This window comes from Labeo rohita, chromosome 5 (assembly GCF_022985175.1).
Source record: "Labeo rohita strain BAU-BD-2019 chromosome 5, IGBB_LRoh.1.0, whole genome shotgun sequence".
Lineage (NCBI taxonomy): Eukaryota > Metazoa > Chordata > Actinopteri > Cypriniformes > Cyprinidae > Labeo > Labeo rohita.
The window spans coordinates 19,613,684-20,190,399 of record NC_066873.1 but is presented as its reverse complement, the minus strand read 5'-3'; the positions used below and the strand labels follow the sequence as shown (position 1 = coordinate 20,190,399).

The 576,716-nt window shown below is 36.6% G+C and overlaps 12 protein-coding genes and 2 long non-coding RNA genes across 20 annotated transcripts; 7 read left to right on the top strand and 7 right to left on the bottom strand.

The window, feature by feature from the left end:
* Positions 1 to 13,092: 13,092 nt before the first annotated feature.
* On the top strand, positions 13,093 to 52,351 carry rhobtb4 (Rho related BTB domain containing 4). Its single transcript, XM_051110030.1, has 11 exons — positions 13,093 to 13,493; positions 22,917 to 23,118; positions 24,582 to 24,685; positions 27,921 to 28,106; positions 29,464 to 30,265; positions 30,348 to 30,567; positions 31,900 to 32,018; positions 42,077 to 42,227; positions 42,623 to 42,711; positions 42,934 to 43,039; positions 45,126 to 52,351. The coding sequence occupies exons 1-11, from the start codon at positions 13,465 to 13,467 to the stop codon at positions 45,305 to 45,307; spliced, it is 2,190 nt and encodes a 729-aa protein (XP_050965987.1). The 5' UTR covers positions 13,093 to 13,464; the 3' UTR covers positions 45,308 to 52,351.
* A 16,861-nt stretch (positions 52,352 to 69,212) lies between these two features.
* Positions 69,213 to 118,059, top strand: si:dkey-40c11.2 (drebrin). The gene is made up of 16 exons (XM_051110029.1): positions 69,213 to 69,518; positions 96,714 to 96,769; positions 99,675 to 99,787; positions 100,742 to 100,816; positions 108,170 to 108,304; positions 108,475 to 108,552; positions 109,168 to 109,319; positions 109,404 to 109,458; positions 109,565 to 109,639; positions 110,162 to 110,267; positions 110,979 to 111,455; positions 111,533 to 111,961; positions 112,050 to 112,130; positions 114,908 to 115,023; positions 115,105 to 115,156; positions 115,240 to 118,059. The coding sequence occupies exons 1-16, from the start codon at positions 69,433 to 69,435 to the stop codon at positions 115,374 to 115,376; spliced, it is 2,223 nt and encodes a 740-aa protein (XP_050965986.1). The 5' UTR covers positions 69,213 to 69,432; the 3' UTR covers positions 115,377 to 118,059.
* A 1,896-nt stretch (positions 118,060 to 119,955) lies between these two features.
* On the bottom strand, positions 119,956 to 203,058 carry rtkna (rhotekin a). 4 transcript variants are annotated; one of them, XM_051110035.1, is made up of 13 exons: positions 202,695 to 203,055; positions 135,330 to 135,529; positions 134,394 to 134,455; positions 132,264 to 132,317; positions 131,439 to 131,556; positions 130,171 to 130,395; positions 129,455 to 129,549; positions 128,393 to 128,499; positions 128,175 to 128,303; positions 125,256 to 125,421; positions 124,875 to 124,979; positions 124,212 to 124,302; positions 122,384 to 122,532 (listed from the first exon to the last, which is right to left on the bottom strand). In XM_051110035.1, the coding sequence occupies exons 1-13, from the start codon at positions 202,803 to 202,805 to the stop codon at positions 122,526 to 122,528; spliced, it is 1,470 nt and encodes a 489-aa protein (XP_050965992.1). In that variant the 5' UTR covers positions 202,806 to 203,055; the 3' UTR covers positions 122,384 to 122,525. The 4 variants fall into 4 exon arrangements, with proteins under 4 accessions (XP_050965988.1, XP_050965989.1, XP_050965991.1 ...); XM_051110031.1 differs by lacking the exon at positions 124,212 to 124,302 and having other exon boundaries at positions 119,956 to 122,532; positions 202,695 to 203,058; XM_051110032.1 differs by lacking the exons at positions 124,212 to 124,302; positions 202,695 to 203,055 and adding an exon at positions 178,121 to 178,819 and having other exon boundaries at positions 119,956 to 122,532.
* Positions 203,059 to 223,177: 20,119 nt separating this feature from the next.
* Positions 223,178 to 235,972, top strand: nos2a (nitric oxide synthase 2a, inducible). Its single transcript, XM_051111196.1, has 26 exons — positions 223,178 to 223,220; positions 223,390 to 223,453; positions 223,540 to 223,653; positions 223,813 to 223,961; positions 224,796 to 224,958; positions 225,038 to 225,129; positions 225,912 to 226,053; positions 226,226 to 226,365; positions 226,887 to 227,061; positions 227,146 to 227,247; positions 227,513 to 227,707; positions 227,812 to 227,894; positions 227,995 to 228,139; positions 228,233 to 228,337; positions 228,786 to 228,835; positions 228,931 to 229,105; positions 229,190 to 229,310; positions 229,397 to 229,475; positions 232,630 to 232,820; positions 232,907 to 233,073; positions 233,177 to 233,387; positions 233,501 to 233,588; positions 234,347 to 234,468; positions 234,636 to 234,784; positions 235,036 to 235,230; positions 235,328 to 235,972. Exons 2-26 carry the CDS (start codon positions 223,394 to 223,396, stop codon positions 235,364 to 235,366), a joined length of 3,252 nt encoding a protein of 1,083 aa, XP_050967153.1. The 5' UTR covers positions 223,178 to 223,220; positions 223,390 to 223,393; the 3' UTR covers positions 235,367 to 235,972.
* Positions 235,973 to 237,395: 1,423 nt separating this feature from the next.
* On the bottom strand, positions 237,396 to 240,902 carry smn1 (survival of motor neuron 1, telomeric). Of its 3 annotated transcripts, none has more exons than XM_051108914.1 (9): positions 240,758 to 240,902; positions 240,421 to 240,492; positions 240,190 to 240,312; positions 239,917 to 240,114; positions 238,252 to 238,413; positions 238,040 to 238,114; positions 237,801 to 237,911; positions 237,625 to 237,700; positions 237,396 to 237,506 (listed from the first exon to the last, which is right to left on the bottom strand). In XM_051108914.1, the coding sequence occupies exons 1-8, from the start codon at positions 240,803 to 240,805 to the stop codon at positions 237,635 to 237,637; spliced, it is 855 nt and encodes a 284-aa protein (XP_050964871.1). In that variant the 5' UTR covers positions 240,806 to 240,902; the 3' UTR covers positions 237,396 to 237,506; positions 237,625 to 237,634. The 3 variants fall into 3 exon arrangements, with proteins under 3 accessions (XP_050964871.1, XP_050964872.1, XP_050964873.1); XM_051108915.1 differs by having other exon boundaries at positions 237,407 to 237,506; positions 237,597 to 237,700; XM_051108916.1 differs by having other exon boundaries at positions 237,410 to 237,506; positions 237,601 to 237,700.
* Positions 240,903 to 241,334: 432 nt separating this feature from the next.
* Positions 241,335 to 242,285, top strand: hspb11 (heat shock protein, alpha-crystallin-related, b11). Its single transcript, XM_051110745.1, has 5 exons — positions 241,335 to 241,523; positions 241,626 to 241,732; positions 241,815 to 241,883; positions 241,960 to 242,003; positions 242,090 to 242,285. Exons 1-5 carry the CDS (start codon positions 241,432 to 241,434, stop codon positions 242,180 to 242,182), a joined length of 405 nt encoding a protein of 134 aa, XP_050966702.1. The 5' UTR covers positions 241,335 to 241,431; the 3' UTR covers positions 242,183 to 242,285.
* Positions 242,286 to 243,333: 1,048 nt separating this feature from the next.
* On the bottom strand, positions 243,334 to 249,769 carry mccc2 (methylcrotonyl-CoA carboxylase subunit 2). The gene is made up of 17 exons (XM_051110744.1): positions 249,530 to 249,769; positions 248,804 to 248,870; positions 248,590 to 248,674; positions 248,387 to 248,488; positions 248,168 to 248,295; positions 247,968 to 248,080; positions 246,620 to 246,733; positions 246,468 to 246,532; positions 246,282 to 246,381; positions 246,098 to 246,193; positions 245,940 to 246,012; positions 245,772 to 245,848; positions 245,432 to 245,498; positions 244,503 to 244,659; positions 244,285 to 244,399; positions 244,056 to 244,141; positions 243,334 to 243,585 (listed from the first exon to the last, which is right to left on the bottom strand). Exons 1-17 carry the CDS (start codon positions 249,665 to 249,667, stop codon positions 243,468 to 243,470), a joined length of 1,701 nt encoding a protein of 566 aa, XP_050966701.1. The 5' UTR covers positions 249,668 to 249,769; the 3' UTR covers positions 243,334 to 243,467.
* Positions 249,770 to 251,136: 1,367 nt separating this feature from the next.
* Positions 251,137 to 274,889, bottom strand: LOC127166146 (transcription factor TFIIIB component B'' homolog). Its single transcript, XM_051111243.1, is given in 48 exon segments — positions 251,137 to 251,781; positions 251,896 to 252,109; positions 252,197 to 252,476; positions 252,573 to 252,666; positions 253,769 to 254,124; positions 254,939 to 255,044; positions 255,154 to 255,316; positions 255,400 to 255,538; positions 255,643 to 255,748; positions 256,187 to 256,520; positions 256,625 to 256,898; positions 258,098 to 258,200; positions 258,381 to 258,593; positions 258,675 to 259,006; positions 259,119 to 259,191; positions 259,305 to 259,500; positions 259,607 to 259,796; positions 260,206 to 260,281; positions 260,373 to 260,472; positions 260,568 to 260,676; positions 260,764 to 260,991; positions 261,079 to 261,221; positions 261,320 to 261,482; positions 261,576 to 261,668; positions 262,393 to 262,450; positions 263,006 to 263,157; positions 264,038 to 264,260; positions 264,346 to 264,488; positions 265,018 to 265,066; positions 265,348 to 265,594; positions 265,690 to 265,863; positions 265,938 to 266,011; positions 266,558 to 266,726; positions 266,821 to 266,896; positions 267,053 to 267,223; positions 267,918 to 268,130; positions 268,255 to 268,470; positions 268,591 to 268,716; positions 268,815 to 268,869; positions 268,985 to 269,079; positions 269,236 to 269,366; positions 270,842 to 270,958; positions 271,202 to 271,258; positions 271,559 to 271,665; positions 272,480 to 272,830; positions 272,833 to 273,046; positions 273,826 to 274,062; positions 274,567 to 274,889. Coding segments are annotated over 47 exon segments (7,638 nt in total). The 5' UTR covers positions 274,050 to 274,062; positions 274,567 to 274,889; the 3' UTR covers positions 251,137 to 251,670.
* Positions 274,890 to 275,453: 564 nt separating this feature from the next.
* si:ch211-204c21.1 (disabled homolog 2) lies at positions 275,454 to 309,440 on the bottom strand. Its single transcript, XM_051110844.1, is given in 15 exon segments — positions 275,454 to 277,169; positions 277,252 to 277,331; positions 278,874 to 279,374; positions 279,751 to 279,898; positions 282,007 to 282,618; positions 285,125 to 285,187; positions 285,672 to 285,704; positions 285,812 to 285,835; positions 287,783 to 287,799; positions 287,802 to 287,865; positions 288,028 to 288,159; positions 288,266 to 288,364; positions 289,247 to 289,395; positions 294,564 to 294,774; positions 309,069 to 309,440. Coding segments are annotated over 14 exon segments (2,073 nt in total). The 5' UTR covers positions 294,646 to 294,774; positions 309,069 to 309,440; the 3' UTR covers positions 275,454 to 277,100.
* A 13,489-nt stretch (positions 309,441 to 322,929) lies between these two features.
* On the top strand, positions 322,930 to 493,546 carry tmem8b (transmembrane protein 8B). Of its 2 annotated transcripts, XM_051110840.1 has the most exons (13): positions 322,930 to 323,614; positions 373,247 to 373,436; positions 389,300 to 389,507; positions 408,587 to 408,720; positions 411,688 to 411,956; positions 450,490 to 450,869; positions 467,170 to 467,266; positions 468,552 to 468,675; positions 469,537 to 469,679; positions 474,217 to 474,395; positions 474,914 to 475,060; positions 478,671 to 478,787; positions 492,404 to 493,546. In XM_051110840.1, exons 1-13 carry the CDS (start codon positions 323,530 to 323,532, stop codon positions 492,737 to 492,739), a joined length of 2,409 nt encoding a protein of 802 aa, XP_050966797.1. In that variant the 5' UTR covers positions 322,930 to 323,529; the 3' UTR covers positions 492,740 to 493,546. The 2 variants fall into 2 exon arrangements, with proteins under 2 accessions (XP_050966797.1, XP_050966799.1); XM_051110842.1 differs by lacking the exons at positions 322,930 to 323,614; positions 373,247 to 373,436 and adding an exon at positions 373,498 to 373,514.
* Positions 398,499 to 400,613, bottom strand: LOC127165893 (uncharacterized). The gene is made up of 3 exons (XR_007827835.1): positions 400,080 to 400,613; positions 399,890 to 399,957; positions 398,499 to 398,999 (listed from the first exon to the last, which is right to left on the bottom strand). It is a non-coding gene; the product is annotated as an uncharacterized LOC127165893 (long non-coding RNA).
* A 5,372-nt stretch (positions 493,547 to 498,918) lies between the features above and the next one.
* si:ch73-337l15.2 (glutathione hydrolase 6) lies at positions 498,919 to 504,611 on the bottom strand. Its single transcript, XM_051110845.1, has 4 exons — positions 504,428 to 504,611; positions 502,726 to 503,114; positions 502,494 to 502,607; positions 498,919 to 501,106 (listed from the first exon to the last, which is right to left on the bottom strand). The coding sequence occupies exons 1-4, from the start codon at positions 504,550 to 504,552 to the stop codon at positions 499,881 to 499,883; spliced, it is 1,854 nt and encodes a 617-aa protein (XP_050966802.1). The 5' UTR covers positions 504,553 to 504,611; the 3' UTR covers positions 498,919 to 499,880.
* Positions 504,612 to 538,345: 33,734 nt separating this feature from the next.
* Positions 538,346 to 549,946, top strand: tars1 (threonyl-tRNA synthetase 1). Its single transcript, XM_051110843.1, has 19 exons — positions 538,346 to 538,530; positions 538,821 to 538,886; positions 539,247 to 539,437; positions 541,222 to 541,345; positions 541,536 to 541,657; positions 542,321 to 542,438; positions 542,551 to 542,615; positions 543,143 to 543,221; positions 543,384 to 543,530; positions 545,501 to 545,599; positions 545,913 to 546,079; positions 546,193 to 546,355; positions 547,095 to 547,232; positions 548,377 to 548,454; positions 548,556 to 548,656; positions 548,846 to 548,950; positions 549,039 to 549,111; positions 549,207 to 549,321; positions 549,431 to 549,946. The coding sequence occupies exons 1-19, from the start codon at positions 538,474 to 538,476 to the stop codon at positions 549,577 to 549,579; spliced, it is 2,157 nt and encodes a 718-aa protein (XP_050966800.1). The 5' UTR covers positions 538,346 to 538,473; the 3' UTR covers positions 549,580 to 549,946.
* Positions 549,947 to 550,087: 141 nt separating this feature from the next.
* On the top strand, positions 550,088 to 553,118 carry LOC127165892 (uncharacterized). Its single transcript, XR_007827834.1, has 3 exons — positions 550,088 to 550,422; positions 551,088 to 551,145; positions 551,843 to 553,118. It is a non-coding gene; the product is annotated as an uncharacterized LOC127165892 (long non-coding RNA).
* The last annotated feature ends 23,598 nt before the right edge of the window (positions 553,119 to 576,716 follow it).

Sequence of the window (576,716 nt, the reverse complement as noted above, 5' to 3'; positions counted from 1 at the left end):
AGCACATGATGTCGGTCTGTGCTGGAGCAATGCAGTTTAGAGAGACGGTCATTGTACAGTGTTCTGTCTCCCTCTGTGTTTTTGGCTGCTCTCGCAGTTGTTTTTGAAAGGGGAGAGTCTGTGTGCAAAGAAAGTTGAGGCCAGGACAGCAGGCCGATAGCAAGAGAAAAGAGTGGGAGAGGGAACGGGTGGAGAAAGAAGAGAGCAGATCCTTGGGAAGACTCGCAAGGGGTTGTGGGGAATGGGATCTCGGCTGAAGAAGGCACAGCTGCATACAAAAAAAGACAAAAAGAGAGTTTGAAAAGGGGAGTGAGAACGAGAGACAGTTCCAGCAAAATAGCTTCTTGTATGGCGTATAACAGCAATTATGAAAATATGGGAAGTAGGAAGAGAAGGAATTTTAGAAAAACAAACTGTAAACTTACTCAGTGAGTAAGTGAACTTTTTGAATAGTTTCACATAGTTGGACTTTTGACTTGCGGTAGAAGTCTTGTTGTCAATGCAGCTTATTCTGGCCAAGAACTTACTACTATTAAAACCTACTATTTAGCAATTATGCATTTGGCCGATACTTTTATCCAAAGCAACTTACCTTGCATTCATATACATTTAATCAATTCATTAATTCCCTGAGAATTAAACCCATGCACCATGCTCTACTGTTTGAGCTACACAAGCACTGAAAATAATTGTCAAAATAATGGATTTAAATAGTGATGCAACAGATTGTACAGAAACTACTGTGAAAATAGCATAAAATGTGTTTAGAATTTAAATTAAAAAATGTTTTTTTCTCCATCCAGTATTGATTGTTTCACAGGCAAATATCAGAAAACAAGTGTAATATCCAATTCTGTTTATGTATCAAGTTTACTTATTAAGTGCCTCAAGTAAAACTTAACTGATAAAAATCCTGCATGCCCTTCTTTGCAGGGGTAACGCCAGTCATTGGAACAGGCATTTTTGTGAGTAATATGCATCAGACAGTCAGTGAACAGACTGTGTGCACCGTCTGAAACTCAGATTAGTTATTGAGAAACTTTGCTAAAGGTCTTATACCGCTTCTCCCCCTTTTCACTCTTTATCACTCTTTGTCTTGTCCCTGTCTGAGCAAATCAAGTGATACTGAAGCCTTTGTCCATGCATGACAATCCTCTGCCAACAAGAGATGCACACTTGCCAGTTAAGAAATGAAGAAGTTAATAAATTAATAATGTTGATTTATAATAATTTAAAATTTGTCATAAAATGATGAAATTGTAGCTCAATGGTTGTAAAACCTTTAGTGGCATTAACGTTTCATGCATACAGACACACGCACTGCATGAGTGGGTGCTGAGAGACGTGAGGACAGGCAGGTGTTATGCTGAAATTGTCCAGTGATACGGTACACTGCACCCCCCCCACCCCAAGCCTCCTCACTTTCCTAGTCCAGATTCCCTCTCCTACTCTCTGTCAGTCTGTTCACATGTGTTTGCTTCAGGATCAATGGAGACTGCAGATAGGGTTGCACATTGCACAACTATTGACACACTTTTGGGGAGCATGAACTCAGTCACTCAAGACTGCTTGCCACTACAGTCATTTCATCCTGAAGTCTATAGTTTTTCATTTTAATTTCTAATATAACATTTCAAGGACTGTTGTTTGTGTGGTATATTCTTTTTGTCCAAGTCAAATGTTGTTGTATGCAAATTTTACATATTTTCTCCAGCTGCAGTTAATGTACTGCAGGTTTGGTTGCTTTGATAAACAGTTGACAGATGTTGATTATATGTGTCATGATTTGTTTTTCTTTTTAATGTCACATGAACATTTGAAAAAAGATTAGTTCGACATTTAAAAGAAAATCGTAGAAGAATTCTGGTGATCAAAATAAAAGTAACATACAGGATATGCAAAGGCAGAGTCTGGCATAGGGAGTATTCACATATTATATAATATATATCTTTGGAAAAAACTTTGTGACATTGTTTTGTTCCTGCATGAATCAGTGCTTTTGAACAAATTGGTTGAGTGAGTCATTGAATACAAAATCAAAAATAGGTATAGAGTTGTAACTGTTGCTAATGGCAGTGTTATATTTCCAGAAATGTATTCAATTTAATAACCCTGTCAGCAGCAGAACTTATCATTAGTTTGCGAAATCAATAAAATCCATTTAGTGCAGTCTTGTGGTCTAAATGTGGTTTGGGACCTTTGGGCTCTGATTTACCGAGATGTAAAGAGGGTAGTAATTTGCTTGTTCATTTTAACAGATTGTGTATTCATCTTATGGGTGTAATCCAGGTGCTTTGTAAACAGTAACTGCACAAAAGCAAAATGTGAGCATAGATTTGATGATCCCATATTTAAATGAGGCCTACTACATGTGAGAATTGTGTGTGACTGCTTGAATGTTAAGGAACAGAGACAGTTTTTACCAGTTTTGATTTTACTTTTAAAATTAAGAGGCCTTCGTAGGGTCTGTAGGGCACTAGTCTGATCCGGTCAGTGCAACACATTTGTCAAGTCATGTAACAGTTGCTTTTGGATCAAGACACTGTGGCTTCAGCAAATTTCCTTGACTGTTTAAGTTCACATATCTCACATAACTTCCTGAGCCCAGAAGTTACAGCAGTGCAAAACACTGACTCACTTAAAAATGTTTTCACAAGGCTCGCTTGGGTAGGTGTGGGATTCATTAAATGAGAATTAAGAGGTCCTTTTAGCACGCCTATGTTATGCCTATGCTTGTGTATATTGTACTGTATGCACTGTATAAGTATGTATATTTGTGTGTGAGAGAGGTAATCACTAAAAACCAGTAATTATGACGACATCTTGTTTGACATTCCAACGCTATCTCGCAACCAATTCGTACGTATTTTAAAAAGTAGCTAATTTGTACGAAACAGTTGTACAATTTGTCTAGACACCAGTGACACATAGGTTTAGGGGTGGGGTTAGGGTAGGTCATTCATGAGTTAGGGAACTCATAAAATAAGTACAATTCAGCAAAAATCGTACAAATTGCCATGAAATCAGGTTGGACATTCTTTACAGCAAAAATGCCTAATTTGGTTATGAGGTCACTATACAGTTTCTGATTTACAGAATGCGGGAAGACACATGTACACAGTGTAGAAGATATACAATGACTTTCAAATCTTTTACTCTTTGTACAGTAGATATGAATGCAACCTGACACGTTGACCCGGCAGTGCCTGAAAACCACATTCCAAAATAGCACGCCCAACACGATCTGTGATCCCATAAAAAGCATATACAGTAGTAGTCAGCAAACACACAAAGTGAGTCATCAGGAAAACCCTGTACCGCTGGGAGTGGCTGGTGTGGCATTTTGTGCAGAACACCCACAACTCGAAACTGGCTGCTGTTGCTGTAATTCCACTCATAATGAAGCACAAAAGACAAGAAGACTCCCTCGTACAGTGGCACACAATGCAGCTCACTGTAATGTCATCCAAGACATAACAGATTGCTTACATATGAGGTTTATTGTATAATGTGCATACAAATGTATGAAGCCATTGCATGATACAACAATAGAAAACCTAGTTGTGCAAGTACAGTACAGCACAAACTTTTCAAGACTGCATTTTACCAATAAAAGTCTGTTAAAACAATAGATATTTTAATTCTGACTTGACTCTAGTGTCCACAAAGTGCTGGTGTACACTGTGTTTGCAGGAACTGGGCTGGACGGTACTCAAATAATTGTACTTCATTGCTATAATTGTAAGTGGGGGGTGCTCAGGAAATCTGTTTTCAGTCAAACAATCATTATTTTTGCAATTCCATGTTTCTAGTGCATAATTTCCAAGGAAGATACACCTTTAACGCCATGTAATTTCATTTAGGCCTTAAAAACTACATATTCTAGGGTAAATGTGCCTAAAATGATTAAAAAATGACTAAAAAGTCTATTCTAGATTAAATGTACTTTAGTGAAAAAGTCTCCTCTGTCAATTTCTAAAGCCAAACCTTAATATTTAAAACTTAAGTACAGTTAAATGTTAACTTTTTACTCCCGCTCAAGTACATTTTTGATTATATTATGCAGTACACATAATTTAAAGGAGTAGTTCACTTCCAGGACAAAAATTTACAGATAATATACTCACCCCGTTGTCATTCAAGATGTTCATGTCTTTCTTTCTTCAGTCGTAAAGAAATTATGTTTTTTGAGGAAAACATTTCAGGAATTTTTCTCTGTATAGTGGACTTTAATGGTGCCCGCGAGTTTAAACGTCCAAAATGCAGTTTAAATGCAGCTTAAAAGGGCTCTAAACGATCCCAGCCGAGGTAGAAGGGTCTTATCTAGCAAAACGATCATTCATTTTCTAAAAAAAAAACAACAAATTAATATACTATTTATATACTTCTTGTCTAGCTCTGCGATGCGCATGCGTACTCTGTGTATTCTGGTTCAAGATTCATTTTCTCTTCCAAATTAAAAATCATCCTACATCGCTGTTTTGCCACTTTTTGTAAAGGGCGCTTGATGTTCTTTGCACATTCACTTCGTAAACACTCGGTACTTCTGGAGCGATGTAGGGCGATTTTAAAGTTTTTTGACATACCCTAACTGTATTGTCCCGGATTACACAGAGTACACATGAGCTGACAAAGGGAGAGCTACGAGTATTTGAGGTTAAAAAGTATAGAAATTGTGATTTTTTTTTTTAAAGATATTTTCACTAGATAAGACCCTTCTTCCTTGTCTGGGATCGTTTAGAGTCCTTTGAAGCTGCATTTAAACTGCATTTTAGACGTTCAAACTCGCAGGCACCATAGAAGTCCACTATATGGAGAACATTCCTGAATTGTTTTCCTCATAAAACATAATTTCCTTACGACTGAAGAAAGAAAGACATGAACATCTTGGATGACAATGGGGTGAGTACATTATCTGTAAATGTTTTGTTCTGGAAGTGGACTTCTCCTTCAATGCACAAATGTACAAACTCCTCTGTACTTTTTTGACCTCGTGGCAAGTACACTTTTGTTACCCCAATTTGTCTTGTCAGAAGAGCAGGTTTTATTGTTGAGTCTGTTAAAATTCACATGCAAGGATGTGTACTGGCATCTTGCAGTACCACTGTACTGCAGTCCCTCCCAATCATTATGTGATCACATTAGCATATGTCAATGACAGTAGTACTGCTTGTTCCAGAGCTAACAACTGATCACATTGTTTTATTTTCATAGTAAACATCTTATTATAATAATACAAGCCTGAGCTTTGGATGAAAGCTGTAGTTTTGCTATGTTGTGATGGTAGTGACATGTGATTGGTTACTGTTGGCCAATAAGAACCTAATGTGACAGACACAGAAATAACACCAATATAGATTTTTCCAGTGCTTTTGATGCTGTTTTAAGTGTTCAGCAGGGTGCCAGACAGTCAATTTGTTGCGTGTGCATGTGTTTGTGAGCTTTTGTCTTTGCAATTGCTCTTTTTGGTAACAATTTTTCTATTTCTCAGCTTAATTTTATTTATTTACGTCTCTTATCCAAGTTATAAACAATCTATGGCAGTACATTCCAAGGCAGTTACATTTAGCAGTTATCTCAACAACAGCCCTTCCTGTTCTCTCTGAAAACCCATCACCCTAAACAGAGAGAGAAAGAAATGAGGAGTGACAGAGAAAAATGTGAGACTATGAAACAAAATCACAGCAGCTGAATGGCCTTTAAGACTTAGTGGTTTGTTTTCAGGTTCAGCTCCCAGCAGAATAACAGCAGCGCTGTGTAACTTCCTCATTCCCCCGGCGGTGGACAGCCAGGTTCCAATTGGCCTGCGGTACTTCAGAGATGTTTGTTTTGGCATGTTAACATATTTAATTAACTTGTTGATCAAATCTGCTTATCCTCCTGTACCCTGCAACATTTTTCTAATGTCACGTTATACTGGTTTTCCATTTGCTTAAACTAGACGCTTCCGACTAGGTGTGCCTTCTAATTGCTGTTTGCGCATTTAAATTTGATGTACAGCAAAAAGCACCAGAAAAAAATATGTGCCAAACAAAACCTGTTTGAATATTTATTGTTGTTTCAGTTTCTTAACTGCACCCATTACTGACAAGGTTTGCATGAAAATGGTTGATGGTTTTGGATTAAACTGGCAGCTTCAATCTGGCACAGGCCATGCTGATGACAGGCAATCCAGTCTTCATTCTGCTTTTATTTTAATCATGGTTTGACATATTCACTCCAAAGTTTTACCATTAGATATTCCACCATCTCCATTCATCTGAAGGAATCAATGAAATATTCTTGGCAAATACAGACGTGTATCTACACACAAGTGTGATGTTCAGCGTAGTCTCATCCAGACGTAATTTCACTCCACACATCACAACAGCTTTTCGGCATTTTTTCCCAGAATGAATGTTATTTCTGGGAAGCAGTCATTTGAGTTGAGGCTAAGCACACCGTTCTTTGAAATTAAACTGGGTGTATAATCAACTGGTAATGATGTCACTGACATATTATGAGGCTTAAGGAAAAAGTAAGGATCTACGTTATCTGAAAAGTAGACTTGACATGCCTTTCATCATCTTTTGTGTGACAGCACAAGTGTCAGTTTTCAAAAAAATCCCCTCTGAGTCATAACGGTCATTATAGTCTGAAATTTCGACCAATATGTAAAATACTACTCAATTAGTTCAAGCCCAAGTTTGGTTCTCTTGAAGGAAGCGTATGTCGTAGTGCACTTGGCCTCGGTGCAGCCCTGTGATTAAACAGCTGAGTAGAGGCTTAATGAGATTAGCCTCTTCATTTGAGCTGGTTCTGCTTAAAGATGTTCACATTTAACACATGAGTCACATCTTGCTAAGAGAGGCAGCATGTCTGTCTTCTATTCTACTATAAGATTATGGTAATAGTACTAGGCTGCGGTTATCGAAATCACATCTGATTCACATGTTATGGGATAGGCGCATAAGGCCTGTCGTAGCTCAGAGTGATTGTAAAAGCATTTATCATCTAAAGTTAGATGTGAAATAGGCATAAAAAGTTCCACGGAAAAAAAAAGATATTAATCGACTGCAGATTTAGACCAGTGTCTGCCAGTGGCTTGAAGGTGTTATTAATAACCCATCCTAATGAACGCTGGTAAGTTATATTTCAGTGACGTCTAGAGCGAGGTTAAGCTCACTCCATCTTCATCAAAGCAGCTTCATGTCACTGAAGAATGCAGGAAAACCACCTCAAATTTATCACTTCACTCATATTTCTCTCACCCCTGTCATTTGTTCTGTTGTTCACAGTAGGAGGAGTGTAGCTGCCGTCAAACAACAAGATCACTGCATTCTGACTAGAGGGCTGGGTGGAGGAGTTGTGTTTGGGAGATGGTTTTGCCATTGGCTATATATCAAATTAGTGCTGGCCTACATTTTGTGTTTGTATTAGGGATGAGTATCGATACAGATTTCGTGATTCAGTTGCGATTAATTTACGGTACATTTCAGATAAATTTCATACATATGAAAACAATTCTGTCTGTGGTAGTGCTACATATTTACAGTATTTTACATTTTTCCAAAGTGCTAACTTATGATTCACTAAAAAGAATCACCTTATGAGAATCGTGTGTTAATGAATCAGGCCACACTGGTCTTGCTGTATGTTTTGGATTCATTAAAAAGAAACAGTTATTGAGAGCTGTTTGTTGATGAATCAGACTACACTGGTTGTGCTGTGTGTTTTTGTTTCACCAAAAAGAACCAGCTCATAAGAGTTTCTGCAATCGGAGAACATGTTGTACTGACTTACTTAAAAGAACTTGTTCGAAAGAGTCATTTGTTTGCAATTTAACTTTTTGCATAGACTCAATAGCTGTTTTGTGCAGTTATTTTGCTGTACACTGTGATTTTATGGAATTGCATTCAATACAGGCTGTAAACTAGTTTCTGAAGTAAACAGTATGCATGAAATCTACAAATAAGTCACTAATTTATTGGCATCACAGTGTTTAGACTAATTATTACTCTATAGATGCTCTGCAAATTAACAAACATTATACTATATCACAAAGTGCTCATGATACATGCAAATATCCCTTTAATGCTATTAAAAGGAGAAGTCCACTTCCAGAATAACAATTTACAAATAATTTACTCACCGCCTTGTCATTCAAGATGTTCATGTCTTTCTGTCTTCAGTCGTAAAGAAATTATGTTTTTTGAGGAAAACATTTCAGGATTTTTCTCCATATGATGGACTTCACTGGTGCCCCAGTTTTGAACTTCCAAAATGCAGTTTAAATGCAGCTTCAAAGGGCTCTAAACGATCCCAGCCAAGGAAGGAAGGGTCATATCTAGCGAAACGATCTGTCATTTTTTTCGAAAAATAAGAATTTGTATACTTTTTAAGCACAAAAGCTCATGTAGCGCAGGCTCTGGGATGCCACAATGCTACGAATCATGTCTAAGTTCATCGTCTGTGTACTTCGGCTCAGAAAGGTAGAGTATGGCGAAAAACTCCATCTTATTTTCTCCTACAACTTCAGAACCGTCCGACATTGTTGTACAATTTTGTTTGTAAACAGCGTTTGACTTGCACTTCCTTAGTCTTTGCGTGTTCGCTTTGTAAACACTGGGTCTGTAGTTCCACCTACGTTCCACGTGACCTTTCGACGTGATTCAGTAGTATGTAGTGTCGTGGACATGCATCCCAGAGCTAGTGCTACACAAGCTTTTGTCCTTAAAAAGTATACAAAAAAAAAAAAAAAGACAGATTGTTTCGCTAAATAAGACCCTTCTTCCTCGGCTGGGATCGTTTAGGATAAAGTCCATTATATGGAGAAAAATCCTGAAATGTTTTCCTTAAAAACCACACACTGAAGACAGACTTTCTGTCTTCACAACATGAACATCTTGGATGACAAGGGGGTGAGTAAATTATTTGTAAATCGTTGTTCTGGAAGTGGACTTCTCCTTAAACATTTTGTCCTTCCAATGTTCAAAAGGAAACAGTATGCGAATGCGCTTTTTTACATGTTTTGGATGACAGTTGACACCTAGTGTGCTATAAATCAGAACAGTAAGTAGGTCACATGTTACACACTGACAGCTGGCCTGAACTCACAGTGTTAACATGCTTGGAGAGCTTGAAATTGTGTGTTGATAAGACAGTGTGGCCTGTTCCAGTGTTGTGGAGATAAAAAGTCTGTCTCACATTCTCCCCTCTTGGCCCACCTCCATCATACCCCTGTAATCTCCAAGAAATGTAAACTTTCTATTCATAAAACCTGACTAAATCCATTTCTGATGGATCATTTCTGATTTAAATGGGATAGTTCATTCAAAATTGAAAATTCTGTCATTCCAAATTAGTAAGACCTTCGTTCTTCTTTGGAACACAAAATAAGATATTTTTGATGAAATCCGAGAGCTTTCTGACCCTGCATAGACAGCAACACAACTGACACATTCAGGACCAAGGAAGGGTAGTAAGGACATCGTTAAAATAGTCCACGTGACATCAGTGGTTCAACCTTAATGTTATGAAGCTACAAGAATACTATTTGTGTGCAAAGAAAACAAAATGAACGACTTTATTCAACCATTCCATATGTGTGCATTCCTCTGCTTTGCAAACAAGAGGCAGCACATCCGAATTCTACGCCAGAACACCGGCTCCTGCGTGAGCAGCACCACATCCATGCATTGTGATACTCTCATGAACACGCACTGAAGACTGACATGGAAGAGAAGAAATACTTGAAGTTGTTAATTTTGTTTTCTTTGCACACAAAAAGTATTCTCGTAGCTTCATAAATTTAAAGTTAAATCACTGATGTCACATGAACTATTTTAACAATGTCCTTACTACCTTTCTGGGCCTTGAACGTGTCAGTTGTGTTGCTGTCTATGCAGGGTCAAAAAGCTCTCGGATTTCAATTAAATATCTTAATTTGTGTTCTGAAGGTCTTACGTGTTTGAAACAACAAAAAGGTGAGTAATTAATGACAGAATTGTCATTTTTGGGTAAACTATCCCTTTAACCCTTCATACACAAAGCAACGAAGTGCAAAATTCAAAATACAGCTAAAACACCTGTAAAAAATAAACCTAGAAAATTCCTTATTAATACAGTATGTATTTATGTTTTTATGGATTTTATTTATAGCGTATACCAAAATTTTAATTAATGGCATTCTTTATTTTTTTCTCCTTTTATTTTAAAGTCATTCCCCTTTTCTGGTTTTATCTGCGCTGTTTTTCTAAACCTTATCTTTGTTTAGATGTTCTGCGCACAACCTCACAAGCCTCTCACATGGGCAACACCATGCCACTGTTTGTGGACTGATACCAGAAAACCTCCCCCTGTTCTCAGAATGTCAATCTCATCTTTTTCTCCACATTATGCGCTTAAGGACTTGTTTGGAGACTTTGTGTCCATGGTGCTAAATCTTATCCCTTCTTTAAGACAAGCTATTAGTACCCATGACAGGAGTGAGTGCGCAGCATACATTTCCCTGTTCCCACTCATGATGACAGTTTGTCCACTGGTATCGCTGTACTGTCCTATGACTTCCTGTTTATGCTTTGTGTGGATCAACTTCATTGCATTTATGCTCCTTAAAAAGATTCCCCATTGTATAACAGGTTTGACCTACTTTGCCTAGTCTGAATCTGAATATGTTTGCAGCAGAAAGTCCTGAAAGCATCCTGTTATGATAGCTGAACATACAACAGGAGTGTGTAAACACAGTTTGCAAGGGCTAGCCACCATAAATGGACAGTGGATGCATGCTTGCCTCTTTATGACAAATGAGAGTGTGTAAGTTTGTTTAAAAGAGAATGAAAAACATATTTTAATGCACATGTATGTCTTAATGTGTGTGTGTTCATGACCTGCGTTCACATCCACAAGCCACAATAACAAACATAGCTCAGCTCAGCAGGAGACACTTCATAATGTTTCCCAGGCTCACCCTTCATCCACCCAGTCTAATTTATGTTTCTACTCTCCATTTCATTCGCTTTGCACTGTCATAATGTCAGTATAGGAAGCCTGACTGTAAATTACAGGCTCAGACACTTTCACTAACCTCACCTCATAATACATCATTTCATTTAAACCCTTTCATAGACAAATCCCACAGTGCCCACGTTCTTAGCTCTCTCCGTCTCTCACTTTCATTCCGGGGGCTCCGGAGGGGCCACAAGGGCATCACTTTCTCAGGGCCCGCTGCTGCACTGGCACTGGCATGCCTGCTAGAGTCCAGCTGGGTCTGAGATGGATGGCAGAAAGGGCTGCATTGACTGAAGTGTGGGAACAGGGTCTGTATGTGCTTCACTAAAATCTGTGATTGACATCACTGGCAGGCTTTGTGCAATGACATCATGGTCCAACCAAATCCGCAGACTGAATGTTTGAGAAAAGAGTGTTTTTTTTGTTAAGTGCTCATTGTTTGAGTGAATATAGTCAAATTTGAATACTATAAAAATGGGAACACCATGCTGCTGGGTGATCTTTTCTCTCTTTCTCTGTACTTTCTAAAGGTCTGTGTTTTATACCAGTAGAAATCACTAGAGGTCAGTATTCATTACTTGCTGTGTCAGTTTTAGCATATCACAGGCACAAATATATCAATGAGATCCCCTGCCACTATATGTCATAAAATAATAAATGTTTATTGTTCAAGACTCCTCATACAATAATTCATATTCTTTTACTTCTGCTAATAATAATAATAATAATAATAATAATTTAAAAAAACAAGCTAAGCTTGTTTTTATTATGTGATAAAAACATGATGTTAAAAATAACTTAGGTAAATGTAATTGAAGAGTAATTAAATATCAGACAAACCCACAGAAACCCAATACAAATGTTTTAGGTCCTCTAACAATTGTTGAGGGCCATTAAATGGCTGAAAAAGTCTTGATATTGTTTGCCAAGGATGGATGCTGCAGGCAAAAAATAAATAAATAAATTAGTAAAAATAGTGTAAGCTCAAATATGCATGTATAGTTTATGTTTTTTTATCCACTGGGTAAGAAAAGTTACACATTATATGTTGCACTTATAGTTTTTAGCAAATTCAAGTTTTTAATTATTTTAGTAAGCTATAATGTTAATTTATTTTAACTAAATGTAAGAAGCACTGAAGGACACACAGACTATATGTGACCTAGGACCACAAAACCAATCTTAAGTAGATAAAAAAAAAATTATCAAATTATAGAATATTCATCTTCTATGAAGATATTTTGTAAATTTCCTACCGTAAATATATCAAAACTTAATTTTTGATTAGTAATGGGCATCACTAAGAACTTCATTTGGACAGATTTAAAGGTGATTTTCTCAATGTTTAGATTTTTTTTTGTAACCTCAGATTCCAGATATTTAAATATTTGTATCTCAGCCAAATATTGTCCTATCATAACAAACCATATATCCCTACATCAAAGCATATTTATATGTGAGGCATACATTTTTCAAAAAAATCCACACTTACGACGGGTTTTGTGGTTCAGGGTCAACATATAGTATGTTTAGTGTCCATCTAGATCGTTGTTGAAAACGAAAGCCTTTGTGTTTGATGAAAGAGCTTCCTGCACATTATTTTTATTTTACACATTCATTGTGCAGCTGTCATCCTTACGTGGAAAGCATTTTTAATTGTGAATGCACATCTGAACATAGATAGCATCTTGGTTTAACAATGTTATGATTCATGAAAAAAAGCGTGTACAATGAAACACTGCAGTGTTCCGGTCTGACATCTGTCATTATATATAGTGACACGCTTATGTACAATATGTGACTGAAACCTGAAGTTACGCTTGCTATCGTAATAATAAAACGTCATTATCTGTTGAATATCCGGACCAGTGATTTACTAGATATTCAAACACAACTACAATGTGTTCTGCCGTAGAAAACGTTTTGTAACCGCTCAGCCCGTCAGAGAGCGTGTTTGAGTCTAAACAAATGACTGGTAGATTGCGGGTTAACGGGCCGAGCGTTCCAGACGGGGCGGGGCTATCTGCTGCGGTGGATTTGATTGGCTGCCAGTCACAGTTACATGGATTCGGGGTGAGTTCAGTTTACGTGACGCACGAGTAGGGGCGTGTCATTGGCGAAATCAGCTGTAGAAACAATAACACGCCAACGAACGCCCCAAAATGAGAGCTTACCTATAAATGTCAGTAATTTCAGGAGAAAGAGGTATCGTTGAGAGAGCGAGGGATAGATGTAGCACACTTCATGGTTGAGGTTCTTCACTGCATTCTGCAAACTTGTTTCAGGGGATCTCTTTCAGCTCAGCAGGGAAGGCGAGCGTGAAGATGCTGCCTTTGTGTCAGCCGTGACACGCCAGCGAGTTGAACACAAAACAGTCGGGAGTTTTCCAGAGACGTCTAAGTCATTTAAAGGTTTTTATTTGATCTCCTGCACCCGGTTTAACGGGAGCCAGGAGGGAACCACGCGCGGACTGGCATGTGGGTCAATTCTGGAAGCGTCGGAAGGTAGGGTGGAGAAATTGCACTTTGTTTCACCACGCGACAATCGTGCAGCGTTTATCTGCGGATTCTCACTTACTGTTGCATTCTTACACTGAACACTGCATCAAAACTGACTAGTAAAAACACACACTAACCACCGCCCATCCAACGCTTCATGTTGCAAACGTATGGCAAGCCGTTTTAACATGTATTCATTCAAACAATTCATTCAATATTAGTGCTCATTCATTCATATACTAGTGCTGGCTAGTATCTGTTTAGTTAGTTACCACTCATGCATTTTAACGTAAACCTTTTATGCTAGTCACTATTCCAGAAGTGACATGACGTTTTTACTTTGTTTATAGTAACCAGTTTCACTCTGTATATCAGATATTCACTTCTTACTAGTTATGTTTTTACTGTGTACTCACTTTGTTTATGACAGTAATATCAATCTCGATTTTTTGTCATAAACATTTTGTATTTTACTAATTGCAATTGCTGTTTTACAATTGAAAGACTCATAGAATTACTGTAGTCCCATGGAAACGCCTTATATAAGATTTTAAATGTTACTAGCAACAACTGACCCTTCGCAGGGAGCTCGACTGACAGGCGATCTGACCCATCATAATGCCAAATGTGCCAATTTTGTTCTACAAACAACCCAGACAGGAGAGCTGGGTGGACTTGAAATTGAAAAATGGTGTGTTTTGACATCTTTCCGCAGTTGAAACAAGACACCTTCTGAGGTTCGTTCATGTTTATATCTTGCTATAACTAGCAAAGGGGAAGAGATTCACATGCTGCTTGAACTGAGGTGCTACAGCAATCTGTCACAACACACTAAAGAGCCACAAAACGGTATTTATATTTCTTATAAAATGACAAAATATGAAAGCCCAGACTTTGTTTCATTCATAAAATAACCTGCTCTGTCTTGTTTGTCAGCGCGTTTTCAGCTTTCTCTTTGCTCCCTATTTTTCACTGCGTGAGAACATGATGTGTGGCGTGAGAGCGCCATGGCTTGTCGGACACAGCAACAGTAACGGAGGCAGGCAGGTCTTTGTGAAGGGTCAATTACAATACATCCTTGTGAACAGAAAATTCATGCTAGGTTCTCTTTGATTAGTACTAGTTAGGCTGAACTACTAGAATACGTACTTGCACCTAATGAATAGTTACTAGTAAAGCTGGAATAGGTGATATATCCATCTTATTGTTTTAATGCGAAAGCAAGCTTTTTCCTGTAAATGTGCTAGACTTCTGATTCAATAACCACTGCACATAAATAACTAGAAAAATAACAGTGCAGTAAAACTACATTTTTTTTATTACAATGTTATATAAACAGTATGATTACAAAAAACAGCTGCATAACAGTTAAAATTACTGTAAACGACTGCACATTCAAGTTAAAAATGGCAGCTCCCGCTCTTGCACTAAAAATAAGGTGAATATGATTAATTAAAGACTTGTCGCTGTTGGGATAATTGTTAGTATATAGTATTAGTATATAATGAATAGTTACTAATAAAATTGAAAAACATTCTAGTCACTAGTGAAGTAAGTACTAGTAACATAACAATAGATACTGGGTAGTCTTAAGGAATAAATGATAAAATGGCTTGCCATAGGAAGCGTGTCTTCGTATCACGTCGTGGCTGCTGAAACTCGCCACCTCTTTGCTTTGGCCAGTTTGTTGCTATGCATCCTCTCAGTCTTCATAGTACTGTTTTTTTTTTTATATAGTATGTATTCATTTCCCACTGCACACTGATTTGGTGGCTCACATGGGCTTGGCTCACCTTTTCTTGCATCTTTTTTCTCTCTGTAAATGAACACACATTTCATTCACTTGCCGTTCGTTTCATCTTAAAGCGAGAAATCCTCTTACTGAGAGAATTCACTACTGGTTTATGTTTCTCAATGAAGCACATTCTGAATGGGTGTTGAATTAGGGCTTCTTAGAAGTATGAATGGGGGGTTTGTCAATGACCGTGCCTGCACGTTTTACACAATTCCTTTACACCTGATCTAATCGCAGGAAATATCTTGAGCATTGAATTCTGGTGCATTTTTTTATTGTTTGTTTTATTGTAGGCATGAGCCAAGTTCTCCTGCTAATGCTATTGTGAGATCTTACTGACTCTTTGTCCATTATAATCCAGGGATAAAGTGAAGCTTTTTAGTCTTTTGCTGAATCAGCAATCATTAATTTATGATGTAACTGTTGTTCAGACTTTACTGCTGTTACACACTCATTACGTACTGCTGTGAACATTTTTCTCTGTCATGCTGCTCAGTACTTAATAACACAATTGTGGTGTGCTTTCTTTTTTTGCTGTGACTCACATTTTATGTTACAACTTGTAACCAGCTTTTTTCATATGCTTAACTTATGTAACAAAATTTGATCAGAGTGGCATGTGTTGATAACCATTAGAGAAATACAAATTCTAAGCGATCATCCATAGCAAAAGTGATCTCAGATAAGCCGCCACTATGTGCACTGTTTGAAAACATTCACTTCAGCTGGTCCATTGAGAGCTGAAGCCTTTGCTTTTTCCATAGCTGATTTTAATGAGTCTCTCATTGCTGACTTTGCTCTCAAGGGTAAAGGTACGGTCGTATTTATAGTGCACATGACAGCTTAGGTCCATAGGACTCATTACGATGTAGTCCATGTGGGCCACTGTGCTAAATAGTTAAACTCTTGCTTAAGACTTAATTTGTGGGTCACATTGTTATGAATCATCTTGACTTTTGCACGTCTCGCTGTGTAATTACAGTAAATTGTTGTTCCTGCTGACATGAACTTGGATGTGTACAGTATGAATGGCATGAGTGTGAGTAAAATGCAGTTTCATTTCAAGGAGCATGGGAAAATACCAGCAGATGAAATATTAATTGTTCCCAAGATATGTTTGGACACTTTTGGACATTGCACTTACAGTTGAAGCCAAAAGTTTACATACACCTTGAAGAATCTGCAAAATATTCATTATTTTACCAAAATAAGAGAGATCATACAAAATACATGTTATTTTATTTAGTACTGACCTGAATAAGATATTTCACATAAAAGACGTTTACATATAGTCCACAAGCAAAAATAATTGTTGAATTTATAAAAATAACCCTGTTAAAAAGTTTACATACGGTTGATTCTTAATACTGTGTTGTTGCCTGATATTTTGTCTTCTGGGAAACATGAAAAAGAAAATAAGAAAAATGCACACATCTTCATTCTGTTCAAATGTTTTCACCCCCGGGTCCTAATGCATTGTTTCCTTTTGAAGCATTAGTGAGTGTTTGAACCTTCTGTAATAGTTGCATATGAGTACCTCAATTGTCGTCAGTGTGAAAAGATGGATCTCAAAATCATACAGTCATTGTTGGAAAGGGTTCAAATACACAAAAATGCTGAAAAATCAAAGAATTTGTGGGACTAAACAACACAGAAAAAACACAGCTGTGGATCATTCAGGTAACAACACAGTATTAAGAATCAAGTGTATGTAAACTTTTGACCAGGGTAATTTTTATAAATTCAACTATTATGTTCTTGTGGACAATATTTAAACGTATATTATGTGTAATGTCATATTCAGGTCAGTACTAAATAAAAAATAACATGCATTTTGTATGATCCCTCTTTTTTTGGTAAAATAATTAACATTTTGCAGATTCTACAAGATGTATGTGAACTTTTGACTTCAGCTGTATATAACAAAATATTAGTTGACTAAATATCAAACCAAGTGACATGTGCAAAAAAAAAATTACGCTGGAATTTTTTTTCTTCACCCTTCCCTTTTTCATTTTGAATTTGGTTAAAGGGGTCATCGGATGCTAAGTTCACTTTTACATGTTGTTTGAACATTAATGTGTGTTGGCAGTGTACACATCTACCCTATAATGATAAAAATCCATTTAGTGGTTTTTAATTAATCTGTAAAAATAATATTCCCTTTTTCAATCGAGCCATTCTTAGGTGTCTGTCGTTGTGGCGTCGCACTGACAGAGGCCGCTCCCACGATAGCTGAGATGAGCGTCTTACCTAAGATCAGTTGTAACAGTCCAACCTCCATGTTTTGATGCCGGAGCAGGGATGTAAGTTAGACAAGAATTGAGCGATTGAGTTGTGGTGTTGCTGAATGTAATAATGAACGTAGTTGTCTTCGTTTATTCCCGACATCTGAGCTGCTGAAGATGCAGTAGATTACGTTTGTTTGTGAATAGAATGCGCCTCCCGATCTACATATATCCGTCTATGTTCGCGCGAATCATTCATGATCCAGCTTCACTTACAGCAGAAGTGAGTATAAAGGTTTTTTTTTTTTAGAAATCTTTGCAATCGCCTTTCCTAATAATGTGCTAGTTAGCAAGTTTAGCGGCTAAATGCAGCTAAAGTAAACAGGTTCGTCACTCCACAGAGAGAAGAGAGGGGCGGGGCGAGCAGAGCTCATTTGCATTTAAAGCAGCCTCGACCAGAATGGGATGATTTTTGCAAAAAAGATAAAAAGGGTGTTGTTTTACACTACCATTGAGAATTTTTAACCAAAGTATATTATAGACTTTTCATTAAGACCCTAAAGAAGCACATCAACTTGTAGAAAATGGGCATCCGATGACTCCTTTAAAAAAGTAAACCTTTGTTTTTAGGCTACTTCTGTGTCATGTTTCTGACTTGCATGACATGTCATAATAACCAATGCCTGACTCAAATATGCGAGTTTTCCATGTGCACTTTATCATTTGAAGCCTAAAAAACTTTTTTGTCTAATGTTTTGCTAAATTTATATACGTCTATATTTCTTTTAAATCGTTTCTGCTTGCTTGGTTATTTTGCTATAAAATGCAAGACATTCATACATTAAATGTGACTTAAGCATCCAGGCATTTTTGTGACCACTGCATGCAAGTGAATAAAACGCCCTTAATGTGTTTCACTGAAACTGCTATCGGACATGCTGACACAGTAGATCTCCCAGTGTTTCAGTGGTTACTCCCTAGTGACTGATGGCATTAAGGAGATCTAACTCATTCTCTGATCCGGAGGACTCAGCACTCTGAACGACTTTGTGGCCCGGCTATAAAATGCGATCGATCCACTAAGAGACACTGACTCTTTGCAGTTCAGAGGCATGTGGTATAATGCATTCCAAGGTGCTACTCTGCAGTGGTGCATTGGTTAGCTCAGTGTTTGCGAGGACAGTATTTTAGAGCGGTTGGGTATTTGGAAACACTGTGTCAAATCTGGTGTGCAGCAAAACGCTGCTCTACTTTAACCTGTTTACTGGCAAGCGGGAGACCACCATGTTACATAAATCGTCTGCACTCATGGCAGAGCCTGTCTTGACACGTCCCCTCTATAAATGCTTATAAATATGCTTTTAAAAACACCCATGGGCGAAACACTTGGCATGAAGCATTGTCGGAAACTAAAAGAAATTAGGTTACTATGACAGGCGGAAGTTAACATCCAGTGTGTGTGTTTATACAGTCAGGGTTGACTTAGTTTACATATTTGGATTTTTTTTTTTTAACCGAAGATTTGGTTTCGGTGTTGTATAAAAAAGCGGTTTGCAGGTGCTCTCAAAGAGCAAGGGTTAGTCGTGGATTCTGGTTATGTGACGGCAGAGAGAGCAGCCTTTGCCACTGGAGCTGTTATGTAACACGCACACAGTGCAGGAGGGGTAAGCAAGTCTGCCCGGCTGTCTATGAAGACAGATGTACAGAGAGGGAGAGGACGTTCAAACTTCTTGAAGAATAGTTTTGTTTGAGATTTATCTCCTTAAAATATTTCATTTGAATCTACTTTAGTTTTAGACCTGAGTGGAGAAAGAAAGATTGAGAGCACTATAGTTATTATAACATATCAAAGCAGTTTATTGTTCATTAACTGCCATATTTGCTTGTGGGTTGTAGTTGGTCCACTTGCTGAGATATTCTTCTCTGTATCTACCTACATATACAGATACACACACACACACACACACGCACACACTGAGGCTGGCAGGACTGAATACAAGCAGACGAACTGTTGTGTGGGCCGTACAGTGTTTGTGAATGGAGTGGGCGTCTGCCACGCGTCTCATCTCTCTCTTTCTTTCTCTCTCGCTCATTCTCAGACCTCACCTCCCACTGTTTCTATCACTGCCTGTCACTAAAACAAGCGCTAGTGTGGCACACTGCACGTCTCATTCCCCATGACAAAACACTGACTCACTCAACTGACTCTGCTAAAAGCTTCATGAGACACCATGTCTCTGGTATCATTGCTTTTTATGATACACATTTGTTTGTTGTGTTTGTGTGTGGCACAAAAGGAAACTATACTCAGTTTGTACAAATTCTCACCAAAAGGTAGTTCACCTAAAAATGTAAATTCTGCTATCATTTAATCAGCCTCATTTTGATGCAGTCCTGTAAGAATTTCTTTCTTTTGTTAAACAAACTTTTTTGAATAAATGAATGAATGAGTACGTATCGGTTATCGGTTAAATATCGGTTATCGGTCTACTTGATCTGTAATAATCGGTATCGGCATTGGCCCTGAAAAACACGTATGTGACCCTGGACTACAAAACCAGTCTTAACATTAGGATATTAAGTAAAGATCATGTTCCATGAAGACATTTTGTAAAATTGCTACTGTAAATATATAAAAACTTAATTTTTGATTAGTAATATGCATTGTTAAGAACTTCATTTGGACAACTTTAAAGGTGATTTTCTCAGTTTTTTTTATTTTTTTTGCACCATCAGATTCCAGATTTTCAAATAGTTGTATCTCAGCCAAATATTGTCCTATCCTAACAAACATATCAGTGGAAATCTTATGTATTCAGCATTCATGATCATGTATAAATCTCAATTTGGAAAAATTGACGCTTACACAACAGATAGTTGTGTTGTGATAGACTAACAGATAGACTAACTGGTTTTGTGGTCCAGGGTCACATATCTGTTGACCCCTACCGCTTAATATTTTTGGGAAAATTATAGATTTTGTGATACATTTTTGAAAAGAAAGTCAAAATACCATAATTTATTTAAAAATCTAAATCTTTTGTAACGTTATATAGGTCTTTAATGTTGCTGATTAAAGTATTAATTTCCAACAAAACCCCCCTAGACCCTAGATGTTTGAATGATACTGTTAGAAAGTTATAAAAATAAAAAAAGTTGCGTTTCAAAGAAGAAGGTAAGTCATACAGGTTTGAAAAGATATGATGATGAATGAGTAAAGGATTACAGAATTGTCTTTTTTTCTCACAAACCATCCAATAAATGTAATTTCCCACAGGTGTAGGAATTGACAATGTAGCTTTTTAAACGTTCAAATAGAGCTGTGTAAATTATGGAAACGTTGTGGTTAACTGCTCAAAGTGCAAAAGCCTGCGCTCACCTCTGTACTCACCACCCTACTTTTTGCACAATGAGAAAACATGCTCCAGTCTTTTTATTTGGAAATTAGGCTAATTTGTTTGAATATTTGTAACATTTTGGTAACCTTTTACAAGGTTCTTCAGTTAACATTAGTTAACTACATTAGTTAACATGAAGCAAGAATGAACAGTACTTCTACAGCATTTATTATGCTTAGTTAATGTTAATATCAGCATTTACTAATGTGTTATTAAAATCACAAGTTGTGTTTGTTAACATTAATTAATGCACTGTGAACTAACATGAACTAACAATTAACAACTGAATTTTTATCTCACATTAACAAAGATTAATAAATAATGTAATAAATGTATTGTTCATTCATGTTAGTTAATACATTAACTAATGTTAGCAAATGCTGCCTTACTGTAAAGTGTTACCAACATTTGAATATGCAGTCATAACAGTCTTCACCTTTATAACATCCTCTACAAAGGTTGGTGACTCTCACAGAGCAGCTATAAAGATTACTGTTAGGTAACACAAAGATATAGTAACATTTACAGCTCTGCTTCATCAGGCCGTTGTGCCACCGTTGTTATGTAAGCTCCCTCCAGAGCGCCCTTACCACTGACAACATTTCTTCTTCACTGATCCAAAATCTCAAAGCTGGCTGTAACATTCCCCTCACGAGGAATTAACTGAGCACCGCTGCTCTAGATAAAACGTCGTTTTTAAATTAGCTAATCTTGATCTGAATTGGCACCTTGCTACTCAGAATGAACTGAATGAATGAGAATCATTTTTAGACCCCAGTATGTCATTGGAGGAACGGTGACGTCTTTTTCAGTGGAACAATAAACAGTGGCCGTATTAATCTTTCATGAGCTCTTTTTATGGAACGTTAGCTGACTTGGACAGCGGAGCCCAGGACTGCTTGTAATGTGGATAGCTGTATCACTTTAGCTGTATCAAAAGAATGCACTGCTCTTAGATGGCCAAGAGTTTTGCCTGCATGTTTATTCAAGGAAATTCTTTATTGTTTCCCAGAAAGCTAATTGATTTGTGTGGCTCGGTACACTTTCAGTGCATTTACCAAGGGTAATTCAAACCGTAGTGGCTGCGCTTTTAAAGCCACAGAGGAGTTGTGGTTCCCAAAATCATTTGTATTTAATTTCATATGGCTTTTTTTTATTATAGTGGTGTATTAATGTGATTCGTTTTTTACACATGCTCAAATTTATGCGACTTTCTGAAGCAAGTTCAACTTATTAAACAAATGTCTGCATTACAAAACAAAAATCTGTCATTGTTTTAGGGAAAAAAAGCAATCTCACATTGCTTGCTTTTGTTTGAACCTAAAAGAGAACTTGCTAGTTGTCATGGATATTAAGTTACAGTCATATGTGTTGGCACGCAGGCCTCCTAATGGTTTGTTTCAGTTGCATCTCTCAGGAGAGTCCTGTTTTTTCCCTCATTTCTCTACCTAGGAGGTTTAAGTCGATGTTTATGCGAGTGTTTGTGTTAACTGGGGCTTGTTTCTGTATCCTGCGCAAAGCGTGCGTATTAATGCTGTCGGGTTTAGCTGTGTTGTCTCATACAAATCAACATTTGCCACTGGGCTTTGGCCTCGGTTAGCTTCAGGTGGATTCTTCTAAGACTTTGAAAAGAACAAAAAATGCGCTAGATGCACTTGTGCACGCCGACTTTGAAACTCACACACTTTGAAACGCTGTACAGCCAAGTGCAGAACTGTGTTGGCTGTCTTTGTTGTTCCTTCCTCAGACAGAAATAGCACATGACCCAGATTTTTGTTTAAACTTTGAACATTTGGTGAATGAGTAGTCAGTATTGATGACGCCATTCGTTATTGTGGACGCTGATTTGAGTCACCACAGTGATCGAATTGAATGTTTTATTATTGTTTTGTGACTCTTGTAAGTTAAATATAAATGGAAATGTATTAGAAAAGTGAGTTTTGACGTCTTTTTCATCAATGACGATTAGCAGCACTTACATTTATTTCTCTCTTTCTCTGTCTTTCAGGGCCCTCTCCATGGATATAGACACAGATTATGAGCGACCTAATGTGGAGACCATAAAGTGTGTGGTGGTGGGTGATAACGCAGTGGGCAAGACCCGACTGATCTGTGCCCGTGCCTGCAATGCCACCCTTACTCAGTACCAGCTGCTTGCCACCCACGTGCCAACTGTTTGGGCCATCGACCAATACCGTGTGTGCCAGGAGGTGGGCAGACCTTTGGCATATTGTGTACATGTTGAAGAGCACTGAGTGTTGACATTAATAATGTACATCTCATTTGCCGGAAGTCATACCATTGTAGTGGAAAAGTTACAGTCAAATAGAAAAGAACACATAAACATCGCAATGGAGTACAACCTGTTTAACGAGTGTATTTATATACTTTAGTTTATATAAAATAGTTAAAAAAGAAGGAAAAATATATATTGTAAGATATTCCATTATTTATATACACACTATCAGTCAAAAGAATTTTAATGTTTTTTAAAGAAGTTTCTTCTGCTCACCAAGCCTGCATTTATTTGATTCAAAGTACAGCAAAAACAGTAAAATTTGGAATATTTTTACTATTTTAAATAACTGTTTTCTATTGGAATATTTTTAAAAAATGTAATTTATACCTGTGATTTTAAAGCTGAAGTTCAGAGAACAGCATTTATTTGAAATAGAAATCCTTTGTAACATTATGAATGTCTTTATTAACACTTTTGACCAATTTAAAGCATCCTTGTTAAATATAAGTATTAATTCCTATAAAAAAGTTTAGATGATAATAATAAAACAAAACGTTTCTTGAACAGCAAGTCAGCATTAGAATGATTTCTAAGGGATCATGTGACACTGAAGACTGGAGTAATGATGCTGAAAATTTAGCTTTGATCACAGGAATAAATTACATTTTAAAATACGTTCAAATAGAAAACAGTTATTTTAAAAAGTAAAAATATCTCACAATATTACTGCTTTTGTCTTTAAAAACTATTAAAAATCTAAGAACTTTTGACTGGTAGTAGATAACATTTATATGAGAATATATATAATGATTTTGTGAGGTATATTATTTGTTTATATATTTGCAAATGAATGTACATATTAAATGTATAAAAAGTAAAATATATATATATATATATATATATATATATTAAAAAATAAAATATAAATATAAAATATAATATACTAATAAAATATTAAAATTAAGAATTGTATATAAAATTAAATGTACTTAGTAATACATTTAAATGGTTAGTTCACCCAAAAATGAAAATTCTGTTGTTCCAACCCCGTAAGACCTTCATTCATCTTCAGAACACAAATTAAGGTATTTGATATTAGAAAGATATTACGGACATTGTGTGACATCAGTGGTTCAACCTTAATTTTATGAAGCTATGAGAATACTTCTTGTGTGCAAAGAAAACAAAAATAAACATCTTTATCCAACAATTTCTTCTCGGATTTCAATAAAAAAATATCTTAAATGTGTTCCGAAGACGAACAAAGGTCTTACGGGTTTGGAATGACATGAGAGTGGGTAATTAATGAAGGAATTTTCATTTTTGGGTGAACTATGCCTTTAAATGAGATTGCAAAGAGAGTAATAAGAAAATAATGTGTTTCCATTGGGATACTGGTACAATTAAACAATTAAACAAAAGTGTTTTATTTAGGTGCTGGAGAGGTCACGAGATGTGGTGGACGAGGTCAGTGTCTCCCTCAGGCTGTGGGACACATTTGGAGATCATCACAAAGACAGACGCTTTGCTTATGGCAGGTCAGTTACACATATGGAGCTGGATAGTCATAGTGCTCAGTGTGTCATGGCTTGTGTGTTAACCACTAGGCCATGGCACTAAACCCCTTGATACACACACACTTGTTGTCCCACAGTACAGTTCCTCAGATCAATCTTCCATTTGTTTGTTCTGGTATCTCTCCACTTTTGGCTGTGGCATGTGTTGCCCTGCCAAGGTTTGGTTATTGCCCTAATCCTCCCAGCTGGGAAGGTAATGTGCTGTAAGCCTAGCCAAAGAGCACTGCACGGAGGCTCTTATTCTCAGGGCAGCGGAGGATCAGTGGATCAGCAGTGGTGCTTTGGCTCAGTGCAGTGCAGCAGATCACAGTAGCCGCTGAGCCAAAAAGAGAGATAGGTCAGAGAATGAGGGAGATCGACGCTGTTTCTGAATGCTTACAGCGCTTCCCAGAAGTATTTGGACATCTAAGTCACGCTTATAAAAATTTTACTGACCCCAAACTTTTGAATAGCAGTGTACTTAATAGATTAATAGGTCATGACAACTGAGGTTTTGATTACAAATTTCATCCAATAATTTAACAGTGTAATAGCATTGTGAATGTGGTGTGTTTTAGTATGTACTTGTGTGGCAGACAGAGACAAAAAGAGCGGAAGACAGAAATCTGTGTGAATGAATCTTCAGGAAATGTGTCTGTGAGACCTGACACATCGAGCGTGTGTGCACGGCACTAAGGCAGATGCAGTCAGCTGATAAAGCACTATTAATGGTGGTGCCCTGTTATGGAAACACAAAATCAGGTGACCTTCACCCCGGTGTCTATTACTTATGCTAAATACACACCCACACAGACACATTTAACATTTCTTGAAAATGTTTATCAAAAGCCTAGCTGGGTCCATTAATTATTTGTGAACAGAAACTGACAAAACACATTGTGAAATGCAAGTGAAAGGATCCAAACATAGAAATTGGAAATCTCTGGAGGAACCATGACTCAGCGGGGAAGCCCTCCTCCATGGGCTAGCACATATTTATATATAAATAAATACATATCACATATGCATATATATGTCAGTTTAACCAGACTGGTAAATCACTGTTAAATTACAATGTTCCTACCAACTGATACCATCAGTCTACTATACTTTTTGTGCTGTTTTGTTCTTCTCAGAATATTTAGGTTTATTTATATGTTTAAATGCGTGTCTGTGATCAAGACAGTGTAGTGTTTACAGTGTAGTCAAGCAGACACACAGTCAGGAGTTTGAACTTAGACATCTTCTACATAGCTCAGCAGAACACCACACACTGATTACATAACACAGTCCTTTATGACCCTCAACACGCGCTTTTACAGCACACACCGTTATTATTCACTGAGACATGGTGAATGATTGTGAATAGATATGTACATGTGTTAGTCTGTTTGTGTTTTGTTTTTATTTGTGTTACCACTGACCCATTTCCACATATTCTTGCAAACATTCCCATGTTCAACATACACATAGGTACACTAACAGAAACACAGACACTGGAATGTCGACTTTGACCCCTGCAGGCTGTTAAATTTGTACATAGGTAAGGTATATTGTGTCTTAGTTTAGTCAAGAGACTTAATAAGGCCCATTCACATGAATCATGATAACCGTAACAATAAAAAATAACAGAGTCCACATCACACTGTCTACACTGGATGCGGCGCGACACGACAAATTCTCGACAGTAAACTGCTGCCGTGTTCTATTTATGACATGCTCACACAAAGTTCAAATGATTTGCAACGGTCGCTTTGTCGCGTCCAGTGTAGACAGACTTTAGTCTAGGGGTCGACCGTTTATCGGCCTGGCTGATTGTCAGCACCGATATTGAGCTATTTTATGATTATCGGTATCGGTAATGAGCACAAACAGAACTTTTTAGAAAAATTTGCCTTAAGTCTAGGGGTCGACCGATTATCGGCACTGATATTAAGCCTGTTTATGGTTATCGGTGTCTGTCATTTTCAAAACCAGTTTGCGGATAAAATAATTTAAAAGCATTTAAAGAAAGTTTTTGTCAGAGCCCTAGTTAATCTTAATTTTGACATTCATTTTCATTTTTACACCAGACATATATATCGGTTCAAAATATCGGTTATCAGTCTTCTTGATCTGTGATAATCGGAATCAGCATTGGCCCTGAAAAACACATATCAGTCAACCCCTAGTCAACAGTACCATACATGGGAAAAATCAAGTATTTCCAGAGGAAGTAAACATGCCATAATTGTCCACTTTGGTAATTTTATGTTTTCAGGGAAATTCCTTTGTTTAATCATCACACATGAGGTGTTTGCCAATAATAAAACAACATTTTTTTTTTAAGAAAATCCCTCTAGATTTTCACTTTATGTTATCAAAAAGTATTTTCTAGAAAGATTATGTCTTTAGAAAATATCTTAGAAATGTTGTCTGAGAAACATTGGCTGTTATATTATATCTATAAACATGCACATGAGAACTTTCCAGTGTAAATGCATAACTGTGAAATCTGCTAGACCAAGTCTGTTTACATTTCAACAACAATGCGGTGCTCCATTAGTCATTCTTGTGTATGCTGGTCTCACATGATGAGCTTGTGAGTGCAGCTGTGAAATATGACATGGTTGGACAACTCGCTATTATTAGACCAGCGCTGGTTATTGAGTCAGACGGGATGCTTTAATGACTTGCACAACACCTTGTGTGCACACAGATTCACAGGCATTAAAACACACACAAAGCATTACTCTATTTGGCTGCTCGCTTACTCACAGTTTCTTTATGAAGTTTGTTCATGCCTCTGGGAAAATGGTCTTGCCGCAATTTTCATTTAACAAAAGACTGATTATGATTAGTGAGGTGGAGATCTTTGGATCTGCGTCTGTGCAAAAATTCCATTATGACTGAATGGCAAAGACATAACTAAAATAATAGTAAATATATATCACTTTGGTATACAGTAGTGCTATAAGTACCACTTGTGTGTGGAAAAAAAAAAATAATACGTCTGGGCTTATGACATTTTGAAAGCAAGGAAAAGATTTAGTAGCTACAGTATTTTTGTTTGTTGCATTTCACAGCTTTTATTCCAATAACAGTGATTCACTGTCCATTTTAAAGCCTCTGTGTGGGATGATTAGTGTCCAGGGTTTGCCAGTTTCCTCCCTATTACATGATTTCCTCGGATGTATTCTCTTAAAATAAACCGATTTCTTTCTTTTTGTGTGTTTAGATCAGATGTAGTAGTGCTGTGCTTCTCTTTGGCCAATCCGAACTCCCTGCGCCATGTCCGCACCATGTGGTTCCCTGAGATTAAGCACTTCTGCCCCCGCACCCCGATCATCCTGGTGGGCTGCCAGCTGGACCTTCGCTATGCTGATCTGGACGCTGTTAACCGGGCTCGCCGGCCTCTGGCCAAGTACGGACCACATTCTACACCCACTCATATAACACATATTATGTTATTAAACTTCAGCATGAAAAGTTTTCAGGGGCTTCCGTTTTGAGAGGGTTATTATACGTCTTTGTACTTTTGTAGTCTATGTGTTTTCTATGTCTGTTTGTGAATGGGGGATTTTTGGACGTATTGACTCATTTAGATTTATATGTTAACAATATATGTTTTTATTTTGAAGTAATAAGTTAAAGTTGTACCCTCGGAATTGGGACAAAAGTCTCCAGGTTGCATTGTTGCTGTTTTTTTATAGTTTGTTAAAAAATTATTCAGATTCATGGTGGTATTATGTAGTTATTCTTACCGTTTTAAACGTCTTTGTTATTCCTCATAGGCCAGTCTGAATTCACGTTCTGTTCCCATTATGGCATCCCTTTAATTAAAAATATAGGCCCTTTTATGTTGTGTCTAAATTGTCAAAATGGATACATTTACATGGAATACAAATCTGATTTTGTATATTAAATAAAATCTATCTATCTATATATATATATATATATATATATATATATATATAATATAAATAATCACTTATATACACCACCATTCAAGTTTGGGTTCAGTAAGATTTTCTTTATTAATATTAATACTTTTACTCAGTAAGGAAGCATTAAATCAAAAGTGATTAAATGAAGTGATCTGTACCTGAAAAGTGACAATAGAGACTTTTACTAGAGATTTTTATCTAAAATAAATGCACTTTCAATAAACCCTAAAACAATGTATCACATTTTCAACCTAAATATAAAGCAGAAAATTAACTATTAACAGTTAATAATAGAGAACAGGTAATCATAAGAAATGCTTAGTGAGCAAATCAGCATATTAGAATGATTTTTGAAAGATTCATGTGAAACTGAAGGCTGGAGTAATAGCTGCTAAAAATTAAATTGCGTTTTAAAATGTATTAAAATAGAAAACTGTCATTTAAAATTTTTTTTTACTGTATTTTTGATCAAATAAGCAGCCTTGGTGAGCATAAGACACCTTTTTCAAAAACATTAAGGGAGACATAATATGCTCCTTTTTACAATATGTAATAAAAGTCTCAGGTGTCCCCAGAGTATGTCTGTGAAGTTTCAGCTCAAAATACCCCACAGATCATTTATGACATCAATCATGCTGTTTCTGTGCATGTCTCTTTAAATGCAAATGAGCTGCTGCTCCCCGCCCCCTTTTCCAGAATAGGACTGTGCCTTTACAGCTCATAACTCAGACACTCTCAAAAAAATTTACAGATCCCAAACATTAAATAGTAGTGCATATATTTTGTCTGGCTTTAATAATGCTTTTTCTTTTTTCTTCAATTCTCCCCTCCTAGACCCATCAAACCAACAGACATCCTTCCCCCAGAACGAGGCCACGAGGTCGCTAAGGAACTTGGCATTCCATACTATGAAACAAGCATTGTCGCTCAGTTTGGTGTAAAGGATGTGTTTGACAATGCTATCCGTGCTGCGCTCATCTCTCGACGCCACCTTCAGTTCTGGAAGTCCCATTTAAAGAAGGTTCAACGTCCCCTCCTCCAGGCTCCGTTCCTCCCCCCCAGACCGCCACGGCCTGTGGTGGGCATCCCCGATCCTCCTCCCATGGATGGAGAAGGTCCAGACTCTCTTTTCTGTCAGCCGTTGTGTGCAGATGTCCTGTTTCTCCTCCAGGCCGGGGCCACTCGTGTTTTTGCCCATAAGGTGTACCTGGCCACTTCATGCTCAAAGTTCTATGACCTTTTCACTATGGATCTTGGAGCGGCAGGGATGGAGAAGGAGGGTGAGGAGAGCTCAGAGGGGAGCGAGGAAGAGGAGCAGAGTCGAAGAGGAGCCAAAGAACAGGCTGGGCGTACCAAGAGCCTGGACATTGATAAGGAGGGCGAAGGAGGCACCAGAGGTTCAAACAGGCTGCTTATGTTGCAGCAGGGCTCACTGAGGACTTCACAGAGCGATAACGCTCTGCCTGCCAGGGGCCAGTACTCTATGGGATCGTTGGGAGCAGGCCGTGCTCTTTTGGGATGGGGGCGTGGGTTCTTGGGGGTGTACCTGGAGATGGTGGATGACCCTGTGACAGGTCGGCCAAGACTTATGACAGTAGTGTCAATGGATGATCTCATTCAGAAAGGGCCTTTCCAGGTAAGAACAAACTTAAGTGACAATCTCTAGCAGTCTCATTTGATATGACAGTGTCACATTATCTGTTTTCTCTGCTTTTCAGGCAGTGCTGCAGTACCTTTATACGGGTCACCTGGATGAGACACGTGGGGACCTGATGCAGGTAGCCACCATCGCTGAGCTCCTGGAGGTCTTCGACCTGCGTATGATGGTGGCCAATGTGCTGAACCGTGAGAGCTTCATGAACCAGGAGATCACCAAAGCCTTCCATGTGCGTCGTGCCAACCGCATCAAAGAGTGCCTGAGCAAGGGCACCTTTGCTGGTAGGCAATCTGAAATCAGGGTCAAATATCTATTTACATCTATCTATCTATTTATCTTGTAATATTGTCAGTGTTAAACAAAAACGTTTCAAACAACCAGAACACAGTACATACAAGGAAACTCAGTTCATATAATTTTGTGACCCAAATGTCCTGACAAATTACAGTCGTCGTATCCTGATAAATTACCCTGCTATCTCTTCTATCCTTTTTACTGAGAAATAAATCGAGCCTTTCCTCCAACAATAATAACCTTTAACAAACAGCTGCTGTTGATGAACAGTAAATGGACAGTTCTCATTGATTTTTTTTTTTTGACTAATTAACTGTCCTAATTTGTGTAGTGCAGATTCTTCAGGAAGTTCTGGTGTTATTAGGTAGCTAATTTCCATTACGTGTTAGTGTGTCACATTCTTGAGGTTTTTGTAGTGACACCATTGACTTGAGCTTCATGAGTTCTATTTTCAATTCCAGAATTCAGTGGAATTGGAATAGAATAGTTCATATTCTAGAACAGTCAATTTACACAATTCCTTTCCTTCATTCAGTCTCTGTGTTTATTTAAAGAAATACCCAGTGGAGTGCTTTAAAATATCCCTTCATTGCTGTCAGTGAATATGTGCATATTGTGGACGTGTTTGCTTTTCTACTTTGTGCTTTCTGTGTGGTTACTCTCTGTTGTTGTCACGTCTTGTGTGTTGTGTGCATGTTTGTCATAATTAACCTTTTCAACAATCCTGTATTTTCCACTTACACCTGGTTATTTCATTGCATCATCTGCAATCATCATAATCTCATTACCCAACCATGAAGGTGCTCCTCTCATGTTTGTAAACCAGAACGTTTTTCATCTCCATTGTGGCCTGAAGACTACTTGTACATTCCCTATGGGTATGCACTAGTTTATACACTGAATCACTAGAGATTTATTTGCTTCCTCCCTTAGAGTAAAAATCTGCATTTAATTAGATGTTTTTTCCCCATCATGCCCTCCTGATACCCTCAGCATACTGCTAAACAACCTGTCCAACATCATCTTTGTTTAACATAATTAGTGAGCCACAATGAACACGTGGAGTCATCCATGTCAGTCTCTAAAGGATTTGCTGCTAAAAATAAATTTGCCCCCTATATGGTCCCAGTCTGGCCCTCCCTTCACATTTTCTGTCTTCTTATCCTTAGCCTTGTCAATCTGTCTATTTATTATTGGTCTGTGTGTCTATCTGTCTCTTCGTCTGTCTCTTTGTGTTCGTCCGTCCACCTGTCTCCCCCTCTGTAGCCTCGACTCTGTGACACACGCCGAGATGTGTGCTCTTTTCCTCCCGGTTTTAGATGTGGTGTTTCGATTGGACGACGGATATCTGCCAGCCCACAAGCCACTGCTCATCTCAAGCTGTGATTGGATGGCAGCCATGTTTCGTGGATCCTTCATGGAGAGCTACATTGAGGAGGTGAGCAGAGATTTTAGTGATTCGTGTTTCATTAAAGCAAGAGTATGGCACTCTATGCTGAGGTCAGATATATAAATATCAGTGGCATTTCTTCTGATGAGGCAAGGACAAAAATTTCATGTTATTTTGTGACTCAAAAATGATATGAAATTTTGTAGCGACACCAATATTACAAATATAAGTGTATGAATGGCTTGTTTTTCTAAAGAAACACTGTCCAACAGTGATATCAGCAGGTAAAGTTACAGTGGGAGTCCGCATCTCTCTCGCCTCCCCTGAGCCTATTGAGTTTTAACATACCCCCTAATTTGTGCTATGAGTTTGGTGGGGGGGTAATTGAGAATGAATGGGTCATGTGAGGAGGCAATGCCTCCATCATGATATAATTGGATATGACTGGTTACGTTTAGCTGTGATTGGTTCATGCAATAAATCCCGCCTCTTGTGTTTGCGTGCGTTCTGCAATCAGCCTGAATGAACAATATAATGGGGTTAATGGGAAGACTCACAGAGTTAGATATAACCATTTTCTTATGTCAAAATAAGATTTAAAATGGCATGAAAACATGATCTGTGGGAATTTTAGTAAGTAGTCGGCATGGTGAAATTTAAAGTAAATCTCAGTGTCTGTGACCAGTTTTTACCGAGCTTTGACTGATGATCCAAAAAATTTAAATATAGTTAATAGTTAATGATTAAAAAGAATAGCTGAACGTAAGTTCACAAATAAAATATATTATTTAAATTGTTACTGCCTTGAGTTATTTTTGAATAAATATAAAATTATTAAAAACATGACTTGATTAGATTAATACTTGGCTTTAATAAATAAAATACTGATTACATTGATAATGTACAAATCTAAAATATTTAACCAAGAAAATGTGACTGAGACATAAATTTACATTTGATTAAAAAAAAATAATAATAATAATAATTAAAAATGCAAAAAGAAGTAATTGTGCAGTAAGACAAAACATGCTTCTTAAATTTTGGCAAAATTTTGCAGACTAAAATTGTTCATTGTCAATAGTGTAGCTTATGCATAAAGGTACTTTTCAAACCAAGCATCTTTCTATTGGTTCTATTCTCTTAGTACTGACTAGGTACTGAAGTACCGGTAGTCTATATAGGTTTGATTTAGGCTCAGTAGAAAATTGGCTACAACTATTCCACAAAGTTTTACCTAAACTTATTTATGGAACCACAAAGTAATGATTAGTCTCAGTCACCTTGATCCTTCCTACCCTGGAGCTCTGACAGATCCCACTAAAAAAGTGGCACAGGTAGTTAAAACTAGGCCACCTCTATATGACAGCCTGACCCACATTGATGCAGCTGCGACAGGAGACTATCTCATCCATATGGATGAATTAACAGCCCTGCAGGTCTAAACAGGCCTCTGAGGGGAGCGCTCCAGGCAGACTGATGCTGAGATGTTAGAGGAGGTCCTGTGCCAGCGGGAACACATGCTGAGATATATCTGCTTTGTGTCTGTGCTCCCATATTCAAGAGAGGCAAACTAGGAGGGGTCTACAAAGATTTATTTGCAGCGATTGAGGTTGTAGACCAAATTTAGGATTTGGACTAGTTTTGCCATCACATCATCTTTAAAATATTTTAATATATATTAATATATTTTTCCTGGACAAGTTACATTAGCAAAAAATGTTTTGATCTATTGACTACAGTGTGCACATGCTCATGTCTTTGTGTATGTGTTTCAGTGCTTTGCTTGATTTGCAGTGACAGGAAGTATGTTAGACTGGGCACCTCCTCTAGTCATTTCCTGACTATCATCATGCTAATGTGTACAGGAAATTTGTGTGTGTGAACATTTCATAGATTATTGGGCTCAAAGGGGTATTTTTCAACATTATTCAATTTGATTACATAGTAAAACAAACCACATAGTTTTCGATTAAGTTACACTTGTTTTCTATGCAATTGTTCTAACATATCACAGTTTGTGCTGGGCATAAATTTAGCTCATCTATTTTTCATCCAAAACTATTAAGCCGGGTGTCAAAGGTAAGGTTTCGCTGTATTCCTTTCTGAGGCCCATCTCACCTGCACATAACTCTATCCAGGTCTATCCCGTGCACGCTCTCTGATTTCCTTGGGCTACCGGCTGTCAGCTCAAGTTCTAGAAAGACAAGCTCCCTAAGGGCAGGAACTCGGGACCAAGCTGACCAACAGCAGAGGTAGAGAGACAACTGGCTGGGTTATAGGTGTCCAGGCCTGCCGGTGAACAGGATCGCCCTGTATAACATTACAAGCATTACAGGGAGCTAGATTTACAGCACAAGTACAAACTGATGCGGGAAATAGGATGCTGGCTGTTTTTCTATTCTGACAGCATTGGCTGAGAGTATGTCACATAGAGATCAACACAAGGTGGCCAGAGACAAGTAAACTTGGTTCTGCTTTGACAAGCTTGACATGCTCTTTGGCCAAGCGCTGTATTTTAAGGAGTATAATAAGGTTTGGTTTTAAAAGGATGCTCCATCCCAAAATTAAAATCTCATATGTATATATCTTTCTTTTTTAAGATGTACACAAACAGATGTTTTTAGAAAAAGAATCAATTTCTTTGGATCTATGTAATGCAAGTGGATGGGACCACACAAAATAAACACACCGGTAGTCCATACCACTCCAGTTAATGAATCAATGTCTTCTGAAGTGTTACTATAGTATTGTGTGAGAAAAATACTAATAAATACCAAGCAACGTGGAAACACATAGGACCGTCACTGCTTGCACAAGTTTAACAGTGCGCTTACATCACGCTTTGCAATGTGCTGATGTTTACATCTACGTTTACGTTTAAGTGAACATACATATGACAGTTGGTCGGAAGTGATTGTTTATAGGTGGTATATAGGTTGAAAATATTAGTATTTGATCACACACCACTATAGGTTTGCTTGAGAAGACAATGATTCATCATCTTCTTAGAAATTATTGTAAATGTTTGTTTTGTGTTTTTTTTTTTTTTTTTTTTACTGAAGTAGGCATTTGACTGTGTTTTTTAGGCCCTATGCCAATACCAATTATTACAGATGAAGTAGACCAATAACCAATATTTTGAACCAATATACATGTCTGGTGTAAAAATAAAAATGAATGTCAAAATTAAGAATAACAAGGGCTCTGACAAAAACTTTTTTAAAATGCTTTTAAATTATTTTATCACCAAATCGATTTTGAAAGTGACCTAAACCACTAACCATATAAATGCTTAATATTGGTGCAGATAATCGGTTGACCCCTAGATTCAAGCATTATTTTTCTAAAAATATCTGTTTGTGTTCATTACCGATACTGATAACCATAAAAATGCTTAATGTCGGCACCAATAATTGGTCGACCAAAGAGATTTCATTATTTTTCGAAAATATCTGTTCATTACCAATACCGATAACCATAAAAAGTCTTAATATCGGCGCCAATAATCGTTTGACCAGTAGACTTAAGGATTATTTTTTCTAAAAAAAAAAAATGGTTTGTGTTCATTACCGATACCAATAACCATAAAAAAATATCAGCGCTGATAATCAGTCGACCCCTAGACTCAAGTATTATTTTTTGAAAAATATCTGTTTGTGTTTATTACCGATACTGATAACCATAAAAATGCTTAATATTGGCAACGATAATCGGCCAGGCCAATAATCAGTCGACCTCTAGATTTAAGGATTTTTCTTCTAAAAATATAGTTTTGTGTTCATTAGCGATACTGATAACCATAAAAATGCTTAATATCGGTGCCGATAATCGGCCAGGCCATATAATCAGTCGACCCCAAGATTCAAGGATTTTTTTTTCCAAAAAATATCTGTTTGTGTTTATTACCGATGCTGATAACCATAAAAATGCTTAATATTGGCAACGATAATCGGCCAGGCCAATAATCAGTCGACCTCTAGATTTAAGGATTTTTCTTCTAAAAATATAGTTTTGTGTTCATTAGCGATACTGATAACCATAAAAATGCTTAATATCGGTGCCGATAATCGGCCTAGCCATATAATCAGTCGACCCCTAGATTCAAGGATTTTTTTCCAAAAAATATCTGTTTGTGTTTATTACCGATGCTGATAACCATAAAAATGCTTAATATTGGCAACGATAATCGGCCAGGCCAATAATCAGTCAACCCCTAGATTCAAGTATTATTTTTTCTAAAAATATCAGTTTGTGTTCATTAGCGATACTGATAACCATAAAAATGCTTAATATCACCACCAATAATCGGTCATCGAAAGAGATTCAGTTATTGTTTTAAAAAATATCTGTTTGTGTTCATTAGCGATACTGATAACCATAAAAAAGCTTAATATCGGCGCAGATAACCGGTCGACCCCTAGATTCAAGAATTATTTTTAAAAAAATATGTGTTTGTGTTCATTACCGATACCAATAACCATAAAAATGCTTAATAAATGATTAGTATCTGTTTGTGCTCATTACCAATAACCATAAAAGTGCTTAATATCGGCGCCAATAATCGGTCGACCCCTAGATTCAGTGATTATTTGTCTAAAAATATCTGTTTGTGTTCATTACTGATAACCATAAAAATGCTTAATATCACTGCCGATAATCATTTGACGCCTAGACTCAAGGATTATTTTTCTAAAAAAACAGTTTGTGTTTATTTGAAAAAGGAATCCCATATACATCTGGGACAACATGAGGGTGAGGAAATGAGAGAGCTTTCATTTTTGGGTGAAATTTCTATTTATTGTCTATTTTGGTTGACATCGAATTATGTCTATATGTCTATTGGTTAGTACAGTAACTATCTATGGCGTTATTCTTTTTTGCCTCTTGTGCACAGAGCATATTTAATGCAGGAAGTTTTAGCATGTTTTCAGTAGGAATCTCATTAGGAGAGATGGGTTTGTTTGGTTGTCAACTCCATGTTTCCAGGCTTTTTTTTTTTTTTTTTTTTTGGTTTTCTGCCATGCCACTTGAAAGTATCCCCCTGGTGCCTCTTTCTTGGCACCTGAGCAGCATCTCTTTAGAAATGTTCTGTGGGCTTTGTAAATGCTCCACAGTGTTAACAAAAATGGAGCCTGTTCCATACATTACAGTAATGATGTGAGGCAAATGACTTGGTCCTCGTCTCCTCCAGTCTGGCACAGTAGGCCGTGTAGCAACTAGTTGTAGTGAACACTGTACTATTTTTAGAACGAGGTTGTGAATAGAGCGAGCCCTTGTCACTGTCTGTGTGGCAGCCGGCATAGAAGCTGTTGTATAACCAGATATAAAGCCCTTGCAAGACCTCAGGGTGGCAGATATTTAAAAAGTATCATTCAGTAGAGTAAAGCTGATCGTTCACCAGTAAGTGGATTTTTCAGAGTCTGTACTCAGATGTTTCTTGTGTATAGCTGCACTTTATTGTTGCCTCAGTTTGTGACGCACAGAGTCAAGAGCTGTCCTTGATTGATCTACCACATGTAAGCTTTACTATTCTAGTCCTGTGCAGAAATATCTCTCAAGGTTTTTGAGGTTAGGCAGCACATGCATATTACCGAGAACAACTTAAAAAAATCCATACAACGTCTACACTGCTTCTGTGTCTGAATGTTATTTATAGGTTGTACGTATACAACGCATGAAACTTACTGTGAGTACACTTCAAAAAGTCTTGCTAGTCTATCTTTGTTGTTTTGAACATGCTGCTTTTTAAAGCTGGAAGTGTGTGAACATACGGGAGACGCTCAGGTGTCAGAATTGTTTTTTTATTTCAGCAGCATCATACTTCTTAGTGTGATTAGCGCAAGACCGAGCGGAAGCTCAAATGTGAGAAGCTGTCACTTTTTTCTCTGTGAGACAAAGATGAAGTGAAAACGGAGACGATGAAGGCGGAGACCGTGGTTGCGGTGTGCACTGCAGTTGTTAGCTGATGAGAAAGAGTCTGGTTGCTTCTGATAGTTGACCACTTCCTCCATAACACACATAACCCTCGAGTCTTGACCCATTTTCTTCTCAAGGTAGTTGTGTTGTTTTTCTCAACTCTTCCACTTCCAAAAACCAGCAAATTAACACAATCACCATTTAACTGAAATTCCAGGACTACTAGTGAAAACTAGTGTGAATTTAGGTATCACAACATTATAAACTTCAGTATTTTGCAGTTTGTTAAAGATGACATTTACTAGTGCATTGCTGTTCTTCATATACTTTAAGTACTGACAACTTAATGGTGTTAGATGCTGCACTGCCCTCTATCAACATGGATCAGTATGAAAAAAATATTTTCTTAAGAATTTCTTAATGTGCTATTTTTTACATTTAGCACCAATCTATTGAATACATATTAAAGGAGAAGTTCACTTCCAGAATGAAAATTTACAGATGATTTACTCAACCCCTTGTCATCTAAAATGTTCATGTCTTTCTTTTCTCAGTCTTAAAGAAATTATGTTTCCTAAGAAAAACATTTTAGGAATGTTCTCCATATAGTGGACTTCAATGATGCCCGTGAGTTTGAACTTCCAAAATGCAGTTTAAATGCAGCTTCAAAGGGCCTTAAAAGATCCCAGCCGAGGATCTTATCTAGCAAAATGATTGGTTATTTTCTAATAACCTCAAATGCTTGTCTTGTCTGGCTCTGCGATGCGTATGCATTTAGGGTATGTCAAAAAAACTCATTTTCTCCTTCAACTTCAAAATCATCCTACATCGCTGTTTTATCTTTTTTTGTAAAGGGTGTTTTAACCTCTTTGTAAACACAGGGTCAGTACTTCTGCAGCAGTGTAGCGAAAATGAGATGGGAGTTTTTTGACATGCCCTAACTGTATTGACCTGGATTACACAGAGTTCACATGTGCATCGCAGAGCTAAACAAAGCGAGCATTTGAGGTTAAAAAGTATATCAATTGTACATTTTTTTTTAGAAAACAATCGATCCTTCCGCTAAATAAGACCCTTTTTCCTCAGTTGGTATCGTTTAGAGCCCTTTGAAGCTTTTGTAAGTTCAAACGCAGATACCATAGAAGTCCACTATATGGAGAAAAATCCTGAAATGTTTTCCTCAAGAAACATAATTTCTTTACGAAAGAAAGACACGAACATCTTGGATGACAAGGGGGTGAGTAAATTATCCGTAAATTTTTTGTTCTGGAAGTGAACTACTCCTTTAAGCAGAATTGATGCAATGTATTTCCCTCTATTGGTGTCTGCTAAATCTAGAGTTTGATGTGTTTGGAATTATTTGCATGTGCTTAGAGGATTGAGACAAACAAAATTTCCATTCACTCACTATTGTTGTCTTTGGGTTGTAACAGGAAGTTGCCTACTGTGTCCCCTCTGTGTCTTTTAAGTCTGCCCTTTAGCCATAATGAGCGGTCATATTCACACTGACATTCTGTTAATTGGCTTTGAGACAGACAGGTGAATGGCACCGCTAGGCTTCTGATGTACCGCTGAGTGTCATCTTGCCACCCCCCAATCCACCATCTCTGACCTATAGAATATGTGTCAGCTTGCGGCCGCCGTTCCCACAAACTCCTACTCGTGTGGCGGAAGCAGATATGGTTGTGATAGTTTTGTGGTTTGATGCAACACTTAGATGCACAACTCGCTTAGCAAGAAGCAAAAGGTTGGTGCAGTTTAGTGTCAGCGAAACTGCCTAGTCACTTCTAAATTGGATATATGTGTTTAATATTATTTGAAGCATAGATGTTACTCGTGACAAGCAACGTTGTTATTGCATGTGATTAGTGTTTGGTCCTCAAACCAGGTAATGCTAGAGGCAATTAAAGTCTATTGCATCCTGTCCTAATTCTCAGAAGAACAACTGCTTAGTCTGAGCATGGCGACAGCATACGGAGAAGGTTGCCATGGATTGATTCACAGACTCTGCACTTTCCTCTTTGTGTCCCTGCTGAAAGCTCTCCCCTAATTCCTTGGCCGTTTCTTGGAGCTGAACGAATAAGCATGCTTTTGTTTGCTCTCCAGCCTCCAGCCAAAGCAGAGTCAAAACAACAGCTCTTCTACCTTTAAGCTTGGGTTTATGTGATTTTGGTTATGAATGGTGATGGACGTTGGCAAATTATGTCATGTGACTTCCAGGGATTTTATAGTGTTGCGTATGCTCTTAAATTTGCCATGACAGTACAATGGATTGTATTTGTGAAAAGCACTACTGTTTAAAAGTTTGGGGTCAGTAAAATTGTATTATGGTTTTTAAAGAAGTCTCTTATGCTTACCAAAAGGCTAAAATTATAAAATATTATTTAAGTTTAAAATAACATGATCCTTCAGAAATTATTCTAATATGCTGATTTGCTACTTAGGAAACATTTCTTATTATTATCAGTGCTTCACATTTTTTGTGCTTCTTTCAGGATTCTTTGATGAATAGAACATTAAGAAAGAACAGCATTTATCTGAAATAAAATTTTATTTGTTATAATGAAAATATCACTTTTGATCAATTGTATGTGTCTTTTCTTTAAAACTTTCAAAAGATAATGTGTGCTTGTACTAACATAAGTTAGATGATCAGTAAGTTTTTTTTTGTTTTTGTTTTTTTTTTAAGTATTCTCTTATGCCCATCAAGGCTGCATTTACTTGATTAAAATACAGAAAAAACATTATTACAGTTAAAAAAAAAAAAAGGTTTTCTATTTTAATAAATTTAAAAATATAATTTATTTCTGTAATGCAAAGCTGAATTTTCATCAGCCAATACTCAAGTATTCAGTGTCACATGATCCTTCAGAAATCATTCTAATATCCTGATTTTTTTACTTTTATTATCAGTGTTGGAAACCGTTGTGCTGCTTAAATATTTTTCTGGAACCTGTGATACTTGATTTCAGGATTCTTTGATGAATGAAAAGTTATTCAAAATAGAAATCTTTTCTAACAATAAAAGTCTTTGCAAATTACTTTTTATCAATTTAAATAAAAGTATTTCTTTCAAAAAAAGAAAGAATAAAAATGTACTGACCACAAACTTATAAATGGTAGTTTATATTGTTACAAAAGATTTGTATTTTAAATAAATGCCTTTCGTTTTAACGTTTTATTTATTAAAGAATTCTTTTAAAAAAAACATGTTACAGGTTCCAACAAAATATTAAACTGTTTTCAACATTGATAATAAATCAGCATATTAAAATGATTTCTGAAGGATCATGTGACACTGAAGACTGGAGTTATGATGCTGAAAATTTAGCTTTGTATCACAGAAATAAATTACCTTTTACAATATATTCACATAGAAAAGTTATTTAACACTGAAATTATTTTTCACAATATTACTGTTTTGTTTTTTTTGTTTTTTTCTGGATTTTTGATCAAATAACTTTGATAAGCCTTGATGAGCATAAGAAACTTAAAAATCTTACAAATCCCAAACTTTTGAACAGCAGTGCACTTAGGTGACAAAATTTGCCATATCAGTATATGGGAATGGAGTCTTTCTAAATGTTGTGTATTTGTTATGTAAAGCATATTCTGTGTTCACTGTTATATGATGACAGTCTCTCCTGTAGGCTGGCTTGTTGGCTCTTGTTTATGCAGAGGCCAGGTTTCCCGTAGCGACAAGCCCACAGAGTTATTTTTCCACAGCTTTAAGCTGAGACTGTCAACGGTTTCACACAGTGCTTTAATCTCCTGAAGGATAAAAGACCCCTTGTGGAGGCCGCTGCCCTCGCCCTTCTACCGCTCTCCCAGGCCCCTTCCTCCACAAGCCTTCCTGGACACATACATCCATATCTAACTGCTTCCTTAGCCACTTTGGGTCCCGCCATGTCAACACGAAGGCCTACACTAATGGTCAGCGGCCAGGACCATGCAGGTCTCAATAGGGGAGAGGTGCTGAGCAGATTGTTTCATCCCCGGATCAATCTGCCTCTCGAGTTTCCATGTCCTGGAGATGAGCTATGAATAAACATTCCTCAGCAGGGGTTATGAAATCTGTTCACGCAAACTTTTCTCAACGTGGGCTTTTGTTAGTAACTGTGAAGTTGAAATAATTTAGGCTGTTTTTTGCTAACCACCATGTCTTTTTCTTTCTGCGTTTCTCTTTTCAGGTCTCTATCCCCAACACCAGTTGTGCCTGCATGAGAGCCGTTCTGGAGTTTCTCTACTGTGGTGTGTTAACACCATGTCCTGAACTGGAGCCAGTGGACCTTATAATACTAGCCAACCGCCTCTGTCTTCCCCGCCTTGTAGCTCTAACAGGTAGGTTTAATTATGGCTTTATGTTTACCCGAAGGTGTACCTTGAAAAACACTCTATAATTCTGTGGTTAATGGGCCTGGGGAGGAAAATGATCTGAGATCTTATACGTTGAGCATGAATTTGCAAAGACGTAATCTGCAAATAATTTGGCATTTAACCTCATCCAAGCTATTAGACATGGTGTTAGCCAACAATTTGGAAACATAAACAAAAATAAATATTATCTACAGCTGAATTACAGCATGTTCTTTTTGTTAAAAGTACACCAGTGAAGGTGAGAACGTTTTAACTGTTGACGGTTTTGTCGTTATGGAGTATTTTGCAATTTGTTAACCATTAAGCCTCATGGCTGACATATTAACACTTGTTGTGTGGTGTTTTGTCACGGTCTACAGAGCAACATGCCGTTGAGGAGCTATTGCAGTTGTCCGTTAAAGGGGTGGACATTGATGGACATGTGCTGGCCTATCTGGAGATGGCTCAGGTAATATTAATAAAGATGAAGCAAACAAAGCCTTTAATTGAATGCAGAAGACACTCACACTGAGGAATGAAGTGGCAATATAACCAGTGGCGCACATTACAGAATTACCATTCATTCGTAGCCTACTTTATTCTAGTTCAAAGGATGAACAGACTTTGCTTTTCAAATGAGCCTCATTGAGAGAAATCACGCTGTGCCAACTCTGCTTTTTGTCTGCTGTAGTTCCACAATGCCAAACAGCTCTCTGCCTGGTGTCTGCATCACATCTGCACCAACTACAATAGTGTTTGTCGAAAATTCCCTAAAGACATGAAGACTATGTCTCCTGGTAAGTGTTTTTATTCATTTATTTTTTTTTATTTATATTATGTATAAAAAAAGAAATTCCGCAAAGATTAACTAATTTGATCAGAAGTGACTGTAAAAGCATTTATGTTACACAAGATTTTTATTTTAAATAAATGCTGTTGTTTTGAATTTTCTTTGGAGTCCTAAAAATATCACGGTTTCGACCAAAAAATATTGAGCAACTCAACTGAACACAAGAAGAAATGTTTGAGCATCCAATCATCAGTTTAGACACTGAAGACTGAAGTAATGGCTTCTGAAAATTCAGCTTTGCCATCACAGAAATAAATTACATTTTAAAACATATTCAATTGGAAAACAGTAATTTTAAGTTGTAATAATACTCTACCATTACTGATTTTACTGTATTTTTGATCAAATAAATGCAGCCTTGGTGACACTTTAAAACACATACTAATATGTACGTATGTAAATTTAATCAATGGAAGCCTGTTTCCGCCACTGAGTAAAAAATAAAAAAAAGGCTATTGCGACTTTTTATCTCACAGTTCTGACATTTCTCAGAAATGTGATATAAACTCATAATTGCAAGTTATAAAGTCAGAACTCGCAACAAGATATGACCTCGCAATTCTGACTTTTTTTTCTTAAAATTGTGAGATATAAACTCGTAAATTTGAGTTATAAAGTCGAGTTTGTATTTTGCAATTCTGATATAAACTCGCGATTCTGAGAAAAAAAATCACAATTGTGTGATATAAACTTGTGATTCTAAGAAAAAAGTCACAATCGCGAGATATAAACTTACGATTTTGAGGAAAAAGTCACAATCGGTTAGATATAAACTCGCGATTCTGAGAAAAAAGTCACAGTCGTGAGATATAAACTCACAATTTTGAGAAAAAAGTCACAATCGTTAGATATAAACTCGCGATTCTGAGAAAAAAGTCAGTCGCGAGATATAAACTCACGATTTTGAGAAAAAAAAATCACGATTGCGCAATATAAACTTGTGATTCTAAGAAAAAAGTCAGTCGCAAGATATAAACTCACGATTCTGAGAAAAAAATCACAATCGTTAGATATAAACTTGCGATTTTGAGAAAAAAAATCACGATTGCGCAATATAAACTTTGATTCTAAGAAAAAAGTCACAGTCGCGAGATATAAACTCATGATTTTGAGAAAAAAAAAAAAAAAAACGATTGCGCAATATAAACTTGTGATTCTAAGAAAAAAGTCACAGTCGCGAGATATAAACTCACAATTTTGAGAAAAAAAAATCACGATTGCGCAATATAAACTTGTGATTCTAAGAAAAAAGTCACAGTCGCAAGATATAAACTCACGATTCTAAGAAAAAAATCACAATCGTTAGATATAAACTTGCGATTTTGAGAAAAAAAATCACGATTGCGCAATATAAACTTTGATTCTAAGAAAAAAGTCACAGTCGCGAGATATAAACTCACGATTTTGAGAAAAAAAAATCACGATTGCGCAATATAAACTTGTGATTCTAAGAAAAAAGTCACAGTCGCAAGATATAAACTCACGATTCTGAGAAAAAAATCAAAATCGTTAGATATAAACTTGCGATTTTGAGAAAAAAAATCACGATTGCGCAATATAAACTTTGATTCTAAGAAAAAAGTCACAGTCGCGAGATATAAACTCATGATTTTGAAAAAAAAAAATCACAATCGTTAGATATAAACTCACGATTTTGAGAAAAAAAATCACGATTGTGCAATATAAACTCGCGATTCTGAGAAAAAAGTCACAGTCGTGAGATATAAGCTCTTTATTTCTCAGAAATGCGAGTTTATATCTCGCAATTGTAACTTTTTTTCTCAGAATTGTGAGTTTATGTCTCGCAATACTGACTTTATAACTTGCAATTGTTTGTTTGTATCACGCAATTCAGAAAAAAAAGTCAGAATTGTGAGATGTTTTGTGGGCTTCCATATCAAATTGTGTCTCTAAATATCTAGCATAATATCTTGCTTCTCAAGTAAATGTGTCTTTCGATATTTATCTTCAGATGAAAAAACAAGATACAAATACTGAGCAAGAAAAAAAATCCTTGTCTTTTGTTCCTCCAGAAAACCAGAAACACTTTGAGAAGTATCGCTGGCCTCCTGTCTGGTTCCTGAAGGAGGAAGACCGCTACCTCCGTTCTCAAAAAGAGCGAGAGCGTGAGGAGGAGATCTTGCGCAAGCAGCACACTAAACGGGGCTGGTGCTTCTGGAGACATCCATCCTCCTCAGCACCCCACATTTCTTGAGGGTCTGCGTCCATTCAACCTTTTAAACCCCCCATACCCCTCTCCCTCATCTCAATCCAGAGGCATGTAGCCAAGCCTGGGGAGCCCTGTTTCTGTGCATCCATCCCGACTGCTGGAAGCGAGTCCGGGTCTTCTTTGCCTCTGAGCTTTAGCCGTCCCTCCCCGCGCTGGGCCTTAGCGGGCTGCCTGCCCACCACGAGAGCTCATAGCGTATGTGTCATTAAACGGGAGAAGGCTCGGAGAAAGTCTCAACTCTTTCTCACTCTCAATGTTACATGTTCTACTGTGCGAATGCAACAGGTCTCGCCGTCGCCGCAGCATCACATAGAGAATGCCATCATTGCAGTGACCTGCTTTCGCCTCTTAAGACTGTTATTATTATACAAGACCACACACACACACACTCACACCAGCACCTCGTCTGAGCGCTGGCGCCCGGGCACACGGATGCTGCACGGTGCTGCTGTGTTGAGCTTTTCTCTGTGAGACCTATTTCTGGGAAAACCGTCATGTTCAATGCCTACAAGCTGAAGCACAGCTTAGCTTTGAATACAACTAGCAACTAAAATGGCGGCAGGGATATATATATATATATAAAAAATGTAAAATAAAGGGGGTTATTACCCCCACCTACATTCTCACTAAAAACAATTCTCCATTTTGGATCTTCCATTGCCCCATATTGGCTCTGAACACCAATTGTGTTGCCTACTGAAGAACTGATTTTCAGACTGCTTTTCCTGTTACTAAATTTCATTCATGTGGTAGAACAGAAGGGGTGTGTAGTTCAGGTCTGTCACTCACTAAAACAAACTCTAGGACAGCACCAAAGACATACACACAGACAACTCATTCAAACACAAACGCCTTACCAAAATCTGCTGAAACAAAAACTTGACAGCAAGTAAACTATGAAATTAGGGCTATTTTTACCACTGCCAGGAGAGTATTAACAGTCACAGCTGTTAAATGACATTCTGTCGAATGAGTTTTGTGATATGACCACTAGCAAGCTCCTCGACTTGCTTGCCTTTCACCTCCACCACTGGGGGGCGCTCATGCCTTCTGAGTTTACCCTGCTTTAGAAAGTATTAGCTCCTCATTTGTTTGTCAATCCTGTTTCAGATCTTCACATCCTCGTGAAATGCACTCGTTTTTGTAGCACTACTTCAGTCTTAGCTGTTGGCGAACCAAAAAGTAGGTTGCGATGTTTCTTATTCCTTCGCCGCTCTCCCCTCTGTTATTCCTCTGCTCCTCTACCTCTGCAGTTAGCCAAACCGAGGGAGAAACTATCGATCCACTTCCTGTTGTGTTTGATACGTTGCAATGTGACGCTTCACTTTGCACTTTACACACGCAGATAAAATCGGTGCTAAATGTCACTGCGTTCAACCACTCACCCATTATCTCTTTAAGGGGCGGTTACACTAGACTTAGAGCACTGCAACAGTACAAAATGTAAAAATATAGAATCTACTCTGCTTTCCCAAAATTCTGTGATTAGGGGTGGGCGATATGACCAAAAAAAGAGTCCTTTTATTTCACAGTAACAATATCACGATATAGTTATTTCTCCTTTAAATAAGGTCTTTATGATATGTGACCCTGGACCACAAAACCAGTCATAAAGATCAGTTTTTTTAAATTAAGATTTATACATTATTTGAAAGCTGAATAAATAAGCTTTTCATTGATGGTTTGTTAGGATAGAATAGTATTTGTGTTACAACTATTTGAAAATCTGAAATCTGAGGGTGCAAAAAAAAAAAATAAATATTGAGAAAAGTACCTTTAAAGTTGTCCAAATTAACTTCTTAGCGATGCATTAAACTAATCAAAAATTAAGTTTTGATATATTTACAGTAGAAAATTTACAAAATATTTTAATGTAACATGATCTTTGCATAATTAAATCGATAATTTTGACACATATAATGTTTCTCGGCTATTGCTTCAAATATACCCGTGCTACGGTTTTGTGGTCCAGGGTCACATATAAAATTTTTTGATACCATAGAAATTTTATAATTCTTGTCACCAGTGTCGATATCACAATCTCTCATTGCTTTTAGTATTAGGTTTTTTTCTCTCTTTTGTTGTTTAACATGAATGACTGCTATCACTTTAAGAGCTGCCTGCATCTAATATACTGTTACACGTGTTTTCCTTCTCAGATGTTTGGTTTCATTTAAGACCTAAATTACTCGCAAAGGATACTTGCAAAGACAGACATTTTTAGACACACAAGTGTGTGTATTTAACCATTCAAGGCCTATAAAGCGGCAAAAATAAAGGCCCATTCACACCAAAAACGATAAGTATAACTATAAAGTTCTAAAAAATCATTTCAAATTTAGGAAATGGCAGCGTTCACACCGCGACTATAACGATAACGATACAGGGTAACAATATCGTTCACTTTCAGAACGATTTTTTACAGCTGATGAACGACAAAACACTGACAGCTAATCAGACTTTATTCAAATGTAATGGACTTGCACATTTGAAATAGCAGGCGACATTGTGGAAGAAAACAGACACTGAACAGCAAACAGAGTGACATAAGACATAAAATTATCTCAGGAATTCAGCGCTAGTTTGGACAACATTGTCTTGCCTCCTTTGAAGTTGCAGTAGAAAAGAGTACGTATCATTTTTATTGGACTACATTGAATAAGTTAGAGATCAGACAGTTTACGCTAGATTCACTGTTTAGATGCGCCCGAAACGTGCACGCTGAAAACATCTACTTATTGAAGTCGTGTAAATGTAACAAAGACGCAAATATAGTTCTTTTTATAGTTGTAGTTAAAGTGCACCTCTCAGACAGTGCACCAGTGTTGCCAAGTCTGCGGTTTTCCTGTGGAATTGGGCAACTTTAACATTGTTGCCGCAGATTGGTTTTCATGTCCACGGGTTGAAGCGACCCCAAAAACGTGATATTTATCTCCTGGAATGTGAATTTTACCAGGGGATCACCACCAAAAAGCATGTATTTTACCCCAGCAAATGTGATTTTTAACAGGGTCTTAATTTTTGATGATTTTTAACAGGGTTTTTGGAGGGGTTTTGTTGTGAGAACCTGACAACCCTGCAGCGCACTTATATAGCGAAATGAGTTCTCTTTCACTGCTGATTGCATTTCAGAAGTTTAAAACCAATTGTTTTTAAACAGCAATGCTTAAAGCATACAAACGATACATTTTGGTGACCACGTAGCACAGCAACGTCATGTGACCACGTAACCATGATAGAGACGATAGTCCAAAATCAATACTAGCTGACAAATTTCTACCGGTTAATCATGTCTACTGGTATATTGCCCATCCCTAGCTATGAACCTGCAAATGTAACGTTTGTGTTGAATTCTGCTAAGATGTCAAGCCATGGCATAATGATGGCGTAACCTCTTCGCATGAGCTCAGCATTTGCATGCATATGAATGAAAGTACAATTGGTAGGAAAAGTGTAGTGTGACCGCCTCTTTACACAAGTTTACCTGTTTTGACAATCCTAATAACAAGGTATCCCAACATAAGCTGTAAATTTAAAAGTGTGTCCTTTTCTTTTTTTGATTGAAAGGCTTTCGATTTCAAGCTTTGTATTTTGAAACAGGTTTTGTGGTTAAACTGACAGTTATAAGCTACCATACCCACTCTTGGTTCCTTCTTTCAGACGTGCATGCGCTGTGAAGTGTCATTAGCTTCCGTTTGCTAGAATCTGTCTCGACTGCCTTCCATCTGAAAACATGAGTGCCTACGACCATTGTTACACTTTCCCTTCAACATTCAAGTATTTCTCGGTAAAGCATGTTTGTTTTGCCTGTTTCGTGCCTTTTAACAAAAGTGTTTTTAATAGCTACTTTGGAGGTGAATGAGAAATCAGAGACATTTTAAGTTTTCCATGCCACCCTTTTTCTATTTCTGGCTTTCTGATTTCGCTTCCTCAAGGCTGCACCCTGCTTTTCGCACCAGACGAGCTGAAATCATCAACAGCTACAAAAATAGACACGCAGAGCCCATGTGCTCAGACAGGCCGATCTGCACACAAATAATAAATAAATTACAAAAAAAAGAAAGAGGAAAGCGGATAGCAGACGCTTGTCTGTGTGCCACCATCACCTGTAGGGCCGCTTTTATAGCTTCATCCCATTAAGATGCTTTATTTATAGGGGCAGACAAATAAATGAATGTTTATAAATGCCACATTAGGCTTAATAATTAGTAAAATAACGAATGTATGACCTTACTGTGTATTTGCAGACTGGCTCTGCAAATGAATTATGTACTTAATCACAGCTCTGCCCCTTAACAAACATCCCCCCCAAATGAGCGATTCGAGAACACTACAAACATCAGCATGCTTGTTGGGATGGAAAGCATTGTTGCCGTGGTGATTTTGGGCTTGTTAGCACTTCTTGTTCTTTTGCACTTTTGTTTTAGATTTGGTCTGCCTTTGATGTGCATGGCATTGACTGTTTCTAAACTATGGCTTTTTTAAACATTTTGTAGCATGGAATAGTTTCTTCCATTAAAACGGTGCTCCTTACGGCCCTACGTATTTTGCGCTTAAGTTAAAAAAAAAAATCCCTCATATGTACTATAAGACTTTTTTTGTCAGTTGCTCAAAGTCTTTTACCTTGTGCTTTAATCGAACATGCCTTCATTAACATCAAGAACAAGTGATGTATGTTTTTCTGTAGAAATTAGGTTTAGTAGATTTAAAATAAACAGTATTAGAAAGGTCCATTAGCCCTTAAAAGGATCGTTCACCCCAAATGCAAATTCTGTTTCAAATGTGTATGAATTTATTTTCTTCTGTAGAACGCAAAAGAAGTTCTTTCGAAGAATGGTTCAGCTGTTTATTTCATATAATTGAAGTCAATGGCATCCAACTCAATTTTATTGAATGTTCCACAGAAGAAAAAAAAAGGTCATACAAGTTTGAAATGACCCTGCTGAAAAAAACAATAGAACCATCACAGAAAATTCTAATGGTTTCCACTACAAATACCATTACAAACCATCAACTTTCAATCATTAAAATGATTAAAAAATGGTTTTCTGTAGTGTGTTTTGAGACATATTCCATTAGGATTTATTGGTTTTAACAAGCCACCAATAGAAGGTGACCAATTACAAGTAGAGACCAACAGGGTCCATTACAGTTTCCATTAAAACCAAAAAAATCATCATTAACGATGACATGACGTTCATATTTGGGTGAACGATCCCTTTAAAGTGAGAAATTGGTTCAGGCGGTGACTAACAACACGAAAGATCCCTGTTAACAGTATAACTGCTTGCTAAATATGCACTTTAGCTTAAAAATTGAATACAAATGATATTCTTTGTGGATTTTCTTTCAATTTAACAATAGTTTTGAGCGACAAATTGTAAAGTATTTATCGGTGCACGTTTACAGGTAAGATGTGCATGGGCGCTAACTTGTATGTAATTATGAACTATGAACAGTAGCTTTCATTACTGAGGAATTATCATGCACTTTCGTCATGTTATTGATAAAAAAAAATAAAAAAAAAATCAGAGCCCTCATTACAAAGTTCAAAATCCATCCAAAACCCTTACAGATACTTACGCTGTTTTACGAAATGTTTCATTATTAATGACACATTGTGGTTGTAGTTCTGTTTATTTAATAACAGCTAGTGCCGCATTAGAAACCCACTAACGTGAGAGCATTTGAGAATTGTGGTCAGTTGTTGTGTTACCGTGCCTTTAATTGAAAAAAAAAATTGGAGAGGTCACTGCCTTTGGTTTTGATCAAGGTAATTGTAGTGCACTAACACACACATGCACACACATTTTAACACACACTTTAGCTGACAGCCAGCAGACCACTGTATTGCTCCTTTTGCATGCCTGTGGCCAGCATGTAGCAATACTCTCTGTTCCTTAAGTGATGTAAAATATTTTTATGCTTTCCCCTCAACATCCCCTCTTTGATTGTCCTGAGTGGAAACCTGTGCTTGTTGTGAACAGTGATTATACTAGGTTGGATGAGAGTGAATGTAATCACATGCACATTAACAGAGAATGCGAGGCACACTTGCGCCCTCTACAGTCAACTGAAGGTCAGGGTTATTTTGTTTTATTATTATTTTGGTGTAGGACAGGGGAGATATGTTACATAACATTCTTTTTGGAAATGACTTTGGTTTAGGTTTATTTTTGTAAAAAAAAAAACAAAACAAAAAACTAATACCAGAGAGCAGTTATTGCTGTAATTTGTTTTTTTTTTTTTTTTTTTTTTTTAATAGAATCTCTCAACATTTGTATTAAACTGGAAAGGATAACCACATCTTACTGCTTGTAAAATTAACAGTCTGACCTCAGGTCATAGGCAGAGACCACTTCAAGCCCTTGTTAGTTTCTGTGTTTCAGCAGAGGGGCTCGGCTCTCCAACTAACTTCCTTTCTGTGATATGAAATCCATCTTCATCTCCATGAAAGAAAAGGGCCGTATTACGTTTCTGAACAACATCTGCCAATTCTAGTGGAGCACTTGTATTCCCTTTGGCAGATGCTGTTTCTCTTTCCACTTGTGGTGAGGTGATCTAAGTAGTCCTTGCCATTTTTATTTTTATTTTTTTGTCTTCTGGAGGTTAGGTAGGTGTCACTGACTGCCGACCTCTCTTCCTCTTTCGAATCTGTGACTATTTAAAGCCGTTTTGCACTTTGTGGTTTTCTTTTTAACTTCTTAGTTTGATAATTGTTTCTGATACTTGTTCTGTAATTGTTGTTCTCGTTCTCGTTCGACCAGAAAAAGCACACACACACACACACACACACCATACACACTACTAAGGGCTTTTAAAATACAAAATCAGAATGTTTTGCTGCTGTTGCAAAAAAATAAAAAAGAAAGAAATACTAAAAAAAAAAGTTTTATTGAATCGTTTGTAATATTTTTTGAACAACTGTGATTTGTACAAAATGGAGCAAAAAGGGGGTTGGAAAAGGTTATCTGTTTCAGTATTTTAATGTTTGCTTGGCTTTTAATAAAACTTAACTAAACTCTTTGAGCTCATTTCTTTGTGTGTTTTTTATTTATGAAATGTTAATTATTAATCATAAAAATGGTTACGTTAACACGTTTTAGAGTTGTTTTTAATGTAATCATTTAAAATACATAAAAATTCTAACTGTAAAATGATTTTTCAAAGTTGTAAATAAAACAAAGACTGGCTGTATTGGGAGTTTTATTGGTTGATCTTTCTAATTAAAATTTCTGTGTTTAAGTCAGCGTGTTACTTGTTTAATTCGTAATTATTTGTATTATAGGTACTAGCAATTTTTGAGTAAAAACTGGATATACACAATTTATTAAGATTTATACAGGTGATCTAAAGCTTGTAAGAAGACAGTAACGTTACTGTAAAATGCCCTGCAGAGGGAGACACAGGCCTACGCAGTTTCATGAAACTGTTTTTAACCATTTCCTCATGTTAAATGATTAGTTCATTTCCTGATAATTTACTCACCTCCATGTCATCCAAGATGTTCTTGTTTTTCTTTCTTCAGTCAAAACGAAATTAGTTTTTCTCCATTTGGACTTCAATGAGGATCAAAGAGTTGAAGGTCCAAATTGCAGTTTTAAGGCAGTTTCAAACGGCTCTACACGATCCCAGCCGAGGAACACATTTATTTATTTAGAAAATGACCAATCGTTTTGCTAGGTAAGACCTTTATTCCTTGGCTTGGATTGTGTAGAGCCCTTTGAAGCTGATTGAAACAGAAATTGGGACCTTTAACCCAATGATCCCCATTGAAGTCCACTATATGGAGAACAATCCTTGAAGGAGTGATTGACGAGAGACAGATCCACATGGTTTTATTGAAGGGACGAGACAGATACATGGTCGAGCGGGCAGGGTCAAACACCATAGCAGATAGGGATATCGTAGGCTAAGCACAATCGGAATCCGTGAATGAGGCGTAAGTCCAATCGGGAGCGAACAACGTCCGTGAAGGGAGATCCGAGAGAATAGTCAGACAGGCGAAAATCCAAAGGCAGGCGGCTAGACAGTCAAAAACGAGAAAACCAGGCAGGAGAACAAAAACCAGGAACTAAGAAACGCTAACTATGGAATACAAACAATAATCTAACAAACCGTGATTTTCATGGGGAAAGTCCAGGGTTTTTATAGTGAGCCTGATTGGCTACCGGAGGCAACGTAATGGGTGCGATGGGTGATGGGAATAGTAGTCCGGGGTGCAAAGCAACAGTCTGAATGTAATGATGGGGTGAGAGCGACCTCTGGTGGTGAGCGGACCGCAGAGCACCGACCAGATTCGTGACATAGCCCCCCCAGGAGCGGCTTCCAGACGCTCGAAGGAAACAACGGTCCAGGGGAGCGGTGGGGAGGGAGGGAGACAGGGCGAGGGTTGGAGGGCCAGGTCCATGTGGAGGGCCCGGTGATTGAGGCAGGACCGACAGAGCAGATACCCTCCAGGGCGGGGCCGGAGGCGGAGCAGGAGACGCAGGAGCCCTCCAAGGCGGGGCCGGAGGCGGAGCAGGAGGCGCAAGGGCCCTCCAGGGCGGAGGCGGAGCAGAAGCCCTCCAGGGCAGGGCCGGAGGCAGAGCATGAGCCCTCCGAGGCGGAACAGGAAGCGGAGCAGCCCTCTGGGGCGAAACAGGAATCCGCGTCACGGTCTGGGACCTGGGGAAAGCAGGGACAGAGGAGGCAGACAGAATAGGGGGAAAAGGCGGAGCGGCCCTCCGGGCGGAACAGGAGGCGGAGCGGCCCTCCGGGCGGAACAGGAGGCGGAGCGGCCCTCCGGGCGGAACAGGACCCCGGGGGGCGGAACAGGACCCCGCTTTACGATCTGGGACCTGGGGAAAGCAGAGACAGAGGAGACAAACAGAGAAGGGAGAGAAGCAGAGAGCTTGTAGGGGGACGCCACCTCCAAGGGAGGATCCACAGCCATGGCTGACACCTCTGGAGGTATTGGCGCAGCTTCTCCGACCAAGTGGCACTCTGGAACAGGCTTGTGACCAGGCGAAAACTCTGGAGCTGGCTTGTGACTAGGCGGGCGCTCTGGAGCAGGCTTGTGACCAGGCGGGAGCTGGGGCGGAGCAGGAAACTGCGTTATGGCCTGGGATCTGGAAACGGCAGAGACAGAAGAGGTAGAAAGAATTTGGGGAGAAGCAGAGAGTCTGTAGAGGGACGCCGCCTCCATGGGAGGATCCACAGCCGAAGCTGACACCTCAGGAGGCATAGGCGCGGCTTCTCCCACCGGTGAGGCCTCTGGGTCTGTCTCGTGGTCAGACGGGACCTCTGGAGCACAGTGTGCAGCCCACACACACCAGATGGCAACCGCCATTAAAGGAAGAGCAGCAGCGGGAGGTTGTGGTGGGTCCAGTGCGCTGGCTATCCCGATAGGCCATGGTCTTGGGATGTCAGACGAGATGTGACTTGACTTGGGGTCGTTGGACTGGGCATGACCTGGCTCTGGGCCATCAGACGGGGCATGGTAAAGCTCTGGGTGGTCAGACGAGCGTGGCTTGAGTCTGGGCGGTCAGACGAGCGTGGCTTGAGTCTGGGCCGTCAGGCGAGACGTGGCTTGAGTCTGGGCCGTCAGGCGGGGCGTGGCGTTGGACTGGGCAGGCGGGACGTGGCTCTGGGCCGTCAGGCGGGACGTCAGTCTGGGCCGTCAGGCGGGGCGTGGCTCTGGGCCTCAGCGGGACGTGGCTTGAGTCTGGGCCGTCAGGCGGGACGTGGCTTGAGTCTGGGCCGTCAGGCGGGACGTGGCTTGAGTCTGGGCCGTCAGGCGGGACGTGGCTTGAGTCTGGGCCGTCAGGCGGGACGTGGCTTGAGTCTGGGCCGTCAGGCGGGACGTGGCTTGAGTCTGGGCCGTCAGGCGGGACGTGGCTTGAGTCTGGGCCGTCAGGCGGGACGTGGCTGAGTCTGGGCCGTCAGGCGGGACGTGACTGGACTCTGGGCCGTCAGGCGGGACGTGACTGGACTCTGGGCCGTCAGGCGGGGACGTGACTGGACTCTGACTCTTGGAGATCAGCCCTGACATTGCTTGACGCAGGTACGACCGCCTTGACGTTGCTGGACTTGGACTGGAGCTTGACTGGACGCTGAAACTGCATTATGACAGGACCTGACAACTATGCTTGACTCACGAGGATCTGCTGAGGCCTGGCTTGCTTCAGGAACAACAGCTGCGTAACGTGACTTGGCTCAGGGACGACAGCGGTAACGTGACTTGGCTCAGGGACGACAGCGGTAACGTGACTTGGCTCAGGGACGACAGCGGTAACGTGACTTGACTCGTGATGAACAGGTGTGACTTGGCTTGACTCATGGGGAACAGCTGTGACTTGGCTTGACTCGTGGGGCACCGCTGTGACCTGGCTTGACTCTGTGTCTTGACTTGACTCAGGGGTAGCTGCCGAGACATGAAGGAGCGCCACTTTAGCTGCCCATACTGTCATTAGGGGTGTGTCCAGCACGTGGGCCATCATGACCACAGGTGGCGTCCGGGTACTGACCACAGGTTCTGGAATGGCAGCCATCTTGTGGAGTGGCTTGGAGATGGCTCTTGGCAGATGGCGGCCATCTTGTGCAGTGACTCTGGCGTGGCAGCCATCTTGTGCAGTGGCTCTGGCGTGGCAGCCATCTTGTGCAGTGGCCCTGGCGTGGCAGCCATCTTGTGCAGTGGCTCTGGCGTGGCAGCCATCTTGTGCAGTGGCTCTGGCGTGGCTGTAACTTGACTTAACACAGGAACAGCAGTTCTGGCTTGATTTGACACAGGAAACACAGTTGCAATCTGACTTGACTTGGAGACTTGACTTGACTCGGGAAATGCAGCTGTAGCTTTAAATGGCTCTTGTATGGCGGCTGTGACATGACGGAGCTCTGTTCTCGCCGCCATCTTGTGAACGGGCTCCGCCGTCGCCGCCATTGTGTGGACGCGCTCCGACGCGGCCGCCATTTTGTGAACGGGCACCGTTGTCGCCGCTACCGCGTTAACGCGTTCCGCGCGGCCGCCATCTTGTGCGCAGGCTCTGCTGACGCCGCCATAGCTTGAGCACGCTCCGTCACGGCCGCCATTTCACGAGCGATCCAGGCGGAAAACCTGTTTGCGGCGTCGTGATCCGGCGTTACCGCCAATCTGCGAGAGGGGTGCGCGGCTGCTTTGTCTGCGTTGTCGCGTTCCTTCCTCGCGACCCTCACAGTACACGGCGAGCCCACACACAATAAAGCAAAGTTCAAGAAGGCAGCCAGAGATGAGCGCGGACCCTCGCGTCTGAGTCTAGCCCTTAAGTGCTCGTTTGCACCGTCGCAAAAAATCTCAATTATAATACAGTCCAGTTGGGTGGAATAATTTGCAAAAACTAAGAACTCACGGGTGTACTGCTCGAGTGAACGTTGTCCTTGCTTTATCCGGCATAGAATCCTGTCAGTGTCTGTATCTGAATGTCCGGGGGTGAAGCTGCTGGATCCTGTTGTGACGGTTTGTTCTGTAACACGGAGTGATTGACGAGAGACGAGCGGATCCACATGCGAGCTTTTATTGAAGGGACGAGACAGATACATGGTCGAGCGGGCAGGGTCAAACACCATAGCAGATAGGGATATCGTAGGCTAAGCACAATCGGAATCCGTGAATGAGGCGTAAGTCCAATCGGGAGCGAACAACGTCCGTGAAGGGAGATCCGAGAGAATAGTCAGACAGGCGAAAATCCAAAGGCAGGCGGCTAGACAGTCAAAAACGAGAAAACCAGGCAGGAGAACAAAAACCAGGAACTAAGAAACGCTAACTATGGAATACAAACAATAATCTAACAAACCGTGATTTTCATGGGGAAAGTCCAGGGTTTTTATAGTGAGCCTGATTGGCTACCGGAGGCAACGTAATGGGTGCGATGGGTGATGGGAATAGTAGTCCGGGGTGCAAAGCAACAGTCTGAATGTAATGATGGGGTGAGAGCGACCTCTGGTGGTGAGCGGACCGCAGAGCACCGACCAGATTCGTGACACCTTGAATGTTTTCCTCAAAAACCTAAATTTCTTTTCGAAGAAAGAAAGACATGAACATCTTGGATGACATGGGGGGTGAGTAAATTATCAGTACATTTTTATTCTGGAAGTGAACTAATCCTTTAAACTCTATAATAAATGTATTTTATCAATATATTGTATATATAATATAATGTCATATATTTTTCCATTAGAGTTACGACCATTTTTCCATGTACGCTCAGATTACTAAAATGAAGCATTTTTTGCTAGTTCAGGTTTGTTGCAGAAGCACTACTTTTATCCAGCTGGCTCTTGCGTTATGTCTCTCTTTCACAAAGTAGCATACAAAATGGCTGAGTCATCACAAAGTGACTGCCTTCCTTCCCCCAGTCCCTCAAACGCCATGAATCAGATTAAAATGTCAGTCCTCAGAGGTGAAAACAGTTGTAATATGAGGTTTTCGGTTGCCATGCAAACACAGACATGTTAATGAGTTCCATAGGACACTGGCGGTTGCAGTGTTGCATTGTTTGAAGGAATACACATCACAGGAAATAAGTCATCTTCATACACACGTGCACACTCACACTCACACACTGCAACATTTCCAGTAACACTTTGAAGGGGCAAAGACAACACACATGCTGTAATTGATGCTGTAGTCCCAAAAGAGGGGGTGCCTGTGTAGACGAGTGGCTAACAGACCAGAAAGTCTCCTTGGTGTGTGTTAGTGAGAGTCTGATTACAGCTCTAGTGCTCGTGTCATCAGATCTGTGACTGATGTGTTTGGTGGTGCCATGACAGACAGAAACACTGTATGAAAGCACAATGTGGTAACATTCCTATGGCTGTAATTGAGCAAGTCTCCGCGCCATTTCGGATCTAGAAAAGCTTGTATTATATAATAGAATATGCAATACAGTATTGTTTATGAACTAAATAAAATGCTTCGGTCTGTGTTTAGTTCTTAAAAGTGCCTGTTATGCTTTTTTTACACCATCACTAATGTTTTCGAAAAACATTATACTGTTATAATAAGTTACGTAAGTGTTAATTCTACCTGACCTTGCCACTGCATTCCTCTTCCATGACAGCATGGTCTTATCCCACTCTCCCATGTTTTTCCCTTCACACCAACGTGCCACGAAGATGTACAGTTTCCCATAAATGCCGTAAAAGGTAAGTGCTATGTTAACAGAATATGGTTTATCTTTAGCAACTAGCTGGTTCATTTTTTTCATTAAACATTCCTTTAAAGATCTGTTTAATGTTAAGTTTCAGATGTAATAAGACTACAGATTGACTTTGGTTAACTGAGAAGAGCATGAACATTCAGTTGCTCTTAAGATTTTATTGTCCAGAATGGAATTCCTCAAAGTTATACTTCAATAAATGTGTTGCCTCAAGTCCAAAACCATTACTGAAATCAGCAGAGCAAAGTCACAGACATTCCCAACAGGATCTGCATGCCTAGACTCACTCACCCCCTCATCTTATAACAAATTCCTCTACATTAGTGAGGTCCTTATGTCTAAATACAGGGTGAATGGCAATTGTTCTGAAAGCAAAAGACTCAAATTGCTGGCAATAGCTGGGTATGTTTAGTCTTTGCATGCAATTGTTCAGCTATATGTTACGATAAATGAACACTGGACTGCACAGTGTAAATCATAAGACAATCAGTTGTAAATTTCAGAAACACAAAGCAAATTCAGAGCATGCATATTAATATATTATCCTGTGGAAATACTGAAGCAGCATTTTTTTGCAGTGTTTAATGGATGTTGCCTGAAAAAGTTTAGCAAAGGTCTATTAATATTATCAAAATATTAGCTAAATCATATGCCTTTGTAATATCATTGACTCTACAAACCTATTTTATGTATGCCTCTGTCTCTTCTGTGTGGGTTAATGTATTATGTAATCAGGCTTATACTGGACCGCTGTTATTATTAGGTAATGTTGTCTAGAGATCATCTTGGCTTTTTTGAGATACTAGCCACTGATGAAATATGTTTTTCTTTCCTTCAAGTCTTCGTACACTGATAGCTGTAGTCTGTCTGCAGGTATTTGTGGGTTTCTCTTCTTACTGATCTTGTGTAATCATGATCACAGATCTCTCTAGCTGATTTTCCTCCATTCTGTCTCTCAATGCACTTCAGTCTATCACAGTAACTGTGGCACAAAAACATAAATGACCACATAATCTGAATTCTGTGTTGCTTTCACTGTGAAATTTGTCACTAGTGTGCACTGCATTCTTGGCGTCACCACAAGGGGCGCTACAGCAGGAATTAGCCTAAATGGCTGTGTCTGAAACCGCATACTCTCTGACTAGATATTTCTTTTAAATAAATACTTGAGTCCATTAAATGCACAGTAATTTTCACTGCTAGAAGGCACACAATGAAAACAAACAAAGAAACAAAGGCGTAGTTTGGTGACGCCATGATTGAGTGTGGAATCATGGGCGCTGTCGATTTGGCTGTTTACACTAGTGTGTTTTAATTTTAAAACGCTTAATTTTCGCTGCGGTTACCCCTGTCGTTTACACTACTCTGGCATTTTTGACCCAAACGCCAGTGTTTTAAAACGAAAACGCATTAGTGTAAACAGGTCCTTCATCCCTACAGGCAATGCAATCTAATGGGACTCGGGCAGAAATCATGTTCATGGATGAGCTAATGTGTTAAAGATTTATTAACATCGCTGTAGTATGAAGCAGGGTGGGGCTGAAAACCCCAGAAGCAAACCGAGGCCGCTTGATTGCTAATCAGAGACAACCGCGCACACGTCTTTAAAGCAGCGGAGCTATTATTATGCCACAATCGATCGCCTACGCTTTTTCCGGTCATGCGTATGTGGGGAAAAGCAGCGCTGTTTGATCATAATAGATACATGTGAGTGTGTTAAAATTTCTGTTACAATGTTATAATGCTACTCAGTGCGTTCATCGCCTGTCTAATAAAATACATAAACTGTCTTTGGTGTTTCTATGTTTTCTACAAAATAAAACCAGGAAATCGAGGGTGTATGACGTCACTGGCAGGCAACGCAATGGCATGGTCTGTTACACTACTTATGTTGCATAAGACAACTCGAAATTAGGATTTTTCCCACCTTCTACTTGGAAATAACGTCTGGAACACCACTTGAAGTCAGATATCTGACCTGTGAACTCAGATCGGCCCCGACCTCGGCAGGACGCGCCATTTGACATCACTGCTTCCAACTAGCATAGTGTGAAGGTTACCATTTGTCAATTTTAAAAACATTAGACATTTAGTTTATAAAATTATACCTTAATTTTAGCTTTTCGTCAGCATTTTTCAAAACAAAAAAACCTGTTTTTGCCATAATTGACAGAAATATGTTAACATGACGTGTGATTGACTGGAACTCACTTAAAGGCTTACTCCACCCCAAAATGAAAATTTTATCATTAGTCACGTACCTCTATGTCGTTCCAAAGCCGTAAAAGCTTAGTTCGTCTTCGGAACACAATTTAAGATATTTTGGATGAAAACCGAGAGATTTGTGACCAAGTAAATACCACTGTCAAGGACCAGAAAAGTATTTAAGAGACATCATCAAAATAGTCCATCTGCCATCGATGGTTCAACCATAATTTTACGAAGGTACGAGAATACTTTTTGTACGGAAAGAAAACAAAAATAAAGACTTTATTCAACAATTCATCTCCTCCGCATCACAGTAGCACCATTTTGGAGAATATCCACTGGACGCAAACAGCATACGCTGTTCTGTGTCAGCCACACCACACAGATACGTTTTCTATGTTTATTTATGCTTTGATTTGGACAAAAACAGCGTATCCGCATAATGCAACTGACACAGAACAGCGTACACTTTTTGCGTCCAGCGGATACTCTCCAAATAGCGCTACAGTGAGACGAAATGTTGAATAAAGTCGTTATTAAGTATACAGTCATTTACGTACAAAAAGCATTCTCGTGGCTTCGTAAAATTATGGTTAAATAATTTTCTGGTCCTTGACAGTGGTATTTACTTGGCAGTCAATGGGACCGTCACAAACCTCCCGGTTTTCATCCAAAATATCTTAAATTGTGTTCCAAAGCCGAAGAAGCATTTACGGGTTTGGAACAACATTTCATTTTGGGGTGGAGTAACCCTTTAAGTTGTAAGTGGCAACTCAGATATTCCCTCTTCTGACCTTGTCTGGAATGCGACATTAAATTTGTATTTCTCTGGATTTAAACATTCTTGGGAACATTTGGGATAGTATAAGTACACAAGTCAACAAACGATATAACACTGTTCTAGTGTTTTTTAACAAACAACCTTACATATTGTGCCTTTAAAAGGTATGTTCTATATAAGTGAAGTGTGTAATATAAAAATATCTAGATGTACTACTTTGTTCATGATCATGTCACCTAAAAGCATCATTTAGGTTATGTCGCTTCACTGCCATTTGCAACTACTCACCCGTGGTAAGTAACTCAAATAAGTCATCTTTATGCATATTCAGATGCAGCCATTGTCTTTATTTTATGGTCAGTTTTGTCTTTCAAGTCAATTACCGCAAGTTAGTTAAAGTAAATATGTTTGTAGCAACCTATGGAACCTAAATAAACACATACCCAATTTCATGTTAGAGACTAACAAAACTTAATTAATCGAAATTTCGCATGCTAAGAAGATCCATTTTCCATTATCAATTATCAATGGCGTAGCAAAAGTATGAAGCACCGTTTACTCAGAGGTCACTTTCAAACGAAGCTAACTTTATGCTGGTCATATTATATTTAACAAACTTGAACCTGTTGCAAATTCTGTATGGGAAAATCTTTCATCTTGTGTCCATCACGCAAAGCACAGATTGAGGACTGCACTGACTGCTCTATGTACTCTATTACTCCCTTGAGTACTGAAGATTATTATTACCGCCATTCTAACGCAGTAGCGCACATTGAGTATGTTCAACCTGACAGAATGTTGGCAGTTCACATCTGTGCTCACATACTTCTTTAAAATATGTTATCTGGCTTTACTCATCCACACAGACATCCCACCTGCTGTGAGAAATTTACATGTAACATCCAACTCCTCCTGTAAAAAAAGAAGAAGAAAAAACATTCTACTAGGGCCTCAATTGCTGTGATGTACATTAATGGAAAATGTAATTAACACACACAAGCATGCCACGTGGGAGTTCAGACTGTGACAACTAAAGCATGAGATCTTCATCTTCTGGTGTAATGAGCGCAGCACCAAATAATGGCTATGTAAACAGACTGGAGCCCAGTGGAGGATGTTCCCTGAAGCCTCCTCACAAGAATGTGATAATATTGGAAAACGTAGCAAACACTCTATGATCTTTTAATGTTCTTATGTCATGAGAAAGCGAACACATACTGCTTACAACACTGAAACGGTTGAAGTACGTTTTCCTCCCGCGATTATGAATTTTTGCCTATGCTTATTGTGGTAAAGAAAGTCATAACCTAAACTGTGACAATGTATTAATTTTAGAAATTGTTATGAAAAGAGTAGGACTGAAATTAAGCACAGGAATTTTTTTGTGAAACCTGACAATGTACAGCGCCATATAGCTAATATGGCAAATATGCTGTGTGTCTGTAGGCATTTCAAAAGGTAACGAATTCCCAGGAAGCCAGTGCTGATAATACTAGCATTTACTTAAGATAATGCATTCAGAGATGAAAACACAGTATCAAAAGTCCAGGAAAGGTTGATGAAATGCTGGATGCTTGAAAGGGATGGAGAGAAGCAAGGCTAACAGAAAACATATGATGAACAAGAGTAATGACTATGAGAGGGCAGAGGTCAAGCTATAAGCCTAGACTAAAGGCATATATCTTTGGTGTGTTGAACTTTGACATCTCTTTCAGGTCTAAACACACTGAAGCATGACTGTGTGTGTGCTTTACAGATGTAAAGGAGGACAAATATGGCAATGCTGTAACAGACAGGAATGGTCTTGAATGCATTTCACTTTTAATGAAACTATGAGGCGTTATACAAGAGTAAATGTCAAGGCTACTATAAATGATGATCTGCTGGCCAGGGACAAAAATAGACTGTAGATTGTGTTAGAACAGATATTATCCGAATACAATATTTTTCCTGAGTTGAATATCTGTAAATCTCCCAAAGCAAATTATTAAACTTGACAATATTTATTTTGCTGACAGTATTCCTTTTTTATACCCATATTAAGGTGTGGTTATATATTCCTTTTCTCTGCAAAAAATATTTGGGTGAAATCCAGTCGTTTCAATAGCAGTGACTGGAATTGGGAGTTTTAGAAGAAGTTTCCCATGCAGACTTTGCTCATACAAATTTGTTTGTGCTGACCAGCAGAAAGCTGCTTAGTTTGAAAGTACCTTCTTTGTGAGCGTGACCAGTCAAATCTGTGCGGGGAACGTTTTTGCTCTCATGTGACACTCCCAGATTCCCAATGCAATGACTGGATTTTACAGAGCAACGGTAAATGTGACCACACCTTTAGAGTACTCTTAAATGTTTGAACCTAAAAAGAAAGGTTTTTCTGATTTTATTTGTTTAAATAGATGTATACACTGAGTTCTTTCTTTCTGTTACTAGGGCTGTTAATAAGACAAAATAATTGACATGTTGCAGGAAGTTTGATTGACAGGCGATCTGACCAATCATAATGCCGAATCTGCCATTTTGTCAAACAAACAAAAACCAGACACAAGTAGATTAACATCGATAGATTTGAACTTGAAAAATGGTGTGTATTGATGTCTTTCCGTGGTTGAAACAAGATACCTTCTAATGTTCATTCATGATTATTTCATGCTATAACTAGTAAAGTAGCTCTGTCTTGTCTGTTGGCACGTTGTCAGTTTCCTCTTTGTTCTGCGATGTAAATCTGAATGTAAATGCAAAGACACAAGAAGACGTCCAATCTGCGTCGGGTTATGCGAGTGATGCAAATTGGGCGACAATTGCAGCAAACGTGTGATATACGCCTATTTTAAACACTGTGTTTTTGCTCAGTTTTGCAGAGAACATATTACATATAACAGCTTGACTGATAGGCGATCAGATTAATCATAACACCGAATCTGCCTTTCTGTCCAACAAACAAATCAGACAAGAGAGTAGATTCATTTCGGTGGACTTAAACTTAGCCATACCATAGACTGTAAAAAGAGATGGCGATGCACCTTCACTCTGTTCCACTGAAGAAAAGTGAAGCTGCCAGCGCTCCAATAGGACACGGACATATTGTGCTGATTTGGGACCAGAGTCTGCGCAGTAGTGAGCAAAGTGGTGCCACGTCTCACCCATACTTCTGCAGAGTCGATTGCAAGCACACGCCTCTAATTAGCCTGACTGCTCCAAATTTTGTCTGCTTATTGCCATAGTAGATTCTTGCGTTAAGATCAGGTAAATAAAATCTCCTTCTGAAGATCCTGAAAAAGTTTGTTGGTGCCTCAGTTCACTCAGAGAATGTCAAATTCAGCTGTCAATCATGACGTCACACTCCCGTTTATATAGCGTCACATAACTAAAACCGAACTTATTTAAAAAAAGAACACTTGAACTTACATCAGCGTGATAAAAAAACACATAAAATGATAAAAACTATATTTGGAAAACAATTATTTGAAGTGAAATTTAGTTCTTTAGTTTGCCTCATGTCCCATTAAATTACATGGAGAGGGCGGGGTTTATGACCTATACTGAGATCAGCCACCTGGGGGCGATCGAAAGGTTTTGGCTTGACTTTTCAAGACTTGGTATTGACCTCTTTTAGTGGTTAAAATAAAATATGTTCTGATGTTCATTCATGTTTTTTATCGTGCTTTAAATAAAGAAGAAGAAAAGACCATCGGTTCACATGTCATTGATCTAAAAAGGCAATACAGTGATCTGTCATGACACATTAAAGAGCCACAAAGCAACACAGCAGTGTTTAGTTTCTGAATGAATCGTGTGAATCAATGATTCAAAGGCCCACTCATAAAAAGAGCCATTTAAAGAATTTGAACAAATCGAAGCGAATGAGTAAATGACTCATAAAGACATTTACTGCCACTTGCTGGTAGATTTAGTTTCTTATCATTTCTTATCATTTCATTAAAATAATAAATAAATAAAAACATTAAAGGGATAGTTCACACACACACACAAAAAAATTTAATTCTGTCATCATTTACTCATCCTCATATCATTTCAAACCTTTCTTTTGTGGAACATAAAAGAAAGTAATTTGAAGACTGTTGGTAACAAAGCTGTTTTGGTTACCATGACTTTCATTATATGAACAAAATGGATGTTTCTCAAATTATCTTCTCAAATTAGTTTACATTGCAGCTAAATGTTTATGTGTAATTAATTTTGTTGAATCAGATACATTTTTTCTTTCTAAATTTACATTTGTAATGTCTAGTTGATACCTTCTCATTTAATACAAAAATAGCTTTAAATAATCTTTTGTAGATATTTTCACACATTTTAATTAAATTAATTAATTGACTCATCGACTTTAATCGATTGACAGCCCTAATATATATATACATATATATATATATATATATTTATATATATATATATATTATTTTTTTGGTTTTATTTGTGCAAGTGATGCGAAAAACACCAAACGTGAATATTATCATCGCGATATCGCTCTAGATAACTCGCTGTATTTTTCGTGTCACTTGTGAATTAAAATCATCTTGTAATGCTTTCCTCCATTTTCTATATTAGTAAGTTGACCAATTGGCTTGGGCGACAATGCACCATGCACCATGAAATTTTTCAACTGGCATCCAGTTTGCGTCACTCATGACGCTCGGCGCAAACTCACGTCTTTTCATTGCCCTTGTATGTAATTTACTTGTGCGAATAACTAAATTCGCTTTTGGTGGCGGGTGGGCGGGTCTTTGCAAAGGGTCAGTTGACATTAATCTCATGATCTGGCTTTAGACAGTCTTTAGAAAGTAGAATGAAATGGTTTTATTTATTTATCAGATTATGCAAATGTGTGAAAATGCATTAAATATTTAATTAATATCTGGAAGTAAATATGGAAACTTCCTAGAAAAGCAATTTGTAAAATCTTTTTTTCTTAACTTAATTTTTTTGATAGATATACCCTTTTCAGCCCACTAGGGGCCCCCGGGCCTCGTTTTGAAAAATCCTAGAAAGGCCAAGGTACAGAAAACACATTCGTTGACTTGTAAAAAACACTGTTTTTATCAGAACATCTAGGAACCACACAAGGCCTTCATCCTCCTTTTGTGTTTACTCTGTTCTAAATAACATTATTCCAGTGCTAAATGTATTCCTCTCAAATAAACAGCACTTTATCATTATCTTAACAGCACAGTATCTTAAATAATCCCTCGTGTCACTCAAAGGAAATACCAGACGTGGTGTCATGTCAAACACAACAGCATAACGTTCAAATCTGTCATCAGAGAAGGCAACATGAGGCCGGAAGCTGCTGAGATCATGAAGGAATCCGGACATTTTGGCACCCGTTCCTTTTAGACCATGTGCCATAAACCTTCACACATGCCTCTAAAGAGAATGTTTTAGGAGGCTCCAGTGGTTTAAGGTGGGATCTGTGCTCTAGTGCACATTTACCCTTAAACACAGAGATTTAGACAGGCAGTGGGGGCCCTTCGCTAGCAGAGCTCTACAACATGAACTAATTAAACCATAAAGATAGATGATGTAATGTTTAAAGAGCCAGACGGAGGAAGATGTGGGTTCAGTTTGCGTTCACGGCTCTGTGTGTGTGGGTGTGTACAAGAGAATGAGTGGGTAATTCCTAACTCCTGATTCCTAGAGTAATGCTGAACTGACAACATCGAGATATGAAGACTAAACTGATGGTCAATGAGGGTATTTTAACCTAGTTTTAAGCATCTTTTATCCTTTTTTTGTTTAATCTGTAAAAATTCTGTCTAATCATGAACATATTTCGCAAGAAATAGATCTGAAGCAATAACAGTAGATGAAAGCAATAGTTCAGACAACACAGAGAGCATAAAACATCCTAAGAGGTAACGGCTCAAAAATGCAAAAGAGTTTCAAAGAGAAGTGTTTTTCTACGTATAGTTACAGTTAACTAAGATGTACGTATAGTACAGTTAAACTAAAACAATAACATTTTGTTACTTGAAATCCAATGAACGTTGAATTTAAATGAAATATAACAAAGTAAACAAATTTTATTTCATTGAGTCACCAAGGCTAAATTTATCAATGCAATAGGCCTAATTAAAACTAAAACTGAAACAAAAATGTATATATTACATTTATATTTCTCTCAGATTTCTATATATATATTTTCTCTCTACTAAAATAATACAGTGTGTGTAGAAAGAGAGAATATTGTATATGTAGCAACAACAAAGCCAGTTTAAAAAGAGCCTACTTCAAGTTCAGTTCCCATGAAATTGGCCCTGCTGGGGCAAGGGTCCCTCCAGAGATCAATGCACTGTAAACGGCTTCTCAGCTGGCTGCCAAGCGCTCTAAAGACTGCTCACAGGAAGCCTGTACAAAGAGAGACTGGCAGCTCAACAGCGTGTCAATGCAAGACCAGTGGACTTTCAACCAAACTCACACTCATTTACTGCCACGCTTCAAACATTAGGCTCAAAATAGAAGGAAAGATCAAAAAATTTGGGCTGAATTTGCACAGACTCATATAGATGTTCTTTTTGTGCCCATGTTTTGTCTCTTTTGGAGACCTGGAGAAAGAAAATAAGAACAAAAACACAAATTAAGTACAAAAGCACTAATAGGGGATACATATCATCGAAAAGGGTAAAGAATAAGCATTTGGCTTGGTGTTTTCAAGAAGGGCTTTGAGCTTGAGATTTGGCCTGAACCCAAAGTACTCCCCTGGACTTCCCTGGCTGGGATAGGAACCAATCGAAAGAGAGGTGTTGGTTTGGCTGAGGGATGCCGGAAAACTGTCAGTGAATGGAGGTGAGAGATGTGCCTATATATAGACCTTCTCTCATGGTAATTGGTGTTAAAATAAACTTAATTTTCTAACTTGATTCTAATGACCCGTGACTGCATGGGGGCGCTAGAGGATCCACAAAAAAAAAGAGGAAAACATTTTTTTAGGGCTGTCAGTGTTAATGTGTTAACTTATATTGTTAAATAAGATGATAAATACAGTGAATTGTTTTGGGTGAGATCATTGTCAGTAAGATTCAATTATCGATTCCACTTTTTAACAGGTGGCCTTAACTGCTGTGTACTTACGTCAAAAAAATAAGTGCAATGTACTTATTGTGTTCATACTGTATTGCAAAACACATTTGCTGCTATTGAGGTGGGATACAGGTCAGGTTTAAGGGTGGGTTAAGGTGTAAGGGGATGGGTCAACAGTGTAATTATAAATGTAATTACAGAAATTAACTACACATGTAATTACATGCCAATATTTATAGAAATGTAAGTACAATGTAAAAACATGTATGTACACAATAGGTGTAATGTATCAAATGATTAGTTTAAATGTAAGTACATAGTAGTTGAGGCCACCTAATATGCAATATGCAAACTGTGCACACATATAAACAGTATAAATGGATCTGTAAACATAAGAAGTAAAAGAATGGCCTCAAAAAGTTCTAAAACTAAAATCCAAAATAGCATTAAATCGCAATGGCATCTGGATATCTCACGACCTAACTCAACAAGTATGCCCACAAACCCATTTCAAAGTCTAGACTATGAAAACTGGATTAAATTATGTTACCTCCAAATTGTTTTAATGTGACCGTACATACCACGCTCAGTAGTTCATATTAGCAGCAGCCGAGATAAACTGAAATTGTGCAACAGCAGCGGTGTTTTTTTCCCCCTCAGAGCAGGAGGTGGAGCTTTTGGAGAGATTCCTCTTCATGAAGTTTTGCAGCAGGACTGATGCAGCACATCAGCAGTGTTCGCCTCCACCTCCAACTCCAACAGCTCTTCACTTACAGAAGTTACACATCGCCTGCAAAACTCACGTCGCTGAATGCAACTTTGGATAAGGGAACTGCTCGTTTACTAGGGATACAAAACGCGTGTTGAAGTGCACTGGTTTGTGGAGTACATAGACACACTCCAGCATCAGGATGAGAGCGATTAACTTGGACACGTACAGCCTGTCTTTGCTGACCGCTAAAGAAGACATCCTCAACCCGCGAGCATCCACCAACTGGTACAGTAAAAGTTACTTACTAGTTGTGTCTCGATTCTTAGCGAGCTGCCTGCTTGGACTGTATTTTTGGGTGTCACGGGCGCAAGCAACATTTTAAATTAGCATATAGGCAACAAATCTGAATGTTGTCTAGGTAGGGAGCTGATTTGCTGTTGAGGCACAACCGAAGACGAACACTGATGCTTTGGAAATGATATTGCGCAGTTCTTTTTAATGTTGTCAGAATGCGTTATTTTAAGCGTGAGTTTTGAAGAATATATATTTGAATGCCCCCAAGTTTTGCATTGGGCTAACAACGTTGCAACATGTTAACTACTGCAAAAAGGCAGATTTTTACTCTCGTATTACTCTGGAAGTGCTTGTTTAGAGTAATTTGTGTTTGAAGCAAAATACTAGGCCACTTCCCCCAAGCCTATCCCCCATTGCTGAAGATTTAGGTCACTGAATGTGTGTGTTTTTTACACAAATTTAACGGATGGTTATGAGAATACACGCTGGTTTCGTTCCTGTGGAAGTGCTTGATATGACACTTCTCCTTGGCAGTTCTCCCTTAGTGTTTACCTGTATGCAAATCAGCTCAGTTGCGAAAGGCTACTGTATATACCCACAAGCACAAATTATTGGGGTGGAAACACAATAACCCTGTGACCCATTAGCTTTAAAAATGTTAACTGTTGCATTCGACTTATATATGTTCAGACCAATACGTGCACAGTAATTACAGCAGTTGTATGCAATGAAGCTGCGTGTATTTGCATGTTTTGTACTGTTATAGCGCCACCTTTTGTTTAGATTAGATGGTACTTTGCATGCTTTTTCAGAGTTAAAGGATTAGCTCACTTCCAGAACAAAAATGTAGAGGTAATTTATTCACCCCCTTGTCATCCAAGATGTTCATGTCTAAAGAAATGATGTTTTTTGAGGAAAACATTTCAGGAATATCTCCATATAGTGGGCTTCTGTGGTGCCTGTGAGTTTGAACTTCCAGAATGCAGTTTAAGTGCAGCTTTAAAGTGCTCTAAACGATTCCAGCCAGAAGAACGGTCTTGTCTATTGAAACAATTCGTTATTTTCTAAAAGAAAATTACAAAATGTATATACTTTTTAACCTCAAGCGCTCGTCTTGTCTAGCTCTGCGTGAACTCTGTGCACTCCGGTTCAATACAGTTTATAACTCCTATCTCATTTTCTCCTCCAACTTCAAAATCACCCTACATCGCTGCAGAAGTACCAACCCAGTGTTTAAAGTGAACATGTAAAGAAGGTCAAACACCCTTTACAAAAAAAGATAAAACAGCCATGAAGGACTATTTTGAAGTTGGAAGAGAAAATGAGATGGGAGTTTTTCGACCTTCCCTAACTGTCTTGAACTGGAGTGCACAGAGTAAGCATGTGCATCACAGAGCTAGATAAGAACATTTCTGGTTAAAAAGGCTTGAACATCTTGGATGACAAGGGGGTGAGTAAATTATCTGTGAATTTTTGTTCTGGAAGTGACTAATCCTTAAAGTACTAAGGTGAACTCTCTGGACAGTCAAAAAACCTAGGGCTAGTTTTCAAAAGTAAGTTTTTCGAAAATATCTAATATGGTGGAAAATTTCCTTGGCAGAAATAAAAGGTGGTTTGTGGTGTTGTTGTTTAATTGAAATTTAGTCCTCTAAATTTCAAGTTTCTACCATTTATGGTACCTTACGGTTTTAAGGTAGAAAAAGTATAGGCTAAGAATAATAATCCAAATGAAACAATAGTGTTCCCAGCAGTTCATTTTTGGACCCCTAATAAAAAAATCAGCTGGTTCAGTGTTCTAGAAAATGGGACCATTTATTGGCCCATAAAATGTTTCAAAGGTTTTTCCTGGTCCCTCATTCTGTGTGCATGCATGTGTGTGTGTGCATTTGGGATTGAATGATGTAAGGAGACCAGCCAGCCCCTTTCATTTGTGACTTTCAACCATGATGTCACTAAGTTATATTCTACTTTAGCTTCAGGCCTACGCTATGAGTAGTAGTTTACAGGGTGGTTTGCACTTAAGTGGACACCCACATGATTAGAGACACCTTTTTCTGAAACTGAATACATATGCGCTTATTCATTTAGAGAAGAAGTTAATAGCCTGTTCCCACTCGCTGCTTTCTTGACTATGACGTCATGTTTTGTTGGCTTTAATCATGTACTTATTGAACACAGTGACAGTAATTATAGGTGTTTCATATAATCTGCATGTATCAGCTTGGATATACATTTGTTCAAACTTTAACAGCCCCTGATCTGATAGTTCAAAAGTCCTGCAGTGTCTTTCCTCTGTGTCAGATCTTGGCAGCTCACGTTTGTTTTATCAGCAGTGTCATTGTCTCTGCTGTTTTTCAACAGGCTCAGGCTAATTCCCGCAAACGCCCGTCAGTGGCTTCCTAAATGATCCTGACAGTACCCATTCTGTTTTTCCACATGCTTAATCACCGTAGAAACGTGCACAGAAACAGTCGCTGATGCTTTAGGCTTTACAAGCCTATCAGGCCCATTCATGCACTGCCTGGATCTGTCTATTGACAGCTGGAACAGTGATGATGAGGGTTTGTCAGCTTTTTACATTTTGAAATATCAAGTCACTTTAAATGGCCCAGAAGCAGACGCTGAATGTAAGAATTGCAAAAGACTTGTGAATATCTAGCAAAAGGGGAAACTCGCAAACTTCTCCACAGCAGTTGATCTATATCTTATCTCTGTACTTTTCTGCTCTGAATAATTGGCGCCATTGACTTATTGAGCTGTTCAGATGCACTTTGAGCATGCTAGAAATAGAAACAGCTTTTGCTGTCTGCAGTTTTTACATGAGATTTTGGTTATTTACAAAACTTTGCTTATTAAAATTGAAAATTAATTTCAGTTTTTAATTCATATCTGTTACTTTCAAGTCATCTGCAGTATATACTGGTGTAATTCTACTTGATTACATAAATGAACAAAAATGCTGGCTTTTTTTAAATTACTTTTTTAATGACTTTTTTTAATTAATACTTTAATTCAGCAGGGATGCATTCAGTTTATCAAAGCTGACAGTAAATACATTTATAATCTAACTAATGATTTTTATTTCCAATACATGCTGTTCTCTTGAACTTTCCATTCTTTAGAGAATCCTGAAAAAACATCACAGTTTCAGTAGCAACTGTTTACAACACTGATAAAAGTAAGAAATGTTTCTTGAGCACCAACTCATTATATTAGAATGATTTCTGAAAGATCATGTGACACTGAAGACTTTTACTGTATTTTTAATCAAATAAATCAACTGCAATGTTCCTCGATTCTATTCGAGTATTTGATTAAAAACAAAAAAATCCTTGATTGCATTTTGCCCTGTCCAGTAATTGGCAAAATACCAGAAGTGGTGCATTCCACAAATTAAACCCATTTAAAAATCATAAAGCATAATGCTATTAAGAATTCACAAATGCTACCATTCAATTAAATAAATATATGCAATGGTTTAATATATGCGCTTTAATTATTTACATGCGTGTAGGTTAAGAACGTGCATCTCAGAGCGGTTCTATTTACAATAAATGCTGCTACACAAATTATTATTTACATGGAGCGTCTCAAACTCCATGTCTAGATGTTGTTGTGAGTTTGGGTTTACTGTAACGTTCATCTGGGAGCACAACGTGCGATATTTCATCAGATTTGTGAGGTAAATCTTTTATAAACCTACGCAGTCACGGGAGAATACATCAATATCATTCTCATTATGCTAACTGTTCATCGTGATTTTAAAATAAAAGTTTAAACCCTCTGAGTTTACGCGTTCTGATGTCCACAATTAATTTTTACAGAAATTTTTTAGAGAAATTACAGTGGCTGTAGTTTTTATATCATTAAGAAATGGGCAAATATTAAAGGTATTTGTTACAATGCGTAAGGTACATTAGCTCTATTGTTTATAATACATTGTTTTTTAACAGTTTTGTTCAATAAAACCATATTACTTGCTTTTCATACTTTATTTGAATTAATTATTATTGCCTCATTGCAATTATATATGTATTTTAAGTCATTTTAAAGGCTGTTGTTCACTTAGGTCTATTTTTATTACTACGAAAACAATAATTATAGTTATCTGATTGCTTGATTAATCATCAGAATAATCAACAGGTTACTCGAATTACCAAAATAATTGTTAGTGACAGCCCTAAAATCGAGTAAAAAAAAAAAATCTCACCAACCCCAAATATTTGAACCATATCATATATCCTGACAAACAAAAGAAAGTGTGGTCCAGTGTTGTTTTGAACACTGAAATTCATTGTATGGGAAAACACAATTCTGAATTTCTTTCATTCCACAGAAGTGGGAAAGTCAATTTACAGTTCTCCAGTATGGAGGTAGTAATCCTGTTTCAAACGGTGACAGATTCTTCATGCTTGATTTATTAGTCTTATAAGTCAGAGATAAACATGGCAGGCTTTTGACATGCCGCTGTAGTTCTTCAGAAGTAAATGTTAGCAACTGGTCCTTTATTTCCTCATAGTGTTTAGCAGCTGCAGTGTTTGCGAATGGGTGTGTAAAACTCCCAAAATCACTATTGAGTCATCATATTCAAACAGATGCAGTAAAAAGTTCTGCGGCATTCTGTGAAACATGTTTTTATTGTTGTTGTCCTATATTGTAGAAGTGCCCTGCAGTACTAGAAATGATATGAGATGCAAGACAGTGTGATTATCTGGTTTTGTAAGCAGTATACATTTCATAACTTTTTGTTTTGGTTGTAAGCCATAACATGTTGTTGTTATATTGGCAAGGGATTTATTGTGCTCAGTTTGAATTTGTCATCCTTAGGCAGGCAAAGACAACTCCTGTGGGATGTGACTGGACTGGAACTGATAGAAAACTGTGAAGGCGTGGCAGAATTCTTTCCAGTGAGCATTGTGGGAGAAGCCACATTTGTGACATTTGAATCTTGAAGGTGGCTTCAGCCCCCTTTGGACAAAGAGGGATTCAGCCACTGTCCTTTAACCTTTTCACAGAGTAAAGATGCAGCTGTTATACAACTTATAGATTGCATGGTTTGATCGATGCACACATATGTCTTTCCATGGTGATAAAGTGATGTTTTTTAAGGAACTTACCTGCGTGTAATGAAGGAGAAGAGCTCAGGTTCAGTGTGGCTCAGGTCTTTACATCTCCATGCTGTTGGAGCACAAGTTTATGCATGATTTAAGAGCCTCAAGGTGCAGTGTTCTCATGTTACCATAATAAAACATCTGCTGAGCATGGTGAGTTATCACCACAACAAGACTATTCAGTACTAATATGTAGGATGCTAACCTTAATTGACCTCTGATGGAAGTTTTATCATGGCAAATCTCTGAAGGTTTTAGCATGGTAATGGGTATGACAATGTTAATCTATTTGGTCTTGGCAGAATAGGTCTATAAATCTACTGTAGGTTTAGTTGACTAAAATCTTAATCTTAAACCGAGTGTGTTTACATGAATGCAGATTTCATGTAAACACAATTTAGTTGACGAGTAATTTTTGTCATAATTTCATTTTTTCACAGACGATAACGAAACACAAACTCGTTTTGAATGACAAAAACATGACATTTTTTATTGACATTTTGTCAACAAATAAAAACGAGATGAAAATGTTAGGGAGGGATGAATTGAGTTCTCTATTGCGTCGTCAAATGTATCTATATGTCTGCTTTTCTCTTACTCCCCGATATTGACATTTTTGAACGTTTTATGAGACATGCAGCAACTGTATGCTTGCTTATGTCCCGCTGAATAGATCAGTAGGCTATGATACAGTTTAAATGTATGCATCTAACCATGCAGCAGATACATTCTGAAAGAATCTTTTTCCAAATCATCCCTCCCTGACATTTTCGTCTCATTTTTATTCGTTCACAAAAATGTCAATAGATTTTCATCATAGTTTTTGTCATTCAATATGAGCTTTTGTTTCGTCTTGTTTTCGATGGTAAAAAATGTTGTTGATGAAAATTATGACGAAAATTATTCGTCCACGAAATTAACACTGCTGCACTGTTGCAAATAGCATAAATAATAACTCATAGCAGATCTATACAGGTGGAGCTGGGGTGGTGGAGGGTTTCAGAGGAGCTGCAGTGAATGCTAACCTGCATTTAAATGTAAAGCATTTTTTTGTTTGTGCCAAGTAGTTTTGTACTGTGAATATCATCAGTTTGCGTTAAAGGGGTCATCGGATGCCCATTTTCCACAAGTTGAAATGATTCTTTAGGGTCTTAATGAAAAGTCTATAATATACTTTGGTTTAAAATTCTTAATGGTAGTGTAAAACAACACCCTTTTTACCTTGCCAAAATCAGCTCTGCAAAAATCATCCTGTTCTGGTCGAGGCTGCTTTAAATGTTAATGAGCTCTGCTCGCCCCGCCCCTCTCTTCTCTCTGTGGAGTGACGAGCCTGTTTACTTTAGCTGCATTTAGCCGCTAAACTTGCTAACTAGCACTTTATTAGGAAAGGCGATCGCAAAGATTCATAAAAAAACCCTTATACTCACTTCTGCTGTAAGTGAAGCTGGATCACGAATGATTTGCACGAACATAAATGCATTTATGTAGATCGGGAGGGGCATTCCCTTCACAAACAAATGTAATCCACTGCATCTTCAGCAGCTCAGATGTCGGGAGTAAATGACGACCACTACGTTCATTTTTACATCCAGCAACACAACACCTCAATCGCTCATTCGGAGATATTCTTGTCTAACTTACATCCCTGCTCCAGCATCAAAACAATTGAGGTTGGACTGTGACAGCTGATCAGGTAAGATGCTCATGTCAATCAACTATCGTGGGTGGCATCTGAGAATGGCTCGATTTGAAAAAGGGAATATTATTTTTACAGATTAATTAAAAACCACTGCATGGATTTTTATCATTATAGGGTAGATTTGTACATACACTGCCAACACACATTAATGTTCAAACAACATGTAAAAGTGAACTTAGCATCCGATGATCCTTTAAGGACCCATCAGCCTGCATCATGTAGAGTTTCATGACAGAACTTGGCATTTTTTATGAAGTAGTACAAAAATAATTCACATGCACAAAAGCAAGTAAAATAGCAAATGCATGCAATCATTTTATCTTATGACACTAATAAATTTTCAATAATTGTCCCTTCAAACACATAGTTGAGTGTCACATCAAAATTTCATCACACACTTGTTGTAAATAAAACAGATTATTGTGTATTATTAAGTATTATTTCAGTCTTTTTACTTTGTTTTTCTTTTTTTATTTCGTAGTAATTGTTTGTGAAATGTACTAGTTTCAAATTAAACTGTTTCAAAGTAAATCCTACTTAGTACAGGACATTTGGTTCGGCATGCATATACAGTATGTGTAATGAAAGAATAAACAGAAATGAAATATCCCGGATGTAAGAATATACCAAGATCTGAATGAAAAAATGTAGTGAACCAGTTGCATAGCAATATTCTCATTAATAGTTTTGAGTGTTTACATTTACCCATTTTCTGGAGAACTTCTTAAGTCCTTCCTTGGCCAGTGTTATTACTTTCCCAGTACTTTCCTGTTCTCTGTGCACTTGAAATGTTTATAGTGCTGTGAAAAAAAGAGACTGAATTTTGAGATTGAACATTGCCGTTAAAGTGGCTGAAAGATAGTGGGTAGAAGTTTCTCTGCAGAAAAGCCTTGTATGTATAAAATGAATGGATGAAAAATGATTGACTAAAGTAATAATTATGTTTGACAGAATGAATTGAGTAGTTCCTTTGTGTGGTTCTATACTTTTGATGTGACTTGATCTACATCACTGTTTGGTTTAATGCCACAACATATTATGTTTCAGACAACTTGGCCAATCTGACAATTGAAATCAGATATTATGCTTGTATAGTTTTATCCACAGGCAACAAAGGTTTAATGTACCGGCATTTGTCTGTTCCTGTTTCAGCAAATTACATTTCATCACAAGGTTGTCCAAATGGTTTGTAATTAAAAGATGACTATATAAACCATAGAGACAGATTAAGATATTCAGTCAGTCAAAAAACTGTCATCTCAACCACCCTTAAACAAAATGAAAATCAATGTGGATGGTATATCTAAGTACTTTTATAGCATCCTCTTAGTGGGGCTATTTAGTTTTATGGTGATGGGTTACCACAGCAGGAATGTTTTATAGTGGCAGATTAGTAATTAAGCTATTAAGCAGTAAATATAGAGCTATTTTAGTGTTGACTTTGTCCTAGGTAAGTGCTTCATTGATTTGTTTTAAACATTGCTTCAAAAGACCCATTGGGGTTTCCCAAGTATGCTGATGATACAAAGTAAGTTGAAGGTTGGTGGACGCCTTGATGTTCCTCATATCAATAATCAGTGTTTATGTTTTAAAAATGTTTCCTAATCCTTAAACCACCACCTTGAATGCACCAATTATTGTTTACTTCACACTGCTGTAATGCAGAGATGCTGAATGAGCGTCTTGAGATGTTTGATTGTTCACAAGTATGTATCGGGACTGAAGCATATGGCATATTTCTTTGTTTCTCACTCTCATGGCATTCCAGACAGCAATGTTCGGACACTCCATATGTCTCAGTCAGCAACTAAATGGCTGCCTTACCCAAGCCAGCTCAAACTGTGACCCAGAATCCTGATCTATTCATTCTCCTAAACCTCTGAAGCCACCACTTTGCAGTTTAATATTAAAGCTTTATATACAACATATAAATGGATTTCAGATTGAGAGGTTTTCATACTCAATTCAGTCACCTCAGGGATCACTGACTCACTTGGAGAGAAGCTGTGTTGTTTCTTGGGAAATGCCTGGCCCTTGTGTAGGTGGCTTCTCCACTGTTGATCTCAATGGGAAAATGTTAATGGAGTTCCTCAAAGCTGCAAGGCTGTGTCAAAAGACTCAAACAATGCTGTTTGTTGTATGTTGAGTTGTAGTCCCACACAGATGGCTTGTGGTCGTTGGCGGAGATGTGGGGGATTAACTTGTCCAGTAAAATTAACATTTGTTGCAGATGGATATCTGTGGACTTTCAGAGGTCTCCAGATACCTGCTTCTTTTCGAAGACGCTGAAATGACTTCCAGTTGAGTTTTTTTTTTTTTTGTTCTTTCTTGAACCTTGAAGATCAGTAGTAGATGTGCAAGCCTTTCCATCATCAGCTTTCAGTTTCTGTGCTTGGCAAATGTTTTGGCAAATGAACATGGCACATATGCCTCTTTTCATTGTGCTTTTATATAGTTTTGGCCAATCTTGTCTAGTTGAAAGATTTTTCCATTTCTTTTTGGACATTATGTTAAATGCATTTGCTTTGGCTGTAGAAGTTTCTGAGCTTGTCTTAGGGCACTATATCATCTCAAACATTTATAATGTTCTTGCATGTCATCCCTGTCTTAGTCCAGCAGAGAAAGTAAAAAAGAAACTCTTTGCGAAAAATACAGTACATCTGTCAAACATACCTTTCAAAAGTTTTTCAAAGTTTTTGCTTCCTAAGGCTGCATTTATGTGATAAATATTACAGTAAAACAGTAATATCGTGGAATATTATTACAATTGAAAATTACTGTTTTCTATTTTAATATAATTTAAAATGTAGAATTTTAAGCTTAAAGGAGAAGTTCACTTCTAAAACAACATTTTACAAATAATTTACTCACCCCTTTGTCATCCAAGATGTTCATGTATTTCTGTCTTAAAGAAATTATGTTTTTTGAGGAAAGCATTTCAGGATTTTTCTCCATATAATGGACTTCATTGGTGCCCCAATTTTGAACTTTCAAAATGTAGTTTAAATGCAGCTTCAAAGGGCTTTAAACAATCCCAGCCGAGGAAGAAAGGTCTTATCCAGCGAACGAGTGGTCTTTTTTTTTTCGAAAAATAAAAATTTGTATACTTTTTAAGTACAAAAGCTTGTGTAGCACAGGCTCTGAGATGCGCGTTCACGATGCTACAAATTAGTGATTGGTCATTCTTGAACGATTCTTTCATTTTCAACTAATCTTTTACGTGACTCAGGAAGAACGAGTCATCTCGTGGAGTGATTTGTTCAGTCGCGCATGCACAACATCCTTTCTGGAATTAGTTCACCTGTTTCGAAAACTTGTCAGATAAGAGGTGAGGTAAGCTAATCATAGACTAAAGACCCAGGTAAACAATGAATTAATCTTATCTGTTTCTTATAACATTATAGTTTTGTCTTGTTTGCAGTGTGATCAACGTTTGTGTAAGCAGTAGATGTGTTAGGGAAGCAACACATAAGATTTTAATTATATTTTACTAAAATGAACGAAATGACTCGAAAAAAGATTCGATAAAATGATCTGAACTTTCCATCACTACTATGAATCACGTGTAAGTTCATCATTTGTTTACTGAGTATGGTGAAAAACTCTTATTTTCTCCTACAACTTGAGAGGAGGACATTGTTGTACCTTTTTGTTTGTAAACAGCGTTTACAAACTTACTTGCACTTTCTAAGTCTTTGCGTGTTCCCTTTGTAAACACTGGGTCTGTAGTTCCGCCTACGTTCAGCATGACCTTTGACGTGATTCAGTAGTACGTAGCGTCGTGAATGTGCATCCCAGAGCCTGTGCTACACAAGCTTTTGTGCTTAAAAAGTATAAAACTTTGATTTTCCAAAAAAAAATGACATTGTTTCGTTAAGATTAGATAAGATTCTTCTTCCTCGGCTGGGATCGTTTAGAGCCCTTTGAAGCTGCATTTAAACTACATTTTGGAAGTTCAAAATCGGGGCACCAATGAAGTCCACTATATGGAGAAAAATCCTGAAATACTTTGTTCAAAAAACGTAATTTCTTTACGACTGAAGACAGAAAGACGTGAACATTTTGGATGACAAGGGGGTGAGTAAATTATTTGTGAATTGTTGTTCTGGAAGTGGACATGATCCTTCAGAAATTAATCTAATATGCTGATTTGGTACTCAAGAAACATTTTTTTTTATTATCAATGTATTATCCAACCAGATCTCATGATTAAAAACGTACCTGTGGGAACTTTTTTGCAAGGCGCAAAATACGTACCAATAAGTACATATCACTGCAGTTTCCAACAGAAAAGAACACTAGAGGCCGTAAAACAGCAAGCTCTTGTAATCGTTTTCGTTCACAATTGTGGTTACAGCTCCATATGTTTCGCTTTCCGGATGTAACAAGCTTGCTGGGTTACTTAGACGATACGTAATTGGACTTAAGCTTTGGAATCCTTGGGTACGAATCCGTTCCCACAGGTACGTTTTCATCATGAGATCAGGCTCATATTATCAACTGAAAACAGTTGTGCTGCTTAATGTATTTGCTGAAACCATAGTATTTTTTCAGGATTATTTAATGAATAGAACGCTGCTTCTAGCCAAAGATTTGAGCACTAATGTTCTATTATAGAAACATTTACATTCTTCAATAATGCCGCTTTCAGTTTGTGTCCCAAATTATACACACTCTCCTCCAAGGTGGTGAATGATAAGGTGCAGATTGAGGTGTGTGTTTACAAGGAGGTCTTTATCACGCCCCCTAATGACTCATAGTAGCCTTATACCTAAGGAGGTCATGTTGCTTGCAGCTCAAACTAGCATGTGTGCATTTTACAGCTGAGCTTGTGATATGTATTTGACTAGCTCAAAAAAGTCCATTTGCAAAAAAAATAACCGGTACCAGTTGGGACACATTTGCGCCTTTTCATGTGGCTTTATTTGAGTCTATTAATTTATTTTTATTCGTCTTTTTGTGTTGACAAAATTAAGACATTGATAGAGGATAAACGTTCCTCTTTTGCTAGTGGCGTGATGTGAGGTGAAAATAGGAAAGTTTGTGGTGTTTTGGGTTTACATAACACAAGATTGGCTCTGCCTGAGGCCTTTAATCACCTCATACTGGAAACTTGCACAGGGCAGAATAAATCAACAAACAGCCTGCATACCTAAAGACTCCCACAAAGTAATGAGAACGGCACAAACACAGCTGTAGATCCAGCGTAAAACGATGTTATCTCATCCACCACCTTGCGTAACCTGAAATTTTGCCAGTCTTAGTGTATTGTTTGAGATTATACTAAAGATGAAATACAAAAGACAAGGCTTAATCTACAAGCAGTACAACTTTGTCAATGGTTGTTTTTGAGCTAAGACACAGGTGACTGGGTATCCCAGAACTGGCACCTCTCCATTGCAGGAATTAGACTTTACAGTAAGTACAATTCCAGTAAAACTGGTGTTTTTGCGGTTGGCAGGCTCTGTGTCAAACGATATTCTAACATAAATGCAGTATTCTTTAAAAGCCAAGTTCTGTCATGAAACACTAGATGGCGCAGGCTGATGGGTTTTTAATGCAAACTAATGGTATTCACAAGTTGATTGGTTCATGCTGGATACGCAGCCAATAAGCTTGCTGCTTTACATTTGAAAATGTTGGTTAGCATTCGCTAGAGCATCTCCTCTGAAACCCTCCACTTCCCCAGCTCCGCCTGTATAGATCTGCTACAGGTTATTATATATGCTATTTGTGCAGCAGCAGTATGTCTTAAATACTCACAGCACTGTATCGTGTATGTATTGGCAGTAGCAAATTCTTCTACTTGCTTTGCAGCAGCATAGCAGATCTGTTCCCCCAAGACCAAATACATTAACATTATCATATCCATTACCATGCTAAAATATTCTAAGAGTTGTCATGATAGAAATGGTTTCGACAGCTGCTGCGCACAGTAAATAAATCAACCCGGGTCTTGTTTGTTGTATGGGTTCCAATTGAACTGTGAACTGCCAGCAATGGATTTTTTCCCTTATCTGTTGGGGAATAAGGGCATTATGACCCCGATTATATTATGATGTAATGAGAGCTGCACTGAAAATCTCATGCAGTTAAAATGTCATTAATATTAATTTCAAGATATAATGAAGTAGTTGTGGCTTTTGGCTTTTCCTTTTTCCTTTTTCCATTTGGGTGTAGCTCCTTCGTGACAGATGAATCAGGTGAGAAAGGTGTGAGACAGCTCAGAGAAGAGTATGGTAGTAAGTTAAGAAAACAATAGAGCTTGATCGTTTGGACTGATATACTTAAACAGAAAGAGGGTTGGCAAACTTATTTACAACTGCCATGTCATGTTCCTCACATTTAATGTTTTATTACACTTCTAATGTTTGTTTGTTTGTTTTTTATTATGTGTCATGATGATATATAATAATATAATATATACATTACCGTTCAAAAGTTTCAGTGTCATGGATCATGTGACAATGAAGACTGAAGCAATGACTGCTGAAAATTGAGTTTTGCAATCACAAGATTTCACAATATCACTGTGTTTACTGCATTTTTGATTGGTAAGCTTAAGAGACTTTAAAAAACATTAAAAAACTATTAACTACCCTGGATTTTTGAATGGTGTGGACTGTTAGGAATCATATAATCCTGCCTTGAAAATGTGTTATCTTACTGTTATACAACAGTTACACCTGGTCCTCGAATTTGATTGGCTGAGGTCCTTCCAGCAATGCTGTGTTCTGCCAGTATCAACATGGAAACTGTTTCACTGTTAGTATCACTTCGCTTGAATTTCTCACAGTGAGCATTATGGTGAAGGAGCAAACCTTCTATAATTGTACAAATACTACTGTTTTTGTGTCACAGCTTTATAAGTTTTTAGGCAGTAATTTAGTTGTTTAAATTTCAAATATGTGGTTCATTTATAAAGACTGTAGTAGAAGAATGTTTATTCATTGTTGATTGTATGAGGGATACCAGACTGTGTGTAAATGAGCAAGGGTCAATGTGGGACAGACGGCACAGGAAATGCCAGAGTTGTCCCAGAGGAGTGTTTTGTCGTAGAGGCCAGTGGCTAAACTCACTCTGTCCGGTTAGTGACTTCACAACTAATGGTCACAGACTTATCAGGAGGGTGTTGAAGAAAGCTACATAGTTGTGATAAATTCTGAGTTTACTTTATATTTCAAAACATTGCAGTCTACCGTAAATGCTGTGTAATCAAAGCGTCTGCCAAATGCATAAATGTAAATGTTTGCAATGATGTCCAAGGTGTTTTGCTAGAGCTGGCAGCCTTGAACCCAAAGTCCTCATGTTTTATTATGATCGAGAGAGACAGAATGGGAGGATATAAATGATTCCAGTGTAATTGTCTGAGAAAACCATTTGAAATAATGAAACATTATATATAATTATAGTAGTTTTTTCCAGCTTAGCCTCAGCGGTCATTACATGAATAATTATGGCCATCCAATTATGACTAATAAATTGGGCTCACAGCTGCCCCACAATAAATAACAACAGCTTGGAAAAGTTACAGAGCTTCAGACTTTGGAGGTCAACAGTAGATTTCCTTTAAAGGGTAATAGCAGCATTGTTGATGGAAAATAGGGGGTCTTCCTGTGATTCTGATAAGAGCCATAGTAACCTTTTTGGCCATGATGCCTTGTTGAAAAGATCCGTCATCTCTAATGGACTTCCTGAATGGATGAAGGTTGTGTAGAATAATAGAACATTTAGGAGAAAAAATAGCTTGTCTCACTTAAACAGGCTGGATGTGTGAGTCAGGATTACCAGCTTGTCTTCAGGTGGATAGCTATTTTTATCACAGCTAACATATAAGGTTACCTATGAGAGGCTACTACAGTTCCCGTTTGTAGACTGTGGTTACATAGTTGGGTTCATGTTACACACTATAGTTACTTGAGTAAATGAAGCTTTAATCAATGATGAAACACTAGACATATTCATGCTTTATCATGCTAGTAAAAAGCACAAACCTGGACACACCTGTTGACTCACAAGTGTGAATATATCAAGTTTTTGCTGACAAGATTTGTTTGCTGGTCACAGTTTTGTCTGTGTGCTGAATTGCAAAACAATTAGATTTTCCATGGCTAAAAGCCAGACTGTAACAACTAGTGTGTAAAATCTTTGGACGCTAGATTGTTACTTTCCACCTCGCAGATGTTGTTGTTACACAGTGACCAAGTTTCCTATGCTCATAATTTAGTGTAAACATCTTAAACAGTCTTCTATTTCTGGTGAAGGTCATTAATTGTTTAAAGCCCAAAAATGAAAATTACCCTCAAGTCATCCTATATGACTTTCTTCTTTCAGACGAATACAATCAGTTGTATTAAAAAATGTCCTGGCTCGTCCACATTTTATAATGCCAGTGAATAGTTGCATCCATCCATCATAAAAAGTACTCCACACAGCTCTGGGGGGTTAAAGTGGTGTAATAAAGGTGTAAGAAAAATATTCATATTTAAAACTTATGAACTGTAACCTCTAGCTTCTGCTAACTGCAGTATGTGCGTTCACGAGAGAGTGGCGTTCCAGTGGATGACATAGGCGAATGTGCTGATGAACGCTGAAGTGCAGTGGCGAGAGCAAAACAAAACACTGGTCATGAATTAGAAGTACAAAACGAGGATTTATAAAGAAAAGTGTTTGGAGGATTTCAATATAAGCCAAAAGGGGACGGGTTTTCCTGTGCTGTAACAAAAACTTGGTTGGAACGCTGGAACGCCACTCTTTTGAAAACACTTGTAAGTTAGCACAAGCTAGAGATTACACCTTATGAAGTTTTAAATATTGATATTTTCTTACACAAATGCATCGATTCACTTCAGAAGGCCTTTATTCACCTTCTGGAGCCATGTGGAGTTCTTTTTATGATGGATGGATGCACTTTATTGGACGTAAAAATCTTGACACCCATTCAGTGCCATTATAAAGCTTGGAAAAGCCAGGACGTTTTTTAATGTAACTTTGATTGTATTCGTCTAATAAAAGAAAGTCATATACACCTAGGATGTCTTGAGGGTGAGTAAATCATGGGGTAATTTTCGTTTTTGGGTGAACTATCCTTTTAAGTAAACCCGATACACAGATTTTTGCCACTGCCTCGTTTTTTTTAGGAACATATCAAATTCATTCTAAATAAAGGATTATTCATTATATTTAATATTATAGGACTAATAAATATTTTAGCTCTTTCTCTCCCTCTTGTAGTCTGTCATATTTGTTGAGCTGTTTGGCAGAACAGAAACTCCCAGTTCTGATCCCAGAGTTTCTTTCATGCCCATTTACCATCCATTGTGACATAAAACTGGCATCTGATTCTGCACTATGACTTCACATCCTTGATACACAAGTCTTTCTCCCTCTCTCCGTCTCTTTCTCACTTAGTCACTCTCATACTTGCACGCCATTTCATTTTGCAACCATATATTGCATTTGCATGCCAGCCTCCTCAGTCTGTTTTCTTTTCCCATCCCCCGATCCTCCTAAATTCATTCCCCCATACTCCTTTTCATTTTCCCATCCTCCCTCCTCTCTCTTCGCTATTTATTGTCAGCTCTTCCACTCCATCCTTTTGTATTCTGCCAGAGTCTCTCTCTCTCAGGAAATCCGGACGCGTTCATTCCTCTGCGACTCTTCAAATAGTTGCCATTAGCACAAAATTGGCACCCAGGGGTCTGATCCCCCATACAAGGAAAAGCAGCATTAGTTACACTCTCACATAGATGACTTATAAGCTTAGACTACTACATACAAGCAGTAAAGTTAATTTAATAGCTACTATTGTTATTATACATCTTCATTAGACTCGTGTCTCAGAGTTTAAGTCTACATTTCAGGCCTCTTGGCTGTTGAACTCATTTTAGTGTGTTGAGCTATTCGCCTGTGCCTGTTCCAGGACAGCATACACCCAAATGAATAGCACTTGGCACACTGTATTCAGTATGACAAGGTTACTATGCCAGATGGCAATGTGCTTAAGTTGTTTTGTACTTTCTGCAAAGGCTGTTAGAGAGCCCACCGTCCAGACTGGTATGGGTCTGCCAGGTCTCTCTGTCTGATCCGTCAATGGCAGTAATGATCCTCAACCATTTTCTTAGAAGCAGGGCTTTTCCTTTGCAGTGTTCATATTCGTTCCTACTCCTTATTGACGTTTTCATCAACTTTGGATATATTAAACTGTAATCTGTGGTTCAGCACACAAGCAAATGCACATATTGTTATTGCACACTGAATGCCTCAGGCCAACTTACTGCAAGCTTGGGCAAACCTTTTACTCCATATTGCTGTTATGAGAAAGTCTGTTTTGTTTGCTTGGATTTCAGTATTTAGGACACCTTGACTGTGTAAGAACTTGGTCCTATCAGTTCATTATGAGCAAAGAATGTAATGCCATCTGCCGTTTCTACCAGTGATTTTAGCGTAGTGACAGATTGGTTTTATGTGTCTGCTTTGAATTTATGATTGTTTTTAAACAGGCTCAGGAATATTAGTGAGCCAAACAGTACAGCCAAAAGCCAGATTTGTTGACACTAAAGCTGCACTGGCAAGCAGCTATTCGTCATTTAGTTAGTTCAGACTAAGGGGTCTAAAGGGTTTTCTGGAACAGTAAAATATGCCACAGACGACACTTGAGACTTTTCATACCGTTTTTAGGAGAAAACCGTTTCCTCTGTGCCAGCTGGTTTCACAACCAGGTAGGTAAAACTCCCCTGGCCCCTTCTTCTCTCTTGAGCCATTGATTTTGCTGAATGCTCGTCTCCACAGCTGTTTTCCAGCTTTACGCACTACAGATGGAATGTGGCCATCTTAGGCAAGGTGGACATCCAAGTGGATTTGGCTTGGCAGTTTATTTTAAGTTTATCAACATCGGTTTCAGAGAACAGATGTAGTCGGGATGTTACAGGCAATATTTTGCTTAACACTCGGATATTAAGATACAAAAATGCAATTTTGGAATTTGGAAATTTGGAAATTTGGAAATGAGTAGCATGCAGGTCATATTTCTGTCGCGTTGGAATCAACTCTGGAAAAAAATCTGGAATCATGCCAACATGGGATTTTTTAGTTTCATGAGGTTGTTCATGTACAAGTGAAGTGTCACAAATCACTCACTCAAATCTTTCCTGTCTTTGTAGGCATTATATGAATACCGGTGGTCATGTCTGTGCTTGTAGCCATTCGGGAGAATGAGTGATCAATAAAGAGTAATAATATCTCTAACTCCTATCACAAAATAAATACTCACCAAGTTGGTTTTTATTTAATCAAACATACAGTAAAAACAGAAATAATGAGAAGTAGTACTGCAATTTAATGTATATACACTACCAGTCAAAAGTTTTTAAACCATATTTTTTTTTTTTTTTTTTAAAGATGTCTCTTCTGCTCACCAAGCCTGCATTTATTTGATCTGAAGTATAGCAAAAACAGTAACATTTTGAAGTATTTTTGCTATTTAAAATATCTATTTGAATATATTTTACAGTTTTTAAATTTCCAGCATTTTACTTCAGTCTTCAGTGTCACATGATCCTTCAGAAATCATTCTAATATGCTGATTTGTTGTTCAAGAAACATTTATTATTATTATCAATATTTAAAACAGTTGAATACATTTTTTTCAGCATCCTTTGACGAATAGAAAGATTTGAAGATCAGCATTTATTATAAAAAGCCTTTGTGACATTATACACTTATACCATTCAAAAGCTTGGAGTCAGTATAATATTTTTTATTTTTTTAGGGGGGAAAGAAATTATAGAAATTAATACTATTTAGCAAGGATTCTTTAAATTGATCAAAAGTGATGATAAAGACATTTATAATGTTACAAAAGATTTCTATTTCAGATAAATGCTGTTCTTCTGAACTTTCTATTTGTCAAAGAAACCTGAAAAATTCTACTCAACTGTTTTCCACATAATAATAATAATAAATGTGTTTTTTTAGCAGAAAATCAGAATATTAAAATGATTTCTGAAGGATCATGTGTCTGGAGTAATGATGCTAAAAGATTACTTTGAAATCACAGGAATAAATTACATTTTAAAATATCCTCAAATAGAAAACAGTTATTTTAAATATTAAAAATATTTCATAATTACTGTGTTTTTGCTGTACTTCAGATCAAATAAACGCAGGCTTGGTGAGCAGAAGAGACTTCTTGAAAAGCATTAAAATCTTACTTTTCAAAAACTTTTGACTGGTAGTGTATATATCTTTTTTTAAGGTTTTGTTGATGAATAAAACGTTCAAAAGAACAGAATTGATTTGAAATAGAAATATTTTGTAACATGTTTAGTTTGTCTTTCAAGTCTTTCAAGTTTACCATTATTTTAATGCATACTTGCTGAATAAATGTTTTTATTTATTCATAAAAAAATCTTACTGACTCCAACATTTCAAACTGTAGTGTACATTTACATTTAGTAAAAAATCATATTTTTACTATTTTCCCCAACAAATTGCAAAGTACTTTTTTCATTGTTTAAAGTGTGACACAAACACCCACATAAATCACTCCCATCTTAAAACATCCTTCCCATGTTTCCTCTCTTTCCTTTCTCCTTTGTGCTGCCTGTCCAAACCTCGTCCACCCTCATTTGTTTACGGCCTGTATTTCTCTCTTCTTCCCTCCATTCCTCATTCTCTGTTCTTGAGCTCATAGCTGGCTGGACTGCAGAACAGGGCTGCTTGTGTTTTTCTCATCAGACTCTTGACACAGGAAGTGTGTATGTGTGAGGTGAGGACGGTCCAGACAACTTCCAGACAACACCTCTCTCCACTAACTACAGACGGCAGGAAATGTCTAGCGCGGCGTTAGATTTGATTTCAAGAAATGTATTAAGAGACATTGTGAACTGTTTTTTAAGCATTAGTTAAGTTTTTTTTTTAATACACAGTCAGGCCACACTATTATTTACACATTATTCTTGCAGTCAGTTCTTGCTCTCAGTTGCACGTTGTTCCCCGTGGGTTTCTCAGCTTTGTTTTTAGTGTTTTACTGACAAGCGCTTTTAAATAAAGTCTAGACTGACTCAGTCTAGTCCTACAGGATTTTTGGGGATTTGTGTTTGGGGATTCATATGATATAAAATCACATGTGTTGTGTAACATCCTCATTTGATGTGCATTCAAATGCACATCTGTTACCAGGTGTGAAATAAATCAAGAAAATTTAATGCATTTGGCAGACACTCTAACCAGCGTGACTTACATATTCTGGGAATCGAACCCATGACCTGCTTGAAGTCACCAAAAATTGTATTTTTTATTTTTGAATGTGTTTTTTTTTCCAGTTCATTTCCCCTTGCAAACTTTCACTTAAAGGGATAGTTCCCAAAAATGAAAATGACCCAATGATTTACTCACCCTCAAGTCATCATAGGTGTACATGACTTTCTGCTTTCAGACAAATACAATATGAGTTATATTACAAAATCCTGCCTCTTCCAAGCTTTATAATGGCAATGAATGGAGAGTTTGAAGCAAAATAAAGTGCATTCATCCATTGTAAAAAGTACTCCACATGGCTCCGGAGGGTCAATAAAGAGATTTTGAGAGATTACAGTTTATAAAGTTTTAAATATGGATATATTTCTTACACAAATGCATAGATTTAGTTCTCCCAGAGCCGTGTGGAGCACTTTTTATGACGGATGTATGTACAGGGCTCAACGCTAAGGAATTTTTCTACTGGCCCGGTCGGCCCAGTGGTTAAAATTTTTACTTGCCCGGTCAAAATTTTCACTGGTCCTACCACAAAAACATTAAATAGTTGGTGTTATCATTGTTTTTGACTTACGTTATCTTTTATTTTAATAAATAAGCTTATATGACACCAAAAGTTTACATACCAAATAAAATTGTACAATTCTCGACTCCAATTTCGATACCACACCTAAACCTACTAGCCTAACTAAAGTCCAAACATTGTTCAAAATTTTTTTAATTATTAATAATATTTTAATAAAAATGAAAAGATGCTTTAGGGAAAAACAGCTGACGGACTAAATAACGCAAACTTAGTCTTTGGCAGCGGGTGGCGCTTATGGAATAAGAGTGATGTTACTTTTTTCTGGTTACCGCTGTAAACAAAGCAGCTTCGTGCTTATGAACGCTACTTTAAATACATCATACATGGGCAAATGAAAAGAAAACGCCATGAAAACATTTCTTAAAACAGTCAATTCCCCTCACAGATACATTTTAATATTTCCAATATTTCGCGCACCGGGATCTTGGTCTGTCTGCTACAGTATTTTTTTCCCTTTGCGTTCGTCTTTAGCGTCTCTGGCCTCTTTTAACGGATGTCTAAAGAGTTCGTCATATTTCCACACACAGGACATTTTGAAAGAAGATTGCATGCAGTTCGTGTGCAAGCCCGGAATAAGAGATCGGTTGAAATATGTCCGGTCGATCGGTGCATCTGTCTCCACTGTATAAATTAAGTATGACAAAAATGAAATATGATAAGTATAAATATAATATTGTTAATATAAATTATATTATTAATATAAATTAAGTATGATAAGTATCGCAGACTTTGACACAACAAAAATGTACAATTTTGAAGCAAATCAAAAAGACAATTCTGCAACAACAAAAACGTACAGAACACCTCGGCTTTGATAGCTTACAAGTGGCGGCGATACCCAAAATGCAATTCGATTCTCGTGAGTGTGACGTCACCTGACAAAGACCGATTGATCATTGTTAAAGCTACAAAGCTAATACTTTTGTAGGCTATTTGTCTGTCAGAGACTCTGTGATTGCTTAAAATGTTAAATTATCAAGGTTAAAAAACATGTGAAAATGATAAACTTTCGTGATGACGCGGCAGTGGCCCGATCGGGCCAGTGACATATTCGTCAACTGTCCCGAGCTTCTTTCACGCTGGCCCCGGGCCTTCGGGCACTCCTTATTGTTGAGCCCTGTATGTACTTGTTTGGGTTTTGAAAAATTAACCGCCATTCACTGCCATTATAAAGCTTGGAAGAGGCAGGAATTTTTTAAAAATATAACTCTGATTACATTTGTCTGAAAGCAGAAAGTCAGATACACCTAGAATGGCCTGAGTGTGAATAAATCATGGGCTATTTTTTATTTTTGGGTGACCTATCCCTTTAAATGACATCTCAAATAACAAAATCAAGTCTCATCCTACATTTTTTTCTCATTCAAGAAGCTGTTTCACTTAGATATACATCTCAATCGAGAAGAAAAGATGATTGCAGCTTCCATTTTATAGACCTTTACACTGGAAAACTATGTATGAAGTTGCTGTTTAGAGAATTCTCCCCTTTGTCAACGAATGATTACTGTTTCATGCAAGTATGTGGGTTTTTTGAGACCAATTCATGTGAAAAGTGAAAGACTGAGAGTAAATGCAGAGAACAAAAGTCATTCTTTCAGTCTATGCAAAACAACTCTAGCTGCATGTATGCTCTAGCTTACCAGGGTACGTCATAGATGCCATGGAGATGCAATGCATGCCTGAAAGACAATGAGTAAAGTGCCGTTTGTGCTCACTTACTATGACAATGGGAATGTGTGTGGTCCTTACTGTGTAGATAAATACGCATATACACCATGACATTTCATTTGAGCTGCATGTTTAAAACGCATTGATTGCAGCATGATGTGATTTGACCCTTCAATGAACCAATTAGCTACAGAACAACATGCTTTGAAAGTGACCAGACACACACAGGGCTTGTGCGTGCGCTGAACGTGTGCTGCTATATAAAATGCGTATTTATTTATCATAATGCACTGAAGCATAATTTTGTAGTGTTGTTTGATCTAAGTCCCACCTGTCATTTTGAGTTTACTCATTTTTCTTGCTTAATTGCAATCGATTCTAGCTGGATTCATTTCACAACAGGCTTTATAGGCTAAAATCCTTCTCGAAAATGTAGCGGAAGATTTAGGAAAGAAAGCTTTTATTAACATCTGTTTTAACAAGCTCCCCTTTATGATTTACTTGTGTCTTGTTACCCTAACAGACAGCTGGTATAGGCACGTCTCTGATCCTCCATTGCTCTCACTCTCTCGTTCTTTCTATTCCCATGCTGGTGGAAGGATCAGGAACAATGGTGTCACAACTCGCTAATTGCAGACTGATTGGTAGGTTGGTTTGGTTGAACACAGACTCTGATGAGGGGAAACAGGCTGTTATTGTTGCTTATGTCTGAGCTCTGGGTCAAAAGCCCAGAGGTCACAATCTGGGAGGCTTCCAGAGATCAGAAGCTTTGGAGACAATGGGGACATGATGACGACAGACTGGTGTAGATTATCCTCATTCAGTGTAAATTCCAGCGGATGGAGTGAGGGAATTCTCTGTAAGAGGTGTTAAACTACATGAACTACACATAGCAAACAAATTCATGAATTTCTGAATTTCGGCACAGGATTGTTGCTGAGCACTATTGTAGTCAGCTCATTAAAGCACATTTTTGCACAACTTGCGCTGAAGTTTCTTGGTAAAGTGTTTTTTTAACAGAGGTCCCTTTTATGATACACAAACATCTTTTAATATCTGAATTTAAAAACTGATTTTAATTTAGAATCGGTTTTAATTAATGTATTATTAATACTCATGCAGTAAAGACAAAACCAACAATTGTTAGATAACTGAACTTGAAAAATGTTGTATTCGTAAACATTTTTTTTTTCCAAACTTTACTTTGAAGTCTAATTCTATTTAATATTTGCTTATTTGAGAAATTACTAATACAGATATTTACATTAATACTTAACTTCTTCAAATGTTCAACAGCATATTATTGCACACTGGGTTTGCATTGAAATCAGTATTAATGCATTAAAATGTTGTATATATAAGCATATATAATAAGTATATATAATGTTTAAAGTATATGTGACCCTGGACCACAAAACCAGTCTTAAGTAGCACAGGTATATTTGCAGCAATAGCCAAAAATACATTGTATCGGTCAAAATTATTTCTCTTTTATGCTAAAAATCATTAGGATATTAAGTAAAGATCATATTCCATGAATATATTTTGTAAATTTCCTACCGTAAATATATATAAAATTTAATTTTAGTAATTTTAGTAATATGCATTCCTAAGAACTTCATTCAGACAACTTTAAAGGAAATTTTCACAATTTTTTGCACCCTCAGATTCCAAATTTTCAAATAGCTGTATCTCTGCCAAATATTGTCTTATCTTAACAAACCATACCATTAATGGAAAGCTTATTTTTTCAGCTTTCAGATGATGTATAAATCTCAATTTCAAAAAATTGACCCTTATAGTTTTGTGGTCCAGGGTCACATATGTTTATAGTACGTATTAGACTACACATATTATAAAACTTTATTATTATTTATACCCCTCTACAAGTGAATATAATCCCCTATATGAAGCACCCCGGTGAAAACTTTTTTAGGCCCTGACATAATAAATGTTTTATGGAAGTGAGAGATGCATGAGAACTGATTAAAGGTGCCCAGATCTTACTAGACATGTTTGATCCATTAACCAGGCTGTTATTGTGTAGTATTATAAGATTTGCTTGACATTTTACATTGATTAACTGTTAAAATAGACAAAGCATTTTCCCAGAGATTAATCTGTTAATAATGTCACTCATATGCGTGTACCTGCCACAGCAAGTTCAGCAGTAAGCCAACTGATAGATTTACAGACTCAAGCCCATTAATTGTACCTGACGTCCAAAGAAACACGAACATAACAGTAAAGGGGGGCGTTTTAGTTTCGTAATATTGAAACCGTATATTCTTGGGACTAGAATCTCACTTTGACAGAACATGGTTTGTCTAAGAGGTGAAAAACTCACCATAATAGAATCATGATGCCCAGGGGCCAGATTCATGAAACATTCATAAGAATAAAATCCTTCTTAACTGCTTTTTTTTTGTTTAATTTCTTGCTTAATGGAAAAACTCAAATGACCTGCCTTTTTTATTATTTTGTACTGTACTCTAAGTTCCGCTTATAATATTAACATAACGATTTAGAAGTAATAGGCTATTTTCTGTTCTGGTTTTAATTCCCCTCATCAGAACGCTCTGTTTGAATAGGCATGGGCGATTGTAGAGGAAGTAAACGCCCACTGTTAGGATTAGTCAACAGTTGTGTATGTTTGACAGCCTACATCCTTCACAGATGAACACTGCTGTAATTTAGGTCAAAAACGCACAAATACTAAGTACATCTCTGCTGAAAAAAACAATAGACATCATTAAATTTAAATTTGTAATGCTTTTACTGGTTATAATTGGACTTGTATTGGTTTTAATGGAAACTGTAATGGACCCTGTTGGTCTCAGCTGGTAATTGGTCACCTTCTATTGGTGGCTTGTTAAAACCAATAAATCCTAATGGAATATGTCCGAAAACACACTACAGAAAACCATGTTTTAATGGTTTTAATGGCTAAAAGTTGATGGTTTGTATTGTTTGTAATGGTATTTGCAGTGGAAAACACTAGAATTTTCTGTGATGGTTCTATTTGTTGTTGTTTTTTGCAGTAGTGACACTGATGGAACTTCATTAAAAATAAAGTTCATCCACTCTTTCCTAATGTTGGCGTAGAAGGAAGGCAAAGCAAAGACTGTGTTTTTCCACAGCTTGGCACTGCACAGAGTCTTGTTGTCTTTGGAGCCATCTTTATCATTTGGTTTTTGTCTAGACCTGCGTTCTCCTCTCATTATTTACACTTCATGCATGAATCAGTGGGTGGGGCTAAAAAGGAAGTGATGTAGAAGCAGGTGTTGATCTTCTTCTACAGAGGCAGTGTCTAGCCACACTATTACATCATAAAATATCATTTTGGAAGATTGGGTTTAATACTAATGAGAAGGTTTTGAGTTCTGAAACTTACAGGATGGTTTTATAGTACAATGACCTGTTATATGTCAGAAGATCTTTTTTTTTTTCTAAAAGTCAAGCTTTTGAAATGCAAAATGAATGCAAGAGACTATTCCAGACACGCTCTTTAAAAAAGTAACTATTCAGAATACCCAACACATTTTCATTCAGTTTGTCAGTGATTCTAGAACACCAAAGCCTTTCGCCCTTCGAATAAAAAGGTGTTCTTAAGAAAAATATTTGAATTTTCCAGAATTGCATTGAAGAGCATTTAAATTGAACTTGTCTTAAGATACGTCTAAACTGTTTTCTCCAAAAGATGTTCATGAATCCAGTCCCACAAATGTTATTTTTTTCTCAAAGAATATGTCTAAATGTATTTCATGTGTTTGGAAAGGGCTTTGAAAACCCTATGGATGTGTCTTTTGAGTGGCAATTTCATCAGCTGCCATTTAAAACAACAAGCTTCATGACAGCTTACTTTGATGGTTGCATCAAAATGACTGCCACAGAAGGGAACCCTTCCAAAAAGCTTTACAAACTGTCATCGCCATTCCCTAAGCAGGGTAACAGGGCATGAACCAAACCAACAAATGCAGTGTTGCACTTAAATTGCACTGGACATCAAGTCTTTGTAATATCACAAACCGAGTGCCCCACCTGCATTTCACTGTTTGCTTTGGTGTGGTTGGGTGGCCCTGTTACAAAATCCATTATTTTCTGTCAGCCTCAGTTCCAAGTCCCAGTGCATGATGTATAACCACAGACAGCTGTGACCTGGGTTCAAATGCTGTTTTGCGTTTTCATACACTATGAATCCATCGACTAGTAGCCCCAGGAACACTGGGTAAAAAGTCCTGACTTGAGCCTGTCAAAATTAGAGCTTCACTACCAATGTGAATTATCATAGGCAGCGACAGCAGGCATCGACTCTGATTGAAGTAGATCCTGAGGGACTTTGCTGAAAAATCAGAAAACTTAACTGGGAAAGGGCAATAATAAAGGAAGAGGGATAGAGATGACTCATGTCAGCTCTTCTGTGAGAACATTTGGTATATGCATTACTCCAGAGGGCCTGGTAGGTTTACCGGGGTCATGGCTTGGTATGCATAATACATGTCCAATATGTGGAGCATTCCGGGATGGTGTGAGCATGTAGGATAAACACATGGACACTACACACATGGTCCTCACACCCAAGCCCACTTACTGCATTTGAAGATGACGTAAGGGAGGATGTGGTGTTGATTATGTTTGGCTGTGGAATGCAAGGAGGCCCGTGATTTGTTTCATACTGTGAAAGGTCAGGGATCACTATTGATATATTGACTTTTCACATGGTATCAGCACATGATATGCTCTGGTTCAGGATACAATCTGGCTTTATCTTGTAACTTAACTCTGTCACTAGTTTCTGCAATGTGGACTGCTGTGTTTTCCTCCAGTGTAGCATACTGATGTATTTCTCTCTCTGTCTTTTTCAGGGCTTTATTTACATATGAGGGTGTGACCAACAATCTCAAACTCACAGATTCAGGAGGTAAGACTCCTAACCATGCCTTCTCTTTCTTTTGTGTGACTAACTTTTTACCAATGCTCAATTAAGGACAGCAGCAGGGGGTTGGAATTCCATTCATTTTCTCAGTCAGTGTGATTTCAACTGAAATAAAAAGACTGTTAAAAACACCCAAAAAGCTTTGTGATTACATAAGTCAAATATATTTTTAGAAATATTTTATTGAATATTATATAATAATTATATAGCTTCACTGGCTTATTGTTTTAGTATATCTATAGTTTTACCATCAGTCTTCCCACAGCCATGGAAAAGCTGGACATTTTGCAAATATATTAGAAAAGTGAAGGAGATTAATCAAATATAAAGTCAGTTTGATAAATAAAGGTTAAGGGAAATTCCCACTGAATAGTTTTGAGAATTTGCTCTTAGTAAGTGCAGTTGTCATAATATTAGGGCCCTATGATTTCCGAGATGCGGAAAATGCGGACGGAATTGCGGAATCCAGTCAAGAAAAGAGAATTTACCTTTTTAATGCAGAATTGTCACAGAATTTGTCAAATTTTGGATAAATAATCAAAAGTAGGTCAGTACATTTTAATCAAAATGCGATATGGACTAGTGTCTGTGAATATTAAGCCACAAAAATACTATTTAAATATGAATCCTGCATGTTCTGCGTGTCTCTGTGTAAATGAATGTTGCAGATGCACTGTTTTATTTACTACAAACATACTGTTTTAATTCTCTGCCGCCTCAATATATGAGTACATGAACACATAAACAATCTCTAGAACTGTGAGACTTCATGAGCATTTTACAGTTTCTTCTGAGAAAAATGACCTTCATATCATTTACAAACAGAAACTTAAACTTCACAGCAACCCTTCAAAATAAAAGTTTGGTTTAACTTAAATAAACTATGACAGAAATATGTGACTTAATATTATGATAATACTACTACTAATAATGCAATTATTATTAAAAAAATATTTTTAAGGAATATTTACCAGAATTTATTTACCAGAAAAATGTAAATAGACAACACAGTATTTCTGAAAAATAAATGAAATAATAATAAATTGATTTTAAAAAGTTTATTAATTAATTATTAATATTAATTAAGAGATGGGTTTGATTATACAAACTTTATGAAACCATTAAAATGGAAACCAGAAAATTACTGAATTAGAGTTAGGTAACAATAAAACTGAATTTGAGAAAAAAAAAATATTTCATAGGGCCCCCCCAAATATAATTTTGTTTAAAATAAATTGCTGTTAAACTGCAATTTTCGTGACTTCAATTAATTAGACATACCTTTTGATTAATAACAGAATCTAGAAAAATTAAAATGGTTAAAAAAATGGAATCCAGAAAAATGAAGATGGAAAAATAGCTGCAAGCAGCGATTATCAGGGTTCAAGCGCTTTAAGGCATTTAAGCACATATGAAAAAAGACATTATTAAGCAAGCCTAAATCAAGTATTTAAAAAAGCATTTTTGGAAAATCCAGGTAATTTAAAATAGAAATATTATGTTTTTTAATGTGTATGACTGTTACGGTCCGATCTTCCTAAAACTTTGCATGCTTGTTTGGAATTACGTGTCTAACATGCTTACCAGGTTTTGTGAAGTTTTGAGTTGTCCTTTAGGCTTTATAGGATTTTGGGTAAATTTTGGACAGGGCCCTTTTCTAAACCGACCCTGTTATAGCCTCACAAAGGGTAAAATTTTTTAGATAATTACTGACCTAGAGATTCCAGAGAATAGTTTTTTTTTATCAGATTGAGCAAAAAAACCTAGGACTGGTTTGCAAAAGTAGGTTTTTGACATCTTCTCAATCATTTAACAAACAATTTGATTGACAGCAGTGGTTCTAGAGGCAAAGTTGTCCAAAATGAGAAGTTCTATCATATGATACAAAAATCACGCAAATATACAAAACACCACGCAATGTACAATCGTTTACGCCCTTGAAAAAAATGATATAATCCCGCCCAGTGGCCCATTTCTTTCAAATTTCTCTCTAGCCTTTCGGGCCGTGAGTCAAACAGGCCCACCGAGTTTTGTTTCTCTCGGTCTCTGTTAACCATGTCCAACAGATGCTCAAATTTTGTTTTTTGAGATGCGCAAATGTGCTCATGGACACTTGTGACATGTTGGACCTATTTGGGAAAAAATAAAACAGATTTCATATGGCCCTATAATACATTTTTTTCTAAAAAATCCTGTAATTATGAACAACAAATGTCATCGGTCAGAAAGTGTGGAGAGCTAGTTTTTTGTCTGAGATCAGTAGTTTGTTCATAAAAAGTCATACTTGGACATTTTTTTCAAATGTAATATTTGCCTTATTTTATATGGCGGGAGTATAGAGAGGGAAGTAGGGCTAAGAGAAGGGGAGTGGGATTGGGACATGACACTCACTGGGATTGGGACTTGTACCCAGACTTGTCCTCACGGGCCAGCAGTTCCTATGTAATATCCTGAGCATGTGCACGGCCCACTGCACCACAGTTCTGAGTTTTTGAAATGCCTATGGAGAAAATGAATGGAAAAAATACTTCCAGAACCAATGTCACTTAAAATGTGGGCAGTCACAGTTGCGTTCTATTTGAGGTGGTTTAAAAGCTCAGTCTGAGGGCAATCATGCAGCATTCAACTTCTAAACCAGAGAGGATTACCAATTAAGGCTGAGACTGCCAACACTGTTCCTCTTAATATCAGACGAAGCAGAAAAATCTCACTTGAGTGAAAGAGAAAAGACCGGCTCTGCTTATTACATCAGACTTGTCCTGTACTCTGGAGATTATCATTATAATCTGGTAAAAGAATGCGAGTGTTTCATGTGGCCCTCATTTTGTGATTTGGATGTCTTTAATTTTGCCCTTCCCTTCCCCCTTTATTTCTCTCTCTCATCTGCCAGCTGGAGGTTTGACAGAATTGGTGGGGAAACTTCACAGCAGCAAGCCCATGTACGGCCTCTGCAGGGTGGGACTGACAGAAACAGGACAACCACAGATTGTCATGGTTTGCTGGGTAAGTTTGCATGCAGAATCTCTATGTTTATATCAGCCATAACAAATGTAAGCTAACAGATAAACTAAAATGCAGCGTCTGAGTTCTCTCAGGTCTTTCCATGAACTGCATATAGACAGTATCCTAAACTTAAGATGGAACGTCTGTCTTTCCTCTTCTTTTGGGGTGCTTCAAACGTTTGTGGCTCTTATAACAAATAGTTCTGGATGAGGTCATTTTGCTTTGTTCTGATTGGATATCAGTAGTTTATACCTAGCTCCTATTGGATGTTGCCATGGGGTGTGATTCTGAAGTGCTTCCTCATTGGTTGGAGCTGCCACATCATTAAACAGTCCATGTTTAAGCGATGGATGTGAGGCTCCTGTTGATGAGACGTGTCAATGGCTTCACTTCACAAAAGGGCTTTGACCTTCAGACTTGTAGCTGAAGGAGCTCAAATACAGACGCAAAGAAGCATTCTGGGAACCCTCCTAATATCCATCGTGGATCTGGTTGCTAAGACGATAAGAGGGAATGTTGTGCTTGGGGTCAGAGGTGCCATCTGTAGCCAGTCAGGCATTGTACAGAGGAGGGGGGGAGTGGTCTCTGTGACCTGTTAACTGCAAGAGACTTTCTTGTGAACCGGACTGGTACTCAAACACACACACACAGAGTACACACCTCTGATGATGTAGAAGGTCTAAAAGTGACAGTAAATAATAGGTATATCATTCATTCAGTCAGAAGAAAACAAAAAAAAAAACAAGAATTCAGTTTGATTTTTCGTTTTTTGTTCGGGTGGAAAAATGAATAAACAGCTTCAGTATTCGATTTCTACATGTGGGCGAGAATGAAATACCCCTTTATGCTGATTGGTTAGCCGAACATCAAACCATCCCATCATCCCCTCAAATCTAATGGTACTGTCACTATTTCTTCACTTCTGACACAATCTTTTCTGTCTACATCAAACAGGTTGGTAATAATGTGGATGAGATCCGCAGAGCTGAATGTGACAGCCATGTGCCTGCCATCAAGACCTTCTTCAAGGTAAACAAACAAACAAACAAAAAAAGGACTAGCCATCCATGTCTCATCTGCGTTCACATAGTAGAGTTCTTGAACAAAGCAGGTTACTTTACTTGTTGCAATGATTCTTCTGACATTTTTCGTAAATCAAACTCTTTAAACTTTAGTAATTGCAGTGTACAAGGTATTTTAATGGCGTGCTAGTTTAAAGCTTTATTAATCATGTATATATACCGCAGCAGCAGCTACATTTGGAAGCTTTTAGATATGGAGTGAGTAAAATAATTTCTCTTCTTCATGCATACATTTGCCCCATTCTCATATACATGTGCTTCCTGTGTTTGTATGGCTCCAGAACATTCTGCATCCTTTCTGTAAGACGTCTGGGCTCTCTCTTCACATCGCTGTGTAGAAACATTACTTAAAGCTGTATAGTTTATGTTTTCTGGGTTTTACAGTTTATATGATTTTCTTTCTTACCTTACTATTGCTTCTTCACAGATTTTTTTTGAACCATTTTATAGGCACAACCCACATTCCCAACAAAATGTACACATATACATCCAATTCTTTTTATTGTTTAGGTTTAAAGGCATAGTTCAACCAAAAATGAAAATTCTGTCATTAATTACTCGCCCTCATGTTGTTCCAAACATGTAAGACCTTTGTTCATCTTCAGATCACAAATTAAGATTAGCCAGCATTATGACATATAACCCAGATGTGCTGTTCCTTGTTTACAAGCAGAGGAAGATGCATGCTGTACATAAAACAGTATTTGTAAACATGTCTGAAGATTTTGACAGACAGGATGACTTGCAACTTTTTGCCCAGCTTTACTTATTTGAACCAGAATATACAGATGATGAACTAAGAGAGATAGATGTTCTACGTCAGAACGCTGACTCCTGCGTCAGCAACACCACATGCATGCGTTGTGGTACTGTCATTAACGTGAACAGGAGAAATTGTTGAATAAAGTCATTCATTTTGTTTTCTTTGTGCACAGAAAGTATTCTTGCAGCTTTGTAACGTTACAGTTGAACCACTGATGTCATATAACTAGTTTATATCTATGTTTTAGTTTGTTTTAGTACTGCAACTATACTTAAAGTGAACTTATAGGTATACTGATAGTTTACAAATTAAATACTTTTTAGTATACTTTGAAGTATAGTCTCAGTAAACTACTAGTTTAGTAGTTTAATACTGCAAGTATACTCGTAAGTTTTCTTGAAGTGAACTTTACATCATCCTTTAAGTATACTACTATGTCCCTATTAGGTATTAATTTGTGTATTTTGTTTTATGAATATCTGAACATCCACAACATCAAAAGAAAGAACAGGGCATCTGCTAGTAAACAAAAACATTTTATTCTAGCCTTATGCATTCTTTTTTATAAACACTTGAATGTGGGCATGTTTCATAAATAATAATAAAAAAGAAATAAATAAACAACATTTTGAAAAAAGACTATGAACTGGATTCAGAGTGACACTCAAAATGTAGATGGAGTCAACACCCCAAAGCTTGACAGTCAATATTACCTCTTCATGGGACACATTTTATTCCTTACCATTACAGTTTTGATGCTGTGAAGAATCTGTTGTTTCGGTTTCTTCTGTGCTTGTGTTTTGGAATTTCTGTACAGAAGATGTGTAATAGTGCCCCCTACCATATAACAATGAGAGCATGGATTCTCTGAGAACAATATTGCTCATATATATTTAGACTTTTTTTAATTATAAGTCAAGTATAGTTAAATGTCACTTTAAGTATATTTTTAAATATAGAAATGTTTGTTTGTTTATAAGTATACTAATAGCACACTTGAATAAACTTGTTTTTCATAAAGGAGATCAGAAAGCTGTCTGATTTCATCAAAAATATCTTCATTTGTGTTATGAAGATAAATGAAGGTCTTACAGGTTTGAAACGACATGGGGGTGATTAATTATTGACAAAAATTTTTATTATTTATGGGTGAGCTATGCCTTTAAATTTACATTTCACTCAGCATGGACCCTTGTTATGTACATACTAAATCCAAACGATCAATCAGGTTGAGTTGAGCGCAGTGTTTTTAAACGGAATTTTCTTAACTCCAAATGCTCAACCGACTGGTGAGGAGTCATTAAAATGTTAAGGGAAAAATGTTTTGTGTCTATTTGAATGTATGGGTGGAGTATGTAAAAAAGGCTCTCACGCACGGTTCTGAAACCATAAGCCCTGCTGAAATGTGAACAAATGCAATCCTCTGTTATATTCTGAGATTTCCCTCTTGTAAATGGTTTCCTTCCTTTGCTAATATCTGTGAAGTGATGGCTAGCAGCTTGGTGCCAGCTCTTATTGTAGTAAACTCTTCCTCTTGTGTCATGGCCTATTGTTCTCCCGAGCAGCCGAGCAGTGCCACTGACAGGCACCACACAGACTGACTTGAGAAGAGCAGAAATCAAAGACAGAGAGAAATTCCCAAGAAACAGACAAGGTTAAAGTTTGTTATAAAAAACGCTGGCATTTAGGAAGTTTCATATATCTTGTGATATATGTGCATGTTTCTTGAAGCTGTCTGTGGATTTATTTACTCCACCAGCCAGGAGATGTTGCTTTAACATTGCCATATTTTTTAGATAGTTGTATGAGACTGTCAAACATAGTTAATGTCTGGGACATTTTTAATGCCTTATAAAGACATTGCCCAGTAAGCTCCACAGGAATGCCAAAAATGCTGTTTATTCAATTCCCATGTTTTTCTTTCTCTTTTGAGATCGACAGCCTTTATGACCTTGTATTGTGTCCTTCATCCACAATGTGTGTTTGTGTGATAAATGTCAGCATCAGCGGGTTATAAAATGTCTTTTATTATATTTCCGTTCAGATGTAAATCTTGTTGGGTTATTTTTGTGCTGATTGATGGTTGTTCAAGCAGATGAACTTTGTTAGGTTATATAAGGTCAGGAATTAAGTTTTATAGCGTGGGAGAGGCTGAACCAACTAGAGCACATACTGTATGGGACCGGACCCCGTTATAGCCATAAAATAGACAGCCGGAGACAAGCTGTCAGAGGCATTTACAGCATTCTCTTTCAACATTCCTCTAAATTAATGATAACTCTTTCTAAATTTGGATTGAGGGATCTGCGAAATCTCCAGCTAGACACAGCGTGTGACAAAGCCATAGTCTGTGACAAATGTGCAGTGTCCTCTTGTATCTTTTAATTATGCTGGCAGATATTTTTAATGATTACTAAAAGGGACTGTCAGCGCTTGCTCATCCTCATGTCGTTCAAACACGTACTTTCTCGATGTGTGGTCAAAACACTGAGATGTTCTTCGAAATACTGTGTTTATGCTCCACTAATGTCATCAGGTTTGGAATGACGCCGAGGGTGAGTAAATGATGACAGGATATTCATTTTTGGGTGAATTATCTCTTTAGGTAATCATTAAAAGCAACAACACCCATTTTGTGTTTTCTTGGTCTCTAGTCTAGGCCTAGTCTCCAAAGACATTCAGTCATGGGGAACTGATCCAAATGTAAAATGCAAACTCATTTATCACGTACTTGTACATGCTGTCTTCTTAGATGTGCCTTCAGAGTATCAATAACAAGATGAGCCACAATGCAGCCTAAATCCCTCTAGTTACTCCTCCCTGCTTTCTCACTCACACTTTTTATTGTCTCTTCATGACGAGTCTGTGCTAGTAAGGCTTGTCTTGTGTGCAGTTTGACTAGTCAGCTCTTTGGTGCTTGCAAAAAAAACAAAAAATTGTAAGTAAGCCATCAAGGCATTTTTTAATATGCATTAGTCATCACTGATGACCATTAATCACAAACAATTCATAGTGGTTTATGAATAACACAAATCAAGACTAAAATCAGGATAATTTGATTATGATGACAAATCGAGAAAAATGTTTCTAAGACTAGTGATTCCCAACCCAAGGCTACAACTTCAGCAGATTTTTATTTTGCTTCGATAAAATAAACTGTGAATGTCTTATCTATAATCTGTTCAAAAGTTAAGGGTTGTGTTAGAATGTTTTGTTTTTATTTTTTAAAGAAATAGGGCTGTAACGATGCTTCACGAGCCTGTTCAAAATCGCTACAATTTTGTGACCATTCAAATTGGTTGGGATAGTAAATGAATTGCTATTCATTTTGTGGTCAGAGTTTATATACAGTATTCAACATTTGAAGTGGATCAAAACCTTTCATCAAAAAAACAATACCCATTCTTGTCTTAGGACAACTTTGATGAACTTTTTTGATCCACTTCAAATGTTGACTACTGTAGATGTATCTCTGAGAACTGACCATCTTTAGAAAAGTTTAGTAAGTATTTTCTTTTCATCTTGCTTCTGTAAAATGCATATTAAAGTAGTGTTCATAAGCCAGCGCTGCTTTGTTTACAGCGATAACAAAGGAAACGCTGTATTGCCGCTGTTCCATAAGCGCCACCTGTTGGCAGAGAGTGAATTTGCGTCTCATTCAGCCCGTGTTATGTTTTTGTTTCATGCAGACTGTTTTGTTTTTGCTTCAGATTTTGAAATTATACAACGTAATTTAGATTAAAAACCGTTCATGTTGGATGTAAATAGCATTTTTTGGAGTGCAGTGGTTGACTAATTTTAAATGGAAAGAGCACAGGCAAAGCCTTAGTTTGTTTATAGGAAGATATTAATTTTATTTGTGTTATTTATTTATTTATTTGATTTGGGGTTTTTTTTAACATTTCAATGTTGTTTTGTTATTTAACATATTTCAATTTCATTAAGAAATGTGCAACATTTTGTCCAAGCAAAGGACAAAAGGACACTTTTTCATTCAAAAAAAAAAAAAAATGTGAGAAAATTGTACTGTGGAATCTGTATGGAGAATCATATCGCATCAAGAGTTGAGTGAATCGTGAAATCCCCAGAAATATTTTATTTAAAAAGAAAACAGTAACATTGTGAAATATTATTACATTTAAAATTGAACTGTTTTCAAATTCAATTAATTCCTGTGTTAGTAAAGCCAATTTTCAGCAGGCATTACTCTAGTTTTCAGTGTCACATGATCCTTTAGAATCATTCTACTGTGCTGATTTGGTGCTCAAGAAACGTTTCTTATTATTATCAATATTGAAAACATTTGTGCTGCTTAAAATGTTGAAATCAAAATCGTTTGTTATATTCTGAATGTCTTTACTGTCACTTTTGATCAATTTAATGCATCCTTAATGAAAAAAATGACAAAAAGTAAGATCTTACTGACCCCAGGCTTTTGAATGGTAATGTGTGTGTTTTTTTCAGTGTGATGTGAGATGAGATGTGAGTATAGTTTGTCAGTGAGCTGCAGGCGTGTATGAGGTGTGTATGGGAGAGCATCTGTCCTCAGTACTGTTAATACTGTCATCACCGCTGCCGAAGCCCCGGGCTAACTACATGTCAAGGGGCTCATCTAAAGCAAGTAATAACAGAGAATTAAGTCATTTAACTCCTCCCAAGCAGAAAACGGGATAGAGAAGATAAAGGAAGGGAGGAGAAAATTAGCTCAATTTTAACCTTATGTTCTGTGGATAAAGTCTTTCCAGTCACAGAAAAAGCAATGAGTAAACAAATTAGTCCTGACATGTTTAAGTTCTTGTGTGTTTCGGGGAAATGTAGAAAGAGCGCTGAATGTAGCAGTATGGTAATCCATTGAAAAGCTGTGGGTTTTTTTGGGTTGCAGCCCAATCTGGCACTCACGAGGCCCTCTGGCACAATGTCTCAGTTTCATTGCTCTTCTACTCCCTTCTCTCCCACAAACCAGATCGCTCTATCTTACACTAGATTCACTGGGATCTGAGGTGTTTTGTTGAGCAGTGATTAAATGTGGTATCCTGTAATATAAATCCTCAGTGGATCTTCAGCTGATTGACCCCAGAGCTCTAGATGACAGGAAAATGCCTTATAAGGGAAAATGTAGTATGCAAACATTCTTATACATTCCTACATCCTGCCTCACATGTGCAACAGCAAATAATTCAGACCCTTAGTCTGTTCTCTTATTTGCTATCACAAATCCTCCACTGAAATATAGTTCTCGCATTTTTTTAAAATAATAAATTAATTATTTTATTAAATAATGGTTATATTTACAGTTTTTGTAAATGGAATAATATATATGTTTAATTTTACTGCATAAAAAATTAAACAATTTAAGTAAATGTTCACGTTTACTGTACAACTGCAAGAGTTTACAGTTAGTCGCAAAAAATGTGGACATAAAGGTGTTTTTCCTGCTCAGTTATTTTTTAAAAACTAAAAAGTTACAGCAGGGCACTTTGTAAGTATTAACAGCGCAGAAAATATTGAAATTACACAGTAAATACAACACAATTCAGAAGGTATAGAAACAAAGCTGTTGAGCCCTGTATCTTGTAAATATGTTGTCCATAAAAAAATTTTTTTAGTCCCATTTTATTTAGGTTTATTTAGGCACTTGCTTTAAAAAATCAGTAGAATGTACTTACTGTGGTCATATTGTATGTTACTTTTAAAAGTAATGCATTACAATTTTGCGTACTCCCTGAAAAAGTAACTAATTACGTTAATTAGTTACTTTTTATGGAAAGTAATGCGTTACGTTACTTTTGCATTACTTTTTAAATCTGGGCAGGGCTTGCTTCTTTGTTTTTTGAATTGCATCATTAGACTTGTCAATCAATAAATGGGGAAAAAAAGTAACTGGCGTTACTTATTTGAAAAAGTAACTCAGATATTTTCTTAGAAATTCAAAAGTAATGCTTTACTTTACTAGTTACTTGAAAAAAGTGATATTATTACGTAACTCGCATTACTTGTAATGCGTTACCCCCAACACTTTTGCTGCTATTGAGGTGGGATACGGGTAAGGTTAGTGACAGGTTTGGTGGTATGAGTAGGTTAAGGGCTGGTTAAGGTGTAAGGGATGGGTCAACAGTGTAACTATAAATGTAATTACAGAAATTAATAAAAAAATAAATGTAAGTACAATGTGAAAACATGTATGTACTAGTGCTGTCAAACAATTAATTGCGATTAATCGCATCCAAAATAAAAGTTTTTGTTTACATAATGTGTGTAGTGTGTATATTTAGTTCAGCACACACACATATTATGGAAACATTTTTTTTATTTTGGATGTGATTAATCACAATTAATTGTTAGACAGCACTAGTATGTACACATTAAGTGCATTGTGTCAAAGTATTTTAAATGTAAGTATCAGAATAATATTTAGTTCTTAACCTAAATGCAATAACAAACACATCTAACATTGCTTTGTTTAAAAGTGTGTTCATATGGAGCAGCTTCAGCAGTGTGGTCAGTATTTTCAATCTTTTGATGTTTGTGTCACTACAGGAAGCTCAAGTATTTATTACAGCCTCAGAGCAAGATGAGGTGACGGAGGAGGTGATTATGGCTGCCATTGCAAAGATTCGACCACCGATGGAGAGGAGGAGGTCCTCAAAGGCGATGGATAAGGAGGAGACTGTGGTAAGTTACCACAAAAATCCCTTGGCTGTGCACAAGGGCTTCCTTCATTAAAGCAAAAGAAGTCTGTTTCTCACTATAATTTATTGATACACTTAGTGGAAGTGGTCTAATTGACTCTAAGTGATGTTTTGGATCATTTTGTGTCTTTTGTTGCTTTGTCACACCCACAGGGAACAAACTACAAGAAGACAAATGCTGCCATGGAAATGAGACGGATTAACAGAGACTCCTTCTGGGCACGAGCAGAGGTACAGCTAAACTGTCTGCAGCTGGATTTTCACTTAACAGCCTGTGTGTTCCCCAAAATGCTGCAGAAAAATTCAAAATAATGATATAAAAATAGGCCAGCCAGCCATGTAAGAGATGATGTACAATCGACCAGCCATTATACAAAAATACTAGATTAATATTTATTTTTCAGTTGACCAGAATCAAGGTGCTAATTTATAGTAATAATTTATAATCAGTTCATTTTAACAAACCTCTGGTTCAAACTCCAATTATTAAGAATGCTATTCAGAAGTTAACGTGAACTAAGAATGAACAACACTTTTACAGTGTTTATTAATCTTAGTAAATGTTTATTTCAGTGTTTACTAATATTATTATTATCAAAATATCGTATTATTAATATCAAAAGTTGTGTTTGTTTACATTAGTTAATGCTTTGTGAATAAGCATCAACAAACAATGAACGACTGTATTTTATTAACTAACCTTAACAAAGATTAATAAATAGTGTAATAAATGTATTGTCCATTGTTCCTTCATGTTAAAACATGAACTGATGTTAACATATGACTCCTTATTGTAAAGTGTTACCAGTTTACCATAAACTTTGTAATCTGATGTGTGTGTGTTAGCGTGAGGAGGAGGAGAGAAAGGAGGAAGAACGTCGGAGGGCTTTAGAAGAGCGACGGCGCTGGGAGAGAGAACGAGTTCTACAGGAAAAAAAAGAGGCTGAAGAAAGAGACAGAAAGATGAATGAAAAGCTACAGATGATTGAAGAACAAAGGTTTGTAACGTCCATCCGATAAAAACCCACTTGTGGCTGAAGGTGAATTATTTTAGGTTAAACTTCTTCTTGTTTTTTTCACAGGAGAGTCCAGGCTCAGCTTGAGGAAGAGGCTAGAAGGGAGGAGAAATCTAAATGGGTGAGTTTATTAATGAGTGTATTCAGTTGCTTTTACTGAGAAGAACCTGCAAATGGTTGAATGACCATATGAGTCATAACCTGTGTCGATGTTGGGTCCTTGACAGGAGCTGGAGCAGAGAGAGCATGAGGAGGACATGAGGGCCCGGCTCAGACGCAGCGAGTCTATTGAGAAAGCAGCAGTAGGTTTTTCCCCCTGTTTTGTGAATAATCCAGATTGAGCCAGTACAACCCAAAGTAATTCTAGTCTAGGCCCTATACATAACTACATTTACTACACTAAAGCTGCACTAAAGTTCATACGCTACATTTGTTGCGGTCAGTAAGAGAGTTTTTTGTTGGCTAGAGTTGTTTTTTGCTTTGCTTTTTTCCTGCTATAATATATTTTAGTGTTGTGGTTCTCACAGGAAAAATATAAAAATCATGAAACCAATTAAACTTTTTTTTTTTCAAAATATATGACTGAACCACAGCATCAGTCATAAGTAGCACGGGTAAATTTGTATCAGTAGACAACAATACATTATATGGGTCAAAATTATTAGATTTTTTTGCACCCTCGGATTCCAGATTTTCAAATAGTTGTATCTCAGCCAGATATTGTCCTACCTAACAAACCATACATCAATGGAAAGCTAATTTATTCAGCTTTCAGATGGTTTCCAGGGTCACATATTAACAATTTTGCTTTCTTTGGCCTGTAGGAGGCAGCAGCACTTGTTTCCCAGCGCACCATCAATCCCAGGGAGTTTTTCAGGCAGTTATCAGCATCCTCGCAAAATTCTTTAAGCCCTGGCTCACCACGCTCAGGTAAACATGACCTTCAGAACCTCTTTATAGGGCACCTATTATGCAAAATCCATTTTTACAAAAATGTGTGTTTATGTGAACACAACTACCCTACAATGACAAAAATCCACCCACTCCTTATTTTTTATTCATCATTAAACCAAACCAGTCTCATTAGGCATGTGGTTTTGATTCTCAAAGCAGTGTGACATCACATTGTTTAGGCCCCGCCCACAGCCGCTGACTGACAGTCGTGCATTACCGTAGTTTCTGCCCTCAGCGAGTTGTGTTTGGCTGTACGCTGTTCTCTGTTTTCTCCACGCTCGAGCAGCTGTAACGTCAACAATATCTCGTAAGCCGTCCCAGGGCTTTGTGTTTGGATGTGAGACTGAACATAGAAGTCTTTATTTTCTCCCAACATCTGAGCCACTGAGGACAGAGTGGATTACTTTTAATTATGAAGGCAATCCGCCTCAAAATCTAGAAGAGGAATATGCACCTCATTTGCATTTAAAGTGATACATACCAAAACAGACCAACAGCACTTTTCTTAGACACACCTCAAAAATGACGTTTTCCAAATGTTATAATAAATGATCTGGGGGGTATGAAGACCAATATAACACTGTGTAAAATGGGGCTTATTAGGTGCCCTTTCAAACTTTATCAGTTTGTAGTGTTTAGTTGAGGTTTGTTTGACCTCTGTTTGACCGTTTATGCTTTGGTCCTCAGGCAAATCTCCATTCCGTCGCTACCAGCGCAGTTTGACAGACACAGCCTTCATCTTCGAAAGGGCCAACTCCACTTCTGGTCCTCCATCCCCTCTCAGTCCCTCTGCAAGGTCTCCATTCTCACGCAGCCAATCCACATCCAAATGTCCAATGTCCCCACTTAGTCCACCATACCGGACGATCCCCTCAGCACCGCGCCCTCAAACATCTCCTCCCACATCACCTCCCCCACGCTCTGTCCCACCCGTATCACCTCTACCGAGTCTGCCTGTCTCCAGACCCCCTCCACCCCTGTCATCACCACCTGTCCGGCCACCTCCTCAAGTCCCAGTCCATGATTCAGCTTCCCCTGCATCTCCAAAGCTGCTGGACAGTCATGATAAATCTGAATCTTGCAACTATGACAGCAGCGAAGAACTCGCTGTTGCAACAGAAAGTCCTCCAGCTTCACTCTCTGAAAACCCACCTCACACTATAGGTAAGTTAACTTGGGTTAAGTAAAAGGTCTAAGTGGTCTTATAGATTCACTCATCATGACAATTTTCTTCTCTCCAGAGCTTGTAACCAGCTCTCGTATCCTGTGTGAACAAAAAGCTGTGCTTATCGAAGAAGATGAGGAAGAGGTAGAGGAACCAGAGGAACCGTCAGCCATGTCAGCTCCACCTTCAGATACAAAGATCACCACAAACTATGAACAAGCAGTGAAAACAGTAGAAGAACAGTTGGAGCCCAAGGATGTGAAGACTGTCATCAGCCCCCTGGTGGAGGTTGAGGAGCAAGAGGAACCAGAGTCAGAGTCTGAGGAGGAACCAGAGGAGCAGCCTGCTATAGAATCGGAGGAATTCCAGCCAAATGTGGAGCATTTAGCACCTGAAAAGCCCAGAAATGTGGAACTGATCTCAGATGATGTAGCACCTGAAAAGCCCAGAAATGTGGAACTGATCTCAGATGATGAAGTTGAGGAAGACCTACCAGAGAATCAAGGTGAGGGAGGAGAAATGTAATGGGAAGAAATGCAGAATGTTTCTGTGGTACGGATGTCATTGACATGTTTCTTGTGCTATTTGTCCAGAGTCGTGTGTGAACGTATCAAAGTATGATGTGATGAATGAAGAAGATGAATCTGAATGTGGCAGACCACTGAATGGTACAGGTAATGAGCTAATTAGAGCTAACAGACTTTTAAGTCATTCCGAACACAACAAAGTGAGACTCACAGAGAAACAAATTAACACCAAATAAAAACATTATGTGTTCTAAAATCAGCCCAAAATGTCAATCATGTTTGATATCCTCTGACTGGATGGAATCCCAGTCTGAAGATAAAAACTGGATCTGACTTTTGTGAAGTACTGTTAACTCATCCAGATTGCAGATCTTGGCAAAAGTTGTATAGGGTCATTCCGTGTCAAATCAATCAAATTTCAAAAACTTCCCCGGCTCAAATTTTTGATTTTCTCAATATTTTTCCTGAAGAAAAATAGACATGTATAGTGATGAAAGACAAAATATTAAATGTTATGGATGAATATTTACTGAGTAATCCAAAAAGGCAATTTTCACCTGAGATTCAGGGTCAAGTTACAGGGAGGTAAAAATGACTTCAGAAAGATGGCAGCATCATAATCTGATTTTCACACAGACTGTTAGTTCTATTATCAAAATCTGTTAACTTTAGCAATCTTTGTTGCATTATGTACCAATGGTGAACATTTGAAAATGGGGAAACTTTCTCCAAAGTTTGCATGCCTGTAACCCAAGAAGTATTGAAGATATCTTAATGCTGTTTTAGATGTTGGGGCTTAACAAACTTTCCTTTTGGCATCTTTATTTTTAATGCCCTATGAGATTTGATTCCAGAGATATTGGAATTTCAATATGGCTCCAGGAGTAAATTGTTAAAATTTACACATTTTCAGTGTTCAAAAAACAAATGTGGGTCAGTTTGCAAAAATATGATACTACTTTTTTTTTAAAGAGGAATGTCTGAAGAACAAATAATGTTAAAACTAGAGACGCATCTCGTTTCTTTCAAGACAACTGCATTGTTGAAGTACCATAAATATTCTTTTTCCAAAGTTTGTGTGCCTATAACTCAAGAAGTATTAAAGATATCGCAATATGATTTTAGATATTAGTTCTTCGTAAACTTTTCTTTTAGAATCTTCATAGATTACTTTAATGCTTCTTGAGTTACAGGCACACATATTTTGGAAAAAGGAATATGAGACTCAAACCGGTATGTTCTATGCAATTGTTTTGATAGAGGGAAACAAGATACAATTGTAATTTCAACATTATTTCTTCTTCCGACATTGTTTTTTAAATAAAATAAGTATCAGCTAAATACAAATTGACCAACATTGGTTTTCAACCACTGAAAATGGGTAACATTCAACAATCTGGACTTGGAGCCTCATTGAGATCTCCATAGCTCTAGGATTGATGATGTAGGGCCTTGAAAATTAAGATTCCAAAAGAAAGGTTTATTAACAAGTAGAATCTGAAATCATATTGTGATATCTTTAATACTTCTTGAGTTATAGGCACACAAACTTTGGAAAAAGAATATTTATGGCAGGTATGTTCAATGCAGTTGTCTTGACAGAAAAAAACAAGATGCATCTCCAGTTTCAAGATTATTTGTTCTTCAGACATTCCTCTTTAAAAGAAAAAAAGTATCATATTTTTGCAAACTGACCCACATTTGGTTTTTGACTACTGAAAATGTGTAATTTTTAACAACTTACTCCTGAAGCCATATTGAAATTCCAATATCTCTGGAATGGAATCTCATAGTGCATAAAAATAAAGATGCCAAAAGGAAAGTTTGTTAAGATCCAATATCTAAAAGGGCATTAAGACATCTTTAATACTTCTAGAGGTAAGAGGCATGTAAACTTGGGAGAAAAGCTTGAAAAGTGCTGTTTCCCCATTTTTGAATGGTCACCATTAACAAATAATGCAACAACGATTGCTAAAGTCAACAGATTTTACTAATAGAACTACTAATCTCTGTGTAAAATTGATGATGCTGCCATCTTTCCGAAGTCATTTTTATCCCCCTGTAAGTTGTACCCCCTCTACAAAATAGTGGATTACTCAGTAAATATTCATCAGTGACATGTAATATTTTGGCTTTCAACACTATACATGTCTGTTTTTCTTTAGAAAAAATATTAGCAAAATCCAAAATTTGAGCCAGGGACCTCTGGTTGAATTGACACAGACAAACCCGAAAAAAAAAGAAAATTACTCGTGATTTACTCGCCCTCAAGCCATTCTAGATGTATATGACTTTCTTCTTTCAGACGAATACAAGTGGAGTTATATTAAAATATGTCCTGGCTCTTCCAAACTTTATGATGCGCAAGCTGCAGTGAGAAGTGACGAACGTGGAAGCGCAAAGGAGAGAGCAAATGCCGGTCAACAAAATGCCAGTTGTGAATTAGAAGTACAAAACGAAGATTTGCAAATAAAAATGTTGGAGGATCACCGGAGCTTACACTTTCATGAACGTGTATGACAGCTAGCAGAAGCTACTGTATAAGTTAGGGTTTATAGTTTTAAATATGGACATTTTTCTTACAAAAATGCTTCAATTCGCTTTAGAAGGCCTTTATTAACACCCCGGAGCTGTGTGGAGTACTTTTTATGATGAATGGATGCACTGGATGGACTTTAAATTCTTAACACCCATTCACTTCCATTATAAAGCCTGACAGAGCCAGGACATTTTTCAATGTAACTCGGATTGTATTTGTCTGAAAGAAGAAAGTCATATACACCTTGGATAGCTTGATGATGAATAAATCATGGGGTAATTTTCATTTTTCGGTGAACTATCCCTTTAAGTTATTTAGTTCTGTTGTCTCTTTTGTGATTAATATATACATACATGAATATTGAACACCTTGTTTTGTTTTTAAGGAGAGGATGTTGATGTATCTGAGCACAGCACACCTGAGCGGTACTGTTATACGGTTAATCGTGAGGAGGAAGATGACGACGAAATCCAGACGGATACGGTGACCGAGAATGGCAAAGTACATAGTGACTCATCATTAATATTAATTTGATAAAACAAGATAGGAAGTACTAAAACATGTCATTCCTTCTTCTTGTAGTCATCACCAGAAAGACTTCTCCGTGTGAGAGCGTTATATGACTACCAAGCAGGTTAGTGTTGCTTGCTTCAACAGCAGTCCTGTGTAATTTATTGTTTACTAAGATATCCTTTGAAACTTCTCTTTTGTTCACAGAGGATGACACTGAGCTCTCCTTTGAACCTGGTGACATCATCAGCGATGTGGAAACAATCGACAAAGCGTGGTGGAGGGGCTCCAGCAAAGATGGACGCCAGGGTCTCTTTCCTGCCAACTACGTAGAGACCATCTAAAGACTTTTACTTTTCCTCTTCCCCCTTTTCGTTTTATCAATTCTCAGGGACTAAGAACCACAAAACCTGGTCTATGAGGATGTACCATGTACTCTGAGACTAAGAGTCACAAGAAAAGGGTTGGAAGTAAAGCATTCACAGGCACAACTTGGCCAACGATTCCTTGCGTTCCAAAACAAGCAGCCAAAGTCGACAGTTGAGACTTTAATGATCATCATCTGCTAGACTGAGGAGGGTTCTCACGTGATGTGAGCCGAGATACTGATCAAGTACAATTTCTGTTACAATTGTACACAAATTATCATCGTTTTATTATTTACACATTACATCATTTATTATTTTACATACCGTTGTTACTGTTATCATTACTAAATGATACCAAAGGTGGTGGAGGTGTCTACTGGAGAACAGATTTCAGTTTATGTTGAGGCCTTTTCACACATAAATCCAACTTACATTCACATGTCAGTTGGTCTTGAGTATAATAGCTTTTTTTTAAAACTAGTACTGTCATAGTACCAGTAAAATGTGTTGATAATGTAGTTGAAATAGTTATAACATGCCATGTTTTTTAAAGCAGAGATGTTTACAGCATTCTGAATTGTGTATGTCATACCTGCATACAGTAGATAAGTTGTCATCGCCCAAACCAAATGATTTGATCATAGCAGACCCTTGAGAAATTGGCAGTGAATTAACTGTAACTAGTAGGTCTTGCTTTTTCAACCTTTGAGAAAGGTACTTACACTTGTTTTAGTATAACATTTTAAAACCCTTGCTATTATGGAAGCCAATGCAAATGAATTGGTTAAAAAAATGAGTGTTATGTTATCCTTAAAGGAGTAGTTCACTTCCGGAACAAAAATTTACAGGTAATATACTCACCCCATGTCATCAAAGATGTTCATGTCTTTCTTTATTCAGTCGTAAAGAAATTATGTTTTTTGAGAAAAACATTTCAGGATTTCTCTCCATCTAATGTGTGGTGCCTCCAAATTTGAACTTCCAAAATGCAGTTTAAATGGAGCTTCAAAGGGCTGTAAATGATCCCAGCCGAGGAATAAAAGTCTTATGACAAATGACAATTTATATACTTTTTAACCTCAGTGCTTGTCTTGTCTAGCTCTGTGTGAAGTGACAGTTAGGGTACGTCTAAAAACTCCTGTCTCATATTTTGCTCCAACTTCAAAATCGTCCTGCGTCACTGTTTTTGTAAAGGCTGTTTGATCTTTTTTGCATGTTCACTTTGTAAACACTGGGTCGGTACTTCTGCAGCGATGTAGGATGATTTTGAAGGTGGAGGAGAAAATGAGATGGGAGTTTTTAGACGTACCCTAACTGTCATGACGGGAAAAAAACAGTTCACATAGAGCTAGACGAGACAAGCGTTTGAGGTTAAAAAGTATATGAATTGTAATTGTTTAAAAAAACATAACCAATCATTTTTCCTCGGCTGGGATCGTTTAGAGCCCTTTGAAGCTGCATTTAAACTACTTTTTGGAAGTTCAAATTTGGGGGCACCATAGAGACACCATTTTGGTTGCCTCAAAAAACATAATTTCTTTACGACTGAAGAAAGAAAGACATGAACATCTTGGATGAGTACATGAACAAGAGGGTGAGTACATTATCTGTACTTTTTTGTTCTAAAAGTGAATTAATCCTTTAAAGGGATAGCTCACCCAGTCATTATCATTAATTACTCACCCTCATGTCGTTCCAAACCCGTAAGACGTTCGTTCATTGCAGTTATGTTGCAGGGTCAAAAAGCTCTTGGATTTCATCAAAAATATCTTGTGTTCTGAAGATGAACAAAGGTCTTACTGGTTTGGAATGACATGAAGGTGAGTAATTAATGACAGAATTTTCATTTTTGTGTGAACCGTCCCTTTAAGACTAAACTTGCTTTGAACCTTCCGTCAAAATGAAATTCTTTCATATTTCTACCATTTCAAAGTCTGGGGTCGGTATGATTTTTTATGTTGTTGAAAGAAGTCTTGAATGCTCACCAAGGCTGCATTTATTTGATTTGAAAACAAATGTTGAAAAACAGCTGTGCTGCTTAATATTTTTGTTGAAACTGATTCATATTGTGTTTGTTTTCATATGAACAGAAAGTTCAAAAGAAATCTTTTGTAAAATTTTAAATGTCTTTACAGTCACTTTCGATCAACTTGTATCCTTGCTGAATAAAAGTATTAATTTCCTTCAAAAAATAAAAATCTTACTGACCCTAAACTTTCGAACGATAGTGTACAATGAGACTCTTGTGTAAACGCTATCGAATACACATTGTTTTTCTATGTAATTTATTTATCTCTGACCATGAACGTACATATTGTTCCTTCTCGAGACGCTCTGTCTAATCCATTTTGTGTAACCAGATTTCAGTAATAGGTCATTTTTCGGCTAACAAAGTTCTTTTGTAGTAGTGGGGAAGATCAAACTATAAAAGAATCACCAACACTTTTAACTTTACTCTATGCTTTCTGTTAGAAATGTCTTATTGTAATAAATAATGAGGTTGTTGTTTTTTCCACATTCTGCAATAATGTTTTTATGTTTTTGATTTGTTGCACAGCCAGTACACTGCCTTCATACTATTCTGAGTATCATGATCATTAAGAAACCATATTCACAACGTGTATTAATGCATGAGATCAAATTAAAGGGATTCACTTCACTGGTTCACAATGACTTTACTATCTTCAACATTTAGTCAAGTAAAACCATCAAGAGACTGCACAAATACACACACAAAAATGCTGTTTACTTTTCATTTATTGTACATGAATCTATTAGTTATTTGTTGAAAGACATGCAGACCACCTGCTGAAATGACACTCACCTCCAGGTTAACATTCAATGTTATCTACCAGGATAGTTAGAGCTTTACTCGTCTGATAAAATGTCAATATAATTTTATTTATAACAAAAAATTAATATGGTAAAATACAACTTTAATAAAAGCACAAAATGAAAATTACAAAACTTTACAATAACAAATAGCGTTTGAATGAATTTACAGTTTTTAAATACAAGTCAGTGGCCCTTCAGGTGAGAAATGTTAATTTTGTAGCATCAAAACTTTTCTACTAACTTTGGATTTAAGAGAAAATGGTTAATCAGATATTTCTAGACTTTCAACTTTATGATTTTTGTAATACTCTATACACATAATTATAGAAAGTAAACCATGTGTCTCTTTTTTAATCTCATATTTAAAAAAAAAATACAGGTTTGGATACCTAATATATTGTGCAGACGTGTTTTCTGAATTACAGTCATGTTAACCTGTATGTTTAATATTTTTATGGCAAGATGGACTGTAACTTCACTCCTGAGGTTTTACTGAAATCACAATACGAGTTATCTAGACTTTCATTATTGTAAATATCGCTAATAAAATTGTCTTCAAGCAAATCCGCACTTTATCTGAGCCGTGTGACACTGAAACACTTGAATTCACCTGTTTGAAGCACAACGTGCTTGACGAAATTGACCTGCAAGCCAACAAGGAAAAGAAAAATCTTAAAATAATGCATGTACCGCTGATGTAAATGAAATCTAGGATACGCAATTAACTTTTTGTTGTAGCTTTGCATAGTAGTGCCTTTGCAACCTTTCTTAAAACTCAAAGCACCTTTAAAACAAAAGCACCCAAAACAACTTCTGGGCATGTTTCATTGCTTGTGCTGAATCCTAGTTAATGTGCATTCTGATTTTTGACTTTTTCTGACTGCTAGGGGTTCACATTTGCTGAGTGAGATAAGGTATGTACAGTAATCCTGAGGTCATTATAGTCACAGGTAGTAAACGGAGTCACATTATATCCCATTATCATAACCTGAATGCAGAGTCTTGTGACGTCTGGACCTTTGCATACATACTGAAGGCATGCAAAGACAATTTCAACTGTAACAGACATTATAGCAGATATAATACAATATTCTAGTGTGATATAAAGATGCACTTTTTGTCAGATGTCACAAAAAGAAACAAATAGTATTGTTGAAAAATATCTTCAAATCACATACTGTCAGATGAGATGAAGAATCCATTCATATTAATAGCATAATAAAAGCTGTTTAATTATACACCCATGTTAAGATCACAGGAACAGCTAAATACTGCTCGCTTTAGTAACCCTTTTGTTATTAAACACTTTTGATCAAAGTTTAAATGGAGTCCTAGCTGACTGCAAGTAGAGCAGTTGTGCAACCACAAACTTGTGCAAACAAAATTTTTTTGCTTTTCTGTGATACTGGATCCAAAGTTGTCAGTGTATGTCCAAAACAACCATACAGCACAACATCAACAAAAGTGACTTGACAGAAAGTCAGTTATTAGTAATCACATGACCAACAACTCTAAAAAGATGCATAATTTATATTGTATTATATTGATATTGTAAGACTTTCTTCTTGCAGGCTTGTGTAACAATAATAAAAATAAACTTAATAAAGTGAAATTTTTCAGCGTTAAGCTAGCTTTCACATGTTAGGTTTATGAATACTCTGTTTCAAAGATCACCGATCCTGAAATAAACTAGCGTTCAAATGTTTGGGATCAGTAAGACTTATCTTTTTTTTTTTTTTTTTAAAGATGTTAATACTTTAATTCAGCAAGGCTGCATTAAATAGACCAAAAATGACTGCTTTGTTGTATTTACCACAGAATCTTACAAAAAGAAATCTGTTTCCATAAAAATAATAAGCAGCACAACTGTTTTCAACCCTGGTAATAATGAGAAATGCTTCTTAAGCACACAGGGCCCTATGAAATCCATTTTATTTTTCCCAGATTCCCAAAAAACGTCTAATTTATCTCCCAGAACGCGATTTTTAACAGGGATTCTGTCCATGTTTGCCGCATCATGGAATTAGAATAACGCTGTTTTTTTTCCCCCCAAATTCCATTTTTTTTTCTGTATTAATTTTTCCGTTTTAATTATTCTACTCTCTGCTTTAATGGTTAAATTAAAAAAAATATATGAATCAATTAAATCATGAAACTTACACAATTTAACAGTAATTTATTATAAGTTCAACAAAATGTAATTTTATGTAATTTTTAAGGCCCTATGAAATTTTTTTTTTTTTTTTTTTCAAAAAAATTCAGTTTTGTTTGACCAAATTTCCTTTTTTTCTGGATTCAATTTTAATTGTTTCATTACATTTTGATTAGCAAAAGCATCTCTAATTAACCGATTTTATAAAAAGAAAATTATTACCATTTTATTTATTTGTTGTGCATTTTCAGGTAAATATTTTTTTTCTAGTAAATTTTTCTTAACAATAATGTTTTAATAATAATTTTATTATTAGTAGCAGTACTGCCATTACATTAAGTAATATATTTCTGTGACAGGTTCGTTAAGTTAAACCGAACTTTTATTTTGACGGGTTGCTGTGAAGACCTTTAAGTTTCTGTTTGTATATCCTATGAGGGTTGTTCTTCTCAAAAGAAACTGTAAAATGACATATAGTGTTGCCAAGTCTGCGGTTTTCACGGAATTGGGCTACTTGCACACTGTTGCCAAAGGTAGTTTTTAATGTCCACGGGTTGAAGCGATCCCAATAATGTCATATTTAGCCCCTGAAATGCGAATTTACCAGGGGAACCTTAACAAAAAAAACTTGTATTTTATCTCCAAGAATGCGTTTTTTAGCAGGGACCCCCTCGAAACGCGACTGGGCTAGTTTTAAGTGGCAATTGGACAGGTTTTGTTATGAAAACCTGGCAACCCATTCACACAGAAGCACGCAGAAAATACAGTACTCCATATCGCATTTCAAGTCGTTTACCAACCTACTTTTGATTTATTCATTCAAAATTTGGCAAAATCCGTGATTCTGTGTTAGTGTTTTCTGTTTTATGACTGGATTCCGTCCATGTTTTCCACATCACGGAATTATAAAGATTATGTAATGATGCTGTTATTTTAAACTATAATAATATTTCACAATATTACTCCATTTTTGATCAAATAAATGCAGTCTTGGTGAGCATAAGAGACTTAAAACTTTCTCATAAACATTTAAAAATCTCACTGACCCCAAACTTTTGAAAAGTAGTGTTTTTGCCAGCCTTGTGATGATGAATACTCTGCAGACTTGATCCTAATAGCACTTTCTGAAGCATATTTCTAAAACAGTGCACACAGACACAATGACTGGCCAAAAAGCTCTTACAACACCAGGACAACTGCTTCAATCCAGTATATAACCACTGTACCAGGAATCTGTCTCACATAAAACATCTACACTCTCCAAAGATCCAAAATAATGAGCTATTCATGGAGAGACAATGTGTAAAGCTATATATACATTAGTAGTGTATTTTATAACTAGTAGTATTGAATTCCCATTGTGGAGGCTCCTTTAAAAGGCAGAAGAACAGTTCATTTTCATGTTGATCTCATTATGTGAATAGAACGCAGTGACAGACATTGAGCATACATGACCTCAGGTATTCCAGTTTTTTCCAGGGAGTTGTGATGGCTCTGACGTTAACCAGAAGAAATGTGACAGCTACACCTGACTCTGCAGCCAGTTCCTGGGGTCTAGCTTGGCTCTCAGGTTCCTCAAGCTACGACGTGCGCCGGACGGTCTCGAGAAGCCCAGGTCTGACTCTTGACTGTTGCTTCCCTCACTGGAGCTGCTGCTGGAAGTGGAGCTGGAGCAGGACAGAGCAGTCTGAGTGGGACGAGGAGACACAGAGCTGGCGGTCGGCGGCTGGCAGTTGCACCGGAAGCCGCCGTAGCCTCGGCCGCGCAGAGTGGAGAGCTTGGCGTCCAGGGAGAGGGTACGGGGGCGGAAGCGGCCGGAGGGGGAAGAGGTGTCGGGGGACCATGCCTGGCGGAAGCAGGGGCTGACGCTGGTGGGACTGTCGCTGTCTGAGGTCAGACTAGCATTGGAGGAGAGAAGGCCGGGTGTGCGGTGGCAGCGTGGGCTGCGGGGCTGGCGGCTGTGCAGGCGAGGACTGGGCGAGTGGGGCGGCAGGTGGTGATGGTTGTGAGGGGATCTCGGGGGATCTTCATCAAACAAGGACATCCAGTGAGGAGGAGATCCCAGCTGGGCCCTCAGCTCAAACTCTTCAATACGACGAGCCAGGATGTCAGTGACCGTTCCAATGTCATCAGACGTGTCAATAACTGTGGTGGAAGAGAAACAGTTGCCATAATGAAAAAAAGCTGAAAAATGTAATTTGACAATTTTTTTTAAACTTTCAAAAAACCAACCTTAACATCCAGCATGGCTTATATTATTGCTTTCAGACAGTGGGACATTTTTTTTTTGTAAGTTGTGACCACTGAGTTTCTTCTAACAATAAAGAACTGACAAGCTAATTGTTGGAATCTGATGAATTTTATGAAAGCATATTTTAATATAACAAAATAATAATTTAATAAAACTACTAAAAAAAAATTAGTAAAATCATGAAACCATGAAATTACACAATAATAAAAAAACTGTTAAAATACCTTAAATTTACCTTGAATTTACACAATAAAAAACTAAAATAAAAATAAAATGAGTACAATTGAAACAACAAAATTAACTTTACCTTTAATAATAATAATAATATAGTTAAAATTAAATTATTAAAATGAAAAGCAATTATACAACACAATAAAATAAAATGAGTACAATTGAAACAATAACTATATTAACTTCACCTATCATTGTAATGAATATGGAAAAAAAGTGTTTTACAAAAAAAAACAAAAAACAAAAAAAAAACATAAATGTTAAAAATAAATTAGTAAAAATAATATCATTTTTTATTCGTGAATCTTATAAAGGTATATTTTAATAATTAAACATATTAAAAATAAATTAGTAAAATGAAAACCTTGAATTTACACAAAAAACTGTTAAAATAAAATGAGTACAACTGAAACAACGATATTAACTTCACCTATCATTGTAATTAATATGTAAAAAACTACATTAACTATTAATATGTAAAAATATGTTATGTTATACTAAAAGTGAAAATAAATCACAGAAATGTTCAAATAAATTAGTATATATAAAAACAATACAAAAAGTTTTATTTTCAGTGATGAATCTTATGAAAGCATACTTTAATATAATTAAAATAATTAAAATTAAATTAGTAAAATTAAAACCTTGAATTTACACAATAAAAAACTGTTAAAATAAAATGAGTAGAATTAAAACAACTACATGAACTGAACCTATAACTGTAATTCATTTAACAAAACTAAAAAAAAAAAAATACATTAACAACTAATATATAAAAATGTGTTATACAAAAAGTAAAAAATAAAGAACAGAAATATTCAAATAAATTGATAAAAATAAAACAATCTGAAAAGTTTTATTTTCAGTCATTTATTTGAACATTTTTGTTATATTTTAAATTTTTCAGAATAAAATTTTAAAAATGTTAAAAATGAAATAAGATAAAAAGTAAAAATAAAAACACAAAAAGTGTTAAAATAAAAGTAATAAATTTAATTAAATCAATGAAATAATTCAATTAATCTGTTACATATTTTATTATTTTATATTTTACTTTTTCACTTAAAAATGTAAACAATAAAACCATGAATATATGGCATTCTACTAGGTTTCTCCTATCTAATAAATACAATGAATATAAACCAATTTACTTTGTTGTTACCTAGTTTTGTTTTTACAAATTTTAGAAATGTATATATGCATTTTATATATGTAAGAAATTTACATGGCGTCAAAATTGTCGTTCACGGGGGTGACAAAAAAGCTTGGGATCACGTGGGACAGTAGCATCTAATGTGGGTCGGGGGTGAGGTCAGGTAACTTCTCATCAGAGTTACTTCACCTGTCATTGTAATAGGAGGAAAGCAGAGCTCGGATCTCGGCAGAGACAGCGTTATCCTGCAGCAAAAGCCCCTCACCGGATGCAGGGGCCACTGATGAGGGGGAGGCCAGCAAAACGCACAAGGGGCCAACAAACGCAGGGTTGTGGGGAGGGCACGGGAATGAGTGTTTATATAGCAACCAAATAATGATACAGTGGTTGGGGAATGTATGGGATGGATGTTTGGATTTCAAATTTAAAGCATACAAGAGAGTAAGAAAAATCAATAGGAGCAAAGTGAAAGATGAGGGGAAAAACAGACAGGAAAACAACAGTGAAGGAACGGACATAAAAACCACAGAGAAAATAAGACAGAGAAAGAGAAAGAAAAGACTGTCAGTTTGTCAGAAACAGCAGACTGTTCATTTAGCAGTTAAAGGAGATAAACCGATAAAGAGAAAGATCTGACAGAGACGAGGACATGCAGTTCAATCCACACATCATCGTTAGATTCACAGGCATATCTGTGTTGTTCATGACAGGAAATCCTGCTTGTGCATTATTTCTGTCATTATCTGTCTACATGTCTCTGTAGTTCCCTCTGGACTTTATTTTGTGACAATCTAGAATTTAAAACTCTCCTCCAGCCTCTGTAAATGTGTAAAAAGATTTGAAAACACTCACCCATCTCATGATACAGAGAGCCCTGCTTCGGTGTGACAATGGCAGGTTTGCGAGGTGAAGGCAGCTCAATCTTCATCAGGTCGTCACAGCACTGCCTCCACTGGCCTGTAGAGGGAGCAAGCAGCTGAGTCACACATCTCTGCCAGCACACTATATTTACTGCAAGTCCAGTGAATTGTATTGTCTGGCATTACATTTATTTACTTTTTAAATATTATTTTCATGCATTGGGTCTTTCACCATTTCATTAAAAAGCAGAAAGCCATTCAAAGACTGACATAAAAATGATTTTACCACAGTTAAGAGTTTTTTGCACAGTAACGTACAGTCGTGGCTTATGGCTTTATGGTGACATTTCAAGTTTAGAGTTCATGTACGCACTCATATCATAGAACTGCTGCCAGAAGGCCTCCATCCAGCGCTGAGTGTCTTCTCTGCTGTCCGCCGCTAGTGTGTGCGTCACCTCCTCTCCTCCATACTGGTTAGTGATACAGATGTTCTGTGCCTTGCTGTGAGGATCCTTCTCTGCGGCCCGTATTCTCGTCTCCTGAGATAGAGACACGTGAAAAAAAACACATTTCTATAAAAAAAAATACTACATGAAATTATACACTTTAGCCCTGATGCCTGTGAGGCTTTCCCTGGTGAAAAAAACAGCATATGCTGGTAGCTATGTTTTGATGCTGGGATGCTGGTTAGGTATGTTTTGATGCTGGTTTAAGCTGGTCCTTTGCTGGTCATGTTGCTGGTCAAGGACCAGCATAAACCAGCAAAGGACCAGCATAAACCAGCTAAGGACCAGCATAGACCAGCTTAAACCAGCATCAAAACATACCTAACCAGCATCCCAGCATCAAAACATAGCTACCAGCATATGCTGGTTTTTTCACCAGGGTTAGTAAAGTAGTATTTTCCGAGTCGTGTTGTGTTAAAAATAGCAACAGCTAGCGCCAATAACTCAGTGAGTGCGACTATTTCACGTCATCTAAATAATGGCGCCCCACATAGTCCACAATATTTATACATGATGTGGATTTTTTAAAATAACGTAAATCCTCATGGTTTTTCTGCTTCATATTTCAGTACGAGACATCATATACATTATATTAAGCTATTCAAGTCTTAAAGGAGAAGTCCACTTCCAGAACAACAATTGACAGATAATGTACTCACCCCCTTGTCATCCACGATGTTAATGTCTTTCTTTCTTCAGTTGTAAAGGAATTATGTTTTAAGGAAAACATTTCTGCATTTTTCTCCATAATGGACTGGTATGGTGCCCGGATTTTGAACTTGCAAAATGGAGTTTAAATGCAGCTTCAAACGATCCCAAAGGCGGTTGTAAATGATCCCAGCCGAAAAAGAAGGGTCTTATCTAGCGAAACGATTGGTTATTTTAATAAAATGCCAAATGCTTGTCTTGTCTTACTCTGCCTAAACTGTTTTTGTTCTGGGTCATGACAATTAGGGTATGTCGAAAAACTCCCATCTCATGTTCTCCCTCAACTTCAAAATCGTCCTATATCACTGTTTTACCTTTTTTGTCAAGGGTGTTTGATCTTCTTTGCATGTTCACTTTGCAAAGACTGGGTCGATACTTCTGCACCAATCTAGGATAATTTTGAAATGATTTTTGAAGTTGAGGGAGAAAATACGGTTAGAGTTTTTCGACATACCCTAACTGTCTTGAGCCAGAATACACAGAGCTCAGGGAGAGAAAGGCAAGACGAGTGTTTGAGATTAAAAATGATTAAAATCATATTTTTTTAATGAAATTAACTGATCGTTTCGCTAGATAAGACCCTTCTTCCTCGGCTGGGATCGTTTACAACCGCATTTGGGATCGTTTGAAGCCACATTTAAACTGCATTTTGGAAGTTCAAAATTGGGGCACCATATCAGTCCATTATATGGAGAAAAATGCTGAAATGTTTATATATATTTTTTAATTGTTAATATAATGTTAAATGTTAATATTTTTTTTTTTTACGACTGAAGAAAGAAAGACATGAACATCTTGGATGACAAGGGGGGTGAGTACATTACAACATCAACTATATACATAACATTACTATTGTCTATTGTCTATTTGTTCTAACAATATAAAATCTTATACAAACATTTATACCTAACAATATAAAATTAAATTTAATGTCATGTTATAAGGAGAATAATGTAAAGCCTGACAGTTTATTTCAGAATGAAGAATGGTTGATTACACATTTTACTTACTATTTACTAACTTACTATTACTTTTATCATATCTAAAAGGGTATAGTGTAAAATATTAGTTTTTCACATTCAAACTGTTCTTTTAAAATATTCTGACACACAGTTATGCATAAAGTTCTTGTTTACAGTCACAGTCACAGAACACTTTTGCACATACAGTCAAACCAAAAATGATTCATAATTTTTAATATGTTTTACTAGTGGGTGCAGGATACCATAGTTCATTTATGTAAGTGGGGATAGCAAAATAAAGTAAACTGACATATTATACTCAAAAATTCTTCATACAGTGGACTACCAGTAAAAGTTATAAAAATTTGGGACCAAACATTATTCATACACTTTGACCTGACCACGTTTTGCTTAAGTGTTTTTCTTTAATTGCTAATACGAACTTTTTACAACACAAACTGAACAACATTAAGCATTGCTTGGTAATAGGTCAACAAAGTATTGATAGCTGTGCAAATATTGTCATACTAACATGAATTTTTGGTTGACTGTAATCCATTACATACCTTTCTAGTTATCTAGACATTATCTAGATGAATTTGTTCTGACACAGTTTAACTCTGAGTTTTAGACATATTTTATTACCATTTTTTAAACTATAGTAAAAAAACTGATAATGTAAGAAATGTTGAAGGTGTCTGAATAAAATGTTGGTTTGACCTTTTTTTGCAGTATTAAATAGTACTTTCAATTCTAACCAGTAGGTGGCAGCATAGCACAGGTAAAGCGTGTCCAGTGCACAGCAGTCACCTGAGAGCTAAGGAATGTGCAGACTCACAGTGCAGCTCTCAGATGTTAAAACAAGCTCTTTGTGCTCATGATACGCAACTCTCTAGGGACACTGAAGATCCAGACCAAGTGCATGGCTAACAAAACTTCTTTTCATAACTACTGACACAATAAAAAAATGTTCTGACAAAACATCTCTTTCTAAAAAGAAAGGATCCATCTGAAAGAGTGCTTTCAAGATCTCCACAAAAGAAAATATCCCATGATATCTCCAAAAGCAGAACAATGACCCTGATATCATGCATAAATGAGCATGACTGAACTTACTTTGTTAATCCCAATAGTTAAGACAGGCTCCACACTGGCCTCCATGTCCTCCTTCTGATGATAACAGAAGAGGTTTGTTCCTTTTAAAACACCATAGACATTGGTCCATCCTTGTGGCTCACCTCCAAGCTTGAGAGAAAGGAAAGAGAACATTAGGCCAAAGAAAACCTAAATGGGGAAATATGATATTGAAATGAGTAAATGTGTTTCCTTCACACCTTAACCCTCAGACAGCCACTCATCATCTGCTGTGTCATACAATGAGGTTGAGCAGCCAGACGACAACATACACCGCCATACAGAGGCAGCCAGTATGAACACTCCTCTACAGAAAAAGACAAAATGAGACAGTAATGACACTCCCACTGAGAGAAAGATAAAGTAATGTGTGATCTTACAAAGTTAGAAACTGTATTTAAAACCAAGTAAACAAGCTATTCGAATGACGTCATGTTTTGCACCCTATATTTATAGTACATATTGTACAATGAAATAAACAATCATCTGCGAGAGCGAGCAGCCCACACTCGGGCTGTAAGAGTGTCTGAAGTAACTCCTCAGACATAAAGGCGGCTATAAGCACCTCTTATTGGCCCTATACACACCACGACTGGCCATGCAGAGAAGTTTATGAGCGTGACCCTAACACAATAAATCTGACAGATGTTGACGACACACACGCACTCTACAGGCTTGTCTGTAATTGATTACCTGCAGTGTGAAGAAAACTAGCATGTGATAAAACTAATGCGCTTTAAATAAAATCCCAGAAGGCACTTGTTGACAGATCTCACTTTATCACTTCATCCCAAAAAAAGAAAAGAAAAAAAAAATACATTGTATGGGTAAAAACATCAATTTTTCTTTTATGCCAAAAATCATTAGGATATTAAATAAAGATCATGCTCCATGAAGATATTTTGTAAATTTCCTACCGTGAATATATTATTTAATTTTAGATTAGTAATATGCATTGCTAAAAACTTAAAAAATAAATTTTTTTTTGCACCCTCAGATTCCAGGTTTTCAAATAGTTGTATTTCAGACAAATGTTGTCCCATCCAAACCATACATCAATGGAAAGCTTTTAGAAGATGTATAAATCGCAATTAAAAAAATACTGACCCTTACGACTGGTTTTGTTTTTCAAATGACGTATTAGAATTTCAAAAGTTACAAAAAAATGTGGCTGACATATACAGTATTTGACATGTTTTATAAATAAAGATGTTTCTGGTTACAAAAAAAGTGGAGATTTAAAAAGAGGTTTGGCCGCTCACCATTTCCTGTGATGGTGAGGTCATGTGTGCGGAAGCTGTCCTGGACGTGAGAGAGATTGAGGGTTGTGTGAGCCAAAAGATGATATTTGGGCCCCCTATAAACACATAAAACACAATGAGATAGGGAATATGAAAACATATTTAAACTGTCAATCAAAAAGCCCTGAAATAAAAATAAAAAATATATATTTACAAGGCATTATTATGAAAAGTGATTATGAATAACTGAAAAGCCATTTAAAAGTGTTCTGTTTAGGGTCAGTAATACTTTTTAAGAAAGTAATTACTGCTTTTATTCACCAATGATGCATTAAATTGATCAAAAGTGGCATTGATAATAAGATATGTTTCTTGAGCAACAAATGAGTGTATTAGAAGGATCATGTGACACTTAAGACACTGAGTAATGATGCTGAAAATTCAGCTTTGCCATCACAGAGCAAAAAAGACATTTCAAAATATTTTAAAACAGCAAACAGTTATTTTAAATTGTAAAATTATTTCACAATATTCCAGTTTTTACTGTATTTTAGATCCAATAAATGCAGTCCTGGTGAGCATATAAGACTTTCAAAGGCATTTAAAAAATCTTTTAAACAGTATAGTATGTTGTATGGTGTATTTCCATATTACTAAACATACATTTATCACTGGTCTGCAGTCTACAGCAATCACGTAGCAGCAGTGTGTTTATGTGTGTGTTTCTACACACTTACGGTACAGAGGGCACAGGCAGCAGGATTGTCGCTCCTCCTCCATTGCTAGTGGGGCTGCAGGCTCCAGGCTCCAAGGCCGCCCTCATTTTCTTTCCTGCCGACCTTCCCAGAGAAGAGCTCAGCTTGCTGGCCAGCTTCCGCGGTGTGCTGCCTGCTGAGTAGTCCTCCTCTGAACAACAGCTATACAGCTCCACCCGCAGCTCGAACCCTGGACCGGCCTCATTACTGCACAAAGGAAACACAGCATGAATGAAGCACTTTGTATTACTACACACATTTAACATCAGAATAGTGCAAATGTACATTTTAAAGAGACTGATTATGCCCCTTTTTACAAGATGTAATATAAGTCTCAGGTGTCCCCAAAAGGTGTCTGTGAGGTTTCAGCTTAATATACTCCACAGATCATTTATTATATCATTTTGGAAATGCCTATTTTAAGTGGAAGCAGAAACACGCTGTTTTCGTGCATGTCTCTTTAAATGCAAATGAGCATGTGAGTACTAAACTAAGTTCTTATTCATGTCTTATTGTGCTTAAACTGTCAGATACACACAAATGTATGTTAAAAACACAGGAGTTATAAAAACAGTCGGTTATGTCTGTAAAGCTAAACAGCTAGGAAAGACATTGCATGTTTATATTAGATCTGTGTGGCAGTAGCATAATATACAGTAAATAAATCAATAAATCCACTGCTCTCTTGTATCCTCTGAGGCTGGCACTCCAAATAGTGTACACTGCTGTCACTTGTGAAAAAAATAACAGCGCCGTGGGTGGAAACATGCAGATTAGGGGTGGTAATATTATAATAAGATCCCCTTACCACATCACGAGGGGAGTGAAATCTGAGCGGCTCGTTTTTTCACAAGCTTGCTGAGAAAGGCTGAGAAACAAAGTTACTGGGTTGTTCTTATTCATGTTTTCTGGGTTGGTAGATGCACCAGGGACCCATTTATAGCACTTAAACACTGAAGTACAAGTAAGATTTTCATGATATGTCACTATTAAATGTAGTATACATTGCTGCTCAAAAGTTTTCAGTCAGTTTTTTCTTTAAAGAAACTTATATATTATGTAAATAGTAACGTTTTATTATATTTTTATATAACATTTAACCATTTTCACTGTATTTTTGATCAAATAAATATAGCCTTCATGAGCATAGGAGACTTCTTTTAAGGTTTCGGTTGCACAAAGATGAAACACTATGTGTGGAATAAATGTCCAGAAGCGGTTAAAAAGACAAAACAAACATGCACACTCACAAGACAATTGTGTTGTCAAAGCAGATATCTGTCAGCGTCCTGTCCACCATCACCATGTCTGTGTCAAAGATCTCGCCACCCAACTGCAGCAGACAGAACACAGCGCACCGGTGCAGCTCTGAAGAAATAAAGAAAGACATTTACATGACTTCTACTTACAAGTCACACCTGCTGTAATGTCTTCACCAGTGTAGCTGCAGGTTTGGCCCAGTGCCTATAAAATCCCCCAGAGCGGCTCTGTTCATTCAGGAAGCATTTACTCCTGCACCTGGGTGTGTGTGTGTGCTGTCCTGCTTTTTCCTGCTCAGGGCAACATTAGTATCCATGTATTTTTTCCTTGTACAAATTGTAGAACATGAATAATTGTGACAGAACCAGTCTTAAATGTTTTTGCCCTAATCATTTCGATGGCTATTAAAATATATGTTCCCATTAACAGGATAAAGCACAAATAAAAGCTTTCCCATGAGAGAACAACACACGCATGTGGGCTCCTGTGTCACATTCATCAACATAATGTCACCTCTATCAGCTGCTCTAAGCACCTTGGGCAAAACTACATTAGTCACTGTTGTCTGGAAAAAGGTTTCCAATGCCAGTAATAATATTCTGTTTACCCACAGGGCTTTGCTGAGCCTGAACGCTTCATAAATAAATGTGTTTTTCATTATTGCGGTAATGCATATACTGAATGCACAATGTACCTGAGCAGTATTTCAGTGTGTGCGCACTATACAAAGTTGTATTATGATCAAATCTATTCTGAACAACCTGCACTGTTATTTAACCTGCATATCAGTGTGAAGAGAAAAAAACAGATGTTACCTCCTTTGTTCTTGAAATACTCTGTGTCTTTCCACATTAGAGGTATCCGTAGATCTGCAAAACAGAGGAATTGGAGGTTAGAGAGAAACACAAGGTTATAACACACACACTCAGTGTCACTCACTGCTGCAAGCAACCAATTCCAGCTGTCACTCCATGTCAATCAAAAGAAAAATATGTTCACAGCACACATCTGGTATTTTGTGCCATGCTACCAGCCAGTATAAATCACCATTATCATACTGGCCCACCCAACATGTCAAGCCTACATTCATTACATCAGCCCACCTGGATGAGCTCCTCTGTCAAGGTCTGTGTAATCACGCTTGGTAATAATGACAGAACTTCATTAAGTTAATATGAAGAGGAGTTAGGGAACAATTAATAGAGTACTGACTGCAGATGATGGACAGCAGAAAACAAAACGGAGGCTGTATGTGGGAACATTGGACTATGTGTGTGGGATGAGCTACATTATAAACAGTCTGGATGTATTTGTTTAGTGGAATGAAAGTGCATGAGCAGAAGTCCCACACAGAATATGCAGCTGAAGAAGGGACAGCATATTTTTACAAAACAGGAACGCTGTATTCTATATACATTTTGTGTATAATTTGATCAATGCACAGAAAATGCAGAAAATTCTGCTTATTCTGTCTGTGAACACACTACCAGCCAAAAGTTTTTGAACAGTAAGATTTTACATTTTTTTAAAGAAGTCTCTTCTGCTCACCAAGCCTGCATTTATTTTAACCAAAGTACAGCAAAAACAGTAAAGATTTTAAAATATTTTAGTATTTAAAATAATTGTTTACTATTTAAATTTATTTTAAAATGTAATTTATTCCTGTGATTTCAAAGCAGAATTTTTAGCATAAAAGAAACATACAAGCTTTTGAATGGTTATACATGTTATGTATAATGTTCCTTTTTATTTCAGATAAATGCTTTAGATCTTTCTATTCATCAAAGAATCCTGAAAAAATGTATTCAACTGTTTTAAATAATGATAGTAATAATAAAAAAATGTTTTCTGAATGATCATGTGACACTGAAGACTGGAGTAATGATGCTGAAATTTAGATTTGATCACAGGAATAAATTACATTTTTAAATATTTTCAAATAGAAAGAAGTTGTTATAAATTCTAAAAATATTTCACGATTTTACTGTTTTTTTTTCTGCATTTTGAATCAAATAAATGCAGGCTTTGATGAGCAGAAGAGACTTAAAAACATTTACTGTTCAAAAACTTTTGACTGGTAGTGTACATATGAGAGTGGTTTTACATGAGTGCGCATGTGACCATGAAGCAGGGGGTATAAGGTCCTCTATAACCTCTTCATAATGACGTCATAATTACAGCATTTACTGAGTATCAACCCTCTAGGCCTCTCACTGTGAGTCTTGAACACAGATTGCTATGGGTGCAGTCAAGGAGTTTGAACTGGGAGTTAATAGCACTAGGTGTTAAGATGGGGGTTGGTCCTCCTAAAAGATCCAGACAGCGAGGAGGGGAGGACGACTCGTAAAAGAAGCCCCAAGCAGACTGAGACACAGGCGCTGATATATAAAACAGCAGGGGTGTGATTTAGTGCTAAGACACCCATATAAATAGACTGGTTTACATGATTTATACACTATACACATAATCAAAACCAGAGAATAACATCATAAATAACATTATCTCTTTATACCATTCAAAAGTTTGGGGTCAGCTTATTTTATTGTTTTTTTAAGATGTCACATGCTTACCAAGGCTGCATTTATTTGATCAAAAATACAGTAAACTGTAATACTGATACCCTTTTTTCTATTCTAATATTTTATAAATGCAATTTATTCCTGTGATGCCAAAGCATTACTCCAGTGTTCAGTGTCACATGATCCTTCAGAAATCAGTCTAAAATGCTGATTTGGCGATCAAGAAACATTTGTTCTTATTATGAATGTTGAAAACAGCTGTGCTGCTTAATATTTTTGTGAAAACCACAGTAATTTTTTTTTTTTTATCAGGAATCTTTGATGAATGCAAAGTTCAGAAAAACAGCATTTATTTGAATATAATGGAAATTGTATGTAACAACAGGAATTAATCATAACTACTTGAATTCTTTTCTGTGAACGTACCTGAAATGGCTACTTTGCCTTTACACGGGGATCGATCATCCATTGGACCAGCATCAGAAGACCTAAACACAAACAATAACACACAAACCACAATGTGTAAAATGATTCAGTTATAATTAAAACTGAAGTGTGTCACCAAACAGAATTGTAAAAATACCACTTCTTGAGCACAAGAATTGTTGAATAAAGTTGTTATTTTTGTTTCCTTTGTGCACAAAACAGCATAGCTGTTCATAAAATTAAGGGTTAAACCGCTGATGTCACGTGGACTATTTTAAAAATGTTTTTACTACCTTTCTGGGCCTTGAATGTGTCAGTTGTGTTGCTGTCTATGCAGGATCAGAAAGCTCTCAGATTTTATCAAAAATATCTTAATTTGTGTTGCAAAAATGAACAAAGGTCTAATGGGTTTGGAACGACATGAGGGTGAGTAATTAATGACAGAATTTGCATTTTTGGGTGAGCTTTCCCTTTAACATTTACCACTTTGAGTCATTACATTTAGAGTCATACAGTGTTTGAGATTAGCCTTGTAAAATGAACATCGCTCACCACATTAAACTCTTTCTGACCTCAACACTACTTTCTGCTGTCATGTGCTTTTGGTTGCCTAATTTGCTCAACTTTAGCCAATACATACTGCTATTTTCAGTAAGAAACCATTTAAGTTTTGGGTTTTGTCTGTGTTGAAGTACTGGTCAACAGATGGTCAAACTGCAGCTATTAGCAGTGCATATTTTTAAGAAGCTTTATATTTGCTACCGGCGCTGACAATAGAAAAGACATGCCTGACCCCAAGAAAGTGGCTTATTATCTGATTTACTGTTTATAAAAAGCACCACAAACATCAAAGACACCCAAAAATCTAATTTAGTTTAACCAAACTTTGTTAGATTGACACAAACAAAGCTAAATGAATCAAAAGAGACCGCTGACCTGCGTGCGACCCGCTGCATGACTTGTGCCTCCTTCATGCGCTGCAGTTCTGACATGTAGGCCATGATGCGAGCGTTGCAGGTGAGGAGACTCTTGGACGCCTCCAGCGCCTGGTCCCTTTGAGAACATGCGGCCAGCAGCTTACACGCACCCTCACGCATCCGAATCTCATAGTCGATCTTCTTCTGAATGTCACTGTCCTGAAAAAAACAAAAAAGAGCTATTGTCAGGCTTATTCCCCTTATACAAATGATCTCTATTAAGCCCAAATGTCCAAAGTACGCCTATAACACTGCAGAAAAAGTGTCCCACGTGTCACCCAGCACTGCAAAGAGGTCACACCCTAGTCACATGACTGTCTGCCCTGTAATGCACCATTTCAGCTCGCTGTGTGTCTCAATGCAGTGATGTATGAAATTGAATATGGGGGTTAACAAGCTGGAAGAGATGCTCTGGCCTCTTGACTTCAGTTTACCCCCAAACAACCAGACACCAGGACACTGAATCATTTACACATGAACAAAGAGGGGGCAAACTGTCAGGATGTGTTGCTATATCTAGCATTTGAGGGGAGGCAGAGCATCTTTTAAGGGTCCCGGTTTCTCTGGCGGAGATGTGAGACTGAGGCTGGATTATAAAATATGAACAGGGATGAAGAAGGAAACAAAAGCTAGAGCTTGGGGAGAAAAGAAGGAAAAAAAGAGAGGCAGGTGTGACTGAAGATTTCCAAAGGGCGAATATCTACTGTCATTTAAATTAACTCTGGAATGGGATTTCGCTTTAAATCTACATGGAAATGAATGAGGAGGAGAAAAGGCAGAAAAGAGCAAGTGAAAACAAAGCTTAAAATAGCTTCTGATAAGGCGACAAGTTTAATTTGACAAGCAAAAATGAGGCTGTGAGGGACAGATGTATGTTCAGTGTTTGGTTGACTACAACATACTGTACTTCCATTCATTAAGGTTTATTTTGTTTCTCAAATTAAAAATGCCTTCTAATCTAAGGAAGCTAATGACCTTGAGCCACTAAAAAAAACAGTATGTTGGTCACTTTTTTTCAAATTACATAATTCAGGCCCTTCTTATGCTTTGCCCTTCTGTCGTCCACTGGGGCTCCTGTTGCCATGGCAACATCCCAAAAACCCTCTTTTGTGTGCAAATTTCTGAAGCTCATTAAGGTCTAACCAGACATCAATTAAGACAGCGCCTCTTTTCGGTTCTCCAACAGGGTTTGCTGCGACAGATCGTATGACTGCTGTCAAAAAATGGACTAGATGAGCTTCAAAAGCAAGAAATCCTGTGGAAGACTGAACGCAACAAATTCCACCTGGAAACAAAGATTCTGTGTCGCCAAACTCCCTCATGGAAGAAGAAAGCCGTCATGTGACAACGGGTGCTTATCAGGATCAATTAAACCCTGTATTTTTAAAAGTATGTGAAATATGTGCAGGTCACAGCATAGGCTCTTTAAAATATGACCACACCGGTCTGATATTGTGGGGACATTTTCACGCCCATAAACATGACACCGCACAAAACAAAACATGATTGGTTGCTTTACCTGTCAGTCATATGGCCTCTACGATGGTCCATGGACATTCAAAGCAGCCAAAGTTCCCAGACCTTCTGCCATTAGTCTGAAGGTTTGGCTAGTCAAGACTATAGTAGCAGTAGCAAATAGAAATACTGTAGAAATTCTGATATATTGTCACACAAAAAGGTTCATTTTTTAAAAAACACAGACAGCATAGCAAATAGTGACACACTGCATATTATGGCTCTTTATATTTGATTTTTTTAAGCAACACAGTTTGCTCTTTGCTTGCAAATGAGACAAACTGAAGATCCAGATCACTTCACAAATGCAAATTTTTGGTGCATTCAGACTAGAAAGGACAATACTCATCGTCATTGTTTTTCTTTTAACCATTTCACCTTTGTTTAACAAAACTGAAAACAGACAGTGGCTATGTAGATTTTCAACTGATTTATGATTCAAACCAGGAAAATTTGTCACAGCAAGATTTACTGGTGTATACATGACATATGTTCGGAAGCCCGTTTCCACTGAATGAAAGAAAGCTAATTGCGACATTTTACCTTGCAATTCTGATTTGTTTTCCTCGTAATTGTATTACATAAACTTGCATTTGTGAGTTATAAAGTCAGAACTGCAAGACGTGAACTTGCAACCCTGAGAAATAAACTCACAATTCTAGGAAATAAACTCGCAATTCTGACTTTCTCAATTGTGAGATATAAACTCAAAATTCTGAGAACATACCAGTCATTTTTTCCCCTGAAAATGGGACTTTATAACTCGCAATTGTGAGTTTACATCACACAATTGTGAGAAAAAAAAAAGTCAGAACTGCAAGATACAAACTTGCCTTTTTCTGCCTTTTTTCTTAGAATCACGAGACATTAATTCATAAATTCAAATTTGAAGACATAAATTCACAATTCTGGCTTTTTTTCGCAAGCCAAAAAGTCAGAATTACGAGTTATCTTACAATTCTGAGTTTATATCTCCCGATTCTGAGAAAAAAAGTCAGAATTGCGATTTACCACACAATTCTGACTTTATTTCTCGCAATTTTGAGTTTATATCACACAGTTCTGAGAAAAGTCAGAATTGAGAGTTTATATCTTGCAATTTAGACTTCATAACCTGCAATTGTGAGTTTATACTGCCTAATTCTGAGATAAAAAAAGTCAGAATTGCAAGTTTTCAAGCGAATTACTTAAAGATATACAATATATGGCTCATTTTAAAGGAATGATACTACAGTTATGAAAAATGTTTGATTTTCGCTTCACATCAGGGATGGAATGCTTACAAAGAGCATATGTGACACTGAAGACTAAGGTAATGGCTGCTGAAATATCAGCTTTGCCATCACAGGAATAAAGTACATTTTAAATTATATTCAAATAGCTATTTTAAATTACAACCACATTTTAAAATATAAGTTTTTACTGTATTTTTGATCATATAAAAGTCTTGGTAAGACAAGATAAGAAACTAACAGTAGTGCTGGTAAACAGTACCCAGTATTCTAAACAGTAGAGTAAGTACTTTAAATAAACACTTAAGTTAGTGCTGCAGGAATTGGCGTGTAGTAAATATACAACCACATGACACAAAGACCCTTCAAACACATTTGCAGGACTGCCAAGTGCCACCCTCCCTTGTGACAGGTGCCAGGGCAGAGAAGCACGCCAGCCGGTGTATGTGTGTGTGCCAGTCGTCATTGTAAGCGAGGGTGGCGGGCTGGCAGCAAAGGGTGTGAAAGAGCGAGGGAGCGAGGGAGGAGCAATGAAAGGAGGAGGGAGGAGAGTACAGCGAGCGCTCTGTTCCCCGGTAATGAAGCATGAGTGTTGAAAATGAACCCAGATGGGAATAATTGAGGAAGATGGAATCTTCCCCAAGTCGTCAGAAAGATAGAGGACGCAGTAAAGAGTATGAAAAAAATAATGAGTCTGTAATTACAGTGACAAACGCCTCGCATGTTAATTCCTGCCACACTTCAGAGACCCCGGAACCCTACAGCTACCGGACCGCCAGGAAAATCATCGGTTTATTGCTGTGAGACAAGCAAACTACTTGGACTTAGTAATTGCTAATAATTACACAATGAAGCTTGTTCTCAAAGCACTCGAAACCCCCAGCGGATGTGGGACACGTACAGTTTGGCGCTACAACCACAGGAGGAATATCGGAAGCACATTTTTTCAGTGGCAGGGGACGTGAGTCATGGGAAATGATTATGCTCTTTAGGGAATAAGCCACACATTTGAAGTCTTTCCCCCTGAAAATACCTTAAATAATGAATGCGAACTAATGGCTTTGTAATGTCAAATGAAAGAATGTAAACACAGAAGCCAGCCACATGGAGCCAGATAATGAGATGCTGATTTGATCTAAATCACATTAATATACCAGTCGATGTTTGCAGAGTCATTTCAGCCCAAATATTTACAAAGACCTTTAACACTTGAAACTGAACTAATCAGAGGTTCATTTTAACCCTGTGTTAACATTACGCTAGGTTGTTTGATCCTTGTTAGTGCTTTTTTTACATTTAAAAGGACAGTTCATCCAAAAATAAAAGTAAAAAAAAAAAAAATAAGTTTGTTGGATCCAAAATAACATTGGACAGCACTGACATAAACTGCATGGACAAAAATGCATTTTTAATCAGAATATCTTTTGTAATCCACAGAAGTAAGTAAGTACACGTTGGGAACGACTTTTCTTCATTTTCATTTTTGGGTCCCTTAAACTGGCATTTACACAGTAGCTACATTTACATACACCCAAATAATCTATTTATAATTGGATTGACTGTTCAGATTAACTAAAATGACTTCATGTAAACACCTCAAACCAATCATATGAGCTCGATCTCGAATTTCAACCAGCTGCTACATTTAGGGTTCATATAAACAGAACTTCCAGAATCTGAAATGGGATTGGATTAATTATGATCGATGACAATTAGCGCATCTGAATTTAGCAGTGCTTTATAAGGTTAAAAACAGTGCTAACCCTCTTTCAACATTACAAGTGTGAATTGTTTCTTAACTCCAGGTTAAAAGTGGCCATAATCTGCACGTTAAAACAGCATTAAGTGTAGTGTGAAAAGCCCATTAGTGCAGTGAAGAACTGACACACATGGTGATTACCAAAAGGCAATTTTGCTAACATTTTGTCATTAGCCACTGTGAGCTAATCCAGCCTAGTGAATAACAAAGTGAAGTTAATAGGCCTTCTGGGGTTTTCACTGCATGATGTGATGCCCCGCAGGACATTTCTCTCTGGGATAATGCTCTTATCTGCTTGTTTATTTTGTCTTGTTTTGCCTGTTCTGTTTCTCACGCTGAAGCTAAGTCTCAAACTTTGACCTATCAATGCAATGACGTCAGAAAACAGAGCCTCAAGTCTCATATAAGCAGAGCTCATACTGTTGCAACATGATAGAAAATTCACCTTGTTAGCCGCACTGATGTGTTATTTGTCATAAGGAACTCTTCACCAACAGTAAATTCCCATATCATTGCAAGTTTCCTTTGGTAAACTAACTTTTTAGCTCAGTTTAGGCCAGCATGAACTTTCTGATGAACCCAGTTGACCAAAGAAAGTCATGTTAGTGAAGACTTTTAAGAACAGGGGATATGTTGCTTTTTAGTTTGCCCTTAAAAGTCTTTAATGGGTCAAAATTTACTTCTCAGAAAACACTTAGCTCTTCTCAGAGAACTTCTCAGAGTTCTCGTCATGAAAAACGTGGCTGCAGTTATCTGTGAGAAGCTCTCCTGATTGACAGCAGCAGCTGTGACTCCTGAACTGCAATGCTAAAGAGACAGGAGAACAAAATCTTTTGGGCTACGCTGACCAATTTAAAACATTATGTATGTATGACCTGGATCGCTATTGCTCACAGCTGCTTAAAGGGATAGTTCACCCAAAAATGAAAATTCTGTGAATAATTACTCACCCTCATGGGGTTCCAAATCTGTAAGGCCTTGATTCGTCTTCGAAACACAAATTAAAATACTTTTTATGAGCTTTTTGACCCTGCACAGACACAAAGACAAAGACACAACTACCACGTTTCAGGTCCAGAAAGGTAGTAAGGACATCATTAAAATAGTCCATGTGACATCTGTGATTTAACTGTAATGTTATTAAACTACGAGAATACTTTTTGTGTGCAAAGAAAACAAAAATAATTACTTTATTTAAGAATTTCTTCTCTTCGATGCACATTCATGACAGTACCATGGCATGCTGCTGTCTATGCAGGGTCAGAAAGCTCTCGGATTTCATCAAAAATATCTTCATTTGTGTCCTGAAGATGAATGGAGGTCTTACGGGTTTGGAACAACATGAGGGTGAGCAATTAATGAAAGATTTGCCTTTAGATGGGTCAGTGTGAATCACAGAAGCCCGTTTTAACCACAGGCCTGAAAACACAGGAAATTATCATCACCTTTAACCCTATGGGAAATGACTGAGTAAGTGAAAGGATGGTATTATATTCTTCAGCTACTTTACCAATTTTGCTTCACACAACTGCAATTAAAACTCTTCTGTATTACTGAACTTTTACTTTCTCTTACAGTAAAAGTAAAATATGGTGACACCCAAAGGCAAAACACCAATTGAAAAAGCCAAATCACTGACCACACCCACAGACACGCAGGATTTCACTGACCAAGGCTTGTCAGCCTCCAATTAGTCAACCACAAATATGCACCCGCCTTCCCCATCTGTTCCACCCAATCCCAGCGCTCTTCTTTTCTGAGCATAGTACTGGACTTTCCCATCAATACGGGTGTAAAAGTAGAGAAACAAGCTTGGGAATGAGCCACATGGGGTTGGAAAGGGCAGAAAAGGACACTGAAGACTGAGTAAAGTTTTGATGATTCAGTTTTCTGCAGGGCAAGAACCAGATCCTTCTGCGTAATCTAAGACATCCAGTTACATAAGTGATAAGTCATACTAAAAAGTCATGTCTTAAGCTTACAAGCATGGATGACATGCTGTCTAGCTTACACTCCAAGACCAGGGTCCAACTGGATAAACTGCTTAGACTTGTCTTAAAAGTTGGTCATTTAATATTTTTCTAGTCATGACTTTTAAAGTCAGTTATATAAAAAGGTAGATTGGCCAAATTGGAATCTAAAAAAGTAAGACTGCTAAAAACTTGGCAAACTAGTTCGTCAGACATAGTCTTAACATAGTGGCTGTGTTTATGCCGCTGTACCCAGTAGGGATGCAACAACACAGTTAGTCCATGGTTCAATACGTACCTCGGTTTTTAACCACAGTTTTCGGTTCGGTTCTGATAGCTTGCCACATCAGTGTTTTTTTTTTTTTTGTTTGCATCTATTTAACAACAAAATACTCCTGTAAACCTCTGTACACTGGAAAAAGCGTATGTCTGCTTAATGTTTCTTTTAAGAGAGTTGTTATTTTTCAGATTTTTACACAAAATAGGATGGGTTTCATTCTTACTGGACGCCAGAGGGCGCCCTTGTGCAGAAAATCCATAGTCAAAATGAACAAATCGTTCAAGAACGACCCATCACTAATATGCGTCAAAGAGTATAAACTGAATAAAAACAAGATATAACGTTATACGTTTTGAATGATGACATATAAGGACAATAATAAATGGAGCAATTCCAATAGGGTCCTCGCACTGCAGTGCTCAGGCACTAATAAACACTCGTCTGCAATAATATATGGTTTATCTGTGTTCTTCAAGCCATCTCAGGTATTTTCATAACTAACTATGAAAATAACTAATTATATTTCCAAGCCACTGCCATACAGTATAGAATATATTGTCTGCCTCATTCTATGATAAGAAGCCACATCAGATCACAAAAAGAAGTTATTTCAAGCACTCGACTGATGCTGTGAAGTTAAAATAAGTTATAATGTTCTCTTTTGTTGGACAAGTTTAGAAAGGCTTATCATTGCATTTCATTCAAAGGGAAGATGCTCTGCAAGTGTTGCTTTTTCAGATATAAACAGGGAGGCGTTTCCTCATCTCAGCACATGAAATAAAACAAGGAACTTATTTAAATGCAAAACTGAAAAATTATATTATATTGAGTATTGTGACATCCCTAGTACCCAGTATTATCCATACAGTCTGTATATGTAAAAGTTCTGTTATTGTAAATACGTTGTTATTGCGTAATTCAGGAAAAAAGACAAAAATCTATATGCAGAATTATAATCACGTAAAATATAACTAAGGAATAATTGATGAAGGAGCCATTACACCTTGGGTGTGCATTATTATCTAACAATTCAACAATTATTCCACTTATACTATGGTAACCACACCTCTAGACATTGTTCAGGTGTTGTATTAAGACATTCGTCAGCTTTTTTCCTTAAAAGAGGCCTAACAAATGAGCATGATGTTATTGTTTACACGTTCGTCAAGTATACGTAGGGCAAATCGTTTTCAGAAGTCCGTTTACACTGAAATGCAACCCCGGAGTTTTCAAGCTAAAACTGAATATGCAGTGTTTTCGAAAGTCTCCGTTTTTGAGGGTTGAAAACGCCGGAGTAGTGCAAACGACAGGCGTAACCTTAGCAAAGTGTTACGTAGCTGACTGTGTGTGAATTACCTCAGACTGTGCATCTCTCAACAGAGTTTGGCAGCAGCATTTCCACTAATAGTGAATAAGTTCATCTGCTTCCTGAACACCCAAACCAACAAATTAGAATGATTTCTAAAGGATCATAAAGACTGAATAATTACTGATGAAAATTAAGCTTTACAATCAGAGGAATAAATTATATTTTAAAATATATTCAAATAGAAAACAGCTATTTACAATTGCAACAATATTTCAGAATATTAAAGTTTTTACTGTATTTATCAAAAATGCAGCCTTGGTGAGCATATTAGACTTCTTATCAAATTCTGTCTGACCCCAAATTTTTGAACAGTATTGTACAGTATAAATAAAACTGCAAAGATAGCATCAAAATCCTTGTAGCAAGCATAATACATTCTTTCAAAATAACCATCATATCCTTTATTCACAACATCCTCAGATAAACACCTAGTCACTATAGACTCAAATAATCCACTCTAGAGTCAAATTTCTATGACAACCAGCACAGGCACTAGAATTGTTTGAGAGGAAAGGGTGCAGGTCTTTTGGCAGCAAAGCTGCTGTGGGAAAGGTTCTGTTGACCTGCGTTAACCCTGCCGATCCGTTCAGAACGCTACCAAAATACTGAAGAAACACTGCCAGTGGAAGCTGCATCATGTGCAATGATTCTATGGAAAATACGGCCTCAACAGGCTAGTTGTACTCCAGACACACAGATTTCACCCTGTTAGTACTGCGTAGGCCAAAATGGAATCCTATTTAAGCTGCACAGCAATACACAAGTCTCATTATTAACACACAATGGGCCATTTGAGATGTTGTTGTGTATGTGTGTGAGGGCAGTCTAAAACGCACAGTGTGTGACTATAGCTCTCCAGCCAGCTGTTCCTACACAAAGGCAAGAAGCCTTCCAGCACAGCTGGTTTTGGACAACTAAAAAGGGTGTGCGTAAATGTGCGTTTGGGAAAAAGAGGTGTCTCTGTGTGTTGGAGAGAACTGCGCAGGCTGAGACAGAAAAAAAGAAGGGGTGTGTGCATACATGTGCATGCTTGTGCTGGGAACTTTGACTATACACAGCCCACATCTGTGATGGAAAATATATTTTTGATATTGTGTAGGTGTTTGTGTGCAATCTGGGAATCAATGCAAGCAATGATGGCTGTGTGTGTCTGAGCTGCTGCCATATCTCACTCCACAAGGAGAAGAAAGACTATTCAGATCTTAATCTGTGGAATTAACTCTACTTCATATGGTTAAAATGGGGCTCTTGCAAATGTTAATATCTCAGATGGCTACATTATCTAGATCTATAAACAGTTAGTATGTGTTTATTATTTGATTCACGGCCACATTTTTTGAAACTAGTACACATTACATCCTTTGTCTATGTTTAAGTCATAACATTAATGCTAGACTTAGCCTACAGTTTTTAGGGTGGTTTGACATAACCTCACTTAACCTGCTTATGCAAACTTTGCAGAATTAAGAATCACTTAATCAGTCTTGTCTGGACCAGAATATTTTACTCATATTCTGGTAAGTAAAAGTCTGTTTGTGATTGTCTAAAGGAAAATAACTACTTTATGTAATCATATTACAATTACAAACATTTGTTTGAACAAAGAAAACTTTAATCTTTGCATTAAGCAGCAATGGGATGGGAGTACAAAAAACAGACTAATAATTCATAATTGTTTATTAGGGTTCATTCAGATATCTGAAAATGTATTTCCATGGCTTTTCCCATAAACTTTTCAGTCATGTGTGAAAACTGGATAGCAATATTTAAAAATCATTTGTTTCATACTGACTTGCTTGAAAAAATACATTCACAACAGATATTTTCACAATATTTAAAATTCTAATTATTTCCAGGCCTGAAAATAATTTTTAAAATTCCATGATAGTTTTATGATTTCAACGATAGTGGAAATCCTATTCTAATAATACATTAATTTAAATAAACCTAAAACATACATCTTTAAACAAGGAGTTAAATGATTAGCCATAGAACTAGAGCTGCATGATTCTGGATACACTGAGAAACATTTTTTTTTAGATTCAAAGAACACAATTCTAAGGAAGCCCACTGAACAAAAATAAAAAAAGGTAACTGGGAGTTTACATTTCACATTTCTGACTTTTTTCTCAGAATTTCTTGACATAAACTTACAATTCAGATTTTTTTTTTCAGAATTGTGTAATAAAAACCTGCAGTTTTGACTTTCTTTGCATGTTATAAACTCACAATTCAGACTTTTTTTCTCAGAATTGCATAATAAAAATTCAATTCTGTTTTTTTTTTAGATTTGCTTAATATAAACTCACAATTCAGATTTTTTAAAGATTTTCATGATATAAACTCGCAATTCTGTTTTTTCTCAGAATTGCAGAATAAAAACACAGTTCAGGTTTTTTCTCAGAATTGCATAATAAAAACTTGCAATTCTGACTTTTTTCCTCAAAATTGCATGATATAAACTAACAATTCTGACTTTTTTTCTTAGAATTGCGGAATAAAAACTCACAATTCTGATGTTTTTTTTAAAGATTTGCATGATATATTCTGTTTTTTTTTCCCCTGAGAATTGCATAATAAAAACTTGCAACTCTTTTCCTCAGAATTGTGTAATAAAAATTTTCAATTCTGCCTTCCTTTTCCTCAAAATTGCATGATATAAACTCAGAATTTTTTTTCTTATGCAATTCTGAGAAAAAGTCAGATAGCAAGAAAAAAAGTCATCATTGTCATTAAGAAATAAGATTGCGTGGGTGATTGAATTGAGATTGCGATCTTTTAACGAAAAATTGTGCAGCTCTACATAGCACCATAAACTCTGGATTAACCACTGACATGAATCAAAGGGTTCACAACCAGTTAACATTTGCATAAACACCCTGTACATTGTACAAAAACACAGGCAAGCACAGGCCAAATCCACAGGCACATAGATGGTGAACCACAGGCAAACCATCCACACAGGCACTCTCCAGGCTTCCTCCATTTCTGAGCAGCACTGATCCTCTCTGCATACCCAAACACAGCACGTTCATCTAAGGCCCGACACTCAATGCCCTTCTTCAGCCAGGTAACGTCCCGACTCTGGAGATCACTGCTAAACCCCTTAAAAGTTCAGTTTCTGGGCCAGTGGAGGTAAGAGGGGTGCGGGGGGTCTGCTTGCCTCAGTGACACACTCGGGCTGATCTGTATTCCCTTATGGCTGTTAATCTCAGACTTTGATGCTGTCGGAGGGCAGAGTGTGGAAATGGTCTCTAATCAGCTCAAGCAGGCTAATTGGCGGTTAAGCACCTCTGGCAGCTCTAAGTATAGAGCCGTGATGAAAAGTGGAATCCGTGACCTTGAAAGACCAGTGCACCGTCAGGTTTATACCAGTGTAGACCTACTGAGCTACAGTATACATGCTCTCTGGATTGAAACACAATTTCATTACAATATGTATATTCTATACTGAATATAATGTATATTGGAGTAAACGTGCTAATCGCCATAATCACCAGTAGACTAGATTTATATTATTACATTATTTTAATAGACATACACTTTTTATTACGACATTTTTTATAGTGTAGTCATAATTTAGACTGACATGACTTTTTCAACCCTTGGAATTAAACAGTCTGTTTTAGCTCCTGTACCTTTAAGACTTCTAATGCAAATCACCTCTGTTACAACTGTAAAGTTTACACAGTGTAGTAACTGAATACTAAATAGGTGCTGACATATGTGAGATGTTCTGTGTCAAATGTGCTTATGGTTATGAAATAAATACCATGAGGATTTTCAATCTATAAATTTTCCATAAATGTGCGCTGAGTGGACTAGAAAGAGTTCTTTGTGTTGTGAACAACTGAATCAAGCTACATTGAACTCCTTTATTTTAAAAGAGCAGGGAAAATCTTGTTTTCCATGACATGTTTCTTTTAAATGTCAGCTCTTTCTGTGAATGGACTGCATTAGAATGCAACAGAGCTCAGCTTTAGTTCTCCTTCACACTGCTTTGACTTTGATGAATGCCTGAGATGCATGATTGCAAATGATTCTGAATGACCTGAGCTCACTTTCTGTTACATTAACTATGCATGCAGTGGCTTTTTGTAGATAAAGACGCCCATGCAGCTATGAGATCACAGTGTTTACATCATAGAGGTAGACGGTAACTCAAATCAACATTACCTTACAAACAGATTAACCAGACTCAATGCACTAAGATGAATCAACTCACTGACTCCACCAAGAGGTCATATTTTGGCTGGTTAGCATGACCCTGTTCACCCCTGCTGGATGGCTGCATACTATGCAGGCATTTTCTTTATTTTTGACTCAAAAACAAAAATGTCCAGTACTGAATGTCAATGAGCAAAGATGGCAGATTTCAAATCACATACTTCCTGGACATGCTGAGGTGCCAGCTGAGGAGCAGCTATTGAAATGTATGAAAATGTAAATTAATGCACATCTCCAGGAATTACAGACCTTTAAAATGACCAACAAACTTCTAAAGTTACAGCTCCACAAATCAGAAGGTTATTACTGTAATTATATTAAACATCTCTCTCTGTCACCCCATCATGCTCTATGCTCTATTTTGTTTAACGCTCTCTCAGACTGTGCGTAACCGAGCTGTTGTGTCTCATTAAGATCACGACTAAGAGTGTGTGTGCATTGAGCTTAAACAGCAGAAAGACCCCCTGTAGAATCGACATCAGCCTGCTTTGTACACTCACAGTTGCCGCTCTTTATGACTAAACTGGAAGTTCAAGCTTTCAGACGTTCACTGGGATCATTTACAGTAACAAAGAAACAGGCTTTGTATTTTGCAACTTTGTATTTGATGCCAAAAGCAAGTGTTGTAACGAAGCAGTGCACCCCTTTGTTATGGTTTTCCCAATTCACTATTGACTCATTAATTAATGCACAAACGCAGCTGTGTGACTGGTGTACTAGTGCCGGGAGATCTTCATTAGCATGCCTATTAAAGTGCAGGTCTGCAAGTGGGATTAACTGCCCTGCTGAGCACACAAATTCAGCTGCCATGAGCCTACCTGACCAGAGAAAAATGGAAATGGAGAAAAAAAGAGCTGAATACAGGTTTCAACATTTACTTGCCATACTACACACACACAGTTTTGTAAATTTTTGCAGAATATATTATTATTCAAATATATTACTATTCTACAACTTAACTTGTAGAACTGTGATAGCAAAGCTGATTTTTTTTTTCAGGATTCCATAATGAATTAAAAGTTCAAAAGAGGAGCATTTATGAAACAGATTTTATGTAAATAACCTCAGTCACCTTTGATTGAAAGTATTAATTCACTTCGGCATAACAATTTAGTGAGAATTTACTCACCCCCATGTCAAGATGTTCATGTCTTTCTTTCTTCAGTCGAAAAGAAAGTAAGGTTTTTGAGCAAAAAATTCCAGGATTTTTCTCCAAATAGTGGACTTCAGTTGGGTTAAAGGTCCAAAGGTCCAAAAAAAGGACCAAAAGTGCAGCTTTAAAGGGTTCTACACAATCCCAGCTGAGGAATAAGGGACTTACCTAGCAAAACAATCTGTCATTTTCTAAAAAAAATGTTTTAATCTGTATACTTCTTAACCACAAATGCTCATTTTGCACTAGCTCTGCAATGCATGTTTATGATTTCACGTATTACACAATCACGTTGGAAAGGTCACGCATGGTTAGTTCTTCGTCTGTGTACACTGGTTCAAAAAGGTAGGGTAGGGTGAAAAACTCCATCTCATTTTCTCCATCTTCAAAACTGTCCTACATTGTTGTTTTACCTTTTTTTAGTAAAGGGTGTTTGACTTTTTTTGCACATTCGCTTTGTAAACACTGGGTCTGTACTTCTACCAATGTCGCGTGTGACCTTGCCAATGTGACTACGTAATGCGTAAAGTCAAGCTAGTGCGAGATGAGCATTTGTGGTTAAAAGTATATACATTTTTATTTTTTTAAAGAAAATAACCAATTGTTTAGATAAGACCCTTATTTCTCATTTGGGTTCGTGTAGAGCCCTTTGAAGCTGCATTGAAACTGCAATTTGGACCTTCAACCCATTGGCCACAATTGAAGTCCACTAAATGGAGAAAAATCCTGAAATGTTTTCCTCAAAAGCCTTAATTTCTTTTCGACTGAAGAAAGACAGACATGAACATCTTGACATTGGGGTTAGTAAAAAATCTTTAAATGGTACATACAGTGAAACATCTGAAAACCAAACAATGACCAGCTCCAACTGTTATGAATATTATGAACTGTTCTGAGCATGAGTCATTCAAAATCCATCTTGCGTCATTCCACTAACACTCGATTTAAATCCTCAGTGACATCCACTAAATCCTCTTTAGTACATAAAGCATTGTCCTGTCATTCTCTTATAATTACAACAGGTCCTGCTCAAACTGAAACAGGTTTTGGTCAGGAACGGTAGATCGGCAGATAAAATTTGCAGATTTTAGTTTTTTGTTTACTCTGCAGGTGTTCCTAAAAGATGATTGCAAAGAGGAGTGTATGCATAATCAATTATAAGGGAGTGAGAGAAAGAGAGAGGCCATTAGTCAACAAGATCGCAGCTGAATTAAAATTCAAACACAGCACCATTTTATCATTCTGAGGGCTAGTGTGCAGGAATATAAAGCATTTTGCTGTTTCAGTATCCCTTGCTGTCTCCCTCCCATCTGTTGTCTTTCCCTTGTTTTCTGTCTACATTCCTCCTGTAAGTATGGATGAGCAGTCACTGCTAGCAAACCACACCAATATATGCAATCAATAAAGACTGTGCACAGCTGTGTGCAGTTTACAGTATTGTCCCTCTAGTTCTAGTGCATTTCTAATTCAAGCTGCACAAGTAAAGAAACTCTCATTCATTGTACAATCCACAGGCCTTTACGTAAACCAATATCCAAGCCGTCTCAGATTTGTACTGACACCTAATGGTGCGGATGTAAAAATCACAAAAAAACAAAAGCTTTTGGTTATCAATAACATTGTCAGCCCTCATTAAATTTTTCCATTAATGAAAGTGTTCAATAATACGAAGAGAGAGACTATTTAGCTCATCACGTAATCTCAATATGGTCGCCCCGATGAGTTGACCTGCTCCATGTAAAATTTTTATTAGGCTACTAATATGAGTGGAAGTTACATCACAGGTGAGAGAATATCATTTTAAGCATTAATTTTTCTTCCAAATTATTTGTCCCTTTTCACAAGGATTCTGAAGCCTTTCCCAGTGCATTTTAAACATTTTTCAAAAGTACTATACATTTATGCCTAACATTTTCCCAATTAGGGAACAAAAAATACGGAGTGTACATTTAACTCAATCTTGGCAATAACAAATATAGATTTATTTCAACACTTCTGGGAAACGCAATCACACACAATCTGGAAAAGACAGAAATAGATGGATAGACCCAGCAGATTTCTTACACATGCAAATACATAAACAGACAGACACTGAGATCTTTTTCACACACACTCACAGCAGGACCGGGTAAGACCGAAAACAGAAAAAAAAGGAGAAAAGAATAAAACTGGGACAAAGCAGAGAAATCAGAAGAAGCAGCAAAACAATAAAACAGAAAAATGGGAGTGACGGAAACAGGAAATACAATACAGGCCCTTGAAGGGACACTGAATTTGTCAAGTTTAAAAAAACAGGGTAAAGTGTAACTTTGGGGGGGAGTGGGGGGGAATGAGGGAAGTAGAAAGAAAGATATTTGGGCATCTGCACCAGTTCTGTCTGTTAAGATGTGATCTAGTAACACACATATAGTTTTGGCAGGTCAAACACATCCAGGCATACACAGAAAGCAGCATGAAAAATATAGCAGAAATGCTGGTCTCAGATACTTCCAGTATCTAGAATAGCTCACTGAAGCAGGACGAAAGAGGGAAAGAAACACGAGACTGGGGGAAACTGCTGATAGCATTTATTTGCTTACATTGTCTTAATTGTTTTAGCACCTGATTCACTAAAGAAATTTTGCAAATCATATAATAGCACAAAAATGCCCTTAAAAATTGTGCTGAATGTAATTTGCATGGTAAATAATCCCTATTATGCAGGCTGTTTCTAAGTGCTAGGATGTGGACAATCATGACCTTGCATATATTGCTGGGACTGCATCCTGGCACCTGAATCAGCTCTTTTATATGCAAAAAGAAAAAAGAAAGAAAGCCACTTCTCTGATCAGTTATAATGCTCTTTTCCATCATCTGATCACTGTTTGATCAAATACTGCTGCTAAAGAAATGAAAATAAACTGATTTTTGTGAATAAAGCAGTTGTTAGAGTCTTGCTCTGCAGTTGCTAGTTGGTTATAGGGTGTTGCTAAGTGGTTGCATATTTGCCCAAGTCAAAACAGTCAACCTCAAGTCTCTGTGATATTTTCTAATCTATAGATATTGCTCAGATTCTCCTTCAAGACACATTTATGAGGTCAGTTTTACTGTCAGGCAAACAAAAATAATCCAATTACTTAGAAAAGTGAAAGCACACTTCTCATAAACAATCTTTGTGGTATCATTCAAGAAAGGCGGCAACTCAAACACAGCCTAAGTCATAATCCGTCCTCTAAACAACTGCTGTTTGTACTGAAGAGCAAACAGTAGATTATTTAAATCCATGTACACTCTTAATGTTTCTGTTAAAAAAGTATAAAAACAAGCAGCTTTGCCAACATTACAACAGAGGTACCAGAGGAAATTTCTTAGCTATATATTGTGGAATATTGTCTTGGACAATGGGGATTCTTAGAGTCAAAAAGGTTGAGAACCACTGGCTTTTAGGGGTGGGAATCTTTCAGTACCACATGATTCGATTTAAATCGATTCTTGGGGTCACGATTTGATTAAAAATCGATTCACGATATTTTGATTTTTAATCACGATTCACAATTTTTCAGGAAATTTTTTGTGCACACTCGACATCAAACGCACCAGTATTTTAATACAAAAACACACCAGTCCATAGTATGGGTAGTCCTGACTCAAGAAATCAGTGTTTCCTATTAACTATTAACTTCCTAATAAATCAAAAATATTTTACACTTCGCATTAGTGTTTAAAAAGGAAATGACATATATTACGAAACCCCTAAATACGAGATGGGAGGAAAAATATCTTTCGGTGCTTTCTCTCACAATTAAATCATTGGGTAATTATACTGTATATAAATTGCAGGCATCAGGGAGCCGTTATTAACATGCGGGACATTGAAACAGCTTTTGAATTTGCGCTTGCGTTTTACTTTCACTTTCAAGATTCGCGATCACACGGAGTGGCGGTAGGCCTACTTACATATTTTACAAGATTAGATGTTTATCAGTGGTGTTCAGGATCTGCAAATCATTCGTCATCATCCTATCTATCAGGCATCTGTCCTTATTCTGTTTATGTGGTAAGTGAAATATACTGTATATTATCTACTGTAAAGTAAATGTCCCTTTGGTGGCTCCGTAAAACACGCTGTTTGTTGTTTGAATGCTTCTCATAATAACAAAAGATCAATAATTACTATATTAACTAGAAAACTGATTTTTGAAATTTGTGAATCGATGCAAATCGATAGAAGACTGATCGCGATTTGTATGCGAATTGATTTTTTCCCCCACCCCATACTGGCTTTGTGTTTTGTTCGAATAATTATGCACACAGTCTACACTGAAGTCTCAGGGAACAACATGTTCTTTAGAAATTAACACTCAGCAGAAAGCTGTTGTAAATTTCAAGTATGATTAATAAGTGTGACTGTAGTAGTCATTCACAACCAGCATGTCACCCTCCCATGCTGAAATACCAGACTAGCAGTTTGGTCGCAAACTAAGTTTAAACAGCATTTTTCCTTTGCAAAAGCAGGTCACTGAGCTATAAGGCAAAAAAAAAAAAAAAAACCTGAGCAACATACTCGGTTTAAACTCATAAAATAGGCTGCTTGTGTGGGATTTTGTTTTTTTGAGTGTGGATCCCCCCCATGTGCAAAGCAACCACCTCCAGCTAAAACACACAGAGCCACTGACACACACAAACAGCAGTGCACATTAATAACCTGCACACACAAGGCCCACACGCTGCCCTCTCTCTCCCACTACTACGGCAGAATGCTGCTTTCTAACTGGAGTATGAAAACACAGCTTTGACACATGAATATTTAATAACTCAAATAAAAATATCCTGCACACAAACACCGTCTCCAACACAATAAATCTCAAAAAAGCCTTTTCTGAGAAAGCGCCTCCCTGACATATACACATATATACATAAAGAGCAGGTTTGCCTCTTTGCTACTAGGACTATTTACAACAATAGCAAAAAAGATTTTATAGGCTACACTGAACATTCCAGCAGACTATTGCTTTTTATTCTTATTTCTGGAAAAAAAAAAACACCTCACCAACTAATAAACTAATAAGAGTGTTGGAGACAAGGAGACAAGCCTGAGACAAGGAGTTTGCTTTATTTACGCAAATCAGTTGAAACAGTTCTTGTAAATTATTTGATTTAAAAATGATTCAGAAATCTTAACAGACATTTTCATTAATTAAACAGGGCTAGTTATAAATTCAAAATAATTAGAAAAATTGAAAAATGTATATTCTTATTTGTGTTCATTTGGCAAGAAAAGAAAACCCTCCATGATTAGTTTTAACTATTTTTTTTAATAAAAGCCTATTTTTGAATAAAAAGTTAAAAAAATATGTCAGTGTGACTTTTTATCTCACAATTCAGAATTTTTGTCTTAGAATTGTGAGATACAAACTCGCAACAGCTATTTATAAAGTCAAAATTGCAAGATAAAAACTTCAAATTCTGAGAAGTTAAGTCAGACTTGTGTGATTATAAACTCACAATTGTGAGAAATAAAGTCAGAATTGTGAGATAAATGCTTGCACTGTTTGTATCTTGCAACTGCAAATTTATCTCGCAATTCAGATTTTCTTTCTCAGAATTGTGAGATATAAACTTGAAATTCTGAGAAATAAAGTCAGAATTGCGAAATAAAGCTTGTTTGTATCTCACAATTCTGATTTTTTTCTTAGAATTGTGAGATATAAACTCTCCACTGCGAGTTATAAAGTCCAATTTTAAGGGGAATAAACACTAAGTTCTCAGTATTCTGATTTTATAGCTCACAACTGTGACTTAACTCGCAATTGCTATATTTATAAATCACAATTGCTGTTAAAAAAAAACACAACTGCAAAAAAACACAAGTTTTTTGCAAGTTTATTTCTCAGAATTGCAAGTTTATATCTAGCGATTCTGAGAAAAAGTCACAATTGAGAGTCGCAATTCCGACTTTATAACTTACAATGCCACTAATTCTGAGAAAAAAAAGTCAGAATTGCGAGCTGTAAACTCTCAATTTGGGCTTTTTCTTATGATTGTGTGATATAAACGTGATATAAAAAGACAGTGGTAGAAACAGCCTTCTATAATTTTTACTCTATACTTCTTGAATTAACTATTTTGAATTAAATCAGCTAAATCGATTTAAAAAAAAATGATTCCCCTGGTTCCCCTGGTTGAAAGCACCATTTTAAAAATAAGGATTTATTTTGGTTATACAAAAACATGAAAATAAAAAATACGTAGGTGATACAAAAAATATTTTTGCATCACCAATAGTTGATACAAAAAAAAACACAGCAAAAATGTCTCTTGTTTGCAGTAAGAAAAGTGAATGAGCCTTCATCACTTGGCTTTTTTTCTGGTTAGATTCACTCTTCTTGTTTTTTATTTTGGTGTGAATAGGCCTTAAACTGTTGCAGAAGCAAACTGATTCCACCACACACACACACAAACACATGAGCCTGAACACACACTTCCATATGGGCAATGTGAGTGTGAGTGAAGCTGAGAATTCAGCAGTGCTCCAGTGTGATGAACACATTGGCATTTCAACCTCTCAGACTGGCAGCCACAGTGACAGGACTGCTTCCATCACCCATGCAGCCTATAATGGTGAAATTTCTCCCGTCCATCACTCTGTCTCTGTCCCAACCATCTACACTTCTTGCCACTCTCTGGTCCGTGCAGATAAATGGCACTGTCAAAACAAAAATATACGCAGTCCTTCTTGACAGTCAACAGTCTTGCTGCTGAGAGAGTCTCCCATGACTTCACATGGAAGTCAAATGATTTTAAGAGTTTTTGAAATAAGTTAAATAAATGCTTAACGAAGCAGTTACATACACAATATACTAAGATATGTAAGATATTGTATTTCAAAATCAAAATGCAACTGTAACACGAAATACAGTCTAAAGCTGTGATTTCTCAAGCGGCAGTTCTCAATGTTGTAGCTGCATCTCTCAAGACAATCAGGAGGAAGGAACAGCATCTCTTCAGCAAATATTGATTCTCTAAATGCAGTCAGACTAGACGGTAATGATTCGACTGCAGCAGCATCTAGCAGGCCTGAGCTCAGTCCTGCACATCATGACAAGCCACCAAACATTCTCACATTGATCTCCATTGATTAAATTCCTGAGAGAAAACACCATGTTGAGGGTCACGAACAAAATGATTTAAAACAATCCAAGAAATCTTCAAAGCGAAAAGAGCAAGCTGTCTCTGCATCTAATCGTCTCTTCAGCCTGACCTTTTCTGCATCAGACCGCCAGTGGTTTAACACGGTGCTGACACTGAACCCTCACAACCACACAATGACTCAATGAAAACAGTAAAAAAAAAAAAGTGAAACAGAAAGGAGACTGAATCTGAATGGTAGGTTGGAGGAGTGTGTTTCAGATATAGTGTGGCAAAGATCACAGGCTAATTTTGAGACCACTGTAAATTTACAGGACTGTGCAGATTTATATGACTTTAATAGACGTAACATGATAAGGGAGAAAACAGCTGAACATCACTGATGCGAAGTCTGGCCATTTCCAGGAATCCGTTCAGTGTGTGTCAAAGAAATGATTCAGTGGTTCTTTTATATAATATTGCACAACCTAAAATGCTTTAATAACATCACATATAATCTAAATTTAATCTTGACTATTAAACTTCCTTTTCATCCCATTAGTCAAAATCTTACCAAATTCTAAATAAGATCACTCATCAAACATGCCTGAAAGAGACCATTCACATCTTGTTGACCCGAGAACAGATTGGATCACTTTTGAACAATTGAAACCAGTTTAATTCAAACCAGTTCAACTGACTCACTGAAAATATTAGATTCAAAAGAGCGATTTGTTTACCAAACAGTTTGATTAACTCACGGAAAATATCAAATTTAAAACAGATTTGTTTTCCAAACAAGTTTGAATCAAACCAGTTTAACTGGCTTAATGAAAATATCGCATTCAATAGAGTGACTTTTCTACCAATCAGTTTGATATGAACCAGTTTAGCTGACTCACTGAAAATTACCAGATTCAGTAGAGTGATTTGTTTACCAACCAGTTTGATTTGAACAAGTTCAACTGACTCACTGAAAATGATCAGATTCAGTAGAGTGATTTGTTTACCACATGGTTTGATTCAAACCAGTTTGACTAACTCATGGAAAATATCAAATTCAAAACCGATTTGTTTACCAAAAAAAGTTTGAATTAAACCAGCTCAACTGGCTTACTGAAAATACTGGATTCAATAGTGATTTTTCTACCAACCAATTTGATATGAATGAACCAGTTCAACTGACTCACTGAAAATACCAGATTCAAAAGAGTGATTCATTAACCAAACAAGTTTGAATCAAACCAGTTCAATCGGCTTACTGAATACACTGTGTGCAGAATTATTAGGCATGTTGATATTCTGGTCATATTTTTTTTCCAAACACATTTTACCAATTCCAAACCACATCAGTCTTAATAACTACTGTTAATTTTGTGTTTAATCATTTATATGTGATATATAATTGTCCGTGAAGGCTGGAAGTGAAAAACTCCTTATATTCAGGTGTGCAGGATTATTAGGCATGTTTTCGTTTACAGCTAAAATGAGCCAAAAAAGATATTTAACCCAGACTGAAAAGTCCAAATTATTAAATGCCCATGAGAAGAATGCAATACTAATGCATTACAAGAATTTGCAAAGTTAAGGCTTGACCATTGGACAGTGAAATGCTTGTTGAGTCTGCATGGTCAGAAAAAACAGGTGGAGAAGAAAAGATGCATGTTAACTGCAAAAGAATTAGGAATTAAGGTGAAGAATTAGGTGTGACACCATCAGGAACCGTTTCCAGTTCTCCAGCGCCACCATTTTCCAGAACTGCAACCTACCTGGAGTCTTCAGAAGTACAATGTGTCAGGTTCTCAGAGACTTTGCTTGGTAAAAAATCTAAAAAATGCCCCTGACTTAATAAGAATAACAAGCTGACGTCTTGTGAAATACATGAAGACAGTTTTTTTTATATGCTTTAGAGACAGATAAGTTGAGAGTGACTCTTGAAGGACAAGCATCACATCCTCTTGTACCTCTGATTCAAGAATTTATCTTCTAAAATCTGGCAGTAAGTTTTGGGAGTTCATTTTAGTCCATCTCTGCAAGTCAGACTTTTCAGGATAAGAGACTAAACATGAACTCCCAAAACTTACTGCCAGATTTTGGAAGATAAATTCTTGAATCAGAGGCACAAGAGGATGTGATGCTTGTCCTTCAAGAGTCACTCTCAACTTATCTGTCTCTAAAGCATATAAAAAAAAACTGTCTTCATGTATTTCACAACACGTCAGCTTGTTATTCGTATTAAGTAAGGGGCATTTTTTAGATTTTTTACCAAGCAAAGTCTCTGAGAACCTGACACATTGCACTTCTGAAGACTCCAGGTAGGTTGCAGTTCTGGAAAATGGTGGCGCTGGAGACTAAACGGTTCCTGATGGTGTCACACCTAATTCTTCACCTTAATTCCTAATTCTTTTGCAGTTAACATGCATCTTTTCTTCTCCACCTGTTTTTTCTGACCATGCAGACTCAACAAGCATTTCACTGTCCAATGGTCAAGCCTTAACTTTGCAAATTCTTGTAATGCATTAGTATTGCATTCTTCTCATGGGCATTTAATAATTTGGACTTTTCAGTCTGGGTTAAATATCTTTTTTGGCTCATTTTAGCTGTAAACGAAAACATGCCTAATAATCCTGCACACCTGAATATAAGGAGTTTTTCACTTCCAGCCTTCACGGACAATTATACATCACATATAAATGATTAAATACAAAATTAACAGTAGTTACTAAGACTGATGTGGTTTGGAATTGGTAAAATGTGTTTGGAAAAAAAATATGACCAGAATATCAACATGCCTAATAATTCTGCACACAGTGTATATCAGATTCAAAAGAGTGATTTGTTTACCAAAACAGTTTGATTTGAACCAGACTGACAAGTTCATGGAAAATAACAGATTCAAATGTGTGATTTGTATACCAAGCAGTTTGATTCAAACTAGTTCAACTGACTTACTAAAGATATCAGATTCAAAAGAGTGATTTTTTTGCCAACCAGTTTCATTTAAACCAGTTCAGCTGACCCACTGAAAATATTAGATTCAAAAGTGCATTTTGTTTACTAACCAGCTTGATTTGAACCAGTTCAACTAAACCCCCCCACTAAATATGTGTACGTGAACACTACACTGGCTATAGGTTTAACAGCTAATGCTCTCTCAGCCATGAACTGTGTAATAGGACTTAAAGGGTCCCAAGCAGAACCTACAGTATATCCTAACATGGTAGACTACAACAGAAGCTCCGTGGTTCCATTACAAACAGTCTAAGAAAACACAGCATGAGAAAATATTGCAATGGGCCCAACAAAGACCCCTCCTTACATTATTTTTTTGTTGTTGAAAACTCCCCTCCCATTACAGAGTTAAGTTACTGCAGTACAGTAGAATCATTGTTTCAAGAATAATGAATTCCCACCACAATCCATCCTGTGCAGTCATCAAAACAATCTAATAGGAATGTTATTTAATAATTTTAATTGCCATTGTTTTGTATTGCCCATGCATCTTGTCATTATGACAAATTTATAGCCTTTCATTATGGTCAACATAAATATCTTCGTTGGAAAATGATTGGATTAAAGTTAATTAACTTTTTAAAACAAGAACAGAGCTAAGGGATACATTCCTCAACAACAACAGCACACCAAAAACATAGAGTGGCACAGGCTGAAATGACAAGCCTCCTCCACGCATCATCTCGTGTATGCAGGTACTGAGTGCGCGTGGGTATCTGACCTTGCTGCTGCACGCACACCTGCACACAAACGCGCAGCGTTACCTGAGATAACAACATAACATCCACTACACAGATGCATTAACATCACACTAGAGTATATTTACGACACAAACCACATTTATAACACAACCCCGACAGCACAGGCAAAAAATATGCCACCGTGATCAGACTGAGAAATCAAATCTGTAAGTGCACACGGCGAAACGTCATCACTTACTCGCTGATTCTTCGTATTATTCATGTTTGAGGAGTCGCTCGAAGAAGCTGGAACTCCGAAATCACCTCGCGGTCTTACGCAATCCAGCCCATTCACTGCAGCTCTGAAGTGATCAAGTGATCAAATGTCCATTCCTCCGCAATAAACAGTACGTGACTGTGTCACAGCGTTAGAAAGAATGCTTGCCCGGGACCGTCGGTGTTTGACACGGTCATCTGGTGCTCATCTCTCAGCTGTCATCGCAGCCGCGCGCGCTCTCTCTCTCTTTCTCTCTCTCTCCAGTCCAGAGGGGGTCACACGAGCTGCGGTGAGTGAGAGCCAACCAGTGGGGCTGGAGAGGGGGCGGCGGTGCTGCTGACTTCTGTAGGTTTACAGTCGCGGTCCGGTAGGTTTATCGAAAAACAGCAGGCTTTCTTAGAGAGCATGTAAACAAAGATACAAATACATCCTGCGCGCCCTCGTGGAATTGTACGACGAAGTCGCGCTATCAAAACAAAGCTGTCAGTCTAGGCGACGCTGGTCCACAGCAGTCTCTGTCTTTCTCCTCATAACCATCTTCCTGTCCTCGTCCGCTTCAAGTCCACCGTGAATTACATCACCTCTCCAACAATAGCAGTGAGTGCTCGGAATAACGCGCCTCAGTGGAGCAGGTGGAGAATATGGTTCAGATCAGCACGTGGGTTAAACCAATTAAATCTTTATAAAGCAGCGAGAGTCCGAAGAGACAAAGTTGCTAAAGAGCTTTATGATTAAAGATGCATGTGCAGACTTATACTTTGATTAGACACAATGTTGCAAGTTTACGCAGGGGGTTTCAAACTTTTTAATGACATCCCCTTAACCTGATCAACTTATTACTATTCAGTTGTGTAATGCTGAACGTATAAACTTGGAAAAAAAGAAACATTTTTAATTAAACTAAAAGAGTGTATAGCACTTTTTCAGAATAAATGCAGTTCTACAGAATATATGTAGCATCTTTATCCACCTTATTCTTCAATGCGGGACTAAGCCTATGGGTGAGACTTCCGGTTCATTAGCCGCTATAGGAAAATATTGAGAAGAATAACAACGTGCAGTAAACAGTGCAACTGTTTGAGCTACAAACCAATGTGTTCATAAATAATACATTAAATAATATTTTTAGACACACCAATTTGCAATATCAAGCAGCAAAAGGGGCTGTTTTGTACAACTAAAAACAGATGGACGTGGATGAGACCGGAAGCCAGACCCAAAAAAAAAAAAAAAATGTACAAATGGCCGCGCCCACTCTTTCGGAAAAATAAGGTGATTAGAAAAAATTGCCTTAGAAAAACTGTTCTACCTTTTATTCTCTGAATTGTTACACAGACCCCCATCACCGCTTTGAAGATCCCTGTAAAAATTTATAACAAATATAGCTACAGGCAGCGATTACCGGGGTTAAAGCGCTTTAAGGCATTTAAATACATATGAAAAAAGACATTAAAAAATGCGATATCACCCCCAGTAGCCGATTTCTTTCAAATTTCTCACAGACCTTTGAGGCCGTGAGTCAAACAGGCCCACCGAGTTTCGTTCCGATCGACCTCCATTTAGCTTGTCTAATAGGTGCTCAAACTTCCATGGCCTATGGTGGCCATGTTTTTTGAGATATGCAAATGTTGTTATAGACACTTGTGGCACTTTGAACCAAGACCGTGCGTACCTACTTCATGTCGATAGGACAAACAGGTGTGTTGCTCTTATAGCGCCACCAAGTGGCCAAGCTCCATGATTTTCTTTTTTACGTGACCTCAGATTCAGCTCTTACATATGCGTTGTGGGTTTGGTGAAGATATCTCATTCTGTTCAAAAGTTATAGCCATTTTGGTAAAAGCGTCCCTTACCCCTTTCAAATGTTTTAGCGTCCCTTCGCGACAGAGAGTCGAAAGTTCAACTTTTTTTTGATAATTAGTGATATTCACGGTCCAGAAAATTTCCCGGCGATGGTTTGGTTCCGATCGATTCTAACGACAAAGATTCCAACGATATAAGACACTTGAGCCTGCGACAAATGGTTTAGGCCAGGGGTGCTCAACCCTGTTCCTGGAGATCTACCTTCCATCTTAGTTCCAACCTTGATCAAACACACCTGTTTGTAATTATCAAGTGCTCCTTCAGATCCTAATTAGTTGTTTCAGGCGCGTTTGATCATAGTTGGAGCTTAACTCTGCAGGAAGGTAGATCTCCAGCAACAGGGTTGAGCACCCCTGGTTTAGGAGTTATGGGCAATTTCGTACTTTTGATCACTGTAGCACCCCCTGTCATGCCGATTGAGGTGAGCGGTGATGTTGTAGTAGCAGTACTACCATCCCTCAAAGTTTCAAGTCTCTACGACTTATGGTTTGGCCTGCCTGATCAGTTTTATGTTGAGATTCCTGATCCTTGGCCAGTCTAACTATTACGTGCTTGAAACCCTGAAATATGGCATCGCAATGTTTCTTGAACAATTTTAATACAATTTCATTGTATTTTGTACATTGTACTTTATGATCTGAAAACACGCCACCATGACATCACTATAGTAGGGATTAACTAACACTGAGCATTTTTATGCAGAACGTCATTGTAGACTTCATGATACAGTGCATTAAGACAACAGGGGCATATATGGTTAAACTTTACAAAATCCTACAAAAACAAGGGTATGAATTTGTACGTCAAGCAGACAAACAGAAAAACAATAATTTTCTGTGTTCATTAATCCTAATTTAGCTGCCCCCAATGTCATTAACTGCTCATTAGATGCTCAGAGCCGTCAGTATCTAGTGGCTTTCTTAAAAGCAAGCAACCCTGTAATATTAATAATAATAATAATAATAATCACAGCTCATGCACGTCTAACCTGGTAAACCAAGTCAGCAGCATTTTCACCAATCCTATCATGTTTCACATAATTTAATTTAGTTGAATCTCATGCAGACCTAGTGCTTGCTCAGGGTGGAATGAAGCCAGGACTATGACAGACATGCTCTTAAGATTCATTAAGCCACTTCAGATGGCTGTTCCAGGGGGCACAGCAGGTCGTCTTCACCCAGGTGGAAAATAGGTGAGGAGTGAGCCAGCAGAATGAAGATGAATGCCAAAAGGCCCTGTGTGCTGCTGGTGGTAATTGTAGGACACTGTCTGATGTAATTGAATAACACAATGAAAAGCACACAGTAAGGGTGGAGTGATACTGAATTATATAACAATATATAGTTATATAACAAAATATTTCAACCCAGGCTCATTGGAACTATACGACTCTGCCTTCATGCATGTAAAACTGCAATATCATACCACTGCAGTTTCCAGTTGAAATGAACACTAGAGATAGTAAAATACCAACAATTTATTCCATTTCACACAAATTATGATTGCAGGGGCACATTATCAATAATCCTTGCATAATATGTCATAACCTCAAAACACTTTTACCATAGTGCATGATTTGTGAATTATCACACAGCTATCCTCCACCTCGTGTCAGGGTCCTGACTGATATGGGTTTATTCTGTGATAACAACTGATTGAATGTACATTTTCCCTTACCTAATACATACTTATGTTTGAATCACATAACCAGCTCCATATGTATGGCTTTTTAGACATAGTAAACTTGCTCGGGACCTCACCCGGTACAGCACTGCACTGGCTCAAGTACAAGTCCTGTGAAACACAAGTTACAATACCCCACAAAAGAGCTTGAAGTCGCATACAAGCAAGCTAAAGTAGCTCGTTTGATTAAGCAAATGCATGTTATCTCATGTTTGCTTTTGTTAACATATTGCTTTAGTTTGGGGCAGGGTTTAGTGTAGAAGGTAGATTCATTTCAAACATGATAGACCATTAACATGTTACCGCCACTAACCGAGCATTTAATTTTTGAACTGCCAATGTAATATGTTGCTACAGTCAATACAATTTCGAAGAAAATTAAACACGCTGTTCAGCGCCAGTCACTGGACAGTTCACTTTGCATGTGCAATGAAACGTGCTACAGCAATATCATTTTGCAGAAAATGTACCCACAGGCATGTTTTCTCATGACACCGGGCTGTTTAATAAACCTGCATATGCAATGGAGAAAAATGTATATTTATATATTTTTGTAGCTCCTTTGGTGTACGTGTCACCTCAATAGTGGAGCAAAATGTTCCCAGAGATGTAGTCAGTCGTGTATTTCCATTAAACTTAAAATATATGAATACTTCTGTGGTGATTTAGGAAAATATAGAAGTCAAAGAAGTTGTTTAAAGGATATGAGGTGATAAGATTGAGTTTGCGGAAGAAACAAAGAAAAGGAAGTGAGGTACAGTAGGGAATTGACTTCCACAAATCGATGAACATGGTGAGAAGCAAGCAGAGATGAAAGAAAGCTTTATAGTGGGAAGAGGATTTCTGACCCGACACCATTTCACACACATCCTCAGGATGTTCTGTATGTGCCCAGAGGCTGTTACATATACGTCAACACCCATGTGGAAACACATATCTGGCAGTTAGGGAATGGTTTCACAAGAATCATCAGTGGGGAAATAAGATCCGTTCAACAACAGCTGCACGGACAGTATTATTGGTCACAAGGAGCAAGAGAATGTGTCAGGGCCATCATGGAGTAAAATTAGCCTTGTGCTAATACGTGCACTCGTGTGGATGTGAGAGAAAGACCAAAGACAAGGAGAGGGGGTGGGAAACTAACTGAGACAGGAAGGCATGTGTTGTGGAATGCGAGTGCATTATGTATTTTTGAGCATAAAGTAAACATCCAGAGGACAGTAAGAATGAAATTCCTGACGTCAGCACATAAGGGCAGAAGGTCAGTGAGTGACCTGCTGGGATGTAGAGACAAACACAACAAGAGATATTTAAGGTACCAGTGGTAGGCTTTAGTGCAACTGAAATAAAAAGAGATTACATGCTTAAGCCCATTGGTTCAAGTCACTGTAAGTTGTACAAAATAAACAGATTTGAAATTGCTTTGAGTCTACTGTCCATTAGGTTTGGTGTTTAGTCTTCACAACCTTTTTAGCTCTCCCTTATTGGCTTGTGATTTCCGATTTCTACCGTATTTACTTTCTCATTGGATGGAATGTTTTTTTCCCAAGCAAACAAAATCTTGTTTCCTATCTGAGGCGTGTTGACCTTGTGTCTGAAGTTTGTTTCCTTCCTCGCCATATACAGCACATCCAAAACAGTGGCTCTTAAGTACAGGCTTGTTAGGTTCAGACTGGTCCTGATGACACAGATGCATTGTGCTGTATGTCACACTGCAGTATTGTTGTTGTTATACCAATAAATTCTGAGAGAAATATTGCTAGCATTTCTGCCCTCAGGAGGGGCTGTGCATTAAGGCAGGAAATGAGCAATGTGGTTTGGAGGCTGACCACATACCACAACAAGAGCAGCACAACATGAGATATTTAAAATCTTAAACCCTATTTTATCACAGATGGAAAGGGAGGAAATCCCAAATGGCAATATATTCTTGTGAATCTGATATATCCAAGCATATATATTGCTATTTTATGTATAGATATAGACAACCCATTACATTTGAAATCTCTATACGTGTATATTGGGTAAGAATTATCGTTTTTTCTTTTATGCTAAAAACCATTAGGATGTAAAACTTAATTTTTGATTAGTAATATGCATTACTAAGAACTTCATTTGGACAACTTCAAAGGAGATTTTCTCAATATGCTGATTGTATTGCATCCTCAGATTCCAGATTTTCAAATAGTTGTATCTCGACCAAATATTGTCCTATCCTAACAGACATACATCAATGGGAAGCTTATTTATTCAGCTTTCAGATGATGTATAGATCTCAGTTTTGACCCTTGTGACTGGTTTTGTGGTCCCATATCACATATGCAATTCACATATGCTGTAACATTTGTTCAGTTAGTGTCTCTTTGCTGACATTTATTTCATTTTACTCACAAACCACTCAACTGCAACGCTCTACACTGAGCAGTTGTGAATCACTGACGTCTCTGAGCTAAAAGCATCAGATAAAATATTGCAGGGCTAAAAACACAAGCTGATAATGGTGGTGTTAAATCAGTAGATTTACTAAATGGCTTTTGGAAGTATTGATTTTTGGATTAATGCAACAAGCCCAGCAACAACTCTACAGTTAGATGATTGAAGGCTTTTTATTGATTAAAATCAGAAAGTCTACTGACAGCGTCCTAAAAAAACAACCACCACAAAACAATTTAACAGTGAAGCAAAAATACGTTATGCAAGAATTTTTTTTATTGTGTTCTGCACCATTCAGAACTAAATTAAGAATGTCTTTTCATTTAAAATTATATTTCTAAATTTGAATTGTGATGGCAAACAGGATGCAGAATTAGAACTCAAATTTAAATGTACGGAAGCAGACTTAAATTAAAATTCAAAAAACTAATTTTATTCCATTCATAACAGATATTCATATAAATTTACATTAACTTGAAAAACGCAAAAGCGCAGTATGCTGGCTTAAATGTACACCTAATGGACAAAAAAGGGATACATAGAATGCAAGCATTATAAAATAATATAACAATAGAACAATCGAGTGATAGAGTGATAAATACAAAGATAGATAGATAGGCAACTACACAATTGCATGCAGCATGTGAAGTGGTTTGTCAAACAAAGGGTTAATCTATAGAACTGCTGCCAGCTCATCCCATTCCAGCACAAGACTAGCCATCCCAATCCCTTAGCCAATGGGAGACAGCACACGGCTCCTGCAGCATCTACACAGCAGCACAGTAAGCTGGATTAACCTAAAGGAGTCTTGATCACAGCAAGATTACGTACGCACACGTCCAGTCTTCATGAACGCACGGCCCATTTTATCTGCTTATTGACAGAGACACATTATATACTGTGCAGCTGACCAGAGATCAGTTTCCAAGAACAGGATAAAAAGGTTACAAATCTATCCAGAACATCTTGATAAGTAAATAAGGGCTGTTGGCTCTCTGCAGTGTCTTAAAGGTATAGTTCACACAAAAAAATCATTTCAGTTATCATTTGCTCATCCTCGTGTCATTCCAAACAACTATGAATTGCGCTTTTCTGTGAAACAAAAAATATGATATTTTGAAGAATATGGAAATCCAAACAGTTAAAAGGTTAGTTCGCATAAAAATGAAAATTTTGTCATTAATTACTCACCCTCATCTCGTTCTAAACTCGTAAGACCTTTGTTCATCTTCAGAACACAAATTAAGATATTTTTGATGAAATCTGAGAGCTTTCTGACCCTGAGCAATGTTCAAGGCCCAGAAAGGTAGTAAGGACATCGTTAAAATAATCTATGTCACATCAGTGGTTCAACCTAAATTTTATAAAGCTACGAGAATACTTTTTTTGCGTGAAGAAAACAAAAATAACTTCATTCATCAATTTCTTCTCTACTTGTGTCAGTCTTTCTGGGCCTTGAATGTGTTAGTTGCGTTGGTGTCTATGCAAGGTAAGAAAGCTCTCGGATTTTATCAAAAATATTTTAGCTTGTGTTCTGAAGATGAACAAAGGGCTTAAGGGTTTGGAACGACATGAGGGTGAGTAATTAATGGTAGAATTTTCATTTATGGATGAACTATCCCTTTAAGGTTCCAATTGATTTCTATTATATTGACGAAAATACAATGAAGGTCAATGGGAACCAAAACAGTTTGGTAACAAACATTCTTCAAAATATCTACTTTTTTGTTTCACAGAAAAAGGGTCATACAGCTTTGTAATGACATGTGGGTGAGTAAATGATTATTATAATTATTTTGGGATAAACTATCAATTTGAAGAAGCTGAACTCAGTTCATTTAATGTAGATTTATTATGAAAGTGATTTAACACCAGCAGATCTACTGGTATTTATAGTAGCTGATAATATTGTAATCTTTTAGAGCACACTGGTGGTAAACCAAGACCCATAACTGTACTCAAGTGTATAATAAAGATCCTACATTAAACACACCCATAAAAAAACTTCAATTAAATTCCAGACCCTTTGGTACACATCAAAACCCAAACTATGTCAGCCCAACAACAAAGCTTTACAAAATCCAAAACAAAGCAGCCTCATCTGTTTTAGCCCTGCTGCAAAAGTCATTTTACAAAAGGTGTCTTGCCTGCCCTTGACCCTTCTCTAGTTCACTATGAACTATGAAGAATGACATCAGAGGTTTGTACCAATGACATCAGCAGATAAAAACAGAATCCGACAGCTTGTGGTTCTTAACACCTTCGTCGGCCCACGTGGACCTCAGCAACTGCCACTACATGGATAGCAGGAGTCAGATCGATGGAGCTGGAGGCTGACGCTGCTTAACTGTTCGCACAAGGAAAATCTATTTCCACCGGCGGAGCTATAAATCTAAAGGAAAGGTTCAGCGATGATGCAAGCGGAGAATTGTAGCTCATCTATTTCATAGGTACTGACAGATACCTACACACTAGATCATGAAGAGGTGCCACTTCACTGCAGGGAGGTTAAAGGAGGAGAGATCTGAAATTAAGTGTTTGCGAAATTGGAGAGCAGGTCAAAGTTTTGCAATGTGCACATAAATCGTGTTTTAATAAAAATGAATGAGTAGTATAAATGTCATCACATACCTGAGCAACTCCATATAACGCAATTCTGTATTACTCTGAGGGAACATAATGACCTGCTGAAAAGGTCAAGCCAGGTTTTTGTGTGCATTTTTTTGTAAAGTTCACGAATGTGATTCTACAAGTCTGCAAATCTCTAATGTGTACAGTTTGAGAATTTATTAAACAATCAACTAACTCTATCATGTTGCGTTTTCGAGTACAGAATCAAAAAGGTCATTTAAAAAAGTGAAGTTTGAATCTGGGCTAAATCATGTCTCGATATCAGCATTGACCATCCAAAAAACTATATTCCCTGAGCACTAGTCCCGATCCCATTCGCCCTCACTCTCTCTATCATTTTTCCTGGATGAAAAGTCTAAAAATAAATCTAAGAAGCACCCCCGAAATAAAGTGCTAATGAAGTTCTACTAAATCAATTTTATCCCCAACATTAAAATGTACCGGCAGTGCTGAAAAAGTGGTGCCGTGCTGAAAATGAGCAATAAATTGAACATGAACATCCAGACAGGTCGCACATCATCTTCAGAGTCCAAGAGCAGAGAGTACCAGGAGGACGAGGGCTTCTTTTCAGCTGTATCTGATAAGCTAAGCACCTAACATTTTAACAGTCATATCCATGGAGCCCTGCCAGATGGTTCCCGTCAATCTGTGCTAAGGATGAACAAACAGCATAAAGTACATTATCTCATCCGTGCTGATTGAAGCTTTTCAAAAGCAACAGCAGTAAATTGCGAGCGGTTCTCTAGAGGGTGGAGATGTGCCGGTTTGTTATACTGATGCTGAAATGACCCTCCTGCTGTTCCATTCACCCCCACTATCCCAAACTACCAATGTGATGCTCAATTCAATTACACAGGCAAACGGGCTCCATTCGCTTCCTCTGTAGGTGGCAGAGGGATAGGTCACTGCATGAACATCTACATTATAGACCAGCAAGATCTCGTCCAGCTGAATGATTGGAAAAATGTCACTCATTCTATAACAACATAAAACTTTGCTGTTTAGGATTTGGAGTAAAATTACAGCGAGTGGTTTGTCTTTAGGTTTTGTTTATCTTGAGTTTCTTTCAACATGGAGAGCAGCTGACTGGGCACAGCCAGAGCAATCAAACCGCTCCATAAATTAACAGCACTGCTTTCATGTCCAAACTCGGTCCTCCTGATACCATGAAGCAAGTCATATGAGTCCAGAAACCGCAGCCAGATTAACTTCAGGCTAGGGGATACCACAATTCTTAATATAATATACTGTTCAGTACGACATCCACGGTTCATTGCAATTTTCCGGTTTGGCGTTTAAAGAATTTGATTTATTTCTCGTAAAATTGCCTTTGAGATGAAGAAACGCCTCCCCGCTTATAACATCCATTTGACACAACAACTTAAACCGAACATCTTCTCTTGACTTGCAATGAGAAGCGTTTCTAAACCTGTTGTCCAACAAAAGAGAACATTATAACATGTTTTTACTTCACAACATCAGTCAAATGTTTGAAATAACTTCCTTTTGTGGTCTGGTGTGGCTTCTAATCACAGAATGTGGCAAAAAAACAGTCGATTAGCGATGAATTATAAATATACTACAGACTGAAGAATGCAAATAAACTATATATTGTCGCAGTTAAGTGTTGTCTTCATGTTTCATCATTCAAAAAGTTTCTTCTTTTTATTCAGTTACAGCCATAACTGGGTACATCATCCATATTAGGGATTTCCTGGAAATCTGGCATGCAGTTTAAATGAAACAGACAGTACATGTGTTTGTAGTGCTCAAAAATGGAGTTTCTTGTTGTTAATTTGTTTGAAAATTTGCATTTTAAATTGCAAAAAAAAAACACTGATGTGCCAAAACAAAACCGAACCAAACCGAAAAAAATTGAGAACATGAGATGGGAGTTTTTCGACATACCCTAACTGTCATGAACCAAAAAAAAAACAGTCCAGGCAGAGTAAGACAAGAAGAGCGTTTGACATTAAAAAGTATTTAAATGTTTTTTTTTTAATGAAAATAACTGATCGTTTTGCTAGATAAGACCCTTCTTCCTTGGCTGGGATCATTTACAACAGCATTTGGGATCGTTTGAAGCCGCATTTAAACTGCCTTTTGGAAGTTCAAAATCAGGGCACCATATCAGTCCATTATATGGAGAAAAATGCTGAAATGTTTTCCTCAAAAAACACAATGTCTCTACAACTGAAGGAAGAAAGACATACACATCTTGGATGACAAGGGGGTGAGTATATTATATGTGAATCTTTGTTCTGGAAGTGGACTTCTCCTTTAATTTGCAAAAAAAGTTTTTACGCTCAGTTGAGGTGGTTTTTGACTTGTGCAAAAAGGTATTGGTACTGAAAAGGTAATGCGAATAATGGGAGATGGAAATGCATTTTGTGAAAAAAATTCCTTGATGCACATCAAAAGTCATGTTACTTTGTGCAATGGGACTGGATAACTAGGCTAACAACTGACCAATCTTGTTGCACAGCATCTGAAATGTTGTTATGGTCATATCTTAAATGCCCAAACAAAGTCTGTCATCAAAGTATTTCTGTAAAATTACCTCTTAGAACCATCTTGCATGACTGCATTCCCAAACAGCAGGAATCCGCCTCCGATAGCAGTGACCGCATTTATTGTGTTTCGTCTGCTCTCTCTGAGGAGCAAGTCATTTATTATATATGAAAATGACTATATTCAGTGGCTTCTCCTACTTTTCTTAGTGAAATTTAGTGCCAGTTTATCAGGAAGTCACAATTTTGTTCACTTTGACTCATTGGATGGAAACAGTGTTTATTCGCAAATGTTTTATGCAATTTTTTAATTTGGCGCACAAGTTAAATTCGCAACTTTGGATGGAAACACGACTATTGACGCTAAGTAAGAGTGTTGGAGTCAAACAGACTATCATACATCACACTGCATTTGTACATGATTATTCATCTTTGTGTAAATAGGCCTTCAGAGTGTATATAACCTTATCATATTTTTTCCACTGTCAACATGTATAGACCCATGACTGTTGCGTTATGATGCACTGGTATAAAAAGTCTTGTCAGTGAAATTGGATAGACAGAAAATCTTATGCAGAAACATATGTGCCCATTAACTAAACTCTGACTCGACAGATTCAGCAGGTCTTATCTTGGAGAAATGAGGCTCAATTTTTAAAAGCATAACATCTAGAATGCCTGAGCAGGGCAGGGAAGACGGGATAGGTAATAAAGTATGGGGCCAGGGTGAGAGCCGGCGGTCTCCACTAACACGCTGGATGCTGGGAGGTGTTTTCCAAAGGAAGCTGGCTCGAATCGAGACATTTGGCTGGTTCCTGCACACAGACTTTCTATTCAGCCCTGTTCCTGACTACACCAAGGCCCAGGCCAGGAACGATAGAAGCTGCACTGAGGCGTGGGTGACCAACTACAATGCCCTCTTTCACTACCAGCTTATGCCCTCCTCCTAATACCCCACCCAACCTGGAGGGCATGAGGAGTGCCAGAATCTTGCAGATACAGGGCCTAGTCATGAAGAAGTAGTTACACTGAGTCTCCTTGAATGTATCCAAATCATGTCAAGAACTTGGTTATTTGCAAAGAAGTTAAGCATACAGTAGTGGTCAAATATGTACTCTCTCTCCTTTTCTTGACATGAGTTTGGGTTCCTTGCCAGTGTTGCCTTTGGCTTGCTTGGATTGAGTTGAAAAAACTAAAAAGGATAGTTCACCCAAAAATGAAAACTCATTAATTACTCACCCTCATGTCGTTCCAAACTCGACCTTCGTTCATCTTTAGAACACAAATGAAGATATTTTTGAAGATATCCGAGAACTTTCTGACCCTGCATAAACAGCAACGCAACAACCACATTTAAGGCCCAGAAAGGTGTGGACATCGATGAAATAGTCCATGTGACATCAGTGGTTCAACCGTAATTTTATGAAGCTACAAGCTACAAGATACTTTTTGTGTGCAAAGACTTTATTCAACAATTTCTTCTCCACCACATCAGTCTTCTCGGATTTCATCAGAAATATCTTAATTTGTGTTCTGAAGATGAAAGAAGGTCTTACGGTTTTGGAATGAGTTATTCATGTCAGAATTTTCATTTTTGGGACAACTGTCCCTTTAATATTGTCATAATGTCATTGATTTGACCGCACTGATATTATCAGATAAAAACAAAACTTAAACTGAATTGACACTATTATATTTCTGCAAAGCTGCTTTACAGTTTAATTGAATTTGTTTCATTATTGATTAATTCCGCAACACTGACACTAAATTGAATCAACATTGTACTGATTTGAGCTGAATAACTACACTATAGCCTTTTTCAGCTGTTTTACAGCAGAATTAGAATTGGTCTCATATTTGATGAAGTTATTCTCCTGTTTATCAGCTGAAGCTGCTTTGAAACAATCTGTATTGTGTAAAGCGCTAGATAAATAAAAGTGACTTGACATAATCCAATAAACATGTCTGTTAGTGCATAACACTGAATTTTAAACCTCACAATCCATGATTGACAAAGCTACTTAAACACCTCTCCAGCTGAACCAACAGTATGAAAAGGAGACTTTGCTTTTACTATGGATGAATGGGCAAACGACATGTGGCATGTGCTCATTGATGACCTCTAACCTTATGAACCCTGAAAAGAGTCACGTCTGGCTTGGGCTGACCACTCGAATCCATTCATCTCAACAAAAGGCTAAACTAAGCTCAGCATTCCAAAGGCATATTTGATATTTCTTGCGGATGTCTGAACAAAGGTGACATTTCATACCCAAACTGTGCAATTAACAACATGTTGGGAGGTGAAATCAGATATTAAGATCGCTCCACCACCAGGCCAAACGTGACACCTGTACCTGCTGAAGTGTGGAGATTATTTGAAGTGGATTCAGGTCATGCTGGGGTTCTAGGTGAGGTGAGAGGTCTGCCCTTTCCCAAGCATTTCATCATGCTCCTGGCTGGAGTTCAAAGACCCACAGGACTTCATGGGTGGAGGCCAGAGTTATGAGGTCCTTTTTTCCTGTGCTAGCACAATAACATTCTACTGGGGTCAATTTAGTTGCACAACATACCATAAGAAATTAACACAAGCAGCAGGCATCAACCCCCCTGGGCTGGACACACAAAGGCCACACTGATTTACCTGAGGGGAGCAACCCTGGTAAACACGCTACAGAAAGAGTATAGAGAGACCTCTGTATCTCCTGCAGATCCTTGTAAACAAGCTGTGTGAATGGAAAGAGAAATCACTAAATCCATGTAACTTGCTCAGTTCATGTTATTGGCTCATTCCACGGAAAAGACGACAGTGAACCGAGATACAAAGATCACATTGTTGCTCTATATCATTATGTCCTTGAGCACATCTGTGAGACTGTGAGACACAATGAATTTCCTTGCTACATGGCAAAAACAGATAAAACATTTTATGTTAATTATAGAGCTGCAGAACGATTAGTCACGATTAATCAATTCAAAATAAAAGTTTATGCTTACATACTATATTTGTGTGTGCAGTGTATATTTATTACGCATAAACACACACATGTTGCATTCTTTGATAAACAGAAATCTCAACAGAACAGCATTTATTTTATAAAGGAATCTTCTGTAACATTATATCACTTTTGATCAATTTAATGCAACCTGAAATTAATGTGTCCTTTCTAATACAGCCAGTGATGGACTAACATTAATTTTAACATCTTTCTGACTTCTGTAATTGATCATTTCTCTATATTTTTCTATATGTGACCCTGGACCACAAAACCAGCCATAAGTCGCATGGGTATATTTGTAGTAATAGCCAACAATACATTGTATGGTTCAAAATGAGCAATTTTTTATGCCAAAAATCATTAGGATATTAAGTAAAGATCATGTTCCATGAAGACATTCTGTAAATTTCCTACCGCGAATATATATAAAAAATTAATTTTTGATTAGTAATATGCATTGCTAAGAACTTAATTTGGACAACTTTATATAGGTGGATTCCAGACTTTCAAATAGTTGCATCTTGGCCAAATATTATCCTATCCTAACAAATATCAATGGAAAGCTTATTTATTTAGCTTTCAGATGATGTATAAATCTCAATTTCAAAAAATTTACCCTTATGACTGGTTTTGTAGTCATAGGTCACATACGTTTTCCCCTTTTGTGAAGTTGTAGAAACAGAATAGTAGATTGAATGTAAAAATAATATATTTGCTATGGTCTCCCATGTGCCTCTATGGATATTTACAAACCCAGAAATGTAAAAAGAGTCCATAATGATATTGGTTGACAAGTGTTGCTAATGGCACAGAGGCACAGTGTTACACTTTTCAGGGAAATCATCCTACAAATGCTATATTTATATCAGTCTCTTCACATTAAGGTAGGTAAACAGAGAAAAAACCCTATTTTTCAGGCATAGGTATACCACCAGCAGGCTAAATGTAGAGAAAGTGACCACAAACCCATCGACCCTCAGGCAGAGACAGGACAGCAAAAGCAAACCACAACATTAAGCACTACCTGAGGGAGCAATCACTCCTCACAAAAGCACTTCCATATCTCCAGCATGCCATTGTATGTGCGGTCAGGCAGTGAGGGTCAAGCAGAGATGACATCATACCAGCCAATCACCCTCATTAAGCTCAGCTATTTCCTGTTCCCTTCACCCATCACTACAAGCAGGCTATGAATCACAGCCTTGCAGAAACAAAAGGTTGTGACGACACCGGGAAAGTGTTCTTCTGGTTTTCAGGAGAGACAGACGTCGTAAAGGAAGGACACAGAGAGGAATGTTCATGAAGTGCCAAGAATGTGGCTGCCTCGATTCTGAAATGGACTTGTTAAAACTTGAAGAGACTGACTGCTACTCCTAACCCTAACAGTAGTTGCCAATCATTCAGAAAACCACAGGTTCCTGTCTCCGCTGCACTGGAGAATATATCACCCCCTTGTGCAAACTCTGGCTAAGCAAAATCATTTACCATTTTATGCTGTCAGACAGCCCAGAAAGATTTTCCTCCTTAAATTAATCTTGAAAACAATGGAGTCCACAACCTCTTACCGCCATCCATATAGCTGTTGTTTTTCAATATCTTGTGCCATGAACATCTGTCACTGCCTCCATCCCGTCTCTAACCGATTCTATTGTAAGCTATGCAATGCCACCACACCGTAACAACCACAAAATGACAGATTAAACATTTCATACATGATCAGTGATTACTGTCATGTCAAGTTATCGTGTCCAACCCTAAATCAGAAGAAATCCAAACTGCCCACAGAAAACAAATTCTACACTCTAAAAAAGCTGGGTTATTTTTGCTGGGTTCAGCCCGTTGGGTCATTTTATTGGTTATTTTTAATTCTTTTACCCAGGTGCTATTTTTTTTTTTTTTTTTGACCCAAATGCTGGGTCATTTAACGATGGGTTATTTTCTTATACCAAAAACGCTGGGTTGAGCCTGATGAAACAACCCAGCTGCTGAGTTACAGAGCGCAGGCTTTTTGAGTCCTCTACAGGAGAGAGCTTTTCTTATCGCCGTCGATTTGGTGCACTTCATCGAAATAAAGGTTTGTATACATTTTATTTCATTTGTAAAGTCTTTACTGTGTTGTAAATTGTATTTTTATGCAACACAACATAAGGACGAGATCAGCTGCATCAGCAACAGTTGTTTCGCAGGATGGAAATGCTTTTTGCCTTGCATAAAATAAATGGATTTTAATCATTATTGTATTGAGTTTAATTTAGTTTGATATTAAAATATGTTCTCTAATCTCAGTACTGTTTGTTTATGGGCAGGTTTTAGAGTCAGTCACTGCATCTTTCAGCTACGAGTGAAACGCAAGACTGTGGTCTGCAGTTCGCAGTTACCCCGCCGAACAGCAGCCCTTCACCGGCTCAGATTTTGGCGAAACAACAACACGAGAAATCCATTTTAAGCCAGCAATATAATAATTTTTAAACAATAGTTAACTTAAAAAAATAATAATAACCCAGCATGTTTGGTAAAAACATTTAACCCAGCCAACTGGGTCAAAATAACCCAGCATGTGTTCTGTCCAATATTTACCCAGCGCTGGGTTGCCAGATAATCCAAGGTGAGTTGTTTTTAACCCAGCATTTTTAGAGCGTACTAGAGTTGCACTGAACACGATTTTGGTAGATCATACAAAGAGTTCATTTTTCACATGAAGATCACATGGATGATTAAATTTAGACATCAAGACTCTTTCAAATTGACACAGGCTTGAAGCTAATTGCCTTCTGAGAACTCCAGACTGCCAACTTTGAGATGCATGACCATGAATTATTAAATGCACCAGGAATTTCTGAAAATGTCCTTCAGCTCGAAGAAGGCGCCTCCGTGTCCTTTCATTATCACAGCCTACAAATTTAGGGTCACATTGCAGGAATACTGAGCATATAATCGGGGTACTTGGCAAGGAGAACAGGCACACTGGAGGAGCGAGGTGTGATCTCAGCATGGGCTAGGAGAAGAGCACAGTTTGGTCGCCCACACCAAATAAAACCCCACAGGGGCTGAGGCAGTGTTCAGCATGTCATTCAGTGAGATACTGAGCGTTTCTAACACACAACAGCTGCAGGACAAAAAGACGCCTATTTTATTTCATAACCAAAGGAGGTTTGGCATTTGATATGTACTTTGATATTTATCATATAGTTTATCATAAGTACCCTGCTTCCCAGTAGTAAATTAAAAATTTACACCATAATTCACCTACTTATTGCCATATCTTGAAGCAAAAAAGGGGGCTTGTTTCCACACTTTTCATAGCTTGACTTAAAAATAAGGTATCGGTATGTTCACACCGATAATATCACACGTGTGCAATTGCTTTCAAAGATAAGGCTATAGTCAAATGAAGTCTCTGCGGAGGCATTTTGCAAAAGTGCTTACATTAATTTGAATTTTTCTTACTTGTGCTTATGAGTTCAGGCATGGAATACCAAAGAACTCACAAACCAGGCTCAAACGTCCAAGAACACACACTTTCATCCCATGAGACTTGTGTCTTGTGTGGCTGCAGCTGCAGAGCAGGACCACTGGAGAAATACAGTGCTGCTGCTTCTCTGTTTTAAGCATTACTGCCAAGACTAAACACACCAAACTGACACAAACAATCATAGACACTGTACATCAACATCGCTGTAAGAGCAGCTGTATAATGGACATTCTCACAGATTTAAGACACAATGTAACCACAGTGGGAAACTGGAAAAGCAAGACAACTTAAGAGATCACTCACACCTCATTACAAATATATATTTAATTAGATCTCCACCTACAGACTTTTAAAACCATCTTTTGTAGGAGACATTTATTTTTAGTTATTTTACTTGGAGAACACTTATTTTAAGTGCGTTATAGAGGTGTTTTGTTTAATTTTGTATTGCGTTTTATAATTACCATCTGATTGTTTAACAAAAAGAGTAATAATTTATTTCAAATCTACTTCAGAAGCACTTTAAAGTGTTTCAGAAGAGGTATAAAAATCAAGTCAGGTTATGAGAACACCTTTACCTTTAAACTCAGGGCAATCTGACGAATGTAAATCATATTGAGATCCTCCAAAATACGAAGTTTCTCCTCCATGTCTGCGAGTCTGTCTATGGGCATCATTCAAGAGGGATATCGGCTCCTGGTTTAAAGTTCAGACTCCCACTGCTCTTCAAACCGTTTATCTGTCTTGAGAGTTGAGACACATTTTTGGAAGAAGTATATGACGAGTATATGAATCACACGATCCAGACTTTAAAACGCGTCCAAATCCAATCCACAGCGTATCCAAGAAAATCAGTTTTCACATCACAGACCAGTTCCATGTGTCCGCAAACAACAGTTCAGGAGGAGTCGTGCATATAACAGCAAGTATAACTGAAGTAAAACGAACAAAGAGATACAGAGGAATAAAACGCTCTCCCTTCAAACTCCTTCAGCTGCTGTACGCGACCGCCGCGCGTCCGCGCGTCTATCTGCCTTCACAACAATAGCGAGTGAATCCAGTATCCAGAACCCAGTGAACGCTCTCTACTACATGAAAAAGAAAAATCGGCTTTCCCAACACCCTCAAATCATGTTCTCCTTATCCTATCAGTATAATGGCTCATTTACGTGCAGTTTCCTTCTGTGTCCTTCTGTACTGATGTGAGTGTGTCTGTGTGCTCTAGTAGGACTTTCCCACAAAAGGGCATCACAGCGCGTGGACTGACTGTACTGCCTCCGCGCAGCGCGCTCATTCACCATTCAGCTCACAACACTACAGCACAACTACCGGCGTGACAGAAACTACACGCCCTTCATAAACAAATATGCAAATATCAATTCTCACGATCGCAAAAAAGCATTCATATAAGTCAGAATGAGGATTTAAAAAGTGACTACAACACTCCGTAACAAATACACGGCAAAATAAATAAACAAACAAATATATAAATAATAAAAACCCTATAAAATAATACGCTATATAATAATAATGAATCCGTTTCCAAATGGATAAAGTTTAATAAACTGTAGGCCTACAGTTTAACACTCAGTTGTTGGTGATTCAGCACTGTTTCTGTGGAAAATATGGCACTATGATGATGATGATGACCCTGGTGAAAAAACCAGCATATGCTGGTTAGGTATGTTTTGATGCTGGTTTAAGCTGGTCCTTTGCTGGTTTATGCTGGTCCTTTGCTGGTTCATGTTGGTCCTTGACCAGCAACATGACCAGCATAAACCAGCAAAGGACCAGCTTAAACCAGCATCAAAACATACCTAACCAGCATATGCTGTTTTTTTCACCAGGGGACTATTATGTTATAGAGTGTTTTCATGACGCATCATCAATCGGCCATATTGGCTGCCCTGAATGTAAACAGTTCCATTAAACCGAACAAAACTCACCTATTTTGCTGATTATTGCTGTTGAAAATAATAAGTTATTGTCATGTTTTGGGCTGTACTAATTGGTCAGACAGGGAAAAACACTTGGAGTACTATAGAAGAGTGCACTAAAATGTCTGAAGAACAAAAGGTGTTTGTGGTTGGCCAAACTGAACCAGGATTTCCAGGGCAAGAATCTTGACAACATTTGCGTTTGTTGTTGTTATTTCCAGTCAGGTGAAATATTAGGCTATAATTTCTTAATTAATAGGCAACTGCTTGTACGAGTCTTTACCACCTATTAACTTTTTGTCAAACTAGTTAACTAGTTTGTCAAAATACTGCACCCTTTCCTGTCTACTAAGCCTAATCTATATGATTTAACAGTTTCCACACATTTTTTCAGCGTGGTTTAGACAGCATAAATTAGCAGAACAATGTATTCAGTAGTACATTAACCATGCAACTCATGCTGTTGTTTATATCTGAGTATCACCAGTATGGTGATGGCATCCATATGACCAAATCGTGACGCAAGTGCAAAACCTCTATTATTATTATTATTATTATTATTTTAATAGGAATTTCTGACTACAAACTATTAGCTAGCAGCTACATCACCACAAACTATCATCTTATGTGACAGCTATAATTTAGGTAAAATGTGTGGCATGTTGTGTAGTTTTGGCATTCATTGTTAATATTAGTTAATAAAAATAGTTGTACATTGTTTGTTCATGTTAGTTCACAGAGCATTAACTAATGTTAACAAACACAACTTGTGATTTTAATAACATATTAGTAAATGCTGAAATTAACATTAACTGAGATTAATAAATGCTGTAGAGGTATTGTTCATTCTTGGTTCATGTTAACTAATGTAGTTAACTCATGTTAACCAATGAACCTTATTCTAAAGTGTTACCATTACTTATTTATTGCAAAAAAACTGCACGTAGTAAACAAATCAAACTGTGGAAAGAGAAATACCGTAGCTAAAAAAAAGCTCATAAAGCGACCTAAGGCTGACAATCAAGATTCTAAGGCCTAAAGCAGTGGAAAAAAATCTAAATGTTTTTAAGCATTTGAGCAATTCTATAAGATTTTGATTTAGAACATTCTCTTGGTTCTAAAGTATAATCCCCTGGTATTAATTTATTTCTTTTTTCAACTGTTTAGAAAGTTTTTAAAGGGGTCATGACATGAAATTAAATTTGCCTTTATCTTTTGGCATATAAGAGGCCTTTGTACCATTAAAACATCCTGCAAGATTCATATCTTAAAACATCCTCCTCATTATAAACAAAGCATTTATTTAATCAAGCTCCAAAAACAGCTCGTTTGGATTTGAGTGGTGCCACCCAGACACAAACATTTGCATAGAGACTGCCTCCAGAGCAAGGCATCAACGAATAGTCATCTTCTCACCATAGGCCCCACCCACTGGCGTTGAGTCGCTTAACGGCTGACACTTGAATACGCTGAATGCAAGTGTCGCGTTGCATCAAATGCAAATAGAAGAATAGAAATCACTGCCGCAATCTTGTACAGATTCACGTTTGCTTTCTGACACGCTCGAGTCTGTCATCAGTAGGACAAATGGAGTAAACAACTTTGTACAAACAAATCTTTGTACAGATATCAGCAGGATTCCAGCATAAGGAACAAGTGGATAGTTTGTTTTTAATGGCATCCTGGTTTGTGTCAAAGGACCCTGTCCAAGCATGTTGTTTTGTACATGAGGCATAGTGTCATGGAGAGTACACAGAGAAACATTTGTTGACAGATGAAGCAGTACTAGATCTGACTGCAGCTGCATCACAAACCGTAAGTAAATGATTTCATAATGCTTTGTCTGGAAATGACCGTTTTTTATAATAAGTTGTCAAAACACTCACATTGGGATGCATTGATACTGTTTCCTATGCAATGACGTTAGCCAAGCATAACAGTGGCTAATTCCAGAAAGGCCTTAAAAGGATCACCGGATGCCCATTTTTTACAAGTTGATATGATTCTTTAGGGTCTTAATGAAAAGTCTATAATATACTTTGATTAAAAATTCTCAATGGTAGTGTAAAACAACACCCTTTTTACCTTGCCAAAATCAGCTCTGCAAAAATCACCCCATTCTGGTCTAGGCTGCTTTAAATGCAAATGAGCTCTGCTCGCCCCGCCCCTCTCTTCTCTCTGTGGAGTGACGAGCCTGTTTACTTTAGCTGCATTTAGCCGCTAAACTTAGTAAACTAGCACATTATTAGGAAAGGCAATCGCAAAGATTCATAAAAAAACCCTTATACTCACTTCTGCTGTAAGTGAAGCCGGATCACGAATGATTCGCGCGAACATAGATGAATATGTGGAGATCGGGAGGCGCATTCCCTTCACAAACAAATGTAATCCACGGCATCTTCAGCGGCTCAGACATCGGGAGTAAATGACGACCACTACGTTTATTATTACATCCAGCAACACAACACGTCAATCGCTCAATTCTTGTCTAACTTACATCCCCGCTCCGGCATCAAAACAGGTTGGACTGTTACAACTGATCTGAGGTAGGACGCTCATGTCAATCAACTATAGTGGGAGCGGCCTTTGTGGGTGTGACGCCACAACGAAAGGCATCTGAGAATGGCTCGATTTGAAAAAGGGAATATTATTTTTACAGATTAATTAAAAACCACTGCATGGATTTTTATCATTATAGGGTAGATTTGTACATGCCAACACACATTAATGTTCAAATAATATGTAAAAGTGAACTTAGCATTCAATGACCCCTTTAAAGGACACACCCCTTAAAAATATTTCATTTTAGACAGAGGGTCAGAATGATGGTTGAAAATCATTTTTCCACTTTTTTTTTTTTTGTGCAAAATATAAGTAAACCTCAAAATTAAAAAAATCCATGTCACAACACATTTTAAAATTGCTGTTATTCTTGTTGCCTCTCTTTTGTTGACTGCTTCAGGAAGATGTCTTCGTGCTGCCTCAGCTGGAATATACGAACATTAACTACAAAAAACAAAGAGTCCATCTGTCCTTCCTACAATGAGAACAGTGCTTTGTCTGAGTGACTGCGGTCTGCCTAATACTTTCCACATAATGATGGCATCCAGCTTCATAAATCCAAGACAGTTAGTCATCTTGATTGCCAAGCAGTGTTGTATTGACCATTTCACCTGTCAGGTAATAAATTTATTGGACGAGATACATTTTATTTTCTACACAGAATCACAGCTACTGAAATATATATTTCATAAAGTGGCTTATGCGCGTTAGCAGGGTATCAATCTTTAATATATGCTAAATTATTTAAAATGCCACAGTTCAATTTCAGGGTACTCTAAGGTTTCCTCTCACTGCAGTGAGTAGTAAAATCAATGCATCAGAGCAAACAGGATGTACACTTAAAGATTTTTTGTGGTAAACACATTTTCAATTATATTTTTTTCTTTCATTCCATATATTTGGATATTTGTAACATAAATGCATTTTTAATAATATTCCATTAATGTAATCTAAAACTATGAATAGCCTTTCACACTATAAATAGCCTAAATTACTAGATAAAAAGCAAACACTATCCTGTTGAATTTGTATAACCAGCCCATTCAGTTTCTTTATATGACCCCATGGAAGGTCATTGAAATATTACATTCATAATAATTTTCGCTCATGCACGCCAAACCACAATGTTATCGGCTTACAGAAAGAAAGTCTGTAGTGGCAACATGATTAAAGAAGAACATGCCTGTTAAAATGCTACATAAGCTACACCTACAAATCTGCATGATTCCATGTGACTCAGATGGGTTCCTATTTTGTCAAACAAGTGAATTAATAATAAGTAACACCAGTAATAGACAACGTAGATCCAGGTTATCTATGATGCACCATAATTTACAAATCTTCTCTCTAAATAGTTTACTTTGGCAGATACAAGGACACTCAATGGGAAACACAGAGACGTGATTCATTATTTTCCTTAAGTCTTGGGAGATAGAAAGAAAACTAGACTGCAAAATGTGGGCTCCAAGGGAATGGTACTCAATGTTTGTGAAAACAAGGTAGACACAGGGGTCTTGACTCTCTGAAACTCAATCTACCATATGTGCATGAACGTTTTTGCATTCTTTTAAGGACTGTAGAACTGTGCATAGAAAAGCAGGGAACTAAATGACACACAACGTGTTTTATGTAACAACTTAAATACAACACTTAGTAAAGGTCTACTCTTTAAACTCTCTAATCAACATAATTTGTATGCTATTTGATTTGACCTGGTGGTAGAGTTAAACCACGGAAAACGTAAATTACTTAAAAACAGAAAAAAGAAATTACAATGTCTAACATGCATGCAAACAGTAAAGCTTTCAGGGAACATGCATATGTGATCTGTCCTGGGTCAACAGTAAGAATAAAGCATTATTTCTAAGTAAAATGGGCTTTCAGAAGCAGAATGTAGCACACATCTGAACACAATGATCTTAACAATAAGGCTTAGAAAATCAAACAAAACTGAATGTCAACCCTGAGGGCAAACAACAATCCGAACCAGCTATTATACAAATAAAAGTGTGTGAGAGGTGGTCTCTGCACTCGGTTACATCGCTCACACTTGCATTAAATCTATGCACTGAAGAAGCAATTGAGCTATTATATAGTGCCAATGAGAAAACAGCCACCATCGAAAATTGTCCAGAAGATGTGGCCATGAAAACAAGCAAATACAAAATGTATTTGATGAATGAAAGACAGCTCCTATTATGCTGCTAATACTAATCCCTCAGAATTTTAGCATCCTAACTGTGTTACATAATAGGACATTCACATGTTTTAGAATGGGTTGGTGCACCCGCAGAAATTTGGTGGTGTCATTATAAACAGGGTGTGAGGTGAAAATGAACCTCTGACAGTCCTTTGTTCTTCACCGGATGTAGTGGAGTACATAGGGATATTTCCCTTTCCCAATCAAGAATAAAAGAACAGAAGCTGCTTCTTGTTTGGGAGGCCGGTGTGATAAAACAAGAGCTGCTTAGGTGGTAAGCGGGAGGAATTTGACTGGGTGGAGTAAGGAAATACCATACTGAAGTTACCACAACACTTCAGGTTTGCTGTACACTTCAATCTAGCCAAAGGAAGTATTGTGACAGGAGGAAAAGGCTTTTTTTTTTTAAACAATGTTTTGGTTGTGTGGACTCTTTCTGCAGCACCTTCTAATCTCTGTGGATGATTGAAGAGTTTTAAAGATAGTAAGTGAATAAAGGCACCAGCTAATTCAAAGTGTAGCTCACATTGTGCTTTCAATTAATTTGGGTTGAAGTTCAATCAGGGCACATCTGTGAAACAAACAGAGGGAAGGGCAAGGCCTCTGAAGGGCTGCTAACCACTACAAAGTGCCTCAGCTGCTACCCAGCCCCATCTCAAACACTGAGTACAACCCACAAGAAACAGAAAGAAAAGGCCCAGGCACTGTAAACACACACACAAAGATTTTAGGAGAATAATGGTGTACATTTAATCAGATATGATGAAACCAACTAAACAGACTAATTTACACAAATTGAGCTGATTTTGACTGATTTTCTCTTTCCTGTGTTTTTGGTTTTCTTCATAGACAGATCTCTGGTGTGAAGTTTGTTTATTTGCTCTACTGGATGGGATGCAGTTAGATCAAGGGCCAGCTGATGGCTGATCCAACACATATGAAACATCAAGGAAAAATTTATGAACATTAGTTTTATAAAGCAAATACATTTTGTCCTATAGCACTTCACCTCTTAACCTCTCGTACACTGTTAAATTTATACAGCTCTATTTATACCAAGTCACAACATGTAGTTGAAGTTCTCACATTTCCTAAATGGTTATAAAAACAAACAAAACAAAATAATCCAACAAAACCAAAGAACAAAAACAAAACAACAAACCAACCAACCAAACAAAAACAAAACAATTAAACCAAACCAACAAAACAAAACACTAAACTAAAACAAAACACACAACAAAAACTAAACAAACAAAATAATCAAAACAAAAACCAACTAAACAAAGAAAAGCAAACAACAAAAACCAACAAAACCAAACAAAAAACTAAATCAATCAAAACCAACCAAACCAAAAACAAACTAAACATACAAAAACTAAACAATAAAAAACAAAGTAATCAAACCAAACCAAAAACAAACTAAACAAACAACAAAAACAAACCAACCAAACAAGCAAAAACAAAATAATCAAGCAAAACCAACCAAACCAAAAACAAACTAAACACACAAAAACGAAACAAACAAAACAAAATAATCAATCCAAACCAACAAAAACAAACAAACAAAAAACAAAATGATCAAGCAAAACCAACCAAACCAAAAACAAACTAAACACACAAAAACAAAACAAACAAAACAAAATAATAAAACCAAACCAACAAACCCAAAAACAAAACTAAACATACAACAAAAACAAATAAAACAAACAAACAAAACAGAAACAAAATAATCAAATCAAACCAACAAAACCAAAACAAACTAAACAACAAAAACAAAACCCAACCAACAAAACTAAACAAACAAAAACAAAACTAAAACAAACCAACCAAATAAAACAGAAACAGAATAATCTAACCAAACCAAGCCAAACTAAACAAACATAAATAAACCAAACAAACTAAACAAAACAAGACAAAATAATCAAACCAAACAAAACAAACAAACAAAGCAAATCAGCATTATGGATCACTGCCTTGTTATCACTGCACTGAGGCTTTTCTCAAAAAAGAAGCCAAAGAACTGATTCTTAAACTGTCTGCTCTGAGCCTGCTGCCGTTGTCACCGTGCTAACATGCTCCACATGTTCACTGGCAGCAAGTTTCTCTAGGCTCATCAGCTCCCTGGAGACGTTTCATCCTTAAAGTCAGCTGCAGCCCGTGTGATCTGGCCACCATCCCAGGACCCCTCCACCGACTACAAATCAACCCCTTCTCTCTCTCATACAAGCACACACAGCATAAATCAATATTCCACAAGCTATACACAAAACTCATTAAATACTCTTTAAAAATGATTTGATTCACTGACTCAATGTAAGCACCACTTTCATGGATTAATTAGCATTTATTAATGCACTGAGAGATTTTCAATTACACCACATGCATCAATATCAACTGAAGAAAAAAAATCAAGAGGGCTTGTAACACTATTCATCAGTGTCCATTAATAATATGATTGAAGTACAGCATGTTAAAGAGAAGAATCAATGTGTTGCGCTGGTAAGCCATCGACTTTTAATGTCTTCAAAAAAGATCAATGTCTCCCCCTAATGGACAATACTGAAAACATTATTAAGCAGACTGGCTACACTTCCAGTGTAAATACACAAAAACCTAATATGTCTAAGCTTCATTGCCTAATGCATAAGCTAACCAAATCAGCAACAAACCACAACATTTTACAGCAATAAAAGGTCAAATATAGCCATATAAGGCTTGGCCAAAACGGCAAAATGGGCGCCAGTGTTTTTATGTTTCTGTTTAGTGAGGTTTTCTTTCCAGTGAGGGAAAAAGCAGCTGTTCAGGAGAGAGAAAAGTCACAGACACATGACAGTCGCATGTGGAAACATCATTCAAAACTCAGTAAACTTTTGAGACAGTAAACCTTTGAGACAGGAGACAGCCTAGACATTATAGCCGCTAGGGCTTTTTACTAGATGGGTAAACTTGGGTTACTTTGAACAAGATAGCCATTATCCAGAAGATGCTTTAAATATGTATAATTTTATGTGACCCTGGACCACAAAACCAGTCTTAAGTCGCTGGGGTATATTTGTAGCAATAGCCAAAAATACATTGTGTGGGTCAAAATTATAGATTTTTATTTTATGCCAAAAATCATTAGGAAATTAAGTAAAGATCATGTTCCATGAAGATATTTTGTAAATTTCCTACTGTAAATATATAAAAACGTAATTTTTGATTAGTAATATGCATTGTTAAGAACTTCATTCATTCATTCGTGATTTTCTCAATTTTTAGATTTTTTGCACCCTCAGATTCCAGATATTCAAATAGTTGTATCTCAGCCAGATATTGTCCTATCCTAACAAACCATACATCAGTGGAAAGCTTATTTATTCAGCTTTCAGATGATGTTTTAATCTCAGTTTTGAAAAATTGACCCTTATGACTGGTTTTGTGGTCCAAGGTCACATAAAATTACACAAACATCCTGGGGGTTGTTTGAGGACAGTTTTGGGATCGGACGCACCATATTAATTTGTGTTAGCTGCTCAAATCCTTTAACATTAGTAAACAACCCTCTTCTTGGCACAATGTACTACGTTATATAACATTTTAATAATGGAAAGAAAGGGAACTGAAGACATTCAAACATTAGGATACCTAATATGTGGGAAACTGTTTCATAATTATCTTAACGTAACAGATCAAGTCTGATGCAGTGTTAACAGTTCTGAACACCTGTAAAAATAAAGCAGCTTCCAGTTTTTTCTCAATCGTCAATCATCAAGCCCTAGAGGCCTAGAGATTCATTATCTTGGGTTAATGGTCTAGTCAGATCTTTCTCACTGACAGACTGAAACAGCTCATCCAGGATGAGTCAACTTATTGTCAATATTATACATTACAGAATTTCCTCTGACACATCACACAAAGACTCCCATACAAAGGTGAGTAATAAAACAGCATCACGTCTTTCTCAAACAGCAAGATGAGTTGATCTAAGAGCAGTGTAATGCAATTGTTCTGGCACACCATCATCTTATTATCAGAGTAATTTTAGTGCTCTTAAGAGAGCATTTAGCAGCCCACGAGAGGGAGTTCTCAAAATACACCAAGAAGTGTGTTAATGACATGGACAAAAATACTCTAAAGATGACAATGAGATTAAGGTGAATCTATTTATTTTGTTTTTTCCAAAGTAAATTTACACAGGATGTACCAGAAGAGGGTGAGTTTCTTCGTATCGGCTCATGCCATGCTTTCTTAGGCTGGATTTTTTGGCTCTTGGCCCTAAAAAAACTGATATGACAATTACTAATTTTAATAGACAAATTACTATTTTTTGATAGACAGTTACTATTATTAATAGAACAATAGAAATATACCAGAATTATCATGAAAATATTAAGCATCACAACTGTTTTCAACATTGATAATACTAAATAATGTATGAAACCAGCATATTAGGGAGGATCTTTTGATTTTTGCTAAGACTATCTGTATTGTTTATTTTTCTCCAACTTAAAAAAAAAAGAAAGAAAAGAAACCAGCAAATCAGAATGATTTCTGAAGGATCATGTGACAATGATGACTGGAGTAATGATGCTGAATATTCAGCTTTACTATCACAGAAAGACAAAAGTTACTTTAAACTATATTTTACATTATTTCACAATATTACAAACTATATTTTACAATATTACTATTTTACAGTATTCAAATAAATGCAGCATTAATAAACATAAGAGACTTCTTTTGAAAACATTACAAAAATAAAAAGTAAATAATTAGTAAATATAACACAATCCAATAAAAACACACACACACACACACACACACACACACACACAAACAAACAAAAATGCAAAAAAATAGGTTTATTTTACATTTATCCAAAAATAAAATAAAATAAAATAAAATAATAAATAAAATTAAATTAAATTAACATAAATAAAATAAAATAAAAATAACTCGGGCATCCTGAGTTCAAGTCTCGCCTTGCGGACCTTTCCTGATCCTGTCCTCCTCCTGAAAAAAAAATTTACCCAGCTGTTTTCAACATAATAATAATACTAAATGTTTTTTGAGCAGCAAATCAGAATATTAGAGTGATTTCTGAAGGATCATGTGACTGAAGTTATGATGCTAAAAATTCAGCTATGAAATCACAGGAATAAATTACTTTTTAAAATATATACAAATAGAAAACAGTTATTTTAAACAGTAAAAATATTTTAGAATTTTACTGTTTTTGCTGTGCTTTGTAAATCAGTAACAATCAGTAAATACCTTAATGTTTACATTTGTTCATTCAGAAGACACACTATCCAACGCATCTTACAAATACGAAAAAACGCAAGCAAAGTATTTGTATGTGCCTCAGAGTGTCATGCTCACAGAGATGTGACACTGGCCTACGAACACAGCACTGGGGCATAACGCTAGTTAATAAATGTTAACAAATACCAGACATTCTTAAAGCATGTGGACACACAAACCAACCCCCCGCTGACTCTGCTTTAAAGTGATTAGGCTGGAAATAAATTAAGATTAACTCTCACTATCACAATCCAGCCTAGAAATGACCCTGGTCAACGGCACAAACAATGTTACAAAACATAAGACACTTTAATCTTGTCAGTGTGGAATAAAAATACTCAAATACTGGCTTAAGAGTACAGACAGCATTAAAGCTCAACAGATCGGAAAGGGGAATATGAGGATTAAAGCTATTTTTAACCACTGAGGGCATTGTGAGTGAATGGTCACACTAAGCATGTTAGCACATTACTGACCAGAGGTGTTTGTTCATATGACATCTGTGTGTTACACAGAGTGTTTTGCACAGATGTGCTTGAGTAGTGTTGTTTCACAAGAAGTGAGTGTGCCATCTCTGTAACGGCAACATTATTACACAAACAGGTATGTAATGGCTTGGATCACATCCAGCAGTGACGTACACAACAGTGTCTGTGTGAGACAGTTGTGGTCTTCATCACTTTTAGATCACAACCCTGTGTGCGAACAATGCTGTGTTCACGGCACACGGTGGGACCGAGTTTTACGGACGAACAGAAAGACGGGCGAAAAGGCAGATTCCATCAAGTCCGCTGGGTAAAACACAATGAGACCCTCAAACTGTTTACACTTTTACTGTTTACTCGGATCATTTCCTAGATTCACAGACCCATGAGCACTTGGGGAGGAACTGCTTAAAAGCAGCGACGCTATTAACAGTAGTTTAGTTGTTTCAAAACAGTGTTGTTTTTCCAGTAACAAAATATTTCTTCCAACAACATGCAACATCACTGCTTTTGCGTCAGGGAATAATCAACTCACTGTCTGTCCGCTCTTTCTTTGTGAATCATTTTTTCTAAACAAACTGCTTCACTAAACTTAAAATCAGACTTCCCAGTGCTACATACAGTACTTCATTTTTAGCATCATTACTCCAGTCTTCAGTGTCACATGATACTTCAGAAATCATTCTAATATGCTGATTTGTTGTTCAAGCTAAATATAATTGTGAAAACCTTCATACATTTGTTTCAGAATTCTTTGATATAAAATGTTCAAAAGAACAGCATTTTTTTTTTCATTTTGAAATCTTTTGTATGGATGTAACGATTACCGGTTTGATGATAAATCATGATAAAATTCGACACGGTTAGTATTACCGTTTCGTATTTTAATTATTATTAAAATCGTATTTGATTGTATGAAAAACAAGCTTAAGTGGATTCTACACATTTAAACAATTCAGACCAGTTATCTAGATTCTTTATGGAACAGACAAAATACATATAATAATTAAATCAATTATGATTTTGACTTAACCCTTTTCTTTATTTAAAGGCTGAAATGTAAGGTTTATCTTTTTATGAAACTTTTTCACAGCTTTATTTGAAAAGCTACATTCAATAGTTGAACATGCTATTAGTTAAACTGTTGTTGTTAAACTGTTGTCAGTCATGTTGTCATTTAAAATCCGGACATCATTGGTAGGCTACTGTTGTTGTTTTAGTGATTATGCAAACAAAATGTCATTTTATTTGTTGTTTGTTGATTTTAAATATAAAACTTGATGAAGTGATTTATGTGTATATTTTGCACATTTTCAGTACATTTTAACAATACCGTGATAATACTGATAACCGTGATCATTTTGGTCACTATAATCGTGATCAGAAATTTTCATGCCGTTACATCCCTAATTATAAATGCAAATTTGTCATTAAACTCTAGATGGCTCAGGCTTATAGGTTTGAACTCAATCTGATATAATCACATCATTGCACAGGCTGATTGTTTTTTTCTTTTTCTCACATCAGCAGCCAACATTCAAATACTCAGCTAGCATTTGCTGAAGCAGTTACAGCGCATTTTAGAAACCCTCCACCTTCCCCAGCTCCACCTGTCTAGATCTGCTACAGGGTGATTTCATGTATGTTATATGTGGGGGTTATTTTATATGTTGTATGTGCAGCAGCAATATTTTTTACATGCTTACAGCAGCAGTAGCAAATTTTGATACTTCCTTTGCTGCAGTAGCGTAGCAGATCTATTTCGCCAAGACTAAACACATTAACACTGCCATGTGTATTACCATGCTAAAATCTTGTTATGACAGAAAAGTCTTTCTTTTATTGCTCTTATTATTTACTAAAATTCTTTACGGATTCATAAATAGCACCTGGAAAATCAATTTAGTTCAATGAATCGTTTTGTCATTATTTAAAGGATTCGTTCACAATAAAAATTCCTGATAATTTACTCACCCCGTTGTCATCCAAGATGTCCATGTCTTTCTTCAGTTGCAAAGAAAAAAAGTTTTTTGAGAAAAACATTCCAGGATTTTTCTCCATATAGTGGACTTCTATGGTTTAAAACAGTTTGAACTTCCAGATGCCATTTCAATGCAGCTTTCAAGCTTGCGAGGAATAAGGGTCTTATCTAGCAAAAGAATCTGTAATTTTCTTAAAAAAAAAAAATTTATGTACTTTTTAACCCACAAATGCTTGTCTTCACGCATTACGCAATCACGATGGAAAGGTCATGCGTGGTTAGTTCTTCACCTGTGTACTCTGATTCAAAAAGGTAAGGTAGGGTGAAAAACTCCATCTCATTTTTTCCTCCAACTTCAAAATTGTCCAACATCATTGTTTTACCTTATTTTGTATAGGGCATTTGACTTTTTGCAAGTTCGCTTTGTAAGGTCGAGCTAGTGGAAGACGAGCATTTGTTAAAATTATATACATTTTTATTTTTTCTTGGAAAATGACTGATTGTTTCGCTAGATAAGACCCTTATTCATCAGCTGGAATTGTGTAAAGCCCTTTGAAGCTGCACTGAAACTGCAATTTGGAAGTTCAAACAGTTCTGAACCATATAAGTCCACTATATGGAGAAAATCCTGAAATGTTTTCCTCAAAACCCTTTTTTTTTTTTTTGACTGAAGAAAGAAAGACATGAACATCTTGAATGACATGGGGGTGAGTAAATTATTCTGCAAGTAAACTAATCTTTTAACTTCTGATGTTCATCATTATGTTTTATACAATAAACTTGTCTGTTTCTGGTTTTGTAAGTCGAATTCAAAGTAACTTTGTAGTTTAATGCTATTGTATTCTTGCGCCAGATGACTGTGAAAAATAAATTCTGCAAATATAACTTGTTTTACATTTAAAAAGTCTATCTTCTTCTTACATAGTTTAATTTTAGTTAGATGTACTAAGTACCAAACTAAAACCTTAGTTTCACTGCCACTGAACATTGAATAGTTTCAAAGTAGTTTCTCCAAAACTGACACTCTCACACACTAAAACGTTTAAGAGGATGCTGTTTATGAAAAATCATCCACTTTGAAGATTAACTCTCTTATGGCACAAACACAAGCAACTACAACTAGTATAATCGCAGGGGTTGTTGTTATAACAGTGATCTGTTGAGGACTGTGTGGGCATGCTATTTCCAAAGACACACAGTGTGTGACTCACGTCCTTTTTTCTAGACAGGCAGGTACGCATGAATGAAATCAATCCCCTTAAGCTGAACCAGTTGATTTAGAAACAGTTAATGACGTTAACAAAAGCCTGGGCCTCTACTTTGTCTCATCCCTCTCTGTCTGGAAGACTTTCCTTCAAGCTACAAGACAAACACTCAACCTCCTGAAAAGAGCAAGGTTAAGGATTCTGGAATGCCTGAATAATTTGGATAATGAAACCATGTCTTTAAGCAGGGAAAGTTAACCCTTCAATTTAAACTGAAATATAAAAAAATTTCAAGATGTAAAATCTGAATTAGACTCTGTCTCTGAGTTTTGACTGTAGTGGAAAGAAGCTGCTGGAGTAAAAACTGACATATGGCAATGACTCTAGCATTAGTCAACACGCATGTTCAACTGTCTGGGCGTTAGTGCATGTTTAGAAAGGATGACACAAGTTTCATTATTAATGTAAACAAACATTCCAAAGTGCTTAACAGATCATTATTGAGTGCACATGCACATTTTCAAATGCCTTGAAACGTTAAAAACAGACAGTATGAGTGAGAGGAGACAGATTACTAGTGGAAAAAAAACGGAGAAAAAAAAATGCTTTCTGTGACTATAGATGGCTCCCACCTTTCGGTTTATTTTAGAACATGCTTGAGGATTAACCTACCAGCTTGAAAAATACAATTTATGCCATGATTTGAGCTAAAGATGTGGCAGTTAGCAAACCATTGTTTTCTTTTTGCTCATATGGAACAATATGCATTGTGAAAAGCACAATCCAAATCAAACTAAACTAAACACACACCACAGCATGTGATAAAAGATCCCACTAAGTGTGAAGAACATTTAACAAATGAAATGTTTGACATTGACTATTGTGGTCATGATGCAAGCCGGGAGATACTTGTAACTTGTCTTCATCTCCCTAGCAAGGAAAACATCACATGACATGTCTAATTGTATGAATAATGTCCATGTCAGCTCTGCACAAGTGAGATAAGATAAGAGTGGACTGGACATCTTGATGTCCTTGAGCACAAGATCCTGTGTTGAGTCCTGAACTATTTGACATCCTGCTGTTGTGAACATCTGAGCCTCTATTCATTTTTAGGACAAAAACATGCCAATGCTGAGCAGTGTTATCAGCAAAGTCAATGTCAACTAAATACTGTGCATGTTTCCAATATCCACAATGCTACCTGATCTCATGACGAAAATGACTCTCTGGGAACTTTTCGCAAGACACGAAATACATACCAATGAGTACATATCACTGCAGTTTCCAATAGAAATTAAACACGGAGTAAAACACGGAGTACTTGTAATCGTTTTTGTACACAGTTATGATTACAGCTCCATATGTTTCGCTTTCCGAACGTAACAAGCTCATTCAGTAGCTCAGCTGGCATGGAATTGGACTAAGGAAGCGGAATCCTTGGTTCCGATTCATGATGAAAGAGCTGAAAGACAAGAGATCGAAAAACAAGCTAAAACGGTACGCTTACGATTGCGTTCTTACGTCACATTCGCTTTTGCTCATACTATCGGGTAGGTTTAGGTGTAATCCAGACGGTACGTTATTTTAAAACATCATGAGGCACTGAACTTACAGCACTGCTCAGCGGACATTTCAAGCCAGAACTGCGGTGACACGTACAAAATCAACTTCACATAAAATGGAACAAATGTACGTTCATCTGTTCAGGGAAAAAAACTCTTTTACTCAGTACTCTTTTTACTCAGCCACTCAGTGGACATTTCACATTAAAAATGTCACAAAGCGTACATGGTGGTAAGTATTTCGTGTCGTGCGAAAAAGTTCCCACAGGTATGTTTACGTCATGAGATCAGGTTGCACAATGTGTAGGTGAAAGTGGCCTGGCCGATTATCTGCAACAATAATATTAAGCATTTTTATGGTTAATGTTATTGCCATTTTCAAAAAAGATTTGCTGATAAAATAATTTAAAAGCATTTTCATTACACTTTATTTGCTCTGTTTTATTTTGTGAAACCTTACTAAGTATATGGAATAACCGGTTCATAAAAGCAATAAACCCTGTGAAGCCGTGGTTTATGGTGAATTTATAACAGGGTTTTAGGCACTCCGCTTTGTGCCCCTTGGCTGTTATAAATTTGTTGTAAACCACCGTTTCTTGGGGCTTATTGCTTTATTTTACACCGAAAATATACAGGTGCATCTCAATAATTAGAATGTTGTGGAAAAGTTCATTCATTTCAGTAATTCAACTCAAATTGTGAAACTCGTGTATTAAATAAATTCAATGCACACAGACTGAAGTAGTTTAAGTCTTTGGTTCTTTTAACTGTGATGATTTTAGCTCACATTTAACAAAAACCCACCAATTCACTATCTCAACAAATTAGAATACTTCATAAAACCAATAAAAAAAAAACATTTTTAGTGAATTGTTGGCCTTCTGGAAAGTATGTTCATTTACTGTATATGTACTCAATACTTGGTAGGGGCTCCTTTTGCTTTAATTACTGCCTCAATTCAGCGTGGCATAGAGGTGATTAGTCTGTGGCACTGCTGAGGTGGTATGGAAGCCCAGGTTTCTTTGACAGTGGCCTTCAGCTCATCTGCATTTTTTGGTCTTGTTTCTCATTTTCCTCTTGATAATACCCCATAGATTCTCTTTGGGGTTCAGGTCTGGTGAGTTCGCTGGCCAGTCAAGCACACCAACACCATGGTCATTTAACCAACTTTGGTGCTTTTGGCAGTGTGGGCAGGTGCCAAATCCTGCTGGAAAATGAAATCAGCATCTTTAAAAAGCTTGTCAGCAGAAGGAAGCATGAAGTGCTCTAAAATTTCTTGGTAAACGGGTGCAGTGACTTTGGTTTTCAAAAAAACCAACACCAGCAGATGACATTGCACCCCAAATCATCACAGACTGTGGAAACTAAACACCACTGGGCAACAGTCCATTTCTTCTTCTCCTTAGCCCAGGTAAGACGCCTCTGACGTTGTCTGTGGTTTAGGAGTGGCTTAACAAGAGGAATACGACAACTGTAGCCAAATTCCTTGACACGTCTGTATGTGGTGGCTCTTGATGCCTTGACCCCAGCCTCAGTCCATTCCTGGTGAAGCTCACCCAAATTCTTGAATCGATTTTGCTTGACAAGCCTCTCAAGGCTGCAGTTCTCTCGGTTGGTTGTGCATCTTTTTCTTCCACACTTTTTCCTTCCACTCAACTTTCTGTTAACATACAGCACTCTGTGAACAGCCAGCTTCTTTGGCAATGAATGTTTGTGGCTTACCCTCCTTATGAAGGGTGTCAATGATTGTTTTCTAGACAACTGTCAGATCAGCAGTCTTCCCCATGATTGTGTAGCCTAGTGAACCAAACTGAGAGACCATTTTGAAGGCTCAGGAAACCTTTGCAGGTGTTTTGAGTTGATTAGCTGATTGGCATGTCACCATATTCTAAATTACGTTTTTGTTAAATGTGAGTCAAAATCATCACAATTAAAAGAACCAAATACTTAAACTACTTCAGTCTGTGTGCACTGAATTTATTTAATGCACAAGTTTCACAATTTGAGTTGAATTACTGAAATAAATGAACTTTTCCACGACATTCTAATTTATTGAGATGCACCTGTATATCGTTCAAAATATCGGTTAGCGGTCTACCTGATGTGTAATAATCGGTATCGGCCCAGAAAAACACATGACGGTTGACCCTTGCTCTTAATGTTAATGCATTTGTATGCAGTTATTAGACTAGTAATGTATTTAGTGCCTAATACATGGCATTTATAAAGAACTGCAACATGCTATATTCGGTCACCTGTTTATATCTCATTCTGCTATAAATAGAAATATTCATTGCACTAAATGTTAAGCCATCTTTTGTTATAGTGTAATTAAATAATTATGCACTAAGTAATACAAATTAATAACATCTACTTAGTATAGGATTAAGATTCAGGTTTGGTTTAGGATTAGTTGCATGCAATTATGTATAATTTAAGGTTATTACAGCAATTTTTATTACATTAGCTTTCACCCCTTTAATCTAACAAACAATGCATCTTTGTCATGTGACTATATATACAGCAAAATAAGACTAGGAATGGGGTGGCCTTCTTTTGTCAATTATTACATTGGAATGTCTTGCATGCAGTGTTTCCAACACTCCTCCTTATGGTCTCTACCATTTCTTGCACTTCACAATCACAGGATGTTGTTCTCATTAATAGAGGTTTTTGCCAATATGCTTTATGGGTACTGGGTTTGGTTTAGAAACAATTTTAAGCAAAACAAAGCATACTTAAAAAAAAAATCACTGAAAATGAATAAAAGCTGTTGTCACTGAAACTCAAACATCCCCTTTCTTTTATATACAGAATTCACACATGGCTCAATTCACCTCTTCCCAGCTCTCACGGTTCAAGAGTGCCTGGCATACTAACTAAAAAGAGTGAGGCTTCTATGACATCAGAGCGTGGACGATTATCCTCCTCTCCGGTTCCTCTTAACAGGGCTTTTTGCCAGGGACCAAGAGAACCCTTCGTTTAAATCCAAAAGCATGTGCTCCTGTTTGGGCCCCAGTGTTGAAAGATTCCCCATTGTTCTCTGGGGCCTGGCGGTTTTGCTAACATGCTGGAGGGGAAGTTTTTGCATTTCTTCAAGATATCAACTAGCTTTTTCTAGCTTATGGCATGTGCTGCCTCATTCTAAACATGGAAAAGGTCCCATATGGGTGCAATGTGTGACCTTACAAGTCCTTGGAAAGCCAAATATATGAGTGGAATTACTTTAAAACTTTCAGCTAAAGATGAAAGAGTGCATTAAGAATCATTTGTATTTTATGAACAACAATAAACCATTTAATATAACATAGCTGCTACCATTTGCTACCAACAATAGTTTTTTATTTGTTGAACATTATTTAGAAACTTAGACAGTAGATTCATTAATGTTTTTGAAATATGCTGCCTATGGTCACCAAAACCAAAATACAGTAAAAGCAGTAATATCGTGAAATAGTATTACAATTTAAAATAACTGTTTTCTCATTTATTCATTTGATTGGTATTTGGTGGTTAAGAAAGATTTTATTATCAATGTTGAAAACAACAGTGCACAGTTTTTGTGGATTCTATGAATTGAAAGTTCAAAAGAACAGCAATTCAACATTATACACTGCCGTTCAAAAGTTTGGGATCAGTAAGATTTGTAATATTTAAAAAAAAATATTTTAAGCTCATCAAGGCGGCATTTACTCGATCAAAAAATGTAATATTGTGAAATATTATTACAGTTTAAATACTGGTTTTATATAATATATTTTAAAATATAATTTATTCTTGAGATGCAAAGCTGAATTTTCAGCATCATTACTCCAGTCTTCAGTGTCACATTATTTGTCAGAAATCATTCTAATATGCTGATTTAATAATTGTATTATCAATGGTCGAAGCTGCACTGCTTAATATTTTTTTGGAATCTGTGATTATTTTTTTCTGGATTTTTTGATGAATAAAATCCTAAAAAGGCCAGCGTTTATTCAAAATAGAATACTTTTCTAACAATACAAGTCTTCGCTATCACTTTTTATCCATTTAACACATCCTTGGTGAATAAAAGTATTAATTTCTTTCAAAAAAAGAAAGAATAAAAATGTACTGACCACAAACTTTTAAATGGCAGTTTATATTGTTACAAAAGATTTATATTTTATACAGATGCTGTTATTTTTATTAAAGAATCCTGAAAAAAAGTATCACAGGTTCCAACAAAATATTAAGCAGCACAACTGTTTTCAACACTGATAAAAATCAGCATATTAGAATGATTTCTGACAAATAATGTGACACTGAAGACTGGAGTAATGATGCTGAAAATTCAGCTTCGATCACAGGAATAAATTACATTTTAAAATATATTCACATAGAAAAATTTTACATTGAAATAATATTACACAAGATTACTGTTTTTTCTGGATTTTTGATCAAATAAAAGCACCCTTGATGAGGATAATAAAAATAAATAAAAATCCTATTGATCCCAAACTTTTGAACGGCAATGTAAATGTTTTTACTGTAAAAATCACACTGACCCTAAAGTTCTGAACATTACTGTTTATCTACCATGAATATTCTCCCTTCCCTAAGCAAATACGCAGAAGAGCCCATCAATGGAGAAAACATCATCATAAAAAAATGACAGAATCTGGAAAAAACAGCAACTCAGACTGTACAAACAAACAAATTACATAAGTACATAATACATGTCTAAGGAAAGCAATGCAGCGTCATTTTTCTTGGCAGCATCAATAATACTGAACTATCCAAATGCGAATCCAGTACAGAATAAATTAAGCAGAACTAGGTTAAGAAAGAAGCAGGCGCTGTGGGTGGAAGGGTGTGTCTGGTGGTGTGTAACCTACATCACTTTTAACTTCCTTCAGGGAAATCTATATGTGGCAGAGTCCTTAACGGGCAAACACTGTGGTTTTAATGGACCATGTTGTAAGCAAACCAAAAGAATGTATGCAAACTAAGCAAATCTAAAAATGACAGTGTGAGTTTGACGGCAACTGGCATGACAGAGCATAGCCTAAGAAAAAATGTAGCATTTTGCAGCAGCCGTTGCAGTCGCAATTAAAAAAAGTGCACTGAAAAGGCTTAACGTCTGCATTAAACAAAGTCGTTACACAAGATCTGTGAGCCAATTTTTCCATTACTGCTTTTAAGTCTGCTTAACTGAGCCAGCAATCTTTCTAGCGCTTGCTTCACCTGAGCCTTCACGCACAAACTGGGGCAAGATATTGTAAAGTTCAAGCAGGTCACACGTCTCTGTGTGTGAAGGCAAAAGTAAGAAGATCTCATTAAAAAGATTTTCATTAAGCCATATTGATTTCCAATCAGCAGCCACAGTAAAGACATCAAACAGTAGAATACATCATCCAGTCTAGAGGGGGTAATATGATGTCAGTGGGGAACTGGGGCGTCTTAAAGGCTTTTGAGCAAAGCACACAATGACTTGAGTGAAATCACATGCATCTTGAATGAAGGGCTGAATTAGAAAGTGCATTTGGTGCCTAAATGATACTGATAGGGGCTACTTGGCAAATCTTATCAGCGATGAAGATATGCAAACTCAGATTACAGCAGTTCAAAAACTCCATTTGCGTGATTAAAAAATAAAACTATTCAACATAAATGTGAGATTTGACTTTTGGATTAACATTGTTATTAATTCAGCTTCAACCTCTTAATATTAATATGGATATACCATTAATCCTCCTGCTAAAATGTAAACATAAACATAAAGTCACCGCAGAAGAGTGAAGACTATAGTCTTAAGCCATACAAGGAATTCATAGCTGCCCATGGGACTCTACGCATCCAACAGCCACACTCTGAACCAACCATGCTTCTTTCCATCTCACCACAGCAGGCTACGCATAAAAATAATTAGGGGTTAGACAGAGTTCTCTTTTAACTCAACCTACTCTGGGATAATCATATACAGATGCCATGGAGCCCTTTCCCCTTAGAAGAATGCAAGGGATCTACTGCAGTGTTTGATAAGATCTTGTTTACTAGGGGTCAGTGACAAATATGCATGTCAGATATTATAAAAAGGCGAAAAATATATTCAAACGTGTGGAAGTATTTGAAAATGTCTTTCTATTCATGTTCGTTTCACACATCTTGGAAAAAACCATTAGTCTTTTTTTTTTTTTAATGTTGTTTTAATGACTAAAAATGTCAAGTGGTGTAACCATCAAGTACTAAAATTAATTATTTTAAACTATACAGGTGATCGCACACATGAATTTTGTTTAAAGATAACATACACTACCAGTCAAAAGTTTTTGAACAGTAAAATTTGTAATGTTTTTTTAAAGAAGTCTCTTTTGCTCACTAAGCCAGCATTTATTTGATCTAATGTACAGCAAAAACAGTAAAATTTTAATATATTTTTCTATTTATAATACCTGCTTCCTATTTGAATATTTGTTTAAATGTGATTTATTCCTGTGATTTCAAAGCTGAATTTTTGCATCATCACTCCAGTCACATGATCCTTCAGAAATCATTGTAATATTCTGATTTGCTAAAAAAAACATGTATTATTATCATTATTATGTTGAAGACAGCTGAGTAGAATTTTTTTTCTTAACAGAAAAGTTCAGAAGAACAGTATTCATCTGCAATCTTTTGTAACATTAAATGTCTTTATCATCCATTATGTTTTTTGATCAAATTAAATCAACCTTGCTAAATAAAGGTATTAAGTTCCATAATTTCTTCCCCCCAAAAACTAAATAAATAAATTCAACTGATTCCAAGGTTTTGATTGGTATAATGTATAATGTTACAAAATCCTTTGATTTCAGATAAATGCTGATCTTTGAAACGTTCTATTCATCAAAAATCCTAAAGTACTTAACTGCTTTAAATATTGGTGATGATGATAATAATAACAATAAAAAAAAAAAAATCATAATAAAAATGTTTCTTGAACAGCAAATCAGCATATTAGAATGATTTCTGAAGGATCATGTGACACTGAAGACTGGAGTAATGATGCTGAAAATTTAGCTTTGATCACAGGAATAAATTACATTTTAAAATATATTCAAATAGAAAACAGTTAATTTAAGTATTAAAAATATTTCTGAATTTTACTGTACTTTGGATCAAATAAATGCAGGCTTGGTGAGCAGAAGAGACTTCTTTAAAAACATTAAAAATCGTACTGTTTAAAAACTTTTGACTGGTAGTGTATAAGTAGATAGGTTATATATATATATATTTTATTAATTAGCTAAATAAATTTAATATTCCTGCATTGTTAAGCCTTCTAAAATGTTTATTTATTTATTTATTTAAATTATTCAATTACAATGACATTCAGTCCTGAGGGTGAAGTCATATGGCTTCAACGACGTATAAAACGACTTGATTACTTCTCACCACTCAATATTTATAAAATGAAAATGTTTCTCCGCATGTTTTTTAAGCAACAACTATAAAAGACTTTCCCAAACCACTTATTGCAAGATCAGCCTTTTAATGGGATTTTTTTTCACTCTCAAGGCTTTAATTTGACTTCAAGCCTCACAATTAGCCCCATCCGGACAATACAAAGTATCACGTCATTCAACCATTATGTCATTTATTCTGTTTGTAGGAAATACATGTCCCGTTATCCACTAAAAACTACTCCTGTGTCCACGCCCACAACACTTTTTCAATTTGATAATGTACATTTTACAATGGATTAACGCAACAACATATTACGTCTTTGCAAATTCTAATATTGGCTGTCGTTTTTGTATCTATAAAAATAAATAAAAAGCTAAAACTGTGATTTAAGATAAACACCCCACAATATATAACATTTATAGTATAATAGAGTAAAATACACGGCCGACTGTACATCCAACACATTTACTAGCAAGTCCAGCTGAGCCTCTGGACAGAGTGATGAGCCGAGCTTCATTTACCTGCGGGGTCTCCATGAAAACACTTTGCCTGAACTTTCCACGGCGGATCTCCATCTCCAGCGCGGAGCCCCGAGCGATAGTCGCTCTCGCTGTCTGATTTCGGCAAAACATTCGCGACTTTTCAGTTGACCCTTTACTCCCAAGCAAAGCTGTTTATTCTCCTAGACCTGAGACTAAGCCGCAGTTTGGTTTGGAGACGCTCCACGTTGCAGCGGATCAGTGTCACAGTCCCGTTCATGTAAATCAGATGACGTCTATCCCGGTATGGTCTGTTAGAAAAGTACAACAGCAAAACGGATGATAGCAAACAGTACTGTACTCTGCCGCTCTCACTACTCCAATCTCGCATCAACAAAGCGTGTGATTGAATTCCCAGAGCAGAAGAGCTCTGAGTTACTTTCCGAGATTGTGAGCCAGGTAAAACAGCGTCCTCTGCTGGCGCTAAAGAGGTGTATCAACAAATCAACACGTAAAATATTCCTGCACAACCGGAGGCTGCAGTTTCAAGACCGCATTTCTAGGACCCTATGGTTTTGTTTTTTTTTTTGTTTGTATTATTTTATTAAGTTGGCTTGAAAAAGCCAACTTACTGATATTGTATTTAAACTTCTTCTTCTTCTTCTTCTTCTGAGACCCTTTTTTAAAACGTATCTCCTCCTAGAGCTTTTAAGCTACAGCCACCAAACTCGGCCCAGACCTGCAGACTGGTCTGACTCGGGTTGCTATATCTTTTCTAACTGATCCGGCTTACGGTTTTCGTAAACCAGACTGTCAAAACCACCAAAAAATCCCATAGACTTACATTGACGGAATGTTCAAATAAGCCAACTCCAACTGTCAAAATTCAAATGTAAAATCCAAGAATCCTTTGAGACTAAATGAAGCTTCACTTCTATGTACTATTACTAATCCATTTACACTCATTCAAACTCATCTAATATTTCTAAGCTATTTAAATCATGTTAGCAGTATGCTAATCATGCTAATTTTGCCAGCAACATTCCAGTAACATGTTAATGATGCTAGAAACATGCTAATAACTTGCTAATCGTGCTAGAATCATGCTAGCAACATGCTAATCATGCTAGAAATATGATAGCAACATGCTAATCATGCTAGAATCATGCTAGTAACATGCTAATCATGTTAGAAACATGCTAGTAACATGCTAGTAACATGTTAAACATGCTAGCAACATGCTAATAACTTGCTAATCATGGTAACAATATGATAGTAATACCTTAGCAACCACCCCGGGTACCCTAGCAACCGCCTAGCAACACCTTAGCAACCACCCCCGGGTACCCTAGCAACCGCATAGCAACACCCTAGCAAACACCCTGAGTACCCCAGCAACCGCCTAGCAACAACTTAGTAACCATCCCAGGAAGCATAGCAACCGCATAGCAACACCCTAGCAACCACACTGAGTACCCTAGAAACTGCCTAGCAACACCTTAGCAACCACCCTGGGTACCCTAGCAACCACATTCAATCCACACAGCAACACCATATCTATCTGTTTTTCTAATAGACTGTATTGCCTTCAAAACATTCAGACTTTAATCTTTCAAACTATTTTAAACTGAAAACTATTTTAAACTGAAAACAGTCAAACTTAAAACTTTTAAAACTTTCTAGCTAGGCTTTTTCAAGCCAACTTAAAGTTTGTCTACGAACTTTACTATCTAGTTTATTTATTGTATTTATGTATGTATTGGCTTCTTATACTATTTAATAGCGCTTGCTATTCAGTTCTGTATGTTATTATATTTTAAAGAAATATGTAGTTGTTTAATTGTATACACTTAATTATTGTCCTAACCAACTCCTAACTCTTAACATACCCTGAACATTCGAAACCCGATTGAAATATTGAACCTAATTTATTTCAATATATTCTATATATATATATATATATATATATTCTGGTTTTAAATTCAGTTTTCTTGTAAAGAAAGACTTGTATCTTTGCGAGACTTCAGTTCATTAGCAGTGGCGTACCGCACTTTTTATAGCATATATGCACATGCTATAGCATATAATGTGCGTATTTGATATTGCTTTTCAGTGAGACTGAAATCCCTGCAGGAATAAATATTTAGACTGTGAACGTCGATGCAGAAGTGCCGCTGCTCAGATTTGATTGTTATTTTAACAATAGCAGGAGGATTCCTCAACAATAATAATACACGTTATAGGCCACGTCTGCATTTAACATTAATAATCAATAAAATCCATGTATGCCAGCAAGCCGCTTTCTTTATTTTGTAAAACTTTACAGTTTTTTTTTTTTTTTCTTTACTTTTTTTGCCAAAGCTTTACAGTGATAAATGATATCTTGCTTGTATGAGCACTGGTATGACTAAATTAGGAGTAACAGTTGGGAAAACAATGCAGTGATTGCGCTGGCGCCTCACACACACGACATTTGACATTTCAGCCTGTTCATTATCAAAATAAAATACAAAATAATAATAAATAAATAAATAAATAAATAAATAAATAAATAAATAAATAAATAAATAAAAGTTACAATGCTTAATTTAAATAGTCGGTTGCTCCATTCAGCGTGACCAGTGCCTCACTGTGATGTTATAGTCTTTGTGAAGGATAATGTTGTGGATAATTTGGTGTGGAGAAAAGGAAATAAAATAGCCTGGTTGTGTTTATAATGTTTGTAAACATTTTGATTTAGGCTACAGGTATTTTAGGCTACATTAGCTATTTCTGAATAATAATTAAATGCGACTTATGTTTTTCCAAACGATTTTTTTTTTTACAAGTAGCGTATTTTAACTATACAGCAAACATTTTAAATATCTTTAAAAAAAATACTTTAATGTCTTTTAAAGCAATGAAAGTTTTTTTGTTTCGTATAAAAATATGGTCAAAATCTAGAAAATATGATGCTGAATGGGCTATAAGGGCAAGATAGGTTACCAGATCAAGACGTGTTTTTATTTTTTTTTTATTTTTGAGTAGCCTAAAGAAAACACTAAACGGTAGCCTAACAATACAGAGAAACGCATGAACAGAAAATACCGATTCTGATCGGAGTGAACCAATTTTTTAAGCATACAAAGCCCCGCACATGACATGCAGGACAAAAAAATTAAATCGTTTGCACGAATTCGTTTTCACATTTTAATTGTGCACGAATATTCGTTCCCTCATTTCACGAAGTTGTGCACACGACATTACTAAATTTAATAAGGATTTACTTGAATAAAATAAACGAATTTATTAAAACGAGGGAGCGAATAATACTATTGTGCACACGATTTAAACTTTTTCATGTGTGGGGTCCATAAGCAACTTTAAGCGTAAAAATATCCTCGTTCATTACGGCGCGGTTGTCTTAGAAGTAGTGAAATGTGAGAAAAATTAATTTTCCCCGGTTATTAGAACATTAATCATTAATCATTATTTTAGAACATTAATCCCGCTCCACTGCACCTTTGCACTCACGTCTCGCGTCTTTTGCAGTGTCTCGAAGCACTACCTTTGAAAATGTCCTGCAACGGGGCCCCCAGGCAACGCGGGGGCTGCGGGGGTGTCCCTTACCCCACTGTTCATTAGCCGCAGCACAGCGATTCACGTCTGATGTGTGACACGCATAAAGTGCAGTAAACGGTAAAACAATTGCGCTACAAATTAGTGTTTATTGGTACATTAATGCATGTAAGATAATTTGAATACAAATGCTAGTTTATAACTTTCAGCAGAACAATGAACTATTTTGCACAGCTAAATAGGCTAAATGGAGATTGCTGACACCGCCTCGAACACCAGTTCACACCAGGTCTTACATTAAAAATAATATGGAAGGATAAAAAATGAATAGTTTTTGTTTTATGCTTGAATCAGGTCTCCTCTAGACGGCGCTGTCACAAAAAATAGGGTCTTAGAAATGCGGTCCTAGAACTGCGGTCCTGAAACTGCAGCCTCCGGTTGTGCAGGAACATACATACTCTCCCCTCTTATTGTGGGGGAAATATAACGTCGAGCTCCTTCTTAAGGGTTTGTGGGGATGTAAAATAGGTAACATTTCTCACGTCGATAGGTCTACCTAGATACTTTAACGCGACAAAATGGCGCAATCATGCAAACAGACTTAAACAGACTTGACTAGAGTTTAAGGAGTCAAATGGTGAACCCTGTTGAAAAAAACAGCATATGCTGGTTAGTTAGGTTTTGATGCTGGTTTAAGTTGGTCCTTTGCTGGTTTATGCTGGTCCTTGACCAGCAACATGACCAAAACATACCTACCAGCATATGCTGTTTTTTGTGATGAGGACCAAAGACGTAAAAGTACTAAGAAATTATAGGCCTATTTTAATAATGGAATTGGTTTTATGTGAGAATTTTACTCGGTTATCTAGCCAAAAACATGCCTGCGTGAAAGTAAAAGGATTCCCCATTTGGTTAAATACAAAATCTGTCTTATTGCTTGGCTGGGCAATTTATAATCTTCAGATGTTTAGCTTTGGAACCAATGTAAACTTTCAGGTCAAGCTTTGCTAACCCTTACCAAAAAGAAGTATTCTATAAGTTTATTTTATTAAGTATACTTAAGTAAAGTTCAAGTATATTTTTAAGTATATTTTATGTAGTAAGTATACAAATATCAGTGTACTAGTAGTATACTTGTAAGTGTACTATTTTAATACTCCTTGGGACTAAATTGGCCCACTTTCTAGTATATAAATGTATACTTTTAAGTATACTTTAAGTATAACGGTAGTAAACACTGAGTACACAACTAGTTTACATATATGTTTTCAGTTTGTACAAGTATACTAAAAGTGAACTTATAGGTATACTGATAGTTTACTAATTAAATACTTTTTAATGCATTTTTAGTACACTTTCAAGTATAGTCTCAGTAAACTTCTAGTTTAATCGTTTTTTTTATGTGAACTTTAAATCATACTTTAAGTATACTACTATGTCCCTATTTAGGTATTAATTTATATATATTTTGTTATGTGAATATCTGAACATACAAAACATTATGAATAATTTAGTCTAATATGTAGATAACGTTGTCTTTGTTTGTAAAGCATTTTACAATATTAAAATATTCATCAAATGGATAAAAGTGGTTGAAAGTGTCCAGGCCTCAAAACTAGATACACAACCCTCAAGAACCGTGGCAATCAGCAAATATTAAAAAAATTAGATTTTTACGTCACAGTACAATAAATAACTAACAATAATGACAAAACAACAACAAAAAGTTTAAATAAAGTCAGCAAACAGCAAAACAATAAGCCTATAGGTTTGTATCTAGTTTCAGGAAAATAGCATTTTTAGCATTTGAGACTCAAAATGTTTCGTAAAATTGGAAAATATGTATTTGCATTTTTTTACAGTGTGGAAGCATCTGTTTCGGTTTCTTCACTTGCGTTTTGGAAATTCTGTACAGAAGATAAGTAATAGCATCTCTCACGTATAACATTGAAAACACGGATTCTCAGAGCACAAGTACGGCTCAAATATATTTAGACCTTTCCTAAGTATAAGTCAAGTATACTTAAATGGCATTTTAAGTATATTTCTGATAAATAAAGCACATTTCTGAGAAGTACATACAAAGTAGACTGAAAGTATACTTTCCTATTTTTAGTTTAAGAGAAGTATACTAATAGCACACTTGAATTAACTTCTTTTTCGTAAAGGAATTCAGCATCCTCTTGGCTATCTTTAGACTACTTATTATCTTTTATAATTCTTCATCTTCTTTGTTGTAATGTGTATAATGATAGGTTAGGCTTCTAAAAGGAAGATAATAAATATAGCCTATATATGAATTCGCAGAGAAAGAGTATTGTGAGTTCAGAATGAACTGACAATACCACACTAAGTACTCCCACCTGGTGTCTAACATTAAAAAAGATGTGATAATTTAACATCAGAGGCCAATGTAAGATATACTAGCTTAACTACATTTCTCAGTAGCGTGGTGGTAGCGTCGCTGTTTTCTGAATCAAATAGCTTTTCAGTAGCTAAGCTCTTATTTTGATCAAGTAGCGCGGTAGCGTCAACAAAAGCTAAAAGCTATATATTTTTCTATACTTTAAGCTCAAATCGGAAATATAACTGCTACGGATCACTGATCCTGGGTCAGTAAGCGACGTCACCGCCACTAAACCTCGTGACGCCATTGGCTCATTAAACTGTCAGTCAAACCGTATTAATCCTCCCGCCTCTCTCGTGAATGAAGTGCGGCGCGCAGTTTGAAGCATCTCAGCGTGTTTGCAGACTTGAGGTAAATAAAGAAATGTTGATTGAAAAAGTACATGTTTTCTGTATCTATAATACAGCACTGTATTTATAAAGGCTAATGTTTTTTTGCATTCGAGGAGATGAGAAAAGTGTGTCTTAGTCTAGCATTTGTTGTCGAGACAACCAAATTGCTTATGTGAAGCGCTGAATCTTTATATTTTAGCTAAATGTCAGAAAAAAACTGAGCGCCCACGTAGCAACAGAAAACTGTATAATCTGCAATGCAAACGCGTGGATGCAATGCACGTACTGCCTCTATTGTAGCGGTATTGAGAAAAAAACTTAGTACTTGAACTAGTGGTGGGCGCCTTGATTTTAGTCTTTGAAGCAGGCTAGTGCTCTGAGAAGATCTCAAACTCAGAAGAACGAGATGGGGAGTGGGTGGGTGTGGGTTGTCAAATTCATGGCGAAAGGCAAAATGTTTCGGTTCGTTCTTAGCAAAACAAACAAACAAACAAACAAAAAAACGATCAGGTTCCATAGCGAAATAAGAATTAAACAGTGTTCTAGTCTAAACGAATTATAATAATCTTTGCAGTATCGAATTATGCCTTTACTATGACCAAAATGCCGGAATATGCTATTCAGCTGTTTGATCGCGCACTGTCACTGCAGCCTGTTCATTTGAAAAATAAAACACAGTCACCCAAAAGTTACACTATTCAATTTAAATAGTGTGTGTTACGTGCAGTTCAGCGTGAACACCGGTCCCGTGGCACATTTTTGCTCATCATGATATTTTCCGTCGACGTGCATGAAGTACAAAGCTTACCCAATGCATAATATTTTCGCTTCAAACAGGGGCGTTTCTAGGATTTTAAAACATCCGGGGCTGGTGCCAAAACATCAGGGGCTAGTGGTAGTCGGTGGGAGCTCACATCACGCTCACATAAGATTTTGTTAGACACAAGTGGTTGAACCTGGATACTTCTAGGTGGGTCCGGGGGCATTAAACCGGGTGTTAAAGACCTTGTCACACTATTAACAATAGTAAATAGTAATCACTGCAAATAGCAAACATATCAAAGTATTATAACAAAATTATAGCATTACAAAAATATGTTAGACAAATAAAATAATACATTTGAAAATGTATTTATAACTGTAACAAATATATAGTTGCATGCAAAAATAGGGCCCTATTTTTTTCCCCCAAATTCCGTTTTATTTTATTTTATTTTTTCCAAATTCTGTTTTCATTTTTCTGGTCTTCTTTTTAATGGTCAAATTTAACTTTATTAATCAAAATGTATTTAATTATGTGTAATTAATTAAAACCATGAATCTTTGAAACAATTTACCGTCAATTTATCAAAAGTTAAGAAATATTACATGTTTAGGAACTAGGTTTAATTTTTTTTCACCTTACGTTTTATTGTTACCAAATATGTTTTAGCATGTCTGTTTATTTGAATGCATAAAAACAACTTTTATTTATTTTTACAATAGCCTTATGGAATTCTGCGTTGTGTATTTTTATGGTTATCAGATGAAGGTTTAAAATATTGATTTAATTGATGTTTTAAAGAAAATTATATTTTATTTTCGGCAAATAAAGGGGATTTACTAATAAAATGTTAAACATGGAAGAAATATTGTGTGAAAAAAAGTATACATTTTTATTAATTAATAGTAGTAGTAATAGTAGGCACGTACATTATACTGAATGATTAATAAAGTTAAACTGAACTTTTATGTTGACGGGTTGCCAACTTGCCTTGAATACCTTTAAATTTCTGTGTGTATATTTGACGCTTGTTTTACTCAAATGAAACAGTGAAATACTCATGAAGTGACTCTCAGAGCAGTTCTGGAGATGTTGTTAACGTGTTTATGCCCTTATTTAGTGAAACGGCAGACGCTGAAATCACTGCGCGTGTCAGTATTACATCTATAGAAAACGAAGCCGCGCATCCGCGCCGTTCATTCATAAAAAGACACGCAGAACATGCAGGATTAATATTTAAATAGTCTTTTGCCGCATAATATTTACAGATACCAGTCCATATCGCTACTTGATTTAAGTTTAATGACCAACTTTTGATTAAATAATGCAAACATTGTCAAATTCCGTGGAAATCATAGGGCCATACAAAAAATCATTCGGGGCTGGAGTAAAATCTTTCGGGGCTCGAGCCCCGAATGATTAGCCCTAGCGACGGCCCTGGCTTCAAATACATTGCAGATATGGAAACATTTGTATTTGTGGCGAGAGAGGTAGTCTACATAAGCCCAACTTTACTTTCAGTTTCGCTTTAAATTTGTTTTGGATTGTTTAGGCAAATTTATTTATTGATTTATTGATTTATTTATTTTTTCATCCTCGTTCGTTTCTGAATACGGTTAAAGTTAAAGGATTTGTTGTGGAGTGAGGGAAAAAAATGTCGGAACATTATAACATTACGCTGTAGGCCTGTTCATTTCAGAATATAATAAAATGTGACTTATAGGCCTAGCCGCCGTGACCTGTCGGGTTTAATTTTTCCTCTCAAAGACGTACAATTTATGTTAGCATGTTTTTTAAAAAAAAAAACTTCGGCAAACGAAAATAGTCGCTTGATTCGGTTAAATATTCTTACTGTCAGTTAACAAATTTACAAAAGAATTTAGCTTTGCTTCCCAGATAGTACAGGGTCTGGGTCAAATCTGGCTTACATTTGGCACTTGTTTTTTATTCACAGTCTTGTATTCATGAAATCAATTACTATCTTTAAAAATGGCAGTAAATTAAAGTGCTGTTTTTGTGCAGTCTGTCATATTTCAGTAGCTATATACAGCAAAACTACAGCACTTATATTAGGCTATTTTTTTACGAAGCTGTCAACACTGTAAACTCTGATGGCATGCAATCAGTTGCAATCATGACAAACACCCATTCATATATAGACTATGTTATTCAATTATATGTATAAATTATTTTATTAAAAAATTTCGTGTTTTCCCTGTTTTATTCATTCAACATTCTGAAACAGGTGCCATTGTTTTAAAAAAAAATGTTTTTCAAGAAAGAATTCAACCCCCCCTAACCCCCCAAAATATGAGATAAACCCAGCCCTGTACATTATACTGATTTTTGTTGCCAAATTGGTTTGGAAGAGTGGTTGAATAAACAATTAAACTGGACTTTTATGCCTGTATGACTGACAATTTAATTGATCACTGAGAGAGCATTGACTTGGTATGATGTTGGTTCAGTAGAAAAATGAAAATGTAAAAAATAGCTTAGATGTAGTAAACTACTTTTGCCATGTTGCTGCAGCTTAGCTTGCTACATTACCCAAGGCTGTAGCTTTAGTGTAGTTAAGCTTCATTTAATGAAGAGTAATTGTTAGCTTAGCTCACTACATTTTCCAAGTAGCTTGCCCAGCACTGCTAGTAGCGTCACTACTTGTAGCGACGCTACTGCCCAACACTGGATATATATATTTAACTAGTTATATGTAACAGAATGATTTAATTTAAAAACAAAGTTAAATATAATTTAAATATAAATGTAATTTTGAAAATATTAACTATTACAAAGGGTGTTACATCTGAATATTTTCACACACACATATAGATTTGATTGATTTCTTTCTCAAATTACATTGACTGCTCTAAAATTTTAGACACCCAGCGTTACTGGAGTTTAGGAAAGAATAGGACATGTTTATTTGATAACTGTTTTATTTTCGGTTTTAGTTTATGTATAATTTTTTAGTTTTTAAGATTGACTGTTTTTTTCTTTAAAGCATTGTTTCATGCCAGCATTTCCTGTCATAGCTATGTAGAGATTTCATAACAAAACGGTACATAGCTATTAAACTATATCTTATGATTTTGAATCTGTATTTAACCTCAGAATGATCTGAGAAGTAAAGAGGTGTTAAAGTGGTAGTTGTGCTTTAAAATTAAGTTTTTATCATTTTAATTGAACTAATGAAGAATTTTCTCTGACAGTAATCAGTGTTGAGTATTACTGTAAGGTTAACCCTGCCTGCTTTAAATGTTTCAAAATGACTAACAGTCGAAAAACAATCATTTTAAATTTAGAAAGTAATCAAAAAGCAATTAAATGTAATCAGTTATATTATTTTAATAAAGCAATTGAAATAGTTACTACAAATAAATACAAGTTACATTTTAAACAAGGAAATGTATACAATTTCTGTAGCCTATGTAGTATTCTGTAGGTAGTATTGTTATCAGATGTATTGCTACTGTGATGATTTTACATTTTTCAGCAGATGTCCTCTATATTTTAACAAATAATATTGGACAAGAAAAACAACTTACTATTAATCTTAGTACTAATCTTTTTAGGCGACATTATGGCAGACAGGAAATAAGCAGAATAGATCATCAGGAACAAAGTAAAAAAATTCATTGTGAAAAAATGAGGAAGTTTGATGGCAAGGAAAGAAATTTTACTGGAAGGAACGTCATACGAGAAAACTGATAGCAGATGACATCTGCACTATCATCCACAATCTCGAAAGATCTTAAACGGTAATACAGAGAGTACTGTTCTCCCCTCACACCATGACCTCATTTACCCAGTTCAAGTAAAGAGCGTAGCCTATTCAGGTGCTGAAACCCTAAAATAAAACTTTTATGTAACAATGTTGACACACGGTATAGGAATGCCTTTGAAAAGTATAACCATGCAAGGCTTTGACTCTGTTAATCAGAGCGTTCAGTTTCTCTTTTATATTTCAGGCTCACTTTCTGATTTCCTTATGAGAAATCACAAATAGGGCAGTGAGTTTAAAGAATTAACAAGTTCTACTGCTTTGCCTTTCTTGTTCAGGCTTCATTCCGTTTGCGTTAAAGCACTGTGGTGGAAAATTTAATCTTTGACAAATTTTTTACATTTGTTTTTTTTTTAAATGATCTTATGCATTTGTGCTTTATTTCAACCTTTGTTAAATATTTCCACATATAAAGTTGCCACATACACTGTAAAAAACAATTTGTTGAGTCAACTTAAAATAATTTGTAACCTGGCTGCCTTAAAATTTTAAGTTCAGTCAACTCAAAAAAAGTTTATTCAACTTGAAATGTTAAATTATACTAAGTGACAACTTAACGGCAGTTGGGTTACTTACCCATCTGTTAAGTTTAGCAAACACAAATATCTAAGTTGTAACTTAGTACAACTTAACATTTCAAGTTGAATAAACTTAGTTTAGTTGACTGAACTTAAAATTTTAAGGCAGCAGGGTAACAAATTATTTTAAGCTGACTGAACAAATTGTTTTTTATTTTTTACAGTGTAGTGGCTACTACACATTGTAAACCAGGATTATTATAGTTAACTAAATCTCAACGTAAAACCATTAAAAAAATACACATTAACTGAAATAAAATGTTAAATAACTGTTTCAATTAGTTGTCAACATTTCTCATTTTAAATGAGTTTAACTTGGTGTGCTAATGTAACTTAAACTAAAATAAAAAATAAAACTGTATAGTCCAAACTATTTAACATATGTTTTCATTTATTATTTTAATAGAAATAAAAATGATTGAGTGTGGATCAAAATACCAGAAAATTATTCTTGAAAAAGTAAGAAAATAAAAGGATGTCATTTTTTCAAAATCCTCACTGTGCAAAACAAGGATATTGTAGTGCAACGTGCAGTTTGATGACATTATATAACATACCCAAGTAGCAACGGCTCAGCAATAATAAGGAAGTAGGATATTATTCATAAGGATATTACTAGCAGGATATTACTTTGTGATGGTTCAGCATTATTATTAGAAGCATACATTTACTATAAAACAGCTTGTTGTGCAGTTTAGTGATGTTTCATAACATATCAGTTACAGTTAACCACTGGTATTCCAAAACCTGCCTTTATGTAATTATCTACCACAAGAATGGCACTCCTGATTGTAAACAAGATAAGCTTGTCTAATCACGTTATTTCAATGAAAGATACAGGAGCTAAAAGAAGACATGACAGGAGCTGTCAGTTCATCCCACTTACTTGTGTATTTCTTAGTTTTGAAAGTTACATTTTTATCACTAACCTTGTGTTCTTTGTATATACGCTCCGCATTTGTCTATCCTAAAACATGCTTAAAATAGAAACAGTCAGGTTTGACTCTATGGCATCATTACACATTTAGAAACCATGTTCACTTTGTTTTATTTGTTGTGGTTAAGTTACATGACTCAGTAGAGACTTAATTGAAGGGTATTATTACACATTTTGGAGGACAAGCAAACTTTGAATTTGCATAAACACAGGCTGACATTAGGACTGACATATAAACTGTCAGTTTTAATGATATGCTATTCTGTTCTTATCTGTTGTGTGAATCGACTTTAAATGGACAACAGCAGAGGTATGGAAATATTAGATGGTGGATTGTTAATTTGTCACATTTAATCCAAATTAATAAGAAAACTTTGCACAACTGCACAATAGGGCGAGTCACTACCATTCAAGAAGATAAAATTTAACTACTGAATTAAAGTGAAAGTAAAGGCCCGTTCACACCAAGAACGATAACGATAACGATAACGATACAGGGGAATGATATCATTGGGATCACTTTCAGAATGACTGATAATACAGTTGATGAACGATAAGACACTGACAGCTAATTAGACTTTATTCAGATGTAAAGGGCTTGCACATTTGAAACAGCAGACGACATTGTAGAGAAGCAAACAGGCATTGCACAGAAAACAGAGTAAAAGAAGAACAGACAGTTACAGTTCACTGGTGTGGACGCAAATATAGTTATCGTTGTATTTATAGTTACCGCTCTTGGTGTAGGCCTTAAAACGGAAATGATTGCTTTGTTCAGCATATAAAAATTGTCTATATGTGTCTAATATGAAAAATGTAGTGTAAAATGTAAGGAATAATTGATCACGGGCCGTTGAATTATTAGATAATAATGCACACCCGAGGTGGTGATGCTGTTTCATAATTTATATTTCAACAGACCGGAGTCAGTTTTTCCATTTATGCTATTGTTACCACACCTCAAATATTGTTCAGATGTTGTATTCAAAGACATTCATCAAGTGTGATTATTACCTCTGTTGCTGTTTTTCAAAACGTCAATTTACACCTAGCAACAGAGGCTTGAGCCGTTGATAGCAGACTTATGCAATTAAGAGTGCATTAAGCATGTAAATTAGTCTGTAATGGTTTTCACTACAAATACCATTACAAACCATCAACTTTTACTCATTAAAAACAACTGAAAAATGCTTTCATGTAGTGTGTTTTTGGACATATTCCATTAGGATTTAGTGGTTTTAGCAAGCCACCAATAGGCCTATTTCACAATATGGTGGCCAAGAATGGAAGTAGGGAAGCGATGCTTCCGGTTGTGCCGCCGTCCGTCACGGCAGAACCTGATTTTACCAAGTATGACATGTTCCTGGATCAACATCTTTGTTGACCCTGGTACAACATTGTGATTAATCAATCAGATTTGAAAAATCAGTTTATAGTTTTTGTGAAGTTTAGGATTACAATCAGTTTTTGGTGCTTATAAATTAGTGTCATTCATCTATTATTTCCTCTGATTTTAGGGATTAATCATGGGTAAGGTTAGGTTTAGATGTAGGGATGTGGTCAAGATTAAATTTTTGGATTAAAATGTTGTTCCAGGGTCAACAAAATATGTTGACCCAGGAACACATCTAACTCAGCAAAATCAGGACGTGTGTCCGTCACGATCGTCATTCATTCATTCATTGTCAGTGCGAGGTCGAACTTATTTTCTCCCAATCATTAACAAATTTACCAACAATAGCAGATGTTGTCCGTTTTGTTGATAGTTTTCAGGGAGATGTGTGATTAGGATTAATTACGCTTATGCATCTGATTCAGCACCTCTGTTGCTGTTTTTCAAAACGTCAATTTACACCTAGCAACAGAGGCTTGAGCCGTTGATAGCAGACTTATGCAATTAAGAGTGCATTAAGCATGTAAATTAGTCTGTAATGGTTTTCTCTACAAATACCATTACAAACCATCAACTTTTACTCATTAAAAACAATTGAAAAATGCTTTCCTGTAGTGTGTTTTTGGACATATTCCATTAGGATTTAGTGGTTTTAGCAAGCCACCAATAGGCCTATTTCACAATATGGCGGCCAAGAAAGGAAGTAGGGAAGCGGTACTTCTGGTTGTGCCGCCGTCCGTCACGATCGTCATTCATTCATTCACTGTCAGTGCGAGGTCGAACTCATTTTCTCCCAATCATTAACAAATTTACCAACAATAGCAGATGTTGTCCGTTTTGTTTATAGTTTTCAGGGAGATGTGAGGCGATCAAAATTGGACAGGGGTTATAAATACTTTTTTGAGCAATTTATATTTGATTATCAAGGTATGTGTGTTAGACAGCTGCCATGATAGCTAATCTCCGAATTATCAATGTTCTTTTTATGGATGAATTTAAAAGTGGTTTATTAATAATAATAAAAACGTTCCGTTAATAACTGTGTTTGTGTGTGTGTTTGTGTGTTTTGACACTTCAGTCTCAAACATTAGCGTAGGGAATATGGTATTTAGGGCCAGGTGTTATAGGTTAGTAAGAAAGTGTGAGTAACCACAGCAGTTTGAAGTAAATACATTCAGGATTTAGGTAGTGATTGTTTATAATGCATTACTTGTCTCAATGTAAATATCAAACTTAGCGATTAATTGTAGCAGTAAGAGCACCATCTGCAGTTAGGATATATGTAGTTATATATATAAGGAAGTCGCACTGTGTACTGCTCATTCATCAGCTCAAAACAGCATAGACCAAAAAAATCGATTGGGATTTTAGAATCGATATCAAAATGTGAATCTATTAAAATCTTTTTTTTTGTTTACTCAGCCCTAGTTTATTTTGTTACCTGTAGGTTTATGATTAAAAATGAAAATGTGAACAAAAATAAAAGCAATTTAATGCATTATTATAATTAAAATATGAAAATTAAAATGACGGGTAATAATAGATTATAACAATGTTAAAGTCTAGCAACCTCTCTCTCTCTCTCTCTCTCTCTCTATATATATTGCAAGATTGACTATTTTTAGTCCCCGCCATTCTGGCAGTGCTTTTACTGGAAGAGAGTTGTCACGTTGTGAAATAGACCTATAGACGGCAACTAATTACCAGTAGAGACCAATAAGTATCATTACAGGGAACAGTACTTGGCAGCAACGTTTCTAGTAGCGCAGTGGTTTTCAAACCTGTCCCGGAATCACCCCTGCTTATTTTTTATGTCTCCCTTATTAGACACACCTAAATCAGGTCTTGCAGTCTCTAATAATGAGCTGATGATTTGAATCAGGTGTGTTAGATGAGGGAGACATGCAAAATGTGCAGGGCAGGGGTGATTCCAGGACAAGTTTGTTAAGTTTAGGTATTGGGTAGGATTAGGGATGTAAAATAAGGTCATGCAGAATAAGGCATTAATATGTGCTTAATTAGTACTAATAAATGGCTTATATTCTAGTAATATGCATGCTAATAAGCAACTAGTTAAGAAACCGTAAAGTGTTACCGAAAACTTCAAGAACAAAATGCAGGTTAAATGTGGCTTCAAACAATACCAAATGTAGTTGTAAACAATCCCAGCACAGGAAAAGGGTCTTATCTAGCGAAACGATCTGTTATTTTCATTTAAAAAAATACTTTTTAATCTCAAACGCTTGACTTGTCTTACTCTCCCTGAACGCTGTGTATTTTCTCCCTCAACTTCAAAAATGATTTTAAAATCATCCTACATCGCAGATGGCAGACAGCATGTATGGCGTCGTGTGGGTGAGTGGTTTGCTGATGTCAACGTTGTAAATCCAGTGGCTCATGGTGGCGGTGGGGATATGGTATGGGCAGGCGTATGTTATGGACAACAAATGAACACAGGTGCATTATATTGATGGCATTTTGAATGCACAGAGATACCATGACGAGATCATGAGGCCCACTGTTGTGCCATTCATCCACGATCACATCATGTTGCAGCATGATAATGCACGGCCCCATGATGCAAGGATCTGTACACAATTCCTGGAAGCTGAAAACATCCCAGTTCTTGCATGGCCAGCATAATCACCAGACATGTCACCCATTGAGCATGTTTGGGATGCTCTAGATTGGGGTATACGACAGCGTGTTCCAGTTCCTGCCAATATCCTGCAACATTTTACAGCCATTGAAGAGCAGTGGACCAACATTCCAGAGGCCACAATCAACAACCTGATCAACTGAATGCAAAGGAGATGTTTTGCATTGTGTGAGGAAAATGGTGGTCACACCAGATACTGACTGGTTTTCGGACAACCACCACCCCCATCCCCCACCCCTGGACCCCCCATTACAGTAAAAACTGCACATTTTAGAGTGGCCTTTTATTGTGGCCTGCCTAAGCCACACCTGTGCAATAATCATGCTGTCTAATCAGCATCTTGAAATGGCACACATGTGAGGTGGATGGATTATCTCAGCAAAGGAGAAGTGCTCACTAACACAGATTTAGACATATTTGTGAACAATATTTGAGAGAAATAGGCCTTTTGTGTGTATAGAAGTCTTAGATCTTTGAGTTCAGCTCATGAAAAAAGTGTTGCGTTTATAATTTTGGTCAGTGTATGAATTACCCACCTTATTCTTTAACGCAGAAGTAAGCCTATAGGCGAAACTTCTGGTTCATTAGCCACCATTCGCTTGTTAAATCTGACGTCACGCGTCACCACTTCCGTTTCCAAACGCTCTATCAGATGCCACGAGAAAACAACAAACGATGTATGTACACTCACAAGGTGATATAATACTACCAAAAAAATGGTAATCCTCCCATTTAACTCCATACTGAAATCCCAGATAGCCAGACAATGACAATATACATACAAATATTAAATTATTTGTGTTTGGGACGCTGTGAGCACGGAGACTGTAGTGTACACTGTACGTTTCAAAATGTTTAGCTTAAATGTTTAATATGAATAAACAGTGCTCATAAATGGCAGTTGAGATAGTATTTTCAAGTGAAATAAGCTGAGGCTTGGACCCGGAGACAGCATTCATTGGACACATTACTTCATCACTTAACAAGCGAACAGGGAAATAACGAGAAGAATAAAAACATGCAGTAAGTGGTAAAACTGTTTGCCAGTGTGTTCATAATTAAGATAATACACTAAAGCGGTTGTTTTCAAACCTCTCCATGAAGCACCCGCAGCACTGTACATTTTGTATGTCTCCCTATATTTGACACACCCACTTCAGGTCTTGCAGTCTCCACTAATGAGGTGATGAGTTGAATCAGGTGTGATAGATGAGGGAGACATACAAAATGTGCAGGGCTGGGGGTACTCCAGGACAGGTTTGAGAACCACTGCACTAAAGTAATATGGTAAGACAGACCAATTTGCAAATATCAAGCAGCAAAATGAGCTGTTTTGTACAGCTAACAATAACTGGGTGTGGATTAGATCGAAAGCCAGACCCATAAAATTTACAAATTGCTGCGCCCGCTATTACAGGAAAAGTTATATAAAAATGACATGCTTACATAAATGCAAACACATTAAAAAATGTAAATTATTCCCAAGTAATCTTTATCTTGAGGGTATAGTTTATTTAAAAATGAAAATTCTGTCATTATTAGCTTACATCTTTTCAAACCTGTGTGATTTTTGTGGAACATGGAACAAGATATTTTGACAAATGTTTTGAACAATGGAAGTCAATGTTTGCCAAAATGGTTTGGTTTCCAAAATTCTTCAAAATACTTTCTTTTTCTGTTCTGAAGAAGAAACAAAGTCATACATCTTTGGAACAACATGAGGCTTAGCAACCAATGACAAAAAATTTTCTTCTTTAGGACAAAAGGAAAGGCGTGGCATCTGTAATATACTAGGTTTCCTGAAAGGCCATTGAGTTTACAGTAATACATAGTACATTAGAGATATTTCACTGCTTATGATCTGCATTCTACAGTCATGTTACCAGCATTTGTAGTGGTTGCTCTATAGTATCATAAACTGGCCAACATATTTTTTTTTTTTTTTTCACTTAAACAAACTTCCTTCATAAAACAAATATCTTTATGGGGCATCTCATACAAGGAAATTGTCTTTCCTTGAAAGGCTTACATAAATGGTTCTTTTATATAAGGCTACCTTTCTATAAATAACCATTCTAACCCTTTCACAAGCTTGTTATTCACATACGTTTCTGAAAACAATGTTTCTTCGCATCTCACAATATCAGGCATTAACAATCCCTGATCTCTGTTTTGGTTATTTTCAGTTTACTACACACTTAAATAAACAATGAAGTAAACAGAACAGACAAACTGGTTAAATATGACACACGTTAGCCATTTTTGCATGCCATGCTTTGCAATATATCAATGAGCCATTTCAATAGATGATCAGCATCAGTGTGTTTAAAACATACAATTACTAGACCATTCTGGAAGATTAAGACACAAATAAGTAAGAAAATGATCATTTAGGTCACATCACATTCATTTTTTATGGAATTCTACGAGTAATTCCACACATACATTTATTTACAGCTATCCATCATAATGTTAAATGTAGAATACACAAATAATATACTGGGCATGAGTCAGCTGTTTAATTATATGGTTTTACCAAGGTAGCATTGCTTTCAGCAGTGATATTTCAGCTATTTAGCATGACAACCCACAGTGACATAACAACATTTATTCTGGACACTTAAACACTTACTGGGGCATGTGGCAAACAGAAATATGCCATGGCTTTGCAATTTACCTTACAAAGCCTATTGTTTCGAGGTTAAAATTTCCTGTGAAACACACCTTTGTCAGGTATCACAGATGTAAATCTAGGATGTCAGAGAATAATCGCTTAACGCTGTCTGAAATCATCAGGTGACATTATCTGATCATTGTCTTTTTTGTGCATATAAGAATTCTACAGTCCATTTCATAAGCATAAATAAAGAGGTCATGCCTTTTCACAGAATTGCTTTTCAAATGCATCTACTATTAATACAACTGGAATGGACATGTTCATTTAAAGATTTCTCGTCTTGCATGATCAGGAATGCAGTGGGACAAAAGCCAATCTGAGGTTATAGACAGGAAGCTCTAAGAGTGTAGATCAACAAATAAGAATGCGGAAACATTATTTGATCTGTCAGGCAGTAGCAATTTGATGAGCAGACATCAGTTATCTTTTGAAAACTGGAAACCGCATTGTGAAGCTCATGACATATGCAGCATACTGTATCTTACATGGTTTCTGTAATTATAGCTCACAGTGCCCCTAAAAACAATGTGCTGCAGGCGTTGTACACTGTAAAAAATTAAAAACACAATTTGCTAAGTCAGCTTAAAATAATTTGTTACCCTGCTGCCTTAAAATTTTAAGTTCAGTCAACTAAAAAAAAGTTTAGTCAACTTGAAATGTTAAGTTGTACTAAGAAACAACTTAGATATTTGTGTTTGCTAAACTTAACAGATGGGTAAGTAACCCAGCTTCCTTAAAATTTTAATTTGAGTTGATTCAACTCAAATATCTAAGTTGTCACTTAGTATAATTTAACATTTCAAGTTGAATAAACTTTTTTGAGTTGACTGAAGTTTAAGGCAGCCAGGTTACAAATTATTTTAAGTTGACTCAACAAATTGTTTTTTACAGTGTACATCACCTTTTACGATTAGGTCTAATCTGTTAAATATCTAATATGCTTATTTTCCAGTGAAAAAAAAAAGTTTTCTGTTGTCTAAAATGATGGAAATCTGTGGCAAAATCATATAGTTAATAAGTATTGTTCTTTTCAAAGTATTGTCCTTTTCAAACTTTTCTACCGTGTTTTAATACTAGCATAGTAAAATTTAAGTGCACCGCAGATGGTACAGTAGAATGCTAACAGGTTAAAAAAGAACAAAGGTATAATTAAGCTAGTTGCTTAGGCTAGCTAATGTAGTGTATCACTGAGGAAAAAGGAAAAGAATTTTATTTAAATGATAATGCTTACAATGAAGGAACTTTTCAGCATTGTGTGGTCCTTTCCTTTCAGCATCAAGGAATGCAGTTACAGGTGCTTTTGGTTGACATGGATTCCATTAAAGCTCACACCCAGCAGTCATGAGAAACAATGATCCGCCCAGGGCATCATTAACTAGACTATATAAAAGGATGTTAAAAACAAATGACCAGGATATGAACCAGAGTGACACTGCTGTTTAGGTAGCCTACTGAGACAGAAATTGTACACTTGAAAAAGGTAAATACTCTTTTGCATTATTCTAGATTGTTTTATTTATTTATTGCTTTCATCATGTCTTTCCTCTTTATCTTATTTACACTGCATCATTTTTGATGTCAGTTTATAGAAACGCTGTAATTGAAAATCGTACAGTAAATTTGGCTGCAATAATATTTTTTATTTTTAGCAGGATGGGAAAACAAGCCCAAACTACAACCATTTTAAAGGACAGCTCTACTGTGCACACCAAGGTTAGTAATCAATCTTATATTTTGCTATTTATTAGATATTTATTGTGTACTTCAGTTTGATAAACAGATTTATTCTTTAACTCCAGCCGGCAGTGGAAAGGTCAGTTGAACGACCACTTCGATGTCCATTTGCTGTTGCCTTGCGAAACTACAAGGATGGTTCGACCCACCAGGATACGCTGCATCACAAAGCAGTTAAGGTATCTGGAAATTGTAATCGAAATAACTACGTTTGTAACAGTTTTGTATTGATGAGAACAATATGTGAATGTTACAATATCAACTAGAAATTAAGATGTTTCTGGCTACTTCTAGAGCTAAAGTTTGCTTCAAATAAATTTTAATTTCCCCCTCTTCAGAATACACCCTGCAATTCAAAAACTTGTGAAGGCTCCATCATGAATCCTAAAACTCTGATACGTGGACAACCCAAAGTCAAATCTTCCTCAGATGACATCCTCACCCAGGCAGTGGATTTTGTTGACCAGTACTACAATTCACTCAAAATGTAGGAGCATTGTACAAAATATAGATGATTTTAATGGCAATAGTATTCTAATAAAGTAATGAATGATATTATAGGTCAGACTTAAAATGCTAAATTTAACATATTAGTCTGACTAAAAACGGTTAAACACTCTTGATAGGCTTATGTCATCACGCATGCGTATTATAAGATTAAAAAATTCTGTGGATGGAGAGGTGGATTTCCTATAAACTGCATCTAATTTTTTATGAGAGTTTTGTTATGGTTTCATAACAAATAAGAATGCGGAAACATTATTTGATCTGTCAGGCAGTAGCAATTTGTTGAGCAGACATCAGTTATCTTTTGAAAACTGGAAACCGCATTGTAAAGCTCATGACAGATGCAGCATACTGTATTTTACGTAACAGTTTCTGTTATTATAGCTCACAGTGCTCCCAAAAACAATGTGCTGCAGACATTGTACACTGAAAAAATAAAAAACACAATTTGCTAAGTCAGCTTAAAATAATTTGTTACACTGCTGCCTTAAAATTTTAAGTTCAGTCAACTAAAATAAGTTTAGTCAACTTGAAATGTTAAGTTGTACTAAGAAACAACTTAGATATTTGTGTTTGCTAAACTTAACAGATGGGTAAGTAACCCAGCTGCCTTAAAATTTTAAGTTGATTCAACTCAAATATCTAAGTTGTCACTTAGTATAATTTAACATTTCAAGTTAAAGAAACTTTTTTGAGTTGACTGAAGTTAAAATTCATTCATCTTGTAAATTCATTCATCTTGAAAAATAGGGATGGGAATGTTACACTTGGTTTGCTTTTCAAGGTGAATAACTTATTCATACCTTCTGCGCAGCCCCAATCCAACGGAGCACAAGGCTCGGATTGACAGGGTCACACTGGAGATCACCCTGACTGGTTCCTACACACTCACTACAGATGAGCTCACTTTTGGGGCCAAACAGGCTTGGAGAAACGCGCCGAGGTGCATTGGCAGGATCCAATGGGCCAATTTACAGGTTTGATATTTTTCGTGCAGATTATGGCTAGCACTTCAACATCAGTAGGCGTTTATAATAACACAAGTCTCTTCCACAGCTTTTCGACGAGCGTCAGTGCAAGACCGCAAAGGACATGTTTCATGCCTTGTGTACTCATATTAAGTATGCCACCAATGGAGGGAACATGAGGTAAGTTGAATTAATTGCAATAGTCATTAGCAGTTCTATGACTAGTAGCCTCTGTTATTGTGTGTCCGATTTGTCGCGGCAAAAAGTCTTAAAGGAACAAAGTACAAAAGAATAAACAAATAAAAAAACAAATTAAAAACAAATTTCTAACATTTCCAGAACATTTCAGAGATTTTTAAAAGACAACATTACAGAAATGTCGAAAAGGGAAGAAAAAAAAACTACATATGTTAATTGCAGCCATTGTTTATTAGATGTATGTTACTAATCCGTTTTTGGGCAGCTGGTAATATTAAACCATAAATAGCGATCTCGCCAGTCCTCAGCAAACAATCAGTTCAAGTTAGCAGTCTAACCGGTGCAGTTTTAGGAAACATGTTAATGTACGACAGGTACATTAACAAATAAATACGTTTTAGGTAATTTCACGTATTAATTTAGTCATTTTGTTTATAAATAAATAAATTGCGGTTATTTTAAAGATGAATTAAACAACTCAAAACAACACATGACTTAAAACTTATAATGTGCTATGAAAGCTACAAAAATCTATCAATGTATAATTAGTTCAAATTGTAGAATTTATATATTTAACTACTGGAAAGACTATTTTGTATAACTAAGACAATTAAACATCAAAGAATTTTGGCGAGCTAAATATATGCTTTATGTGGTACCATCAATATTAACTCCTTTTATCCAAGTCAAATGTACCATTTAATATGACAGAATGCCTTTGATTTTAATTGAGAACTTTTAAATTTTGCTTTTGGTTTTTCCAGGTCTGCCATCACTGTGTTTCCTCAAAGAACAGACGGAGATCATGATTTCCGTGTGTGGAATGGTCAGCTTATAAAGTACGCTGGCTATCAGATGGAGGATGGCAGTGTAATTGGGGACCCAGCGAGTGTGGAGTTTACACAGGTAACCAAAACAAAAGCCATGTCCACTGTTTTACACAATGTCTTACCTTTTTAAATAATAAAAATAAATAAATAAATAAAATAAATTGTATCTGCCAACCAAATCTTTGCTTTTATTAAGAAATATTCATATGATAACTGGTGGAATTTCTTTATTTGTACTATTTTTATAGATGTGTATTCAGCTGGGATGGAAACCAAAGTATGGTCGCTTTGATGTGCTTCCACTGGTCCTGCAGGCGAATGGAGAAGACCCTGAAGTTTTCGATGTTCCTCCAGAACTGATCCTGGAGGTCCCAATAGAGCACCCAGAGTAAGTGATTTGGATAATTTTTTTGAGGTAACATGATTTTTGTAAAGCTATATCCCAGAGGTTTTAGAAAAAAATATGTTTATGACCTGATTGGTGCTATTGGAATTTCTCAGTTTCTTCTTCTCTATAATGAATCACATTTTTGAGGGACTAAACATGCTCAAAACTCATGAAACTGCGCACGCACCAAAGTGGTGAAGATTTACATCTGATATGGGTTTCAGAAGTGGGTGTGTCAAAATGGCTTAGTGCAAACTGTAAAATTTCAACAAAGTGCCCCTCGAGCTACATCTCACACACATGTATGAAATTCGGTAGACACATGTAACACACCAATACCTACAAAAAAGTCCTCAGGTTTGAAGTCCGAAACCCAACAGGAAGACTGTTATTTACAATTTTGCTGTATTTAAACAAACTCCTCCTAGAGGTTTACACAGATCAACTCCAAATTCATTCAGTGTAATCTAAAGCCCTTTGTGTCTCTAATCAGACTTGTGTTATGCTCTGCTTTTGTTCAGGTATGAATGGTTCAAAGATCTAAACCTCAAGTGGTATGCAATTCCTGCAGTGGCCAACATGCTTTTGGAAATCGGTGGTCTGGAATTCACAGCATGTCCTTTCAATGGCTGGTACATGGGTACAGAGATTGGAGTGAGGGACTTCTGTGACGTCCAGCGCTACAATGTTTTGGAGGTAGTTCTGATTCACTGTCTTATGACAATAGCTTAGCACATCCTGATACTTTTGATACTGATGTTTTGCTTATATGTCCTGTAGCGCGTTGGCCAGCTAATGGGTTTAGAGACACGCAAGCTGTCTTCACTGTGGAAAGACCAGGCACTCGTGGCTATCAATGTTGCAGTGATTCATAGCTACCAGGTAAGCCGTCCTTCAATTTTTATCCTGTTTTGTGCATAATATTGATATGCAATTGATTCAAGATCCTGCAATCTCACCGGTGGTGCTCAGATTCTTCTTTTCTTCTTCTCCAAAATGAATCACATTTTTGAGGGCCTAAACATGCTTGAAAATGCTTGAAACTTTGCACTCATGCCAGAAGTGGTGAAAATTTAAATCTGATATGGGTTTCAGAAGTGGGTGTAGCAAAATGGATTGATTGAAAAATGTTGTTATTGCTTTGCAGAAACACAAAGTCACCATCACAGACCACCATTCAGCAAGTGAGTCCTTCATGCAGCACTTGGAGACAGAAGTCCGTCTGCGTGGAGGCTGTCCAGCTGATTGGGTGTGGTTGGTCCCTCCCATGTCTGGCTCCCTCACCTCTGTGTACCATCAGGAGATGCTCAACTACATCCTTTCTCCCTTTTTCTATTACCAGGTATCAATCTTTAAAATCAATCATCAGACAGATAGCCTGTGTTTATAAAGAAAACTTTTAGATTAGCAGCGTAAATGTGGTGTAAATATATGTTGTTTTTTAAGGCTGATGCATGGCTAACACACAAGTGGAAAGATGAGAAGAAAGGACTTTGGAGGCGCAAGGTCAGCTTCCGGGGACTCATGAGGTACAGACCAGCAGCTTTGCCAAGCAAAACAACACTGTACTACATTCATGCCAACTATCATTGGCATTTACACAAAAATATTTGTGTTCTTTCTTTTTAGAGCGGTGTTTTTTTCTCAAATACTCATTAAAGCAGTCATGGCCAAGAGGGTGCGCTGCACTGTTCTCTATGCCACAGAAACAGGAAAATCACTGACATTTGCCAAAAAACTCAACAACATGCTCAACCGTGCCTTTGAATCCAGGGTAAGAAATGCTGTTTTTAAAAAATGATTTTCAAATATTGGAATAATGCCAGATCAGTGCGTGAACAACATTTATTCTTGTTTCCTAATATAGCTGGTATGCATGGAGGACTATGATTTCACTGAGCTTGAGACAGAGAGCCTTCTGATGGTGGTCACCAGTACCTTCGGCAATGGAGAAAGCCCAGGAAATGGAGTGGTATGGGGATAATATTGCTAATAGTTATATATAATATATGAATATATAAAATCAATACTCTACCATTCAAAAGTTTGGGGCTGCTAAGATTTTTTTTTCAGTAAGATTTTTGAAATCTCTTATGCTCAGCAAGGTTGCATTTATTTAATAAAAAATACAGTAAAATCCGTAATATTGTGAATTATTATTATTACAGTTTAAAATAACGGTTTTAATACATTTAAAAATGTAATTCCTGTGATGCAAATTCTTCAAAAATCATTCTAATATGCTGACTTGGTGCTAAAGAAACGTTATTATTGACAACATTTTTTAACATTTTAAAATTTTTTACTGACCCTAAACATTTGAACAGTAGTGTGTAAAATAATTTCCAGAGGAATTCAAATTGATTTTGTTTCATTGCAAATTCTACACTTTTTTTACATTAATATTTTCTTTCCCTCAGACCTTCAGGAAGCAGCTTTTCAGCTTGCAAAGCCTGAAAAACACTTTTAGGTCTGTAGCCTATAGCACTGCAAAGATTTTCACTATCATCACCTGTAAATATGCATTTGTAGCACAGAAGCCCTGACTTGCTCTTTTCACTACAGGTACGGTGTGTTTGGCCTTGGCTCACGTGTGTACCCACAATTCTGTGCCTTTGCCCATGCTGTGGATGACAAGCTAGCTGAGCTGGGGGCCAAACGTCTGACTGCCACAGGGGAGGGAGATGAACTTAATGGGCAGGACGAGGCTTTCTCTGCCTGGGCATGCACTGCTTTTAAGGTTGGTGAGGATTCAATAATTACCCTGGTGCTTGGATAATATCTACTACTACTATTAATGACACATCTGTGTTTTTATTTCAAGGATGCGTGTGAGGCGTTTTCCATTAAAACACAGCTAAAAGCTGTTGAGCAACAGTTGGACGACTGGGACCCACAGAGATACAGAGTGCAGCATGACAGTTGCACCCTGGAGCGAGTTACAGGTACACTTATCAAAATCCTAATAATTCAGTCGACAATCACAAAGTTTCAACATGATTTTACAGTATTTATATGCATGTGTTCACAGCACTGTCTGCTCTCCACTCTAAAACTGTGTTTCCTATGACGCTGAAAAGAAGGCAGAAACTGCAAAGCGCTCAGTCAAGGTTTGATTCTGCAACTTGTCATGTGCCTGGTCTTTGTCTTCTGTATTCGTGTTTAAGGACTTTTATTTTGTAGTTTTTGTGTCTTATTGTTCCCTGCTTCCCTGTACCTCTGTTCCCTTGTTTGTTGCCATGGATCTTCATTGAACCACACCCACTCCCTCATCAGTTACCCCGGTTACCAATTAGATCATTACCTCACCCTGTGTATAAATAGTCCTTGTCTTTCCCCTGTATTTGGTCAGTTGTTTAATGTCTGTGATGGTTGCTCCCTGTTCTTGCCTGGATTCTAAGGGTTCCCCGTTCTGGATAATTTGTTGTTTTCTTTGGATGTACAATAAACTCTTGCACATAGATCCTCGTCTCATCTCCGCTTCGTTACAGAACAACTGACCAACTATGGATCTAGCAGGAGTTTATCGCGACCCTCTGAGCACTCTTTGCTCAATTTTTCAAAACGGCCGACCGATCGAATATTATGTGGAGGAGTTCCTTTATTACAGCCAGCTAGTGCCTGGAGATGACACCAAAATAAAGGACTGTTTCTGGAGTGGACTCGATCCAGAGGTTAGTTTAAACTTACCGGATGAGGACCCCAGCTGGACCCTGTCACAGTATATAGACTTTGTTTTGCTGTTCTGTGAATCCCCTTTTTCTGTTAAGGAAGTAGAGAGGGTAATTCACAGCATGGTCGCCACTCCTGAGTCTCCTTGCAAGATGGCCGCCAGCCCAGACCCACTGCACAAGATGGCCGCCACGCCAGAGCCTGTCGCAAAGATGGCCGCCACGCCAGAGCCTGTCGATGGCAAAAGATGGCCGCCACGCCAGAGCCTGTCGCAAAGATGGCCGCCACGCCAGAGCCTGTCGCAAAGATGGCCGCCACGCCAGAGCCTGTCGCAAAGATGGCCGCCACGCCAGAGCCTGTCGCAAAGATGGCCGCCACGCCAGAGCCAGTCGCAAAGATGGCCGCCACGCCAGAGCCAGTCGCAAAGATGGCCGCCACGCCAGAGCCTGTCGCAAAGATGGCCGCCACGCCAGAGCCTGTCGCAAAGATGGCCGCCACGCCAGAGCCTGTCGCAAAGATGGCCGCCACGCCAGAGCCTGTCGCAAAGATGGCCGCCACGCCAGAGCCTGTCGCAAAGATGGCCGCCACGCCAGAGCCTGTCGCAAAGATGGCCGCCACGCCAAAGCCAGTCCACAAGATGGTCGCTGTCTCCAAGTCACGCCACATGATGACCCACGTGTTGGACTCACCCCTAATGGCTGTACGGACAGCTAAGATGGCGCTCCCTCTTGTTGCGGCAGCTACCCCTGATTCAAGTCAAGCTACAGGGCCGAGTCAAGCTACAGCAGCTGTTCCCCACGAGTCAAGCCAAGTCAATGTTGTTCCCGAGTCAAGCCATGTTGTTCCCGAGTCAAGCCATGTTGTTCCCGAGTCAAGCCATGTTGTTCCCGAGTCAAGCCACGTTACAGCAGATCTTCACAAGCCAAGTGACGTTATCGCTGCTGCTCTTCCCTTAATGGCAGTGGCCATGTGGTGTGTGTGGGCTACACACTGTGCTCCTGAGGTCACGCCTGTTCACAGGTCAGCCTCTGAGCTCTCGTCTGATCACAAGCCTGCACCAGAGCTCTCGTCTGGTCTCAAGTCTGCCCCAGAGGCCCCGTCTGGTCTCAAGTCTGCTCCAGAGGCCTTCCCCGTCGGAGAAGCTGCGCCAATGCCTCCAGAGGTGTCGGCGCCAGCCGTAGAACCTCTTACGGAGGGGGCGTTAACCACCAAACTCTCTGCTTCTCCCTTTTCCCTGTCTACATCCTCTGTCACTGTTCTCCCCAGGTCCCAGTCGATGACGCAGCCTCCTGTTCCGCCCGGGAGGGCTGCTCCGCCTCCTGTTCCGCCCGGAGGGCTGCTCCGCCTCCTGTTCCGCCCGGAGGGCTGCTCCGCCTCCTGTTCCGCCCGGAGGGCTGCTCCGCTTCCTGTTCCGCCCGGAGGGCTGCTCCGCTTCCTGTTCCGCCCGGAGGGCTGCTCCGCTTCCTGTTCCGCCCGGGAGGGCTGCTCCGCCTCCTGTTCCGCCCGGAGGGTTGCTCCGCCTCCTGTTCCGCCCTGGAGGGCTGCTGCGCCTTCTCCCTCTATTCTGTCTGCCTCCTCTGTCCCTGCTCTCCCCAGGTCCCAGAGCGTGATGCAGATTCCTGTTCCGCCCCGCAGGGCTGCTCCGCCTCCTGCTCCGCCTCCTGCTCCGCCTCCTGTTCCGCCTCCTGTTCCGCCTGGGAGGGCTGTTGTGCCTCCGGCTCTGCCCTTGGGGGCTCTAGTGTCGCTGGCTCTGCCTCCGGCTCCGACCTGGAGGGCTGTAGCGCCGTCTGTTCTGCCTCCGGCTCCGCCCTGGAGGGCTCTAGTGCCACCTGTTCTGCCTCCGGCTCCGCCCTGGAGGGGCGCCACCTGCTCTGCCTCCGGCTCCGCCCTGGAGGGCTCCTGAGCCTCCTGCTCCGCCCTGCTGGGTACCGCCTGCTCCGCCGTGGAGGTCTTCTCTCATGATCTGGTGGTCCTCAGCTCCTCCCATCTGGCCGACTCCACCCTGGCCTCTTGCTCTGCTTCAGTCCCTTGTTTATCTCCCCTTACATGGACCTGGCCCTCCATCCCTTCCCCAGTTCTGCCTGAGCTCCTCCCCTTCCTGGACTGGTATTTCTGTTTGGAGCGTCTGGAAGCCACTCTTTTGAGGGGGGGTTATGTCATGTGCCTGGTCTTTGTCTTCTGTATTCGTGTTTAAGGACTTTTATTTTGTAGTTTTTGTGTCTTATTGTTCCCTGCTTCCCTGTACCTCTGTTCCCTTGTTTGTTGCCATGGATCTTCATTGAACCACACCCACTCCCTCATCAGTTACCCCGGTTACCAATTAGATCATTACCTCACCCTGTGTATAAATAGTCCTTGTCTTTCCCCTGTATTTGGTCAGTTGTTTAATGTCTGTGATGGTTGCTCCCTGTTCTTGCCTGGATTCTAAGGGTTCCCCGTTCTGGATAATTTGTTGTTTTCTTTGGATGTACAATAAACTCTTGCACATAGATCCTCGTCTCATCTCCGCTTCGTTACACAACTTCACTACCTTACAAACTTGTAAATGTTTTTAACAGTGCTGTTTTTTTAACTCGTCTATTCCTTTTACAGTCGTTCTACCATCTTGGTTGAGTTGAAGACAGATGGAAACACAGATGCCTTGAACTTTGCTCCTGGAGATCATGTGGGGATTTTTCCAGAAAATTCTCCAGAGCTGGTGGACAGTATTTTGAAGCATCTTCCAGATGCCCCTCCTCTTAACCAGAGCTTTCACCTGGAGTCCCTTTCAGAGTCTAGCCAAGGTAACTATCACTATTGACAGTTATAATGCACTGTATAGAAGTATATCCAAGCTTATTTCATGGATCTTTTCTGTGGTGTCTTTTAGAGGAAAAGAAATGGCAGGCAGATGAACGTATCCCTGCTTGCACGCTGACCCAGGCTCTTACATACTTCATTGATGTCACAACTCCACCTTCGCAAAGCCTGCTGCGCAAACTCTCTAAGGTGGCGGGTCAAGAAGAGGATCGCAAACGACTCGAAGCACTTGCATCGGTAATTGCATTGCACCTGTCCTTTATAAGAACACTTATTTATATTCTTGTACACATTTTTCCAGTGGATGGGTTTACAGCATTCCTCCATTTAATTTCCATAGGATTTCCAGGAATACTCTACATGGAAAGATTTCTACAGACCCACCTTCTTGGAGGTGCTCGAAGAATTTAAATCTCTGAAGGTCCCTGCCGCCTTCCTTCTCAGCCAGCTTCCTCTGATGAAGCCCCGTCTGTACTCGGTCAGCTCCTCATTGGACCGTCATCCGAATGAACTACACCTCACTCTATCTGTGGTGGAGTACCACACCCAGGGTATGACACTAAATATATAACAAACATACAAAACAAAGACATTAGACGGTTATATAATTAAAAGCCATGGTTCACCATATATGAGGATAATGCTCTGTTCTGTTTTATTGTAGATGGAAAGGGCCCAATGCATTTTGGAACCTGCAGCACATGGCTTAACACCATCAAAAGAGGACATACAATTCCCTGCTTTGTTCACCGGTACTGAAGCTGAATATGAAAATCTCATTGGGATAGTTCACCCAAAAATGAATTTTCTGTCATTAATTACTCACCCACGTCGTTCCAAACACGTTAGACCTTCGTTCATCTTCGGAACACAAATTAAGATATTTTTGATGACATCTGAAAGCTTCCTAACCCTGCATAAACAGCAGCACAACTGACACGTTCAAGGCCCAGAAATGTAGTAAGGACATTGTTAAAATAGTCCATGTGACTTCAGTGATTCAACCTTAATATTATAAAAGCTACGAGACTATTTTTGTGCGCAAAGAAAACACAAATAACAACTTAATTCAACAATTTCTTCTACTCCGTACCAGTCTTCAACGTGCATTCTCATAGCTTCATAAAATTAAGGTTGAACCACCGATGTCACATGGACTATTTTATCAATGTCCTCACCAGAGGTTGCGTTAACCGAAAATTCTTTGTCATTGACGGAATTTTTTGGACAATGTTAGGAGTCTAGCGCAACCTCTGGTCCTTACTACCTTTTTGGGTTTTGAACGTGATCGTTGTGTTGCTGTCTATGCAGGGTCAGAAAGCTTTTAGATTTCATCAAAAATATGATAAATAACCCAAACTGTGTTCCAAAGATTAACAAAGGCATGAGGGTGAGTAATTAATTAATTAAGAGAATTTTCATTTCTGGGTGAACTATCCCTTTAAATACTCATAAATGCATTTTAGTATTGTGTATTCTATATTTTAATGACACTATTTCACTATTTCAGCTCGGGTGGATTCCATCTCCCAGAAGACCCCAGCACTCCAGTTATTCTGATAGGAGCTGGCAGTGGTATTGCTCCCTTCCGCAGCTTCTGGCAACAGCGTGTCCATGACGTGAAAATGACAGGTAATCTATGCAATGTCATTTAATTGTTAAGTTCAGATACAAGAGCTTTTGATAATGTCTTAAAATACAGTGAGGTTTTACCTGCATTTTTTTTTAACTAGCTTTAGTTCTTGTTTCTCCTGTCAAAGTTTTTGTCCTAAATAGTTTCTTAACTGACTCATTTCTAGGTCTGCAAATTAGTCCTATGACACTGCTATTTGGGTGTCGTGATTCACAAACAGACCATCTGTATAAAGTAGAAACACTGAAGTTGAGACTTGATGGCATTCTGGGAAATGTCCATACAGCTTACTCTCGCCAGCCTGGCAAACAAAAGGTACGTCTCAAAAGTTCTGTTCATGCTTTTCTATACTAGAAATAATACAGACGCATTTATACAGAGATCTAGGGCTGCAGAACCTTCAGCGATTCCTCCATTCTCTTCGAGTATATTCGTGCATTCCACATATTAAACTGATTTAAAAATCATAATAAAGCATAATGCTGTTAAAAATTCACAAATTCATGACAGATTACTCTATTATGTGTCTTCAGTCTGTAACTGTAAGCTTGTGTTGTTTGGAGCAGATGTACGTGCAGGATGTCTTGAGGGAGCATCTGTCTGAAAAAGCCATAGAGATTCTACACAAGAACGCAGGTCATCTGTACATCTGCGGTGGCATGAACATGGCCCGAGATGTCACGTCCGCTTTGCAAGACATCCTGGCAAGTAAAATAGGCATGACCATCACAGAAGCAGGAGAATATTTGGAGAGATTGAAGGTGAGCTCTCAACATGCATTTAGATTCGTTGTTTTATTTATATGAACTGCCGTGTGACCAGTGAACTCATGTCATCATCTTTTTTTTTTTTTGACAGTCCGAGAAAAGATACCATGAAGACATTTTTGGAGCCTAATGGCCTGATCTACCACATCATGTAAAGAAAAATCAATTTCACAAGAAGTTACATTTAACTATTTGTGATTCAAATGTGTTTTTTACTATTTTTATTCTTGAGCCATTTTAAACTTATGTATATATTTTCTTTATATCAGTATTGATCTGATTTTAAATGCTCTATTTTAAGAGGAAAATGTATGGCTTTAGTTTATTGAGCGCACTTCTTTTGTTTATATTTCATTTCTGAAAGATGCTTCTGACATTTTCTAATGTCTTCTATGTAGTATATGACTTGAGATATGCAAACGTAATTGTTCTATGCAATAAGTAACCAGCATTTGATAACTATATTTTATTAATGATCATTCTTACATCATTTTTAGTGAAATTTGATTTACGTCAACACATAAATTAAATATACATGAAATGTATGTGTATGCGTAATTGTTGAGGGGGTACAATTAAATGTAATTAAAGTGCAATAAGTAACCAGCATTTGATAACTATAATTTATTAATGATCATTTTTTAGATAATTTTTATTTAAATTTTATTAAGGTCAACACGTAAAATAAATGTACATGAAATGTATGTGTATGTGTAATTGTTGGGGAGTGCAATTAAATGTAATTAAAGTGCAAATGTGATGTGATTAATGCCACAATGAAACATAATAAAACATAAATAGCAAAACAAAACAAAAATCTTGCTTTTTCGTTACTTTATCCTGATTTAATGCAAGTTATTTATTTAAATTTATTTATATGAACATAACTTGTGGTGTACCACAAGGATCGGTCTTAGGTCCAAAACGGTTTATAATGTGTATTAATGATATGTGTAAAGTAACAAATATATAAAAATGTATTTTTTTTGCAGATGATACAAATATTTTCTGTTCCGGTGATAACTTACAACAGCTTTTGAAGGTGATAACAATAGAAATGAATAAATTAAAACACTGACTTGATGTAAATAAATTGCCATTAAATATAAGTAAAATAAAGATTATGTTATTTGGAAAATATATAACAAACCCTCAAGTAGAATTGAAAATTGATAATATAAATATAGAAAGAGTATATGAAAATAAGTTTCTTGGCGTAACTTTAGATTTAGTTATGTTGGAAACCTCAAATAAAGTATGTTAAAGCAAAATTGGCTAAGACTATAGCTATTCTGAATAAAGCAAGACATATTATGGACAATAAATCAATGCATATTCTGTATAATACATTTATATTATCGTATTTGAGTAACTGTGTAGAGACCTGGGGAAACACCTACCAAAGCAATTTACAATAGATATGTATATTACAAAAGAGAGCAATCAGAATTATTAATAATGTGGGATATCTGGAACAGACAAATGTATTATTTTTAAAGTCAAATATATTTAAGTTTATTGATTTGGTTAAATCACAAGTTATGTTCAAAGCAAGAAATATGTTACTTCTGGGAAACTTACACATGTTTCTGGAAAGGCAGGGTGGGTATAATTGGAGGGAAGAGTTAAACTTTAAAACCATTAATATAAGAACAACCTTAAAAAGTATGTATCTCTGTCTGTGGGGTGCGGCTGTGTAATGGTTTGGAACGTGTGTTAAAACATTGTATAAACATTAAACAGTTTAAAACGTATAAAAACATGTTACTAAAAGGATATGTGGATATACAGAGGTGACTGTGAGGGTTACGGGGGTTAAAATGTGGATTGTATGAGGACGGGTGATTAGAGGTTGACTGGTTGTTTTGGAAAATAACTATTTAGTTGGTGTTTAAGTTTTTTGTGAAATTGTTCTCTTATAAAGATATCGGTATAATATATTAAAAGACATACTGGAACGTTTTGGAATTGTATAGGGGGTGGGGAAAAACAAGCTTTAGCTTCATCCCACTCCTTTTCGAACATTTTCTGTCATGTATGATGTCTTTGGGATGTGCTTTTTGTTGGTGGGTGGGTTTTGTGGTCCAGGGTCACATTTGTAGGTGGTCTCTATTGAAGTGATTTTTTAATAATTAAAAAAAAAAGAAAAAAAGTGCAAACACAAACTCGCTTTGGAAAAGAGCACAATTACTTTTAATTCATTTATTTACAAACAATACAAAATAGAAATGTAAAGCAAGCCTGCTGCAGCATCACATACATATTCCGCTCTGTATGGGGAGGAAAAAAAAAAAAGTAATTCAGTAAACCTAAACTAGAATTTTGAACAAGTAAACAATTTATAAAAGGTAAAAATTTACCAACACTCTAAGGCTAAAAGAAACCAACCACTGGGTCTTTATTTCCGATGTGACTTCTTGGATGCTGCAGATGCTGCAGCCTCTCTACGACCTTGTTTTAAACCCTATAAACGAGACAAGAGTTTTAGTTTTGATTCAAAAAACAACGAGGTGCACAAAAAGACACTTGTGAATTGCAAGAAGTACCAAATAGTAAAACTGTACCAAATAGTATCCTGTGTGATAGCCACTCATGTACCAGGAAATAAGCATACTGCCCAAAGCCTCGTCATCCTCTAGAGAGTCAGGACTCATTGGTGGAGGTGGTGGGATCATCTAGACCATCCATAAATTCATATTTCAGTTAATTTGCCCACATAAAAAGCTGTATGTGCTTTGTAAATGCCTTTGCTGAATCACTTTTTGTGTAAAAATGCATTTAGAAATTTCCAGCTGCATCTTACCGGGAGACCAGGTGGAATCATAGGAGGCCAACCAGGGAGGAAAGGTCCAGGACCTTCTGATCGTCTGCCATCCATCTGGAGAGAACATGGTTTTAGTATTTTGTGTGATGCAATATAAAACCTGCTTATCTGAGGCCAATCAATCATTTTGCAATTCTAAATGCTGCCTTTCAGAGCAAGAAGAAATAATGTCAAATATGTTCAATGTTCACCTTTTGGAAGTGAGGTCCTGGTGGGGGTCCAGGTGGGAAACCAGGAACCCATGATGGAGGCCCCATGGGAGATCTGCCTTTAGATTTGTGCTTCTGATGACCGGACTGCTGTGGGGTGAAAGATCGATCACTCTCCTCTGTCGAGGACGAAGCCTCTTTGATCTACAATTAGACAAATGGACAACATTATACAACTGCATTATTAAAGGAATGGTTCATCCAAAAAAAATGAAATTTGCTGAAAATGTACTCCCTCTCAGACCATTCAAGATGTATGCTCATTAATAGATCCTCTGCAGTGAATGGGTGCCGTCAGAGTTCAAACAGCTTATAAAACATCACAATAACCCACAACATGACTGCAGTCTATCAATTATTACTTTGCTTTTTTGTAAAAAGCTGCATGTTTGTAGTAAATCCATCATTCAAATACATGTCCTCTGTCCATAATTTAGCTTTCTCCAGTGAAAAGTTGTCACCTGAATAAGGAGAGAAATATGCACAGAACAAGCGTCGCTTACAGACAAAAACCATTCTAAACAAATACTATAGACTATGGGTTTGGCCAGAAGCGATGGTTAAAAGTTAAAACACTAACCCCCGGTTTCATAGACAAGGCTTAAACCTAGTCCCAGACTAAAATGCATTCATTGTTAGGTCTGAAGATGCACACCAGTAATGTTTTTATCTAAAGTATATTTCTAAAAACGACTTAAATGTTCTAATAGAACTATTGCCCAATCCTGGCTTAACCTAAGCCCTGTCTGTGAAACCAGGCCCTAAATGAAGAAGTTGTTTCGTACAAACATGCCACTCCTCGCTTCAAGATATTAATTAATGGACTAGAGTCATGTTGTGGATTATTGTGGTGTTTTCATCAGCTGTTTGAACTCTTATTCTGACCGCAACCATTCACTGCAGAGGATTCATAGAGTCTTACGTCATGGTTTGGTCAGTTACCCGTAGGCACGGCCATATTCTAAATACTCAAATGTAAACAGCAGAATGGATTGCATGGTTAATGTGCTCATGAATACATTGTTCTTCAATATGCTGTCTAAGTCACAGAAAAAAATGTGGAAGCTGCAAAATCATATAAAGAAAGAGTTAGTAAGCATGAAAGTGCGCAATAGTTTGACAAACTAAAGTCAACAGGTGGCAATGATATGTACGAGCAGTATTTATAAAGATATTAGCCTAATATTTCACCTGCCTGACTGGAAATGATAAAAACAAATCCTGGTTCGGTTTGGCCAACCACGGCTTTTGTTCCTCAGAGAGTTTTGTGCACTCTTCTATAGTCTATACTCCAAATGTTTTTCCTGGTCCGACCGATTAGCACAGCCCAAAACATGACGATAACCGACCATTTTTACCAGCAATAATCAGTCAAACATACAAATATCATTCAGTTTAGTGGCATTAATGTTTAGTGCCACCAATATGACCGATGGATCACATGTTGAAACACTCTATTGGTGAGAAAGTGATGTAATGCTGAATTTCTCCAAATCAGTTCAGAATGAAGAAACAAAACTCATCCACATCTTGGATGGCCTGAGGGTAAATACATTTCTGTGAATTTTCTATCTTTGGATAACCTATTAACTAAAACCCTTAAATCACTACAGTGTCTAATTAAAGGCAGTGTCCCATTATACATACATCTGCCGTTTTCTTAGTGTCTTCATCCACATCTGAAGCCTCTGTCAGAAGGTCACTGAGGTTCTGCTCTTCCTCATTACCATATTCAGTATAATAGACCACACAGGTGCCTTTCTCCTGGTCGATTGAGGAAATCGTAGCAGCATACAAGTTGCCATCTTCAGACCAGAATGCATAACAGGAGTCTCCGACTTGCCACTGTATAACACATTTCAGATTATTGACCTGCATTATTTGAACACTCAAGCACCGTCTGACAGTTTTCATGATTACCTCTTTATCAGGTGCTGCGTTACATCTTTTTCTGCTTTTACTCTTTTTGTTGTTTTTCCGTTTCTTCCCAGGGTTATCATCTTTCTTGTGTGGCGTCACATTATCCTCTCCTTTCAATGCATTCTGGTGGAAAAATGAGGAGAAGCAAAGGAAGAAAAAGACATTATGGTTACTGAAGAAGCAACGGAATGCAATGTATCCGTACGATTGCATCTCTGTAAGTGTTATTACCTTGAACGACGCAACCGCTTTATCGTATGCTTTAATTAAAGCGGTATCATCCCAAATGTCAGAATCATCACTCTAAAAACAGGAAATAGATCACTGACCAATGAACTATACTGGATGCTTTATGCAACATATTTCTCATACGTTGTCACTCCAACTGACTTAAAGACCAAAACCACAAAGCAAAAGTATGACAAACTACAAATGTTGGACTTTACATGCAACAAAGTGCTAGCTAACGAGCAAAAACAAATCAGCTATTTTTTTCGACTCTCAAAAAACAAGCCAGTTAACTAAATTTAACACCGTTGAATCTCATTTAAAATAGTTTAACACTCACTTGACCCGTCCCACGACAAAATATGACATCTTCGGCACCATTTGCCATTGCAATTTTACATTAAAACCGTATAGCACAATATTTCCCAAGTGCAACGTGCGCCACTGATGTACGCCAGCTGCTGATGACGCTCAAATCATGCGACTCTAACGATGCCCGATTGTGAATGAATTGTACTTTTGAGTCGAATCTTTTCAACAAACGAATCTAAAAACGTGTGTTCGATTCGTTCAGGATTCGAACAACCGTTTCTTTCAGAACCGTTAACAAATTAAATACTGTATTTTTACTGCTTGATAGTAATATATAAACGCGTACGAAACAGTTTGTTTTCATAAAATAGCATTTTACACTTGTGCAGTCAAATGCGATATTACATTTCTAAGTTACTTAATGTTTATTTATGGGCTAAACACGGTTACACGGATGGAATTAGAATAAACAGACATGCATTTCACAGCTGTCATGGATAATGCGATGAACAAGTAACTACGTCGTTGAAAACAGAATATCCAGAACCGGCTCTTTGAAACGAACTGTTCAAATGAACCGAATCGCGAAAACGAGTCGGCTGCGACACATCGGGCTTACCTGTTGCTTAGCAACTCAGATTGACTCCCCGTGAAAAATCCTGCCTCAGCCATATTTTTACATGTAAATATCTAAAATTCACAATGCTGGACGCTGCTTTAAGTTCGTACGGAGCACAGGTTGTGCTGGCTACATCGAGCGACGAGAATCACCCACCGGAGAACATTATCGACGGGTCTGTAGATTGCAAAAAGCTAGAAGAGTCAGCTAACCTTGCTAATGTTGTTTAAAGGCTAAATAAATATGTTTTGCTGTAACTGATGTATTGTTTCTATAGAAAAACAGAGACGTTTTGGATTTCAACTGGCATGTTTCCACAAGAGTTTATTATCCGCTTCCCAGATAACATGAAAATTTTCACAGTCTCCATTCACAGTTACAACAGTAAGTATGTAAACACAAGCATCCTAATGCCTGTCTGTCTTTGTTATGATAATGCCTTTACATTCATATTTCATATTTCAAGTCAAAAGGCTGAAAATAGAAAAGGGCACATCAGACGATGCTGATAAATTTGAAGCAGTTGCAGACACAGGTGAGTCTGAAACTACATGTTATTTTCCATTCACTTTGCCTTTGAGTGTCACTGATGTCAATATTGTTTGTTTCAGAGTTGGAGCACACAGAGAGCAGTCTACAGGCTAATGAGATTTCTGTGAGTTACATTCAAAATATTGAAGCTAAAAATACAACAAGAGACTCCAAACCAATATCTCACGTTTTTTTTTTCTTTCTTTTCAGGTAAATGTATCAAACACAACACATTTGCGGTTTCTCGTACTGTCTGGATATGATCATTTTGTCTCTGTACACAAAGTTAGTGTTCAGTCATGATATAATCTCCATCTGCAATGTCCTTTTGTAAACTCAAACGGAGTAACCAAAGTGGATCGCTGTATATTTTTCTAAACAAATAAACATTCTTCTAATTTCTATAGATTAATATGTAAGTCTCATCCGGTGGTGTTAACTAGAATAAAAACAAAATATATTAAAAGTTAATTAAATAAAGCTGAAATAAAACAGAAACATTAAAAGAAAAACAAAAATTAGAAATGTTTCCCTGGCAGCTAACTTAAATAAAATAAGTTGAAGTACATAATTATTAAAATGAAAACAAATGTGACCCTAGACCACAAAACCAGTCATATAGGGTCAATTTGTAATTGAGATTTATACATAATATATAAGCTTTCCATTGATGTATGGTTTGTTAGGATAGGACATTTGACCGAGATACAACTATTCGAAAATCTAGAATCTGAGGATGCAAATAAATAAGTAAAAATATTGAGAAAACTGCCTTTAAATTTGTTCAAATTAAGTTCTTATCAATGCATATTACTAATCAAAAAATAGGTTTTGATATATTTATGGTAGGAAATTTACAAAATATTTTAATGGAACATGATCTTTACTTAATATCCTGATGATTTTTGGCATAAAAGAAAGATTGACCCATTTTGACCCATACAATGTTGGCTATTGCTACAAATACAACCGTGCTACTTATGACTGGTTTTGTGGTCCAGGGTTACAAATAACAAACATTTAAGAGCAAAAACAAATGACAAAAATACATAAATACAAAAACCTCATCTAAAATGAAAACACGAATGAATGATTTGTTTTTGTTCAACTTAAATAATGTGTTAAATAATAGTGATATATCTAAATGAACAATACCTTTTTTGAATTATTATTAGTGTGGATTGAATCATGGAAACACATTGCGAGCCAGTTTGTCCCACATTAGGAAAATGGAGATTCAAGTGTTTTTAGTATTTGAGTAGTGCATTCATATATGTACAATCATATGGTACAGAACCATGGTTTGTTAAAAAAAAAAAAAAAACATGTTTACAATGCCTTTAAGAACTTAAGATGTTTACATTTATGTTCTTACACCAGACAACATTTTATGATGATTTACTGTCTATGTCTGTATGAAAGGCACAAAACAACTTATGAGACACAACACTCAGTGACTGGCTTTACAGATTTTACTGTTGTTTTCAAACATACAAAGACAAAACAAGCATATAAAGTTAGTGTGTACTGCCTTAAAGACAGAGGAAATTGATGTAATTTAAAATTTCTACTCTTTACAAAACCAGATTTACATTCTAAAGACACCGAAGCGTGTTTTCTGTGTGGGGGCGTTGAGAGCAGCACTCAGACTCAAACCCAGGACAAGGCGAGTGTCGGCGGGGTCAATGATCCCATCGTCCCACAATCTAAGTAGTAGAAGGAAATGCAACAAAAGTGAAAATCTGACATTGCACAGGGATAGGAGTAGTAGGAAAAACATATGCATATGCCCTGGTAATGTAACACATCATGTACTGTTCAAAAGTTTGGGAACAGTAAGATTTTTTTTTTTTTTGGTGAAAGAAATAAATGCTTTAATTCAGCCAAATCACCAAAAATCACCAATCACCAAATCAGAATATCAGAATGATTTATAAATGCATGCAACACTGAAGACAATTCAGCTTTGCCAACACAACAATAAATGACATTTTAAAATACAGATGAACTTTATGAAATCTAAAATGTTGGTGAGCATAACAGACTTCTTTCAAAATCATAATATCTTACCCCAAATAATATAAAAACAGTAGTGTATTACACATTAAAAGAAAGAATCAAAAAATCTATGTAAAACGCAAAATACATGTAGGACACAATTTAAACAACTATTTACCTCGCACTGGAATAATATGGGTTTCCCTCTTCCTCAAAGCGTTTGATAATGGGCTCTTTCATTGCAGCTTCCTGTTCTGCTGTAAACTGGAAAATAACCAAAAATATGTTACCTGAGTAAGTTATATGCTACCTAAGAAGTTGTATGAGATACATAAACTATATTTTCCCCATCAAGCTATGATAATATTGATCATTTTAATACAACTGCTCTGTATTTCATTTCTTACCTGTTTTCCTTCCCTGGCTTTCTGATCCTTAGTTATGGTGGCCAGCACTGTGGCTGCCTGCTCCCCTCCCATCACAGAGATGCGGGAATTAGGCCACATATACAGGAACCTGGGGCTGTGAGGTGCGCACACACAGTCAGTTTATCCTGTGCTGTTCAGTCACCATGTTTTTAGTGTCATACCTTTGAGCAGGTCTTTTCACTAATAATAAAGCTCACCCATAGGCTCTTCCGCACATGCCATAGTTCCCAGCACCATACGATCCTCCAATGATGACGGTAATTTTAGGCACATTGGCACAGGCCACAGCGGTCACCATTTTAGCTCCATCTTTAGCAATACCCCCAGCCTCATACTCCCTGCCAACCATGAAGCCTGACAAACAGAGGGACAGCAACATCATGATGTTAATGGCAGTGGTATTTTCACATAGGATCTCTGCGGACTCTTTCAGTATCAGAGCAAATTGAAGGTAATACTTAATGTACACAGTAGCTATGTTTCCATCACTTTTTTAAGCACATTTTAAAGTAATCGCATCAGAAACAAGTGATGGAAATGCCAAAATTCTGAAAAAAAGTCTGAGAAGAAGTTCTTACGCTCACTTGAGGTGGGTTTTAAATTGTGCGAAAAAGGGTTAATGCAAATAATGGGAGATGGAAACACATTTTGCAAATAAATTCCTTCACACACACCAAAAAAATTCATGTGACTTTGTGCAGTGGGATGGGATAACTTGACTAACCAAGCGAACTGATTGCACAGCATCTGAAAAGTTGTTTTGGTCATTCTTAAATGCCCGAACAAGTATTTCTGTATAACTGCCTCCTAGAACTGTCCTACAAGACTGCGTTCCCAAACGGCGGGCATCCGCCTCTGAAAGCAGTGACCACATTTATTGTGTTTCATCTGCTTGCTCTGAGGTGCAAGTAATTTCTTAAATATGAAAATTATTATATTCAGTGGCTTCTCCTACTTTTCTTAGTAAAATTTAGTGCCAGTTTATCAGGAAGTGACTCGGGAAGCCTTTGACTCATTGGATGGAAACAGTTCTTATTGTTTAATGCAATATTCTAATTTTGCGCATAAGTTAAATTCACAACTTCGGATGGAAACCTGACTATTGAGATGAAGCATACATACTGACCTGTAATATTTTGAAGAAAGAGGAGTGGAATGTTTCTCTGACAGCAAAGCTCAATGAAATGAGTTCCCTATTAAAATAAAATAAACATTCTGAAAACAGGTTTCTAGGGATTTTTGCAATCATTTGAAAGTACATATTGTCTTATCCACTTTGACTGCATGAAAAGAGCAATCTGGAAGATGCTACTATCCAATAATTTGGGTTCCACAGAAAATTCATGGTTCAAGAGTACATGAATTTTCTCAATTTCTATACACTGCTCTTTTCCTTTGAAGTTGGCTGACTAGACTGATGCACTTGAGGTATTAAAGGTCAGAAACAACGATCAGGAGATGCTCACCTTCTTTGCAGATTCTGAGAACAGCACACCATTATTGCCAATGATTCCCACAGGGTAGCCAAATATCCGTGCGAAACCTAGAAAGCAAATGAAGGAAGCCAGAATAACGCTTGTAAGAAATCAATGTTGAAATTCAAACACAAAAGACGCTTATTTAAAAACATCCACCTGTGACGAGTGTGTCTCCATAGAACGCCTTGAATTCATCAAATTTACTGCCATCGACAATACGTGCGATAACCTGAAATTCAAAATTGGCTTTAAGTTGTCTATTCAGGCAACATTTCGATTGCATTGTATTGTTGTGATCAAGTTGTGGCCATCACCTCTTTAATGTCAAAGTTGCGTTTGAGGTTGTCCCCCACAATACCATAAAGCTCATCAGCAGGAAACAGAGGAGCCTCGGGAGGTTCAACAGTGACCTGATAAGCAGAGTGCAAGTGAAAGAAGATCAGCATCACATCATATCATAAAGCATCTCTGAGGAGACAAAAGCAGTTATGTCCTCACATCAAGATTCTTCTTGTAGTTTAGGCTTCGTACGGCTTTCCGTGCAAGATGAAGGGCGTGATTATCATCCAGGGCATAATGATCAGTTACACCTGACTTTCTGAAAAGGGACAAATGTTGAAAAATATATTAGTCCATTCAAGCTCAAAACAAGTGTTTGTGTAAACACACAGATTCTTCACTAACCTGCAGTGAAGGTCTGCACCTCCCAGGTCTTCAGCAGACACCTCTTCACCCGTAGCAGCTTTTACCTGGTGAATACACAGTGGAACATTTACCATTGATAAACGTAAGCAGAGTCATACTCATAATATGCTTTTCAGGACATTAACACATACCAGCGGTGGTCCACCCAGAAAAATGGTCCCTTGTTTGCGTACTATGATGCTCTCATCAGCCATCGCAGGCACATAAGCACCCCCTGCTGTACAGGAGCCCATCACAACAGCAATCTGAAACAAAACAGGTAAAAGTGATCTTCCGTCGTGGTACTCTCATGAACGAGCGTCATATAGAATAAAATCATTATTTTTGTTTTCTGTGAGCACAAAAAGTATTCTCATCGCTTCACAGAATTACGGTTGAACCACTGATGTCACATGGACTTTATTTATTGATATTCCTGCTACCTTTCTGGGCTTTAAATGTGGTAGTTGCATTGCTGTCTATGCAGGGTCAGAAAGCTCTCGAATTTCTTTACAAATATTTTAATTTGTAACCCAAAGATGAACGAAGGTCTTACGGGTTCGGAACAACTTAAAGGTGAGTAACTGATTACAGAATTAAATTTTTGGTGAACTACCCCTTTAAGAACCACTGGCCTACAGTTGAAGGTCAAAAGTTTACATACACCTTGCAGAATCTGCAAAATGTTACTTATTTTAGCAAAATAATAAGGATCATACAAAATGCATGCTATTTTTTATTACATATTGACCTGAATGAGATATTTTACATAAAAGACATTACACATTTACATATAGTCCACAAGAGAAAATAATAGTTGAATTTATAAAAATGACCACATTCAAAAGTTTACATACACTTGACTCTTGATACTGTTTTGTTACCTGAATGATCCACAGCTCTGTTTTTTGTTTCATCCCATTCAAAAGTTTACACCCCTTTGTTTCATCCTCATTCCATTCAAAAGTTTACACCCCAGGCATCGTTTTTCCTTCTGACGCATCAGTGAACATTTGAACCTTCCGTAATAGTTGCAATGAGTCCCTCAGTTGTCCTCAGTGTCAAAAGATGGAACTGAAAATCATACACTCATTGTAGGAAAGTCTTCAAACACACGAAAATGCTGAAAAAACAATGAATTTGTGAGACCTGAAGGATTTTTCTGAAAAACAGCAGGTGGTTTAACTGTTCAGGACAAACAAGGGACTCATGAACAATTAATAAAACACAGCTGTGGATCATTGAAGTAACAACACAGCATTAAGAATCAAGTGTATGTAAACTTTTGAACGGGGGTCAACTATTATTTTCTCTTGTGGATTATATGTAAACATCTTTTATGTGAAATATCTTATTCATGTCAGTACTAAAAAAAAAAAATAACATGCATTTTGTATGATCCCTCCTATTTTGGTAAAATTTTGCAGATTCTGCAAGGTGAATGTAAACTTCTGACTTCAACTGTATATGAAATAAAAATTCCACGTAACAAAAAAAGACCTGTGAAATGCCCTCCGAGGAAAGGCGGGCCTGGTTGAAGAAGATACGTCCAAAGTGATCTCTGTCTGGGAACACATCTGCCTGTCTGGGTAAATTGGCTCCTCCAGAATCCACTAAAGAAAACAGATCAAAGATAAAATAAAAGCATTAGTAGGAAAATGCTGTTTTACACAGAATATGAACCCTCTGACATTACTCACCCAGATAAATGCACGGTAGATGGTTTTGCTGTGCAATCTCTTGGGCGCGCAAGTGCTTCTTCACAGTAACCGGATAATAGGTTCCACCTTTGACAGTAGCATCATTCGCGACTATAATACATTCCACCCTGTGAGGCACACAGGCAGGATGTTATAAATCAAACTCTTGCATGCTATTATCAGATTTAACAATGCATGATAGTATTGAATGCTGCTCACCCTGATACCCGACCAATACCAGTGATTATGCCTCCGGCAGGAACCTCCTCATTACCATATAACTGATAGGCAGCAAACTGGGAGAACTCAAGAAATGGAGACCTGCATTCACACACACACACAAAAAGCTCAATGTGAATAAACAGCAACACTTCAATCATGAAATTTTAGTTGTTTGTCTATAAAAGTGAGTTGGTTTGTACCCAGGGTCCAACAGTCTGTCGATGCGTTCTCGAGGTAGTAGCTTTCCTCTGGATGTATGTAGGTTTCTTGCTTTTTCTCCACCTCCTTTGAAAGCAGCAATGTTGTGTAAACATTAGTGTGAGGAAATACACTAAAGCTGTCACAACTTACCCTTATGTAATGGCTTCATTCGTTGTGTTTAGGTATTAAATTAAATACTTTGAAGTTGCTCACCAAGTTTGATCTTCTCTGCTCTGTCCTTCAACTCCTTCACCAGCACTTGCATTCGCTCATAATTTTCCTACAATATGAAAGAATTCTGATTGGAAAATAGCCATATTCAAAGTGTATTATATAAATAATTAGCCTATGATGAAAGTCGTAAATATGGTTCAATCTAGTGTCAACAGACTCATTAGACAGTTATGGAGGCGACAAACGAACAATATTTGTTTATACTGTATACTTAACATGTACCAAGAAAAGTAATATTTTCTTTGCTAAGCTTGTGTGACCTTGGAAAACTCTTAGCAGGTGAAATATGAAAAGAGAATCGACTTCGATATTGTTTTCATAATATCAGTCGGTGTTTGAAAAAAGCAGGGGCACCTGACAATTTATTTATTTATTTATTTATTTTAAATTAACCTTTTGCTTCTTACAGTAAAAAGTCACTGTAGCCGTTTTAAAAACCGTCTTGTGAGACATATTTTGCCCAGTGTCTCAAGATGCATTGACAGGGTACAAATTAAAGTTTTCTCGTCTAATGTATGTGTATTTTATCTGAGCCTTTTATCTCATTTCACCGTCTTTGTAAATACTGATGCAGGCATGTATAACTAATAAAAGGTCAATATATTTTCCGGTTGTAGCAGTGTTGCATGTAGTACACAAGGACACGACAGGCATGACTGCGGCTGGCTGCATTAACTTGAGTCCGAGGCTTCATTCGCGGCCTACCTGAAAGACCGGAGACTGCACGTCGGGCTGCGAGCCCACCGTTGCCACTTTGTCCGCATGATATAACCTGGAAACTCCAGCATTTACACTCCTGCTCCGAATGAGGGAAACCACCGGTCTAACATAGTGCAGAATCATGGTTCATCCTCTAACTGACAGGTCTAAGGACGAACTCAACATGCAACGTCCCCTGACCTCACCGCTTAGGTCGGGCAGCAAACGGTTAACGCTGAAGTTTCGCTCCCCTTTCCTCAGCCAATGAAAACTGCTGGAATTGGAACAGCCCCTTTTCCCTGGACAACCACTAGCATACTGTAGTATCTGTTACTTCTTTAAACTAAAAATCTGGATAAACAACACTTAATTATTGATTTTGTCAAGTAAAAACTGTTAAAGAGATCTAATAATATTTACGGTCTGCATTGTCATTTTGACTTGAACTTTTTGTAATAAGGATTTCATCAAATTGCAGACCTCAACTTATGCAGTTTGCTTGTAATTTTTGATATTATTGATCTCAATAATTGAGTTAAGACTCTTAACTGCTATTTTGGCAATACCCCCATTACATACAAAGTCAAAAGTTTACATACACCTTGCAGAATCTGTAAAATGTTAATCGTTTCACCAAAATAAGAAGGATCATACAAAATGTAGTACTGACCTGAATAAGATAAGAAAACTTTTTGAATCTAAAGATCAGGGTAAATTTAACTTATTTTGTCTTCTGGTAAACATGCATCTTCTGTAGCTTCTGAAGCACAGTAGTAAATGTACTAAAAAAGTACTTAACTATAAAGTAAGTACTTTACTATATATATGTAAAATAAGAAAAATGTACGCATCTTCATTTTGTTCAAAAGTTTACACCCCTGTCTCTTAATGCATCATTTTTCTATCTGGAGCATCAGTGAATGTTTGAACTTTAATAGTTGCATATGAGTCCCTCAGTTGTCCTCAGTGTGAGAAGATGCATCTCAAAATCATACAGTCATTGCTGGAAAGGGTTCAAATATACAAAAATGCTGGAAAAACAAATAATTAGTGGGACCTGAAGGATTTTTCTGAAAAACAGCAGGCAGGCTAACTGTTCAGGACAAAGAAGGAACTCATAAACCTTTATTTATATATAAAAAAAGCTGTGAATCATTCAGTTAACAACATAGTAACAATCAAGCATATGTAAACTTTTGAATGGGGTCATTTTTATAAATTCAACTATTATTTTCTGTTGTGTACTTTATGTAAACATTTTGTGAAATATCTTTTTCAGGTCAATACTAAAAAAAAAAAAAAAAAAAAAAAAAAAAAAAAAAAAAAAAATCACATGCTGCAGATTTTACAAGGTGTGTGTAAACTTATGACCTCAACTGTACAGTTTAACAAAGTATTTGATTTTTACTAACCTCATGTCCATTATGCCTAAAATTATTGGTAACATATTTATCTTAGTAAATTCCAAACGCCAGAAATCTTTGCTTGTAAGATTATAGCTGAAACAAATTTGTTCATTTTTTTTATGTCTGTTTACACGTTTCCTATTTAAGTGCACTGTATCTGAGAAAGGAACTCCATGTTTAAAAAAAAAAAAAGTTTATAGTTGGAAAAAGTGAATATCCATTTATTTACTTATTTATAACTTCTCCACTAGTGTAATATCCAGTCTGTGGCACAAATTGAAAATACAACTGACACTTGTCTCTAATTATTTATAACATTCTTTCATTCTTTTTTAATAAATTTTCACTGGGGGAAGGTTTTATAACCCACAAAAAGGGCTTTGCTCTCAGAAAGAAAAACAAAAGAAAGTAACATACAGTAACAATAAAAACAAATATATTTGCAATGAACAAAACAAAACATCTTTAAACTCAAAAGCATTCAGTAAAAAACACATTGATAAAAACAATGTGGTGCGATATTCAGCATTAAATAAATAGAAATAAATAACAGAGCTGTGACTTAGACTGTACCACTGCAAGTCTCATAACCAAAAAAAAAAAAAAATTCTAATATTAGAATTATAACAATTCTCTGACAGATCTATAATGAGCAGTATGACACTGTTACACATTGTTAACTCTAGTGCAATCAACTGAAATAGCAGCAGTGAAATGTAACCAGAACATCCCACATAAGAATCAATCCGGATCCACCACTTCAGTGAAGATGTCATCCAGTAAGAAGTGGGACACTTGATCAGGATTCTTATGAGCATCCAAACCAGAGACAGGAGGGCTGTTTTGAGGAAACTACAAAACAGCATATAACATTAATGAAAATGATTAATATGAAAGATAAATCCTTATCTCACATTATATAAGATCTTATAATACAATGAGTTGATTACAGATCATAGCTTGTACCTGATGATCTGCCGGTGTTTGGGATTGTGTGGTTGACGTTCTGGCTGGGGACGAGGTAGGTGTGGAAGTGTTCTCATCAGTAGCCGTTAATGGTATACGATGAAGGACAACCCTTGGCGAGTATCCTGATGGCACAGGTGGCTCCTCATCATCAGCATGGGACTCTAAACCAGAGCTTCCATGCAAAGCCAGAGATGCCTTGTGCATCTCATTACTAAGAGTACAAACAGATTTAGTAGTTGTTTTTACTGTGAACACCACTGAATATTATGATATTACAAGAATGGGAAATCATCCTTACTCTCTAGAAGTGGTTTTCACTGTGACAGGCGTGCTGTGATGCTTTGGTTGTAGGACACTTTGGGCACTGCAGATTTCCTCCACAGATAACCTTTCCAGCTGTACCCGGCATACACTTGAGATCTCTCCTGTTTGTTGTCTTGTTGGAGTTCCCACGGAGTCTTTCACTTTTGTCGTCTGAGTTCGCTGAGAAAATGTCAGGGCAGCTTGAGTTGACTTTAGCACACAAGGTTGATCTTTAAGGCGTCTTTCAGGCGATCTCAGCGTCATCTGAAATGTACCTTTTTTCGAGAAGAATCAGGAACAAATAAAAATCAATTGCACAAAATATAATAGGGACAAAGATAAATAACAGTCTATGATGAAGAATGACTGACCTCTTGCTGGTGATTTTTTTGCTTGTGATGCTGGCAGACTCTCATTTGACTTCACAGTCTTTGGCATGTCAGAAGTAGTGTTTAACTGGTGTACCTATAAAACAGATTTTTGCGTTGTCATTTGCACCTTGTTTAAAGTTTTATATAGGTGAATCTTAAAAAACCTGTCCAGGTCACATTTCACTCCTAAACAACTTAAAAAATTAAAGGGTTAGTTCACCCCAAAATGAAAATTAGCCTATTATTTACTCACCCTTCAGGCATTCTAGGGGCATTCTAACTTCCTTCTTTCAACCGAATCCAATATTAAAAGTTATCCTGGCTCTCCCAAGCTCTATCATGTCATTGGACAGGTGTTTCTCTTCAACAGTCCAAAACAAGTCTAATAAAGTGCCTCGATCCATAATAAAAAGTGCCTCACATGGCTCTGGAGGGTTAATAAGGGCCTCCTGTAGCGAATCGATGTGTTTTTGTAAGAAAAATATCCATATTTAAAATGCAAGGATCACTTTAATCTAGCTTGCGCTCACTGTTGTACACGGAAACAGCTCCGGATGATGCAGGACGTCAGTGTTGTGCATGCACCTGCGAGTCTCGTGAAAACCGTTTGTTTACAGAAGCAAAGAAAGCAAAGTTTCCTTACTTTAGCAAAGGAAAACCAGTCTCCTCTTGGCTTATATTGAAATCCTTCAACATTTTTCTTTACAAACCCTCGTTTTGTATTTCTAATTCATGACCGTTGTTTTGGTTTGGTTTCTCCACTGCGCATTCGCATTTATCACTTCTGAGCGGCGCATGCGCAACGCCGACGTCATCCGCCTGGAGCTGCTTCTATGTACAACTGTTAGCGCAAGCTAGATAAAAGTGATGATTATGTTTTGAATATGGCTATTTTTTATGGATGAGACGATCATTACAACACGATTTTCATTTTTGGGTGAACTAACCATTTAATTAATAAATAAATATATTGTTCATTTTACACCATCAATATATTGTGTCTGGTACTGACTTTTTTAATAAATAATTTTATTTATTAATATTTTTTTAAATTAAGTTATTTAACATTTTTAAATAACAGTTTTGAATAACATTTTTCCCCTGGTAAAATGTGTTCTAGACACTTCTTCATCAGACCGAGCCATATAAAATCAATTGTTATGAACTGCAGTTTAATGCTTCTTAAAATAGCATACTTCACTTGATATTTCGTAAGGTGCCTCTTCACTCTTTGACGGACTAAGAGCGGTTTGCTCATCCCTGTGAGGACTGCTTGAGATGAACACTTTTAGGTCCATGCTGTTTTCTCCAGTCTCTTCAGAAACAGGCACGAATGCATCTGACAGCAACATGTGGGAAACTCCTTCACACCAGTTCTCCATCTCATCTGAGTCCATGGGCAGCATATTGCTTTTGAGGGACCATTCTGCCGCTTGAGGGTCCAGGGACTGCTGAGGTGTAGCTAACGAGGTCTGTGTAGAGCTGGGCTGACGGAGGTCAGTTTCTGAAGGATCATCTTTTTTTGATAATTTAGGCTCTGGATGCAGTGTACCTTGAAAAATAGAGTCAATATCGACTGAAAGCATAAAATACAAAATCATCTGTTCAGATAATAAATGTATGTTAATAGACACTGATAAATTTGACTTGAAAATTACATGATTAAAATCATGGTTCAGTTGTTTCTGGATCTGTCTCTCCCAATGAAAAGGCACCACTTTTAATTTGTCTAATTTGTAACTTTAAAGGGGCCATGAACTGAGAAACCAAAATTCACTTTATATTTTGACATATAAAGGTCATTGTACTATAAAAACATTGTAAGTTTCTTGTCAGCATATATTAAAGCCAACCTGTAAAATCTGGAAGTAGTGTCTTTGTGTTGCATTCCCAACGTTCCCAGCATTAGGAAAGAGTGGATGAACATTATTTTAAATTAAGTTCCAGACCACATCAGTAAGAACTTGATCCTTCAGTCATTTCGTTTTACCGCAGATTCGTTTACAAACAAGGAAAAAATTGACACTGGATTTTCAGAAATACTGAAATTAAAACACAATGCTGTGTCGAATATATTGAATCCGTGAGCGTTTACTTCTGAGTCTACAATCCGCCGTACCTATTCAAACAGAGATGACGGGTTTAAAAACAGGACAGAAAATAGCCTATTACTTCTCAATTATGCTGTTTGATGTAAAAATCTTGATAACATTATAAGTGGACCAGTAGTGGACCAGAGAACAGTACAAAATATTTAAAGGCAGTTCATGGCCCCTTTAACTGCTATTTTAGGGGAGTAAGATATGTTCCCCATTTTTGTTGTTTTTTAATGTTTTGCTTTATATTATTATTTTATACATTCTTACCTCTCCTACAGCAAGGTGTTTTCCATTCAACTGACACAGACTGACTTGCATTCATCTCTTCCGTTTCAGTATTTGTTGGTCTCTCAATATCTGTTGACTTCTCAACCTGTGGCAGTTAATAAATAATAATTCTGTTGATTTTTTTTTTTTTTTGGATAAAAAAAAGAAAATACTCAAGCAACCGACAAATACTCAAGCAAAATACAGAAACTTACTTTGACTGCATTGTCTTGAAGAACTGCTGATGAGGCCTCTTCGTGAAGACTGCCTTCTGAAGTTTCATCCAATACAGGCACCAAAAAATCAGATAGCACCGTGTGAGAAACGCCCCCAGTTGCCTCCTCACGGTCCTCTGAGCCAATGGACAGCAAGACAGCACTATGATAGAAAGACCAAACCATTAGTAATTTGATATTTTGATGAAAATGTATGTAGAGAGCAGAGAATGAAGCCACTCTTACCATGTCTCAGCACTACATTGTGTTGACGCCATCATTAAGGATGACGTAGACATGGTTTGTGATTGCTCGCCACTCTTAGGACTCTTAGGGGAATCTCCAGTCTTTCGTTTGGGAAATGTCATCTTTACCAATAACTTGCCTTAAAAGCAAAGGACATTTTACTCAGTCAAAGAAAATGCATCACACTGTTTCAGAAACTAAGCAGTTTGTTGAAAAAAGACAATTTCAAAAGTGTTTCACCACCTTTCCCCTGAGTGGGTCTTTTCCTCTTGGGTGATACTGATGGTCCCACATTTGATGATTGAGACACTGCACATGACAGGTCTGCAGTATCTGGCTCCTCTCTCACCTATAGCATACATTTCAAATAAAAATCAAATTAACTATGGGTGTTAAAATGATGGCCAACCAAAATTTTGACATTGTTAATATCTCTAAAGATTAACTTAGTTCTATCATGACAACTCTTAGAAGATTTTAGCATGGTAATGGATACGACAGTGTTAATATATTTGGTCTTGACGGAACAGATTTGCTTCACAGCTGAATTGCTGCTGCTGTTGTAGACTGCTGTTGCTGCAGCTGCAAAGCAAGTACAGGAACTTGGTACTGCTAATACATATACATATACATATATGCTGCTGTGAATATTTAAGACATACTGCTGCTGCCAAAATAGCTTATATAATAACCTGTAGTAGATCTACACAGGTGGAACTGGGGAGGTGGAGGGTTTCATCTGCCAGCACTCTTTAATTTCAGACTCTTTTTCATTCAGATAACTAACCTGAGACTTTTCTGCCTCATGAGAGCTTCCTTCTCCAGTTGTTGTCCTTTCCTTGCTCAGATCATCCTCCGTTTCCTCAGAGACAGGGATCAACATATCAGTCAGCAGCATATGTGAAACACCCTCATGTGAATGTGTTTCCTGGTCTGCTTGCGCAGTGACGGCCTGCTGGCTCTCTTCACCCATCTGAACACTGCTTTGTACTGAACTTCCACTCGCCATGTGATCATCTTCCATTCCAGTGGAAACCGGCACTAATATATCCGACAACACCATGTGCGACGCATCCTCATGCCTACCCTCTATTTTCAGATCCACTGGTTGCAATTCAGTCCTATGACAAAGTCAAAAAAAAAAAAAAAAAAAAAAAAAAAAAAAAAGCGTCTGTAATAACTGTACACAGGTCTAAAGATATTTATTAAAGTAGATGCGACTTACCAGGCTGATGTTTTTGCAGTGCTGAATGGTGTAAGCTGTGGAAGTTGTGAAGACGAAGCAGGCTCTCTGTCTAACTCCTTCTTTGGAATATCAGAGAAGTCTTCTTGCTCAGATCTCTGCTCCACTTTAATGGATTCTTCTTTAATCAGAGGTGCTGGTGAAGTGATTTGAGTTGTGGCTGGATCATTATACCCGTAGTCAGACTGCTCTTGTCCTGAGAAATCATTTTTACTAGAAGTAATTTTGGGGATTTTAGGCTTCACTTGCAACTTGCCTTGAAAGGAAGGAGAAAGACATTATAAAAGTTAAATTAAATGAAACCAATCAGGTTTGTTCTCATGCATCAAGAAAATAAGTCTGAGGTTCCATTTGCCATATCTGATGTGCTTTATGCGTGTTGATCAGTAAAAGCCCAAATTAAGTCTGTTCATCATATAGTGTCGCTTCTGGCGACTTGGATTAAACCACTGGATTGACACTACCAGAAAAAAGGTTTTTTTAGAATCTTCTGCTCACCAAGCCTGCATTTATTTGATCCAAAATACAGCAAAAAAAGTAAAATTCTAAACAATTTAAAATAAATAAATTATTTTGAACATATTTTAAAATGTAATTTATTCCTGTGATTCATTACTCCAGTCTTCAGTGTCACATGATCCTTCAGAAATCATTCTAATATTTTGATTTGCTGCTCAAAAAACATTATTGTTATTATTATTGTTGTTGTTGAAAACAGCTGAGTATTTTTTTTGTTTTGATGAATAGAAAGTTCATAAGAACAGCATTTGAAATAGAAATCTTTTGTAACAATATAAATGTCTTTATCATCAGTTTTGATCAATTTAAAGCATTCTTGCTGAATACAAGTATTAATTTCTATAATTTTTCCCAATAAATAATTAAATAATTAATAACATAAAATAAAATAAAATTAAATTATAAAATTAAATTAAATTAAATAATTATACTGACTCCAAACTTTTGAATTGTAGTGTATAATGTTACAAAAGCTTTTTATTTCAGATAAATGCTGATCTTTGGACCTTTCTATTCAAAGAATTCTGGAAAAAAAAAAGTACAGTTTTAAATAATGATAAAAAAAATGCTTCTTGAACAGCAAATCAGAATATTAGAATGATTTCTGAAGGATCATGTGACACTGAAGACTGGAGTAATGATGCTGAAAATTTACCTTTGATCATAGGAATAAATTACATTTTAAAATATATTCAAATAGAAAACTTTTGACTGGTAGTGTATATGGATTACTTTTACAATCTCTTGAAGCAAAGTTTCATTTGAATTAGACTTTTGACAGATGCACAAAATGATGAGAGAATACTAAAAATATCTTCATTTGTGTTTCAAAGATGAACAAAAGTCTGATGAGATTAGAAATTACATGAGAGTAAATTATGACAATTAACATTTTTGGGTTTACAAGGACAAAATAAGTCAGTTAAAGTCTGTTACCTCTCCTAAAGGGTGTGGCCTTCTCTTCAGATGCAGGTGATGACACACATGTTGCCTCTTTGCAAGCTTCAGACTTTTTAGAAATATCTGCCATTTTTTCCTTCTGTGGACACAAGTACTTATCAACTCATGTGATGTGCTCCTAGTAAACTTGAAACCTTTCAGTTAAAAGTGAACTTTAAGGAAACAAACACTTAAGATTAAGCGTTCTTTCTGGTAAAACGGACCACATCAGGAATTAGATATGAGGGCTAATGTTTTAAATATAAACAAAAACACTTACTTGGCCAATAACTGTAGGAAGGGCTTTCTCACTCTTTGTAAGGCATACAGACTGATCCTCGGGTTTCTGGAGCTCACTGTCATGAGGGCTTTCCTTTTCCTTATCAAAAACATTCTTCATTTCTCCTGATGAGAGTACAAAGGCATCTGCCAACACCATGTGTGAAACAACTTCAGTCTTCCCCTCAGACTCCTTTATGAATGTACTGTGCACCTATGAAGAAACACTTATGTAATGACTGATTTATCTGAAAATATAATAAAGCAAAAAAACAGAGAACACCCTCTCACTCACTGGAGAGTCAACAACCGACTCCTCGTCCATCTGGAGTTCTGTTCTAAGAGGACTTTCCCACTTATCTTGACTCTCATCTCTCACATCTTCAGAGACTGGCACAGTGGTTGTTGATATCACACCGTCAGGTCCAGGATGGGCTCCCCTTTCACTGTCTTCAGGGCTTGAGTGGATTTCAGGACCAGCTGTTTCCTGTGCAGATGCTTTCTGGTTTGACTCAATCACAGTTTGAGATGTTGGTAGATTCTGACTGGGTGAACAGTCAAACTTGTCATTTTTTGAAGGTCCAACCTTCACACAAGGCTTTAGTTTCGGCTTGACCTTTATCTTGCCTTCATAGAGAGATCAGACAGGACATTAGCATCTCATCTACTTGAATAGACTAGGTTTAATATAAAGTAATTGATATGACAATTAAAATTTGAATGCAAGTGAATTTCTTACATCTCCTCTGAGTGGGAGCTTTAGTTTCTGGGGATTCTATCAGGATCTCATCTAACTTTGACACATCTGTTGGCTTTTACCAAAAGAGAAAACATTTTCATAAAAAAAAAAAAAAAAAAAAAAAAAATGCTACAAAATATAAAAGCTCTACAAGTTTTGGTAACAAAGGGGAGTACTACATCATACCGTGGCAGAATTATAGGAGAACATCCCGGGTGGACTAATTAAAGAGTTCAGACTGCTTTCCTGTGAGGATATCAATTGTGTACTGGCATCATCTGCTGCATTCTTTGAAAGGGGGTCCAGGGAGTCATCCACCACCTTGTGAGAACTACTTTCACATGGATTACTGGTCTCTTCTGACGCCATATGCAGAGATGCACTACAAAACAAGGTCATCAAGGATGAAAGGAATGGATGATCAAGGATTTTGTTTTTTAACTGCGTAAAAATGATCTAATTAAATCTGGTCTGGAAGGGAAATGCACCTGGAAGCCTCTGTTGTGAACGAATGAGAATGTGAAGTGCTTGAGAACAACGAGGGTGTCTGCACTTGTGCTGGCTCCAGTTCAAAAGGGGGAGTGCTCTGCTGCCCAAAGGCAGCCTCATGAAACAGCTGAGAGGCTGGAATCTCATACAGAGTCAAAATAAAGGTGGGCTCCTCCTCAGACTGGTTATCTGTGACAATGAACGAAAACAATAACATATGCTACCATTCAAAGCTTAGGGTTAGAATTTTTTTTTTTTTTTTTTTGTGTGTCTGATTTTGTTTTTTAAAGAAGTTAATACTTTTATTCAGCAAGGAAGCATTATATTGACAGTAAAGATGTTTATAATAATAAATAAATGCAAAGAAACTTGAGTACCAAATCAGCATATTAGAATTCTCATAATATTTCACAGTATTACTGTTTCTGTTGAACAAATGCAGCCTTGGTGAGCTTAAAAGATTTCTTTAATAAACCTTTTTTTTCTTTGAACAGTGCAGATGTACTGTGCATGACTGCACAGTACATTTACAACATTTATTTATATTTGTTACATAGTATTTTAATTTCTCTGAATCATGTGTTCATGTCACACTTACCGTTTGCACCTGTATCTACTCCAGTTGAATCTGAAATTTCAGATTTTGCGGTTTCATTAAGAGGGGCACTGCATTCCTGCCAGAAAACATAGATTATTACAAAGGTTATTATTTTATTCAGCAAAAACAGAATACACAAAGGTTTAATGTTTGTCAGGACTCTTTACCTCAGAAGCTTCTGATGGCTCTTCTGTGCCGTCTCTCTTTTCTGAATCTTGGTCACCTGGTATTTGGACTTCTTCAGCTGCAGACTCACTAAACTGCATCCTAAAGCAACATTTAAACAGCATGTTATCATTTAATAAGATAATATAAACTCCTAATTATCAATTAAAGCTGCTCAAAAAAAACAATGTACATACGTGTCCATATCACACAGGTTGCTTGCATGTTCGTTGGGATGTTCAGAAAAAGATGAAACCAGACTGTGAGCTTCAAATGGTGCAGATGAAGCATCACTGAGAACTGGGTCTATGAGAAACCGATCACATGAAAAGACTCAATTGTTTGCCTGTATACATCACAGAGTTTAAACGAGTTAAAAGTCTAAAAATTTACCATTTGGTTCTGTTTCTCTTTCATCAGTGCCATCCATAAGAACTTTTGGGGCTGAAGTTTGTGTTGAGCTAAGTAATGGGACTGGGTACAGGAGATCCTCATCCTGTTTACGTTCATGTAAATCCACCTCAGATGACAGAAGCTTATCTTCTCTTGAGATGTTCTCTTCGTCATGATCCAAATTGCTGGCTTTAACAGGACTCAGATATTCTGGCTTTTCAGCAGGATCTGAATCAAGATTTCATGTCTCAATCATTTGGGGTAACACTAGTGACACTAGAGCAATATTCTCAATCTGAACAACGTGAACCTCACCTTCATTAGGCTCTGAGGTCTGCTGAGGGTTGGTCATGACCAGGGATGTTTCTTCTAGGTTGGGTGTTTGCTTAGCAAACTGACTGTCTCTCTCTGGGGCAATATTATCTTGTGTATCAACTGAGAAGCCATCAGCAGAACAGCTGTACAGACAATACCACATAGCAAAGACACAGTTTAAAACATTCAAGACAAACCCTGTCAGTTTGAGCCATCTATTATTTCATATGCCAGTGCACACCTGACTGAAATAATCTTCAGCTCTGCCTGAGGTTCCTCAATCATGGTGTCGGTGACTTCAGACTCAACAGGCTCTGAATCCTGTTCCTCTTTATCAGTAATTTGATCTTCATTTTCAGACATCGGAGATGGAGACCTTTCAAATTCTCTTCTTTCAGGCACATCTGTAAAAATCATTGGTTTTTTAACTTTCTGAATCTGCTGCAAACCAAGTTAGGCACAAAATAAATAAATAAATAAGAAGTATTTTGCTGCACCTTTATCTGTTGGTTCGGTGTCAGGATCCTGAGGCCTCTCAAGGAAGGGTAAGATCTCCTGGCCCTCTGTCTTACTCGCTCTTGGAGGACTTACTTATTTAGAGAAGTTGTACAAAGACAAAGAAGTAAATTAAAATGAGCTGAAAGGAAAAAAAGGAGGCAAATACAGCGTTATGGATTTGACATATAAATGCTTAGAGAATGTATGTGTTACCAATATACCGAACCATTTGTTTATATTAAAATAAACCCTTGAGTCCAAACATCAGAAAAATATCAGTCTATGCACACGTTTTCTACGCTAAAAAAGGAAAATAATCATGCGTTATGGATGTGACAAAAAAGGACTTTTGAGGGACTACACACTTTATAGGATTTCTGCAAATTAAAATGCACAAACCAGACGTAATAATAACCAACAAATAGAGAAGCGATGGCTCTTCACAAAACATATAATTGTTACTTTATTTTAATTTTGATGTGTCTATTTATGAGGAATATGTACTGTTATGGATGTTATAAGCCTGAAAATAACACTTACCAGACAAAATCATGCACTTAAAAAAAAAAAAAAAAAAAAAAACCACACAAAAAAATTCTTTAAAAAAAACTTTAAGTGAGATTTCACATGAATATTTGAACCACCAAATGTTGACATCTGTGCTATCAGATAAGTAAAAACCTTGGGTAAAAACTTTGGAATTACCCAAGGATAGAAAGACAAAAAGATAAAAAAAACAAAAACAAAAAAACAAAGAAGAAAGAGAGAACGAAAGAAATCACAGAATATAACAAAAAACAATAATGCTGATCTTACAAACTGATGTTAAGGAAGGTAGATCATCTACAGTGGTTTCTGCTTCATCATCCTGAACCTACAAAAAGACATTAAAGAAGAGAAAACTCACTACAAATCAAACATGTGACCCTGGACAACAAAACCAGTCTTAAGTAGCCCGGTTATATCTGTATCAATAGCCAAAAATACATTGTATGAGTCAAAATGATTTTTCTTTCATGCTAAAAATTATTAGTGCATTACGTAAAGATCATGTTCCACGCAGATGTGTGTCAATTTCTTACTGTAAATATATCAAAACTTAATTTTTGATTAGTATTACACAATGCTAAGAACTTCATTTAGACAACTTGGTGATTTTCTCAATATATTTTTTTTTTTTTTGCACCCTCAGATAGTTGTGTCTTGGCCAAATATTGTACAAACAACAATGGAAAGCTTATCTATCCAGCTTTCAGATCATGTATAGTCACAATAAAAACAAAAAAACAAAAAACACAGTCAATAAAAAACATAAAAAAACATAAAAAAAAATTACCCTTCTGACTAGTTTTGTTGCACAGGGCCACATATTGTGTATGTTTGGCTTTTTCATCACATGATCAGAACACACTATGACAAATTCCCTCACCTTAACATCCTGAGGATTGTTTTCTTTTGGACTAATACTACATGTGCTTTCTTCCTCAGGACGGTCCCTGGGCTCTTCATTTGGGGCGATCTTCACTTGGACGTCCACAGGACTCTGTAGCTGCTTTGAGCCATGTTTAAAAGATGGGACATCTGGATTTGGAAAAACCAAATACTCTCATTCAGAGCTAGTTTTGGGGAAAGTTACTTTTAAAAGTAATGAATTACAATATTGAGTTACTCCCTAAAAAAAGTAACTAATTACATTACTTAGTTACTTTTTATGGAAAGTAATGCGTTACTTTACTTTTGCAATACTTTTTAAATCTGGGAAGTGCTTGCTTGTTTGTTTTTAATATAAAAAAAAAAAAAAAGATATTTTCAGCAAATGTTTTCACACCAAAAGCCTCAGGCTTTAAGAAAAGTAAATTCACGTCTGTACAGCAGACCACAGAAGGAAAACTAAGTCAATTCTTCAGCAATTAAAAGAAAAAAAAAAAAAAAAAAAAAAAAGGAAAGCAAATGTTAGATTATCTTGAGTAATTTTTGCTTCTTAGTATGGTTGAATTGGATCATCAAAGGTCGGCAGCAAAGACACTGGTTAATAAAATGGGATTAAATGCATAAAGGATATTTGTTTTATTTAACATGTTTAATTATTGCAGGTTTGCGTCATATTCTGAGTTGAATTTCACTGTTTTTATTCACTTTGAGGAATACTGAATCTGTTTTTTGTGAGTGAGATGAATTAATGCATGTTCATATTTATTCTAGAACTAACATCTTACTCACGATTTCTCTCAAAATGGGGACAGGAGAGCTTTTAATCAATTAATGGAGGGAAAAGTAACTGGAGCTACTTATTTGAAAAAAGTAACTCAGATATTTTCTTGTCAATTAAAAAGTAATGCGTTACATAAATAGTTACTAAAAGTAATAATATTAAGTAGCTCGCGTTACTTGTTACAGAACAGAAAACTACACACATGACTTTTTAGCTCGTGATTTATATACATCTGAAGCTCACTTTTACCAAGATCTGTTGTCTGTACACTCAGAGGTCTGCGGATAGACTGTGCTGCCTGGCTCAGACTGGGTTTGGGCTTGGAAAACCACCTCCTTTTTTCTGCAGTGCTCTGTTGGGCAGAAATGGAGGCGGTGTCAGTTTCCTTCACTTCTTGATCTTGAGAGACGTTCTCTTCTAGAGTACCAGTAGAGGACCCCTGCTCCTCGAGACCATCCCTATTCTCTCCTACCTGTAAATCACATAAACAGTCAACAATAACACACACACACAGACAATAACAGGTCACACACAGAATAAACTCCTCCAATACTGACATGAAGGTCTCTGGCAGATGTTGTGTCCTGCTGACTCTCAGATGCTGTTGATTCCTCTGCAGTGGTTTGTTTTCGACTCCTGAGGTACTGGTTCACTTCATCATGAGATAACAACACAACTGCTCTTGTCAGTAATGTCTGACCTTAAGAGAATATTAAAAAAGCATTACACCAATTTTCAACTGGCAATGTGTTTCACCCCAACAATCTGTGTTTGAGATTAGATAAAGTGGCTAAAAACAGACTCATGGTAATGTCAATCATTTTCATTCCTATACATTACTATTCAAAAGTTTATACTTTTACTCAGCAAGGTTGGATTACATTTATGTAAGCGATGGTTCAAAAGATTTCTATTTCAAATAAATTATGTTTTTTGAACTTTCTATTGATCAAAGAACCCTGACAAAAATGTATTATTTTCTATAAATATTAAGGGGCATAGCTGATAATAATAAATGTTTCTTGCACACCAAATTAGCATGGTTAGAATGATTTCTGAAGGATCATGTGACACTGAAGACTGGAGTAATGGCTTAAAAACAGTTATTTTAAACTACAGTAAGTGTGAGTACAAGTTTCTACGAGACTCTTTTCTAAGTGCTCAATTTGTCTAATTGGTCTTAATATGATGAAATGAATATAAAAACATCAATACGAACTTAGACTTACCATTTACATCAGATGGAGTCAAAAACTCTAAATTATGTAAATTTGAACCCTAAAAAAAAAAAAAAAAAAAACAACAACTTTGGTTTTCATTGAAGTACAATGCACTACATAAACAGAGATCCATACATGTAAAGATCACAGCTTTAAAAACTATGTTCTAAGGTTTCAAAGTATTGCAGAGCACAAAAGGGTCAAAACCTTTATATTGTAGAGATTACTATTAATGCATGCCGTAACAGATCCACGTCACACTGCACAAATTCACAGCCTCTCTCCCTTTTTAAAAATGATTTTAGGAAATATGAGCACAATAAGAGCTATTTGTTTTACCTCCTCCACACGTAGATCAGCCTCTTTCTCTTTAGAGTCTTGGATGCCCACTTGATTCAGCACAGCAGTGCTGCTCATGTCCTCCGGTGATGGATCTGAGCTAGTATGACACTGGTCTATTTGATCCCCTTCTAAAGCAGCCAGATTATTCGTGACCCTTTCCGTTCTCGTCCGCCGCCCAGGGGAACGTTTGGGTGAGCTTTGTGAAATCTCCTCCTTAGTTGTGCTCTCTGGAATGAGCTTTACCCTGACACATTATGAGGCAATTGATGGGGATTTGTAATTACAGGAGTACTGAAGGAAAATCTCATATCGTGATCTTAGGAAGATAATTTTGCATACCCTAGATTCTCTTTAACACCGGGGCCTGCTGTTGAGACTTCACTACCATCACCTGAAGCGGTCAGATTGCGCTTGACCTTTTCCGCTCTGATCTGTCTTCCAGGAGAACGCTGTGGGCTCTGGGTGGACTGTGGTTGGTCTTGGCTTGCAGAGGAGCTGTGTGAATCTTTTAGCCTATGATGTGATGGAATATATTTTGTAACAGCTGAAAGAATGACACAGTGCTGAAAGATTAAATCATAATTCACCTTGGAGGAGTTCTCTCTAGAACAACTACCGGCTGAATCTGGAGCTGTTCCTCAGCAAGACGGATGATCCTCAACTATTTAACAAAAAAAAAAAAAAAAAAAAAAAAAAAAAAAAAAAAAAAAAAAAGTACAATGTTTCAGAATAATACCTATTAATAGTCATTCAAGTTATCACTAATGAAATTAACTTGTTCCTGTGTGTGTTTAATGTCAAAATTTATTTAAAACATGGTTTGTTTGGCAGATTTAAAAGCAGTATGATACCGTTGTGTGCATGTAAAGTTTGTGTGTGTTAAAAAAAAAGAAAAAAAAAAAAAAAAAGTAAGTACTCTAATTAAATCCCAAACCTGTATGACTGTGGAACACTAAAAAAGATATTTTGAGAATGTCTCAATGAATGTCAACATTCTTCAAAATATCTTCTTTCGCATTCCACAAAAGATTGGAACAGGCTTGGAGTGACATGATTGTGAGTAAACACTGATCATTTTCATTTCTGGATAAACTACACCTTCAAAACTTTATTTTATCTTGGGTGGTTATCTATATACTGTGGTAAACAAACCAAAAAGAGACTAGGCAGGTGTACAATCAAAATCACACATCATGTTTTCACATACCTCATTCTCTGCTTCATTGTAGCTCTCTTCTCGACATTCTTCTACTGTATCCTCAATCTCTATTGTCGCTATTTTAGCTTTTCTTGTTGCCAAATTGGGCCTTTTTGAACGTTTGGTGGAGCTTTGTGAAATCTCCTCCTTAACTGCGCTGTCTGGAAAGAGCTTCTCCCTAACACATAATGAGGCAATTGATGATTGAAGATTTGCAATTAGAGAACTGCCAAAAGAAAAATGTCTGACTGTGATAAGATAATTTTACATACCCTTGATCCTCTTCTGTACCAGGGGCTGTTGTCGAGATGTCACTACCATCAGCACCCAGCTCAGATCCAGCACACTCTGTGCAGCACACAAAAATCAGACACATTTTGCAAAGCAAACAACCATTTTTAGTAAGCGCTTTAAAATTTAATATATTTTGCAATCCTCAAAAAAAAAAAAAAAGAAATAGAAAGAAAGAAAGAAAGAAAGAAAGAAAGAAAGAAAGTCTTTTACCTTCCTGTGATGTTTTGCTCTTTTTAGGCTTTTGTTTTCTTTTTGTAGGTTCCTGTTCTTCCTTCTCACATTTTTTAGAGCGTTTCCGTTTTTTAGTTGGGACAGCAGACGCGTCATTGCTCTCCTCATTCACTGCACCACTTTCTCCATCAGTAGGCTCTTCATTCCGTACTGTCAAGTTTACAAAAAGTATATTTTGCACAATGCATTTCAAGGTTTGGGGTCAGTTAGATTTTTAATTTTTAAAAGTAATGAATGCTTTTATTCAGGAAGATTTAAACTGATCACAAGTGACAGTAAAAACATTCAAAAGGGTACAAAAGATTTCTATCTGTTTAACTTTCTACACTTCAAAGAATCCTTAAAAAAAAAAAAAGCAGCACGGTTTCAACAAAAATATTATATCTGCTTTATGACTACTATCTAACATTGATAAAAAAAATTCTTAAGCACCAAAGTAGCAAATTTGAATGATTTCCGAAGGCTCATGTGATCATATGATCCAGACTAGACTGTCTGCTAAAAATAAATTACAAATTAAAATGAAAGGCTGATGATACACAAGGCAACATTTTGAGGAACATTGCTGCGCAATGGGCAACACAGGGTCCATGACCAATCTAAAGTATACACATAGAAATTTGCTGTCCATTCTCAGTGGAAAAGTGCCCAAGCAGCATTGCTCAAAAAAGATGCCACATGTATCATCACTTTAATAGTAGTGCAGCATAAACTGTAGTGTATTTTTAGTAGTGTATTATAATATACATGGAATTAGAACTAACACACATCGACCAAAACGCTACAAAACTCATTTGGAGGTTCTTTAACTTGAGCTCAGTAATGTCAAAGCATCAACAGAAACCTTTAAGTGTCTTTTTGTTCTTCTTTTTCTTCTGTTTTTCTTCTGTTTTCACTTCTTCCCGCTCCTGGTCATCTGTTTTTGATGGTTTGCGCTCCTTTTTTGATCCGGGCATACATGACTGATCTTCATTGTCTGCGTTTACAGAGTCTCCCTCCACCAAGTCACTGTCCACACACACAAGGTCACTATCTTCATCTTCCGTTAAGCATTTGCCTGAAATGACAAACAGATCTAATTGTCATTCAGCTGCTTACTAATACAGGAAATTATGTGCAGACACTGAACAGACAGAATGGACAAATCTGAATTACAACAATGTGTGATCACATATAAAAACCTTTTTTCTTCTTGTTTTTCTTCTTTGGCTTCGTTTCTTTTGTGCGTTTACGCTTCTTGCTTGTACTTGACGGTACATCCGCTTCATTCATATTACTGCTGTCCTCATTCTCCTTTTCTAAATCAAAACAGACACTGTCCACACTGCACAATTCATCATCATCTTCATCATCATTAATGGAGTCTTTGTCCTCAAGCTGTTTGACTTTTTTACCAGCTGGGTGAGTGAGAGAAAACAAAAAAATAAAAATAAAAATAACACTGACACCAAAAACACAGTGAGATATGTGGTACAATGGGTTCTGTGATCTGAAACTGCCACTCTTGAGCACGTTACCTTTGCCTTTCTTCGCTTTACTGGGTTTTACGACCAGTTTTATGGATTTGCCTTTTTGTTTGTCTTTAGCTAAGACCCTCTTCAGCAGGAAACTGAAAAACTCGCTGTCATATGGTCGCTTATTTCCTAAACAGTCAAAATGTCAGAGCAAGGACTGCACAGTAGATTTTTAACAACATGACAGACAGATTTATAGATAAAAAAATAAATAAATAAACTCTTACTGAATGCTTTATCCACTCGCCATGCATTTGTTTTCTCCTCCTTCCTAAATTTATTCTATCAAAAAGAGAAAGACAAAAGTATACAAACAGATTATCAAACTTAAGATAACACAATTATACTATGAGTCTGTCAGTGAGATAAGGATGTTTGTTGCGATTAAGGCTTGTACCTTAATTTCTGCTCTGCTACGGTGAGTCAACAGCTGAGCAATCATGGAGAAGTCTGTTCCCACCATACTGATGGCCAAATAGAACATATCAGTCTCTGAAACACACACACTAAAATTTCAGGATGCAACTGAGAAAGAATGAACCAATAAAAAGTACTGATCCTACTTTTATGCTTGGCAAGAGCGCAAACATCAAATCTTATGTTTCCACACAATTATAAACCAACAGATGCAAAATGTAGCGCTCGTACCTCTGACAGACCAATTTTTCACATAGGTTTTTTTCCTGAAACTTGCATATGTAGTAGTAGAGCCTCGCTCAAACAGTGGATTTGCATTTTCGACAACTGTATCAGATGTCCTCTGAACGCGTACTGTCAAACTGAACACAAAGGTGTAATTAAACAGTAATTAATGATAGTTATACATTAAACAAGATTAAATAAAATGTTACTGGTTGTACTAAGTGGCATATTTACATTTGTACCCCTGCACTGAACACATGTAATGCATCGTTACACATACGGTTAACCGAAATGAAATAATGAAATAATTTTAAATAATGAAATCATTTTCATTTGACAGCAATTTTAGTTAAAATGTTAGTACACTTTTTATTTCAGTTAGCTTCTAAGTCAACAAGTTTCATTTAAAGATTTAATTTTGAGTACTATTATAACTAAAACGTAATTTAAAAAAATATTGATTTATTTAAAAAAAAAATAATAATAAAAAAATAAAAAAAATGACAGAAACACAACAAAATTACTAACATTTTAACTAAAATTGTTGTCAAATGAATCCGCATCAATTAAAGGAGAAGTCTACTTCCAGAACAACAATTTACAAGTAATTACTCACCCCCTTATCATCCAAGATGTTCATGTCTGTCTTCAGTCATAAAGAAATTATGGTTTTTGAGAAAAGCATTTAGGGATTTTTCTCCATATAATGGACTTCATTGGTGCCCCGATTTTGAACTTCCAAAATGTAGTTTAAATGCAACTTCAAAGGGCTCTAAACGATCCCAGCCGAGTAAGAAAGGTCTTATCTAGTGAAATAATTGGTCATTTTTGTTCGAAAAAACACAATTTGCATACTTTAAGCACAAAAGCCTGTGTAGCACAGGCTCTGAGATGCACGTCCATGACACTACAAATCACATCCAAGTTCATCGTCTGTGTACTCCGCCTCAAAAAGGTAGAGTATGGCAAAAAAATCCATCTTATTATCTCCTACAACTTCAGAATCGTCCGACATCGTTGTACCTTTTTGTTTGTAAACAACGTTTGACTTACTTGCACTTCCGCAGTCTTTGCGCATTTGCTTTGTAAACACTGGGTCTGTAGTTCCACCTACTTTCCGCATGACCTTTCAACATGACTCAATAAAACACAGCTTCATGGATGCGCATCCCAGAGCCTGAGCTACACCAGCTTTTGTGCTTAAAAAATATACAATTTTTTATTTTCCATATGAAGTCCATTATATGGAGAAAAATCCTGAAATGTTTTCCTCAAAAACCATAATTTCTTCACAGCTGAAGACAGAAAGACATGAACATCTTGGATGACAATGGGGGTGAGTAAATTATTTGGAAATTGTTGTTCTGGAAGTGTAGTTTTCCTTTAATCAGGTTTGGCTGGACTAATAAGGTTAATAAATAAGATTAAAGTTTGGAAGCACATCTGAGAAGCAGCTGGGGAAATGAAAGCAACCAATTCCACTTTCAAAAAACTAGCTTAATAACTACACTAAATAAAGCATTAAATAAAATCAGTATACCGAGAGTAATGCTGAAATGAAAGTTTCCCTTATTAGGAACTGGATTTTACAGATTATATCAGGCCACCATACCTTTCTTCATCTAATATCAGTGAGCCATCTTCTGCCACCCTGACTTTGGGAACAAGCATTTCCTCATCAGCATCATCATCTTCCTCCTCATCTGCTTCTGCCAAATTTTTCTGCACTCTGAGACACAAAAACAATATCATTATCTCAAAACACATGGCTCTAAACAACATGCAATCCAATCGAAATATTTTGTTAGGAAAAACTGCAGTCCTGAATGTCAAATTTTACACTGACTGTCAAAAACAGTGCAAGTACTCAGCAATATGAAATTGATCACCCCAAATACAAACAGCAATTTCTTGGATGTGACATATGTGCATATAATAATAATAATAATAATAAAGGTTTCATTTCACTTACGTAGGGGTTGGCGGAGGAGTGGCCTGTGTCTGAGTCTCCTCTGTGAAAAGGGAGGACCTTTTGAGATGAAAAATTATAAGATATGAGAAAGTATGGTAACAATTTACAATAAGGTTGCATTTGAAAAGTTAGCATGAACTAAAGTTAACCAGTTCTGCATCCAATTCTACCTCTATATTCTAAGATGAAATGTTGTGTCTGTTAATATCAGTTAATGCACTGCAAACTAACAAAGGTTAAAACATGATTTAAAAATATTGCTCATTGATAGTTCATGTTTGTAAAATCAAATTATACTGATCCCACACAGCATACATGCAAAAAGAAACCAAAAGAGGGTAAAACATATCAACTTACTTCATAGGGTTTGACTCTGGCAGGTAATAAATGAAGTCAGCTAAGGTCATTTTGTCATGATCTGGCTCAATGCAATGCTCACGTTTAGATCGTCTGCTCTTTTTCTCCTTTGAGTTGTCAAAAACAAAGTTTAAATATATGAAATTAAATCTGTACAACAAACTTGTACTTACTTTTTTTAATAGAAGTAAGTTGTTTTTAATAGATTTCTTATTTTCTAACAACTGTTGCAAGAAGCTTAAAAATGTGGCATTTTGCTGGTCCAAACATTTTTAAATAATTTAAAAGATTACATAAAATCCAGAATAACAATTTCCTGATAATTTACTCACCCCTATGTCATCCAAGATGTTCATGACTTTAATTCTTCAGTTGAAAAGAAATGTTTTTGAGGAAAACATTCCAGGATTTTTTTTCAAATAGTGGACATCAATGGGAGTCAACGGTTTAAAAGCCCAAACTGCAGTTTCAATATAACGTCAAAGGGCTCTACATGATCCCAGCCGAGGAATAACGGTCTTATGAAAAACTACCCATGCGTGACCTTTTCAACATGATAGCACATACACAACTTCATGCATTACATATTGCAGAGCTAATGCAAGACTAGCATTTGTGGTTAAAAATAACTAATTTTTATTTATTGTTTTTTAGAAAATGGCCAACTGTTTCGCTAGATAAGACCCTTATTGTTTGGCTGGGATCGTGTAGAGCCCTTTGAAGCTGCACTGAAACTGCAATTTGGACCTTCAAACCGTTGGCTCCCAGTGAAGTCCACTATATAAAGAAAAATACTGGAAAATGTTTCTCAAAAACCTTAATTTATTTTCAACTGAAGAAAGAAAGACATGAACATCTTGGATGACATGGGGGTGAGTAAATTATTCTGGAAGAGAACTAATCCTTTAACACTGACTTTACCATTTTTTCTTTCTTCCTCTCTAGCTTCATCAGTTCTTTCAGTTTGAGGGCCCTCAAGATGCGCTGCTTGTCTGAAGAAATTTTGTCCCTGAGGGGAGAACCTGGTCCATCAACGCGTGACAGTTTCACATACGGCGAGAGTGTGCGTGCAACTGGAGTGGCTCCTTCTTGGGGCCCGAAATCCTCATTTGGGAGTTTTTGGGGAGTTTGGCAAGGCTCATGTTGAGACACTGTTGATGATGGAGATTCTGGACAGCCAGATGTGATTGGAAGACATGGTGAGGAAGGAGGGCAGTTGACTGCTGTAGTGGCATCGGAGAATGTAGAGTTTTGTGAATCATCTCTGCTGACACAGCAACAGGGATGGGGGACTGAGGAAAAGACTTGGCTGCCTGGAAAGGGGATGTCTTGGATGGCTCTGATGGAAGAGAAACAGTCTTTCCAGTAGATGAAGGAGGAGCAGAACGGACTTTGGGTCTGGCGAGGTTTGGTGTGGCAGAGAATCTGCTCCTCCTCTGAAGTACTGTAGTTGCAGGTGTGCTGACACTAGATGGCACTCCATCATTGCTGCCAATGAACAAAAAAATGAGTTGAGAGGCTTCTGAAACTCATATTTTAATCACATCAGTGTATCTGGCATATAACTAACTTTTAATTTAGTTTAACCAGACATTTAAAGTAATAAAAAAAGACATGAACATTTACATACATGTTCTTGGCTGACCAGTTTTTGCTCAAAGTAACTAGCTAGAAAATATAATCTGAAATCTCAAAGTTCACATTCATATGCAACAGCATGTTGCAGTCTGAAATACAACAAGATAAATCTAACAATTATGATAAGAAAAATACAAATATCTATGACGTCAAGCTCTATGATGAAAGCATGAAGAAAGAACCAGAACACAAAGACAAACATCAGTTTTATTGTAGTACCTTTTATATACTCTTAATATTTATTAATATTTTGAATTAGTTTTTAGCTAGTTTTAGCTTTTATTTTAGTCTGGTTTTAGTAATTTTAGAACTTATTTTTAGTAGGTTGCCAAAGAAATATTTTGTCTTTACTATCACTTTTGATGAATTTAAGGCATTTTTTCTGAATAAAAGTATTAATTTATTTCAAGAATTTCAAGCTTAGAAATAAAAGTATCAATCCTAATTTTAAAAAGCAAAAGGAATTGCCACTTTGCAAATTCACCCTTAATATATACTTGAAAAAAACATGCTACTTAAAAAGAAAAAAACTATTTTAAATACACAAAAATTCTATAACCAATGTCTTAAAAAAAGGCTCATAATATATATAGTAGTAATGTCTGGGGGTGCTGTCAGAACGTGCTTACATTTTGAGTGACGCTTTCTCTGATGGAGATCCCGGCACATTCCCATCTCCTATCGCCACAGCAGACTCTTTGACTTCCAGCTGAGACTGTGGAGAAGGTGACAGTGTTTTCTGGGTGTCACCAACAGCTGAGGACCCTTGGGAGCTCTTGTCCTCTGCTGCGGGCGCCACACTTCGACCTCCTGGCCTGACATTGGGTTTAATACTAATTCTTGCTCTTCTCATCCTCCTCAGGTAACTGTGGTAAAATCAAGTCATGTCTAAGCTTGCATGTCATACATACACGTTTATATGGTGTTACGTGACTGAGTTAGACTTGCACTCAGTTACAGCAGGACAAACCCTGTATGATATAGATTACAACTGTGTCATGTGGTCAAGACTGACTGATTTCATCAGGTTGGTGAGGGCCATGTCTGGCACGGCTGCTAAGCTAAGTTTAAATGACATTATAGACAGTACTGCCTAATTAATGTATCTTCAACCCGTGGGCGTATGTATTTTGCTAAGTGAGTGAATTATAAACACCAACAGTAGTTGAGATTAAAAAATATGAGGGACATCTTTGAATTGTTAAAAAATACAGGATACATTTGCTCGACAAACGCCTCATATTCCCGCATGCCTCACTGTGGTGTGTCCACACTGGTTTCCCATTGGCTGCTGACAGGAATTAAGATGCTGAACTACGAGCAGAAAAGCGATAAATGTGTAATGACAACAGAAAAGCAACAAGCCTTACTTCAGTTCAAATCACCGTGTAACGCTGTCAATGTGACTGCCGCGATTTACAGTGGTAAAATGCCGTTTCAGCCGGTCGCATGGCTCCCCTGCTGCAACTTTCCCTGCGCACCGGCCGGTCTGACCACCACGCCGCTATAGACCTCCACTCATTCAACGAACTGCATTGTGGGTCTTTGTAGTTTTACCGTTACTCGCTTCGCCTCGTTTCGCTCGCCAAAAACTACATTACCCAGCAGGTTTAGAAACTCAGCTGTGATTGATAGTACACACGTGGAGCAACACTCTGACTGAAGACACGCCGTTAACATGCAATTTTATGAAATTAAAACTACAATTTACATTTTTTATAATTGTCCAATTTGTAAAAATAGTTTACGATAACTGAAAGAACGGCATTTGTGCTACTTACTCGAATGACATGCTTAATGGTAAAAAATGTATTTTTTCAAGATATAATCTTATCTCTCTTGTCTTAAATGGCTGTTTGGAGTAGCAATAGCATACTAGCATACTACACGGGTTGTAGTACGTATGGTAGGCAAAAAACGTTCTTGACGTGACATTACAGTTTCAGTGTGCTTAAATAGCCTAAACAAGCAGTCATATTATCACACATTTTAACATAATCTTTTTGACTCCATCTCGTTTTTTTCCACCAACCACTATAGCTGCATTTTTTAAAAGTGATAACACTGACTTGACTTGTAGTGTACTAGTACACTAGCATGCTTATGCAGGTAAATAGTATGCCAGCATTCCATTCTAAACATAGCCAGTCTTAAAATTTTAGAATTTTAGAAAAATTAATTCAGTTATCTGTTGATCCCATTCAGAGCTTATAAACCGCATTGTACTACCAAAACTTGACATGTCTGACTCAAATCATTCAGCAAGTCATCACTTTTATTGTGAAGTAGACCTAGCCGGTCTTTTACAGACTTGAATACAAACTTTGCAAAAGATAAATAGGACAATTCTGAATCTATTCCACTAACTACAATTCCAGTTTATTGCAGCGACTACATTTTTTAAACACCTTAGTTCTATAACATCCAAGGTAGAGATGGCATAGTGCATTACAGAGCAGATATTTATATATATACACACACATACAATTCACATAGTTCATTCTGACAAGGCTTCAGCATCCAGTACAGTCAGTATAGTACACACAGTTATTTTTTATTCATTTTTTGTTGCTAAACCATTAATCCACTGAGATGAATGCATATCCATTACACTTTAAGCCTTGCAATATCATGTTTTTCCCAATTAGTTTGTCTGGTGGAAAATGATTTTATCCCCACCGATCAAAAAGGAAAACACAAAGAGCAGTGTAGTAAAATATCATTGATCAGTCAGACACATCAATATGCTTTTATCAAGTATTACCTGAAGCATTCTGGATCACGTTACACGCAAAACAATGTGCTTATACACTATCACCTACAATTCATACAGGGATCATCCTCCAATTCCATGAATAGATATTATTTTCAAAGGTGTTTATAGTTGCAGTACCACTGACAACATGCCAGTAGTAGCAATTAAAGATTATTCATTCAGTACAATGCCAAATCAAAACAAAAACAGAGGATTCTTGACATGATGACAGTACATACCGTATACATTAGCGAATGTCGCAAGCTCACCACCTCACAAATGACATAACACTGAATACAGATCAAAGGGAACAAGGGATTCGGTTCAAAAACAGGTTGATTAGAGTCAGTTGCTCTTTTATAATAAACAGATCGGTACAGTATGTAACATGTGATCAGTACAGAGCAGATCATCAGATGTTGATTGCACGAATATCATGTCAGAGTATCCCTATAGATATTATATACACTGTCTCTCTGCTGTCCATCATGTTTGGACATTTAACATGTATTGGATATTTCAAAAATCTTTATATGCCAGTTCATAAAAATGTTTCTCAAAATTAGTGACCAGTCATGTCCTAAAGCTTTGGATAAATGTGGAAAAGTAAACATACAATGTCAAAATAATACTGCAATGAAGAAAAAGTCATCAAGCAAGACCTCACTAACTTGTCTACTGGTGCAAAAATGACAAAATTGCTTCTGAGTGCTTTTAGTACAGAGAACAAAACCACTCTCATCATGTTGTCATTATGTGGAGACAAAATGCACTCGAATTCATGTTTGTTTGGAATAAACATGTTTTAAACAGGAGACCAGCACTGGATGATGGTTTATTTTTAGCCCGTCCGTGATCGTGGTTTATAAAACTAGGAGGGCTGCACACAATTCATTTGGCTGTCAGACATTGGCTGTGACATCAGAGCTAAGAGACCTGCTCTTGAACAGGATGCACTTTAGTGGGAAAGCTGCATAAAAATGATGCTCTGTGAAAAGCGGTTGTCGTCGTGTATCCATTAGCTTAACCACAACATTATAAAGCTGAAACATCTGGGATGGAATTGTTTTTTTGCATAATTTCTTGTTCAGTGATTTTTTTAGTTCGATCCGTACTTGGACCCTATGGAGTCATCAAGGTGGCCGGCTATCATGCAAATGGGTTTCCAAATGGGTCTCTGAAAGGATCTAAGCCCACTGCCTTGATGGGAGGAGCGCTCTGTGAAGGTCAAAGGAAAAAAGAACATTTTTAAGGCTGTCAGAATTTATTTTTTCATAATCTCTAATCCACATATACATACAGTTGCAGGTACAGATGTGCCAAACAGATTTTTTCCAATGGAATTGTCGAATGGGTTCTGACCTCCAATCTTCAGTGGCTCTGCAGTGATAAAAATGATTTTAGAAGTCATGTCAAGATGTTACCAAAACTATAAGGATTCCCTTCGACATAAAAACTATACTTTAAGTACCCCTAAAACTTCCAATTAATACTTCAATAACTGATCAACACATTTGCATGTTCATGGTTCTCTGATGTTGGTTAATAGCAGGGTTATTATTAGCTAAAACTAAAACCATACAGAAACCATGGTACTTGAAATAAAAGTTAACTAAAATCATATATTTAAAAAAACCTGACCATTTTATTTCAGCTAGTTGTCAAGGCAATATTTCTAATTTTCATTAAGTTAACTTCATGCACTAAAATAATAATAAAAAAAACTATGTAGACATTAAAAAACAAATAAAAATGACAAGACACAATAAAATTACTAAATCTTTAAATAAAATTAAAAAGAACAAAAATAATATATAAAGTAAATATTACATAATAAATAAAATAAATAATATAAAAATAAATTCAAATAAAATAAATTCAAAACCATTAATAAAAACTGTAATAGTATCTCAGTGACACTAAAGTAACATTAATGTAATTCTTGTAGTATTAAGTGTTTTGTTTTGATTTATAGTATTTATTGTTTATTTACAGTATATTTATTGTATATTTACTGTATATTTATTGTATAATAGTTTAATAGTATACATTTTTTTAGTTGTGATAGCATGGCAGTCTAAACCAATGCCATAATAATAATAATAATAATAATAATAAATAAATAAATAATGAGATTGTTGTATTCATATTATTTTTCACTCCAATTATAAAAAATAAAGCCAGGAATATATATATATATTTCAACTATAATAGTACAGTTGGACAATAATATTTACTGAAATTACTTAAAATTTCAAACGATAAAAATTAAAGCTGTTATTTTGGTGTTAAACATCAACAGCTTTGTTCCCACTTTTTATTAGGTAGCCTTATTTACTATGTACTTACATCCAAAAAATAAGTACTTATTGTGTTCATATTGTATTGCAGAACACTTTTGCTGCTTTTGAGGTGGGATATGGGTAAGGTTAGGGACAGGTTTGGTGGTATGGGTAGGTTTAAGGGTGGGATAAGGTGTAAGGGATGGGTCAACAGTGTAATTATAAATGTAATTAATTACAGATGTAATTATATGCAGGTATTTTTAAAAATATACAAATGTACAATGTAAAATCATGTATACACAGTAAGAGCACTGCCATTCTTAAAAAAAATAAAGGTTCCAAAAGGATGTTTTTGCACTGATGCTATAGAAGAACCATTTTTGGTTCCCCAAAGAACCTTTCAGTGAACAGTTCCTAAAAGAACCATTTTGAAGAACATTTTAAAAATCTAAAGAACCTTTGCTGTATTTGAAACGTTCCATGGATGTTCAAGGTTCTTCATAGAACCATTGATGCCACCTAATAAAGAAGGGACCCAAGGTTTTTCTGCAGGGAGACCTCTGTTTAAATGAGAACATGTTTATAAATGCTTCTTGTTACTGAGCTTTTAATTACAAACACAGCCATATTTCCTCACCTTTCCTTGCTGGCACGTTTGGTGGCTTTGCCATCTGGAAATCCTTAAACATGTCCTTGATATCTCTCTTCTCCTTTTCTCCCAGAGGATCCAGGTCAACGAAAGCATTACTGTCCACCTTTGGCACTTCTTTGGTGGCTACTGCCCGAGGTGGAACCAGTGGAGGGGGACTGGAGCTCTGCTGTCCGTCGGGCACAAGGCTGGGTGGAAATACACTGGTCTGGAAGGGGTTCCCCAGGGTTGAAGAAGGGGTCCAGGATCCATTGGATCCGTTGGAGACTGGAGTGGTGCTCCATGATGAAACCTGTTGAGTAGCAGTTGAAGTTCCAAAACTTCCAGGAATGTTTCCCCAGGCAGGCACAGGAGAAGTGGAGAAGACGGGTGCTTGACTGAAGGACTGAGAGACACTGGTGGTGCTGGGGAAGATGGAGGAGAGGGGCTGATTCCAGAGAGCCGCTCCAGGAGTGGAGACTGCAGGTGGAGCTTGTAGAGACAACCCTTCTATAATATAGTGTTGATAAAAAAAAAAGATGCACTTATTCAATGTTCTGCTTCTGACACAAAGAGACATTTTTCAACACAATGGTAATCACTTGCTAGGTATTCATTTTGGACCATCATTGTTAACTTCCAATGACTTACACTGCATTCAACATTTTATGAGATCATGCATTTCCTGCGAATCAAACCCATGATCTTTGGTATTGCTGGTGCCGTGCCCTACTGTTTGAGCTACAGGCGTATACAGGTGTGAACAGAACAACACTCATTCTAGGCTCAAGCTTTCATTTGAATAAGAATCAGTGACATTTTGAAAAAACATTTTCTGGAAGCTCACAAATGTCACATTATTTATTCATTGCCTCAAATGTCTTACCAAGAGCTGTGAGTGTGTCATTGGAGGAAGGGCTCCTGCTGAACAGACTGACAGAGTTGACTTGGCAGTTCTCAGGTTGAGGAGGAGGCGATTCCGATTGGTTTGGTGAAACAAATGGATCCGTCCCGAGTTTTTCATTGGAAGGGGACTATAAAAGATATAAAAAATAATTAGAAAATAGATTCAGTCCATTATGGGACCAGCCTGGGTAATTAAGTGACAAAAACATGCACATTGTAATAAATTGTAATGTAAAGAAATATGATTTTAACCACCATAAGAGAACCATATAAAATCTTATACATTACAGTTCAAAGGTCAGGGGCAGGTAGATTAAATGTAATACTTTTATTTAGCAAGGATGTATTAAATTGACCAAATGTAACATTAACAAAATTTATAATATTACAACATTTTTTTTAGTTTGAAATTAATCTGTTCTTCTGAAGAACACTGAAAAAATGTATCACATCACATTTCCACAAAAAATATTATCAGTGATGATTATCAAGGAATGTTTCTTGAGCATCAAATCACACATTGAAATGACATTAGCAAATCAGTCCTTACCTTATGAATATAACTCACTGAAGCATTAAAAATTGAGGCAAACAACATTAGCAGATCATGAAGTGGTGTTAGATATTATATTAGAGAGCTTAAAGGGGACATCGGATGCCCATTTTCCACAAATTGGTATGATACTTTAAGGTCTTCATGAAATGTCTGCAACATACTTTGTTTAAAATTTCTCAATGGTCGTGTAAAACAACACCCTTTTTACCTCGTCAAACACAGCTCTGTTCACAGCGACCCGTTTCTGTGCATGTCTCTTTAAATGCTAATGAGCTCATTGTAGGGTGGTCGTGTTCACACACTGTTAAGACACATTTACAGTTGAGGTCAAAAATTTACATACACCTGGCAGAAAATGCAAAATGTTAATTATTTTACCAAAATAAGAGGGATCATACAAAATGCATGTTATTTTTATTTAGTACTGACCTGAGTAAGATATTTCACATAAAAGACATTTACATATAGTCCGAAAGATAAAATAATAGTTGAATTTATAAAAATGTCTCAGTTCAAAAGTTTACATACACACGATTCTTAATACTTGCAAATTGCTGTCACCTGAATGATCCACAGGTGTTTTCTTTGTTTTGTTTAGTGATAGTTGTTCATGAGTCCCTTGTTTGTCCTGCATAGTTAAACTGCTCGCTGTTCTTCAGAGAAATCCTTCAGGTCCCACAAATTCTTTGTTTTTTCAGCATTTTTGTATATTTGAACCTTTTCCAACAATGACTGTATGATTTTGAGATCCATCTTTTCACACTGAGGACAATTGAGCGACTCATATGCAACTATTACAGAAGGTTCAGACGCTCACTGATGCTCCGGAAGGAAACACGATGCATTAAGAGTCAGGGGTAAAAACTTAAAGATCAGGGTAAGTTTAACTTGTTTTGTCTTCTGGGAAACATGTAAGTATGTTCTCTAGCTTCTGAAGGGCAGTACTAAATGAAAAAAATATGATATTTAGGCAAAATAAGAAAAATGTACACATCTTCATTCTTTTCAAAAGTTTACACCCCTGGCTCTTAATACATTGTTTTTCCTTCTAGAGCATCAGTGAGCATTTGAACCTTCTGTAATAGTTGCATATGAGTCCCTCAGTTGTCCTCAGTCCAAAAAAAAAATGGATTTTAAAATCATACATTCATTGTTGGAAAGGGTTCAAATACACAGAAAAAACAAAGAATTTGTGGGACCTTAATGATTTTTCTGAAGAACAGCGGGCAGTTTAACTGTTCAAGACAAACGAGGGACTCATGAACAACTATCATTAAACAAAAAAAAAAACAGCTGTGGATCATTCAGGTAACAACACAGTATTAAGAAACTTTTGAACAGGGTCATTTTTATAAATGAAACTATTATTTTCTCTTGTGGACTATATGTAAACATCTTTTATGTGAAATATCTTATTCAGGTCAATAAATAAAAAATAACATGCATTTTGTATGTTCCCACTTATTTTGGTAAAATAATGAACATTTTGAAGATTGTGCAAGCTGTATGTTGACCTCAACTGTATATGCAAACAGTGTGTAAAAGAGAATTTTGCATCCAATGTTCCCTTTAGAATGACATGCAAGTTTGCATAAAAGAAAGCAGCAAGAAGTGAAGTAGAACATAAAATTATCAAATGAAAAAGCATGAAATAATGCAATATCATCATTGCAACCTCACCTTTACAGTCCTCCTGCCCCTTCCTGCTTTCGTGTTGAGTGGTGGAGGGCTTATAATGACCGAATCCTTGGTTTGATTGACAGGTGGCTCTATGCCTCCATTCTCATGTTTCACTCCATTCTGCACTGGCTGCATCTTCTCCGAACCTCCCACAAATGGATTAGGCATCACTTTCTCATGTCCGTTCTGCTCTTGAACTGGGACAGTATTCTGAGTCCAGCTAGTGGCTTCTGCAGCTCTGCCATCTAGAGGCCAGTGGCCATTACTGAGAGCCTGGATGACTGTCCTGTTGGAGAGCTGGTCAAACTGCTGGCCTAAGTAGTCAGAGTCACCATTCTTAGGGCCACCATTGAACAAGTTATTAGGGCTGTGGTTGGCTGTGGGAGAGTCGTCCCTGATTGATTGGTCTTCGCTTTTGGAAAATGGGTCATCACTGAACGGGTCATGGATAGGGGCGGGGAAAAAGTTGAGTTGAGAAGAGAAGGGGTTCTCAGGCGAGAGGCTGGATGGGGCTCTGGGGACAGAAGATGAGGTAAAGGGGTTTCCTTTAACGCAGTTTTGATTGCTGTCTATCTCAGTGGACAAATCCATCAACAGGATGTCCTCAGACTCCTGAAAGAAGATTTGGGGGAAAAGAAGACAGAAAGAGGAAAATAAAAAATAAAACAATGTCAGTATGCATAAATGTATTTTTGTGTGGGGTACAGATGAAGTCATGCATGAAGTAAAATAAACTTGTTGTTTGGGTAGATGCTGTATAGTTCAATCAATCAGAAATGCAAACAAGACGCATTCGTGAAATAAGTGTAGGGCTGCCAACCATCCTTTTAAAGAAAAAGAACTGCATTTAATTTTATTATATTTAAAATATATTTATTATTTCATAATAAGTATAGTTCAAAATCTATTAACATATTAACCGACATATCACTCAAGACTTACTGATATGAAGATTTTAATTAAACTTTATTTGGAGTACTACTTGTGCAAAATGCACATTTCCTAATATTCAGCCTAAAATGTGTTTCAGTGTCACTATCTTTAAATGCAAGATATTTAAAGTGTACCTGAAGTATACTTGCAATAGTTCCACTTTAGAATAATTAAATATATTTAAGTCTTTCTTTAGTTGGACTTAAAATGCATTAAGTTCTAAATTAGTTTAGCAGAATTTAAGTATGCCAGTTTAGTGTACTAAAAGTATAACTGCAGGATATTTTATTAAGTACATACATGTAAATGTATGCTTATAAATTAATTGTATTTCAAATACATTTTAGTATATTTATTTTTCACTAAGGTCTACACAGCATGCAGTTTGTCCTGAATTTTGGCATCTTACACCCTCACAGGGAAAAAAACAATATTTTTTCCATTTGTCATGTTTTCTACAATCGTTCAAAAGTTTGGGGTCTGAGCCCTTAACAGAGCTGCATTTATCTGATCAGAAATACAATAATATTGTAATATTATAAAATGTTATTGCAAATGTTTTCTATTTGAATATTTAAAAGCTGAATTTTCAGCATCATTACTCCAGTCTCCAGTGTCACATGATCCTTCAGAAATCGTTCTTAAAGGAAAGAGAAATGTTTTCCTCAAAAAACACAATTTCTTTACGACTGAAGAAAGAAAGACATGAACATCTTGGATGACAAGGGGGTGAGTACATTATCTGTAAATTGTTGTTCTGGAAGTGGACTTCTCTTTTAATATGCTGATTTAGTGCTCAAGAAACATTTATTAATATTATCAATGTTGAAAACAGTTGTGCTGCTTAATATATTTGTTGAAACTCTGATATTTAATTGAAATAGAAATCTTTTGTAAGATTATAAATATATTCACTGTCACTTTTGATCAATTTAATTGCTAAATAAGAGTATTAATAAGCAAAAATCTTTTGAATGGTAGGGTATATACAAACTCTAATGTTAAAAATTAGATAGTAGAGTAGAAAACAAACTGCAAAAGATAGATGTGAAACACAGACAGTTATGAATTGAAAGACCTAATATCGGAAATGCTACATAGACGCTACATTTGACAGTAATGGAAGAATCGAGGAAGAAGGGAGGGATGCTACTACTAGCTTTTTTCTTTCATTCTAAATGGTGAAAACTAAAGATATTTGTCCCTTATCCTCATCTGAAGTCGGCAACCCCACTTAAAGGGACAGTTCAACCAAAAATGAAAATTCTGTCATTAATTATTCACCCTCATGTCATTCCAAACCTGTAAGACACTTTGTTCATCTTCAGAACACAAATTAAGATATTTTTGATGAAATCCGAGCATTTCAATGCAAATACCATGTCTTTTCCCTGTCATACTTTCGAGAATGTGTTCCAAATAAAGATCTTACGGGTTTGGAACAACATGAGGGTGAGTCATTATGACTATTAATTAATATACCATGCTTTTGACAACAAAAGATGGGTTGAATAATGGATGACTAAAAATGGATGTAAAAACTTCACAGTGTAAGCACACATTACCTGAACTTGTTCTCTCACAGTGATTGCAGTGTTAGAAGTTAGAAGAATAAAACAAATTCTGCATCAACATCACTTACAAAAAGTTCAGCATTTGTTCTTTTTGCTGTAGCTCATATATTTTACATGTAACCTATCTAACACTTTTAAGTGGCTAAGAATTCATAATTTTAGAAACTTGCATGGCTTTAAAAAAGAGTAGCGTCTTCAAACAACTGAGCCTTGTTGAGTTTTTAGTGCTTATTATTTTCGTTGGCCTGAACCCAGGCCTTTTACTCCCCATGACGGCATTTTCTTCATTTGAGGTCAATCAAGCACCAGAGACTAAACAAGAACTATAGCAGGATATGAGACTCATCTGAACGCCACTAGTCTCTTTTAAACAGCGTAATGTCTAATTTGGATAATGTTGCTTTTGTCTGGTAAATGAGCTGTTGTGTAATAGATTTCCATGGAAATAACATTAATAATGTTAGTGTACCTTCTTGTGTTAATAAAGCATAGTGTTACCGTCAATACAAACCATTAATAAGCAAAACTGGAGTGAGAAAGTCTTACATTGAGTCCGAATGTGAATATTTATACACGAGTATGTGTGACTCATTCTTGCCCAACAGTCTTACCGAGGGAGAGTTTAAGTCAGGTGGGGTCGACATGTCTCCAAACAAGTCCAGCTGTTCAACGCCCTGCAACACAGTTGAAAAGGAAAAACGAGATTCAGACCAGATTATGGAAGCCAAACAGAGTCAAAGTAACCAAAACACCTAAGAGAAGAGCTATTCATACTGAGTGGAGATGAATGGGAGGAAATGAGCAGCGAGGAGAATGAGGAGAATTGTGTTTTTTCCAAAGACTGAGTGAAAGGAGTGGAGGGAGAATGGCCAGAGCTGCTATGTGATGCGTCTCAGTTATTTCCTGTCTGCTAACTTCATTAGCTTTCACCCCCTGAGGAGACTAGTTTAGGTGCTGTGTGCAAATGGTGAACAACAGCATGAAGACAACCCAGCAGGGGGCTTTAGGAACTGGGCCAGAGAGACACAACTCTACTGCTAACTCTGCTGGCATCTGGGAGCCTTCAGGTTGGAGGCCACTAATGAAAGGCGTTCAGTGTTGTTTTGCAAGGATCAGAACCATTTGGTGACTGTAAACCATTCAATAAATCATACTTACTTTTCTGTCACTGTGTGAGCCTTCACTCCCATTCTGTTGAGAGAAGATTGACAGAAATTGAGATACTAGTTGAACTAGCAAAAATATTCAGTATGATATGAACATTTAGCAGATGAATCATTGAATGTCTCAATGCTTACCTCCATCACTTTATTATTTTCATCCTAAAGAGAAAACAAAATCTGATTAGCAGGATAACGTGACAAGAAGAGTAATATCTAAAACAAAAGTGTTGAGCAAGTCACACTAGATGGCAATGTTTGCAGTCTTCTTGTTACGCACTAATGTGTTATAAATTTACACTGTCTTCAAAAATGTTTGAGTAATTGAATTTGTGACATACAGTATACATTATAATTCTTTTATTCTTGTGATAACAAAGCTGAATTTTCAGCATCATTACTCCAGTCTTCAGTGTCACAAGATCCTTCAGAAATCATTCTAATACATTTCTTTGATGAATATAAATTTCAGAAGACCAGCAGTTATCTTAAACCCAAAAATGAAAACTATGTCATTAATTACTCACATTCCAAAACCCTAAGACCTTCGTTCATCTTTAGAACACAAATTAAGATATTTTTTGATGAAATCCGAGAGCTTTTTGACCCTGGACAGCAACGCAACTGAAACATTTATGCCCCAGAAAGGTAGTAAGAACATTCAGGTTTGTTTACGGAGGTGTTGTGGGCATTTACCTACATGTCCGTGCGTCTCGCATGGATGTTTAACATTTGTAGGCTTGATTACATTAGAGATAATGAATTTAGATTGGAAAAACTGGAGCTCGCGTTGGGTTCATGCGGATTACTTTATCTGAGAATATTTGTTTTCAACGTGACTTACTTCATTTAAAAGTAGACATTTCAAGCTTTCTATATGTATATTTCTCATGTCTGTAAGGTAGGTATTCGCTGAGATTCGGGTTGTTTTATTTACGTGTCTGTGAAGAGTGGTGACACAGACTGAGATGGCAGAGAGCGCACTCTGTTTATTTTCTTTATTTTACAAAAGCACATTGTTTTGTTGTTATACACAAATAAAAGTAGACCCTTTGCAGTTTCAAAAGAGACCATTTTCTTATCTGTACGATCAAAAATTATGAACTGTTTTTAGTTCTTTTCGTGGTCATCAAGAAAAAACGAGACAGACCGCACCGGTGCGGCTTTCGACCCCAGAGAGTTGCCGTGGGTTGAAGCGACCCCAGTAACGTGATATTTAGGCCCTGGAAGGTGTCTCTCACATTGTCCCACAGCAACATTAAAATAGTGTAGATTAATGTACAATTTTATTCATTTAACATATTTAATATTTGGGGGCATTCAAGTTATGACATATTTGAACATTTTCTTAAAAAGTAACACAATAGTTACTTTTCCTGCTAATTAGTTACTTTTATGATGATGTAACTCAGTTACTATTTGTGAAAAGTAACTAGTAACTTTAACTAATTACTTTTTTAGTAAGGACATCGTTAAAATATTCCACACATCAGTGGTTCAAGCTTAATTTTACTGAGCTACAAGAACACATTTTGTAAACTCTCTATATGGTACTCTAGTGAATGCATGTCGAAAACTGACATGGAAGAAAAGAAACTGTTGAATAAAGTCATTAAATTTTGTTTTCTTTGGACACCAAAAATATTCACGTATCTTCATAAATTTACGGTTGAACTACTGATGTCACACGGACTATTTTAACAATGTCCTTACCACCTTTTTCAGCCTTGAATGTTTCAGTTGTGTTGCTGTCTATGCAGGGTCACAAAGCTCTCGGATTTCATCAAAAATATTCTAATTTGTGTTCCAAAGATGAACAAAGGTCATGAGGGTGAGTAATCAATGACAGAATTTTCATTTTTAGGTCCCTTTGGGTCCATTTTTGGGTCTCTTTAACATTATAGATGTCTTTACTGTAACTTTTGATCCTTGCTTAATAAAAGTATATATTTCTATAAGAAAAAATCCTACTGACCCCAGTATTTTTAACAGTAGTGTATAAAACTTGATGCATAGTTAAACTACCACATTTGAGGTACGTGTGTGAATGTTTCTCATCAGCTCATACAGCCTACAATCATCTAAAAATAATTTTAAGGGGTCCCAAACCTTCTTTGAACCCTCGATTTCTTTTTCTTCATATTGAAGATTAACTGGAAAAGATCCTTCAGGTCAATAACAAGTGGCTCCGCCTGAGTGAAAACACAAACAGAGTGTTAAAAGGCATGTTTTATGGGTGAATGTTTGTAAGTGAGGGGAAGCTACAAAAAAGAGAAAACAAGTTTGTCTGTGTATGCCTAAGGCATGAGTGTGTGAGGAAGGAAAGAGTTTTGCTCAATAAAATCTCACTGGACCTGCTGTGCAGTTTTAATGGCAAAGAACTGGTGTTGGCCCTCCGCACCACACACATAGCCAAACGCTCTGCTGTCAGTGACATCCCGAGCGATGAAGGAGATCTTATTTACTGCATGCTCCAGTATTGTTGCCTAGAGAAGTCAAAACAAAATAACAGTGAGTACATCGGGTATCAAATGATATTTCTGTTAAAGAGTTTATACTAGTCAGTATAAATGAAATGTGAGTGGAACACACCCCTGTTTTCTCATCAGTAACAGTGATTCCTGAGAGAGAAATGTTCACCCAGACTCTCTGCTTGTGTTTGCCCTGAGAGCGGGCTGCCACGGCCTTGCCCTGTGATCACAGAGAGAAAAGACAAATCAATAGATCGGTTCCCATCCAAAATTGCAAATTTAACTTACGCGCAAAACTGGAATATCGCATAAAACATTTGCACATAAGCACCGTTTCCATCCGAGTCAAAGAGAACAAAATCCTCACTTCCTGATAAACTGGCACTAAATATCACTAAGAAAAGTTGGAGAAGCCACTGAATATAATACTTTTCATATATAACGAATTACTTGCGTCTCAGAGAGAGCAGACAAAACAATAAATGTGGTCACTGCTTTTGGAGGCGGATGAATACTTTGACGACCGGTTAGTCAACTTATCCTGTCCTATAGTGCAAAGTCACATGACTTTTTGGTGTGCATAGAGGAATTTATTTGCAAAATGCATTTCCATATTCCATTATTCGCATTACTTGAACAATTCAATTGTGAAATGTGGCATTTCCATAACTTGCTTCTGGTGCGATACTTCAAAATTCGCATAAAAACAGAGTGATGGAAACATAACTATTGTTTGCTAAATATATATATGAAAATCTTAAAACATCATAAAAAGAAAAACAAACTACAAAGGCCATACAAATTACTTCATGCAGTAATCTTTATATCAAAAATACTGGAAAAGTTTTATTGACTTAGTTATCCTCTTTCTGCACAGAAATGGTTCCTTTTGATGTCTCTTTCTTTTCAAATCTAACAATCTTAGGGTTGTTTCCTTTCAAAAGTTTACTATCTGGTGGTATTAAGGCACTATTTTCTGTTTTAAAACAAGATGCATTGTGAAAGTTTTATACAAACAAATCCGTCTCTGCCATTAGTTTAGGCTAACGGAAGCCACTTAAGATTTGTTCAACAAGGTAAACATGCTTGACCTTTGACTGACCTTTAGTTTCATCATGGAGTCTTGGCTCATTTTATCTCCTCTTGCTTCAGGCACATCATCTACGCCAATCAACTTGGCTTTGTAGCGAACTCCGTTACCTTTGAACCTAGCTAGGAGGAACTCATCTGTTTTCTCTGGGCTCGCTGCAGCTGAGAAAAGAAGATAAAGAGAGAGATTAGAATCTAGAACATAAAATGCAATACTGTGAGAATTAGAAATATGCCATTTAATCATTAGTACAGTGTGTATTACCATGTGTTAAACAAACTATAATTTAAAAGCTCAGTGACAATAAATGCTGTTCTTTTGAACTTTCTATTTATCATCCAGAATTGGTTTCTGAAGGATCATGTGACACCGAAGACTGAAAAAAACGTGGATGTCTTGGATAGGTTCATCTTTTTGAAAAGAGCTGGTTCTTCACTCATACACGAAACCACTAATTAAGTGTCCTTTCTGTAGTGTAGGATAGCCCCTGTCATTTAACCTTTTTAAAACACTGCTCCATGTAATTAACTGATTACAGTTTACAGCCGGCAAAAGGGGCTCATCACAAATGCAGCTGTCATTCAAAACAAAAGCATTCTAAAATGGGAATGAATAGTGCAGTGCAGAATCATTTATGAAATCCTCTATTCTTAGAGGAGTGAGAAACGATTCAGCGACATAATTACGGGTGTCACTGGGACTGATTGATGCCATTCGGAAGGATGATGGTACCAGCTGTCTGAAAGACAGAGTTATCTCTAGCAGCTCTGAATCTCAGTCTGAATGTTACTCAATCATTGGAAATGTCAGCAAGTTAGCCAGACGCTCATCAAAATATGTGCGATTACTCAATGGCGCAAAAAGATCTAAAGGAGGCTGATTAAAATGAACACAAAGTGCGTCAGAGAGCCGCTGATATGCTGATAATGCTGTTTTATCGGGTTACTCCCAATGCGTGTTTTAATATCTCTCTCTGGCCACAATCTAGCCATGAAATTGTGTTGTTTTGGATATGTGCCATTTTATTAGCTTAAGATTAAGAGTTCATATTAGTCCTCATCTCTTGTCGGTGAGCTCTTTTCAATATCATCTAACTCTGCTTGCCTTTTGATTCGCTTTCCATTTTGCTATTTTGTTTAGCCTGCCTGCCCTATGTTTCATTTCAAAACCGTCGCTCAGCTGACTATGTGGCGATGTCCCGTTTTGGCCAGTGGCGCTGCTGAGATGGCAGAGGCGGAGAAAGAGGGAGTGAGCCAGACACAGAGAAACAAAAAGAGACTGAGAGAGAACAGCCTGGCGGAGGCCCAGACCTCATGCCTTCTGTGGCCAAGCTGAGGGACTGCATTGACATTCATCCCATGCAGGGACTCTCCAGGCTTGAGGTTTCTGCTCTACAACCCTCACCCAACATGAACACATAATTCACGTAAATATCAGCGCTTGCTTTAAGAAGACGATAAACAAAGATGGTTCTCAAAAGGTTAATTACGCGTAGTAAAAGTTCTATTTAGAGCCATGTCATCTTGAAGAACATTGAAATAGTTTTTTGTGTTAGAGTTTAAAGTTCTTAATCCCCGCCTTTCTGTTGTTCAAATCTGTAACTGTCACCTCATTATTGATTTTCTAGAGCTCAGCTATCCTACTACACTGACTGTCAACACACTTTCAAGAGGTAAATTATTTCATTCTTTAAAAAAATTAGTAAATAAATAAACAATAATTCAATTTTAACTTTCAAATTGTATCTGCTTTCCTACCATTCATGTCTTTTTCTCTTTAGAACATGCACGTGTCACTAGCTCTGTTAAGCTGAGGATACTTCTCTCTTCTTCTCCATTAAGTAGGGGAGAGTGGGGTAAGATGAGCCATTTTTTACTTATGTGGTCTTCAAGATAAGTGAAAACGAGGCAGAAGTACAATGAAAGTATCTAAAGTAATTTCAGGATGTTTACTGTCATTTTAAATGGTCCTAAAAATATGGCTTCTTACAAAAAAAGTGTTTTTGTGGCTCAATTTGCCCCACGTTAGGGGTACGTTGACCTGAGTCAGGAGATAAGATGCACCATCTGACTTAATCTAATTCAAACACATGTGAAATTTAAAGATAATTTACCTCTTTTAAAAACGTAATCAAATCAGTGCCTTATGGTGGGGTATGTTAAAAAGTGCTGGGTCAACTTACCCCACAGTATTTGGCTCACTTTGCCCCATAGCTGGCATTTTGTAAAAAAAAAAATATATATATATAAAAACTAGCTTACCAATTCAGACTAATATTTAGCTAAATGGTTTGCATGGTTTTATGTTGATAAATCACCTATATGCATCATAAATATTTTAGACCTGGATAAATTTGTTTTGATGTAACAGCCATTACATCTGTTATGCTAAAATTTTACTTTGACAAGCTAAAAACAGTTTTTAGAGTAAATGGGTGCCTTCTACTTCTCCCATGTGTTTTTCCTTTTCACAGTCTGGCAGACATGATGTGTAATTCTAAAATACACGGTCACATGACAGTAAAAGTTTATAGCTGCCAAGACTTACCCACTGGCTCAACTTACCCCACTCTGCCCTAAATAACAGAAATATTGAATTTATGATGATATTTTTACTTTATTTTTATTTAAGTGTATGCATAAACACACCCACTCACAAAAATATTAAAGTTATTTCATAGAAACTTGGCCTTCATTAAATCTATTTTCTGTTTTGTGTCTGACTTCTGTATGTATTTATTCATGTTCAATATAAACTGTCATTTGTGACATTGGACTGCAAAACCTCTTAAGTAGCACGGGTATATTTGTAGCAGTAGCCAACAATACATTGTATGGGGCAAAATTATCAATTTTGCTTTTATCCCAAAAATCACTTTAAGATATTAAGAAAAGATCATGTTTCATGAAGATATTTTGTGAATTTCCAACCATATATATATATATTAAAACTTAGTAATATGCATTGTTAAAAACTTCATTTGGACAACTTTTAAAGTGATTTTCTCAATATTTAGATTTTTTTGCACCCTAAGATTCCAGATTTTCAAATAGTTGTATCTCAGCCAAGTATTACCCTATTCCAAACCATACATCAGTGGAAAGCTTATTTATTCAACTTTCAGACGATGTATAAATCTCAATTTCAAAAAAAATGTACCCTTATGGCTGGTTTTGTGGTCCAGGGTCACATTTATTAATATATTCAGCTAATAAATGAAAATAAACTGTCATTAAAAAGGTTATTTAGAACAGTTGTAAAATGGCCTATTGCTCATAAATGAACCTGATCATGAAGGAAAGCTATGCTATTTCTGTGCCAGCCTAAATCAGACAGTTGGCTTATAAGTCAAAAACAAATCCATCTACAAAAAATATGAAAGAAAAATAGGCCTATGCATAAATTGCAATAATAATGTGGCACAAAGTTCAAACGTGATGTTGCAGCAATATATTTTTGTTTCTATGTCCAGCACATGACTATGAAAGACCTCTCCTCCAACCCCAGATGCACCTCATCGCCCAAATCACCGCTGGCTCCTCAGCGTGAGACTGTGGGAATCATTCTGCTTGTTTTCATGCCTGTGGAAAAGGCTCATAAATAGACATGTTGGAGAGTGTCTTGCAGTCGCAGCTGGAAGGTATTGTGGAAACAGCAACAGGACCGTAATGGAAACCAACCATCACTAGTGCTCTCTGTTGGTATGAATGAGCTAGGCAAGACAAACAATACCACTGTGCACCAGGTTCCAGCTTAGAAAAATAAATCCAGAGAAATATTGGGTCAAAGAGGCCCCTGGAGCTCTGGACGGAGGATTTTGGGTTTCTGCAGGTGGCCGTTCGCCAACTTTGTACTTGCTACACGACATCTCTCTGAACTCAGACAATCCTCTTGAGAGGAACCAGTGCCTTAATTTACCAGAAAGACCTTCATTTGTCAACTGTAATCACTAGGCAATAAACATAATAGCATAATCATGCTATTACTGCATCGGCTTTGCACTGAAGTACCAAAAAAGTGATTCAGATCAAATTTAAATGAGGAATGTCTGATCTAATATCCAAAATTTGCTGAAAATATACTAAAGTTATGAGAATACATACTTTTTTGCAACTTTTACCATTGCAGTCAGGCTGCAAACATGCACAATGTTTCTAATTGTGCTCTACTCTCTTAAAAATAAAGGTGCTTTAAAAGGTTCTTCACAGTGATGCCATAGAAGAATCATTTTTGGTTCCACACAGAACCATTCAGCCAAAGGTTCTTTGAAGAACCATCTCATTCTTACCTTTTTATAATCTGAAGAACCTTCTTTCACCACAAAGAACCGAAACAGAAAGGTTCTTCAGATGTTAAAGGTTCTTTATGGAACCATTTAGACCAAAAAGGTTTTTCCATGGCATCGTGAAGCACCTTTATTTTTAAGAGTGTATAGTCTAAAGAAAATTAGAAAAAGGTAACATATTCACATAGATAAATAGGTTAAAACTGCAGATCTGTAAATATGAAAGTCAAAGTATATTAAACTACTAAAAAGTCAGAAAGCCATATCCTATGAAACTAATAAAAAGCCCACCCATGCATAACATTCCACAACAAAAAATAAATGGCTGAAACCTTCCAAAGAAAGCTAACGTTTTTTAATAAACTGATGAATTTAGGTTACATAACTATTAAATCATTTTTATGTTTCCAACTGTAGAGCCAGAGAACAATATGGCAAATCCTTTGGATTCCAGACTGAACCATAAATCATGGATGTAATTTCAAAATGTTTTTCTTAACCGGCTCTTAAATTCATGTAGAGTATTCTGAGATCAAATCTCCAAACAAGCTGCCTTTTCATGTAGAGAGGAAGCTTGTACAATAGAAGTATTTTCAGATTTCAAAACTCTTATGAAGGCTTAGTTTTACCTCAGAATAGGTTCATTACATGTTTGTTGTGGATCAGGCTTGGTTTTTGTAGGTGCTCTGGGGACATGGATGCTGGGAGCAGCTCACACTCACATTACACACAGCAAGAGACTCACAGTAAATCTCAGCGAGACACTCACCATACCACTAATGATGTGCTACTAGACACAAGTAGGTCAGCAAAGACCGTCTACTAAGTTTTATAACAATACATTACATATTCTCCTATAATGGAGAAGTTTGACTGAGAAACCACCAATTAAGTAAAGCCTGCAGTCTTTTAAACAATGATTGGCAAAGCTGTGCTGGAAAAAAATGATCTAAAATTATTTGAACCATTTGAACCCAAGCCCTGTATATTAACAAAGCAAGATACTGAGGTGTGCAAAGTAAAGACCCCTGCCCTGCCACATACCCTTCTTCTTTTCTTTTTTGGAGGGTGTCTTAAAAGGTGCCTGCTCGACCGGGGGTGTGCTGGATTCCACTTCTGCAGACATGTTTGGAGGCCAGCCTTGTGCAAAACAAGTGTGAAGACAGGATCAGTTGAAGGACTCTCGTTCTCCTCTCTCTGCAGTGTGTGCACCACAGCTTAACTCAGCAGTGGACCATGCTCAGCTGTGCCCGTGCTGGATAGGAAAGAGACAGAGAGAGAAATCAAAACAGGAAAAAGATTTAGTGGAGGTTTACATATTTACGAATCAAAGACAAATGCAGTCCTCTGTTGCTTAGCAGCTATTTGCTCAATGCTGTGATTCATATCGTGATCCTGATTACATTTGAATCAACATCACTCTGTTTTGTGAGAATATTTCTGCTTGTTTGTGGGAAAAAAAGGAAAAATGTTGTCTTCATTATGTAAAGTTAAAGGGGACATTGGATGCAAAAATCACTTTTACATAATGTTTGCATATATATGTGTCTTAACAGTGTGTGGACACAAACACCCTAAATGATAAACATCCATTCACTTCTTTTTTTTTTTTAATCCCCAAAAAACCTAGAGTCTCAATTAGAGCTGGATATGGCAAAAAATTTAAATCTAAATTTTTTTTTTCAGAATGTTTGATTCTTGATTTTTTTTAATGATTTTTAACTAGTCAACTTGAAAATGTAACAGCATGATTCAAGTAACTTTTTCTTCATTAACCCTCTAGTTAAAGAAACCAAGTGCACCATGTTGTCAACATGGTTGTTAACAAATCCCTTGTTAAATATCTTTGCAGAAAAGATGCATGAACTACATCTTGTACAAACGTGTCTTATTAGGCCTATATGTGTAGATATAATACAAGGAAAATGCTTTAAAAAAATCTAAAAGTCAAGTTAATTTAAATTCAAAATGACTGAAGGTAAAACACCAGTAGACTATTATTAACTATAAATGTTCTCTAAAAACAATGAACAGCAGCTTTCAGCCTGTCACCATGATGCAAACATGAAATATCAGATGTACAGTAGAAATTGTTCACAGGTGTTTTTTTCATGCACAGGTTTTTTGTCATGCATGAAACAGCATTATAAAAATGCAGTGTTCAAGTTAAAAGAAGTTCACTCCCAACTTCTTGCATGTTTTTCCTATTCCACTGCCATGTCATATCTTTGTCAGCACAAAAGTGCATTTTGTGTGAATGGCGACTAATGATATAAGTGTGTCAAGCATGAGCGGTTAATCATGTGCGCAGACATACGGTTGGATCGTTCTTTTCTCTTTACTGTTAACATTGGCATAAGTGTCTAATTCTGACGTTTAGTAATATTTCTATTCAAAATCACAATTAAATTCAAATTAATCAGAAAAGTGCCCATCCCTAGTGTCAATTATTAAGCCGTTTTGATTTTCTAAGCAGTATGACATCATATTTCTCAGGCCCTGTCCACGACCACTTATGGACTGTCCTGTATTAGCATATTTCTGCTCTCAGCCAGTTGTACGCTGTCCGCCATTTTCTCCACACTCGAGCAGCTGTAGCGACAACAATGTCTCGTAATCAGTGCAGGTGTTTTGTATTTCGATGTAAAAGTGAACATAAGAGTTCATTTCCTCTCGATTAGTTTTGTATTTAATGGTAATGCGCCACTAAATACACAAAAAAACGAAGAGAGGTGTGGAGTGAGCAGTAGCTCATTATCATTTAAAGAGACATGCACTGAAATGGGTCGCTCTGGACAGAGCTGTTTTTGACAAGGTAAAATGGGTGTTTTACACGACCACTGAGGATTTTTGAACAAAGTATGTTGCAGACATTTCATGAAGACCCTGAAGAATCAGACCAACTTTTGCAAAATGGGCATCTGATGTCCCCTTTAAAGGATTAGTTCACTTCCAGACCAAAAATTTACAGATAATTTACTCACTCCCTTCTAATCCAAGAAATTAATGTCTTTCTTTCTGCAGTCGTAAAGAAATTATGTTTTTTTGAAGAAAATTGGTGCCCACGAGTTTGAACTTTTTAAAATGCAGTCCAAATGCAGCTTCAAAGGGCTCTAAACAATCCAAGACAAGGAAGGAGGGTCTTATCTAGAAAAGGGCGTTTGACCTTCTTTGCATGTTCACTTTGTAAACACTGGGTCCGTACTTCTGCAGCGATGTAGGACGATTTTGAGGTTGGAGAAGAAAATGAGATGGGAGTTTTTCGACATTCCCTAACTGTACTGAACCAGACTGCACAGAGTACACATGCACATCGCAAAGCAAGACAAGCATTTGAGGTTAAAAAGTATATAAATCATAAATTTTTTTTTTTTAAAATAACAGATCGTTTCGCTAGATAAGACCCTGCTTCCTCGGCTGGGATCGTTTAGAGCCCTCTGAAGCCACATTTAAACTACATTTTGGAAGTTCAAACTCGCAGGTGCCATAGAAGTCCATTATATGGAGAAAATTCCTGAAACGTTTTCCTCAAAAAAACTATTTCTTTACAACTGAAGAAATAACATGAACATCTTGGATGACAAGGGGGTGAGTACATTATCTGTAAATTTTTGTTCTGGAATTAAACTAATCCTTCAAGTATAATGTACGCTGTGATTCATATAGTGATCCTGATTACATTTGTATTATAAACATCACTCTGTTTTGTAATAATATTCTTGCTTGTTTCTGGGAAAAAAAAAAATGAAAATGGTGTGTTTATGTTTCCATTGTATCATCCCAACAAAGTCTATTCAATCTTACATTTGGACCATATATGTTAAACAATAAAAAAAATAATGAATACAAAGTAGATTACACTCTCCTGTGAACATGCATCTTTACTTACATGTTGTCATATAAACAATCAGGCAGTAAATAGAAATGTAAGTCTCATGGACCTAAGTACACATCACAGTTTGTGAACTCAGTATGACTCATTAAAAAGACCAGTTAATAAGAGTCATGTGTTTCCATAACAGCTTGCGCTGTGTCCACTGTCTTATGCAGGAAACACTGGCATACATTCTAATTATATAATATCTGATGAAAATGCATATGAACACGCACACAGCTTTCCCGCTCATGTTAGTCACAGTCTGAAATGCTGAGACAAGCATTATAGCATGACAACACAATAACTGATGATGAATTCCATGTCAGAAGTTAGTAAATTATGTTTAGCATGAACTCATACTGGTTACCTTTCCAATAATGTGCTAACCAGCTCTGATTTCATCCCAGCGGACTGAATAAATACACAGGGATTACTATAAATCAAAGTACCTGTGCTTAAACAGAAGCTGAATAAACATCCTGGACTCTGGAGCATTTTGCTGTGGTGACTGCATTGTTCAGCCATAAATACTCTCCACTCGCTGCCTTTAATGCACCATGTGACATTCATGTTTGGAGTTAATACAAATAACCAGCTCTCCTCAAGACTTATCTGAGGTGACAGGTCATTGAGGCATTTTTGTATTCTCTAACCTGTTTCTTGGCGTATCCATTACAGGACCATAGCCTCTATCTCCCGCTGTCTCTGCATTGCAATTATCCTGCCCTGCACCCAAAGACAGGAAGTCAGAGCTTCCCTTCCATCTGGGATCTATTCATTCTCCACCTTCTTCATACCACAGGGTGGCTATTTTTGCACATTTGTTTTTTTTTTTTGTTTTTTTTAAAGCCACTCATACATGAAAATATTTGGGATGGATTTACACTCATCTGTCCACTGACTCAAGTTGACTATAAATACACATTTAACAGGCTCCACACATTTAACACTTTTTCCTTGAAATATCCTTCCTGTAAAACTTTCAAAACAATGTCGCAATAATGTTACGTAATTAAAAACAACTTAGAATGTTAATATCGTAAACAGATTAACCATAATAACCTTCCTAACCTTCTCAAAACTATTAAAAACATGTTTGTTATGTGAAACAAAGCTGAAAAAAAATATTAGACAAAAAATTTAAACTAAAGGAAAAAGAAATGTGGCCTTGGCAAATACCTGAAATCAGCTGAATCAGTAAATGAAGCTCTAATTGGAATGGGAATCAAAAACCAAAGAAACAAACTGAATCAAATCTAAATTAACTAATATAATAATAATAATAATAATAAGTTAAACTTAAATAGTAATATTTGGATAAAATTACAAAAAAAAAATTGATGGCAAAACTAAGTATATGTATATAAAAATGTGACTAAAACTGAAGTAAAACTAAAAAATAAATTAAATATAAATAGTAATATTTGGAAACAATGGCAAAAGCAAACTGAAAAAAAATGAAAATGAAAAATAAGGACAAAAACTGAACTAAAACAAAACAAAACAAAAAATAATTAAACATAAATAGTAATATGTGGACAAAATTACAAAAAAAATAGAAAGCACATGGCAAAATTAAGCACATTAGTAAACATTAAACTAAAACTAAAAAAATAAATGAAACATAAATAATAATATTTGGAAAAAATAGCAAAGGAACATGGCAAAATAAGTACATTACTAAAATTAAACTAAAACAAAAAAATAAATTAAACATAAATAGTACTATTTGGAAAAAATGACAAAGCACAAAATTAAAATAAAATGAAAAACTGAAAAATATAAAAATAAAATGAATTCAAAAAGTCTATAATAGTATATAAATAATACTAAAATTACACTTTTTTGAAGCAGTCTTCAATGAATCAAAGTCCTCAATAAATTTACAATTTTTTAAAAAGCCTACATTCTTTTACCTCTAATCAAAGTTGTTATCTAGTCCAACTCAAAATGGCATGCTTTTGTTTCTCGTCAGACATAAATAGTTTCTAACCCACAATCAGCTTCACCTCTCACACTGGCGACCCACGTGTGACCCCAGACCTCTGCCGGTCATCTATAACTAGTGAGCAGATTCTATTATAAGAGTGTAGAGTACCAGCTGCCCTTCCCCTGAATGACAGCTGTTGGCAACTCATGGTAGACAGAGCAACCTTGGCACAAAACATCCACAAATGCAATGTCCTTTATAGACATGTGACTTCCCTTCCTGGCAAAACGGAAAGATGGAAAAAGAGGAAGAATGTGTCATGCTGGCGAGCTATTAAGAAGTTCTAGACAGGAATAAAGTCTTGGTATCTACCTAGTTGACACCCTGATCCTATTAAGTCTACAACAACGGGCGAGAGAAGACATACTGTGTTTATATCTAGCACACTGTCACTGTCTGCAGTCACACCTATAACGATTGAGATACCACACTGCATTAGCTCACATACACATTTACATCCCCAATTACATCTATACATGTTTAGGTCATTTGCTTCATGGAAAGATATCTTCGAAATGCCATTATTTTTATCATTATCAATTTATAGCACTATATTCCTGGAGGAATTTCTAAACCATTCAGTACTAAATTCATTCAGGTGTTCAAAGGTGAACAGTAACAAAAACTGACACAGTTGAGAGATACTGACATGGTGTATCATATAAAATTACAAGTGATGGTTCATTGTCATAAATACAAATAGTTTAGACTGAATGATCTGTGCTTTCTCATTTTTCTCCATATACCAGACTTCAGTGGGGATCAAAAGGTTGAACACTGTAAAAAATGACTGTGAATTTAACGGTAAAAGACTGTAAAAATGCTACAGTAAAAACCTGCTAAATGGTTAACGGTACGTTCCCTTACTATCAGAGGTCACATTAACCAAAAACTGTCCGTCGCTGACAGAATTTTTTTTTTGCAGTGAAGGAAAAATCTGAAGGCCGTTCGTTGCTTTAACAGATTACACTAAGGGTGATCTATTGTCCAGTTGGTGGCGAGTGCGCTCCAGTCTGGCAGCAGAGCAGGGGATCCAGAACAAAAACGAAACTGTCACGAAACTCTTGCTATGCGTTTGATTACACACAGGTGGGTGCACAGACGATCTATCACGCCACATTAAAGAGCACCAAAACGGTATTTATTGCTTCAATTTCCTAATGAAATGGACAGAATTTTAAATCTGAGACTTTGTAACACAAAGCCTAGCCTACTGCCATTTATTGGAAGGAAGGTGTACTGTGTACTGTTCATTCATCAGCTGAAAACAGCACAGATCAAAAGATCAATTGGGATTTAAAGGAGAAGTCCACTACCAAAACAAAAAAATTCACAAATAATGTACTCACCCCCTTGTCATCCAAGATGTTCATGTCTTTCTTTCTTCAGTCGTAAAGAAATTGTGTTTTTTGAGGAAAACATTTCAGCATTTTTCTCTATATAATGGACTGCTATGGTGCCCAAATTTTGAACTTCCAAAATGCAGTTTAAATGGGGCTTCAAACGATCCCAAAGGCGGTTGTAAATTATCCCAGCAGAGGAAGAAGGGTCTTATCTAGTGAAACGATCGGTTATTTTCTTAACAAAAATGTTAAAAAAGTGATATAGGATGATTACGAAGTTGAGGGAGAACATGAGATGGGAGTTTTTCGACATACCCTAACTGTCATGAACCGGAACAAAAACAGATCCGGCAGAGTAAGACAAGACGAGTGTTTGGCATTAAAAAGTATATATATTGTATTCTTTTTATTAAAATAACCGATTGTCACGCTAGATAAGACCCTTCTTCCTCGGCTGGGATCGTTTACATCCGCATTTGAAATCGTTTGAAGCTGCATTTAAACTGCATTTTGGAAGTTCAAAATTGGGGCACCATATCAGTCCATTATATGGAGAAAAAAACATTTTTCCTCAAAAAACACAATTTCTTTACAACCGAAGAAAGAAAGACATAAACATCTTGGATGACAAGGGGGTGAGTAAATTATCTGTAAATTGTTGTTCTGGAAGTGGACTTCTCCTTTAAGAATCGATATTGGTTCATCAAAATAAGAATCTATTAATTTTTTTTTTTTTTTAACCTAGCCTTAGCATATTTTATTGTTTTTAAACAGCTGTCATCCTGTAGGTTCATGATTAAAAAATGAAATGTGAACAAAAATAAAACCAATTAATTGTGTTATTTTAATTAAAATGACAGATCGTTTTGCCTTTTTCCTCGGGCTGGGATCGTGTGGAGCCCTTTGAAGCCATTGAAACTGAAATTTGGACCTTCAACCCATTAAAGTCCACAGTATGGAGAAAAATCCTGGAAAATCTGGGCGAGTAAATTATCAGGAAATTTTTATTCTGTGAACGAGTCATTTAAGTAACACCCCAAACGTAATGATTTCAAAAACCACAAACTTTTGAACAGTGTATATTACTTCGTAAAAGATGAGTTTGTTAAGAGTACACTTACTCGTACATGGATTTTATTCTAATAATTAGAAATAATAAATGTAACAGATAAAATCAGTGGGATGCATCCTTATCACTTGACACAATGCCTTTTCGCTTTAATAAACTGCACAGTGTGAAAAGCTTTAAAAAGTAAAAGTAGTCATTGTTTATAGTTTCTGCTCATTCTTGGAGCTTGTCCAAGGTACAGAAATACACAGTATACATGAAACATGAGAGAAAACTGTAAACATTTGCAGGAATTAGAGTATCCTTATAGACAGACCTCACACTATGCCTACTGCGGTGTTTTGCTAACGCTAGAAAGAACAAGCAAAACCTCCTAATGTGACACATCTGAAAAACAAATGTGACACATTTAATCACAAAAACACATTACCCATTACCACTTCATAAACTGTAGAGTAAGAGTAAATTCTTCAAAAAATGTCTCATTACAATGACTACACGTCATCGAAGAATGAATCAGACAGTTTCGCCTAAACAGACAATTCAAGCTCTTCTGCAGGCCAATAAACTTGGTGAACTCTATATTCTGTCCAACCATATGGTCACCATATGAGACACAAGTTGGACTTATTTGCTCCTGTACCTTTAAAACATTTTTCGCACTTTTCCTCACATGACTTTAGTACTTCCTGGTCGAAGCGCAAGAAAAACAACAATATTTGCACATTCTCGCTGGCCTGAGAAGACCTCTTAGTGTTCATTTTCTCCTCCCTGGCTTCTCAGTGGGTCTTCAGACTGGGTCCAGGAGCCAGGGAGGACTAAGAATGGGTATATAAACACCATCTTTCCTCTTCCCTGTCCCTGGCCCCAAGGCTGTCACTTAACATAAGCTATGGAGTATGCGTAAATATCCACATGAAAAAAGGAAGGCCAAGACACATCCTCCTCAGCTCAATGCCAAGAATCTCAGAGGTAAACAGACTGGACAGACAAAATCTCCAGGGGTGTGTTGTCAGTTGTCAACAGGACACTGGATAACTAGAAGGAACACACAGTGTACCAGGAACAAAGACCTGATTGTACTCGTGCCACATGCAGGGCCGATCGATGTATTTAATGGCCTCAGAACACCTCCGCATTTAAGACTCCTTCTGAGGATAATGAACTGTTTGAGAATGGAGATCAGAGAAGAAGCTGGTCACAAAACAGGAGGCTGAGGTGATAATGATATTGATTCTTGTAACATTTTGCGATTCTAATGTAACATGTGGCTAGCCAATTATTGCATGACCCTTATGGCTTTGGATTGTGAGGGTTGCTATGGCGACCGGTGACAGGTATGGGCAACTCTTTTCATAGTGCTGCACTCGCAGGCTGGCTTTGCACAGCAAACACACAATCCATCATCCAAGACACATAATCAAACAAAATGAGGGCAAGGCACACAGTCCACACAAAGCCTCCGAAGAAATTTTAAACAATTACGAGTCACTTTTCAAAAGGACAAATCAATTGCATAAGGAATTCGAAGCAGAACAACTGTTTTAAACAAGGCTAATAATAATAGATGTTTCTTGAGCAGCAAATCAGCATTTTAGAATGATTTACAAAGGATCATGTGACACTGAAGACTGGAGTAATGGCTGCGGAAAATGTAGTTTTCCATCAAATGATTAAATTGCAATTTCAAGTTTACATCTCACAATTCTGACTTTTTTTCTCTCAGAACTGTGAGATATAAATGCACAATTGCAAGTTATAAAGTCACGTTTGTGGGATATAAAACGTACAATTGCAAGAAATAAAGTTTTTGTTTTGGGTTTTTTTTCACAATTGCGACTTTGTATCTCGTAAGTCAGACTTTTTTTCTCACAATTGTGAGATATAAACTCGCAATTACGAGTTATAAAGTCCAGTTCTGAGGAGAAAAAAAGACTGATATATTCACAGAATTGCAAGTTTATATCTCGGAATTCTGAGAAAAAAAGTCAGAATTGTGAGATAAGTCGCAATAACCTTTTTTAAACTTTTTATTCAGTGGCGGAAACGGGCTTCCATAAAATTGTAATAATCTTACTGGTTTTACAGTATTTTTGATCAAATAAATGCAGCCTTGGTGAATTAGAAATTTTTCAAAACCATTAAAAAAATCAAAAATTTCAACTTTGCGACTCTTTCTTTCTTTCTGCAGACGCAAAGAAATTAGAGTTTTTGAGGAAAACATTCCAGGATTTTTCTCCATTTAGCAGACTTCAATGGGATCCAACAGTTTGAAGTCAAACAGCAAACTGCAACTCCAAACTGCAGTTTCAACGCAGCTTCAAAGGGTCAATGATCCCAGAAATAAGGGTCTTAACTAGTGAATCGATATGTCATTTTCTAAAAAAAAAAAAGTAAAATTCATATATTTTTTAACCACAAATGCTCATCTTGCACTAGCTCTACAATGCGGGGCTTCACGCATTCTGTAATCATATTGGAAAGGTCAACAGTGGTTAGTTCTTCATCTGTGTACTATGGTTAAGAAAGGTAGGGTAGGGTGAAACTCCATCTTATTTTCCCCTTCCAACTTCAAAATCATCTGATATTGTTGTGTTACCTTTTGTAAAGGCTAACTGACTTTCTTCGCACGTTCGCTTTGTAAACACTGGGTCGGTACGTCTGCCTGCATCAGGTGTGACCTTTCCAATGCGACTATGTAATGCGTGAAGTCGAGCTAGTGCAAGATGAGCATTTGTGGTTAAAAAGTGTACATTTTAAACTTTTTTTAGAAAATGACCAATCGTTTCGCTAGATAAGACACTTATTCCTCGGCTGGAATCGTGTAGAGTCCTTTGAAGCTGCATTGAAACTGTCATTTGGACCTTCAACCCACTGGCTCCCATTGAAGTCCATTATATGGAGATAAATTTTAGAATGTTTTTATGAAAAAAACTTATTTTGCTTGTGATTAAAAAAAGAAAGACATGAACATCCTGGATGACATGAGGGTGAGTAAATTATCAGGAAATTTTTTATCTGGAAGTGAACTAATCCTTTAATCCAAACCCGAAATCAATAAACATTGTTAATGTACTACAGACTAGATACTTGTGCTTCAGAAGGAGACCAAACCCACTGTTAAAGTGTTATCCAATGACATTCTAACCAGACTGCCTCTCATTAAACCTCTGGGCTCCTCAAAGTGTAATTGTACTACTAAGGCAAACCCTTCATGTTGAGTTCAACATTAAGGTTTAACATGTAACACAGTTCTTTCTCATAGGAAATCATACAATTAATCCTCTCAGCATGAGGTCCCATGACGATAAGTAGAGGTTTTTAAAAGCAAAAGCATTTTAAAACACGCAGTAAACCATAATTTAGCTCTCTGCTTGTGTGGTCGTTCAGGTGTTCCAGATCTGCTACAAAAGAAGCTTTAAAATGTCTGGTGTACAAACACTGCCTAACCCATAACACCATAACTAGTTCCTCTAGTGACACAACAAACTCTTTAAAGAACACCAAGCAAAGCAAAATCCTCTTTTCACACAATAATTGTTATCAACCTTTACTGGAATGATGTTTAACGGAATGAAATGAAGACAAACAGCGCAGTAACCCACAGGATTGCTCAAGAGAAATGAACAGAATAAATACCTGTGTTCTATACACAAACCTTGGACACAATGTACTTACAGAGGATTGAGAGCATGTCATTGTGAACAGATACAGAGCATGTCATTGTGAACCTATATTGTAAATAGTGATTTCTAGAAAAGGCAAAATTGAGTGCTTCAGTAAAGGTGAAAAGTCTTAATGGTTCTGCAGCACACTGATCTAAGGATTTGCAAAGTTTCTGTTCTAAACAAGAAAGACAAGGAGATTTTGTCCTGTCATAGGTCAAAACCCCTTCTGATAAGCCGGGAGATGAACAGTGTCATTATCAAAGTTGATTCCACTGAGAAATCTACACCTTATTTATCAGAAACCATCCAGGAGAGAAAGAAAAGGGGCTTATAGCCAGATATGGGAGCATTTCCTTTCTGCATTATCTGAGAGGATAAAACTTGACCTCCACACATGTACAGAGACTTTCGTCCATGGAACACAAAAAAAGATATTTAGAATGTTTGTTTTTTAGAATGAAAGTCAGTCTAATATTGTTTTGGAAATTCTTATCAAAATGTTAATAAAAACAAAAATTAATTATCCTATTAAAACATAAAATAACACATTTAAATTATATACACTACCAGTCAAAAGTTTTTGAACAGTAAGATTTCTTGTTTTTTAAAGAATTCTCTTCTACTCACCAAGCCTGCATTTATTTAATCCACAGCAAAAGCAGTAATATTTTGAAATATTATTACTATTTAAAATAACTGCTTTCTTTTTTGAATATATTTAAAAATTGTATTCCTCTGATCTAAATTTGATCAAAGCTAAATACCTCTGTCTTCAGTGTCACAGGAGCCTTCAGAAATCATTCTAATATGCATCAAGAAACATTTTTTTATTATTATTAAAATAATAATAAAACATATTCAAATATTTGCAGGATTCTTTAATGCATAGGAAGATCCAAAGATCACCATTTATCTGAAATAAAAAGCATTTGTAACATTATACGCTATATCAAAACATTAAATCAATATTTTTATTTTTTGGGGAATTTTTATAGAAATTAATACTTTTATTAAGCAAGGATGCTTTAAATTTCATATAAATGCTGTTCCTATGAACTTTCTGTTCATCAAAGAACCCTGAAACCCTGTTTCATATATTAATAATAACATATTAATAATAATAATAATAATAATAATAATGTTTTTTGAGCAGCAAATCAGAATATTAGAATGATTTCTGAAGGATCCTGTGACTGGAGTAATAATGATAAAAAATCAGCTTTGAACAGGAAGAAATTACATTTTAAAATATATTCAAATAGAAAACAGTTATTTTAAATAGTAAAATTATTTCAAAATTGTACTGTTTTTGCTGTACTTTGGATCAAATAAACACCGGCTTGGTGAGCAGAAGAGACTTCTTTAAAAACATTAAAAATCTTACTGTTAAAAAACTTTTGACTGGTAGTATATATATCACTCACTTTCATAATAAAAAAAACTCACTGAGACATTTTTTTAACTTCTATCACAGAAAAAGTCATACAGGTTTTGAACAACGTGAGGGTGAGTAAATGATGACACAGTTTTTAATTTTGGGTGGACTATCCCTTTAAGTGTGTGGAGGTCAGGTGTTATCTTAGCAGATAATGTTGAAAGCAAAGGCTTCCACATCTGGCCCTAAACCACTTTTTCTTTCTTTACAGGTATAAAGGAAAAATCCCAATTTTTAGGAGGGGGAAAGTGCAGTACAAACAAACACTTGGGGCAAAGGTCACTTACCTCAGCATGTGGCCACCACAGTAAAATACCACTCTACACATAAAAGAGCTGCCATGACTTCTCTGCTGACCTATATATGTCCACAATGAAATACAATAGCAGTCCCTTTTGTCTAATAAAATGTCACAGAGGCAGAAAAAGACAGCAGAGTCTTGGAGAGAGTGGAGAAGACTCTTATTGAAGTCCAGAGTGATGGAGAGTTGCTTTTGTTTCTCTCTTTTTGGACTACTTTCTCCACTGAAATATGTTGGTCTTTTTATGAAGAGAGAGAGGAAGGGGGGAAAGGTGCTGGATAGCATTTGAGGAGTTCAGAATGAGGGACAGAAGAGAAACTACGTTGAGTGCCAACATCTGGATCCAATAAAATAGCACACATTGTACCAACAGGAGAAAGAAGAATGTCTTAACGTGAGTCATACCCAGCATCATTTCTAAATGGTAGTTCGCATTTTAAAACCGTTAAACACAGAGTTGGCTCCTTGTCCTTGGTAAAGTCATTTACACACACTTAAGTAAAAGCACATTTGCCGTTTCAATAAGATTGAAAGCATCTGTCCATATCCAACGTGAGGAACAAAGATGTTTTCCTTCAACGTTTCAAATACGTTTTTTTTTCTGATGACATCAAAGTGCTCACTGTAAAAGAGTTATACGTTCCCTCGACATTTCCAGTTTTGTGAGAGGAAGAGGAACGTATTTACTGTGGCATTTCCTCCTCTAAAAGTACTATGGGGGAGGGTGAAGCAAAAGAGGATAAAAATGCCATACAGGGAAAAGAAGAAACTGTAGGCCTTACAGTTAAAGTGACTGAAATTTCTCTTGTCCTCTCATCGCTCTCACTATAGGCAGTTCTCACGCTTATACGCTTAGCTTTTCCAACTCGTCCACTGTCATTACGATCAACCGGGACTTAATGACATACATTCCCTTAAACTGAGATCATACCTGCAACCAAAAGTGAACAGTCACCAAAGCCTGCGTGCCGCTTAAAACAGCACAGCATTATTTAAGGTCGTAACATATACGAGGTCATTATCATACTCAGGCGATTCTGTGGAGAAGTCTAAATAATGAAGTTTCAACAATGATGCGCTTGAATGAGAGAATACAAAGTCTACTGTAAGAGGTTTCACATCGGAGAGTCTTGGAAATCTGTTCTAGGTATGAAGAAGAAGAAGTTGTCTTCACACTGATTGTGTTGCATGTTTTCTTTTACGCCATATCTAGCTAAGCCACACCTGGTAAATGCATTTGAGTGTGGTATCAACATAAAGCGGTTTGACATCGGATGTGGTCACTATTGATGAATGCAAACATCTGTGAATTTAGGTCAGACCAGCAGCCAACATCACTGTTGTATCAATCTATTTTAAAGAATCATTTGAAATCAACAGGTTCTATTTGGAAAAACAAATAGAGGTGGGGTGGGATAGATTTCATATGGATATTAATAGGTGGTATATTCCTCATTTTGGTAAGACATGTAAATGCCTGAAGATTGAAGACTGTATCGACGACTCACGTTAAATTAAACATGCAACACTTCTTAGCACGTCAGAATGTCACATTCGCCTGGTCTGTGTGAAAGGATTAGCACGCCTTACTGTTATAATATTTTCAGCATTTACGTGGGAAATCTGTAAAAAGCATACATGACGGCATTGCGAAACACAGTATGAGGACTTTAGACAGTAACAGAGCTCCTGCTGCAGTGAATGGAAAATGACTGTTATTATTAATAAATAAATAAATAAATAAAACAAAACCCCGATTTTGCCCTCCCGTTTATTCGTTTGTTTAAAGCACGATATCCGTTTTAATAGCTGGCAAAAATCGTCATAGCAGGCTACTACATTCATTTAAGAAAACGTTATACTCACCTACGTTAAGACATCGAGCGGATCCCGGAGCTCGCATACTCCGAACCGGCAGAGAAAACGCGGCTTGACAACAGAGTCGACGTGTGTCCGGTATAGTGCAGTATATTCCCGGGATCTGGCTCTCTGTGATGTTGACGGTGAAGGTCTTATTCCCGGGATGTTGGCAGCTCTGAGGAATGTGCTCTGATGTTACTGCAGATTCGGTAACTCCCCCTCAAAGTGAAATTTAACCCTCTGAAGACCAGACGGCGATTCTCCTTGTATTCACTGCGTTTTCTAAGGCATCACACAACACATGATCGTCTACCAGTGTTTCAGTCCGCTCTCACTGGCTGGCTGGTGTTTCGTCAAGTACTTATCCTTGTACCTCACACCTATTTCGCTTGTCTATGCACTTTTTTTTTTGTCAAGATGACAAAATTGGTGACATTCATACTTCAGCATTACATTACAACACACTAGGCTACTGCTGTTTCCAGTCAGAGAAATTACGCAATAATTTACCGTCAACAAGCGGTACATGCTGTGCCGTGAACGAAGTTTACTGACATTTAAAATGTTCATTTAAGTTGATTTAATTGATTTAAAGTAATGTAATGAGTAAACTGTTCATTTATGTGTAATATTGTACATTTTCAGAAACACGTGTTTCTTTAATTTTATAAAGGATTCGTCTTAGCCTGCATTTTTTTTCTCTGTTCAGAATTTTTTGTTGTGTTTTGGATATTTTTAGAATGTAATTAATATTACTACATAATTAAAATATTTATAATATACAGAATATATACATTACCGGTCAAACGTTTTTGAATAGTAAGATTTTTATTTTTAATGTTTTTTTTAAAGAAGGCGCTTCTGCTCACCAAGCCTGCATTTATTTGATCCAAAGTACAACAAAAACAGTAAAAATGTAAAACCATTATAATATGCAGATTTGCTGATTTTTATTATTATTATTATCATAATCAATATTTAAAACAGTTGAGTACATTTTTTCCCAAGATTCTTTGATGAATAGAAAGATCCAAAGATCAGCATTTATCTGAAATAAAAAGCTTTTGTAACATTATACACTATACCATTCAAAAGCTTGGAGTCAGTATATATATATATTTAATTATAGAAATTATACTTTTATTTAGCAAGGTTGCTTTAAATTGATCAAAAGTGTTTATAAAGACAAAAGACTTCTGTTTCAGATACATGCTGTTCTTCTGAACTTTCTATTCATCAAAGAAACCTGACAAAAATTCTACTAAGCTGTTGCAAAATAATAATAATAATAATAATAATAATAATAATATATATATATATATATATATATATATATATATATATATTAGCATCAAATCAGAATATTAGAGTGAGATACAGATACAGATAGATAAAAAATTTTACTGTTCAAAAACTTTTTACTGGTAGTGTACTTAAAGGAGAAGTCCACTTCCAAAACAAAGATTCACATATAATGTACTCACCCCCTTGTCATCCAGGATGTTCATGTCTTTCTTTCTTCAGTCGTAAAGAAATTATGTTTTTTGAGGAAAACATTTCACATTTTTTTTCCATATAATGGACTGCTATGGTGCCTCGATTTTGAAGTTCCAAACTGTATTCTGGTTCAAGACAGTTAGGGTATGCCGAAAACTCCAATCGGATTTTCTCCCTCAACTTCAAAAATCATTTCAAAATCATCTTACATCGCTGCAGAAGTACCGACCCAGTCTTTGCAAAGTCAACATGCAAAGAAGATCAAACAGGTAAAACAGTGATATAAGGCCATTTTGAAGAGTCTTTTGACATACCTTAACTGTCATGAACCGGAAAAAACAAAAACAGTCCAGGCAGAGGAAGACAAGACGAGCGTTTGACATTAAAAAGTTTTTAAATTGTATTTTTTCATGAAAATAACCGATCGCTACGCTAGATAAGACCCTTCTTTCTCGGTTGGGATCATTTGAAGCCGCATTTAAACTGCATTTTGGAAGTTCAAACTTGGGGCACCATATCAGTCCATATGGTGAAATGTTATCCTCAAAAAACATAATTTCTTCACAACTGAAGAAAGAAAGACATGAACATCTTGGATGACAAGGGGGTGAGTACATTATATGTGAATCTTTGTTTTGGAAGTGGACTTCTCCTTTAATACACAACAGCACTAGAAAACATGGGTATTGCTTGTGTTGTGCATGTGGTATAAAATTAAATAATAAAATAAATTTATTGATTTATAATAAAATGATTGTTCACAATAATCCTTATGCCAGTTCTTAATTTTTGGCCCAAACCTAAATAGCCCAAGCCTAACTTTTGATGATATGGCTCTGGTCCTTCCTTCAGTTCAATTGTATTATCTATGATGATGTTCTTTGTGGTTAGTGGCGGGATATTCCCACACCATCTGTAGAACAAATTACAGTGTGCCTTGAACAGAGGAGGGCGAGACAGAAAATGAGTGATAGTGAGAGACAAGGAAAGCAGCGGAGTTGTTTTCTCAGTGCTCCAGTTGATTGACAGCTAAATAGACAGTATTTTTAGAGCACGATTTGCATTGTTTGTGGGAACATTGCCCTTGTTTAAAAATGGAATCCTTGCTGAAAATAATAATATTAGATTGTGAAGAATATAGAATATAGATAGTCTAACAGTTATGTCATGCTGTTTATTCTTTTCAGGGTTTATATACGTATATATGTATATATATATATAGAGAGAGAGAGAGAGAGAGAGAGAGAGAGAAAGAGAGAGCACAACAGTGTTGTTGTTTTTTATCAGTATTCATGGGTCTCATGAAGAATGTCAGGCCAGGAAACTAAGATGTGGCCCTAAAGAGAGCACTGCTACTTCTGAAGGGAATGTTTTTTGTTCCCTGACGTCAGTGTATGAATGAACAACATGTACAGTACTATGAACAGAAATGTTGTGTTCCAGTGTAGGTCAGAAGGGGGGAAAAACCTGTTTTGTAAAGTAAAATACACTACGTGCCTAAATGTGAACGTTGAGAGGAATATGTTTCCTAAACCTTGTTGTACTACATTGTATATTGTATAGCACATACATAAAAATGCTTATATTGCAAATTTACACACCAAATTTTGTTGAGTCATATGATGAACTGTGACACAGGAAAGACACCAGAAGGTAAAAAGGATATGAGTAGTTGTCTCATTGCCCTTGAAATGACAGACATCTCCTCCTTCCGTCCCTCTCACTTCCCTTTTTTTCTGCTGACTCATCAAACATGTGAAATTGTACCACATTCATAAAATCTCCGCAAAGAAGCATCGAAAAAGAGGCATTGTGGTTTTTTTGCTCCACATTTGTTGTTGTCTTTACTTCGGCTATAGGGCTAAAATAAGGCAAAGGTCTAGATAACTCCCTTATCTAAAAGAACTCATAGGGGTTTGTGGATTGGTCCATCTGTAACTAAACTGTCAATCAATAGTCAGATCAGCAGTGGTATTTCAAGAAAACTGAGCAGATGACACCAATCCTAAACTATATCATGCCATTCTATTAGCGTTAAAATAAACAGGCTCTTGTAAACAAAGCAGGATTAATCTACACCAGACGTGTCTTCAAACACTAAAGCTAAACATCTTCTAAACCCCTGCTCATGGCAGTCTTTATTTGGACTAATATGAAGCTTAGTTACCATAGCGATGGGTGCATAACAGGGCTGAATGCCCAGAGTTTGTTTTACTATTTGACTTTTTTTTAAATAATGCCAGACATATGAAGGTGTTTTTCTCTGGATAGTATGTCTGAAAAAAAGCTTCAGAAAGGAAATGTGGACGGATAAATGGAAATTCTTTATAGGAAAGTTGAGGGTGCAGATCTTCCGGCCTGAAGTGCCTCGACTCCTCAAAGGCCACTACAAGCCATTCATCCAATGCTCCCTAAGTTCAGTGGTCAAATGACGTTACCTCATATTTTACAGGAACCCCTTCAATGGCTTGGGGTTTGCCAAATAAAGGCTACATTCACTGGCTCTGAGGCTCTTGCATTTATGAGAGGAAGAATCCAGTTAATCGTATGTGTGTGGAATGGTCCGACACTGGCGTGTCTTTGTTGCTGAACTGTATTACACCAAATGTTTGGGTGGTTAAGGATGACGCAAAACATTGTTTCCGTTACAGGATTCCCATCCATTAATCTCTCATCACTGAACACAAGTTAGCTTTTTCAGATATACTAACATATCCACCGTATTCTTCAACTGGATGTAAGTCTATGGGCAAGATTTCTGGTTCACTAGCCGCTATAGAGAAGAATAACAACTTGGAGTAAATAGTAAAATTGTTTGAACTACAAATCAGTAATAATACATTAAAGGATTGATTCACTTACAGAACAAAAATGTATAGATAATTTACTCACCCTCTTGTCATCTAAGATGTTCAGGTCTTTCTTTCTTTAGTTATAAGAAATTATGTTTTTTAGGGAAACATCTCAGGATTTTTCTCCATGTAGTGGACTTCAATGGTGCCTGTGAGTTTGAACAGTTTAAATGCAACTTTAAAAGGCTCTAAACAATCCCAGCTGAGAAAGAAGGGTCTAGTGAAAACATTACAATTTCTATACTTTTTAAACTCTAATGCTCATCTTGTGTATTCACATGCATAGTCTGTGCACCTCTGGTTCAAGACAGTTAGCGTATGTTGAAAAACTCCAATCTCAATTTCTCCACCAATTTCAAAATTGCCCTACATCGCTGTTTTATTTATTTATTTATTTTTTTGTAAAGGGCATTTGAACTTCTTTGCACATTCTGTGCAAATAGGCTCGTCACTCCACAGAGAGAAGAGAGGGGCGGGACAAGCAGAGCTCATTAACATTTAAAGCAGCCTCGACTAGAACAGACCAGACTTATAGACTTTTCATTAAGACCCTAAAGAATCATATCAACTTGTGGAAAATGGGCATCCGATGACCCCTTTAAAAGTTAACCTTTAAAAAGAATAGCTGAATATAAGTTCACAAATACAATGTATTGTTTAAATTGTTACTGCCTTGAGTTATTGTTTTGAATAAAGGTAAAATGCTTAAAAACACTAACTTGATGAGATTCCTACTTGATTTTATTAAATGGAATATTGATTGCATTATTAATGTAAATATCTAAAATAGAATTTTCTTTTTCTTCTTCTTTTCTTTTTCTGATTGTGTAAGTAATGTTTGTTTAACCAAGATGACAATATTTTAGACCTTACAAACTATAAGTAGCAAATTATTAGGAGTTTACCGAGGCTTAGGAAGTTAATAGTTAGTTAATAGTGAGAACTGGTTCCCAAACAAAAGTGACCATAGAAGATCAGTTAATATGTCAATAAGATGACAGGATACACATCTAAAAAATAAGGAATGTCACTTTTTTTCTAAAAAAAGCTAAGATTTCTCACAGTACAGAAGCTGGAGCAGGAGTAAAAGTAGAGTAAGTTTAAAATAAATCCCTAAATAAATAAAAATGTGCTTATAGGAAATGCCTTTGTGGTTATGCTCTTTAAGAATCAGATAAAAATAAATCCTCCTCACATTTAGACTACTGGAGCTGCAATACAGTATGCTCTTCTCACCAAGTATTTTGCTTTTCCCAGAATGCTGATACTTACATTCCAAGAGCCGGTGAGACACAGACATGTGCCAAGTTTACACTGTCAGAGTGTGTGTGGGAGGGCAGCAGCTCATCATGAAGAGAGTTTTACATCTAAACACTCGAAAATCTGATAGAAAACTGCAGTTTAAATCAGAGCAATTCACAAAACAATCTCAAATCTGTCAAACGAAATCAGAAACCTTTTCTATTTTAAAGTCTGGCATGAAAATGGTAAATTAAGAGACAACATACTGAACATTCTGGTGAGCAATTTTTGGTTTCTTTCTCTATAGTTTTTCCTTACCACTTTTAACGTGTGTGACGCAAGCAAGAACAGACAATCAACCTTAAACGGACAACAGATGTTTTTCTTCCCCACAATGCTCATGATTTTTACAATGAAAGTCTGGAGTGTATTAAATCCCATTCACTGCAGAAAGAGAAAAAGAGAGAATGACTTAGAGAGCATTCCTGGAATGTAGGAGGTACATCCTTTCTCAAATTCAGCTTTCTTACTCATTTCTCAAAGGAGATGTTGTAACAGATGCCTAGAAGTGTTTTCAAACTATTTGGTACGAGAGAACAGAAAACACTTTTTCCAGTAAATCCTATGTTGTTTGGCAACACATTTCTGACGTTGTGCGTCCATGTGAGTGTGTGTCAGTATGTTCGTGTTTGTTTAGTCTTTCTAAAAAGTCACCTCACAAGTGGACACTGAACAACCACACAGCTCGTGCCAAACTGGTGAGGAATGCCTCAGTGGGTTACAGACTTTACATCACAATTTCCTTCACAAACACAAGCAGAGCAGCTCTTTCCAGCTCAAGAGAGGCTCCCCATCTTCACAAGAGTCTTTGAGCGTTCTTAAAGTCACTTAGTGTTTTCATTTTCCTGTCAGAGGAGGAAGCTAGTGGTCTATTTCCTTTGAAGTGAGAGGCCAGGCGGACTGAGAATCCTGGCCCGAGCTCCAGCAGTCTTACACAGCGAGCACAAAGGACTTTAAGCATTTATGTGTTTTTGTGGCTGAGAGTGTGTTCAAATCTAGTGGAGACAATGCTGCCCAAACATGAGCAAAGTACCTTTTTACACTAACTAGTGGCAGTGTTAGCGTATTAGGTAGAGAAGTCTGGCTTGCTGCCCGAGGTACAACAGAGGCTGCCTTGTCAAATGCTGAATAAAATGTACAACGCTGTGCCGTACCCCTCTCCTTCTTGTCCAGTAAAACATTTCTATGCTTGATAGAGAAAAAAAAAAAAATCACACAGACCCACATATGGAACTTATTAGTGTGCTGAGAGAAGACTAAAGCCAAGAGAATTGTGGAACTAGGGCACCGATCCACAGAGAGATATTAAAAAACCTGGGCATGTTAACACAGGGTGAGGTGAGGCTGTAATGGTGGTGGGACAAAGTGTACATAAACTGTAAAAATGGTTTCATCTTTGTGTTTTAACCACGTGTTTAACCTTTCTGAACACTGAAACAATGAACTATCTAAAATCAATCTACTGTAAAAAAAAAAAAAATGTAACTTGTGGTAGAAATTCTAGTATACACCGGAGATACTGGCGACGCATCCCCGAAGTCTCGTCTACTGGCGAAGCATATTCACTCTTTTCAACTCTAGCATGTCTACTAGCAACGTTTGAGTTGGGCAACGCTATCACTTTGAACTAAGATCTCAGTAGTAACCAGACAGACTCCAAACAACGACTCTGAATAAAGGTACATAGCAAAATAACATCATGTCACATTACATAATTTTCCCTTAATATGATTGGTTTCCTCATGTGGCCTGTTACTGATTACTGTTTGTTTTTAAATCATGTTTCGTTAGTAGTATTTTCAGACAGACGTTTCGCTAATATTCAAAACTACTCATGGTTAGGACGTTTCTGTTTCCTAAAATGTACTTAAAGGGGAAGTCGACTTCCAGAACAAGATTTACAGATAATGTACTCACCCCCTTGTCATCCAAGATGTTCATGTCTTTTTTTTTCAGTCGTAAAGAAATTGTTTTTTGAGGAAAACATTTCAGCATTTTTCTCCATATAATGGACTTCCATGGTGACCTGAGTTTTAAATGCTACTTCAAACGATCCCAAATGCGGTTGTAAACGATCCCAGCCGAGGAAGAAGGGTCCTATCTAGTGAAACAATCAGTTATTTTCATAAAAATAATACAATTTATATACTTTTTAATGTCAAACGCTCATCTTGTCTTACTCTCCCTGAACTTAGTTTTTTTTTTTCCGGTTCATGACAGTTAGGGTATGTCGGAAAACTCCGATCTCATGTTCTCCCTCAACTTCAAAATCGCCCTATATCACTGTTTTACCTTTTTTGTTAAGGGTGTTTGATCTTCTTTGCATGTTCACTTAGCATTGACTGGGTCGGCACTTCTGCAGCGATGTAGGATGATTTTGAAATGATTTTTGAAGTTGAGGGAGAAAATACGATCTGAGTTTTTCGACATACCCTAATTGTCTTGAACCAGAATACACAGAGTTCAGGCAGCGCAAGACAAGACGAGCGTTTGAGATTAAAAACTATATAAATTGTATTTCTTTAATAAAAATAACCGATCGTTTCGCTAGATTAGACCCTTCTTCCTCGGCTGGGATCATTTATAACTGCATTTGGGATTGTTTAAAGCCGCATTTAAACTGCTTTTTTGAAGTTCAACCTCGGGGCACCATATCAGTCATTATATGGAGAAACTTGCTGAAAATTTTTCCTCAAAAACATAATTTCTTTACGACTAAAGAAAGAAAGATATGAACATCTTGAATGACAAGGGGGTGAGTAAATTATCTGTAAATTTTGTTCTGGAAGTGAACTTCTCCTTTAATACCCATATGCTATTGTGCTTTAATGAAGGATGCTTGTTAAGCAGCTTGTTTTACCAATTTGTTTTACCAGAAGCTATTTTACCAATTTTTTACCAGTCTGAAACAGAGGTCAGTCATGATTTGATTTGTGCAATTTTAAGTCCATAATCTCAGAATTATTTCACAATGACAACAGTATGCAACAATACATTTTATCTGTTTCTCACCAACTGAAGTCACACTCTGTGTTTCAAAGTGCAATTTTTTTTTTTTCCTGTGCTCTTGAGTTAGGATAGTTCCCCCAAAAATGAACATTTTGTCATCATTTACTCACCCTCATGTCGTTCCAAACTTGTCTTTTTTTCTCTGGAAAATTGAAGATATAACGTCAGTAACCAAACCGTTTCGGTTCCCATTGACTTCAATTCTATGGCAAAATACAATGGAAATTAAAGGGAACCAAAACTCTTTGGTTATTACCAACATTACTGAAAACATCTACTTTAATGTTCCTACGTTTCTGCAAAAGTCAGGTTTGCAGTGACAGGAGGGTGAGTAAATGATAACAGAATTTTAATTTTTGGCTGAACTATCCCTTTAAGTGCATTAGCTTTATTTTATTTTTAAATGTAAAACATTTTTTGTGGACAGAAAGTTATAGCACCTTTTATGAAGAAAAGCTGGAAGATGTTATATATTTTTCTGCACATACATCATCTTGTAAGTGGGTCTTGATGTTAAATCACAGATCAGTTCTGATATGGTAATTACAGTCAACCATAGATATACTGTAGGCCTACCTCCAATTTTTCAAATTGCAGTTTTATGTTTCAGCCACAGATGGTGACACAAAAGCTAGAATTATGTAGTGTACCTCTAAGACAGCAATAAGGGTGTTGAAAGTTTAGTCATTCTGTGGAGGATCTCTTGTGAAAGAACTCAAATACATTGCAAATCTAAACGAGACATAGTGGATTCTTCTGCTGAGGTGTTTGAGAAACGAGGCAAGAGATTTGCAATTTTTCTCTGCAGCACCATCGAGAACATCTTGAGTGCCAACATTATCATCCGATTTGGCAAAGAAGCTATTCAGGATAGAGGAGGCAAGAGATCTTTCAAAAAGATTTATATTTTATAACAATGCCTGCAGCATCATTCAGAACCACATTTCGCTGTAAAATTGCCCATAGATTCATTAGATTCTTTAATCTTAGACTGTAAGTGGAATAATGTATAGTCAGCCGGTTATTAGTTGATTGTACATTATCATATATCATACATTATCACACTTCTCAAGTTATTACATAAATGGCCAAGCAATGCTGATTCAAATTGAAATTATTTGATTATATGACACAAGAGACCGCAGAGTGAACTTTTGCACTCTTGTAAAAATGTTACTATTCCATTATGGATACACTGCAATCCGTTTATTTTTCATTTCATTGAAGAAATGGGAGAAATGCTTTCATGGGAATGATGAAGAACAAATGCTGCGTGTGACTCTGTCGTAAAGTGGCTTTCTGCCCTGGAACACTCTTCGGCTATTCAAAGTCTGCCTGTATTGTTTGTGGTTAGACTTAGAGTGACATTAAACAGTGCACTGACAATGCTAGGACTCCTCTAACACCATAAGTGGCCTCAGTGCATTCAAAGCAGAAATCTTCAACAAACCCCCCCACTTATGTAGTGTTACTGCACTGTTTTCAGAAGGATTATACTCAGGTTGGCAAAAACAGCACTAATTCATAGTGTGAGAAGAAAGTGCATTTCTCTATCCTTTTCTCTTGGTGGTCACAATAATTACAGTTTATAGAGTCCAAGAGGGATTTAAGACACTCTTTTTCCCCATGTTTTCTCTATGTTTAAGACACCCCTTTTCTCCATGTTTTGTATACAATTTGGTCATTTTAGGGATGAATTAAAATGATCTGCACTGTTTTTCTAAAACAGTGCGGACTGAATAATGTTTTTTTTCTCTTGAAACTGTATTGTCACTTTTGGGAAACAAGGATGTATGGCTCTACTCTAGAACATGAAATCACATGCACATGAGTTCCTGAAAGCTGACCGCTAACGAAATGCAACCATCTTTTTGTCAGATCAGCTCTTTTCCCTCTCATTCCTATATCCCTGAAAGAAAAATCTGTATTTTTGTAGTGACTCAGTTAAACAGTTCTTTTCTTCAGGATGCACCTGTTATGGTTTCCTACCACAACTCAGGTTTAGTTTACTGAACCTTTGACAAAACCACAGAACTTAAGAAGAGCATGACCTTATAACACAGGATATCGGCCCTAAAACCTCCTGCTTCAAACATATGCCTGTACAGTTAGACTAGATGCTGCATTAGCATACCAGACTTGTATAATCCTTGTTAGACATTGTTGTTTTGACTGCACCGAGAATAAAGCATTGGTAGATTTTGACTGGTGTTCCTTTTTTGAGTGTTGCCTTGAAATGGAGTATAGATAGTTGGGAACAGAAGTGTAAAACATCATCCTGTATGTCTATATAGTTTCCGCTTCAAATAAAATAAAATTTGAATAAAAAGATAATTGTTACTTCATCTCACAAAATTGCAACTTTATTTCTTCTAACTGCACAATTATTTCAAAATGTGACTTTGTCTCACAGTGTTACTTTTGTATCCTACAAATGTAACTTTATTTCACATTGACTTGACATTGTGACTATTGTTATTTGTTCTTTTAAGTTTAATCTCACAATTACTTTATTTTTTTTTTACTTTATTTTTAAAATCTCCTATGTTCACCAAAGCTGCATTTATGTTAAAAAATTAATTTACAATAACTGTTTTCTATTTAAAGAAGTTAACTTACAGAACAAACATTTAAGATAATTTACTCACCCCCTTGTCATTCAAGATGTTCTTGTCTTTCTCTATTCAGTCGTAAAGAAATTATATTTCTTGAGGAAACATTCCAGATTTGTTCTCCATATAGTGGACTTCTATTGTGCCTATCTAGCAAAACGATCGGTTATTTTCCAAAAAAAGCATCACGGAGAATAGACAATATGAGCGTTTGAGGTGTATATAAGATGTATATAAATTGTATTTTTTTTTTTTTTTTTTTTTTTTTTTTTTTTTAGAAAATAACCGATTGTTTCGCTAGATAAGAACTTTCTTCCTCAGCTGGGATCGTTTGGAGCCCTTTGAAGCTGCATTTAAACTGCATTTTGGAAGTTCAAACTCGTGGGCACCATTGAAGACCAATATATGGAGAAAAATTTTGGAATGTTTTCCCCAAGAAACAATTTCTTTACGACTAAAGTAAGAAAGACACGAACAACTTGGATAACACTGGGGTGAGTAAATTGTTTGGGTGAGAAAATTTTTGTTCTGGAAGTGAACTTCTCCTTTAATATATTATAAAACGTAATTTATTTTTGTGATGGCAAAGCTGAATTTTCAGCATGCATTACTCAAGTCTTTAGTGTCACATGATCCTTCAGAAATCATTCTAATATGCTGAGTTGCTGTTCAAGAAACATTTCTTATTATCATTGTTGAAAACAATTCTGCTACTTAATATTTTTGTGAAGTGATACATTTTTCAAGATTCTTTGATGAATATAAATTTCAAAAGAACTGCATTAATTTAAAAAATTGAAATCTTTTGTAACATTATAAATGTCTTTCTTGTCACTTCTGACAGCTTATTGTTTCCTTGCTGAAAATTAAATTCTGTTTTACTGTTTCTTATGAGTCATCAGTTTATCTAGTCTGAGCAGCAGTGGACAAGACTAGAAAGACCACAAGTGCTGAATAAGCATGCGGCCTAATGTGGGTGGTCTTCCACAAACCCGCACTTCCACACTCAAACAACACACACACACACACTCTCACACACACTCAGAGTTTCCCCACTGACCTCCATTCCAGTCTGAATTCATGCAGGTCTGACAGCAGTAAGCGTGAGCACGTGAGCTTCAAGCGGCTGTAGGGGGGCCAGCTGGCCAAAGTAAAACAGCATGATGGATCCTCGGGCCTACAGAGAGGCATCTGGGAGCTGTTAAGACTTGTCAAAAACAGTGATGGTGTCTGACAAACAGAAAGTGACTCATTATGAAATGAATTCTCAACACATACATCATTAAACTATAAACACACACCAAGTCAACAAAGCAGGAGATATTATTAGGTGTCAAAATAAAGAGTTTAGAACATGCAATGAAAAACAATATTGGTTTACAAGAAATTAAATGCTTCTCCCGGTACGATTTTCTCGGCTCATTATGTACATTATATTTTACTTATGTTTATTTTATTATTTAGTCAACTATTGTTTATCTTCAGGGTGATAACGAACAGCAGGAAAAAATATAGGCTAATAATTAGCGAAAGAAAGAATGTAAAAAAATGTCTGCAAAGGTCGACAAAGTTTGAAATGTTTATTCACTTCAGACCATCATTACAGAGAATGGAGTACAATCATGTCTGGCACTACTATCTGTGATGGAGTAGGAGCGATATCTAGCGGTAACAACAAGAAGTGCAGGCTGTGTTTATTCGTATGAGCTTCAGTACACCTGACTAGCGTCGTTTGAGCTGTTTGTGGCTGTAATAATCAGCCATTGGAATGCATAGGTTAGGGTTAACATCTAAATATTTTTTTTTCCAGCGATAATTCAAATTCTCCGTGGAAACAACCGTATCAAGATGCGCATTTTGCAAGTGCTCAGTTAACTTCAGTTAACTTTCGCTCATTCCTCCTACCGAATCACATTTCCAGGCTAAGTTTTTTAGATATTACTGTAAACACCAGAAAAAAAAAAACAAAACAAAACAAAACAAAACAAAACAAAACAAAAAAAAACAACAACCTTAATACAGTTAATACAGTTAAATACAAAGCATTTGCCTGACGAAATGTAGGTTTGGTGGCATATTTACCTAAAAGCAGTTCTATTGGTGATTCCCTTATGAAAATTAACCATAGTGACCACAAAGTGATGGTTTTGCTACACTAACCATAGTTTAACAATAGTATTTGTAGTAAAACTTATTATACAAATGGTAATTAATTTACATTAAAAAACCATGGCCAATTTTTGTAAGGGTTTGCACTGTCACAACCTTTACAAAAATTAAAACCTTTAAAAAAAATTTGGCGTATTGACTACCATTTGTATAACCACCGTTTTACTACACATACCATGGTTAAATTATGGTTGCGTGGCAAAATTAGATTGTGGTTAACTATAGTAAACATGTTTTTTTTGGTTTTATTTGTAAATTGCCTTTAAACACTATTCAACATAAGTTCACCATTTTGAAAAAAAAAAACAAAGATGGGCAAGCTTGCTTATAGATTAAATTAGGAACATATATAGTACACTTTGAAAATGTTTGTAAGTAAACCAGTGTGTTTAATGCTTCAGCGGGAATCATTTTCAGTTCTCTTATTGAGATATTAGTGTCAGTTGGTGGCCAATAGATGGCAGTATTGTCCTCCGTCTTTAACAGAGTCTACGATATCTAATGAATATTATCTCAAGTGTAACTATGTTAATAGTATTTCCTTTGTTTACCTGCAAAGTAATAAAATTACGCTTTAGTGACGGTGCAAATGAAAAAGAGAAATCATTACGTTCAGCGCATTCTTCGCCATCAAGCATTTGTTGTAAATTCCACTCATAAAAAAGAGAATAATTAAAAAACGCCGCACAAAAATGAATGCACGGAACAGCATCGCCGTAACTTGGTTCTTGAGAAAGTAAACTTGAAATGCTGCTCATTTGTCCGACAAACCACTCATGTCTCCTACCAGGACAGAGCGAGACGCCAGTCCCTTTGACTGACGTTCTCCTCCGCCAATCAATTGAATGGATGTGTGGCGAAGCTCCAATCACAGCAGAGAAGGGGCGGGGCTTTCTCGGAATAGCCTCTTCACTATTACGTCATGCGCGAACAGCTGGTCCGTTGCAAGAGCTGAAAATGTGGACAAGCGTAGCGATATAAAAATCGCGTCCGTGCCGTCGGGGCGTAAACAGTCAGTTTATCACGATGTGGTGGCTGGAAGGGCTTAGGTCGGGGATGCGCCGCCTGGAGATCCTGTTGCTTGTTTACACCTTGCTCTGCTCTCTCGGAGGTGAGTCGTTCAGTGAGGGTTGAAGTGAGATCTCTATCTTGATGCAGTGGAGCTGTCCTTTGTGCTGGTGCTGAACTACTTCACTCAATGCCTTGGCCGTAGCCCGTATCACATTCAGTGCTAGAGCACTTTAACCACACAGCAGGTGGAATGCGTTTCTTCTTTGCGCTGCTGTCTTGTTTGTGTTTTAATGTTGTCCTAGGCACATCCACGAGAATAAAGCACGGACTACAGTGTGCTACATTCTTGAGGAGCTTCGCGCGAGAAGTGGATGCTTCTTTATGTCTAGCAAGACTAAACTGAGAGCAAAGTAATTATGTATCGGGTTCCGTATCGGAACACACTTTACTGCCTTATATCCCTAGTGTACGCTGGCCTAACTCAGTTTTATTCTACTGCAGCCAATAAGCAGTTTTAGTTCAGCGTGATTCCCGTAGTATCAGAATCAGTTGCCTTCGGGAAATATGCAGGCCAATTATCCAATTATTGCTTTTTAATGTCAGCGTGTAAGTCTGGAGACTTACCTCTAGTCATCAAATGCTTGATAGCGCTGAAGAGCGCCGAGTTGTTTCTTGTTTATCTCGTGATGCATTTGTGTAGATCGCATCGATAAGGAAGTTAATCTGGCTGCCACAGCAAGACAATACCTGCGCTGCTGTGCCTGAAAGCGCATCTGATGGATGTTGGGCTGCTTTAGTGTCAGCTGTACTTGAGCTCCGACACGGACTTCACATCTCTTGCTGTTCTGAAGTACGACAGGAATAACAGGCACTGTGGTCTTGTTGTCTTTTGTGCTCTTATTTTTTTTTACTCAATTCCATTGTACCAGGATGATTACGAACAGCAGCACAAACCTAAATAGTCTGTTATTATTATTATTATTATTAGATATTTGCTGGTCCGTTTCGGAAGCGTTACAAGGTTAGTGTGCAGTTATTTGTTTGGAAAATAATATCTTGTAGGCTTCTTAGATTTCTTTTACACTGTAAAAGGCTATTATTAGAACAAATAATTTTGGTTTATTTTTTAACACTTACAATTTGTATGATTTTATGAGTTTTCAGAGTTTCTGATTTTTTTTTTTTGTTAGCAATTGAATGCAAAGTGGCGAAAAAGTGTGATGAACCTTTTAACACCACTACACACACATACACACATATACAGTCAAACAAAAAATTATTCAGACACCAGATATGATTTTTTATATTTTTTACTAGAGGGTGCAGGACACTATAGTTCATTAGTGTAAGTGAGGATAGCAAAATAAAGTAAAATGTGACATTATACCCAAAAAAATTCTTCATACAGTGGACTACCAGTAAAATTGATAACAATTTGGGACCAAAAATTACTCAGACACTTTGAACTGACCATGTTTTGCTTAAGTGTATTTTTTTTTTTTTTTTTCCAAAATTAAGCATTGCTTAATTATTGGTCAACAACATATTGATAGCAGTGTAAATATTGTCATATAGCAGTTGTCAGAATTACCTTTCTATCAAAGTTATGTGATATTATCAAGATGAATTTGTTCTGACACAGTTTAACTGTCTTATTTTAATACCATTTTCTACAGTCTAGCGAATAAACTATGATAATGTGAGAAATGTTAAAGGTGTCTGAATAAATTTTGGTTTGACTGTGTATAAAACAAGACTATACTGTTTTATATTACGGTGAGCATTATTATTTTCATTTGGAGATTATTTTAATCTTTTGACTGTATTGTTTCTGTCACATAGAAAAATTATTGAAAAAAAAAAAAATTGCATTATTATTTTCAAGTGGAGATTATTTTGCCCTTTTGACCTTACCTTTTTTGGGATTGATTTTCCACTCTATATTTTACAAAACTGCCGTGCATATGCAGCGAGGAGGTTTTATGGGGACAACGCTTTCCGTTTCCTCCAGCGAATACCTTTTTCTTATTCGTCTGCTTTACTTACTGCAGACGAGATTCATAATGCATGAGCAATTCATAAACATCACTTGATTAACAAGGCACCAAATACGTTGCAAGGAGATCTGCCAGTCACAGGACTTGGCTGCGCGCTCGCATTGATCACAGTATTGACAAGCGGCAGGAACGGAGTGATGCTCTGAGGCTAGCACAAAGAAGCAAGACCAATGAGCCATCCAGTCTCATGGGAGAACGAGTCAGAGCAGACCAAAGAAAACAGTTCAATGTGACAGACGTAGACAAAGAGCTGGGCTGAGACTCAGTGTGTGAGAGAAGAGTCCTTTAGCCTACCGATTGTGTCTCTGTCTCTGCTGTTCAGTCTGAAATCTGACTGTCGCTCTCACACCTTCTTAATGTTTTGACCGGGTTCGATCTGATCCTCCTGATCCCCCCTTTTTTTAACTGTTGTGGTCAATACACATTTTTCTGGGTCAAAAGATGTATCTATCTATCTATCTATTGGCAGTGTGTGTGTTTGTGTGTAACAACCTTTTGTAGTATTTTGAGTGTGAGAGTGACTTTTATGTTAAAACGAAGCATGCCTGTGAGATCCCATTATGCTGAGATGTGACCCGTGAAGGGAAGCTTTGCACTTAGTGGTAGTACATTACTTAACACTCACATTTGTAAGTAGGTGGCGTGTTATTATTGAGTCGAACTCAGTTTAACATATGAAGATCACAGCCGTTGTTGAGGCAGCACTGGCTCATCTGTACCAGCAGCTGTAGTTTAGATGTTGAATGACCAATTTAGATTTATTCCTGTTGTGAAGCCAATAGATTAGTTGTGATGTCAGTTTGTTGGCTAAACCAGCTAATTCGGACTGGGAATTTCCTTTTGGGTTTGGCATTTAGTAGACACTTTTATCTAAAGCTATGTTCAAAAGAAGAACAAAGCAATTTGTCTTTTTTAGTATTTTAGATTTATTTACTTAGAATACTTAAATGGGTCATGATTTAATATTTATAAGTAAAACTGGGTATAAAAAAGTCTGTGGTTAACATTATTTTAAGAGACTTGTTTTGTGTCATAACTGTGTAAGTGTAAAAATATATTTTAAGTTATAAATAAAACAGAGATTATTGCAGTATGTTTATTTGTATATTTCAGTCTTTCTATTTATTTACTTGTGGTAATTTCCATTTCTTTGTAATTAATTGTGGAATTTATGAATGAAAATTGTTTATACACTAGTTTTTTTAATGCAGTCAGTTGCAATTTGATAGCAATTTATGACCCTGGACCACAAAACCAGTCTTAAGTAGCATGGATATATTTGTAGCAATAGCCAAAAATAAGAGATTTTTCTTTTATGCCAAAAATCATTAGGATATTAAGTAAAGATCATTTTCCATGAAGATATTTTGTATATTTCCTACCGTAAATATATCAAAACATAATTTTTGAATAATAATAGTAATATGTAAAAGTGAATTTCTCAATATTTTAATGTATTTATGTAGTTTTTACACCCTCAGGTTCCAGATTTTCAAATAGTTGTATCTCAGGCCAAATATGGTCCTATCTTAACAAATTTATTCAGCTTTCAGATGTTGTATAAATTTCAATTTCAAAACATTTACCCTAATCACTGGTTTTGTGTGTCCAGGGTTACATTTGAGAACTGAAATCTTTTTCACTTCTTTTTTTTTTTTTTTTTTTTTAGCAAATAACAAATTAATAGATCTTAAATATGTCATTGCAATGTTGTAAGAAGCCTATTTGTCTATTGTTTGTTGCTTTAAAAACATTTTTTTGCCATTAAAAATGCTGTTGATGCTTCCAATATGACAACAAAAATAAAGAAAATAAAGAAAAACATTTTCAAAATTCACTAAAGCTATGAATTTGTTTCATTTATGTCTCTTTAAGTAATGTTAACTGCAGACCTTATTTATTTTACTCATAAATCAAAATAATAATGAATAAAAACCCATGGCTATGCTACACTATATTATACAAAATTATGAATGTCTCTTCAGTGCCTTTGTGTAAGGCCTTACTGTATATAGACTATGACTACGAAATAACTGTTTTGTATGAATTTGAAATAATATTTCACAAATTCCTCACGCCCTTGCTTTACACTCCTGTGCGTATAACACAGCACAAACATTGGTTTCATCAGCTGTCCCCATGCAGCAACGCATATCACCTTTACTCGTGAGCAAGTCCGAAATCAATTAAAACGCTGCAAGATGAACGGCGCCACAACAAACCCGCAGGGAGATTTAGGGCTTCATTACTTTGCTCAGTCCGATGAATGCACGTCACTGCTCTCTGATTGATGCGACGCCATCGCATAATTCAATATGCGCCGCACCAAGCTGCTAATCTCCAAGTGTCCGGTAACTAATGGAAGTCTGCTTTTGTGATGTCTAAATTGTTGAGCACTGTCAAAAAGTTCTTTAGATGGTTGAGTCGTGTGCATCCCAACTGTGGGAAAATCTTACAGTCAGTGATAAAGATGTTGAAAAAAGCATTTATAAATAATAAATGGAGCCCTGGATAAACTCTTGAGATTTTTACACATGGAAACCTTCTGGCTTCTTTCTCTGTTCCTCAAGATCTTATAACTGGGGCAACCTTGTGGCTTCTTCCTTTATTGAGAATAATGTCCTTAGGTCTGTTGCTTTTTATGCAATGAATGCTTATATCAAATTCGTCTTGCGTGTGTCTGAGAAATAGCTAGAAGAAAAACACTGATCTTGTTTTGAATGAAAATCAAAACAAGCTCTTTGAAATTATATTGCATGAAAGGAGAAAGATTTATGAAAGTGGTCACACACATTATGAGTAATTTCACTGCCCATGTCAAAACCATCTTGTAATTTCTATATTTTTGAAAACTGCAGTGATAGCTAATATGTTTTGTGCTTAACACAGCATACAGAAGTTAGAGATGCTTGAATCAGGTTTAGTTCAGTACAATAGAATATCATGACTCAAAATGTGTTCTACTGGTTGAGAGGCCTGTTAAAGCAATAAGGAGCTATTTCTACCTGATCTGACGCTTAAAACTGAACTGCGTTTTCAGGAAAATATTTTCTCCATATAGTGGACTTCAATGGGGATCATTGGGCTGATGGTCCAAGTTGCAATTTCAGTGGAGCTATAAAGGGCACTACACAATCCCAGCCGAGAAATAAGGGTCTTATGTATCTAAATGATTTTTTACTAAAAAAAATTAAATAAAAACATGTACTTTTGAACCACAAATGCTCATCTTGCACTAGCTCTGTGTCCATGACTTCACATAATCATGTTGGAAAGGTCACCCATTACATAGGCAGAAGTACCAACCCTGTGTTTACAAAGTGAACGTGCAAAGAAAGTCAAATACCCTTTATAAAAAACAAAGGATCCAACAACGATGTTGGTTAATTTTGAAGTTGGAGGAGAAAATGAGAAATGAGTTTTTTGCTCTACCTTTTTGAACTGAACTACAGATGAACAGCTCATCACATGTGACCTTTACAGCGTGATTACGCAGTGCTTTAAGTCGTAGATACGCTTCGCAGAGCTAGTGCAAGATGAGCATTTGTGGTTAAAAAGTACATACATTTCTTTTTTTTTTTTAGAAAATGCTGGATAGTTTTGCTACATAAGACCCTTATTCCTCATCTAGGATTGTTTAGAGCCAATTAAAACTGCATTGAAACTGCAGTATTGACCCTCAACCCACTGGCTCCCATTGAAGACCCTTAATTTCTTTTTGACTGAAGAAATAAAGGCATGAACATCTTGGATGGCATAGAGGTGAATAAATTATGATTAAATTCTCATTTTGAAAGTGAACTAATCCTTTAACTAAACAAATTTCTATATGTGACCCTGGACCACAAAAGCAGTTATAAGAGTAATTTTTTTTTTAAATTGAGATTTATACATTGAATAAATAAGCTTTCTATTGATGTATGGTTTCTGTTGATGTATGATGTATGGACAACATTTGGCCAAGATACAACTATTTGAAAATCTGGAATCTGAGGGTGCAAAAAAAATCTAAATATTGAGAAAATTGTCTTTAAAGTTGACCAAATGAATGTGTTACATTGTAATACATTACAGTACAAGAATACATTAGACCTATTCATTTTAGATGTGTTTCCTGTGTATTTGCTCCTTTCCTTTAACCTGATAATGTTGAATTTTCATATTTATATTTCATATAAAGATATTTGTTGTGTTTAATATTCAAAAACAGTAGAAACGTTACTGTATTCACGTCATAACATAGATGCATTTAGCTTTCTGCTCTATTGTTTTGCTTGTAACCTTAGTCACAGTGCACTGCTGCTTGCAGAAAATATGCGGAATAAAACCTGGAACTAAAACCAAGATGTTTCCAGGGTCACCAATTCATCATTTCCAGTACTGTTAAGAATAAGTCGCTATGAATCATCATTGTGGGATAATTCAAGACACATTTTTTTTGTTCTTTTTCAGAAGTTTGTTTCAGAAACCTGTGAAATAGCTGACAGCTATAAAGATTTGGTTGTGAAAATATTAAGCAATTTTGCAAGTACAGTAGTGCTCAAAACATCATTAAAAATGTCCACCAAGTAGGTGAAATTATGTTTCAGTTAACCATTGACATAAAATTTAATTGCCAATCTCCTTTCAGCAGTTTGTTCTACCAACATTGCATGTTTGTACATTGCAGTCCTGACATCTATATAAACACAGCCACAAAAAAACAAACAGACAATATATATATATATATATATATATATATATATATATATATATATGCAGAGAGAGGATAAAGTGCTATGACTGTCAGAAAAGTGCAGCAGGTAATTGATGAAGCTAAAGATGTTCTCGGTTTTAGCGTATTGGTGAAGATGACAGTTTTACGACATGGACTTTATTATATCTGCATCAGATGCCCTGTTTGTCATTTGTTACTGCCAAGCTATCTTTGCCATGAATCACTTTGGAGAGCACAAAAAACAGTCAAAACCAAAATATATTATAAAGCCATCCATTAACGGACACTGACTGCACTTGAGCAAGTGACAGCTGAAGTGATTCTAAACGCTTTTGAGCATAACACCAACATAAACCATATTGAGTGGAGAGGAGGATGGTATTATCAGATTGTATTTGTTTTGAGTGCCACCTTCTGATCCAGCAGCTTTATTCAATTGAAACCAGCAGTACTGTTTTCTCTGTTGTTGGAATGAGGAGACATACGGCGCGATGTACGCGACACCGAGGCTTGTGTTCTCCTCCAGAGGGTTGGTCTGTCGTCCTCTGCTCTTCTCTGTGTGATTTTGGCATTAGGGCCACTTTGCTAATTGCACTCGGCTCGGCACATCCGTTCCCTTACTGAGTCACCAACTGCTACCAGGGGAAAAGAGCTCTCTATCCCTCATCAGGATCTCTTCTGCCTTCTTTTTTTTCAATCACACTCTCGCGCCCCACAACACTATATCCTCCAATTCACGCGGCTTGCTGTGAAAGGTTACGGCGACACGTTTCTCTCATCCTCAAGCAAACATTAATTAGCGGAACTGTCTGAAGAGGAAACTTCTTTTTTCGATTTCGAAAGGCTCTGTTCTTGATTACAGAATGTGGGGAGTTCAATAGCTTAGAGAAAAAAACATTGAAAATCGTTAACGAGCGGCTTCGCCTTTCTGTTGTACAGAAAAATCAGTGCATACCGAATTTCCAGTTCGCGTAAGCTGGGTTTTTGTGATTTCTCTTTCAGTTCTTCATGTTTCAGATGAGAAGGATTGATGGGAATTAGGAGAGATCAGGGCCATTAGGAGCACTAATCCACATGTAATCCAGCACCAGCCAAACTAAAGTTTCCTCTGGGAACTTGTGCTACTCTTGGTGGGGAAAAAGCACCTGCTTTTGGTAGAGAAGGACTTGGTGACGGAATGTGTGTGATTGTGATTACTAAAGTGATAGCTTACCCAACAATAAAAAAACTGCCATAATTTACTAACCTTCATGTCTTTCCAAACTTGTGTGACTTTCTTCTGTGAACAACGAAAGAAGAAATTTTGAAAAGAACATTAGAACTCATTGACTTATTGTATGAACAGAAACATTCTTTAAAATGTCTTCTTTTGTTTTTTTCACTAAAGAAGGACAGTCATACAGGCTTAAAGGAGAATTTCGCTTCCAGAACAAAAAGGTACAGATAATGTACTCACCCCCTTGTCATCCAAGATGTTCATGTCTTTCTTTCTTTAGTCGTAAAGAAATTATGTTTTTTGAGGAAAACATTTCAAGATTTTTCTCCATATAATGGACTGATATGGTGCCACTGAGTTTGAACTTTCAAAATACAGTTTCAATGCAGCTTCAAAGGGCTCTAAATGATCCCACCCAAGAAGAAGGGTGTTATCTAGTGAAACGATTGATTATTTTCTAAACAAAAAAAAAAAAAAAAAAAAAAAAAAAAACAATTTATATACATTTTAACCCCAAACGCTCATCTTGTCTAGCTTTGCATGAACTCTGTGTATTCTGGTTTATGACAGTTAAGGTAGGTCGAAAAAAAAACTCATCTCATTTTCTTCTCCAACTTCTAAGTCTTCTTACTGTTTTACAGTTTTTTTACATCAACTGTTTTACAGTTTTTTTAAAGGGTGTTTGATGTTCTTTGCATGTTCACTTTATAAACACTGGGTCAGTACTTCTGCAGGGATGTAGGAAAATTTTGATGTTTTTCAACATACCCTAACTGTCATGACATGGAATACACAGAGATTACGCAGAGCAAGACAAGACGGGCACCATAGCAGTCTACTGTATGGAGAGAAATCCTGAAATGTTTTCCTCAACAAACATAATTTCTTTACGACTGAAGAAAGAAAGACATGAACATCTTGGATGACAAGGGGGTGAGTAAACATAAAAGTGAACTTCTCCATTAAACAACATGAGTGAGTAAATAAGGACAAAATTTAATTTTTTAGGGCAATTAATTCTTCAGTAAAGCAGGAATATGAACCCAAGCTCATTGGCAAAACATATCTGTGGTGACATTTCTGCAAAAACGATAGCATCCAAACTTCGCTTGCGCATTTTGTGCCACTTTTAAAGTGAGGTGGCTTTAAAAGTGTACTCTGGTTTATTTAAGATGAAGGTGATTCTGGCGCTGTTGTTTTATATTGAAGGTTGTACATATTCAATTAGAAATTAAATGCTCGGCGAGGAGCTATAAGAGGTCAGTGCTCTATTGCTTTTGAAAAGTGTGAGCAAAAGCAAACGTGAGATAAAACTATGTTTACTGAAGCAGCTATGCCATTATAGATTGCTTCTGTGAGTCTTTACACTCTTTTATCACGACTTGTGTTTTGGGTGCTGTACCGGGTGAGCTAGCGAGCAAGTTTACTATACATCTGAAAAGCCATAAATGGCGCTGGTTATATACTGCGAATGTCCAAATATGTTTTTTTTTTTTGTAGTTTGTAAGTTATGTACTATGGTAAAAGTGCGTTGGGATCATAACATAGTGTTTTGCTAGGATCTGTATGAAAGTAAGTGTTTATTAATGAATAAATCTTCTACCAGTGTTCATTTCAGTTGGAAACTGGAGTGAGTTTTATGCATAGGTACGTTTTTGGAGTTTTGCGAAAATGTAGGCACGTTTTTCCAATGAGCCTATGTTAAAACCAGTACCTGTCATGTTTTTCATTAGGATGTCTACTAGCAATACTGTATATTTACTCCGAAACAGCGAGAGAGAGAGCGTAATATGAACGCTGAGAAAGTGACAAGGACAGGAGAGAAAATGGAGAGAGACGAAAGCGAGAGAATGAGGCTGACAGCTGCTTTGCCTGTGGCCATCCAGAGCGGCTGGTGTGCTGAGGAGCCTGTTTGCGCAACTGAGGCCTGACAGATAAAATTGCGGACGGATAGTTTGGATGCTGAGAGGAGGGGAATAAGTCACAGAGAGAAAGAGAAAGCAGAGAACTTTTCTGCTGTGTCTGCTTGCACAGTAACAACGTCATCCATCATTCCTCTTATTATCATTAATTATTATCAACGCACCAGAGGCTCATTTACATCAAACTCACAGAGAGGCAGAGAGGGGATTCCTACACATTCACAGAGCTGCTGCAGTCTGTGTGTGTGTGTGTGTGTGTAGGCGAGCATCTTTTTTGTGTCTGCCAATGGTGTTGAGCTTATTTCCAACAGGCCTAGTCTGGGCAGTGACATCTCAGAGAGTGGTATTTTTGGCTTTTTCTTTGATTGCTTATGCAATGCCCAAGTGTCACAGGCATTTCCTGCTGCTCCCTTTTAAAAGGGCAAGTCGTAATGGCTAAAATGGCCCCACAAGGGCCTCCTGAATTGTCTTGTGTTAACACATGGGAAGACCTGCAATATTACTATGTATATTTTATTACTCACTTCTGTCATTGTCATAACTATAGATCTGTCTTTTGGGAAATTTTCTAACTATTTTATGGGCTTTATTGGTTTTTGTTTTCTTTTTAATACCAACAGCACTAATTTAATTTTTTTAAATTATATTCAAGTGCAGTTTGTTTGCATGATCAGCATTTTTCAATTATTGGCAATCATATGATTTCGATGTACACGACTTAGAAAAAAAACTCAGTAAAACGTATATTGTATTATAACAAAAATTGTGAAATATTACAGTTTAAAATATTGAAAACAGTGCTGCTTGCTCATTTTTTTTCCAGTTTAGTTTAAATAGTGTTTTGTTTATTTATTTTTTAATGTAAAAGTCTTAACTGTCAAAATGGTTAGTTTAATGCATCCCTGCTGAATAAAAAAGAACAAAAAAAAACAAAACCACAGACAAAAACAAACAACTTACTAACCTTACTTAAACGGTATTGTGTATATATATATATATATATATATATATATACAGTATAAAAAAGTCATATTAATTGTTTCAGAGTTTTAGTGCAGTGAATTGTTTCTTTTCATGAAATAAAAATATCTCAGATAATTAAATGTAGGATTTATAGTTTAGTAAAAATAGATTGGTACATGCAGACCTGCAATATAAATGTGGTTTATTGCTGTATAGGGCTCTATAAAATCAGTTTTATTTTTTCCCAAATTCCATTTTTTCCCCCGTTTTAAGTTTTTTCTGGACTCCTTTTTAATGTTTAAATTAAATTCTATTAATCAAAAAGCAGTCAGCCACGATAGCCTTGTGGGCAGTGTGCCACCCTACAGCACTGTTGCGCTATGGGTGTCCCGAGTTCGAATCATGGCTTGAGGGCCTTTCCTGGTCCTGCCCCCTTCTCTCTCTCCCACTTCGCTTCCTGTCAGCTATGATCTGTCCTATCCTAATGAAAGGCAAAAATAAAAACAAGCATGTCTAGCTAATTAAAATCATGAAACCTATAAACAGTTTAACATCAGTTTATTAAGTTTAACAAAAATTACATGTTTAGGCATGTAGAAATGTTTTATTTTTGCCCACCTTATGTTTTATTTGTACCAAATTCTGTGTTCTAGCATGTCTAATTATTTAAATGCATAAAAACAAGTTTAATTCATTCTTACAGTAGGCTTGTGAAATGTTTATTTTTCTCAGAAATTCTGTTTTGTGTGTTTGCATTTTTCTGGTTATCAAATAAAGGCATAAATCATAATTAATGAAAATAAAAACAAATTTATTTTTTGGCAAATAAAGCAGATTTACTATTACAATTAAAACGTTGAAGAAATATATGATTATTCCTTGAAAATAAAGTGTTAATAATTTTATTAGTAGTGGTGGTAGTATGTACATTTTGCTGAACAATAGTAATGTATTTCTGCAGCAATGTCTTCACTTTTATTTTGACGGGTTGCTGTGAATACCTTTATATTTCTGTTTGTATGATGACAGTTATACTCAAATGATATGGTAAAATGATCATTAAATGATTCTCAGAACAGTTCTGGAGATATTGTTCATATATTTGTCCTCATTTAGTGAGAAGGCAGACGCTTATATCACTGCAAGTTTTCTCCGCGAAAACACAGAGACATGCAAAATTCATATTTATACAGTCGTTTTGTGGCTTAATATTTACAAACATTAGTCCATATTGTGACTTGATTTAAGTGTAATGACCTACTTTTGATTAGTTCATTCAAACTTTGACAAATTCTGTGACATTCTGCATTAAACTGTAAATTCCGTTTTTATGACTGGATTCCACGATTCTTTTCGTGTTTTCCGCATCCTGGAAAATAATAGGGCCCTATTACTGTAATATACTACTGGAAATAATGATTACAGATATTTGCATATATTTCCATTTTGGGATACTTTCCAGTATATCAAAAACTTTATCTGGTCATTTTACATTCGCTGCTGAAAAAAAACCTGCATGACTAGTTAGGATAGTCTTTATCAATGGTTTTAGGAGTTTCGGGAACATATCAGTAGTTTAGTTTTGGAGACCAGCAAGTTAAACCAGCTTTACCAAGCTGGGTAACCATCTATATACCAGTTTAACACCAACTTGGCCAGGTTGAGAGACCAGCTAAGACCATCTTAGGCTGGCTGTGGCTAGTTTATTTTATTTTGTCCTGCAGGGTTCACTTTGAAGGAATTCAGTTTTACTAAAAGCATTTTTGTTTTTTGTAAATCTCTTTCAGACAGGAGTTATAAAGATGTTCCCTATTCCCTTTTGAAGTGGTTTCGGGTACAAGATGAAAAGTCTGATTCGCCATGTCTTTTTTAAACATTTCCACCATACATATCCTCCAAGACATTTATTCTGTGTGCCTAAAAGCAGAGCCAACCACACTTCCGAAGCCATGCGGTCTGTTTGCGCTGCAGTTGCCGTGGGTCTCTATTCAGCAGATGATGCCTTGAATGATTCATGACCTGAGTAAACTACGGGGGGCACCTGGGCATGAGGAAACTCCCCTTAGGAGGTCTGCCTGTGTCAAAGGAAGCCAAAAGAGGAAATCAATAGGGGAAGATTTCTTCAGACTCTGAGCATAAGGGCATTGCAGGCTTCAGAGAGTGACTCAAAATCACTCCAATGCTGCACTGCACAGTGCTCAGTGGTTTTGAGATGGTAGTGTAGATTCATATTTGATTATTTTGCCTTTGATTTTGTTAAAGAAATATTTCAGGTTCAGTACAAGTTAAGGTCGAGAACACTTGCGGGTTGTTGTTTATTGATTCATAGGCATTAAAACACTGCTTCTAAAATATTTGCCACAAGATGTAAATGAGTGTTAACCAAAAAGAGAACTTTTGTCATCATTTTGTCATCATGACTTCATAAACTAACTGTAAAATGAATGATTTAAACTGTAAAAATTAATTAATTTTAAAGCTTTAAAGCTCAGTTAATTCACAAGTAGTAAAAAATAATAATAAAAGCTTTACAGAAATATAATGCACAATACAAATAATTCACAAGTAATTATGCATAAGTAAAAATACTGTAAAAATGATTTAAAACCTTAGAGCTCAAATAATACATACGTTTTAACAGAAACAAATAAAGTAAGTGCTCTTATAAAATGATAAGTTTTACATTTCCCCATTCACTTCCACTGTAAGTGCCTCCATTAACCTCTATTTTTGTGTTTTGTTTGTTTTTTTGTAGTCAACATTATGCCACAAATGCTGTCAACTGCTAAACTTGTACTGAACCCATACATTTCCTTCAATACATTTTTAACAGCCTTACACAGAGGCCAAAGCTACACGTCCAATTTACCACATTTGTATTTCAAACACATTTTTTTATAGCATTTGAATATTGGATGATTGAAGTGCGTGGGTATTTTTGCACACTTTGCTAGTCCCACAATCTTCAATCAGTCAATAAGACCTCAGCACTCAGCTCACACTCAGAGCCGCAAGACCCAGCAGGCAAACAGTTCTCCAATCTCCAGGCCTCGCCGCCATCTCGTTTCGTAGCCTCTCTGAGTGCCCTCTCAATTGTTCATACCTGATCCTACGTCTCCATTTTCACCCTTGCTAACATTAATATTAAAACCTCACATCTTCTTTATTACAGTCTTTCACCTTTCAGCAAGGCCACACCGAACTCTCACTGCAGCCCTGCCAAGAAGCTGAAATTGGCTCTCGGTCTTTGCCCTGGGTCCTGTCAGGTGCAATATGCCAAACGCCAGAGACAAGGCTTCATTTTTGGCAGCAGTAAATGGGCCTGGCAGGCCTGGTCTTTTTATAGGTTTGACAGATGAGGAGTGAACATTAAAGATTTTTTTTTCAGAAGCAAATCCTTCACCTGTGAGCTAGCTCTCGAAACAATGCTACAATGCTTGTTTAGAAAGTAATTAGCACACCTTGACTGAGAGGAAGTGTGCTGTTGAGTGCCAGTGTGCTATTTTGGATTTATGCCTTGCCATTTTCACGCTGGTGGCCTTTTCATGTAGTATATTTGTTCTTTAATGGATTACAGTTGTTTGAGTTTGACATTTGCATGTAAAGTGCATTAAAATGTTAGTTTCAAATAATCACTTAAAGGGATTGTTCACCCAACAATTACAGTTCTGTCATCATTTACGCGCCCTGTATGAGTTTAATTATTCTGTTTAACACAAAAGATGATATTTTGAAGATTTTTAGTAACCAAAGAGTAGCTGGTAGCCATTGACTTGCATAGTATGGAAAAATACTATGGATGTCAGTGGCTACCAGCAACTGTTAGGTTACCAACATTCTTCTTTATCAAATTGTGATCCAAAATAAAAGTAATATATATGTGTGTACTGTTTACATTTATATGTACACACACACACACACACACACACATCACTGCCTTGGAATTATAAGGTTCTGTCTGACATTTTTGTCAGAATTGAGTTATTCACATATTCTTATTCTGTGACAACTTATTTACATTATGTGATGTTTCTTTTGTAAGCTGTGTACCTTTTGGGCATTTTTTTTAGAAAACAAAAAGGGTTGTATCTACAGAAGTCTATGGAACGCTACAAATTTGAAGCTCTTTAAATGCAGATAGAATATATATATATATAATGTAAACACAAACTTTTATTTTGGATGCGATTAATCACAATTAATCGATTAAACAGCACTAGTCCACATAATATATGTGTGTGCACTGTGAAATGTTTATATCATTCATATATTTGTATGACACGTGTGTATTTAAGAAATATATATAATACAACTTTGTTATCATGACAACATAACTCCATAAACTAACTGTAAAATGACTGATTTAAACTGTAAAAATGAAATCATTTTAAAGCTTTACAGCTCAAATCATTCACAATAATAGGCTAGTAAAACTAAAAATGATGAAAGCTTTACAGAAAATAATACACAATACAAATAATTCGCAAGTAATAATACACAGGTAAAAATACTGTAAAAATATTTAAAGCCTTACAGCTCAAATAATACAAAAGTTTTAACAGAAAAAAATCCAAATTAAGTTTTTAGCAATGCATATTACTAATAATTTTTTTTTATTTGTATAAAAAGTAAAAAAAAAAAAAAAAAAGTTTTGATATATTTATGGTAGGAAATTTACAAAAAAAGAGAAAAACAGAAAAATCGATAATTGTGTCAACGCCAATAGTTCGAATCCTGGCTCGAGTACCGTTCCCGATCCCACCCCCTTCTCTCTCTCCCGCTTTACTTCCTGTGTACTCTACACTATCCCATCTTAACAATGGCAAAAACATATATATATATATATATATAAATCGATAATTGTGACCCATGCAGTGTGTTTTTACAAATGCTACTTAAGACTGGTTTTGTGGTCCAGGGTCACAAATATATATGTGTACACACACACACACACACACAGTAAACACACATATATTATGTAAATGCAAACTTTCATTTTGGATGCAGTTAATTGTGATTAATCGATTTGACAACACTATATTCTGGAAATGCGATTAATCATGATTAATCAATTTGACAACTAAAATATATCTATTGTAGAAAGCTTTCATTTGAAAAATCTTTTCATTAAAATATAAATAAATAAAATAAATAACACCCTGCTTTAACATATCATTGTTCAACCAAGCTGTGCCCGTTTAGCACTTCTGCACAAGAAACTAAAACAATAAAATCCTCCAGGAAGAAATATTGTCCATGTGTCTGTCAGAGATTAGCAGGCTAGCAGTATATTCAATCGAACCTGTGCCACTTGAGGCTACAGCAACTGTGTAGCAGCAGTAAGCCCCACAACACGGGTAGAGACTTTCCTCGTGCTGCCGGAGATCAATGTGACCCCTGGGCTGCTAATCTGCAGACAGCATATCATTGGGCTCTGCAGCGGGCTGTGGGTGTCTTTCTACCCCAGCAGCTTGAGAACATATTAGAAAGGCCACCATAACACCTCTGACAGATCTGCACCACAGAGACTGATGGGCTTCTCAAGTCATTCAGTTGAAAGCTACTGGATAATAACCAAAAGAAACGTCCCTCGTAGTCATCTAATTGCATTTCCGAAATGTTATAAATGCTTAATGACCTGCTCTGAACCCTAATAAAATCCTGTGCTGACCTCCCTCTCGGGAGCTACTTAATTGGATTACTTTTTACCCCCATCATCTGCTTCTCATTTCTGTGAAAAAACCCTTGTCCTTGATTATCTCACATCTTATCTTTTAGTCTGCTACCTCGTAATTTTATTTCAAGATGAGATTGCTCGTCTTTCTCGCTGGATATTGGCAATTTCATACGCATAGTTCTACATCAGAAGAGAGAATGAAAGCACATTATGAGGGCCAAAAACCAGACAGATCTCATTATTCCTACGTATTTTACAAAACATTTGGATATACACTGAAATATGGACATTATCACAGAATCAAGGCAAGTTCCACAGAATGTAAAAATATTTATTAATCCTTATTTTTGTATTTAGTTATATTTATATGTGACCTTGGATCACAAAACCAGTCATAAGGGTCAATTTTTCAAAATTGAGATTTATACATCATCTGAAAGTTGAAAAGTTGAATAAATAGGCTTTCCATTGATGTATAGTTTGTTAGGATAGGACAATATTTGGTCGAGATACAACTATTTGAAAACCTGGAACCTGAGGGTGCAAAAAAAACAAAATATTGAGAAAATTGCCTTTAAAGTAGTCCAAATAAAGTTCTTAACAATGTATATTACTAATCAAAAATTACGTTTTCATATATTTACAGTAGGAATTTTACAAAATATCTTCATGGAACATGATCTTTACTTAATTTCCTAATGATATTTGGCATAAAAGAAAAATTAATAATTTAAATTTGGCTATTGCTACAAATATACCCCAGCGACTTAAGACTGGTTTTGTGGTCCAGGGTCACATATTTAGTTATATTTTACTATTTTATAGATGATATTTTTTAATTCGCTACCAGAAATCTCACAGAAAAGAATGAAAATTAGGTAATTATTTTCAATAAAATATACCATAGTGTCAATGATTTAAACACACTAAACCCTTTAATTCCTTTAATTTTATATTCAATTAGCGAAACAGGATTTGTAGACCTTTGTATGTCTCTAAAGTGGTTTGTACACAAAATGCTTACATTTTAGTTGCTGTCAATGCATTAATAATGTATGATTCAGTGTCTATACAAACCTTTGAAAATGCATATACAAAATTATGGGGTCAGTATGATTTTTTAGTAAATGATACTTTTATTCAGCAAAAATGCATTAAATTGATCAAAATTTGATATTTTATTTAAAATAAATGCAGTTTTTTAAAACATTCTATTTATTAAAGAATTCTGAAAGAAAAAGGGCTGTAAAATGTTTAATCGCGATTAATCGCATACAAAATAAAAGTTTGAGTTTTCCTAATATATGTGTGTACTGTGTGTAATTATTATGTATATATAAAAACAAACACATTCATGTGTATATTTAAGAAATATGTACATGTATTTATTATAATTTTAAATAATTTTTATTTTATATAAATACTGTGTACATAAATAACATTTCTCTTAAATATATACATTAATTTGTGTGTATTTATATATACATAATAATTACACACACACATTTATTAGGCAAACTCAAACTTTTATTTTGTATGCGATTAATCGCGATTAATCGTTTGACACCCCTAAAAAATGTATCACGGTTTTCACAAAATACAGTTTTAGGCAGTACAGCTCTTTTCAGCATTAATAATAATAACAATAAATGTTTTGTGAGCACCTAATCATCATATTAGAATGATTTCTGAAAGATCATGTGACACTGAAGACTGGAGTAATGGCTGCTAAAAAGTCATTAAATTGTAACATTTTTTAATTAAGGAAATCTACACTTTTCTGCCATTTAAATGAGAAATGTTGGAGGAGACGGAACACGTGATTAGCTCGTAGAGTTGCCATTGAACTGCAATCAGATTAGACAGAAAAGGTCACTGGCTTGTCTCAAAAGTCAAACTAAGGTAAAAAGCTTTCTTCTCCCCACTTTTTGATGGTTGCAGTCCACATTTTCAGATGCACAGCTGGAGTATTAAAACCAATTGTGCCATAAAGTTTATTTACAGAGCACTGGGTTAACGCCGGTCATAAACGGCAAATCAAATTTACCCTTGGTTTTACACCAGCTTTGAGAGTACTTATCGACGTGTGCTCTCTGCCTCCTCGTTGCAAAGGTGTGTTCTAATGAATCACTCTGCCATTAAGCATAAAATACCATCCTGTGCTGATCTGTGCATTTAAGGTCTTAAAAGATGTCCTGCCATAAGTACAAATCAATATGTCCTCACCCTACACTTTTAAACTGTTGCACATACAGTATTCTGTCCCTGCATGTTACATAAGTAAGAAAAAGTAACTAAACAAACCTTAATTTTTAATCTAGCATTAATAATCTAAGGACAGCAGGCTTGGGTTAAATATCTTCTTTGTTTTATTAAACAAAGAAAGGCTTTGAAGTCAGTTCAAAAGATGATGTCCTTCATACACTGTAGCTACGGTTGCCCTTGCTAGTTTATTAAAAAACATTAGGGTACATGAAAGTATGAAAACATGAATCTGACCTGTTAAAAAAAAAATCACAGAGATATATTTAGAAACGGCACTTTTCCATCTTGTCGATGGGTCCATGTTTTCCTGTGCCCTTATCTTTCTCTTTCGCCGAGTCGATCTCTTCGTCGTATTTAACTCTGGCTGTATATCACTCAATTCTGTGCAGGTTGCCATGCAACACAAAGGCACGGATGGTTCCTCTATGTATACAGCTTTGAGAAACAGGCGATGAAGTGGAGATTCAGAGCTTCTTTGATATGAATGTTGAGTTTTTTCTGTACGGCCTGCGAACTGAACAATGATGAAGTCATAAACAACTGCGAGGGTGCCATACATCGCCTCCGTAGTTCATATTCTTGGCATATGTTTTCATACTACACTCACTCAGTCTGCATTGTTTTGCATTACAGCAGAGCTAAGTAGAAACTGATTTCATGTATTCTGGATTACGTAATCAGATTCCAGACAATAAGTACTTGTATTTAGAGTAAAATACATTTTAAAATACTCAGACTCACACTTTAAAATAATCAGACAAGTTAGTTTTTTATGGATTACATGATTACATACTCACACAATAGCAATAAATTATTTATCTTTTATTGAATCACCGTTTCTACAATGTTCCTCTTTTAAAATAAACTACTGCTTTTATACACTTAGAAAGTTGTGACACTTTACAATATGTGTGCACAAATATGCATTAATTCATGCTTAATTAATGCACAGATAATCCTGAATTTATGTATAATTCGTGAAGAACAAAAACATTTATTAATGATTACTACATCAGCAACAAATGAACATTCTATATGATTCATAGATTAAGTAATCAATAAATTGTTATTAGTTAAATGTGTCATAATGTATTAATTCCCTAATAACTTATTTTATTAACTAATGATGTCAATTCATATGTTAATTGCCACAGTGGTCAAAGCTATGTACTTCAACTTCCAGTTGTCTGCTTTAAATACTCATTAGCTAATGATTTGCAAATGTATCATTATGTTGTGACTTTACTTGTTGAGGCACAGAACTATTAACGAATTGTTAAGTAATATGTCATTGTGGTAATGGATCAGTCATTATTTAGCTGGAGATGCAACATTTGATCACTGGATTTACAAAAAATCAAGGATTAAGAAGTGTTTCAATATTGCATCAACTATTGATCAACACATTCATTTGTATTTGAATTATCACTCTGTAGGTTATTTAACCATGACTTTAGAAGGCTTTTGTCTTCCAAAAACAACAAAAAGCACAAATTCAATGAAATAAAACTATTTTTCTCATCTGAGACTCCTTCAGCTAATATATTTACTTGAAGTACCCTTGAGATTTAAAAATAAATATTTTAATAATTAGGTATCACATTTGGATGTGCATCGTTCTCTGACGTTGGTTATGGTCACATGACGTGGATAAACAAATAAATAAAAAAAAAAATTTATTAAGTATTTGATTTTATAATGACTTGTTTTAATTAAACATTTTAAATTATCAGCTTTTAAAAACAGCTTTTCATTAAACTTTTAAAACCCTTGCTGTTCTTTTACAAACCCCATTTAGGAAACCTTTACGTAATATGTTTAATGCGCTTCATGTTGTTAATAACAGTGAATGGAATATATTTTCTTACTCTTTGTATTTTTATGTCAGTCCGGTTCAATCAATGTGATAAATGAGTTAGGACAAAAGTAATCTAAAAGAAGTCTGATTGTATTAACTAAAATTTGTAATCTATTGGATTACGTCACTAACCAGGGGCGATTCTAGGTTTTCCATTTTAGGGGGGCTCAGCCCCCAATGAGGATATAATATATATATATATATATATCCTGTTTACTGTAGTTACAAACACAAAATTTTACTGTTTGCATTTCTAGTTTAACGCTTTCTTTAAAACAAGTATGCTTATGAAAATGGCAACATGCTAGTTTTATAAAGTATGCGTTCATATGTGTTAAGGGCTTCAGTCAGCTGAAGGAAACAGCTGTGGTATGACGAGGGGTGAATGCAGCGAATACTTTACAGTAGATGGGGAACCGATTGCTCCCCCATGATATTTTGTAAACTGTATTTATGACAAAGAAATGCACAGATGCAGATATAACAATCTATCGATAAACACACCTTGTCCTCTGTTTCTCGCTCTGCGGATTGAAGAACACGCTTAAAGAAAGACTGGGAGGAGCCGAAGTCTGCCGCCATTTTCATATGAAATTTAAAGGGGACTGAGGCAATCATGAATTCAGGAGTTGATCACATTTTTTTAGGGGGGCTGAGCAGTCATTTATATACGCTATAGCCTCCCTAAAAATGGCTTAGTGACACCCATGTCACTAACTACAATTTTTTATCATGGAATTTGGACTCAATAACGTATTGCAAATGATTATAAATTTAAATTAATAATAAAACAATTTAAAACTACTGTCTCAGCTTTACTGGCAAGTAGAAAAACATCCTTACCGTTGTAATATACTTTATCTGTAATGTGTAATGTTTTTCTGTGTTATAATGTGATAAACCTTTGATTTAGCTAGCAAACTGAAGTTGCATTTAGTGAAGCATCTGGCTCAAAATAAGATAGGAATAGAGTTGTATCCTCATTTAAAGATAATCTTTGAAGTCAAAACCAAAAATAGAGAGTAGTTTCTGAACAAACACAAAGTGAGTTTTTGCTCACTGCCAGGCTGTGCTTTTGAAACTTAGTCTCAAAACAAGCTGTCTCCAAAATATGATAAAGAATTCAGACACTGGGGATGCTTATCTCCTCAACTACTTTGGAACTTCACTTGTCACTTGCCGCTAGTAACTCTCAACCGTTCATCCCGGCCATTATTAATGATTACCTTTCATATGCAGCGTCTTATGAATTTGCATATGCAATGGAGATTCTCCTGGCAGTCACAAACAACTCTTTGTTCTATCATTGTACATAGTTTTTTCTCTTCCTCAATTTATGCTTATTTATTTATTTTGATTATTTATTTATTCGATTTGGTTGTCTCTAGGACGAGGTCCCAGAGAGAGTCAGTTTTTGTCAGTTTTTGTTGTCATTTCATTTAATGAGCAGACACTGCGTTGATGCCTTCACATTTATGATGAATAATTCAAATGGCATATGAAGGTAGCACTGATTTATGGTCCTTATATAGTGTACGCACCAAAACCTGCTTACCGGGCAGAGTTTCCTCTCAATACGGTGAGCCAGGTGGTGGCCTCGGGTCGTCCAATCAGAACACTGTAGGGAGACGACGCTGTATCTTCCCCTCAGCGTAGCGAGTGTTTCTGGGGAAATGGAAACAAGGTTTTGCCAAAGGACAAGAGCTGCCATTCGACCTGTGTTGGCAAGGTCATCGTCTCTCAGGGAAAACGCTGGTGCATGCCTGGAGTACGAGACAAGCCCGTGCCAAGGTGGAAATGATGTAAAGTAGCTATTTTGGCTCGTCTGCATAACAGGAGCATTCACACTGCCTGACCAGGGATGGCACGTGGACTTTCATCCAGGTCCCACAGTTCCCCCTACTGTTCTTTCTTCTAGTTTTGCTTAATCCTTGTGTGCTCTCTGACCTAGTTTGAAACTCTTGACTTGACTTGATTCATCCCTGCACTCAGTGTGAGCTCCCCTTGCTTGTGGTTTTGTTTATACTCAAAAAGGGAACATTTTTTTGGAAGCAGTGAGAAATAATTACTGGTTTGACAATGTCGCTTTCCTTTCTTTTACACGCTGAAAAAGTGAAAATATGCTGCTGTTTTTTAAGGAAACTTTTTCTGACTCATATATTAAAAAATGATTTTCGTCGGTGGAACCTTACTGTTGTCAGGTTGTTTCAAATTATTAGATTATTTTAAAAATATATTCACAAGGAATAAAACCACTTCAGTTAGATGTTCCCACGTGATGTACATTTTTAGGTTACCTGACAAAATGTTTTATCGTAAGATTAAAGATTCACAATTTAGCATCTGGCATGCAAACAACACCTTTGTAAATTAATACACCCTTATGAACATATCCACATTTTAATCTTTTGTTTCAAGCTGCTTAGTAGTAACTTTTCAGTTAGATAGAGTACACGCAAAGCGGAAGATATCAAACTGTGGAGGCGGTATTTGCATGATCGATGTGTTAAAATGGAAAAAGACTGTCTTTATACTTTTTTTGTAGAAATATAACCTCAGGTTTTCAAATTGAGAGTTGATTGCCACATTATTCAAAGGGTGTGCTGCATTACTGTCATGGCACTGTCATGGAATGGTTCACCCAAAAAAATAAATTCTGTCATTTACTCACCTTTGTGCCAAACCTCTACAAATTCTTGTTTTTTTTTCATTAAACACGACTGTCAAACAAAACAAAACAAACAAACAAAAAACAACAGTATATTGATATGCTGTTGCATTCAAATATTGTAAGTAATTTCAATATACATTATTCAAAAAATTAAAAAATGTCATCCTCTTGAAAACAATTTTGGGTGAGTTATGGTAAATGATCTGTGAGATAATGAGAAATTACTTTATTCAATAGTTGTATTGAATAATACTGACAGATTATGAGTCTGCGTATTAATGAGGGATTTTTCAGTGACTTGCTCTGCAAGTTACAAAAGTTAAAAAATTAAATCTTGATATTTTCAGAATGCTTGATCGATTCTCAACTACGATTTTTAACTAGTTAACTTGAGAATGTAACTACAACATGATTTAAGTAACTTTTTCCTCTACACTGTAAAAAACAATTTGTCGAGTCAACTTAAAATAATTTGTAACCTGGCTGCCTTAAAATTTTAAGTTCAGTCAACTCAAAAAAGTATTATATTTATTTATTATATTATTATTATTATATTATTTTTTAAATGTTAAATTATACTAAGTGACAACTTAGATATTTGAGTTGAATCAACTTAAATGTTTAAGGCAGTTGGGTTACTTACCCATCTGTTAAGTTTAACAAACACAAATATCTAAGTTGTTACTTAGTACAACTTAACATTTCAAGTTGAATAAACTTATTTTAGTTAACTGAACTTAAAATTTTAAGGCAGCAGAGTAACAAATTATTTTAAGCTGACTCAACAAATTGTTTTTTATTTTATACAGTGTAGTTAAAGATAATTCTATTCCAAATGCACCACACATGAAGTTGTCAACATGATGTAAATGTTAAGCAAATCACTTGTTAAATATCTTTGCAGAAAAGATGCATGAACTACAATTACATCTTGTAAAATCTTGTCTTATACATATTATAGCTTCAGAAATAAGATCAAGAAAAAGCTTTAAAAAAGCTCAAAAGTGTTTGGCACGATAGCCTTGTGGGCAGTGCGCTGACATGCAGTGCCATCGCGCTACGGGTGTCCTGTGTTTGAATCCCGACTCAAGGACCTTTTCTGATCCTGCCCCCTGTCTCTCTCCCACTTTACTTCTTGTTCATTCTGATCTGTCCTGTCATAATAAATGCCAAAAATAAATCTTTAAAAAAGCAACAACAAAAAAAATCTCAAAAGTCAAGGTAATTCAAATTCAAAATGACTGAAAGTATAACACCAGTAGACTATTATTAACTATAAATGTTGTGTAAAAATAATGAACAGCAGCCTGTCGCCATGATGCAAACCTGAAATATCAGACATATAGTAGTAGCACGCCGATATGCGGTTGGATCGTTCTTTTCTTGTTACTGTTGTCACTGGCATATTGTCAAAGTGTCTAATTCTAACGTTTGGTAATATTTCTATTCAAAATCACGATTCCTTGATTTCTAACAAATAAAATTGTGGCAAAACATTACATTTGAATTAACTGATAAAATTGCCAAGCCCTAGTTCACACACTGACTTATTCAGGAATGAAAACAAAAAGAACCAAGGTAATTTGGTAGGTAATTTAATCACTTACTCAACAGATTTGCTTAAAAACACTGCTTCCTTCATAATAATACACATAACTGTCTTCATTAATTCATTATTGAATCATTCACTTGACCAATTCACTCAAACACTGATTCATTCAGGACACTCTCAAAACAATCGCCTTTACAAGTAAGTCATTAAATCATTCATTTAACCAATTTGTTTGGACCATTAATTTAACCAAATCATTCCAAAAAACAAAAAACCTGAGTGACTTTTGTAAGTGAATCATTGAGTTATTTGTTCCAAAAAAATTATGATTCATGTATGAATTATTCAATAATTTCCTCAGCCAATTCAATTAAAAGCTGATTTAGGATCAAAATAATCAGCTGATTCATTCATAAACGCCACTATTCTATGTTTAGTACTATTGGTAGAGCAAAACTAGAGAAGTAAATGTCAGACAATATTATCTTCTTATTCATTATGAATTATTTCATAAATAATAGTTGTTATTTCATAAATAATTGGTGCAGAAACAGGACATGATTTTTACTTTTAATGAAGTGATGCTGGATGAGGTCAACTGTATGCGGTATCTTTATTCTTGGACATTTTGCTTGTCAATAACAAAACCACAACACAACATACTGGCAGAGGCGGCTTGGTGTGTCTTCATGTTTGACTGTTATTATAGTAAGCCACAACCACGGTCATAAATCCTCATGAAGGTGAATATCGATTTGAAGGAGAGATGGAGTGAGACTGATGGCCGTTTTCATGTCAAAGCCCTTGGCTGGGCTCTGCAAGCAGTGCAATAACACGAATGGTCCAGTTTATCAAACCACCCTCCCCCTTCATATCATGGCCTGTTTATCACCTTGGCCGGTCTCGTAAAGACAGAGCTTCATGCTCTCTTTCCTGGGCCTGCTCAGTTCACTGACCTCCAGCTCTCAGCGACAGTCACGTACGCTTCTAGTCTCATTTGAATAGGAGTTTTTAGAACAGCACAGCCAAGCAATCAATGGAGGTTGTGTCATGTGCACACTTAGATATGGCCTTTTAGCAGTAAATATAGCACACATCACTCTTTGTAATTTGGAATAAACACATTCCAAAAAGAATAAATAATGTTTTTTTTTTTTTTTGGGGTGTGATAACCTGTTAGTAACATCTAAATTAGGTTTATTCGTGTTAAAAACATTTATCCCTCCAGTTTCACAGACAAGGCCTAAGCCTAGTCCCAGACTAAAATGTAAGCCTGACCTGTTTTAACTGAAAGAAACATGCACTGAAAGATCTTAAATTATGTCAGTGCTTTTGTTTTGTCTCAAGATGTATACCAGTAATGTTTTTTTTTTTCAAAGGTACGTTTATAAAAATGTCCTAATTGAACTATGACCTAATCCTGGTTTAGTCTAAGCCCTGTCTGTGAAACCTGGTCTTAGTCTAACTGAATCAATCTAAAAAAACGTGGACGGAATCATGGAGTCCAGTCATAAATATTTAATTTACCGTATAATGCGGAATGTCACCGAATTTGCTGTGACATTCTGCATTATACGGACTAGTCTCTGGGAATATTAAGCTGCAAAAATATATTATGCCATTTTAACGTTTCTTTTGATAAAAGAATATCGTATCATATACAAACAATCAGATCTTTACAGCAAACCGTCGAAATAAAAGTTTGGTTTAACTTCAGTAAATTGTGACAGAAACTATATAGCTTAATGTAATGATGGTACTATTAATGACTACTAATGAAATTATTATTAAAACATAATTTTTTTTAAGAAATGCTGATCAGAAAAATTAAATACCATAATTTATTTACCAGAAAAATGTGAATACACAACACAGTATTTTAAAATAAAAGAGTAATAAATAAAATAACAATATATATATAAATAAAATCAATTAATTTAAACATTAAAATTTAATGAAACAATTAAAATGGAATCCAGAAATTAATGAAAAACAGAATTTGGTAAAAATATTTAAGAAAAAAATGTAACACATTTCACATGACATTAAATATGTAATTTTTGTTAAATTATTATTAAAGTGCTGTTAAATTGCTTAAGTTTTGTGATTTCAATTAACTAGACATGGTTTTTGATTAATATGTTTTAATTTAGCCATTAAAACAGATTCTAGAAAAATTTAAGTAAAAAACAACATGATTTTGAAAAAAACAAAAAACAAAACAGATTTCATAGGGCCCTGGTATATTTTAGTATTTATGTATCAGACTAATATCTGATATATGAAATTTATATGAAATAACAATGCGTGTAGCAACACTAGAGAAGTGCTGTCTCTGGACAACGTCTGGTCTGTTTAGGGTTTGATATAGTATACTGTGTTTTATTTGGGTCAAGCAATCCATCTTGAAGTTTTTCAATTCGGGGTGTCTAGCAGTGGTGCAAAAAATCAATTGCTTTTTTTAAGAAGTCAATTCCACCATCCATTTCAGGATATTTGTCGATAATTGAATGGCCATGGACTATTTCCCCACCAAATGGAGGAAGCACTCACCACTAAGTAACCATATAGAGAAGGACAGTCTGTTTGGTTTCTTGTCCATGAAAGCAGATATGTCTGTCTTGCATGATAAGGATATATTAAACCATAGCAACACATTTTCCAGGAAAGAGGCCCAGCATAGACACGTTACAATCTTATTTTATGTGAGTCACTGTTTAATGCATATGCCTTTGGCCACTGGAAAAATTAAACTACAGGAAAAAAAAAAAACTATTTTGTCTACACTACAAGTCTGGACAGGCTTGACCTTTTTTATCTAAATGCTTAAATGTGTACACTCTCAGAAAAAAGGTACAAAATTTGCCACAGAGACAGTACACTGTAAAAAACAATTTGTTGAATCAGCTTAAAATAATTTGTAACCTGGCTGCCTTAAAATTTATTCAACTTGAAATGTTAAATTATACTAAGTGACAATATTTGAGTTGAATCAACTATTTTAAGGCAGCTGGGTTACTTACCCATCTGTTAAGTTTAGCAAACACAAATATCTAAGTTGTTACTGAGTACAACTTAACATTTTAAGTTGACTAAACTTATTTTAGTTGACTGAACTTAAAATTTTAAGGCAACGGGATAACAAATTATTTTAAGCTGACTCAACAAATTGTGTTTTTTATTTTTTACAGTGTAACCTTTCAAAATGTACTAATATGTGGCATTTACAGTAAGTGCTAAAATGTACACTTCGGGTAATAATATGCACCCCACCCTCCATTGTGCTTATTTACAAAGTGGCATTTTTTATTAGTACTTTTTACTTTCGTGGATAGGAAGGAAAGTGGAAATTTTCTGACATTAGAATAGCAAGTAGGCTGAAATATAAATGATTTATTTTTATTTATTTCTGACCTTAGTATTATTCTTAGTCAGTAGAAAAAAATACAGAATATACTTTAATATGTAAACCCTTTTCACTAACTACACAAACTGTATAATTGTTTTATAAATCACTTAAATCAAAATGAAATGGCATATTACACATCTAACTCATTCTAATTGCTTTTTATGATGGGTATATATGCTCTGTATTGACAGATTAATATTACAAGCCTGAACTTGTTTGAAGATTAAACAGTGTGCCCATTTCCACAAATCAATAGGAGACTGTTAAAAATGCATGATCACATTGATCAATACCAGGAGATGAGAAGAGCTCTCATGCAGGAAGCATCGTCAATACCTGAGACTAACCAGTTTAATTCAAGAACATGTATGAACACAAATCAAATAGGTTCACTCATTATATTCTCATTTACACAAGGGCTTATTGGCATTTCAGACGTAGTACAATAGCGCATTGGTTTTGCGACCTGGAAGTAAATACTGTTTTCGGATGGTTATGGCTGGATGAATCAGTGGCACAACTGTGATGAATGACTACATACAGTATACAGGGCATACAGACAACCATTCAACCCTCAGCAAACAAGCACACACCCACATACTTGCGCACATTCACCCAAACTGAGGTAATAGCTCGGTTTTCTTGAATACAGTGAATGAATGCATGTGTGGGGTACTGCTGTGTTGTCCGTGTCAGCGTCGCACCATGGTATGTGATTTCAGTTCCTCTGCAGATGCTCTGAATGCCTACTCCAAGTCTAAATGCTGTTTCATTGACGCATTATATTATAAAGGTGGCATTTCCTTGAGATTTGTCATTTGTTAGTTCTGAAGACTGCGTCTTGTTTTCATTTGAGACTTGCATTTAAAATGTGGACTTTTAATTTCAGATATAAAGGGGTCAGGAACTGCCTTTTTATTTATTGTTTTGTACTGTTCTCTGAGGTCCACTTATAATGCTATCAAGATTTTTACATCATAAAAATACATAATAATTTAAAAGTAATAGGCTATTTTCTGTTCAGTTTTGACCCTCCCTCATCAGAACGCTCTGTTTGAATAGATGTGGGGGATTGTAAATGCAGAAGTCAATGCCCTCTGCTATGATTGGTCAACAGTTGGGTATGTTTGACAGCATACATCCTTCACAAATGGACACTACTGTGATTTAGATTAAAAACGCATAAATACTCAGTACATATAAAATGATCTGTTATATCCATTACATCATAAAATGGCCCATTCCACAACCTGTTGTTTTGGCAGACTGGCTTCAATATAAGCTGTTTTTAGACTAACGAGAAAGCTTCAAGTTCTGAAACGTACAGAATGTTTTTGTAGTACGATGACATCTTATATGTCAAAAGATCTAGAGAATTTTAATTTCTCATTTCATGACCCCTTAAGTTTATGACTTTATACTGTATTATGTAAAAGTAACACAGTGCAAATGTACCATATGCATTTGTTTCTACAGAATGAAACAAAACAGAAGTTACAGCCTGCATAAAATGTACAAAGCATGAAGAAAAAAAACTACAAAAATCTTTTTGTGCAAATTTTAAAAAGATAAGAATTACACTTGCACGTTGAGGCCGCATTAATTTGGGTTTAGCAGATGGGTGCTCAGTCAGAAGGCTAAACATTGGCTGCCTCCACAAATATCAATCTATCCTATATCACTGCTGTGCCATAATTATACGCTCTGAGTGAGCGCTGCACTATTTTTGGGGTGAGCTAATAAGTAGCACATTAGTAATGATCCATTTACTACCAGACAAGCAAATGTTACTGCGTTAATAGCCGTTAGCACATAGCTGTAAAGTCGTTTTTGTTGCTCTGTGTTCAGGGTGAAAAAGGAATATGCAGAACAGACCAGGTGTTTTGTTCTTTCTTTGTGCAGATGACGCTGAGAACAAAAACATTGCTAAAAGCGGTTTACATATCAACACATACAGTTAAGGTCAAACGTTTACATACACCTTGAAGAATCCGCAAAATTTTGCCGAAATAAGAGGGATCATACAAAATGCGTATTATTTTTAATTTAATACTGACATGAATAAGATATTTCACGTAAAAGACGTTTACATATAAGAGAAAATAATAGTTGAATTTATAAAAATGACCCTGTTCAAAAGTTTACATACACTTGATTCTTAATACTGTGTTGTTACCTGAATGATCCACAACTGTTTTGTTTTGTGATAGTTGTTCGAGTCCCTTGTTTGTCCTGAACAGTTAAACTGCCTGCTGTTCTTCTGAAAAAATCCTTCAGGTCCCACAAGTTCTTTGGTTTTTCAGCATTTTTGTGTATTTGAACCCTTTCCAACAATGACTGTATGATTTTGAGATCAGTTTTTTCACACTGAGGACAACTTAGAGACTCATATGCAACTATTACAGAAGGTTCAAATGCTCACTGATGCTCCAGAAGGAAAAATGATGCATTAAGAGACAGGGGTGAAAACTTTTGAACAGATTGAAGATGTGTAAATTTTACTTATTTTGCCTAAATATCATTTGTGGGACCTGAAGGATTTTTCTGAAGAACAGCAGGCAGTTTAACTGTTCAGGACAAACAAGGGACTCATGAACAACTATCACTAAACAAAATGCAGCTGTGGATCATTCAGGTAACAACACAGTATTAATAATCAAACGTATATGAACTTTTGAATGGGGTCATTTTTATAAGTTTAACTATATTTTAACTATATTTACTGTATGTGCATATCATATGAAAATGTGTCTTATAGATGTAAAAAGTATAAAATTAACTATTTAGCATTAGTAAATAACTCTGGTTAAACATACCATAGTATGACCATCATGGCAGTACCGTGCTATTTTTTTTTTTGAATACACTACAGTTCAAAAGTATAAGCTGTAATATTGTGAAATATTCTTGGAAATGTAAATACCTTTGTGCTATTTTAATACATGTTAATTTATTCCTGTTATGGCAAAGCTATATTTTTAGCAGCCATTACTCCAGTCTTCAGCATCACATGATTTTCAGAAGTCATTCTGATAAACAAATTATAATACACCAGTTCTCAAGAAACTTGTGGAAGTCTTACTGGCCCCAAACTTTTAAATGGCAGTAGATTTCAAAGTACCAAGATATTATATGATCTGGTTTTTAACAGGAAATTTGAACTCTCTCAACAGAAATACAAGGTGTGATGTGTTATTAGACGGTGTAAGTGGCCTTCCTTTGAAAGTACAACACATTTTCCGCCCTCGTTTCTCCTCTGTTAGACCTGTCATGCCCTTTAAGACTGAAAGTTGTGTGCGTGTAAGTGTGCATGCAAGTGTTGTTAGCCCACCAGGGTTGCTCCCTTATTCAACATGTGACATTTGTCATTTTGACATGTGCTGATGCCCTTTGGAATTGCGCCGTTTTTACTTGCTAGCAGATCTTCATATCCTGACCCCCTTCTGCCACCCTGTAAGACACAAACAAACCGCAACGGTTAGGCTGTATCCCCATTCGATTCCCTCACGATCACTGAGAAGTTATGGTAATCCCAAGATACAGGGGCGAGTTGTCTTTTCAAGGTTAGTGTGTGAAGCTGGGCATGTCACATTTGCTCAGGCAAGTGTCTGGTTTTGTCAAGGACGGGCTGTGGAAGTGCATTGGAGAGTAAGAGGGAAATAAAAGAAAGGACTTTTGTGTATTAACCAACCCTGTCGTGAATTCAGGGACTTAATAACCATCCTTGGTCTCTATTCAATTGCGTTAACCTTAAAAGAATGCATAATAATTAACAATTAAACAGACTGTTATTCACACATGACATTATTGCTGAGATTTACTGTGACCACAAAATGAACTTTAATTACTAGCTTGTTTTTTTTTTCCACTCTGAATTATTATTATTTTTTTTTTGCCTCTGAAAGGATGTGAAATGGATGATCATGCAGCTTAAATTCATTCTAATCTCTCAAATGTATCTATTGTGTTTTCCACAAGCACACATTGTTCCATTTGGATCAATGAAACCACTGCGCATATTAAACCAGAGGAGTCATGGATACATTAAGGAAATATTGGCTGAAGAGTTGTTAACAGCGGTTAGTTATATCACCCTTCACCCAGTTGCTAGGAAGCTAATTTTAGGTGATTAATCAATTCAGAGAGCATAGAAATGTAATTTGGAGTCTCTTTTGTTTTAAGAGGACGACCTTGTGGTGAATGTTTACAGGCAAAACGGCTCTCAGGGGACGGTGGTAGACTTAAGTCAGTCTGATCTTGAGCAAAGTCATGGTGTATATTTTATGAAGGTTTGCGTGTGTGTGTGTGTTTAGGTCTCTCAGTTATGCATGTTATGCTAAATATGTATTAAGTAAATTAATTTTATGCCAGTTAAAGAACTAATTTATTCGCATACGAAATTGATTGAGAAACAAAGACATGTTATTTTGGCATGTGGAAATATATCATTATTTACTGAATAGATATTTGAAGTTTTATGTATAGATTTTACTAGTATCAGCACAGTAATATTTTTATTGCTTCTCTTTAATCAAATTATCATATCTGCAAAATCCACTATCGTTTGACCTACAATTTGTATGCATTGATATATTAGTACGTTTATCAATTTCAGTGCATATGCATATATTGAACAAGCATGCCTTGAGTAATATGCCTTGCAGTTACCCAGTTTGAGTTTAAATGTGCATTCTAGCCTCTTAAATTAATTAAAAATATCTGAGCTACATGATTTAATCAAATTTACCGCTACTCTAATATTACTCTCTCAGCCAATATATTAAAAACACCCTTGCAGCAGTGTTAACTAGTTTTTTTATTAATATACACTACCAATCAAAAGTTTTTGAATAGTAAGATTTTTAATGTTTTTTTAAAGAATTCCAAGCCTGCATTTTTTTTTTTATCCAAAATTCAGCAAAAGCAGTAATATTGTGAAATATTTTTAATATTTAAAATAACTGCTTTCTGTTTAAATATATTTTATAATGTCATTTATTCCAGTGATGGTAAAGCTAAATTTTCAGCATCATTACTCCAGTCTTCAGTGTCACATGATCCTTCACAAATCATTCTAATATGCTGATTTGCTGCTCAAGGATCTTTTTTTTTTTTTAATTATTATCAATATTTAAAATAGTTGAGTACATTTTTTCAGGATTCTTTAATGAACAGAAAGATCCAAAGATCAGCATTTATCTGAAATAAAAAGCTTTTGTAACATTATACGCTATACCATTCGAAAGCTTGGATTCAGTATAACATTTTTTTTTTTTTTTGGGTGGGGGGGTGCTGGGAAGAGATTATAGAAATTAATGATCAAAAGTGATGATAAAGACATTTATATAATGTTACAAAATATTTTTTATTTCAGATAAATGCTGTTAAATTCTATTAATCAAGGATACCTGAAAAAATCTACTCATCTGTTTTTACCATAAAAATAATAATAGATGTTTGTTGAGCAGCAAATCAAAATATTAGAATGATTTCTGAAGGATCATGTGACTGGAGTAATGATGCTAAAAATTCAGCTATGAAATCACAGGAATAAATTACATTTTAAAACATAATCAAATAGAAAATAGTTATTTTAAATAGTAAAAATATTTCAACATGTTTACTGTTTTTGCTGTACATCGAATCAAATAAATACAGGCTTGGTGAGCAGAAGAGACTTCTTCAAAAAACATTAAAAATCTTACTGTTCAAAAACTTTTGACTAGTGGTGTAATACAAAGTATAGCATTATATGTGTACATTTAAAATATGTCTGTCTATCTATCTATCTATCTATCTATCTATCTATCTATCTGTCCATCATCCATATCAGGGGTGGCGAACGTCGGTCCTGGAGAGCGCAGCCCTGCATAGTTTTGCTGCAACCCTAATCAAACGCACCTGAACAAGCTAATTAAGGTCTGAAGGGTTACTAGAAAGCAACAGGCAGGTGAGTTTTAATTAGGGTTGGAGCTGAACTCTGCAGGGCTGCGGCTCTCCAAGACTGGAGTTCACCACCCCTGATCTATACTATATAAACTTTGCCGGATTTATGATATTAATAAGCTTGGAAATGCATCATTGTAGTCTGTGAAAAGTCTCTATTGGACATATGGACATGCAGTATTTTATTTTTTGGTGTAGATGTTGAAAAAATGCCACACATTAAAGATAAATTGCCCAAAAAAGTCTGGTTTACATCCCTGATTAAACACTAGTGTATGACGTCATTGGCGACAGGGCCTTGTCTCATGGGCTCTGAAATTTGCAGTGAGCTATTATCACATCAGCATAATAAAGAACAGCATGTTACTTGAAAGTCGTTTGAGGATGCCCACATATTCTTTTCCTCATCTATTATTAGCAGTGTCCATTTTGCTGTCCATTGTATTTGCCTGATGTTGATAGTAGGATTTGTTTTTCCTCTCTGAGATCTTAGATTGATGAGTGCTAAGATAAGTAGTGAGAGAGAGAGAGAGAGAGAGACAGATGCCGAGACAAAGACGGAGACAGAGAGAGTTTGGCAGGCCTGTTTGTTTGCCCTTGCCCGAGCCAAGCCTGGTGTTTACAGCCACTGCTGATCCACTCCACAGCACTGCATAGATGAGCGATATGAGACTCATTAGCCCTGATTGCATTTATCCACTTCTGTGCTCCACTGGCCGGTGACAGCTCAGGCTAGTGATTGATAGAAATACAACAGGGGTCAAAAGCAGAGAAATTAGACCCTGTTGGGTGGAGGATTTAAGTGTTTTGTCGCTACATATTGTGTAGTTGCTGGACGGTGCGTTTGTTAGGAGACGTTTGTGTGTAAAGCTGCCTAAAGTAGTCCTTGAAGTCAACATGAAATTTAAATTCACCCCATTTGCATAGTACTTATTACTGCTCTCATTGTGAATGATTCATCTGTCCTTGTTATTCTGAAGAAAATATTTTCTAATCTTTCATCAGAATGTATGAACTTGCTCCACCTTTGAAATAACAAACTACGGTAAATTACTGTTGTTCTCTTTGAATGTCTTGTTTAACTTGGAATCTCATGTCATTTCAAAGACAAAGAAATTAATTCGCTAATTGTTGTTTCTGTTTTTCTGTTGATCATAGCAACAATTATTCAAGGTTTGCTACACTCAGAAAAAAAGGTACAAAAGCTCTCACTGAAGTGGTATCTTTTCAAAAGGTACAAATATGGTACTAATATGAACATTTTAGGTGCTAATATGTATACCTTTAAGGTTATTGTGCACACTTTAGGGGTAAATGAGGTATACAGGTGTGTTTTTTAAAGAACAAGGATGCATTAAATTGATCAAAAGTGACAGAAAAAAATTGTTTTGCAAATAAATGATGTTCTTTTGTACTTTCTATTCATCAAAGAATCCTAAGAGGAAAAATGTATCCCAGTTTTCACAAAAATATTAGGCTGGACAACTGTTTTCAACACTGGCAATAATAAGAAGCTTGATTGGTTCATCTTGAGCACCGAATCAGCATATTAGAATGATTTCTGAAGGATCATGTGACACTGAAGTCTGGAGTAATGATACTGAAAATTTACCTTTACCATGACTGGAATAAATGACATTTCAAAATATATTAAAATAGAAAACCTTTGTTACGCACAAAGATTTTTGGTCAAGGCTTGGTGAGCATAAGAGACTTCTTTCAAGAACATTAAGACCCCAGTCTTATGCAATAAATGTTTGTGACCTTACCTACTCTGATCCACGGATGCTCGGGACGTGACTAAGAGTAGCGTAGTGAAATCAGACCCTTTTGAATCAGCCGTGTTAGTCTTAATGCAGTTCTCTATTCGTCTTTGTGTAAACTGAATCTCTGACAACAACTTCTCCTGACGAATAACTGGCCAGAGTAATCCTGTATGAAAGTCAATTAAAAACCGGGGATGCGTATTGCATTATCCTGCAAACGCTGCTGCAATACCTCATGGCTTTCAAGCATCTTGACGAGGCTCCAGTATTCAAGCTCAGGGCTGGAGACGCATCCTTTCATGTCAGTCTGGATCAGTCATCGCTGCATGTGGAACCTCGGCTGAATGTTGTTATGTCAGGCAGAATGTAAAGGGCAAGTGACAGAGCTGTGGTAAAGAGCTCGGAGGCAGCAGTCTGCGCTTTTATCAGAGACTCAGAAACACATGCGTGGAAGGAGAAAAGAACTGCACTCTGCTCGCTGCCATTAATTATGGAGCAGACAGCGATGGTGTGTGCAGACAGACTGTGTTTTATGCAGGTAGAATGAGTTGTCAGTCTCGGGGCGGCACATTACCGAAACCCTGGGCAGCACTGACAATTCCCATGATTTCATAAAAAAGCACTTTCAGTTGACTTTAACAAGGAGGTTATATAGCTGGTCAGAAATTGCTGTCGAGGTGCAAAGTATCAGGACTGCATGATCAGGGTTCACCAAGGGCAATGTGACTGATGCTTATGGGGCGGCTTTCATTGCTCTGTCTCACCTTGTGCTCTTCTCTCATTTGGCCTTTAACGAGAGTCTGTACACTTTTGAAAGTACATGCCGGTCTTCAATATGATAGCCTCCTGTTTGACATCTGCTACCTTTTAACTTTGATCGTGTAGGTGACCTCAGGCTGACCCATGACAATTGTAGTCATTTTTCTCAAGAGAAAAACCCTGTCCCAGCAGCCTTTTTTCTTTTCCATCCCCGTTGTTGACTGGAGAAAGTAGCTCTTTTCCAAAATCTAGTGAGTTGCCTCGCTGCCTACGGAAGCAACGTAACAGTCATGGATCATGATTTGGAGCGCGTTACATATGCAGCAGCGTCACGCAACATTTCGTGTCCCTGACTGTTGACATGATAGTAGATTTCACGTTATGCAAGAGGAATGGCGCGTAAATTAACATACACATACAAATGTTTCAATATGATAGTATATTGGTGGTTAAATTGGCATCAATGATTTTTTTGGCATCAAAGTTTTTATTTATTATAATTTTTTTATATAACACCTCAAAACCAATAAATTGTATACAATTATAACACAATCAGGGGACCACACATTATTTTTTAGTAGTTATTTTCTATTGTATATATTTTTATGGTAATAAAAATATGACTTAAAATAAACACACACATACATTAGGGCTGTCACTATTTTGATATTTTATTTTGGCAATTGAGTAATCGGCCGATTGTTCTGATGATTAATCAAGTAATCAGATATTTTTTTATGGTAATAAAAATATTACACACACACACACACACACACACACACATTAGGGCTGTCACTATTTTGGTAATTTATTTTGCAATCGAGTAATAGGTTGATTATTCTGATGATTACTTGAGTAATCAGATTTTTTATGGTAATAAAAATATGACTTAAAATACATACAGTAGTCAACATTTAAAATGGATCAAAACCTTTTATCAAAGTTCAAAACAATACCCCTTCTTGTCTTAGGACAACTTTGATGAACCTTTTTTTGATCCACTTCCAATGTTGACTACTGTAATAGCAATGAGGCAATAATAATTGTTTTAAATAAAATATCAGTTAGCACATGATGAACAGTTGGCATATTTAGAAAGATAATGATGTGTTCTGCTGTGTTGGCGTAGGTTTAGAAATTATTGAACTTATAAATCTGATAATTGAGTAGTTGAATTTAATCACTGTGACAGCCCTAATTGATTATTGGCTTTAAAATATAAGTATAATAAGTATACTTATATTAGTAAGTATTGGTTATTGTATAATCCGAAATATCCATACTGGTGCGTCTCAAATTATAAACATTTTTGCAATATTTAGTGAATTGTAAGTATATTTGTAATCAACATTTTTATTTCTTTTTGACTGCCATATTGTCTGTTTATTTATTTATTTGCATTCTGCACAAAGGATGCTGCTGCTGTTTGGACAAAACATTGTGAGTGCACCTATGATGTCATAAAATGGTGTCTCTGTGGGAGCAGAGTAAGTTTGTGATGATTTTCAGTGAGTCGTAGGTCCCTCTTTCTCTCTGGACAAGAACTGGCACTTAAAATTGATCTCTCACTTTGGTGGCCTGTGGCCATGTCCTTTTGATCTGCATCTTGAAGTATTTCCTTTCCGTCCAACCATGGGCTAAACAAGCCGCAATGTGTCACCATGATGTATGTGGGTGCTAATTCACAGCTATTAAAACATTTCAAGTAGGGCGATTTCACACAGGCAGATTTTTGAGGTCTAAGCTTGCGGTAATTTTCTTAGTCCCCCCTCTCTCTGGGACGTGCTGAAATACTAGCGGCCTAGGTAATGATGTTGCCAGAACAGATTACACCAGGCTTTGCTTGGAGTGTCTCTGTGAGCATCTCTTTGAAGGTTGTAATCCATGGATTTGGGCACGGATGTGGGAGATGAACGGAGGGAACGCAAATCGAACTCTGAGAAGAGCATCCACCAGGTCAACCTGCCTCAAGAGCTTAGTCTGGGAGATGCAGACATTGCCTGGAGGTAAAGTGTCAGCATGCGACCCACAAATGCGCATATTTGTTTGATGCAATTTATAAACCTGAAGCCTGAAGCAAAAAGAGCAGTTCTGAAAGCACTTTATGTAAAAAATGTAAGGCTGGTGTCATTTTTGGCAACATGCTCGAACTGCAAAGGGAGCTGCTGAGTGTCTGTGACTGCTGTTAAAGCTTTCTACTGTTTTTCTAGAATGAGTGAATTGGTTTTTCTAAAACAAAAAATTATAATTGCAATTAATTCGATATCAAATCAAATGAAAGAGATGTTTGATAATCCACGTTGCTTGATGGTTCATTTGCAATAATGAAAATGTTTATGTTTTTGATGTAAACTTTAGCCCATTAAATAAACTTTTTTTTGCTTTTCAAAGTAGAGAACAAATAATGAGAGTCACAAGACTGTTTTTTTTTTTTTTTTTTTTTTGGAGGTTGCAACTCCTGAGCATTTCTGGCACTACTGTTCAAAAGTTTGAAATCAGTAGGATTTTTAAAAAATGTTTTTGCAAGAAGTCTCTTATGCTCTCCTATGGAATTAGATTTGTGCCATTAAAACTAAACGTAACTTCTGAAGAAACTACAGAAAACCTAAACTGAAAATGATTAAAATATGTTTGAAACTGGAAAAAAAATAAAAAAAATAAATTGCAGGCAATTTTTGACTTTGTATTTAAATACACTTCTGGGTTTGCTAACTGTTTTTCCTCTTTCTTTCCCAGACCTGGATTAACAAATGTGCTGTCCAAGTTTTCATTTATGCTACCGAAGTTTTCATTCACGCTTGCTGAGTTTTCGTTCAACATTCTGGCACAAATCACTTGTGGGGGCGGGGCTAGCAGTGGCATGCTGTCAATCAAAAACTCACCAGCCAATGAGAACCCTTGCTGCTAGCCCCACCTAAACGAAAACTCAGAGAGCATAAATTAAACTAAGGTAACATAAATGAAAACTCGGATAACTAAGTCCAGATTGGGGAAAGAAAGAGGAGAAAACACCAAATCATGTGGTACATTTAAATAAGAAGTCAAAAGTTGGCCTGCAATTTATTTATTTATTTATTTATTTATTTATTTATTTATTTTTTTTTTCAGTTTCAAAGGCATTTTATTCATTTTCATTTTAGATTTGTATTAGTTTCTTGAGAAGTAACGTTCAATATTAATGGCACAAATCTGACTCCATACTCTCCAAAGCTGCAGTTATCGTTCATCAAAAATATTGTAACACATATGTAACTGTAGCTAAAAAGGGCCATGTGCCTCCTTTTATTTTCTCATTTGCACTCAAAACACCAGTTACCTACTTCTTTTAGCATAAATTAGTCATGTTTCTCCTTCTGAATCTGATTTCTTTTCCACTCTTGTTCCTCCATAACACATGCAGACCCTCTATTCCATATGCTCCCTTAAAACACTTTCTTCTCATCTAATCTCTGTGCTCTCGCTAAAAGCAACATACTGTAGGAAATACTGCGGATTCAGGGGTTGGATCACTTTCCCTCTGGAGATCCGATCCGATGGTAATTTTATGATGCACATGTCACAAGTCATCTCTTCATCAAAGTATTCCAGTGTGATGAAAACTGACGGAACAGCTTTTTCCCTGATAAGCTACTCGAGATGAAGAAAATTAACGCTCCAAAACTGAATAACCTTAGGGAGAGAAGTGACGTAGATGCACATATATAGTAGCCTGTGAGTGTTGTGCGAATGTGTGCGCCTGCTAACTCAGTTTACTCAGTAACTAAGTTTTTCCTGGATCCATTCCTAGTGCGCTTGTCGTAAGCAGGCATTTGAGGATTTCTTTCTCAATCTAAAACATCCTTCCAAGAACTCTGCAAGCTTTTCGTAAAACTCCTCTGCTGCAAGGACACACTGCTTCCGTACTATCCTGGTAGCACTAATCTACCTCGAGTCTGCAGAGATCACCTCCACTGATGTAGTGAAGCTTCCGGGAGGAACGGTAATGGTTGTAGACATCTGTGCAGGGATTTTTTTTAGGATGGCGTGGTAAATTGCTTATACGCTTTTGGCTTTGTGGGAGAGACCAGGTGTGATTGAAAATGACCATGAATCCCTGGGTTTTAAAAAATTAGTTGAATTTAATAATATTTATGTTTTTTAGATTACACTTTATTTTAAGGTGTCCATGTTACAGTCTGATTATACATTTAAGTACTAAGTAATATTAATTAACTACATGTGCTTACTACATGGTTAGGGTTAGGAATAGGGTTTGGCTTAGGGTTGCTTGCATGTAATTATGCCTAATAAATTGTTATTATAATAGTAAGTGCATGTAATGTGTAACAAGGACAATGTTTAAGTGTAAAAAATAAGTCAGCGACAATAGCATAGTGGGCAGCCTGCCAACATACATTGCCATTGGCTTCGGGCATCCTGAGTTCGAGTCCTGGCTCGTGAACCATTCCCAATTCCCGTACCCTTTTCTCTCTTTCACTTCGCTTCCTGTTTAGCTACTATCCTGTCATACTAGGACAAAAATGGCAAAAATAAATTAAAAAAAAAGTAAACATAAATCATTTATGTAGTGTAAGAACATAAGTGGAGGTGATCTCTTCTAAAGAAAAAAAAATCATATTAACTAGTAGTATTTAAATAATAATACAATTTAAATAACTGTTTAAAATGCTAAAATACATACATTTTGAATTAAAAAAATAATTATTTATTTATAACTCTGTGATAATGAAACAAACAACGTATTTACTTGTGAAGACACTTTTGTAATGTTTTTTTCCCAATGTGTTCATCTATGGAGTTAGTTTTGTGCCATTAATGTTGAACGTGACTTCTGAACAAACTACTGAAACCCTAAACTGAAAATGAATAAAATGAAAAAAAATAAATCGCAAGCAATTTTGACTGTTTTTCTTCTCTTTCTTTACCTGATCTGGACTTACAAATGCACCGTCTGAGTTTTTATTTCTGAGTTTTATGCTCCCAAAGTCTTCATTTACACTCCCTGAGTTTTTGTTCACTTTTTTGGCAGAAATCTTTTGTGGGGGAAGTCCCACCTCACAAGAGAATTATGCCAAAATGTTAAACGAAAATACGAGCATAAATGAAAACTTTGGGAATGTAAATGAAAACTGCTTAAAAGAGGACTCTGATGGGGAAAGAAAAGAGAAAACAGCCTGCAATTTATTTTTTCCACTTTCGAAAGCATTTTACTCATTTTTATGTTAGATTTTCAGTAATTTCTTGAGAAGTCATGGCCTAATGGTTAGAGAGTTGGGCTTGTACTTGTAACCTAAAGGTCACTGGTTCAATTCCTGCACCAGCAGGAATTGAAGGTGGGGATTGTGAATGAACAGTGCTTTTTCCACCTTCAATACCATGACTGAAGTGCCCTCGAGCAAGGCACCGAACCCCCAATTGCTTCCCGGGGCGCTGGCGCAATGACTGCCCACTGCTCCGGGTGTGTGTTCACTTCTCACTGCTGTGTGTGTGCACTCGTGATGGGTTAAATGCAGAGGACCAATTTCGAGTATGACAATACGTCGTCACTTAATAAAAACTTTGTTGGTCACTTGTTTTTCACTTCTGCAGCGTCCCAGTGTTTGAAAGTCCAAAATCACATTCTTCATAACTGTATATTACTCATTCTGAGTGCCTGCTGTGTTTTACAGTGATTCTGTTTGCGCAGACATGGATATGCGTAAATGCCTCATTTTACTGCTCCAGATACGTCAACGTATCCACCTCTGGTCAACTTTTCAGATACTTCTCTACAGTCACAGTAACAAACTAATGAATTTTCACTGAAAGTGCCACAACATTATGCAGCATACGGTTGGACAAGCCATAGATATCTAGAGTTTTAACCAGTATTTTTTTAGTTTACCTTAAGCAGAATAATCTCACAGAAATGATAAACTAAAGCCTATGAAATTCAATAATTCAGTAGTCTGAAGAACTATAATTGCAGACGAACACTCATTTGCTGTCGAGTGTTCATTGACAGGCTTTGTCCAATATGGAGGACAGCTTGGGTATAGCAGTCCAGTATAGATATCTATGGCTTTTGACACAAACAAAGAGATTTTGCTAAAAGGCCTCCATATTTTAGACAGATCGAACTCTCCAGGCTATAAAATGAAGACATTCGGTAAAAGCAATGTGACCTCAATATCTCTGCCTCTCATGTGTAGAAACAATGACAGTGGGGAATATGGGGCTCTACATATGTGAGAGAGAGACATCATTAATTATTGATTCCCCGTCACTGCTGGAGAGGTAACGTGACTGGGAGAAAAAAAAAAGCGATATTAATTTTAATACTCCTCAATCTGAAGCTTAGATTGAAAGAAGGGAACCTGTATTGAGCGGCAGTAAACTTTGTTGTGTGGGGAATATTGACATGAAATGTAATAAAAGGGTTTGTGATTTATTACTCGTCTGGTCCATTGTGCAACATCTTTTGTGGCCTATGCAGTGGCAAAAACGAAAAAGACACATGGAGACATGAACAGTGTTTCCTTTCTCCAAAGGACATTTGCTTTTTTTCTTGTTTCCTTTTAATTAGTGCCCATTTTTAACTGTTGTATTTCAAAGATTCCTCAAAGTTATTTAAATACTGATGAAAAACAGTGAGATGCCAGTAATAACAGTTGTTAAAAGCAGGCTTTGTGCTCTGTGAGAAAAGCTAGAACAAGACGTGCTGTAGAACGACAGAATTACTTTAGAAATGTTTAATTTCCCAAGCTAAATTTGTCCTCCTTGTGTATTAAAACAAGCTTAATGTCTTTTCTTTGATACAAACATGTATTCATTGAAAATTAATAACATAAATAATGCATTTATATAATATATACCAAATAATGCATTATTTTAAAGTGATTTTCAAAAGCACTTCTCCTTAAAATTATTAGACCAATAAAAAAATAAAAATTTTTCTTAAATATAAAAAAAAGTAATTGCAATGGTGAGCTTGTAGGAGTAGATCACTTTTTTTCTCATTCAGGATTATTTAGTGAGATGGTAAAAAAGATGAGCTTAATATGAGTCAGACATATCAGACTGTTTCAAACTCAGTAATATAATGTGTGTGAGTGCACTGCTGTTTTGGCAGGTTGTATATCATCAAACCCACTACAAATTGTTGCAACTGCTATGGCAATATCAAGTGAAATCATTTAGCACTGAAACATTTTTGCTATGTTGTACTTGAACAGATAAATGTTGTTCTTTTAGTGGAGCAATTTTTAATGCATACTGAGGGGAAATTTCACTAAAAATGAATTACGCCCACTAATAGTGTTGTTTATATGCACATGCCGTCTGCTTTGGTTTTAAAGGGACGGTCCAGCCAAAAATTAAAATTGTCATTTACTCGCCCTTATTTTGTTTTCAACCTGATTTTCTTCTGTAATATGAAACATTTAACTTGAAAGACACAGAATTGCATTGCAATTTTTCTCAGAATTGCATGATAAAAATGTGCAATTCTGACTTTTTTTCTCAGAATTGTGTGATATAAACTCACAAAGTCGGAATTGTATGGTTTAAACTCTCAATTTTGACTTTTTTTCTGGGAATTGCATGATATAAACTCAGAATTGAGAGTTATGAAGTCAGAATTGCGTGAAATAAACTCAAAATTGTGAGAAATAAAGTCAGAATTGTGAGATAAAAACTCACAATTCTGACTTTTTTCTCAGAATTATGTTATAAACACAGAAAGTCAGAATTGCATAATTTAACCTCATAATTGAGAGTTATGAAGTCAGAATCGCATAATTTAAACTGCAAATGTGATTTATAAATTCAGAATTGCGAAATATAAATTTAAATCTGACTTTTTTTCTGAATTGCATGGTATAATCTCACAATCGCAAGAAATAAAGTCAGAACTGCAAGATAAAAATTCCCAGTTCTGACTTTTTTTGCCTCAGAATTTTGTGATATAAACTCACAAAGTCAGAATTGCATGGTTTAAACACTCAATTTTGGCTTTTTCTGAGAATTGCGTGATATAAATTCACAATTGAGAGTTATGAAGTCAGAATTGTGTGAAATAAACTCAAAACTGTAAGAAATAAAGTAAGAATTACGAGATAAAAACTCACAATTCTGACTTTTTCTCAGAATTACGTGTTATAAACTCAGAAAGTCAGAACTGCATAATTTAACCTCACAATTGAGAGTTGTGAATTCAGAATTGCATGATATAAACTCACAATTGAGAGTTATGAAGTCAGAATTGGATGATTTAAACTGCAAATGCGATTTATAAATTCAGAATTGCGAAATATAAATTCAAATCTGACTTTTTTTCTGAATTGCATGATATAATCTGCAAGAAATAGTCATAATTCTGCAATTCTGACTTTTTTCCCTCAGAATTGTGTGATAAACTCAGAATTGCGTGATTTAAACTCAGAATTAAAAACTCATAATTGCGAATTCTAAAGTCAAATTTTGAGGGGAAAAAAGACTCAGAATTGCGAGTTTAGACCTATAGCTCACAATTCTGACTTAATAATTTGCAATTGTGTATCATAAAGTCAGAATTGAGATGTAAACTCGCAATTCTGAGAAAAAAAGTCGGTTTTGCAAGTTTATGTCTAGCAATTGTGAGTTTATATTCCACAATTCTGGGAAAAAAAGTCATAATTAAGAAAAAAAGTAAGAATTGTAAGATAAAAAGTCACAATTACCTTTTTAAAATTTTTATTCAGTGGCGGAAATGGGCTTTTATAGGTTTCAAACCTAATTTAAAAATAAGGAATGTTTGTGCTGGATAGAATGACACTGATGTAAATTAAATACACAGGCCATAGCACAGCACTGCATAGATTGCACCTTGTTTAGCTGCTTGCAGGTTGTTAAATCTGAAATAAATGTTTAGTGATTTCAGCCCACAGTGTACAGGTGTAATTTCTCAACCTCAGTATCCTGCTGCTTTCAAAGTACACAGATATCCTTGGCTTGCTTTGTGCGCAAGACAAGAGGACGTATTTTGACACACCTGCATGGCATCAGCCCATGTAACGGGCAAAACAACATGACATCGCCATTGTTCCTGATTGACATGAGGGGTTATCAGCCTGTCCACTTCTGATTTGGCCACCAGTAGGGTTTCTGTCTGACAGAAATGCTTGCTTGGGAAAGTAAATCACGTTTTAGAGTTTTAAGTTTGCTGTATAATTTCCAGTATTTTTTTTTTTTACTTTTCTGTAAAATCACTGAATAATTTTGCACCTAAGATACATTAATATATTTAAGCTAGTGAGGCAGTTATGCTACATTTCAGCCTTGGATGGACATGGTTGCAGTTCATACGGTACCAAATGGTGTGGGTCCATCCACTATATTTCACTCAGTAATTTTATTCGCACTGTAAGTGATTGCGCGTGAAGCCCATCAGTGGGATGTGCTGTGCTGTCTGAGCTAACAGATGAAGAGGACATACTGGCGTCATACCTCTGAGAGTCCATCAGCTTAATAAAAGTGTCACGGCGGTTGATTTGTTGTGTCTGTTAATAACAGAAGCAAAGGGTTCGACGGGAAAGAGATTAAACAGACGGCTAGAACTGACATACAGGTGCTGTCATTTGTCTCCACTCATCCAGCTTCCCAACCTTATACATTTCTTCTCATTTTCTCTGTATGTCACACACAAACTATCTCCAGAGATATTTACACTGCAGCGCTGCTCCTGAGCTGTGGGGATGTACGGTATTGATGGGTATGAGATTTGAGATCTCCTCAGTCTGGGAGCTTTAGGATGTTCTGGCTCAGTCTGGCAGCAAACGCAATATTGAGGGTGACAGCTGCATTAATTTTCAGGACTGAATTACATTATTGTTTTGAATGTGTGTGGTGATGTTAGGGAAGCTACTTTAAAATGCTAATTTAACAATCTACAAACTACTCATAATTTTAGTACTTAAATGACAGTAAAACTACTCTGTTGAAAAAGTATTTTTCAGTATAATTATATTATATCAGATTGGATCAGGATAAAATGATTATATATTTATTTTAGAATTTAATAAAAAACTCTGGCTCACAAACAAAGGGGTTTTTAAATCAATGAATCTTAGTTAGGGTGAAATTAATACTTTTATTCTCAAGGGTGCATTAAATTGATCAAAAGTGACAGACAAAAGATTACTATTTTAGATAAATCCTGTTCTTCTGAACTTTCTGTTCAGTAAAGGGAACACTGGATGCCCATTTTCCACAAGTTGGTATGATTCTTTATGTTCTGCAACATACTTTGGTTAAAATTCCTCAATAGTCCTGTTAAACACGCTTATTACCTTCTCAAACACATCTCTGTTCATAGCGACCTGTTTTGGTGCATGTCTCTTTAAATGCTAATGAGCTCTGCTCACCCCACCCCTCTCCTCCACTTGTTTGTGTCTTTGGTGGTGCGTTATTATCAAAAACAAAACTAATCCACTGTGTCCTCATTGGTTCTGATGTCGGAAGAAAATGAAAACTCTTATGTTCACTTTTACATCCAACTACAAAACACCTTCATTGCTTACGAGACGTTGTTGTCAGCTGCTCGAGCACGGAGAAAATGGCAGACAACTGGCTGAGGCGCTTAAGCAATATGATGTCACACTGCTCAGGAAATAAAAACGGTTTGATAATTGAGACTGTTTAGGTTTTTTGAGGATTAAAAAAAGGAGTAAATGGATTTTTATCATTGTAGGGTGTTTGTGTCCACACACTGCTAAGACACATTTATATGCAAACACCATGTAAAAGTGAATTTTGCATCCAGTGCCTTTAAAGAAACCTGAAGAAAATGTATCACAATATTTCACAGTAATACTGTTTTACTGTATTTATATCAATTAAATGCAGCCTTGGTGAGCATAAGAGACTTAAAGAATTAGTTCACTTCCAGAACAAAAATTTACAGATAATTTACTCACCCTCTCCTTATCCAAGATGTTCATGTCTTTATTTCTTCAGTTGTAAAGAAATTATGTTTTTTTGAGGAAAACATTTGAGGATTTTTCTCCATATAGTGGACTTCTATGGTGTCTGTGAATTTGAACTTCCAAAATGCAGTTTAAATGTGGCTTCAAAGACCTCTAAAAGATTCCAGCTGAGGAAGAAGGGTCTTATCTAGTAAAAACGTTGGTCATTTTCTAAAAAAAAAAAAAAAAAAAAATTATAAATTAAAAAATTGTAACCTCAAATGCTCGTCTTGTCTAGCTCTGCAATGCGCATGTGAACTCTGCAGTCCCGTTCAAGACAGTTAGGGTATGTCAAAAAACTTTTCTCCTCTAATTTCAAAATCATCCTACATCACTGCAGAAGTACTGACCCAGTGTTTACAAAGTGAACATGCAAACGGCCTTTACAAAAAAAGCTAAAACAGCGATGTAGGACGATTTTGATGTTGGAGGAGAAAATGAGATGGGAGTTTTTCGACATACACTAACTGTCTTGAACGGGACTGCAGAATATGCATGTGCATCACAGAACTACACAAGACGAGCATTTGAGGTTAAAAAGTATATAAATTGCAATTTATTTTAATTTTTTTTAGAAAATAACCAACAAACATTTCACTAGATATGGCCCTTCTTCCTCGGCTGGGATCATTTAGAGCTCTTTGAAGCTGCATTTAAACTGCATTTTGAAAGTTCAAATTCAGGGGCACCATAGAAATCCACTACATGGAGAAAAATTCCTGAAATATATTCCTCAAAAAACATAATTTCTTTACTACTGAAGAAAGAAAGACATGAACATCTTGGCTGACAAGGGGGTGAGTAAATTATCTGTGAATTTATGTTCTGGAAGTGAACTAATCCTTTATTTCAAGAACATTATTTCTGTGGAAACCGTGCTAAAGTTTAAAAGAGCAGCATTTATTTTAATATTAATGGCTTTCCTTGCCATTAATGCTTAGACAATTTATACTGCACACGTATGCGTCACGTTACGTATGCGTCACGTTACGTCTCCGACACGGCCACCGGAGTGGATTGCAGCCACTGTAGTCAGTGCTTGTGTTTATACCAGTCATGCCATGCACGTTTCAGAGGTGGCTCTCCACGCTTCTTTCGATTTTCTCCTCCTTCGAATAAATATAATGGCTAGTGCAGTGGCACTAACCAAAATCCCACCAAAATATGTTGCCATGACTTATCGCGAGAGGAAATTTTTTTTGTCGTTAACATCGGTTAATGGAAACGCTGTTATTTTGCAATACTTTTTTTATCGACATTTATAAAATATCACCAAAGTTTTGCGCAAATCTGTAATGGAAACGCGCCTAGTGTAAATGTCAATTTAATGCATTCCTACTGAACAGAAGTATTAATTGCTTTCAGATTCTTACTGACTCCAAACTTTTGACCATGTAGTGTATACAGTATATTAAGTCTACTGGGTGTCTTGACTGTCCTTGACAGACAGAGATTATGGCCGAGATGAAAGGGCAATGAAAACTCCTACTGAAGATGCTCATTAGTAACAGCAACATTCATCTGGGGCAAGCAAACTGCAGTTGCACCTGAGCACCAAACACACAGGGAATACATGAATATCATGGAAGCAACTGGGCAGTTGAGAATAAATGTTTCCTTCTACAAATCATGAGGAGATTGGAGGCCATTAGGCTCTCTGACGATGGAGCCATAGGAAGCCACGGCTCATTAAGGCAGATTGCAAATGTCATTTTGCTGCTTCCTCCGTGGCCTTGTATTGAAGGATTGCAACGAAATTAATTTTGCATAGAGTCTGGGTTTCTGAATCGAAGCCAAAGCACGCATGACCCACGGCAAGTGTGATTAAATCACTGGTGGGGCTTTCAGAAGGAAGGTCAACCAAAGCGCATTAAGACTGATTCCTCCAACCCTCTTCCCACCCAGCTCCTAGCCGATCGCCAAAGATCGCCATCTTTTATCTAAATAGCTCTCTCCCTGTTCCATTCCCTAGATTGCCTGTTTGTAACTGACTATTTCACCCGGACGCCTCGCAAGCTCAACGCCTACCGCTCTTTTGCCAGCGTGGAGCTGTTCCACTTCAACGTGCCTGAAGACACCGTGGTGGCTGTTTGGAACCTCATCACCTTCAAGGAGCAAGGGGGCACCTTCGGAGACAGCTGCCCAGACCGCAACGTGACAGTGTGAGTTGGCTAAACCTCCAGGTTACATCCATTGAGGGTTTTTTCCGGGGGTACAGACAAGGACAAGAGCGTAATGAGGTCGGTTATGTCCAATCAGCATTTCAGATGAGAGGGGGGGATATGTAAAAGCCAAATGTCACATGCGTGAATATAATGACCTTTTTGATGCGCACGCTGAAGAGGGCTCGCTGTTTGCCCTGATAAAATAGCTTTTAATCCAAGTCTAAAGATCATTTCCCAGATGCTGATCATTTTCTGTGCTCTCCATAAAAAGGCATTTATCAAGTGTGGCGCTGGCAGAATTCACAGCATAACTGCACACTGGAGATCCATAAGCATAAAATACAGAGTGACACAGATAAGATTTAAAATCCAAATCTGACATTTTTACTAATTTTCACAGGGTCACTTTCAGTAGAATTGTTTTAATCCATTCTAAATGGCCTCTAAAATTAGGATGGCCCTGTACTTTTATTAGTCATAAAAGATCAATGTCCTTTGGTTCTCAGCTCAAGGTTACAAAACAAAAAATGACCTTTTTGAGTTGATGAGAGCATTTGTGGCACAGCGCTGATCACTGTGAAAAAATGTAATTTTGTGTATTATTTTACTTTTACCTTTTACTGTAATTTTAGGGTTTAATGGGGTATGTTTTCATGGCAACAAAGTTTGTAAAATTTAATATAGCTTTGCACAGAAAAGATTAGTAAGTGATTTTCACTCTAAAATATTTGCTCTTTGAAAGAGTATTTTATTGTTTACAGATTTGCTGCATTTACTTGGACATGCCCGAATCCGAATACAGTGTCCGGAAAGGAAATCACGTGTACTACACACCCCCTAAAGGGAATAAATACGGATGAATATATTTTAGTGCTTCCTCTCGCACTTATATCTTTGGGTAATTATACTGTATATAATACAACATAGGCTCATTAAAAATACATGCCTCAATATACATTTCTGCAAAACTGAAAAAATGTACCTATATATATGAATCACTGCAGTTTCCAGTTGAAATGAACACTAGAGGCAACTTGTATTCCTTTTTTACACAACGTATGATTTACAGGTACAGAGTTTTGGTTAATAAAGCCTAATTTTACTTGCAGAATACTATATTATGGCTTCAAAACAATTTTAACATCCTGTGCGATTTGAAAACTGATATTTTTTAATGTTATCTTCATACAGCTTCATATGCATGAGTTTTCTAATTCAGTAGGTTTGCTCGGTAGCTCACGCGATACGGCATTGCACTTGAGTGATGAAGAGCTCCGGTACAAACCCTGTTACTAACTAACTGGATATTTGAATACTGAAGAGCTACAATATATACCTCAAGCAGCGTAATAACAAAGCAGCAATAGGCCAGTACCAACAACATAAAAACGTGCAATGGTTAGTATTGAACATGTATTAGCGCCACTCTCTGGACATTTCACTTTGAAACTTGCAGTAAGATATGTAATTATGGTGTTGCAGAAATGTATGTAGAGGCACATATTTCTAATGACCCTGGGTTTGCGCTATTGATATGCGGCGCACTGAAAATGCTTTTGAATCTGCGCTCACTTTTAACTTTCACTTTCGAGATTTGCGAATGCACGTACTACATGAATGTGTATACTACGGAGCGGCAGATTAGATGTTTGTCAGTGGTGCTCAGGATGTGCAAATCATTCACCTTTGTCCTATCAGTCATCTCTCCTTAATCTGTTTGTGTAATAGGTGAAATTTTATGTACTTCAGTGTAACAGGCTGCCACTAGCAAGTAGGTAACCATGTCCCTTTTGTGGCTCCATGGAACATGTTATTCGTTTTCCTTGCGTTTCTGAATATGGATTCACTATTCGGGCACATTCCTATCGCACTGTAACCTAGATTCCTTTTTTTAAAGGAAAGGAGGGTAAAGTTAAAATACAATTTTGTGGTAATTGACATTATGCTGTTGATTAATCCCAACTTGTATTGAAACCTGAATACCCCATTAAACCTGGTCACATTTTAAGTCAATTTTACAAAAAAAACATTGCCCCATTTCCACGCTTCCTGGGCACAGACGAAGCCAAAAATGGGCTGTAATGAAGTGTGAACACGCTCGCTCTTGTACATTTTTCCTCCCCTAAACTCTTAGATACTTCATATGGTGTACTTTTAGCCTTTATTTTTCTCTGTCCATTTCTTTCAAGTCATCCTTGAATGATCCCAGTGCACGTTCATAGCCAGCACATGGTGTGCTAGCACAAGAGCTGTTGTTAAAGTTAGGCTTGGCCCTTGGGTAATCAAAATGGAGAATATTATTCACTGAATACTCAGGTCTTCAAATCCCAGCACACTGGCTGTCATTAAAGTTCCATCAAAACACTGACCTTGTTATTGCCTGTCACTGAATGTACATCATAAGTGGTGAGGAAGTAACTCCTGGCTGTCTTTAATGTGTGACATTATAAAGAGGAGAAGAGACTGTCCTTGAGTCAATGTTCCAATGCTGGTTTCTCTGACAAATAGCCCCATCACAGAGGTTTGCTATTCATGCATTCAGCAGCATTAACATTAGAACATTAGTGTATGCTTTATTTGTTTGTCGCTGCTACTACTTTGACCTTAAAATTAACATAAAAGTAACATTACCTGTAGCATTAAGCACAAGTTATGATGTTTTAAATGCACTCCCTCTACGGATGCTCTTTGGCTCTTATGTTTCTTTGATGTCAGATTTCTTTCAGACTGCATATATAGAAGAACCTTCTCATGCCTTCTGTTTTATCTCCTGGGGGTGTATAATATTGTGAATAAACCTCTCTGGTGGCCTCAAGGGAAAGCTACATGAGAAGGTTGCGGTATAAACAGTGATCTCAGTGTTAACTTCGGAAGGACGTATTTTAAACTTATAATGTCAGTCATAACTCCAGGGGAACATATTGCCTTTCATAATTACAGTAAGTACGCCTATGTTCCAGTTTGAGCGATAATGAAATATGTGTCTTCGGGGCCTATCAAGTAATATAAATGGCCTGCCTGCGATTTAAATATATATATTTTTCCTGCTTGTGTCAGGAGTGTACCCTATATTGAGTAAAATAGTGGTATAGAAACATCTAACTATCAGACTGAGAAAAATGCCATGAATTATAACTCATTCGGATGGATGCATGGATGGATAGAAAGCTGGCGAGACAGAAGGATGGATGGATATACATGAAGATGGATGGATATATGGATAGATGGATGGATTGAAGGAAAGAAGGATAGATAGAAAGCTGGATAGAAAAAGACAAAGATGCATGTATAGACGGATGGATGGAAGGAAAGAAGGATAGATAGAAAGATGGATGAACAGAAGGGTAGATGGATGGACAGACAGAGAGACAGACAGACAGAAAGATGGATGGATGAATGGAAGGAAAGAAAGATAAATATAAAGATGGAAAGACAAAGATGGATGAATGGATGGATGGATAGACAGAGAGAGACAGAGAAAGATGGATGAATGTGAAGATGGATGCGTGAATGGAAGGAAGGATGGACAGATGGTTTGATGGAAGGAAAAAAGGATAGAAAGATGGATTACAGTTTTTCTCAGTCGCTTTGGTGCATTTCTCACAACACTATTTACATTTGCACAACATTTACTTCAACCTCCACAACATTTAGTCATTTGTGCACATCATAGTAGCAGTTTCTCATTCCTTCCAACAAATTGCAAATGCTTTTGGACATGCATCAATTGCTTTCATACAACTCTCTGCTGTTTTATAACATTATCATTTGCTTATGTCATGTCAGTCAAAATTAACTAAACTTGTGAATGCTGAATAGTCATTCCATATAAAACTAATAGTCCTCATTTCATTGCTTGAGTCATTACATACAAAAATGTTGAACTAGTTGTCAAAATCTGTCAAGCAAATTTTATAAAAAATTTTAAATCTTTTTATTCCTAAAAATGTCTTCTAAATTGAACAATTTCTGCAAATGTGCATGAATGATTTACAGACCTATGTATGTTGTAGGTTCAGTTCCAATATGTACTGCAATATTGTTTACAGTTGTGCACAGCTCTACCCAAAGGGAGTTTATGTTTGTTGTAAATAAGGGTGTATTTATTCGTTTGCACAATGCTTTGAATAAATTAGAACTGCAAAGAGCATATGCAGTAAAAATGTGAAACATACATATTCAGTGTCTTGTACTCAGATACCTCACTAAATACAGTAATGTCTAACTTTACTGTAGTTTTCAAATGGCTGTGCAAATAGTATAGTGCTGTCTTGAGCACTTTCGGGAAGTGTCACCAAAATCTGACTTTTTTGCACTGGAAAAAATTTACAGAGTAAACTGTCATAATGAAAACATGACAAAGCCATTTGACTATCTTGTTCATAAACAATGGTGTCAGGACTTTTCATCTTGATGACACTGACATTTCATTGACATGAATACTTGCTTTTGAGGAATGAGCTATCCATTTTGAGCAAGTGACACGCTTTTGCAGGTTATCAGCTAGGTTTTGCAGTTTGTACTAATTGTTTTGAGAAATGCATTAACTGTTGTGCAAATGTAAATAGTGTTGTGAGAAATGCACCAAAGCGACTGAGAAAAACTGTAACAGAAAGATATACAAAAGATGAATGATGGATGGACAGACAGAGAGACAGACAAACAAAAAAAGATGGGTGGATGTATAGATGGATGGATGAATGGTAGGAAAAAAGGATAAAAAAGATGGAAAGACAAAGATGGATGGATGGACGTACAGAGAGAGACAGAAAAATGGATGAATGTAAGGACTGATGCATGAATGGAAGGAAAGATGGACAGAAAGTTGGATGGATAAAAGGAAGGAAGGAAAGATGCACAGATAGATAGTCAGATGTGTAGATATAGAAAAATGGATTGATGGATGGATGGACAGAGACAGACAGAGATGGATGTATAGATGGATGGATGAATGGATGGGTGGATGAATGGAAGGAAGGATAGATAAACAGATGGATAGAAGAGATGATGGATGGATGGATGGATGGATGAATAGATAGGATAAATAAATAATTGATGGATGAATTGATTGATTGATGAATGAAAGCAAGGATAGATAGATAGATAGATAGATAGATAGATAGATAGATAGATGAAAGATGGAAAGATGGACAGAAAGTTGGATGGATGGAAGGAAGGAAAAAGAAAGATGCATAGATAGTCAGATTTATAGAAGAGATGATAAATGGATGGACTGACAGAAAATTGGATGGATGGATGGATGGATGAATGGATAGAAAGATGGATGGATGGACAGACAAAAATGGATTGAAAAATGGATGGACGGATGAATTAATGGATGTACTGAAAGATGGATGAATATATGGGGAGGAAAGAAAGATAAATATAAAGACAGAAAGACAAAGATAGATGGAAAAATGGATGTACAGATGGATGGATGAATGGAATGAAAGAAATGGAAAGTTGGAAGGAAGGAAGGAAGGAAGGAAGGAAACGTGGATAGATGGATAGAAGAGATATGGATAGATGGATGGATGGATGGATGGATAGATGGATGGATAGAAAGATGCATGAATGGAAGGATACACAATAGAGGAGATGATGGATGGATAGACAGAAGGATGAATAGACCGAAAGATGGATAGATATATGGAAAGATGGATGGATGGATGGATAGAACGATAAATCGAAGGATAGATGATAGAGGATAGTGGAGATGATAGATGGATGGATTGATGGATGGATAGACAGAAAGATGGATAGAAGAGATATTGAAGGATGGATGGATGGATGGATAGAAAGATGCATGAATGGAAGAAAAGATGGACACAAAGTTGGGTGGATGGAAGGATAGAGGAGATGATGGATGGATGGATTGATGGATAGACAGAAAGATGGATGGATATATGAATAGATGGATAGAAAGATGGATAGACAGAAAGACGGATGGACGGACGGATTAATAGATGGATGGATGGATAGATGTACAAAAATGTATTGAAAGGAGGATGGATTAATGGATATACTGAAAGATGGATGATATATGGATAGGTGAATGGATGGAAGGAAAGAAGGCTAAATAAAAAGATGGAAAGACAAAAAATAGATAGATGGAAAAATGGATTGATGGATGGATGGACAGAGACAGACAGAAAGATGGGATGGATGGGTGGAAGGAAGGAAGGATAGATAAACAGATGGATAGAAGAGATAATGGATGTATGGATAGGTGAATAGATAGGAAGATGGATGATAGAATGATGGATGGATGAATGGATGGATCAAAAGATGCATGAATGGATAGAAAGATGGAAGAATATACATGGATAGACAGAAAGCTAGACAGAAAGATGGATGTATATCAAAGGAAAAATGGATAGAAAGAAAGCTGAATAGATGGATAGAATGGAAAGAAATAATTGATGGATGGGATGGACTGATTAATTGATGGATGAAAGCAAGGATAGATAGATAAATAGAGAGATAGATAGATAGATAGATACCTCAATAGACTGCACTGTTTGTGTGTACAGAACATTTACAGCGCAAAGTTTTGTCATGAGGCCCCAGGTCTTCTTGCTGTTTTCATAATGAACAAGACAGGGCTCCATTCTGTCGATTCAGCTGTCAGATAGCAGGCAGGGGGTGCCATAGAGAGATGGTAATTAAAACAGGCTGTACTCAGAGCCGGGGGAGAGATGAAGCGGGAGGATAAGATAAAGAAACGGGAGAACGCAGGACGACTGGGTCTAGTGGATAACAGCCCTGCACTACAGCCCGTAGATCAATATGATGCTGCCGGACAGGCCGTGACAACTCTAATTGCGGCCCATACAAACCAGGAGGCCTGGGCAGAAACAGAGCTCCTGAGGTCCTCCCAGCAGTCCCTCTTCGCTGGATCATCCTTCAAACATCAAGCCAATGCTTTTGGGAAGTCTTCTTATGTGAAACTGACACACCACATCAGCTAATCAATGTGCAATGTGGGTTTTAGTGATAAGTGATGTAATTTTCGGATTCAGATTATAATTGAGGTCACAGTTGTGATTCTCCAGTCTGTTTGTGTCTGACCTCCTGGCTGAAGCCTGGAGTCTTTGCTTTATCTCTCGCTCATCAATAATAAGACAGCGCGTGTCATGCACATTAATGATCTTAAGATCTAATTCATCTCACATGCTCGCAGAGGGACCGGGCACTCAACGCATGAGGCATGGTAATGCGAGACAGCAAAACAATGATGGAAATCACCTCACCTCAATTAGTCTCCAGCACTCAATCTGCATTTCATGCCTGTTTGTTTAGACAAATACAAGAACAAGAACAGCAAGATTTATGCCATTCATTTGCATAATGCAGGATCTAGGGGATGAGATTGTCAACAGACCTAATCAAGACATAAACTAGGAGATGAGTGACAAAAACACAAAGGCTCCATGTCAAATTTTTCCTTTTAACCTCAGAAGTTTACCACAGGTTACGTGCAGAACTAAGTCTGTTTTGAGCAAAGGACTAAGCAGTGCGGGTAAAATGCAGCGCTTTTATCCAGCCGACTATTGTCAGTAAAGGAGGGATAGGACAAATATCACCAACCATCACGTTCTACTTGAACAATGACTGAACAACAATAGAAAAGTAGTACCTAAACTTTAGTACTATCAGACACTGAGTATTCATCTCTCAAACTACAACAATATAAAAAAAGAAAATGAATGCTTGGAGAACCATTTCATTCACCATGGGTCTAGCTAAACGTTTTGCCTCCGAAGTGCTCTCAAGCGCCACAGCTGGGTGTTTTCAAAAGAGCGTCTGGCATTTTCAGCTGGCAAAGAAACGACTGGACATATGGCTTAAATGTAAACTACCGCTGCTACGTGCCAGCAACACTGAAGTAATGCCTTGATATCTGGAGAATATTAATGTCAAGGTTGTAGACCTGTCTCCCAGCAGAACTCTATAACTAAATGTTATGATGTGCTGTCCTTGGTGCTGAAAACAAAGAGCGGCGACAACTCTGATAATTACATTGTGTAAATGCAACTAAAACTTTATCAAAATGAATCCGTGTATCATTCGTCCAACTGTTTTTTGATATAACATTGAAAGAAGAAACATGAGAAAACGGCTTCTTTTTCGATTTTTCCTTTTTTCCAGAAAAATGAAAAACAAGAATTCAGCTTGATTTTTCGTTTTTTGTTCAGGGGTGGAAAAATGAATAAACAGCTCAAATAAGTGATTTCTACACGAAGGCGGAACGAAACGCCCCTTTCTGCTGATTGGTCAGCCGAAGATCACACCATGCCCCCCGTACGGGTCGAACCTCTGCCCCGGTACGGGTTGTGTTGAGCCATTGTTAGTGTGGTTGTTTGATGAGAAAAAGATTAAATGTAGTTTCAATAAACGCATTAATTATCCGTTCAACTGCAGCAGTGGAGGACTATTATTCTGCGCAAAACTGCAGAAGAACTGACGGGGGCATGGTTTGATCTTCGGCTGACCAATCAGCAGAAAGGGGCGTTTCGTTCCACCAAGGTGTAGAAATCGAATATTCAAGCTGTTTATTCATTTTTCCACCCCTGAACGAAAAACGAAAAATCAAGCTGAATTCTTGTTTTTCTGAAAAAAAAAATGAAATGAAAAAACGAAAAAGGAGGTGTTTTCTCATGTTTCTTCTTTCAATATTAAATCAAAAAATGAATGGACGAATGATACACGGATTGAAATGTATACTCTTTTTATTTTTTAGTTAAGTGTGATGAAGGTTGGCTTTTTTTATTTTTTAACTAAATCTTTGTAGACTTTGACATAGGCTTGGTATGTGATAATTAGTCAAAGGTGATAATTAGTGCAGTCATTTTAGCATGCTAGTTTAGTACACTTAATTATAAATATGTTTTAAACTATTTAATCTTGCCTCAAAAAACACCTGACACGTCAGTGCTCATGACTCATACAAACCATCCCCAACAGTGCACATTTTAAATGCCTCCTTTCTCTGACACATTCATTTCTGGTCTTGGAGTCTCTGCTAATGAGCTGATGACCTGAATCAGGTGTGTTTAATTAAGTGTGCACTGTTCCCATTTTCGATATCTCTTTTATATCTCTATAATATCTCTTCGATATCTCTTTTATATCTCTATTTATATCTTTTTTTATATCTCTTTTATGTGTTCAGAAGAACACATTATTCAAACATAGCGTTTGCCAATGTTATTTTTTATTTGCTTAAGGAATTAAAAGACGACTTGGAACCCTCAACTAGGAGTCACGCAATACCAGGTATATCAAAACTTCTAGCAAACTTTTTGACCTCCAGTTCTTTTCAACGTACTTTGTCTTCTTTATTTCTTTGTTCTTTATTTGTGACTATGCTAATTTGCACTGCACTTGGTATATTGCATTGGCTGATATGTATTTTTGTTTTCTTTAATTTGCACATTGTTACTAAATCACCTGCAGAAATTTCCACATCCATCTGCACTGTTTTGGAATTGTGCTCTCGTGTTAATTTTCCCTGTTTAGTAAAACTGGCCCATAGCCTTTACCGAAATTTACTGTAAATTCATTCTGGCGAAGTTATAAGAAGTTATCCAGAAAAACATTACCAGTAAATTGCCAGTAATGTGCTCTGTGTGAACATAGAATGAGATTACCAGTATGAGCATGTGTGAGTTCAGAATGCGCTGATGTAAAATGTCTAATCTGGGCCAATCATAACATTCTGATGCAGATGACGCATTTACTCCGCAATGTGTAGTTCAGTTTGAAATTGTCTAAAACAATGTCTCTGCGCCAAAAGCAGCTGCATGAATGTGAATTCTTGACACAAAATTTTAAAACATCAACAAAAACTTAATGATATGTCACAGATTTACAGGTATTTTGAAACTGGTGTGTGAATGGTGCTTTACCAGTTAAAAGGCAGAACGCCGTTGCCTGTGTAAAGTGATAGGTAAAATAATTCCGGTAATTTTACAGCAATTTACTAGTATTACTGTGTAAAAGGGGCTAATGCCATTCTTATCTTTGTCTCCCAGCTTTTGTGAGTGCTCATTTGTGTTATTTTTGCAGCCAAACTCGCCTTGCGTTAATTACCAAACCTTGTTTTCACCTTGTTTCAAACTCTCTTCAGCCTAATTGACAACTAAGGATTAATAGAGTGTGACCTTAAACGTTGTGAGGAAATGCACTGACTACAGAGCATGTTGATCTGATTATGATGATCTGTTTGCTGAAAGTCCAGTTTACATACAGCTTGGACTCTGATCTTAGGACAGCTCTGTATTGCTTTGATGAGCCTGGCAGTAATATGTTTGGATGTAATTTGCTAACATGTATGGACGTGTAACTAATTGGGTCATAACAGAGCACTGCATGCTCTGCAGAGGATAATGAAGCCAGGCCTTTGGAGCAATAAATTGCATACACTGGCATGTCATATTTTATACGGTATGTATTTTGCACCGTGTGTGAGCTATGTTGAACTGTATAGATAAGAGCATTAAGGAGGATGCATGGTAGCTTCATCAGGTGCATTCAGGGAAATGTTAATTTACAGGACATGCTAAGTTAATTAGGAAAACATTTGTGCCACTGTGTCACTGTATTGAAGCGTAACACCATAACTGACAGTCTATGCAGTGTGTTCATATTACCTGCGCAGATGTCTTTATAGTTTGAACACTCCCTCAGAACTACAAAGCAGCGTCTTTGTAAAGATCTGGAGCTGCCACTGCCAGCCTCAAAGGAAGAAGTTCATGGCTCAGTGCAAAACACAACCCAGATAAAATCATTACCCAGTGCTGAAAACATCTGTCTGATGGTGCAGAACACAAGCTTGTGCTTTAACAACATTGTCCAAGTCGTCACATTCGTGTGAGCAGTATGGGGTCTCCGCCTTGGAATAAGACCGCTGATGATGGGACATCTTTTAGGTGCACTAGCTCAGAGTTTAAGAAGGGCAGGATGACTTATCTAATAACCCCGCAGAGCTCCAGCAGTAGTACTTTGAGTTATTACCTGTCAAGGATCCAGGACCCCTGGGTTAGCATGACCATCTCGGAAGATTGCATGTCTGTTTCACAAAGGAGAAACACACAAAGAAATCTGGAGACATTATAGGGCCAGTTAAAGAAAAAGGGGAGAATTTGTGATTGTCGATTTTTAATTGTGAAAATAAAACATGTTTTTGAAACAGTTTTCTGGCAGATAGGAGGTGGACTACTGTGCCTGTTTTCTACAGAGAAAATCGCTGTTTGTTGGCGTTACTGAGATGGCCTCCTTAGAGAGACTTGTTAGACAAGAAATCAGTTTTGGCTGGGGAGATTATCTGATATTTTAAAGACTTATAGACCAAGACAGTTCTGGTGGTGTGCTTTTGTTGTTATTATTTTCATACCTGGGGCCTGATTCATAAAGTGCACTAAGAAAAGTGTGGATTTAAGTCCAAATCCAGAAATGAAATAACCTAATAATTCAATCAGGGCTAAAGCAGTTCCATAAACGACTATTTAAGTTGCAAAATCACTAGTGTGACCCAGGTTCAATGAGTCAAAATAATTTGATGTGCACTCTAGTCTTAAAAGCCTTTAATGTTGATCAAGTATCAAATAGTGAATATATTTGTGCTGTTTAATGCATTTGAGACATTGTGTTTTCCTCAGTGCATAACAAGTATATTCTTCATATTCTGTGTGAGGCATATGGGTGTGTATGAGCGCTGAGTAAAATATACATTTTTGCAAAAAAAAAAAAAAAAAAAAAAAAAGAAAATAATAATAATACAAAATATATATATATATATATATATATATATATATATAAAAATAATAAATTGTTGTTGGACATTAAATGTGGCTCATGTAGAATTTTAAACGTATAAGTAAGCATATTTTTATGACAGCAGTAACTGTAAAGGGACTATTGTAATGGGTAAATCAAAAGTAAGCTAATACAGTCCTAATTACTAAGCTTCTCTTCTTACCAGTGAAAATGTAGTCTGTTTTTTATTATTTATTTTCATTTTAAATTGAGTGATTTTTACTTTTAATTCAGTGATTTTAATGCTTTAAAAAGAAATTTTAGATTGTAATGTTTAATGTTCTACTAATAACCATAAAAGGTGCAGTTGTCATAAAACCAGAGATTAACTGAATGCTCAAGCAGAAACAATGTTAAATTGTTTTTATAAATCTTAAGAGAATGTCACTAAATCTTGGGCACAATACATTAAATGCAGTCAGGTGTAGTCTATATTTTTATTTATCTGGTTTATTATTCAAGTTACATTTTCTGTATACTTTTATTTTTGTACTGATAGTGGTTAACAAAGTCAAATAACTCTGTGTGAGGGAGTCAGTGGTAATATCATTGCATCGTTATTGGTCAGTGTTAGAGGAACTCAGGTTGACAGTTAGCCTACCCCAAACCAGCATAAGTTGCCATAGTGACTGAGCTTGATCTGTGTTAAATGTGCTTTGACAATGAGTCAGACTAACAGAAATAAGCCTAAGTGTCTTTTCATGTCTGTTTTTTTTGTTTTGTTTTGTTTTTTTTGTTTTTTTTGTCTTTTGTATTATATCTTGTACCTTTCTACTAGGAGTCAACCGATAATATTGACATTATCGGTATTGGTTATTTTCAAAACCGATTTGCCGATAAAATAATTTAAAAGCGCTTAAAGATAGTTTTTATCAGAGGCCTTGTTAATTAATTTTGACAATAATTTTTACACCAGACATATATATCGGTTCAAAATATTGATTATTGGTCTACTTGATCTGTAATAATCAGTATTGGCATCGGCCTTGAAAAACACATCAGTCGATCCCCAAATTTCTGTAATTCGAAGTGTCTATTTACACTAAGTGCAAATAACCCGCCTTGTTGGCAGAGGCTATTTAGGCTAACTTCTCCCACCAACGTGTGATTGGGCTAGTCAACACTACAAAAGATGACTGTCAAACATCAGTCCCAGTGACGTAGATGGTAAAGCCTGTGCCATAGTCATTTTTGACGCGATTGATCCGAATTCGAATTCGCCTTTTGTCAGACTTTTTTTCTTCCTTCACAAATCTGATATAACATCGGAAAGGCATTTATTTTCAATAAAAATGAAGGAAATAATCAAAAAGTTGAAAATAAAGTGTAGGGTAGTGTTAGAGTAGCGTTATAAATACAATCTATAGCTATTAGCATACTGCTATTTTTTACTAAGTGTTAATAGCATCTATTGCTATTTAAAGAAATAAAGCCGCTGCCAGTATAATTTCCTGTTTTTGATAACTTAAACATATAAGGGTCTTATTATATGAGACCTTTTCTTCATTATGATATCAGGACAGTTGTAATACCTTGACCATTACCTTGACCTCTTTCATTCCCCTGAAAGAATATTCAGATGAATATTAATTATTATTATTATCATTTTTTAATTCTAGATCCTAGATGAGGTGTATTCAAATCATTGCATTTATGCCTATTTTATGTATTTTGTGTGGATCAACAGCTAGGACAAAGAAAATAGAAGAAAAAAAAAAGTAAGCATCCCATCACTGACCCAGATTTCAAAAGACAGCTTAAACAGACAGCTTTCTCCAGGTGTTATAGACTTCTTTTGGTGGGTGTTTAGTTAGCTGAGAACAGTGATGGAAGTAAATCCATTTTTTTGAACACTTAAAACGTGTCAGATAGTGATGCATATGATATCAGTTTTCATCATGAGTGTCTCTGAATCACTGTGTGACTTCATTACACGTATGTGGTTGTGCTGTCTTTTGTCATTTTTACCTGTCTCACAAAGACATTTCTACCTCTGAAAATGAGAGAACCCGAGAATAAAAGAGTAATTGATAGTCTTTGTTGTGAAACCCTTCATACAGGGGCTTTTTTTCCCACAGAGGATTGTCAGGGTTGTGACTGACAAACTACAGGAGACACAAAGCAGTACATTGAGCAAAAATAATTGCAGACAGTGAAGCCTTTTAGAAAAAGTGTCATGGCATGATTTGTTGCAGGCTCCTACTGTCTGCCTGTGTCTGTGTGTTGACTGACAGGCTAGAGACTGAGGGAAGACTTTTTACTTTCATGACCTTGTGCTCGCATGTCGAAATGAAGAAAAGCACATCGCGGTTTTGTGTTGAAAATGAGTCTGATGTGAGTGGATGATTTTCGTCTCTTTCATTCTTCTCTCTTATACTTGTAATTGCAGCCTAGTCGGGGCGCTGTTCCAAATCAGTGCTTCCTAAATTTGTAAGCATTGCTCAAAACATTAACGATGAAGTTAAATGTTGGAATATTTGTTTATGATTCACTTCATGCATAATTTAGTATTAGTCACAATGCTCCATTTCCTCTCTTGTGATTGAGTGAGAAATTGTTGCATCTTCTGCATTCTAATTGATTCGGGACAGACTTCAGTATGCTTTCTCAGGCCCTATGTTTGTATGGACTCACTTGTTTTTCTTATTATAGTACTCCTTGTTTGTCCTGAACAGTTAAACTGCCTGCTATACTTAAGAAAAATCCTTCAGGTCCCACAAATTCTTTGGTTTTTCAGCATTTTTGTGTATTTGAACCCTTTCCAACAATGACTGTATGATTTTGAGATCCATCTTTTCACACTGAGGACAACTGAGGGACTCATATGCAACTATTACAGAAGGTTCAAATGCTCACTGAGGCTTCAGAAGGAAACACAATGTATTAAGAGCTGGGGGGTGAAAACTTTTGGAATTTGAAGATCAGGGTAAATTTAACTTATTTTGTCTTCTGGGAAACATGTAAGTATCTTCTGTAGCTTCTGAAGAGCAGTACTAAATGAAAAAATATGATATTTAGGCAAAATAAGAAAAATGTACAAATATTTATTCTGTTCAAAAGTTTTTACCCCCCCAGCTCTTAATGCATTGTGTTTCCTTTTGGAGCATCAGTGAACGTTTGAACCTTCTGTAATAGTTGCATATGAGTCTCTCAGTTGTCTAAAGTGTGAAAAGATGCATCTCAAAATCACAGTCATTGTTGGAAAGAATTCAAATACACAAAAATGTGAAGAATTCTCAGAATTGTGAGATATAAACTTAAAATTCTGAGAAAATATCATTCTTTTCCCCCTCAGAATTGAATTTTATAACTTGCAATTGTAAGTTTCTCACAATTCTGAGAAAGAAAGTTAGAATTTCAAGATATAAACTCAGATTTACGAGAAAAAAAAATCCGAATTGCGAGATACAAACTTGAAAATTTACATCCTTCTATTCTGATTTTATAACTTACAGCTGAGTTTGTATCACACAGTTCTGAGAAAAAAAGCCAGAATCGCAAGATGTAAATTGCAGAATTGCAAGATACAATTACCTTTTTAATTTTTTATTTCATTTCAGAAACAGGCTTCCATAGATTGCTGCATCTAAACCTGCTATAGAAAACTTTCTGAATTTTTATATTTTTATTAAGATGTTGTTTAGTATGTTTATTAAATGACTTCTTTGTGTGGGCCATTGGATGGTCTCCATGGTGATTTCAGGTTTTATTAAGCTTATGGGAACATTTGAGGCTTCTCTTTATGAAAACCATAAAGTAAACTGCGTATTTTTGCATCAGTACTAGTAGCACCAGAATTGGTGTTTTGAGCATTCCAAATAAGTTGAACCTCATCTCAACGAATGGACTGAAATCGAGGCGGAATTACTTGTTTGACAGACTAATGTCAGAGTGTTTAAAAACCAGCTTTAATAAGAATTTCAAAGCCTCATGTACATCACACTGGAACATAAATGATTCTCAGCACAATGACTGATGCATTTAATCTCATCCATATAAACCGTTTTTGGCATGTCTTAAAATGTAACTATGGTTTACAGGTACTTCAGGTCAGGAGCGCCACCTGTAATCAACCCCCTCCAGACACGTTTTCCAAAGGACACCATTGTACCAGGCTCCTTCGCTGTCACTTTGACATGGACGCTGCCCAACCGCACCACAGGGGTTTTCAATGTCACCAGCCCCCTCCCGGGAGACTGGTTCCTGGCTGCACACTTACCAAAGGATGAGGGGAAAATCTCCGTCAAGGTGAGTAAAAACATAGAGGATAAAGCAGTCAGTGATCACAGACCCAAAAATTAGAGAATCATTTCTTCTTTTAACCAACGCTAAGCTTGTTGATGATGATAAATGCCTTATGTTCATGGTTGTGCACGTACGTTCCTCTCGGCATTTATGCATTTATAATTGAAGCTGCTCACTTCCGCACAGTCAGTGGGTGGCCTTCATGGGTAGTAATTTAAAAGCGAGCGCTGCGATTTCAGAACTTGTCATAGACTTCTTTTTCAAATGAGATTATATATGCGTTTCCTGTCAGAGTGCTCATTATTTCGCTTGGGTTGTAATCTCAAAGACAATGGCATTTTTCTTTTGCATAAGGCCCTGAATATTCATTTATTATATATATTACATCATGTTAGAAGTGTATTACTTTTTTAAAATGCTTCATTTTTCTTATTGTTCACAAAACCACCCAGTTGTCCGAGTGTGACGTATGTCTCTGCGGTATAAAAGCATGTTTCCAAGTGAAGAATAAAAAACATAATTGTGAGAAAGTGGAGAATTAGAAAGCCACGCTGTGAGATATAGAGAGAGTAATAACTGAGTAATAAAAGTCACTTTGTGAGATGTAAGGTTACATCATGACTTATAAAGTTATAAGTGGGAGAAATGAAGTTTTTTTAAAAGGAAATAAAATCCTTTTCATTCTGGCTTCATTACTGCCTGTTACCAAAACCATTTTTATAAAGTTCAGAGAGCTACTGTTTTGTTCTACTCAAAAATACTTGTTTGTCCTGCAACAAAATGTAAATAAATAAATAAAAGAAAGAAAGAAAGAAGCCATTCATATTAAAACACAAGGGGTCAATAATGCATCATAAGATATGCGTAAATAATAGCATGTCAGCAGTGGCTAAATTACAGCGTAATAATGCTCCCTGCCAGTAAACACAAATATACAGCAGGTTGTAGTATTCATATTAAGGGTATTACTGCCCAGAGGGAATATTTAAATAGGGAAAATCAGCCATTGGAAATAGTTTTAAAAGCTCATGCTGCTGGGTGTCCACCGGGAAGCACATGGCAATGTACTAGCTCACAGTGGAGACAGAGTTCATACACTTAATGCTTACATACACAGCTTACATATTTTACATTCACTGAAAGAAAGTGCTTTAGTTTCATAAATATATCAAATATGTCATGCAGTGCGAGTCTCTTTCATTCATTGCTGGTTTTGTTGACAGTATGCATTTTTCTTACCAATATAGTGGATACTATTGTATTTTTTGTTTAGAAGTATTGCATGGTAAAGCATTAAAAATGCAGTATAATGGAAGCATTATGCTTCCCTAAAATCTTTTTTCCATTGCTGGATGTTTCACAGAAATAAGCAGAACCATCAGACCAGAACCAAGGCTATTGCAATCCAAAGTTAAATTATTTTTTACATGTTTGTATTATTATAAATTTAGATGCTGTCTGAATAATTTTCCCCTAGTGTATATTATACAGGCCACGCAATCAACTGGTAAAAATTGGATATGCCAAGATTCATCTTATGTCTGCCTTACAGAGTTATAACTGGATACATTCTGCTGGTTTGTATTTGCACGTAGATACAGAGAACTTGTTTTCTCAGTGAGACTCACATCTTTAGTCAGTATCTGACAATTCTGTAACGTGGAAGAAAAGTGCTGTTACAATCTTGAAAATAGGTTTAAAATATAATTATGTGCTTACTTTAATTGTATTATAAAAACAACAATAGCCAAAGTGTGTTTTTGGCCTCTAGAACATGTATCTTCAAACTATGAAAGTGAAACTTATAAATGAGATTTGTTTTTTAAAAGAATAGCTCAGCCATAAATGAAAATTGCCATAATTGAATCATCTTTATGCTGTTCCTAACTCTTATGACTTAATTTTCTGTGGAACACCAGTTGAATATTTATGAGAACTGTCCAGTTTGTGAACAATTAACTGTTTTGAGTCGGAAATTTGCAAGGAATCGGATTAGGTGACCATACGTGCCATTTTTACGGGACATGTCTTGGCCAGGATTTCTATATTGCCTAAAATATCCAGGATTTGGCTGTTTGCGCTGCGCAGACCAATTGTTGTATGACATCTGTGAGAGCTATAGAGAAGTCTCCTTGTGCTTTCGAATTGCTCTCACAGTACTTTGATGTCATTCAACAATCGGTCTGCACTGATGTAATATGAAAGTCCACAACACAATATTTATTGCGATATTTAAAAAAAAAGAATATTTGAATAAAATGAAGATAAATATAAATGGAAATGAATATTTCATAGGTGTATTATTTTACCTTTACACTACAGTAAGGAAATTACAATAGATCTTTCCTACTTTCTACACTTGAAAGAGACATTTTGAATTTGGACTGCTAGAACGTTACCCATTTAGTAGCTGTCAGCAATTCAAACTGCACAGCTTTTATTTTGACGGAAACGACGGGAGAGCTTTTATTTTGAAGGAAAACTCCAGCTTCAGTGAAAACAGGAGAAGGGTATAACTGCAGCCTGGAGATCTCCAAATGGGGGTGGGAACTCCAAAACGGGGTGGGAGCTCCAAAATAGGGCGTGGCTTCCTCCCATTGACAGGCAGGCACAATTTTCCCCCCAATCCACTTCAGCGCAAACTCTGCCCCACAGCTGCTTCTAAAGGTTTTATTGGTTGTGTCAATCACAGTGTTGATTTCCTACACTATGCTACAAACAATGCTAACCCATAAACCTACCCCACACTTACCCTAACCTTAACCAGTGAAACTGACTGCATGGTGGGATTGGCGCTGAATAGCGTGGCAGATAAACAGCTAATAAGATTATGCGATATAAGATCGGCGGGATGTTCCGTAACTCCCCAACCGGACCTCACCGGACAATGGGACCTTTTTAGTTACACTCAGCATCACTACACCCTCCTACCCTGCGAATTTTAAGTCCCGGGATGCCCCTGTTTCTTAAAACAAAGCGATAGAGTAAAACCTATCCCCTGCGCTGGGCTGTGACGGCTTGCGGGTGATTCCCGTTTACATCATTAAGCAGAGGTTCTAACTCCAGTCCGAACACCACTGGCCATAAGCTTTTCTGCTTTCACTGAGGATATTTATTTATGTAGCATATTTGATTTTATTTTGGAACAACTAGAAACAATGTCTAATTTATAAAGCTTAATTTTGAAATGTAAGTCAATAACAATTGGCTGAAGCCAGAGCCAATGGTGAAAGTCTTTGCGTGACGAGACCCCGCCCCATTTTGGAGGTTATGCCCACTTTTGGAGTTCCCGCCCCCATTTGGAGATCTCCAGTCTGCAGTTATGCATACTTGGAAAACAGGCTTACAAAAATGCGTCTCACTACAAATCTAGTGAAATGCTGTAATCATCTGCGGCGAAAATAAAGCATAACCGGTGGCCTTTGCGTTCCCAAGCGTGCACTAAACTCAAAGTACATACAATAAATGAGTTCACTGCGTTCATTCACTGTGAACGGACACGTTCTGAGGCGCAGAAATGACCAAATCATGAGCTGATCAACTAAACGATGTACGCTTCAGCAAAAACTTTATGGATTAAGCCATATTGCGCTTTCAGTTTTAATTCGTTTGACAGATACTGTGTCAAAACATAATGGCCCAAAACACAACTTTAAAGACCTATTATGTTAGAATAAGACGTAAAAAAAAAAAAAAACATTGCCTTCAAAACCGAAAGTAACGTTAATCCTCAGATGTCGGGAGTAAATGATGACGACTTGTCTTCCTCTGCACTGGAGTCGACACAATGGCGGTCGGACTGTTCTCAGCTTACTCAGCTTATTTAGGGTGGGTCTAAGGTAAAACGGTCATGTCAGTCAAACATTGTGGGAGGTGTCTTGGTTGATGTGACATCACACAGACAAGAAGCTGAGCCTGATTAGAAAAAGAGGATATTACTCATAAAGATAAAAAAATATCACTAGGTGGATTTTTATCATTATAGGGTGGTTGTGTACACACACTGCCAACACACATTTATGTTCAACGACATGTAAAAGTGAGTTTTGCATTCGATGACCCCTTTAAAACAACACAAGGGCGTTCTAATTCTTTGAGAGCTGTGAGAGCTATAGAGAGCAGACGTCTCCTTCGAATTGCTCTCACAGTACTTTTGATGTCATACAATGATCGGCCTGCGCTAGTGATGTAACGATTTCAAAATCTCACGATACGATAATGTCGCAATATGAAAGTCACTTTTTAAGTGACCCCCATTTTACTTAAACAACATCTGTGCAGTGGATCGCGTCTAAATGGGTCTCACCTTGGAGTAAACTTCTCACATCTTAATTGGAATTCTCACGTTCACAATGGCATTACCTCAATCTCCATCCACAATCTTAAAAAGTCCGCCTCAGCTAAGTTTTGTCCTTCGCTGCTCTTACTTATCTCAGAGCCACCAGGCCCGCACTTCAGCCTTTCTCTTTAATTAACTGCAGCAGGTTTGATCGTGGTGGAGGCCATTCTCCTGGATTAAGAGCAATAATTCTACTCTGTGTACTTCGCTTTAAGGGCACCGTTTTCCTCTGAGCCCACAGGGTCACACTGCCAGCCAATTAGACAGAGACAAAGCTTGCAACGACGAAGGTTTCCTCCTTTCTGTTGGCTAGGGGAATGACAGCACCTGTGGAGCAGAAAAGCTCATGGCTGAACCTACTGAGGTGGAGTAATTGGAGGAAGTGTGGAAAGCGAGGCCTTGCTTTCCCCGAGGAATACATTTTTTATTTATTATTCTGTGTAGTCTAATGGGGGTTATGTTGTATTGGACTTCTGTTTTGTTGAAAGGGCTTGTAGGCATTTGATTGTGCCACAAACTGTGTCTGCACAGTGAACTATCACAAATTTACTCTGCACCCATCTTGGTAATGTACCCGGGCATCAATTTTTCATGCGTACAGTATGCAATACAATAAGCTTCTATTTGCTTAAAGGGATAGTTCACCCAAAAATGAAAATTGCCCCATGATTTATTCACCCTCAAGCCATCCTAGGTGTAAATGACTTTATTCTTTCAGACGAATACAGTCAGAATTATATTTAAAAATATCCTTGCTCTTCCAAGCTGTATAATGGATGTGAATGGGCACTGAAATCTCTAGCTTCGGGTAAATGTTATACAAGCATCCACGAAAGAGTGGCGTTCCAGCGGATGACGTAGGATGTAGGCGTAGTGTAAGCTCCGGTGAGAAGTGATGAATGCGAAAGGACAGAGGTGAGAACAAAACAAAACACCAGTCATGAATTACAAAAGGATTTGTAAAAAAAAAAAGAAAAAGTTGGAGGATTTCAATATAAGCCACAAGAAGAAACTTGGTTCTTATGAGACTAGCATACTCTCACCGAAGCTTGCGCTACACCTACATCATCCGCTGGAACGCCACTCTCTCGTGTACACATGTATGACAGTTAGCAGAAGCTAGACATTGTGGTTTATTTTTCTTACACAAGTGCAATGATTTGCTTATTAACCCAACCACCCTGGAGCCGTGTAGAGTACTTTTTATGATGGATGCACTTCATTATGCTTCAAAATCTTGACATTATTGTTATTGTTAAATTCTTAAAATCCCATTTTGAAATTCGCATCATGATCGTAAACTGTTACGACCCAAGTACAAGCCCGTAACTGACTGTCAAGTAACAGCTTGCAGGATCGAAGCTCCGTGGACACATGGTGCACAGAGGTGAATCTCAGCAGAGCAAAGCTGCAGCAGCCCTCAGCAAAGTGCAAGTCTGTTCTCTCAGCTGATGAGCTCCGCAGTGTCTGTGAGGCTAATCAGGGAGCAGCCGGACCCTGCTCTGCAGGCGCACAGTCACACAAGCAGATGGCCAATTGTAAAGAGAGAGAGAGAGAGGGAGGAAAGGAAGGAAGAAAGAAGGGGGATGAGTAAGAGTCAAGCACGCAGTAAAGATCAGCCGGCCGTCTCTGCTGGATGAAGCTGCCACAGTGGCTAAGCAGCGACCAGAAGCCGAGCATCCTGACAGTTTGCCTTGCACTAACTAAACTCTCGGAGTAAATCAATAAACTAATTGGAAACTGTCAGCACTTGGAGATATGTTATCGTTCAGTGCATCTTTGTTGTTTTGGGGTAAGGTCTACACAAGTGGGGAGGGGGTGCTGTCAGGTTTGTGGTTGTTTATCTCTGTATTGAATTTTTTTTTAAAGATAGTGAACAGGCCAAAACACATTTTAGATTTTCTGTGTTATTAAGGTGTGCAAGGGTCAGTAGATGCCAGTGTTCTGGTTTAATGAAATTCCCTATAATTCCCACCCATTCACCAGAGTTGTTTGTGGACAGTGTTTGCCAGGGAGGAGTAGAAGGTCAGCCATTTTAATCAGATAATGATCTATGAGTTTAGTCAGTTGGTTAATGGTGAGATGTGCTTTTTTTTTTTTAAATGGTAAAATGCCCAGCTTGCCAGTTTAATACACTCAGACTGGAAGGTTATTCAGAGGTTGACTCCCCTTAAAGGGGTAGTTCACCCAAAAATGACAATTTGTTTATCTTCGGGAACACAAATTAAGATATTTTTGATGAAATCCGAGAGCTTTCTGACCATGCATAGACAGCAACGCAATTGAAATGTTTCCTGGCCCAGAAAGGTAGTAACATTAATGTGAAATCAGTGGTTCACGAGAAGCTACGAAAATACTTTTTGTGTGCAAAGAAAACAAAAATAACAGTTTTATTCAACAATTGCGCATTCGTTGTGTGCTCTTTGTGAACACACATAGAAGACTGGAACAGAATAGAATGGAACAGAAATTGTTATTTTTGTTTTCTTTGCACACAAAAAAGTATTCTCGTAGCTACATAACATTACGGTTGAACCAATGATGAAACATGAATTATTTTAATGATCCTTGGCCTTGAACGTGTCAGTTGCGTTGCTGTCTATTCAGGGTCAGAAAGCTCTCGAAATTCATAAAAAAAAATCTTAATTTGTGTTCAGCGGATGAACACGGGTTTGTCACGACATGAGGGTGAGTAATTAATGACAGAATTTCCATTTTTGGGTGAGCTATGTGTTTGGAAATAATACAGTTCTGTTTGCATTTGACTTTTAACTTTCGTTAACTTGAGGGTGAGGGTGAATAAATGAGTTTTATTTTTTTTCTGAACTGTCCCTTTAATGTAATTGCGTTTTCTGTAAACAGATCTAAGCTTTACCTTTCAGATAGTATCCTGTCTTTTGACAAACAATATTTTACATCTAATTATAGGGCTGCCACAATATCAGTTTTTCACCACAGAGTTATTATGGCCAAAATAATTCAAGTAATTATAGTATTATCCCAATATCTATTGAAATATGGAGGCAATAAATAAAACTATTGTTTAAATTCATCTTTAGCTTTGTTTATTTAGTGTTTTTCCTTTTTTGCCAAATAAATCAAGCTTGAAATATGACTACAGGGAGGCAGACAGAGAGTTTGTAACCATAATACAAAAATAGCTTGCTGTTGATTGGCACATCCTGCAGACTGGGATGTCTTAACACCTTGGGTTTTTTACCAAATCCAAAAACTCCCACACTGATGAGCTAACTTTTCTTGGGTGCAGGTAGAGTGTCTTTTTATCATCTGTCATCTCCTTCAACATTATTTTGAGCACCAGTAGTCACTACACACTGCATTATCTGTTGTTTTCTGTTTTATGATGAGAGGCAATCAACATTAAAGGGATAGTTCACCCAAAAATGAAAATTCTGTCATTACTCACTCTCATTTCAAACCCTTAAGACCTTTGTTCATCTTCAGAATACAAATTAAGATATTTTGAAATTCGAGAGCTTTCTGACCCTGCATAGACAGCAACACAACTGACACATTCAAGACCCAGAAGGGTAGTAAGGACATTGATAAAATACCTTGTGTCATGGTACTCTTGTGAATCGTAGCATCATAACATCACAGCTGAACCATTGATGTCACATGGACTATTTTAACGATTTTCTTACCTTTCTGGTCCTTGAACATAGTAGTTGCGATGCTGTCTATGCAGGGCCAGAAAGCTTTCAGATCTCATAAAAATATCTTACTTTGTGTTTCAAAGATGAACGAAACTCTTACAGGTTTGAAACAACACGAGGGTGAGTAATTAATGACATAATTTTCATTTCTCCAATTCTGAACTATACCTTTAAGACTCAATCCCACCACCTACTATGTTTAAATGTCAACCAGACAGTTAGTTTCCTGGATTATTTATGATATTGTCATATGTGTAGTAATAACACAATATCAATGTATTATTATTAAAATATCAAGGTTGTTGTCAATGCTATATTGTGAATGCAAAGTGAAAAGTGGTAGCTACAACCACCCAGCTGTTGATAGAAGTAGGAAAGCAGAACTTTTCTGTCATCACTGATTTATTTCTGGACTTGGGAGCTAAAGCACAGAACAGAAGTGGAGAATTGTGGGAGATATGCGGGGGAACACCAGGCTTTACCAGTAATGAGACTGTGGATCCCTGCAGTTCGGTTCTTTGACAAATGATAAATGTTTTTCATACCAGGCCGAAAAGCTACGCTCAGATGCCTTGGTGCCTTGTACGTTGCGGGTTCATGCTCAAGTATTTTTTCAAGTACAATTCTTTTTTTGACTAGCCTGTCAATTACATTACCAGACACATGTTTAGAGTCCACCGTGATCCTACACTCTAAACCCGGATAAGTTGAATTTACTTAAAAAATTGGAGGAAACTGGTTGCCCTAAAAAATTTAAGTAATGTAAAGTTTATTTAACTTAAAATGTTTTGTAATATGAATTACAAAGATCATTTCATTTAACTTAAAATGTTTTGTAACATCATTTCATTTGCAATTATTATAACTATTATATTTAAGTCAAATATACTAATTTCCAAGTTAAATCTATATCAAATGTTTTATTTTTCCAATTTGTTAACCTAGAAAATTAAGAAAAAGCAAACAAATAAAGGAACATTAATGCAATTTTCCCTTTTATTTTAAATCAATTCAATTACAAATATTCAATTGAAAACACAACAAAACCATTTTTTCATATCCTGAAAACATTTCCCCATAAAACATGGGAGAAAAAAAAAAAGTTCAAAAAGATACTAGTTCAACAAATTAACTTATCGTTAAGCACACAAACAAGTTTTCCTCAGAATCGCAACAAACAGCATCAAAACGATATGTTTTTTCCACACTCTGAGTTCACACTATTGGCAATACTGAATTTTAGGTGTCAGCTCACCTTTTCCCGACAAAAATATAAAATACTTTTCATACACTTAGGATAGTCCAGGTGTAGGCAGGGAAATCAGTCTGAAAACAATGGACATAGAAGGCCTGAGATTGGTCAGTTCATCCATTACCAAGCTTTCTTCCAAGATGATTCCCACTCTAGATGAGGTGAGCTGTGAACTTTCTTGATCAACGCTGAGGATTCTTACTGAAGTTTGTCTTGTCAGCTGCCTCCTAACAGAGGAAGAAACAGAACGACAAATACATTATCAAGTCAGTTAGACAATGCTGTTGTTAAATACTCAAAGTCATATGCTGCCTTCACACCATGTCATAATTACTTTAATTCTGAGAGGACAACATTGTGATGTTCAGCTTGTGAGCTGTTCATGTCAATAGACTGGGAATTGGGCTTTTCTATGGCAACACTATCAATGCTTAAATTAATCTGGAGCAGTCAGATACAGTGGTTAGGTGGTACAGCTCTCAGAAAATTTCCAGTTTACAGATGTAATTAGACTTTAGGGTTTACATTTAATTGTACATCTACAGAATATTTAAAGTAAAATCCACATACAAACACTACTGGAAAGCTTGTAAACAACAGGAATGAGTGCAGGACAGACTCACACCATCATCATTATGAATAATCTTCTGACACACACTGTGCTAGTCAAAGTGATCATCCTCAGAACAGGTCTCAGTTAACCCACGACATACAGTTGATCTTGAACTTTGGTGTGAAGGTGGCATAAATGTGAACAAGGAAATTGTTTTGTTCTTGAATAATTTCCATGTTTGAACAAAGAGACAGGGTTTCACAGACAGGGCTTCACAGACAGGGCTTAGCTTAAGCCAGGACTAGGCCTTAGTTAAATTAAGATACTTAAATAGCTTTTATAAAAACACCTTAAAAGCTTTACTGGTGTGCATCTTGAGAAAAGAAAAATGGCACTGACATATTTTAAAATATGTCATTACAAGGTATTTTCAGTAAAGACTCCTTGTCATGTTATTAAACATGTTATTTTATTCTGAGACTGGCCTTAAGCCTTGTCTGTGAAACCAGGAGGAAAATGTGTAAATAGCAGTGCTCTCTTATCAGTTATTAGGATCATACTTACACTTTCAAAGCATCTCTTCCATTTCTTCTTTCTTCCAAAACAAGATAGTCGTTAAGAGGACTGTGAACCTAGATAGAACAGAAGTATATTCATCCGCCTTTGTATTTATACCGCTAATTAACGAAAACTTACGCTTTCAAACAATAGCCATGTCTAAATTAAACGTGGTACATTAACGTTCTGCGCTCACCATATTAGCTCCACCTTTGTCGCTCCTCGGCTGGAATCGCGGCTACTGTATGAGTAAAACTAAATTTACGCTCCTCACAAACAACAGCTCCTCGAGTGAAAAAGAAATCATTGAAAGAAAAAGGCAAAAAATGTTAGTCGAACTCGCCAGTCAGGGGTTCAAGCGCAGGCGAGTGAGAACACTAGCTATCAACGGATGAGAAATGTCCCGTCGTTTAGACGAACAACAACTTTTGCCGATCACAAAGAGTTTCTCGAGGGACGTGATAAAAGATAAATGGCGGAAAACAATGCCAATAGAACTATCTAAATCTAAATTTCCACATTCATCCACAGCTTAAATTCATACACAATCACAGTGACAAAATGGCGCTGTTACTCGCAGCACCGGTGGAGGAGGCGTGGTCAGGAGATAAATTTCATAATACGAGTTAATTTAACTTAAGTTTATTCACAGGTTCAAATATGTCTACAAATTAGTAGAATCTACTTATATTTTATAAGCAATGCAGTAAAACTTACATATTGTGTTCAATTGTAATTAAATGGTTTAATTAGATACAAAATCCGGGCTTACAGTGTACATGATAAAGAAATCTTTTTCTCATTGGCCATATGGACTCCTCCTCATTGTTCTGCATGAGCAGCATGTCAGAGATATTATCCCTCACACAGCTGGAGACCACATTAAACATGCAAAATGCCAACCACAGTCCGCTATCAATTCTGTGTACTGTTTGGTGCTCTGCACGCGTGCACAGAGGGCTCTAATTATTTCACTAGTTGCTCAAAGTTGCCAAATTTGTGCTGTGAAAAGGGAAGCAATTATTTGCATCTTTTTCTCTCTCTCTTCCTTTTGTCTACGCTGCGTGTCTGCTCTGGCACATGAGTTGCAAACATCCCCCCTAATCAAATCAGATCAATGAAGAATTGTAAGGAGGCAGAGGCGTCACGAGTTGACAAATCTTGCATGTCAGACACAATGCAAAAAGCACGGGGCGGATGGAAGCGGGGTGGGGGTACAGAAGCAAGGCCGTGTCTGCCTCCACCAGCACCAGCTGTGCCTGCTTTATGTATGCAGCCATGGACAAACAACAGATGGGGCTTCTTCTCAAGTTTGTTATTTAATGGTCGCTGTTTTGCTTTTCCATCCTTATTATCCCACCTACATCTCCAATCTGCAATTTTAAGCTAAAAACTGATGTTTCTATTTACTTACACGTAGCTTGTGTAGTAGTAGTTCCTTACGTTTTGGATAAAACATTGCATTCAGAGTAGAAGGACATTATTACTTAATAAACTTTGTACTTACTGAATGAAATACTTGCTTACTATATACTTTTGCCCTTTGGCAGGCATTTTAGATTTTAAGAACAATTTTCTCCCTCAGGCAATCTATTCAAATTATTATTTTACATCTTATTTTATACCCATAGATTTATTTTTTATATTTACACTTTTTTTTAAAGGAGTAGTTCACTTCCAGAATTATAATTTACAGATAATGTACTCACACCCTTGTCATCCAAGATGTTCATGTCTTTCTTTTTTCAGTCGTAAAGAAATAATGTTTTCTGAGGAAAACATTTCAAGATTTCTCTCCATATAATGGATTTCTATTGTGCCCCCAAGTTTGAATGTCCAAAATGCAGTTTAAATGCAGCTTCAAAGGGCTCTAAACGATCCCAGCCAAGGAAGAAGGGTCTCATCTAATGAAACAATTGTTTATTTTCTAAAAAAAAAAAACAATTTATATACTTTTTAACATCAAACACTCGTCTTGTCTAGCTCTGCCTGAACTCTGTGTTTTCTGGCTCAAGACAGTTAGGGTATGTTGAAAAACTCCCATCTCATTTTCTCCTCCAACTTCAAAATCATCCTAAATCGCTGTTTTACCTTTTTTCATAAAAGGCATTTGACCTACTTTGCCGCTGACTCTTTTCTTTGACCTTCACTTTATAAACACTGGGTCTGCAGCGATGTAGGATGATTTTGATGTTGGAGGAGAAATTGAGATGGGAGGTTTTCAACATACCCTAACTGTCATGAACCGGAACACACATAGTTCATGCAGAGCTAGGGAAGACAAGTGTTTGAGGTTAAAAAGTATATAAATTGTAATTTTTTTTTTTAGAAAATAACTAATTGCTTTGCTAGATAAGACCCTTCTTCCTCGGCTGGGATCGTTTAGAGCCCTTTGAAGCTGCATTTAAACTACATTTTGGAAGTTCAAACTCGGGGGCACCATAGAAGTCCACTATATAAAGAAAAATCCTGAAATGTTTTCCTCAAAAAACACAATTTCTTTACAACTGAAGAAAGAAAGACATGAACATCTTGGATGACAAGGGGGTGAGTAGATTATCTGTAAATTTTTGTTCTGGAAGTGAACTTCTCCTTTAAGAAATTACTTTTATTCAACAAGGATACATTAATATAATCAAAAGTGACAGTAAATACATGTATAATTTTAGGAATATTTATATTTTAAATTAATGCTGTTCTACTGAACGTTCTTTTTAGTAAAGAATCCTCAAAAAAGGTAATCACGGTTCCACAAAAATATTAAGCAGCACATTGTTTTCAACATTGGTCATTTTGAAGACTGGAGTAATGAGAAGTAAATTACATTTTAAAATATACTGAAATAGAAATCTGTAATAACCATATTAGTATTTCACAATATTACTGCTTTTACTGTATATTTACTGTATTTTGCCATTACAGCAATAAATTACATTTAAAATTATATTATTATATTGTCATTTGTACTGTATTGTAAACATATTGTACTGTATATAACTATCTGTACATTTACTATTCACGTTCATATTATTGTGTTCATATCTTCTCTTGTGTTTAGTTGTATTACTGTGAGTCAATATGTGTGTGTGTGTGTGTGTGTGTGTGTGTGTGAGTACACTTGTCCAGTAAAACTCTTTCTAATTTCTGAATATTGCACAGTTTAAAATTCTTTAAAAATAGTAAATCTGAAACAACTAAAAATATTCTACAATAATTATTCCAACGTGGTGCAATTTAATTCAGTTTTCTGTAAAAAAAAAAAAAAAAATTCTATTAAAATGTTGCACATCAAAAAAGACATTTTCAAAATTGGTGCATATCTATTACACTGGAAATGAAGGTCAGAATGAAGACATCGCATTGGGTCGCATTATATATCCTGCTCCTGGCATGTACTGTAGTTCATCTTAGGGGATTAAGGTTAACTGGTTAGTTTGACCCTGGTAGTCTCTGCTGGTTGATACCATAACTACACATTCTTGTATTATGCTGTGTAGTCAGCTGGGTAGTTTATATACAGCCTATGTATAATTAGTAGTGAGTAGTGTGCTAGCAATAGCAAACTGCATGGCAGTCTATGAAAAATCCTTTGCTGTAACAGGGGAAGCCACCAATGAATTGTTCTTTGCGTGTCCATGTAAATGCTTTACTTATTACCTAGAAGACAGATTCGACGTCTTGAGACTATCTTAGTTCTGGCTTATGGCTGCAGAAGTGATTTGCAGAGCGGTTCATGCTGAAATGAATGAGTCTTCTAATCAAGCTGAGAGCGAATTAGACCTTGATAATACACCAGAGATAATGAGCGAGACATGACTCAGAAACCCGTCTATGCTGTGACACCTGCCCAGTGGTGCAAATCCACCAAATAGGCCTTAATGAAATGAGAATGTGTTCCGCCACCATTACAACACATACCTCTAGTGCATCATGGCTACTTATGAAGCCAAGGCTCTGAGACTTTCGGAGATGAGGTGCATTAAGCATTAGAGCAAATGATAAAAAATATGTGGTTTTGATTAGCTGCTTCTTCCGAAATATTGATATTGATGTTTACTGTCATCATGAAAGCGGCGAAGAATAAATGGTGGATGATTTGCTTGCTTCTTGCATGGGACGTCGTCAGCGCGCTGGCCAGGGAGTCAGCCGTTACTAAGGTGTCCCGTTGTCAAAACCACTCAAGTGCACTGAAACGTTCAATCCCTTGAAAATACCCAGACTGCGTCGGCTGCATTATATTCACTAACCAGAAATGTCTTCGTAAGTCTTTCAAGCATAATTATACGAAGACAAAACCTTATTTGTCCTGTTTATAAAAGAGGTTTAGTTTGTAATTGTCTGTAATATCTAATATGCATGGTGAAACAAAGTATTATACAGGATTCAGATAGAAAAAGATTAAAAAACTCCTTTTTAGTTTTTTATTTGTTCATTTATGTATTTCCTGTCATTTTTTCTACAAAGATACTAATATTTATATTGTTAGCATGTTGTGCCTTCCTTTATTACTGTGTATATATTCAGTGTCTGAATACTATTGTTTATTTACTTATATACAAATATTTTATACAACAGTTCTTTCTGGTCCTTGAATCTGATTGGCTGAGAGGACTGCAATATTCTAGTGATAACAGAACTCATTGCACCGTTTGTATCACTCCACTTGCGGGATTTCACACAGCACGTGTCATGGCGGATTCCCAAATCCACTATAATTTTATAAATAATACTGTTTTTGTGTCACAAAATATGTAGTTTTACAAGTTTTTAGGCGAGAATGTAGTTGTTTAGACTTCAAATATGCAGTCTGTTAATAAAGACAACATCTGTTTGAAAAAATGCTTTAATGTTTTTGGAGATGTGAGCTCCAGGGTGTCAACGGCCATTCAGTGCTTATGAACCCTCTGAGAGCAGCCTTATCTCGGCCAGATCTTCTGAAATTTGTCTCTGTAGTGGTTAAACATGAGATATTATTCATTTTTGGGTAAATCTAACAGGGAGTCTTTGGTCTCATTAATTTAAAAATCTCATCACGTTATTTTTTTATGTAAATTTAATGCTGTGTATCAGAGCACTGCCTTTGTACTTTTGACCAAATTGCCTAGCAACTTTTATGATGGCTGTTATTGTTTATTAAAGCAATAAGCCCGAACAAGCTGTGGTTTACAGTGAATTTATAACAGCTAAGGAGCGTTGCTAGCTTCATGGCTTCACAGAGCGTATTGCTTTTATAAAACGATTATTCCATTTTCGTAGTAAGGTTTCAATAAATAAAACAAATAAAGTGTAATGATACTAATAAAAACAGCATTCTTCCACCAAACAATGTAGCTCCTCAGAAACAGTTGTGGTTGCAACAAAGTGGTTGCCAAGCAACACACAAAAGTAAACAAAGGTGTATGTTTGTAGCATTTACAACAGCTTCGAACGCTGCTCAACCAATCAGAATCAAGGACCAGAACTATCCATTTAATAATAAATACTATTATTCAATAAATAACATTTTATATAAATAATAGTAGGATTTAATAATAGTAATTAGTATTGGGAAACAGTGTGTGTGTTTGTGATGGTGATTTTAGTTACATTATTCTGCCATTAGATGACGACAAGAGAATGTTTTTATGAGTGAGTCAGCAATAAAGACTTTCATATTGAAAGGGACTGAAACAGGGTTGTAAACAAGTAAGTTATTTAGTTTCTTCCTTACTAGCTTTAAAGTGACATTTTTGAATTTGGAATTTTAGCTTGGGCTCAGGTGTTAAACTGTCAATTTAGGATTTTAATCCATGGCGGAAAGAAGTAGTTCAGACCAAAGACACTCTGTTGTTGTTTCGTATGTATTTATACACTTGTGCCATCAAACTGTTGTATAAATGCAATATTACGCTCATAGCTGTGCAATATGACGGTATATCCGAACACTGTAATTACTTACGCCCGAATCACAACCGCGCCAATATAGCCTATACAGCCATATCGCACTGCTACTACCTTTATTTGATCCAACATATTGTAAAAACAGTAGTGTCACATGATCCTTCAGAAATAATTCTAATATGCTGCTCAACAATTCTTATTATTATCAAAAGTCAACTTTTTGCTGCTTTTAGCACATCACATGGCAATTGATAAAACTGAAACAGGTCACTTCAGAAAAATGAAAATAGAAAAAGAGAACTATATTGAAATATAATTTTTTTTATGTCATTTTGGTCAGTTTATTGCATCCCTGCTAAATAAATAGTAGTGTATATATGTATTACCCGCTTTTCTTAGCAAAAATGCAATAAAAAAAGCTTATGTATTTTATAATGTCTCTGCAGTTTTTAACAGCTGCTATAAAGATGCACAATGATGTGTTTATACAGTGATGCTGCCAGCTATGTTTTAATGCTTAATGTCATAATCATATCATGTGTATAGCAGATGAATGCCTTTGTTAATTCTTGGAATATGTGTTATACTGATACTAATTCACATCACAGAGAATTTTTGGAAATGACATGAAGCACACATAATTTTGTTGAGGCTTTTGAAAGATTTTTAAAAAAATGTCATGTCTTGAAAAATATCTAATTATAGGATGACTATCGATGCAGTGAATCCCGCAGCATAATTAATCACACACCACTGCAAGCCAATTAGCTCTTTCCTTTGCCCCGCCCCCTCACTTCACGTCTACTGAATAGCATTTCAGTACTGGAAGAGGGCGTCGCTGCTGCCGACTGCTCGCTTATTGTTTAACTGCATTGAACTGACAGATGCGGCAGCAGACTCTCACTCCCTACCTTATGAAGTAATAACATGGCTGACTGACCTCAACAGGAAGCCAGCAGTGATATGCGGTTGACATTCGACAACGCTGTGGGTTGAAAAAGCCAGTGAAAATGACCCCGCGTCTCAGGCGGTAGTCTAGTACGCACGGCGGAAACAGAGGAACACGCACTCTTAGAAAGCTAATGTATTCTTTTAGTGTGATTCCTAGACATTTAATACCTCTTTGTTTGCTGTGATTGTGTTTCTCTGTGTGGAGACTGTGTGGTAAGAAAAGAGGCTGGCCTAGCGGAGAGGAGAGGAGGGGTTGTACTACGCCTTTCGACAATGATGAATGTGTTTAGGGCAGGAGTACCTGCGTGAGAGAAGCCGAGGTTTCCATGATGAAACGCTGCATTGTAATTTGCCACGGTGTGCCGTAATAAATAAAAGCTCTTGGATTCTCCCACCTTCTCTCCGTCTTTAATCCCTCCACCTCCCTTTCTCACACCTCAAGTCTTCATGCAGTTGCACTGTGAAAAATTGTCTGCGAATCTATATAGATCTTCGTATCTTTAATTGGAGCATACGCCACAACATCTGTCGTATACCGAAACCAATGTGGTTTTTACAGCTACGCATCTCTTGATAACACTGCCAACTGTGATCCTGTAATGGTGAAAACAAAACAGTTCAGTTTAAAAAGCCTTAGTATAGTCTGTTAAAGCAGTGTATATATCCTATAGTTGTCAGTGGCATGTTCAAATACATTTGATGTCAGTAATTTTTTAAAAAATGTTTTGAAGTAAGTCTCTATCATTTATTTGATCAAAAATACTGTAATACTGTGAAATATTGTTACAGTTTAAAGTAACTGTTTTCTATGTTAATATATTCAACATTTTCAGCATCATTACTCCAGTCTTCAGTGTCACATGATCCTTCAGATATTATTCTAATATTTGATTTGTTGCTCAAGTAACAATTTTTTAATAGTATTAGCAATGTTGAAAGCAGTTGTGCTGCTGATTTTTTCATGAATTATTGATGAAGAAGTTCAAAAAGAACAGCGTTTAAATCTTTTGTATCATAATAAATGTCTTTGCTGTCACTTTTGATCAATTTAATGTATCCTTGCTGATTAAAAAAAGTCATACTAAGCCCAAACTTTTAAAAAGTTGTGTATTATATTTCCCATTTGTCATTTATACCAGGCACACCCAGTGAAAGGCACATCGCCTTACACTTTGAGCAAGGAATTAACATTTTTTGACACATGGTTTTATATGAGGCATAATTAATCAGAATCTGCCAAATAAATGTCTCAGATTTCCCCTGTGCTCAGTATTAATTTTTTATTCATGAATTTCAATCCCCAACTCTTGTTTTTCCTTTATTTTCTCCAAATAAATTGTTCTTGCTTCTTTAAAAGATGAATCATTCATGTTGTTGTATTCCTTATTTTTAAAATCGTTTTACACAAAGGTGTCTGCTAAAAGAAGAAATGCAAATGTAAAAGCACAATTCAAAGAAGACAAGGTATTGGCTGGATCCTCCACTTGTTTTAGAATCAGTCAAAAATTGCAGACAGTTCAAAATCTTTTATCTGAATTATTCACCAAGTGGAGAAACGGCAATAGTGTTTGATCTTTTTCTCCAGAGTCTGAGGTGGGAGTTGTTGTGCAGTTGGCCATGCGAAATATCACACAGCAAATCATCAGAAGCAATGCAAATGCAGTGACAGTTTCCCTCCATTTGAAGTGATCATACGGCTCTCACAGTGGGAGTTTCCCCCACTTCCACGAGCATTTCCATATCATGATACGCATGTATACATATGTTTTGTTGTGACACTGTATTCCATGGCTCGGTTTATTTGAAGGTGGATACCGAGTGAGCCTGTAACTAATCCATCTGTTTCCTGTTTGTTTCACTGTTTTTGTACAGGGTCTTCATGAGGAATGTCAGTACCTCTTTCAACCTCAGCTCATTGTTCAGAGGCTCATTGGGATTTCGGTGCTGTATCCTGGTTACTTCATTGACCAGATGATTCCTCTTCACAATAGATCTGTACTCTACAAGTGAGTGACTGTTTTTAAGCTGACATATATCCAAGCTGACTTAGTTCACCCAAAAATGAAAGTTCTGTCATTAATTACTCACCCTCATGTTGTTCTAAACCCATAAGACCTTGTTCATCTTCAGAACACAAATTAAGATATTTCTGATGAAATCCGAGAGCTTTCTGACCCTGCATAGCTAGCAACGAACTGACACGTTCAAGGCCCAGAAAGGTAGTAAGCACATGGTAAAATAGTCCATGTGACATCAATGGTTCGACCGTCATTTTATGAATCTATGAGAATACTTTTTGTGTGCAAAGAAAACAACGACTTTATTCAACAGGTAATTAATGACAGCATTTTTCAGTGAGGTAACCTTAATACACACACACACACAAATAAAATCAACAAAAATTATAGCGATACTTTACTCCAAATGGAAAGTCTGTCATCATTTACACTAATGTTGAAAAGTCTAGGGTCGTTTTTTCCCCCCTGAAAGGTTACTACTTTTATCAATAATTTTATTCAGCAAAGGTGCATTAAATTGAATAAAAGTTACAGTAAAGACATTTATAATGTTACAAATAATGTCTATTTCACATAAATGCTGTTCTTTTGAACTTTCTATTCATCCTGAAAATAATCCTGAAAGAATGTATCATGGTTTCCATGAAAATATTAAGCAGCACATCTGTTTCAACACTAGCCGGGTTTCCATCCCAAGTTGCATATTTAATTTAAAACATTCGCGAATAAGCACCATTTCCATCCAACGAGTCAAAGAGAACAAAATAGTCACTTCCTGATAAACTGGCACTAAATATCACTAAGAAAAGTAGGAGAAGCCACTGAATATAATAATTTTTTATATATATAATAAATTAATTGCGCCTCAGAGAAAGTCGATGAAATGCAATAAATGCGGTCATTGCTTTAAGATGTGGCTACCTGCTGTTTGGGAACGCAGTCACGTAAAATGGTTCTGGGAGACAATTATACAGTAATACTTTGAGGACAGACTTTGCTTAGGCATTTCAGAATGACCATAACAACATTTCAGATGCTGTGCAACGAGATCGGTCCCAAGTTATCCTGTCTCATAGTGCAAAGTCACATGATTTCTTTGTGTGCTTGGAGGAATTTATTCATAAATGCTGTTCTATCTCACATTATTCGCATGAACCCCTTTTTTTTGCTCAGTTCAAAAACCACCTCATGCGAGTGTTAAAACTTTTTTGTCGCCGCCGAGAGCCTTGTGGGTAGCATGCCGACGCATGGCACAGTTGCTCTTCGGGTGTCTCGTGTTTGAATCCCGCCTCGTGGACCTTTCCCAATCCCACCCCGTCTTTCTCTTTCCCACTCTCTTTCTGTCAATCTCCACTGTCCTATCTAAAAAAATGCGGAAAACGGCAAAAAAACAACAACTTTTCTGTGAATTAAGTTTTTTTTTCTCTGTTTCCATCATTTGTTTCTGATGCAGTGCTTCAAACTGTGCATAAAAACAGGGTGATGGAAACAACTGTTGATAATAATAAGAAATGTTTCTTGACCACCAAATCACCATATTAAATTAATTTCTAAAGGACAAAGTGACACTGACAAATTAGCTTGACCAGAATAGAACACAGTTTTGATCAAATAAATGTCTTTGTGAGCACTTTCAAAAACATTAAAATGCCGAACCCATTCTCATGAACGGTGGTGTAATCACCTTCATGTTATTCCAAACCCTTAAATAAAACTGTTCTAAAATTGTGGACATTTCTACTCATTTGTCGTCTTTGCAGACTTTCACACATCTTTTCTTATCAGACACGAGGACGCACACACCGTGCATGTCTCTCACCTTTTCTCTCCCTCGTTCTGCTCTCAACACTTTACAATTCTACACACATCCTTTTCTGAAGCTTCCCTCCATTTCAGGCTTCTACTCTCATTAGATTCAGATATTAAAGCTCTCCTCTCAATTAGCAAATAAAGTCTTTCTAAATGAAAAAGAGGAAAATGGAGCAGGGAGAGGTGATGAAATGCATTCATAAACAACAGGGTACACAGAAAAGACCTTGAGCACTGGACATTATGAAGATGGGCTTTTTTGTATCATTAAAAGCTGGTTTCCAGCAAGCATTTCAGAAGGTCAGTGCATTGTATGCTGTGACACTTGGGAAGCTGCTGTTTAATGGATGTCTGGGTATTAGTATATACTATTTTATAGCATATATAGGATGTCTGCCACATGAAATAATGTGTAATAAAATCTACTGGACTATGTTAAATATAGTTATTATGCATAGCTCTTGTTATTTAAGTTGACAAAGATAAGTTTGTCAATTAAATTAAGTTTTTATAAGAGTTTGTGTTATTCATAATAGGACATACTATTTAATCAGTTGTGAAATACAAAACAGTGCTGCGTAAAATTGGAAGAAGGGATAAATTAACCATGCAATAAATGATTTTTTTTAATTTCAAGGCAAATTTCAAAGACCAAGTTCACGTTCCAAAACACTTCTTTTCCCGAAGCGATCCAGCGGATCTGTAAACAAGTTGTGTTCTGTTTGATTGAACATTTGGTGTGCTGTTCATATCGTTAATTATCAAAAACCAAAAGACAAAGCCAATTGTTTCACGGCCAAAAATGTAGATATAAATTATTTATTCTAACTTCGCAGTTGTTCTCCATCTCTGTTCAAATTGAAAAGGGCAGCTTGCTGATTAGTTGCTATTGATGTAGAAAATTAAGACGGAGAGATACCACTTAATTGTTTTATGCATTTTCAACAAGTTTGTTATAATGAGTTGAAGTTTAAAGTTTTCCCAAGAGTACAAAAACACATTCTCGTTTATATATTGCCTTGGCATTTCAATAAGCACACTAGTATTGCTTAATATGATTTTTGTATCACATAAGACAATGTCTGCTAAAGTCAGTGTAGCTTTCGAGCAGATGTCCTCTACATTTCTCTCTCTTGTACCTGGCAGAGTGTTCATCCCAAACTACATCTCTCGGGTGAAGGTACAGCTCGTGGACTGCAATACAAAGAACAAAAGTGGGGAGAGCTGCCCGGTTTTGCTGAAAATCCGCTCGAGGGCACCGCCAGTGCATAACTCCAGTGCTATGGACTGCAGAGAGAATGCTCCCTGTGAGCTGGAGGTCCCGCTGCCATCCTGGGAGCAGTGGTACTATATTTTGGTGGAGCGTTACCTCAGTAGCTCAGATGTCTACTTTCGTATTGGCGTTCAGGTTAAAGGTAAGAACTGGTTTTCATTTTGAATTTGTATTGGATTGATCATAGTTTTATAATCAGTCTGATCATTCCATCCTGCAAAACAATCACTCTGTACTCTCTATTTCTTTCTGATTCTTTTGTCATCATCCAGGGATTTGCAAAGCCTTTAGCTCTGTATGAACATATAATGGCCCCAAAAGTGGAATTTTATTGTATAGATAACATAACATTAAACAGTTTTTTCCTTTTCTTAAATTCACTTTTCTTTTCTTTTTCTAAATGTATGAAGTTCTCCTCTGGTTCACACAGGTATCCTAGCAGAGTAACTACTTACAATCACTTACGGGCATTTCCTCCGAGGAGGCAAGGGGGAGGCAGTGCCTACTCAAAATATTGGAAGAGAAAAAAAATTGTACTACAAAAATGAAACAATGCCAGTATAACAAAATATAACATTAAAAAGTGTATAAATCACTCGTTTTTCTAAATAAACATTGTCCAACAGCGCCACCAGCAGGTAAAGTTACAGCACGAATCCGCGTTTCCCTCGCCTCCCCTGAGCCCACTGAGTTTTAACAGAGTTTTAACCCCTAAAGCATACTGGGTTTGGTGGGGGGTAATTGAAAATTAATGGAGGAAAGTCACGTGGGAGAAGGCAATGATTCTATTGCGATATGATTGGTTATGACTGGTTTTGGTTGGCTGTGATTAGTTCATATGATAAATACTCCCTCTTTTGTTTGTGCGTGTTCACGAATCAGTCTGAATGAAGAACATTATGGCATTAACGGGAAGAATTATTTTAAAAAGTAAGTAAACAACTCACACACTTAGATACAACCACTTTGTTATGGTAAAAGAAGACTTAATGACATGAAAGCATGATCTGTGGATGTTTTTAGTGAGTAAACATCTTGGTGAAATTTGAAATAAATCTCTGTGTGACCAATATTTCCTGAGCTTTGGTAACTGATGATCTGAAAAATTCAAAAATAGTTAAAAGTTAACTATTAAAAAGAATAGCTTAACACAAGTTCACAAATACAATACAGTTGAGGTCAAAAGTTTACACCCCCCTTCAGAATCATTAAAAATGTTAATTATTTTACCAAAATAAGAGGAATCATACAAAATGCATGTTATTGTTTATTTAATACTGACCTGAATAAGATATTTCACATTAAAGATGTTTACATATAGTCCACAAGAGCATGGATAATAGTTGAATTTATAAAAATGACCTGGTTCAAAAGTTTACATACACTTGATTCCTAACACTGTTTTGTTACCTGATCCACAGCTGTGTTTTTTGGTTTAGTGATAGTTGTTCATGAGTCCCTTGTTTGTCCTGAACAGTTAAACTGCTGCTGTTCTACAGAAAATCCTTCAGGTCCTACAAATTCTTTGGTTTTCCAGCATTTTTGTGTAGTTGAACCCTTTCCAACAATGACTGTATGATTCTGAGAACCATCTTAACACACTGAGGGACTCACATGCAACTATTACAGTAGGTTCAAACACTCACTGATGCTCCAGAAGGAAAAAACATGCATTATTACTTTTTTTTTAATAAATGTGGCCTTGAAAATAGGAATGAAATGAATGATATTTATTAATTGAAACTTACAAGTACATTTCTTTGGGTCCACTGTGTGTATAATTTTTTACAGTCATCTGTTAATCTGCAACAGGTAAAATTTAAGGCAGGAATCCATATTGTAATAAACTCCTAATTCGGTATAATCAATGTTTTGGGTTCTGACATGTCATTTACCACAGGCTTTCCGGCAGTAACATAAAGATCACACTATGAATAGGTCCACCTGGTACCATATTTTCCAGCCAGTGTTTGGGGGCACGTTACTGGGATGCCAATACATTCCTTGATTCATTGATGGCCTGTAGTGCTTTAGGTTGCAACAATCCCAGCGGACTCTGGTGGAAATATTTTAGTCCAGCACAGATGAGAGGGCAACAGCTTGCAGATTTGATCTGGGCTTCATTAATTCTTTATTGGGATTTATCAGTACAAATGTTACAGGCATATGGCTCCCAGTCATTGTTTGGTTTCAGCATTGCGATGAATTGCATTTGAGCATATTAAAGCTACCTGGAACGCATTCTGACTTCACCGCTAGAAGGGTTTTTACAAAGGCAGGTGTTCTCATGGCCCAGGTGGAGTTGGGAAATTAAAGTGTGTTTAGAGAGAGACAGGCTTTGTTATGAATCTCTGTGACAAATTGGAACCTCGGCGGGCTCAGATGAGGACCCTGTCATGGATTGGAGCGTCCGCCTTTTATTCTGTCTGATGTTACAATGAAGTGTTGATGAATTCTGTACTTTTCTATGTCTTGAGTTGTCGTGATAAATATGGCAATTGGGCTGCTCGCAAAGTGTGAAATAGACGGGGGACTCAATTCAGTCACATGGACCGTATTATTGCAGCATCGGGAAGTCGCACGCTCACTTTAAAGACTCGCTTTGAATCAGATTTGCTCTTTCTGCTTAAATTTGTATTTTGCTTTAGATTACACAGCTGTTGTTTACAGTAGGCTCAAATGACCTGATTTTTCCCGAATGTCTGATTTGATCTCAATTTTAGAGCATTAAAATATTATTTTAACAATCAACTCAACTTTCCTATTAAAACACCTTCAGTTTACAAGGTCAAAATTTAATTTCCCTCCTCACAAGAGTTAGCAAAACCCCTCACTCTACCTTGTTCTCTCTTTTTGTGTGAGGTTTCTCTGCTCGTCTGTTCCCCCATTTTTCCTCCACGTCCTGCGGTGCAGCAGAATCCCTGCCTTTGTTACAGCTTTGATGCCAAGGGATGTTGGCGCTGATGGCTCGGTAAGAGGGGATGAAGAGGAGGGCCATTGATGTTCAATGAGGCTGAACAGTCTCAGACCAGCTTAGATAAAGCACACACGGGGGAAACAATTGGCCATGATGAGATGGTGTACCTGCGGAGAGCATTATCTCTGAGCGTAAGGAGCGGAAAAAGGAAAAACCTGTCTAGCAAGGAGTTATTGCGGCGCCGTTCTGTCACATTCGAGGCTGAGAGTCAATTTTGTCACTTCAGACAATTTGCTGCAGTCATAAAGGAGGAACAAAATCCCTTTTGCTTGATGAATTTGGGCTGTCAAAAGATTAAAACATTACAATAAATTAAAAATATCATAATTTTTGCAGGGGGGGTTTGTTGCAGATTTGCAAGTAATCTCATTTTTAATGCGTTCAGTCTTTTTTTCGTGAAATGTCAACATAATAAGTACCAAAGATTTGTGCTGTTAGCCTACAGCAGTCCATGGGTGGTTTTTGCATTAACAGTGTTTTTGCTCCTAGGTAATTTTTCATATTTGTTGCTGATTAAATTCTTCCATGCGAAGACTGCAGATGAGTATACATTAACTGTTGGTAAAGTGAGACACTTTCTTATATTTTGTCACTGGCTTTGTTTTTAAATGGACACGTCAATGTCATTGCACACTAATTTCGGATGAAGTTAATGCAGATTTATAGAAACTCACGTAATGATGGATGATTACGATTAAGTGTCCCACTATACCTTTGTTCACCCGTCATTAGTATCGCTTATATGTAACGTAGCTAATCCAGTGACCCAAACGCACTGCAATCAAGCTAACTATTAGACATCATCTAACACTGTCATTCGTTTCTCCTCTATGCTATTTTTCACCAGTTGTGATGGTCCCTGAATCACATGACCTTGTAGTATCACCTGTGTCTGAAGGTTTTGGTCAGCGCTTCTGTCAGCCTTAATTCAATTATTCTGAACCCAGGTCCCCTTTCCTTGATCAATTTCTCTGGACAGCAGATACTGGCTGGCTGCCATCTCACTCCCAAGTCAGTATGACTCTCCATGTCCTTCCTTCGCCATCTCTCTACACCATTCAGTTCTCTTGATATTCTTAATGGAGAGAACAGATCGTTTATAAGTTCAACAAGAACCATCTGGGATTTGCTGTGTGTGTGGAATCCATTTTCTCTCAGCTCTTTTCACAACAAACTTGTGTTTACTGATGATAAAACAGTTCAAAAAACAAAAAAGCTAAACTGATTAAAATTCAGTAGATGTCTTAAAAACAATTACAGATTTTCACAGTTTATTATCGGCATGTAAAATTGGACAATGGATTTGTTTCAGTGGGCACTGAATATTATTCTCATCATGGCAGTTTGATGTACAGTATTGTCGCGGTCAGGTCTTCTCACTGTGAGATACAGTAAATCTTTCATCATCCGAGTGGATCATGTCCGGAACAAAACAAACATGAGTAACCAAACAGAAACAGACAGAGGTTAGACAGCGAATCTCCAGTTTGTTTAGTACTGTTCCATAGCGCTTTGTTATTTTGTAGATATGTTGTTGTGGTCTAGTATATCTGTTAAAAAAGACTTGTTGTGGATGTTCAGTTGATATTTTACCATATATCAGGGCTGTCAAACACAGGACCAGCAGAGGAGTCAAACTTGGACTGAAGGATGATTTGAGGGGGGGGAAATTAAATTATGCTGAGAACATTCCCATTCACTTATTTCCATAATAAATATTCATTCATACTCTGATAAATTAGATTTAGTAATTTCCATGTGCTCCCTTTTGTTTTACGCCAAGTTCTGTGGTTGTATAAAGGATTGCAGGGTAGTCATCAATTCTTTTTCTTTTAGACTGGTTGTGAATTTTAAGTCAGTTACATAAAAACATTGCTTAATCAGATTAGTTAATTAGCTAAATGCTGGCTGGTTAGACTTGTTTTCAAGACACTGTCTTAAAGGGGTCATCGAATGCCCATTTTCCACAAGTTGATATGATTCTTTAGGGTCTTAATGAAAAGTCTGTAATATACTTTGGTTAAAAATTCTCAGTGGCTGTGAAAAACAACAACCTTTTTACCTTGTCCAAATGAGCTCTGCAAAAATCATCTCATTCTAAGGGGTTGTTCCTTTAAATGCAAATGAGCTCTGCTCGCCCCGCCCCTCTCTTCTCTCTGTGGAGTGACGAGCATGTTTACTTTTGCTGCATTTAGCCGTGTTTAGCCGCTAAACTTCCTAACAACCACGTTATAAGGAAAGACGATCGCAAAGATTCATAAAAAAAACCTTATACTCACTTCTGCTGTAAGTGAAGCTGGATCACAAATTATTTGCGCGAACATAGGCCCATATATGAAGATCGGAAGCCACATTCCCTTCACAAATAAACATAATCCACTGCATCTTCAGCGGCTCAGATGTTGGGAGTAAATGACGACCACAGCAACACAACACCTCAAACAAACAGTAAAACATTAAATTGTCATTTTACAAAAACATCCATATCCACTATGATAATCCTCATTGATTTTTCTTTTCTTGGACAGTAGACTATCTCTTTATACAACATTACTTTGTGGTCCTCGAATTTAATTGGCTGAGAGGAATGTGATATTCTAGTGACATCGGAATTCCAAATTGTTTCACTGTTTGTATCACTCCGCTTGCAGTATTTCAGAGTGTCATGGCGGACGCCCAAATCCACTATAATTTTATAAATAATACTGTTTTTGTGTCACGGAATGTAGTTTTGAAAGTTTTTAGGCAAGAATGCACTTGCTTAGACGTCAAATATGCGGTTTGTTAATAAAGATAACGTCTATTAGAAAATTTGCTTAGATGTTTTTGGCAATATGAGCTCCAGGGTGACGGCAGTCGTTCAGCGCTCATGAACCCGCCAAGAGCAGCCTCACCTCAGCCAGATCTTCTGGAATTTGCCGCTGGCTCTGGTGTCTCTATAGTGGTGTTGTCACGATACCAAAATTTTGACTTCGATATGATACCTGACTAAAATATCACGATACTACTACTGAACCGATACTGCGAAAAAAACATAGAAAACAGGAAAAGTAATTGAATAATAGATGATGCAATAAAACAAAGACACAAATTAAATAAAGAGGATCCTATAAAATCTGTTTTATTTTTTCCTAAATTCCATTTAAATTTTTCTAGACTATTTTAATGGTTACATAAAAAAAAATACGTTTTAATAATTTTTCTCAAATTCAGTTTTGTTCGTGAATCTCGGTTTTCCGTTAATTTTCTGGATTCTATTTTAATCGTTTCATTACATTTTAATAATCAAAAGCATGTCTAATGAATTTATAAAGGATAATTAGATTTGATAAAGAGTTAATTTAATATAGGCTATTTATTTCTTTTTTTTTTTCAAAAATACTATGTTGTGTATTTACAATTTTCTGGTGAATATATTCTGGTAAATATTTTTTTCTGGTAAATATTCCTTAAACATTGTTTTAATAATATTTTCTTTAGTAGTAGTACTGTCTTTACATTAAGTAATATATTAATATATTTCTAGCTATCATGTTAAAACAAAATTTAATTTTGAGGGGTTGCTGTGAAGACCTTTAGGGTCTTCATTATATGATGATAGTTTTCCGCAAAAAAGAAGTTATTTTTACTTTCAACAACACCTTGTAAGACGCAGCCAGCAAACGCACTGAGCAGCACTGTCATAGGAACTCAGCCTTAACAGATGAAAGGATAGTACGACAAAGCGCATATTCAAACTAATATTTTATTGTGAATATGAGATTGAGCTGAAGAATAAATGCTGTATCAGATGCAGGTAATCACACTTGCTCAGTCCATCTCTCTCTCTCATAATACAGTGAGCTTTGAATACAGTAATACAATAAGCTTTCAATGAAGCAACTCAACATTCCTTTGTTAGTTCAGCTGTTAAACTGTCAAACTGAGATTTGAATCTGTGGTGGAAGGAAGTAATTTGGACTAAAGAGGGATTTTAAAGACAGATGTTGTTGCTTCTTATGTTTTTGCACACTTGTGCCATCAAACTGTTGTGTAATGGAATATTACATTTGTAACTGTGCGATATGGCTGTATATTGGCACTCTGTACGACACTCGCCCTGCAGCCTACTCGTGTGATATTGCTCATCTAATCACCAAGTTTAATTTTAAATATTGTACATTGCTGCAGTTGTAATATCAGTACATAGTAGTAGCTCATGGCGCTGCAGTTTGAGTCATTTTTCCCCCCGAATTTTACTTCCCCTGTTGCTTGTTGATAACACCAAAAATGGCCATATTGATAGTGTCATTAATTGTGCTAATCACTCATGAGCTCCAGGCTTCAGGGAGTCCTCTTTGTTTGAGAGACATCCACAGAGCCAAATTGAAACAGATCCCGGTAGTGGGATTTCAAAAGCAGTTTCAAAACAATGAGCTGCAAATTTTAGCCCCCAAACTGCACTTCATCACACAGCTGTAATTGAAGCGTCAACAGAAAGGGTTTGGGGGTTTAGCTCATGCCACAATTGCTATTGCTGCAGACCACCATTGCTGGAGATGAACTGGGAGAGCTGCAATGCAAATATGAGATTTTAAATTTTGCTTGATTTTTTTTCTAGCGCTCATTGGACTTCATTTAGCCCTCAAGGAGACGAGAAGGTTAAAACACAATAAAAGGAGGCTTAATTGAGACTGATGTGTTTTTATCGCCATTAATGATGAGTTTCAGTGTCTTAACATGGTGATATGACTGTTAATAGATCTAGACCCTCCAGAGCTCCGAGGACTGAAATGAGCTAATTCAACATTGAGTGAAATAACTACATTCTCTACAGAGGCATATTTCTCTTCAGTAATGGCATCAGCACAAATGTGATTGGGAACCGTAACACAAAATGGAGAACAAATAAGGTAGTTAAACATAATTGTGTTTTCGACGAGCCCCATTGTTATTGCTATTGATTGTTTAGCTGGTCTCATGAATATCTGGAATTTTCTTTTGAGTTTAACTTTGGTTATGGTTAAACATCCTTTAAGCTAGCAGTAGAGTAAATGCATACATTTTTTTGTATAAAAACTTGACCCTACAGCTTAAGTGTGATATGATAATGTACAGTTACATTTTTCTAAATGACGAAAAAAAAGTGCAAGGGTGTGACCAATACTGAAGGGCTTTCTCACTTTGAGGATATTGAAGCTGTGACCTTCTAACACAGCATCTTAAATGCAAAATATAGTGTAATTTGCCCGCCGGTAGCCATGACTTCGCAATGTCCAACCTTCATGGAGCCATAAACCAATTTCACACAGGGAATTGCATTTTTATTGACTTTTACATTCTCTAGAATGGGCATGAGAAGCGAAATGCTTCAAATTCAGGGGTTAAAGGGTTAAGTTGGATCCATATATATGCTGTTAATGTTAAAATGTGTTTTTAAATTCAAAGCAGGACAAAAAAAGTCTGTGAGCTATCAGCATCTGTACCAGATGAGCAGGTGCCAACTTGGTTAACAGTTGTTGGGCACAGCTCTCATGGAGAGATTGGGCAAGAATAAGCATATGTATGCAGAGAGATCAAACACCTGTGGAAAGCGACAAACAGCTGCTTATCCTCCTTGTTGACACACTGAGGGGAGATAATGGCAGGAGATAATGAGGGGAGACATGCTTAAAGTGTACTGTTGCTATTGATATGTAAGCTGTTCTGGACGCTTTCCTACAGACCTCTTTTGTGATCCACAGCAGTGAGGCTAAATGGACCAAATTATATATAATATTACATATATGTACACATACACACACAAAATGTGATAATTTTGAAGTTAAAGTTAAAATGAAATAATTAGCTTTTACACTGTAATTGGAAAATTGTTAAGACATTATGAGGTAAATATTTGCTTCTTAAGGGGAGACACTGCAGGCAAAAACACAGTTTTTCATGCACCTGTCAAGTTTGAGATTTTGGGCTTTTTGGTTTTTCATGAATTGTTTTCTTAGACTAGTGGAAAAAAACATCCAAAAGTCACTGTTAAGTGTTTATTTTATAGCAATTTATCTATTTATGTCAATAGATTTCAATTAAAATTAGGGCTGGCAAACAATTAATCGCGATTAATCGCATACAAAATAAAAATTTGAGTTTGCCTAATATGTGTGTGTGTACTGTGTGTAATTAGTATGTATATATAAATACAAGCACATTCATGTACATATTTAAGAGAAATATCTATGTACAAAACATTTTCATTTATATATAAATGATAATAAATATGTATACTTGTAAATATTTGTTAAACATATACATGAATGTGCCTGTATTTATATATACATAATAATTACACACAGTACACACACATATATTAGGCAAGCTCAAACTTTTATTTTGTATACGATTAATCGCGATTAATCGTTTGCCAGCCCTAATTAAAATACATATTTTTGAAGGCTGTTTTCTCAAAATGAGTTTTTTCTCTTATACTGAGCCCTAAATCTCCATTTCAGTAGCACTTACACACACCAAACTTTACATTTTTATTCCTGTCTATATCCTGAACATTTTTACAGAAGGATTTGTTCATATATAATTTGCTTGATTATATACAACATTGTATTCCCCCAAAATTTGTTAAAATATAATGTTTTCTGTCTGTTGTAAGTATTTTATTAATTATGGAGTGACAAAAATGGGTCCCACTTTATATTAGGTGGCCTTAACTACTATGTACTTACATTTAAATTAATACTGTGGTACAATGCACTTATTATGTACATACATAATTTTACATTGTACTTATATTTTTAAAAAATACCTGAACATCTGTAGTTAATTTCTGCAATTACATTTATAATTACACTGCTGACCCGTCCTTTACACCTTAACCCACCCTTAAACCTACCCATACCACCAAACCTGTCCCTAACCTTACCTGTATCCCACCTCAATAGCAGCAAAAGCGTTTTGCAGTACAGTATGAACAAAATAAGACATTGTACTTATTTTTAGATGTAAGTACATGTTAGTTAAGGCTACCTAATATAAAGTGGGACCAATAAGATACACAAAATTCCCTCTGTAAAAACTTGACTTTCTTGACTTAACTTTCAACAAGAATTTTGAAACTGCCTTAATCCAGTGTTTAGATTTTTGTACTAGAAATGTATGCAAATTAGCTCATATTTCATTAAATAATCCCTTATTTGCATATTTAAACCTAACATTTTAGAAAACGTATAATACAAAAAATGTTTGCAATTATTAATGTAATCAATTGGCTGGGTAAGTAAGGCGATATCTATTAGTTAATTTTTTTTATCCTGTTCTATTAAGTTATTGTTTCACCAATATATGCAGGTTTTTACTGTTTAAAACTACTGCAGTTATGCACAACAGTAGATAAGTCATTTTTTAATGTCTAAAGTGTTTTTTTTCATACATTTTTTCCCCTCAAATTTTGTGATAATACAGCAGCATTTAAAAATGTTTGTAGATATACTCTAGAGATCACTGTCAGTGATCATATATTGTTGCATATGAAAAACCTTCATATTATACCTATATACCTTTAGCAATACATGTATATTTCATGCTATTAAAACATTTTAAAGAATTGGTTCACTTTCTAGAGGAAAAATATTCTGACAATTTACTCACCCCTTTGTCATCCAAGATGTTCATGATGTCTTTCTTCAGTCACAAAGAAATGAAGGTATTTGAGGAAAACATTCCAGGATTTTTCTCTATATAATAGACTTCATTGGGGATCAATGGATTGAAGGTCAAAATTGCAGTTTCGGTGTAGCTTCAAAGGGCTCTACATGATCCCAGCTGAGGAATAAGGGTCTTATCTAGTGAAATGATTGGTCATTTTCTAACAAAATTTTTAAAAAATGTATATACTTTTCAACCACAAGTGCTCGTTTTGCACATGCACGTCTTCACAAATAATGTTGGAAAAATCACTTGTGGTTAGGGTGCAAAACTCCTTCTCAGTTTATCCTTTAACTTCCAAATAGTCCAATTTCGTTGTTTTACTTTTTTTTAAAAAAAGGCGTTTGACTTTCTTTGCATGTTCACTTTGTAAACACGGGGTTGGTACTTCTGCTTACTGTGTGAGGTCAAGCTAGTGCAAGACGAGCATTTGTGGTTAAAAAGTATATAAATTTTATTTTTTTCTTAGAAAATGTCTGATCATTTTGCTAGATAATAAACTTATTCATTGGCTGGGATCGTGTAGAGCCCTTTGAAGCTGCAATGAAACTGCAATTTGGACCTTTAGCTCGTGGATCCTCACTGAAGACCACTATATGGAGAAAAATCCTGGAATGTTTTTCTCAAAAACCTTCATTTCTTTTCGACTGAAGAAAGAAAGACATGAACATCTTGGATGACATGGGGTGAGTAAATTATCAGTAAAATTTTTATTCAGGAAGTGAACTAATCCTTTAAATGTAATTGAACCATGTTTTTCACTATTTAGTTTATCACGTTTGGTGGTCACCTTGACCTACCTTGGCCTACTTTACATCTTAGAGCTGTAGCTATGCCTGGAGGCCATTGTTTTTGTTTGTTTTTTTTAACCAGAAAATTGTTTTTCTCAAAACAATACACCTATTGTCTAGATTTGTCAGCCTGAATGCACCTGCTCGCATAACGCTCTTGTGGTGATTTGTTGTCAGACTATTCAGCAGTATGGCAAGCATTTATTGTTGAAATGTAAAATGTTTTATTTCTGTGGATGTTCTTCTGGCTTACTGCTGATATCTTGTCAGTGTTTGTTTGCTTCGCTAATGTTGCTGAGTTGAGTCCCGCAGGGCCACTGTGGGAAATTTACGAAATCTTAATCCCAGGAGCTAGGATATAATGCATCTAGTGATGGATCAGAAAAACCAGTCCCATTGTTTATCATTAGGGCACATTGTGAAACATTAGTGAATTATTGCCTATTTAAAACATTTGATGTTAATTAATTTAGTTTGTCCAGGAGTAACACATACAGTATATACCAAAGTTGTGTTATTCATATGTTAATTTTGCCATGCCATTAATTTTGTTTTCTTTGATTTAATATTGTTCTAATAAAAACTGGGGTTTGTTTTCTTCATTTTACAGCAGCTCTACCATTGTGCAGTGATGTGTATAAAAGCATTCATCTCCTTCAGCGCCTCTGTGATTGAATGTTTTATTGTTTATTTTCTCACGGACACAGTAACCTCAAAAACCTGCAATCATAATTTTTTCAGGCTGTTCATGTGGATTCCTTAAAATCATTTTCATAATTAGATGACATGCCATTGAATAATTAAAATGTGTAATTCTGTTTATTATTATTTCAATTATGACAACCAAGCTCATTTCTCTCCATCAGCAGCACAACAGTTTGACTTGTTAATACTTAAAAGAACATTATTTGCACATCACTGGACTGTCACGCTTGATTTAAGAGACTGAAAACCAGTGTGTTAAGTAAATAGTCCAAATTTTAACGCTGAAACTGTTCCAATGAAGAAACAAACTCATCTACATTTTGAATAGCCTGAGGGGGGAATATATTTTCAGCAAGTTTTCATTTTGGGGGGAACTGTTTCTTTAATAAGCTAAATGAATGCATGATAAGTGTCAGTATAAAGTTCAAGACCACTGTGACAAATAAAACCCAATAAAACATAAACTTTAAAAATAAAACTAAACGATAGACAAGCTTGATAGAGTCATTCTTTTTTTTTTTTTTATTCTTCGGTTAATGAAGCAAAAGGCACTTGGTCAGCAGGCCGATATGTTGATATGGCTTCAGATAACCGTTTTAATTACTCAGTCAATTAGTGAAGTGAAGCAGGACTTTGGTAGTAACAGAAGACATTGGATTCAGTAAACTAATTACCTGCTGTACGCTCAACACAGCGGGGAAAACAAGCTATAACAAAACCATCAGTGGATATTACAGAACTTATTTAATGCGGCAAATAGGCAAGGCCAGAATAAATGCTGAGCTTTTCCTATAAAATCAATTGTATTGATGGAAACGTCTCACAACTTTATGACTGTTCTAGCTTATTTTAGACATTGTTTGGTCTTAGAGTTATTACTCTCATTCTTTCTTTTATCTTATTAAAAGCATAACCATAAACAGGCCACCTGATAAGGGCTAAAAAGCAACATAAACCTTTCTAAAATAGTGAGTGATGTGCCTCTTAAACAGAATTAGATGCCAAAGTCGTTATAATGCCATTACTACTGTGCGTCTCGTAATATGACGTCATGCAACCAAAGTGGCATCAGTGCAATTTGTACTCATCAGTATTCGTTTCTTTTTAAAGGTGACACATCATGACTTTTTCCATGTTTAAGTGCTATCATTTGGTCTCCAGTGCATCTACCAACCAGGAAAACGTAAAAAAGGACAACCCTTTAACTTTATTGTGTTAAGCCTTTTTCTACAAGCATGTGAAAGGGGATCTTATTATAATATTACCGCCCCATAATCTGCACTTTTCCACCCACGGCGCTGCCATTTTAACGGCATGGCAAAAGTTCGAGCAAAGCATGATAGCTGTTCTGTTGCTGACTGCACAGACGAGCACAGGACACTATTTCGAGTCCCAGCCTCGGAGGAGACAAGAGAGCAGTGGATTTATTGATTTATTTATTGTATATTACACTGCTGCCACACAGATCTAATATAAACATGCAATTTCTTTACCAGCTGTTTACCTTCACAGACATAGCTCACTGTTTTTGGAAATTCCTGTGTGTTTTAACATAAACTTGTGTGTATTTGACAGTTTAAGTTAAATAAGACATGAAAGAGAACTTAGTGCCTATATCAGAATTTTAAAATAATATTGTTTAAAACGCATGATTTCAGTGCCATAGACATGATAATCAAAACCAAACAGATGTTTTTAGTAGAGTACCTGAGGTACGAGCTGTAAAAGCACAGTCCTATTCTGTAAAAGGGGGCGGGAAGAAGCAGCTCATTTGCATTTAAAGAGACATGCACGAAAACAGCGTGTTTCTGCATCCACTCCAAATGGGCATTTTCAGAATTATATAATAAATGCTCTGTAGGGTATTTTGAGCTGCAACTTCACAGACATATTCTAGGGACACCTGAGACTTGTAAAAAGGGGCATAATAGGTCTCCTTTAAATATTCAGAAATGCATTATGCTTTTGTTTGTTGGCTTTGTTGTCTGTTTATTCATTCTATAATCTTACAGCATGCAGTTTTAAGTGTGGGTACTTTTTAGATTGTATAGTATAATTTAGAAAGTGGTTAGAAGCGGTGTGATGTATATGAAAGTGTTGGAAAGCAGCATGAGCTGCTGTGTGGGAAATCTTTGTGCCACAAAGAAGGTCTGAAGTTTCCCCTCCTGTCTCTCTTCCCATCTGAATTCATAAATGTATGTTATAGAAATTGCACCTCAGTGTGACTGGAACAAAAGTCCCAGAATCTCACGATTGGTCACGATATATCCATCAAGTGTCACTTTGTTCAGATTTGCACAGAATGTGTTGTTGCTCTGCGTTTTCTAGTTTCCACAAAAGAAACCTAAATGAATTTCATTGTGACACAGTGGTGTCCTGACAACAAGAAAATAGGAATTCACGCCTTGTTTTTTTCAAACAACTTACATTCAAAGGAAAATAAGGCGATTATAGTTCATGCCATGCTGATGTCAAAGTTTGGCTTGTATGTTTGTTCACTTTAAACGGCATTTTATATGCTTCAGAGTACTGAACACATCTTTAAACAGCCTGGTAATTTAAAGAACCAACACGCATGCATGCATGCAAAAAAAAAAAAAAAAAAAAAAAAATCATGACCACTACAAAAATTTGGGCCCACACCTATTTTTCATTGTTCCTTCATAACAGGCTCGTTTCACAGAAGTCCAGATTAAAGCGCCTGTAATTAATAAAGAAATTGCTTATCACAGCTTGTGTTGCTGCAAGACTATAAACTACTCCAAAAATATAACTCTTAATTAGTGTGCCTTTTCTTTTCTTTTCTTTTCTTTTCTTTTCTTTTCTTTTCTTTTCTTTTCTTTTCTTTTAATTATTAAATTATTTCACTATTTCTCCATTGAAGTAATTGCAATGTAGTATATTCCGACAAGACATTCAAATCAGTTAGAACAAGGGCCACTTGCTCCTTAATTAAATATTCATTGGCCGGGGTGTTGAAAAATAAAATTACACATGCCATGAACACAAAAAATAAGGGCTTTCCAATTTGAGCCGAGCAGAAAAGTTGATAAAAAAAGCACATGTGTTTTAGACTGATAAGCCTCCGTTTGACACTGGCCCTCCTGCCATTTATTGTTATGCCGGTGCATGGGTGAGAATTAAAAACAGAAAAGAAAGAAATTATAATGGGCAAAAGAAGAAAAAGAAAAGAAGTTTAACCTTAAACAACCGCGTCTCTGCAGGAGTCCGTGTCTCAGCTGGGGAGAAAAAAAAACTTCCATGCGCCTGTTGACCCATCGTTATCAGGACTCTGTGGAATCAAAGAGCCAATTAAAAAGGATTTAGAGTGTGCTTCATTTCCCACTTACGTTAGTGAACAGCATGAAAAATATTGCGCTTCGTACTGAAGCGGCACAGGCAGACGGGGAGAACAGCAGACGCGGACTGCCAGGAGACTGCCTAGCAACTAACAAAACAGTTGAGTTTTGTTGTAAATATTCCATGAGTAATCTTGTGTCAAATAGCAGATGAAGGTGATTCATCTTCCCAAAATATTCTTGGTTTACTTTTATCTTTTTGCCTCTTTGTGCCTGAACACCTCGTGCATTAAACTTTAAAGCCACTCTGTGCAGACAGGCGTCCTGCATTAGCCTACAAAGATATTTAATAATAACCCCATCCATCTTGCGAGATAGAAGATGACCTTGTTTAACATCGTTCAGAGATAACGGTCAGATGTTGGGGAGAGCTTTTCATCCCCTCTGACAATAAAGCCCGGACAGGGATGATTGCATTTTTCGGTACGGCACAGAAATCCCTGTAAGTACTGTTGTCAGGAAGATGTCTACAGCGAGAGGAATTGTGTCGGCCACAGAAGGACAGAGCACCTGCCTGCGCCCCTGTGTCTTGGTGGATCACATCAGTGCATTTGCTAATCTTCTGGGAGTTGAGAGATAGTGAAAGCAGCAATTTCTCTGTGGATGTACACAGTGTTTGTCCTAGAAAGCTCCAAAGCGTGTTTTCTCAACCTTTACATCGCTCTGCTTGTGACTAACGTCTTTTCAGCGAGAGTCCCTTGAGGAATGGAGTTTCCAGAACGTGGTAATGTGATTTTCATTTATTACACAGCTCTGTGGAGTGCTTGACTCTGATTGGTCAGTCCTGGCGGTTAAATGACCTCGAAACTGTATATTTCACCACTGTCCATGCCAACATACTGTCACTACTCTCATATCTCCTGTATCATGTTGCAAAGTAATAATGAATGAATTCATAACATAATATTATATGCATATATGCTACCAATCAAAAGTTTTTGAACAGTAAGATTTTAAATGTTTTTTAAAGAAGTCTCGTCTTGCTCACAAAGCCTGTATTTATTTGATAAGTACAGCAAAAACAGTGAAATTTAGAAATATTTTTACTATTATTATATAATATTCCTGTTATATTTTTTTATAAAGAAGGACAAGATAACATAAATATTGAAAATTAATAATTAAACTCATTTCATTAATTAAAGTCTGTAAATGATCCTTCACATTTGTTTTAGCATTTGTAGAAATTAAGATGTTATGCATAAAATTGTCAGCAGCCATATCACCCTGCAGCCCAAGACTAGTTGCCCACTGAAACTAAGAAGGGTTGAGCCTGGTCAGTACCTGGATGGGAGACCTCCTAGGAAAACTAGGTTGCTGCTGGAAGAGGTGTTAGTGAGGCCAGCAGGGGGTGCTCACCCTGTTGTCTGTGTGGGCCCTAATGCCGCAGTCTAGTGATGGGGACACTATACAGTCAAAAGAGCACCGTCATTCAGATGAGACGTTAAACCGAGGTCCTGACTCTCTGTGGTCATTAAAAATTCCAGGATGTCCTTTGAAAAGAGTAGAGGTAACCCTGGCATCCTGGCCAAATTTGCCCATTGGCCTCTGAACATAATGGCCTCCTAATCATCCCCATATTCTGATTCTGATTGACTTAATCACTCTGTCTCCGCTCCACCAATAATCTGGTGTGTGGTGGGCGTTCTGGCACAATATGGCTGCTGTCGCATCATCCAGGTGGATGCTGCACATTGGTGGTGGTTGAGGAGATTCCCCCTTCTATGTAAAGGTGCTTTGAGTGCCCAGAAAAGCGCTATATAAATGTAAGGAATTATTATTATTATAAAATATTTGCATTTATATGTTTTGCAGACATTTTTTATTCAAAGTTATTAAGACTGCATAGATTTTGTCTGTGCCTTGAAAATCAATCCCTTGACCTTGGTTTTGCTGGTAAATTATGTACTGTTTTGGGTTACAGGAGGGCAAAAACTGTAAAAATGTTTTTGATTGTATGTTTATTTTTTAGGATAACAAAAGCATGGTGGTAGAAAAATTGATGTTTATGTCAGTATCACTGCCAGTACCTAAAGTAATTTGTCATTTTCAAAGTGTGCTGCTGAAGGTGACAGATGCAGACACGTTTTTACAGGATAAAACACCTGCTCTCTATTTATTACTTTTTTTTCAGATTAATGATTGTATTGTCTTTCACATGTCTGAAAGTAGTACCCTTGTATATAATGGATGATCTCCCCCCTTTACTGGGGGGGAGATCAGTGGTCTGTAACACAGTGTATACAGTCACAGTACACAAGCTTTGTGATAAACTGTGAACACACCAGTAATTTCAGTCTTATCCTTTCGTTATGTCTCCATTATGGCCTTTTCATTATTGTTCTCATACTTAATACTTTCTGCTGTTGCAGTTCAGTATAGAGACCGCAAGTAAGCCATTTGTATGTGTCACGAACCTGGTCGGTGTCCCGTTGTCTACTCACCACCAGATGTCACTCTCGCTCCACCCACTCACTCTGACTGTCGCTTTGCATCTCGGACTGCATCTCCCATCCTCCACCGCTCTGATTGCGTCAGCCCCCATTACCAATCAGCGACAGTATAAAAGCCCCGGACTTTCCCCTGCACGTCACGGTGTATTGAATGTTTATGTCCTGTATTTCCTTGCTCCTTGTTCCTAGTTTTCCTTGTGCTCTGTGTTTATGTTTGCTACTGTTTTGACCCTGTCTGCCAGACCATGTCTATGTCTCATCAGATGAATAAAAGTTCGCATTTGGATCCGCTCGCCTCTCGACTCACTCCCACTGTTACAGAATACACCGTCATACAAGGATCCAGCAACTTTTTTCACGGACATCATCCAGGTATGGACTATACTTATTTGACTGTGGGCTCGTCTTTCACGGTGGGTGTCGCTAATGAGGAACGCGATACCCCAGTGATGCCGGTCGCGCAACCCGCTCGCGGAGTGGCGGGCGCGTCGGAGCGCGCTCATATAATGGCGGCTAATGTGGAGCCGGCTCGCAAAATGGCGGCCGCGCCGGAGCGCGACGCCACGAACACGCCGGCCGCCTGGCCTGCTCACGACACGGCGGCCCTGCTGGAGCACGCTCAAGCAGGGGTGGCCGCGTTGGATCGGCTTCTCGAAATGGTGGCGAACATGGGGCTCATTCGCAAAATGGCGGCGAGAACGGAGCTCCGTCATGTCACAGCTGCTATACCTGAGCCATATGAAGTTGCAGCTGCGTTTCCTGATTCAAGTCAAGTTTCCAAGTCAAGTCAAGCTACAGCTGCTGTTCCTGTGTCAAACCAAGCTGGAGCTGTGTTTCCTGTGTCAAGTCAAGTTACAGAGCCACCGCACAAGATGGCTGCCACGCCAGAGCCACCGCACAAGATGGCTGCCACGCCAGAGCCACCGCACAAGATGGCTGCCACGCCAGAGCCACCGCACAAGATGGCTGCCACGCCAGAGCCACCGCACAAGATGGCTGCCACGCCAGAGCCACCGCACAAGATGGCTGCCACGCCAGAGCCTGCTAAAGCCCCGTCAGTCAAGCCACAGCCTGCTCAGGCCATCTCAGTCAAGCCACAGCCTGGTCACGTCATGTTTTCTGCTCCTGAGTCGGCACCTATCATGGCCAGTCTTCCCGAAGCGGTTTCTGAGTCAAGTCACGCCCCGCCTGATGGCCCAGAGTCAAGTCACGTCCCGTCTGGCCTCAAGTCTGCTCCAGAGGTCCCGTCTGGTCTCAAGTCTGCTCCAGAGGTCCCGTCTGACCACGAGACAGACCCAGAGGCCTCACCGGGGGGAGAAGCCGCGCCTATGCCTCCTGAGGTGTCAGCTTCGGATGTGGATCCTCCCATGGAGGCGGCGTCCCTCTACAGACTCTCTGCTTCTCCCCAAATTCTTTCTACCTCTTCTGTCTCTGCCGTTTCCAGATCCCAGGCCATAACGCAGTTTCCTGCTCCGCCCCAGCTCCCGCCTGGTCACAAGCCTGCTCCAGAGCGCCCGCCTAGTCACAAGCCAGCTCCAGAGTTTTCGCCTGGTCACAAGCCTGTTCCAGAGTGCCACTTGGTCGGAGAAGCTGCGCCAATACCTCCAGAGGTGTCAGCCATGGCTGTGGATCCTCCCTTGGAGGTGGCGTCCCCCTACAAGCTCTCTGCTTCTCTCCCTTCTCTGTTTGTCTCCTCTGTCTCTGCTTTCCCCAGGTCCCAGATCGTAAAGCGGGGTCCTGTTCCGCCCGGAGGGCCGCTGCGCCTCCTGTTCCGCCCCGGAGGGCCGCTGCGCCTCCTGTTCCGCCCGGAGGGCCGCTGCGCCTCCTGTTCCGCCCGGAGGGCCGCTGCGCCTCCTGTTCCGCCCGGAGGGCTGCTCTGCCTCCTGTTCCGCCCTGGAGGATCGCCCCGCCTCCTGTTCCGCCTCGGAGGGCTCGGGCGTCGCCTGTCCCACCTCCGGCTCCGCCCTGGAGGGCTCCTGCACCCCCTGCTCTGCCTCCGGCTCCGCCCTGGAGGGCTCCTGCGCCTTCTGCTCTGCCTCCTGCTCTGCCTCCGGCTCCGCCCTGGAGGGCTCCTGCGCCTCCTGCTCTGCCTCCGGCTCCGCCCTGGAGGGCTCCTGCGCCTCCTGCTCCGCCCTGGAGGGCTCCTGCGCTTCCTGCTCCGCCTCCAGCCCCTCCCTGGAGGGTACCTGCTCTGTCGGTCCTGCCTCAATCTCTGGGCTTCCCTCATGGACCTGGTCCTCCAGCCCTCGCCCTGTCTCCCTCCCATCCCACCGCTCCCCTGGACTGTTGTTTCTTTCGAGCGTCTGGAAGCCGCTCCTTGGGGGGGGGCTATGTCACGAACCTGGTCGGTGTCCCGTTGTCTACTCACCACCAGATGTCACTCTCGCTCCACCCACTCACTCTGACTGTCGCTTTGCATCTCGGACTGCATCTCCCATCCTCCACCGCTCTGATTGCGTCAGCCCCCATTACCAATCAGCGACAGTATAAAAGCCCCGGACTTTCCCCTGCACGTCACGGTGTATTGAATGTTTATGTCCTGTATTTCCTTGCTCCTTGTTCCTAGTTTTCCTTGTGCTCTGTGTTTATGTTTGCTACTGTTTTGACCCTGTCTGCCAGACCATGTCTATGTCTCATCAGATGAATAAAAGTTCGCATTTGGATCCGCTCGCCTCTCGACTCACTCCCACTGTTACAGTATGTTTAATACCCAAAATATCACAACTTAAATAAATGCATGGTTGCAAGTTAAAAATGGGTGTTTGTTGTTGTATTTAAACCTTTTAAAGTTGTAAAACATTGTTTTGATGAGTTCTGCTGGCAATAATGTTAATCACTAACATTAGCTTAAAGGGTGAGTTCACCCAAACGTTAAAATTCTGTAATTAATTACTCACCCTCATGTCGTTCTAGACCTTCGTTTAATGCTGTTATGTTTGACTTTTTCAAAGAGTTTCTTTTATGTTGAAGTTTTTGTGGTTACCATTGTGCTGAAGAGTAGTGCTTGTGGTTAATTTGAAGCAAATAAATTTGACTCCACATCCAATCCATTATTGTTCATTAAATTTATGTTAAGATACATTTAAGGTCAGTTTTACTAAACAGGGCAAATTAGCACGAGAGCACAATTCCAAAACAGCGCCGATGGAGGGGGAATTTTTTACAGGTGATTTACTAACAATGCACAAATTGAAGAGAACAGACGCAACATCTCTTTTACATATCAACCAACGCAATATACCAAGCACAGCGCAAATTAGTGTAGCCGCAAATAAAGAAATAAAGAAGCCACAGTACAGTACACTGAAAAGAACCGGAGGCCAAAAAATGAAGGGTTGTAAGAAGTTTAGATAGACATGGTATTGCGTGACTCCTAGTTGAGAGTTCAGAGTCGTCTTTTATTTCCTGAAGCAAATTAAAAATAACATGGCTTGGCAAACAATATGTTCGGATAATGTGTTCTTCTGGCATTTCAAATAAATGAATACACATGGAAAAAATCCTTTCCCTTCTGCCAAGTGCTCTCTGCCTCCTCGCAATAATAATTGCAGCCATTTCAAGCGCACAATAGTAAGACATGCATTTTTTGGGCGATAAATAATAAATCCTCAAGTAATTTGAGGAGCGCAAATGTTAGTAAATATCGTTGTGTGATTAATTTGAATACTGTCCTCCCATAAATTTTGCGTCTGAAAGGGAAACTCCTAAAAATGCGTATTTATTAAGGGCGCAAAAATAACTGCACACTTTTTCAGCGTTAATTCATCACTGCGCGTCTTTAGTAAAACCTGACAGTACAATTTTAACGCCAAAAGACGGTTTGTGCTGGTGCCTTAGTATCTAATATACTAGCTGTTGGTTTTATCCGAAATAGATCAGATTAAGTGTTTCAGGATTTTTCAGAAGTTTGAACGTCCAAAATACAGTTTAAATGCAGCTTCAAAGGGCTCTAAATGATCCCAGTCGAGAAATAAGGATCTTATCTAAACAATGGGTCGGTACTTCTGCAGCGATGTAGGACGAGAAAATGAGATAAGAGTTTTTCGACATACCCTAACTGTATTGACCCGGAATTTGCAGAGTAGGCATGCGCATGGCAGAGCTAGACAAGATGAGCATTTGAGGTTAAAAAGTATATAAACTTTTATTTTTTTTTAAGAAAATGACCAATCATTTCGCTAGATAAGACCCTTATTTCTTGGCTGGGATTGTTTAGAGCCCTTTGAGGCTGCATTTAAACTGCGTTTTGAACGTTCAAACTCGTGGGCACCATAGCAGTCCACTATATGGAGGCAATTCCTAAAATGTTTCCTCAAAAAACAAAATTTCTCTACGACTGAAGAAAGAAAGGCATGAACATGGATGACAATGGGGTAAGCACATTATCTGTAAAATACTCCTTTAAGCATACTGTTGAATTACTTTTTTGTTAAGCCCAAAAGTGTTGTTCTGTTGTGCTGTCAAAACATTAATCTGTTTGTTTTAAGCATCCAACCAGCCCATAAGAGCAATATTGACTCAGTCAATGGTGAGGCAGGATTATACGGTATGTTTGTTTAACCAATGGCAGACGGGTGCAATTCTGTGTGTGGTGCAGAAACACGGCATCAAATAAGAAGGCGGTTACTGGTTACCTGTTTGACAGCACTATTTGGCACCCTTAGCCATCTCAGCCAGAGATTTGATGACTTTGAGAAATTGAAGGGGCTTCGGGTTAGTGCAATACTTTCGTGCTAAGATTTCGATGAATTTCTGAATCAAGGGTACACAAGGTTATGTTTTTATCAGAACTCCCACTCACAACACAAAAAGCAAGCACTTGTGCTTGTTACTCACTGGTCGCATTTTTAACCACTCTTTGCTTTTAGCGAGTGTGAATAGAATGAATGTCACAGTGGGCCTGACGCGCATCCCACAGAAGACCAGAGCTTCTGTGAGCTCAAGACCTCGCTGTTACAGTACATACAGAAGAGTTTATGGAGGGCAAAACACTTCCAGACTGCTGTGGCAACTAAAGCTTTTATCAAGTGACTGGGAGCTCAGGATGCACGTTGTTGTGAATACGGCAGACAGTTGCTCAGTTCCTCTCGGTTGTTTTCCTCAAGATTGCCGAGGTGTTGCGCTTCCTCGTCTTTTGATCTCGATTGTCATGTTCTGTTTGTTACCGACTTGCTTTCATCAGTGGATCGTGTTTTAATTTGGAAATAACAGGAGAACTTTTTTTCATTTGTTATAGTGTTGATGCGTGTACAATGGTTTGAGGTTTCAGACACGTCCTTCCCTAATACACCTGGTAGCTCAGACACCTTGAAATTGTGAAGTATACTTTGAAGTGCAAGTGTCTGATGTTGTACAATAGGTGCTATCAGTGGAATAAGGGAAGTATTGTTCTCCTTCTCAACAGAAGGCTGAGGCCCGTTGTACAGCTGGAAAGGTACACTTCCTCAAAAAGATTCCTAATGCAACCCTGGGGCAAGGGCTTTTCATATCCTTTGCTCTTAAAAAATATGGAAAAGTCACGTTGAAAGTCAGCTTCCTATGTGTCATACATGCCAAAGGCAGTTTTTCACCTTACGTGACCAGTCTTTCTATAGCATAGCAGTGATAGTAAAAATGTTTATAAAACAGCATTTATTTAATAGAAATAAAAATGTTTTGTAACATTATAAATGTCTTTTCTGTCACTTTTGATCAATTAGACTTGCCCTTGGTGATTAACAGCTTGTGTATGTCTCTGTGTGTGTTTGTATATATATAGAGATGCTCAGAGATGCTTTTGTGTGAAGTTCTTTGGTGTTGAGCCTGAGGAATTATTTGAATGATGAATTACGAGGGAATGTTTGGCAGATTATCAGCATTGCTCATGGCATACTGCAATGTACTGTAAGATCTAAAAATCTTTAAAAGTCCTCATTAACAAGCTTCCCTTCTTTATTTCACACATTGTTGTGTGTGATGTGCCTGCCAAGTCTGTGCAGAGTCAAACAAGAACAGTTCTGTTCAGTTTTTTGTCTTTTTATTGATCTTTCCTCTCTAAGATTATACTACTTTCCTCAATATCAAAGTCATATTTTCTCAATTTGTGACTTGATGTGAGAGAATTTTTAGTGTGCAACATTGTATGTGTGCCCTTCTGAGACACCTTGACAAATTATATCTTGCAGTGATACATTGTGGTAATTAATAATTACAATAGAGTGTGATAGATCATGATGATGAAATTAAAAATACAGTAAATTGTTCAGATAAGAACATCTGCTATCTCTGAAAATGGCCTCTTCATCAATATTTTAGATTTTTTACCAATGGTGTTCATTAATCTGTTCATTTCAAAACCTTGGGAAGTACATCAGCTGAAATGTTTTTATGCCCTTCATTACAGAGTATGTTGAAGCATTGATCTTGTCTGACAAGTTGTGCTATTTGCTGAACCCTAAATTAGTTTTAAATCGAAAAGAGATTTACATTTGAATAGAGCTGAAGGGTCCTCATGTTTTGAAGCACAGTTTGTCCCTACAGTATCAATGCTATGGAATGAATAGTACTTAAGTAAAAGTAGCACCTTTTAATTCTCAGCAGAAGAGAGAGGCATCTGTGCAAGCCTCCTGTTCAATATGCTCTCTTAAACCTTTCCCTTTTCACAGAACAGTTACCATAGCAATACAGCAGGAGTTATTTCCTCTCTCCTCTCTGTTTTGCTTGACCTCCACCAAAGGCCATCTCAGAAAAGGACCTAGATCGCCTCTGATTCTGAAGAGAGACCCCTGCATAATTTCCACTGTAGTACAGTCATGTGTATCATAGAGGCATCCAGCCACATGACTGGGGGTGTGACTCGCACTGGCGGGAGTCTGGGGGAGGAATATGCTTGAGGAACGTACAGCAACCACCCACATCTCATCTGTCCACTCCTCTCATTCATCTCCTCACACCACTGTGGGAGTTTAATGAAAGTCTCAGCTTGTGCTCAACTGTAAGATCTGACCTTTTCAGCTATTTCCGCATACGCATAGTTTCAATACTTATATTATGCTGTGCTTGTGGTTTTCACATTAGTCAAACCCAGTGGGTGCAACAGCATTTAGGTTGACAGATAGATAGATAGACAGATAGATAAATAGATAGATAGATAGATAGATAGATAGATAGATAGATAGATAGATAGATAGATAGATAGATAGATAGATAGATAGACAGACAGACATATAGATAGATAGATAGACAGACAGACAGACAGATAGGACAGATAGAGATAGATAGATAGATAGATAGATAGATGGATGGAGGAGGGACAGATGGACATTTAGGTAGATAGATAGATAGATAGATAGATAGATAGATAGATAGATAGATAGATAGATAGATAGATAGATAGATAGATAGATGGACAGACGCATAGATTGAAGGATAGATAGATGGATGGACAGAGGGACAGATGGACATTTAGATAGATAGATAGATAGATAGATAGATAGATAGACAGATATATAGATAGATAGATAGATAGATAGATGTACAGACGCATAGATTGAAGGATAGATAGATGGATGGATGGAGGGACAGATGGACATTTAGATAGATAGATAGATAGATAGATAGATAGATAGATAGATAGACAGATAGATAGATAGATAGATAGATAGATAGATAGATAGATGGAGATAGATGGACATTTGATAGATAGATAGATAGATAGATAGATAGATAGACAGATAGATAGATAGATAGATAGATAGACAGACAGACATATAGATAGATAGATAGATAGATAGATAGATAGATAGATAGATAGATAGATAGATAGATAGATAGATAGATAGATAGATGGACAGATAGATTGAAGATAGATAGATGGATGGAGATAGACAGATGGACATTTAGATAGATAGATAGATAGATAGATAGATAGATAGATAGATGGACATGGATGGAAGGATAGACAGATGGACATTTAGATAGACAGATAGATAGATAGATAGATAGATAGATAGATAGATAGATAGATAGATAGATAGATGTACAGACAGATAGATAAATTGAAGGATAGATAAATGGATGGATGGAGGGACAGATGGACATTTAGATAGATAGATAGATAGATAGATAGATAGATAGATAGATAGATAGATAGATGTACAGACGCATAGATTGAAGGATAGATAAATGGATGGACGGAGGGACAGATGGACATTTAGATAGATAGATAGATAGATAGATAGATAGATAGATAGATAGATAGATAGATGTACAGACGCATAGATTGAAGGATAGATAGATGGATGGATGGAGGGACAGATGGACATTTGGATAGATAGATAGATAGATAGATAGATAGATAGATAGATAGATAGACAGACAGATAGATAGATAGATAGATAGATAGATAGATAGATAGATAGACAGACAGACAGACATAGACAGACAGATAGATAGATAGATAGACAGACAGACAGACAGACAGACAGACAGACAGACAGATAGATAGATAGATAGATAGATAGATAGATAGATAGATAGATAGATAGATAGATAGATAGATAGATAGATGGATGGAGGGACAGATGGACATTTAGATGGATGGACAGATAGTTAGATAGGCATGGATAGATGGATGGATGGACAGAGGGACAAATGGACAATTGTCATAAGTACAGAAGTATTTGTCATTGAATCATTGGAGATTCCAATAGTGAAAAAGTCTTTATTGATTGAGACACTGACTTTTTTTGTTTTTAGATTTAGTTGGAATATTTTTTTAAAAGACCAAAGCAATGAACATTTTGTCAGAACCACTAATAAATTACTTATTACTTAATTATTTTGTTTAGATTTCTTATTTTTTTTTCTTCAGAATCATGAGAGAATCGTGATCTCCAATTTATTAAAAAAAGAACAATTTTCAGTTTATACAGAATCATGCAGCTTTAGTTTACATGTTTATTACTACATATAATTTCTTAAAATAGAAATTTAATTTCATAAAGTACAAGTTCATATCAAAATGCACCTATTTTATTTTTTTTTGCATTTTGTGTTTTTCAGTTGAATAAAATACAGTTTTTTCCTATATATTTCAGCATTGAGGATTTCTTTTAAAAAGTTTTAAAATCTCATCTCGTCTTGTTCTCATGAACCCAGGCTTGTGTCTCGTCTCGTCTCGTAGGAAAAGTGTCTCGTCACACCCCTAGTAGGCATGGATGGATGGATGGACAGACACATAGATAGATGGATGGATGGACGGAGGGACAGATGGACATTTAGATAGATAGATAGACAGACAGACAGACAGATGGATAGATAGGCATTGATGGATGGATGGATGGATGGATGGACAGATGGATAGAAAGCTATACGGACAGACGGATATAAAGATCGGTGGATGAATGTATATATAGTCAATTTTCAAAGAATGTAGTTTTGCACATCCCTGATGGATGGATGAATGGCAATATAGTACAAATAAGGAAAGCAATAAAGCAGTAAAGAAGGAAAAGAAATGAGTGCTCAGTAGCCCAGCAACCTGTTTCCTCAGTAACAGATATTGCCTTGTTAATCTCAGTGACATTATTCACTCTTTTCACACTGCATTTGAATCAATACTGAGCCCAGCACACTTTCATTAGAAAGCACCGAATGCGCACCAGACTTTATTGGTGTTCCATGTAGTAAGAGAGACAACGAGGAAGAAAAAGAAAAACAGTAACATGGTGGACAGACGTGGCAGAAATGACCGCTCGCTCCATCAGAGACGCACAGATAATGGGGTCATTTCAGTAACTCAGCAGGAGAGACGAGTTGCACTCTTACTCTGCGTTCAGCATGATGTTGTCTTTGTTTTATTTGTTTTTCATCATCACTACACAAACCTTTTGACCTTTTGTGTGCTTTTACGATTGACTTTTGTTGCAAGATATTGATCCACAGATGAGAAACCTCACCACATCCTTCAATCCAACATTAAAGATGAACACACATCATTCATTGAACACTAAAACTTAAAGAAATCACCACATGAAACAAAAACATTTATTAGCAGAGGTGAGTTTAATGAATTCAGTGTTACATAACAGTAGAGGCTTATTCTCCAAGGCTTTCCGTGTCTCACACATCTCCCCTAATTTGTGCAACATTTGATCATACATATTAGCAGTGCCATTAAAGTGCTACTTAGCTAAACTGAGCCTGCGTTAGCCGTGAGCACTAGTTAAAAAGAGAAACTTTGATCTAACTTGGTCTCAGGGAGGAAATCTTGAGGCCCTAGAAGGCACTTTTGCATGCATTTACATCACCAGCTGCTGGGTTCACGAAACGGTCGGAAGTCAATCTTGTTACGAACTTGCGAGTTGAAGGTTGTTCCCAGAAAGCCTGCGAGTGTAATATTAGGCCTTGGTGGTCCAAAGATAACGCTTCAGGAAATCTATTCTAGACACATCCGACAAAGATGCCTTTTCTTTGTTTTGCATTCTGTTGTGATTCTGACATTGAGTGAGAAATGAACAAACACTCACTGACAACTGCAAGAGAATAACATGCTGGAGTTTGTTTGCAGCAGTCTGATGGCAGTATATTGTTGCAAAAGGTCTGCGCTGGCTTCAGTGTCATGGTTTGTGCTTCTCCAGGAGTGGAATTCATTAAAAATACATACACACTGTATACTGCTTGTGCTTTTCCTGAGGATTTTTTACCCTCTGCTTGACGACGCATTGTCAGTCTGTCAGTATCAAAATGCTTTTAACTGTTGTGAGATGTTGTGAGTCCCTCAAGAGAGACGTGTTACTGCAGATGAATTCAGCTTAATCTCAGATTGAATATCCAGTGGGAGGTGAGGAACTTTTTTTCCCATAGTGTTTAAAGGTACCTGTGAAAAGCAGCACTGAATATAGCCTCCCTTGACAAACACATCACACGGCTTTTGAATCCTTTTTGTGCCCACAGAGCTGTTGATAAAAGCTGCCTGTACATAACAGCCCATACGTGTAGGCTATGTGCGAATTGGCTAGCATGGCTGTGGCTAACATGAACTGCATTTGACCCTTCTCAGAATATTGATATAGTATGAAAAGAAATGCTTTTTCATTCAGCTTTTGTTTTTGACTATTGTAAATAGCTTGATTTACAGTATTGATCTTACTTGAATTACGACACTGTATATATTTGTGTGTAAAATAAATCACATTTTAAAATATATTTACATATATTCACGAACACATTGGCAATAGAATCGACCAACGGCTAGTAAATTTTTTACTATTTTTGTATATAGTGTTTTCTTGAGCGTGTCATCAATCGCAGCCATATTAACGGCACTGAATGTAAACAATGCCACTGAACCAAATTAAACTTGCATATTTTGCTGATTATTGCTGCTGAAAATGGTCAATTAATGACATGTTTTGGACAGTACCAATCCTGGTCGCACCAGGAAAAACATTTGGAGTACTATAGACTGCCAAAAGTTATAAAAAATCAAGGAGAAATCAAGGAGTGCAAAAAAAAAAGTGAGAAACAAAACTGAACCAGGATTTTCAGAGCAAGAATCTTGACAACATTTGTGTTTGTTCCTATCATTTCCAGTCAGGTAGGTGAAATATTAGGCTAATATCTTAATTAATACTGCTTGTATGTATCTTTACCACCTATTGACTAGAAATATTGCAAAATATATACAATAATATTGCATCCTTTCATGCCTACTAAATCCTTCTCTATATGATTTAGCAGCTTCCACATGTTTTTTCCCCCCTGGTTTAGACAGGAGAAATTAGCAGAGCAACGTATTCAGTAGTACATTAACTGTGCAATCCATGCTGTAGTTTACATCTGAGTATCGCCAGTATCAGTGTTGGGCAGCAACTAGTTACTGTAATAATATTACTTTTTTAGTAGTGTAACTAATTACTAATAAGATTTTTTGTAATAATATTACAGTTACCATACATACATGCTAAGCCAAACAGCTTAGTTACTTGATGCCTCAACCCAACTGATTTTAAAACAATCAAATAATTCCTAGATTTATTTTCATAATTTTCACGTCTCGCACATGCATGTGATGTCTCCGGTGCAGCAGGCAAGCTTGGAATATGGGAAAGCTTACATTCAACAGATAGAAATATTGCATTATATTGATTTTGTCAGGAAAAAAAGATGATCTGAACACTGTTGTGTAAGTTGTGGCTTTACATTACTCTGGCTTTACATCCCTCTGATCTGCATGCAGTACACTATATTACTATAATTAAAAATCTTTTTGGAAAATTAAATGGTTTCTTACAAACTTATGTGATTTGACAAAATACATAATGAAATATAATCATATATTGGTAACAGAGAAATTACAATTAGCCAAGCTACACATGACAATAAATGAGAGTAATACACCACTTCTACTTGAATGTCACTATCAATCACTATTGAGTGTTCATAATAACTTCTGACTGCGATCCATTGTGGATTTTGGTCAAATGATGAGGCAGAAATAGTAACATTCTTAAAGAATTTTATGTGGAAGATACGAAGAGTTCAGATGCAAAACCAGCTAAAAGCCACCTCGGTCAAAAATGAGATAATGATACTGAGTGAATGCTTTTGACACATAGTATACGTCCATCAAATACTTTTACTTCAAACTTGTTAAATCCCAGCCTCAGCTCAGTTAGAAGTGCCAGTACTTACAAAGAAACCTATTCATAGGAGCCTGATAAAATGCTTATTTTGAAGAAAAATATCAGATGGATTTAGAGGCTTTTGCATCTGAACTCTGCATACACAGTTACTTCTGCTGGATGTGAAGAAAAAGTATGTATGTAACGTATGTAACTAGTAGTGTAACTAATTACTGTTGTCAGAAAGTAATCAGTAAAGTAACAATATTACTTTTAAAAGGAGTAACTAGTAATGAGTAATATATTAAATTCTTTGAGTAACTAGCCTAACACTGGCCAGTATGGTCGCACATCCGGGTAACTGACCAAATCGTGACGTAAGTGCAAACCCTTTATACAGATATACTTTTTAAATATCTGACAGCTGAAAGTACACTCTTAACATCAGCCAGTTAAGCATTATAACATGATATTAAGATAATTAAGCATTATTTAATGATAGAACTTTAGTAATCAGAATTAAAACTTGGTACCCATGTATGAATGCATATTTGTCATTTTAACTGAACGTAGGACTGGTGGTTGTGCTTAAGATATTGTTGGTCATTCAGTGTTTTTTTAAAAAAGGGGGGGAAAAACTAACAATACTACTATTACTGCTACTACTACAACTAATAATGCAAATTCTACTGCTAACAACAATATAAAACGCACTAAGGATTAATTAGCTATTAGTTTCATGAATATTAATCACGTTGTCTGCGTTCGCTTGAACTGATTTGCTGAAATCAAAACAGGGGCGATAAAAGGTGAACGTCAGCCAATGAGATTGTCGTTAGCGCATGAGTTCCACCCAGTACCGGAGAAACAGGCAATATCTTTAAACCTGAATAATTCCAAATGAACTCCGCTTTTTTGACAGGAAAACACAACAAAGACTATCGTACATGTAGCATGTCAGTTCTGCATGGTAAAACTCTGACTGTCTCTCTCTTTTAATTTGCGTGTGTGTGAGAAGCACTGCTCTCAAAAAAGCGTCAACAAGTCGTGAGCCTTCACACTAGAGTTTAAGGTACGTCAAATATAGGTTCACTGCGTATTTATTGAAAAATGCGCACAGATTGCTTGACAGAGAGTGACACTCTGAAGCACTTAGTCGGAGTGTTCGGCAAGTGAAAATATATCTGTGCTAAACTTACACTTAGCCTCCAACTCACACACTGTGTAATGTTATAGGTAAGAATTTTATTAGCCAATGGCTAATATTAGACATCATTTAGGCACCCAGAATGAAGATTTAGTCGCATATGTGAGTGATTTACTGGCATTGGATAGTGTTGGATGTACCCTAATGGAGCATAAGAGATATATTTTTTTTTCTTTGCACACTTTATGAATGTAAGCCTTACAAAATGTGTATAAGATGTATATACAGTGGGTACGGAAAGTATTCAGTCCCCCTTAAATTTTTCACTCTTTGTTATATTGCAGCCATTTGCTAAAATCATTTAAGTTCATTTTTTTTCCTCATTAATGTACACACAGCACCCCATATTGACAGAAAAACACAGAATTGTTGACATTTTTGCAGATTTATTAAAAAAGAAAAACTGAAATATCACATGGTCCTAAGTATTCAGACCCTTTGCTGTGACACTCATATATTTAACTCAGGTGCTGTCCATTTCTTCTGATCATCCTTGAGATGGTTCTACACCTTCATTTGAGTCCAGCTGTGTTTGATTATACTGACTGGACTTGATTAGGAAAGCCACACACCTGTCTATATAAGACCTTAAAGCTCACAGTGCATGTCAGAGCAAATGAGAATCATGAGGTCAAAGGAACTGCCTGAAGAGCTCAGAGACAGAATTGTGGCAAGGCACAGATCTGGCCAAGGTTACAAAAAAATTTCTGCTGCACTTAAGGTTCCTAAGAGCACAGTGGCCTCCATAATCCTTAAATGGAAGACGTTTGGGATGACCAGAACCCTTGGTGAGAGAGGTAAAGAAGAACCCAGAGATCACTGTGGCTGAGCTCCAGAGATGCAGTCGGGAGATGGGAGAAAGTTGTAGAAAGTCAACCATCACTGCAGCCCTCCACCAGTCGGGGCTTTATGGCAGAATGGCCCGACGGAAGCCTCTCCTCAGTGCAAGACACATGAAAGCCCGCATGGAGTTTTCTAAAAAACACCTGAAGGACTCCAAGATGGTGAGAAATAAGATTCTCTGGTCTGATGAGACCAAGATAAAACTTTATAGCCTTAATTCTAAGCGGTATGTGTGGAGAAAACCAGGCACTGCTCATCACCTGTCCAATACAGTCCCAACAGTGAAGCATGGTGGTGGCAGCATCATGCTGTGGGGGTGTTTTTCAGCTGCAGGGACAGGACGACTGGTTGCAATCGAGGGAAAGATGAATGCGGCCAAGTACAGGGATATCCTGGACGAAAACCTTCTCCAGAGTGCTCAGGACCTCAGACTGGGCCGAAGGTTTACCTTCCAACAATGACCCTAAGCACACAGCTAAAATAACGAAGGAGTGGCTTCACAACAACTCTGTGACTGTTCTTGAATGGCCCAGCCAGAGCCCTTACTTAAACCCAATTGAGCATCTCTGGAGAGACCTAAAAATGGCTGTCCACCAACGTTTACCATCCAACCTGACAGAACTGGAGAGGATCTGCAAGGAGGAATGGCAGAGGATCCCCAAATCCAGGTGTGAAAAACTTGTTGCATCTTTCCCAAAAAGACTCATGGCTGTATTAGATCAAAAGGGTGCTTCTACTAAATATTGAGCAAAGGGTCTGAATACTTAGGACCATGTGATATTTCAGTTTTTCTTTTTTAATAAATCTGCAAAAATGTCAACAATTCTGTGTTTTTCTGTCAATATGGGGTGCTGTGTGTACATTAATGAGGAAAAAAATGAACTTAAATGATTTTAGCAAATAGCTGCAATATAACAAAGAGTGAAAAATTTAAGGGGGTCTGAATACTTGCCGTACCCACTGTAAGTCTGCTGATTTCCCCCCTCCAGTGGTGAACTGTTAATATATTTTGTGTGGAGATCATCATCATCTTGATAGCACATGACAATGTCATCCCATAAATCATCTACAGTTTAATTGGTGTGCAACTACTGTAAACTAATTTAGTGCAAATCCATCATAATCCTAATTGTTTTCCACATTTGTTTTCCTCAAACATCAGGGAACCACTGGATTGTGTTGAGCTGTTTTCAGAAATGCAAAAATACATATTTTCATGTGAAACTCTTGCCAGAAAAGCCACTTTGACATTGTTATGCGCTTATTGGGTGTTTGGTTGCTAGGTAACATCTCTTGACCAAGAAATCTCTGACACTTTCCCTTTATTTTGTTCCACATCTATATCTGTGTATATAATGGTAAGTTAGAGAATGAGTCAGTGATTCCTAATGCAGTTCTAACATGTTATTTTCGCAGCCTGTGCTGTACGTATACGGGGCCTGTGGCCAAACAGGTGCTGAATAGAGCACATGATGACACATCCTCATCCTGAACCAGACAGCATGTTCAAGTGCGAGCCCTCGAAGATGTCCTCGGCTCGCTAATTGTGATCTTTTGTCCGTCGTTGCTTTTGTCAGCAAGAATTATAATGACATTTTATGGCAAAATAGATGTAATTACAGAGGAGCAAAAAGGGTTGATTTGATCAGACGTTGAGGGCTTATAAACACTACAGGATTTGCGTACTAATCAAGTCTGGGCATGCCAGGTTTTGTTGAGATGTTTCTGCCAATTTCACCCTTCAGTGACAAATTGTTTACTTTCATTTTTTTTTTTTTTGAGTGTGTGTGTGTATACATAGACTACTTTTCAAATGCTTGGGGTCTGTACATTGTTTAATAGTTTTAAGAGCAGTTTTTACACTTCAAGGCTGTATTAATTAAAAAAAAACAAAATACAGTAAAAACAGTAATATTGTGAATATTGTTTTAAAATAACTGTTTTCTGTGTGAATATAAGTTGAATTTTCATCTGCCATTACTCCAGTCTTCAGTGTCACATGATCTTTCAGAAATCATTCTGATATGCTGATTCCGTCCAGTTGTACTGCTTAATATTTTTGAGGGAAACTGTGATACATTTTTTTTTCAGAATTCAGAGTTCAAAAGAAAAAAAAAGTTATATGAAATAGAAATCTTTTGTAACATTATAAATGTCTTTACTGTCACGTTTGATCAGTTCAGTCCTTATTAATTAAAAATAAAGTTGGAATGGTAGTAAAATTTGGAAAGGGTTGAATCTCGACCCTTATTTCTGATTGTTGATTCATATTCAACAGTCGTTAGATTGTGATGATTTATTATAATCAACATCAATGATGATATGTACATTCTGTTCTCCTGTGATGTGGTGCTTCATAAAACATTTGGATTGCCAGAATTCGGTACAGGAGCTCTTCAATGACTGACATTTAATTACCCCACCCACCCGCAGTAATAATCCGCTTTTGAGCATGATGAGCTTTCTCATCAGGACTGTTTTTGGATTGTGGATGTCTCAGTGGTGTGCGATGGTGTTCTGAAATGAGGAGGCAAAATCCTCAAAGATTTTTTTTTCTTTTTCTTTTCTTTTTTTTAAAAAAAAAAAAAAAAAAAATAATAATAAATGTAACTTCATGTCCCAGTCACATTTTCTTGGTTAAATAAACATTACTGACATTTATCAGAAAAGTAAAATATTTTTACAGTAGCATCCCCCTGTAGTGAAAATTAAGTTTTTATGTTGTTTATTTGTTTATGTGGTGTTTTTAATATGCTTTTAGAAAAACCATGTTCCAATCCATTAATCAAAGTATTTTCTACTTAAAACTGTAGTATCCCAAACACTGTCCCAGAAACGCGGTTTGAAATGGCCCTTTTTTGCTACGTCACAAACGTCAATAACCAATCACGTCAATGGATAGATTCCTATCATTAGCATGCAAAATATACCAGTAGGATTACCAGCACAGCAACAAAAATTAAATAGCGTGGAACGCTAACTTGAATAATGCCAGTACCACAATAGTACCACCTCTCCCACACTGGCGTTCCCACTTGTAAAAGTGTAATCACAAACTAGGGTTACAACATAGCATCGTCAAGTAAGTAACTTTAACGAATGTTAAATAGTTTTATCAGTCATTATCCATGTATCGCCATCCATTATATTATTTACTACAGTTCAGTTAGTGGATAAGAAGGCTCTGGCTGCCATCACTAGCTCAGACTGCATTGGTTAAGCTTATGGGGATGTCAAGTGATGAATAAACGACTCGAACCCGAAGACTCCAGAGATGAATTAATCAATTCTTTTTCCTCCTCACACTACATTGGTTAAAGGGGTCATCGGATGCAAAGTTCACTTTTCCATGTTGTTTGAACGTTAATGTGTGTTGGTAGTGTATGTACACATCCACCCTATAATGATAAAAATCCATGCAGTGGTTTTTAATTAATATGTAAAAATATTATTCCCTTTTTCAAATCGAGCCATTCTCAGATGCCTGTTGGTGAAGCCGCTCCCACGATAGTTGATTGACATGAGCATCTTATACCTCAGATCAGCTGTAACAGTCCGACCTCCATTGTTTTGATGCCGGAGCAGGGATGTAAGTTAGACAAGAATATCTCTGATTGAGCAATTGAGGTGTTGTGTTGCTGGATGTAATAATGTGGTCGTCATTTACTCCCGACATCTGAGCCGCTGAAGATGCGTTGGATTACGTTTGTTTTTGAAGGGAATGCGCCTCCCGATCTACATATAACCGTCTATGTTTGCACGAATCATTCGTGATCCAGCTTCACTTACAGCAGAAGTGAGTATTAGGGTTTTTTATGAATCCTAATAACGTGCTAGTTAGCAATTTTAGCGGCTAAGCGCGGCTAAAGTAAACAGGCTCGTCACTCCACAAAGAGAAGAGAGGGGCGGGGTGAGTAGAGCTCATTAACATTTAAAGCAACCAGAACAGGATGATTTTTGCCGAGCTGATTTTGGCAAGGTAAAAAAGGTGTTATTTACACTACCATTGAGAAATTTGAACCAAAGCATGTTAAAGACTTTTCATTAAGACCCTAAAGAATCATTTCAACTTGTGGAAAATGGGCATCCTATGACTCCTTTAAGCTTATGGGGCTGTCACATGATGAATGAACGACGAGCTGTTTTAAGGCATGAGAAAGTTATTTTCACAAGAAAACATTTAAATATGTCATTTTGATGATCAAAGATGCATTGTTTGATCAAAGATGAATTTTGAGGGATACATTTTTTGTCTAATTTTCTTTGGACTTTAACAATGTAATCAATATTCTGTTTAAAATAAAGTATGAATCTCATCAAGTTAAGTGTTTTTAAGCATTTTACATATATTAAAATAATGACTCAAGGTAGTAACAATTTAAAAATATATATTTGACTTGAGAACTTATGTTCAGCTATTCTTTTTAATATTTAACTTTTAACTATTTTTGAATTTTTGGCATCATCAGTCATCAAAGCTTGGTAAATATTGGTCACAGACAGAGAGATTTACTTTAAATTTCACCAAGCTGATTACTGACTAAAAACTCATACAGATCATGTTTTCATGCCATTTTAAATCTTATTTTGATTTTATAAGTTTATAAGTCTTATAAGTTTATATCTAAGTGTATGAGTTGTTTACTTACCTTTTACTTACCCACAAACACAAGAGGCGGGATTTATCACATGAACCAATCATAGCCGAACATAACCAGTCATATCCAATCATATCATGATGGAGGGAGTGCCTCCTCTCACGTGACTTTCCCCCATTTATTCTCAATTACCCCCCATCAAACTCACAGCATGTTTTAGCATATTTTAAGGGATCTGTTAAAACTCAATGTGCACAGGGGAGGCGACAGAGACGTCGACTGCTGCTGTAACTTTACCTGCTGATGTTGCCGCTGGATAATGTTTCTTTAGAAAAACGTGATTTATTCACTTTCAAATGTTATATTTTGTAGAGTTGGCATTGTTTTATGTTTGTACTACAATTTTTTCTCGCTGCCTTTCTTGCCTGAATGTGTATATATATGTATATATGTATATACTACTGGAAAATTCCCCTCATCATTGGCTCAAGTAGGAGAACTAGGAGAGCGATATACACAAGTCATAACACAGCAAATACAGCTGTGGGGGGAAAGTGACCTGGGATTTCAGTAATGAAACCATTTCCACCTGATTCGCTGCATTTTGCAATAATCATGGGTGAGAAGAGAAATATGACTGTAAGAGTCCTCAGTAGTATAACTGAACATTCACACCCTGAGGCAATCAGGAAACAATGAGATGTGTGGAGAATTTCCTTATTGTCCTCATCAGTGCCAATTAGTTATCTCAATTCCGCTGCATTGTTTTGCAAATTTACATTTAATCAAAGTGTGATCCATAATCCTGTCTAATTTACAAAGTACCATGTTACGACAAAGCCCGCAATTAAAAGATGTTAAGAACAAACATGACCTTGTTTTCATGTGTTTTGGGACGTGCTGTTTTTGTAATGCAAAGAATCTGTCACCATTGGAATGAAGACTTTAAACTCCAGATACAAGGGGTTTACAGTGTTGTGTGTGTGTGCTTGTGTGACATGAAAGTTGCATGGAGCTGAGAGACCTATAAAAGTAAATACGATGAAATGGACATTCCCTTGCCCATTCTGTTGTCCTACATAAAACACAACACACACCCCACTTAGATCATTTCAGACTACATAGACACTCAGCAATCATTTGGCCTGTCATCTCGCCGCAGACATCTAAGCATATGCATGAAACTGAGAAAAAGCGTGTCTCTGCTGAAATGCTAGTTAGATTTAGCACAAAGAAACGAGAATGACAGGAAGATGCTTTTAGCCTCAGAGTAACCTGAGTGGAGAGCTTGAGCTGTCAGCTTCAGTCAAGGGATTCGTCGGAGTTCAAGACATCTTTATTTTATTCTTATTTCACATCTCTCGTAACTAGCTGCACCTTCAAGTTCCTCAGCGGAAAACGTGCGCCATCCCAATTTTAAACACCTCCTTTGATCTTTTTCTCTGCAGACTGTTCCAAGCCCAGTGTCTCCAAGGGCTCCTCAGCCATGAACATGCCCCAGTCATTTGGCACTGCGATGGGGTTCTCTCTGTCAGAGACCCTGCCTGCTGCCAGCCTGCCTAACTTGCCCCAGAATGCTTCGGATCAAGGATCTCTGTTAACTGCTGAAGACAGCATCACTTACTTAGCACCCACGGCAGACACCAATAAATGCTGGCCCATCCGGCCGACGCTGCGGAATGAGCTGGACACATTTTCAGTTCATTTCTACATTTTCTTTGGACCCAACATCTCCATCCCTCCTGACAGGGCAGCGATATTTGCCATCAACCTAATGCCGGTGCTGGACAGCGGAGGTGTCCTCAACATGGAGCTCAAACTCAATGTGGTGAGTTGAATTTTTTTTTGTCTTCCCAACAGAGCTGTTGCGATTTAAATGCTATACAAACATTTAAATGCTAAAAAAAAGATAATATAAAAATGTGGTTTTTTTTGACAAAGTAAAGTTTTACATATGAAATAAGGTCGGTCAAATCGAATTTTTGGAAATGGAACGGTTTATCGATTCTTTGTTTGTGAGAAAATCTAAAAAGAATAATGTATATAAAAAGCTTTCTGTTTAGTGTAATATATGATACACCAGGCTTTTATTGCTCATATAGTATGATAAACACTGCCAGTCAAAATCAGTAAATCAGTGGGGATCAGTAAGATTTTTATGTTTTTAAAAGACTGCTCATCAAGGCTGCTTTTATTTGATCAAAAATACAGAAAAAAACTAAAATAATGGTTTTCTGTTTTAATATACTGTAAAATATTATTTATTTATGTAATGCAAAGTTTAATTTTTATCATCCATTGCTCAAGTCTTCAGTGTCACATGAATCCTCAGAAATCATTCTGATTTATTAACAATGTTGGAAACAATGTTTTTGCAACTTTTTTTTTTTTTTTTGGAACCTGTGATACTTTTTACAGGACTTGAATAAAAAGTTAAAAAGGACAGCATTTATTCAGAATATACCATACTTTATATACCATTACTTTTAATTAACACATCCTTGCTGGAAAAAAAATATTTCAAAAAAAGAAAAACAAAAGAAAAGAAAACAGAAATTCAGCTTTAAATGATATTTTAAAGTATATTAAAATAGTAAAACATTATTTTTAATTGCAATAATATTTTTTAATTTTAATAAGATTAATAATATTAATGTTTTTTTTCTGTATTTTTGATCAAATAAATTTAACTTTGAAGAGCAAAAGAGACTTATTTAAAAAAAACATTACAAATCTTTCTGATCCCGAACTTTTGAATGGTAGTGTAGTTGAATATGGAGCTCACACTTTATTCAGAAGCCCAAACTGATCAAAAATAGGAAATTTGGTGCAGATGTTGTAAGATGAGATTCTGATAGCTTGTAATAAATTGATGGTCAGACTACTTACTGTACATAAAATGCATGTAAATATTAGTATTTCACTCTATATCTCACAACAATATGTCTTTGTGAGGTATTCTTTAAATCCTTATTTTTGTGATCAAAGCCCTGTCGTTTTTTTTTTTTTGTTTGTTTGTTTGTTTGTTTTTTTTTCCTGGAGGGCACAAAATATAATGCAATACAATACAGTGATGATTGAGAGATATACAAATAATTTACAAACAATTTCGAGAATGGGTGACCTAACTTGACAATACGCTGTCACTTTCACTTTTTTTTTTACATGTTTTTCCAGCAAAGTTTTGATCATGTTATTTGAGAGGCTTAAAAAATACAGTATACTTTACAAGGTTAAATCTGGAAACAAATGGTGATGTTAGACTTTAGACCAGTGGTTCTTAACTCCAGTCCTCGAGGCCCATTGCTCTGCACATTTTGTATGTTTCTTAATCTGACACACTCAATTCAGTTCAAGGATCTTTCTCCTAACAAGCTGATGATCTGAATCAGGTGTGTTAAATGAGGGAGACATCCAAATTGTGCAGAGCAGTGGGCCCTGAGGACTGGAGTAGAGAACCACTGCTTTAGACTTTACTTTTTACATTTATGCATTTGGCAGACACTTCATCCAAAAAGACCTACTGTACATTTCATTCAAGGTATACATTTTATTACTTCAGGCATTTCTTGGAAATCAAATGCACGACCTTGCTATTGTTAACGCCATGCTCTACAGTTTAAGCTTCTAAAATACTGTACATACACTCTTGTACATTTTTACTTATTTTATATCCAGGTAAACATTCACAGAGCATTATTATTGTTTTGTTTATTTTTTTTATTTTATTTTACCTTCTGAAATGTGTCTACTTTATGTTAAAATGGATTACCTTTTACCAGCCACCATGGTTCTTGTCAGAGCGAATGCATTCGTAATCTGTAATACCCTTAAATCTGTGAGCGTATTACATATACTCTCCTAAAATCCGTCAAAAAAGCATGATAGCTGTACTCAAAATCCCAGGATAGCAGAGATTTTGCTTTATTATTTATTGTCCTAAATCTTTCTTTTTCATTAACATAAATTTCTACAATTACCACTGAAAGAGCATATTAAAAACATCTTGCAAATCTGGTGGCGTAATTTCAGCTTCAGCAAAATATATATATATAATACTATGCCTACATTCTGTATAGATATTTCTTGATGTTTTTGTTGAAAGAATATCTTTAATGCAGTGTTTTTCCATCTGCTGGAAAGATCAGACGGTCGGTGAAATACCCGTTGGGACTCTGGTACCCAAATACCTTTGATGGAGTCACCCATGGCACTTCTAAGGTGTTTGAAGGATTATGAATAATTCAGATCTTTACATTTCTCCTGAAACCGAGAGCCCATATGGCATTTAACCGACTCAGGGTTACGACACAGGAGCTCTTCAGCTAAATTCTTGTGGGTGGCAGAGACTTGATGCACCGTAGCCTGATTAATATCAAATGTTAGCAAGTGTCAGCCTGTTCTCACAGCATGAGAGGTGTAAAACTAAAAGGGGGATGGTTGCAAATGTCACTGTGCTTGTTCATCTCAGGTGCTTGGTGAAAGCGTCGGCTTCCAGTTGTTGGTAATGTGCGTGTGGCTTCATTTGTCTATCACTAAAAAAGCCTATAAAAGTGTCTATGGCAAGTCCACACGTCCAAACGAACAGAAGACGAACATGGAGCTATTTATTAGTTGATATCTCACGCCTCCACTGAAACCGTGTTGAAGGCCACAGCTCTCTCAACAGCCTCCATTTCTCTCAGATTGTATTGATGCATTTAATGGACGTTTCCTAGAGTGGCACTGAACAGGAAAAGGAGAGAAGAATGAGCTCTTGTGGCAAAGGTTACTTTAAAAAGCCACATATGAGGCTTTCAGTAGCTGAAAGGTGGGATGTTTGGCAGTGAGAGTGAATGCTGTGAGATGCCTGAATGGTTATGACTGTATTGCTGAGGAGGGAGGGGATGATAGCTGGTGATGAAGAAGGGAGAGTGAGTGCTTGGTAACAGGTTTCTTGACAGCTTAAATGCCTGCGACTGCACTGGTGTGAAGAGTCATCACATAATGGCCCCATTTACATTTCCCAGAGTAGGTGATTCTTATCAAAAATTCAGTCTCTCAGAGCATAATACGACTTTTACTGAAGAGCCCTTGACTTGTTAAATATTTAAGTTCAAACAACTAAACAAAGTATGAAATTGTGTAGCTTTACTGTCTGCAAGTTAAGATCAATTGGCAGCATTTGTGGCATAATGTTGATTTCAACACAAAAATAAATAAATGAAATGCAATTAGCTTTTCTCTTGCTTTCTTTAAAAATGGAGGTTATGAAAGGCACTTTAAAGTAAATGGGGCAAATATTTAGAGGATTTAAAAGCATAAATGTTAAGTCTAATTCACATTTAATCAATTTTGCTGTCATTTTAGTGTTTATGGCATTACAGTGTCTTGATGATGGAGTTGTAAAATTGGATATACAATGCAATTCAAACCTTTGGAGTTTGTAAGTTTTTTAAAATGTTTTCAAATGAAGTCTCTTATAGTATGCTATACAGTAAGATTTTATATTAAATATTTTTATTATTTTAAGCTAACTTTTCTATTTAAATCTGTTTTAAAGTGTAATTTATTCCTGTGATGCCAAAACTACATTTTCAGCATCATTACTCCAGTCTTCAGTGTCACATGATGCTTCATAAATCATTCTAATATGCTGATTCTAATATATTAATGATACAACGAAAAATTTCTTATTGTTATCAACATTAAAACATTTAACATTTTAACATTTAATTACGTATTTAATGCTTATATATTTTTGTGAAAACCATGATATGTTTTTTATGATTCTTTGGTAAATAGAAAGTTAAAGCATTTATTTGAAATAGAAAAACTTTGTAACAATATAAAATGTCTTTACTGTTACTTTGACCAATTAATACTTTGTTGCTGAATAAAAGTACTAAAAAAAAATCAAACAAACAAAAAAACCTCTTACTGACCCCAAACCTTTGAGCGGTACTGTTACTGTGCACAGAAAAGGTCAGTAAGCGATTTTCACATTAAAATTATGTTAAATTGTCTGTCTTGTGGCTATAATATTGAAACAGTGAGTATTTTAACATTTATGCATTGGCCCCATCCACTTTCATCATTTACTTTTTTTTGTAATCAACATTAATCCACAAATGCTGTTGACTGAGCTTTTATAGGCCAGGAAGTAACCTTCAAAAAAGTATAGTCTGATGTTCATTTATAAAGTTAACTAAAAGTATTTTTAAAAAGTAGTGAGCTGTTCATCTATATTATCTTGACTTTCTCTGCTCCACCGTTTCAGCTAAAATGGTTTGGATTATGAAGGAGCGGATTCAATTTCTTTAATCAGCACTTTGGAAGGTAGATGAAGATTGGTGGTATTTTTGTCTTTTACTGGCCAGCCAGGGTATTTTAAAGGGTTTTTAAAAGGTAGACTACAGACCAACCCTGTGAGTGGGTGCCATGGTCGTAAACGAAATGATTTCCGTCTTCTAGCCATATGCTGCCATCAGGGAAATATCTTGATAAGATGGCTAGATGATGGATGTCTGCTCCATTGACGTATCTCAGGTTTATGAGCACCACGCTTAATAGGAGCCATTCCTGTTTCTACCGGCAGGCACCTGGCCTCTCCTGGACTCAGGGCAAGTCATCAGAAAGTTGGACAGAGCAGACAATGGAAAAGTGAATTGTAGCACAAAGCATATTAGGGAGGAATAGTTCCCGACTGAGTTTTCCTCAAACAGAAGTCAGTAGGGGGGAAATGACATGGCTGTACTGTCAAAAAAGCACACAATAGTTAAATGTCCTCAGGTTTGCATTATTTCTCTCGAATTGTTAAAAGGCGTCCATCTGATCAGTCCTTGATTCACCTCGCTGCCCTTCAGATTCCAGTTTCCACTCATCAGTACATCATTAAGGAAAAATCTGCACTTACCACAACACGTAACTCAAAGGGAAGATTGAAACAAAAACGCTTCGTGAGGCACTACATGTGGGATTTGAACTAACGACCTATTGACCTCCAGCACAGATCTTTAAAGGGATAGTTCACCCAAAAATGAAAATTCTGTCATTCATTGCTTATCGTCATGTCGTTCCAAACCCGTAAGTCAGAAAGTTCTCGGATTTGATCAAAAATATCCTAATTTGTGTTCTGAAAATGAATGAAGGTCTTACAGGTTTGGAATGACATGAGAGTGACTAATTAATGACAGAATTTTCATTTTTGGGTGAACGAACTCTTCAACAACCACATCACACTGCTACAACTTAGACATTTGCCAAAAAAAGAAATACCACATTGAGTCATGGTTTTGAATACAAAAAAATCTTCTCAATTATATTTTGTCATAGTGGTCTTTAGGTCAGAAGCCAAATTTGTTGAGAAGTGGACAATTTCTTGAAGAAGTAGCTCCCAAACGTTGCTAAGAGCATGGAGTATAGGACCATTGAAACGGTTCACTTTATAGGCGAAGTATTGTTGTGATAAATTGGCTGAGATTTATATTGCTGGAATTCTCAGAATCAAAATTCAATCCTCAATGGGTTTTCTTGAATATTTGCAGGTCAGTGTCATTAATTGTATGAACACAGCACACAACCCCTTTACATATAGTTAACCAAGGGTTAAGCCAATTTAAACCAATTTTGGTGAAAATCTGACAATTTATAATGGTTTATAATACCTTAAGGGGTTCATTAACATCATCATCAGAAGAAAAAAAGTAGGGTTGAAAGTTAAATACAAATAGTATAAAAATTGCATTTTTAAAACCACTAATTGGAAGACCACAAAGTTAGTCTTGAGATTTTTCAGAACCATCCCACTTCAAATAACACAACAACCCTCTAAACAGTTCCATTGGCTCCCATTGGGCAGGAGAACAATAATAAGAATACAGTGAATGCAGTAGCTGTCATAGCAGCTTCGGTCCTCAACCCCTAATGATGAAGTAATGGCTCATCCTTTTGTCAGGATCCACTCAGAGTGGCAGCTTTGAAATCTCAAAAATAGGAATTTTCATTTAATGAAATGAAAGTCACAATTACTCAGGCCAAAGAAATCAGCAATAGCACAAGTGGCATTACAGGCTTGTTTGATGAAATGTCTCAATTTTAAAAAACTATAGAATAGCACTGATGCCCTGTACCGCCAAGATAATGATTTTAGATATGATGTGCCTGAAGGCACAGCATGGAGATTTCCCAAGTCGCTGTGTGTCTGTTCATGATGTAGCAAGCCTATAAGAAGTTAAATATATGGTCACTCAAACGCTATTTGAATCAAATACTAAATTCAGACTTTAATTTCATCAGTAGACTCAAATCCCCCCTACAGCAATATCTGTTATTACATTTCCATACAAAAAAACCCAGCAATATTTATTGAAACAAGACAGTCCTGTTATTTAGTGGTATTTATAGACGTTCAATGAATGACATCCTTAAGTTAAATCTTATCTGACTTGTCATTTTTGTTTTGAGTGTCATTACTTTTGATTGTATTGCACAAGAGGGAATTTTCTAAATTACTTTTTCTTATCATGTATCTAGCGTATACACTACTGTTAAAAAGTTTGTGGTCAGTAAAGATTGTTTTAATGTTTTTGAAAGAAGCCTCTAATCTTCATGAAGACTTTATAAATTCATAAATTATTTAATAAAAATACAGTAATAATGGTAATATTGTGAAATGTTATTACACTTTTATTTAAAATGACAGTTTTCTGTATTTTAATTTTTTTTTCCTTTTTTGACTGCAGTCAAGTTAAAAACAACCCAGCTCTGGGTAAAATATGGACACGGGTATATTTGTAGCAACAGCCAAAAATACATTGTATGGGTCAAATGATTGATTTTTCTTTTATGCCAGAAATCATTAAGATATTAAGATCATGTTCCGTAAAGATATTTTGTAAATTTCCTACTGTAAATATATTTTAAAACGTAATTTTTGATTAATATGCATTGCTAAGAACTTCATTTGGACACCTTTAAAGGTGATTTTCTGAATATTTTTTTGCACCCTCAGATTCCAGACTTTACATTATATATTATCCTATCCTAACAAACCATATATCAATAGAAAGCGTATTTATTCAGCTTCCAGGTAATGTATAAATCTCAATAAACAAAAATGGACCCTTATGACGGGTTTTGTGGTACAGGGTCTCAAATATGGACAAGACTGGGTTGTTTTGACCCAGCAGTTGGATTAAATGTTTAACCCAACCACCAACTATTGCTTAAAAATGACTAAATTGTAATGGTTGTAAATTAAAGATCAGACACATAACTACTAGAGGCATCAGCAGTAATCAAAAGGTGAACATTTATTAATAAGCAATCTAAAAATATATATATATTTATTATTTATGCAACTTAATAAATGTTCATTAAACATCTAACCAAACTTCTGGGTCAAAGTCACTGGGTTTTTTCATATTTCACCCAGCGCTGGGTTGTATTTAACCCAGCAGTTTCTTTATAGTGTATTATTATCACCAATGTTAAAATTAGTTGTGTTGCTTAATACTTTTGTGAAAACTGACATTTTTTTAGTATTCTTTCATAAATAGGAAGTTTAAAAGATTTTTTTCCCTCTCTTTCTCCTTCTTTTGTTCAATTACTTACTTACTGAACCCTTACTTTTGAATTGTGATTAGCATAAATAGCTTTTTTTAACCTCTCTGAATTTTTGGACCTGCCTAATTGTAATTGGTCTAGCCCACCGCTTTGGCAGCTTTTCTAACGTACACATACACAGAGTCCCCTCAGCTCATGAGTTTGTCCTCAAGCAGACATGTACGGCTGACAGAAAGCCAAGAGGTGAGAGCTGAGCCAGTGTGTTGGGCTAATGAGCTGCAGTACAGGCCAGAGGATGGGAAAAGTGTGCGTGGGTGTGTGTTTGTGTGTGAGGAAGCCCACCCTTCGTGAAGGTGAGTCTGTGTATCTGTGTGTGCGTGTTGAATTGTTCCCGGCTGCTCTGAGTGGCTCTCATGGACAGTTTGAGGTCAAGTCGGACTCAGGCCTGCCGTCAGGTCTTAAGTGATTTCTGCAGGAACCAAGTGCTCGTTGCTCCCGAGGTAATTACGTCCTTCAAGTCTGAAGGCAGCGTGTGAATGCATCGGGTCCCTCAGAAGACATTTTAAAAACAAAGCCTGACGAACAAAAAATGTCATCCTTGGAAGACAAACAAAGTAACATATTTGTAAATAGTAAACAGGAATGTAATATTGCAAACAGAATGTGAATTGGATAGCATACAATTCAGTACAGGAAAAATCAATTGTTGCAAGACATGCAGATAATGTTGCAAATTACCTCTTGAAGATTATCTTAACTTTTTATTTTACAATGAAACAGCAGCCAGCATGTAGACCAATTGTTAGTAGCGGTTAATGTATGTTGGACACCTAATATGAAGATTGTACTGTATGTGTGTGTGCTCATTTAGAAAATGCTGCCTCAAATTAAAAAAAATAATAATAATGAAATTTTTTACTAAAGGACAACATTATTGTTCAGTGTTCAGAGATTTTGACTTATTTTTCACTGAAATAAATGTTATTACACAAAGAGTAATGTACCAAAAAAAAAAGGTACATGCTGTGACATGCGCATTATTGCTTTAAAAAGTACTTTTTGAACCAACACTTTTTAATATTGTACAATAGCCTTGCAATAATAAAGATGCATTAGTAGTGTTTATTATGTCTCCCTTTTCCCTAATAAACTGCAAAAATAAGTGGAAAAGTTCCAAGTTTATGTAATGGGTTACGAGTAGTCAGAGGCTTTTATCAATTTACAAACATTTTCACGCACTGCTTAGATAACGACACTATTGGGATACTTGCCATAGAGATTAAGTACTTATGTGCGACTAACGTCTTTCTTAGTGCTTTGGGAAGCCAGCCTGATTCTAATGGCACTGCAGTTGAAAGACTTTGCAGTTAAAAGACTTTTTTTCTTTTTATACTCCATTGACTAAAGATAAAAAGTTGAAAGAAGTTCAGAGTGCTGTCACATGAAAAGATCTAAAACGGATCTAAATAACTGGACCCCATCAGCAAAGACACAGAGTGTTTTTTTTTTTTATCTGATTTACCTCGATTTTCCTCCCATCTGGGTGTCGTTCTTCAATTTATTAAGCTCTTTGTGCTTCCTAAATTAGATGTAATTCAACCATTTTGCTCCGGCAGCATAAAATGCTTTCAGTATGGCCAGTGTTTAAGCATAGTCTATTAAACAAAATGTGCTACCTAATTTTATGTTTGTATTGATGCTTTGTATTTGTAAGCATTATCACAAGAGTGCTAATATTTGAGAAAACAACACAATTGTGAGTGTGATACTGTCTTTATACAGCTGTTCAATAAACAGGGAATTAAACATTGAGTAACTTACTTTTTAGACACAGTATTGCCAGTTACTTTGTCTATTTTTTGCTCAGCCAATGAAAATAGTTCCAATCAATGTCACAGCGAAAACCATTACTGATCGTGTCAGTTTAATATCAGTTTCAGAACGAAATAAACATGAATGAATATTTGAGTGCCTTTCAACCCTCACAATACTCACAAATTTTGGTCTTTATTTCCCATTCGCGTTATTTTAATGTCATAAATAGTGAACACTTAAGTACTATAGAAACATATTAGCTGAGCTCCAACACATTTTTTTACATAATTATGGGCCATTATTCAAAACATAAACAATAACATATGTCCACCCTTTCATGGACGTATTACTGTTAAAGACATTTTCATTGCAATATTAAGATGCAAATTATATTTTCGGAAGCGTAAGATGTCCCTTTCCTAAACAGGGTTATTTGTTTGCTTTCAAATTATAAATACATAAAAGATTTTATGTAAACCATGTGTTTTTAAAGAAACTCATACAATTCACACATGTATTTTTTCTTATTTGGAGAAAACTGTGATATTTGGATGCAGTTTTTTGTTTGCATGTTTTTGCCCCCACACCTAGGTATTAAACACACTGAATTATACTGATATGATTGAATTATTATTTCAAATATTATTTTAAAATATTAAGATGAAAGGGTGGACCAGTACATGACGGCGTGGACACAAAGCAGAACGCACAAAGCATGACAAAATATGACAATGAAACATTTATTCAACTTGGAAAAAATATATATAAACAGTGCCCTCTACTAATATTGGCACCCTTGGTAAATATGAGCAAAGACGGCTATGAAAATAAATCTGCTTTGTTTATCTTTCTGATCTTACATTCAAAAAATTCACAAAATGCTAACCTTTCATTGAAGTAAAACAATTAAAAGTGGGGGGAAACTTACGTTATGAAATAAATGTTTTTCTCATATGCATGTTGGGCACAAGTATTGGCACCCTGAGAAATTATAATGAGTAAAATATCTCTGAAGTATATTCCCATTCATATTTGCATTTATTTAGCACACTAGAATGATATTGTCCAGCAATAACTTCCTGTTTCACAGGATTATAAATATGAGGAGCACAAAGGCCAAATTTCCTTAATCATCCATCACAAGGAATAAAACCAAATAATTTAGTTCTGATGTGCAGAACAAGATTGTTGAGCTTCACAAAATAGAAAATGGCTGTAAGAAAAGAGCTAAAGCATTGAAAATCCCAATTTCCATTATTAGGACAATAATTAAGAATTCCAGTCATCTAAAGATGTTACAAATCTGCCTGGAAAATTATGTCTGTCTATATCGTCCTATTGCATGGTGAGGAGGAGAGTTTAAGTGTCCAAAGACTCTCCAAGGATCACAGTAGGAGAATTGCAGAGATAAGTTGAGTCTTGGGGTCAAAAGACTAAAAAAAAATTCAAACAGCCCCTACGTCACCAAATGTTGTTCAGGAGGGTTTCAAGAAAAATCTTCCTTGCTCATCCAAAAACAAACTCCAGCATATTCAGTTTTTAGACACAACTTGAATTTCAAACGGGACTGGCTTCTGTGCTCAGATGAAACTAAAAAAAAGAGCTTTCTGGCAGCAAACACTCAAGATAGGTTTGGTACAAAAAGTATCCCATGCTCACGGTTAAATATACTGCTAGATCTTTAATGTTGTGGGCTTATTTTCCTGCCAGAGGTCCCGGAAATCTTGTTCAGATACGTGGCATCATAGATTCTAGCAAATACCAACAGATAAAAAATGTAAACCTGACTGCATCTGTTAGAAGTTCTATAATGAGCTGTGGTTGGATCTTCCATCAGGACAGTGATCCAAATCAAACATCAAAATCAACACAAAAATGTGTCACTGAGCATAAAATGAAGCTTTTGCCATGGCCCTCCCAGTTGCCTAAACTCAACCCTATAGAAAATGCGTGAGGTGAACTGAAGAGAAGAAGCACCAGCATGGAGCTGGGAAACTAAAGGATCTGAAGAGTTTCTGTATGAAGGAATAGTCTCTGATCTCTTGTCAGGTGTTCTCCAAACTCTTCAGGCATTAAAGGAGAAAACTCAGAGCTGTCATCCTGAATAAAGGATGTTGCAATAATTGGGTGCCAATAATTGTGCTCAACATGAACTAAAGAAAAACATTTATTTCATAATAAGATTTTCCCCCTGATTTCCACAGTTTTACTTAAATGATAGGTTAGAATATTGTGAATTTTTTGAGTTAAATATTAAAAAGATAACCAATGCAGATTTATTCTCACAGCCACCTTTGCTCATATTTACCAAGGGTGCCAATATTAGTGGAGGGCACTGTATATATAATAATGCATAATATAATTACATTCACAATCACATTGATAAATGAATGTGTATGTCCGCCCTATCGAGTCTAAGTGGCCGACAGGGTGGACATTTTGAGCTTCAATTAGCAAATTAGCTTACAACAAACTGTGACTGGCTAAATAGTTAGTCTGGTTGTTGAAGTGAATTTGGTATGTTTACCTAAACCTAGATATTTTGAAAATACTGTATTCTAATCACTTCTGGCTTTTTTATATATTTTTATATATTTTATGCCGACAGAGTGGACATGTTAAGCTTTGGCAAAGCAAGTAAGCAAAATCATACCAAGAAAATTTGTCAGTTGAAAAGTCACCAACTTACTCACCTCAGCCGTCGAAATTCCCGCCACTGAAGACACAAGAATTCCCACCACTGCTGTCCTGATGTCACTAAAGGGGATGGCCTTTTATTAAATTCCCCAGTATGAATATAAAAAACTTAATATAACTAATATAACACACCCTTTCATAGTCATTTTTATGTTAAGTTATCATGGCAAATGAGTTATTTATGTACAGGACACAAAAAGGTACCCTACCGTGATATTGACCCATTTGAAGTTATGTTAAAAGAAAGAGTGTAACTTAAGAAATTCGTATCCTGTCTCATGTAATCGCTCAATCAGTATTTCAACCGTGGAAAGCCGTAACCGTAACGTTTCATTTACCTCAGAAAAATCATATTAGCTGACCATAAATGTGTTAGTCAGCTAGAAAAATGAACTCAAAGATGAGAATTTTGCGAAATATATGTACAATATAACATATTCATTATATTTTTTACTGTTCTTCAATGTTTAATTTATATTTGAATAAATCCATTAAGTTTTTATGGTAGCCACCATTTAAATGTTTATATTTTATGTAATTGTAAGTTTATTATAATAAAAACTTAATGAAGTGTAATTTAAGTGTTTGTATACAAATCTGTTCATTTTAACCTTTAATATCATAGTAGTGTAGTGCCAGCTGAGAAAATTTGGCATGTACTGTATCATATATGTATCCAACATAATCAAAATTGAACTGTGATTTTGAGCTTATGAATCAGAATCGAATCAACCTAGCTCTAGTATCTATTTGCTAAATGCATCGTAATGACTTTATGTAAACAATTCATCCATGGATATGTTTGATTTAACTTTTTTCCTCATCATTTTCAATCAAAACATCTTGTGGTGAAACAACATTCAGATCTGCCTCTATCCAATCAACAACCGACAAATTAAATGAAGGCAGTTCCTCAATTTTTTTTTTTTTTTTTTGATGATCCATTTCATTCAGATGTAGCCTACGTCATAATACAAAACAGAAGATCTGTTGCTACATCCGTTTCATTACAACTTAAGTAGTCAGGTTGTATTTTGGGTCAAGATAAAGTGGAAGTGTGGTTGTCTTTCATTGCTCCCTTTACCAAGTATGTTTCCAAACAGCCACGAGCCTTACAATGAATTTTAGAAGAAAAAACACATTCTATCCCAGTTATTGGCAGAATATTCATTCTTAACAGCAAATACTGCTCATCATTGCTTTTCCTACTGTTGCAATCAATTCTTTCCACTCATCAGGTGTTGCCCTGGCTAATGAATGCCAATACTGCGGTAGCTGTGGCTTTTACATCTGACAGCAGACCGTTTTGTGGTCACTACAGTTTTGAAATACATGGAGGAAACTTTTGTGAGCTGTTAATTTTTAAACCGTCTTGAATAACAGCCAAGAGCTGCCCTGAGTAAACCCAGCTGGTCATCCGTCATTGTTAAAAACTTACATCCCTGATTGGGGTCTGGGCCGAGGCCAGCTCAACACAGGTGCTTGGCACAGCATTGACATTAAAGCACTCCACGCCGAATATCGAGCAAGAGAGAAGCCAGGAAATTTCAGTTGCTGTTGTACTGATTACTAAAAACACCGGCTCGATAAAAGCCTGTGGTTGAGACACTCTTGGTTCATTTAGATTACATGGTTGCAAACAATCCTATGTCACAGACAGCGGCTCTTATTCTTTATTGTCTATTTTCTACAGCTGTCAGGCCTTATGCAGGAAGAGACAATGCCATAGATTTACAATGATGGATGACTGAAGCTTGCTAAAATAGATACACTAGATATTAAAAATGTGAATAGTATAGAAATTTTCATGGTGTGGTTATTTTGCATGTATTAAATTTTATATTATAGTGTGTATATGTGTATACTGTACTAAAGTACTTTATATACATTGCCTGGCCAAAAAAAAATCACCATTTGGATGTTTTTGCCATGTTGTACAGGTGCATCTCAGTGAATTAGAATGTCGTGGAAAAGTTTATTTGTTTCAGTAATGCAACTCAAATTGTGAAACTCGTGTATTAAAATAAATTCAATGCACACTGACTGAAGTAGTTTAAATCTTTGGTTCTTTTAGTTGTGATGATTTTGGCTCACAACAATTCACTATCTCAGCAAATTAGAATATGGTGACATGCCAATCAGCTAATCAACTCAAAACACCTGCAAAGGTTTCCCGAGCCTTCAAAATGGTCTCTCAGTTTGGTTCACTAGGCTACACAATCATGGGGAAGACATTGACACCCTTCACAAGGAGGGTAAGCCACAAACATTTATTGTCCAAAGAAGCTGGCTGTTCACAGAGTGCTGTATCCAAGCATGTTAACAGAAAGTTGAGTGGAAGGAAAAAGTGTGGAAGAAAAAGATGCACAACCAACCGAGAGAACTGCAGTCTTGAGAGGCTTGTCAAGTAAAATTGATTCAAGAATTTGGGTGAAATTCACAAGGAATGGGCTGAGGCTGGGGTCAAGGCATCAAAAGCCACTACACACAGACATGTCAAGGAATTTGGCTACAGTTGTCGTATTCCTCTTGTTAAGCCACTCCTGAACCACAGACAACATCAGAGGCGTTTTACCTGGGCTAAGGAGAAGAAGAAATGGACTGTTGCCCAGTGGTCCAAAGTCCTCTTTTCAGATGAGAGCAAGTTTTGTATTTCATTTGGAAACCAAGGTCCTAGAGTCTGGAGGAAGGGTGGAGAAGCTCATAGCTCAATTTGCTTGAAGTCCAGTGTTAAGTTTCCACAGTCTGTGATGATTTGGGGTGCATTGTCATCTGCTGGTGTTGGTCCACTGTGTTTTTTGAAAACCAAAGTCACTGCACCCGTTTACCAAGAAATTTTAGAGCACTTCATGCTTCCTTCTGCTGACCAGCTTTTTAAAGATGCTGATTTAATTTTTCAGCAGGATTTGGCACCTGCCCACACTGCTAAAAGCACCAAAAGTTGGTTAAATGACCATGGTGTTGGTGTGCTTGACTGGCCAGCAAACTCACCAGACCTGAACCCCACAGACAATCTATGGGGTATTGTCAAGAGGAAAATGAGAAACAAGAGACCAAAGAAATGCAGATGAGCTGAAGGCCACTGTCAAAGAAACCTGGGCTTCCATACCACCTCAGCAGTACCACAGACTGATCACCTCCCTGCCACACTGAATTGAGGCAGTAATTAAAGCAAAAGGAGCACCTTCCAAGTATTGAGTACATATACAGTAAATGAACATACGTTCCAGAAGGCCAATTTTTTTAATTGGTCTTATGAAGTATTCTAGTTTGTTGATAGTGAATTGGTGGGTTTTTGTTAAATAGGATCCAAAATCATCACAATTAAAAGAACCAAAGACTTAAACTACTTCAGACTGTGTGCACTGAATTTATTTAATACGAGTTTCACAATTTGAGTTGAATTACTGAAATAAATGAACTTTTCCATGACATTCTAATTTATTGAGATGCACCTGTATGTTTTTCAACATTTTTTTTTAAATCTAACTGATGCATTGCATAGATTTTACCAATTTATGTGGTTTCTTTAGAGTTGAGATCGCACCAAGAAATTATTAACCTGTATTATGGCTGTTCGACTGCTTGCTGTCATAAAATGTAATGAATAACTGTGATTAGTCAGAGAACATGATACTTTGCTTCAAAGTGTTATTTTTCCTCTCTCTCTCTATCTCTCTCCCACTATTTGTGAATGTGAGAGAGATCACTAATTTGCCTCATGTCCTGGATTCGCTTATTCATCAGGCCTCTCTGTATTATTTATGAACGGGGTGAAAGGCAAGGGCGAACATCTTTATTTTCAGATGTCTGTGGATAAGGGGGCTTGCTGTGGGAGATGATTGGCCTTTCGCTCAGCTACAAAGAACCTCGTTTCCTTTGATATTCCTATGAAATTATCACATCTCGAACGGTTATATCACAGCCCTCTCCTTTGCCTGCCAAACCCTCGTTTGACCTGCTTTGTGTCACCCACTGTCTGTGTTTCAAAGTAACTTGTTAATTAACTTTGATGTTCACTTATCTTTAACAGGATTCAAACCTATTTTGCCTTTTTTTTCCCTCTCCAGTCTTCAGTGAGAGGAGAGAATATTACGATCTTTGGCTGCCTGAATCATGGGATGCCGCTGTCTCTTCACGACAACACGTCAGTCTCATGTGAATCTGGTAAGACAGTCTATGATTTATAGATGATGCTCTTTAAGCCATATGTAGTATGTTTAACATATTCACCATCATATTTTGTAATATTTTTTACAATTTTAAAGAATTGGTCCATTTTCTGAGTAAAAATTTCCTGATAATTTACTTACCCCCATGTCATCCAAGATGTTCATGTCTTTCTTTCTTCAGTCGAAAAGAAAATAAGGTTTTTGAGGAAAACATTCTAGGATTTTTCTCCAGTTTGTGTATTTTATTGGAGATCAGCGGTTTAAAGGTCCAAATTCACAGTTTCAGTGCAGCTTCAAACGGCTCTACATGATCCCAGTCGAGGAAAAAGAGTCAATTCATAATTTTCTAAAAAAAAAATATATAAAAATTTATATGCTTTTTAGCCACATGGACCTTCAACCTGTTGGCTCCCATTGAAGTCCACTATATGGAGAAAAATCCTGAAATGTTTTCCAAAAAAAAAAAAACTTAATTATCTTACCATACAATTTACTTTGAAAATTAGTAAATATATTGATATTCATATATTGATTAGTAAATATATTGCTAATATATTAAAGTACTGTAATAATTAATAAATAATTACATTGAATTGTAAGTAAAAATACATCTACTTACAGTATCACTTATTATCTGAAAACTTGTGATACGTCAAATTTAATAATATTCTATTACATTTTTGATATTATGTATGTACTATTGTGTGTTTTATGTTATATTTTTATTGTTTTTTTAATCTTCATGGCATTATTATAGAGTCATGTGTTTTTTTTAGTGAAAAACTGCATGTGTTGAAAAACTGTTAGCATATTTTTGCAGTAAATTTTCTTTATGTTACAGTGCAGAAAAAAAGTCTCAAAGCACACAATGTCTAAATTTATTTCAGGTTGTCTTTTAAATTGCTTTGGGCCAGTGCCCTTTGCTGTAATGTTCATGAAGACAACTCAAGTTCCCTAGGGCTTTGATCCAAAATCATGACAATAAAAACAATGAAGTGCCTTTTTTGGAAGCAATTCAGGTGAAACAAAGAAAGATGTCTCCATTTCTATGCAAATGCAACATAAACTGCATCGTATGGTTGCAGGTGAGATGGTAAACTTGCTTCTACCACAAGAATTTTCTTTTATGGTCCATTTTATGGTTGAGCACATCACTCAGACATGCACTTTCCAGGGTTTTGTCTAGAATGCTCACGATAACAATTTTGGGCTCAATCATGGCTAATGGTGGCGCTAGGTTTTGTCTAGTCCTTAACCTCTTTGTGCACTTTCTTTATCAGAATCGGTTTCAGGATTTCATCTCTCCATTAACACCACCACAAATATCACCAAGCTGAGGATTCCCTACCCGCAGACTGGCACGTGGTATCTGAGCCTGCGATCCCTGTGCGCCACTGAACACGGGTGAGCACATTTACATGTCTTTCTGTTTGTGTTTTTGCACTAAATTATCAGAGTGTAGTTGCTGAGAAAAGGATGGAAAATATTCATAGCACTCCATGTATTTACCTTCTTCAACATTTAGCAAGTGCAGTAGTAGCAGCATGTGAACTATGAAAAGTTTCATGTTTGCTGCTCTGAAATACAGTACTTGTGAAGCAATTCATAAATTCACTTTTATGTTGACCTAGACTCTCGTAACCTTACTTTAGCTTATTCAGGATGAAGATGAATTCTGACAGTGAGAGTTCATGTTAAGTTTGATATCTTCATTTGAAATTGCACACAAAGGCTGTACAGTATGTATTTTCATACTACCATAGAGATTATAGCATATCAGTTTTATCCTTCTAAAAGGAATAATTCATCTAAATTAAGTTTCTGTTATCATTTACTCACCCTAATGTTGTTCCAAACTTGTGTGGCTTTTTCTTTCTTCCACTGAACACAAAAGGAGTTATTTACAAGACTCTGCTGCTTTGTATTTTCAATGAAAGTACAATAAATGGAACTGAGGAGTTCAACCTCAAAAAAAGGACACAAAAGCACTATAAAAATATCATAAAAGTGATCTATGCAACTTGTGAATCATAACTCTTGTGAAGCCGTTCTATAGCTGTGTGTGAGCAACACAGAAGATAACATCTCTAATTTTGGCTGTTTCTCACAAAAAGCTTTTGCAACCCTAAAAGCTTCAATCCCCATTTATTGTAACTGCATGGAAAAAAAAAAATTCTTCAAAGAATGTTCTCTTCATTCTTGGTAGTTTTCCTAAAAGCTTGTTTTCTACTTTTCACTTCCTATTATCTCCATGTTCTTGTATAGGTTTGAGATGTGTACTAATGTAACAGCTGAGGTGTACCTTCGCTCGTACCTGACCCCCTGCATCAATGACTGCGGCACCTATGGCCAGTGCAAACTCCTCCGCACCAACAACTATCTGTATGCTGCATGCGAATGTAAAGCAGGTGAGCACTTGAAGCATTTGTCATGTGTTCTCTTTAGTAAAATGATTGGTGTAAATGAGTCAGAATTTTGAGAAGAACAATTAAATGCATTGCCTTTGAATTTTCTAGTGTGTGTACTAAATTGATTCTACTGATGTAACCAGGGCCTAAAACTACCTTTTTGCCAAACCTGCCAATGACCGGTGACGTGATAAAATTTACTGGCCTTTTTTTGTTTTTACTGGCCACGCTTTTTGCAAAAACAGGCCGTTATTACTACTACAATGACTAAACAATGTTTTTAATTTGTCGTGCTACTGGTGTCTCTATTAAATGCATTTTCCCTCACTTTTACCTATTAATTATAATTATTCAACATTACAGTTTAATTGAAAGCTATTTTTTCTTATTTTTAGGCTTTTAGGATACAACTTTTAATTTAAGTGATTTTAAAACAATCTTCACATAAACTATAAATTGTATATGCATAAACTATACAGATTAATCTTTATTCAAGCAACAAAAGTTACTCAGTGACTAGATCAGTCGAGTGATGATTTCTCTTTTTCTTTTGTTCTTTAAATTACATCAATAACAGACTTCAGCAGGTTAGGTTTCACTTTAAAACGCAGTGCTGTCTCTTTAAAACCTGAGGCACATGAGGTGGATCTGGCACATGTCTGATTTTCTACAAACTCTTTATGGTCATTTAAGACTTTATAACTCATTTAAAAATACGTTTACACAGTAACTCACCAAAACCTTGCATTTTGACATAATTGTGTATGTTTTCGTCTGTTGAAATGCTACTGGTGCGCTGTCTGAAGCGGCTCAGTGTATGCCGAACACACGGCCTTTCAAACTATACTTCGCTGCACCACTTAGGCAGCGTAACCCCAGGTATGTGTTGCCACATTCTCGGGTTATGAAGAGTAAAGAAGGGAAAAGTTATTCTTCCAAAATGAAGCAGCAATATCGTCTCAGGTAAAAGATATTAGAACTGTGTTTAGGGACAGGCTGGACATCACACTGTTCTGACCTTATCAGCTGTTTGTATTTCATTATTTGTTTCGCTCTGGTTGCTTATGACAGAACAGCTAATCATGATGATCTTTTGTTTGTTTTATTCACTTACGTCAGAAACAGCGAATCTCTTTAAAAACTGGGTGTTGTTTTCACTACATTGCATTGTTATATTTCATAAAAATTTTACCCAACTTGCGACTGACACTGTTACTGATACTCGCAAACGTCAATTTTTACTTGCATTTGGCACCTGGGGAGTGTTAATTTTAGGCCCTGGATGTAACGTCCATGGTGCTCTCACTACACATCATGTTCTCACATGGTGAAAAATCACGGAGCAAAGAGGACACTCATTGACAGACAAGACTTACTTTTGGTAAAAAGTCTTAGCTTTCAAATTTTGTCTTTTTTTAAATTCAAACAATAACCGTTTTATGTTTTTTTAAATGTATTTTGACATATCGCTGTAGCGCCTCAGTTAATGTGATGTGAACTGATCATCTCTTTCTCTTTACTAGTTATAACATGCAATAAACATGAATGAACATCAGAAGGTATTTTATTTTAAGCGTGGAAAGATGTCAATATACACCATTTGACAAGTTTCTACTCTTTTGTGTTTTGTTTGTCAGACAAAATGGCGGATTCAGCATTACGATTGGTCAGATCGCCTTTCATTCAAACCTTCGAAGGGTCAATTGACATATCACATAGCAGGCAGAAGAATTTAAGAATCAGTTTACATATAACTGATAATGTTTATGCCTGGGAATCAGTAAAGGATTAGAACTATATAATATTTCTCTCTCTCTCTCTCTCTCGTCTGCATTGTGCAGTACTTACATTAAAGGGGTCATTGGATGCAAAATTCACATTTACATGTTGTTTGAACATAAATGTGTGTTGGCAGTGTGTGTACACATCCACCCTATAATAATAAAAATCCACCCTGTGTTTTTTATTTAATCCAGAGCAGAGCTCATTATAATTTAAAGAGCCATGCAACAAAATGGGTTGCTGTGAACAGAGCTGATTTTGATAAGGTAAAAGGGTGTTTTTTAAACTACCATTGAGAAATTTTAACCAAAGCATGTTACAGACTTTTCATTAAGACCCTAACAAATCATATCAACTTGTGTAAAATGGGCATCCAATGACCCAGTGAAGTTCTTAAGTTTGGAGTCGGATAGAGTTTTTTCATGTTTTTGTAAGGTTTGTAACCTTGTTCGCTAAGGCTGCATTTATTTGATCAGGAATACTGTGAAATATTATTACAATTAAAATGATTTGTTTGCTTTATTATATTTCAAAATATGTAATTTATTCTAGGTTAAATTGCAAGCAGCCATTACTCCAGTCCTTTCAGAAAGCATTTCTTTTTATTAATAGTGTTGAAAACAGTTGTAATTGGATTCTTTGATAAATAGTTATTTGTTATACTTATTTTAAAGAGAAATCTTTTGTAACATTATAAATGTTTTTAATGGCACTGATGATTAATTAAATGTGTTCTTGCTGAAGAAAATCAAATTAATTAATTAATTTTAAAAAAAGGTAACACTTTTTTTTTAAAGGACCAATTCTTACTATTTACTAGTAGCTTATTAGCATGCATATTACTAGCATGTTGGCTGGTCATTTTACTTATTAGGCACATATTAATGCTTTATTCTGCACGACCATATTCTAGATCCCCTAACCCGACCCCATACCTAAACTTAACAAGTATGTTAGTAACTAGTAATAAGCAGCAAATTAGGGGTTTTTACTGAGGGACAACTCTTAATTAATAGTGAATATGTGTTAGTGCATTTACTTCAGAATGCTACAATTTGTTTTCTTTAATTTTGTTTTTCTAAGAATTCACTCATACACTTGTTATATTAGAAGTATTAAATGTAATTATGCCAAAATCCCCCAATAATCCTTAAAAGGATTTAGTCCGTACACTTACAGTGTGACACACGTGCTCGAAAACACCTTGAAACTTTATCTTTCAGGAAAACGGATGAGGAGAAATTTTGTGTAATTTAACTAGTGAATAAGTCTATCCCCACCTCCCCAGGGTGTTATCACCCTTGTGGTTAATATGATGATAATCACAGTAATATTTTATAATTCCATTTATTATCTTTCTCCTCTGCTGTCAGATGCCAATCAAAGTTAATTGGCATGTTAAATGGTTCAATTACACATGTGCCAATCATGTCGCTCTATAACTATGAGATCACAAATCAAGTGGTTTTTAATTAGAGGACATTTGATGATCCTGAGAAATATGCTAATCACAACCTCTCAATTACAGTGCCATTATAAAGCTCTGGTGCCTCGTTTCCTCCTCTCCCCCTGGATTCCTACCCATAGTTTCTTTTGTCATTAGCATAGACAAATTTACCCTTTTAATGAATGTTTTCTGGCAAACAGCTGAGCGCTCTGATACTGCACGCATGCAAGGCTCTTCTCTGTTCTCGAGTGTCTGGTAAAGCTCAATTGACCGTCTTTGTCGACACTCAGCGAGACTTCAATCACTACATGCCTTTGAGGATTTTTGTTTGTGGTTGGGCTAATTAAGGCTTCATAATCAGAGAGATTTGTGGTATGCTTTCTGCCATTTTCTATGAGAGGTTAGAGGTGCAGTACATCTATTTCCTTCATGGTGTTTATATAACAGTAGGCTGCCCGAATCCAATCTATATTTATGAAGCTGTTTACAACAGCTGACAGATGAAGAACAGAATGTGTGTGTGAATGACGAAGAAAGTACATGTGTATTTCTGTGATGTCTTTTTTTCCCTTTGTTAGCTTTACATGCATTTCCGATGTGTTTTATTCTTTGTTTTTCACTTGCTTAGTTTGCTTTGCGGATATAGACTGTAGTATATTTACATACGCTACCTTTCAAAAATGTGGGTCTGGTAAGATGTTTTTAAAAAGTCTCTAATGCTCACTTGAGGCTGCAATTAGTTGATCAAAAATACAGTAAAAACATTAATATTATGAAATATTATTACCATTTTTCTATTTGAATATATTTTAAAATGTAATTTATTCCTGTGATGCAAAGCTGAATTTTCTGCAGCCATTACTCTAGTCTTCAGTGTCACATGATACTTCAGAAATCATTCTAGTATGATGAACTGCTGAAACATTTCTTATTATTGTCAATGTTGAAAACAAGTGTGCTTCATTAATTTTTTAATTTAAATATAACAAAAATCTTACTGACTCTAAACTTTTGAAGTGCACCCACTTTTAAAAGGATAATACATCCAGAAATAAAAATTAGGTTATCATTTACTCACCTTCATGTCATTCCCAACCTGTATGACTTTCTTCTGCAGAAAAAGAATGGAAATTTTTTCTTTAAAAGAAATTTTGAGCACATTTTCCACACTTATTTCCACATAATAACAGTGAACTGACACTGAAGCTTTCAAGAATTATGCTTAAAATATGTCTTTCAGGACCATTTTGAGTCCAACTTAGGAGCTTCAGGACCATTTTGGTTAATAACGTTTGTGTGTTTTTCTAGGTTGGGATGGCTGGGGTTGCACGGATAACACCGAGGCATACTCATACGGCTTCCAGCTGCTCTCAACTCTCCTTCTGTGTCTCAGCAACCTGATGTTCGTCCCACCTGTGACCATCGCCATCCGCAGTCATTACCTGCTGGAGGCATCTGTCTATATTTTCACCATGTTCTTTTCCACTGTGAGTTTGAAGGCCTGGTTTAAACCAAACGTATAAAAACATGGGGCTTGAATAAACATTTCAATTGCTGGTTGCATGATGACATTTGCAGGTGGACTACTCTGTAGGTATAAATCATCTAAAATGAAACCAAGATATATGCAGCTTCAAACATAATAAAATAACTTTAAGGAATAGCCCCAACTCTCAATTCTACTAGGATATTTTTGAAGCCGTTGTAACTTGTAAATGAATTCATCGGTGCAGTCAGATTGAAGATTGAAGAACTGGAACTGTTGTATAATTGATAATTTTATACTAGATTTGCATTCAGTTTTGTTCCAGTTTTAAACAGACATGCCTAATTAATGTAATAAGTGCCTGCTGCCTCACTCTCAAACCCGTCGTGAGTCCTAATTCAGCATATCAGTGGCAGCTGGAGTATGGAGATTATAGTTAAGAACCAGTGACATGTCAAAGTGTCATATTTTATTCATGCTTCCTCTGACCTTTTGTTTTCTTCTTTCACCCTTCAACAGTTTTATCATGCCTGTGACCAGCCAGGCATTGTGGTCTTCTGCATCATGGAGTACGACGTGCTGCAGTTCTGTGACTTCCTCGGCTCGCTCATGTCTGTATGGGTCACTGTCATCGCCATGGCCAGACTCAAATCTATTATCAAACAGGTAAAAATCACTCAGTTGCAAAACTCAAAACACATTCAATTTTATAAACCTTGTAGTTTTTCCACTCTGTGCTCTCATGTTTTTTGTACAATTGGCTAAAATTCAGTGAGCTCAAAAATATATGAATGTATTTGCATTGAATAAAGAAAAAAAAAGTTTAAACTTACACTGGCGTTCGAAAGTTTACATTTTTAAAGCAATTACAACAAACTGATGAAAAAGTGACAGTAAAGAATTGTGTAATGTCATAAATGATTTCTATCTCAGATAAATAATAATACTGTCCTTTTGAATTTTCTGTTGATTTAAGAATCCTGACATCACAATCCAGTATTGCAGTTTCCAGAAAAATATTAAAGGATTAGTTCACTCCTGAATTAAAATTTCGTGATAATTTACTCACTGCTATGTCATCCAAGATGTTTATATCTTTTTTTTTCTCCGGTCGAAAAGAAATTAAGGTTTTTGAGAAAAACAAACCAGGATTTTTCTCCATATAGTGGACTTCAGTGGGGATCCGAATTGCAGTTTGGGCTCTACACAATCCCAGAAAGGAATAATGATTGGTAATTTTCTAAAAAACAAAAAAAGTATATACATTTAAACCACAAATGCTCATCTTGCTTTAGCTTGATTTTATGCATTACGTAATCATGCTGGAAAAGTCACATGTGGTTAGTTTTTGTCTGTGTACTTCGGTTCAAAAAGGTAGGGTATGGTAAAAAACTCCATCACATTTTCTCCTGTATCTTTAAAATCATCCAACATTGTTGTTTTACCCTCTTTTTTTTGTAAAGGGCATTTGACTTTCTTTGCTTGTTTGTTTTGTAAACACTGGGTCGGTACTTTTGCCTATGTCACGCGTGACCAGGGCTTAATTTGTGCCGAAATCCGAAATCTGATCCAGAATCTCATTTTAGCGGATCCCCCTCCTAACGCGACAATGAAAGACGTTCGTGCTGACCTGTAGTGTGCATATATTTAATGAAAAATCTTTTATTATGAGCCTGCTTGCCGCACATGTACATTTGAAATAATGAACTAGAGCGTGAAAAAGCCGTAAACTGCCCTTCCTCAGGCTGCTCTCAAAAAACCAAATGCACAGATGTTTTCTTTCTTAACTGTTTTCATTTACTTAGACAAAACCTACCGTGCAAGGATATTTGCCAGGACTGCCATTTCGATGTTATTTTGTGTATATTTTGGCCCCTTAAACTCAACAAACTATAAACAGTAACTCAATATGACACTCATGATGTGGCTTTATGTGCACTTTGTACGTGACAGGACCTGATTAAATATAATTATTATATGGAGATTTGAGAAATAAAATTCCATGACTTTTTCAAAACTTTTCCAGGACTGGAAATTGCTGTTTTAAAACTTAATGGCTTTTCCAGGTTTTTCATGACGGTACGAGCCCTAATAAAAGCAACTGTTGCACGCTGTTAGTCAACCAATGTGATAGCGAAAATGCTCTGTTACCTCTCCCTCCTGTAATCACATGCCAGATCCATCCCCCCGCTTTGACCTCACAATTTACAAATTAAGCACTGCGCGTGAGCTTTCCAACGTGGCTCCACAGTGCGTGAAGTTGTGGACACAGATGCAAGATGAGCATTTGTAGTTAAAAGGTATATAAATTTGTATATTTTTTAGAAGTTCAGATATCGTTTCACTAGATAAGACCCTTATTCCTCGGCTGGGATTGTGTAGAGTTCTTTGAAACTGCATTGAAACTGCAGTTTGGATCTTCAACCCATTGCATTCCCACTGAAGTCCACTATATGGAGAAAAATCCTGGAACATTTTCCTCGGAAACCTTAATTTCTTTTCGACTGAAAGAGATGAATATCTTGGATGCCATGGGGTGAGTTAATTATCAGGAAATTTTCATTCTGGAGTGAACTACTGTACTCCTTTAAGAAGCACATTTCATTTTTTTAAACCATTAGTCCACTTCCAAATAAAAATTCCTGATAATCCCATGTCATCCAAGATGTTCATGTCTTTCTTTCTTTAGTCGCAAAGAAATTAACGTTTTTGAGGAAAACATTCCAGGATTTTTCTCCATAGTGGATTTAGTGGTGCTCAGTGGATTGAAGGTCCAAATTGCAGTTTCAGTGCAACTTTAATTGGCTCTAAACGATTGAAAAAATCCATCTCATTTTCTCTTCCAACTTCAGAATTGCCTGACATCGCTGTTTTACCATTTTGAAAAGGGCGTTTTACCTTCTTTGCACGTTCACTTTGTAAACAATGGTATCGGACGATTTTGAAGTTGGAGGAGAAAATGAGTTTTTTGACCTACACTAACCTTTAAGTGTGTGCATCACAGAGCTAGACAAGATGAGCATTTGAGGATAAAAAGTATATATTTATTTATTTTTTATTTTTAGAAATAACCTATTGATACTCTAGATAAGACCATTATTCCTCGGCTGGGATCATGTAGAGCTCTTTAAAGCTGTACTGAAACTGCATTTTCAACCTTCAATCTGTTGAGCACCATTGAAGTCCATTATATGGAGAAAAATCCTGGAATATTTTCAAAACCTTAATTCTTTTGCGACTCAAGAAAGAAAGACATGAACATTTTGGATGACAAGGGGGTAAGTACATTATCAGGAAATTTTTATTTGAAACTGGACTAATCCTTTAATATTTCACAATATTACTGTTTTTACTGTTTGTTTTATTAAAAAATGCAGCCTTGATGAGCTTAAGAAACACCTTTCAAAAACATTACAAATCTTACCAACCCCAAACTTTTCAAAAATAGTGTCCATGTCCAAAGTTGTCTTTTAGGGCTATTGTACATAAGAATCACAATCTGATTTTTAAATTGCATATGAAGGCCCTGGGTCCTAGAAATACTGGATATTTCTTGTGTCATCAATTTCTATAAATTCATTTTGTGTGATTCATAGAGGCCAGTAGTTTTCATGGACTTTATTGCCAAGAAAAGAGCTTTCCAAGATGTGCAAGAGAGCAGAAATTTTGTCCACCTCAGTAAAGCGCTTACACAGAGTGTAAATATACGAATGTCAGCAGTCTGTCATGTGCTGTCATAATGATGGTGACATTTCGCTGTGGAGCAGTGTAAATATAGGTGGACACTTTCAGGTGTGTGTATGTGCACAGAGAGAAAGAGTTAGATTTAACGAAAGGAGCACAGGGAGAAAGACACTAAGAATGTGAGTAACTTTATGTGTGAGTAATTTAGAATCAGGGAAATAAAGTGAGAGAGCTGCTGTTTGTGATGGAAGTGTCTAATGGAAAGAACAAGAAAAAATAGCTCTCCTCTAGGGAGAAGGTTTCTATATGCGTTAGGTGATTGCGTGTGCATGCCTGTGAATGTGTTTTGCTGAGTGCTGCGGTTTGTAGACACTAATCAAATCACCCATGTCACAACAGTTCTGAACTTTAGGAGGGAAGGAAAGAGAGCGAGAGAGACATTTTTAGCACTGCCTCTTTACTTACAGTCAGTCTGGCAGAGGGTGGCCGATGCAAGATGGTCCTAATTGGACAGGGATTCACTATCGCCTCTAGACATGATGATTTGTCAGTGTTTGGACTAATATTTTTCCTTTTCCCGCTCTCCTACCAGGTGCTGTACTTGCTGGGGGCAATGGCTCTGTCAATGGCCTTACAGCTGGACCGTCATGGCCTGTGGAACCTGCTGGGCCCCAGTCTTTTTGCTTTAGGCATAATGGCCATCGCCTGGGTAAGTAGTACAGTATATTGTGCACATGCATAGATTCCATGTGTTTAAGACTGTAATGCATCCTTATTAAAAGTTTAATATATCAATAAAACATGCCAGAATGGATTTCAGTTATACTAGACATGGCTCAGAGCATAAAAAATTGACAGATGTTAGAGTTACAGTTGGAGCAAAATAGAGGCATTGTTGTTTGTCACGGATGATTATGTTATCTTAGTTTTGGTCTTCTAAACTTACATCTACTGAAATCACTGGCGTAAACCAGCAAATGCTGGTGTGCTGGTCTCTAATAGTCTGGCTTAAGTTGGTCTCCCAGCTGGTCTAGTCGGTCTTTCAGCTTAGCCAGTTTTAAAGGATAAGTTCACTCCTGAATTAAAATTTCCTGATAATTTCCTCCATGTCATCCTCTCTTTCTTTCTTCAGTTGAGAAGAAATTAGGGTTTTTGAGGAAAACATTCTATTTTTCTCCATTTAGTGGACTTCAATGGGGATCAACTGTTTAAAGTTTCAATGCAGCTTAAAAGGGCTCTACACGATCCCAGCCGAGGGATAACGGTCTTATTTAGCGAAATGATCTGTCATTTTCTAAAAAAAAAAAAAATTCAAATGTATATACTTTTTAATCACAAATGCTCATCTTATGCTCACAGATGCTCACTAGCGCTGCAATTAACATTGGAAAGGTAACACACGGTTACTTCCGCCTATGATATGCGTGACCTTTCTAGGGGTGTGTAATACTGACAAAAAATAATATCTTGATTTTATAGATAACGTTAATTAGACAATATTTTGCTGACTGTGTTCTGGTGCTGATATCTTAAGGATTACCATGGACAGCTGACTCCTAAAGTTTTTGATGTTCTTCATATTCTGTGTGGTGATCAGTTCACAGCAGTGATAGAAATTATTCTTTTTGAAAAGTTTAAATAGATTTTTACCTTTTATGGGCATTTTTACCTTTATAAAGCTATTTTTTCAAGAAGTGTGCATCATCTGTTGAGTCAAATTCTTACATTTAGATGCATTTACACACTGTTTAATGCAGCTCGGAGGGCTGCATTGCATTGAAAAGCTTTAACCTGCAATTACAACTGCAGAAATAATGTTTTGATATTTTAAACATAAAACATAGATTTTCCCGTGGAATTGGACTACTTTAACACTGTTGCCGCGGGTTGTTTTTCATGTCTGCGGTTTGAAGCGACCCCAAAAACGTGATATTTATCCCCTTGAATGTGAATTTTACAAGGGGAACCCTGCCAAAAAATGTGTATTTTACCCCGCCAAATGCAATTTTTAATGGAGGACCCCCCCTCAAAACGCAATTGGGCTAGTTTCGGGCTAGTTTCAAGTAGCAATTGGGCGGGTTTTGTTGTGAAAACCTGGCAACCCTGGTTGTGTTGCTCAGAGATGCAAAACAGTGCTGTGGCTGTGTTTTGAGTTATTTCTGTTGCCAAAATAGAGCAAAAACAGCCAATATGGTGACTAAAACGTAAGTCTCTTAATTTGAACTTTTTGCATGAACTGTTGTATAAAATCAATATCACATTTGTAAACATGCTGATTTTTAAAGAAAAAAACAGCATTCTTTGTGTGATATTGGTTAACTATATGAAATGATATAAATATATATATTTTCTACCCCCATATCTTGAATTTTGTAATCATTTTAAATACATTTTGATAGACTGAATCATGCAGTGAAAGAACGTACGCGCACTAGTTTAACCTAACCAGACTTCGTCTCGTAATGTATGTGTGCATTCTGTCTTAAACTTGCTTAGCTGACCCTTCAGTCTGGCCAAACAGTTACTTAGCTGGTTTAGCTAGATAGCTAGGTGTTCTCCCAACTGGTCTAAGCATGTCTTAGCTGGTTTAAGCTTGTTTTGAGCTGGTCCAGTTGGTCTCAAAACCTTGCCAAGAAGATATTTAGCTGGTCTCTCAGCTGGCCCTGACTAGGCCCAAAATCCTTTTAAAACCAGCCAAGAGAGCAGCAAACCAACTTTTGCTGGTTTAACGGAAAAAAACAAAGCTTTTCAGCTTTGCAAGTGGATAAAATAAATGTATGATTGTTTGTAAATGTAATAAAACATCATATTATATGGCATTGTGCCTGTGTGTCCAAAAATAGCCTTGTTCTTTCAGTCTGATGGATCCGGTAGTTAAATGCCAGCGCTGTTTTTTTCTTTGACTGTTGAGTGACAACAAAGCACCTTTTCAATATCTATAATTTATGAAGGCATTTCGCGTTACCTGGTCCGGTACTCGCCCCCTCGTTCAAGGCTGCATTTATCTTCACATTAGCATGGTGTGGCATTAAAAGTTTCTGTTCTGTCAGTATTAGAGACGCCCTCGCTGTTCCATTACTAGGCAGCTTGTGCTTTATGCTAATTCCTCAAGCGACCACGCTGCTTTCCTGAAGTGAGATGATAAAAAAATAATGGGTGTTGGACAAGGAAAAGTCTTTGCCAGAGCCTCTGGCAAATTACAGTTGAGTGAGAGAAGCACGTCCTCCCTTGAGTCTGAATGTGCTGCTGGATATATACATGCAGAGAGAAGAGGAGCTTGTGAACTACTACTGCAGCTACCAGGATTTACTGTATTGTGTGAGAGAGAAATAATGAGAGAGAATAGCAAATGTTCAACAAGACTACGACAAGCAGAGATCATTTCTTCCTGCCGTGACCTAAACTCTGAAGGCATTAATAAAGCTACTGATATAACAGAATGAGAAAATCACATTTCACACATTTGGATTTTGTTATTTTGGTTTTGAGGTGCTACTTGTATTAATGCAAGTTAACACATTTTTGTGCAAAATAGTAGTGCTAAAATGGTAGTTAATCTTATTATTAATAAAGCACTACAGACTGTGAATACATGAATAGGCTGAAATGTTCTTGCATTTCTGAATGTCATATTGAAAGACAAGAGTACAGATTACTCTAATTCTATCTAAAATTCATTGAATGTGACACTGACTGTCAAATACACGCATCTATCTTCTCCATGGCACATAATGGCTTAGTAGTTAAAACATGTCAGTTGACACCTCCATTTCAAAGCTCCCCGAGCCTACGCAAACACAGTACAAAGCGTCCCACTGTGTGATTCTCACATCCTTTTTAGCACTGAGGAAAAAGCTACAATTTATCAAGCTTGTGACATGCTACATTCACACAATTTGTTTACAGTGCAGTTTATCATTATCTTCTGTGATCTTCTTCTTGTGTTTTTGGGCTCTGCATTCTGAATGCACACAGAAGAACTTAAATTAGAGCAGTCATAATGGCCACAGTCGAATAGAAGTAAAAAAGTGATTTTCTTTCCTAGTAATTTTCTTCAGATGCATTTAAAAAATTCTTAAAGGATTAGTTCACTTCCAGAATAAACATTTCTTGAGAATTTACTCACTCCTGTGTCGTTCAAGATGTTCATGTCTTTCTTTCTTCAGTTGAAAAGAAATTAAGGTTGTTAAAGGGGTCATCGGATGCTAAGTTCACCTTTACATGCTGTTTGAACATTAATGTGTGTTGGCAGTGTATGTACAAATCTACCCTATAATGATAAAAATCCATGCAGTGGTTTTTAATTAATCTGTGAAAATAATATCCCCTTTTTTAAATCGAGCCATTCTCAGATGCCTGTCGTTGTGGCGTCACACCCACAGAGGCCGCTCCCACGATAGTTGATTGACATGAGCGTCTTACCTAAGATCAGTTGTAACAGTCCAACCTCCATGTTTTGATGCCGGAGCAGGGATGTAAGTTAGACAAGAATTGAGCGATTGAGGTGTTGTGTTGCTGGATGTAATAATGAACATAGTGGTCGTCATTTACTCCTGACATCTGAGCTGCTTAAGATGCAGTGGATTACATTCGTTTGTGAAGGGAATGTGCCTCCCGATCTACAAATATCTGTCTATGTTCGCACGAATCATCAACTTGTGGAAAAATGAGCATCCGATGACCCCTTTAAGGAAAACGTTCCAGGGTTTTTCTCCATATAGTGGACTTCAATAGTGGCCAATGGGTTGAAGGTCCAAATTGCAGTTTCAGTGCAGCTTTAAAGGTCTCTACACAATCCCAGCTGAGGAATAAATGTCTTATCTAGCAAAACGATTGGTAATTTAAAAAAAAAAAATGTATATACTTTTTAACCACAAATGTTCGTCTTAGACTAGCTCGACTTCACACATTATGTACTCATGTTGAAAAGGAAGGTGATGCGTGACGTAGGCAGAAGTACCGACCCAGTGTTTACAAAGCGAACGCACAAAGTAAGTCAAACGCCATTTACAAAAAAGGTACAACAATGATGTTGGACGATTTTAAAGTTGGAGAAGAAAACGAGATAAGTTTTTCACCCTCTACATGAATTTTTAAAACCGGAGTACACAGATGAAGAACTAACCACGCATGACCTTTCCAACGTGTACCTAATGCCTAAAGTTGTAGAGCTAGTGCAGGAAGAGCATTTATGGTTAAAAGTATAAATATTTTTATTTTTTGTTGAAAATGGCCAATCGTTTCGCTAGATAAAACCCTTATTCCTTGGCTGGGATTGTGTAGAGCCCTTTGAAGCTGCACTGAAACTGCAATTTGGACCTTCAACCCGTCGACCCCCATGAAAGTCCACTATATGGAGAAAAATCCTGGAATGTTTTCTTCAAAAACCTTTATTTCTTTTCTTTTCTTTTCTTTTCTTTTCTTTTCTTTTCTTTTCTTTTCTTTTCTTTTCTTTTCTTTTCTTTTCCTTTTTCTTTTCTTTTTTTCTTTTCTTTTTTAATTCTGGATGTGAACTAATCCTTTAAGTGAAGGGTTTTACACCTCAACTAAACCAACCTACATTATGTCATACGCATTGTTGTTCATCAGTGATTAAACTTTTCCTTCATTTATTTTTTAAATGAAGAATATAAAAAAATCTTAGACGAAAAAAATCAATTCAGGGTATGTCTATCTTGAATGGTATGTTATTGTTAAAAATCAATTTCTTTGGAAAATGAATGGGAGTTTTACTTTCAGAGCCTTTCTGTTGCTCTCTATTTAGATACAAAGCAGAATTCACAGACAGAGAGAGAAAGAGAAAGATATTGTCTGGATGGGTCTTCTCTCTCACTGTTACAGTGAGATTTGAGTTTCATTTGTTATATCCAATAACAGCCACAATTTGAATTTTAACACTTCAGATCATTACACCTGCTAGAAGAATACACATTTTATTTGTACAGCAGAATAATGCTTGAGATAGTGCCTACAAACCAAATAAAGGTACATGATGTTTAAAACATGCACTCTAAAAAATGCTGGGTCAAAAACAACCCAATTCAGGTTATTTTGACTCGGCTGGTTGGGTTAAATGTTTTTACCCAATATGCTAGATTAATACACCATAGTTTACAATATTACATACATTTAAACTCGTTTAACAAGCATTTTAGAAAAAACTTGGAACATTTAAAAGTAGCTTTTTGTTTTAGTGTATTTAACCATTCTCTGTAATCGCTTTTCACCGAAATAGTGCTAATTCTCCTGCCGGTGTGTCGCCGAAATCTAAGCTGGTGATGGGCTGCTGTTCACCAGGCGGAATATGAACCTCAGACCGCTGTCTCACTCGTAGCTGAAAGATGTCGTGACTGACTCCACAACCTGCCCATTAAAAACAGTATTAAGATTAGAGAATATATTTTAACATAAGATTAAATTAAATTCAGTATTATAATGAATAAAATCCATTTGTTATGCAAGGCAAAAGACGTTTCCATCGTGCGAAACGACCGCTACTGACGTAGCTGACTGACATCTTGTCCTTGTATGTTGCGTTGCGTAAAATAATATAATGTACAGCACAGTAAAGACTTATAAATTAAATAAAATGTATACAAACCTATATTTTGCTGAAGAACTGCGGAACTGCTCTCTCCTGAAGAACCAAAAAACCCACGCTCTGACTGTAACTCAGTAACTGGGTTGTTTCATCAGAGACAGGCTTAACCCAGCAGTTGGGTAAAAAAATAAAATAAAGTAACGCAATATTTAATAATCCAACAAGGTGATCCCAGCATTTGGGTTAAAAAAATAATCCAGCATTATTTAGAGTGCAGAAAAACTGCCCAGCACCTGGGTAAAAATATTAAAACAACCCAATTAAATGACCCAGCAGACTGAACCCAGCATTTGGGTTAAAAAAATAACCCAGCATTTTTTTAGAGTGCAGAAAAACTGCCCAGCAATTGGGTAATAATATTAAAAAACAACCCAATTATATGACCCAGCAGGCTGAACCCAGCATTTGGGTTAAAAAAAATAACCCAGCATTTTTTTTAGAGTGCAGAAAAACTGCCCAGCACCTGCAACATATTAAAAACAACCCAATTAAATGACCCAGCAGGCTGAACCCAGCATTTGGGTTAAAAAAATAACCCAGCATTTTTTTAGAGTGCAGAAAAACTGCCCAGCACCTGCAACATATTAAAAACAACCCAATTAAATGAACCAGCAGGCTGAACCCAGCATTTGGGTTAAAAAAAAAATACAACCCAGCACTTTTTAGAGTGCAGAAAAACTGCCCAGCACCTGGGTAAAAATATTAAGAACAACCCAGTTAAATGACCCAGCAGGCTGAACCCAGCATTTGGGTTAAAAAAATAACGCAGCATTTTTTAGAGTGCAGAAAAACTGCCCAGCACCTAGGTAAAAAATATTAAAAACAACCCAATTAAATGACCCAGCAGGCTAAACCCAGCATTTGGGTTAAAAAAAAAAAAACCCAACATTTTTTAGAGTGTGGCATTGCAGGGAAGAATGAGAAACCTTTGAAATTTTCTGCATTTCTGTTCAAAGGTTTCTAAAAAGTCAGAACACCTTCTGTAAAGCTGTCTATTATGATCAGGTTTTTGACTGGTGTTTAATTGTTAATTATTTTGGGACGTTTTGCTAAAATGGCCTGCTTTTGATCGTGGCCCGGCTGTCTGTTCTGACTAAGCCATAATAACAATAATTTTGGACGATTGTCATGTTGCATGACTCTTCTGAGTTTCAGATTCAGGGTCAAATTCCTTCTGGTGTGGAATTTCCTGATACAATTTGAGTGCAGCCAGGCCCTGATGCAGCAAAGCTAACCAATTTAATTACACTTTCCATTGCTTCACATATGGGATAAGGGTTTTTTTTCTCTCTCTCTCCTCAAATATAAAATATTTTATTGTTACAGTGATGCTTTGAAGCCTAGAGGAGGTCTTTACAAACTTTCTGTGGTCATCAGCAGTGATGTTTTTCTCTGTGGTGACCTCCCATGGCTCTGTTTCACAGACATTGATCCATGGCTCATGCAGTTTATTGTTATGATCTTTAACAACTCCACTTTATAGATTCTCTGACACATATTATGAAATAGTACTTTCTAGATATAAATACTGTAACCCAGTGACATATATAGCACATTGAATATCTGGGACGTGTTTTGACAGATTTTAAACAGAAATTATATGATGTAAAATTATAAATGTAATTATAAATATGAAATATTTAAGATTTGCCCCACTAATTGAAGAAACTTATCTAGGAGGGCCATAATACTGCATAAAGCATAAAATGACAAATTATTCTTATTTTTTTTATTTGTTTATTTGGATGCAGAAAGAACATTAAGTTCTCCTTGTGAACATAAAAGATAGCTGATACAGAAAAATATAATTTTAATCTATTTTATCCATTTAAAAGTCTGGTAAAAGTACAGGCTCAGCTACGTGTACAATTTTTAATTTTACCATTTTTTTTTTTTTACATTTTAAAATATTTTAAAGAAATAAAATATTTTATGTAGTATTATTTATATAATATTATTATTTGTTAAAATAATGTATATATATATATTATTTTATTTTATTTTATTTTATTTTATTTTATTTTATTTTATTTTATTTTATTTTTCAGGTGATGTAATTACGGCATCTACCTGTAGGGGCTACTGTAACCGAACCATGCTATCTAGTTTTTAGTTAATAAACTACTATTCTGTGATGTGAATATATTGACTAAGCTTCATGCATGATGCAGCATCTCAGAGGCCGAATAATAAATAAGTGCTGAAAACATAAACAGTTGTGCTGAGTAGCTTGTGGGCTAATAACACATTTTGCTTTCATAAATTGTAGTATTTCCCTCAAAACAATGCTCCGAAAGCATGCTAAGCAGACCATGTTTCAGATTGTGTCAGGCATCATTGATTCATGCGTCATCCAATCAATATCTGAAGGCATATCCTGCTTGACTGATGAATTCTTTGAAATGTATTAGTGCGTATCCCTCCGAGGTGGTTAAATAAGTGTGATTCATCTCAGGAGCTGCCTGTACGGTTTGAGGATGTGGTCAGGATCGTGGGTGTTGAATTCCAACCCTACTGTCAAAACAGCAGCCTTATAATGTGAAATATAAATGAGAATCAATTTCAATGAAAGTCAAAAGGAAAATATGGGAGTCAAGCACATTTTGAAAATAATCCTCATCAATAAACAGACCAAGATATTTGGGGTTTGCTGTGATGTACAACAATATGAAGCTTTGTTTTGTTAGTTTAGGTTGGGTTGGTTCAGACTAGGCCCATTAGTTAAGTGTCACATTTAGAGCTCATCTATTTTCCATTCTGTCCTTTCGCAGCATTGCACCTGTTATGTTCCTGGAGATTGATGAGTAAGGAAATGTTGACAAGAGGGCAGGATGTTTTCTTCTCATAATGGTTTAAGCTGTAAAAGTCATTATAAACTCATAATGATGCTGATATTTGCATACACCATAAAAATGTCTCGTAATCGAACCTAAATACATGTCTAAAGAAACTGTTCATTCATTATTTTTATTACTTTTTATTAGGTAAAAATATTATTTGATGTATTATTATTATTATTATTATTATTATTATTATTAATAATAATAATAATAATAAAAATAATAATTATTATTATTATTATTATTAGTAGTAGTAATTAAATAATAATAATAATAATTATTATTATTATTATTAACTAGTTATTAATAGTTAATAATAATAATAATAATAATAATAATAATAATAACTTATTATTCTTATTAGTATTATTCTTATTATATTAATGGTCATGTCAGGTAGAAATAGTTATAATAATAATTTATTAATCGTTATTAATAATAGTAATAATAATTATTATTAATATTATTAATAGTAGTAATTAAATAATAATAATAATAATAATAATAATAATGATAATAATATTAATAATAGTTATTATTATTAACTAGTTATTAATAGTTAATAATAATAATAATAATAATAATAATATTATTATTATTATTATTATTATTATTATTATTATTATTACGGTCATGTCAGGTAGAAATAGTTATAATAGTAATTTAGTAATAGTTATTATTATTATTGGATTAAAATATAGGGACTGTTTCTACCTGACATGGCCAATAATATTAATACTAATACTAATATTTCATAATAAACTATTTCTACATGACATGACCATTAATGTAGTAATAATAATAATAATAATAATAAATTATTATTATTGTTGTTGTTGCTGTTAATGTTATTCTAAATTATTTTTTATTATTTAATTAATAATTATTAACTATTACTGTTGTTGTTGTTACTATTATTATTATTTTTATTTTTTTTAATTGTTTGTGTATTGCAGTAAATATATTCTCATTTAGAGATAAGTTGTAGCACTGTAAAAAATCAAAAGAACATTGAATCTGAGGAGTGTTTCTACCTCTTGGGTATCTTTAAAGACAAACTTTAAAATGAATGGGTGTTGGCATAAACACAGGTTGAATCACAGCTGAACTGTCTTTAGAAAAATCCATAAAATGCTTTTTTTTTTTTTTACAGTGAAATGCATGTAAAATAACCGTCAAGGCCACTTGAGCAGTAAATTCAATAAACTTGCACAATTGGCGTAAGAAAGGATTCAGTGAGTGCTCTTTCCATTGTATGGAAATGACAAAATATGCATAATGGCTTTGAAGGCTTTCTGGGACATTTTCAGATAAGAATCTTCTGAAGTATCTGACTGTAATGTGACAGAGGACAAGAAATGGAATTCCTCAGCAGTTCGAAAGTTTCCCGAACTTTAGTAACTTCGGTTTTGAAATTGCACAGGAAGCCGGCAAAAGCTGGAGTGGAATCAGTAATCAGAGGGAATATGAGATTTACGATGTCTCGGAGGACGCACACCTCCCTATATGCAGCAGAAATGTGATTGAGTCGTCAGCAGTCACCTGAGTGAGTGTGTGTGTGTGTGTTTGATTGACTGCTGCACATGCTTGACAGCGGTAACAATGTAGAATGGTTAGATTTAAAGCGTCTCGGGCCATTTCGGCCTCTTGCTTTCAATCCTGTGGCTTTCTACACTGTCACTGGATACTAAACATCAGCTTTGAGTGTATGCTGGAGCTCCTGTTGTATATTCCCTCGGTCGCAAAGGACAGTTTTTCACAGTTAAAATTCATGCCATAGCTATAAAATTGTAACCGGGGGCAAAGTTCTAGTCTACATGTTGTCAACCAGTGGAATATTATAATTGAAATGTCATGACAGACAGAGGGAAAAGCACAGCATTTCATTCTCTCTGCACTGGCAGGACAGGGTGAAGGTTAATAATGACTTGGAGAACATCTATTGGTGGTAGAGCAAGTCTGATGGACACTAGATGCTGCTTGGCGACATCTGTGCAAAAGAGGCACACTCCGGTTCAAACCGTAAAGTTTGCATCTGTTAATCTGTACTGTTACACATCTGTTAAACTGTTTCTCTACACTCATACGCTGAAAGATTAATACCGTGTAATGGCATTAGTAGGAGCATGAGCGCTGTGATGAGTGTGTGGTGCGAAGTGTGGGAGGACAGCGTGCTTTACAGTCTTCATAAATATCAGGATTCCTACAAGCTGGAGAATTGAATTTCTATGAAGTCTGTAAATTGTATGTCCAGCTTTATATTTGTGTGCGTTCGGATCCAGCTCTAATAGCAGCGGCTCGTGTATATCAGAGCATCTTTATGGGCCTGCAGAAGCATCATGGGTATTAAATCTAATGGAGCCAGCTCAGACATCTGAGCCAGCTGGATTTTGAAAACAACCTTCACAACAAAAATGTGTCATTTATTATGTTGCACCATTACTGTAAGTAAAAAGGGTGTTTTAAACATTGTGAAAACAGTCATATTTGGTTCAGCAGTCTTATTTTGGTCACTCCACTCTTGAGTTGTTGTTGTTTTTTTCTTTTCCAAACTGTGAAAATCCGTACTGGCTGTTAAGTTCTATTGCAAGTGTGTTTGGATTATTAAATACAAATTAAATATTAAGTCAATATTCATTGTGAATACTAACAGCAATGTTAAATTAAACGTTTGTTGAGTTTTTCCTACTCTTGCAAAGGGTTAAATCAGGTTACCTAGCTATGGAAACCTATATCTACCACATAAAAAGGCTTTGTAAATTATAATTATAACAAAAAAGTCCTAGTTACCTATGGAAACACAGGTCCTCGACATTAACGTTTGTCCAGGACGAGTGGATTTTGTGAAGGGGCAAGTGCAAGAGAATTTTACTTGCCTGACCGGTCAAGTATCCTGATTAGAACATCAATAACAAACAACTAGGGCAGCACCGAAACTTTGGTGAGAATTGATTCTGATTTTATTACTTTCAGTGTAAACGGTGACTGATAACAGACAGTATCATGGTTGTATCAATTGAGGCTTGGGCAGCTTATCTGACTCACGGAAAACAGCACAACACACACAAAGGAACAAACATGAACAAACATACTGCGGTAGAAAAAAAAAACATAAATATTGTATATAATGTGATATACATAAGCAACATCACATGAAAGCACCAGCACGATCGCAAATGTGACTTTCATTTTATACAACAGTAGTTCAATAAACAAGTAGTTATTAACTGACTTACTTTAGACACATTATTGACCGTTTTTGCTAAAGAAAATACTTCATAGCAACACACAGCGGTGTTTCCTTACTGAATGATTCAGCATTTTAGAACGAATCCGGTGAGTCAATGATTCAGTGAGCCATTCTTAAAGACGAATTGGTTGAGTGACTCACTCATTAAGACAGTGACTTGCCGCCACCTACTGGTGGTTTGGTTACATATTTAAAAGTATCATTGCATTTTTCAATTTCAGATTAGTATGTTAAAAACAGTAAAACATTAATCTTATAACATTATTTATGCATTTGCAGTTTTATTGATACGATTGCAAATAATTGCAATAATTTATTTTATTGATAAAATTCAAGAATTTGACATAAATGATGCCAAGTACATTTAGTAAAGTTAGTAAAATATTTCTCTTCATAAAGTTAAAAAGTGTCATAGAAATCAATTTAAGGCAGATATCACAAATATGCTGATTAAAGTAAGACCTCATAGAGCAGTGATGAAACTATTGCTTCAGAATGAATTACATTTGCACAAAAAAAAGCCTTTTTTTTTTGGCCCCGGATAAGTAACTTTTTACTGATTTACTTGTCCGAAGGATAAGCACACATCAAGGCTTAATGTCGAGCCTTGTTACCTAGCTATGGAAATCTATTTCTACCAAATAAAAGAAAAAAAGCTTTGTAAATTATAATTAATAAATTTATAATTATGATAAAGTCATAATTGTGAGATACTAAATCATAATTATGAAATACGAAAAAAAAAAAAAAAAAAAAAATTTCTCCACTCTTACATAGGGTTAAATCAAGTTACCTGGTTATGGAAACCTATTTCTACCAAATATCATAATCATGACAAGTCATAATCATGTGAAACTAAGTCATAATTATTAAATATGACAAAAATTATGACAAAGTCGAATGTATGTGATTAAAGTCGTAATTATGAGACGAAATTGAGACGATATGAAGCAAAACTTAATATTTTTGACAAAAAGTTGATTATGACAGCCGGAATTATGAGGAAAATGTCATAAATATGACAGAAAGTCAAAATTATGACAAACAGTTTAAATTAAGACAGTCAAATCAAATAAAAAATCATAATTGAAAGAAAAGTCAAAACTATGAAATAAAAAGTCACAATTGTGACATAAAAAGTCATAATTATGACATAAAAGACAACATTATAACAAGCTGAAATTGAGATAAGTCAATTATGACAAAATTACTTACATTTTGTTCCTTTTTTGGACATTATGTACCTCTCTTATCATAATTTAAACTTGTTTATCATAAATTAGTCATTTTTATATTACAATTAAGTGGCAGAAATGGGCTTCCAGAAGTGTGTTCAGTAAATGACCTGGAATAATAATTTGACCTACAGTATAATCACAGTTTTCATACTTCTAAAAAGTTTTAAATAAAAGCAGTGATACTTAAATCAATTGAGTTACATCTGCTGCAACTAGTTAACTGTACTTTAAATGGTTATATTCAGTCTTTGAGACGACCACAATTGGTGAACTTGATGATACAAGTGCCACTGGTGCCTGAAGACCCAGTTGGTCGGCGTGTCTTATTAATTCATGCGTTTTAGACCGTGCTGATTTATTCATGACTGACTGTGTCTCCTGCCTTGTGTTGTTCAGACTGTGCGCACCATCCGCCGGCGCCGCTGTTACCCGCCGACCTGGAAGCGCTGGGTCTTTTTCCTGTTCCCCGGCACCACCATTGCCACATCAGCGGTGGCCTTATACGCCTTCGTGGAGACGGAGGAGAACTACTTCTACATCCACAGCATCTGGCACATGCTCATCGCCGGGAGCGTCGGCTTCCTTCTGCCGCCACGTGCCAAACCTGACGTGAAAGTCACTCCCCTGAAGCGGCGGCGAGGCTGCGGCTACCAGCTCTGTGTGAACGAACACGAGGAGATGGGACTGGTGGACCCAGCGATCATTACCATCAACAGCATATGCACCAGCTGATGATGTTTAGCAACATGGACTTTTATTTGCCTTTCTTCTCCTTCCTTTGGAATATAAAAACACGGAAAACAAAGCCAGAGAACTTACTGATGCACTGTAAATAACTTTTGACAGAAAAACACAGACACATACACACGCACACACACACACGTGCATATACAGTACGTACAAGCTTTTTCTCATCGTTATTTGGATTACTATTATTGTTAATAATATCGTTTGCATTGTTAGTATCTGGGAATGGTTTGTGTCAGTACAGCGATGCACTGTTATGAGTGCATTATTTAAACCGTCTGAGCTGATTTTTCTGCTGCTACTTGACAGTGACTGTAAAATTGAAAAATGTGTCATGTAATTTATTCATTGTTTTCTGGCACTCAAATGACCAAATGTTTTATTGTGTTTAGGGGATGCGAAGGAAGATCATTATGTGGATGTATCAAGGGCACTGCTTTTTTAGTTTTCCTTCTAAACATCTTTTGCACTGAGACACAAAAATGTGATACTGTACATTTTTTAAATATAAGTATAGTTATGATCCAGTCACAATGTGTACATGTACATGTATAGTATAGTTGTTTTCAGTGGAATGTCTGATTGTACTTTGGATTGCATTGTATTGCCTTTGCAGCATAATTGATTGTCGATTTCTAGAGGGTTTAGGAAAGTGTCCATTGCCAAGACCAGGTTTTAATACGAAACCTCAGATAAATAACCTCATATTTCCTGTTGTATTTACCTAGTGAGGATCAGAGGGAGACATTTTAAAGCAAATGATAAAGCAAATAAACGTTTTATTTTTTCGGTATCAAATCGGCTTCTTTATTTGGTTCTGTGTAAAAAAAAAAGAAAAAGAAAAAAAAAAAACAGCTGTTACTATTTGAAATTGACACCATATTTTGATGTCTAATAGATGTGCGTAGACTGCTGTCATACTCTGATATATTGAAAAGATGAGAAACCGCAAGCAGGAGCCTCTGGGATGCAAAGCCTCATTTTTAAATAAATAATTTCCTCCTAAATTCATATCATGACATCATCCTCTGTTTTTCAGTTGTTATGAGGATGTGTGTCTTGTGCTTTCATACAGTGGAGATCCTTTATAAATACTTTTTATAAATTGCACATTTATATTTTTTTCTGAAATGTTGTTTATCTTGTATTAGCTGTAGGTTTGCCACTGTTCCACTAACAAAATGTCCAAGACATTTCAACAGAATTCTTTGTTTTGTGTAAAACAGTGACCAAAATTAGAAAACTGTAACCAGTGTAGCATGAAAGAAGATTACAACCAAAATTGTGGAGGATTCCAGCTGTCAGAAATCAGTAGGATGTGTAGAGGAACTTGCTTTGAATGACTACAGCACATCTGCGGTTTCAGGACAAGTACCAAGTCTTGCTACTTCCAGTACATCCACAACATGCTGCTGTGAGCATGTAAGAAATACTGCTGTTGCACATTTAACATACATGAAATTACTCCCATATAGCATACATGAATCACCTCATAGCAGATCTATACAGGTGGAGCTGGGGAAGGTGAAGGGTTTCTGAAGCACGCTGCAAACTGCTACAGCAAGGACTAGCATGTTGAGCAGCGAACTCGTTGGCTACTGATACAGGAGAGAAACAATCAGCTGTGCCAAGAGATGATGTCATTAGGTCAGATTGAGTTGGACCTATCGGACTGCATCATCTAGAGTTTCATGCTAGAACTTTGTATTTTCTCAGACTGTGCTGCTGTGATCTTGGTCTATTCTTCTTCCACTATCTTCCATAGTTTGGTAACTGTAGTGGGTTTCTTAGACATAACTTTGTCATCAAGGATTTTCCAGAGATTTTCAGTCGGGTTTAGATGAGGACTCTGGCCTGGCCATTTCATTATTTCAGTGTTTCAAAGAAATGCTTTACTTATTTTGCAGTGTGACGGGAGCATTGTCTTGCATGAAAGTTGCAGGCTGATTGGGAGATGCTTGCAGGGAAGGATCTGGATGTTGCTGAAGGAGGTTCTGATTGAATTCATCCTGCCATGTATCTGTATAAGAGGCCCAACTCCTGCTTCAGAAAAAAATCTAAAACCATGACACTCCTCCACCTTTCACTGACTTTATATGGATCTGGGCTTCAGACTTTTCCCAGTTTGACGCAGAAAAAAAAAAGTTTCCCATCAGACCCAAATAAATTAAATTTGCTCTCATCACTAAAGCAAACTTTGGACCAGTTCTTCTCTCTCTACACAACATGCTCCTCAGCAATGGTGAGCTTGGCCTTTTTAATTCTTTCTGTTAATGAGACGCTTGGTCACTGCTTAATCCACTTTCAGTCCAACTTTTCTGAAACATGCCGAGACAGATTCTTACCATGTTCAGAGCTGAACTGACAAGCAATTCCAACTGCACTCCTGAACCAATTTCCCATTGAAAGTCTCTGCATTATCCTGTCTTCTCGTGCATTTGTCTTTGGTGGACGACCAGTTTTTTGGGGGGGATGTGAACTAATTAGTGTGATTGTCAACCTGCAATATTTAAGAAATCACAGATTTGAAATGACCAACTTCTCTTGCAGTGGGTGAAAGCGTCATTCCTTTGACCTTGTTCTGGACAACCTCCTGCCGCAGGGTTTAAGTCACCATAACAGTGGCCCACCATCTTGCAATCTTTTCCCAGACTGATGGCAAAAAAAATGTTTCCCATCAGACCCAAATAAATTAAAATTAGTCTCATCACTAAAGCAAACTTTGGACCAGTTCTCCTCTCCACACAACATGCTCTTCAGCAAAGGTGAGCTTAACCTTTTTAATTCTATTAACGAGACGCTTGGTCACTGCAGAGTCCACTTTCAATCCGACTTTTCTGAAACATGCCGAGACAGATTCTTACCATGTTCAGTGCTGAACTGGCAAGCAATTCCAACTGCACTGCTGAACCAATTCCCCATTGAGAGTCTCTGCATTATCCTGTCTTCTTGTGCATTTGTGTTTGGTGGACGACTAGCTTTTTGGGGGGACGTGAATGAATTAGTGTGATTGTAAACCTGCAATATTTGAGAAATCACAGATTTGGAATGACCAGCTTCTCTTGCAATTGCTGAAAGCGTCATTCCTTTGGCCTTGCTCTGGACAACCTCCTGCCGCAAGGTTTCAGTCACTGTATAAGTGACCCGCCATCTTGCAATCTTAGTGAAAACTGAACATTTGTGCAGTTTGTTAAATAAAGTAAGCCCTTTTAAGTAAAAGTACATCCAGAGTTTGTACCTGAAATTGCTATCATTGTCCTAATTTGGGCAAAGTTACACTAAAGAAAAAAATACTTATGCCTGGTCATGATGCTTATTTGCTCAGAAACAAACAACCAGGTTTAGGGTTGATGTTTATTATGTTTTCAAAGAAGTCTTCAATGCACACCATGGCTGTATCTCATGGCTGTACTGTAATCAAAAATACAGTAAAATCGTGAAATATTATTGAAATGTAAAGAGCAGTTCTATGTTTTAGTAATAGAAAGCCATGTCATTCATTCCCATGATAAGCAAAGTTAGCAACGTTGAATTTTCAGCAGCCATTACTCCAGTCTTAAGTGTCACACAATCTGTTAGAAATTTAATTAGCTGATTTAGTGCTCAAGAAACATTTTGTATTATCAATGTTGAAAATGGCTGCTGCTGATTATTTTTGTGGAAACAGTAATAAATGTTCAGGATTCTTTGATGAATAGGAAGTTTAAAAGCACAGCATGAAATAAAAAAAACGTATGTCCTTGATAAATACTTTTAATTTCTTTCAAAAAAAGACCCTAAACCGTTGAAGAGTAGTGTACTTAAAATTTGTTCTACTTAAAACGTGTTCTCCCACATGCACAAACAAACCAAGTCTTCTCTAAACTTGATTTTGTGTGATTTAGCGGTTTGTGTTGATATTCAGCTTTTTGCCAATGGGCACTATGCTCATTTCTCCTCACATAACATATTCGCTAAGGCTCTGTCATGTGTCGGAGCAATCTTTTGCAATTTTTCTAGTCAAAATGGGAATGGATGAGAGATGTCACGCTGAGATGGGGGACACGGTGAGATTGGCTGCGGTTTCTAGATGCCGAGTAGGTAAACGATTTAGGCCTCTGAGCTAATGAAACCCATTTCTTTCACTCTTTTCGATTCACAAAATGTCCTTTAACTGTGCCACAATTTGCAGTGTAATTAGGACATGGTATTAAAATCATGATCTAATCCATGCGCTTTCTGTAAACGTCTGAGTATTTGTATTGCAAAGGAAGCGGCTCAGCAGGAGTCTGCACTGACAGCAGTCTGGACGCAGCATTGCAAATGGGAGGAGCAGCGTAACGTGTTTTAATTAAGATATGCATATGAATTTGTTTGCAGCCACTGAGGGCAGAATGACAGCACATGAATTAGTCCAATGAATAAGCAACACTTAAGCCTGACACACACTCTGAAACATGAAGTATAGTGGTGGAACGGGAAACATGACTAACATTCCAGAAAAAACTGTAAAGCAGTTTAATGTAATCAATTCAACACATACAGTAGGAATAAAGACACTTTAAACACTTCACCAGTGATAAAATGTTCGATGTTTCATTAAACCATTATTGTGTTTCTATTCATAATTTACATTTTTATTAGACAAGCATGCTATTCAAGTCTTCCATTTTTGGCATCAGTGCATTTTATAGCATACATACAGAGGAATCAACAAAACCTGCTGGTTTCCCTTATATTTTGTGTGTTCCACAACTTTGTGTGCTGTTGTTTCAGTAGTAGGCCTAAGATAGTACAAGAAGTGGTTTTAGCAGACATTCAAATCTAAAGTCTTTCAACCTTATTTTTAATGTGGAAGTAAGCTGTTTTCTGGTAATGTGAGACTTTCAGTTCATAAGCTGCCATAGGGAAATAACAAGAACAACCAAGTGCAGTAAACGGTAAAACTGTTTGCACTACAAGCCACTGGGTTCATAATCAAGATAATACATTAAAATAATATGGTAAGACACAACAGTTTGCAATATCAAGCAGCAAAATGAGCTGTTTTGTACAGCTAAAAATAGCTGGATGCAGATGAGACCAAAAGCAGACACATTAAATTTACAAATGGCCACACCCGCTCTTACAGGAAAAATAAGGTGGATAAATCCTGTCATCAAATGGAATGGCAAAAATGATGATTGTAATCTAACAGGTTTCCTGACACTCCCCTTGTCAGCTATTGGTTGAATAAACTAATGGTCCCAAATCTAAGCCCAAATCTATTCACATTAGTTGAGCCACTGTTGCTGTTGTTGGACTGGTTGGGATGTGCAAACAAACAGTTTTAAAAGCAGCATATGTTTGAGTGGTTTTTTTTTGGCGGGAATTAACTTATGAATGTCTTACAGCTGACACAACTGCATAATAGGCTGAGCCATAAAAACGTATTTTAAAGCAGAAAATTACCACAATCCAACTAAGCAATAGTGACAGATTCTGAAACAAAAATGGGGGAGTCTTGATGTATTCTTCCCATAATTCTTGGCTACGTAACCAAAAGGATGAGGGGAACAGCAAAAGAACTTAAATCAAAACTGACAGTGCAGCAAATCAGCACAACAAAGACAGACCACGAGATTTTTTTTTTTTCACAATCACAAAATCTGCTACTAGCAGCAGTGAGATATTTTGGGTCGGTACAAAATATTCACCTACTGTACTCTCTGTACAAAACATAACTATTTTTAAACAAATTGGTGGTGAATTCATATGAATTCATACAATCTCATCAGTGCATTTTTTCACAAATCAATTTACGCTTGTTTGGGGGTGACCCTTTTTTCCCCTAAAAATCATATATTTGTATATGATTTGTATATGACTTGCTATCAGCAAGTCCAGAAGCAAATAACCTTCACATACACATTCTCATCAATATTTTTTTTAAAAAAAGTGTATAAAGCTACATTAAAAACATTTGTAGGTGTTGATAAGTGACCTTTATCAAAACAGCGTCATAAAGCAGCAGTCCTTCACTTATCAGGTTCATTAAATCGATTAACCTTTCAGGGTTTGTGTGCTGCATAGGCTATGATTCACAAGATTACACATAAAAATCAAAACAAAGACATCTCAGGAAGGCATCTGAAAAAAAGTAGAGAACATATAAAACATAACTTGATTATGTGTGTGTTGGGGGGGGTATGTTTTGAAGCAACTAGTTCCTGCTCAGGACCAGCAAATGACCATCTTAAAGGAGTATTGCACTTCCAGAACAAAAATTTTCAGATAATGTATTCACCTCCTTGTCATCCAAGATAAAGATATTATATTTTTTGAGGAAAACATTTAAAAAATTATCTCCATATAGTGGACTTCAGTGGTGCCTGTGAATTTGATTATCCGAAATGCAGTTTCAATCATCCTACATCACTGTTTTACCTTTTTTTGTAAAGGGAGTTTGACCTTTTTTGCATGTTGCATGTTTGTAAACAGTGGGTCGGTACTTATGCAGTGATGTAGGATGATTTTAAAGTTGGAGGAGAAAATGAGATGGGAGGTTTTCAACATCGCCCTAACTGTATTGACCCGGATTATACAGAGTACACATGTGCATGGCAGAGCTAGACAAGATGAGTATTTAAGGTTAAAAAGTATATAATTTTGTTTTTTATTTTTTAGAAAATGACCAATCGTTTTGCTAGATAAGACCCTTCTTCCTTGGCTGTGATTGTTTAGAGCCCTCTGAAGCTGCATTTAAACTGCATTTTGGACGTTCAAACTCGAATTGAAGTCCACTATATGGAGATAATTCCTTAAATGTTTTCCTCAAAAAACATAATTGAAGAAAGGCATAAACATCTTGGATGGCAGTGGGGTGAGTACATTATCTGTACATTTTTGTTCCGGAAGTGAACTACTCCTTTAAACCAGCTCAAATCAGTAGTCATGCTTCAAAACATACAGTACCTAACCAGAATATGCTGTTTTTTTCAACAGGGTTAAAACACCAGTAAAGTTTTTTACATTCACATGTCATTCCCAGTATTGTGAGGCTGGGCATAACGTAAGTCATCTGCAGTATGAGTGCAATGTTCTTTCAGTGCATAAAGTGTCATTTTTGTATGATATGTCATTACTACATTCTTTTTTTTTTTTTGCATTAGTATCCGTCAGCGTGGACCTCAGTCGCAGGGGCCCCATAGGCTCCTACATGGTTTGCTTTCAGTCGCAGCAGCATGGACAGAAAGCAATCTGAACATTTGCCCACCTCCTGTACGGGCTCGTCTCCCTCTGAAAGCAACCTGAAGACAACAGAGCTGTTTGTGACACCAGAAATACAGCCAGACAGAGACCCAGAACCCTGTTCTAAATGGAGCAGAGGGCTCCTCGCAGTCTCCTCAGCAGACAGTCCAACGTCAGCCAAGTTTCTCAGCATAACCACAGAATGAAGCAGGGCAGAGAGCCCTCCGGTCACAGCAACAAACTGCTTCTCATCAGGATCATCCTCCCCATCTTCAGTTATATTTAGCACCAGAGGAAAACTAAAATAAGGCTCCTGAGTGATATCTGAGGTAAAGTCATTGAGAATCACTCCGCTACTTGGTAAGTATAGCCCGGATCCCCATGTGCTGTTGAGCGAGGTGGAGATTACCATGAAATTGCCTTGACTATCGAGGACTCCTACATGACTGCTTGTGGTATTTAATGTAAATATCTCTCTGTGACTTGCGTTGAAGAATTCATTCGTCAAATTTAAGAGGGTATTATAAGAGGCAAAGGCATTACGGAGATCTCCATGGCTCTGGAAAGTGAGGTGTTGCTCTCGGACTCTTTCTAATATATTGGATACCATTCTACCTGTGAGCTGGTTGGGGGCTGAAAGAATGCTGTATTTCTCCTCTGCTATGATAAGGGGCTCATTGATTTCTCCGCTGCTGGTCTGAGCGGCGGCAAGGAAAGCCGGTCTCTCCGCTTCAGAAATGTCTTGAGCCAATTTTACGGCCAGGTTTTCCGGGAAATGGGAGCTATTTAGGCTGACGCTCAGCAAAAGTTCTGATAGATTCCTGTTGGCGACACGCTCGCCCTCTGATTTCACACGGCCGTCCGTATCGCAGAACAGATCGCGCAATCCTGAGTGGAGTATTTTGTCCTTGTGGGTTTCTAAAGCCCTGGAGAGGATGCCATCGATAAAGAAACCCTCTTTAGCGAGTTTCGTGGCGCCCTCAAAAAGCCGACTCCATTCTAAATGGCCGTAGTTGGAATGCAGCAGTCGAAGGCCCTGCAATAATGAGGGAGTGCCATATGTAGGCTGCTTCTGAGAGGTGTCATGTACTGTTTTAAATGATCCTGCAGTGTGATTGTACAAAATTGCAGAAAACACTCCACCTTGAAGAAAAGGGAAGCAGGAATGAATCATTCAGCAGCCTCAAAAAGTAGTTTATGCTTTTAGTAACCTTGTAAAAGGCAAATGCGGAGCTAATTAGTTGTAGATATTAAAAACAAACAGTATGCATTTGAGAGTCCAAACTGCTCAAATATTCATGTAGGAGTGATTTTTTTTATTGCTAATGGGCTTTGTCCGTGCTCGATTTTTATAACCTTTCATAAACATTATTTTACATCTAAAGAGACAGACTTAAAACCATTTGAAATGCATAAAACTTCAACAAAACTTGCTCATGTATTTTTAGAGAAATACACTGAATATAGGAAGTTAAACATTAAAAACGTAGATTTCAAGAAATTACATCATGCTTCAGAACGCGCTAGAAATCAATGATAATTCTCAAAATCAATGATGAATGAATAAAAACACTGGAAGTGTTGTAGTTGAGACCAACTTATTCGAATCCAAGTCAAGACTAAGACCAGAAAAGGATCATGTCTGGGTCAAGACCAAATCCATATTTTCATGGACTTGTCAAGGACATGACTCAGACTTGAAAGTTTTCTGATCTCAGTCTTAGTTTGGGCTCCAATGAGCTGGTTTCAAATACAACGCTGAGGCTTTAAGCCAGATCCATTTGAAAACAGAGTTTTCGTTTTAAAACGCTGTCTGTCCACATTAACTTTTTCAGCGTTTCCAAAAGTTTCTTATCCACACAGAAACATCGGAAAACATTCAATCCGTCTTACTGCAGAACCTCATAAAAGCTCACTGAGATGATACAGACGGAACAGACATAATACATTTTCACACGATTCTTCTAGTAGGATCATTTTATTTATGGAAATATGTCATCATTCACTGACGCGTTCATGTCGCATTCACTCATGTTTGATCTGAGAAGCAGCTGCCCTCATGTTTTGCCACATGACAGCAATTGTGAGTAAAGTGTCTGTGATCTTTTGAGGACTGTAAAATGAAGAGTGTACAAAGTAAATATCTTTAACAACAGTGTGAAGGTGAATAGCACATAACAGGCACAATTACCAGTATAAACATAAATGTCTATTGGTACAATATGCATCACATGATTAAACATGAGTGATTGTTTTTAAAAGCTTCCATTTTCACAGTCCATACCACAATGCGAAAACAATTTTCAATTTATCCACTTTAGAGAGCGATTTCAAAACGCTCCGCTTTCCTTGACAAAAACGTCATCTCGGTGTGGATAAGAAGGCCAAAACGGTGAGAAAATTAAAGTTTTCAAATGAAAATGTATTTGTGTGGACATGGCTTGAGAATTGTACTTTTTGTTTTAACCAATCAAGATTGTGGCACTGAAATATTTGATTTGTAGACGTGATGAAAGTGCATAATACTGACCTAATCCAGTAGTGTGTGGATGAACAACTCCTAGGCAGAGTAAAGCAGCAATCCCTGCATCGACCACATTACCTCCTTCCTGAAGAAGCTTCTTACCAATACTGGAGCAGTTTGCTATTAAAAAAAAACCACACACACACAGAGGAAACATTAAAATATGTCTTATACATTTTTATGGACTTCCTGCCATAATACACATATTTGTTTGTATTATTAATGAAAGGAGTCTTGCCTGAGTTTGTGATGATTGCAGCATGGTGGTAGAGCGAGTGACTGTGCTCGTGAGTGTGATCATCATGATGATCATGATCATGTTCATGATGATCATCATCGTGATGATCATGATCATCTCCGTCTTTGTGGTCATGGTCATTGTGGTCACCATCATCATGATGATGCTGGTCGTGGTCGTGGTCGTGGTCTTCATCCTCCTCATAAATCTTGTGTGTCTTGTTAGCCTCTTGATGACCTGACAGGTCCTGACGCTCCTCAACTCCAGGCCAATAGCCATTCCACTCATAGATCATAAATCCGAAAACAATTCCCAGAAGAATCACAGCCACCATGACCTTGATGCAGGTGTCTCTTTTCCTCGTGCTTGTTTGCTGATTGATGAAGGACCTGTATATTATAAGAACAATAAGAATGTGGAGGGGCAGTATTCACAAAGCAAATACAAAGGAGATTTTGCTTTTCTGTGAAGCTGCTCTGAAGCAGTCTGAGTATATCAGCAGCCGGCTTATCACTTTGTTCTGGTGGTTGATAACATGAATACAATGCACAGTTGGACACCGAATGGTTCACCCAAAAATGAAAATTCTGTCATACTCGTGCACATGTTGTTCATATCTGAACCAGTGTGACTGTGTTCAGACACACAAAAACAAGCAGCATTTGCCATCACTTCTTACATCTGAATGCAAATGCAAATTGAAATTTTTCAAGCAGAGAGGAGGGGAATTGTATCAACTATCAGGTTTTCCAGCTTTTTGAACAAAACATCTCCCTGACTTGCCAGTGATCATTCGGACCATTTTGTGAACTGGTTTGACTTTTTTGTTGTTGTTGCTTTTGAATGTAAAAGTTTAACACTGCGTGGTTGGTATGACTTAAGAAGATATGCGACCCTGGACCACAAAACCAGTCTTAAGTCGCTGGGGTATATTTGTAGCAATAGCCAAAAATACATTGTATGGGTCAAAATTATAGATTTTTCTTTTATGCCGAAAATCATTAGGAAATTAAGTAAAGATCATGTTCCATCAAGATATTTTAAAATTTTCTACTGTAAATGTATCAAAACGTAATTTCTGATTAGTAATTTGCATTGCAAAGTTTAACTTAATTTGGACAACTTTAAAGGCCATTTTCTCAATATTTTGAATTGTTTGCACCCTAAGATTCAATATACTAAAATAGTTGTATCTCAGCCAAATATTGTCCTATCCTAACAAACCATACATCGATGGAAAGCTTATTTATTCAGCTTTTAGATGATGTATAAAGCTAAATTAAAAAAAAAAAAAAAAAAAAAAAAAAAAAAAAAGACACTTATGACTGGTTTTGTGGTCCAGGGTCACATATATGAGCATTTTATATAATTGTTTATTAAATTAATAGTTGAAGGAATTCACAACTTTTCACTGGCAAGACGTAACATTGAGAACATTTGTACCCAAATACATCTACACTGCTAGCGACGCGGCAAAACTTGAAAGATCATATTACAACGTGACGCTGTATACACGGCAAGTGTTCTGCCATAGCCTAGTTTGTCGCGTCGCGTCAGTAGCAGACTACATTGAGCACCTAGGAGAAAAAAAGCAGCGACGACAAAAGAGAAAACGCATTTAACATTAAAGCAGATTCTTTTAAAATGACAATGAACTTGTGCACAAACGTCAAGCCAATTTTACTTTCATTTTGTCACTTACGATTGGAAATCTATCGTAATTTCATCTTCTTCATCCTCGGAATAATCGTTGTCGTTTTCCTCTTGCAAATCGCTTGCAAGTACTTTATATTTAACAGTACTCTGCACCATTTTCCCCGTGTGCATTTTGCCTCTGTCGTTAAAACACTGATTCCAGTAACCTAGAAATCTCCTACTTCCTGTTTGTCCTGACAATCAGGCCAGGTAGAAACTACACAAGCCCTACTGATGGGCGTGCACGTCAAGTGATTGTGTTTCAATACAGATTCGTTTCAACCATTGTTTCACCAAAATATGTCTGTTCAAACTATGTACAGTGCACGAATAAAAGCCAAAGCTTTACATACATACATACATGTATAAATAAATAATAAAAGCTAAGACTATACAGTAAATGACCATTAGAAATAAACCCACAATGAGAAATATTGACTGGAGTACAGCATGTGAAAACTTAACACTACGGAGTTTCTGGTTTCTGCTCAAACAGTAGTAAAGGCATGTATATTATCATAAGGGCATAATCTACTTCAAAAAAAGCTTTGTAGATATTTTTTAACACCTCTAAAAGTCAGATGTGTCCACAAAGGTTCAGGCTCAGGGTGAAGCAGTGGGGCTGGTCTGTGCTGATTCTCAATGTTCCAGTGACCTGGAAACGAGCTGAGAGCATAAGCCTCAATATTCCTTTCAAAGTAGCCTGTGACTCCAAATCTCCATCTTCAAGGGAATCGTGGTGCACGGCTTCCCACCTTATTTACTTTTTGACATTTACTGGAAGGTTTTCAAACATGCAGAGTGTAATTGAATATAAAATTCCCGCAGAGATGGTGAGAATCACTGTCATATCAAGATGCAGCGAGAGATTGAGAATCTCGGCAATACTGACCGGTTTAAATGTCACTCATGTGGCTATGACTTTATTTGTTTATACCCTCTGTTCTCTGGGTATCACTTACCCCCCTCTATTCCACAAGTAGCTCTACAGCAGTATTCAAATACAGCTTTATACAGCCCTGAATGTCAGCACATTAGAAGATTAAACAAAAAAAAAAAAAGTTTCCACAGAGTATAATCTCTTTTATGATCAATTTTATGTGTGTTTGAATAGTCTTTGAAGCTAGGTGATTTGTAAGATCTACTGTCTGGCACCGGTTCCTTTCTGGGGTTTGTCTCTTTTTACAATGTCTGGTGTTTTTTTTTTTTAAGAAACATGATTATTCACCTCCATTATTATTCCTGTGGAGGTGGTTTAGCAGATATGAGTCTTTGTACATCAGACTACTTATAATGAAAACAAAAAATGGTTCTCAAGAGACACAATTAAAAGGCAAAGATATTGTCAACAGATTCAATCAAACTTTCTCATTCTGTTAATTTGAAACAAATGTTCCAATATTGTGAACATGAAGGTTGTTTGCATATCATTAATATTCTGCAAAACATAATAATTGCATAAAGCAGATAATGTGTTGTACAGGACACAGAGGTGTGTTGTCTATAAACACTTAAGATATGATTTACAAGATGTGAACTATTATACATACACATGTATTTTCTAAATATATATAATAATGTATGTGACCCTGGACCACAAAACCAGTCATAAGGGTACATTTTTTTGAAATTTAGATTATATACATACATGAATAAATAAGCTTTCCGTTGATGTACTGTATGGTTTGTTAGGACAATATTTGGCTGAGATACAACTATTTGAAAATCTAGAATCTGAGGGTGCAAAAAAATATAGAGAAAATCGCCTTTAAAGTTGTCCAAATAAAGTTCTTAACAATGCATATTACTAATCACAAATTAAGTTTTGATATATTTATGGTAGGAAATTTACAAAAGATCTTCATGGAACATGATCTTTACTTAATATCCTAAAATGTTTGGCATAAAAGAAATATTGATAATTTTAATACAAAGTATTGTTGGCTATTGCTACAAATATAGCCGTGGGTCACATATTGTATGTGTTTGTGTGTATATGAATGTTTATTACATACTGTATTACATACCACTTTTTATGATTTTCTTGCCTTGGATTTATGTTTTAGCATAGCCAATATTTTATTATATTCTTTTAAATGAAGTGAATATCAACAGAAAACCTAAAAATGCAGTTGTAATATGAGTCCCAAGAATGAGGATCTAAATACAGCATTTACTTGAAACCACAAGAACAGTGAAAGCATGAGGAAGAACAGCCAGTATAGGTAGTTAAAGATGCCTGAAATCAAAGAAACAATAGTCGTCAAACCTGACAGCAGTGTGAACTGCAAACTTATGACAGAAACATTTGCAAATATATATCACATAGGTTAGTAGTTGCATTTCACAAGTTAAATGAAGGCAGAAAGAAAAAGCATGAGTGGAATGAATGTGGATCCAATAATAAATAGGCTACTGTCAGAATTTGTAATTGCTTCTGGTCCTTGAAGTCAGGATTCTGTATCCCCTCTTAATTGGATAGACTTGAAGGCCTCCTCAGCAGTTTATCATATCATAACCCATGGACAGCCCGGAACGGCCTGTTTAAAGCCGCTGATTCGACCTGCTGTTGCTCCTAAAGCTTTGTGTGGATGAGTACGGTAGGTCAAGAGGAATAAACTCCATGCTAAATTCTAAAGGTGCTTCACGATGCCATAGAAGAACCTTTTTTGTCTAAATGGTTCCATAAGGAACCTTTAACATCTGAAGAACCTTTCTGTTTCACAAAAAGGTTCTTTGTGGTGAAAGAAGTTCCTTTAGATTATAAAAAGGTAAGAAAGAGATGGTTCTTTAAAGAACCTTTGACTGAACGGTTCTTTGTGGAAGCAAAAATGGTTCTTCAATGGCATCGCCATATGACATTATTTTTAAGAGTGTACTGGTGTATTTGAAATTTATTGATGGGAAAGGTTTTGCAGTCATGCAGGCTAAAATTATATTTTACTGGAGTTGTTTATTTGAAAAGCACTCAATCAGGTTTAAAAGCTTATTATGCTCTCATCCTTTACAGCTCGTACGTCAGATATTCTGCTAAAAAAACATCTGTTTGGTTTTGATTATCATGTCTATCGAGCTGAAATTGTGTTTTAAACCATATTAGTTTAAACTTCTGATATTCTGTTTTCTGCGCATAGAAAGTCACAAGGCTGTCACATGGCATGTGAGTACTAAACCAAGTTCTCTTTCATGTCTTATTGCGCTTAAACTGTCAGATACACACACGTTTATCTTAAAAACACAGTCAGTTATGTCTGGGACTCTAAACAATGTTCTGTGCTTCTCTGTGCAGCCAACGACAAAACAGTCAGCATGCTTGTTCGGGATCTGAGTGGCTCTTTTTTTTTTTTACATGCTTGCAGAAAAAGGCTTACCAAAACAAAATTATTGGGTTGTCCTTTTTCACATTTTCTGAGTTGGTAGATGCACTGGGGACCCAATTATAGCACTTAAACACAGGAGTCAAATTTTCATGTTATGCCACCTTTAATGTGGTGCCAGACTGTCAAAATACAGAGGCAGTTTGGCATTTGACATCACTAGAGTGAAACCACAAAATTTAAATTGCGTTCTGGTGATATTTGTCAGAAATTGTAGGATCTCAGTCAACAGAGAGCACATACCTTCTGTATAAATACAAAAAGGCAGGCTAATAGTCTAATGCAGTAGCAGAACCAATAAAATGTTTCTTCTTTATAGACAGAGGGCCCAAATGAAAACATAATTGGTCATGTATTATGCTTATATAGACGCTTGTGGTATCAATCTTATGGTATTAAATTTCCTCTTACTGCTGTATGCACTTAATACTATTTATTTACTGTTTTTATTCTCATATAAACTGAAATTTAACACTTGATTTCATCATACCTGGGAGATACACAAGAAGCTATTTTGGCCATATTTATTTTGATGTTTATTCTTTTTGAAAGAAATCTCTTATGCTCACGAAGGCTGCATTTATTTATTTGAAATACTATTGGAAAATATTATTACAGTTTAAAAGAACTTTTTATTTTAATATATTGTAATTTATTCCTGTGATGGAAAATATAATGTAATTTATTCCTAGGATGGCAAAGCTACCATTACTCCAGTCTTCAGTGTCACATGATCTTTCAGAAAGTATATAATATGTTGATTTGGTGCTCAAGAAATGTGTCATTATTATCAGTGTTGAAAACTACTGTACTGCTTTTTTTGTTAAATATAAAAGAGCATTTATTTAAAATAGAAATCTTTTGTAACATACTATTTTGCATATCAAAAGAGGATATTGAATTAAATGTCATCCTGGCATGGTGCACTGATGGCAAAGCTGAAGGTCTAGTCTATATAATAAAACTATCCTTAGACTACAGATAAAGAAAATTTAAAAGAAAAAAGAAAAAAATATGGCAACCTTTTTAAATTTTGTTTGTTTGTTTCTACTTCAGCAGTGGCCCAAATATAGTGGGCCATACTGAACAGGGATGGAGTATGGGTTATGTCCTAGATTTTTTTTCAATCTGGCACCTGTGTTTTCAGTTTCAGCACATTTGTTAAGTGCTGATATAGTCCAACCTTCTTTTGCAGAGTAAATTTTATTCTGAAACCGACTTTATCGTAGAGTCACTAAGAAAATGTCAAGCCTCCCTGTAGAATACCAAAAGAACACTGACCCATTCAGGTCACATATTTATTATATTCTTTCACGAGCTACAACACAACACTCCACACACTCCATGATACACAGAAATCTCAGTTCATAGACACTTTGACATTGTCACTAAAGCAAATCGCATTAATAAAACATTTTGTGGGTTGTCCTATTTGCTGTTTGGATTGGACATCTCACAGAAAGAATTCCTCCACCTCCTTATTCTTACCCTGTATGGTCTTGCTAACTGCAAGACCATTCATTGCTGAAGTTAAAGGGATAGTTCACCCAAAAATGAAAATTTGATGTTTACCTGCTTACCCCCAGGGCATCCAAGATGTAGGTGACTTTGTTTCTTCAATAGAACACAAACGAAGAATTTTGCTGTGCATGCGCTCAGGACAGTACGACATAGCGGTGAATCAGAGGTAAAAAATGATATAAATACTGTTTCGTGTCTTAGGACATCAGTGTATCATCACGAGTCGCAGGGTTTAATTTGTTTTTGTTTGTTTTTTTAATCTCAAAGACTTTTGACTGCCATTATATGACTGACAGACTGCAACGGTTTAAGTTAAAAATCTTTGTTTGCGTTCTACTGAAGAAACAAAGTCACCTGCATCTTGGATGCCCTGGGAGTAAGCAGATAAACATCAAATTTTCATTTTTGGGTGAACTATCCCTTTAAGCTGTTGTCAGTGCTGTTGTGAGTCCATGAGACTGTAGTGTCAATGTACATCAATATGAACCAGTCCAGAAGTCAGAGGAAAGAATGGTGTTGAATGATGACTGCAGCAAGTATCTCTTTGGATATTTCCATATTTTATGAAGAATCCAATCTCAAATGTATTTCAACCCACCTGATCATACACCTACATGCCACAAAGCTTATTTTTTGTATAATCCCAGCCGAGAACTAATTGTGAGCCTTAAAATCAGATTGTGTAGACTAAGTAGTAGTTAATCACCTTTCATTCTGCAACTATTGAGATTTCCTAAGAGAGTCATTCAATTTCAGTTCAAGTTTTATTTGGGGAGAGTTCTTTGTCTCAAAGCAATTACTAAATCACACAGACTTGTCTGTCAAACTGTTACTTAGCGATATTTTAAAGCGGTTTCCCTTAAGGATAAACAACCCTTAATAATCATTTATTGTTGTTTGGATGTTTATTGGTATTTTTCAATTGAAAGAGAAAGTTTTTTGTACCATTTCAGTAGGAAATAAGATTACAGCCAACAAGAAGCTGATTTTACTGGATGAGAAATATGCTGAAGGATATTGATAAAAGTCACCTTGCCCCGCACCCCAGCAAAAGATCGGCATAATTAACTTCATGACACACCATGTAACTGTTGAGCGTGCCTCATAGCTGTATGCAATGAAATCAATATTTCTATCCCGGTCTTCACTGCACTTATTTTCGTACTTCATTGACCTTCCTATTGATTCTTAAACTATTTACCTCCACAAGCAACAAATGTGTCTCCACCATAAGAACAAACAGTGCCATCTAAACTAGATTTAACTAAAAAATGTCAACTGGAAAATGGGAATACAATATTGAGAGTGGGCACAAACCTCTGCCCACTGAAACAATTTGTAATGATTCTCCCAGCGAACAGACTGCTAACAATTAATACGCAATCAGTGTGGATGATGCATTGAATATATATAACGCTACACTGCTGTTCCAAAGTACTGTGAGTCTATGGCTGAATCACAGCTGTGACAATTTTATCGGCAGCTACTTTCTTTGTATTTGTCAACGGAAATTGTTACAAACAAAGCCAATGCCGAATCAACAGCTGAGCATCTCAGAGCAACTCACTACACTGCCGTTTTGAATCAGTCAGTGTATTTAGAAAAGAATTGATTTTTCTGCTTGTAGATCAATCGTGATTGATAAAAACCTCAACACCACTTTGTGACTGGCTGCAGTGTGTCCAAAGATTTATTGGCTCATATTGGCACAAAATGTCTTGGCACATGTAAGACAGACCTGTGGTGGCATCATGGTGAATAAATGAATCAATGACTCACTCATAACTTGTTTAATTCCTGAATGAAACAATTCTTTCCTAAATGAATCAGTGTATTTTAATGGATCGATTGAGTATAAGAATCATTAATTAATCAATCATTCCTAAATGAATCAGTATTTTCAAACAATATAGCTAAGTGAATGAATCAATGACTCACTCATAATTGTTTAATTCCTGAATAAATCAGTGTATTTAAACAAATTTTCAGTTGGCAGAATAAATGACTCACTAATAATTAATTCCTGAACGAATCAGTGTATTTGAACAATATAGCTGAGTGAATTAATCAATAACTCACTCATATTTGATTTGTTCTTAAATATATCAGTATTTTTGAGTAAATAAGTGATAAAATAGTCATTACCTACTGGTGTAATGATGTAGCCTGCAAAAAGAGTCACTGAAAATACCCAACAGTAATGCACAGAATCTACTTGGAGCATATGAACACAGACAAGCTGTTACAAACAGTGAAAAGTTCAGTGCTGTATAAACCATATAATATTTTTGGTCAAAATAATAATAATAACAATACTGTATTTAATATAAGGTTATTTAACCAAAATATTGGATACTTTCTTGCAGGTACAGAATTATACAAAGTAGGCCTGTCTTCTCTTTACAAAATCAAAATCTGAAAGAAGAGCATTTGTGTGGCCATTTTACATTCCTTGTTTCAATATATAATGAATAAATAATCAGCATGAACAAACAAACAAACAACAAATGTAGGTTTGATACCCAACTGTGATAACTGCCCATTTTTTCTCCATAAATCTTTTTCACATTATCAGAGAGCATATAAGGCCCAGGTGTTCCTGGAAAGAGGGAGAGCATATAACACATTTCTCATGCTCTTATTCAGGTAGCTGCACTAAATAAATGATTGTCCAGTTCTTATCTGGCAGCTCAGTCTGTCAACCGCGCTTGCTGAGGTGGAGCCAAATGATTTGAGCTTCAGAACTTGACGCCATGATATCTTCACAAAAGAACATGGAGGCTGCTTTAGATTCTGCCTCTGCCATCACGAGATTAGACTCCTGTCCCACTGCCTGCGCTGGGGGATCTATGTCACCTATTGTGAAAGCCTGCCATTTTGTATAATGTTTAGGTCATTTAAGTTTTACATGAATACTACTATTTGAGAGAACACTGTAATATTACTACAGTAATATTAGCACTGATGTGAAGCTTCTTTCACTTCAATTAATAACTTACTATTATTAATAATGCAAGATAATGTAATTTGCATTTGTAGTAAACAAGAGAGAGCAAACCTCTGTTGCGATAACAGAGACATTAACACGGATAAAAGTAAATATCAAAGGTGACATAAACCTGTGAAAATCTGACTTTTCCCATGTTTAAGTGCTATAATTGGGCCCCCAGTGCATTTACCAACCCAGAAAACGTGGCAAAGAACAACCCACGTGAAAAAATAAGAGCGTCAGACTTTGTTCCCCCCATGATGTGGTAAAGGAATCTTTTTATAATATTATCGCCCCATAATCTGCACGTTTCCTTCCATGGCACCACCATTTTGTTTACACAAACAACAACCAGTTGGTGTACCAGTTCTAACAGCATGGCAAAAGTTAAAGCAAAGCATGTTAATGGTGTGTTCACACCAAAAGCTAAGCGAATATATGCTCATCGCATCACTCGCTCAAGATTATTTGTGCAATGTTTTTCGAGTCACTCACATGAATTACAACATCACATGATCAACCATGGTGAAGATAACTATTTCTGCTTTGTACCTGTTGTGGAAGTCCCAAATACAGATAGAATCGATACAGTATTGTCAAACAAAATATCGCGTTACACACGTGTATCGATATTTTCTTACACCCCTAAACGGCAACATGTCTGGGTTTACGGCACCATCCATAGGTAGATAACCCTGCATTAAATGAGTGTGTTACATTTTACTACTGTATATGAAGAGTTCAGATGCAAAACCCTCTAAAAGCCACTTCGGTCAAAAATGAGACAATGACACTGAATGCTCTCGACACATAGTATACGTCCATCAAATACATTTACTTCGAACTCGCTAAATTCCAGCCTCAGCCCAATCAGAAGTACCAGTACTTAGGTAGAAACCTATATATAGGAGCTTGATTTTAAAGAAAAACATATATACTGACATTTTTTTTATTATTAATAGCAGCATCTGTGTAGCTATGCTAATAAAATACAACTACCACTGCAACTGATTTTAATTGTTTTCTATGCTCCAGACACCTATGATAAATTTCGGGCTACAGTTTTGCTCTCTTCCATTTTGTGATACAATCAGACGTGTCAATAAGCTCTTCGCTGACTGACTTGCGCGAGAAAGCGTCAAGCAAATTTTCTGCTCAAGTTGAAATTGTTCAACTTGCGTGGAAGACACAATTGAGGGCAATATCGGGCATTCACAGCAAACACGCGTCACCCGGAGTGATTTCACCTCTATTCGCGTCTTTGCATTGACTTTGTGTGTAATCTACTCATGCGAATAATTAAATTCAGGTTTGGTGTGAACACACTATAACAGATGAGCACAGAACACTATTTAGAGTCCCAGCCTCAGAGGAGACGAGAGCAGTGGATTTATTGATTTATTTACTGTATATTACACTGCTGCCACACAGATCTAATACAAACATGTAATTTTTTTCCCAGCTGTTTACCTTCACAGACATAACCGACTGTTTTTGTAACTCCTGTGTGTTTTTAACATAAACTTCTGTGTATTTCACAGTTTAAGCGCAAAAAGACATGAAAGAGAACTTAGTTTAGTACTCACATGCCATGTGACAGCCACTTTCTCTGTGTGTACTTCGGATGTATGCGTTTAGAAAACCGTCTATGATTTAAAACACACGATTTCAGCACAACAGACATGATAACCAAAACCAAACAGATGTTTTTTAGCAGAGTATCTGGGGTATGAGCTGTAAACCCTGTTGAAAAATCCAGCATATGCTGGTTAGGTATGTTTTCAAAGCAAAGTTGCTGGTTTGAGTTGGTTTAAGCTGGTCCTTAGCTGGTCATGAGCTGGTTTAAGTTGGTTCTTAGCTGGTCATGTGCTGGTCCTAAGCTGGTCCTGAGCAGGAACTAGTTGCTTAAGACCAGCTTAAATCAGCTCATGACCAGCAGCCATGCTTCAAAACATACCTAACCAGCATATGCTGGATTTTTTTAACAGGGAAGGCAAAGCCCTATTTCGGAAAAAGGGGCCGGGAGCAGCAGCTCATTTGCATTTAAAGAGACATGCACGAAAACAGTGTGTTTCTGCTTCTAAGCAAAATGGGCATTTTCAAAATTATATAATAAATGATCTGTGCGTTATTTTCATCTGAAACTTCAGAGACAGAGACTTACATTACAACATGTAAAAAGGGGCATAATAGGTCTCCTTTAAGAAATCTGTCTGCTAAATGCCATTATTGATCAGAAATGAGCATTCCAAAGACCCATGTAGTAATTATTTTAAACACCTTCTATTCAGCATTAGCTCCTGTCACTCAAACAGCAGAGCAGGATGCTACCTATTATCTTCCTCTCACCCTATTACTGACCCCTGTAGGTAGCATCATGACCTCACCCTACCGGGAAGAATTTTATGCTGAAATAGCTCTGTTAACACAGTGCATGTCAGACTCTGACAAATGCATTTATCAGCTCTGCAGCAGTGCTCATTTTTCACGGCTTTGCTAATTAGAGCACAAAGGGCATCCATGTCTGCCGCACTGGACACTCAATCAATACAAACTCGCAGTTCACGCCGGCATAAGAATCCTGGCAGAACTGCAAGTGGAAAGGTTATTGTGCTCCAGTTTTAGCTTGGCGTGTCAAAACAGCATAGCCCTCCTCAACAGTGCTATCATGGGGGGAAAAAATTAATAATTATAATAATAATAATAATAATAATAATAATAATAATAAAAATGCAAAACACTCTTTATGTGTGCTATTAAAATGTAGTAGCTTGTAATTCTATTATATCCTTCATTAGTCTCCACGTTTTAATACCCCATGAATGCAGTCGAGATATAAAAGGTACTGTACAAATAAACGTGTTATTCCTAATGGTTTGTTTCACAGGTAATATCAATGCATCAAAATACAAGGGCTTGTTTGGTTTGTGGAACATGACCTTCAACAAAACAGGCATCTGTTGAGCGTTAATTTCGTTCCGGCAGACTGCTTGGCTCATTGATAAGATGCTACAATTTCAGAGGCTTGTGATATGTGATGTTCATTAAGAGCCTTACAGGTCAATTATGTTTTGAGTCACGATCAGGAGGGGGAGAAAAGCTTTTAACGACGCCGGGCCATTAAAAGGAAAGTGATCCATGGCACCCTGTGGCATTTTTTTTTCTCTGCTAGCCACTTCCCATTTCCTCAAATTCCTCTAATGGTTAATCTTTCAGAGCCAAGGAGAGCACAGTTTTCCCCTTGCAATTAAACTCTCAATGTCTTTCCTCACTAAAAACGCTTCGGTGAGGGCTACAATGGAGGAAAGTGCACCTTATAGAGAATGCAAGGCTTCTCGCCGCATTTGCAGGGGGTGAATATGTGTTGATGATGAAAGACTTCTTCGCCTTAAAGGAAATGAAGTCGTATTGGGGTAAACTTGAACTGATGTGTTGCTGATGAAGCATTCCCGCACACAGCCGGCCCAGCAGCTGAGGATTGTAATGCATTAGGTTCGTATAATGGAAAATGTGTTTCGGTCATATAACCAAGAATATTCATGGCTGAATTTCATGCATGTCAACTAAAACAATTTACAACTGCAAATGAGCGTGCCTGAAAATTTTTGCCATTATTTACGACTGCGCCAAACAGGAAAATAAAATATATTTTTTGACTTTAAAAAAATATATAATGCTGACTGGTGTTAAACTGCAAAACAGTATGGTGAAAGAAAATATATTTCTTCTATTTAATATTGTATTAGTAGCTTTATTGTATTGTATAAAACACAAAAGGTATATTAGGACATCTGTGAGTTGTCTGTAATTCTGTTCTGACGTGAACAGTCTCCATCACTCATCTGTGAAAGACACAGGCCACAAAGAGCGCAGCCACAGGGTTTGACACTTGACAAAGGAGCTTGTACCAAATCCATTGGCCTGTCAGCTTGTCTCCCTTTAGTCCTCATTTACTGAAACCTGGGCTATGAAGCACAAGAGTTTTTTTTCCACTAAATGTGATGCATTTATATCCAACAGTCGTCGTCCTTCGACACTCATAAAATCTGTATGAAATATAACAAGGCAAATCTTTATATTTTGCCTCGTGCATATTCAATCAATGCCAAAACTACCAAACACACTTGAGATGTTAAAGGAGAAGTCCACTTCCAGAACAACAATTCACAAATAATTTACTCACCCCCTTGTCATCCAAGATGTTTGTGTCTTTCCGTCTTCAGTCGTAAAGAAATTATGGTTTTTGAGGAAAGCATTTCAGGATTTTTCTTCATATAATGGACTTCAGTTGTGCCCCCGATTTTGAACTTCAAAAAAGTAGTTTAAATGCAGCTTCAAAGGGCTCTAAATGACCCAGCCGAGGAAGAAGGGTCTAGTGAAAATTTGTACTTTTTAAGCACAAAAGCTCGCGTAGCACAGGCTCTCGGACGCGCGTCCACGGGTCGTTCTTGAACGATTCGCTCATTTTTAACAAATCTTTAATGTGACTCGCGAAGAACGAGTCGTCTCGGGGAGTGATTCGTTCAGTCGCGCATGCGCAACATCCTTATAGGTTCTGTACTGGAATTAGTTCACCTGTTTCAAGTCTTCAGGTTTTTCGAGTTGTTCGTTCGTCTTATGGGACTGTCACGTGACGCTGATGTTGCCAAAATTAACGAAATGACTCGAAAAAAAGATGCGTTCATTTTGCTGAACGAGACTCAAAGGTCCGAGTTGGTAAAATGATCCGAACTCCCCATCACTACTAATCACGTCTAAGTTCATTGTCTGTGTACTCCGCTAAAAAAGGTAGAGTATGACGAACACCTCCATCTTATTTTCTACTACAACTTCAGAATCGTCCGACACATTGAACCTTTTTGTTTGTAAACAGCGTTTGACTTGCTTGCACTTTCTTAGTCTTTGCGCGTTCACTTTGTAAACACTGGGTCTGTAGTTCCGCCTACATTCGGTGTGACCTTTCCACATGATTCAATAGTATGTAATGTCGTGAACGTGCATGCCAGAACCTGTGCTACACCAGCTTTTGTGTTTAAAAAGTATACACATTTTTATTTTCTGAAAAAAAATGACAGATTGTTTTGCTATAAGATCCTTCTTCCTTGGCTGGGATCGTTTAGAGCCCTTTGAAGCTGCATTTAAACTACATTTTTGAAGTTCAAAATCGGGGGCACAATTGAAGTCCATTATATGAAGAAAAATCCTAAAATGCTTTCCTCGAAAAACAATTTCTTTACGACTGAAGACAGAAAGACACGAACATCTTGGATGACAACTGGGTGAGTAAATTATTTGTGAATTGTTGTTCTGGACGTGGACTTCTCCTTTAACTGGAATATTTCATAGCTTTCTTTCATAGGAAATCGCTCTGTTTGCGTCACCAGTCTGGGAAAACACATCATACATAATTTGTCTGCCTGTCTGGTCAATAACACAAATTCATTTTTAACATGCAGTGAGCTGCCTGACATTGAGACTATTGTTTGGTTAAAAACAGCTTTGCACATAGGGCAGAAAACTGGTCAATTTCATTTCAAATAAATGACTACATATATAATAAAGTTTGAAATACCGTAGATGTAATAGAAACAATTCTGCATACTGTCAAATAGCTTAGTTTATTGAATAATGCAATGTAATCAGAAACAATCATGACCAAAATGTTGTAATATTCAGTATGGTAAATGTTTTTTTTTTTCATATTATTTTTCAGTTGGCTTGACTTTGTCCTAAACACATATCTGTGCTCAACACACCAGATTAAGTTTGAAATTTTTAGTCAACTGCTTCTGTAATTAAAAAGTGTCTCACTCTTCACCTAATGTGATGTAGAGGCCACTGGACCAGCCAGAAAATCAATTAACAAATTCTAATTCATCACTTTGAGTTAGGAGCAAAAAGTAGATTTCTCACACATCAACCGCGTCATTCTGCAGCCATCAGCACTGATGGCCAAATGAATAATAATGATGGTCTGCTCACATCTGAGTCAAGTGGTAATATCGCTTCTTAAAGAATTCCACTGATGTGTGACAATCACAGTCATCTTAACTTTCAGTTCATCAACCTTCCATGTACTGAGTGTAATATGATCCCTGTATATGTACAGGGGCTCAAAAAGTGCTTAGACACTTTAAACTGTATAAATGCCACTCCATCAAAATGGAAAATATCAAACCAGATGACATGTACTGTATTTAAATAAAAAGGAAAAATATTAATAATTAATAATATATAGCTTGTACTACGCATCACAATGTGTATGTGTTCACAATGCATCATCAACTGGCCATATTGGCAGCACTGAATGTAAACAGTGTCACTGAACCAAACAAAACTCGCATATTTTGCTGATTTTTACTGCTGAAAATGGTCAATTATTGTCATGTTTTGGGCTTTACAAATCTGTCAGACTGGGAAAAACATTTAGAGTACTATAGACTGACAAAAACTGTCTGAGGAACAAAAGGCATTTGTGGTTGGCTAAACTGAACCAGGATTTCAAGGGCAAGAATCTTGACAACATTTGTGTTTGTTCTTATCAATTCTGGTCAGGTAGGTGAAATATTAGGCTAATATCTTAATTAATACTGCTCGTATGTTTATTTTAACATCTTGATCATATAATTTCTTAGCTTTTTTTGGGGATATTACACTGTGTGCAGAATTATTAGGCATGTTGATATTCTGGTCATATTTTTTTTCCAAACACATTTTACCAATTCCAAACCACATCAGTCTTAGTAACTACTGTTAATTTTGTATTTAATCATTTATATGTGATGTATAATTGTCCGTGAAGGCTGGAAGTGAAAAACTCCTTATATTCAGGTGTGCAGGATTATTAGGCATGTTTTCGTTTACAGCTAAAATGAGCCAAAAAACAGATTTAACCCAGACTGAAAAGTCCAAATTATTAAATGCCCATGAGAAGAATGCAATACTAATGCATTACAAGAATTTGCAAAGTTAAGGCTTGACCATTGGACAGAGAAATGCTTGTTGAGTCTGCATGGTCAGAAAAAACAGGTGGAGAAGAAAAGATGCATGTTAACTGCAAAAGAATTAGGAATTAAGGTGAAGAATTAGGTGTGACACCATCAGGAACCGTTTAGTCTCCAGCGCCACCATTTTCCAGAACTGCAACCTACCTGGAGTCTTCAGAAGTGCAATGTGTCAGGTTCTCAGAGACTTTGCTTGGTAAAAAATCCTTAAAAATGCCCCTTACTTAATAAGAATAACAAGCTGACGTGTTGTGAAATACATGAAGACAGTTTTTTTATATGCTTTAGAGACAGATAAGTTGAGAGTGACTCTTGAAGGACAAGCATCACATCCTCTTGTGCCTCTGATTCAAGAATTTATCTTCCAAAATCTGGCAGTAAGTTTTGGGAGTTCATGTTTAGTCTCTTATCCTGAAAAGTCTGACTTGCAGAGATGGACTAAAATGAACTCCCAAAACTTACTGCCAGATTTTAGAAGATAAATTCTTGAATCAGAGGTACAAGAGGATGTGATGCTTGTCCTTCAAGAGTCACTCTCAACTTATCTGTCTCTAAAGCATATAAAAAAACTGTCTTCATGTATTTCACAAGATGTCAGCTTGTTATTCTTATTAAGTCAGGGGCATTTTTTAGGATTTTTTACCAAGCAAAGTCTCTGAGAACCTGACACATTGCACTTCTGAAGACTCCAGGTAGGTTGCAGTTCTGGAAAATGGTGGCGCTGGAGAACTGGAAACGGTTCCTGATGGTGTCACACCTAATTCTTCACCTTAATTCCTAATTCTTTTGCAGTTAACATGCATCTTTTCTTCTCCACCTGTTTTTTCTGACCATGCAGACTCAACAAGCATTTCACTGTCCAATGGTCAAGCCTTAACTTTGCAAATTCTTGTAATGCATTAGTATTGCATTCTTCTCATGGGCATTTAATAATTTGGACTTTTCAGTCTGGGTTAAATCTCTTTTTTGGCTCATTTTAGCTGTAAACGAAAACATGCCTAATAATTCTGCACACCTGAATATAAGGAGTTTTTCACTTCCAGCCTTCACGGACAATTATATATCACATATAAATGATTAAACACAAAATTAACAGTAGTTATTAAGACTGATGTGGTTTGGAATTGGTAAAATGTGTTTGGAAAAAAAAATATGACCAGAATATCAACATGCCTAATAATTCTGCACACAGTGTATTAGCATAAATAAGGTAACAAAATATTTTGTAAATTACTGTAAGTGTAAAACGTTATGCAAGCTGGCTAACTTACTTTTACAACTTCCCTTAACCATGATTTAAAGGAAAAGTCCACTTCCAAAACAAAGATTCACATATAATGTACAGACTTTTTAATCTCAAATGCTCGTCTTGCCTTTCTCTCCCTGAACTCTGTTTGTTCTGACTCAAGACAGTTAGGGTATGTCGAAAAACTCCAATTGTATTTTCTCCCTCAACTTCAAAAATCATCCTACATTGCTGCAGAAGTTCCGACCCAGTCTTTACAAAGTGAACATGCAAAGAAGATCAAACACCCTTAACAAAAAAGGTAAAACAGTGATATAGGACGATTTTGAAGTTGAGGGAGAACATGAGATGGGAGTTTTTCGACATACCCTAACTGTCATGAATCGGAAAAAACAGTCCAGGCGGAGTAAGACAAGACAAGCATTTGGCATTAAAAAGTATATAAATTGTATTATTTTTAAAAAACAATTGTTACGCTAGATAAGACCCTTCTTTCTCGGCAGGGATTGTTTACAACCACATTTGGGATCATTTAAAGCTACATTTAAACTGACTTTTGGAAGTTCAAAATCGGGGCACCATATCAGTCCACTATATGGAGAAAAATGCTGAAATGTTTTCCTCAAAAAACAATTTCTTTACGACTGAAGAAAGAAAGACATGAACATCTTGGATGACAAGGGGGTGAGTACATTATATGTGAATCTTTGTTTTGGAAGTGGACTTCTCCTTTAACTGTTAAAAAAGGTGGATAATTTGTCGTCCATAGTTTAACCATAGTAACCATGTTTTATTTATTTTTATTTTTGTAGTAAAACCATGGTTAACATGGTTTCTGTTGTGTTCTATTCTACTTGCAATGCTTTTCTTTATTTGTTTGTGTCGTATTTGCAGCGTGTTTTTGTATTCTGTTGTGAGTATTTGAAGCGTGTTTCTTTATTTTGAGTATTTGCAGTTGATGAAAATGTTTTCCTAATTGGCTGATTATTTATTTGCATGCGTTCTCTTAAAGGGAACCCTGGGTTTTACTTGTACGGCTTAATAAAACGTATATGTTGTATGTATGTACAACATGTATGTATATGTTGAAATAATTGCACTCAGTGAGCTACAGGCGTTACCTGTAGCTATTTTTACCGCAACACAACTTGGAAAATAAAATACTGATACGATAACCACAGCTACTGAAAGAGCTTACAGGTGGCGATGGATATAAGCATAGGCTTAAACCAAATGCCGTACCTTCGATTTTCCCCACAAAGAGTTGAAACGGCCTCGGATATTGAGTAAAATCCGTGCTGAGGAACTCCTTCAGTGGCTGCACCGTCGTGACAAGGCAGAACCTGATTTTACCAAGTACGACATGTTCCTGGATCAACATCTTTGCTGACCCTGTACCAACATTGTGATTAACCAATCAGATTTGAAAAATCAGTTTATAGTTTTTGTGAAGTTTAGGCTTACAATCAGTGTCTGGTGATTGTACATTAGTGTCATTCACTAAAATATGTTGACCCAGGAACACATCTAACTCAGCAAAATCAGGACATGCCGTGACAAGCGTCGGCATGTTTACATCCTGCCAGGATGGCATCTAGCGTTTGCCGTTTGGTAAACCGTTTGTGGTCCACTAAAAGTCTCAATGGCATTAGGACTAAAGTGGAATGAACAAAGACGTGGGTCTTTAGGAAGTTTTATTCGTCCACAGGCATCTTCCCATTCTTTTCTTTTCATTAAGAAAGCAGTAAAGACTTACATTGCTTCTCGTTGCCCTTCGACTGAAAATTACAACCAGAAGCCGCACAATGTGGCATCGTATCAGTATTTTATTTTCCAAGTTTATTCCGAGTTGTGTTGTGGTAAAGATAACAAAAGCGCCAGTAACTCACCAAGTGCAACCATTTTACATCACTGAAATAATGGCACCCTCATAGTCCAAAATATGTACAAAACAATGTGGATTTTTTAAATAACGTACATCTTTCAAAGGTTTTCTACAACAAATTTCAGTAAGAGACATCGCTTATGTTATATTAAGCCATACAAGTCTTAATACCCAGGGTTCCCTTTAAGCTGCAATGTGTTGATCTCTTTTGGCTTTACCGTAAACAAACATAGCTGTGATGAACTTCTCTGCTGGTAACCCTTTGCAAATTTGGTGGGAACTTGATATGATACCTCCACTGAAAACCACTATGACACTTTTTTTAATCTAACAAAGTTGGCTTTCAAAATTAATGTTGATGAAATGCATTCTTCTGTGAGATTAGTTACAGGAGACTCATATTCTGTCCTGTCAAAACTGTTTGGTGCTTTTCCAGGTAAACAGTGTTGAAAAGGCAATGGCTTGAGCAGGATATGATTATGATTAGAAGTTTCATTACTCTATATTTCAAAGCAATTGCATTTCATTCTCAAAAGAGTTCCCACAGTGGGACTTTCAAAATGCTCTCATTACCAGCATACCAACAGTAATACAATAGCGGGTATATTTCGAGCCTGTCTCATCAGTGGTTTGAAAAGCATAACAGATGCACCAGATGTAGGCTTCTGTTTTGACGCATTGTACCACATCATTGCCAAAAAGTGAGAGCTGCTGTAAGTGAAAAGTTATTCTATATTCTATATAATGTGAAAAACGTGGAACTTTTTTCCGAGCCACTTTTGTTAGATGTCATTACTGACACCATTTTAAGTCCAACAGCAGGATATGTTGGTGCACATTTAAAGCTGATATGAAGATTACAGATGAAAGAAATCCAAAATTGAGAAAGGACTAATTGTGCTTTTGACAGTTTATGTCAAAAGGCTCTTCTGCTTGACATATTGATGGCAACTATTAAAGGGTGATACACTTAGACCCTCAGCACAATACAGCCAATTAGTGCAATTTAGCTATTGAACAACAAATCTTACGCTGAAGAATGAAGGGCTCTAAAGTAATCAATATCACTGCAATAGACCTGAATGGCTTTTGAATTGTAGACTGATTGCTGTCTCAAGCAAACTATTGCCCTCCATACCAGACTAAACAATAATGGAGGCAGGAAATCAGTGGTCAAGACACAATATGACCAGTTGGGGATGAAGCCATTAAAAGTGTTGATTATCTACTTGTCTAGCACCTGGGATAAACTTGGTACATTGGACACAGGACAAAGTGAGCTGTAAAGAGGCCCTGTGACTTTCAGGATGATGTAGCAGAACTACTTTTGTTTACTTCCCAGAAAGTTTGAGCAATTTGAATAAGAACTGAGGCTTATGTTTATCAGCCAGTCTGTTTCCTGCATCTGAGGTCTCAATAATTAAGACCTGTCACAACTTTGGCTCTATTATTAATCTCTGACACTAAGCTGTCAAGAAACTGTAATGGAAATCTGAAGTGTACACCTGAGCCAAAAGAGTTTCTCTATCAAAACAGCTTGATAAGAAGTTCAAACACACACAATCTGACTAAAAAGTAGTTTTTAAGAGACTGCTATATATATGATAAATTATTTGTTGCTTTTTGGGAACTGATTGGGATGTCTAAAACATTTCATTACAATTAAATTAGAAAGATTACTTTCAGTTTAGATTTTACATTCATGATTTGATTTTTATTAAGCTTGTTTATAATCAGACCACACGTTTGCCCTCTGATTAAATAACCCATTAATTCGATATAATCTGCATATTTTGTTGTAAAATGTTATGACAATTACCTGAGGTTAAAAAAAAAAAAAATCTTTTGCAGGATTTGTTAAAAATAAAGAATGAAATAGCTTTCATTTAATTAAATTGGCTCACATTAATCAATTACTAATAAAAAAAATTGCACAGACACAAATGTGGGTGGCTAATTGGAGTTTTTGTGACTTGGTCATAATTATCCTCACTTATTCGCTTCCCACATCTTGACGAAATAAATATATAATTATTAAAAAAGCCCAGCATGTTTTGTTTACTCAGCCTTGTGTTTGACTAACTCACTGTCTTTCTATTTGTGTTCCCAAGGTTGATTGAAATTGCATTGCTGCATTTCAAATAGTCAAAAAGCGGCACATGCTGCAGAGCTTACAAACTTAGAGAATGTATGCTGACAGCTCACACTGACAGTCTTAGTGGGAGTGAAGCTGCACACTCACTGGACTGAATAAGTTAAAGCAAAAAAGAGGAATGGCTAGCTTGTTATTTTCAGCTTTTCAGAACACCAGTCTTTGCCAAATGTCATAAAGGACTAACAAGGCTACAATGTGGGAAGACAACTGGACACCATCAGTAAAATCAAGCATTGAAAATGGTTGACTTCAGCAGTGGATGTAAAATTTACGAGGGTAAGATGGTAGATGTCTGTGGAACGGGGGCGTTGCAGAATAATAAGAGTAGATACAAAGTGTTCAAGTGTGTGAATTAATGGTATCTCCAGAAAATGCAGTCTGATGTGAACATGCTCCAGCAGCAAACATCGAGAGTTGTGTTTTCAGTATTTCATCAAAATGCAAAGGTCCAAAGGTCCAAAACCATGCACTATCAAAAATACTGCTATTTTACATTTTGTTTTAGATTAGAAATGATATTCATCCATGTTTCAAAAAACATCTTGTAGATGTCCGACCTTGTTCAAGGGGGTTCACATGGTAAATGTCCTATGACTGAATGACCTTGAAGTCATATAAATCTTTCAGATTTCTTATTCATTTCTGATCATAACATTTCTTTGTATTCAGTTTTTCAAAAACTTCCTGTCAATTGCAGTTTAAACTACATTTTAAATACCAGATTTCAGTGTGGACATTTTCAGACATTCCTGAAGTAGTTCCACAGTGAGTCAGGCTGTCAGACTCAATTCTAAACTTCACTGGCAAAGACATCATTTTGTTCAATCAAAACTGGTAGTGATATTTTATAGTACACTTTTTTGACAAAATGCGTATGTGTATAGAGAAATACACAAACACATCTGAAGTGATTTTACTGACACCTGCTGTTAACTCTCATGAGCCTTTGTGAATTTAAAGAGATAGTTCACCTGAAAATGAACGCTTTTACTCATACTCATGTTGTTCCAAATCCATACAACTTTCCTATCCTATACCTTTCCTTACAAACATTAAAAGCATGTTCTGCTGTATATAGTATGAATGTGTGTAAAATAAATAACATTTCCACCATGTCGTCACTGTCACGACCTACGGCATCAATTGCATCACTTTGTTGCCATTCACAAAACATCTATTGTGGGCTCATGTGATGGTAAAGTGTCTATCAGATGCAAACTTTGAGGATAGTTCACCAAAAATTTTAATTCTGTCATTAATTACTCACTTTCACGTAATTCCAAACCTGTACAATTTTGTTTAAAAAAAAATCCCTTTTCAAGAACTACAACCAATGGCTTCTTAGGACTACAGCGTTTGTTTTACAGATGTTACGATGTCACAACGCGGTCCATTAAAATATCATTAAAATAAATCCCGCCTACTGAAATTCGAATGGTTGGGGGGTGGGTAGGGACGAGGTGGGGGATTAGCCTAACTTTAGCGATGCAGCGTGGAGAGACACTTCCGGGCAGTGTTGCCAAGTCCACAGTTTTCCTGCGGAATTGGGCTACTTTAACACTGTTGCCGCGGGTTGTTTTTGATGATTTAGCCCGTAAAATGCAAATTTAACAGGACCCTGACAAAAAAACTTGTATTTTATCCCCCAGAATGCAATTTTTAATGGGGGACCACCCTCGAAACGCCACTGGACTAGTTTTGGGCTACTTTTGAGTAGCAACTGGGCGGTTTTTGTTGTGAATACCTGGCAACCCTGCTTCTGGGATACTTCAACGAGCCACGCAGTGGCGGGTATAAACACAAGCATTGACTAGATGCGCTGCGATCTGCTCCGGTGGCCATGTCTGTGCAGTATAGGGGGTCGAAACACATATGGAGGTGCGGCTGATGTAAACACAAACATTGACTAGAGTGACTGCAATCATCTCCGGTGGCTGTGTTGGAGCTGCACCATAGACGTGTGCAGTGTGTGGTAAGAGATTTATTCCTCATACAGTGTATTTAGCTTCACTTATAACGCAAGTGTTTTTTGTTTTTTTTTAAACTTGCACTAGACTAGGCTAGGCTAATCAGTGATGATGTTCTTTGCTCATTTTCTGTTGCTGCTTTTTGAATAATAAGGAAATGTAAGCATTATAATTAGTAACTTATAATGTTTTTATTCAATTGTTGTCATGTTAAGTACAAATTAAGTCATATTAAAAACATTAGGCTGGTTTTAGCCTTATGCTAGATCTGGGTTTGGGCAATGAAACTAAGTATGCAAATAATTAAATAAATTAGGACCCAACACTACTGTAGTGTATTATTTACTCACCCTCCATGCATCCTAGGTGTATATGACTTTCTTCTTGCCTCCTGTAGCGAATCAATGCGTTTTGGTAAGAAAAATATCCATATTTAAAACGTAAGAATCACTTTAATCTAGCTTGCACTAACAGTTGTACACGGAACTTCTGCTTTGATAAGGGGCGTGGCAGTACTGAAACACCATCTAACCTGTTCACCAATCACAACGCAGTGGGACAGCTAACCAATCACAACACATTTCATTTTTCGGAAGGCTGGCCTTCATCAAACCCGGAACTAATCAAGCCTTTGTGTCAGGCTGGGGAGAAAGGTATTGTAATAATGTAAATTATGTGAAAAATAATATGTTTTTTGAACCATCAAGCATGATGTTCTAGTACACCCCAAAACAAAATCAAGACTTTAATCTGAGAGCGTTCTGACCCTGCACAGACAGCAACGCAACTGAGTGAAGCATGCCACTGTTAAACTTTTAAAAAGTCCTAGTCTGGATCCAATAGTCTTATCTAATTTCAGGCCTATCTCTAATATTTCTTTTTTATCTAAAATTTTGGAGAAAGTGGTTTTTCAGCAGATGCAGAGATTTTTGAATGACAATAAGATTTTTGATGTTTTCCAGTCAGGTTTTAGAAAGATTCACTCTACAGAGACAGCACTTGTAAAGGTTTTAAATGATGTTTTAATGGCCACCAACTCAGGTGACTCTGTTGTGCTGGTACTATTAGATTTAAGTGCGGTATTTGATACAGTTGACCATGAGTTCTTGCTTGCTCGGCTAGAGCAAGTTGTGGGCATCAGAGGAACTGCATTAAGTTGGTTTCAGTCATATCTTAAAAATAGAAGCTTCTCAATCAATATTGGGCAATATTATTCAGGGGTGGTCCCCCTGTCTTGTGGGGTCCCCCAAGGCTCTATTTTGGCCCCTTTATTGTTTTCTTTATATATGCTTCCTTTAGCCTCTACTTTTAAAAAGCACGGCCTGTACTATCACTTTTATGCAGATGATACTCAACTTCATTTGCCCTTGAAACACAGAAATGGTGTAGACTCCCTCTGTGCCTGTCTTTCTGATGTCAAAGCCTGGATGTCTTTGAATTTCTTAAATCTTAATGAGAGTAAAACAGAGATCATTGTGTTCGGCTCTTCTGATGTCCCAATTCCTCCTGTAAATTCTAGTGTTTTATCTTCTTCAGTTAAATCATGTGTAAAAAACTTGTGCATCTTATTTGATAGTGCATTCAAATTTGATAGGCAGATAAATTTAGTTTTCAAAACAAGTTTTTATCAATTAAAAGCATTGGCTAAAGTGAAGACCTTTCTTTCTTTTAAGCACTTCGAAACTGCAATTCACGCTTTTATTCCTTCTAGACTTGACTATTGTAATTCCCTATATCTGGGAATTAACAGTTCTTCAATGCTGAGATTACAAATGGTCCAAAATGCAGCTGCACATCTTTTAACAAGTGTTCGTAAACACGAACATATTACTCCTGTGTTAATGTGTTTACATTGGTTCCCAAATTGATTTTGAAGTGCTTCTGCTTGTTTTTAAATGTTTAAATGGCCTCGCTCCTTCCTACCTTTCTGACTTGTTGCGTGAATATCATCCGGAAAGAACTTAGGTCTGCCAACCAGAGTTTTTTAACTGTTCCAAAGTCAAAATTAAAATCTAGGGGTGACTGAGCTTTTGCTATAGTCGCACCTAAACTTTGGAACAAGTTACCGATCCATATTAGAACTGCACTGACATTGCATATTTTTAAATCAAAGATAAAGACATATATTCAACATAGCATATGAGAATACTTTTTTGTGCACAAAGAAAACAAAAGTAACTATTTTGTTTAACAATTTCTTCTCTTCCTTGTCAGTTTGAAGCACGAGAGCACACATACATGTGGTTTAGAATTTTACAGTGGAAACAAAGTCCAAATCCAGTTTGGAACCACAAGTAAATGATGACAGAACTTTAACAGACTTACTTTTTGTTGGACTATCCATTCAAGAGGAAAAATGATGTGCAAATTAAATTATCTCTCTTTCTTAAATGCAAGCATTTCTCAAATGCACTGGAGCCAACTTTAGCCAAAAGCATAAAGGCAGCCTTGGATGGTAGGGGTTCCCAATGACAAATCTTAAATGATGAACTGAGATGCTATTGAGAGATAATGTATTTTTGGGCAAAAACACAATTTTGAAACTCCAGACAACCAACTCTGGAAATGGCATTTCACAGCAGGTGTCGCATTCATTTCTCTTTACGCCTAGACAGCCTTCCTCCACTGTAGCCCCGCATCCACTCTCACGTTCGTCTCCTCCTTTCCTCTCAGCTTAAAGGAAGGTCGCGGGTTCATCAGGCCTGTCACCAGAACTGCACATGCTGAGCTATATGGATTGATCTGTCCTGCTGTGATGACAGTTACAGATACAGTCCCTGCTCACACCACAAGGTGAGACACAAGGTTGCCAACCCTACACAATCCCATCCTGTCACTGTAATTCGTTCATTTGCATCCAAAGTGCACAGCACCCTCAGTCCTTGGTTAGATATTTAAAGGCTGAGCATGTACGGCTGGATTTGAACAGAGGGCAGCGGCAGACCTGTTTCTGCTGACAAATACAAAACAAGCACATTGGGGATTCAGGGCTACCTCTGCAAGAGTGTGTTGAAGAATGAGGAAGAAGTTGGACAGTATGTATGGGGTGTGTGTGTGTGTGTGTGTGTGGTTTGGCAGGTGTTTGGAATGCTTTAGTTGCTTCAGGGCCTCGTATCCCATCATCCACTGCTGATTGTGACGCTCCCTGGAGAGAAAGACAGATGAAAACAAACAGAGGGGAAACAGCAAAGGGAAGAAGCAAGGAGAAAATGACAGAAAGGAGAACATACGGCCCTTATAGACAATGGTGCCCTATATCAGCGCTACCTGAAAGCAAGTCACTAAGTCATCCAGACACAAGAAAGACATTAGGTGCAGCTCTGTAAATTTAACAGCATTTTTTTTTCTGCTGAGAGGTTCGTGTGAACGGGACTCCTTGTCAAAACGTCCAATCAGCAAATCATGATTGTGATATCTTGTTTAAAAAAATGGGAAATGTTTAATTTGACCAATTTTAGTCTGTAATATAATTAATTAATTATAATAATATAATATTATTTAAACTATAATTTATATAATTAAAATATTTTTAAAATATTATAATTGAGAATAAGTAAACCATAAAACAGTGTAAAACTCAATAGCTGATTATATTAAGCAGAGCTAAAACTGAATGTGTTAGACATGGTGGCCAGGTTTTCGCAACAAATCTGTACAGTTGCTACTTAAAACTAGCCCAGTCGCATTTCAAGAGGGGTCCTCCACTAAAAATCACATTCCGAGGGGTAAAATATAAGTTTTTTGGCGGGGTTCCCCTGGAAAAATTTGGATTCCAGGGGCTAAATATCACATTATTGGGGTCGCTTCAACCCACTGACATGAAAAACATCCTGCGGCAACAGTGTTAAAGTAACCCAATTCTGCAGGAAAACCTCAGACTTGGCAACACTGGTGTTATAGCAGATCTCTAGATGCTCAGAGAGAAATACTGAAATAAAATGTTATAAAATGTGTTATATATATCGCCGTGATTTTGCCAAGTAAGACATGTTCCTGGATCAACATGTTTTGTTGATCCTGGATCAACATTACTGTACAAAAATATAGACTTAACCCAATCCCTACCCCTAAACCTAACCATAACCACAATTTATTCCTAAAATCAGAAGGAAATGATAGCTAATTAAGAAAGGTGTAGAAGCATCAAACTGTTATTCTAAGTCTAAAACTGATATTTCCTGAAAAGTTATCCCTCAATTCTGATTGGCTGATTGAAATGTTGTTCCAGGATCAACAAGGATGTTGATCCAGGAACATGGTATACTTGGTGAAATCACGTTCACCATATATATATATATATATATATAGATATATATATAGATATTTATATATATATATATATATTTTTTTTTTTGCACAAGATTAATACGGGGAGATCCATCTGCTATGTTGGGATTTTAAAAAGAAAGTTGCTGTATTTTTACTTTAGTTTAACAGTGTCAGCTCTTTGTTAATTAACTTTAGCTCATATATGTATGTTACTGTATTTGTTAACTACCAAAACTGACTTCAAATTTAATTTACAATTCAAATTACGTAATTAAAATAAGCTAAAGCAATACACTTTCTGAACATTTTATCACAACTTAATTACAATGTGTTCATTCCATTTGAATAATGTAAAATACAAATATTACTTAAAGGGGTCCTATTATGCTCTTTTACAAAGTCTTGATTTTGTTTTGGGGGTGTACTAGAACATGCTTTCACGCTTGGTGGTTCGAAAAACTCATTATTTTTAACATAATTTACATTATTACAATACATCTCTCCCAGCCTGGCACATAAGGCTCGATTAGTTATGGGTTTAATGAAGGTCAGCCTTCCGATAAACAAAATGTGTTGTGATTGGTTAGCAGTTCCACTGCGTTGCGATTGGTGAACAGCTTAGACCGTGTTTCAGTACAGCCACGCCCCTTGTTGAAGAAGCAAGTTCCGTGTACAACTGTTAGCGCAAGCTAGATTAAAGTGATTCTTACGTTTTAAATATGGATATTTTTCTTACAAAAATGCATCGATTTGCTGCTGTATTCATCTGAAAGAAGGAAGTCATATACACCTAGGATGCATGCAGGGTGAGCAAATAATATGCTACAGTAGTGTTGGGTACTGTTGTCAGCCTGCGAGATCGCCAATACATGATATTATCGTGCTAATTTATTTAATTATTTACATACTTAGTTTCATTGCCCGAAACCAGCTCCAGCATGAGGCTATAAGCAGCCTAACATTATCAGAGAACATCATCACTGATCAGCCTAGCCTATTCTAGTGCAAGTTATGCATTTTAAAAAACACTTGCGTTATAAGTGAAGCTATCTACACTGTATGATGATTAAATCTCTTACCACACACTGCACACGTCTGCGGCGCATTACGGCTCTGAAATTTGAGTGTGGACTACATAATTTTTTGTTTGCATTAACTGAAACTGCTTGGATAAATTTTTAGTTTCCAAAATTCTTCGACTGAGTTTGTTCGTTTGTTGCTTCATTCAGTGAACTTCTGTGCTAGTGTCAGTGCAGTGTAGTCTCCAGATAAAAATAACTTAAAATAAAGATTTTACATTATTCAGTATGTTGATTTTACATAAAATACTGAGTGCAAAAACTTTTAAAAAGAAATATTAAGTAAATTTTACTATGTGTTTTTTTTTTACTCTTTGACTAATCAGTTTACACAAATAAAAAAAGTTAACTCTTTTGATCATTGAAAGCAATAATCCTTTCAGGCACCAAAAGAGTACCAATAAAATCAGTGAAACAATGTTTTAAAGTTTCTCTTACTAACTCACTATATGGCAAATTACATGACAGTTGCAATATAATACATGTTGTTGCTGATGCATTCATTTTAGGCAGATGAAAGAGGTTTAAAGAGGTTTTACCCCAAGTTCATGGGTTTCAATGTGTGAAAGTGTCTAATTTTGTGTGTGTGTGTGTGTGTGTTTATTTCTAAAAAGATTTGTCTGTGAATGACCTTTCCATGACATTGCCTAACTAACAGCAGCATATTTTGATTCGGCACAAATGACTTGAAAATACTGCTGTTATTAATATACAGCAGTCTAGAGAACACCCAGCGAACTAAACTAAAACAATGCTCTCTAGACTGTGCAGATGGCACATTTATCACAGGCAGTTAATCCTAACCATCGATGGCGACACCAAGCGAAATATGCATAAATGGTTCAGCTCGGAGGAGCGATCACACAGTGCACACAAAACACTGCGGCACCGGTCTCAAATGCAGGGATTCACCGGAATGGAGAAGCTCATTATTCAGCGAGGAGTTTTCATGTCAAGAGCAGCAGGGGGGCCTGGGATTGCCAGGGGCTTTTCTCTCCTGCATTCATCCTTGCTTTAATACTCTATCTTAGCCCCCTTATTCCCTCTGAGAAGGTGTGGAGTTCATTCTTGTTATTGCTCAGGAGAGTAATGAGAACTGCGCTGCCTATGCGTGTTTGGAGAATGCATAATGATTTTGTTAAACATCATCGATGTTGACCCTCACTGGAAAGTCACTGTTAGCATTTTTAAATGAGTATTGGTACATGAAATTGAATGTCACACTTTTCTGAACCTGACCAGACTTTCAGATCCTCTCTTTCATCTGCTTAATTGAGTTTATATGTGCCACAGAGCGATTCTCTGACTGTCACGCTTTCACGAATATTTGCACTTATTAACCTTTAGTCCTGTTGGGACAGATGAAAAAATTAATATTCATAGTGAGGCATTAAATACATTCAAATACAAACACTATTCTATGATTAGACAAGCCAAGAGCCACTTATTTGCACTGCGCACTACATTGCAGCTTACAATAATGTACACAAATCACATTATAGCCAATTACAAGGAGAGGTAGCTGGTAGGCCTGAAACACCAGGGCAAAGCCTGTTATTGCAAATTCAATGAACTTCTAATCATGTCACTATTAAGCCAACATACAACCAGAATGCTAAATACCACTGCAAGAAGTGTGTGGAAACGGTGCCACCCTACACAGAGTTTGCTCAATAAAGACAAGAGACTGTATCATTGTTTGTGTTTGATTAACCAGTAAGGTAGAGTGGGGTAAGATGAACCTTTTTTTTTTTTTTCACTGAAGTGGTCCTCAGGATAAGAAAAAATTCAGGATGTTTTCCATCATTTTAAATGATTAAAATGTATCTATGATAAAGGGTTCTAAAAATATGGATTCTTATAAAAAAGTATTCCCGTGGCTCAATTTACCCCATGTTAGGGGTAAGCTGATCCGAGTCAGTGGATGCACCATCTGGGTGAACCATCTAACTGAATCCAAATGTGAAATTTTAAAGATAATTTACCTTTTTTAAAAACTAATTTAATAATCAAATTTCCTTTTACAAAGTTATATTTCTTTTTTTAAAGCTAACTTAACATAAAACGAACCAAATGAAGTTTAAATCTAAATCTTTAATTGTTTGCATTTCTGAAACAATGTGTTAAACATCAAAGTTGTAAAACAGAGAGTTTGTGGAGTAAAATTAAATAAAAACTGAATTGGAATGAATGAATAAATGTCACTGAAACTAATAAACATTTTAGTCAAAAGATTCTTCGCTTGGTAGCTTTTCTGCAATGCTGAACAGGTCATTAGGGACTACAGGTTGAAAGATATATATGATTATAATGTGATGAAAAGCATCTTCTGGTTCTTATCAGAAAAGGATTTGGTGTACTTGTACACTGTCCCTATAAAATAATCTACAAATAATACGTAAACATGATAAACTAAACCAGCTGCGTAATATCACATTAAAATACTGGATTATACTAGATTTAACTTAACTTCAGTGCCTTATGGTGGGGTAAGTTATGCAGGCTCAACTTCAACTACCTCACAGCATTTGGCTGACTTTGCTCCATAGCTGACATTTTGTAAAAAACTAGCTAGCTTACCAATTCAGGTTAATATTTAGCTCAATGATTATGTTTTTAAAGTACTGTAAATGGTTGCCTTCCACTCCTCCAATGTGTTTCTCCTTTTCACAGTCTGGCAGAAATGATGGGTGTTTCCAAAATACATGGTCACATGACTGTAAAAATGTACAGTTGGCAATATACGGGGTGAGGTGGGTCAACTTACCCACTGGCTCAACTTACCCCACTCTCCTCTATAGCAATTACCACAGGACAAACTAAACTAACATGATAAATTGCAGCACAACATTCAGGTTTATCAAATCAATAGATCATAAAATTTAAATTTATTTTAATGTATTATGTCTACATTTAATACATTTAATGTATTACTTGAATGATAAATTAAACTCTCAATAAACAGAATTCTTCTGATCTCAGTCCTTTTCAAAAAATACCAGCATTTTAAACATTCTCATGAACACCGAATTAACGTTTTATTGAAGACAGCAGTGTAAAAAAGGTAACTGCCATTTACGTTGAATGTACTCTAAATAGCAGAAGATTTTGTGCACATAAAGTTTAAAAAGAACTAATATGCTGTTTATATTAACTGTATATATCCAAATAATGATAGGTTGAGTTAGTGAAAGCAGCAGACAAAGTTAGCTATTTGCATTCAGAGTAAACAAACACACTGAACACAATGAACAGTGTGTGTGTGTGTGTGCTCACTTGTGACTGTTTGTGAATGTTTCCATATGTCTGTTTAAGAGTGTGAAAAATATGTGAAAAAGCAACAGACTGAGAGTATTTTTCATATTTTTACATTTACATAAAAGTGTGTGTATACAATTATAAGTGTTTGAACTGTTCTAGGTTTTAGCATAATTCTTGTTATGAATAGGGTAACATTTTGAAGAATGTTGGTAACCAAATAGTTTTGGTGACCATTGACTTTATATTGAATTCGGGGTCTCATGCTTGATTAAAAGAATTAATTTCTTACAAAAAATATATCAAAACAGTAATTAAAGTTAGTGAGGTGCATTCTTGAGGATTTGTTAGAATGTGTCTGGGAGTGTCGTCTGGTCTGACAGTCACAGTGAGTTCACTGCACCACTTTTCACGTGAAACTGTCACTGTCATTACAGCTGTCAATGTCACAGTCTGCACAGAGCGCAGTCAGTAAGAGACGCGCCTCAAGAATATGGTAAGTGTGTGGATAAGAAACCAGTGACCTGTGATTATGAAAACATTTTTAAAGGTTATACTCAAGCCAATGCTATACAGAGTAAAAGTCCGACAACTGTCTGCAGAGACGGTCAAGAGAATTTACTGCTGGCTCTCAAGGAAAGACCCTGTGGGCTGGATATACGAGTTGAGATCCTGCGGGAACAATCTTTTCCACCCGACATCTCACACAGACTGACAGCCCTCTGTGTTGCGTGCAAACTAATGGAAAGCATGGCGACTGATCGATTAGGGCACTTTCTAGGGAGTCGCTTTTTCTTTGTAGATAATCGGAGTGAGTTTGGGAGAGGCCAGTCTTTGATGGATAATGTGATGGCACTAAAGATTTCTTTAAAATGTACAATTAAACCTCAGCAGAGGTTCTCGTCAGAACAGCAACTCTCTTTTGTGATAAAGAAACTGTATCTTAGCTCGCCAAGTTTCATTCCTCGCGTTAATGTTCAGAATCCATCATTTTAAGTTACCTTTGGGTCAAATTAGAAACAACACAACCATACAAACTCCCTGCACAACCGTAAAAGAATGTATTACCATTAAAGAGTCAGACCGTAACAATCAATTTAAAAAACTACAATTCAAGCAGTTGCACAATTACCATAAGAACAACACATCACAAGAAATAATCCTCTGCACACAATTTGTTGTTGTTTTTTTCTTTCTACCTTATGTCTCAGAAGCATTTCTCTAAGGCCGGTGGATGGTTTGAAGCCTGTGTGACTTCCCTAGAATAAATTACTGACATGCACGGGGCGAATTTGCATAAGCCATTGGCCTTTCCTTTGAGAGAAGCCATTTTAAAACGTAGATACAAACCCTTTGTCCCCATACGAAATTCATTTGAGTCACCTGTTCCACTCGGTCTGCTTGTGAATGGCAAACGGCTGGAATTAAACAAACATAAGAGGATAATCCAGACAATATTCATGTTTCCTGAGGAAAATGTTCCTGTTCTAGACTTCAAAGTGTAGGACAGACATGTCCTTGACCTTTTCTAAACATTATTTTTAAAATGCACTACATGATTTTAACCTTGGCTTTGAAGTATTCATCATTATCTCCATATTTCTTTCAGTGTAGTCTCAGTATTTAAGATATTGATAACATTTTGCTAAAATCACACAGGAGTAATTTCAAGGAAAATGATTATTTCCAATCCTTTCATCTAAGAAACACAAAGCATAGGCCCATTTCTTTCAAGTGAACTGAGAACTCTGGAGTGTTATGGCCTTAAAATGCACTTTCTGGACCATGAAATTACAAGATATCTAATAGAGACCCTCAGGTCAGTCTGACACTAGACTCATCTTCTTAAACAAGTGTAGGGGCATAAAACCTGACCCGACTTTCACCTCACTTCTTTGCACTTACACGCAGTTCAGTGGGCTTACTTGATGCTATGCATCTCAAGTAAACCTCTAAACAACAAAAAAAAACCTGCAAAATGGGCTTTCAGGATTATTGCTTTCAGTACGATCAGTCTTCTGTGCTGTCTTTGTCTGTTTTATGTTATCTTGGTTCATGCTTCAAAAATGCATGAGAGTAGGTGGACGTGACAAATGTCCTCAAAAACAGTTTTTAAAAATTAAGGAGCATAAAATTTTAAGCACTGGGGGGAAAAAAAGATACAGCTGTGCATTCAAGCAGGCGAAAACCTTGGATGACACGGTTCCACGATTTCCAACCATTGCACCAAGGGTGCAACCTCAATTTTGTTTGAGTCCATGGGGCTTATTTACACTGGTATTCAAAGTCCAAAACACCCTTGAGTTTATAGGCTTTGTTTGGGCATGCTGAACAATTAGCTTGTCTAAATGAATATGTAAATCCTCCTCAATGGAGTATGAAGCAAATTTACATGCCCTGCTATTACACAGCGATAACATTGACACTAGAGTTCTGACCGGCATGTGAATAAATAAATAATACACTTTTAAAGCAGATCACAGTTCTCCAGCACATTTTGCACCCAGTGTAAAGGGGAGAAATAAAAAAGCGAACCAAAAAAAAAAAAATGTTATAGTAAATCCTGATCCTAAACAAAACTCTTTGCTTTACTAATGACACTCTTCACTTCCACAAACTTCTCTACGCCCCATTTGATAAAATACACACTTTCCAGTCCACTAGGGCTTTCAGTTCAAGAGCCTTGCTTATGAAATAACAGGCTAAGTTAGAAGTAGTAGTTAGAGGTAAATAATGTGTAGTACCCAGGAGGTTTGCTATAAATACTCGATGTAAACAAATGCCTTTTGTATAAGTAGCCTCTAAGGTGCTGTTTGTACACCACTGTGTCACATTACGTTATTATTAATAGTTGCGCTTCTCATTTCTGCCCACTAGGTGCCACTAGAATGCGTTGCTTTTATACAGCTTCGAATTGAACCCCTGTATTTTGCGTCTGCTGAAGAATATTTCATGTTGTTGTTGTTATTTCTCTGACTAAAAGTGCACATTATATTATAATTAGCAATAACATTACAGACGTAGGTACAGTAAAAGCCTGTTTTACCTTTTATAGGATGTCGTTCGCGTTGCATCATCTTACTGCGCCAGAAATGAACTGTTCTGCCTGATGATTGGCTTACACTTACGTCAATCAAAGTGAATCACCAATCAGGGATAACGTTACAAATCTATCATATCGTTGCATCAGCATTGTCTTCCCTGCTATATCCGGGAAACGTGTATACCGGTGTCCTGAAATCAGACTGTACAAAACTGTAAACTGTTGGATCGTGTTCGTGTTTGTGATATTTTCGTCTAATTATGGCGGATGAGAGCGTTACCGAACAAATGAAGGATTTGAAAATGGACGAGAAGAAGGTATGTGCATGCAGTTAGCTGACTAGCTAGTGAAGTCCTCCGAGAGTCACAGCATGTTGCTGTCAAAACCTTGAATGGTTTATTTTGTAGTTTTTGGGGTCTTTGAAACAAGTTGACTAGTGTGCAATATAGATATTTAATATGTTTATTTATAGGTTTGCAGTCATGTTTTGTTTCTGTATCACTTTACAGTGGGTGGAGTGTAAAGTTTGAACTCTTTACATTGTTGACATGAACAACTAATTGACAGTTGAAATTAATAACCACTAACGTCACACCCTTTCTTTCAGAATGGCAAAGATGGAGGGAAGAAGAAAAACAAGAATGCTGGTGGAGATGCAGGTGGCAGGGCTGAGGTTGGTGCTTGTATTACACTGTTGTTTAGGGTATTGCACTGTTTTGCAACACTTGCATATTCCACAATGGACTTAAAAGATTCCATGCTCTGCATAATCTAATAAATGCATTATTAAGCATGTGGCTAGTATCACACACATTATTTAACATTATGTAAATATTTGGCATACAGTATGTGAATTCATGACTTAACTCCAAAGGAGGATGGGCTTGGTTTGGTTCATAATTGTAAAGACAATATAGGTCCTGTAATGCTAAAATGTGCTATTGTTTATTATTTATCATATGTACACTTGTGAGGGACCCTTAAAACAATGGACAGTGATTACATTATAGTTTTGTCCCTTTCTTCTCTATAGTTGAATCCTCAGCCACAGTACATCGATGAGCGTCTGTCCATTTATAACAAGCTGAAGGCAGAACATGATGGCCTGCTGGCTGAGAAAGCAGCAAAAGAGAGCAAGCCCATCAAGATCACGCTGCCCGATGGAAAAGTAGTAGATGGGGAGTCCTGGAAGACCACACCGTACCAGGTTGCTTGTGGCATCAGGTTTGTGACTAACTAAATGAAACATGGTTAGCAATGAAAGATTTATAAACTTGCCTTCAAGCTCATTTATGTATTTTTCAAGTCTATAAATACAACTTATAAACACCAAGGCACCAAAGCAGACCCTTTTTTTATCCAAAGCAACTTCTAATAGAGGAACATGGAAATTGTCACAGAGCCAACAATATTTATAGTGTAAACTTATTAATGATGTGTGAATTGTTATATGGGCCATTCTACAGAATTGGTTCAAACTGCTGTCCCACAACCAAAAAACACATCTAAAAATCATTTAAGTATTCAAATTTTAGATGTTTACTAAGGGTGTTTTCACACCTGCCTCATTTAGTTCGGTTGAATCGCACTAGAGTTCGTTTTCCCTCTTTGTGCGGTTCGTGTGGGCAGGTGTGACTGTAGCAGTCACACTCGAGTGTGCACCAAAAGCGGACCAAAGAAGCGTACCGAGACCTCCTTGAAGAGGTGGTCTCGGTACACTTTCAAACGAACCCTGGAGCGGTTCGGTTGTAGTGAGAAAGCAATCCGATCCAGTGGACCAACGAACCAGGCTTTATGACACTGTATAATGGGTAATTACAGTTCCATGAACAGCAGTAGCTTTGTTGTTTTGCTAATACCACTTAAAATTAACCTGTGTCTGTCTGCGCCATTCAAAATCAAAGTGCGCCTTTATATTTTATAATGCCGTCTTATTGCTCTGTTTGTAGTAGGTGTGTTTTAAAAATGTTTTCCTGACGAATCCTGGACTCCTGCTCCAAATTATAAATTAATATAATGATACCTAAAAAAAAAAAAAATGCAACAATAAGCCTGCAAAGCTGTTGTTGTTCCATCCTGACAGATGACAGATGACAGCTAAGCGGAATCCCGGAAAAAAATGTGGAACTTTGACCAATGAGAGGACAGTTTACTCGCGCGTGACTTTTATTACCACATTTGGCCCGCTTAGAAACTTTGCTGTGTGAAAGCGCACCGCACCATGAATAAAAAGCAACATTGCAATAATTTTAACCCCTGTTTTGAAACAAAGCATTCGATCTACAGATGTGAAAGCACCCTAAGATCCTTTTATTATCTGTTGAAACCCACAATAATATTAAAATATCAGTAAGTGTAATATATAGTTATTCCATAACATTTAGTTTTTATACATGTGCAACTGTTCAGAACTGTGCTAGCTAACCATATGTTGATCAGCATCTTTGTGCTAGGTTTAAAAGTATCTAAAATTGTCACCGAAACAGTCACGACTGATTCATTTGATAAAGTTTTGGTAGTGACATCTTTGTTTTTGAGGGGGGGGTTTATCCCATGAAACTGTCACTACCGTAACAGTCATGACCCAAAAATGGCATCGTTTCGGTAGTGACAAAAAGGAACACATAATCCTTTAATTGGGGAAAATAAACTAAATTTTAGTACAGTTATGCAATTTTTTTTGTATTTTAGTATGTTTTAGTAGTGTTTTAGTATGTGGGTTAAAATTCAGTAATGTGATTTGGTCACCTACCTTGAATATTAAACAATTTGCATACATACAAAATTTGAGGAAAAATACACATTTTTTTTTTTTCAAGATGTTTCCAACTCTGACTTTGAACCAATTCTGTAGAATGCCCCATTTTTTTTATAAAGTGTACCTTAAACTTAAACCTCTCCCTCTCACTTAAAGGCACAAACATTGTTTTCGTAGTGAATTGCTTGCTTGCATTATGCTTCCAACTCAAGCTAACTTTTAATAACTTGTAATGTGTTTTTCTTAACAGCCAAGGCCTTGCTGATAATACTGTGATCTCCAAAGTGAACAGTGAGGTGTGGGATCTGGACAGGCCCTTAGAGGGAGACTGCAGTATAGTGTTTCTCAAATTCGATGACGAAGAAGCACAAGCAGTAAGTTTAGAGTTTTTTTTATTTTGTTTGTTTGTTTTTTGCTCAGGTTTAGATTTATGTTTTTCATTTTAATGAATGCTAGTCCACAGTACCAGTGGACATTTGTGAGCATGGAGAAAATATTTACATTATGAATGATTGTTTAGATGATTGAAAGAATGCATATTATTTAAAACCTTTTTTTCTTAAGGTTTATTGGCACTCCAGTGCCCACATAATGGGAGAGGCCATGGAGCGAGTCTACGGAGGATGCCTTTGTTACGGGCCGCCCATTGAGAATGGCTTTTACTATGACATGTTTCTTGAAAACGAGTGAGTAAAACATAAGTTTTTTTAAAATTAAATGGGTGATTTGGGTTGTTCATCAAAGGAACTTTAGTATTACAGAGCGGACAACAGTCTAATTCTAATATGCTTCTTACGACTGTTGTCATCCATGCTAATGCAAGTCACTGTTGTGTCCGTTTACCAACTATTGTTTAGAATTGTCAGTCAGAGCTTAAAAAGTCACATTAATTCATCTGTGGTTAGAAATTATGCTAAGTAGCTAGCCAAGAAATAAAACATTTAGTTTTTTCATTCCTTTTAACAATTACATGACCTTTAGATTTGACCAGGATCAGTGCAGTGGCTTTAGATAAGCCGGAAGGTGCTGTAGTTTACTTGTTGAAAGCCAATATATGCAAATGTTATTCATTTTGATAATATCGCTGTCAAGGCCTTGTTTATTAGCATGGCTCTGTCTAGTCCAGAATAGGTGATTTTCTGAAAATGCATTGCTTTGTCATAGAAGACTGCTGGTAGACTAAAGTCTCTTTAAATCTCTTTAAAAAAAAGCACTCACAAATCTGTGAGATTTGTGAGTGCTTTGCACTCTAGTTTTTATTTAAAAAGAGCTTATGTTTTTAATGAAATCTGTGCACCTTTGTGTACTTTTCTTTTTCTGTCCTCCCTTCCTCGCCTGCCGATTCTCAGAGGTGTATCGAGTAATGATTTCCCCTGTTTGGAGAACTTGTGTAAGAAGATCATCAAAGAGAAGCAGCCCTTTGAAAGGCTGGAGGTGAAGAAGGAGACTCTGTTGGAGATGTTCAAGGTAGGCGCTTTCTTTCCGAGAGCGAGAAATATAAGCTCATGCTATGAATATACCCTTTACACTCTAGTGCCTTGAAGTTCAGACTAGTGAATTCTGTTTCTCTTTCTTCTAGTACAACAAATTCAAGTGCAGGATCCTAAATGAAAAGGTTACCACCCCAACAACTACAGTTTACAGGTATGATTTTTGTTTGCAATTAATTTTAAAGTCTATTTACACTGACATTCAAAAGGTTTGAAGAAAATAGTACCTCTATTCAGCAGAAACACATCAAATTGATTGAAAGTGTCAGAAAAGACTTTTACATTGTTACAAAAGATTTCAATTTAAAATAAATGCTGTTCTTTTGAACTTTCTATTCATCAAAAATTCTGAATCAAAGCACAACTGAAAGAATCACGCAACTGTTTTCAACATTGACAATAAGTAATGTTTTTTGAATGCCAAATCGGCATGGCTGCTGAACGTTTTGCCACCACAGGAATAACTTATATTGGAAAATACATTGAAATAGAAAACAGTTATTTTAAATCTTAATAATATTTCACAATATTACTGTATTTTTGGTCAAATTAATACAGTCTTGGTGACTTCTTTCAAAAACATTTTAAAAATCTTACTGTCCTCAAACTTTTCTTTTTGTAGCGTATGTACAACGTATTTATACCTTAGTTTATTAAAACATTTTGCTATTGGTTCTGTAGGTGTGGACCTTTGATCGATCTGTGCAGAGGGCCTCATGTAAGACATACAGGAAAGATCAAGGCCTTGAAGATCCACAAGGTGCACAATTCAGCCTTTTTCTTAAAATTTCCCCAGTATCCCTGTAGAACTAGAAACTAACTTTATTAAAACTCTCTTCCACACGTCATATTATCCCAACCTGTACATTAGGCATATTATCCCTACAGCTTGATGTATAATCCCAAATGATGTATATCACAGAATTCTTCTACTTACTGGGAGGGCAAAGCTGACATGGAGAGCCTCCAAAGGATCTATGGCATCTCTTTCCCTGATCCTAAGATGCTGAAAGAATGGGAGAAATTTCAGGAAGAAGCCAAGAACAGGGATCATCGCAAACTAGGAAGGGTATGTGTGGATGTGTGAAAATTTACATGCATACGTGATCAAAACCCACCGCTCATTTAAAATATGTAATGGATTTTTACTCTAAACCATTTTACCGTACATTCAGGCACTGTTTACAGATAAGCTAGAAATATACATGACATACGGATGTGGCAGCTCATCACAAAAACATGAGGAAAATTTTATTCATACCATAGCCGCCAAAAGTACGCAAAGCGCTGCGTCAGTGGTAATCTTTGCCTATGGATTATGTAAATCATACTTTATTTAAATACTTTGATAGGAATTAAAATACTAATGGTGCATAGTACTGACTTACAGTTGAAGTCAAAAGTTTACACACACCTTGCAGAACCTGCAAAATGTTAATTCTTTTAGCAAAATAAGAGGGATCGTACAAAATGCATGTTATTTTTTTTATTTAGTACCGACCTGAATATGATATTTTACATAAAATATATTTACATATTGTGCACGAGAACATAATAGTTGAATTTATAAAAATGACCCTGTTCAAATGTTGTATGTTACACTTGATTCTTAATTGGTTTTTCAGCATTTGAGTATTTGAACTCTTTCCAACAATGACTGTATGATTCTGTATTCTGTATCTTTTTTACACTGAGGACAACTGAGTGACTCATGTAGCTATTACAGAAGGTTCAAACGCTCTCTGATGCTTCAGGAGGAAAAGCATTGCATTAAGAGCCGGGGGTGTTTTTTTGAACAGAATGAAGATGTGTACATTTTTTTTTATTTTGCCTAAATATCTGATTTCTTGTTTTTTTTTTGTTTTTTTTTTTCTTTTTCATTAAGTACTGCCATTCAAAAGCTATAGAAGATGCTTACATGTTCTCCAGAAGACAAAATAAGTTCAGTTTACCCTGATCTACAAATTGAAAAGGTTTTCACCCCCTGTCTCTTAATACATGTTTTTTTTCCCTTTTGGAGCATCAGTGAGTGTTTGAACCTTCTGTAATAGCTGCGTATAAGTTCCTCAGTTGTCCTCAGTGTGAAAAGATGAACCTCAAAATAATATAGTCGTTGGAAAGGGTTCAAATACACAAAAATGCTAAAAAATAAAAGAACTGTGGGACCTGAAGGAATTTTCTGAAGAACAGTGGGTAGTTTAACTACAGGACAAACAAGGGACTCATGAACAACTATCACTAAACAAAAAAAAACACACACACACAGCTGTGAATCATTCAGGTAACAACACAGTATTAAGAATCAAATGTATGTAAACTTTTGAACAGGGTCATTTTTATAAATTCAACTTGTGGGCTATATGTAAACGTATACATATTGTATTCGGGTCAGTACTAAATAAAAAAATAACATGCATTTTGTATGATCTCTCTTATTTTGGTAACATTTTTAACATTTTTCAGATTCTGCAAGGTGTATGTAAACTTTTGACTTCAACTGTAAATCGCAAATCCATGTATGCACATCCTCACAGCTGGCAGTGAATAATTATAAAAAGTCAGCAGTGTGCAAATTAATACAAAAAGCCATTTTCCACTGAACATTTGGGGGACAAAACTGCTCGCACCAGAGGACATGTGGACACCTCGGTGTGCTAATGACTCAGGCAGATTTCATTTGATGCACTGTGTAGGGAGTCTCGAATCTGTGGTGACTGACGACAGGTCTGATAGGTGGGCTGGGTGGGGAGAGAACGGGGACTGTGCCCATAAAGAAGGCAGATGTCTGTCTCCTTAATGTGCCATCTGTTCATGGGCATGCTGATGGGTGCATAGGGAACACTTTGTCACAACAAAAGCAAGAGCATAATCAGCCATTTGTCCTATTTTTTTAAGTCTCTCTTGCTCGTTTAAACTTCTAGTTCTTTTCCTTTGCAACCTCCTATATTCTCCTTTTAATTCCTGACTTCTAAAATAATTGTTTTTCTTACCTTTAATGTTTTACACGCACTCTCTCTCTCTTCGCTTTTGTCTTTCCAGGAGCAAGACTTGTTTTTCTTCCACGACCTGAGTCCGGGTAGCTGTTTCTTTCTGCCTAAAGGAGCCTACATCTATAACACGCTGATTGAGTTTATTAGGGTGAGTTTTCCCCCCCATTTTGAATTCATAGTTCATTCTGTTACTACAGAGCCGATATCATCCATTTAAAAATTTACTATAGCCGACAAAACAAGGGTGTGATGTAGAGCAGGGTTTGCAGAGGTCTATTAGGATATGCTAAATTGCATTTTATGGATGTCATGGTTCAGTAGACCATGTAATGGATAGGTTGGTCCACTTCAAGGACCCTGTTAATGATTGTGAGCCAACCACTTGCATATTTATGTATTTTCACCGACATTTTTTTTTTTTTGTTGTACTGTGCTACATTTCATTTTATTTTATTGTGCAGAGTGAATACAGAAAGAGGGGATTCCAGGAAGTGGTCACACCGAACATCTACAACAGCAAACTATGGCAAACCTCAGGACACTGGCAGCATTACAGCGAAAACATGTTCTCCTTTGAGGTGGAGAAGGAGATCTTTGCTCTCAAGCCCATGAACTGCCCTGGACACTGGTACAAAATTTGTGTTCACTACGATGCTAAATAACAGAAATTTTGACGTGTTAAGCAAGGAAAATCATTATTTGCAAGTTTTTTCTTATGTAAACGTGTTTCTTATTTGCCAGTCTGATGTTTGACCACCGGCCACGCTCTTGGAGGGAACTGCCTCTGCGTATGGCTGATTTTGGGGTCCTGCACCGTAACGAGTTGTCTGGAGCACTTACTGGCCTGACCAGAGTCAGACGTTTCCAACAAGATGACGCGCACATCTTCTGCTCTATGGACCAGGCAAGTTACTTTGGAATACATGATGCTTTTTTGTGACTTGCCATTTAGGGTTTCCTTTTAACAATTAAAAAAAAAATAATGGAAATGTCAGGTTATGCTTTTTATTTTTGATCTCTGTAGAATTATTTTATTATTATTGAGTAATCAACTGGAAAAGCCATTGAAATGTATTGGTTTTAAAAGGATAGTTCACCCAAAAATGAAATTTCAGTCGTTAACTACTCACCCTCATGTCGTTCCAAACCCGTAAGACCTTTCTTCATCTTTTGGAACACAAATTAAAATATTTTTCATAAAATCCGAGAGCTCGCTAACCCTCTATAGACAGCAAGACTCCTACCACGTTCAAGGTCCATAAACCTGTGTTTGAACTACTGATGGCATGGACTACGTTGTCGATGTTCTTGGTACTTTTCTGGACCTTGAGTGTGGTAGGACGCTTACGGTCCATGGAGGGTCAGAGAGCTCTTGGATTTCATTAAAAATATCTTTATTTGTGTTCCAAAGATGAACGAAAGTCTTACGAGTTTGGAAAAACATGAGGGTGAGTAATAAATGACAGAATTTTAATTTTTGGGTGAACTATGCCTTTAAGGTGTTGAAGCACAAAATTTTTCATTGTGTTAAAGGACTATGTTTGGTTCATGAGCCTGTTAATGTTTTTTTTTTTGTATGAATTGCAATCAAGAGGTCATTATTCTCCTCATCTTACCTCTTTACCCATTTTCCTACCTAATAGATCGAGTCTGAGATAAAGGGTTGCCTGAACTTCCTGCGTACAGTGTATGATGTGTTTGGCTTCACCTTCAAATTGAACCTTTCCACCAGGCCAGAGAAGTTCCTAGGAGAACCTGAAGTGTGGGACCAGGCTGAGAGGGTAAAACTGGACACAAAAAGAGCATAAGCAAACCAGTGTGCATACACTAGTGTTCAGAAGTTTGGGTCGGTAAAAATTTGTATGTAGGCTGCAAGACACCATGTGTGCATAAGGGGGCTTTCGCATCGGAGGAACCTTTTTATAGTTCCTAGAACTATTGGCGGAAGCACCCGCTTTTATTTGGTTCTAGGAACTCCATTAAGGGGAACTAAATTAGGTCATACTTCAGAGTAGCGTCTAAAACAGTTCTATGGGAACTACCAGTGACGAAAGTGTACGCACACAAAACACCGGCTACCTGGCATTTGTAGAAATTAGGGCTGTGCAAAAAATCGGATGCAGTTAGTTCACTGACAAGCTATGCGGTATCAAGTTTAAAATCGGATATGTATCATCCCGGATCTTTAACTCGATATTGCATAGCTTCTCAGTGAGCTACGATTTTATGTAGTAAATGCCGCTTCATCTGAGCACGTGATGGAGAACCAGCATTATTTGGATGTGTGTGTGGTGTGTGTGTGTGTGTTTTTTATATATATATATATATATATATATATATATATATATATATATATATATATATATATATATATATATATATATATATATATAATCTTTTGACCGGTAGTGTATTTATTCCACGAACACAGAAAGCACTGATAATATCATTTAGCTGCCTGTTGTCTGCAGCGTTGTTTTTTTCTAAGCCTCAGTGATATGTAACACTGCAGCAAGTTGTCACGGGAAATTTAGTCAGATTTTTCATGCTCTTTCAATCGTGTAAATTGTGTTTACATTCTATAAACGTTAACCCACGACAACAACAAAAAAAAAGTGAATAAAGACGTCACTGCCGGCCACTTCACAGTTCCTGTTGATGGTGTGAATGCAACCAGGAAAATGGCCCGAGGAGGAAATTGTTTCTCTAGGAACCACTATGCTGGCTAGTTTCTAGAACTACGCGGTGCGAAAGCCCCTTATGATGTCGTTATACTACTATCATGCCATCTCATCAATTTGTATGAGTCTGTTATTACTGTTAGTGTTTAATACAGTTAATATCTTGTAATATGTAAGATGAATCATGTCATATCTTTTCTAGTTAGACAGTCTGACTTCAGTAAGCCCTTGTTTATTGTTTTAGCAACTGGAGAACAGCCTGAATGATTTTGGAGAGAATTGGGTTCTGAATCCTGGTGATGGAGCTTTCTATGGACCAAAGGTACAAACAAATCATAATATAATAAAGCATAATATAAAATATGAACACTTATGAAATGACTTTACACTCAATTTTTGTGTGTGTGTGTGTGTGTGATTCAGATTGATATCCAGATAAAGGATGCCATCGGCAGGTATCACCAATGTGCCACCATTCAGCTGGACTTCCAGTTGCCCATTCGCTTCAATCTTACATTTGTGAGGTATGTTTACTTAAGTAAACATTGCCTGATTTCCAATGTAACATAATAAGAAAAAATGAAAACGTCAGACCAGTTTCTGTTTCCTGTCCAACAGTGACATTTTGTGGTTATATTTTATTACTACACCCCTCCTGTATTTTTAACTGTGCAAGTTGCTGACTTTGTAACCCAAATTTGGTCTCTCTTCAGCCATGATGGTGATGACAAGAAGAGACCCGTGATCATCCACAGAGCAATCCTGGGTTCAGTGGAACGCATGATCGCCATCCTGACTGAAAACTATGGTGGAAAGTGGTACGGCTAAGGAGGAGACTCACGTAATAATGTTTAGTCGCACACCATATGTGCAAATGCCAAATTCTCCTGCTTTTATTTCCCACAGGCCACTGTGGCTGTCCCCACGTCAGGTGATGGTGGTTCCTGTAGGACCCACTTGTGAAGAGTACGCCCAGAGAGTACGTTCTGCTTGCAATGTACCATGGTAGCGGTTAGCTCTAATTCCAACATAAACTTCCAAGACATTATTAAAAACCATCCTTGTCAATCTCAGGTACAACAGGAGTTCCACAAGGTAGGGTTGATGACGGATGTGGATCTGGACCCAGGCAGCACCTTGAACAAGAAGATCAGAAATGCTCAGTTGGCTCAGTACAATTTCATTTTAGGTGAGTGGTCCAGGATAACATGTAAATTACAAATTTAATTGACAAATGTCAATCAAACCTTTTTAAACAAAAAGAGTAAAACTAACATTTATGATTGATGCAATGACAGTGGTGGGAGAGAAGGAGAAGAGCAGTGACACGGTGAACGTTAGGACTCGTGACAACAAGGTGCATGGAGAGAGGAGTCTAAAGGACTGCATGGAGCGACTCAAGGAGCTGAAGGCCTCAAGAACCCGGAACGCAGAGGAGGAATTCTAAACTCCCTAAACTTCCTGCCAACTCTTCCTTTATATGCCATATGCTCAGATGCCACTGGGCAGCAGCGTGCTGCTATTACTCATAGATGATCCATAACTTCTCAACTGGATCCGTGTGGTTCAGGGGCTCAGGTTTTAAATCAGTGACAAGATTTTATAACTAATCATTCAGTTGTCTGAAAGTCTGTAGACCTGATTAACTGTCAATACTTTGCTTTAAAAAAAAACAACTGTAAAATTATCCTGGGAATGTTTATTTGTCAGATATCCATTATCCTTTGTTACAGGAAAGGGCCTTTTCTATCAATATATGTGAATGGGTAAATGACAATAATGTCTTGGTTGTCTGATGTTGTTGGAGATGAAATAAAACGACTTAAAATACAGGTCGAAAGTTGTTATTGTTGGAATTTCTTGCTTAAAATCAACATGAGAACTGGTGCACAATGCACAATAACGTTGTTTACGTAAAGCGCAATGTTACTTTCACTTTCACTTGCGTTGTTCAAGTGATTTAAAAGAAATCGTGTGAGTGCAGATCGTTCGTCTAACCGGACAGACGAGCCAGTAGTAAACACGTACGAGACTTTAATGTTTTAATATTTTTGGACATATTATAGCTTATTTTCACTGCTGTAGTGAAAGTATCTATTTTCTGGACGTTTCAACAGCGGAGGTTTTGTCGACAGGATGTTTATTCACATATAGACTTTTGAGGTTTTTTTTGCTGTTCACTCGTAAACGGTTTTGTTGAAGAGTAATGCTGTAACTACCATTTAAACCGAACTCGGCGCTGCTTTTAACGAAAAAAGGATTTTGTACGTTAAATGATTTTCCTTAAAAGGTAAGTCAAAATCATTTTATATATCTGTGGGAAAGAGTGAGTGACAAACTATAGGAACAGACGTCTTAAGACAGGTCATTAATATTTTACATTATTACTGTAGTCAAACGACGCGTCGATACTGTAACATACATTATATAACTCGACCTATATAAGGAAGCAGTAGATTCTGTATAATGATGCCGATCTTCGACAAATTAAGTGAGACTGTCTATACGACAAGAATCAAATCTCAGTTTTTAATTTGAAATGTTCCTTTCTTCTGGCAAACTACGTTATTTTAAAGAAAAACAAGCCAGTGGGCTATCCTGTTTAATTTCACTTTCACATTCACATAGTAAAACGCTGTTTGTTTGAAAAATGTAGGCTGCTTGTGCTGTCTTTCCTTAAAATAGCGTAAATGACATTATGAATTCAATGATATTATGTTCTCTGTCTGATGCAGACATTAAGTGGGATTTTTAAGCATCTAAAAGCATATTAGGTCATTGTTTATGATTAAGACTCATAAACGGAGGCTTATAAACAACAGGATGATAGGCGTCAGCAGCTTACGTCAACGTTTATCTTTAAAGCAATGTCTGACGTTTAGTCTAACCTCTTTTTAAGAACTTCTTTTTTAATAGTTTGCTATTATTAACTGATAAATTATTTACTGGTTTCAGTTTTGCGATGGAGTTCACAGATGAGGAGAAAATATGGCTGCAAAGAGTGTCCTCTGAAGTAAGAATGTTTTTCTTCCTTATTAATTTTGTTGTCTTTTTTTTGTATAATATTCTAACAGGGAAAACACCTTGTCAAAGTTTACGTTACCAATAGTTAAATTAAATTGAAAAAAAAAGAGAGAAAGAAAAAAGAAAAGAAAAATTATGCCCTTATGCCATGGGATGGCAGTATAGTACAGGGCTGTATTTTTAATAAAATGTGACAAAACCAGTCAGAAGGGTTTTTATATATATATATATATATATATAATAATTGAGATGTATACATCATCTGAAATGCTGAATGAATAAGCTTTCCATTTATGTATGTATTGTTAGGATAGAGGGTGCAAAAAAAAAAAAAAAAAAAAAAAAAAATCAAAATATTGAGAAAATCGCCTTTAAAGTTGCAATGCAAATTACTAATCAAAAATTAAGTTTTGATATATTTACGCTAGGAAATTTACAAAATATCTTCATGGAACATGATCTTTACTTAACATCCTAATGATTTTGGGATAAAAGAAAAATCGATAGTTTTGACCCATACAATGTATTTCTGACTATTGCTAAAAATATACCCGTGCTACTTAAGACTGGTTTTGTGGTCCAGCGTCACAGATGATCTGCTGCATACATAAATGTAAATGTATTTACAAAAAAAAAAAAAAAAAAAACACAACAACAGCAACAAAAAATGTATTTTAATTATTTAGGTACCTGAAGGAGATGAACTCACTCCAAAGGAGAAGCAATTACACGAGAAAGCAAAGCCAGAGACTGAATATCAGGCCCAGCTCTTCCAAGCTATGGCCTCCGCACGATTTGGATTGAATGATCCAGTAACCTTAACAATAGAGGTGAAAAACTCTGAAAAACTCCAGCAGAGGAGCAGCGTCTTATCACAATGTGGATAATCTCCAAACACCAAGAAGACGACACGTTTACCTTTTCTTTTTGATATGAAACTAAATATACAGAATAAACTAGCCTAAAACAAAATCATCCGTACATAAATGTGATGTCAGTTGACTTTGGCACTTTGTAATTAATCACAAGAATACAAGTTTATCTTTTGCATGTTTTCACCACGGTATCTTACTGCATTAATGATTTATTAGTGCATGTCAGGTTCAGATTACAGCTACAACGGACAATGTAGCAGCATCAAAATGCTCATGAAATGTTTCCTCAGCTATAAACAACAGGACGCTATACAAAGTTGACTTTGAGAAAATATGCTATTGCTTTTTGCATGCTCTTTTAATGTTGTACGATCTATGAAATCATAAGAAAACAGGGAATCAAGTACCCAGATAGCACATGTTTGTCTGCAAGATGTCTGTTAAAGATCTCTTGATCTGGAAAGCATCTGCTGTGTACAAACATCTGGCAGACGTCTGTAAGATGTCAGTTTTACAAACATTCTAAATCATAAACATCTTAAAGACATCTAATAGACGTTTATTTGACATCTGATAGGAAACATCCAATAGACATACTGCAGATGAGCAAACTACATCTTGCAAATGTAAATGCAGACGTCAAATAGACGTCTCCGAGATGTATGTGTGCTATCAGGGTAGTTGTTGTTGTTGTTTTTTTTTAAATGTCGTTGGTGCAAAAGTCATTGGTGCTTTTTTACAGATACATGCTAATGCTGAGTAAAGGTTCTTCAAAGACCCAGTATACGTTGGTGTTTATCATGTTTGCAGGGATGAAAACATCTCTACCTCATTGTGCGTACAATAACAAACAGTACAATATTTTTTTGCACACATGTACAATAATTCATACAACGATATTTGGACAGTAGTAGAGTTCTAATTTTCAGATGTTGGTTTCAATACTGTGTATTTTTATGATTTCTATCCGTGACGCACACAAAGCTTATGAAATGTTATTTCCGAAATGCATTCCACTGTTTTCACATTTAATGTTTTAAATGGGTTTTTACTGTACTTTATAATGAATAAAATAACAATGAATCAATGGAGTGTGTTGTTTTATATCCTTATACAATAATTAGTAAAATCCTCACAAATTCAGTCTATTTTTATAGCTGTTGGTGTGCAGAAGCATACGTTGCCTGTTGCTATTACTCTGACATCCACACGGTGGTGTTACTCTGCAAGATTACAAACGCTTTAACGAAAAGAAACGGAGACAGACTGAAGTCTAATCTTCTCTTCAGTTGACCCCTGGCCCCAAGTGATGTATAGCAGAGAGCCGGTGAGCACTTCATGAATCTTCCATCTTCTGCCTGGGGTAGATTCTCACCATATGTTTCATCGGGCACCTGGCCATGCGGGGTTAGAATGCTCCATTAAGCTAAACAAACTGAGCTTCTTCTGCACACAAAAACCTGTGTAGGAGGACAATGAGGGCTGCATGAGTTCGCTGTTTTGGATCAAGTGTCTCCAGCACACATGAACTGCGACATGGCTCATCAGCTAACCTCTGGAGAGAGAAACTATAGAGAAACTTTTAGAAAAGAGCTGATACAAAACAAATTAATAAACTTTCAGTTCATCAGAGAATCCTAAAAACATGAACTAATAATAATAAAAGTTTCTTGAGGAGCAAATGATTATAATGATCGCTGACACTGAAGACTAGAGTAATGATGCTGAAAATTCAGCTTTGAATCATAAATTGCATTTTAAAATATATTTAAATTGTAAAAATATTTCACAGTTAATACTGTTTTTGCTGTATTTTGGATCAAATAAATTCAGCCTTGGTGAGCATGAGAGACTCCTTATAAAAACATGAAAAAAATTTTTGCGGTCCCCACAATGTTAAAAAAATATTTAAAATAGTAAATTTTGTTTATCTGAAAATGTAACAATGCAAACATGTTTTCTATAAGGGGTAGGTTTAGGGTTAGGGTTGGGTTAGGGGATAGACAATATTGTTTGGTCAGTATAAAAACTATAGAAGTCTGTGGAAAGTCCCCACAATTCACAAAAACAAACGTGTGTGTGTGTGTACTTGTTTTTGCTACATTGTGGGGACCAAATGTCCCCACAAGGATAGTAAAACCTGAAATTTTTGACATTGTGGGGACCGGCCTGTGGTCCCCACAATGTTAAAAAATTATTAAAAATGGTAAATGGTGTTTGTCTGAAAATGTAACGATGCAAACATGTTTCCTGTAAGGGGTAGGTTTAGGGTTAGGGTTGGGTTAGAGGATAGACAATATCGTATACTCAGTATAAAAACTATAGAAGTCTATGGAAAGTCCCCACAATTCACAAAAACGAACGTGTGTGTGTGTGTGTGTGTGTGTTTTATGAAGAGTTCATTTGCAAAAACACAATTTTCAAAATTCATGTCTTTTCATTGTGCATTCCAGTTAATCTCAAACAAACTGCAGTTATATATTTTATTTTATTTTATTTTAGCCCACATTGTCCCCCATCAACAAATACGAATGTGAATAAAAACCCTAAATTATGGTGCGTTACCCATGAAGTTTCTGCTTGGGAAACCAAACTGCCATCTTTAATATCCTAATGTCACAAAATTACACGGTTCTGTTTATGCATGTTTGATGACATTCTGCCACATCTGGAAAGTTTGTTGGTGACCTCAAGCAAAGCCTTTCTGCAAAATCACAAGTATGACCTCTGCACATGACCCGATGTAAATTAGGCAAACCGCTTTACACACGCAGCCTGGCTGAAGAGGGGAGCGTCACACTCCACGCATGTGCAAGTGTTTTTCAACTTTGAAGTACATAATATGGGTTTAACCCCAGAAAGAACACAGTGAAACCAAATATTTGCACTCAGGCGCACCACATCATAAATTGCGCATATATAATTGCAAGGGACTTGGCCTCGCAAAGCTTCTGACTGAAGAATTAAAAGCGAATGTTAAATGTAAGATATATACAGACGAAAACAAACAAACAAAAAGAGCAATATATGTTTCAGTGTAGCTTCAATTAATGTTTTCTGATTTACACTACCAGTCAAAAGTTTTTGAACAGTAAGATTTTAATGTTTTTTCAAGAAGTCTCTTCTGCTCACCAAGCCTGCAAAATTCAGCAAAAAATTTTAAATATTTTTACTGTTTAAAATAACTGTTTTCTATTTGAATATATTTGAAAATGTAATTTATTTGTGTGATTTAAAAAGCTGAATTTTTGGCATCATTACTCCGGAAATCATTCTAATATTCTTATTTGCTGCTCAAAAAACATTTATTATTATTACTATTATGTTGAAAACAGCTGGGTAGAATTTTGTCAGCTTTCTTTGATGAATAGAAAGTTCAGAAGAACAGCATTTATCTGAAATAGAAATCTTTTGTAACATTATAATGTCTTGAATCATAACTTTTGATCAATTTAAAGCATCTTTGGAAAGAGCGTATACATTCTAGACATCTATACTGAAGTTATAGCTTTACCAAAACACGTTACATTAACTTACGCTGTGAATTCCTAAAAAGTGAACCAAATGAATGGCCTGACCCCTTACACTGTTAAAGACTCATTGTGTAAATGAGCCCGGTCTTTGTAACCCGTGGCCTGGGCATTTTGGATACTACCCCCTTAATTTGTGCCTTGTGGCTACAGAGGTCTGACCAATGACATGACATGAATAAATCATCTGTCAAGAAAAGCTCCAATCAGAAATCACCCCAGGTGCTCAGCAACAAGCCTCCAAAACCTCCTCCACACAACATGCCACATAATGACCATCTGGTGGCCAATTAGTGAGTACCCCATGCTAGTGCTAACACCTTCCTCATAATGAATAGAGAAAAGAGACATGTGTTCTTCATAGTGTTGCTGATGTTTTATATTAAGCTGTGGTGAGATCAGGGCGTTATTTTGATTGGTGATTAAGGCAGCACTGAGCGACCGAGAGTTTTGTGTTGCGCATTTTCCCACATGTAAAATAAAGGGAGGAGGGATGTGAAACGCTTCTGTCGACACTCACTTGTTGACTATGTTAAAGGGCCAGTAAACTAGTGTTTTTCCTTAATGTATGCAGAAAGTCCTTGTCTAAATGCATAATTTGTATTTATACATACAGAATTGGTTATAGCTGGCTGGAACTTTAACTTCAGACTGTAATGTGCTCCTTCACACAAATTACAGTCATCTCTCAGTCAGTTAAGTCATCTGTCAATGTAAAGTGTTTGCACTGACAAAATGTTTGAGGCCTGTGCTTCCTTTTAATAGGATAGTTCACCCAAAATAAACATTCTGTCATCAGTTGCTTACCCTCAAGTTTTTGAACATAAAAGAAGATATTTATAAGAATGTGGGTAAGCAAACAGTTGCTGCTTCCCATTGACTTCCATTAAAAAAAAAATCAGCAGCAACTATTTGGTTACCCACATTCTTAAAAATATCTTTTATTGTGTTGAGCAGCAAAAAAAAAAAAAAAAAAAAAAAAAAAAAAAATCATACAGGTTTTAAAGTTGGGATGAGAAAATGATGACAGAATTTTTATTTTTGGGTGAACTACCCTTATAAAAGAGTTCATTGACATCTATCGAGAGAGAGAGAGAGAGAGAGAGAGAGAGGGAGAGAGAGATGGATAAATTTCTTGTAATCCGTCCAAATTACATTACAAAAATTGTACTTAGTAACATAATCCATTATATTACACATTTTAGGTAATGTAATCAGACTAACTCTAGCTTAGGCTGGTTTTAGCTGTTTTAGGTCAAAAGTAATCTAAAAGTAATCTCAAAGTAGTCTGATTACATTACCTAAAATGTGTAATCCAAGCTGGTTTTAGAGGGGTTTTGGCCACTTCCAAGCCAAAAACTGGTCTTAGCTGGTCAGGCTGGGAGACCAGCTGGAACAACCAACCTGGGTTGCGTTTCCCGTTCAACGACGTAACTCGCTGATTAACCTCCATAGTGCAATGCATTATTGTTTCCCGAACACGGTCACATCTCCGTCGCTTGAACCACATTAGTTCAACAATGTAGCGCCGTTGTTAATGATGTCAATGAGTAATAATTTATGCTATTTAACTTATTAGAGATCTCTAAAATGCAGCTATATTAAACATGGCACCCAATGACTAATTTACTATTTTTTTGTTCCATGTTATTTCGCTTTATTTGATGTTTCATTCATCCCAGGTTCCCTTTGAGATCATACTCCAGGGTTCCCGTAGTCATTTATGCGCATGTGCACTATTCAAAAACGTCGCTTGCAGTAGAAGCTTAAAAATACATAGATTAAAATGCATTTATATTTAGATCGAGTGAAAGATATAGATTGTACTGTATGTTAGCTTGCTTATTTTGGCTTATGTTAGCTTGCTTATTATTTACTAACAAGGAACTATGCTTCTAACCACAGGTCGAGAGCTGTAGTTCCAACCACATAAGTTTGTGACGCTGTTTGCGAATGTTTGTTTGAACTAAGGTTTCGGGAAACACTGAATCGTTGAACTTTGTTGGTAACGACAGAACTTCCGACCATAGTTGGCTGACATTGGTTTTGGGAAACACACCCCTGACCAGCCTAGCCAGGCTGGGAGACCAGCTAAAACCAGTTACTTTCATCTTAAACCAGCTAAGACCAGCCAACCAGCCTAGGCTGGGTTTAGCGTTTTTTTTTTCAGCAGGGCATTTATCACATTGATTTAAATAGGATAATCTTGGCAATCTTGTACAATATGGACATAAAAATACAACAGAGTAAGAAAATATATTCCAACAAGAAGTGCATTAAACATTAAATCAACATTACATCCCAAACATCCCAAAATGGTATTTGTGAAGGAACTGCAGGGGGTTTATGAGTTTAATGAAAAGCTAAGAATTAATTAAATCATTAAAGGGTTACTCCATCCCAAAATGTAAATTTTGTCATTAATTGCTTACCCCCATGTCATTCCAAACCTGTAAAAGCTTTGTTGGTATTCGCAACACAAATTAAGATATTTTTTAAGCATTCTGACAGCATTCATTCATTCATTCGATCTCCTTGCAATGTTTCAGGATGTTGATCGTGTTAATTACATTGCTGTGTATGGGAGGGTCAGAGAGCTCTTGGGTTTCATCATAAATATCTTAATTTCTGTTCTGAAGACGAAAGGTCTTTCGTGTTTGGAACGACATGTGGGTAAGTGATCAATGACAAAATTTTCATTTTGGGGTGGGGTAACCCTTTAAAAAAACATTATACTAAGACAAATCATTTTAAAATCAATCAAAATAAAATAGGACTTAAAGAAAAAAGGAATATTTTATTTGTTTAACTGCATGTCATGTGACCATAGCCAACGTCAGAGAACAATTAACATGCAAATGTGATACTTAATTATTAAAATATATATAAAGTCTGCTTCAAGTAAATATATTAGGCGAAAGAAAAAAAAATGTTTGTGAATTTGTGCATTTTAATGTGTTTGAAATACATAAGTCTTCCAAAAACATAGAAATACATGTTTAAATAACCAACAGAATGATAATCAAATAAAAATCAATGTTTTCGTCGGTGCTAATGGCCTAGTGAATCCATAGAAAAGTGACTGCAGTCTGATTATGAGAATTAAAAATGTAATTTAATCTAATTACTTAAAGTACTTATTTTTTGGAATCTGATTACGTAATCCAGATTACATGTAATTAGTTACGACTCAACTAAATATATATATATATATATATATATATATAAGAACAATACTTTCCACCAAAGTCTTGAAATATTAATAACAGATGTCCCAGCAGAACATATGTGACCCTGGACCACAAAACCAGTCTTAAGTATATTTGTAGCAATAACCAAAAATACATTGTATGGGTCATAATTATTGATTTTTATTTTATGCCAAAAATCATTAGAAAATTTAGTAAAAATCATGTTCAATGAAGATATTTAGTAAAATTCCTACTGTAAATATATCAAAACTTAATTTTGGATTAGTAATATGCATTGCTAAGAACTTAATTTGGACAACTTTAAAGGTGATTTTCTTAATATTTAGATTTTTTGCACCCTCAGATTTCTGATTTTCAAATAGCTGTATCTCGGCCAAATATTGTACTATCCTAACAAACCATACATCAATGGAAAGCTTATTCAGCTTTTAGGTGATGTATAAATCTGACCTTATGACTGGTTGTGTGGTCCAGGGTCACATATAGCAGGAATCCAGATCAGATAATTGATTGACTGTAAGAAATATAAGTGTGGTGCTAGAGCTCAAGTCATGATACCTGGTTTCTATTTGAACTGACTTTCTTGGCTAACCGTTGCAACTAGTGATGTCCTGTTCTGATTTGTTACAGCTGAATAATTTAATTTTGCACATTCATTTTCTTTCATTTTTGGAACTATCAAGAACAGAGCTATAAAATTAAATTAGTTTATGGAATTTAAATGGGTTTTTTTTTTTTTTTTTTTTTTTTTTGCAATTTTACTTTGTTTTCTACACCTTGGTGAATGATACCCTTTATTTATTTATTTTTTTTTAAATAACAATTTTACATAAATTTTCATCTCATTGTAGATTTTTATGTACAGATATGTTAATATTAAAGTTAAATGAAATTATTTTAATGTAACTGAAGGAGTTTGTTGTGAGTTCTGCTGTTATGTTCTTTCTACATCATGGCTGACATGCAGAAAACAAAGAAGTTGTGAAAATGCAAGCTCTCTAATGGGTATAATGTCAACAAGCGTATACATAAACTTGCTTGGCGTCTAAACACAATTTTTACGCTCGATTTCAAACCCTCTCTCCATGCCTTTCGAAAGGCCAAGCGTTCAAAAGAGGATATATTTCAGAAGGGAGACTGAGCAAGACAGAGGTATGCACTGAGTATTTTCCTCTCATTTTTTTCTTCCTACTTTCGCTCTGCTTTTTCTCCCTCCTTCGAAGGAACATTTACTTTAGCTCCTTAAGAGAGAGGCCGGGAGGCTCGGGTCCCGATTTGGGTGCCCACAACTCACCAGGGCCAGCTGACAGCTGCATAAATCACAGCCCACTGGAGCTAATAGGTGGCAGTATTAAAATCCAGCCCCCTGCCTCGGACCACCCAGGTAGCCTTTACAGGAATAGGAGCATCCAGTCATATCTAACACAACTGAAACTGTACAGCCATCTGAGGCACTTAGCCGCGACGGGCGGGGGGCTCTCTTAGCAACACAGGAGAGGCCCGTCTGGCATCCGAACTACAATGATTCATATTTGGCACTTCCATAAAGGCTTTTCGGGCCCGCTGTAGTTTCAGGCCCAATATGGCCTAGTCCTTCGCTCACTTTCTTTTCTCTTCTTCTGGAAAAAACTATAAAAATCTAAGCCAATAACCAAACAGAAGTCACTAGCTTTCCTCTAAGAAAAACCGTGTGATGTTTTTGAGCCGTTGTTAGTCTTGTAAAAGATGCAAAAGTGCAAAAATAGGGTGTTAAACTACTGCAAAAGTTTTATGTTATAGCTGCTACTTAGTTTTGCATCTTTATTTGGACATTTGTGTAAAAATCTGGGTTACACTGAGGCCTCTACTATTTTCTCTGTAAAATTCAATTCAATTCTGAAAATTGAGTGTTTTTTGTTGCCCTTTTGCATGATTGTTGTACTATTTCCTATTTAATACTGTACAGCCGTTTTGTCACAATTCTGTATTGTTAAAGGCGGTATATAAATAAAGGTGACCTGACTTGACTTGACTTGACTATTTTAGCAAGGATGCTTTAAATTGATCAAAAGTGATGATAAAGACATTTATAATGTTATAAAAGATTTCTATTTCAGAATGTTTCTCTATTTCAGATTTCTGTTCTTCTGAAGTTTCTATTTATTAAAGAAACCTGAAAAAATATACTCAGCTGTTTTTAACATATCATTAACAGCTGATTTTTAACAGGATCATGTGACTGGAGTAATGATGCTAAAATTCGGCTTTGAAATAAAAGGAATAAATTACATTTTAATGTATTCAAATAGAAAACAGTTATTTTTGATTGTAAAAATATTTCACAATGTTACTGTTTTTCTATACTGTAGATCAAATAAATGCAGGCTTGGTGAGCAGTTTTTGGGCCCTGGAGAAGTTTGTGTGTCATGTTCCTCATGTTTGTGTGTCATGTATTCGCTGAGTTTTAGTTCATTTTAGTGACGCATTTCAACTAGATATTCACGACTGAGAAGAGAAGACTGAAAGAACACCCTGTATATTTTCTTTATTTACAAAAACCACGAACATTTGTTTATATGTTGAGCATACACAAATAAAAGTAAACTTTCTACAGATTCAGGTGATGTATTACTTTTATGTGTCCAATCAAAATTGAGGGAGCAATTCAAGCTCTTTTTGCTGTCATCTGGGAAATAAGCGAGTGCTCCCGCCGGCGCCTTAGCCGACCCCAGGACGTTAAAAAACATTAAAAATCTTGCTGTTCAAAAACTTTTGACTGGTAGTGTATATCAGGTACAATACATGGCAAATTTTCTGAAGAAAAAAAATCTCTCAACTGATGCTGTAAAATATGCTTGAGAATCAGTTGGTACTACATACAATACATAACTGTTACTTTAAATAACATAAAATTTGTTATAAATAAATATTTAAATGGTCTCTGTCATTGTTAATTCAAACTTAAATTAAATATTCCAGAAGAGTAAAAATGATAATAAATATGTTCTATGGTGCATATATTTAGCTAGCTCACTAATATGCTACATTGCATATTGTTTACAAGCTGTTACACTGACGTCTTTCCGCGGTTAAAACACTGATTGAGCGATTACATGAGACAGGATATAGATTTCAGTAAGTTGTACTCTTTCTTTTAACATACCTTCGGATGTTTATTCACGTTTATTTTGTGCTGAAACTGGTATAAAACTGAAGGTGATGATCAGTTCACCTGTTCTTTGAACTGAGGCACTACAGCGATCTGTCAGTCCACATTAAACAGCGCCAAATCATTGTTTGAAATCTGAGACAGTTTATTGGATGGGATGCTACAATGTTCCATTCATTAACTGAAAACAGCCTAGACTACACACTTAAAAATAAAGGCTCCAAAAGGGTGTTTCTGCAGTGATGCCATAAAAGAACCATTTTTGTTTCCCCAAAGAACCTTTCAGTGGACACTTCTTAAAAGAACCATTTTGAAGAACATTTAAAAAATCGAAAGAACCTTTTTCGACTATAAAGAACCTTTTCTGCATTTGAAAGGTTCCATGGATGTTCAAGGTTCTTCAGGGAACCATCAATGCCAATAAAGAACCTTTATTTTTAAGAGTGTAATTGCTTTGTGAGTTTTAGGAATGATATTGTTTCATAAAAATGTTCAAAAATGTATTTTTATTAACTATCGTTAACTAAGATTAATAAATACTGTACTGCATTTTAATTAATGTTAACAAATGGAACTTCATTGTGAAGTGTTTCATTCTACTTTTACTTTTTTGCCATGAGAACCGTACCGCCACAAACACTATGTTTATGTTAAGCCTTACATTTCTGCTTTTAAATTGGTCCTTTTTTACTTCCTGACTGTATCCTCAGGGTTTGTGTTTTTTAATGAAAAGGGGGGACAAGGAGTACCCCTTTAACCTCTGTTACTTGAATGAACCAACACAGTACAGCCAAATAAGAAAAAGAATTGTGTTGCATAGTTACCGTATTGTCCAGCTACAAGCGGTGTAAAAACGGGCCTCACCTTCCCTGCGGGCCCCCCACGTGGTGGCTTGGCCTAGACCCAGCTCGGTTTTCCACATTGCAGAGGGTGAATCCCACGTTCTGTCATGCTGGATCTGAAATCAGACCTGACAGAATCACTTCTGTCCCTGGACAGTCCTCCTAATCCTCCTGCTGTTCATCAGATCAATTTAGATTACACTGGGGATGCATGATCGCTCAAAGACGACACCATGACTGACGTATATACTTTGCGGTTGTCATTAGCTACAGTATATACTTACTCTTCTTCACTATGAGCACATTAAGCCTTATTATAAGTAGTTCACAAGCAGGAAGCACACACTACAACATGTTTATTTCCTCTCATGTTGGATTGTGTGAAACATTTAAACAATGTCAAGATGTTGTTTTGGCCTAGGGTGACCTTAGTGTAAACTGTTTTTCTAGTCAGTTGTTCAGGGAATTTTGAATGATCTTGGAGCATTTTAGTACACACTTATCATGTAACACCTGGGTCACACACACACACACACACACAGCCAACTGCCACACACGATTATTTACCTTACAGGCAGCTTACTCTGTTCTTGCCTTTTTCACAAGATGCATCATCATCTTAAAATGATTTGTAGTCGCTCTTTTTACAGTGTGTGGGATCTGGAAGCAGTACAACTGATTAAAACAACCTTAAATTATGAAGCCCTCAGAGATGGCGGAAGTTGCCTCTAGTACTGTGTGAAGTGGAGACAAAGAAACTGTGAATGAAACCTTGTCATTGCTGCATTACAGACTTTGCCCAAAGCTAGCAAACTTCATCATAAAAAGCTCATGAAACTCATGCCCTGTTATTATTGCTATAAATGAAACTGGTATTGCAAATGATCCATTTTAAAATATGAAAATGTAACAGTAACATTTTCATAATATGAATATTTTCTTACGCATCAACCACTACAATGAGAGAGAGAGAGAGAAAAAAAGATAAATACGGTGACTGAGTCTCAGCAGGTTATTGCTCTTTCAGTGTCACATCCAAAGAAAGTTCAGCATGTATTTTTCATGCTGGTGAGTTGATGGGAGGAATGTTGCCTATATGCATGTCAAAGCCTGTCAAAGCGCAGCAGTGAGCTGCATTTCAATGAGAATCTGCGTGCATTCAGCGGTCCCTTCAACTTCCATTACAGTGACACCACTCCACCCCTTCACACCATCAATACCACTCTTGTGCTCATGTCTGAAAAAATAAATAAATAAACCCAGTCGATTCAGTGGTAATGACCAGGCTCTTAGGTCATTGCTTTGGCGACCTGAGGATTTGGCCCATTACTGGCACAGTATGTGTGTGTTTTACAGTCTGTAAAGTGTTTTAGGTCATAGCCCATTAATGACATTTACAGTAAAAGCTGTGTATGGGCACTGATGAAGGGCGGCTTGAACGTTTGAGGAAAAAAAGAGAAAACACTAGTCCAAACAGTGCTCACCCCAGGGGAAAATAAGACCCTCTCCCTTCTTCTGTACACATAAACACATTCAAGGACGACAACATATCAGCAAATGTGACAGGCCAAAGGAACTGAGCTGCTGTAAAATAAGAAAAAGAATAAATTCTTGTCAAGCGAACAGTTTCAAGGGAGCACTGCTTTACTTCTGAAGAGCGTAGTTTTTTGATGTCACACCGCATGACAAATTGTTTTATGTCTTAAGGTGATGCGACTAAGATATGAAGCATTCAGCAATAATAATTTGCCAAACCACATATCCTGGAGATGTTTCATAGGTCTATACATTTTTTTTTTCCAGATAAGCTTTTCAGATAACATCACTATTCAAAAGTTTGGGGTTGGTAAGATTGTTTGGTAACACTTTACAACAAGGTTTATTAGTTAACAACATTAATTAACATGAACTAAGAATGAACAATACTTCTACAGCATTAATTAATCTTAGCTAATGTTAATTTCAACAACTATTAATGCATTATTAAAATCACAAGTTGGTTTTGTTAACATTAGTTAATGCACTGTGAACTAACGAACTAACAATGGACAACTGTATTTGTATTAACTAACATTAAGGATTAATAAAAAGTGTAATAAATGTATTGTTCATTGTTTGTTAATGTTAATTAATACATTAGCTAATGTTAACAAATGACATTGTAAAGTGTTTCTGATTTTTTTCAATGTTTTTGAAAGAAGTCCAAATTTATTTGACCTAAAATTCAGTAAAGATAGTAATATTGTGAAATATTACAACTGATAACTGTTACCTGTTTAATATCTTTCAAACTGTCATTTAAAAGCTGAGTTTTTCAGGATCATTACTCCAGTCTTCAGTGTCACATGATCCTTCAGAAATCATTCTAATATGTGACCATAGACTATAAAACCAGTCTTAAGTAGCACGGGTATATTTGTAGCAATAGCCAAAAATACACTGTATGGGTCAAAATTATCCCTTTTTCTTTTATGCCAAAAATCATTAGGATATTAAGTAAAGATCATGCTCCATGAAGATATTTTGCACATTTCCTACCATAATAATATTTGATTAGTAATATGTATTGCTAAGAACTTCCTTTGGACAACTTTAAAGGCAAGTTTCTCTCTTTTTTTGCATCCTCAGATTCCTGTTTTTCAAATAGTTGTATCTCGACCAAATATTGTCATATCCTAACAAACCATATGTCAATGGAAAGCTTATTTATTCAGCATATTAATTCACCAAAAAGGACCCTTATGACTAGTTTTGTGGTCCAGGGTTACACATGATGATTTTTGGTCAAGAAACATTTATTATTATAAGTGTTGAAAACAGTTGTATACATTTTTTTAAGGAATATGTACGTTTTCGCTGCTAGATGGCGCATATTTAAAACAAACAATGAACCAAAGGCGTAGTTTGATGACGTTGTAATTGTGTGTGGAATCATGGGAGTTATCGTCTTCATCCCCACAGCCAATGCAATCCCTCTGGACTCGTGAAGAAATCATGTTCATGGATGAGCTAATGTATTAAAGACTTTTTAAGGTCACTGTAGTATAAAGCAGGGTGGGGCTGAAAGTCATGGAAGCGAAACGCAGACGCTTGAAGCGACTGCTAATGAAGCACGAGCGTGCTACACTGCTCGAAGTGTATGCGTATGTGAGGTAAAACTGTGCCGTTTTATCATACTAGACACATTTGAGTGTGTTGAAAGTTCTGTTATAATGCTACTCTGTGCATTCGTCTAATAAAATGCATAACATATTTACCCATTTAATCGTTTATTTTTTTTCCATATTGCAAATATCAGAAAAATAAAGGGTCTCAGTTACTGTAAATATGTGCAGTTTCACATGATTAGTGAAATTGTCACATGACCAAAGCAGTTTATTTCCTGTTTGCACTCTGAGAAAATGATGGCTGCATCAAAGCTCCAAAACAAAAGGCTAGTAACGTATGTTAACAGAAAGATATGACAAAGATTTTTGTTACACATTATGTTTAAGGTGTCTAGTATCAATATATGAATTCACATATATTCAGTTTTTTTTTTAAGTGTGGTCACAGAATGAGTAAACATGTTGATGGTCACAATAGTGACTGGTGGGATAACAGTGAACTTCCAAAAAAAAAAAAAAAAAAAAAAAATTAAATTGCAGTTGTTAGTAAAAATTACATTAAAATATTGCACTAAATTAAAAAATCAAATGTTACAAAAAATGTACAATATTGGTGTTGTAATACTGGTAGCACTAATATAAAAAAAGTAACAATTTTGAAATACGTTGATGGTTGTATTTATTTATTTATTTATTTTGCTTATATCAATGTTATTTAAGGCTTTTTTAATGCATAATAGTAACCCTAGAATGTGATCAAACTGTTTAAAATAGCTGGGCTAAGATATATAACAATTTTTATGACTATAGAAATATGTTAATTCATTACACACGTTATCACACTGGTCACAACTGTGACTGACCATAAAACACAATTTTTCACACACTTTTCCAAAAAAAATGTCAAAAAAGAATTATTGATTATTTCAAAGGGGTTACTAATGACACGTCATTTTGATATTTTCATGTCTGGGGAAATTTGGGATTAAACAGGTTAAAGTGTCTTCGGGGTTTCCATGTTTTCTACAAAATAAAACCGGAAAATCAGTGGTGTATGACGTCAGTGGCAGGCGGCGACAAGATAAAATTGCTTATTTCTCTGGATTTAAATGTTCTTTGAATCATATGGTATAATGTATATTTGGTATTTGGTATAAAGAACACAAGTCAGCAAAATATATAACACTGTTCTAGTGGTTTTTGGATATTTGAGTAAAAAAATCTTACATATTGTGCCTTTAATTCAGCAAAGATGCATTAAATTGATCAAAAGTTAGAGTAAAGACATTTATAATGTTACAAAAGCTTTCTATTTTTCAAATAAATGTGGTTCTTTTGAACTTTCTATTTATTAAGGAATCATAAAAGAAAAAATGTACAGAATGTGAACTCTCTTTATATGTATTTTTCATATTATTTTAATAATAATAAATGTTTGTAAGTCACGAGCTATTCAAATCATCATATTAGAATGATTTGTGAAGGATCATGTGACACTGAAAACTGGAGTAATGGTGCTGAAATTCAGCTTTGCCAAAACAGAAATAAAAAGCATTTTAAAATATATTCAAATAAAAAGCAGTTATTTTAATTTGTGAAAATATTTCACAATATTATATTTATTTATTTAGACTGTATTTTGGATCGATGTAGCTTTGGGGAGCAAAACAGACTTCTTAACATTAAAAAAAAAAAAAAAAGTATTGATTAAACGCACAGCAGGCAGTCCCTGATCCGTGATGACTGTAGCAGTCCGCTGGACACGAGGAGCACTGCAGCAGCGTCGTGCCAGGGTTCTGTGGTGTTATTCTACTGTGGTTGCGGAGCAGGGTTTGAAAGAAACTAAAACAGGGCTCTCCTGCAAGTGGCCAGTGAAAGCACGTAGGGCTGACCAGGGTGACCACAGATGAAACCTTAAGTGTGGTAATAGTTTAGAATTTTAGGGGAGTTTTTCTTCTTCGGGTTAAGAGGTTTCGTAGCTTTTACCCACCTGCTGTCTCTTTTTAATGAGGCGCAGTGTCCGTATTGAGTGTGACCAGTATGCATTGGAGAGCCTTTTGAAGAGATTCCAGTCTTTGCTTCATGAAAGCTTCAAGCTGATTACAATCCCCGCCGTCAGCGAGGGCTGGATCCAAGTATATGTCTGTCTCGAATCCTGGATTAATTAGACTTCTGCAATACGGGCGAGAGGCCAAATTAATTTTGTAATCTGTCTTCGAATAAACAAGAAGCTTTGGGGAATGCCGCATTCCTCGGTTTTTGCTTCATTAGGACCATGCAGTTCTTTTGAGAGGCTTATAATAGGATTTCTATGGACTGAGAAGCACCCCGAGTGCTGTAATGTTTAGTACCGGGTGCATTATCCCATTCTAAGCACTTGGAAAAATTCACTCAACTTTTTTTTTTTTCACCCCCAACGCTAATGTCTGTTTTTCATGATCTCCCGTTGAATACTTATGACCCTGTGACCGAATGTTAAATTTAATGCCCAATTTAACACGGCTTTCTTGTCAGATGCCTCTTTGTAGTCGTGGTCCTTCTAATCCGCCAGCAGGAAGCTGGGTGTTGTTGATGTCTGAGCTACACCAGCGGAGCTCCATTGTGCGGCTGTGACAGCCCGTCCCTGGGTCCGGCCCCAGAGCTGTCAGGTCTCGCTGTCACACTTCTCTGCGGGCACGCCACGGCCAACAGTCAGGGGTACTAAAGCCAGGTCCCGAAGCAAGATGCCAGGCTCGGCTGAGTAGCAACAAGCCGTGTCAGGCTCCAGGTTTCATGGGTGAAGTGTGGCTTTGTCTGTGTGTCAGTGTATCAGCAGACATCTCGGAATCAGAGCTTGAAGAAACCTGCCGTTCATTTGGACCATGACACACAGCTCAAGTGTTACAGTAGGATTTGGGTAAAAATCAACATGAGTCCCTGGAAAAATAATAACGCCAACAGTTGACTGTCAGATGACGTGACATATCACAGCATGTAAACAGTTCGGGAAGCTCTCGTGTCTCTCAAAATGTCTTCACTGAGAAAAGTTACATACGATACTGTTCAAAAGTTTGGGGTCTTTTTTTTTTTTTTTTTCAACAAGAACACAATAAATTGTGACAGTAAAGACTGTTCTATAGTGTTCTAAAACATTTCTATTACAAATAAATGCTGTGCTTTTGAATTTTTTATTCATCAACAAGTCCTGAAAAATTGAACGAGTCCTTTCAACATTGAAAATAATAATAGAAGTTTCAATTTGCATAATAGAATGATTTCAGAAAGATCATGTGACAATGAAGAAAAGAGAAATGGCAGCTAAAAATACAGCTTTGCCATCACTACATATAAAATATATATTAAAATACAAAATACTTTTATTTTATCTTATCTTATCATCTTATCTTATCTGATCTTATCTCATTTTATTTTATTTTATCTCATTTAAATTTATTTGATGTCATTTTATTGAGTTTATTTTATCTATTTCTATTTTATTTGATCTCATCTCAATTTATTTGATGTCATTTTATTTAATTTTATCTCATTTTATTTTATCTCATTTTATTTTATTTTATCTCATCTCAATTTATTTGACCTCATTTTATTTTATCTCATTTTATTTTATTTGATCTCATCTCAGTTTATTTGATGTCATTTTATTTGATCTTGTTTTGTTTTATTTTATTTTATTTCATTTTTATCAAGTTTTATTTTATTTTATCAAATTTTATTTTATTAATTTATTTAAATTCTATTTAAGTTTATCTCATCTCATTTTATTTGATGTTATTTTATTTTATTTGATCTCATTTTTTTGTTTTATTTTAGCTAACTTTATTTTGTTTTATTTTATCCACTTGTATTTTATTTTATTTTATTTTATTTTATTTTATTTTATTTTATTTTATTTTATTTTATTTTATTTTATTTTATTTTATTTGTGTCTTAAAATACAAAAAAAAAACATCAGCTGATTAAAAAAAGAGAAGAGCATAGGCTTTAGGTCCAGAAATAAAGCTTATATAATATATTATATTTGAATAGTATTAAATATTGTAAAAATATGATAATTTTAATGATTTTTATGTATAATTATGGTCTCTGAATCCACGTAACATGAAAAGACCAAGAATATTCTCCAAATTGTATAAGCAGTTAGAAATTCAATATAAATTCAGCAACTTGTCTATTGTTGGTAAAAGATACCAAACTAACAAACAAACAAACAAACAATAAATAAATAAATGACTAAATAAATAATCATTACACAACATTTATATTTGATATATGCAGTTTACAGACTGATTTAACTATAAACTGATCACAATGGGCTTATCTGCAATGCAATAAACATTCACTCACAAATGTGAGTGTGTGAGCAAAATCCACATTATAGCCCACTGCATAATGATTATCAACATGACATGCAATCACACAGCAGCTATAAAGAATATGACCTTGTTTGTCACTATACATCCCCTAAATGCACACAGTAGCACACATTTCATTCATCTGTTTTTCTTTCCTTTCATCTTTCACCTAATCCTTTGTTTGCGCAGCTCTTACTCTTGTCATCGTGGTTTATTTAGGTGCTTTGCCAATCTTAACAGAAGTTGTCTCTCTGCGCCGTTACAGTCCTTGGACAAGCCTGTTGCTGAGAGATATGAAAGGCCCAGCATTTGCAACCATAATCTTATTTGCTTTGTGTTAATGATTATGTTAAGCCACACTTTCACACACCAACTAAGGGTTAAGAAAATTTGCTTGGGCAACGTGTTAGTTGAACTCTACATGCAGGTTACATAAACTATACTTTGCAAATTAGATTTACAGGTGAGCTGATCAAAAAGCTGAAATAGTACGATTTAGTAATAGATACAGTAATAGACAGTAATAGTTTAGACAACACACGGTGACAGATTAATGAAAATATAAATATTCACTTTTGTAGAGGATAATAAAAAAATATTATTAGAAATTATATAAAAAATGTATAACTATAAAATAGTATATTTATGAAATATAAAACAAGCTGTATAAAACGTTAAGTTTTTTTTAGGTCACGTTTCATTATGATTTATTATGAAATAGGAAACAGCTTTTCCTGAAACTTCTTGAATATTTATAATATATAAAAACAATTTGTAGAAAAGCTAATTTTTACATTTATTTAAAGTCACTGCGTTAACTTTATTTGAGTAAAACCATCACCAAACTCAGTAGTCTTAACATGATGGACAAATTACGCTGTCACATCTGGAAAAATAATGGACGTTAATGACAGAATGAGGCAGGACGCTGAGCTCAAAAAGATAAAGTGTTAAGTTGACAAATTCGGTCCATGAATGACTTCATCTTCTCTGTCCAGAGGTTGAAGTATGGATGGCGCAAGAAGGAAAGAGTTTTTATTTTCTCACAGCTGTGAAAGGCAGTGACTCATACCAGAGCTTGTCACAAACGGTTGAGTTTTGACAGTTTAATATATAGGCTGTCAAGTCTTCAGACAGACCTGTGTAGTCACAGAGGTGGGGAGCATAGGGTGGGTGTATGGAGAAAAAGAGTACCTTTGTTTTGCTGGATGAAGCTATGGAATTACAACATGTTTCTAGCAGTGCAACTCCATTGCTTTTACCAAACAGTGACATTAATAATAATAATAATAATAAAAAAATAAAAATAAAAAATAAAAAATTAACAGGCTATGAACCGGTCCAACATGTCTTAGCCTACTTAAAATAATATTACAAAATGTTTTAGAAATGGTTTGTGAAAACATTTGGACTGGAAAAAAGGGTGGGAGAAAAATGAGAAAGCACTTTATTTTACACATAATCTAAAGGCCATTATTGTTGTTTTCACAATGTATTTCATAAACTTGATTGACTTAAAGAATTAGTTCACTTCCAGAACAAAAAATTCCTGATAATTTACTCACCTCCATGCCATCCAAGATGTTCATGTCTTTCTTTCTTCAGTCAAAAAGAAATTAAGGTGTTTGAGGAAAACATTCCAGGAATTTTCTCTATACAGTGGACTTTAATGGGGATCAATGAGTTGAAGGTCTTTCAATGCAGCTTCAAAGGACTCTACATGATCCCAGCCGAGGAATAAGTATTTCTGATGTCAGTGTTCACAAAGCGAACGTGCAAAGAAAGTCAAATGAAAAATTATGAAAAACATTGTCGAACAATTTTGAAGTTGGAGGAGAAAATGAGGTGGAGTTTTCGCCCTACCCTAACTTTTTGAACCAAAGTAAACAGACAAAGAACTTTGTGTGACCTTTCCAACATGATTACGTAATCAGGGTTGCCAGGTCCCAGAAAAATTTCCAGCCCAAAATTTACACAAAACCCACCCAAAAGGAATGAAAACTACCCAATTTTTGCCCTGACAGCAGCTTTATTTCATTAATGCCCTTTAAAATAAACATTTTGATTTTATTTATTCTATGTTTTGAAGGCGCTACTGTAAAAAAGAATGTGGGTACAACTTCCGGTGAGGTGACGGACGTAGTATACCAATGGTATTTTGTGTGCTAATTAACGAAGAGGCTCAGTGTTTTTTTAGACCATCGTTTACTTTGTAAAGATGCACACCTTTATGAGAGATGTCATTATGTTCTTATGAACAACATATGCTTTTCGAATTTGGTTCCCACATCATTAGCAAGTTTGGATCGCTAAATCTTGAATGACCGTCATCTAGTGAAATGGCATTTGAACCGAGACATCAGAGCTTGTGTTAAAGGGCACGCTAGATGAAGCCTCGATTCGAGGCTTGTTAACGTAGAAATCCCTTTCGTAAAAGCCTCACTTTCTGTCCAGTCTTGTGCGCGATTCACTTTGCGTGTCCTAATGTTTAACCCCCAGATCTTACTTTGCGAGTTTATTTTTTCTTTAATAGTTACATTTTTAAATACCCAATCATACAAGTAATATGAAGAATACAAATTATTTCAGGAAAATTAAATATATGCCATATGCAATTAATATATGTGTACATTATTCTTATATTGCATCATATTTATATTCGTACTGGCACTGTTAAATGGGTAAATTAATTTATCAGAGCCAGAATTTCAACAAACACACACACACGTTAGGCTTTTATTTGTGCATATAACATTAATCGATCTATGGAAATTGTGGTGAATGCTTCTTCCGACAGAGCTTCACAGGCTTTTGGCTGCTTTATTTTTTTACTAACCACCAGATCGCACTGTTTTCGGCACACTCGAAGCTTTCAATCTTTTCCCGAAACAGTCACAGGAAAGTCTTGGTGCTTCACAAGCCTCATTTTTTCTTGTCACTCCTGTCAACTCTTGAATGAATGAGTGTCATGTCCCGCTTGTTTACTTTGAACCAGAAGACACTCCCACTTTTGACACAAGGCCTCATAGGCATAGGAAACTTGTGGATAAAAGTAGCCCAAAAAACCCGCGGCTCTGTTATTTTTCCCGCGACTGCATTTTCAAAATAGCCCAATTGTGCGGGAAAACCACGACCCTGGCAACATTGTACCTAATGTGTGAAGACACGCGTGCGCGTTGTAGAGCTCATGCAAGACGAGCTTTTGTGGTTAAAAAGTACATACATTTTTAATTAATGTAGAAAATGACTGATAGTTTCACTATATTAGACACATTCCTCAAGGGGGATCCTGTAGAGCCCTTTGAAGCTGCATTGAATCTGCATTTTGGACATTCAACCTGTTGGCTCCACTATATAAAAAAAAATTTTGGAATGTTTACCTCACAAACCTCAATTTCTTTTCAACTGAAGAAAGAAAGACATGAACATCTTGGATGACATGGGGGTGAGTAAATTATCAGGTAATTTTTATTCTGGAAGTGAACTAATCCGAATAAAAATCCATAAATAAAAAAATAAAAAGGAATAAAATTACATAAATGTTTAATAAGAAAAAATGTCTTAAAAATAGAATTATAATTATTACAATTTATAAAAAGTTTTTGATCCAAAGCCATATAAATTCTGTTTTGATAATGATATGAAAATGTACCTCTAATTAAACATGCTAAAAACTCTAATTAGCACCCCACTTCAGAGTGGCGTCTTGCCAGCTGAGAGAGTGAGGTATCTGGCGAACACTTCACCTGCCCTCTTCAAATGGAACCACTGGTGTGTACTGACATTTCTTTTAACGACATGATTATAAGCACAGGGAAGGCCGCGGGACAGTGGGGGGGGGTTGAAGTTTCCAGCACTCGCTCAAGAGAGGGGCGTTCCTCTATGCTGCAGCCCAGAGCGCTGAAGGTGGAACTGGGTAATTACAGGGAGACAAGACCTGCGCTGAAATCACCACTTCCACCTGAACCATGTCATATCAGCCCTGATTTATTCAATAGTGAAAGGATTCCTTGTAAGCCCTAAATAAATTTTAATTGCAGTAAGCTGGTTAACACAGGAGCTTTAACGTCGTCACTGTCTCCTCCCCTTCTTCCCTGTTCTATGGCTGGGAACTTTGAGGGGATTAGGAATTGGTGGCGGTGACAGAGGGGGTTGTTGGGAAAAATTGCGAGCGCAGCATGAGCACAAGTTACAGAAAACTCACGCTGGATTGTTCTAGCATTCAATGCAGCTGTTGCCATTAATGTATGTTTCCTGTAAAATAAGACAAACATCCTAAAAAAAATCTCCCTTTTACACATACATCAGTCAAAAAGCTCACATTATAGCAAAACTGAGTGATGAACTACCTGCGGTTGTATGTTCAGACACTGTAAGGCCTCAACAAAGGCATAATTTGTGACTAATTAACTATTAAGTAAGTGCGTGTATGTAAGTGTGGCTTTGACAAAACAAATCACTGATCAACATACTTAGCAGATATACATTTCCTCAGTTGTACCCTTCAGCTAAACTGCATTCTCAAGGTTCTTGTCTCACTTGTTAGGTCATGTTGTGGCATTTATGGGTTTGGTGTCTTTGTTTTTGTTCCTATGGGCTTGAAACTGCTTAGCATCCCAGCTATTTCTGATGTCAATGGCAACCTTAATTGACGTGGAAAGGGATATCAGAATGACTCAGATCTGCCATGATCAGAAAAAACCTATGATCTCATATCAAGCAGTGTTCAAAATCTCCAGACGTTCAGTTTAGATTATAAATGTGACAGTATTCTAAATATCTAATACAGTGTTGGGAAGGTAATTGGAAATACAATCGGTTACAGATTACAAGCTACCCCATTTAAAATTATTATATTTGATTTCATTTTGATTATTTTTCTAAAATTCTAATGAATGTTTTCAACTGTTAATCGTTTTGAAATATTTAAAGCAGGCAGGGTTAATATACTCAATACTGTTTATTGTTTGAATTAAGATTCGAAAAATGTAATTTCAAAGTACAGCCACCGCAAAATCAGACTTTAGCACCTCTTTTTACTTTGAGATCGTTCTGAGGTTAAATACTGATTTAAAATCATAAAATATAGTTTAATAGCTATGATGCTGTTTTTGAAATAAAAAATCTTTGCATAGCTATGACAGGAAACAATGGCGTCTAATAATGCCTTGTAAATAAATAAAGCATATACATAAACCCAAATAGGAAATTAAACAGTTATAGAATAAGCACATGTCCTATTTTCTTCTAAACTCCTGAAACATTGGTGTCTCATATTTTAGAGCAGTCAATGCAATTTTGGAAAGAAATATATGGAAGCCTGTTTCCGCCACTGAATTGAAAAAAAAAAAAAAAAAAAAAAGTTATAAAGTCAGAATTGTAAGATATAAACTTGCAATTGTGAGTAATAAAGTCAGAATTGTGAGATATAAACTAATTGCAAGTTATAAGGTCCAGTTTTGAGGGAAAAAAGACTGATATGTTCTCAGAATAGTTCTCACAATTCTGACTTTATAAAACCTGCAATTACAAGTTTATATCACGCAATTAGGAGAAAAAAGTCATAATTGCGAGTTTGTATCACGCAAATCACAATTGCGTGTTAAAAAAGTCTGAATAGCAAGATACAAACTTGGAATTTTAAGAAAAAAAGTCCAAATTGTGCCTTTGTCTCAAAATTTCGTAATTTCTCAGAACTGCAACTTTATTTCTCAGAATTTTTCTCAGGATTTTTTCTCAGAAAAAAAAAAAAACAAACACTCCACTCAGTGGATATTTCACATCAAATATGTCATGAAATGTACAAGGTGGTTCCTATTTCACATCTTACAAAATAGTTCCCAGAGGTACGTTTTCGTCATGAGACCAGGTTGGGAAAAAAAGTCAGAATTGTGGAATTAAAAGTTATAATTACCTTTTTATGTTCAGTGGCGGAAACGGGCTTCCATAGAAATCAATCAAATCTGTATGTGTGTGAAAATATTTGTATGTAACCCCTTTGTAATTGTTCACGTTTTCATAAGTAACTGTAATTTAATTACACATTTTTTATCAGTAACTGTAACAGATAAGTTACTCCCCAACACTTATCTATTACTAACTAGAATGAGAATGTACTAATGAATGGATGCCTAATGAGGTTACTGTTTATACTCATACAATTCTTTATTCTCTTTGCAGAGGCTTTGAGCAAAAGATGCAAGAGCAATAACAGTCATTAACAATAAGTGAATAGCAAAATTAACCCAGATTTCAGCTTGCGCTCTGCAGATCTTCAAATTCCCAAATGAATCTGAGGGTGAGAAAGAGCATTCGGTTTCTGAGAAAGCATGTTTTTGGCTGGCCTGAAGGAGGATGCATTTCAAAGAGCTTTAGTACATGTCCAGGCCTGCTGGAGGGGCAGATAGAAAAGAGAGGGAGAGAGAGAGAGAGAGAGAGAGAGAGAGAGAGAGAGAGAAAAGACAGACCCAATTACTGACCTCGGGAGGGAGTCA

What these genes read in the sequence shown, in the direction of transcription:
- rhobtb4 (XM_051110030.1), top strand. Translation starts at nt 13,465, where the DNA reads ATGTGGGTCAATTCTGGAAGCGTCGGAAG. An exon ending in AATTCTGGAAGCGTCGGAAG is followed by an intron (nt 13,494 to 22,916) that starts GTAGGGTGGAGA and finishes TCTGTCTTTCAG; the next exon opens with GGCCCTCTCCATGGATATAG. An exon ending in TTCAGAAAGGGCCTTTCCAG is followed by an intron (nt 30,266 to 30,347) that starts GTAAGAACAAAC and finishes TCTGCTTTTCAG; the next exon opens with GCAGTGCTGCAGTACCTTTA.
- si:dkey-40c11.2 (XM_051110029.1), top strand. Translation starts at nt 69,433, where the DNA reads ATGAGAGCGATTAACTTGGACACGTACAGCCTGTCTTTGCTGACCGCT. An exon ending in CCGCGAGCATCCACCAACTG is followed by an intron (nt 69,519 to 96,713) that starts GTACAGTAAAAG and finishes TGTCTTTTTCAG; the next exon opens with GGCTTTATTTACATATGAGG. An exon ending in CCATCAAGACCTTCTTCAAG is followed by an intron (nt 100,817 to 108,169) that starts GTAAACAAACAA and finishes GTGTCACTACAG; the next exon opens with GAAGCTCAAGTATTTATTAC.
- rtkna (XM_051110031.1), bottom strand. Translation starts at nt 202,805, where the DNA reads ATGTTTTGCCGAAATCAGACAGCGAGAGCGACTATCGCTCGGGGCTCC. An exon ending in TTTGACAACACAATTGTCTT is followed by an intron (nt 130,396 to 131,438) that starts GTGAGTGTGCAT and finishes TCCTTTGTGCAG; the next exon opens with TAATGAGGCCGGTCCAGGGT. An exon ending in CTCTCTGTATCATGAGATGG is followed by an intron (nt 122,533 to 124,874) that starts GTGAGTGTTTTC and finishes CTTCCACCACAG; the next exon opens with TTATTGACACGTCTGATGAC.
- nos2a (XM_051111196.1), top strand. Translation starts at nt 223,394, where the DNA reads ATGGGAAAACAAGCCCAAACTACAACCATTTTAAAGGACAGCTCTACT. An exon ending in TCCAATGGGCCAATTTACAG is followed by an intron (nt 224,959 to 225,037) that starts GTTTGATATTTT and finishes TCTCTTCCACAG; the next exon opens with CTTTTCGACGAGCGTCAGTG. An exon ending in ACCGTGCCTTTGAATCCAGG is followed by an intron (nt 228,140 to 228,232) that starts GTAAGAAATGCT and finishes TTCCTAATATAG; the next exon opens with CTGGTATGCATGGAGGACTA.
- smn1 (XM_051108914.1), bottom strand. Translation starts at nt 240,805, where the DNA reads ATGGCAAATGGTGCCGAAGATGTCATATTTTGTCGTGGGACGGGTCAA. An exon ending in ACGCAGCACCTGATAAAGAG is followed by an intron (nt 240,115 to 240,189) that starts GTAATCATGAAA and finishes TGTGTTATACAG; the next exon opens with TGGCAAGTCGGAGACTCCTG. An exon ending in CAGGACCTCACTTCCAAAAG is followed by an intron (nt 238,115 to 238,251) that starts GTGAACATTGAA and finishes TGTTCTCTCCAG; the next exon opens with ATGGATGGCAGACGATCAGA.
- hspb11 (XM_051110745.1), top strand. Translation starts at nt 241,432, where the DNA reads ATGCTGGACGCTGCTTTAAGTTCGTACGGAGCACAGGTTGTGCTGGCT. An exon ending in CCGGAGAACATTATCGACGG is followed by an intron (nt 241,524 to 241,625) that starts GTCTGTAGATTG and finishes TTGTTTCTATAG; the next exon opens with AAAAACAGAGACGTTTTGGA. An exon ending in CTCCATTCACAGTTACAACA is followed by an intron (nt 241,733 to 241,814) that starts GTAAGTATGTAA and finishes TCATATTTCAAG; the next exon opens with TCAAAAGGCTGAAAATAGAA.
- mccc2 (XM_051110744.1), bottom strand. Translation starts at nt 249,667, where the DNA reads ATGATTCTGCACTATGTTAGACCGGTGGTTTCCCTCATTCGGAGCAGG. An exon ending in TCTCAGAATCTGCAAAGAAG is followed by an intron (nt 245,499 to 245,771) that starts GTGAGCATCTCC and finishes TTATTTTAATAG; the next exon opens with GGAACTCATTTCATTGAGCT. An exon ending in CTTTCTTCAAAATATTACAG is followed by an intron (nt 244,660 to 245,431) that starts GTCAGTATGTAT and finishes TCTGTTTGTCAG; the next exon opens with GCTTCATGGTTGGCAGGGAG.
- tmem8b (XM_051110840.1), top strand. Translation starts at nt 323,530, where the DNA reads ATGTGGTGGCTGGAAGGGCTTAGGTCGGGGATGCGCCGCCTGGAGATC. An exon ending in AATAGATCTGTACTCTACAA is followed by an intron (nt 408,721 to 411,687) that starts GTGAGTGACTGT and finishes TGTACCTGGCAG; the next exon opens with AGTGTTCATCCCAAACTACA. An exon ending in TGCATGCGAATGTAAAGCAG is followed by an intron (nt 469,680 to 474,216) that starts GTGAGCACTTGA and finishes GTGTTTTTCTAG; the next exon opens with GTTGGGATGGCTGGGGTTGC.
- si:ch73-337l15.2 (XM_051110845.1), bottom strand. Translation starts at nt 504,552, where the DNA reads ATGCACACGGGGAAAATGGTGCAGAGTACTGTTAAATATAAAGTACTT. An exon ending in TGCAATCATCACAAACTCAG is followed by an intron (nt 502,608 to 502,725) that starts GCAAGACTCCTT and finishes TTTTTTTAATAG; the next exon opens with CAAACTGCTCCAGTATTGGT. An exon ending in TCCACACACTACTGGATTAG is followed by an intron (nt 501,107 to 502,493) that starts GTCAGTATTATG and finishes CTTTTCTTCAAG; the next exon opens with GTGGAGTGTTTTCTGCAATT.
- tars1 (XM_051110843.1), top strand. Translation starts at nt 538,474, where the DNA reads ATGGCGGATGAGAGCGTTACCGAACAAATGAAGGATTTGAAAATGGAC. An exon ending in TGAAAATGGACGAGAAGAAG is followed by an intron (nt 538,531 to 538,820) that starts GTATGTGCATGC and finishes CCTTTCTTTCAG; the next exon opens with AATGGCAAAGATGGAGGGAA. An exon ending in ATCATCGCAAACTAGGAAGG is followed by an intron (nt 543,531 to 545,500) that starts GTATGTGTGGAT and finishes TTGTCTTTCCAG; the next exon opens with GAGCAAGACTTGTTTTTCTT.